Source organism: Sorex araneus, chromosome 4 (assembly GCF_027595985.1).
Source record: "Sorex araneus isolate mSorAra2 chromosome 4, mSorAra2.pri, whole genome shotgun sequence".
Classification (NCBI taxonomy): Eukaryota; Metazoa; Chordata; class Mammalia; order Eulipotyphla; family Soricidae; genus Sorex; species Sorex araneus.
Genome location: NC_073305.1, coordinates 8,554,009 through 9,046,111, shown reverse-complemented (window position 1 = coordinate 9,046,111; position 492,103 = coordinate 8,554,009). Strand labels below are relative to the sequence as shown.

General features: G+C 52.6%; 10 protein-coding genes, 1 non-coding gene and 1 pseudogene across 18 annotated transcripts; 7 read left to right on the top strand and 5 right to left on the bottom strand.

The window, feature by feature from the left end:
* The first annotated feature begins 26,147 nt into the window (after positions 1–26,147).
* On the top strand, positions 26,148–204,335 carry TMCC1 (transmembrane and coiled-coil domain family 1). Of its 3 annotated transcripts, XM_055137115.1 has the most exons (7): positions 26,149–26,301; positions 36,344–36,592; positions 68,241–68,296; positions 74,323–74,597; positions 179,112–180,049; positions 196,197–196,332; positions 200,388–204,335. In XM_055137115.1, exons 4-7 carry the CDS (start codon positions 74,364–74,366, stop codon positions 200,700–200,702), a joined length of 1,623 nt encoding a protein of 540 aa, XP_054993090.1. In that variant the 5' UTR covers positions 26,149–26,301; positions 36,344–36,592; positions 68,241–68,296; positions 74,323–74,363; the 3' UTR covers positions 200,703–204,335. The 3 variants fall into 3 exon arrangements, with proteins under 3 accessions (XP_054993089.1, XP_054993090.1, XP_054993091.1); XM_055137114.1 differs by lacking the exon at positions 68,241–68,296 and having other exon boundaries at positions 26,148–26,301; positions 73,894–74,597; XM_055137116.1 differs by lacking the exons at positions 26,149–26,301; positions 36,344–36,592; positions 68,241–68,296; positions 74,323–74,597 and adding an exon at positions 165,242–165,486.
* On the bottom strand, positions 86,385–86,482 carry LOC129404594 (U6 spliceosomal RNA; annotated as a pseudogene).
* A 24,775-nt stretch (positions 204,336–229,110) lies between the features above and the next one.
* PLXND1 (plexin D1) lies at positions 229,111–262,138 on the top strand. Its single transcript, XM_055136532.1, has 36 exons — positions 229,111–230,427; positions 242,453–242,629; positions 242,908–243,039; positions 243,167–243,267; positions 243,334–243,463; positions 243,681–243,858; positions 243,945–244,053; positions 244,176–244,278; positions 245,556–245,660; positions 247,859–247,948; positions 248,369–248,462; positions 249,155–249,309; positions 249,926–250,077; positions 250,548–250,647; positions 250,730–250,869; positions 251,501–251,668; positions 251,738–251,828; positions 251,920–252,183; positions 252,331–252,480; positions 252,963–253,077; positions 254,738–254,845; positions 254,949–255,061; positions 255,580–255,684; positions 256,343–256,473; positions 256,572–256,770; positions 257,252–257,398; positions 257,503–257,659; positions 257,974–258,077; positions 258,150–258,213; positions 258,677–258,711; positions 258,924–259,028; positions 259,191–259,354; positions 260,099–260,246; positions 260,656–260,796; positions 260,985–261,059; positions 261,190–262,138. The coding sequence occupies exons 1-36, from the start codon at positions 229,111–229,113 to the stop codon at positions 261,304–261,306; spliced, it is 5,784 nt and encodes a 1,927-aa protein (XP_054992507.1). The 3' UTR covers positions 261,307–262,138.
* Positions 262,139–264,520: 2,382 nt separating this feature from the next.
* On the bottom strand, positions 264,521–270,923 carry LOC101554239 (histone H1.8). Of its 2 annotated transcripts, none has more exons than XM_012933750.2 (5): positions 270,654–270,923; positions 266,768–267,027; positions 265,627–266,056; positions 265,157–265,218; positions 264,521–265,002 (listed from the first exon to the last, which is right to left on the bottom strand). In XM_012933750.2, exons 1-5 carry the CDS (start codon positions 270,748–270,750, stop codon positions 264,823–264,825), a joined length of 1,029 nt encoding a protein of 342 aa, XP_012789204.2. In that variant the 5' UTR covers positions 270,751–270,923; the 3' UTR covers positions 264,521–264,822. The 2 variants fall into 2 exon arrangements, with proteins under 2 accessions (XP_012789204.2, XP_054992570.1); XM_055136595.1 differs by having other exon boundaries at positions 264,522–265,002; positions 265,612–266,056.
* Positions 270,924–278,085: 7,162 nt separating this feature from the next.
* On the bottom strand, positions 278,086–284,137 carry RHO (rhodopsin). Its single transcript, XM_004613232.2, has 5 exons — positions 283,777–284,137; positions 282,249–282,417; positions 280,673–280,838; positions 279,573–279,812; positions 278,086–278,193 (listed from the first exon to the last, which is right to left on the bottom strand). Exons 1-5 carry the CDS (start codon positions 284,135–284,137, stop codon positions 278,086–278,088), a joined length of 1,044 nt encoding a protein of 347 aa, XP_004613289.1.
* Positions 284,138–288,436: 4,299 nt separating this feature from the next.
* IFT122 (intraflagellar transport 122) lies at positions 288,437–355,120 on the bottom strand. Of its 3 annotated transcripts, XM_004613182.3 has the most exons (30): positions 354,968–355,120; positions 339,382–339,448; positions 337,963–338,047; positions 334,914–334,992; positions 332,393–332,469; positions 329,149–329,215; positions 328,045–328,191; positions 326,823–326,996; positions 324,545–324,620; positions 322,701–322,892; positions 322,457–322,595; positions 321,188–321,390; positions 318,309–318,446; positions 316,731–316,895; positions 314,438–314,635; positions 310,716–310,856; positions 307,320–307,373; positions 304,631–304,792; positions 300,851–301,017; positions 298,553–298,724; positions 297,014–297,116; positions 295,323–295,463; positions 294,307–294,401; positions 291,977–292,077; positions 291,285–291,450; positions 290,750–290,861; positions 290,518–290,643; positions 289,465–289,544; positions 289,103–289,267; positions 288,437–288,856 (listed from the first exon to the last, which is right to left on the bottom strand). In XM_004613182.3, exons 1-30 carry the CDS (start codon positions 355,006–355,008, stop codon positions 288,767–288,769), a joined length of 3,723 nt encoding a protein of 1,240 aa, XP_004613239.2. In that variant the 5' UTR covers positions 355,009–355,120; the 3' UTR covers positions 288,437–288,766. The 3 variants fall into 3 exon arrangements, with proteins under 3 accessions (XP_004613239.2, XP_054992067.1, XP_054992068.1); XM_055136092.1 differs by lacking the exon at positions 326,823–326,996; XM_055136093.1 differs by lacking the exon at positions 326,823–326,996 and having other exon boundaries at positions 289,103–289,264.
* A 181-nt stretch (positions 355,121–355,301) lies between these two features.
* Positions 355,302–377,328, top strand: MBD4 (methyl-CpG binding domain 4, DNA glycosylase). Of its 2 annotated transcripts, none has more exons than XM_055136922.1 (8): positions 355,302–355,558; positions 357,276–357,482; positions 358,772–359,622; positions 368,250–368,324; positions 368,597–368,731; positions 370,286–370,435; positions 371,672–371,775; positions 377,114–377,328. In XM_055136922.1, the coding sequence occupies exons 1-8, from the start codon at positions 355,467–355,469 to the stop codon at positions 377,246–377,248; spliced, it is 1,749 nt and encodes a 582-aa protein (XP_054992897.1). In that variant the 5' UTR covers positions 355,302–355,466; the 3' UTR covers positions 377,249–377,328. The 2 variants fall into 2 exon arrangements, with proteins under 2 accessions (XP_054992897.1, XP_054992898.1); XM_055136923.1 differs by lacking the exon at positions 377,114–377,328 and adding an exon at positions 373,275–375,379.
* On the top strand, positions 377,255–392,270 carry EFCAB12 (EF-hand calcium binding domain 12). The gene is made up of 9 exons (XM_055136924.1): positions 377,255–377,373; positions 378,586–379,040; positions 379,800–379,985; positions 384,184–384,340; positions 386,350–386,528; positions 387,109–387,286; positions 389,530–389,656; positions 391,178–391,234; positions 391,734–392,270. Exons 1-9 carry the CDS (start codon positions 377,331–377,333, stop codon positions 391,987–391,989), a joined length of 1,638 nt encoding a protein of 545 aa, XP_054992899.1. The 5' UTR covers positions 377,255–377,330; the 3' UTR covers positions 391,990–392,270.
* Positions 392,271–393,650: 1,380 nt separating this feature from the next.
* RPL32 (ribosomal protein L32) lies at positions 393,651–398,203 on the top strand. 2 transcript variants are annotated; one of them, XM_055136005.1, is made up of 4 exons: positions 393,651–393,705; positions 394,329–394,432; positions 395,307–395,488; positions 398,028–398,203. In XM_055136005.1, the coding sequence occupies exons 2-4, from the start codon at positions 394,337–394,339 to the stop codon at positions 398,155–398,157; spliced, it is 408 nt and encodes a 135-aa protein (XP_054991980.1). In that variant the 5' UTR covers positions 393,651–393,705; positions 394,329–394,336; the 3' UTR covers positions 398,158–398,203. The 2 variants fall into 2 exon arrangements, with proteins under 2 accessions (XP_054991980.1, XP_054991981.1); XM_055136006.1 differs by having other exon boundaries at positions 393,659–393,701.
* LOC129404680 (small nucleolar RNA SNORA7) lies at positions 394,104–394,245 on the top strand. Its single transcript, XR_008630049.1, has one exon. It is a non-coding gene; the product is annotated as a small nucleolar RNA SNORA7 (small nucleolar RNA).
* A 709-nt stretch (positions 398,204–398,912) lies between the features above and the next one.
* Positions 398,913–428,916, bottom strand: CAND2 (cullin associated and neddylation dissociated 2 (putative)). Its single transcript, XM_004613229.2, has 15 exons — positions 428,813–428,916; positions 422,344–422,487; positions 420,780–420,934; positions 420,097–420,220; positions 417,540–417,805; positions 415,028–415,133; positions 414,737–414,879; positions 412,599–412,873; positions 411,200–411,341; positions 409,508–411,010; positions 406,822–406,917; positions 404,216–404,385; positions 402,271–402,435; positions 401,400–401,507; positions 398,913–399,696 (listed from the first exon to the last, which is right to left on the bottom strand). The coding sequence occupies exons 1-15, from the start codon at positions 428,878–428,880 to the stop codon at positions 399,472–399,474; spliced, it is 3,690 nt and encodes a 1,229-aa protein (XP_004613286.2). The 5' UTR covers positions 428,881–428,916; the 3' UTR covers positions 398,913–399,471.
* An 8,534-nt stretch (positions 428,917–437,450) lies between these two features.
* On the top strand, positions 437,451–465,459 carry TMEM40 (transmembrane protein 40). Its single transcript, XM_055136648.1, has 12 exons — positions 437,451–437,552; positions 455,221–455,301; positions 456,071–456,214; positions 457,610–457,699; positions 459,665–459,718; positions 460,878–460,913; positions 461,284–461,316; positions 461,751–461,798; positions 462,863–462,934; positions 463,417–463,491; positions 463,991–464,053; positions 465,013–465,459. Exons 2-12 carry the CDS (start codon positions 455,229–455,231, stop codon positions 465,030–465,032), a joined length of 708 nt encoding a protein of 235 aa, XP_054992623.1. The 5' UTR covers positions 437,451–437,552; positions 455,221–455,228; the 3' UTR covers positions 465,033–465,459.
* Positions 465,460–492,103: the final 26,644 nt, after the last annotated feature.

The following is a 492,103-nucleotide window of genomic DNA, read 5'->3' as shown; positions in this document are numbered from 1 at the left end:
GGGGCAGGGCAGCTGCGGAGGGGGCTGCAGGGCACACAGGGACTTTAACCTTTGCCCTGAGGGCAAGGGAGGGGTGGGCGTGGCTCTGAACGGGGGGGGGGGGGGACAGAGGTGACCAGACTTGGTCTTAGTCTTGCTTAAACTTGTCCTTCCCATCTCCCAGTTCCGTCCCCGAAGGCGCAGTCCACCTCTAGCCAGTAGGTGGCACCCTGCGGCCAGAAATGGTCAGCATCCCTCAGCTGGCCAATCTGGACCCAAGATGAAGAACTAACTGATGGCTGTTTTCTGATCACCGTGGAAGAGGACAGTTCTAGAATCTTAGCCTCCAGTGGATTAAAAATAATAATAATAATAATAATAATAATAATAATTTTATTTTATTTATTATTTTATTTTATTTTGCTTTTTGGGTCACACCTGGCGATGCACAGGGGTCACTCCTGGCTCTGCACTCAGGAATCACCCCTGGCGGTGCTCAGGGGACCATATGGGATGCTGGGATTCGAAGCCGGGTCGGCCGCGTGCAAGGCAAACGCCCTACCCGCTGTGCTATCGCTCCAGCCCAATAATAATAATTTTAAAAAGCTGCGCTTCTGAAGGACGACTCTGCCACGAGCTCCTTCCTCATCAGTGCTTTCTGCGGAGCACCTGCAGGTGGGGTTCAGCGGCACCGAGGGATGGTGACCTGTCTCGGGCGTGTGGGCGTCAGAACATCAACTGACCAGAGAGTAAAACAATATCCATTTGGGTTCCCAGGACCGTCTCGGGATTGTGGAGGAGATAATAGAGGCAGGCGGAGTTTGGGTGAAGACTTGAACGTTGAGAGGAGGTCATCACCCCCTGGCCAAGGCCCCCTGCACTTTCCAGAATGTCGGGGGGCCGCCCCCTGCCTCCCCCCACCTTTGCCAGGGTTGGAGATGGGGCCAGCCAGGGCTTTCGGGAGGTTGGATGTGGTCACATTTGTAAAGTTGCCTGAGTATTCCTCAAACCAGAACGGGGGGGGGGTATAGTTTTGTTTATTTGGGGAGTGGGGTTTGCCACTCTCGATAGTGCTCAGGGCTCACTCCTGGCGTTGCTCATGAGGCCATATATGGTGACTGCATCGAACCCAGGTTGACCGCATGCAAGGCCAATGCCCTACCCACTGTACTACCCTTCGGCCTCTGCAGAACAAGGTTTAGAAGCACCCATGGGACTCTCCTGCCTTTCCTGCCTCACTGCCGTTGAGATGAACCCGGGGAGAAGTTGCCAACAGAACAGAGTTGGACCACGGGCCAGGGGAGCCCTGAACTCCGGGAGTCTGTGGGCCGGAGGGAGTCAAGGCCACGGCCAGACTGTGGGGCCCGGGCGGCCAGCACTGCCTCCTGGGAGTGAGTGACGGGGAGCAGTTACTGCAAAATGGTGGGAAGGAATTTTAAGGGACTTTGCGTCTTTGAGGGAAGAGAGTGCTTCTGGCCAGGACGACCAGGCTCGCTGAAGTGACTCCTCCTGACAGCCAGAAACTGGGGAAAGAAAGGAGCACCTGGGGAGGGGGAGGGCAGGTAGGACAGAGAAGGGACCACCGTGACAATGACGGTGGACATGATCACTGGGCAAGAACTGAGTGCTGGAAGGAGGTAAAGGGATACACATAACTTTTTAGTATCTTTAGTGAAAACACACCTAAAAGGGGAGAGAAAGAGAGAAGAGAGTGAGGGAGAGGGAGGGAGGGAGGGAGGGAGGAAGGGAGGGAGGGAGGGGTGATAGAGAAACAAAGTGTTGAGGCAGGTGGGGGGTCGGAAGGGAAATGGGGGGCATTGGGGGTGGGAATTGTGCACTGGTGAAGGGACCATAAAATGTTAGAACATTGTATGTCTGAAACCCAATCATGAACAACTTTTGTAACTGTGTATTTTATGGTGATTCAATTAAAAAGGGGGGGAAATTAAATTAAATTTAAAAAATGAATGACTTCAGTGCTCTGAGAATTAACCAGAGGCTTACAGGAATTCAAGAATTCCCACCTTCCTTCCCTCTTTCTTTCTCTCTCTCTTTCTTTCTTTCTTTCTTTTTCTTTCTTTCTTCCCTCCTTCCCACCTTCCTACCTTTCCTAAAGAAAGAGAGAAAGAGGAAGGAAGATAGAAAGAAAGAAAAAGGAAGGGAGGAGGAAGGAAGGAAGGAAGGAAGGAGGAAGGAAGGAAGGAAGGAAGGAGGAAGGAAGGAAGGAAGGAAGGAAGGAAAGGAGGGGGGAGGAAGGAAGGAAGGAAGGAAGGAAGGAAGGAAGGATGGAAGGAAGGAAGGAAGGAAGGAAGGAAGGAAGGAAGGATGGAAGGGAGAAAGGGAGGGAGGGAGGGAGGGAGGGAGGGAGGGAGGAAGGAAGGAAGGAAGGAAGGAAGGAAGGAAGGAAGGAAGGAAGGAAGGAAGGAAGGAAGGAAGGATGGAAGGAAGGATGGAAGGGAGAAAGGGAGGGAGGGAGGGAGGGAGGGAGGGAGGAAGGGAGGAAGGAAGGAAGGAAGGAAGGAAGGAAGGAAGGAAGGAAGGAAGGAAGGAAGGAAGGAAGGAAGGAAGGGAGGAAGGGAGGAAGGAGTGATCACATGGCCATGAAACACAGCAGCATCTGGAGTCGGGCGGGGAAGTCCTCTGATCAGCCCTTCCCTGGAGACACCATTAATGGAATTATCTGGAAGGGCGTTGGAAAGCCACAGTCTCAGAGCTCTTTTCTGTTTGACCTGACTCAGAACTCAGTTGTGAACAGCCTTTTCCCAGGGGCATCTGTTAAAAAATAAAATAAAAATCAGCAGTACTGTGTTATTGTGGGAGATGTGAGAGGCACACCGGGTGGTGCCCGGGGTCACTCCTGGCAGGGCTCAGGGGCTCTACTCGGTGCGGGGGACGGAACCTGGGGCAGCTGCGTGCAAGACAAGGGCCTCACCTGCTGTCCTCTCTCTCTTTTTAAAATTTTTAAAAATTTTCTGATTTTTATACATTTTATTTTCATAAAGTAGTTCACATTAGTTCATTACAGATACTATTCAAACACCCACCCACCCAGCAAGTATCATCCCATCACAATACGAGGGAAGTGTGTGAAGGTTGTTGTATTTCATTCTGGGGCCATTTAAGCCCGTGTATACAATAATACAAGCAAGTATGTTAAAACCAAACACACGTGTGCTACTTTAGGTACACCAGTGGGCTAGAGTGTAAGAGGTCTCGTGGCCGCAAATATGGCTGTGTGCTCCAGGAAATACTGCATCACTCTCTTCCGGGAGCTTTATTTTATAGTCTCTGAATCTTGGCCATTGATGAGATAACATGGCGCTGGGGGCAGTTTGTGAGTGTGGCTGCCAAGCTACTATAAAACTGGGGATCTGGGTGGAGGAGGCTTGGAGATCTTAGCCACGGGTCCCGCACACCTGGGCTCCTCTGACGGTTCCCTCATGAGTGAGGCTCATCCGAGCGTGTGGAGAGTGGCCTTGAGCATGACTGTGGCTGAGTTCTGGGGGTTTTGGTTGCCGCGGCTCTGCTTGGGGCAGGGAGGGAGACCCAACCCGCCCCCCTCCGGGCTGTCCTCTCCCTCAAGCCCAGCAGTGATGCTGTAACACTGGAGTTGCCCAAGGCGGTGACTATAGATGGGACAAGAAGTCAGACTCAAAATTTTACAAAAGTGAGGCGTGAGATGCTCTTGGAGGGCCCTGAAAGGGTCGCCTGTACTTGGAAAGGTGTAGAAGGTGGCGAGCAGGGCTCACAGGAAGCAGGAGCTCCCGGGAAGGCGCTGATCTCACACCCCAGCGGCCTCGAGGCTCTCAGTAGGCAGAAGCTGGGAGCTAAAGTAGTTTGCCAAGGTGCAGACGGAGCATCAAGGCCAGCCCACGGGCACCGATGCTCATCTAGGAGAGAACAAGTGGGTCAGGCATTTAGGGACCACTATGACAATAATAGCTGGAAATGGTCACTCTGGACAAGAACTAAGTGCGGAAAGGAGTAAAGGGATATACATGATTAACATTTCAGTATCCGCATTGCAAGCCATAATGCCCAAAAGGAAAGAGAGAGAGAGAGACAGAGAGACAGAGGACAGAGAGACAGAGACAGAGAGATAGAGACATAGAAAGACAGAGACAGAGAGACAGAGACAGAGAGAGACAGAGAGACAGAGAGAGACAGAGACAGAGAGACAGAGGACAGAGAGACAGAGAGAGACAGAGAGAGATAGAGAGACATAGAGAGACAGAGACAGAGAGACAGAGACAGAGAGAGACAGAGACAGAGAGACAGAGACAGAGAGATAGACAGAAACACAGAGAGAGAGACAGAGAGATAGAGAGACAGAAACATAGAGAGAGAGAGAGTTCCTGCCACAGGGGTGGGGTGAGGGGGGTTGGGGTGGGAGTGAACCTGGGGACATTGGTGATCAGAAGTGTACACTGGTGAAGGTATGGGTGTTGGAACATTGTATGACTGGTACCCAACCATGAACACACTTATAACTGTGTATCTCACAAGGATTCATTTAAAAATAAATAAAAATTAAAAAAAAAAGAAAGAAACCTTTGTCTGATCATTAGCAGACCAGACTGCCTGCAATACCCACACTGACGAAGAAGACAGGGTCACAGAATCAGGTCAGGAAAGTCACTGAGCGAGCAGCAGCAGCCCCAGGATGGTGTGTGTTGGGGGTGGGGGGGAGTGTGGTTTCCATGGCTGTGACCTTGGTGGTTAAATGTTGCCGTGTTGGGTGGGGCTGTGGTGCAGGAGGCAGGCGTTTGCCTTGCTTGCAGTTGACCCTGGTTCAACCCGGCATCCCGTATGGTCCCCTGAGCACCGCCAGGAGTGATTCCTGAGTGCAGAACCGGGAGTAACCCCTGAGCACCGCCAAGGGTGGCCCCAAACACACAACACAACAAAACAACAACAACAGCAACACCAAACGTTGAACTGTGAGCCGCCACGCCTGCCCTCACCGTCCCCGCAGGCCCACCCCCACATCCCAGACCCTCTGGTGCCTCCAACCCTCCAGCACGGCAGGTGCTCAGCAAACACAGGAGAGAGACAAGCAGGAAGTCGAGCGAGCTGAGGTGAAGATGAGAAGACAGAGGCGCGCCAGCACCCACCGGCCCCGCGAGCTCGCAGAGAATGACGTGAGCGTCACGTCGAGGCTGTTTAAAGAGCGCGAGGAAGTGATGGCACAGGCAGCCAGCAAAGTACCAGAAGGTGTGGGGGCAGAAATGAGAAAACCATGACCAGAAATGACAGCAGGTCGGGTCCTTACCTTGCACAGGGCCGACCTAGGTTCTATCTTCAGTGCTTGATATGGTTCCCTGAGTCCACCAGGAGTGATCCCTGAGCACAGAGTCAGGAGTGAGCACTGCTGGGTGTGGCCCCCAAAATAATTAAAAATATATTTTTTAAATGTTAGAAATGAAGAGGATGGGGGCTGGAGTGATAGCACAGCGGGGAGGGCATTTGCCTTGCATGCGGCCGACCCGGGTTCGATTCCCAGCATCCCATAGGGTCCCCTGAGCACCGCCAGGGGTAACTCCTGTGTGTAGAGCCAGGAGTAACCCCTGTGCATCGCCGGGTGTGACCCAAAAAGAAAAAAAAAGAAAGACATGAAGAAGATGGTAGGTGATAGTAGAAGCTCAGCTGAAGCTCTGAGGAGCAGGATAACAGCACAGGAAAAGACTGACGAGCTCCAAGCTGAGATGCAAGAAGCCTCCAGAAAAAAAAAAAAAAAGCAGAAGAGGGAAACTAGTCTGAAAGGAAATGAACAGCACACCAGAGAACTATGCGATGAGGTCAAGCAGGACAACTTCAGAACTATCGAGTCCCCGAGGAACAGGAAAGTGAACGCAATGAAGAACCGCCGAAGACCTCATAAACAAGAAGTTCCCGAAGTCGAGAAGGGCCTCATGGGGCTCCAAGGGGCCCAAAGGGTCCCAGGGAAAACAGAACCAGAGAGAAAACCACTAAGACACGTCATAATCAGAATAAAGAAGACAAAGTCTAGGGGCTGGAGCGATAGCACAGCAGGTAGGGTGTTTGTCTTGCACTCGGCTGACCCGGGTTCGATTCCCAGCATCCCATATGGTCCCCTGAGCACCGCCAGGAGTAATTCCTGAGTGCAGAGCCAGGAGTAACCCCTGTGCATAATTGCCAGGTGTGACCAAAAAAGCAAAAAAAAAAAATTATAAAAAAAAAAGAAGACGAAGTCTAAAGAGACAGACATCAATTTTTGGTTTTTGTTGTTTTGGGGCCACACCCAGTACTACTCAGGGCTGACCCGACTCTGCACTCAGGGGTAATTCCTGGTCGTGCTTGGGGGGGACCAGGTGGGAAGCTGAGGATCAAATCCAGGTTGGCCTTGTGCAAGGCAAGCACCTGACCCACTCTATGACCTTTCCGGCTTCCTGTGGGGTGCTGGGGATTGAACTGGGTCGGCCAAGTGCAAGGTAAACACCCTACCTGCTGTACTAACTCTCAGGCCCAGAAACAGGACATTGAAAGCAGCAAGATCAAACAGGTACTTACAAACAAAGGAAAGCCCGTAAGATTCACATCGAATCTATCAAATGAGAACCAGAACCAGACAAGAAGGGAGGGATAGAATACAAAAACTCAGTGAAATGAACACCTCACCAAGAATTCTCTATCCAGCTGGATTATCATTCAGATTTGAAAGTAAGACACAGAACTTCATGGGCAAACAACAGCGTAGGAAATTCATAGTCGTGAAAGCAATTTTTGCAAGAAGTGCTAAAGGAGTTTCTTTAAAAGACAAGACAAACTGCTCAACACTTTGTCACTGAGTGCGGCACTTATTATGCCTTATACTAGATTAAGAAAGGTCTGTATAGGGACCGGAGTGACAGTACAGCGGGGATGGTGTTTGCTTTGCACACGGCCAACCTGAGTTCAATCTCCTGCCTGCTATATGGTCCCCGGAGCCTGTGAGGAGAGATCCCTGAGCTCAGAGCCAGGAATAGGCCTTGAGCACTGCCAGGGGTGGCCCCAAAATGAAACAAAACTCTCTCTCTCTCTCTCTCTCTCACACACACACACACACACACACACACACACACACACACACACACATGATCTGTCAGTAGCTTGCTAAGGGATTTTATACTTTTGCAATAAGTAGTTATATTTCATTTATTTTGAACATTCTATAAAGTTTTAATTCTAATCTTTTATTTATTAGTGCAGATACCTGGGATTATTTATAACATAATATTTTTAACATAAAGTTAATATTCCTCTTTTAGAATAAAGTAAACTTTTTTTTGGTTTAGGATATTGATAAAACATTGTTTTTCAATAACTGTATATTTTTCCTTTTTATAAATAATTTAAATGTAATTTTTAAAGTCATAATATGAGTAATTCTATGCTAAATTATTATTATTATTATTATTATTATTATTATTTTTGCTTTTTTTGGGTCACATCAGCTATGCTCAGAGGTTACTTCTGGCTCTGCGATCAGGAATTATTCCTGGCATGGGGCTGGAGCAATAGCACAGAGGGTAGGGCATTTGCCTTGCACGTGGCCGACTGGGGTTCGATTCCCAGCATCCCATATGGTCCCCTGAGCACTGCCAGGGATAATCCTGAGTGCAGAGCCAGGAGTAACCCCTGTGCATTGCTGGGTGTGACCCAAAAAGCAAAAACAAACAAACAAACAAGGAATTACTCCTGGCAGTGTTCAGGGGACCATATGGGATGCCAGATCAAACCTGGGTCAGCCGCATGTAAGGCAAAAGCCCTACCTATTGCTATTGCTATTGCTCCAGCCCTCTATGCTAAATTATTTTAAAATTCACACAAAATAGATAAATTATACAAATATACAGTTAAGTTAGGGTGAGAACAAGAAAAAAATTTAAAGAGAAATCTGAATAAGTCTATAAAAATATAAAAGTGTATTTTAGCTTATAAGTATATAAAAGTCAGAGTGATAGTATAATGAGTAGGGCACATGTCTTTCATGTGGCTGACCTGGGTTCAATTCCTGGTATCCCATATGGTCCCCCGCACACTGCCAGGAGTGATCCCTGAGTGCAGAGCCAGGAGTAACCCCTGAGCATCCCCAGGTGTGACCCAAAAACAGAGAAAGAGAGAGGGGGGAGAGAGAGAGATATGGGGAGGTGGGGGAGAGAGAGAGAAAATAAAAAGATCTCTCTCATTTGTAAACTATAAAGATACATAGTAAGAAAACAACAATGGGGGCCGGAGCGATAGCACAGCGGGTAGGGCGTTTGCCTTGCATGCGGCCGACCAGGGTTCGATCCCCGGTATCCCATATGGTCCCCCAAGCACCGCCAGGAGTAATTCCTGAGTGCAAAGCCAGGAGTAACCCCTGAGCATCGCTGGGTGTGACCCAAAAAGCAAAAAAAAAAAAAAAAAGAAAACAACAATGTCCAAGGGCAGGGCAGGACAGCCGACCCGGGTTTGATCCCCCTACCCCCGACTGTCCTCCCAAGCCCACCAGGAGTAATTCCTGAGAACAGAGCCCTGGGAGTAAGCCCTGGGCATCACTGGGCATGTGGCCCCGAAACAAAAACCAAAAAACAGAAACCAAATGTCTGAAGTCACAGAACTAGAGATTTTCTCTCTTTTTTTTTTTTCTCTTTGGGTCACACCCAGCTTGGGGGACCATATGGGATGCCAGGGATTGAACCCAGGTTGGCCGCGTGCAAGGCAAACGCCCTACCCGCTGTGCTATCACTCCGGCCCCTAGAGATTTTCTCTTTTGAACTGAACATCCTCGGGGGCCCAGAGTGGCCCCTGGGCCACAGCGGGGTGGGTGGGGGGTGTCAGGAAGCTGCCTCTGGTGGAGGGGGTGGTGTTGGAATGATGAGTGCATGGGAAGTATTTTTTTTTTTATAAGAATGTAGGAGTACTGCTATTTATCCAGCCATTGGTCAAGCTGGTTGACTTGGGCATGAACTCCACGGGAAGTATCTTTAACAGCATTGCAAAGTCCCTGTCTCAATAAAAATGGTTAAGATGAATGAATGAATGAATGAATGAATGAATGAATGAATGAATGAGATGGTGCCATGCCCCCAAAATAAGTGGCCAGTAAGAAACCCTAAGTCTGGCCCCGGAGCAGTGGGAGAGCCGGTCCTGCCCTTCACAAAGACCCTGCACGCAGACGGTGAGTCTCCTAAGCTCAGAGGAGGAAACGGAGTGAAGGAAAGTGCGAGAAGGATGCGGCCCCCACTCAGGCGGCCAGCACGCAGACGGGGGGCGGGGGGCCAGGAGAGAGAGCAGCTGCAGGTGCTCGCCTGGGTGGGTCCCCGTACTGTCCCCAGCACTGCAGACGGTTTCCTGAGCGCAGACAGGAGTCAGCCCTGCTGGGTGTGGCCCGGCCCTCTTCCTCCCCGCAAAAGGGGTGGCCCCAACCCCAAATAAAAGATAGAAAGATGAAAACTATAAAACAGGCAAAAAGAAGCGGGAGAGATTCTAAAATTGGACCCTGAAAGGTCTCTGGGTCTCTCTCGAAGGTAGGATGTAAGGAGACACAGCCACACGGGGGGGAACAGCAAGTGCCCACGGCAGCTGGGGGCTGAGAGCTGGTCTGGGTAAGAAGCTGCCTGGGGAGGGGCGGGGGGGGGGGAGAGAGGGCAGGGCAGGGGGGGCACCACAGGAACGGGGTACGTGGTCTACCGGCTCATTCGGCGGGAGGCTGCGGTGCCGGACTGTGTTAAGTGGGAAGCTCCGTCAGAGACAGGACTGTAAACCTCGGGGCCGAAAATAACGCCGTGTCTGCCCAGAGGCAGGCTGGGAGGAAAACTGGGGCGCTGTGAGGGAAGCAGACACGGGTGACGGGTTGGTGTTGGAACACTGTGTGCCTGAAACGCAACCATGAACGACTGTGTAAATCACCCTCTAAAAACACTGAAAAAAAAGAATCTGAACTTGAAAAACACAGCACTTGGGCCAGAGAGTGAGCTCAGGGGTCAGGGTCCCGAGCTCTGCATGCACGGGGACCCGGGTGGGACCCCGCGTGGCAGGAGCCCCCAGCCCAGCACTACTTGGGGGGCCGGGTGGGGGCTGCTGGTTCTCGCTGTGGCCAGGCTGAGCAGCACGGCGTCAGCAGTGGGGCTTGAGCATCGAGTTGTCTCACCTGGTTGGCTGAGTGTCTCTGCAGTGTCCCCAGAGCCCCGAGCACAGAAATTAAACCGGCAGGTCCGTGAGGGCTCAGTGACTTCCTCTATGGCCCCTTTTCTCCGGCACATGTAACTATGAATGTATTGATGTGTGTAACAGGACGTTAATCTAGACTTCCTGCTGAGTCACCAAGATACACCTGATAAGATGTTCCAGATCAAGATGCAAATGTTCAGAGAGAAGGCGCCTCCCCCTCCCCCTGACTAGAACCTAAGGCTCCTTTGCTGAATCCAGAATGTCATGATCTAGTTCTTGGAGATGAAAGAGGGGCCAAAGTGATAGCACAGCAGGTAGGGCACTTGCCTTTGACACGGCCGACCCGGGTTTGATCCCTGACATCTTGCATGGTTCCCTGAGCATCACCAGGAGGGATTTCTGAGTGCAGAGCCAGGAGTAACCCCTGAACGTTGCCAGGCATGACCCAAAAACCAAGTAGGAAAGAAAGAGAGAAAGAATGAAAGAAAGGAAGGAAGGGAGGAAGGATGGAAGGAAGGAAGGGAGGAAGGATGGAAGGAAGGAAGGAAGGATGGAAGGAAGGAAGGAAGGAAGAAGAAAGAAGAAAGAGAAAGAAAGAAAGAGAGAAAGAAAGAGAGAAAGAAAGAAAGAAAGAAAGAAAGAAAGAAAGAAAGAAAGAAAGAAAGAAAGAAAGAAAGAAAGGAAGATGGCAGGAGGCTTCCCCAGAGAAAATGTACAAATGGTCAATAGGCTTATGAAAAAGTGCTCACCGCTGATTATTAGTGAACTGCATCAGAATGACAAGCCAAGAGGTAATTGCCCACGCCGCTGAGAACGGCCTACCTCACAGTGTCTAGAAACAGCCAGTGCCGAGGGTATGGGGGTGCGGGAAGGACCATGGGCATTGCTGTGGGACTGTAGCCTGGTTCAGAAAACAACACAAAGGCTTCTCAAAAATTCAAAATAGACGGGGTCGGAGCGATAGTACGGCAAGCCGGGTGCTTGCCTTGCACACGGCCAGCCCTGGTTCTATGTTCAGCACTGCATATGGTCCCCTGAGCACCTCCAGGACTGAGCTCTGAGCACAGAGCCAGGAGGAAGCCCTGAGCACTGCCAGGGATGGCCCCAAAGCGAACAATTTAAAAGTAAGCTACCATTTGACTCCCTGGTTCCACACCTCGGTATCTGTCCCCAGAACATGAAAACATTAATTTGAAAAGATATATGTGTACCCATGTGTTGGATAACACTGGGTTATATTTCTTTGTTTAAAAAATTTTAAAACACACACAGTTAGAGATATGTTAAGCTTAAAGTTTGACTCTTCCTGGCGACATCTCACTATATATCCCAGACCACAGTCCTCAGGCCAGGTTAGTCTTTCCTAACCCCAGCAGGGTCCTCATTTAGTTACCTCTTTGGGGGTCATGACAGAGTTTGCACATGACTGTGCTCTTTTTTTTAAAATTTTTAATTTTATTGAATCACCATGTGGAAAATTACAATGCTTTCAGGTTTAAGTCTCAGTTATACAATTCTGAAACAGCCATCCCTTCACCGGTGCCCATATTCCACCATGCAAAAAAAAAAAAAAACCACCAAAAACCCAGTATACCTCCCATCCCGCCCCGCCCCACCCCCCAACTGATAAATTTCACTTTACTTTCTCTATACTTTGGTTACATTCAATATTTCAACAAAAACCTCACTATTACTGTTAGGAGTTCCCTGCTAGAGTCAGACCTGTTGTGAAGAGATATGAGGTTTTGGATTTCTGTATTTTAGCAACTATGTCCAGGGAAATTTCTTCCAGATATTGGATCATTGCAAGCTTGTAACTCTCATCTGTGGTCATCATAATATGGTGGTCGCCACGCCCTTCCCCCCCCTGCAAGGAAAAAGGAGAGAGAGAGAGAGAGAGAGAGAGAGAGAGAGAGAGAGAGAGAGAGAGAGAATACCTTCCCCTCCTGGGCAGGCATGGGGCAGCAGCAGCTTAGTTCTCAGTCTGGAGACATTCTGCAAGGAACTGCTCATACTAAAAGTAGTTTAGCTGGCCTCTGGAGTCATGCTTGTGCAGCTGCAGAGAGGCCGCACACGTGCGGCCCCCAGGATCACATCTCGGCAGCCATGACCTTGCTCTTAATTTAGAGTTAAGTATTATGGCACTCGGCCTGGCCATTTCAATGCCAGGGTAGCTCACAGCTTGCCCTGGGTCCATCAGTCCCTTATCGGGACCCTCCTCTTGGAGTGCCAGGAACTAAGGGCAACTGAGGCTTAAGTCAAGTAAATACGGATGCCCAGAAGAAAATATTATTTTGGAGTCAATTAACTCCAACGTCACATAGCATAGCATCAATTGTCTTCCTGTGCCTATACAGAAAAGGACATTGCTCAATAAACCATACAAATGATATAAAGGAAAGAGAAAAGCAATATAGGATTATTAGCCGCGCCTCAAGTTGCACTGTTGTAGGAGTGGCTCCATGAACCCTAACCTCCCTGTGGGAACAGCCAGGACAACCCAGTTACCCAACACCCACGCTCATTACAGTGCTTTCTACAATGGCCACGATCTGGAAACAACCCAAGTGCTCAACAGCAGATAAGTGGGTAAGGAAATCATGACGTATTTCTCCTGGCCAGCGAGATAGCACAGGGGGTAAGCTGTTTGCCTTGTATGTGGTCTACACCAGCACTGCACGGCCAAGCCTGTATATCTCACGAGCACAGAGCTAGGAGTAGGCCCTGAGCACTGCCAGAGACAGACAAAATAAAACCAAAAAAAAAAAAGAACTTGTGGTTTATGTACGCAATAGAATACAGCTAACGGCTATAAGAAAAGATGGAATTTGGGGCTGGAGCGATAGCACAGCGGGGAGGGCGTTTGCCTTGCACGCGGCTGACTCGGGTTCGATTCCCAGCATCCCATATGGTTCCCTGAGCACCGCCAGGAGTGATTCCTGAGTGCAGAGCCAGGAGTAACCCCTGTGCATTGCCAGGTGTGACCCAAAAAGAAAAAAAAAAAGAAAAGATGGAATTATTAAAAAAAAAATTGGGGGCCACACCCAGCAGTGCTCAGGGATCACTCCCGGTGGGGCTTAGGGAATCGGATGGGGTGTTGGGGATCAAATCTGGGTTGGCTGCGTGCAGGGCAAGTGGCCTGCCCACTGTACTGTCTCTTTGTTCCCTTTTTGTTCCTGCTGTTGGGAAAGATGAAAACTTGCAATGTGGGTAGAACTGAGAGGGTCAATCTATGGCTGTTGCTTTGGGGCCACACCTGGCAGAGCTCAGGGCTTCCTTCTGGCTCTGCATTCAGGGATTACTCCTGGCATAGCCTGGGGAACCGTACGTAGTGTCGGGGATGGAACCTGGGCACGTACCCTACCCACTGTGCTTTCTCTGTCCCCTGGAGAGGGTCATGTGAAGCGAAGTGAGTCAGAAGGAGGACAAACACCAGATGATCTCACTCCCTTGTGAACTGGAGAAGGGAATGAAGGGGAAAAGGGAAGAGATAGGCCTATGCAGACAAACACTGAGATTCTGCCGCCGGGCCTGAGTCAGCTAAGGAGTGGGGGGCAGGGAAGGAGAAGGGGCCAAGGGACAGTGGTGGCGGGGTGTGGAGCGGTGACAGAGCATTCCTGAACCATGAGCACGGGTGCTGTGGCAAGTCCTGATGCCTCAGGCAACGGTGAGCGGACGTCTTGGGGAGCTGCAGAAATTTAACCCTGCCCATCCCCCGCCCTGCCCGGGCTGAGGCTAAGAGCGGAAGTGGCCCCACCCGCGGCCAGGCCAGGCCACGGCAGGACCATGAGAAGCCAAGTTCAGGCTCCATCTCCCAGGGTGCGGGCACCAGGGACGGCAGCCTCAGGAGTGCAGAGCAGGGGGGAGACTTGGTCCTCCCCGAAAAGTAAACTGTGGACTATGGACACAACGGAATACTGGTCAGCTGTAAGAAAAGATCAAATTATTAAAAAAAAAATTGGGGGCCACACCAAGGTGCTTAGGGACCCTTCCAGGTGGGGTTTGGGGAGTCATACATGGTGCTGGGGATCAAAATCAGGGTTGGCCGCATGCAAGGCGATGTGTGACCGAAACCCAATCATGAACAGAGTCGTAACCGTGCTTCTCATGGTGATTTAATTTTTTTTTTAAAAAAAAAGGTCACAGTGACATGTTCTAGGGGGTCCCAGAGTGCCTGGCAGCACCCGAGAGGGTTTCCTCTCTTCAGAGGTGCGCAGGAAACCAGCAACAAGTAGGACCCCGATAGTAAGCCCTTCTGGTCCAGACACCCGCCCCTTCCTGCTCCCTACCCCTGATGGCAGCAGGGTGTGTGTGTGGGGGCGAGCTGCAGAGTGGAGAAGGAAGGAGGAGGGAGGATGGTCCATCCCATGGCAGTTGGTACCTTTCCAGAACCTGCGAAGCTTGGCTGGCCTTGAACTTCAGAGCCCCTTTAGGAAGCCCAGACGCAAACAGAGCCGTTGGTTGGTCGGTCCCACCCCGAGGACTTGTCTGACCTCCCCAGAGGAGCAGAACGAATAGGAGAGACTGACGGATGACCGAGTCAGGGACTGGTCCACGCAGGGCTCTGCCCGCAGCTGGTCAAGACCTTGGCGGGTCGTTGTCCCGCATCCAGCATGAGCCGGCAGCTGTCACAGAGCCTGAGGCTCCTACTCTGCTCGCCGGGGCTGATCTTTTGGGTCTGTCCAGGGCCTCAACTGGGGGGTGAGGCCCACCACTGTATAAAGGGCAACTGCTTGAGGGGCTGGAGCGATAGCACAGCAGGTAGGGCGTTTGCCTTGCACGCGGCTGACCCGGGTTCGAATCCCAGCATCCCATATGGTGCCCTGAGCACCGCCAGGGGTGATTCCTGAGTGCATGAGCCAGGAGTGACCCCTGTGCATTGCTGGGTATGACCCAAAAAGCAAAATAAAATAAAATAAAATAAAAAATAAAGGGCAACTGCTTGATTCAAAGTCCAGGAATTTGGGGGGCGGGGAGAGGGGACAGCCCAAGTGGTGCTCAGGGGGCCTGGGTCTCACAGAGATTCTTGGCCAGTGGGGACAGCAGTTCTGTACAAAGGCCTGAGAATGAGGCGCTGCTCGGGCGTGAGGATGCAGGGCTCACCCGAGCCACCCGTGGGGGTCCCCTGGAGACTGTGTGGTGCCAGGGGCTGGGCCCAGGTCAGCTCAGGAGACGTATAACTTAGCTCCTGGACTGTCTCCCTGATTCCCATCCCCTGGTGCGACCCTTGGCCCCCGACTCCCACAGAAACATCCAGAACGGCATGTGGCCCAATCTCTAGGCACCCCGTGGTTCTGCCAACTTGACACATAAAATGAATTTCCAGGGGACACGGGGGTGGTGAGAGAAGCAGAGAGTGCCTGAAGCCCCCCCCATATGCCTCCTTGCTCCCCACCAGCCCCCACCCGGGACCGGGCAAAGCCCCCTCGGATGCCCGGGGAAGCGCTGATGAGGGACAGATGAGCTCTCGTGACCATTTCTGCGTGCGTCTCTGACCCCAGTGCCCTGGGCAGGCGGGAGCCCGTTTCTCGGGTGGCGCCTGGAGTTCCCCTTTGGGCCAAGGTTCCTCCTTCATTTGGGAAGGCTCAGCAGAAGCAGTGAAAGTCCTCTCCTAGAGGGAGGAAGCTTGGCCCGGGGCTGCGTTAATGGCTGTGTTCTGGGACACCAGGCGGGAGCCAGTTTGGAGAGATGAGGAGGCCGTTTCCCGGGGTTTCCTGGGGTTGTCACCATCTGGATCAGGCACAACCCAGGAATTGAGAAGTTTCATTTATTTATTTATTTGCTTTTTGGGTCACACCCGACCATGCTCAGGGGTTACTCCTGGCTCTGCACTCAGGAATTACTCCTGGCAGTGCTCAGGGGACCCTATGGGATGCTGGGAATCGAACCCAGGTCGGCCGCATGCAAGGCAAGCGCCCTCCCCGCTGTGCTATCGCTGCAGCCCAGGAAGTGAGGAGTTTTAGAGTCAGGGAAGCGAATACGGAGTTTGGATCACAGGCCTCAGCCTCAGCCTCAAGGTGAAGGGCTAGAGAAACAGCGAGGCAGGCCCCTGGGCAGCCTTCCTCAGCACCGGGCCGGCCTGGGCAGCGCTGCCGGCCACTTGGGCTTCGGTTTCCTGTTCCTGACCTCACGTGTGCCGCAGAATTGTGTAAGAGCCTCGGCCTGGAACACGCAGTGCTAGAACAGCCTTGTGGGACGGTCACCTTGGAGGCAGCTCAGAGCAAGCAGGTCAGGGGTCAGGGGCGCGTGAGGGGGGACAAAGACAGGCCTGGGTGTGGTCCTTGCAAAGTTTTTGCCGTGGTGCTTGTCAGGGGCCACACATCAGGGTGAAGTGTTTGCACACTTGCAGCTTTGCACACTTGCAGCTTTTGTTGTAGTAACTGAATTCCACATGTGCCTGCTAGTGGCTACCTTCCCACACACTGTGACTGGGTTGCTCGTCAGGAGTGGCTGCAGTGCTCACACAGTGCTCACTCGTGGGGGTTGCACTGTCTGGGAAGGACGCTATGTCTCTCTTTCTTTTTTTTTGCTTTTTGGGTCACACCCAGCAATGCACAGGGGTTACTCCTGGCTCATGCACTCAGGAATCACCCCTGGCGGTGCTCAGGGGACCATATGGGATGCTGGGATTTGAACCCGGGCTGGCCGCGTGCAAGGCAAACACCCTACCCGCTGTGCTATCACTCCAGCCCCCGCTCACGTCTCTTTTTAGTGTAGATACTTGCTGGGGGTCTCAACCCCTTTCTGGGTGGTACTTACACACACGTGGCTGGGATGTGGTCAGAAATCATTCTGGGGTCCTGCCAGGCTCAAACAGCTTAGGGGCCTGGATCAGGCTGTGGGGGGAGCTTTGCAGGGAGGAGCCCCCGGGCACTGTCGGGTATGACCCCTAAAGTAACAACAACGACTACGCCGACGACGATTTTATAGCGAGCGGGAAAGTCAAATAGTTTCGTATTTGTGGTAAAGGCAACTATCACTGGCTGAGGCTGACTTGAGGGAGGATAATTTGGTGAGAAGAATGACGTTTGCATGGTTTTGAAGTATCTCTCCACAGCTTGTTTAATGTTAGCACTGTAGCACTGTAGCACTGTCATCCCGTTGTTCATCGATTTGCTCGAGCGGGCACCAGTAACGTCTCCATTGTGAGACTTGTTACTGTTTTTGGCATATCAAACACGCCACGGGGAGCTTGCCAGGCTCTGCCATACGGCCGGGATACTCTCGGTAGCTTGCCGGCTCTCTGAGAGGGACGGAGGATTTGAACCTGGGTTGGATGTGTGCAAGGCAAACGCCCTACCCGCTGTACTATCACTCCAGTCCTGTTTAATGTTAAGGGAGAAATAACAATAACGCCAGGCCACCCACCCGTAAAGGAAGCAGACACACATGGCTTGGAGAGCAGTGTGAAATCATGAGCAAGAACTGGTTAAGTATCACATGACTCCAGATGTGTGGTCTTTGCAAAGGAAACGAGAGCTTCATGCAGCATTCTGGAAGGGGATGGAGTACCTGAACTCGGTTCTGAGGGAACATCATAAACTCTCTAAAACTCTCTAAACAATCTCTCTGGCCTGAGCCAGAGAGATGGAACAGAAGTTAAGGGGCTGGAGCGATAGCACAGCGGGTAGGACGTTTGCTTTGCACGTGGCCAACCTGGGTTTGATTCCCAGCATCCCATATGGTCCCCCAAGCACCGCCAGGAGTAAATCTCCTGAGTGCATGAGCCAGGAGTAACCCCTGTGCATCGCTGGGGTGTGACCCAAAAAGCAAAAATAAATAAATAAATAAATAAATAAATAAATAAATAAAATAAAGAGAACAGAGGTTAAGGGGCAAGTTTTGCATGTGGCCGACCCTAGTTTGATCCCTGCCACCACATGGTTCTTTGAGTACTTCTGGGAGTTACCTCTGAGCACAGAGCTAGGAGTAGCCTGGAGCACTGCTGTGTATGGAAAAAAAAAACCAAGAAAAATGACCAAAGGCAGAGGGAAGGAAGAAGGAAGCTAAAAGACTGGACAGTCAAAGATGATCATTATCCAGACTGGACTCAGTAGGAGAGGGACAAAAGCCACAGGGACGCAGAGAGCTGGCCTCACTGGAATATGGAAGCGATCAGGAAGTATGTGTCGATGTTAAGTTCGCCAAACTTGATAGCTGCACTGTGTTATGTAACAGAAAAATAAAGTCTCATTCTTAGGAAACACTGAACCATGATATATGCAAGGTACTTTCATAGGGCTCAGAAACAAGGAGAGAGAGAGAGAAAGAAAGAGAGAGAGTAAAAAAATATTTTAATGTGTTAGAAATTGCTAGATCTGCATTCTAGAGAAGAGCTGAGTGTTAAAAAGTAGGTAAAGGGGATATTTTTGATAACATTTTAGTATCAATATTGCAGACCACAATGCCCAAAGGGGAGGGGAGAGAAAGAAAGAGAGAGACACAGAGAGAGAGACAGAGAGAGAGACTGCCATAGAGGCTATAGAGGTAGGCAGGGGGTGGTGGCAGTGGGTGATGGGGGGAACCTGGGGACACTGGTGCTGGGAAATGTGCACTGGTAGAGGGATGGTGTTGGAACACTGTATGACTGAAACCCAATCATAAACAGCCTTGTAAGGGTCTATCTCACAGTGATTCCATTAAAAAGTAAAAAAACCCAAAAAAAACAAAAAAGAACTGCTAGATCTGAGTTAAAGATACACAGGAGTTCTCTCACTTATTCCTGTGCATATTCTGTAATTTTGCATTTATTTTCCAAAAGGAGTCAAAAAAGAAAAAAAAAACTACCTCCTAGAGCACACAGCTGCCATGGGTGGGGCCGAGATCCACGCGCCGGCTGCTCGGCAGCCAGGAAACAGCTGTGGGCCAACCGCTCCGCTCACTGGGGCCGGGAGGGAAAGGCTCTCTGGGCTCCAGCCCGAGCTGGTGGCACCAAGGAACGTCGCTGGTGAGTTCCCGCTGTGCTCTCGCCCCTGTCCCAGGGACAGCTGAACCCTGAGACCATCCCTCTGCCTCTGTGCTCCTGCCGCCTTATCTCTGAGCAACCCCGAGGACCCCGCTCGCCTTGTCTCGGGATCCCTGGGAAAGGGGATTGAAAACGTTGTTTACTTGAGAGGGTCCAGGCCAGAGAATCCAAATTCTCATGGATTTTTCATGAGTCCCTGTCCGCTCTGTCTTTGTCTGTCCTGCTCAGTCCCCCTTCTTCTTTGAAAAGCAATTTCTTCTGGGTCCTTGTTCCTTTTGACTTCTGAAGCCACTTTGTGGTTCCGGTGGGTCTTCCTGCCACACACAATGGCCCACCCTCCTAGCCACACACATCCGAGATGGTGGGCCGTGGGTGGGCATTGGACCTAATATGAGCCAATCAGGGCCTTTTTCTGGATGGGGGGGGGTTATGGAAGTAGTGGGTGGGCTTTCTAGCAGCAGGTTGTGATGCCTGTGTTTGGGGACAGACGGCACCTCCACCTCCCACCAAAAGGGGAAACCTATCCTTCCTGATCATGCTAGAAGCAGCAATGGGAGGAAGCGTTTCAGCGTTCCAGGGTCTCCTCGCTCCTGCCATGCTCTGCTCTATAAATATATCAGCATCCTCCTAATCAGTAGCTCTGATTTCATTTTGTGGTTGTTGGGTCACACCTAGCGATGCTCAGGGGTTACTCCTGGCTCTTCACTCAGGAGTTCCTCCTGGTGGTGCTCGGGGGACCATAGAGGATGCCAGGGATGGACCTGCAGTCATCTGCATGAAAGGCAAATACCCTACCTGCTGTTCTATCGCTCCGGCTCTGATTTAAATTTTTGTAACTTTAGTTAAGCACCATGATTTACAAAGCTGCTCACGATACAAGTCGTTTCAGGTATTCAATATGCCAGTCTTACCACCGATGTGCCCTTCCCTCCACCAATGTCCCTAGTTTCCCACCCACACCCCAGCCTGCTCCCTCCGCAGGTACTAATTTACTTGACATTGTTTATTACAACATATCACTCATCACGGTGCCGCTGAAGTCACTCAGGACTTCTTGAGCTACTGGGTGCGAGTCGGGCCTTCTGTGTTGCTGCTTTCACTCATGGCGCTTCGTGGGCTTCGACTCAATGTTCCCGTCTAAGGTTCTTGCCTCTCCTTGGCTCTCCACTCTGTGAAATCGGGAGATGCCGTGTGGTCCCATAGGCAGTTGTTCGCTTCCGGGGCTTTGCCGCTGGGCCGATGAGCTGCAGGTGTCCCTCTGGCCTTCTCAGGTCAGTCCTAAAGCCGGGCCGTTTCTCTGGATGTGGGTGCAGCACTGGGCCTCTGGCAGGGCGGGCACTCAATCTGCCCTCCTCCTGTCTAGGGTCCAGAGATCTTGGCCCCGTGGCAGCCCGGCCTTCTGGGGATTATTCAGCTCTTTCCCTCCAGCTCTGATTTTGTGGAGGTCTCTTTGCTTTGGGTTTCTATCAAAATCAAAACAGACCAAGACGGCTGAGATGCCGACCACTAGCCAATCCAGGCCTCAAGGGGCTCCTGGGTCTGACCATGCCTGGCTCTGCTTAGACCGGGGGAGGGAGCAGGGCAGTTGTCACTTGTTCTGTCTGGTTCTCAGACAAGGTCATGGCATTTTCACATATGAAGAATGGTTTGTACTCATATCCCACCTTGCCTGTTGGACCTCGTGGACTCAGGGAAAGTCTGGAAGATTTCTGTGTTCTGTCAGGAGGTATCAAGGAAAGAATAAGGGGAGGGAGATTAAAATCATCAAGTCTCTAAGGGTCTTGGAAGGAGGCAGAGAAGGAGTTGGGAGAAGTCTTCCACACCAAGATAAGAGATTGGTCTCAATCCCCTATTTACCTAGAATTTTTTTTTCTTTTTGGGTCACACCTGGCGATGCACAGGGGTTACTCCTGGCTCTGCACTCAGGAATTACCCCTGGCTCTGCTCAGGGGACCATATGGGATGCTGGAAATTGAACCTGGGTCAGCTGTGTGCAAGGCAAACGCCCTACCCACTGTGCTATTGCTCCAGCCCTCACCTAGAATTTTTTTAGGGTACACCTTCCAGCCACGGCAGAGCCTGGCAAGCTACCTGTGGTGTATTCGATATGCCAAATACAGTAACGATAACGGGTCTCATTCCCCTGACCCTGAAAGAGCCTCCAATACGGCACTGTTTGGAAAGACAAGTAAGGAGAGACTGCTAAAATCTCAGGGCTGGGACGAATGAAAATGTTACTGGTGCCCACTCGAGCAAATCGATGAACAACAAGATGACAGTGATATGGTGATACGCCTTCCAGCAGTGCTCAGGAAACTACGTGTTGCTGTGGAGCTAACCCAGGACTCTTGATTGTAAGCATGTGCTCCAGTCCTTTATCATCCCCCTGGTCCTCACTTTTTCACTGAGGCACACATTTTATATAGTAGCACTGTAGCACTGTATCACTGTCATCCCGTTGTTCAATTTGCTCGAGCGGGCACCAGTAATGTCTCCATTGTGAGACTTGTTGTTACTGTTTTTGGCATATCAAACACGCCACGGGGAGCTTGCCAGGCTCTGCCATACGGCCGGGATACTCTCGGTAGCTTGCCGGCTCTCCGAGAGGGACGGAGGATTTGAACCTGGGTTGGATGTGTGCAAGGCAAATGCCCTACCCGCTGTACTATCACTCCAGTCCTTTATATAGTAATGGCAGGTATTTGTCTTGTTTCATGGACATAAAATTCTTTAAACCCAGGGCTTCTCACCTACAAAGCATGTGCTCTGCCACTGAGACACATCCTCAGCCTGAAAAGAAACCTTGCTTCCTCCCCTCTACTTTGGTCAGCAGCAGGTGCCATATTTTTGGGTCATTTTCGGCCTTAATACATTTTGATTAAATTTTCGTTTGGGTATCTGGCATTCTATATTGGTTTAACTATGTTAGCAAAGTTGAAACCCTACTAGGAGACACGTGATAAACCACAAATGTGATGACTTATTACTGCAGTGGTACTGCAATACTTGACTGATTGATTGAACTATATTAGCAAAGTTGCAGCCTTACTAAGAGACACAAGTGTATTTGGAAATGTGATAAATTGTTACTGCAATACTTGCATGGAAGTTATACTAGATTTTACCAAGCAATTTAAGGTTTTTAGTTTCCCTATATTCATTTCTTAGAATCACGAAATCAAGGTTCATTCGTTCGTTTTGACCTGATACTCTTCTTCACACTTGTTGTAGTTTCTATTCAATGGGGAGTCAATGGAGACACGCATGCCATCAAGAGCCATGGTTTTCAAATTGGAATATGCTTGTGAATCTCCGGGGGGTGGGTCATGTTAAAATGAAGATGTTGAATAAACTGATATGGAGTTGATCTGGAAAGGCTCAGGTTCTGCGTTTCTTTTCTCTTTGGGGTGGATGGGTGGGCCACAGCTAGCAGTGTCGACGTGCTACTTCTGGCTCTGCTCAGGAGTGAGCTCTGGTGGTGCGTAGGGCATGATGTGTGGGATCTGTATCTTGGACTAAGGTTGGCAGCATACGAGGGAAGCACTTTCATCCCTGCACTATCTCTCCAGAATTCGGCATTATTTTTTCCTTGTTTGGTTTTGCGGCTACACCCAGCAATGCTCAGGTTGGCTCTGCACTCAGAAATTATTCCTGGTAGTGCTTGGGAAAACCATATAGATGACAGGGATCGAACTATTTATTGCCATAGTGGTCACCTATTTATCCTAACTGCCCTGCGCCCCTTACATATTTGTAGCAAACTTCCAACCATGGACCAGTCCTCCTGAACCCTGTTTTTGCTGTCCATGGATATTAGTCCCATACTATGTTTTTTTTTTATATCCCACAAATGAGTACAGTCATTCTATGTCTGTCCCTCTCCTCTGACTCATTTCACTCAGCATGATATATATATAAACATGTATATATATATATATATATATATATATATTGCTTTTTGGGTCACACCTGTCGATGCTCAGGGGTTACTCCTGGCTCTGCACTCAGGAATCACTCCTGGCAGTGCTTGGGGACTATATGGGATGCTGGGAATTGAACCTGGGTCGGCCGCGTGCAAGGCAAACACCCTTACCCGCGTGCAAGGAAAACACCCTATCGCTTCAGCCCCTCGGCATGATATTCTTCATATCCATACATTTACAAGCAAAGTTCATGATTCCATTTTTCCTGGTGGCTGCATAGTATTCCATTCTGTAGAGGTACCATAGTTTTTTATTTTTTTGTCCAGTCATCTATTCTTGGGTACTTTGTTGTTTCCAGATTCTGGGTGAATAGTGCTGCAGTGAACATAGAAGTGCAGAGAGCTGCACTGCTGTGTGGCTTTGGGCCCCCAGGGTATATTCCCAGAAGTGGTATTGCTGAGTCAAATAGGAGCTCAATTTCTAGTTTTTGAGGAACACCCATATTGCTTTCTAAAAAGAATGGCCCAGTCGGCATCCCCACCAACAATGAATGAGTCTCCGCATCCATGCCAGCACTGTTTGTTCTTGTTCTTTTTGGTTTGTGCCAACCTCTGTAGTGTTAGATGATATCTCACTGTTGTTTTGATTTGCATCTTCCTGATGATTAATGATGTAGAACATTTTTTTTATGAGCCTTATGGCCATTTGAATTTCTTTGAGAAAGTTTCTGTTCCTCTCCCCATTTTTTGATGGGATTAGATGTTTTTCTTATAAAGTTCTATCAGTGCCTTATATAGCTTTGATATTAACCCTTTATTAGATGGGTATTGGGTAAAAAATCTTTCCCATTCTGTGGACTGTCTTTGTATCTTAGTCACCATTGAGGGCTCTGTCTGTAGCACTGTCATCCCATTGCTCATTGATTTGCTCGGGTGGACACCAGTAACGTCTCCATTGTGAGATTTGTTACTGATTTTGGCACATTGAATACGCCACGGGGAGCTTGCCAGGCTCTGCCATCAGGTGGGATACTCTCGGTAGCTTGCTGGGCTCTCTGAGAGGGACAGAGGAATTGAAGCCGGGTTGGCTGCGTGCAAGGCAAACGCCCTACCCGCTGTGCTATCGCTTCAGTACTAATTCGAAAAAAAAAAAAAAGAAAAGAAAAATCACTATCACTATTACTATCATCCCATTAATCCTTGATTTGCTTGAGTGGGCCCAGTAACATCTTCGTTTGTCCTAGCCCTGAGATTTTAGCAGCCTCTCTTTACTCGTCCTTCCCAATGGTGCCACATTAGAGGCTCTTTCAGAGAACCTGGCAAGCTACCGGGAGCTTTCCTGTCTGCACGGGAGAGCCTGGCAAACTCCCCTCCGCATATTCATATGCCAATACAGTAACAATGATGGCAAACACACACACAAACACACACACACACACAACCCGGAGGTCACAGAGAATATTTTTTCCTCTCCGTTTTTGGGAGGAGCCTCCCCAGAGGTGTCCTGGGAAGTAGCTACTCCCTGAGCTACTGTCCAGCAGTTTGGGCTTGATGGTTCAATGGCCGGTCCGGCAATGTGGTGCTGCCCAGCCCCAGGGATGCCCCTCTCTCCCCCCCGCCCCCGCCCGGGCTAAAAGGGGTGCTCACGGGTCCGGCCAATCAGAGATTCTTGCAGAACTACAGCCCACCCCCGGCTCCCCCACCCTTTCACTTTGAACTTTTTCACTTCTCATCCATTTTATTTCCCTGAGGGGCTTCCTTCAGGGGGCCTGTGACCGCATCCCTGACCAACCTCGCATCTTTTCGTTGCTTCGTTCTGGGGGACCACACTCCCGGCCAGTCCGCGGTGCCGGGGATCGAGCCGGGCTCTCCAGCACGGGTGGGGGGGGGGTACGCGCTCCCGCCCCCAGCCCTCTGCCAGCCCCAGCCCCCAAACCGAGACCCCGCCGGCCCCCTCCCCCGCCTTGGCGCTGTCCAGGCTACCATCCGATCCCGTCCTCTGACTTCCTGAAAAGTGCTCTCGGCACGACCAGCAGTCTAACGTGCCCCAGAGACTGCAGCCTGCCCACCGGTCACTCCCCGGGGCCTCGACTCAAAATGCTCGAGCGCTCGCTTAAAAGCAACGCGGGATGCTCAGAAATCCTCCGCGGTGTCCCCCACCCCCCAGTCTGGGCTTCGTCGCCCCCATCCACAGTCCACTCCTCGGGGGTCTCTCGGAGGTGCGTCCCCAGCGGATCGGGACCCGTCCCCGCCCCTGCTCAGAGCTGGCTGCGCCCCGGGCCGCAAAACGCTGGTTCCCACCCCCCCTCCCTACTGCCCGCTGGGGGCACCGCGCACCGCCACCCCCCTCCTGCCCGCTCTCCCCAGCACCGCGCACCGCTCCGAGGAGCTTCCACTCCCGGGCAAACCCCACTGGCGCGCCCGACCCCCCTGCACGTGCAGCCCCCTTCCTCCGGGAGGCCCAGGCGCCGGGGGACTCGGGCTCCAGCCCCGCCGCGCGCGCGCCCCCCGCCGGGCCTAGCGCGGGCAAGGAGCCCCCGCGCCCCGGCGTCGAGGGGCTGAGGGAGCGGGGAGAGCCGGCGAGCCCGGGGCCGCCCGCCCGCCCGCAGCCCGTCCGGCGGGGACGGGGGCGCGACGCGCCCGCGCCCTTTCCCCGGGACGTCGCCGAGCGCCCGCCAGGTCGGGGCAGGCGGGCGGGCGGGAGGGCAGGTGCGAGGGCGGCCGCGGCGGCCAGACGTCCGCTCCGACCTGCAGCGCGGTGGGGCCCCCGCTCCCCGGAAACGAGCCCGCAGGAGCTCGGAGCCCCCCCCCCACCCCCCCCCCGGGATCGCGGCCGCAGCCCGGGGGCGCCCCCTGCAGGCGCCGGGCCGCGGGCCCTCCCCCTCCCACTCCCCCACCACCCCTCCCCGCCTCCTCCGGGCGGCAGCCGCGTGGGCGGGGCCTCGCCTTCCGGGGCTCGGCCCCGCCCCCTGCGGCGTGCGCGCGCCCGGGGCCGCCCCGCGCGTGCGCCGCCGGCCGGGGGCGGAGGCTGTGGGCGGCGGCGGCGGGCGCGCGCGCTCTCGCCCTCTCGCGCCGGTTCGCGCTCCCGTGCCGGCGCTGAGGCGGCGGCGGCGGCCGAGGCGGCGGCGGCGGCGGCGGCTGAGGCGGCGCGGGGGGAGGGCCGGGAGGGGGGTGGTTGGGGGGGATGGACCGGGCGCGGCGGCCGCAGCGGCAGGAGCCGGCGCCCGAGCTCGAGCGGCGGCGCTGGCCGAGACGCCGGCGGCTCCTCCCCTCCGCGCCGGTGAGTGAGCGCCCCCGCCCCCGCCCCGGCCCCGGCGCCCCCCGCGCCCCCCGCGGCCCCGGCTCGGCCCGGCCTCCCGCTCCCGGCCCGGGCGCGCCCGCGACCCCCCGCGCCCCGCCGGGCCTCCCGGGCCTGCCGGCCGCGGCCGCTGTCACGCTGACCCCGGCTTCGCCCCGCGCCTCCCCCGGGCGTGCGGGGGTCGGGCCGCGGCCCCGGGGGCTGTCGGGAGCCCCCGCGCGCCCCTGACGGCCCCGAAGTTGGCCGCCGCGGCGCAGCGCCGGGCCCCGGGCACCAGTTTCGCATCTCCGGTGGGGGCCCGGCACTCGTCGCCCGCGCCCCCCGCCGCCGCGCGGCAGCTGGGGCCCGGGGTGGGGGCGGGGGTGGCGCCGGGGGCGGCCAGGCGACAAGTGGGCTGGCCGCGCCGGCCACAGGGCCTTTGTTAGCGCCGCCGGGCAGCGGACCACCGGGAGGCGGGCAGCGGCGCCCTCCGGGGACCGCCGCTCCGGGCGCGGGTCGCAAAACGGGCGCCCCCCGGCCCAGGCGAAGGTGTGTGCGGGCTGCCCGGGCGCCCCCCGCGGGATGGCAGCGAGGGGGGTGGGGGTCCCCGTGGCGGGGTGGGGGCGGCCGCCCCGCCCGTGGACACAGTGCACGCTGCCCCCACCCCCAGGCGGGCTGCGTCCGGGCTCCCTGGCGCACCCACCCCGCCCCCCTCCGCCCCCAGACTCGCGTCTCCGCGGGAGGTGGGGGTCCCCGGCCCGCGAGACCGACCTGCGCTCGGGGAGCTGCTCTCAGCTAAGGCCAGACCCTCGAATTCGGCAGAGTGAGGGTCGACCCCCTTTCCTGCCGCTGAAGCATCCGTCCGTGCATAGAGGACACCCCGGAGGAAGAGCCCCTGACCGAAGGCTCCGGTGTCAGTGCTCACTTGGCTGGGAGAGTGGGACTCCGGAGTGGGTGGCCGTCTCACTATTGTCGTGTAACAAACGATGCTCCTAGGTGGAGTTTTCACTCAACAATACCTTGTCCTTTACCCACCGAGCTGGCTCGCGTGTTTTTGAAATCACACACCCACTCTCCGGCTAGTATAGAAAGATTAAAAAGCTGCTTCTGGTCTGTGGGCGGTAACCTTTTAATTTCTGAAGAGTTTTCAAGCTGCTTACAGAGTGGATGCCGATCGGGGCGGCAAGAGGAGAAAAAAATTGGATGTTAACAGTTCACCAGCATGTGATCTTCTAGATCTGTTGAATAATGAGCATTTCTTGCGACTGGACGTGGCGTGGATGCTGTGTGCCGGAGATAGGAGCGGAGATTTCTCAGTGTGTCCGCATGTAAGGTACTCGGGAGCACCGTCAGCTGACAAGAGCGTTGTGCCCCTTGTAGTAGTTGAGAGAGTCTTTTAGGAGCGCAGTAGCATCCTGCACAATTTGATGAAAATGTCCAATGACCTAGACCGATGGTGCCTACCATTAATTTAAGCTGCTTAAGCTTAAATTAAATTAAGCTATTAATTTACGCTATTTGCTCTTTCTAAAGGGAATAGTTTTCCTTTCCTGCAAGAGTTTTTGTGCTTGTCATCTATATACATATATACATGTAAGTATATATATATATACATATATACATACATATAAATACATGTATACACAAAGCCTTTAGTGACGGTGCGTAGTCAGTGGTGTTTATGCATCATGCATCAGTGTATCAGACATTCATTACGCCCTTTTGAATTTTTTGGCAAGTTCTTTTCTAAAGTTCTGTATTGGCTCATAATGGAGAAACAAAACAGACCGTGTCCGTATATATCCTCATGGAGTTTCAATAGTTTCAATCCGTGTAAGAATGAGGATAGCAAGGATAAATAGACAAGAAAACGTCAGGAAATAATATAAATCAGTGATTGGTAAACTAAACTTTGTGGGCCATTTAATCTCTGTTGCAGTTACCTGTTGTAGCGAAAAAGCAGCCAAAGGCAGACACTGCATAAAGAAGTGAATGAATGCTTTAAGATTTGAATACTGAAATTAGAACTTACTTTTTTGTTTTATTTTTGGCCACATGTGGCAGTGCTTAGGATTTACTTCTGGCTGTGCGCTCTGGGGTCACTCCAGGTGAAGTCAGATGATCGTGTGGTGTGCTGGGGATTGAACCAGGGTTGGCTGTGTGCAAGGCAAATGCCCTACCCACTGTACTATCACTCACGTTCTGAAATTAGAATTTTATATAATTTTTCTTTCATCTCCCAAATCCCCCATCTCCAATTTGAAATTGTAAAACTGATTCTCAGCTCATAGGCCGTATGAAAACACGTGACAGAGAGCTGGATTTGGCCTGCGTCTTTATAGCAGTGTTCTTCAACCTTTTCATACCTGCAAGCTGGCACCTGTCCTGCGTGTTAGTCCATGGACTGGCACATTTTTTGTATTTGTTTTCGGCCCCCACCTGGCAGTGCTCGGGACTTACTCCTGTCAGTGGGCTCAGGGATCACTCCTTTGGGTTCAGGACACAGTAAGTGGTACCGGGGATCGAATTCATGTTGGGCAAGTGCCCCTCCCACTGTACTGGCACTTCTGACCAAGGAAGTAGACCAGTGTTTTTCAGCCTTCCGAATCTGCAGGCCAGGAATTGAAGAATGCTGCTACTTAGGAAATGTTTGGTGACTTCTGATAGAAACTATAATAAAAAAAAAGCTGATAAGAGATGAGTGACAGGTAGGGAAGGAGTGAGGCATGAAGAGGTAGCACAAAGGGATCATGAGTTTTGACCTCAGAGATATAACAGTTTTCCTGATCTTATGGCAATTCAATAAATTAAAAGAAAAAAGTTTTCCTGCAGGTGGAACAGCAAAAGATGCAAATGGATTTCTGTTATATCTCCATACATATATGTACGTATACTGTCTTCTTACATGCTAGGGTGTTATTGCCTTTGTTTTTTTCATTTTGCTGCTTTTTCAGAAACATAGTACCTATTATGAAATCAAAGACCACAAGGAGCTTAAGTATTTGTTTTTTATTCCTGGTGCTCGAGACAGCATATGGGATGCTGGGGATCAAACCCGGTTGACCACATGCAAGGGAAAGACCTTACTACTGTCCTAGCTCTCCAGCCCCAAGAGACCTTACCTTCCTAACCCATTTGTGCTCTCCAAAAATGTTTTCAGTGACTTTTTTCATTCTCTATTTAGTAACTTGACAACAGAAAATTCATTCCTTTAAAGTAACTAATGCCATGTTTAGGTAGCTGTAGTTGTTGGAATGTTTGTCAGCAAGTCTGATCTCCAAGGGCTGGCGATCAAACCGGGATTACAAGACAAACACCTCAACCTCTTAGCCTATCTTTTAGACCCTGCTGTGCATGTTCTTGTATATATCATTATATGTAATTCTTGTGTACCTTATAGACTGAGAGCCGCTTGGCCTGACTACAGGAGGGAGCAAAGAGGATCTGAGTTATTGTGTGCATATGTAGACTTTCAAACAGTCTTGCTGTTTCAGAGTTATCTGATCACTATCAGAGAGTGGATGGTGGTGAGCATTTTCATTTATTGTGGTGGAATTGGGCCAGATCAGGTGGCGCACCGGGGCTATTATTGGCTCTGTGCGAAAGAGTCACTCGGCCGTGCTGGGGGAAGCAAGTGGTGCTGGGGATTGAATCATGGTAGGTGAGGCAAGCACTCGACTTCCCTGTATTATCTCTTCAACCTCTTGAATTTAAGATTCTTGTTTCCTCACAAGTATATTATACTTTTTTTTAAATTAAACTTCCATTAATTACCATCATGTTTACTTGTGTGAATATTAATACTGAAATACCTGGCCCATGATCAATACATTTCTCAAGTTGTTTTATTTTTCCTTCTCCTGGGGGGCGGGTATGCGCCACATACAGTTGTGCTCAAGACTTACTCTCACTCTGTGCTCAGGGATCACTGGTGGCAGAGATTTGGGAACCACCAAATGGGATGCCGGGGATTGAACCGGGTGTGTGCAAGGCAAGTGCCTTATCTGCTGTACTACCTCTCTGACCCCCTTTGCAGGTTTTTTTGCTTCACTGGGCTCATGCACACAGTCCTTTGAGAAGCTGTAGAGAAGAACTTGGCCACATGCTTCCTGTCCTTCCAAATTGGCATTTCCTGTTGTGACTCTACTGAACAGCTGTCACTCTATATCTCTGAGTGCTGTTCATATTTTACCAGAGGTCAGCTCGAGCGGGCACCAGTTAAGTGGCATAATCTTAGTTATGCCACACAATCTTTTTTTTCTTGGACAGGGATATTGTCTTCTATTAAAGTATTCACTTTTCAGGGTTAAGTATTTTCATTTTTTAAAGCCTTTTATTCATTGCTTTAGTTATTTTTATAAGCTGTATCATTATCATTGTTCTTTTATTTTTAATTATTAAAAAATTATCCCCTCTTTTCTCCCATTTCCTTCATTGTCCTTCTTAAATATTCGGTGGGGCATGTTGCATATATTTCTGGCTCTGGTCCTTGTACATTTTTAACTCTGGTGCCTGCAGAAAACCATAAATGAGATTGTGTATCAGGTGCACACTTGGTGCTTACTGAGTTTTGTACATGCTTAGTTGCAGTTCTTGGATAGATGTTCTCTGGGAATAGCACTCAGCTGACACGCCTAAGTTAGGGTTGTGGTGCTTGCTTGGGAGTTATTTGGGCAGCTCACAACTGGAGGTCCCACTTCCTGACCATGGCACCCACCTGTATTTTTAGTTTTGTTGCTCTTTTGGGGTTGCATTACTATTTGTGGTGCTCACACACATGTTGTGTAAGTGGAAATTGCTTGTGATGCGGGGGATTGCTGATAGGTTGGCTACAAGACCTACAAGACAGCAGGGCTGCCAGGATTGTACCCAGTATGTGGTGTGGGTCCAGGATTTGAACTGGCAAGGAAGATGCTCTGAATCAGTGGCTATTCCTCTGAGCTCAATCATTGTTCTTCTCACTTTGGAACCCAGATGCATATTTCAGGGTACAGACTCACTCTAGTTTTATCTCCTGGTGAAGTCTTCATTCACAATTGTAGCTTTTCCCTGTATTCCTGGTAATACTCTTACCTATGCATCTCAGTTACCCTTTATTTTTTCTAAGAAAAGTATTTTATACTTCTGTCATGAGCATTTTTCTTCTGATTTGAGAAAGTTTCTTGAGAGCTAAGACATCGAAGGGCATCTTTTAGGTATATTTTGTGTCCCAAATGCTGAAGAATACTTCAGTCTTGGAATATATCGTAAGTCACTGTATCACTGTCATCCTGTTGCTTATTGATTTGCTTGAGCGGGCACCAGTAACGTCTCCATGGTGAGACTCGTTGTTACTCTTTTGGCATATCCAATACGCCACGGGTAGCTTGCCAGGCTCTGCTGTGTGGGCATATATCATAAATAAGGTTTAATTTGTTAAAAACAAAATTCTAGAATAAATGTTATTTTAGATTTATAGAATTGTAGCTATTACAGAATTTCTATCTCACAGTTATTAACATACTAATGTGGTATATTTGTCATAATTTGTGAACCAATATTAATACATTGGTTTATTTAGTAATAAGTATAGCTGAGGTATAGAAATATTTATTTATTTACTTTTGGCTACACCCACTGTTGCGTTGCGCAGGGCTTACAGCTTGCTCTGCTCAGAGATCATTCTTGGTGGTGCTCAGGGAACCTAATGGAGTGCTAGGGACTAACCCTACCTGCTGTGCTACCTCTCTGGCCGAGTAATAATAATTTGCATTTCCACTAAGTCTATGCCTTATTCATAGTTCCATAGTGTTTTCCTGAGTGTTCTTTTTTTGTGTTCCATGATCCAATTCATGATGCCATGCAACATTTAATAGACCCAGTTCCTTAGTTCTTGGTAGTGGCAGGTTCTTAGACTTCCTTTGTTCCATGGTCTTGACAGTTTTGGTCTGACAGATTCTATATGTCTTATTGAATGTCCTTCAATTGGGATTTTTCTGATTGTTAAAAAATTGATGTCATGATTTTGTAACATCATCCTCATCACATATCAAGAGTACACATGACTCAGTGTTGATGCTTATCGTTGGTTTAAGGTAGTACTTCTTTCCTTCCCTTTCCCCTGCCCTTTCCCTTCCTTTCCTTTCTCTACACCCAGTGGTGCTCAGGACTTATTCCTGGCTCTGTCTGTACTCAAGGATCACTCGTGGTGGGCTCGGGAGATGATATGGGATGCCAGAGATGCCAGGTCAGCAGCATGCAAGGCAAAACACTCTACCCGCTGTACTATTGCGCCAACCCTGGTAATGCTTTTTCTGTATTGAAAAGTGACCCTTTTGTTACTGCCTTCCTCTAATTATACCTGCAGAGAAAATAACTATACATAACCTATACTTAACGGGAGTTGGGTTATGCCCTTCCTCCTTAAAAATGAAGTACCTACATAAATTTCATTGCTCCAACGTGCCAGGTTTGGCCATTGGGAATTCTTTTGGTATCCTTTCTCTTTGACTAGTCCCGTGATAATGTGTATGTGAGCACTTCCTTTCTGAGAACATAAGATGCTTTAGGCTTATTTTTTATATACCATAATCAATCATTGTTATAGTTTTCTTCTCCCTTTTTTCCTAGTTCTTTCTATTGGAAAGAAATATTAGAAACCAAGATCTTGAGTACTTGATGTGTTGGTTGTTGCTGGAGTATTGCTGCTTCTGAGACCTTTAAGTAGCAGAATAAGGAGAGTTAAGTGCATAAATTAAGCTATGTATATGCACATATCTATAAACATAATAATTTATCTCTATTAAACTAAACATGAATTAGTACTGATGTTTCCAACTCTGTTCCTTATCACATCTACCTAATTCTGACTTTTAGTTCACCAAAGAGAAACCTGACTCTTACCCTCTTCCATCCATTAATTTAATTCTTAATTCCAGTATTCATGTGCAGTGATCTCTTAATTTTGTGTCTGGAGTATGATAAATGTATTACTCTTTATTAACAAGAGTTCAGTGCATATGGATATTTCCTTTTGTGTCTTAGAGACTCATTTTCATTATTACTGAAGTCAACACCTTTTCCTTCACTCTGTTTTTGTGGTTGCTTAGTATTTATAACATATTTAAGTTGTTTTGTCACATTTAGCATTCTGTGCCGAGAACGGATCTTTCAATAAGAATATTCCATGCTCTTAAATTGTCACTTGAAAACTTGTATATGTAGAGTTTATTCTTTTGTGTTTCAAGGTTTGATGGATTTTTGACAACTTTTGGAACTTTTTAATCACTGTCACAGTTTCATATCCAGTAGTTTAATTGCTCTAAAATTTGTGCACCATCTGTCCTTCAGAAGCCACTGCCTCAGTTTTTTCCTGTTTCCCTTTTGCAGAACGTTGGTATGTTAAAATTTTAAATGTAGTTTTGATTGATTTTTATAAAGACAGTATTTTGTTCAGCGATAAAAGATTTAGCTCAAGTGGGCACCAGTAGCATCTCCATTGTGAGACTTGTTACTTTTTTTTTTTTTTTGCATATTGAATACACCACGAGTAGCTTGCCAGGCTCAGCTGTGCAGGCAAGATACTCTTGGTAGCTTGCTGGGCTCTCCGAGAGGGACGGGGGAATTGAACTCGGGTCGGCCGCATGCAAGGCAAACGCAAATGCCCTACCTGCTGTGCTATCACTCCAGTCCAATGATAGAAGACACAGGTATTAAATAGTCAACACTATTAATTGGAAACTTTTTTTCTTTTAAGGTAAAGTCCACCTAATATAAACTCCACCATCTCAGGGCGTAGCAGCAGTCCATTGGGTTTTACCTCGCTCGTGGGCTACCAGTGTTCAAGCCCTAGCACCACATATGGTCAGTCCCCCTGGTCCCTGCCAGGAATGATCCCTGAGCACTGCCAGGTATAGTTCCCGAATGAAGGAAAAAAGTTATAAAATTCATCATCTCATTGAAAATGTCTTTCAGGGGCAGAGAGAGAGAGTGGGCAAGTCACTTGCCTTGCACATGGCCATCCCAGGTTTGATCCCTGAGTGCAGAGTAAGCAGTAAGCCTTGAGCACAGTTGAATGTGCTCCTTACCCTCCCACCCCCCCAGAAAAAGGGAAAAAAAACACACACCTAGTATTAAGTAGTACTTTACCCAGTTCTCTGAAAATTTGCCTATTTAAATGAAATTACACCTATCTTTTTTCTTTTAGCTTTCTTTAACAGTATTTTAAAGATTCATCCATGATGTAGCATGTTTCACATATAATTGCTTTTCTTAAAGCTGTATAGTAATCCATTATATGGATAGATCACATTTTGTTTATTCACTAGTTGATAGATTGTTTCCCTTTTTTGGCTATTACGAATAAAGCTGCTATGAACATACATATGAAAGTTTTTGTTTGAACACAGATTTTAAATTCTCTTGTGTCTGTATAATTTTTTTTGTTTGTTTGAAAGGAAGGCTACTCAGTGACTTAGTGACATGATCAGAGAATGTTAGTTTTTATTATTATTTGTTGTATTGTGGCTTGTACCTGTCCATCATACTGGGGATTAAATCCAGGCTCTCATACATACAAAGCATTTGCCACTAACTATATCACCGGATGGGGCTGGAGCTATAGCACAGCGGATAGGGCGTTTGCCTTGCACGCGGCTGACCTAGGTTCGATTCCCAGCATCCCATATGGTCTCCTGAGCACCGCCAGGAATGATTCCTGAGTGCAGAGCCAGGAGTAACCCCTGAGCATCGCCAGGTGTGACCCAGAAAGCAAAAAAAAAAAAAAAAAACCAAAAAAAACCCAAAAAAAACACTATATCACCGGCCACAGTATGCTTCTTTTCTTTCATAATATCCACCATTGAGTGATGAAATGTCACTTTTCTGTTGTCTTTACAGAGTGAAGAATTTTAATTCAGATAGGATAATAGTAGGTAGTCTCCTCTAGAAATCTGTTAGGAGGAAAATCCTGAATTGTGTACCATTCAGTTATCTTTCTGAGAGAATGAAGCAAGTAGTCTCTTCGGTGAATTTGGATTATAAAATATATTCATGGTCTAATGATACTGTGGAGTATATAAATTATGTTTAACATTATGTATCCAGAAGGATAGTAGGCAGGATTCCCATTCTGAAGCCTTCTTGGCACCAGTGATAATACAGAGGTTTTGTTCTTCCTAACCACACTCCCCCTGAGGTTTGGACTGTAGTAGAGTGGCATTAAGTGGTAGTGTTTTCTCTTTCCTCTTTCCTGTTTCAGCATCCAACTCTGAAGGCATATTTTTTTTAAGATACACTTTTGCTTTTATAAATTCATTTCCTCAGGAAGATTTAACAAATATTTTCTTTGCCAGGTGGGATAACTGACTTATTCACGGAAACCTAATGTTTTTCATATTTCTTGAAATAACGAACATTTACTGTCTTGTTTATTTTCAGTTGACGTTGGGTTCCCAGGAGACAAATGAAAAATAAATAACCTCTTGCTACTTTATTCCAAGGAACTTGTCCCTAGGCAGCCGTTTAGGAAGGTTTGTGTAGGGTCAGGGAGATAGCCCGGAGGAATGGGGCCCAGGCCGTGCCTGTGAGAGGCCTGAGTTTGATTCCCAGTAATGGATGCTGTCACTCTCCGAGTAGCCCATCGGTGGCTCTGAGGGGCGGGGCCGCAACCTGGCAGGGCCTGAGTAGCACTTCCTAACAGGGAGTCACACCTGGTCCCTCCCTGTGCAATAGAACACTGAGCTCGAATCAAAAAGATTAAATTTTTTCTTCCACAAAAAATTTCTAATACTGGGCCACTCCGCAGTGCTCAGTCTGAAGGTGCTGTGCTTAGGCTTGGTGGTATGGTGATTGGGGGTCACCAGGGTCACACCACGTGGTGCTGGTGTTCTGTGGGCTTCTGGGGGTTGAACTCTAGACCTTTTCCATACGAGGCATGTTTTGTACCATTTGAGTGATCGTTTAATATTTATACTTATGTGAACTAACAACTGATAACTGGTAGTTGTTTGCCACCAAGCCACTTGCACTAAGTCGTGTTTCTCTTCTTGCTCCTCTGACCCACCAGGTAGCGCTCTCTCGAGAAGACATGCTCACAGTCGGCACTGTCTTCGGATGCTGACATTTGGTGAACAGCTGCTCTTGATTACAAGATGTAGAAGACACAGTTCCATTCTCCCAGATTGGATCTATTTTATATGGATCTTCTATTTCTATGTCTTTTTTAAAAAAGAACTTTTGGGAAACATTTTGGATTACAACTGTTGATCTCCATCTATGCAAAGAAAGGAAAACCGTTCTCCTGGATTTTGAGGAGGTAGGTTTCTTTCCTTCTCTTGCAAAGTTTGCATCACAAGGCACTTAGAAATGTGTAAAATAAGGATACAGTAATTACTTTTCTGGGAGAATTGAGTTTTCAGTTACTTGTTTCATCTTCCTTCTTCCATTGACTCTCTTCTTTCTTAACTGCCCCCCATCCCTTCCCTTCATTGTTGTGTTGATTGGAGGTCACACAGTTACCTGGCTGTGGTGCTTCTGTGTTTCGTTGTGGTGCCTGCCAGGGATATACATCTTGTTGCAATGGTTCCATGCCTGCATTTTAGTTCTGGTGTTTGAGCACATTGTGGTTTGAGTGGGGTGTACAAACCCCAGTATACATATTAACTGCAGATGACCGTTGTGCTTGCTGGAGAGTTACATCCCTTTAAGTAATAAATGCTTTCACACTCTTGGCTGTGTGTGCCTGCTGTTGCAGCATCAGTTTTCACAGAATAGCTCTCGAGATTCTGTTCAATACACGTAGGAGGAAAAACACTGCTTCACACTTGCAGGGCAATCACTTATTGCCACTGCGTCATCCCTTGGGTCCCATTGTCTCTTTCCTAGCAATTGTCATGGTTAAGTAAGAATTTCCTTATTTGCAGCTTACTCCTTATATTCTTGGAATGATTGAACTCTGGATTAGACTAGTAATAAGAAGAGATTTGAATTCTTATTAATGTTGAGTTTTCATTCTGCATAGACCCTGAATATTTTGGGGAAACAGTATTTTAGCATAATAAGTGACTATATGGTTTTATAGTCTCATCAGTATAGTTTTCTGGAGGAGGTATGATAAGTTGTTTTGAACTAAAAATAAAAAGACTAGTTCTCAGGGTTTTTTTTTTTTTTTGACTTGTTTATTTTGTTTTTGTTTTTTGTGGTTTTTTTGGCCACACCCAGTGGTGCTCAGGGGCTATTTTTGGCTCTGGACTCAAGAGTAACTAACCGTTGGTGGAGCTCAGAGGATCGTATGTGGCGATGGGATTTCAACCAGGCTTGTGACAGTAGCAGTTACGTGCAAGTGCCTTACCTCCTATACTATCTATCTCTCTGTCAGTTACCAGTTTTGGTGTTATTTTTCCCCCCTACCTCTAAAACATTTTGATACTTTATAATTGATATTGAGGATCAAATGACAAAAATTTTGTAGATTATTTTATTGATGTAAAGGATTATTAATGCACTTGTGCTCTAGGCGTATCCTTTGTTTTTGTTCCACACCTGGTGCTCAAGGGCTCTTTCTGGCTCTGTGCTCAGGAAACGTGGTGCTGGGCTTGGACTGGTCTTCTGCATGCACTCAGCTCGTGGAGCTGTCTCTGGCTCTCTCTTGTACGTGTATCTCTTTTTCATTGAGAAGACCCAGTTTTTACTTCGTACTTTTTCTTTTTTGGCTTTTTTGGTCACACCTGGTGATGCTCGAGGCTTACTCCTGGCTCAGTATATTTTAAAAAGGGGGTTTGTTAAAGGTGATTCTGAGAAAATACCAGTTTTATAACAAGGAAACATTTTATAAACTTCATATTTTGAAGATTTACCTTTTAAAAATTATTTATTTGAAAGCTTATTTTATACATTTAAAATATTTATTCATTTTTTTGCTTTTTTGGGTCATACCTGGCGATGCACAGGGGTTACTCCTGGCTCATGCACTCAGGAATTACTCCTGGTGTTGCATGGGGGACCATATGGGATGCTGGGAATCAAACCTGGGTCAGCTGCGTGCAAGGCAAAAGCCCTCCCCGCTGTGCTGTTGCTCCAGCCCCTACATTTAAAGTATTTAGTGCTTGGAACTGGAGCCATAATACAGTATGTAGGGTGCTTGCCTTGCACGTGCTAACCTGGTTTCAATCTCTGGCACCATTTGTGGTTCCTTGAGCCCCTCCAGGAATAATCCCTAAGAAGTATTCAGTTTATGTAGTATTCTGAGCCAGATTAGCTCATGCAAATCGTCAAGGTAGATAGGTTTTGGTTGGATAAAACTTACTCAGTATTGGCATTTATGTAAGTTCTCTTGTTTTTCATTTGTTTTATTGGTGTTAGTAATTTCGTCCAGTGTTTCACATATTGAGGCATATGCTCTTTCCATCGAGCAGCATACCTGGTCCCTGCTTGTTTCTTCTTTAAAAAAAATATTTGTTGAGGGGCTGGAGCGATAGCACAGCGGGTAGGGTGTTTGCCTTGCACGTGGCCGACCCAGGTTCGATTCCCAGCATCCCATATGGTCCCCTGAGCACCGCCAGGGGTGATTCCTGAGTGCAGAGCCAGGAGTAACCCCTGAGCATCGCTGGGTGTGAACCAGAAAAAAAAAAAAAAGCAAAAAAAAAATTTGTTGATATGCTGAAGAGGCGAGGTACTGACCATGGTTCAATCCTTGGCACCACATATGGCTCCCTGAGCACTGCCAGGGCCACTCCTGAGCACAGAGCCAGGAATAACCCCTGAGCACCTCTGAGTGTGACTCAGCAGCTCCTGCTTCCCAGTTTTTTTAAAATTGAGTCTGTTGGAAGTACTAAGATCGCAGTGGAAAAACTATTGCCTGAATGGATTTATGTTCTAGTAGATTTAAATAGTAGACGGGAGCCAACATTTGTTGGTCTCAGACTAATACTGGTTATCTTAATACTCTGTGGGCATGTGAAAGATTCAGGGAGGGTTACTGTAAGCTGAACTTCCCACTAACAGTTACAGCAGTGCTTAAATACTGAGGAGAATAGAGAAAATAGTTATTCAAAACCTTGTTTGTGCAGAGATTCAAATATGTACAGTTTATTTTATTTTTAGATTTCTTAAATGATAGCATATGGATTGAGCCCATAGTAATTCAAGACACACACATTTGAGCATTGGTTATAGGCATACACCACGGTTTCGGTAGCGCTACTCTATTTGCTATCGCCTTATATTTTATTGAGGATCATATCGCTGTCCTGGACCCCAATTGTCTTTAAGAAAAGTAGTTATCTGATCAAGAGAATATAATTGTTCTAGTTTTCTTTGCCAGTCATGAATCATTTCTTTATTTTTTGTTTCTTTGGTTTTTTTTTTTGCTTTTTGGGTCACACTTGGCTATGCTCAGGGGTTACTCCTGGCTCTGCACTCAGGAATTACTTCTGGCAGTGCTCGGGGGACCATATGGGATACTGCGAATCAAACCCGGGTTGGCTGCGTGCAAGGCAAACGCCCTACCCGCTGTGCTATCGCTCCAGCCCCCTGAAGATCTTTTCTTATCCACATAAAACCCATTAAAAAAAATGTTTGAACCGGAGCAATAGAACAGTGGCTAGGGCACTTCCCTTGCCCATGACTGACATGGGTTCAATCACACTCAGATGGTTCCCTAAACCCTACTGTGAATGATCGCTGAGTGAAGAGCTAGGAGTAAGTCCTGAGCATCACCGGGTATAGCTCCCAAACAAAATATCCTTCTTTCCCTGCTCCTTTGTTGCTAGTATTATAGTTATGATGCTAGAGGCTACATACATGCCTGACTGGTGCTCACACATATTGTTAGCTGAGCTTCCCACATCCCAAGATTGTGGTACTCACGTGGCTGGCCACAGTGTTCATTGAGGTTTTTCACTCCTTTACTTGCAGTGTTGGCATGTGTGCCCTCTTGGAGTGGAACACTTTAGTTGAGGCAGGTAATGCTTAAAGTACTTGTTGTGGGAGGGGTGTCTCTGGTGCTCACACACATGCTCATCAGGGGTTGGACTTGCTGTCGTACTTGCATGTCTTTTAGTTGTGTTGCTTGCTGGGGGTCTTACCCCTTTTTGTGTTTGCACACACATGACTGATGTGGCCAAAGTCACTTGCAGTGCTGTGGATCATAGGGAGTGTAGTTGCCAGGTTCAAATGGTAGAGCAGCCAGAATCACGCGTGGCACATGTGACAACACAGGGATTCTAACTTGTGAATAATACACTGCCAGGCAGATGTTCTGAGTCATTGTACTCTTCCTCCAGATTCTTTTTTTTTAAATATGAGCTATTTATGTAGAATTTGAATCTTTTTTATTGATCAGTTGATTTTTTTATGCATTTATGCATTCATTTATGTAATGAAACCTTCATATGCTATGTGTTTTGCAGATATCTTCTCTCAGCTTGTTAATCTTGGAATTTGATTTGCTATTTAGTTTGCTTTAATGGGTCACATGCTTATCAAAAAGTTTATAAACGATGTAAGCCCAGAGGGTTATCTAATATGTTTCATCAGTGGAAATCAAGGCCTTTGGAGCAGGATGAAGTTTGAAAGTGGTATGACAGGTGTGCTAAAAGGAGAAGATCCTATTCATTAACAGAAATGATAGGGCTGCTAATACTTCTTCATTTGAAAGCTACTATAATAGAAACTAGTGTATGATGTGGCTGTGAAAAGAGGCAAATATCAATGAATATTTATAGGCATGGACCACTTGAGCTATCTCTTCAGCTCTCCCCGAGCATTTCTAAATGTACCATGCTAGATTAAGAGAACATAGGCACACGTTATTTTTTGTCAGTACTGTTTTTCTTACAAATTGGAGGTTGGTGGAAACCCACTGTAGTGCTGTCAAGTGTGTGGTGCCATTTTTCCCCACGCTGTGTGCTCCTCTTTTCATGTCTGTCACGTTTAATTAGGCTCATATAGTTTTCAGATTCAGTGTTATTTATTGCACACTTAATAGATTACAGCATATTGTAAACAGAATTGTTCTTTGTTTACCTTTGCCTCTCTTTCTTGGGAAAGGGGGTGGAGGCTGAAAGATCTAATCTCCTTGAAGTGGTTGCTTCTCCTGGCATACCAGTTTCTCCATTCTGAAACTATCTAGGGGCCCTCCGGAAATTTCCTCTTTAGCAGAACCTCAGACATACTATGAATAACAAAAATATTTCTTTAATACTAAGAAAATCCAAGGGTTTTAAGAGCTCTGTGCCTAGAACTGGTGACAGGGAAAAAAATACATATACCACATCATGATTACATAACCATAGATTTTGTTTTTAGAGCAGAAGGCTGAGTTTCAGAACAGCAGTACTGAATTCTCTCTTAGTCTTCGATATATATTTTTTTAATTGAGCTATTATGCTGCTGTTTTGAATCTTGGTAATGTAAATAACATTTGTTTTTGAGCCCTCAGATAAAAGGTGCTTTTGAAACAGCTTAAATGTTATATTCCTGAGGGATCTTTATCAAATTCCAGTATTGTTTCTTTTCTGTCTAGACTTCTATCCTTAAATAACTGTATTCTAATTCTGTTACAGAGCTAATTTTTCAGTGTACTGTGACAAACACAGATAATATTTTCTTGCAGGATCAGTTCCCAGCATTGTTTGGTCCCCAAGATCACCACTGGCACCTCCTGAGACTGTAAAGTGGCCTTAGTGACTTCCAGCACCACAGGCTGAGTTGTCCCACATAGGTGAACCTGAGCACTGAACCCGCAGGCTCACGTTACAGACCACTTGTTGTAGGACGGATTGACTCTTAAACTCCTGAGCACTGCTGAAAGAAACACTCCTTTCTTACCAAGAAAAAAGTAGAGTAGGGGTTGGGCAGCAGGTCAGTTATAGTGAACTCACCTAGTATGTGCAGAGCCCTGAATTCATTTCCTGGGCATCACCCCTGAGACTCCCAGCTTTGTCCTGTTGACACCCAGGCTAGCACCTCAACTAATGTGTGAGCACCAGAAGCAAGCATATATGTGACCCCTGATTCTTGCAACAACAGCAGCAAAGGGAATGGGGAAAACATTGTATATTTCAGTGATTTACATTTTAGTAAAGTCACAAAATTGAGCATCTATCACAAAAGTCTAGTTTCAGAGTATTTTCATCATCCTAAAGAACCTATACCTGTTTAACAGTTATTGCTTAGTCCCCCTGGCCCCGACTGCTCCAGCTCTAGGTGATCATTAATGTATGTTGTGTTCATCATATTGTGTATTCTGGGAATTTGTATGCCTGTGGTCTTTTGTGACTGGCATTTTAATTTTTATGGTTTGTCTTTGGGTCATACCCGGTGGTGCTCCTAATATGCTCATTTATTTTTGTTTAATGTTTAAATTATTTGCATGTTTGCTTCATAATGATTTGTTTAAATACATTTAAGCAATAAAAATGTTTGCATGTATTTTGTTGTTGGCCTCTCCTAGCAGTGCTCTTGGTGCTGGGGAGAGGAGAGGGGGGGGCATGTAGAGGGGGCCATGTAGGGTAAGGGATCCAACCCAGGTCAGTCAGTGCATGTGCTCTACCATTTGAGCCACATTCCAGGTACTCAATATACATATTTTAAAAATATTTCTTTTTTTTTTTAGTGATACGATATGTAACTTTGAGACCGCCATTTTTCTTTCTTTCTTTTTTTTTTTTTTGCTTTTTGGGTCACACCCAGTGATGCTCAGGGGTTACTCCTGGCTTTGCACTCAGGAATTGCTCCTGGCAGTGCTTGGGGGACCATATGGGATGCCGGGGATCGAACCTGGGTTGGCCGCATGCAAGGCAAACGCCCTACCCACTGTGCTATTGCTCCGGCCCTGAGACCGCCATTTTTCTTCCAGAATATTTAAAGTAAGTTTGTTTATTTTAGTAAAGAAAGTCTTGAGTCAGAGAGATAGGACAGCAGGTAGAGACTTGCCTTGCATGCAGTTTACCTGGAGTTCAATCTCTGGCACCCCACATGGTCCCTTGAGTCCACCAGGAGTAATCACTGAATGTAGAGCAAGGAGTAAATCTGAGTAAAACTGGGTGGGGCCCCAAAACCAAAAGTGTTTTTTCCCAAGTGTGCCCTGAAGTAGTGTTCTCCTTGGTGTCCAAACCTGGAGCAGATGGCTCTGTGGAACCTGGCTCCACCAGAAGGTATGAAATCAGTCGCTGTTTCCCAAATCTCACTGCCACTAATGCCACCATAAGACAATCCCCCTCCCTCTAGAGACAATTCTCCTCCCTCCCGAGAGCTCTCCCAGAGACCTCCCTGACAGTCCTACTGACAATGTCGTGGAAAAGATGCACCTTCAGACTGCAGAAGGAACCATGGTGAAGCAGCACACATTCCCACCATGGGTGGTGGGTGAAGATTGTAATCCCAAAGACCCAGTAAACCACCTGTGTAATCTCTAAAAAGGGCTTCAGAATGGAAATGCTTACGATATTTAACGAACTCAAAGAAACAATGGAATGGATAGCCAGAAAACACAAGATGATATGAGAGTAGAAATGAGAAAACTACCAACAGAAATAACAAAATTGAAAGACTTGGTCAGCAAAATGAGAAACTGACTGGAAGTCTCACCAGCAGAGTAACAGTAGCTGAGGACAGAATCGGTGAGCTTCAAGATGAAATACAGAAAAACTCCAAACAACAGCTTCAGATGGAAAAAAAAAGCCTCAAAGTAAAAGAACAGCAGAAAGAAAACCCTGGGATGAATTAAAGAGGAATAGCATAAGAGTCATCAGTCCCAGAAGGATAGGAAGACAACCCTGATGAAGAATCATCTGTCACAGATATTATTGCTGAGAAGTTTCCAGAGCTGAAGAATCCAAGCAGCCATATCTAGGAGTCCTGAAGGGTACCAGTTACAAGAGGTCCAAATAAAAATATTTCAAGACATATCCCAGCCAGAATGACAAAAGCCATAGGTAAAGGTAGAAAACTAAAAGCAGCCAGAGGGCTGGTGTGATAGCAAGGGCATTTGCCTTGCATATGCCTGGCCTGAGTTCGATATCTGGCATTCATATGGTCTCATATTCCTGAGTGCAAAATCTGGAGTAACCCCTGAGCATTGCCAGGTGTGCCCTCAAAACAAAAAAAAAATCAAAGAAGCAAGAACAAAAAAGGAAAATTCCAAAGGAGTGTCAATAAGATTTACAGCACATATATCATGAGATCCTCCAGACATAAAGAAAATAGTGGATATAGCTAAGAAACTCAATGAAATGAATGCCTCACCAAAAATACCATACCCAGCCAGACTCTTATTCATATTTGAAATAATGATATACCAACTGCATGGATAAAAAATAGCTCAGTTTTGGGGCTGGAGCAATAGTACAGCGGGTAGGGCTTTTGCTTTGAATGCAGTCAACCCGGGTTTGATTCCCAGCATCCCATATGGTCCCTTGAGCACCACCAGGAGTAATTCCTGAGTGCATAGCCAGGAATAACCTCTGTGCATTGCCGGTATGACCCAAAAAGCAAAAATAAATAAATAAATAGCTTAGTTTATACACTCAAAATAATCTTTACAAGAAGAACTAAGGGGGGGGTGCTGGAGCAATAGCACAGTGGGTAGGGCATTTGCCTTGCACGCGGCCGACCTGGGTTCGATTCCCAGCATCCCATATGGTCCCCTGAGCACCGCCAGGAGTAATTCCTGAGTGCACGAGCCAGGAGTAACCCCTGTGCATTGCTGGGTGTGACCCAAAAAAGCAAAAAAAAAGAAGAACTAAAGGTGCTCCTTTTTTTTTCTCTCTCTTTTTGGCTTTTTGGGTTATACCTGGTGATGCTCAGAGGTTACTCTGGCTCTGCACTGAGGGATTACTCCTGGCGGTGCTCAGGGAACCATATGGGATGACGGGATCAAACCCGGGTTGACCACATGCAAGGCAAATACCTATTCACTGTATTATTGCTCCAGCCACAAAAGGGGCTACTTTGAAACAAGATGAATCCCACAAACATGCCAACTTCTACAGAAGTAAAGCACAGAAATCCATGATAATTTTTATCAAATTGGCCTAAATGCACCATTTAAGAGACACAGAGTGGCAGGATGGATTAGAACGTTGAATCCAATGATTCAACCTCAAAGATTAAAAATGGGAAGACAATTCTTCAAGCAAACTCCCTCAGGAAAGCTGGGGTGACCATCCTAGTATCAGACCACATTGACTTCTGGCTCAAAAAGGTTATAAAAGATGATGAGGGTTACTTCTTAATGATCAAAAGATATGTACTATATCACAGTATCACTGTCATCCTGTTGTTCTTTGATTTGCTTGAGCGGGTGCCAGTAATGTCTCCATTCATCCTAGCCCTGAGATTTTAGCAGCCTCTCTTTTCTCGTCCTTCCCAACGGTGCCGAGTTGGAGGCTCTTTCAGGGTCAGGGGAATGAGACCCATCATTGTTACTGTTTTTGGCATATCGAATACTCCACGGGGAGCTTGCCGGGCTCTGCTGTGCGGGCAGGGTACTTGGTAGCTTGCCGGGTTCTCCGAGAGGGAGAACTAGACAATACATAAAGGGATATGTACATCAGGAAGAATTCACACTCCTAAACATGGATGTACTTAATGAGGGACCAGCAAAATACTTAAGACAACTGCTTAAGACTTGAAGAAAGACTGACAGTAGCGCATCAGTAGTTGAAGACTTCAGCACCGCTGTCACCTCTTGATAGATTAAAACTAGACTAAAAGATCAATAAGGAAAAAAACATGTTTTGGAGGAAGAAATGGAAAAATGTATGTGTGTGTGTGTGCATTTATAGATGGCTTTCTATACCCCAAAAGCAGAATACCCATTCTTCTCCAGTGTACCTGGGACATTCTTCAAGATAGATTACAGGCTGGGACACAAAACATACCTCCACAAAGTCAAGAGAATAGAAATCATACTATCATCTGAGACCACAATGCACTGAAAATAGAGGTTAATCACAAAAATAAATGAAGAAACAACTCAAACATCTGTAAATTAAACAGTTCACTACTGAACAAGTGGGTCAGAGAGGAAGTCAAAGGCTCCTGGATACAAGAACGATAGCACTACCTACCAGAACTGGTAAGATACAGCAAAAGCGGTGTTAAGAGGAAAGTTCTTAGCTATACTTGCATTCATTGGGAAGAAGAAAGGACTCACATAAGTAACCTAACTGCACAAAAATAACTTAAGCGCACAATTTAAGAAACTGGAAAATGACAAAAAAAAAATGGAGCCCAAAGCAGGCAGGAGGAAAGAAATTATAAAACTTAAGGGAAACATCAATGAACTGGGATAAAGGAAAAATAATCTGAAAGATTAACAAAACCAAGAGCTGGTTATTTGATAAAATAAATAAGATTGATAAACTACTACAAAGCTAAAAAAAGAGAGAGAACCCTATTTAATCAGAAGTGAAAGGGATGACATCAGAGATAACATAGAAATCCAAAGGATCATCAGAGATAACTTTGAGAAACTTGACACCATGAAGCCTGAGAACCTAAACTCAATGGAAAATTTCTTGTATTCTTATAACTCTATAAATCTGAACCAAGATGATATGGAATACCTGTACAGATCTATCACGTTAGAAGAAATCAAAATGGTAAATCTTTCCCTAAACAAAAGCCCAGGCCCAGGTACACTGGCCAGTAAGTTCTTCTAAACTTTTCAAGAAGACCTACTGCTGTAAAAAATACAGACACGTGTGCGCAGAAAGGTGTGTGTTTGCGGGCTCTCGGGGCAGCTCTCTCTCTTGCTCTCTCGAGCCCCTCGGCTTGCTCGCTTTCTCTCGCCGGATCCAGATGGCTCCTCCTCTGTGCTCTGCTTCTGTGTGTGCCGCTGTGCTCTCTTCTGTCTGTCTCTATCTCTAACTTTCTCTGTCGTCTCTCCTCTGGTCTCTCCTGATCTGTCTTATCGATCTCTTCTGATCTCTCTTCCCATCTCTCCTTCTTCTCTCTCTGGAGCCCTTCTTGCTCTCACTTCTGACTCTGACCCCTACTTCTGACTCTGACCCCTATTCTGACTCTGACCCTTACTTCACCCCCTCTGCTCTTACAGTCTTAGTTTATATAGCAATCACATAGGGTGGTGATACAAAGGTGGGTTGAACATTAACAAATCAACAAAGAGGGGTAAGACCACTCCTCCAGGAGATTAACTCAAGGATAAAATCTCATCTAAGGAGATTACTCCAGATTACTAGGAGATTCGATTAAGGGTGGGATCTCATCCAGGGTGTGTGGCTTTCTTCTTTCCTTAGGTAGTAATCCACTTAATTAGTTGTAGTAAATCTGCTAGTATCCTAGCAGTGTCATTCTGTATGAGCACAGTAAGAGATATATCAGACTTAAAGTTTGGTTCTTCCTGAGGACATTCATTATATATTCCAGACCACAGTCCTCTGGTCAGGTTAGTCTTCCTAACCCCAGCAGGGTCCTATTCTCGTCATTACTTTTGGATCATGACAGCATTTGTCTATGACCATGCTCTCAACTTATAGTTGAATATTGTGGCACTTTGGCCTGGCCCATTTCGATGCCAGGGTAGCTCACAGCTTGCCCTAGGTCCATTCAGTACCTCGTTGGGACCCTGCTTTTGGGGTGTTAGGAACTAAGGGCAACTGAGTCGAGAAAGCAGATGCCCAGGAGTAAATATTACTGGAGTCAATCAACTCCCATGTTATAAAGCATAATATTAACTGTCTTCCTGTGTCCATACAGAAAGGACATTGCTTTAAGGTAAACTAAGTTCCCTTCGGCCAGGCTGAAAGGACAAACCCAGTGTTATCCTACATACTGCCAATCCTTTTCAGATTCTTTCAGGCATTGAGGAATCAGAAACACTTCCTAACAGTTTCTGTGAAAGCAGACATTACCTTAAAGCTAAAAGCAGACACTGCGAAAAAGGAGAATTACAGACCATTAACTCTGTTGAATACGGAACAAAGATTTTCAACAAAATATTAGGAAATCCAACCCAGCAAGTCATAAAAAAGATCATATGCCATGATTAAGTGAGATTCATTTCATCCCAGGTATGCAAGGGTGGTTTCACTTATGCAAGTCAGTGTAAAACACCATATCAATACAAGAATAAAAATTTTATCATTGCATCAGTAAACATAGAGAAAGCATTCTGCGTGATCTAACATCCATTCTCAATAAAATGGGAACTGAATCATTGTATGACTGAAACTCAAACGTCAAAGTTTTATAACTATAGCTCTCGGTGATTCAATTTAAAAAGTAATAATTAAGATGGGAACTGAACTTTCCTCAACATAGTCAAAACCATTACCACAATGGCCATTAAACACACAGCAGACATCATAGTCAATGGGGAAAACCTAGAATCCTTTTTAATATCAGGCAAAAGAGAAGGTTGCCCATTCTCACCACTCGTATTTAATATAGTATTAGAAGTATTTGTATAGCAATTAGGCAAGAAAAAGATACTGAGTGCATCCATATTGGAAAGGAAGAAGTTAAACTCTCAATGCTTGTAGATATCATGATACTGTATCTAGAAAATTTGAAAAAACCAAAACCAACCAACCAACTCCTAGAAACAATTGATTTTTATAGTAAAGTGGCAGGCTACAAAACTCCATGGCTTTCCTATATGCAAACAATGAAATAGAAGAGCGAGATATTTAAAAAACAACCTCTGGGAACGGAGCAGTAGTGCAGCAGACAGGACATTTGCCTTGCAAGTGGCTGACCTGGGTTCAATCCCTTCATCCCATATGGGCCCTCAGTTGCCGCTAGTAGTAATTCCTGAGTGCAGAGCCAGGAGTAACCCTTGAGCATTGCCAGGTATGGCCCAGCACCAGACAGGTACAACAACAACAATTCAAACAATCATTTTTGCTTCAGTAAATTTCCTTGGAATGAGCTTAACTAAAATTCTAAATTCTAAAATTTTAAATGTGGTGGTAAATGCTGGGATTGTTTTAATTTTTTTTTTTAACTGGATTTTGACTTTGCCTCTGGAGGCATCTCTGGCATGTTGCTGTCATGTTGCTCTCTTCCGAGAGATTTATTTGTGAGTCTCTAAATCATGTTGGTTATGTCATCGCTCAGACTTACATATACCTTTTGTTTCAGTTGTTACTGTATTGTTCTTTTTTTTTTTTTTTTGCTTTTTGGGTCACACCCAGCGATGCTCAGGGGTTACTCCTGGCTTTGCACTCAGGAATTACTCTTGGCAATGCTTGGGGGACCATATGGGATGCCGGGGTTTGAACCCAGGTCGACCGCGTGCAAGGCAAACGCCCTACCCGCTGTGCTATCGCTCCGGCCCCATTCTTAAGATAGAAAAAAATACTTGACCGGGAAATGTTTTTGCATAGTGGTCTATTAACAGTTCTTTGCCCCAACTTTTAGATTTTTATGTACGTAGGGGTATAATGCAGTGTTACCCAAAGAGTAGATATGGGCTAATATTAGCCAAGTGAACTGTAGCACTGTCGTCCCATTGTTCATCGATTTGCTTGAGCGGGCACTAGTAACGTCTCCATTGTGAGACTTGTTACTGTTTTTGGCATATCGATTATGCCAAGTGAACAGGTAATTTTAAACTTTTATTATGGTTCCTTCTTCCACTGTTGTTTATAATGACTGGGAATTAGATACATACCTGGTTAGGTTCTTCATATTTAATTTTAGTACTTGTTGGGGGTCATGCTTCCTAGATATGGGGATTTGCATATTTTTTTCAAGAGGAGGGGGGGCAGAGTAGTAGTAGAAAAGGTAGGACGCTTGTCTTGCAGGCCTGCTGGAGTCTAATCCTTGGAAACCCTGAGCCTGCCACAAGTGCTCCCTGAGTGCAGAGCCAGGAATAAGCCCTGAGCATTGCTGGGTGTGGCTCCAAAACCAATAAGAAAATCAATTAAATGGTGCTCACCTTTCATTGTGGTGCTCACACACACCTGTCTGCTGTATGACTAGACATTGCTTGTGGCACTGGGATCACAGGTAACAGAGACACCAGGCCTGTGCTCAGGATCACATGCAGTGACAGTGGAGACGGTATTCTGAACCTCTGTTTGGTGCTTTCTGAGTCTCAGCTATTCCCTGGACACTGAATTGGTAATTTCATTTCAATATTTTATTTTATTTTTTTCTTTTTGGGTCACACCTGGCGATGCACAGGGTTTACTCCTGGCTCATGCACTCAGGAATTACTCCTGGAGGTACTCGGGGGACCATATGGGATGCTGGGAATTGAACCCGGGTCAGCCGTGTGCAAGGCAAACACCCTACCCGCTGTGCTATCCTACCCACTATGCTATCGCTCCAACCCCCTCAATATATATACATTTTTTATTTTGAGGTCACACCTTGTCATACTTAGGAGTTACTCTTGCTTGATGTTTAGGAGACCATTTGAGGCCAGGGATTGTACATGAGACTTTTGCATGCAAAGCATGCATCTTAGCCCTTTGAGCTATCTCCCTAGCCCTGGAAGTAGTAATTTTATTTTTTATTTGCTATTATTATCTTTTGGTTTGTTTTTGGACCACACCAAGCCATGCTCAGGGATCACTCCTGGCAGTGCTTAGGGGGTGTGGTACCACACATACAAAGCAAGTGGCCTACCGATACTATATCTCTGGCCCCTTGAATGAGTAATTTTTATGCTTTCCAGAAATGCTGTTTTTCTGCTCATGTTTTTTGGTATGTTAATAAATGATGAAGGCCACATTATATACTACTTATAATTAATAGTGTAATCCTACACAGAAGTCGGCAAGGGTTGTTTGATCTTTGACACTGCATGCTTCCCAAGGCAATGCCAAGAGTAGCTCTGAGGTACCTGAGTATGACTAGGTACACCACACTGGTGGCCCTGAGTCCCTGACGCCGTGGGACCATGCAGCACTGCATCCTGGGGTCCTAGCACTGGGCTGTGTGGTCTGGTTCACTGTTTGGGGGAGTGTTCTTTGGGCCCCCCAAATACACACACAAACACATACATACATACACACACACCATTCCTCCTCATATGCTGGTAAGTTGTCTGTGTTGATTGGTTTTTAATTTGATGAAAATAGTGTCTGAATATGTTAATTTTTTCAATAAAAAATGACTGAGTTTTAGTTGTAGTTTTATAATATCTTACTGAACAGATGTTTGAAGGGATTTATACCATAGTATTTTTATATTTTTCTGTTGGAAGTTTGATATACACAACTTTTATTTGACTTTTCCTCAAAAGCCTACAGGAGGAAAGGGACATATGCCGAGCCAAGGTCTGGTGCTCGTAGGCCTGGGGGTACATACTCAGAAACTTAGCAGTTGGTTGGCCCGGATCTGTCAGGACGCATTTGGTCTACTTATATGCTTCTGAGAAGCAGTCCTGGGAGTGAATGTATTATTAGTATAACTTGGAGAATTGTTGTATAGATTGTTGTGGGAGGCAGAACAAAACAAAACAAAACAAAACAAAACAAAACAAAACAAAACACACCTCTGAGAAACCCCACTACTGCATAGGTCTTATGCACATCGGTTTAATTTTGTGTAAATGCCCTCCAGTGATTGAACCTTTCTCTCACATCAGTAGTTAAGTGCTAATCTTTTGCCTGTGGGTTATTTCAGGGAAGAAATTATTTGTGACAGGAAGACAAAGTGTGAAATTAAATATTAATATTTTAGGTCTGACCTAAGGAGATAATTGTTAGCATTGACGTATTTGATATAAAATGTGATTTCTCTTCTGATTTTAGGAAAGTGTAGGGGAAGAAACTTGCTTATCTAATTGCTATTGATGAGACCAGCAAATATAATAGTAGTATGTATTTTTAAGATGCTCAAACATACATTGAGTTGAATCGTGAGAAAGGCTAGACAAGTGAGTAGCAGAAGTAGAATATGAATTGATGACGTGTGGTGGGATTTTGGGTCTCATCTGGTGGTGCTCAGAGATCACTCAGGGTGGTACTCGGGGAACTGTGTGAGGTGCTGGGATGCAGGACAAGCACCTTAACCTCTGTGCTATCTGTTCAGTCCGTCCTCGTATACATTTAAAAAGAATAAGGTATTTGGTTTTATTGCAGAAATTATATTTTAAAGAAATGCAGATTATTTCAATAAAGTATTGCATTTCCACTTAGTTAGATTTTACTAGAACAGAAATTATAATTTTGAATCAAGTGTGATCCAAACATGTATTTGTGTACACATTGTGCATAAAAGATGATCCTTCTTAAATCTGCCTCAAATTGTCTTTTATGATAAGGAAGATACTTAATAGGAATAAAACAAAGCATCTAGCACTTACTGAGCTTTTGAATCCTTTAGGCTCTATATAAAGTGCTTTACATGTATATACTGTCTCATTTGTTCCTTACAACAGTGGGCTTCAGCCACTGTTCACTAACGGGTGCCAGTCTGCTGGTGTAGAAAGGTTGAGAATCACTGATGTTCCACCGTAGTGCGAACAGCTAGTCAGTTAGCAGGACAGGTACTTGTCTGCAGGTATAAAAAGGTTGAAAAATGTCACTTTATAATATGGAATAGGATCTTGTTTGTCGTTGGACATATCCGGTGAGAGTGCCGGGACAGTTGGGGGCTACTCTGCTTAATTGCCTCGGGACTGTATGGTGCCAGGGATTTAACCAGCACTTCAAGGATTTGACCACCCTTGAAGCTCTCTCTCCTGTCATTTAGAGTTGGAAATATTTTCACCCATATTTTAGAGATTAAGTCATTTATTCAAGGGGCAGGAGAGATGGTAGAGCTGGTCGGGTGCTTGCCTTGCACGCAACCAACCTGGGTTCGATCCCCTGCATCCCATACTACTAGGAGTAGTTCCTGAGTGCAGAGCCAGAAGTGACCATTGAGCATCACTGGTTGTGGCCCAGAAACACAAAAAGAAGAAATGAAGTAATTTGTCGGAAGGATATGCAGTCAGTAGGACAGTGAGCTGTAATATACTGTGCTGAATGTTTAAATTTTTATTTCATTGCAGAATGCTGGAAAAATGATAGGAAAATCTAATGTCAGCACACCATTTGTTTTCATTTTTAGCTTTGAAGCAGTTTATATCTTGAGAGTTCATGTGGTTCTGGGGGGCTAACCTCAGGGTCTCATATAGCTAAAGTGGTCAAGCAAGACATGTGCTTGACCACTTTAGCTATATCTCTGGTCCCAAGTTTTAGTTATTTAGTTATGTGGAGGCTCACACTCTGTAGTTTCTTCCCTGAGTGTTATAAATACCATACTAATCACATATTATATCGTAGATGATTGATTTATGATTGGAATTAGGGCCGGGGAGATAGTACAGCAGGTAAGGCACCTGCACATAGTTAACCCGGGTTCAGTTCCCAGCACCACATATGGTCCCCCAAGCCTTACCAGACGTGATCCCTGAGATTTGAGCACTGAGTCAGGAGTCCTGAGCATAGCTGAGTGTGCCCCCCAAACCAAAAGAAATAAATTATAAACAGATTTTGCAGTAACCAGTAATGGTTGTAGTTTTTGTAGTTGTGTATTTTTTCCTCTTATGAGATATACTCCCCATGTGGCTGAAGTTATTGTGCGGTTTCTTTTCATTCTGTCCTGAAGGACTGCTTTGCGTTCAGGTTGTTACAACCCCCACAGGCTTTGTTATATGGGACTATTGTAATCTATCTCTCACTCTTGACATTTGTGCTGAATACTGAGCTCTTGACTTTTTTTTTTTTTTTTTTTTTTAAATTTCAGCACTATTAAGGCTTTAGGTTTTTAGCCTCCAAAGTTTCTGGTGAGAAATCTAAATATCTGACTGAGGGTTCCTTGTATGCAATTATGTACCTCCCTCACTGCTTTCAAAATAGTTTACCTTTTGAACGTTGGACTGCAATATTTTCCCATGTGGTGCTCTAAATTCCTTAATATAGAGCTAAGTTTTTACAAGGGCTATAGCCTTCAGTACTCAGGGGCCGAGGTCCAATTTTTTTTTTTTTTTTTTGTATTGAATCACTGTGAGATACACAGATACAAAGATGTCCATGGTTGGACTTCAGTCATACAGTGTCCCGGCACCCCCTCCCTTCACCAGTGGACACTTTCCGACACCAGTGTTCCCAGTTTCTCTTCCTCCCTTCCTCCTCCAGCCTGCCTCTGCCTCTTTGGTTGATCTCCTCTCCTCCCCTCCCCTCCCCTTCCTTCCCCTTCTCTCCTCCTCCTCCTCCTCCTCTCTCCCTCTCTGTCTCTCTATCTCTCTTTCTCTCTGTCCCTCCTTCCTCTCCGCTCCCTATTTCCCTTCCGCCCTCCCTCCTCTTTTCTTTGAGGAGCTGTAGTTTACAGTACTGTGAAAGGTTATCATGTATGTCACTTTATCTCCTTTCAGCACAAGAACTCAGGACAAGTTCTTGTCCAGAGTGATCACTTCCCACGACCGTTGTCATAGGGGTCCCTTCTCCATCCTAACTGCACCCCCCCTCCAAACTTGTGGCCAGCTTCCTACCATGGAACAGTGTGGCCAGCTTCCTACCATGGAACAGTTATCTTGGCTTGGGGCCACTCTTGGCAGTACTTGGTGGGTGGGCGGGGCATGCAGTTCTGGGGATTGGAGCAGGGTCTGGCCTACCACGAGCCATTTCCTTGGTCCCTAGTTTTTACTTAATTAACTTACTTTGGGCCTCCAAATAGTTGTTCAGAGAGCCTGTGGATATCTCCTGGAGGTTCTTGGCCTTTGAGCCAGCACTTCTGTATGAGGCCCTCTGGCTGTAGTGCTGCTCAGGCCCTGCAGTACCCATATTAACCAGGCCACAGCAGGGCAACACTGGATGACTTTTGGGCGATCATGTGCCAGGCTGCATGCAAACCATGTCCCTTAACATCTTATCTCTCCGGCCCCCTCATTTTCCAAAGTCAGGTTTTAAATTGTAGACTTGGAGAACAATCCCTGAATAACTATGCAGCATAATAAGAGCTCTGTGTCTGTCTTACTTCTGTCATTCCTCTTTGACTTTGTATCCATTATTTGGTTAGTAGTATTTTATAAAACACGGAGGAAAAGAGGAAGACTTGTTTGAGTGAGAATAACTGGGTTGGAAAAAGATGTAAATCGCAAATTCCATGAAGAGGTGGCTGAAAAAAGTTACTCCTCGTAAAGAGAAGCAGGAGAAGAAATAATGACTTCAAGAATAGAGCTGTTGAATAAATTTTCAGTGTGACAAAGCATAAAGTATGTGTTGCCATTGAAACCATGCAAATGACCTTCAGTGAAGGAGAAGGAACATACAACGGAGACTAGGATTTTTTGGGAGTTTTTGACGGTAATTTTTTTTTTTTTATTTATATTTTGGGGGAAGGAAGCATGTCTGAGGGCTTACTCCTGCCTCTGCGCTTCTAGATGTATCACTTCTAGCAGGCTCGGGACACCATATGGGGTGCTGGGAGTCCTGGTTGGTCATATACACGGCAGGTGCCGTACCCTCTGTACTATGTCTCTGGCCCCGTTTTGGGGGGGCTGGACTGAGGACCCTTCACCTGATGGTGCTCAGCGAACTAGGTGATTGTGCTGGGGATTGAACCTGGGCCTCCTGCATGAAAACAAGAGCTCAACACACTCAGCTATTACTCCAGCTCCAGGTTTTATTTCTGAGATTCATGTAAATCTCTTTAGAGTGATTTAGGATTTCCTCTGAGGCTGTCGAACAAAGTTTGACATACTGAAGAAACTGAGGTAGAAGTGTATGTTGAATATTCATTTTGAGTATTTTTCCTATTTCTTTGAAGGACAAATGTTGAATGCTTGATAATGTAAAAAGAAATTTACAATTTTTAATGATAAAATCCTTTACTATGTTTACTATATGAATTTTTTGTTTTGTTTTGTTTTTGGCCCTACCCAGTTGTGCTCAAAGGCTTGCTTCTGGCTCTTTCCTTGGGATTATGCCCCTAGTGGGTCTCTGGGGACCATGTGGGGTGCCAGGGATTGAACCCAGGTTGGCCATGTGCAAGGCAAGTACTCTACTTGCTGTACTATCTCTTCATAAATAATATAAATACACATTTATACTAGCCCCTGTATAAATCTATATTTTACTAAAAGGTATCCTACTTTGTTTTACAAGAGGTTCCTTTCTCTTTGTTTTTGTTTTGGTTTTGGGTCACACCTGGCGATGTTCAGGGATTACTCCTGGCTCTGCCCCCAGGAATCCTTCCTGGCAGTGCTTGGGGAACCATATGGGATTGAATCTATGTCAGCCATGCATGCAAAGCCAATGCCTTACCCGCTGTACTATAGCTCTGGCCCCCTAGGGATTCCTTTCTGAACTGAGAAATGGCTCTCACATCTCCTGACATCTTAAATAGAGAAATGAGAATAACTGAGGCAAGTGAACAAAATTCCCATTAAGTATCACTGAGGCATTTTTTTTAAATGACTGAAAATTAATTAAAAAAAACTAAAATAGTTTCATGGCATACATTTGCAAGAGTAAAGATTACCACTGGAAAAATTGTATAGGATTTTGATCGAAATAAAAGTGCGCAAGAGATACTACCTGCACCCCCGTTGGTTGTCCTTGAGCAAAAATATGATACAGGGACTTTTTCTCCCTCTTTTCAAATGTCACGTGCTATTTTTCTTTCGAGGGTTAAAGTAGGTAGAATTTGAAGGTATTTTCCCTGATATTTTAGTGTTTCTCTGTTCTTCGGGGACATTCCTCTGAACTTTTGAAGTTAACACCTTGTTGACCACGGCCAGAGTGGATGGCTTTGGGGCAAAAGCAGGAACTTTGTAAACTAAGGTTGCAAGTCCAATTCCTGGTGTCTCCTGTGCAGCATCAAGCTTGGTCCCTTGGTGGTCTCCTCTGCCAGCACCGTAATTGCAAGTGTAGCACCTTCTGTGAGAGCACTATAGCTGAGAGCACTAAGCTGAGGACTGAGGGTGCCAACACTGCAACCAGTCTTGCAGCCACAAACACTTCCACCAAATGTGTAAGCATCACAACCAAACGTGTTGACCCCTGGTTACTGACTGCCACACAGCAAAAAGGAAAGGGAAAGGCAGAAGAAACTTCCTGTCAAAAATGTGTCAGTCTGGGCCTGGAGTGATAGTACAGCGGGTAGTTTCCTTACCTCGTACATGGCCGACCTGCGTTCAGTCCCCGGCACCACATTTGGTCCTCTGAGCCGTGCCAGGAGTGATCCCTGAGTGCAGTCTGGAGTAATCCCTGTGTACTGCCTGGCTGTGGCCCCCAAACAAACGTAGGGGAAAAGCATCAGTCTGTATAATTTAGGGCTTATTGAACGATGAATGCTTCTTCTCTAGGTTCTCATAGGAGGGTTCACCCTCTTCTCTCACTGGTTCTTACCTATTTCTTTGGAATAGTAGATATATGATTTATACTTTATACTACTAACTTAGGCCTCTTTATTTCAGAAAGGGGGGTTAAAGGTGAGAGAAACTGAGGAATGGTCTTTAGTAGGAAACATACGACTGTGGGGAATGAGGGAACGGGAGAAGCCTGGGTGGGGAGAAGCAGACACTGTGGGGGAGGGGGTGTGTCTCGGTGTTGGAATATTTTATGCATGAAACTGCATTAGGAATATTGTAAATCACAGTGCCGTTAATAAAAACTCTTTGAAAACTACAAATCCAGTGTTTTTCTAGGCATTGAGTATGTATATCTGTCTTTAAAAACAAATATGGGAATGTATTATAAAAAGGTATTTTGGAATTACAGATTTCGGAGGAAACTCAGAAGTAATGACAATCGTGGGAGCTGATGGAAATGTCTGTTGATAGGGAGACATTAATAAATTATGTGTGCTTTTTTTTCTCAGGATTGTCTCCATGTTTTTCTCTCTGTTAAATTGACTTCTGTATATTTAATGCTCGCAATTTTTTTTCACTCTGTGTTAAATCTTTTTTTTTTTATAATTTATTTATTTTTAATTAGAGTACAGTTACAGATTTATACACTTTTGTGCTTATACTTCCCTCATACAAAGTTCGGGAACCCATCCCTTCACCAGTGCCCATTCTCCACCACCCGTAAACCCAGCGTCCCTCCCACCCTCCCCACTCTGTGTTAAATCTTTAGTGAGATACTTGAGCTTCATTACGTGTATTCCTAATGTGCTCCTGAACTTTAATTCTTAAATTCTAAATTCATGGCAGTGTTTTTTCTGCTATATTATTTTTTGGATTAATGAAGAATGTTCATAGATAATGTGTATTAGGCTAAGGGATTTCCCTTTTATCTCTAATTTGTTGAAATAGTTGTACTTAATGGAATGCTTTTCCTACATCTGTTGTTGTGGTTATATTTTGTGATTTAGATTTAATTTGGTTTTGTATTTCCTAAACTAGAAGCTTAGATGGTTGATTTTATGTCATCTTTTCTGATAATGCATTTAAAACTAGATTCTTCAGCAGCACTGTTTTTGCTGAATTTGACAAATTTTGATAATGATGTATTTTCATTTTTTTTGCCTACTATATTTTGTTTGTGAAATAAACATGTATTTAGGAGTCCCTGGTTCATCCTGACTCCTGAACACCTCCTGGTATGCTCCCCTCCCCCACCCCAAGAAGAAACAAATAGGCTTTCTTCAGATGATAGTGTGCTATCTCAAATGTAGTATATATATTTATATATACATATGTGTATATAAATATGTATACATTATTATACATACATAAAGGTATATATGATATATATCTTACTGTATATTCTTAATTTTTCTTGAGTCACTTTTATACATCTAAGTATTTATACATTGTTACTTTGCTTTTAAGACTCAGAATAGTTATATAAAGGACATTCTGTATTGTTAATATGTATAGTCTTGCTAGATCTAAACATCTTACCTTTTAATATTTTTTCCGTGTGAAGATGTTCTCTTTGGCCACACCTGGAGATACTCAGGCCTTACGCCCAGCTCTGCACTCAGGGATCACACCTGGTAGCCTCTGGGGACTGTGTTGGGTGCCAGGGACTGAACCCAGCCTGGCCATGTGCAAGGCAAGCTCCCTACCCACTGTGCTGTCTCTCTAGCCCGGAACGTTCTTTAATAGTTCTTACAGGATTAGTTTGCTTCAGTAAGTTCTCTGATTTGTTTGGGAAAGTTTTTATTCTTATGAAGGATATTTTCTCTGGTTGTAGTATATTGGTTAGGCAGTTTTTTTCATTCAGCTTTTCTAGGCTGTTCCACTGCTCTTGCGAGTTTCTGACAGGAAATTCACTGTGCTCCATATCCTTGTTTCCTTGTTCATCTGTATGGAATAAATAGGCTTCTTCTTTCTCACCTCCTTTTTCAAGTTTCTCTTTGCTGGTGAGCAAACTGAATATATGTTTAGATGTGTTGTTCTTGGATATGTATGCTCATGGCATTACATTTATTTTTAAGTAGATTTGGGGAGGGTGGCCTCTTATGTGATGGTACTTAGAAGCATGAGGGCCACTCCTGGAGATACTTGGCCCAGCACCGCAGGTCTGAAAGGCAGTGCTGGGACCTCTAGGGCCACATCCAGCAGTGCTTGGGGGGTATCAGGGCTGCACCTGGAGGTGCTTCAGGGCCGATGTTGTGCTGGGGTTAAGCGATCAGCCTCCAACATTCCCGGCATGTGTGCTACCCTGTTGTGCTATCTTTCTGGCCCCTCTTTGCCGTTCTGGGACTTCTTAAATCTGTAGGTTGGTATCTTGTCAGTAATTGTGTAAGGTCTTTGGTTTAAATATTTCCTCTGCCCTGTTTTTTCCTTTTTCTTTGTTTTGTTTTTGAGCCACTTCAGAAATGCTCGGGGCTACTCCTGGCTTTGCACTCAGGAATCCTTCCTGGTGGTGCTAAGGGACCATATAGGATCTGGGGACTGAACCTTGGTCTGGTTCGTGTATGTCACTCCTGCCCCTGCTCTGTTCTTTTTCACTTCTGGCATTCTAAGTATGTTCCACTGTTTGATATTTTCCTACAGTCCTTGGATGTTCTCACCTGCTTCATTTTTCTACTGTTTTTCCTATTTACTTCTTTTTGGGGGCTGGAGCAATAGCACAGCGGGTAGCGCATTTGCCTTGCATGCTCTCTGGCCCGGGTTCAATTCCTCTGTGCCTCTCAGAGAGCCCGGCAAGCTACCTAGAGTATTTCACCCGCATGGCAGAGCCTGGCAAGCTCCCTGTGGCGTATTCAATATGCCAAAAACAGTACCAAGTCTCACAATGGAGACGTTACTGGTGCCCGCTCAAGCAAATCGATGAGCAATGGGATGACAGTGACTTCTTTTTTGGGGGGGAGCGGGGTGGGCGGGGGCCCATACCTGGTGGTACATAGAACTTACTCCTGACTCTATTCCCAAGGATCACTCCTGGTGGGCTCGGGAGACCATGTAGGATACCATGGATCAAACCTGGGTCAGCCAGGTACAAGGCAAGGGCCCTATCTGCTGTACTCTAGCTCCAGCCCTCTATTTTCTTTTCTTTTTTTTTTTTTTTGCTTTTTGGGTCACACCTGGCGATGCACAGGGGTTACTCCTGGCTCTGCACTCAGGAATTACTCCTGGCGGTGCTCAGGGGACCCTATGGGATGCTGGGAATCGAACCCGGGTCGGCCGTGTGCAAGGCAAACGCCCTACCCGCTGTGCTGTTGCTCCAGCCCCCTATTTTCTTCTTTTAGGTTTGGATAATTTTTATTGCCTTATCTTCATTTTCACTCATTATATTTTCAGCAGTTTCAAATTTGCTAATAAACTCTTCAAAAGTGTATGCTTGTTGTTATTTTTATTTTTATTTTTATTTCTAGCATTAGCATTTTCACTTGATTCTCCTATGATTCCCATCTCTTAGAAATTGCTTACCTAATCTTTCACGTTGTCTACATTTTCCGTTAGAACCTCTGCCATATTATTGGTAACTTAAATTCCCTGCCTGATAGTTTCAAAGTGGTGATATCTGGCCTGGGGATATAGTGTATTGCTGGAGATTGTCCTGCATATGTGAGGTCCTGGATTCAATCCTCAGCACTGCAGAGGGGAAAAAAATTGAATTGTCATATTTATGTCTGGTTCTGATGATTGTTTTATTTATCAAGTTGTGTTTTTATACTGCCTTTGACATACATCATAAATTTTGATGGAGTAGAGATTTGTCAGGAATGAATCCCAGGGCTTTATATATATAAGGCATATGCTCTTATCACTGAAATACACCCCCAGTGTCTTTTACTATGTTGTTGAAGTTTTAACATGTTGTATAAGACAGGAAATACTAAGATAAATATTTGATATCTCCGAAAGAGTAAAAGTTTATTTTTACTAGTCCTTGAGGGTAGAATTTATTAACTTGTTAGGTGTTGGACTGTTTGAAGTTTATTATTGCTGTGGTTACTGGAGTTGATGTTTGTCGTTGTCATGGTAATACAATTTCAAATTTTCCTAGCGTCCCTTGTCTTCTTATCTCCTTGTTTGGCTTCGGGTTTTCCCTTTGTGCTCTTGTTTTGAGTTTATCAGCATTTGCAGCCCTGGCAGCTATATCCCACTGTAATTTTCACTCAGAGCTTAGTATGGTCAGTGGAGGGTAGGAGGAGTTTTTGATGATTTGTGAAACATTAAATATAGATTATATTTTTGGGGTTTTAAGGGAGAGCTTTTTATTGAGAGGAATTAGTCTAGTAAGAGATTGGAGAAATTTTTTATTATCTTGTCAACTCCTAGTGGTCCTTGTGGGCCAGGGGAAACATTTGAAGTTACTGTTGTCAACCCTGGCCCTCGGATTAGAATTTATTTATTTATTTATTGTGGATCTGGGTATTGCAAGGCAAGTACTGCTGAGCTAGATGTCCAACCCAGGTTAGGTTTTTTTTTTTTTTAAGCCCCCACTGTAGATAAGGTTTTAAAGCTTATTATTTTTTAAGTAGATAAGGTTTTTTACTTTCTTTTTTTTTGTGGTAACCCCAGCGATGCTCAGGGGTTACTCCTGGCTTTGCACTCAGGAATTACTCCTGGCAGTGCTTGGGGGACCATATGGGATGCCGGGGATCGAACCTAGGTCGGCCGCGTGCAAGGCAAACGCCCTACCCGCTGTGCTATCGCTCCGGCCCCATTAAGCAGATAAGGTTTTTAAAGAACTCCTCTCCCCCACCAACGTTAAGATTATTTTTATTTTAGAGAGTGAAGACTGGGTTTTCTTTCCCTCCCTATGGTATGATTTTACCAGTGCTCTCAAGGTACAGACCTTAATAAATTTCTTCTAAAAGTTTAACATTTTTGTTCCATAGAAAAATAGGGGAAATTGGTCTTAACTGATTCTCACTGGATCCTGTTCTACTCTCCGAGCTTCACAAGGTACATGAGGACAGGGATGAGGAGCTTTCTCTTCATTCTCTTTAATCCTCTCTTCATGGGAGAACATGCTACAGTTCCTGGTCTCATCACATGTAATGGAGTGGGAGGTCCCCCATGATTGCAGCCACAGGAACTCTCATATTAGCCCACGTTTGACCTTTATCAGTCTGTCCGGGTTTTAAACTTCTTAATTGTAATGGGATTCTTCAGTGCTCTTGACCTTTTCCGTAGTCAGAGCCTTTCTTCTCTTCAGGGTTTTTTAGGGCCCCACCTAACTCATTTTGCTCCGTCTCTTGATTACCATGGAGCTCCATCCTGCCGTATCTATCACCCAGAGGTTGAGTCTACAGTAAATAGTGGAGTTGATTCTCTCCACTTTCTTTTAACCTTTAGAAATTCACATTGTGGTCAGAGAATAATTCATGAGGCTTGACTCTTGGGCATCTTCATAAGTAATCTAAACTTGATAGGCTTTCCTTTGGTTTTTGACAGCTGTGTTATAAAAACATACAAGTCCAGTTTGTTGAGTGTACATTCAAATCTGTGTTTGGACTCCTTCCCCCTTCCATTTTTAATTTCTGTGTTGGGCAACACTTTGTGGTGCTGGGGACTGTGCTTGTCAAGGTGCTCAGGGATTGCTCTAGATGGTGCTCAGGGAACATGTGTGGGGAATTGAGCCTGGGATCCCTCGTTCTCCAGCCATTTGAGCTTTCTCCCATAGGGTCCCCTCTCCACCTTTTTGGTCACTAATTAGCTACTGAAGGAGATCCTAAAAATTTCCACTTTATAGTCATGGGTTGTTAAAGTTTCTCCTTGTAATTCTGCTAAGGTTTGCTTTATATATTTGTAGGCTTTGATTAACAAGCATATAAATTAAAAATTATTTTATCTTCTTGATGTATTATGCATTTTATTCTGTGAATTAAACTTTAATTAGTGCTTTTTTCCATGTTGTCTTTTTTGAGTACTGTTGATAAGCCAGAGCAACTTTTTTTCAGTTTTTTTTTCACATATATCACCTTTTCTATTATCTTAATTTAAAGAAATTTGTTGTTGTTGTCACTGCAACACTGATGTTATAATCAGCATTCCCAGGGTTGCACACAGACGTGGGTTAGTGATGGGAATTAAACACAGGCCTCACAGACATGCAAGGCCCCCCACCTCTGGATCAAACCTGGGTTCCTTCATAGCTTTATTTTTAATAGCTCCAGATCTTCATATTTTAGGTATAATTCTTATAAACATCATGGTAATTTAAATTTCTATTTACCTATTTATTTTTGGTGTTTGGGCCATATCTGGCAGTGTTCCTGGCTTACTCCTATCTGCTCTCAAGAATCACTTGGTGGGGGCTGGAGCGATAGCACAGCAGATAGGGCGTTTGCCTTGTATGCGGCTGACCCAGGTTCGATTCCCAGCATCCCGTATGGTCCCCTGAGCACTGCCAGGAGTAATTCCTGAGTGCAGAGCCAGGAGTAACCCCTGTGCATCACCAGGTGTGACCCAAAAAGCAAAAAAAAAAAAAAAAGAATCACTTGGTGGACCATATGTAATACTATGGATTGAATCTGAATAAACTGCACATAATTTTTATTTATTATACTAATTTTGACGGTAAGAAAGGCAGTACAGGGGTTTAGGTACTTGCCTTGTACTCCGCCAACTTCGATTCAATAGTGGTTTTACATATGGTGCCCTGAGGCCCGCCAGGAATGACTCCTGAGTGCAGAGCCAAGAGTCAGCCCCAAGTAGAACCAGGTATGGTCCCCAGACAAAACGAACAAAAATTTTTTGTCTTTTGGTATGATTATATTTAATGTGATTACTGGAGTATTTGGGTTTACATTTTATATTCTAATTTTTTAATATTTATATATATAATACAGTGGTCATAATTTTGCTTTCCTTCTTTTTCCTATTTACTTGGGCAGTCATTTGATACTGCTTCTGTTTTTCTTTTCTATTAGTAGACACATTTACTATTTTGTTTTGTTTTTGCTTGTCTTGGGGCCATACCCAGCTGTGCTTAGGGATCACTCCTGATGGTGCTCAGGTGACTATATGTGGTGCCAGGGATCAAACAAGGGGTAGCTGTGTGCAAGTTAAGTTCTTTACCTGCTGCATTATCTTTCCTCTCCTTACTATTTTCAAGTGTTACCCTTAGATATGAAAACATGTATTTACTTTTTAAATTAGGTTTTTAAGAAAGTATTTAATACATCTGATACAGAATTCAGATAGAAAAAGATTATGTGTTGGAAAGACCTCTTATCTGTCTGCCTGCCACCCAGTTGACTCAGAAATGTGCTTTCACCATATAGCCATCTGCCTACTGGTCCCTAACATATTATGCTTTTAAGCTGGAATTCTTTTATTTAAAAGGGGGCCTGCATCTGACAGTGCTCAGAGTTTACTCCTGGCTCTGTACTCGTGGGGACGCTAGCAGTGCTCATAGGTTCATATGTGAGTCCCAGAATTCAAACTGAGGTTGGCCACATGCAAGGTAAACACTTTAACCCCTGTATTATCTCTGTGCCCCCAAGCTGGTATTCTTTGACCCGTATCTTCCTACTTGTACAGCTGTCTTCATATCCCTCAAAATTCAGGTAAAGCCTCTTCAAGAAGTCTTTCCAAACCTATTTTTATATGTGTTTGTGATGCCGACTGTTGAGTCCAGGGCTTCACACATACAAGGCTCATGCTCTGTTGATGACTGGTGAGCTGCATCCCTGACCCTGAATCTCTCTTTTATTTTTTCTTGTGGAGGGGTTGGGGCGAGAGGATGGGGTTCCCCAAGCAGTGCTCAGGAGGCTTGAGGCTCTTCTGGTGATTCTCAGCCAGGCTGGCCGGTGGTTTAATTCAGGGGCCTAAGGATATGGTGTTGCTTAGGCCCGGAGGTACTGGGATAGTACCTGGATCACCCCAGCCCAGCCTCTAGGGCTATACCTGGTGTTGCTCTGGGGACCGCGAAAATGTCTTAACCACTGTTCTGCTCCTCCTGCCTAATAAGTGTATTCGTAACTAACCCCTCTCACTTCTTCCTAATAGCCCTCATTATCCATAGGGGGACAGCCCCGAGAATCCCAATAGATTACTGAGATTGTGGAGTGCCCAACTTTATTTTCTGGTTTACCCTGTACACATGCACCTCTGGTAAAGTTTAAAATACAGTAGTAACTGTAATACAATGAAAGTTACGTGAGGGCCGAGGGGACAACTCACTGTGACAAGACACTAAGTTTGATGCTCAGCCCTGTATGCCCTCCAGCCCCAGCACTGCCAGCTCTAGCGCTGGTGGCTCTAGCACTGCTGGGGTGGCCCCAGTGGCCTTTAGTAACACCAGCCTGAATGGTACTAAATTGTGGGTAACCTTCAGGCTTGGTACCACTAGACCAAGTATTGACCAGAACGGTTGCCCAGCCCCTGATTACAGCTAGAGAGGCTCCCTTCCTCTGAAAATAAAGTTAGGTGAGTGTGATGTTTCTCAAAATACTTTATTGCATGTGTTATTTTGAAACTTTTTACAAACAGAAACTTGTTTCTGATAACAGGAGAGGTTAATGTAATTGCAGATTTTTGTAGACATTTTAACATTTTGTCTTGTTCCTTTATCCTTTTAAACATAAAAGTTTTGTTTTCTAGTCTAGATTGTGTTTACAGTGATGATAGGATTACAGGCTTTATTTTATTCATGTGACATTGAGCACATTATGCAGTTGTATTGAAACACATATACTCCTGCAGTTGTCTTATTAAATTGCTTCTCTAGTAATAGGTGTTATATCTAGTTTAAAGGAAAATTTCAGTTTTGGCCATCTTGATTTTAATTTTACATGGGAGATAGAGTTTTTATTTTAAAATTTTTATTCAATATCCATGAGATAGATCATTAGAAAGCTGCTCATGATTGGGTTTCAGTCAGACAATGATCCAACACTCTTCCTGCCACCAGTGTAGATTTCCCCCCACCATTGTTCTGTTTCCCTCCCACCAACCCTCGACACCTCCACCCTCACCCAGCCTGCCTTTATGGCAGGTACTTTTTTACTTTTTCTCCTTTTGTGAATTATGATTTGCTATACAGATATTAAGAGGTCATCATGTTTGTTCAGGGCATTTAGTATTTTTACTGGGAAGGAAAGGCTGGAGTAACTGTTTTAACTTGGGTGGCAGCTTTGGGGCGTGGACATGACTGCCAAGGCTTCTGGAAGTACAAGGAGGTGTGGGGAAAGTAGCCCATTCCCAATTCCAGGGAAGCCTGGAAATTTCAGTCACAGAATCTGCATTTCTGAAGTTTCATCAGGGTTACTATCTCGGTGAGGTCCGTCCTGAGGTGGTGGAATCTGGTGCGGGCAAGGTGATGATTTTGGATTGTAGGAGCAAGCGGCTACCAGAGGCTCTGCTTGGGTGGGCACCAGGCTATCCCACCTCCTCCGATTTACCCTGCTCTGTTCAGCCTTGCGCAGGTCTGAGATTGAGATTAACTGCAGGTTTTGATCTTTTTTTGAGTTTTATTTATGGGTCTCTGAAGCAAGGCCATAAATGAACTCAAATCGCTGACCTGGAGATGGCTTGTGGTTGTGTCTCCCACATACCTAGCTTTTTGCTGTTTCATTTCTTGGAAAACTTGGTCCCGAGTTTTTGGTGTCCAGCTAGAGGCACCGCAGCAATTTTGGTGTATCAGGAATCCTGAAGGCACCATCAGGCTGCTGATGCAGTAGCTCCACGGGTATGGTTTGACTTGCTGGCAGCACTGTACCCCTGGGGAGATAGAATTTTTAGAGTAATTTTGAATACAATATTATAGATGTAGAACTAGGAGTTATTTCAAAAAAATACTTATGTACTTTAAAATGTATTAGTTTTGCGTTTCGTGTTAGAATTAATGGACTCACCATTCCTAATTTAGCATCAGTATTAAAGTATTAAAAGTATCATTTAAAAAACAAATCATTGCTGGGAGGCGGTATTTGGGGGCTCCTCCTGGCTCTCTGTTTGGAGTTCACTCCTGGTGGTGGGTTGCTAGAAATCAAATCCGGTCTTGTGCACCATTCCTCTTAGCCACCCGTCTCCCTGTTTATTCTTCCTTTAAATTTTTTTTTTAAATTTTTAGTGTTGGAAATTTAGCACTATGCCTCACACATTCAAGGCAAGTGTTTTCTGTCACGTCAAATCCTTGGTCCAATATTGACTATTTTTGAAGGGGAGGTAGAAATACAGTTCTGGGCCAAATCTGGCCGTGCTCTGGGATTACTCCTGGCTCTCTGGAATCATTCCTAGTGGTGCTCAGAGGACCATGTATATTGCTGGGGATCGAAACCAGGTCATCTGCATCAAGGCAAGTGCCTTACCTGCTGTACTATCTTACTGCTCCAATATTGTCTTTATCGTTATTTTCGTTGGTTAAAATAGAAAATATTTTAACCAGTAAATATTTACTGGTGTGGTGTTGAAATCATGTGCATGAGAAACCATTATTGATAGCATTGTAAAACCATAGTATCTCAATTTAATAATTTTTACTAAAGTAGAAAATATCGAAAAGTAGAAAAATTTACCTTACTCCTCCCAATGATGAATGACAATATTTTGTTACATGTGTGCTTATATTTTTTTCTGTGTATGTTTCCCCTGTAAGTTTTAACTTTCTTTATAATTCTTAATGTTTGCTTTTCAGCTTTTCCGAAAAGAATTCCTGGACACTGTAGAAATACTTGAGGAAGAGAGATAAAGGCAAGTACCCAACTCTTGAAAGTCAGTAAAATTAATTTGATTCATAGCCAAACCCAAAAGCTTTTGTCTCCAATCTATTGTTAAAAAAACTACACTGGTGGGGCCAGAGAGATCGTGTAGTTGGGAAGTTGTTTGCTGTATGCAGTCTATCTGGGTTCAATTCCCAGCACTCCATAGGCCCCTGAACACCGCCAGGAGTGATCTCTGCATGCAGAGACAGGAGTGAACCCTGAATACAGTTGGATGTGGTTAAAACAATGTATGGGGATGCCTAGATCACTCTTGGTCCAGAGTACAGGTAAGAAAAGGATAAAGAAGAAATTGAGGGGGAGCAGGGGTCGAGAGGATTTGAGTACTACACTGGGGGTGTAAAGGAGTGGTACAGCCGAACAGCCAAACCACAGCCAGAAACACTGGAAGGGAGAGATCCAAACTTCAACCAAATTTAAAACTGTGCCTGTCATAGTGGCCGACTGGGGATGGGAGAATGGGGGGTCGGGGTGGGGTGGGAATCTGGGAACTCTGGTGGAGGGAAGAAGATACTGGTGTTGGGATTGGTGTTGGCACGTAGCATGTCTAAAACCCAACTATGAATAATTTGGTAAATCATGGTGCTTTAGCTAAGAAGAAGAATAAACATGCCTGTGAAAACCAAAACCAAACCCAAGAAGCCCCCAAACAATCCAAAATAGTAAGAAAAACTTAAAAACATTTGTGTGTGATTTGGAATGATTTTTGTAGACTATCCTTTTATTAAACAATGGACCGACTTTCAAAACAGTTTTTTAAAACTTCTAGTTTTAATTCATAATTACAATAATATCTTGTGATTATGAACTAGTAACAGATTGCCTTTGACAAAATTGTGGTAGAAAGGACTTCAAAATTCCAAGATTTTAACATCCTTATCTAAAATATCTATAGGTGGTCACCTTTCCCTGTTTTCACACTTTCCACTCTTTCCCCCTTTACTCCCATGTCTTTTTATTTATTTATTTATTTATTTTTGCTTTTTGGGTCACACCCGCAATGCACAGGAGTTACTCCTGGTTCATGCACTCAGGAATTACTCCTGGCGGTGCTCAGGGGACCATAAGGGATGCTGGAAATCGAACCCGGGTCAGCCACATGCAAGGCAAACGCCCTACCCGCTGTGCTATCGCTCCAGCCTCTCCCATGTCTTTTTTATTCCTATTTTTCCTTCCCTGCTTCCTCGTTTACTTAAAAGAACTTTTCAGAGAAGATGAGTCAATAAAAGAGAAGCTAGGGACTGGAGCAATAGCACAGCGGGTAGGGTGTTTGCCTTGCACGCAGCCTACCCGGGTCCGATTCCCAGCATCCCATATGGTCTCCTGAGCACTGCCAGGAATGATTCCTGAGTGCAAAGCCAGGAGTAACCCCTGAGCATCGCCGGGTGTGACCCAAAAAGCAAAAAAAAAAAAAAAGAAAGAAAGAAAGAGAAGCTAACATATCATTTTTTTCTTTTTATTTTTTTAAATGAAAGTACGTTTAGTTTTGCAGTTGAACATGTTTTATCATTGTATCTGGAATCTCAATATAAATTATTTAAGGCATTTTATAAACTGAGGAACAGTATTCTTTAAATTTTGCTCTCTTAAAGAAGAAAATAGAGGAGTCTTAAAAACTTGAACCTTAAATTCCCTTAGTCCTTGGATTTACAGTAAGTTTTATGTACTATATTAAAAAATTTTTTTTGGACTTTTGGGGGCCTCAAGCAATACTAAGGGGGCCACTTTCAGTGTTAGTTGGCTAATGGCTGGTGGTTCAGTGTTGGGCTCTGGTGATGCTGTGGCAGTACTTGGGACCGCCAGGGCAGCCATCGCAGTGCTTGGAAATCATGTGATGCTGGAATTGAAATCATATCCATGCACATAGAAGGCATGTGCCCTGACCACTGAGCCATCTCCCCAGCCTTTATTTACTTATTTAGTTTTGAGGCAATAACTAATGTTACTCAGGACTTAATCCTGACTCTGCGCCCAGGGATTAATCCTGGCAGGGTTTGGGGAACCACATGGGGTGCCAGGGATTGAACTCGGGTCAGCCATGTGCAAGGCAAGTGCCCTACCCACAGAACTATTGCTCTGGCCTACCCCTTATTTAATTTTTAATTGCTGTGGGGGCCCTAACCAGCCATGTGTGTATGTATGTATGTGTGTGGGGGGGGTGGAGGGTGAAGGAGGTGCATTTAGGCACTAGGGATTTAACTTAGGGTCTTGCATGAGCAAGTTATGTGCTCTACCACTCAAGATATCTCTCCGGTTTCAAGGCTGTCAGCAGTTTTATAGAGTGATTATTACAGCATTATCTTCAAAGGTATTTTTTACTTTTGGGCCACACTTGGTGGTGGTCAGGTGGCCATTTTCAGTGCCTGGCATTGAACCATGGTCATCCATATTCAGTGCCAAGTGCCTTAACCGCCTATATTATCTCTCTGGTCATTTTGGCATTTTTTACTTACTTTAATATTTGACATATACTTAAAGGTGGTCTTAAATTTTTTCTGTGGGTCTATAGAGTATTTTAACAAGCTTCAAAATTTTAGTCATATTTTTATTTTGGTTGGTAACCAACAATAAGGGGCAGGTTATATTCTATCATCAATAAAATGGATTGTTTTTCAAAATGTTTCTTGAACCCAGGGTCTCTCACATGCAAGTTATACCCTTAGCCCTCAAAAAGTCTGCCTTAAGTCGATTTAGGGATCTTTCAGATTTCTGTATGAGGTGATTTATGCTAGTTAGTATGACTAAGGGAAATCCTGCAGTTGTGGTAATATCCTGTGTAGATTTTAGCTTGAAGTTGGCACCCTATTTCTTAAGTATCCCTAGGAATGCTAACATTTCCTTGTTATCAATCATCATTTCAAATTACTTGGGCAACAAAAAGATGTATAAAGGCTAGGTAAGTCTCAAACAGTTTACTGACATTTAAGATGTACCATATTTTCCACTTTTAAAAATAAATAGATTGCCACTGATGAGTTTTTAATCACTGCCCAAGAAAATGGTAATAAATTGCTTAGTAATTTATAATGCTGTTATATTCGAAATAATCAGGTCATTAAGTTTTTTGAGTCTACTTTGATGCCATTCTTTTATAATAACTACAATAAGATTTACATTTTTTATTTCCATAAACAAACTCAAACATCCATATTAATACAAATAAGGAAAAAATGTTACTTCCTCATTATCACCCCGCAGCTTTTACATTCTTCCATAATCCTACTTCTAAGTAGCACAGGCACTGTGGATATAGCTCAAGTGGTAGAACATAGGCCTAGCACTTTTGATCTTGATTTGATCTTGAGTTCGATCTGTGGCACCATACACCCCCTGCCCCAGCTCTGTTCAGTGGGATCCTGGCAACCCCTAGCACCATCTGCCTGAGCACTAAGGCGCAAGGCCCATGCCACATCACTAGGAGTGCTCTCAGTATCCCCCACCCTAGCACCATTGGGGGTGGCCCCTGTGAAATACATGCACACGGCCATCAGTATGTACACACCTGCACTCAGCCCTGGGTCGGAAGAGATTAGTTGAGCTACACTCATACTGGATTGTTTTGGTTAAATGGCCTTTTTCCTCTCAGTGCAATAATTTGCATAGTAGAAATAATTCAGTATCTACTAGTTACAAACTCATGAGAAAAAGTGATCATTGGATAGATGTATTACTCCGTGCGCAACAGCTTTGCCTACAGGGAGCCTGAGAAAACTCCATAAGAGGCCAAGATGAGCCACGTACTAATGCCAATGATTAGAGGTTTGGTTGTTTTTTTTTTTTTTTTTTTTGGCTTTTTGGGTCACACCTGGCAGTGCTCAGGGGATATTCCTGACTCTGCACTCAGGAATCCCTCCTGGCAGTACTCAGGGGACCATATGGGATGCTGAGAATTGAACTGGGTCGGCCGAGTGCGAGGCAAACCTCCTACCCGCTGTGCTATTGCTCCAACCCAGATTAGAGTTTCTTCCTTGACTTTCCCAAAAGGAAAAGGAAAAACAAGAGCAGTGCACAACCAGGAAAAAGCTAGAAGGCTCCAGTGATGTGGCAAGACTTGGTGTGGCCACACAGAATTTGAGTAAAAATTCTCTGGGAATTGGTTTCTACTCTTTTTTTTTTTTTCCTAGTATTTAGAGAGTAGGAAGGTATTAGTAAGGGACAAATGAAAGTTTGTTACCCTGTTCGTGCTTCTGAGTCCTGCAGAGGTCAGGGAGTAGGCATGGAAGACTATGGACAGCAGACCTTCAGCAGCATCCAGGTACTTGCTGAGGAGGTCTACTGGGAGTAGTAGAGCAGGAAGATGCCCATGGGTATGCATCCCTCACCCTCTGAACTTGGGTACCCTGAGACAAGTAAACTCTCATATTCAGGTGACGTACATCCTGAGACAGTAAACTCTCATAGTCAGGTGACGTACATCCCCTCAGTTGCTGCTTGGCCTGAGGAGTCTGCATTGCCTCAGCAACTGGGATCATTGGTAATGCCTTCAACTTTTCAAAATACTGTAGTTGTGGGCATTGTAGGGATTTTTTTAAAAAGTCCTTTAATCCAAGTTGAGGGAAAATGTTGAAATAATTTTGCACACAATATTTTGTTCTCTTATAGCAGCTTTTGATTTTGCAGAAAATTAATACAAAATACTTTGTATTATGAAAAGATAGTTTCTTTTTGCATGTGGTTTTCTTAACTCTGTGCTAACCTTATAGCTCTCAGTTTCAGCTTCTTTTTCATTTCCTGCGTTTAATGCTATTCATGGTTGCTGTTTGAGCTTTGATTTTCTCTGTTATTCCACTATTCCAGTTCTTGTGTGGATCTAGAGGGGGCCGCTGTCAGGGATGAACCTGTTCAGAAAAGGGACACTTTGAGTCTCTTCCTGATAAACCAGTATTGAGCAGTGAGTGGTCTAATCTCTCTGAAGACAAATTCTTTCTGGATCATTCACTCATTTTGTGACAGGGTCATTTGTGCTTCAACCAAATTCTATTTATAAATTAAAATGCTCCAGCTGATTTTAATTTATGCCTTTCTGAAAGAGCAAACCTGTCACCTCTAGTTAACGATGAAATAAATGGCAACAAGAAATTTTTCTTTTTCATTAAAATTCTCACATTATTAGATCAGGATATATAGAAATATAACTTATTATTATTCTTCTTTGAATTTACTCTACTGTGTTTCATCATATGGATAATTAATTGTGATTATGAGAAGAATTAAATTGTCTCAGCTAGACTGCTAACGACGTTCAAAGTAATGATTCTTCATCAGCTTCTATCATAAGTGTGTTTCAAAATGACCTTCAGTATTTAATTCTTCATATGTTGAAACTTTCAGGACTTTTTTTTTTTTAAATCAATTCTCTTTTTATTTCTTAGGTAATTGTTCTGAGCCTATTCTAAAAAATAACCATTACGCGCTATCTAGAAAACTGTCCTTTAATCTGCTGATTAAAGATTGCTTAATATTGCCTATTTGTTTGGCTAGTGGTATATTTCTTTGTCTTAACACTGTAGTTTCTGCATGGATTATAATGCTTTTCTTTTTTTTTATTTTATTTTTTTTTAACATTAGATAGGCATGAAGCCCTCGTCTCACAGCTGCATGTGTAGTTGCTGGTGAAGCAAATGCCTACTTAATTTGACAGTCTGGGGTGTGTTTAAGTTTTTTTGCTTTTGCAAATAAGCCTATTAACGCAACTGATGGAGCCTTCGGGCAGTGAACAGTTATATGAGGACCCTGATCCTGGAGGCAGATCCCAAGATGCAGAGGCCAGAAAGCAAACAGAATCAGAACAAAAGTTGTCTAAAATGACCCACAATGCTTTGGAGAACATTAATGTGATTGGCCAAGGCTTGAAGCATCTCTTCCAGCACCAGCGCAGGAGGTCGTCAGTGTCTCCACATGATGTGCAACAGATTCAGGCAGAACCAGAACCTGAAGTGGATCTGGAAAGCCAGAACGCGTGTGCCGAGATTGATGGTGTCTCCACCCACCCCACAGCTCTGAATCGTGTTCTGCAGCAGATACGAGTGCCACCCAAGATGAAGAGAGGCACCAGCTTGCATAGTAGGCGGGGCAAGCCGGACGCCCCCAAGGGAAGTCCTCAGATCAACAGAAAATCTGGCCAGGAGATGGCAGCTGTTATGCAGTCCGGACGCCCCAGGTCTTCATCCACCACCGATGCACCTACCAGCTCTGCCATGATGGAAATAGCGTGTGCTGCCGCCGCTGCCGCCGCCGCCTGTCTGCCAGGGGAGGAGGGGACTGCGGAACGGGTAAGTCTGTTAGAGTTTCCTTTTCTGTTCACTTACTGTTGATTGTATCTAGAACGCTCCAGATTTTTCTATGTAACTGAAAAGAGAAGTTCTAGCAAGGATCTTAAGATTCAGATCATTAAAATTAAAAGTTTAAATTAGAAAAGTATCATACTTATGTGTATGATAATATTTTAAATAAAAGGCACATTTGGTTATTGATTACCCATTCTAGTCAGCAAAAAATGATAGCCTCTAAATGATCTATCTTAATCTGTACCACAGAACATTAAGAAGTTTATTATCCAGGGCTGGAGCGATAGCACAGCAGGGAGGGCATTTGCCTTGCACCCAGCCGACCCGGATTCGATTCCCAGCATCCCATATGGTCCCCTGAGCACCGCCAGGAGTAATTCCGAGTTAGGAGTAACCCTGTGCATCGCCGGGTGTGACCCAAAAAAGCCAAAAAAAAAAAAATTTATTACCCAGCTGGGGTTGTGACTCTGTAGTAAAGCATATGGCTTATGTGAGAAATTTAGTTTGATCTCCAGCACTCCCAAGAGAAAAGAAATTTACTTTTAATGGTTTTGAGGTTACAGGTTTTTAAGTGAAAGAGGAAAAATGTAAGTAAAACATACTATAATCAGATTATTTTTCAAAAGTTTATAGTGTGAAAAACAAAAACTTTTTTTTTTTAATTAGAAACTATTTTGTTTTGGGCCACATTTAAAAGTGCTCAGGGCTTACTCCTGGCTCTTCACTCAGAGGTCACTCCTGTCTGTGCTTGAATCAAACTTGGGATGCCTACATGTAAGACAAGCACCCTACCCGCTGTACGATTGTTCTAGTCCTCTAGAGAGAGCTTTTAAAAATAAAATTCCGTAATTATTTGAGTCAACTTTATTGACATGTGTTTAACAATAAAATGCATATGTAATTAGATAATAACAAGCACCAGTTTTTAATATGATCTTAATATGTATAGTCATGTAACAACATTTATGATAAAGAACATTTCCATTCCCTGAAATGATTTTTAAAAGGAATTTTTCTGTGCAGTGCTCTGCTAACCACAGATTCCCTTCTGTCACTTTAGTTTTTTCTAGAATTTTGTATAAATGGGATCATACAGTATGTTGTCTTTCATGTTTGACTTTTTTCATTTAGCACATTGTCTTGGAGTTTCAGCTCTATTGTTTCATGTTTATTCCATGTTTAAGTATTATTGTTGTATAATTCCATTGTTTTTTTGTTTTTGCTTTGTTTTACCCATGGTGCTGGGGGTTGGGGATATACAACTTTAAGTGGTGCTCCTGTCTTACTCCTGGCAGTACTCAGGAGACCCTATATATTGCCAGAAATCAAACCTATATCACCCATGTGCAAGGCAAGGACCTTACCCATGATTATTTCTTCGACACAAAAGTGAGGGAATATATAGTCTACTTTGAAATAAGACAGTATAAAGTAGTATGTGTATGATAGATGATATGAACAAGTTAATAAAAGAAAGATCACTCTGGGTTGTGTGAATAAAAAGCTAAGAAGAGGAGGAGGTGCATTCTTTGGGCTTATAAGAAAAACAGAATGTACATTGGGATAGGAGAAGGGGTTATTTCAGAAATTTAAATGGGCTGGAGCGATGGCACAGCAGGTAGGGCATTTGCCTTGCATTCGGCCAACCTGGGTTTGATTCCCAGCATCCCATATGGTCTCCTGAGCACTGCCAGGAGTAATTCCTGAGTACAGAGCCAGGAGGAATCCCTGTGCATCGCCAGGTGTGACCCAAAAAGCAAAAAAAAATAAATAAATAAACAATATGATCAAGGGAAAATTTATTGGCTGGACAGTGCATTAGAGTAATCATAATGTGTGCTCTTGTGTTTTACAGATTTGTTGCTTTCAGACTGTGTAGAACAAAATGTATTAATGTTTTTTGCATAGATTTGAGAGATCTTATTGTGAAAATTGATAGACTATTAAATGCCGTTACAACTTTAAACAAAAAAAAGACACACATGTTGCCTGTCTCAGGTTCTTTTTAGAATTAGGTGGTATTTTAATTTTGCTCTCATTTTCCTTTTATACCATCTTTCAGCTTAATCAAACTGCTGAGTGCCCATTATATGCAAGATACTTTGAAAAATACTGTAGTGACATACAGATACATGATGCTTGATCTTAATAATTATTTAGGATGGCAACGAAAGTTTTTCTGTTTTGTTTTGAGCGGGGAGGCACACCTGACAATGCTCAGGACTTGCTCCTGGCTCTTCACTCAGGACTTCCTCCTGGCAGGAATTGGGGGACCGTATGGAACACTGGGGACCGAATCCAGGTCTACCGCATGCAAGGCAAGCGCCCTGCCTACTCTCAAACTACTACTTTTTTTGATGTTGTTGGTTTTTGGGTCACACCTGGTAATGCTTAGGAATGGAATTTTTGTCATTGTTTTGCAGACTAGGTAACAAAGTGATTTGTTCATAGTAACACTTATAAGGAGTGAAGATTTTTATTTCTGTAGATTAATTTTCTTTATGCAGGGTATGGTACTTTCACAGTATAGAAGTAGAATATGGTAAGTGTTATAACAGTATAAAAGTTATTGATCTGTAAATTAATTTTGTCCAGAAGGTTCTGGGCGAATTTTAAGGAGCTTCAAGGTATTGATATGGGTAACAGGGAGCAAGAATATTCCCTAAGTTTCGTAGTAAATAAACTTTTTCAAAATATTTTATGGATTTTAGATGTTAAACCTGTGAAATTTTGGCTGGTGTGTTGAAGGAAAGGCCTAGAATGGTCTACAGGGCTTGCAGACAGATACCATGTACTAGCTTTCTATCCTCTTAGCAACTAGCAGACACCCCGCCCCTCTTTCCTAAATTTCAGGTATTGAGCTTAGAGCCTCACTCATGCAAAGGAAGATCTGTCACTGAGCTAAATCCCAGCTTAACAAATCACTATTTTGTACACATTTTATCTCATGTAAAAATAGCATTCTAGGGCCTAGAGAGATGACATAGTCCCTCCACCCAGACCCCCCTTCTAAAAACAATATTTAGCTTTTTTATATATATACATGAAAATTCATTTAAAATTTTATTGTTAGAAGATAGTTTATAGCCCAGAATATAGCTCAGTACATTCTTGGGGGAGCATATGCTTGGCATGTGTGTGGTTTAATCCCTAGTATCCGTCTATGTCATTCTCTCACTCTGTCACAGCACACGCGCACACACACACACACACACACACACACACACACACACACACACACACACACACACACACACACACACACACACACACAGGGCTTTGTAGAATTGTAGCCTGTCATCCCTCAAAATCCATTTCTATAAAATTTGGGTGAAGTAGTTGTCCATGATTACAATAGTCACTGTCATCCCGTTGCTCATCGATTTGCTTGAGCGGGCACCAGTAATGTCTCCATCGTGAGACTTGTTGTTACTGTTTTTGACATATTGAATATATCACGGGTAGCTTGCCAGGCTCTGCCATGCGGGCGAGATACTCTCGGTAGCTGCCGGGCTCTCTGAGAGAGGCGGAGGAAACGAACCTGAGTCGGCATGCAAGGCAAGCACCCTATCGCTGTGCTATCGCTCCAGCCCAATTACACAACATAAATGTAATAGTACCAATCAGTTAATATTTAAAATAGGGATTTTAAATATCCACATTTTATGAAAAGTAACTGAGGTTTATTTTCCTATAAATTCTGAGAGTTTGCTTAGCTTGAAGGGAAATAAGAAAGTAGATGCAAAATTTGGAAGCTTGTGAAGAGAGAATTTGTGGTTAATAATTTGGTCTTTTATGAAGATTAATATCATCGGGCCTGAGCCATAGTACAGAGGGTAGGATATCTGCCTACACAGCTGACCTAGATTCGATCCCTGCCAACCCGTATGGTCCCCTGAGCACCACCAGGAGTAATTCCTGAGTGCAGAGCCAGGAGTAACCTCTGAGCATTGCCAGGTGTGATCCAAAAAGTTGAAAACACAAAAGGGCTTTGTGTGTGTGTGTGTGTGTGTGTGTGTGTGTGTGTAATCTCAGTTCACTGTATCATATTATCCTGTTTGTAGATGAATTTATAAAGAGCAATATTCCTTTTATGTTTTGGACCACACTTCAGCTGTGCTCAAGGCTTACTTCTAACTCTCTGTTCAGGTATCACTTCTGTCAGGGCGTGGGCTAACATATGGGGTGCCAGGGATTGAACCTAGATCCACCACATGCAAGACAGGTGGACTTAGGGGACCATATGTAGTGCTGAGTATTGAACCTTGGTCAGCCACATGCAAGGCAGGTGCCTTATTCACTGTACTATCACCCCAGCCACAAGAGCAGTATATCTTTATTAGACTAAAGTTAGGAAAAGTTCTGTGGAATGCTTGCGGTAGAGAGAGAAAGGGATGTTGTGTATGTGTAATAAATGTCTTTCCAAATCTAAAAGTAAGAAAAGAGGAAAAGGTTAGGATGGGGAAAAAGAGTTTGAATTTCTCTTCTTGGTAGTTCCCACTCCTTGGTGGCAAAAAAGGCCAGTGTTGTGTAACTTCATATTGAATGGGGCCAACAACCATTGATTAAAAACTGGAGCTTTGAGATCTACATATAAATTTTCCATGTAACAGGATTGGGTAGCTATGGGCAGAAGACAAAAAGAGCTGGCTATCATCTTTATCCTGTGTTGGAGGCCTGCTGCAATTCTGCCCAGTTGCTTCTCTGCCTTTAGACCTTAGGCGTAGAAGCAGCAGCGGGAGGGCACCTCAGATTGCTGTACCCTTTGCCTGCAATCTCCACAGAGTGGACTTAGGTTGGGGCTTTCCAGCTACTCAACTGAGACCAGCACTGGAAAGGGCGCACCGAGCCCAGTGCCTACTGCTCTGGCAGTAGAATTAACTCCATTAATTAGTTCATCTTTGAATTAACTCCCCAAACCCTTTCTTCCTTCTTCTTAATCAGTAACAAATAATTAGTAGACTTAGAATTTGTGGATTACTCAGGGTTTATAAAAATATTTCCTACTTTGTGGTGTGGCATTATGCTCTGTTCAAATTAAAGGGAGATTTCTAAGATTAGATCGGTTGAGTAAAACCAGAGTACCCTGGAGTACTACTGGTTTCCCAAGGGAAGGAAGTGGGAAGGACAATTCCTGTTGGTGACCACCAGATGGTGCCACTAGGCCAAGGAACTAGGATGGAAGCACGGGAACACTAATTACCGTACTGACAGGATGTTAATAAATAGGGAATCATAATTTGAAAGGTGACTAATTTTTAATACAGGAGTTGAAGATGTATTTTAGCTTCTTAGTTGTCTTAGAAGTACTTAACCCTAGCTCGGTAACTGCATTGTATATATTAGTATAGTTTTTTATGTAGTTGTTCCCCCATATATTTTGATTATTTATAACTATCTTATGTTGATGTTTAATATGGTGCTTCTGATAGATTAAATGCATAGATGTAGGGTGTCTTGACTGTGGAGTTTGTGATGCAAAATTTATGGTAAATGTTTCGAGTTCTTTGTTTTGTTGTGGACCTTACTTAGCAATGCTCAAAGGTTACTCCTGGATCTTGCTTGGCGGTAACACCTGGTGGTACGCAGGGGATCCTGGGAAGCCAGGGATGGAACCGTGGCTACTTTATGCAAAGTTTGGGCCCAACCCTTCATCTTTTTGATCTTTTTTTTTTCTCTTTGGGTCACACACAGCGATGCTCAGGGGTTACTCCTGGCTCTGCACTCAGGAATTACTTCTGGCATTGCTAAGGGGACCCAGTGGGATGCTGGGGATCGAACCCTGCTCGGCCACGTTCAAGGCAAACACCCCACCCGCTGTACTATTGCTCTGGCCCCCCTGGCCCTTTTTAAAAAGAAGTTCTTTTATTTATTTTTTATTTTTTTATTTTTTAAAGAAGTTCTTTTAAAGGAAAGTACCCTCCCTGATGTACTATACTCTAGCCCCAGGCTTAGGGTTTTTTTTTTTCTTTAAGAAATTGACTTTTTTTTGGTTTTCATTTTGGCCACACCCTGCAGGGCTCAGAATTTACTCCTGGCTCTGTGCTCAGGAACCACTCCTGGTGGAGCCTCGGGGACTATTTGGGGTGTCAGGGATGAACCAAGGTTGACCATGTGCAAGGCAAATGCTTTACCCTCTGTACTATCTGTCCAGTCCCCCAAATTTACTTAATTTTGATAACTTATCATGACTTTTGATCTTGTTTGTCATTGTGAGTAGACTAGGTTTTACATTTTGTTTTTAGTTTTGGGCCATACCTGGAGGTACTCGGGGCTTACTCTGGTTCATTGCTCAGGGGTCACTCCTGGTGGGACTTGGGGGACCATCAGGGATTGAACCCAGGTTGATTGCCTGATGAACTCTCTCTCCAGTACCTAGATTTTTAAAATTTATTTTCATAAAGTTGTTCACAATAGTGGATTACTTTCAGTATTTCGACATCAGTCCCACCACCATTATTTTGAATTTTCCCACCACCACTCAAACCTGCTGAAAAGGCAGATGCTAGATAATTTATTTTGTATTGCTTGTTATGAATGGTATAAGATGTCACACAGGCACTCTTGCAGCCGATAGCTCCTGGAATACTAAAATTTTAGGTAATTAGGATCTGGAGAAATTTCTGCAGTGAGCTGTTCTGTTCCAAGTTTTTTTGTGTGTGTCTCTGGATCACGGCCAGTAAGGAACTTAAATAGCAGCCGGAGGCAGTTTGTGGATGTATCCTCCAGCATCCCATAGGGATAGGGAGATGAGAATTCCCTATGTATTGAGACCTGGAGTTTGCTGTCACTGCCGAGTACCTGGGCTTCTCATTGATTGGGTTCTGGAAGTTGGCAGCACCTAGGGCGCAGGTGGAGGGATGACGCCTGGTCCCATCTGAGGCACCTCGGTCCAGCACCTAGATTTTACTTTGAACTCTCATACTAGTTTCTATGTTTGATTTTGTGTCACAGATGTTGAAAATGTCACTGTCACTGTCATCCCATTGCTCATCGATTCTGAGCAGGCACCAGTAACGTCTCCGTTGTGAGAGACTTGTTACTGTTTTTGGCATATCGAATATGCCATGGGTAGCTTACCAGGTTCTGCCGTGTGGGCAGATACTCTCGGTAGCTTGCTGGGCTCTCTGAGAGGGACGGAGGAATTGAACCCAGGTCAGCCTCATGCAAGGCAAACGCCCTACCCGCTGTGCTATCAAATGTATTTTTCCCACATAGAGCAACTTTAAATACATTGTAGGTTTTTTAAAAATTTTATTCTTCAATCATACCTGGTGATTCCCAGGGGTTACTTCTGGCTCTGCACTCAGGAATTACTCCTGGTGGTACTCTGAGGACTGTATGGGATGCCGGGGATCTAACCTGGCTTGGTCACACAAAGCAAGCACCATACCCATTGTACTATCTCTACTAACCTCAAGATGTTTGAGTTTAAAAATACATGAGGACAATTCTTTGTAAGGATAATTAGCAAAGATTCATTGGTTTATATAAAAATATTCAGCCAAAGATCAAGTCTGATATTTAAGAACTGACAAGTACATTTTATCTTACTAACATTTTACATGAACAAGGATTCTTAACTCAAATTATAGAATTACAATAATGAGGAAGCTAAGCATTCAGAAACCTTATGTTGCAAAGTGAATTCTTTGCAACAGAAATGACTTTCAGCCAGTAGTTCCTAAGTGATTACCAAAGACTCAAAACCCATTAAAACTCAGAGATAACCCTAATTAAAATTCTCAATATATTTTTTTTTTTTTTTGCTTTTCGGATCACACCCAGCGATGCATAAGATTTACTCCTGGCGGTGCTGGGGGACCATATGGGATGCTGGGAATCGAACCCGGGTCGGCTGCGTGCAAGGCAAACGCCCTACCTGCTGTGCTATCACTCCAGCCCCAAGTTCAGAATTCTTGACTCTTGAATCCTTTGACCATTCAGAGAACCAGAGACTACCAAATCTGTTGAGTAGACAGCAAAAAAAAAAGGGAAAAGAAGAAAATATTCCTTTTTTTTCTCTCATATTTCAGTACCTAGATTAGCTTGCTGCAATGAAGGCAGAAATCTATGCTGCCACAAAGCCTAATTTCTTTACTGCCCGTGTTTGGTTTTATGTTATCTTTAAATAATACTTGTCATCTTTTTCAGACAAATAGCAATGATAGTAAGTTATGTTAATGATTCTCTGGAAAAAACGCGAGTGCCCGAGAACAGATGACTGGTTAAAGAAACTTTGGGGAAAAAAAAGGAAAAAAAAGAAAAAGAAAAAAAGAAACTTTGGTACATCTATGCAATGGAATACTATGCAGCTGTTAGAAAAGATGAAGTCATGAACTTTGCATATAAGTGGATCAACATGGAAAGTATCATGCTAAGTGAAATGAGTCAGAAAGAGAGAGACAAATATAGAAAGATTGCACTCATCTGTGGAATATAAAATAACAGAATAGGAGATTAACACCCAAGAATAGTAGAAATAAGTAACAGGAGGTTTGCTCCATGTCTTGGATGCTGGCCTCACATGCTGGGGGAAAAGGCAGCTCAGATAGAGAAGGGAACACCAAGTAAAATGTGGTTGGAGGACCTGCTCGGGAAGGGAGATGCGTGCTGAAAGTAGACAATAGATTGAACATGATGGCCACTCAGTACCCCTATTGCAAACCACAACACCCAAAAGGAGAGAGTGAACAAAGGGGAATGCCCTGCCACAGAGATGGGGTGAGGGGGGATGAGACTGGGGGGTGAGAGGGATACTGGGTTCATTAGTGGTGGAGAATGGGCACTGGTGGAGGGATGGGTGCGCAAACATTGTATGACGGAAACACAAGCACAAAAATGTGTAAATCTGTAACTGTGCCCTCACTATGATTCACTAATAAATAATTAAAAATTAATTTTGTTAATGATTCCATAGAGTTATTTTAATATCACTTACCTTTAAAATGAGCCATGGCATCCTAGATTCTAAAATACCTTAAAAAAAAAAAAAAGGTAAGAGAAACAAGTAGAAGCCAGAGAGATAGTACAGCGGTCAGAGTGCTTGCCTTGCACACAGCCATTCTGGGTACCAGCTCCAGAATTCCATATAATCCCCCAAGCAATACCATGAGTGATCCTTGAGTGTAGAGCCAGGAATAACTCATGAGCATCATGCCCAGGTGTGACCCAAAAAGAAAATATAAAAAAAGGAAGTTATAGTAGTGATAAAAGAAGACTTTTATTTAATGTGTTAGCCTGTTAAATACGTTGTCTCTCTGCAGCATGTTTGCATGTGAGATTAAAGGTGGGATGGAAAAGAGACTCACAATTCAAGTCTCACATTAATCACATGACATTGCAGGAATTTAGGTAAAAAAAAGCCCACTGTTAATTAAAGGAAGGTGAGATATTACTGGTTTAAGACATGACTAAACTGGCCCTGAGAAGTTTATTTTATTATTATTTGGGGGATGGAGTTGGGGCCACACCTAGTGATGCTCAGGGCTCTGTGCTCAGGAGTAACCTGTGGCAGCACTCAGTTCTTGGGGACCATATGTGGTGGCAGAGATTGAACCAGGTATGTATGCAAGGCAAGAAACTTACCAAGAATGAATATTACTTTATTTGGGTTTTGGTTTTTGAGCTATTCCCAGTGGTGTTCAGGACTTACTCCTAGTCTTATGCTCAGGGATCATGCCTCACTGTGCTCAGGGACCAAATATAGTACCAGGGATTAATCTGGGTTCAGCTGCGTGCAAGGTAAGTGCCTTACCCCTATACTATCTCTCTGGTTCCTCAGGAATGAATTCCAGGGGCTGGAGAGATAGCACTGTGGGTAGGGCGTTTGCTTTGCACGTGACCAACCCGGGTTCAATTCCCAGCATCTGATATGGTCTCCTGAGCACTGCTAGGAGTAATTCTTGAGTGCAGAGCCAGGAGTACCCCTGTGCATTGCCGGGTATGACCCAAAAAGAAAAAAAATAATTCTAAACCTCAGTGATAATTGAGAAATTTTTCCATGTCACTGAGAGTTGTCTTCACAGAAATATTTTGTGGAAGTAAATCTTTTAAAATTTTATAGGAACTTATATTCAACTTTTTGAGCATCTATTTCACTTCTTTCATATTTGTTACATAATTTAAGTTGCATGTCAGCTTTTTGAGGTCTAACCTCTGCTTTTTTAGAAAAGGTAATTAAGTCTTAGGGAAAAAATTAAGGGGCTGGAGTGATAAGTAGAGCAGGGCAGGCACTTGCCTGGCATGTAGCTGCCCCAGGCTTGATCCCTGGCACCAGCACTGCATACAGTCCTGAGAGTCCAGCCAGGAGTGCCCCTTGGCACAGTGGACCCCAAAAAAATTACCTTGCTCAAGATCAGGCAGCTAGTACATAACTGAGTCCTAAGGTCTTTGCTTGTTTTGTTATAACACAAGATGCTTGGTATTAATTTTTTGTTTCTTTTTTTGGGCCACACCTGGCTGTGCTCAGTCCTTATTTCTGGTTCTGTACTCCCGGATCACTTCTGGTGGGAATCTGGGAACCATGTATGTGACCAGGGATTGAACCTGTCTGACTACGTGCAAGGCACATGCCTTATTTGCTGTACTACCAATCCAGCCACTGAGTACTAGTTTTAATCATGTACTCAATGTGATGAGTATAATATGAAGGACAGATAATGTAGAAGATCTTAGAAGAAGTTATAACGCCCCAAAGAGTTGGTAACCTGTCAGTTAGGTGGAATACACACATTCACACATGCACACACGCACTCATTTTCCTAAAGCACCTAAGAAAATATTTTAATTCTATTTAAATTGGTAGAAATGAATAAAGTAGTTTTGGGGTAGGGTAAGGTGGGGGGGAAAGCAGGGTTTGAGGAGAGAGGACTCAGAGATGCTCAGGAATGCATTTTTTCAGAGCGTCACAGCATGCAGGGATGAATAGCATCTTACGTTGGGAGGGATTTCTGTAATCATCCTTTTATTTTCACTTACTGCTGCTGGAATTTGAGCCCAGACCGGACACATGCAGGGCATGCACTCGACCACTGAACCACATCTCTGGCCTTTGCAGTCATCTTACTCAGCTCTGGAGCATTTGTTCTGGTTAGCTGACTTCTCAGAATCGCCGTTCCACTTGTAGTGAATTCCTTTTTTAGACAAACTAACATTTTCAATGGAAATTTCGTTCCTTATAGTTCTCTTATTAAGGCTGATGAGATTATATATCACCTCTACTTTAATTCTCTTCACAATGTGTGCGTTTCTCAAGAATTCCTGCTCTAGGCCAGTTACCTACTCTTCGCTACTACCATACATCTTGCTTGCCAAGAATTTCCTCTTGCCATCAGTGAGACCTTGAGCGGATAGCTCAAGGAGAAGGTTGACTTAAATGATGGCTAAAATACCTTTGAGGTTCCTTGGGATGATAAATGGATTTGCAGTCTTTTTGGACTCATCTGGGATACTTCATAGCTAGATTCTTGGTGTTTATACATTTAAATTTATTTAGCGGTGTGTGTGTGTGTGTGTGTGACATTTAAATTTACTTAGTAGGGTGTTTGTGTCGGGGGGGGGGCACACTCAGTGGTGCTCAGGGCTTGCTTCTGTCTCTGTACTCATAGATCATTCTTGGTGGTGTTCTGGGGATTATATGTGGTGCCAAGAGTTGAACTGAGGTCAGCACACATACAAGGCAAAAGCCTTAATCTATGTACTGTCTCTCTAGCCCTCTCTAGCCCTTAATTTGTGGTTTCAGCATTTAGTTCAAGGACTCCAGAGGTCCGGGAATAATGTGGATGCTTCATAGATTTGAATATCCCAGTGCAGGAGCCATGCTAATCTTCTCAGTGTTGTTCCAGTTAGTGTGTTTGCTGCTAAAGCAAGCACTGAGGCAGTCTCTCACATGCTAGTTTAAATACTTAGTCATGTTGTTTCAGCAACTATGATTGTTCCCGTTCTTCAGTGTTCTTGTTCTCACACCCCCCCGACTGGTCTGCACAGGGTTGCACATTCGATCACAGTGCTTGCACATTTGGTTGAGTTAGCCTCTGAGGTTTCGCTTCTTTGGTTATGGTTCTTGGATGCATGCTTACTGGGGGTGAACTCAGCTGTGCTCATTCTGATTCCAGTGTTCACTGGTAGTCTCTCCAGGGATTAAACACTTATTTGACAAGGGACACACTTCTAGACCATTATGATTACAACTTTTTTAGTTGCAGTGCTCACGGGAGGTCAGACCCTTGTTTGTGGTACTTGTATAGACCTACTGTGATTTGTAGCTGGAAGTCACAGTGTTGGGGATCACAGAGAGCCGAGCTGCAAAGCTAAAGTAGCAGAGCTCCTGGGATCATGCTTGGAATAAGTGGTGGCATTGGGAACCAAACTGGAACCCTTCTGCTAAGTCACTGAGCTAGTTCTTTTGCCCTTCGTATTCGTCTTAGTCTCCAGATAATTCTAATGGTGACTAAGCTTCCCCTAATTGCAAGACAGTATATGGTTCCTTTTTAATATACACAACTACGTTATTTTTGTGTTCTGATTTATTTTTATTGTCATTAATTTTTATTTGGTGAAAATTGTAGAATTAAATTTGGAGTAGTAGAGTGCTTTGTAAAGATTTCAAATCTCCAAAGAGTCATTCTTCAATCCCTTGCCTTGTTTTAGAATACTAATGACAAACATGAACATTTGAAAATGTGGCATTTCTTTTTCTTTTTCTCTCTCTTTTTTTTTTTGTTTTGTTTTGTTTTTTGGTTTTGGGCCACACCAAGCTTTTGCTCAGGGATTACTCCTGGGTCTGTGCTTAGGGATCACTCCTGGCAGACTTGGGGGACCATATAGGATATAGGGAATCAAACTGAGTCAGTCACATGTAAGGCAGGCACCCTATCCGCTATGCTATTGCTCCGGCTCCAAATGTAAGGTATTTTCTGTATCTGACTATCTTAAAACATTTTGGTAGTATGCTGCAAGCAGGAATATACTTGGAAAACTAACCTCAAGGGCAAGATTATATAATTTTAACAATTAATTGAAATTGACTTCATAATCTTGTTGGCATCACTTCTATTGTTACTGTTGTAAGGAATCCAGCTTAGGTATTTAAATTCAGTCAGATTAGGTTTAATATTTAGGTTTGAACTAGAAGGAATAATGAAAGCTGTCTTCATAGGTCTTTATTTTCCTTGAGCGTATATGTACATGTGTGTACACCAATTGCTGATTATAAAAAGCTGTATGCATGGTAGTAGCTTGGTGGAGAACCAGGTACTCCATTTCTCTGCCTCTGACTGCGCATTGGAGAATTACGTGTCATGCATGTTGTGAGAAACACTTATATTTCCAATGAGAGTTGGACTAAGCCTTTGATACTCTAACATTCTGTGACTTTTGATAGGGGTTCACAGTATGTTACTGCAGCAATCTTGGGCTGTGAATGAAGATCTGTTTTAGGAGCACACTGCAAAATTTTCAGCTTCATCCAAACCTTCTGCTCAGAATTCCTCCTGTTGTCTTTGAAAGATTTGATGGTTCCTGTTTTTCATGCTGCTTCACTTAAGGCCTCTTGTAGGACAATAGGCTGACTATGGGAGAGTCAGCATGTAAGTCAGTGTTATCACTTACTCTGCTTGAAAATATAAAGGGAAAAAAATGTGGAAGAGAAAACATGATTGCACACTTAGAATGGATGACTAATTATTTTCAGGTGTTCAGTATCACAGATGACTTAGTATTTAGTTTGTTAATTTTTTTCTACCATATAATAAGTACCACATCATTAGAAATAATCTACTCTCAGGCCTGGAGGAATAAACACAGTGTCTTAGGGTACCTGCCTTGAAAGCATATGGTTACAAGTTCAGATCCCTTGTGTCCCACATGTACCGATGTGATCTATTTGGGCGTAGCAGCCCTGCTGTGCTGTCTTTGATCCCTGCACAGTAAGTAGTTTCTGTCCTCATTGCAGCCAGGTTTCTGTAATCATCACAAAAGAGGAGGGTGCAGCCCCCAGCCAGCTTATCCATTAAAGAGATGTGTAAGCACCATGGCTCGAAAGTGTAACCCCTAGTGAACGCATGTATGAGCACCACAGCCATAAGTTGTGTGTCTCAACCAGGAGAATGATCCCCAGTGAGGCCAGCACATGTGCACGCCTCAGTGAGTGATGTGGAAGAGTATGTAAGCACAGCGACCTGATGTGTGATCCGTGATGAACAAATCAGGCATACGTGCAACCCCTGGTTATCACAACAGTGAAGGCAAGGGGAGGTGGCAGAGAAAGGGAGTGAAAAAAATAAGGACCAGTAATTTATTTTGGTAGAAAGAAGAGGAAAATCTACTCTGCAATAGAAATGGAATCGTTTTTCATCTTTTAAGCTCTGAACTGTACCACCTAAACAAAAGCCTCATCACTGCTCACCTGCTCTTCCCTTTTCTTTATTCTCTTAGGTAAAGGGATGGTTGTCTTGTGGAACTAAGCTAGCCAAAATAAGCTGGCAAGAAATGTGTACTTCTTCATTATTCTTCCCCTGATTTGAGTATTGTGAATGTGAACTCAGCGCTGCAGAGGGCCTGCTTAGGTTTCTCTATTGTGGTGCCAGCTTTCCTCTTTCCTGGTTTATGTAATAGCCTGCTCTTTCTCATTGTTACCAGAGAGGCCCAAGCCCTCCTGCACCAATCTGACTATAAAATACTAGGAAATCACAAACACTTGAGATGTTTTTAAATGTCTAATCTGTCATTTTTAAGATTTCCATTTTAACAGTGTTTTTCTTTTAAAAGTATAAACACAAAATGAATGTCCATAAAAGTGAAAAAGTAAATCTCCGTTTTGATCAGTAGTTTCCGATCACTTGTTTATAAGAAGTTTAGTAGTGGAGTAACGCATCAGAAGAACCGAGGAGGAACACATCAGTATAGTCTTCTCTATGTGGATGCTCTGTGGAAAGTGTTTTTTAGAACTTAGTGAAAATAGTCATTTACCAGAACATACACAGAATTAAGAAGCGCACTTTTAGTTTCTTAACAAGTCTCAAGTAGTTGTGGAAACACATTTGTGTGGAGGGTTGGAATCACACCTGGTGCTGATCAGTCTGTTCCTGCCTCTGTGCTCAAGGAGTGAGTGACCCTGGCATTGCTTGGGGAACCACATGTGGTACCAGGGATTTGGACCATTGGTAGGCAGGATGCAAGGCCAGTACCTTAACTCTTGTACTGTGTGGTGAGTGCAGATGCATTTCTAAGGAACCCTACCTTAGCCATGGTAAAGAACTAAAGTTTCTTCAGCATTGTTTTCCGGCTTAAACTCATCAAAGGCTTCCCAACATTTAATTTGTTCCTACTCTATAGATGTTGAGGACTCGGCTTTACCTTCTAGGTAAAAAAGGCAACATTCAGGTTTTATACCCCTTGAAACTGTTGCCTACTGTTAGATGCAAAACAGCTGAAGAAAACTGCCGATTTTGAAGTAGGTTGTAATTGCTTATGAATTAATGCTTTTTTTTTATAAGCCCTTTTCCAGATTTTTATATTCTTTGGTGTCTTTATCTTCACAGCATTTGTGATGTTATTTTAAACATGAATCAAATTAAGTTTAAGCAGATAAGTCCTTGTGAGATTAATATAGTCTTCACTAGGAATGTTTACCCAGAGGACCTCTGAGTATAAGATGAACATGCTAAAGTTTCTGTTCATAAAGATGAAATTTAAGCTATTTCTATTGTAAGAAGTTTAGCTGTGTGAAAATAGAATAAAGGTCTTATGATCCGATTAGAACTTAAGATAATTTAGGCCGTAGTATAAGTTACCTGTCTTTGATCTAGAGACTAGATTAAGGTATATATCTTTTTTTTTTTTTTTGCTAATATATAGAAATCAGTAACTTTTGCTATGTTAGGGTACAGAACTCAAATGAGCCTGACTTTTACATCTTGTTTTCAGTTTTATGAGTATTTGTAGCTATAGAGTTTCACTGAATAAAATTAGTTGAATAAAATAAAATTTCCTCTTTGGATACTCATCTATGTCACATCTGTATTAATTTTACCATGTAGTTATTTTTTGCTGTTTTAGTAGGACTTACCTAAAATTGGGATCTAAAAAAGAACTAGCTGCTATTAAAATTGGCAAAATGAATCTTACAAAAGGCACTAATGTTTATGTAAGAAAGAAGAAACTCCTGTATGCCCCTTCTTTATGACCCACACTTCACTTCTGTTAATGAAGTGTGTTTTTCACCCCTTACTCCAAGCAGTTTCCTGTGAATTCAACTAAATATCCTACAGTTTGAGATAGTGTCAGATCCCACAGGTTAAGGGCTTAGTCCCACAAGACACCTGTGTCCCTTTACCTCCCCTCCTTCAACCTCAGATGCCACGTCCATCAGCCCCATGTCCAGGTTGCTGCTTCTGCTTCTGAACAATTGCCTACAGATTGAGGGTGTCCACCACCCACTGTTGAGTTTGATTAATTTGCTAGAGTGGCTCATAAACTCAGGAAAATCTCATAAACTCAGGAAAACACTGTATTTCCCAAATTATAAATATATTATGAAAGGAACAGCCAAGTGGAAGATGTACATAGGGCAAGGCATGTAGCCTGAGAGCTTCCTGGTCCTCTCAGAGACCTCCACTCTCCCAAGACCTCCACTCATTCACCTACCTGGAAGCAATCTGAACTCCATAGTTTGGGGAATTTTCTGGGAGCTTTATTGCATAGACAGGATTGATTAAAAAAACGTAAGCCTATTGTGACTGAATGTAATCGCCAATGCCTCTTTTATGCAGAGGGTAAGGTAGGACTGGGTAGGGTAGGTCTTACAGTGGTTTTATTTTCAGGTGGCCAGACTTCCATCCTTAAGTTACCTAGAGTTTTTTCCCAGAAGTTAACTCATTAATTTAAATTCAGATGTGCTTGAAAGTGTCATGTTATGAATAGTAGGAGACCTGTTTATTTCACCTTTATGCTCTGACGCTGTTTATGAAACTAAGGACAGAAGACCAAATGTTACAGCAAAAGATACTTCTATTGCCCTTATAACTTAGAACATTTTGAGATGTTTCTTTTTGGGGGAGGGGGGTTGGCTGGGGGCCACATCCAGCAGTGCTCCGGAACTACTCTCACGTCTGTGCTCAGGGGGCCATGCAGTGCAGGAGATCAAAGTAGTTCCTCTGCTTGCAAAGCACATGCTCAGCTTACTGAGCTGTCTCTTTGACCTGAAATGTTGAGAGCTGTGAATCAAGAACTGTGGGCAGTAGATCAGAATATAAGTGTGTTCAGTGTGAAAAATATCCAGACATTCTTTTTTTATACTTTAAATATTTAAATTATCTTTCTTCTTTATACTGTCTTTGAGTCTCTTTAAAACTTGTGGCTTTAAGTGAATAGCAGCAGAACTGGAAATGGGTCTAAATACTAAGCTTACGTGGTGGAGGGGACAGAAGGGACAGGAATTGGTGGGTTGGTGGGGTACTTTGGCGGATGATACGGAATTGGGCCATTGTATGTATGAAACTGTATCATTAACTGTATTATAAATCATGGTGCCTGAAGTTTAAAAGTTTTTTTTTTTAATTGTGGCCTTGTGTTTTATTTCCCCAATGTTACTCACTCTTTGAATGTCACAGTTCTGAATTGTCCTAGTATCATGTTTAGAACTTAGCGAGACATTTGAAAAGCATTCTGTCACAGAAAAGTGAGTTGTGACCATGGATCAACAATAAGCTATAGGAGCACATGAAGTTACGAAAATACTATTTCAGGACCAGGGAGCTAGTGCAGGAGCTGTGTGCTCACGAAGCATGGGGAAAGCCCGGTGCAGTCGCCACTAACCACATGGAGCACTGCCAGGAGCAATCCTCGAGCACCACTGGGTGTGACTCAGAAATAAACACTGTAGCACTGTCTTCCTGTTGTTCATCGATTTGCTCGAGCGGGCACCAGTAACTTCTCCCGGCAAGCTACCAAGAGTATCCCGGAGAGTATCCCGCCCGCACGGCAGAGCCTGGCAACCTCCCCGTAGCGTATTTGATATGCCAAAAACAGTAACAACAAGTCTCACAATGGAGAAGTTACTCTAGGTAGTTAGGGAGTTTTCTTTTGAGCTTGTAGGGCCTCAGTTGAGTTCAGCTAGAAATAACCTGGCTGAAGGTCTCGGGAAGGCCTATTCAGGACAGTTGGGGAAGTTTGTTCCAAGTGTCTTCACAATACCTATCCTGAACTTCTTGGGCAGAAATGTCTTTGATACGGCCTTTACTTTTTTGTTTTGGGGCCACACCCAACCATGCTCAGAGCTTCATGTCCACTTTGTGCTCAGGAATCACTCTGGTAGTGCTCCAGAGTCCGTATCCACTGCTGGGGAACCAGCCTGGGTTGACTTAGACAGACCAAATGCCTAACCTCCTGTGCTATGGTTCAGGTCCTGCATCTGCCTTTTTCACAATTTTGGTTGACAGCAGAGATAACTTCTTTTAAATTGTTCTTTGGAACCAGTTTTTGCTCATCTCCAGATTCTGAAGGAACTATAATTTCTCAATGAGGAAAAAAAGTATTCTTATTTCATCTTTTTTTCTTTGTGATACAAGTACTGGAACCGTCACTTCATCTCTGGTTTGATTTGATTGTTCTCTAAGACTTTTTGTTTTTGGATTCCATCTCAGTAGGTAGTGATTTCTTCTTTCTTTTAAAAAAATTTTTTAACTTTATTTAAATACATGGTTTACAAAGTTGTTCATAATACAGTTGTTTTAGTCACTCAGTGTTAGAACCCTAATCCGGTATGACCTTCTCTCCACCCTTGTCCCCAATTTCCCACTCACCCGCCCCCCCACCCAAGTCTGCCCCTTGGCAGGCACAAAATAATTAATTTTACATTGCTTGTCATAATGAAATTGTCGGTGAAATTATCAAAAAATAGTTCAGTGAAAGAAAATTTGTGAAAAGTGTTCTATCTCGCAGGAGGGTTATTAAAATCATTGTGTGAGACTTTTCTGAGCTGTTTGTTGCTAGTGGAGCCTTCTATTCCTCTGTTTGCTTATTGAGCTTTTAGTTGGCTTCTATGCTACTTTCTCGTCTAATCTGCTGTGTTCTTCCCAAGCTGTCAGTATTGTGGAATTTGAGAGTGTCACACGGGCCTGTATGTGGCTGTATGCTCTAGGAGCTCCGGGATTTTTGTACTGGGAGTTGCATCAGCTTGGTGTTCAGGATTAGTTATAAAGCAGTGAAGTTGAGATGTTGGTTTGAGAGCGGATGAAGGGTGTGGGTGCAGCTGCCTCAGCTTTGGGCAGGGCAGAGGCTCGGCCTGCCCATACCTGAGGCACCTCGGACTGAAGACTGGTATACCTGTGAGTTTCGTCCACTTGGGTTGCATCTCTTCTAGGATTAGTCATGAAGTTGTGAAGTCAGGCCATTTACAGAGCAATGGCTGTCTGGCTGTCTGTTGTTTTAATCTTGTCTTTATTGGTTTATTACTTTTCATGAAGCACGTTCTCTCAGAAACGTAAAAAGCAGGTATGAAGTATAATTTTCAGGAGCTTTACCATTACAGTTTAATATTTCGTTTTCTCTAATACATCTTTGAGTGTCTGCTTTTTTTTTTTGCTTTTTGGGTCACACCCAGAGATGCACAGGCGTTATTCCTGGCTCTGCACTCAGGAATTACTCCGGGTGCTCAGGGGACGTATGGGATGCTGGGAATCAAACCTGGGTTGGCCACATGCAAGGCAAACGCTCTACCCGCTGTGCTATTGCTCCAGCCCCGAGTGTGTGCTTTTTAGGTTGGAAATAGTTTCCCAGTAGAATTTTGTAGAGTATTATGTTATCTTTTAGCTGCTAATACTGCTATTGAAAAATCTAGTGCCATATTGATTATTGAGTTTCTTATGATTCTTTGTTTAGATTTAATTCTCTATTTATTGGGTTTAATGCTTTTGTTGTCTTTCAGTCTGGAAAACTCAGACTGGACCTGGAAACAGTTTGTTGTTCTTTGTTGTTTTCTTTTTGGGTGACACCCTGTGGTTCTGGGGCTTTCTCCTTGGCTTTGTATTCAGGAACCATTCCTGGAGGGACACAGGGCTGGGCATCGAATCTGGGTAAACTGTGTGGGGGGCACAATGTACTAATATATTCTGCTGTCTGGAAACATTTTTCGAAAGCCTTCTTAAATATTTGTATCTGTGCTATATATCAGTCTTGGAAATATTTTTTTTTAAATAAAAGGACAAACCATGTAATACCACATAAATGATATAATTTCTTCTTTGTGGGGGGCCATGCCCAGTGGTGCTCAGAACTTACTCCTGGTTCTGCACTCAGGGATCACTCCTGGTGGGCTCAGGGACCAGGTGTGCCAGGGATCGACCTGGGTTGGCAGCATGCAAAGCAAATGCCCTCCCCCATTTTACTATTGCTCTGGCTTTGATGTCATTTATGATGAAGGCCCCACATAAGTTAAAAGTAACCAACAGTTGATTTAGTGTCATATAATTATATAATTGCAGTTAACTTTGGGAGGGAGGAGTGGGGGGAAATAGTCTCCCCAGCTGTGCCCAGTGGGGCGTCCAGGGCTACGCCGAGTGGGGCACTGGAGCTGCTGTGGTTAGAACTGTTCTAGCACATGCCGACATGTACCTGTCACCATGTCCATGCCCCTCATTAGCCAATTTTGAAAAGTAAAATGGGGTGACAGAGAGATAAAGCACATGCCTTGTGTGTGGCCAACCCTGGTTTGAATCCCCAGTATCACATAACGTCTCCCAGGCGCCACTAGGGATCCTGGGAATAAGCCCCTGAACCACTGGCTGTGGCTCCCAAGCCCATCCCCACCCCCCAAACAAACAAACAAAAAACTGTCCTTCTGGGCCAGAGACATAACTTGAAGGACTGAGCTTCTGCTTCTTCAGCCCCGCCACACAAAAAACAGAACAGGTGAGACTGAAACATGGGGCCAGAGAGACTGGACCAAGAGAGCAGCTGGGGGAGGTGCCATACTAAAGGGAGCACTCAGCTGAGGTGAGAGTTTCAGGTCTCTTCTCCCAGTCTTCCAGAACACTGCTCCCAAGTTTATTCCTGCCTCCAGCATTACTCTCTAGTAGAACTTCCACTACAAGGGCCAAGGTTGCACATGGCAACCTCAGTTCTTTCCTCCCCCCCCCCAAAATTTTTTTTTAATTTAAATAAAATTTGGGAATGCTTTTTTTTTTTTTTTTTTGCTTTTTGGGTCACACCTGGCGATGCACAGGGGTTCCTCCTGGCTCTGCACTCAGGAATTACCCCTGGCCGTGTTCAGGGGACCATATGGGATGCTGGGATTTGAACCCGGGTCGGCCGTGTGCAAGGCAAACGCCCTACCTGCTGTGCTATCTCTCCAGCCCCTGGAATGCTTTTCTTAATTCTTTTTTTTTCAACTCTTCATCTGGACCCTGGCAGCCTCCACAACTGACCCTCACCTCTGAACTGTCACCTGACTTTGTTAGGAGAATGACCTGCTTGTTAGAAATATTTTAACCAATCCTGTTTCTAGGCCCACCCGTACGTCCCTGCTTTTAGAGTAGTCAAACGCTTCTAAGTCCTGACCTTTATATAGTTTTGGCATAAACTGGCTTTTGATTTCCCCATAGCCCTTACTATTCTGCCAAGTACCTAACTGCTGGAAAAAAACTGAAGCTAAGTTATTTTTATTAAACCAACCATTTTTCACCTTCCAGAGTTTTTATTAACATCACTTATCTATTGATATTCCCAGTTCCACTTTTGTGAGTGTGCTCCTTTCATTATTTAATTAAAAAGCCAAGATAAATGTATTCAATGCTTCATTTAAAATCCACAGTTCCCCTTCTAAATTAGCTTTTATTGAAATAGAAATTTAACAGAGTTTGATATAGATTTGCCCTCTAAAGCATCCTTTGTCCTCAGAGTAAAAATCACTGAAAATTTTGTTTCTACTGATTGTGATGCAGATTAATCTTTTTTTTTCAAAATGTATAGAGCTTTTTAAAATATAAGGAGTTAGTATCATGAAGCAGAAAAGACAGACTCTCTTCCATTTCTTTCTTCCTGTAACCTTTCAGTTTCTTCCAACACTTGATGGGGGTGAAGGAAATCTGTTTTTTGTTCAACTAAACTCTGATTTTTTTGTCTTGTGTTTAAATATTACTTTTAACTAAATGAAGTTGTCAATATTAAACAGAGGCCTACAAAAATGGTAACTTTATATGATTCAACATGTAACAGTTTAGTTAACTTGCCCTTCTTCCAATATAGGAAAATTTGGTTCTATAGCATTCTTCGAAACATTCCAGTAGCAGAAAAAAGGATGAAATACTTTATCAGCTTACGGCCATAGATATAGCTCCTGCTTTGCCTCTCGCAGACTCAGATTTGATCCCTGCCACTGTCTGATCCCCGCTCTGCCAGGAGCAACCCCTAAGCATGCTAAGCAAGGGGAGTGTTGAGTTCCCCATTTCAGTATAACTAGTAAGCTGTATCATCAGGGTTCTTGTTGTGCTCTAAAGCAGGTCCCCACTACCAAAACTGGAAGCTATAAATCCTTTGATTTTTCTTTCCACTTTGTTTTCTTTCGTACCACACCCGGCAGTGCTCCCGGCTCTGAGCTACCAGGGACTAGTATGGGGTGCTGGGGATCAAACCTGGGTGGCTTTAGTGCAAGACAAGTACTCTGCCCGCTGTACAATCTCTCTGTTCCCTGGGGGCTATAAATTCTTTGCAGTACCAGTTAGATACACAAGTGTCTGTGAATTTAGACACCACCCCGAGCTTTCTGAGCACCAGAGTATAGGTAATACAACTATACAAATGTTATTTTAGCTGGTATAGCATTAAATTTTATTTTATACACAGTTGTGTGTATTTTCTTAGATTAGTTAGTAATTGAGGTTTAAAATGATAACATGATGGGACCAGAGAGATAGCTGAATAGAACAGCAACATATTTTGCATGCTGGAGTCCAGGGTTTAATCCTGAGTACCACCAAGAGTGGCCCAAACACTAAACAAAACTCAAAAACCTGTTGTGAGACTGTCTACAGTGTTTAAAGAAAGGTAGAGATAAAATATGTAATAATTACAAACAGAATAGGTGGTTGTTATTGTAGTTAAACTATTGTTAGGTCTTAGATTGTAGTTAAGACCCTATTTGTATTTTGCAAAGTAACCATTAAAGGAATAACACAGAAAAGTATAATGGCGAGAATATAGACTATTAAAATTACTTGATTAGTAGGGAAAGAAGTAAATTAATAGCATTGCAAAAATGAAAATAAGACATAACAAAACGAAAGTAATAAGATAGGTAATGATAATACCATACAAACACTAAGCAAAGGAAAGATGAAAAAATGATATTAACTTATTGTTTAAATAGATTTAAGATAAATTAGGGCTGCGGATCTCTATAATTATACCCACATACCACCCAGCGCTCCCCAAACAATTATCCCTGATTCTGGTATTTACTCACCAATGCCAAAATGTCATTTTAAGAATGTAACATGAATAGAATCATATGGCACCTAATATTTAGAACAAAGAGTTTTCGTGCCGCATAATTCTCTATAGTCACCCAAGCTCTTGCATGTTTTGGTAATTCTTTATGTTGCTGACTGGTAGAATTCATCTGTTGAAGGATATCTGAGTTATTTTTGTTTTTTATTTTTACAAATAAAGTCTCTGTGAACATTTACAAAAGAAGACTCAAAGGGCTGAAGCACATCATGTGGAAGCTCTGGTAGGTCCCCAGCAATTTATCCCCTATATGTCCCGGGGGGGGGGGGGACCTCTGGGCATCTAGAAAAGAGTAGTCTGTGAACACCAAAGGTGTAGTTCTAAAGCAGAAGAAATATCAGATAAGTTGGTTGTTAAGGCAATAAATTAGCAAAGATTTTAGAATGCAAAAAAGGATTCTCTCGGGGCTGGAGAGATAGTACAGCCAGTAAGGTTCTTGCCTTAACGTGGCTGCCTGGGTTTAATCCCTGAGACTGTCAGGGTGCCCCAAAAAGAAAACCAGAAAAGCTGCTCTCAAATACTTGACAGTCCTAAACAACTTTCCCTTATTGTTTGGTCTGCTAGCCATTCACATGGGTGGTCTTTGGTGTTTTTCTTTAGGCTGGTATTCTCTCTCTCTCTCTCTCTCTCTCTCTCTCTCTTTATTGGTAGAGATAGTTCTGTAGTCTGTGTGGGAGAGTTGTTTCTTTGTCTCACTGACTATAATAATATTCATGTTTTACATGCTCTGGCATTGTAAACAATTGCATAGGGTACCACTGAGAGAACAAGACCTCAGACATATAATCATTTCATTTAGTGCTGTGGTTATTTTAAATGTGACTGTTGCCCTTTGAAAAGATCCTAAGATGAGAAAGAATTTAGATGAGGACTGAAGAAGTTAATAATTTTTTTAAAGATTTTTTTTTAGCATTGTGTGATTGTGAGTAATAAGGTATTATAAAGAACAAATCAAAATGGAGTGACTTGTTTGTCCATTTATAAGGATTCTTGGCAAGAAGCCATTTCTGGGATACTGGTTCTTTAAAACTCTGGTGTGATGTGCCATTGTCAGAACTCTTCTATCTAGGGAGAATGCCCTATTATTTAGAGAAAATTTTATTTTTTACTGGAAAAAGACATCTGTTTGTTGATCTCCATGACTCAGTGTAAGAAAGGGGAAAACGCCTTAAGGAAAAAAAGTAATGAAGGGGGATATAGTTGGAAACTGAAATGTAATTTATATTACTTTGCAAACCTGGGATAAAATGTTTACCATTTCTCAGTATTTAAGCATACAACTTTCTCAGTGTATTTATGACTTAACTTGTGATTAAAAAAAAAAAATTTAAGTACCTTGTTTAGGTTGGAGCAGGTAGGGCACTTGTCTTGCACACAGCTGACCTGGGTAGGTTTCCCAGCACCCCAGGCCTGCAAGGAGTGATCCCTCAGTGCAGAGCCAGAAGTCAGCCCTGAACACAGCCTGGTATGACCCCCAAACAAAACAAAACAAGAAGTATTGTGCTCAATTTCTACATACTTTTAGATTTTCTGTTTTTCCTTGCTATTCATTTTATTCTATTGTAATCAGAAAAGTTAACTGTGATTTCATTTTTTTAAACAAAAAGTATTATATCTAGTACATTAATATACCCATTTTCATAAGATTTTATGATGTTTACTATCCTTTTATTTCCACTTGAAAGACCTCAACTTTTATCTCAAAAGTATTAATTTATCATTCAATTTTAACAGCATTCTTGGTTGACGGTTTCCCCTCTCTTCTGTTTTATTTTTGAGGGGAGGATGGGAGGGCCACACCTCGTGATGCCCAGGGTTACTCCTGGCTGTGCACTCAGGAATTACAGCGCTCAGGGATGCTGGGGATTGAACCCAGGTCAGTCACATGCAAGACAAGTGCCCTACCTGTTGTACTGTCTCTCCAGCCCCTTCCTCTCTTCTTCCAGCACTTAAACATTTCATCTCATTACTTTCTGGTCTATAATGTTTCTCCTGAATTCTCTGGACTTTGTTGATGATCAAATACAAATTCCCTTGTATTTGATGTATTGATTTTCTCTTGCTGCTTTCACTATTCTGTCTTTGACTTTAATTAAAATGTGACTGAACAGAAGGAGAGGGACAGATACAGAATGACTGCATTCATCTGTGGTATGTAATATACACATAATTGTGTGTGTGTGTGTATAATAGAATACCAATATCGTGGACAGGGAAAATAGGGGTTAGGAGGACTGGTCAGTGGTTGGAACTAACCACAAGTGTGTGTGGGATTGAGGGTAGGTAAGATGAGGAGGAGACAGAATGACAATAATAGCTGGGAATGATCATGCTGGACAAGATCTTCGGGTTAAAAGTAGGTAAGGGATTTTCTTGATAACCTTTCTGAGAGAGGGGGGGAGAGAGAAGGAGGGAGGGAGGGAGATAGGGAAAGAGGGAGGGAAGAGAGAGGGGCCAGGGGTTAGGGGTGAAGGGAGAGAATCTGGGGACACGGGCTGGGAAATGTACACTAATGGAGGGATGGGTATTGGAATACTGTGTGACTCAGACCAATCACAAACAGCTTTTTAAGGGTCTGTCTCACGGTGATTCAATGAAAAAGTTAAAGTAAACAGAAATTTTAAAAATACTTCAGTAAGGACTGCACTCATTTATGGAGTATAGAATAACATCACATGAGGCTGACAGCCAAGGACAGTAGACACAAGGGCCAGGGGGATTGCCCCATAGCTGGAAGCCTGCTTCATGAGTGGAGGGGAGAAGGCAGATGGAATAGAGAAGGGATCACTGAGAAAATGATGGCTGGAGGAACCAGTTGGGATGGGAGATGCCGAAAGTAGATAATGGACCAAACATGATGACCTCTCAGTGTCTGTGTTGCAAGCCATAATGCCCAAAAGTGGAGAGAGAGCATGGGGAACATTGTCTGCCATGGAAGCAGGGGGAGGGTGGGAAAGGGGGGGTTTAGGGGGGTATACCCAGGATATTGGTGGTTGGGAATGTGCTCTGGTGGAGGGATGGGTGTTTGATCATTGTAAGATTGTAACTCAAACATGAAAGCTTGTAACTATCTCACAGTGATTCAATAAAATTAAAAAAAAAAAAACTTCAGTAAAAAAAATTCTTTTAAACAAATAAAATGTGACTTAATTTGGTTCTCCTTGGAGTTGTCCTAGTTGAAGCTTTTTGAATCTGTGTATTCTCCCACACCCATTTTGAAAAATTGTTGCTCAATTTTTTTTTCTACAAATAACCTCTCCTACTAAGATTCTTTCGATATTGTATTTCTGTGATTTCCATAATGCATATTTTGGGGCTGATTCATAGTTTTCCATAAGTAACTTAGTCTCTACATGTTTTCCTTTATTCTTCTTGATCCTCTGATTCTAGATTTCAAATTACCCATCTTCAAGTGCTCTGGGGTTGCTCCTGGTGTGCTTGTGGGATATGTGTGTGTCAGACTCAGAGACCACGCCCGGGCCTCCTGTGAAGCATGCATTCCAGTCCTTAGAGCTCTCTCCCCAGCGTCCACTGATCTGGACAGGAGATTAGCCTTTTAATGCATTTTCCAGCTCCACAATTTTCATATTGTTTGCCTAATAGTTTCTTTGTTATTTTCATTTTGTTTATACATCATTTTTCCTGGTTTCATTTAGTGTTTGTGTTCTCTTTCAGTCCCTTGAGCATTATTTACCCCTTCCCTCTCCTTTGTTGGTGTGATGACCAGCGACATGCACTTGGTTGTGGTGTTTGGATGTTTCGTACAGAATTGTGATATTCACAGGGGTGGGAGGGCACTGGCTGGGGTGGGGGTCATGCACTTAATTGTAATATCCAAAGTTGCATATTTTAAGTTGTATTCATCCATATGTGGTTGCAGTTCATTGCAGATCACACACTTCCTATGACACTGGGGATCATAATAGCAGTGCCAAGTGTGTACTTAGCATGTAACGTGGAGTGGTGCTGGGGTTCTGCCTCTGTGACACATCCTGAGGCCTACTAATTAAGCCTTTTGGGGGGGTTGTTTGTTTGTTTGTTTTTGGACTACACCCAGTGGTACTCAGGGCTTACTCCCAGCACTGTGCTTAGGGATCACTCCTGTGGGGCTCGGGGGTGCCCATATGGGCTGTCATGGATTGAACCCAGGTTAGCTGCATGCAAGGCAAGCACTCTTCATGCTACACTATCGTTCTTACCCCATAATTAGCATTTTTATATGGCAGTCCAATTCCTTGTTGGCAGTTCATAGGTGTGTGTTTGGAATTTTATTTTGAACCTTTAATTGGGTTATATTTCTCTATCCTTTTTATGTTTTGTCATTTTTTGCTAAAGTTTGGGCATTTGAAAAAAAAAAAAGAAAACGCCTATCCCAATTTTTGCATTCTGGGTGCATGCCTGGTAATACTTCGCCATCTGCCTGTCTGGAAGTTGTAGGGCATGGCAAGCCTTTTTGATCTTATTCCTCTTAGCATTTGCTTCATAACTGCTGCTGTTGTTGTTTGCTGCTTGTTTCTTGTTTGCATCATCTTTCAACGGTGATTTCTATCCTGTCTGTGTTCTGATTCCTGAAAATCAGAAGCCGGTTCCTCATAGAACCCCAGACAACCCAGAATGTTGACTGTACCCTGTGTCTTCTTTGTCTTCTGAGGAAAGAGTCCTCTCATTGGGTTGGTCCTTTAGCTTGGCCCACACATTGCTATGCAGGGCTAAGTGGCATGAACGGGTGTGCCAAATGCCACAAATTTTCCTACCCTTTTCATTGGAATTCTGTTTTGATTTTCTGACGATGTCTGGGTGCCTGAGCTGCTTAACTTATCTCTGGAGTTTTCACAGTGTTTTTCTAGTTTAATGTCTTGCTGTTTTTATCCTCCTTGGTATCACTTGTTAAAATATGAATTCTGCCAGATAATGGTTTTTCAAATAGAATGTGTAAATAAAAGGGGGAATCATAGAAATCATAGTTTGGACTTGAATAGTACATAGGGTTTTGTTCTTTATGAAGGTTCTACAGAAAGGGGATGTTAATAATATCTTTTGTTACTGTTTTTGGCATATCGAATACGCCACGGGTAGCTTGCCAGGCTCTGTTGTGCGGGTAGGATACTCTCTGTAGCTTGCCGGGCTCTCAGAGAGGGGCGGAGGAATCGAACCTGGGTCGGCCGTGTACAAGGCAAACACCCTGCCGAGACGTTACTGGTGCCCGATCGAGCAAATCTATGAGCAATGGGATGACAGTGACAGAGATGACAGTGACAATAATATCTTAATCTTAGAATTTATGTAATATTTTTATCAGAATACAGAACTAAAATAATAAAAGAGTTATCAGTCTTATTACCAAATACCGTTTAAAAAGGTTTTCAGTGTATTCCACGAATATTTATTGTTAATAATGTGTAAGGTACTCTGCAGTTGAGACACTGAAAGTATAAGCTCTAGGGGCCAGGAAGATAGCTCAGATAAAGGCATGCGCAGGCCCCAAGTTTGGGCATCAACACTGCTATCCCTTCAATCCCAATGGAAAGTATATTTACTTTTTATTAGCTTGATGAAACACAACTTCATTTTTCTTTTTTTGATTTTTGGCCATTTTAAATTTGTTTTTAATTTAACAACTTAGAAAATCATTCACTGTGGTGAGAACAGTCTGTTTAGCCATTTTGTGATGACCATTTAGATTTCTTTTAACATAAGACATATGGACTGTATGTTAATACAGTCCCACATCTGCTTTGGGACATGTGATTTTTTTTCCTCCCAAGATAGAGGCGGGGCTGTAGCCATAGCACAGCAGGTAGGGCGTTTGCCTTGCATGCAGCCAACCCGGATTCAATTCCCAGCATCCCATACGGTCCTCTGAGCACTGCCAGGAGTGATTCCTGAGTGCATGAGCCAGGAGTAACCCCTGTGCATTGCCAGGTGTGACCCAAAAAGCAAAACAAAACAAACAAACAAAAAAAAAAGATAGAGGCAAAACTCACAGTAATAGTAGTTTTTATTCTTTCGTATTTATAGTGTAGGTCCCATATTGTTACTAGTTTTGTTGCTGCTGTTGTTTTGGAATTTTTCTTGTTTGTACCAGGCATTAAAAACATGATTTATATATGCAAAGCATGCACTGTACAACTAAGTTAAATCCCAGCACTTAGTTAAGTGTTTATGTTGTGTTTCATCAGGAACTGGAGAGATGCATCAGGTAAGCCACTAGCCTTGCGTGCAGCCAGACTGGGTTCTATCTCTAGCACTCCTGATGGTATAGCACTCTAGCACTCGAGCCCTATCAGGAGTGATCCCGGAACAGAGTCAGCAGTAAGCATGAGCACTGTCCGGTGTGCCCCCCAAACTAAAACGAAAAACAGAAAGATTGTAGCAAAGGAAGTTTTAAGTAATTTATATGGTATGATATTGTGATTTTTAAAAAAATAATCACACACAGCTAACATATAATAGGTGCACCTTTACAGGTAAATAATCACTGTCACTGTCATCCCGTTTATCAGTTCGCTCGAGTAGGCACCAGCAATGTCTCTATTGTGAGAGTTGTTATTACTGTTTTTGGCATATCAAATACGCCACGGGTAGCTTGCCAGGCTCTGCCGTGCGGGCGGCATACTCTCAGTAGCTTTGTGTGTGTGTGTGTGTGTGTGTGTGTGTGTGTGTGTGTGTGTGTGTGTGTGTGTGTGTGTGTGTGTATACACATATATAAAAAGCCCGGGACCTTCGGAGAGTCCCGGGCTCTCCGAGAAAGATGGAGGAATCGAACCCAGGTCAGCTGCGTGTAAGGCAAATGCCCTACCCACTATGCTATCACTCCAGTTCACAGGTAAATAATTATTAAAAGAACTGATAATGGTGGCTATAACAATAAGCACTTATAAATTATATCACAATAAGTAAGGAGAAAGCCTATATTAAAATTTATCAAACTCAGGGCTTAAGGAGGGTAGGGCTCTTACATTGCATGCTGCTGACCTTGGTTCAATTAGAAGCACCCAATGTGGTCCTCCAACCCTGCTAGAAGTGATGCCTCAGCACAGAGCCAGCAGTCATCCCTGAGCTCCTCTGGATGTGACCAAAAAACAAAACAAAGGGGCTGGAGCGATAGCACAGCGGGTAGGGCATTTGCCTTGCACACGGCCAACCCAGGTTCGATTCCCAGGATCCCATATGGTCCCCCAAGCACCTCCAGGGGTGATTCCTGAGTGCAGAGCCAGGAGTAACCCCTGAGCATTGCCGGGTGTGACCCAAAAAAGCAACAACAACAAAAAACTCTAGTAGCAATTAATTTTACATGGTGATATTTTGGACAAGTTTTCTCATTGTTCATGGTTTGCTGTATTTTTTAAATGTTACAGGAAGGTAATTTTATTGTAAATGTTAATTATAGTAGAAATGGGTGGATTTAAGACTTGAGATAAAACTCGAGTTCATGTGGCTGTAAGCAAGCCACAGAATCTCACTGATTTTGTTTCATGATCTGTTAAAGGAATAATGCCTACCTTCTAATAGAAGGAACCGGCAAAGGAACCCAGGTGTGCGGGACCTGGGGCCAAGATCTCCAAGCCTGCTCAGATCAGGACTGGGCCTCTTCCGCCCAGATCCCCCATTTTCCAGTAACTAGGCAATCACACCCACAAACTGTCCCCGGTGCCGTGTAATCCCATCAGTGGCCAACATCCAGAGACTATAAAACCAGGCAGTGCGACATCTTATAGCCTAGTTCTCCCTTTTGGAGAACCTGGCAAACTACCGAGAGTTTCCTGCCCACATGGGAGAGCCTGGCAAGCTCCCCATGGCGTATTCATATACCAAATACAGTAACAATGATGGGTCTCATTCTCCTGATCCTGAAAGAGCCTCTAATGCAGCACCGTTGGGAAGGACAAGTAAAGAGAGGCTGCTAAAATCTCAAGGCTAGGATGAATGGAGACATTACTAGTCCCGCTCGAGCAAATTGACGATCAACGGGATGATAGTGATAATGACAGTGATAAATGGAGATAAATTATAATGACAAAAAATTATAATGACAACTAGTTCATGCAGTTAATTTGTACAAAATGGAATAGAAGAACCAGTAGAATTTAATTAGGTGGAAAGACTAAGGAGTTTTGAAGTATGGGAGATGGTTAAGAAAGCATTATACGGGGCTAGGGTGATAGCACACTGGGTAGGTTTTTTGCCTTGCATTCGGCACACCCAGGTTTGACCCCCAGTATCACGTGGTCCCCAAGCAGTGCCAAGAGTAATTCCAGAGTGTAGAACCAGGAATAACCCCTGAGCATCGCTGGGTATGGCCCCAAAACAAAATAGAAATAAGCCAAAAAAAAAAAAAAGCGCTGTAACGAAGTATGTAAACCCCAGATATCCCAGTGAATAAAAAAAAAAAAAAAGGAAAGGGGGTGGGGTGAGGAAGTATTTCTTAATTATAGTTTTATTGGGTATCCTTTGACACATAATACATTTCATCTTTTGTGCGTTTTTATACATGGGAAGTTTTTCTGTAAAAATAAAGACAAACTAATATGTCACTTAAATTTAGTATATTTGAAAGAGGTCATGTTCAATCTAGCAAATAAAAATGTCACTTGACATGAATGGCTGCTCTTTCAGTCAGCCATCATGATGACTTATTTTAAGGCTTTGAATTTGATGAGGTCTTTAATTTTTTTTATTGTCAGCATTGTTTAACTTAATACTACTTCATAAACTGTACAGCTTTCAGGGTCACGTAACATTTTTTAGGGTTTTATTGGCAGCCCAACCAGGTGGTGCTTAGGCAGTTCCCAGCCTAAATTCTGGACCAGATGGTTAAAAGCACTACCTGAGGAAACTGTAGTGCTGCTTGTCGTATGAGGCACTGGGAACCACTTGAGCACCTTCAGAGCCACACACTCAGTGGTGCTTGGCAGTGTCGGGGTCCTAAATGCTCAGGGAACTGGTGCTGGGCACTCATCTGGGATCAGGTCCATGCCAGATGTGCACCTTAACCCCTGTACTAGCTTATCTCCCCAGTTCCTATGTTCAGGGTTATTTATACTAACAGTGGCCTGGACTTTTGTAAATAACAAAGTTATGCAACTAACTTTTGTAAATAGCAAAGCTACAAGAACTGAGTCTGTTCATTGTAGGTGACGTGAAGTGGGGAGAGGAGAGGTGGCAGCCTCGTGACAGGTGTCTGCCGTTTCCCTCTCTACTCTCCCCTGTCACTTGGGGAGGTGCCTTGGCAAGTTTAGGACTCATGGAGTCTGCTCTGTCTGAGCACCCATGTGGTGCAGTCCCTATCTCCCCAGCTCCACATGGCAGTCACACCCTTGAGCCCGAGACACAGAACTTGTGCCATTGAGTATATATCTCAGGCAGAAGTGTGGGCCACTTTCCCACAGTGGGGAAATATGTGCTGTTGCTCTGCCAAATTATTTTATATGCAGTTTCCTAAAATGCCCCCCAGTTCTGTTGCTAGGTTGATTGCCAGTAGGGAGAACTTGGAACTGTTGACGACCTTTGATATTCTTGGCGTAGCCTTTATTCCACTGGTGCGGCTTCTCCTCCCAGGGGATTCAGCAGTATTCTGGGCCTGGAATTTGCAGCTTAGAGGTTCTCCTGGTCCTCAGATGGGTCTTGTGTCTCAAAGGCCTTCATGCCTTTAGGCTGATTTAGGTTCTAGACTGTTTTTCTCCCAATACACAGTACCAGGCCACCCCTGCCTCATTTTTTTTCCCTGCAGCGTGTTCTTTTGGTAAATAAAATGTAGTGTCCATATTGTTACCTATCTATTGTAGGATTGGTGAAGGAAATGCATCTTTTGCAAGACAGAAATATTAGGGTCCTGAATTTCTTCCTTCCTCTTCCCACCTCCCTCCTTCCATTCTTCCTACTCCAAATAAAGAGTGGAGGAGACCTCATTAGACAAGAGAAGCTATTCACCTGTAGCTGGAATGCTGGTGACTCCAGAATGTGCTCTTCCCTTCTTGTTGTAAAGATAATTAATCACTGAAAGAATCATAACTTCTGTGACAAAAGCCCATCATATTATTTGTTAATATCGGACCACTTCCTTTTGTGTAGTTTATAGAAAAATAACCAGCAAACATACAATTTAGGAAGAGTAATAACTAGATTGTTAATGGTCTGTGTTTCTCTCCCATAAACAAAAAATAACTTGAGTACTCCAGGCTTACAATATGTTGCTTTGTTAGCATGGCAAAACAAAAAGTTATTTACCATTTGATTTACACACAAAATTTTAGCACAGTTTTTTTTTTTTCTTTTTGGGTCACACCCAGCGATGCTCAGGGGTTACTCCTGGCTCTGCACTCAGGAATTACTCCTGGCGGTGCTTGGGGGACCATATGGGATGCCGGGGATCGAACCTGGGTCGGCCGCGTGCAAGGCAAACGCCCTACCCACTGTGCTATCGCTCCAGCCCCTACACACAAAATTTTAGTGTATGTTTTTTCCCCAACTGCATGGAATGCCTTTCCTCTAGCCCTTGAAATTCTGAGTAGTAGAATTTCTATCCAATCTTAAGATTCCAGCTTTATTTACCCCAACAAATATTTGTGCCTCCACTGCCCCTGCTAATCATTGCTATTGTTATAACATTGGCAAATGTTTAATTTTTCTATTTCCTTCTATGACCTCCTTTAAAGAGAATATTGCATTGCATACTGAATGCCTGATGTCATAAATGTTTGCTTAGTGTAGAAGTGAACGAAGGCTTTCTGAAATTATGTGGTATTGTGTAATGAAAAACTGTTATTAGTTTTATTGATTGACCAGTTGCTGGCACAGCACAATTGCTTCTACTGGGTTATCTAAGAAAACTGGTTGAAACCCACAGTGATGTTTGAACAGTAGAGTTTATTTAATAAAGCTCTGTTAAACTAGATACCGAAGAGGTGAAGGAACTTGTGTGCATATTACTTGAGGTACACCAGGCTGTAGGAAAACTTGTAACTTAAAGTGGAAAGACTCAGGTGGTTCTGTTTTGGATCTCCCAAGCAGTGGTCAGGGGTTCTGGGGTCACTCCTGATTCTCAGCCAGCCGATCTGGCAGTTCCCTGTGGGCCCTAGGGCCTGTGGTACTCCGCTTAGCCACGTCCAGGAACCTTCAGAGACACTCGTAGTGCGGCTGTGGCAGAATGCGCCTGAGCTCTTGTACCTTTTCCCTGGCACATGGTTCAAGTTTTAAAACGGAAAAATCATTTGGTCTACAAAATAGTTTACAGTGTGTTTCAAGTAGTGTCTTTTTTATACTGTGTTTCAGATTATTAAAAGTAGCAGGAAGTGACCAGGAGTATAGCTCAGTGGTAGAACATATTCCTCGTATGTCTGGAGGCTCTGGGTCAATCCCTGGCATACACGGCCCCTTCCAGGAAGCATGATGTAATGGAAAAAACAATGCAGTAAAATTAGGCATTGGGGGTGCCAGTCTGAATATTTATTTGGGGCAAGTTTTAAAACCTCTCTGAATATTCATTTCCTTCACTGTAGAAGTATATTTTGAATTACATAGTGTCCAGTAGTACAAAACTTGTAATATCAATTTATTTTTAAAATACATTTACACAATTGTCTCCCAAGCCTTGCTAGGAGCGATCCCTGAGCACAGAGCCAGGAGTAAGCCCTGACCACCACCAGGTATAGCCCCAAAACAAAACAAAGAAAAAGGAAGAAGGAAAAAAATACACATTCACACAAAAGTTTAAGGGAACTGGAGCTGTAGCCCCGTAGTAGAGTGCATGCTTCACATGTGACTCTGCACCATCTCCCTAAAAGAAAAAGTAGCTGGTAGCAAGTGAAAGGAATGGTGTTTTGAAGATAAAAGTGAGCTAAACTGGAGTGATTTATTTGTATATATTCATCTAGGGTATTTGTGATGCATTTCATTGCAAACCAAAATAGAAAACTGTGTTTCAAACTCACAAACATGCATCTTTTTATATGTGTACAAACCATAAGTTTTTTTCCCTCCACCCATACAGTAAGATTTAATGTTATAATCTGGCGTGGAGTTATAAATAATGGGCAAAACAAGAACAAAAGAATATTTTCTTGCATTGAACTAAATTGACAACATTCATGAAGTACTAGGGTGACTAGATTCTTGTTTGACAAACAGGTAAGGAAAATGCACTGGGAGCTGAAGCCAGTATGTTAAAGATAACATCTTTTTCTTGTACAATGGGGAGTAGGAACCAAGTTTAGTAACTGAATTTCAGTTCTCCTAGGCAAGAGGGTACAGGAATTCTTAGTATGGTATCTGTCCTTTAAGGGGAATCCATGCATCATTTGGAATCGCATCAAAACACTGTGATATCCATTCATGCATTTCATGTGTGTTGCTTCAGTGTCAGAGTCCTTAACTTTAAACAGATTTGCAAAGTATGTGCAATCCAGAAAGGATTAAGAGTTCCATGAATAGGTTTTGTGTGCTTTGACAAAGTATACAAAAATAGGAATACTCAGTCTCAGGCTACTGAAAATGGCATTATTTGGATGCCTAGAATAATAAGAGAATGATTGCAGAAGTGTCGGTTAATTTCCAGATTATATAGTTTTTATCTTCCCTGATGATAACTTTGAAGCCTTTGATCTTTTATTATTTTGACACAAAGACAATTCACAATAGATCGAACAAATTCAGGGATTCTCATCATCCCTAACAGGTGTTCTAAGGCTCTTTACAGATTTTTGTCCTCTTATCATGAACCAGAGTACAGTCATGCACGCAAAAATTTCGTTTTTTGTTTTGGGGCTACACTTGGCTGTACTCAGGACCTATTTCTGGTTCTGTGCTCAGAGATCATTCCTGGCTGTTCTCAGGAGACCATATGGGTGCTAGGAATTGAAGCAGGGTCAACAATGTGCAGGCAAGCACTTGACCTCATTTACTACCTAGCTCAGTCAAGTGATTTTTAACAGTTTCTGTTCCATTAAACAATCAGAATTATATCTTTTGTTGTAAGGGGCAAAAAGTATCTCTCCTAGAATAAAGGTATCAGCCCTGTGGTCTGTAAGTTCTCTGATGTGTTCCTGAGACTTCGACTATGTATATATCCTGTTCAGTTTATCAATGATATGTAATGTATTCCTGGGTCTATAGATTTTTTCCCCTCCCATAGTTATTGATATACCATGATTTACAGCTCCTACTGATAGCTTTATGCATACATCATTCCAACACCACACCCACCACCAGAGTGCTGGCTTCCCTCCACTGATGTCCCAGGGCCTCTTCCCGCTCCCACCCTCACACCCCCAAGTAAACTTAGTTCCATAGTGGGTCTGTAGACTTTGGCCTTCTTTTCCTAATAATTTTTCTCTTCCTCTTTTTTCAGAAGGGCAAAGTTTAGAAAGAATCTTGAAGCTATGTGCTTCTCCTTTCTTTCATTATCTCGTGTTTCTGTTTAAGGCAGTATTCTTTGTTTAAGAAATATTAGTATTTCAATACCAGTTTTTCATTAACTCTTCCTGCATTCTGAAGGGAAGTTTTCAGAGTACTTGGTTTCATTTTGTGTCAGGAAACAGTAGTGGAGAGATACTTCCTGGTGCCCATACCAATTTAAAACAAACCGACCCAGAGGACTCCATTTGTGTCAGTCTACTTTTCAGTTGAATTAAATTTCATTAAGTTAGTATAAATGTTAGGTTGCATTGCATACTCTTGAGTCATGGATATGAATGAGGATTCACTTCCAACTGTAGTCATTGATCAATATTTTATCAGTAGTCCTCAATAAAAGGTTTTTAACTTTTCAATTTCACAAAAAGTTAAATATCTGCAATCTTTTTTCATTTGTTTGATAGTAATTTTGGTCGGAGAAATAGCACAGTGGGTAGGGCAATTGCCTTGCATGCAGCCTATCTGGGTTTGATTCCTCCTTCCCTCTCAGAGAGCCCGGCAAGCTACTGAGAGTATCCCGCCCACACGACAGTCTGGCAAGCTACCCGTGGCGTATTCAATATGCCAAAAACAATAACAAGTCTCACAATGGAGACATTACTGGTGCCCGCTTGAGCAAATAGATGAATAGTGGGATGACAGTGCTACAGTGTTTATAGTAATTTCATGTACATTTTGATTAGAGTAATTTTTTCTACTATGGCATCCTGTAACTTATTTGAATTTGCAAATTTCTCTCTTCTCATACCAACTATTATGAAATGTGTTGATATTTTAGGTGAACTTTTAAAAATTGTATGTTATATTCAGTAATCATTGGAAGCCAGTAGTGTGTGATATGGTCATTATATTATATCACTGTATCACTGTCATCCCGTTGCTCATCGATTTGCTCGAGTGGGCACCAGCATCGTCTCCATTGTGAGACTCATTGTTGCTGTTTTTGGCATATCAAAAACGCCATGGGTAGCTTGCCAGGCTCTGCCGTGCAGGCGAGATACTCTCAGTAGCTTGCCAGGCTCTCTGGAAGCCAGTAGTGTGTGATATGGTCATTGATGGAAAATATTTTGTAAAGATGCCTTTTCAAATTATTTTATCTTTTCTCATGCAAAGGCAAAAATAGCTAATACTTTATAGCTTGGCTATAACAATATTATAACTTTCGAGAGATTACGAATGCTTTGCTTATCTAAAGAGTTGAGATATATTATGAACTAGTATATATTTCTTACGGATGCCTGAGAAATCTATGAGCTAAAGGTATGAAATGCCCAACAGTGGCTGCACACAGCAGGCTTCTCCAGCGGAGGCTAGAAGTGTAGCATCAGATGTAGTCACTCCTCCACAGGGATGGACAGTCGTTCCCTGGAGCAGGGTAAGGATACATATGGCCACCATGTCTATCCTGGTCACTTATTTAATTCATCCAGAAGGAACGACCGTTTGGAGGGGAAGCATGGTTAAAATCGGGAAGCCTCACTCGGATAGCCCTGCGGTGGGCCGTCTGCAAGCAGGAGCAGGCCCGCAGAACCAGAACCAGGCCGGCCGGGGACAGCACGCGCCTCTCCCAGGACACTGTTCCCACAGCGGCCGAGCTTCACCTCGTCCCGCGTGCGAGCCGTTCCCTGCATCGGTCTCGTGCGTGGATTCCTTAGGACCACACCGTCTAGCGATGGGGCAGAGCAGGCCACTCCGGAGGCCAAGTTGAGGTCCCCCTTGGAGCGCGTCCCCGGTCCCCGACGTCCCGCTCCGGGCCACCCGACCCCGCCCACCCCCTGCGCCCCGCCGGGAATCCCGGGGCAGTGCCGCCGGGGCTTTCCGCCCGGTGTTGCCAGCAGGTGAGAAGGGGCGTCGCTCTTGGCAGGCGACCCCCTCCCCTGGGGGCCAGTTGCCAGGCGGGTGGTGGGGGGTCTCCCAGCAAGCAGATGCTTTCCTGCCCCGCGTGCCGTGCGCTCCTCCGCCCGCGCCCCCCACCCCCACCCCCGCAGTCTCAGGTGGCACCACGGCGGCATCCTCGGCTAATGATTTGGTGGCGGGGGAAGGGGTGGTCCTTGCGTCTAGACCCCTCACGGCTGACTCACAGGAAGTGCAGGCAGAGCTTGGCACCGGGCTCCAGCCTCAGGATTCTGCCCCTCCCGGCCCCGCCCGCCCGCCCGCCCGGCCCGCCCTCTCCCGCGGAGCCTTTGCGGGAGAACAATGAAGTGGGTCCAAGTTCGCCGGGGCGGCCCGGGATCCTCCGGGCCCCGGTGACAGCCTTCAGGATGTCTGGCCCCCGGCTTCCCCGAGACGCTGCTCCTTAGCAGCCCCTTCCCCGCGTGGGCCGCTTTGTCTGGAGATTACCGGGGTGACCATGGTCCAGCGCTTTAGCCTCAGGAGGCAGCTATCCAAGGTGGGTAGCCGCAGGCTTCCGTGCGTGTTTTGGGGAAACTTGCACCGGCCCCGCGCGGTGTCCTTGGCTCGGGCCCTGCTGTCAAGCCCGCTCCTCCCGGGCTGGGGCTGCGCAGGGGCCGGGAGGCAGGGACGCTGCCTTTTGTTCTTTCCCTGACAGACACAAAGGTTTGAGGCTCCCAGCGCCGGCAGGCAGCCCCCGATTCTCTTCCCCTAAAACTAGAGCTGTCAGGTGAATTTGGAGAAGCTTGATTTTGCTTCTCAGGTAAAATTTCCACGGGGGGTGGGGCGGGGGGAGGTGTGTGTGTGTGTGTAAGAGAATAGTGAGTAAAAATTACATATTTGATTAGTAATGAATCTAGCAGCTTGTAAACCGGGATGAGAAAGCCTTCTGTAGGTCTACGCGACCTAGGGTGTTAGTAAATTTAGTATTACAAACTGGGGAAGACTACCATGAAATAGTTCAATAAGTAAGAGCCACGTAAAAATGTTAAAGTGAGCGGTTGTATTAAGAAAGCTGCATACTTAATGAAGGAGCGTGTGAAAATCAGTTACTAGAAGGGGCTATCAGGGTTTATAGTGTTCAGCTTTAAAAGCAGGTTTTGTACGTGTAGCTTTGGAATAATTTTTTTTTTTATCTAAGAAAACCAAGATTAAAAATATTTAAAGGCAAAACCTACTTTTGAAGAAGTGTTGCTGGTTTTCTGAATCAGTCCTGGCTGATGCTAGCCTCTTCTTAAAACAGTTACTTCTGAGCTCTTTTTAGCTAGTGCAAAAACTAGTTTAGAAAGAGGTGTGCTGAAGAGTTGAGATTTATTTCAAAAGATTTATTTCCCTTCTTTAAAAGATCTGTTTTTAGAATGTAGCATTTTCTGGCTGAATTTTGTCAAAATCCATGCCCTGTGGACAGAATTAAAAAAAAAAAAAAAACCTGTAGCGTTCTTTATTTCCTTTTGTGCCAGAATTGTTAAATCCTGAAACCTGTTTACCATGTTAAGGAGAGCCTTAGATTCCCTCATAGGTGCACAGTATAGGATACACATTCAAGAAAAAATGAGCAAAGCTGATGCCTTCATCCCCATGTCGGATTTCATCTCTTTTCTTGGATCACCAAAGCTATCCAGAGACCTTTCAGGAATTTTAAAATACATTCTGTTGACTTTCCTTCCTTCCTCCCTTTCAAGGTCTTTGTATGTGAATGGGGTCTCCAGGAACCCCTCTTATTTCTCCTAAACAAAAAAGATTCTTGTTCTCCAGAAGCTTCTCATGTGTGTATCTAAAATATGTAGACATTTTAAAGGCATAATTGTCCATGTTTCTCAGAGCAGGGGAATTTCTGTATAAAGGTATATAAGTTAGGGACCAGAGCGATTGTACAGCAGGAAGAGTTCTTCCCTTGCACACAGCCAACCCGAGTTTGATCCCTGGCACCTCACATGGTCCCCCAGACTCCCAGGAGTGATCCCTGAGCACAGAGGCAGGAGTAAGCTATGAGCACCACGTGTGCCTCCCCCCCCAAAAAAAAGATATCTAAAAATGACATCTCACAGAAATAAAAAGAAATTATATTCACAATCACCCATAGCATTTTATTAAACTCTCCGTTGCAGGGCCGGTGCAATATTACAGCAGGTAGGGCGTTTATCTTGCACGTGTCCAACCCAGGTTTGATCCCGGGCATCCCATGTGGTCTCCTCAGCACTGCCAGGAAATAACCCCTGAGCATTACTTGGTGTGACCCAAAAGGAAAAATAAAATCTATTTTAATTACTTTTTCTTTCTTTTGTTTTTGTTTTTGATTTTTGGGGTCGCACCTAGCTGGTCTTGGGGATAATTTCTGCTGGTGCTTGGGGGACTGTATGTGATACCAGGTCTGCTACAGGTCAAACCCAGTTCTACTCTAAGGTAGGCGGGTACCTTACCCATTGTACTATCTCTCCAGCTCTAATTTATTTTTTTGGTTTTGGGCCACATCTGGCAGTGTTCAGGTCTTCCTCCTGACTCTGTACTCAGGGATCACTCTTGGGCGGCACAGGACCACACGTGGTTCCAGAGATTGAACCTGGGTCAGCCACCTGCAAGACTAGTGCCTCATGGGTAGCCCCTCATAGGTAGGAAACTTTCATTACATTTTATTCTGTTCCATCAAATTTCCCCCAATTCCAGGGATTGAACCCAGGTCTCATGTATGCAGGGCATATGCTTGAACAATAATAGCCCTGCACTGTAGCACTGTCGTCCCGTTGTTCATTGATTTGCTCAAGGAGGCACCAGTAACATCTCCATTGTGAGACTTATTGTTACTTGTTTTTGGCGTATTGAATATGCCACCCGGTAGCTTGCCAGGCTCTGCCATGCGGGCGGGATACTCTCGGTAGCTTGCCAGGCTCTCCGAGAGGGACGGAGCAACCGAGCTCAGGTCGGCCGTGCCCTACCCACTGTGCTATCGTCCAGTCCTGGAATAATAGTCCTGGAATAATCAGACTGGAATAATAGCCCTAACCTCCATCAAATACTTTTAGGAAATTAATTGTTAACTTTGTCTGAGTTTATTGAAAATTTTGTATTTAAGGAAAATCCATCTTAAAGCCAGTGGCATCTAAAACCCAAAAATAGCGCATACACAGCTTCCTTGTCATTTACGATATCATAGTATTAAATAATTGATTTAATATAACAATTTACATATTCATAGCTTCCTTGTCATTTACGATATCATAGTATTATATCATTGATTTAATATAACAATTAAAATATATTCCAAAGATATTTGTTACTGATATTACATAAACTTTACTGGCTCTGTGACTTAAGAAAAGTAATTTGACCTCTATGAAGCTTTCTCCTAATCTGAAAAGCTTTATAAAGTATCTCTTAGGAATGTAAAATTATTGGGGCCCGGACATAGTACAGTGGTTAGGCTATCCTGTAGCCTACCTGGTTTTGATCCGTGGTACCTCATGACCTCTAAAGCATTGTACGAGTGTGTGTCTGGGAGCCCCAGAGCACCACTAAGGTGGCGCTGGTAGCCCTGGACACTGAAGGCCACAGCAGCACTGCATCCTCAGACCCTAGCATTGCACTGCCCGCCTAGTTGGTCTGAATGTCACCAGGAGTGACCTCTGAGCACTTTGAGCATCACCTGGGAGGCCTTGCCTCCCCCATCCACCAATATAAAATTATAGAATGAAACTTTGTGTGTGAACCAGGTTTAATTATTGGGGGAGGGGAGGTTCTTGGGCCACACCTGGAGGTGCACAGGGCTTACTCGGGTCACTCCTCCAGCCATCGGGAGGCTGTCTGTGATACCAGAGATGGAGCTGATTGTGATACTGGAGTGGTCTGCCGTGTGCAAGGCAATGTGCTTACCTGCTATATTATCCCCAGCCCAAGCCAGGTTTAATTTGAAGAAAAATGGTTTTGATAGCAAACACTAGAGAAAGCAGCCTAAATTATATACCAAGAGACATCTATGTTTATATAGTTATTAGAAATAACCATAAGGTTTATGTATTGTTTTTATAAAATATTTTTATTTATAGTGTTCTATACTTTACATTATAAAGTGAACATTAGTAAATAAATTTATGGCTTTAGTGGACTGGCTTGGACACTTCTTGCCAGCTAATTAAATTAGAATTTGAAATTGTCAAGTGAACATTTCATCTACTTCTGCCTTTCTAGGAGAAATTTCAAATTTACTTATGAAAACAGACATTTTTTTGTAATTCCAGGAAATTCTTTATAATCTTATTAGGAAATTTATCTTCTATACAACTTAACTTTCTTCATGTTATAGTATATTGGAACTTAAACCATTTTTCTTGAATAAAACATACCATTCTTGGAGCCTGAGAGATATTGTACAGGGATTTAGATGCATGTCTTGCATGTGGCTGACACTAGTTTGATATGTTTCACCAAATATCCTTCCCTGAGCACTGCCAAGAGTGACCCCTGAACACACAACCTACTGGGGGCGGCACCCAAAAACTTCAAGGCAAGCGAACAAACCAAAGAAACATACTATTCTTTTTTTTTTTTTTTTTTTTGCTTTTTGGGTCACACCCAGCTATGCACAAGGGTTACTCCTGGCTCTGTGCTCAGGAATTACCCCTGGCGGTGCTCAGGGGACCATATGGGATGCTGGGAATAAAACCTGGATCAGCTGCGTGCAAGGCAAACGCCTTACCCTCTGTGCTATTGATCCAGCCCTGAAACATACTATTCTTACCCTAAAGAAAATGTTCATTGTAACAGGCAACAAGCTAAAATAGCCCCTGTTGTGTGACATTAATAAGTAATATAGTGGAGAAGGGAAGTCTTCCTTTGAACCTGAGGTGGTGGGCTTAAAAAGTCCTGTAGAGGAAGAGAGGCTTTAGGGATTTTCTTCTTTTTTTTAACCACACTCAGCTGTGCTTAGGACTTACTCCTTACTCCGGACTCTGCACTCAGAGATCACTTCTGGTGGTGCTCAGGAGATCATAAGGGATGCTGGGGGTCGAAACCAGGTCAGCTGCGTGCAGGGCAAACGCCTTACTTGCAGTGCATAGCTCTGGCCCCAACTGGGGCTTTAATTGGACCTTACAGATTTGGTTCTGTGCTTCTTGACTTTGCTTTCCCCTGTCATCCTACATAGTTCAACCACACAGTTCAAGAATGTGACTTGGCATAAAGTAAGTAGTAAAATGGGGCATAGCTAAAAAATTCCTTACAGTATGAAGCATAGTTTTGAGGGAACCCTTTTACAAATCAATGAAAAAAGAAAGGAAAAATGCTCCAGGAAGGGGGCAAGATCCCCAAATAAAATTTCAGCGTGAGGGAGGTGCATGTCTAATATCTTGGGGTTTTTGCCACTATAAAGATACTTTGAGAAAACCTAACTTAAGGGCTAGAGTGGTGGCTCAGGAGACTGTAGCGAACACATACTTCCCGCATAGGAGGCCCCGGTTCTATCCCCAGTGTTGGGGATGACCCTAGAACAAAACAAAATCTAATTCAGGATGTTCTGTGGAGCTAGTCTAGGGAAATAGGTTTGTCAATCTAAATGTCTTAAGTCCTGTAATTAGAGGGGTAAATCTAGGAACTTGTTAGATAATACACATAGGTTTTTTTAATATTACTGCTTAGAAAATTTTATTTCTTTACATTTTGGGGGGGCTGGGCTTGAGGGCCACATCTAGTGGCAGTACTCAGGATTTTCTCCTGGCTCGGTGCTCAGGGATCATTCCTGAAGGTGTCAGGAAACCCTCTGTGATGCCAGGGATTGACTTGATGGCCACAGGCGAAGCAAGCACCGTACCTGCTGTGCTCTTTCTCCAGCCCCAGCTGCAGATTCTTCATACACTTATCTAACTCCTTGGTCTCCTAATCATTTGAAGACATGTATTGGCAAGAGATGGTAAAACTTGAGCATGGGCGCTGGCAACGCAGTTTGTGTCCATTCACATTCCAAGTGTGAGCCACTGGTGGTACATGCTAGTTGATTTCATTCCAATGGTCAGAATCCTCCGGCATCATCCCTTCCAGCGCACTCCATGGCCTTTCGCATGGCCCTCGGGGCCCTACAGTCTGCCTTCCCAGGAACACTGGCTTCATGGTTTATTGTCCCCTGTGCCTGGTGTGCTCTAACCACACTGCCCCGCCCCCTGTCTGTTCCTGTCACATACCGAGCATACTCCTCTGAGTCTCTGCAGTGTTCTTAACCCTTTGCTTCCTGATAGCAACACCGCCCATTTGCTCATTTCTTTCAAGTCTTAACTGTCATCTCAGATCTTAGTGAGATCTTCCCTGGATACTTGTAAAATATTAAATTATGACACTCTCTTTATTTTTTATCCCAACAGTTGCTACCTTCCAATATACCATATAACTATACAATGTATTCTGACTCACTTAAAATCCTTTGAAAATAATCTGATTTGTTTATTACTTGTTTATATCCCTAGCACTTAGAATAATAGTAGGTGCTTAGTTTATATTTTTCCTTTAATATTTCAGATGGCTAACTTATTGGGGGGAAAGAAAGCACCATCCTGAATGAAGAATATAAAATTCCACAGAGCATTGCCCTTTATTATTGAATAGGATCTTGATGTTTGGGGAAGTGGGGAGCTATCCAAAAGCAGTGCTGAGGGGCCCCCAGGGTCCCTCCTCTCAATTCAAGACTGAAGTTCAGTGCTCTGACCCAAGGATGCTGTGCTTGCCACCATGTGCTGTGTCCATCCCTTTGGTGTTTAACTTTTGGACGTGATTTTATCATTTTCCCCTGTGTGTAATGACAGCAGCAACAAACAAGCTGTCTTTGCCTGAGCTCCATAGTTTGCCTGTCTTGTAAATAATGCATTCCTCAAGATTTCCTATTTCCAACAAGAAAAATCAAAATTGTATTTCATTTAGTTTAATTTTATTAAAGAGCTAGGGCATTTGTTGATGGTGATGTGGAGCACCAGTTTGTGAGAGCATTCACTGAGAGCATGTATCTCTAAGAAGCCTGCTAGGGTAATAGGACACTTGCAAAGAGGAGGCAAGTGGATCTTGACTCCGTACTAAAGGCCAAGCCTTGTGTCTTGTCTGGATTGATAAACCTTCCTTGACTGGTAAGGCGCCGTCTATTTTCTGTCAGGTTGTTGGGTTGGGAGAGTGTTGTCTATTGTTCAGATGCTACCTGCATCCTATTGATAAGTACTTTGTTGAGTTGCTGTAAGCATCTGGGCCTTGTCTCAATTGCTTAGAAACCTGCTGTGACACCCTGGAGGGGCACCCCCAGGACCTTATCTCCCCATTGTGATTGACTGAGATATCTATGGCTTGTATCTCCTAGCTTCCTGGATCCTGACTTATGCTTGGGAACCAGAATTCTGACATTTTTTTTTAAATGAAAGTACACATCTCAAGGGGGGAGATGCGGGCGACACATGTGCTCGGGCACCACATGTGCTCAGCCACGTGGGCACAAGTAGCACATGGGCTCAGGCAGGCACAAGCAGCACATGGGCTCAGGCAGTATATGCACCTGACATTTTTAATTGTTACCTCTTAGCCTCAAAATGGAGGATATTTTTGATATTCAGTACTCATTTATTATTGCGTAAGGTTTTTTTTTTGTTTTTTTTTTAATTTTATTTTATTAAATCACCGTGTGGAAGATTACAGTGCTTTCGGGCTTAGGTCTCAGTTATACAATGCTGAAACAACCATCCCTTCACCAGTGCCCATATACCACCACCAAAAAAAAAAAAACACCCACACAGTACACCTCCCATCCCGCCCCCCCACCCCCTACCTTGTAACTGATAAGTTTCATTTTACATTCTGTTTACTTTGGTTACATTCAATATTTCAACACAAACCTCACTATTGTTGTTAGGAGTACCCCACTAGATTCAGATCTACTGTGAAGACAAATAAGGTCGCACGGCCGCAGTAGCGGCCGCGCGGTTTTGAATTTCTGTACTTTAAAAAGAAGTCCAGAGAGATTTCTTCCAGATATTAGATAATTGCAGGCTTGAAAACCCAATCTGTGGTCGTCTTAATATGGCGGCCACCGCGCCCTTCATCCCCGGAGAGAAAGAGGCGAGAGAGAAATACCTTTCCCCTCCTGGGCGGGCACGGGGCCGAGGCTTAGTTCTCAGGGCTGGAGACATTCTGCGAGGAGTTGCCCAGGCCGAAAGAGGTTTTTCTGGGTCTGGATTCACGCTTGTGCAGCTGCGGAGAGGCCGCACATGCGTGCGGCCCCCGGGATCACATCTCGGCGGTGGGAGCTTATTGCATAAGGTTTTGTTTCTTTTTTTTTTTTTTTTTTTTTTTTCTTTTTGGGTCACACCCGGCAATGCACAGGGGTCACTCCTGGCTCTGCACTCAGGAATTACTCCTGGCGGTGCTCAGGGGACCATATGGGATGCTGGGATTCGAACCCGGGTCGGCCGCGTGCAAGGCAAACGCCCTACCCGCTGTGCTATCGTTCCAGCCCCAAGGTTTTGTTTCTTTTAAGTTCTTTTTGTTTGCTTTGGGGCCACACCTGGTGGTGCCCACAGCTTACTCCTGGCCCTGTACTCAGGAATCCTTTAGGGGGACTGTGTATGTGGTGCCAGAGATAAAACCTGAGTTTATTGCATGCAGGTCAAGTACCTTAACCACTGTCCTATCTCTCCAGCCCTCTATTGACTTTTTGTTCGGGTATCTTACCCCATAGTGCTTAGAGTTTTCTCCTAACTCTGTGCTTCGGGATCACTCCTGCCAGTGCTCAGGGCTTATCTGGGGTGTTGGGGATCAAAGCTGGGTCAGCCATGTGCAAGCAAGCGCCCTATCTCCTGTACTGTCACTCCAGCCCCTCTTTTGACTTTCTGATTTTAGTTAAATTCAATAGATATTAATAGAAATATCTGTATTGGTAGTTAATACTACATTCCTTAGGTTACTTAAAATTTGGTAAGACAACATATAAACACAAAACTAAGTTATATTAAATTGTGGCAAAAATGCAGGCTATATACTAGCTTGACCTGAGAGGTCAGAACCTTAAGTAAGAAGAACTTGAAAGACTTTGAACTGTTGATGGACAGAGAGCCAGTGAGAGAAGAAACAAAGACTCCAAAAATTATTGTTTGTTATATTATGTAACTCTGCAACACCCGATGATGTTGGATGATGTAAAACTGGAGGTGGCTTGCATCATTTATTTAGTGAAAGTGATAGTGAGTGTCCTACATGGTCCATGACATGTTCTGCTAATAGACTATGCATTGGCAAAGAAAATATATGAAGATGTTTGATTAAATCACGTCTCAAGGATTTATAGATGCCAGGAGAAAGATTTCAGACTAGTTTGGGTAGCAGCCAGAGCAATAGTACAGTGGGTAGGGCACTTGACTTGCATGCAGCCGACCTGGGTTCAATCCCTACTACCTCATTTGATCCTCCCATCCCCTCCAGGGTTGTTAGATCCCAGAGTGCAGAGTCAGGAGTGAGCCCTGAGCACAGCAGGGTGTGCCTTGCCCTCAAAGAAAAGGAGAAAAAAATGGAAGAAAGATGGGTTTGAACAGCAGCCCATCCTATGTTCTTTTTGTTTGTGTTTTGTTTGGGGGCCACATCTGGTGATACTTGAGGCTATTCCTGCCACTGTGCTAGGGGTTACTCCTGATGGTACTCAGAAGACCAGGTGGTGCGAGGGATCGAAACCTGGTCTCCTTCAGTCCGACCATGTGCTCAGCCTGTGAGCTCTCTCTCTGAAAGCCCATTTTCTTAATGGACGAAAGCCTTTGTCATAAATAATGCATTAAGAAGTTTTGTCTAAGATTACAACTTCTAATAAAACTTTTTGCAGGGATCAGAAATATATTTGTGCCTGAGCTGCCCAGTGTATTAGCCATTAGCCACATGTGACTATTGAGCACATGAACTGTAATTATTATGACTGAAGAGCTGAATTTTAAACTTATTTAAATTCATCTAAGTAGCCACATGTACTTAGTGGCTACTGTATTGACTGTTTCAAGAAAATATTGGATGAGCTGGAGAAAGAGGACAGTGGGTAGGGTATTTGCCTTATATGCAGCCAGCCTGAGTTCATTCCCTGGCACTGCATGTGGTTTTCTGAGCACTGCCAGGAGTGATCCCTGAGCACAATCAGGTGTGGTCCCCAAAAAATATATACATACACACACACACACACACACACATACACACATAATATATAGAGGAATCCAGCCACAAGCGATGAAGTTAAAAGAGCACTAGTACATACAGAGGACAGAGGTTAGGGCACATACCTGCAGTAGACCCCAGTTCAATCCTGAACACCATTTGATTCTGCCTCTTCTCCCCCAGCATCATTGGGCACAACCCTGAGAACCCTGAGCACAGCTTGATATGGCCCCAGAGGCTCCCAAGCACTGCCAGGGTGTCCTGAGTGATCTTGGACGCCATGGGCCCAAAGCAGCACCACATCTTCAGGTCCTCACATTGAATTGCTGGCCTGGTTAGCTGAGAATGTCCAGCTAATCCCCTTCCTGACCTCCTCAACATCACTTGGGAGACCAGAAAACAAAACAAAACCAAAAAAAAAAAAAGATGTTAGAAAGATAACTTTTAGTGTCAGCCTAGAAAAAAAGAAATATTGTTGAACATTGTTCACGACCCAGAAAGTTGTCTTATACTATGGTTCTTACTAGGGAAAACTTGTCTTTTAAATTTTAAAAACTATTCTCTCCCTCCCCTTTTCTTGAGTAGTGTTTTTGCAATGACTAGCAGTCACACATACTCCTGGTCTTGTGATGCTCACACATATTTTTAATTGAATCACTGTGAGATACAGCATTACATACAAAGCTGTTCATGATTGGGTTTCAGCCATACAGTGTTCAAACACCCATCCCTTCACCAGTGTAATTTCCCAAGTTCACACATTTTTAGCTGTGGCTGTACATCGGTTGTGGGGCTTTCACATGAGACGATAGTGCTCACTGAGGTTTGCACACCTTTAGTTCCATGCATGTACATGTGCTTGCCAAGACTTATGCTTAGTTGAGGCATACAAGTTGTGGTTGTTTTCATTAGGGGGTTGCTGAGGTGTTCACACATGTGCTTGCCAGGGGTCACACTTCTCAACTGTAGCTCTTGTCATTTTTTTTTTTTGGTCTTTGTTTCGTTTTTGGGTCACACCCAGCGATGCTCAGGGGTTACTCCTGGCTCTGAATGCAGGAATTACTCCTGGCAGTGCTCAGGGGACCATAGGGGATCCTGGGAATCGAACCCCGGTCTGCCTTGTGCAAGGCAAACGTCCTCCCCGCTGTACTATCGCTCCAACCCTGTAGATCTTGTCTTATCTCGTTAATCGTGGCACTTGCCAAGATTCACGCCTCCTTTTGTGGTTTTCACACACTCCAGGCTCTGCTACTCTTGGAAATCACTAGTGCTGCTGGGACCACAGACAGCTCAGCTGCTGGAATCAAACAGGGGAGCTGGACGGATTGTGTGATGCATGTGGGACACAAGGGATTTGATCTTGTGACTCCCCTTACATCAAAGCAGGAGGAGCTCTGAGTCACTGTGCCAGTTTTCTGGAACCAGGAGGAAAAGAATCTTGAGACTTCCTCAGCTTTTGTACCTATGTGGAAATTGAGGGGGTGGGAACTGGAGCGATAGCACAGCGGGTAAGGCGTTTGCCTTGCACTCGGCCAACCCAGTTTCAATTCCTTCCCTCTCGGAGAGCCCGGCAAGCTACTGAGAGTATCCCGCCTGCACGGCAGAGCCTGGCAAGCTCCCCGTGGCGTATTCGATACGCCCAAAACAGTAACAAGTCTCACAATGGAGACGTTACTGGTGCCCGCTCGAGCAAATCAATGAACAATGGGGAATCCAACCCAAGTAGTCTGTGTGCAAGAAAAGCACCTTATCCCCAGTCCTATCTCTCCAGCCCTCAGGGGACATAGTAATTTTATTTTAAAAGATATACTTCTAACAATTATGTACAGTAGGTTAGTTGTGTAGTGAGAAAATTATGATTAAGATTTCTTCTTTACCTCTTAATTGCATTCTATTTTGGCCTTAATGTTAAAGGAAACTTTGTTTAAATTTTGAATTGGGGGATCAGGGATGTTGCTACATAGAACACTTGCTTCATGTTTGAGAATCTGATTTCATTTTCTACCATGACAAGATATAAAATGTTATTTTCTGTTTCAGACTGCGTCTATTAATATACTACTAACCAGACTCTCTCTCTGAGAGTATTCAGAAACTTAAATGCATCAGATTGCTTTTAGAACATTTCAGCTTAGAGGAATGTGTCTTGTTTACTTTTTTGCTTGCTAAGCATGTATGATTAGCAGAAGGCTTTTAGCCCTGCTGCCCACATGGTCTGGACAAAAGAACTAGGAGTTGTTAAGAGAAGAACAAAAGAGAGGCAAGGAAAATACTTTGCCTTTGGCCGAAAGATCATTGCAGCCTGGATCGCTAGAGTTCAGGGAACAATTAGAGGGAAATCAGTGGAATGTAGTGTGTGCTGGTAGGAAGGTGGCATTTTGCTTGGTGGCTGGATTGCATGGCATGCAAAATAAAGAGTTCCTAAAGTAAAACGTTCCTGTTGCTCAATGGCTTTTTAATCCCATGCTCCCATTGGAATTTAGGATACATTCTGACTTTTTTTTCTAGGTCAGTATATCTAAGGATTCTCTGTTCTTTCCATTCAGATTACTTTGGCCTTTTAAAAATATATGTTGGGTGGTGCTGGAGTGATAGCACAGCGGGTAGGGCGTTTGCCTTGCACGCGGCCGACCTGGGTTCGATTCCCAGCATCCCATATGGTCCCCTGAGCACCGCCAGGGGTAATTCCTGAGTGCATGAGCCAGGAGTGACCCCATGCATCGCCAGGTATGACCCAAAAAGCAAAAAATATATATATATATATGTTGGGGCTGGAGTGATAGCACAGCGCGTAGGGCGTTTGCCTTGCACGTGGCCGACCCGGGTTCGATTCCCAGCATCCCATATGGTCTCCTGAGCACCACCAAGGGTGATTCCTGAGTGTAAAGCCAGGAGTAACCCCTGTGCATCGCCAAGTGTGACCCAAAAAAGCAAAAAAAAATAAATAAATAAAAATATATGTTTTTGCTTTCTTCTTTATTTTGAAACAGTTAAAGTTATTGACTCTCATAAGGATAATCAAAGCATGTAATTAATAAAAGCATGAAAAAGATATATTTGGATTGTGAGTCCTGAACTTTCTAACCATTCTAGTATTGTGGACCACAATAGCCATCCTGAAGCTGTCCACACCATTCTAGTACTTGTAAAAGTCAGGAAGTTTTTTGAAAGCTTTTGTGCCTGTACTGAAACCAAGTAGGATATTTTGGGCGGAATAAGATTTAAGGTGGTGCTCCTCAGTATCAAGAATTTCATGTCTTTGGGGCTGGAGCATAGGACGGTGGGTAGGGCACTTTGCCTTACGTGCAGCTGACCTGGGATCAATTGATCGGCAATGCTTATGGTCCCCCCGCCGTCCACCAGGAGTCATTCTTGAGTGCAGAATCAGAAGTAAGCTCTGAGCACTGCCAGGTGTGACCCAGATCCACCCCCACCCCATCACCCCCCAAGTAATAGTTTCATGTGTCTCTCTTGAATTCTCAGAATAGTTTCAGATTGTTTTGTTTATTTATTGGTTTGGGGACCACACCCAGCTGTGCTCAGGGCTTACTTTTGGCCTTGTTGCTTAGGGATTACTGCTGGCAAGACTCCAGGGAACATATGCATTCCCAGGGGTTGGAACCAAAACCGGGCCAGCTGCATGTAAGGCAAAAGCATTACCAGCTGTACTTTCTCTCCAGCCCCAGATATGGATTTTTTAATTGGACCATTTTCCGTAGGAAGATTAGCAAAATAATTACTAATCATTCGTAAAATCATTTCATATGCTGGCATTCCATGTATTTTTTTTCATCAATGAAGAAAAAATCATGACAGACTTGTTGGGTACCTTTTGTGTTGTGGATATTGTATTCATCACTCTACAAATTAGATCCCATGTAATCCTCTTAGCAGTTTTGGTAATTAAGATTCATATTGAGACTGGTCTATGGCACAGAGGAAGTTGTACTGTAGCACTGTCGTCCAGTTGTTCATCAGTTTGCTCGAGCGGGCACCAGTAACATCTCCATTTTGAGACTTGTTACTGTTTTTGACATATCGAATACGCCACGGGTAGCTTGCCAGGCTCTGCCATGCGGGCAGGATCCTCTTGACAGCTTGTCAGGCTCTCTGAGAGGGATGGAGGAATCAAACCCGAGTCTGCCGCGTGCAAAGCAAATGGCAAATACCCGCTGTGCTATCACTCCAGTCCTGAGATTGTACATTATGAATATTTTTTTTTCATTTTCTTTTTTAATGAAACACTGTGAGATTTAATTATAAAGATTTCATGATTGAGTTTCAGTCATACAGTGATCGAACACCCATCCCTCCACCAGTGTACATTTTCCACCACCAACGTCCCCAGTAACCCTCCTGCCACCCTACCCCGCCCCACCCCCTGCCTCTATGGCAAACAATTTCCCTCTTACTCTCTCTACTTTTGGGCATTATGGTTTGCAATATATACACTGAGAGGCCATCATGTTTGGTCCTTTATCGACTTTCAGCACAAATCTCCCATCCCGAGGGATTCCTCCAACCATCATTGACTTGGTGATTCCCTTCTCTGTCCCAGCTGCCTTCTCCCCCAGCTCGTGAGGCAGGCTTCCAACCATGGAGCAGTCTTTCTGGACCTTTTCTCTAGTGTCCTTGAGTATTAGTCTCATATTCACTGTCACTATCATCCCATTGCTCATCAATTTGCTCGAGCAGGCACCAGTATCATCTCCAATGTGAGACTTGTTGTTACTGTTTTTGGCGTATCGAATATGCCACGGGTAGCTTGCCAGACTCTGCCATGTGGGCAAGATACTCTCGGTAGCTTGCCGGGCTCTCCGAGAGGGGCAGAGGAACCGAACCCGGGTTGACCACGTACAAGGCAAACGTCCTGCCGCTGTGCTATCGCTCCAGTCCAGTCTCATATTATGTTATTTTATATATGATAAATAATTTTTAACTGGCGTTTTATCTGTCTTTTAAAAAATCAAAAAAAAATTTTTTAATTGTTTTTAATTTGACTTTTTGGGTCATACCTGGTGACACTCATGTTACTCCTGGCTCTGCACTTAGGCATTACTCCTGGCGGTGCTTGGGGGACTGTATGGGATGCCCCCTATCCAACCCGGGTTGGCCGCATGCAAGGCAAACACCCTACCCGCTGTACTATTGCTTTGGCCCTTATCTGTCTTCTTGTTTAATTTTATATCTCAGCTTCTAGCACAGTCTTGGCAAATGTTAGGCAGATAATGTATTTGGTTGTAGAGTATGTTGATTCCTTTAGATATAAACCTTTCTGTAATGCCAGACTTCCTTTTGGTTCAATGTTATTTGTTTATTTTGGTTTGGAGACCACACAAGCTGTGCTCAGGGCTTCCTCCTGGCTCTGTGCTCTGGGATCACTTCTCGCCATGCTGGAGGGACAAACCATATGCAGCACTAGAAATCAAACTTGAGTTGGCTGCATGCAGGTACCTTAACCCTGTTGTATCTCTGGCTTGAAAGCTTCTTCTATAATAAGAGTGTTCTGCTTCATCCAGCCCTTTGGAAGGTGTTTTTTTTTCTTCTTCCTTTTCCTCTGACCCTTTCTTTTTGCTTGATTTTGGGTGCCCCTCTCCTGTTTCTTCTTTTAAGTATTGGGGCTTCACAGGACTTTGTTTTAAGTCCTCTTTTCTCAGTGATTTTTCAGCTGCTGGTCCACAGACCCATGCCATATTTGTTTACTATTTTTTACTCAGATTTTCTTAAAGGCTGGATCATTTTATATCCTTCCTTTCTGAATCCACCCCATCCCTCCATCCACACAAATTATGACTGTTAAGCCAAGATCAGATACTTCCTTTGTATAATTCTGTTCTTTTATTTATTTATTTATTTTTTGCTTTTTGGGTCATACCTGGCGATGCACAGGGGTTACTCCTGGCTCTGCACTCAGGAATTACCCCTGGCCGTGCTCAGGGGACCATATGGGATGCTGGGATTTGAACCCGGGTCTGCCGCGTGCAAGGCAAACGCCCTACCCGCTGTGCTATCTCTCCAGCCCCTGTATAATTCTGTTCTTACCGTTCCCCCTATATGGGAGTATAACGTTGATTTTTGAAAGTATTCTTATTGACAACCATTAGAATTGTAGAAATATTAAAGAGCTAGCCACCAAAGATTTTGATTCTTTTTATTCTGCGTACTATTACATGAGTAGAAAATTTAATAGCATACACAATTTTATTTTATTTTTTTTTTGCTTTTCGGGTCACACCTGGCGGTGCACAAGGGTTACTCCTGGCTCTGCACTCAGGAATCACCCGTGGCCGTGCTCAGGGGACCATATGGGATGCTGGGAATCAAACTCAGTTTGGCCGTGTGCAAGGCAAAAATTGCCCTACCCGCTGTACTATCGCTCCAGCCCCAATAGCATACACAATTTTTTAATACATTGAGCTAATCTCCCAAAGACAATAGCACAGCGGGTAGGGCATTTGCCTTGCATGCAGCCAACCTGGTTTGATTCCTCCGTCCCTCTTGGAGAGCCTGACAAGCTACTGAAAGTATCCCGTCTGCACGACAGAGCCTTGCAAGGTACCCATGGCGTATCCAATATGCCAAAAACAGTAATAAGTCTCACAATGGAGACGTTAATGGTGCCCACTCGAGCAAATCCATGAGCAACAGGACGACAGTGCTGCAGTCTCTCAAGGACAGTAATGTTTCTGTTGTTTTTCTCTCATAATTTTTATTGTTGGTAATTATGATGGTTTACAGGTCAAAACATTTTATAGAACTTTGACCTAGTTCTGTGCTCAGTTTTACTATGTGGTGTCTCAAATCCACATTCAGAATTTAACTTATGCATGTGAGAAAAAGTTCACACTCTTTAGATTCTCTAATTGAACTAAAATCTGCAATTAGATATTGTTTTGATAGTTTTTTAAATATATTTTAAATCGTGTTCTTAATGCCATGGTAAATGCATCTGTAAGTTTTAGCTTTTCTATATATAGTGAACCTAAGGTAATTACCAAAAAAAATTTTTAAAGAAAAAAAATAATTACAGAATCTAGGTTCCCCTGAATAGTGAATAACTTCTGATTAACATATTTTGCTTGCTGAGAACAGAATGTCTTCCCCGACCTTTTTAGTGTGTTTGGTTGGTTTCGGGGCCACACCTGACTTTGCTCAGGCCTTACCCCTGGCTCTGCACTCAGGGATCACTCCTAGTGGTGCTCAGGTGACCATATGGGGTGTCAGGGATCGAACCCAGGTCAGCCATTGTACTATCACTCTGGCCCTAAAATGTTCCCCTTTAATAATATAAAGGAAATATAGCTCTATTTTATATCAAATTCAATTAGAATTTATGACAAACATATTAAATTTTGTTTCAATTTTTATTTTATAAGGTAGTTCACAATATTTGATTACATTTAATATTCAAACACCAATCCCACCACCATTACACCTTCCCACCACCATATTTGGGATGTTTCCATCCCAAGCCCTGTCCCAAAGCACAACCAAAATATATTTTGTATTGTTTGTTATGAAAAAGTGCTGAAAATGCTACAAAAAGTATTCTTAGAGGAAACAGTGTGAAGATTATTCTATTTTGGCAGGGACCATTAAGACCTTCTTTAGGATATCACTAACATGTTGTTAAAGGTTGAGTGATGTGAACTTCCGTGTGTATATATATGTGTGTATATATATCTCCTATGATTGATTGCCTACTATTTGAACCCCATCAAATAAAACATAATAAAATTAAAAAGTACTTTTGCTAAAATAATCCTTGCTTGGGTCATTGTCACCTTTTAGAAATATTTTTAAATACTAAAGACAAAGGTAGATATTCTTCATTGCTTTGATCTAGGAAGAATTTATGATTAATAATGAACAGCATTTGGGAGGGGGGCTCTCAGGGGACCTAGGGGCTGCTGCTAGTGATACTCAGCCAGCCAGACCAATAGTTCAGTGCTTGACGCAAGGAAGCATCACTGTTTCAGTTCTGCGTGCCAGGGACCCCCAGGACCACTTCAGAGATGCCCAGAAGCCTCCAGAGCCACACCTGGTAACGCTCAGGGGCCTCCAAAGCCATAGTGCTCCAGAAGCCACGTGGTGCCGGGAATCAAACTTGGGTCAGGTACATGTATGCCCTCTTGTACTGTTGTACTATCTCGTGGCCCTGAGCAGTTTTTCTTGTTGGGAGTCGCAGGGAGAAGAGGGCGATAGTGCTTCCCAAGAGGTTCTAAGAGGTCTGGGTGCAGTTCAATGCCAAGGGTGCGGCATGATACCTCTCCCAATGCTGCCTGACCCCAAGGGTATGGCACGATACCTCTCCCAGTGCTGCCTGACCCATAAGGAGCACTTGAAAAATCAGTTTTGTTTTACATTTTATTTTGAGGAACACCCTGCAGTACTCAGGGACTGTTTCTAGCTCTGTGTTCATGAGTAACCTCGGGCAGTGCTGGAGGGACACATGTGGCACTAGAAATTTGAACTGGGTTTAGTAGGATACAAAGCAAGCACCTTAGCACCTGTACTATCTCTCTGACTCCAGTTTTGTATGGTTTTACCCTCCCCCAAATAAAAATAGTCTATGTTCCTTAAGAAGAAGGTATAACTTGATTATTCTTGCTTCATTCTTACCACTGGTTGAGTAAAATAAAACTTTGTGATATCCATGTTAGTTTAAGAAAATAAACCTGTGAGATCTAACCTATATGGGTCATGGAAAGATCAGATTTGGCAGAGATGTGAAAATTTTGGAAGAAAGAACAGAACTGCCCTTTTACTCCCTTACCCTCTCCTAGGTCTGTAGCTAAAACTTCCCCATTCATTATTGATCACTTGTCTTCCTTCCTTTTTAGACTGAACTTTGTGAGAACAGAGCCAAGTTTCATGTCTTGGCATATATCCCCGGTGAATGAAGGGATGAATTGGGATCTAAACCTGCTGACAAGCTTCTGTTTAGCCTCAGGCAGGTCACACTTCAGCTCTGGCTGACTGTTTTCAGGAGAATTAAAGAGAAAATATAGTTTCTCAGAGATGGAAGAAACCGTAAAGATAATCAGTCCCTTATTTTACAGAGGAAGAAACCCTGCCTGCCTGGCTTTCCTAAATGTGTGAATGAAATTGCTTTCAGCTGAGGCCAGGAGCACAGTCTCGGTCAGCAGTAGGACACTTGCCCTGCGTGTATCAGCAGGAAAAAGAAAATAGTTTGAACTAAATAAATAGTAGTGTTATATTTTATCCTAATTTTTCTTGTGGGATAGATTAATTTTATTAAAAACTATAATATATAGTCTTAAACCATATGCATTATTTTATTGGAAACTTCGCCTTCAAATCTTGTTCATTTAAAAAGGAATGAGTGAAAGTAAAATAAATACTGGACTAAACTCATGATTAATACAGTTTATTTATGCATCCCAGAACTGTGGAATTCCATTGACATCGTGGCTTCCAGCTAAGATTATTCTAACTTTGTGACCATCTATTTTCCTCCAACATCTGGGTCAACTGAAGGGTGCCTCTCTCTGTGCTGCTAATTACTGAATTATAAGAATTGTAGTTTTAGTGCCTTGGAGAGATAGCACAGTGACTAAGGCCCTTGCCTTGCACACAGTTGACCCTGGTTTGGTCCCCAGCACCCCGTAGAGTCCCCTGACCAAAAGTGATTCCTAAAGCACTGCCAGGTGTGGCCCAAAAACAAAAAGAAAACTTTTTAAAAAATCTTTAAAAGAATTGTATGGCTGAATAAATAGCAGTAGCACTGTAGCGCTGTCGTCCCATTGTTCATCAGTTTGCTCGAGCGGGCACCAGTAACATCTCCATTGTGAGACTTGTTACTGTTTTTGGCATATTGGATACACCATGGGTAGCTTGCCAGGCTCTGCCTTGCGGGCGGGATACTCTCAGTAGCTTGCTGGGCTCTCTGAGAGGGACGGAGGAATAGAACCAGGTTGGCCATGTGCAAGGCAAATGCCTTACCCGCTGTGCTATTGCTCCAGTCCGAATAGCAGTACTTCTACATTTAAAAAAAATTTTTAATTAAAAATAAAAATAAGAATTATAATTTTAAATATGCAGCCCACCCTTTCTATCCTGTTCTTTCCCTGTAAAAATCCCATCTAGTGACAGTGCAGACAAGACAGCTGCTTTAAGGACATGAGTTCACTGTCTGTCAACATGCTGACTGACTGGTTGCCAATAGAGCTTTTTATTGACGCATCAAAAAAAAAAAAACCCCAGAGTTCCATTTATCATCATAGTTTCTCAAAAATTGTCAATCTTCTAGACATCATTTATAAATAGGATTGGAATCTGATAAACTTTTCTTGCGTTAACTTCCTTCTCTGACTCAAGTCTTCTTTCTGTGTTTTCCTCCTCTATACTCTGGCTAGCACTGGCATCTGTCTCTGACTGTATATTACCGTGGCCTGTCTTCTTGTCTGTCTCTACCATTAAATCTCTTTGAGGCTGATGATTATGCTTTGTTCCTAATGTGCCTATCACTATAGATGCTCATAAACTTTTTCATTAAGTGGATGTTTCATGATGTTATAATATATCAAAGAAGCAAGTTTTCTAAAGCTGCAGATGACAGTGATAATGTTGGTGACAAACAGGGCAACTAAATTTGAATGAGCCCATGTGATTGTATCTCCAAACTATATAATGCAAAATTTCAAGAGGGTCATTATAAAATCAGGGGTCAGTGGTCTATGGCAAGTTAACTGTTTGGTTTTGTAAATGAAGTTTTATTGAACACAGCCACACTTTTTCCTTTTGTCTGTGAAGTTGCCTTCATACTCATCCTGTACATATTCATGATGATCACTTTCCTATGGCATTAGATAGGAAGAATTGAATAGTGACACAGAAACTCTACAGCTTAGAAAAACAAAGGTGAGGAGCTGGAGAGAGTGCAGCAGGTATCCCATATATTCCCCGAGCCTGCCAGAAGCGATTCCTGAGTCTAGAACCAGGGGTAAACCCTGAGTATCACCAGGTGTGGCTCCCAAACAAAACCAAAACACACAAAAATGAGCATTTGCTGTCTCATCCTATAGAGAAAGCCTTTTTGTTTGTTTGTTTGTTTGTTTGTTAAAATTAAATTCCAGGAATATCTGTGAAGAATAAGTGTGTGACTGTGTTAAATATTTGCCTCATATTAAATTCTGAGTATAAATGATTAAATATTGTTAGTAAAGCATAATAACATTTTTATAAACACCCTCTCAGTGTTTGCACATTTTGAAATCATTCAGACAGAATACAGGTACATGGTTTCACGTTTTCTACTATTTATACATATTTAGGGATTCCAGATAATTTTTTAAAATTTAGACACCATGAGGGGCTGGAGCTATAGCACAGCGGGTAGGGCGTTTGCCTTGCACGCGGCCAACCCAGGTTCAATTCCCAGCATCCCATGTGGTCCCCTGAGCACCTCCAGGAGTAGTTCCTGAGTACAGAGCCAGGAGTAACCCCTGTGCATCGCCAGGTGTGACCCAAAAAGAAAAAAAAAATTTAGACACCATGATTTGCAAAGTTGTTCATAATACAGTTGCTTCTGGTATGTTTCAACACCAATTCCACCACCAGGGACCTTCCCTCCACCAATGTTCCCAGTTTTCCCACCACCACCACCATCACCCCCTCCACCGGGTCTACCCACTTAGGCAAAAAATAATTTACTTTATATTGCTTGTTGCAGCATATATTTCACAATGGTGTTACTAAAGTCATTGTCTGAGGATTTACTGAGCTGTTTGTCAGCTAATTGAACCTTCTGTCTTACTGTTTTTGCTCACTGGGCTTGGTGGCTTCTGTGCAACTTTCCCATCTAATTTTCTGTGCTCCAGAAGAGAATGTGGAAAGGGAGGGAGTAACAACTCCAAAAAGAGCTAACTCGGCAGGTACAGAGTTCACGTGAGAAAGCTGTATAGTTAGACCACTGAATGCATCAATTGATGAGATGGGGCAATAGCATAAAAGTACTTGTTTTCATCTAGAAATACTGGCTTTGTTATTGGGGAGATAATTGATAAAATTATCTTCTATATTTTTTGGATAAAACACAAAATGGCTTAGTTCAGATTAATTGAAATATTCAGATTCCTACAATGAAAAATATCTCATTGGCTATCACCAGGTCTCAGGTTGACTAACATTCCTGTGAATCATTACACAAACGATTACAAAATCGGAAAACAAATTCACTATTTTTCTTCTCTTAGACAACTCCTCTAGTCTCACACAGCCCACCACAGAAATGAAAAATAAATCAGTCATTATCTTGAAGGTGTAAATGTACTGTCTTTGATAAGCTTTCTCAGAAGAATGTAAATGACACAGGAGCAAAACAAATAAACAAAGTAGAGACTATGGATGAAGATTAAGAAAGGAAGATCTAGAATTAGTCTCAGCTAAAATTTCGGTACTTTTCACTTAGTGCCATGTAATTTGGAGAAATTCTTTAGTATCTTTATGTTTCTCCCTTTCCTTTCCTTCCCTTTCCTTCCCCTTCCCCTAATGTAGAGCCAAGTGTTTAGGTCACTCTCTCTTAAATTCACCTTTTCTTATTTAGATATTTGGAAATTCCTATTTCATGGTTAATTTAATAAATAAATGTTCTGAAAATCTAAACATTTAACAGAAATCAAGTGATGTAAAAATTAGGATATATGGGGCTGGAGCGATAGCACAGCGGGTAGGGCGTTTGCCTTGCACGTGACTGCCCGGGTTCGATTCCCAGCATCCCATATGGTCCCCCAAGCACTGCCAAGAGTAATTCCTGAGTGCAGAGCCAGGAAACCCCTGCGCATTACTGGGTGTGACCCAAAAAGAAAAAAAAATGGAATTGAATTGAATTTCAGGCACCGTGGTTTACAATACTCTTAATGGAAGGATTTCTTGCATAAATCATTCCAGCACCACACCCTCCACCAGAATGTCCACTTCCCTCCACCATTGTCCCAGTGTCCGACACCCATCTCCCGCCCCCAGCAAATGACTAATTTTTTAAGTCCTCTACAGGGATACATGTATTGAATCACAAATAGTCCTCTGCCACTGATTAGACACCATGGATGATATTGAATAGTATCTGAATTTCAACAGCTCAGGTTCAAGTGAGAGAGAAAGGTCAGATCACACAGTACACTCAGAGAATGCTAGGAGACTTTCAGGCTGGTATACTTTCTCTTTTTCTGTGCCTGTCAGAAGAGACACACTCCTAACAGCAGGGTCAGAGAGAATTGATACTTTGGGAACTAGGAGTCAGGTGGTCCCAGTTGGTTCTTTTATACTGTGAGCTACATTTCTAAATTTATGTAAACATTTGAATTATGCTCAATTAAGTGGTGCCCTCGCAATTCCTCCCTTATATGCAAAGGCAGTTAGGTTCCTGAAACAAGGGGTTTCATAAGAGATTCCCCCCTCCCCCCAGGAAACTGAAACATTTTAAGTTATTCAGGGTTACAAAGTTTATTAGAGGCTAAGAAAGGAAGATGCAGATGTTGTTTCTGCTGCTTCAGTCATTATCTCTGCTGAGTGCCTGCTCTGAATTGTACATTGCACAGAGTGCTGGTGACATAATGGTGAGAATAACAGACGTGTGCTACTGCCATTCTTCTCTCTCTCTCTCTCTCTCTCTCTCTCTCTCTCTCTCTCTCTCTCTCTCTCTCTCTCAAAAAAATGAAGAACAGATGCATAGAATAATAAAGTGGGCCTTTCTCTAATTTTCAACCTGTTGAAAATATTATGATGTCATGTATTCTATATATTGGTTCATATTCTTTTCTTAAATACTAGTTATTTTTTCTAAATTTCTTTGATCCCCTAGGACAGGGAGGTGGCTGAGAGGGCAGAAGCCCCCCCCCCGCCCCCTACCCCCCACCTTACCCCAAGCATTGAGCTGGGAGTAGTGGCACCCCCAGGTGTGATCCAAAAACCACAATTTTTTTTTCATTGACCTCCCAGTGTCCTTGGGAAAACACCTATAATACAAATGCCTCAGTGAGGCAGACTGTAAATATGATTGTTTCATTATCAGTATCTAATTTGTTGTAGCACTTGATACTATTTACATAGTAGTAATCGGTCTGCACATTGCCGCCCCCCAAAAGGGTTTTAGAAGCTACATGTATACTTATTAAGTTCCTCTAAGAAATCTTAATTTTCTTTCCTCCCTCTCAAGGATTTTAAAAGTAAACCAAACATTTCTTTTTAAAAGTTCAGCTCTATTGCTCTTTAGGTAGTAAGAACATGCTTTGCGCTGCCAAAATGGAAAAAGAGAGAGAGGCTAAAGCCCTTAGGATCCAGAATGTCTGGCAACCGACCCTAGAGGCCACCCACAGCTGTAGACAGTCCCCACTAGGGGAGGATTCTTGTGGGAATAGCAAGGCTCAGAGAAGGCGCAGCTGCAGACGGGAGCAACCTGCTTCAGCGGGAGCTGAGAAGCGGGCGGTGACATGACGCTGAACGATGAGCCTCGGGAGAAGGCACTGGTGCGGGTGGTGCACAGGACATGACAACAAAATGTTTTGTAATCTCATCCTACAAGCCCAAGAGGAGAGTAAGTTTTAAAGACAATGTGTATGCACATTTAAAACTGTTGGGAAGTTTTCTTTTTCTTTGTGTGTTTGTATTTCTCAGGAAAAGAATGTTCCTGGTAGGTTGCACTGCCTCCGGCACTGATAGCTGGTACCTTGAAATCTAGTGGATGTAACACTTGACAACGAAGCATATGTTTACTAAGGAATTCTCTTCATTATTGCGTGATAATGGGGAAATTTCCTAAGCCTTTCAAAATACGGATTAATAATGAAGATTCTTGCAGTGCTCTAAAAAGTCAGTAATAACTTTTGATAAAATAAAAGCAGTTAAAAGCACAGATAAGGCTTTACAAGCTGAAAAAACCTAGGTTCAAATGACTGATAACACGTCATTTCTGTTACCTTTGCAAGTGAGTTTAACTGCAAAGGCCTATAAGAACTATAACGAAAATACCCAAAACTATAAATTGAGAGTATACTAAAGATTGCACCAATAAATGGAGATCTTGGTAATATAAAAAAGTAATGCACTGTATGTTAGTATATGTAGTTCTTTAGAAAGTGAAGATAGATTTTCTCAGCTTAAAAATACTCGATTTTCATGATAGATTGAAGCAATTGTACATTGGGTAGGGCACTTGCCTTCTGTGCGGCTGGATTTGTTCCCTGGCATCACCTGTCGTTGGTTCCCTGAGCCCTGCGAGGAGTAAGCCCTGTGCACTTCCAGAAGTGCCCCCCCCAAATAAATATAAATTAAAATAAATAATTTTTAAAAAAATAATTTATTTGGGGGCCAAAATAGTGCCGCAGGTTAGGCATTTGCCTTGCATGTGACTGATTGTGGGTTCAGTTCACAGCACCACATATGATGAGATCCCTGGGTGAAAAGGAGTGAGCCCTGAACACCACTGAGTGTAACAAAAAACAAAACCTTGATTTTCATTTATTTATTTTAGGGTTTACCACACCCAGCGGTACTCAGGCTAGTCCCAGCTCTGTATTCAAGTGTCATTCTCAGTGCTGCTTAGCGGGAAACACATGGTGCCATGATTCAGACTCAGACTTCTCTCATGGAAAGCATTTTCTCAAGCCTTTGAGCTGTCTCCAGTACCCATAACAAACCAAGTTGTTTGGCCACAGTCCTGAAATTGATACACCTTGAAATTGCCTCTGATCTCTTGATTGAATGTTAAAATGTATAAGGTGAAATGGGAAGTTTAAATATCTTTTCAGCATTGTAAGAATATGACTTCGAGGCACAATGTCTTGACATTTTCTTGACATTTACTTATCTGAAAACTTTAATTTGTTTATTTTGGAAAGGAAATCAAGGAGACTTATTTGTTTATTTAGATTTTAAGGCCATACCCAGTGATACCAGGGATCACTCCTGGCTATGCACTAAGAAATGACTCCTGACAGTGTTTGGAGGACCATATGAACCTGCTATACTATCATTCTAGCCCCATTTCAAGGAAACTTACAGTTATACTCCAGTGTCACGGATATATTTTAATTTCTCTTGAATATTTACCTAGAAAGGGAATTGCTGAATCATACGATAACTGTGCTTAGTAATTTGAGCTAATGCCAGACTGTCTCCCAAAGGTCCTGCATAATTTTACATTCTCACCAGCAGTCCACAGAAACTCTAATTTCTTTACATTCTCATCCACTCCCATTAATATCTTTTTAATTATACCTATTGAAGTGGATGTGAAGTAGCATCTCATTTAATTTTTTTAAATGATGCTGGGAATCAAACCCACAGCCTCATGTGTGCAGAAGTATGCACTGTAGCACTGAGCTAAACCCTCAACCTCTCATTTTTATTTGCAGTTGCCCAGAAGCTGTATCAGGCATCTTCTCGTGTCAGTTAGAATATGGAAAATAAAGAGTGAAATCATAGTGATAGAACTCTATCAAGAAATGACCTGGGGCTGGAGTGATAGCACAGCGGTTAGGGTGTTTGCCTTGCAGATGGCCGACTTGGGTTCGATTCCCAGCATTCCCTATGGTCCCCCGAGCACCGCCAGGAGTGATTCCTGGGTGCATGATCCAGGAGTAATCCTTGTGCATCACTGGGTGTGACCCAAAAAGCCAAAAAAAAAAAAGAAGAAGAAGAAAAGAAATGACCTGATAATCTCTACTCTTCTTTGGAAACAAGTCACATAATCTTCAGGTATTATGTGAAGCTATGGAGCTTTTAGAGAAGTTTAAACATGGGGAGCTGTTATAAACTTTCAAGATTAAAGACAATATTAAAAAATCAAAGTGATTAAGGCAGAAATTAAACATGAGAATTACAATTTATAGTTTGATTTTCTTCAAATATGAAAGCAGAGCAGTAGAATTGGGTATCTGAATAACTGAATGGCAAAATAGAGCAGATTCCTTGGTTCTAATCTTATTCTACACTAGGTATGTGAATCACTTGCATAAATCACTTAACCTTTGATTGTTGACATTTAGTCAGACTTTACTGTACTCAGAGCCTTACGTAAGCCTAAGGTCCCATTTTACAAAATGTAAATGATGCTAATTATTTTCACTTAAACATATGGAAGGTAGTATGCTTGAAATTTAGAAATTATTCAGTGTCATAGTATTAGCAGCTGATAGGTGGTATCTTTCTATACCCCAAATAGTTCTTCATGTTGTGCCTTATCCTAGGCTTAACAGTGAAGAAGTTGATATTTAGTTCTTGTAAAAGATCTATGCTCAGTAATTAGTGATCCTAGTCCAGTTCTGCAGTATTTCTTTATGCCATCTTGACTTTGACTTGAAAGATAGTGCATCTTGTGGGTGGAGGAGGAAGGTAGAATTGGACAGTACCGGCAAGATTTAAGTGATTACACATATAACAATTTGAGATATAATTCCAAAGGAGCCCTGGGATTGGTGATCTCAGAGACTAGGTGGAATAGTGCCACCTGTTAATAAGGTCAAAGGGCTAGCCTGCTTGATGAACTTTTAAGTCCCAGAAGAGCTGGATGTTACAAAGCAGAGGCATATAATCGTTTATCCATGTGTCTGCTGGAATCTGTAAGAGTTTTGTTCCACGGACAGGAGACAGAAGACCTGTAAGGTAATGAAGATGCAGTGGAAAGGAAAGGTAAGAGCAAAAGATCTAAATAGTCAATAAATTGGGTAGAATCTTTTCTTTTAAGCATGAGGAAGTCATTTCTTAGAGTTAGTTGTCAAATTTATATCCTTTTTAAGAGTTCTCAGCTATCATAAAGTGCCTGTGATTAATTTCCAAATATCACAGAATTAAAACGTTGTTTGGGTGCTTCATAGCTCTCAAACTCGCAGTTCTTTGTGCTCTTCTCAAGATTGAGTGGAGAACACATTACAGTAACAGGGGGCTGGTGCAATAGCACAGCAGGTAGGGCGTTTGCCTTGCACGCGGCCGACCCGGGTTCTAATCCCAGCATCCCATATGGTCCCCTGAGCACCGCCAGGGGTAATTCCTGAGTGAAGAACCAGGAGTAACCCCTGTGCATCGCCGGGTGTGACCCAAAAACCAAAAAAAAAAACAAAACATTACAGTAACAATAAGTCTCACAGTGAGAGACGTTACTGGTGACCGCTCGAACAAATTTGGAAACTTATGACTAATAAATCAGAAATATGGTGCAAGAAAAAATCAGAAATAGAGTACAGGAAAAGGAACAGAATGTTTTTTAATTTATTCAGTGCCATTATCTTTATGGCAAGTGCAGAGTTCATGCTTTGTTGTTCTCCTGCCACTGCACTGAACTACCAGGCAGTAGCATGCTTCCTTTTCATGGAGTTTGGCTGTTGGAGACGTCTTCATCTAGCACAGTGTAAGCAAAGAACTTTGAACTCTTAATTCTGATTTGCAAACTTTAAGTTTTCGCATGAAAATCTTAAATGATTGTTGTCTAGAAAAACAGATCATAGAAGTATAAATAGTAAAGGTATCACTGTATCACTGTCACTGTATCACTGTCATCCCGTTGCTCATCTATTTGCTCAAGTGGGCACCAGTAATGTCTCCATTGTGAGACTTGTTGTTACTGTTCTTGGCATATCGAATACGCTTGCCAGGCTCCACTGTGCGGGCGAGATCCTCTTGGTAGCTTGCCGGGCTCTCCGAGAGGGAGAGGCAGACGCCCGACCCACTGTGCCATCACTGCAGCCCAAATAGTAAAGGTAGCTAGTATATATTGTAAAACATTTCTGACAAAACTAAAGGCTTGTGTTATTATTGTGTACCTATGAAATAATACATTTTTTAGTACATTTGTTTCAAAACTGTGGTGAGGAGTGGAGAGGCTGGAGAGATAGTACAGCAGGGAAGGTGTTTACCTTGCACATGGCCCTCCCAGATTTGATCCCTGGCACCTCATATGGTCCCCAGGAGTGAGCCCAGAGCCAAAAGCAAGGCCTGATCAAATCTGGGTGTGGCCCAAAATAAATTTAAAATGATATGGTGAGTATATATATGATACGCTCCTAAATGAGTATTATACAATATGTACTCATTTATGAGTATATATATAAAGGTACATACAAAATGACATAATGAGTAGAACAAGAGGGAAACAAATTTATGATTCTCCAATCTAGTTTCTGTCTCGCCTCTGTCGAGTTTTAGGGCAGGAAATCTGCCTTGTTTTCTACCTTTCATTTCTTTATACAACATGATGCCTGTCAAGCCTCTCACTCCTTTATTTATATATATATATATATATATTTTTTTTTATTGAATCATCGTGAGATACAGTTACAAAGCTTTCATGTTTGAGTTTCAGTCATACACCGATCGAATACCCATCCCTCCACCAGTGTGCATTTCCCACCACCAATGTCCCCAGTATCCCTCCCCCTACCCTGCCCCGCCCCTCCCTCTCCCTCTCTGGCAGACAGTTTCCCTCTACTTTCTGCTTTTGGGCATTATGGTTTGCAATACAGATACTTAGAGGCTATTATGTTTGGTTCTTTCAGTACACACCTCCCATCTCGAACGATCTCTCCCATCATCATTGACTTAGTGATCCCTTCTCTATCCCAGCTGCCTTCTCCCCCAGCTCATGAGACAGGCTTCTAATCATGGAGCAATCTTCCTGGCCCTTGTCTCTATTGTCCTCGAGTGTCAATCTCATACTATGTTATTTTATATTCCACAAATGAGTGCAGTTATTTTACATCTTTCCCTCTTTTTCTGACTCATTTCATTTAGCATGATACTTTCCATGTCCATCCACTTATACACAAATTTCATGACTTCATCTTTCCTAACAGTTGCATAGTATTTCATTGTGAGATGTCCCAAAGTTTCTTTGCTTTTTGGGTCACACCCAGCAATGAACAAGGTTTACTCTTGGCTCTGCACTCAGGAATTACTCCTGGTGGTGCTCAGGAGACCACATGGGATGCTGAGGTTCGAACCCAGGTCGGCCATCTGCAAGGCAAACGCCCTACCCGCTGTGCTATTGCTCCAACCCCGCAAAGTTTCTTTAACCAGTCATCTGTTCTTGGGTACTCAGGTTGTTTCCAGACTCTGGCTACTATGTACAGTCCTGCAATGAACATACAGGTGCAGATGTCATTTCTACTGTGCTTTTTTGCACATGTAGAAATGACATCTGCATTTTTTTTTTTTGCTTTTTTGATATATTCCAAGGAATGGGTATTGCTGCATCATATGGAAGCTCAGTTTCTAGTTTTTTAAGGAATGCTCATACTGTTTTCCAAAAGGGCTGGAACAGTCGGCATTCCTACCCACAATCAAAGACAGTCCCTTTCTCCCCACATCTGCGCCAGCACTGGTTGTTCTTATTCTTTTCTACGTGTGCCAGTCTCTGTGGTGTGTGATGTTTTGATTTGCATCTCCCTGATGATCAGTGATGTAGAGCATTTTTTCATGTGCCTTGTGGCCATTTGTATTTCTTTTTCAAGAAAGTTTCTCCTAATTTCATCTCCCCAATTTTTGCTAGGGTTGGAGGTTCTTTTTTCTTCTTGCACAGTTCTGCTAATGTCTTATATATCCTGGATGTTAACCCCTTACCTGACGGGTATTGGGTAAATAATTTTTCTCATTTTTTTCTCATTCAGTGGGCTCCCTCTGTATTTTGGTCACTATTTCTTTTAAGGTGCAGAAGCTTCTTAGTTTAATGTAATCCCATTTGTTTGTGTATGTTTCCACTTGCTGGGTCAGTGGTATTTCATCTTTAAGGATGCTTTTAGCTTCAGTGTCATGGGGGGCTCTGCCTACATTTTCCTCCATGTACCTTATGGATTCAGGTCTGATACTGAGGTCTTTAATCCACTTTGGTCTGACTTTTGCTCTCACCCCTTTTAAACACTGGACATTGAACCTGGATGATGTGGAGGGTAACTGTAATCTGGAATACAATTCTTAGGTGATTACATGGAGGTTATAATCTGATGGTAAACCCACGCGTTAGTGAGCTCAGCCTTGTGTTATATGCTGACTGACAGATTTTGAATGTGATGCTGACTCAGTCCCTGCCCTGCATGTTGGGAATACCTGGACCACCCCAATACTGGGGCCTTCAGATCTGCACCTGGTCATGCTCAGGGACCATGTGGTGCTAAGAATTGATCCCAGGCTAAGCCTGTGTGTGCTGAGTGTGTACCCTGACCCCTGTACTATCTCCCAGCACCCTGTGTATTATTTTTAAATATTTGTCATAATTATTTTAAACACATTGAAAATATCTTTTCTATAAGCATCAGTGATTACTGACCCACACATCTTTGTAAAGATTTAAGCTCACTCTGTACTCCTGGTGAGTTTTCCCCATAAATCTTTCTGCCAATCATCGTTTCATTATTGGAATGGAGTTCTAAATAGCTCACCTAGGAGGGTTGCTGAGCGTGGATCTTAACGGAGGACACACACGTTCTGTGTGGTGATGAATAATAACTTACTGTCATTTATTTTATAACATACACATCTATCAGATCATTATGTTGTGTGCCAAGAATGAATGTATTAATATTGTTACATCAAATGAAAAACCACATAGTATCTCAAGAAGTAATCTGTCCCAAAAATGTCCCCAAAATATAAATCCACAAAGGATTTATGTAGTGAAAGCTATAAGGCAGTAATTCCAAACTACAAAATTAGTCCCTTGCAGAAACTGAAGGTGTTTGGGGTTGTTCTCATTTCCATTATTCAGTTTTAGTTTTTAAGCAGTGGTAAACATAGATACCATAATGTTGCAGCATGAGTGAATGAACATTGGTGGCATAAAGTAGGAAAAGATAGAAAGGGTACTTGAATGGTACAGGAGAAACAACACAAATGGAGAGTCAGGAAGTAGGGCTTCTGGCATGGGACACATCACAACAGCGTTCTTCACTTCCCCTTTCAAAACCTTGTTTACAATACAGAAGCAGTGGTTCCTGCCATCCCTAGGAGACTATAGATCCCAGAATCTCTGACGGAGGTGAGGTGGGGGTTGAGGGGGCAGAGTTAATATCATTTGTATTTTCAAAGTAATAAGTACAGAAAGCGAAGCTTAATCAAAGATACCAGGCTGATAAGAATATATCGAATATGGAATGAGAAAGTTTTGAAAATAGTGTCTGTTGTTGTTTTTAATGTTGATAACTAGTCTGGAAACTATAGAAGATCTCTAAAGTTACCAGAAAAATAAGACCTATTTATATTCTCCATTTTAAAAAAAAAAACATCCAAATGCCAAAAGCAGTGTGTGGCACATGTCAATAATATAACAACATTGAGTAAATTAGTAGAGGCCCCGCCACTTAAACAGTTAGTTGTTGGGGGCTGGAGTGATAGCATAGCGGGTAGGGCGTTTGCCTTGCACGCGGCCGATCCGGGTTCAAATCCCAGCATCCCATAGGGTCCCCTGAGCACCACCAGGAGTAATTCCTGAGTGCAGAGCCAGGAGTAACCCCTGCGCATTGCCAGGTGTGACCCAAAAACAAAAACAAAAAAAAAGTTGTTGGTTTGGGGCCACGCCTAACAGTGCTCAGGGCTTACTCCTGGCTCTGCATAAATAGATCATTCCGACAGGGATCAGGGGACCTTTTGGGGTGCTAAGGATGGAACTCGTGTCAGCTACATAAAAGACAAGCTCACTACCTGCCATTCTAACTCTGCCACCCCCACTTAAACATTTTTATCTCTAATACTGGAGACAGTAGTTTAGAGGTGTAGACTTACGGGAAACTTCTAAGAATACTTTTAGTTGTCTGGGTATTTGTATAGATCCCTTTTGTTGGTCATATTTTTCTGCTATTGATGAGGTATGGCTGACTAAATTATATTGCCCCGGCTAATGACTGCATTTGTTTGACCTAAAGTTTGTAGCTGTGTAATACTGTGTCTTCCTGTACAGATTTATTTACAATTTATTCCTTTGTCCCTTTCTATGCTGGTTCATGGATGGAAATAAAAACAATGTCTCTTAACATGGGCAGTAAACTAAAACCCATTATCTTTTGGCCTTGTGTAAAGATTGTAGGAAAGGTCAGAATTCATCAAATATTACGCATATTTTTTCTCATTGTAAATAATCTCTATAGAGCCAGTGAGCTAATATGGTAGTTAAAGCATTTGCCTTGCACGCAGCCAACCCTGGTTCCAATCCCCAGCACTGCATAGGGACCACTCCTGGACCTAGAGCCAAAAATAGCCACTGGGCACAGCCAGGTGTGGCCCAGAACACCTCCCTCTCTCCCTTTCCCCCATTCCTCCCCCCCCTCTCTCACACACACACATACACACACACACACACACACACACACGAATTAGAAAAAAATAAGAAAAAATAAAAGAACTAGAACTATGGGCACTGTGTTCTGAGTATCCTAAAGCAGCAGTAAAAATTTCTTTCAATAGTCTAGGTTATCAATATAAAGTTCATGTTCAGAGTAGGTTATTTTGGACTGGAGAGATAATATAACAGGTAGGGAGTTTGCCTTGCACATAGCTGACCTCGGTTCAATTCCCAGCTTCCCATATGGTCCCCTGAGCACTGTTGGGAGTAATTCCTGAGTACAGAGCAGGAGTAACCCCTGAGCATCACTGGGTGTGGCCCAAAAATAGCATACACACACAGAGGTTATTTTTTCTGAGGACCAAATTAGTAAGCAAAACTTACTAATATGAGAAATTGCTGGGCTGGGAATGCATCTTTATGGTATAGCATTTGCCTTGCATGTATTACACTCTGGATTCAATTTCTGGCAACTTATGGTTTCCCTGGCACAGCCAGAATGCCCCTGAGCACCAAGCCAGGAGTAGCCTCTGGGTATTTCCAGGTGTGTTTCCCTCCCAGAAAAAAAAAAAATCCAAAAACTAATATGAGAAATTATATAGTCAGTATCTCAGAACTGTATTGTGAAGCTATATAGTCTCAATTTAGTACTTTTATTTTCTAAAATAAGGAAATAAGTTACTGGGTTTTTTAGTAAGCTTCTTATGGGAAATTTTTAAGAATACTTTTTAGTTGTCTAAGCATTAGTATAGATCCCTTCAAACCTTAGAAATTCGGAATTTAGGGGCTGGAGTGGTAGCACAGCGGGTAGGGCGTTTGCCTTGCACATGACTGCCCGGGTTCGATTCCCAGCATCCTATATGGTCCCCCGAGCACCGCCAGGAGGAATTCCTGAATGCAAAAGCCAGGAGTAACCCCTGAGCATAGCCAGGTGTGACCCAAAAAAGAAAAAAAAAAAATTAAAAAAAAAAAGAAATTTGGAATTTAGTAAGTGTCAGATTATGGGTAGTTCCGTCTTACTAAATTTTGAGCCTCCACAGCAGTGCTCAGGCCTGACAGTGTGGCAGTGTGGTGCTGCTCGCGCCCCACCCCGTAGTGCTGTCGGGACTGTGCCCAGGGTTCATACATAGGCTCTCATACATGCAAGCCGTGTGTTTCTGTCCTTTTTCTCTCTCCAGCCCCTATATATTTTTTTTTCTTTCTAACATTAATGTTAGTAAACTAATGTTTGTATAATTAAAACTAGTGTGTCTTATAAGTGAAAACCCTTTTGGTACATACTTGTCCCTCTCTTCCTTATCCCTCCCCACCCTTCTTTCATTATGTATTAACAGATCTGGTTTTTGCTTCCTTGGTATATCTTAGATAACGTGTACTAAGCACTTGCCTTCGACTGTTTTTGCATGGACTTTGTAATATCCTCCTAACTGTTCTTTGTACATCAGTGCTGTCCCTCTTTCACCCCGAGATCTTCTCAGTTCTTAGTGATCTCTTAAAACATAAATCGGGGCCAGAGAGATAGTACAGTGGGTCAGATATTTTCTTTTGCATGCTGCCAACCCTAGTTCGATTCCCCAGCACAGCATAAGCTTCCTGTGCACCACTGGAAGTATTTCCTGAGCTCAGAACAAGGAATAGTAATATGTGAGCACCTCTGGGTGTAGACCAAAAGCAAACAAAAGAACAACTTAGGTCCCATTTTTGTTCTGTTCAGCTTCCAGCGACTTCACGGTAGCCTGCAATGGCCTCCAGTCTGTCCCTGTAAAACGGCAATAATGTCTAGCTCAGTGACTGCACCAGGAGAAACGGAGTGTGAAAAAAGTCCTATCATAATGCAGTATAAAATTTCAACTTATTTAAAAATTTTATTTTGCCTGGCAAGCTCCCAGGCAAATTTGATATGCCAAACACAGTAACAAGTCTCACAGTGGAGACGTTACTGGTGCCCGCTCGAGCAAATCAATGAGCAACGGGATGACAGTGATATAGTGATCTATATGATACAATGATTCTGTTGACAAGATTTTAAAATTTTATTTACTGATGGATTATCATGGTTGATCTTACTTTATGTCTGTTTTATATTTACCATTATTTCCTAGCTAAGTTTTATTAGAAAGGTAATTGGGTCTTTTTTTCACTTAGGGTGGAACTTTCCTGGTGGAAGGGAGCCTCAAGATAGAAAGGGTTATCTACATTGTCCTGGTTTTTTCTCTTTATTTTTGGTTTGGTTTGGGGGCAGTACCCGGAGGTGCTCAGAGCTTACTCCTCTGTGCTCAGTGGTACTTCCTGGTGGTGCTTGTGAGACTAAATGCGGTGCCAGGGATGGAACCTGGGTATCTTTCCTGCTGGGCAGGCACCACACAGGCTCTGCTACCTCTTTGGCCCTGTCCTGTATTCTCTTAACAGAAATTTCATATTCTGTCTCCTTTTCCTATTTAAGATCATTTAAATATTCCCCTAATTTAGAGAATGTACCTAAGTATTCTTTGTTTATATGTATAGACTATATCCATTTCTATAAAATGGTGATGTGCTTTAGGTTCGTGGCAACTTTTGACTTTCAGAAAAAAAAATTAATTTACTTATAGTTCTGGCATACCAAAAAAATGACACTTTCAGAATATTTTCTTGAAATATTTCCAGTGTTGTCACACAGGACGTTTGGGACCTCTCAGCCTGGTCCGAGGTGTGCTGAAGATTGTGCCTCATTTCTTTTTTTTTTTTTTTTTTTTTTTTTTGTTTTTGGGTCACACCTGGCAATGCACAGGGGTTACTCCTGGCTCTGCACTCAGGAATTATCCCTGGCCGTGCTCAGGGGACCATATGGGATGCTGGGATTTGAACCCGGGTCGGCCGCGTGCAAGGCAAACGCCCTACCCGCTGTGCTATCTCTCCAGCCCCTGTGCCTCATTTCTATTCCAAATCCATTTGATTAGTGATACAAATCAAACCAGTAGTTCATCAAATGTCCCACTTCTGTTCATTTCCTCCATGCACAGAACTGAGAGAGACAGAGAAAAGATCCTTCCCACTGTTAGTATTTTGAGTTGTGTTTGGGATTCAAAATATTTTTGGTGCTCGTTACTTTATTGAGCTGAAGATTATCTCATGTGAGCATAGATCTCTTGTTTTGGAATTGCCTCTACTTTCTAGAACAGCCACTCCGTACAGCTGCCAACATGCCCTGAATCCTCTTGCTTCATATTACAGTGATACTGCTTTGTCAGGGTAGAATTCAGCCTCGCAGGCTGGAGTCCGTCTCTGCTGACCTCATACCACAGTACAGCATGTTCAAATCTGGGAGAAACCAGAGGGTTATTCGGCATATTCCTACTCCTTCACCCTCACAAGCATGGAACCCTCACTCTCGGAAACCGTATGTTGTATATGTGTGTGTATCTGTCTTGTTCTTAAATCTCTTCCTTAGTTCTCCGATTCTGCAGCTTTAAGTGGGGGCTGGTTGAATCTAGACACGGGGAAGTGTTTGTAGCTGCTGAAACTTCGCTTTTTTTCAGCGGTAGATCCCAGCCACACACAACTGCTGCTGGGAGTGAGGGTGCAGTAATTGAGAAGCATGGTATGTGTTTCCTGGTTGTGCGTTTCCCCCATAGTTTTTTTGGACAGAATGCAGAGTACCGTTCGACTCTGGGCATGCTCAGATCATATTGGAGTGTCCCTTGCTCTTCCGTGCAGTAAGCTGCTTCGGCATAGGGTAAATGTCAGCCTCACCCTCTGAGGTGAAACAGTGATCAGAAAATTAGTGTTTCCTTCAACGAACAAAAGAGTTACATTTGCCTTTGACAGCTTGGGAGAGGCTTAAGTTAAATTTGAAGATGCCAGGCATGCATAATAAATAGGAATTTGGTAAGAGCCATTTACAATACTCCTTACATAAAGAAAAGAAACACTGCTTATTTTCAGAGTGTGTATCTCCCAAAGACTTGGCAGTTTACTGAGTAAAAAGCAATATGCATGTATCTCAGTGCTAAGTTTGTATCTCGTGATCAGCAAACAAAGTTCCTGAGATACAATTGAATAGGCAGATGATCCAGTTTAACGCAGCAGAACCATTTTCACACTTCATCTGTAGTCTTGGCCGGCAGCTTGATTCTACCAAGATTTTTTTATTGTGCACTGACTAATAGATATTTTCTGATGCCAGAAAATGCCATAAAAAAAGATTCTTTAAAATTTTGCCTCGTTCTGAAGTTAAGATACAGTAATGTTTGCTGTTGATGAGTTGGGTGTCACTATAATAACAAGTTTTTATTCCAAAGTTTGATATTCACTATTAAGCCATCATGACTGATAATGTACACGCAAACTTTGTTAACAGGTTTGTGTCTTTGCTTTGTACTTTCTTTTTGTATTGTTCATTCTGTCCTGGATTTTAAAACTCTGCTACATCCGTTTGTTCCAAGTTATAAAAGGTCCGTTTACTTATCTATGTTTTATTAAGAATGCTAGATTGAACTGGGGTGATTAGAAGGAAGGAATTCCCAGGAGAGCCATAAAAGGGTAAGGGGTGGATGCTGGTAATAAAACAGAAGGTAACTCCTTTTTCTCTGCTGTTGACACTCCAAAGGAAACAAGAAAAATGAAAAATAGAATTTTGGGTTTTAGTTGGCTTTATTTTCTCCATTGATTGCTTCTACTCATGACTAGAGAAAGTTAAAATATATACTTAAAAGCTGAGTTAATGATTGTAGATGAACCTGTGTCCTTGACTCCCTACCCATGTCTCTCTCTCGTATTCAAGTATTCTCTGACTCTCATTCAGTAAAATACCCTTGCTGAAGCCAAGATTAGGGGCAGGAAGATGGCGCAGAGAGCTACAGCACATGCTTTGCTTATAGGAACCCCACTTCAGTCCCCAGCATGACATGACCCCTCAAGCACCACCACTGGGTGTGGCCTAAAAATAATACACAAAACTATTATCAAGATACTCAGAATGAAGTACTTGCACCAGTGTCTGGAAGTGTTAGTAAGAATATCATGTTACATCAGCTGCTCTAGCTGAACTCCTGGCATGACTTTATAGCATGTTTTGTAAAGTTTATTCTAAACTACAAAAAATAAACACTATGAAGAAAAAACTGAGGGAAAAATGTCCGATTCTAGGAGTTAAGTCGAGAATTTGAGGAAAATTAGATACTCTAGAACCCATTCTATATGTATTGAGCATTTTAATTTTATGTGTAAGATCATATCTAGAGAAAGCTAAAAATGAACAATTATCTATTTCCTTTCATAATCTTGCAATACTGCACCTGTGTATTTATAATACACACGTATGTAGTCCAATTATTCATTCTAGACCACGTTTATGTTAACGTCATACATGTAATGCAGACATTCTGGGTAATTCCTAGATAGTGTTGGCATTGCCTGAGTTTTCTATTTTTCAGTGGCGATTTTGGATCATAAAAGCGTTCTCTTGGGGCTGGAACAATAGTACAGTGGGTAGTGCATTCGCCTTGCACGTGGCCGACCCGGGTTCGATTCCCAGCATCCCATATGGTCTTCTGAGCACCGCCAGGGGTGATTCCTGAGTGCAGAGCCAGGAGTAACCCCTGTGCATTGCAGGGTGTGACCCAAAAAGCAAAACAAAAAACTAAAATAAATAAATAAAAGCGTGCTCTTAAGCAGGACTGACTGACTTTAAAGGACTGAGGGGACGGCACCCTGGCACCATGGCACACATTCTTGGTGTGCAGGAGGCCCAGGCTTGATCTCTGGCACTGCATAGTTCCTGAGCATTGCCAGGAGTCACCCCAAGCACGAAGGACTCACTCACCACTGCCTCTGGTTGTGGCACAAAAATTATTTATTTTGGGCTGTTGCTCTGAAATTTAAGAAATTCTTAAACTCTTAAACTTAAATTCTTAAACTCTGAAGTTTAAGAAATCATAAACTTCTTTTGGGGAGAAGTGCTGGGCCACACCTGGCAGTGCTCAGCACTTACTCCTGGCTTTGTGCTCAGGGATCTCTCCTGTCAGGGCTGGGGATCCAACCAACATAGGCTGCGTGCAAGGCCAGTGCCTTCCGGGCTCTATTCTCTCCATTCCTAAATCATACACTTTTTAAAAGATGAACTAAATCTCCTCATTTCAAGGGTCTCAGCTATCACAAAGGTCAAATCTCAGAGGAACAATCCAAAATTCTTCCCACATTATCTTGTTTGTTTTCTGTTTGTTTGGGTCACGTGCAGTGGTGCTCAGTGCTTGCCACTGACTGTGCTCTGGAGTCACCCCGGTGGGGTTCTGGAGACCATGTACGTTGCTGAGGATCTAACCTGGTCAGCCACGTGCAAGGGCAAGCGTCCTACTTGTAATATAGCTCAGACCCCCCAAATTTCTATTTTTTTGTTCACATTGTCTCTTAATTTCTAGAATTGCAGAATTTCTTTTTAACTGAATTTCATTCCAAAGAAGTAACTAGTGATTAGACAGTGGACAAGAAATATACTACACTGCTGGAGAAGGACTCTCAACTAGCCGGTTTCTCTTTCCCAACCGTGTTCAAAATGCCTTCTTTCCCTTTAAAACTCGTGAGCTCAGAAGTCTGAATTATGTCCCTTAAGGTTGTTAGAGGGGACAAATAGCTAGTCCAGCACCTGAGGTGCCTGCCTTGCACACAGCCTACCCAGATTTGAGCCCCAGAACCATATATGGTAGCCTGAGCACCATCAAAAGTAATCCCTGAGCACTGAGCTTGGATTAAGCCCTGAGCAGTTCCCGATATGCTCTTTCCTTCCTCCCCGCCCCCCAAAATAAAAAGAACAAAACTTCCCACCAGTTACAAAATTTGAGAGCAGCAAAGGAAGGCAATTTATTATATACTTCGGATCTAAAGCTGCTTTTACGTTTGTGTAACAATCCAATTTCTGTCTATTTATGGTTCTTCCAGGACAAGCTATGGTAATTTGCTTGCATCAGTTGACTCACTTATTCTCTGCTGAATTAATTATAAGCCAGTTTTACCTCTTGAGTTTTGGAGTTAAAGAGTATAGCCAAATGCAGGGACATTGGGGAGCAGCCTCAGTGAGGAAGAACTACATACACTCAGTTACTTCTTTGGGGGAATGAAAGCAAGATTTGTAAAGCAAAAATCTGATTAGTTCTCATGACCAAGTGGTTGTTGTGAATCTGCCTGATCTAGTGAACGTTTTCGTCCTGGAAGCAAGACTCTGTATAGATTATTGCATTGCTCTAAATCCTTAGTTGTCTCTGTAAAGAGTAACATTAGCCATTGACTCAGGTTCACGAGACCTGTTTTATAGTCCTACCACAGAGATAGAAGCTTCGGGAACTCAGTAAACACACCAGAGCTTTTTATTTCTTATCTGTAAGATAAGGCTACTTCACAAAGTGATCTCTTCAATATCTGTAGATTTTAGAAAGGTTAGATGAATATTCCGTAAAGAAATGTGCGTGTACAGACATGTATAGTTTGGTTCTGAAATAATGTATTCTACAGTTCTGGAAGAGCTCAGGTATCAAACTTTGCATATATTGTTTCTAGTCAGTTATTTGATTTTAAAAATCTTTTTTTTTTTTTTTACTTTTTTGGGGTCACACTCGGCAGTGCACAGGGATTGCTCCTGGCTTTGCACTCAGGAATTACTCCTGGGACCCTATGGGATGCTGGGAATTGAACCCAGGTCGGCCGCGTGCAAAGCAAATGCCCTACCTGCTGTGCTGTTGCTCCAGTCCCCCCAAAAATCAATTTTTAAAGCAGATATTTATTTGATCATTCCTAAATCACAGCTATTTACAGAAGATAAATGATGAATATTTTCTTAAGCTAAAACTAGTGTGTTGGAAAAGTGTGGATTTAGATAAAGCCATAGAATTGGGTGAATTATTATTTGCTCTGAAAACCATTTATTTAGAATGTAGTACTGTAGCACTGTTTTCTCATTGTTCATCGATTTGTTCGAGTGGGTGCCAGTAACATCTCCATTGTGAGACTTGTTGTTATTGTTTTTGGCATATCGAATATGCCACGGGGAGCTTGCCAGGCTCTGCTGTGCAGGCGGGACACTCTCAGTAGCTTGCCAGGCTCTCCAAGAGGGACAGAGGAATCGAACCCGGGTCAGCCACATGCAAGGCAAACCTGCTGTGCTATCGCTCCTATAATTAGTTATTTTCAAACACAGTGCAATTAAATGTAATAAATATTTTACATGTAAATCTCTGCAGAAACTAAATCTGCCTTAAGTGAGAGTAACCTCTCAATTTATCTCTGTGGCCTACCAGTTAATAAATTGGAATTTGAAATTAGGTTTTTTTTTTAGTAAAATGAAGTAGGTATTACTTTTGACATTAACTTGGTAATATAAAATTTCTGAAATATCAAGAGTGCTAAGATAATACTGCTTAAGTAAAACTTTTTATTGATAAAAGTTATGTAAAAATGTTAGGTCCTATTCTTTGAAATATCACTGTATCACTGTCATCCCGTTGTTTGTCGATTTACTTAACCAGGCATCAGTAACGTCTCTATTACACTCAGCCCTATTATACGCAGCCTCTTTTTTACTCCTCTTTCCCAATGATTGGAGGCTCTTTCAGGGTCAGGGAAATGAGACCTATCATTACTGTATTTGGGATATGAATACGCCACGGGGAGCTTGCCAGGCTCTCCCGTGCAGGCAGTAGACTCTTGTCAGGTTCTCCAAGAGGGAGAACTAGGCTATTAGATATTGAGAGGCCGCATCTGGGAGCTTGGTTTTATAGTCTCTGGATGTTGGCCATTGATGGGATTACACTGCACCAGGGCAGTGGGTTTGACTGCCTAGCTACTGGAAAATGGGGGATCTGGGTGGAAAAGGCCCAGTCCTGATCTGAGCAGCTTTGGAGATCTCGGCCCCGGGTTCTTCTGCCAGTTCCTTCATGTGTTAGGCTCGTCTGAACATGTGGAGAGTGGCTTTGAGCGTGGCTGTTTCTGGGTTCCAGAGATCATCAGCTGTTGAGGCTCTGCTCAGGGCAGGGAGGGAAATGCCTCCCCGTATAATTTAATTTCAAATAATTAGTATAATTTCAAATTCTTTGAAATATACACAGATTTATTTTTTTTGCATCTTTGTTTCTAAATTATCATTAAAGGTTAGTGATTAGCAAAACATAAATCCTTTATGAAAAGAACCACTATTACTAAACTATTAAGCAGATTTCTAACTTTTAAGTTATCTCAGACTACATTTCTTTTTTAATAGGATTATTAACTAGTAGACAGAAGGCACTCTAAAGACAAAAAGTATTCAAATTTTAGCAGTACATTTAGCAGTTTTTCATAATATCTTTAGAGGAAAAGTTGGCTGGGTATTCATGACTGAGTTAGTGAGGAAAAAAGTCCCTAACTTGGATAAATTTCAACTTGGAGAAAGGTCACTGATGATATGCGACAGGAAACTTGTCCTAATCCCTGGCTTCCTTAATCCCCTGGCTAAATTAATTGCCAAACTTAAATCAGAGTCCAAGATGCCAAGCAGCCGAAAAGAGGAATTCAAATTTGGGGCCATAGAGCTGAAATCTAGTAGTAGTCTTTTTTTTTTTTTTAATTGAATCACCGTGAGATAGAATTACAAAGTTGTTCATGATTGGGTTTCAGTCATACAATGTTCCACCACCTGTCCCTTCACCAGTGCACATTTTTCACCACCAATGTCCCCAGTTTCCCTCCTGTCACACCCCGACCCTTAGCCTGCCTCTATGGCAGGCGCTCTCTCTCTCTCTCTGTCTCTCTGTCTCTTCTCTCCTTCGTCTCTCCCTCTCCTTCCCCCCTCCCTCTTCATTCTTCTCCCTCTCCCTCTTCCTCTCCCCCCTCTTCCCCTCCTCCCCCTCTCTCACCCTCCTTTCAGGCATTATGGTTTGCAGTCCCATATTGGTTATCATGTTTCAGCACTCAGTTCTTGTCCAGAGTGATCATTTCCAACTACCATTGTCATAGTGATCCCTTCTAGTGGTGTTCTTGAGTGAAAGGAAGGAAAAGACCAACATTTGTATGATTCAGTTATATACCACATATGCAATTTATGGAATGGTCAACTATTGTTTTGGAGTCACACGTGGCAGTGCTCAGAGTCTGCTCCCAGCTTTATGCTTGAGAGTTGCTCATAGAGGTACTAGCGGGGCCATGTGGTGCCAGGGATTGAACCCGGGAAACCAGACTCATGCCCAGTTTATTGAACCATCTCTGGTCCTTCACCACATTTCTGTTCTTTTTTTTTTTTTTTTTTTTTTTTTTTGCTTTTTGGGTCACACCTGGCGATGCACAGGGGTTACTCCTGGCTTTGCACTCAGGAATTACCCCTGGCCGTGCTCAGGGGACCATATGGGATGCTGGGATTTGAACCCGGGTCGGCTGCATGCAAGGCAAACGCCCTACCCGCTGTGCTATCTCTCCAGCCCCGTCTGTTCTTAAAAAAAATGCAGTACAGGAACTATATTATAAATTATAAATGCTCAGATAGATTCTCTGGCAGATTTCTCTTTCTGTTCTGTTTAGTTTCACGTGGGGGGGCCACACCAAGAGGTGCTCAGGGATCACTACCGGTGGTACTTGGGGGAGCACCTGTAGTATCTGGGATAGAATCAGGCTGCATGAAGACAAGCACCTTAACCTCAGTTCTAGCTCTCCAGCACGTAGTGTGTGTTGGGGGGAAGGGCAGGGGGGAGGGGATGGAGAGGCTTGACTCACACCCGGAAGTTATCAGAGCTTACATCGGACTCTGCTCATGGATCACACCTGACAGTGTTCAGGGGACCATGCACAGTGCTGTGGATTGAACTGAAGTTGGCCATGTGCAAGGCAAGCACCTACCTTTTACACTGTCTCTCTGGCCCCCACACAGATTTCTAATTCTTACAGTGATTGAGTTACTGCACCAAAAAAGTCTTTACCTAAGTGGAATCTTAACCTAAATTAATCAAAGCTCATGTTACATCGCTATACATACGAAGAATTAGAATACAGGGCTAGAGAAATAGTGGGTCAGGCTCTTGCCTTGCATGTGGCCCCCCGGTTAAATCCCGGGCATCCCATATGGTCTCTGGAGCATCACCAGGTCTGACCCAAAGACAAAACAATGACAACAACAAAAGAATTAGAGTGTTTTAAGCATTCTTTAAAGAGAGATCGTATAGCAGGTAGGGTTCTTCCCATGGATGCAGCTGACCGGTTTGATCCCCAGCATCATAGGGTCCCCTAAGCATTGCCAGGACTGATCCCTGAGCATCACCAGGTGTGACCCAAAAACAAACCAAATTCTAGGAAGCATTGATTATGTTACCTTAATATTAGGATATTCCGTAAAAAATGTTGTTGGACCCAGATGTAAAAACTATTGCTGGAGAGATAGTACAGCAGGCGGGGTGTGTCCTCGCATCAGCTAAGCCTGGTTTGATCCCCAGCACCCTTAGTGGTCCCTCGACCCTCACAAGGAGTCAGCCCTGAGCACTGCTGGGTGTGGCCCCAAAACAGAAGAATTAACAATTATTAACATTGTTCATGTAAGTACAATATAAAAAAGCCTCTGAGGAAACAAACTTACATATGAAATGGGTAAGTTTCCTCTCCAATTTTGTTTATAATGAAACACCAAAAGAACATTTGCTATCAATTAATCATAGATAAATTTGTCTTTCTAACGTCTTTCCCTTAATGTTCCAGAGAAAATGCTGTTATTTGGAATTTTAATTAAGATTTTAATTTTTTTTATAATGCCTGAGGTTAGTGGTCCTCAAGTTATGTGACACTTTTTAAAATCTTAGTAGTTATATCAGTTTTTTAATGTTTTGCAAATTAATTTTTATTGAACCATAAAAAGACAAATAATTTTGATAGAATACAGTCATGGGAAGATGGAAAATATTTCCTTAGTGACTGCTGAAGTCAGGAGCAAACTAAAGACAGTTTTATATTGATTTTATGAATAATGGATTGAAAATAAAGATCTTTCATACTTACTGCTTCTTAGTCTTTCTGTTGTTTGTTTGGGGGCCTCACCTAGCAGTGCTCAGGGGCTACTCCTGGCGGTGCTCATGTATGCTGTCCGGAGTTGGCCACATGCAAGGCAAGCACCTTAACCTCTATTCTGCTCTATTCTATCTCTCCTGCCCTGTCTTCTTAGTCTTAATAAGAAATTTGTCTTCTAATTTAATTGTGTATATTCTTCCCACCAACAACTTTTCTAATAAATTGTTGTTGTTTTGGGACCATACGCAGCTGTGCTCAAGTCTTACTCCTGGCTCTGTGCTCAGGAATGCAGATGGTGCCCCCAAGAACCGTAGGTAATGCTGGGAATAAATGGGCCTAGGCGTGCAAGGCAAGCTTCTTAATTCCTGTATTATATATCTACTAGTAAATTTTACTCTTTTTTTTTTTCTTTGGTGGGGGTGGGTATGAAATAAAGCATGTTGCTCATGAGTTGCTCCCTCGGGTCTGAACTATGTAATGGCAGGGTCTGATCCTGGGCCCTCCTCACGCCAAGGTTGTGTACAAGCCCTTTGAGCTGTCTCCCAAACCTGGTAGACTCGTTTCTCTTGCAGTTCTACTTTGGGACTCTGTGACTTGTTTGTTTTTTAGGTAACACTACTTTTTAGTGGCTGAAGAATCTCAGCGAGTAACTCAGTCCTTAGAATTAAGAAGAAGCCGGGAAGATAGCACAGGGATCACAATAAAGCAAAGACTGAATTCTGTTTCCTCTGTTGACAAGCAGCTTTCCTGACCATCTCGCTGATGTAAGGCCTGTCATCTCTTTAATGATAAAGAGAAGACTCGGGGGATAAAAATGACTTAATTTAAAAAAAAAAGAAGAGCTGAACTTGAAGTTTAGTAAACTTTCATAAACCATGAAAAAGAAACAAAACAAAGAATACTATAAAGTCACTATAAAAAAAGTCACTATAACAAAAGTATCACTGTAGTGATACTACAGCAGGTAGGATGCTTGCTTGCATGTGCACCCATATGATCACTAGCATCCCTCATATCCCATATGGTCTCCCGAGCCCTATCAGGAGTAATACCCAAGTGCAGAGCCAGGAGGAACCTATGAGCACTGAAAAAAAAAAGTGGTACCTGTTAAATCATGGTTAAGAAGAGCTTAAGAAGAAAGTGAAAAGGTTTCCTCATACATCCACGAGAAAAGACAAAATATTAATAGATAACATCACTAATATTCTAAACAAGTAATCACAGTTAAATTGTCCTTATCTAATTAGTCATATACACATCCTCTATAGTTGTTTCCCACTCAAATGAAACTTTGGTAAACAATCTGCTTTCACGAAGCATCTGCTTCTGGGATAATATACCAAAAATCCAGATCCAGTATGGTGGTACAGTCTGGAAGTTCTAAGTGTTAGCAGTTTAGAATATGTACCTGAGTCTGTTCGCTATTTTTTTTTCTTTTCGGGTCACACCCAGTGATGCTCAGGGGTTACTCATGGCTCTGCACTCAGGAATCACTCCTGGCAGTGCTTGGGGGACTATATGGGATTCGGGGGATCGAACCCAGGGGTCAGCTGTTTGGGGTCAGCCTTGTGCAAGGCAAATGCCCTACTCCCTATACTATCGATCCAGCCCCCTGAGTCTGTTCTTTAGAGTAACAGTTTATAAAGTACCTTTCCATAAGATTTTCAATCTGTAAAAGTGGTTTATTTGTTTTGGTTTGGGGGCCAACACCCTGGGGTGCTTGGCCTTGCTCCTTTATCTTCACTCAGGGATCACTCCTGGTGGTGCTCAGGGAACCATATGTGGTGCTGGGGATCAAACCCACATCAGCAGCATGCAAGACAATCACCCTACTCCCGACAATGCTCAGGGATATTGGGATTGAACCTAGGTTGGCCGCATGTAAGGCAGACACTGCCCACTGCATTGTCACTTTGGCCACTATATATAAAAGTTTAGTGTAAGGGCCGGAGAGATAGCACAACAGATAGGGCGTTTGCTTTGCACGTGGCTGACCCAGGTTTGATTCCCAGCATCCCATATGGTCCCCTGAGCACCACCAGGAGTAATTCCTGAGTGCAGAGCCAGGAGTGACCCCTGTGCATCGCCAGGTGTGACCCAAAAAGCAAAAATAATAATAATAATTAAAAAAAATAGTAAAACCTCCCTAACTAAATTTTTTTTTAAAATAACTTCCAAAAAAAATAAATAAAACAAAAATAACTTCCTCTTTGGATTTGCTTTAAATTTTAATTGCTAAGAACATAATAAGTCCAACATAGAGCCAAAATCATTTGCTATCTAAGCAAATTACACAGGAAATAATATTTCATATTGTGGGGAGATATTTTAATCAATAAGACAAGGAAGTAAGCTCATCCAAACAGCTTGATTCACCCCCCCTTCCCCGCCCTTCACCCTTGGTGTGTGGCAGGGCCACACCCATCTGTGCTCAGGGATCACGCCCAGGGGTTCTCAGAGAACCTTGTACGGTGCCGAGGGTCAAACCCAGGTCGGCCACATGCAAGGCAAGCACCTTACCTGCTGTTCTATCTCTCCAGCCCCTCAATTTTGACAAAATTTCAAAATACCTAATGGCTTCTTTTCAGGTCTCAGGAGTATAAAGCAAGGCAAAGCAGAGTCACCTTTTTTGGTTTTGTTTTGTTCTTGGGCCACACCTGGCAGTGCTCAGGGCTTATGCCTAGTTCTGCACTCGGGCTTCATGCCTGACAGGCTCGAGGGGGACCATATAGGATTCTGGGGATTGAACCCAGATGGGCCCCGTGCAAGTCAAGCACCCTACCCACTGTACTCTCCCTCCAGCCCTAGAGTTGTTTCCTAAGATTTTTTTTAAAAAAACCATTCTGGAACAAGCTGCCAGTTTATTTTGGACAGTCAAGTAACTCTTTTGCCTTGAAGAAAACAGAAGAACTGTACACCTTGTATTTCTCTTGTTTCTTTTACTCTTAATATTGTTGTTCCCATTGGGTGGACAGAGGGTTGTTACCTAACATGTGTTTCAGCACTCGGGTTAAAGTTTGTGGACATAGATAACAGACTTTATCTAATGCCCCTCTGGAATACCTTTCTGTTCCATTGCCTCCTCTCAAAATGAGGATAAACATGATGCCATACCCAGTTGTTGCAAGAATATCATGAAATATTGCTGCAAACACAATTGGCAGGGCAGGGAGGTAGCTCAAATGGTAGAGCACATGCCTACTTTGTTCAGGGCCCTGAGTTCAGTCTCCAGTACTGCATGGCTTCAACCACCGAGGGCTGGACACCACCCCGAATGGCCTTCATCTCTAAGGAAAAAAAAAAAATGGAGGCTGAAGAGAGAGGGAAAAAAGACTTAAGCACATGTTTTTGCATGCAGGAAGTCCTGGTTTGATCCTGGGCACCATATGGCCCCCTGAGCACCACTAGTTGTGATCCTGACACCAAGAACTACCAGGTGTGAACCCAAAAAACAAACATTTGGTAAGCTCAGGTGCTATTATGCAAACTATAATTTACGGTGACAGACACTCCCAGTAGTGCTGTAGGTATGTCAGTACTGGGGTCCACCACAGCTGATGTGGTAACGCTGAGAATTAATCCTGGAGACTCACTCCTGCATAGCACAATTGAAGGTGTTCTGTCACTTTTTTTTTCTTTCTGGGCCACACCCGGTAATGCACAGGGGTTACTCCTGACTTTGCACTCAGGAATTACTCCTGACAGTGCTCGAGGGACCATATGGGATGCTGGGAATCAAACCTAGGTCAACCACGTGCAAGGCAAACACCCTCCCCGCTGTACTATCACTCCTGCCTGTGTTCTGTCACTTGAGCCACATACATACATACACACACACACACACGCATGTGCACACGTGTGTGGATTTCTATAAGTAGGTTTTTAACGCCTAATTTTTGCCTCAGTAAATGACCTATTCTCGAAAAGAAAGTCAGAATTAAACCCTTTTTAAAATTAACATTTCCCATAATAAGATCAGTGTCAGGCTCGGGCGACTCCCGTGGGCTGCAGTCTTTCGAGTTGGCTGCGTCCAGTCAAGTCAGTTCGGATCTTACGCCCTCATGCCCCAGCACATGCCTCAGTATCTCGGTGGTAGTGAGATGAAAAAGGGGTGAACGAGCTTCTGACCAGTTAAATGTGTGACTCAGAGTGACACATGTATTCTTCCACAACCCAGTGGCTAGAACTACAATTGCATGGCCCTGTCTAATTAATGGCACTGAGAAATGTCTGTCTTATGTACAAAGAAGCTAAAAAGTAGAAACATCTGTGAGTATCAATACGTGTACTTAGCATTATAACAAATACTAGTCATAGGAATAATTGAGTACTGTACCTACCCAAGGAAAACAAAATCTCCAAAATTCAGCTGTGAAGAAAATAGTAACTGGCTAGATTTTTATATTAAGCAAAACAGAATCTAGTAATTCTTTCTGTTAAGTGTTTAAAAGCCAGATCAACTTTATTAAGCATAGGAATATATTCAGTGATATTTGAGAGGTATGGAGAAAAATATGGATTTCGTTACAGCACAGAACTATTGATTTTTAAATACAGAAAATACTTGTACCTATTTCAGAAAAACAAGGAATAGGAAACTCTATTCCTAGCAGTGATTAGTTTTCTCTGGTAAAATTATAGCTGGGTTTTGCTTTTGTGTTTTTCTTCCTGAATTCTCTCTTCAAAGATTCTGCAGTGGGCTTAAGCACATGTTTTAGGTGCAGGAGACCCAGGTTTGATCCCTGGCACCGCATGGTTGGTTCCCAGGCTCCACTTCAGGGAGTAGGCCCTGAGCTCTACTGGGCGTGGCCAAAGCCAAGAAACAAGAAATGAAGACCCACAATGTTTTCTGTAGTGAAATATTCAGATTATCATGAAAGAAAATATATTCAAAACCCTAGGGGAGGGGCCGGAGAGATAGCACAGCGGGTAGGGCGTTTGCCTTGCACTCGGCCAACCCGGGTTCGATCCCCGGCATCCCATATGGTCCCCCAAGCACCGCCAGGAATAATTCCTGAGTGCAAAGCCAGGAGTAACCCCTGAGCATCGCTGGGTGTGACCCAAAAAAAGCAAAACAAAACAAAACAAAAAAAAACCCTAGGGGAATAAAGAGAGTAGAGAGGGTGAGGCATTGCCTGGCTCAATCCACATGTGGTCCTCCGAGCCCTGCCAGAAGTGATCCCTGAGCACAGAATCAAGAGGAAGTTCTGAGTACATCTGGGCGTGGCCAAAAAAAATTAATAAACAGAATTTAAAGGAACTTCAGCCAGCCAGTGTCAGTGTTAGTACTGTAAGGTTGTGTGTGTGTTAGAAAGTCTGTATAATCCTCACAATCTAATTTTTAAGCAGAAACAAATTTAAATCATAAGGTTATTTTAAAAAGTCATGGTCAGAACTCTGTGCCTCTAGATAGAGTTTATTTCTGGAACCATAATTTTAATCCAAATTCATATTAATGTTCATTCATGGAGTTTTAGATGGAAGGGCTTCATTGGGTTGAAGTGAATACCACAGGCTGCTGTGAATGCTGACGGGAAACTTTTAACCTCTTGAGTACTTCACTGACCTGAGCTTCCGGCCAATACTTCAGTACAAGTACAGAAATTAGCCACAGTTTTAGGTTCAAGAGAAGACTATATTATACTGAATGTTGTCTTCAACATATTAACCTTTCTATACGTCTCAGAGAGGTGTTACTTAATACTGTGTTTTGTATTTATTATACTCTCATAATAATTGAAATTCCTCCTGTGTGCATGCTCAAAACTGCTTTTATGATGAAAAAGCAAAACTCAGATCTGATAAATTGTGTAAACCCCAAAGTGACCTTGTCAAGGCAGGGGCTGTCTCTTTAAGACATTTTTTCGTGCAATGCTGTGAGGTGCAGTTAGCAGTGAGTGACCGTGCAGAGGCTGAGCCTGGACTTGCCGTGCTTAAATCTGTTGCTGAGACTTCAGGCAGTTCTAGAGCTTTTTGTTTGGGTATATATTTTCCTTTGGAGAATAAAACTTTCAGGGTCTCTGGCTTAAATTTTATTTTCTCGCTTAGTTTTCATTTAAGTTTTGTGATCCTAAAATGAAAAATAAGAGAAAAAAACATTGACAGCATGGAAACCTGTTCTGTCTTTAGACCTTCGGAGGAACATGGGCAGATTATTTTTCCCTTGTTTTATTGATACAAGCAATCTAAACAGTGTTTTGTTGGACTATTTTTATTCCTTAAGCGCTTCTCTAAACCCTCTGTAGTTTTAAATGACAGGATAAAATGTGTGTTGGAATTAATGCCTGTAGCTTTAAATTCGACCAGTTTGATGCTTTTGTCTTGTATTAAAGATGCTCCCGGTTCAGGAAGGGAGGCAGATACTGTCTGTGATCATTCTCCGAGTCCAACTAGCATTTGCATTAGCAGCCCTAGGAAGCCGTGCGCGCGCACATACGCGCATGCACACACATATACACGATGCTTTCTGTTTATTCAGCTCTAGTCCTCCCAGGCACCCAGATGTAGAAAAGCTCTAAGAGTACGTGCAGGAGACACAGCGGAACTGAGCACAAGCCGCGGTGGGCACTGCGGAGGACTGACCATGCAGGGATGTTGATGTGGTGCGGCTGTACCTGCCTGTTCTATGAGAGGCAGTTCTCTGAGGCTGTGAAGGTGAGAAGCCCAGGGATCCACTAGAAGCTTCCTTTCGGCTGGCTCTTTGTTGAGGGAATGTGTTCCCAGTGGTAGCTGTCCTCCTTTGCAGCATTATTCTCGGCAACCAAGTGCATGCAGCAGTGACAGACTAAGCCCAGCTCCTCTGCAGCTTGGAAGCAGGAACAAATGGGAAGCGCTTATAGCCAAGAGATTGTGATTTGTTTTCACGATCCAAGCTTGCTCTGGCAATGCACAAATGAAGGATGAGCTTTGTGGCAAGCAAAATCAGCAGACTTCCTGAGAGAGGGTTTTGGTAAGATAAATGTGTTGCTTGTATTTTTGGTTTTTGTTTTATCTTCTTTATTTTTAAGGGGTTGTTTTTAGGGGGGTTGTTTCTGGGTTTGTTTGGTTTTTGTAATTTTTTTTTTGGTGGGGGGGTTCTTTTTTTACCTTTTTGTGTCCGCTACATTAAATTGAGTCTTTACCAGTAGCTAAGATATTTTGCTGAATCATATTTGATGAAAGGAAGGGAGCCAGAAAGAAAAATATTTCTGTCATTCAGTATTGACCTTCAGAAATAATCATCAAGTTTTTTCAGATATTCATGAACAGACAGAAGCCAAGAATTTCCAGGGTGTGGGTAGCGGAATGCTGGATGACAATTAGATGTCTTTTCCCTTTCTTAAGAAATCATAATTTGTTCCCCTTTACAGCCCAGCTTTTTGTCCTGAAGTATAGCAGGAAAGTGAAGGTTTTCTGCTCGTACTGAGTTCCAGGGCGTCTGCAGCAGTACTGAGCCGAGGACATGAGCATGGAGGTGGAGGAAGGCAGATGAGGAGCCTGCTATTTCCATAGCTGTGCGTCGGAGGGTGTTGGCCTTGGGTTCATTATCATTGCTGTTCATTATCAAGTGGTTATTAGGCCTGTGTCTCTGCCTGTATTATGATTCATTCGCTCTGCTGTGTTCTTTTGTGTATTTTTTTTATTGCCAGATCCAATTCCGTCATTATAAAGCTTTTTTTTTCTATTACTGCTAGTTTACAATAGCTTTTACTAGAGGAAATAGTAGAGGAAAGTAACCCTGAAATGTTCATAGATTCCAAAAAGATTTTTTTTCAGTTTTCTCCTTAAAATCTTCAATAGGTGTTTTATTATAAATTGAATAAATTGTTTTAAATCTGGAGCACTTACCAGAATATTCTTACTATAATCTGCTCAATGTTGGATCCTGTTTCTTAGGCTTTTCTAAGCATGAATATACAAAATTTTCCCTTAGCCTAACTTAACCCAACATTGCTAAAGGTGCGATGACTGTTTCGTTAGCCTCCTTTTGATCTTGTTCTCGGGCTCTGCTTACCAATACAGAGAATCCAAGGCTCTTTGCCACTAAGATGGGCAGAGAAGAGATTCATTGACACCTGACTTCGTGCTGACTCATTGGTTATGTAAGCCTTGTAAATAAGCTGTCCGAGTGCTCCATCAGGCAGGTGGCCTCCTCCCTCTTTGCTGATATTTTCCTCTCCAAATCCTTATACTCCTTCTTTAAGCCTTTTTGGTAACACAGTCGCGTGCTTTCACCAAGTGAATTCTAAGAGGCAGTGAATAGACAAGTTCTTTTTCTTTTTTTGAATTGCCTCGTTCATTAACTGTGTATTTTCATCTTGATTGTGATTAAAAAAAAATTCCAGCTTCTGTGTTCTCAGCACATAAAGCATACAATTATAACACTTTTCCCCCTTTATAGCCAAGATTAAGTTAAAAATTAGTTTCCTCTCTTAGAGGGCTCGTATGAGAAATTCTTACTCAAAGAATTCCCCTATGCCTTGCCACTCTAGTGTAGAGTTCCCTCCCTTAAATCATTCCTGTTTCCACACTAGCTATTCTTTTTCTCTGTATATTGTTTGGTTACTGGACTGGAGCAATATCACAGCAGGTAGGGCGTTTGCCTTGCACAAGGTCGACCCAGGTTCGATTCCTCCATCCCTCTCGGAGAGCCCGGCAAGCTACCGAGAATAGCCCACCCGTGGCATATTTGATATGCCAAAAGCAGTTACAAGTCTCACAATGGAGACATTACTGGTGCCCACTCGAGCAAATTGATGAACAACGGGACAACAGTGATACAGTGCAGTGCTATTGTTTGGTTACCAGTTTTCTTTTCTTTTTTTTTTTTTAATTATTTTATTAAGTCACCATGTGGAAAGTTACAAAGCGTTCAGGTTAAAGTCTCAGTTATACAATGCTCAAACACCCATCCCTTCACCAGTGCACATATTCCACCACCAAGAATCACGATATACCTCCCCCCTTCCCCCCACCTCCCCAGCCCCCACCCCGCATGTTGGTTACCAGTTTTCAATCTCCCATCTTTCTGACTCAGCTGTAAGCTTCATGAAAACAGACAGGTTTTGTATGATCGTCAGCTAAGTGCCTAGTAAATGCTCAGGTGAGAGTTGAAAGGACAAGTAGACAGTATTACATGTCCAGACCTTATGAAGTAACAGAAGAAACAGAATGAGCAGCAGGAACGGGGGGCTTGGTGGGGTGTAGACAGTAACCATGATGTCCTTCCTCATCTGTCTGCTCCCAGTTTTCTCTAGGCTCTCCTGCATTTTTTTGCGAGGAGGGGTGGTTTTGGTCACACTCGGCGATGCACAGGGGTTACTCCTGGCCCGTGCACTCAGGAATTACTCCTGGCAGTGCTGGGGTCACCATATGGGATGCTGGGAATCCAATCCGGGTTGGCCGGGTGCAAGGCAAATGCCCTACCCGCTGTGCTGTTGCTCCAGCCCCCCTCTCCTGCAATTTTACCCTGCAGATACCTAGATACAGCAAATAAATGTTCATTCTCCTTATGCAAAATACCTGGTCATTTTCATCATAAACTTTTCTACTTTAATTTTATTTTTATTTGCCAGAAAAGCTGAAATCTTGCCCTTGCTCATCAGATGTGCAATAATTGGCCAGAGGAAGCAAAAAACAGTACCTGTGGTGTTGTTTTCTTTTTTCCCCCATTCTCTGGAATAATTCCAGAATACATGCAATTTTTTTTTTGTGGAATCACTGCTGACACTTAAGATTGGGTAATTTTCAAAAATTTATTGATTTACCACTGGTTTAAAGCACAGTATTTAGGAATTACATTGCATGTGTCACCAAAGTTTTAGTACTGTTCACCACTGTCACATTGACCCCTCTATCCTCCCACCTCTTTTTTTTTCTTTTCTTTCAAGTAACCACCACTTTGTTCTCAGAATCTAAGAGCAATTTCTGTTACTTCATTTGTTTATAGTCTACATGTAAGGGAAACTATCCTATACTTGCCTTTCTCTTTCTAATTTATTCATCCTCGTGTAATTACTCAAATTCCACCCAGGATTTTTCAGTTGGCAAAAATGTATCCTTTTTATAGCTAACGACTGTTTCATTGAGAATATATACCATCCTGGGCAGTCAGATTCTTTGTAGATTAGATTGACCCCTCATCTTGCTTCTCTTGGTTACTGTGACTAAGTGCTTCAGAAACACAGGTATGTGGGTCACTGAGAATTCTGATGCTGGGCAGCTTAGATTCCTGTCTGATTTTTATGACTGATTTCTGGTTGTACTTTAAAGGGTTGGGGCCAGGGATGTGGCTCAGTGGTAGAGTGTATGCTTTGCATGCGTGAGATCTGGGTTCAATCCCTGGTACTGCGGAAAATCACTATCACTGTCTCACTCCGCAGAAAATAAGTAAATAAAATAATCATGAGGAACTAAAAGGAAGGCTTGACAATAACTCTTTATAAATATTCCAGCATATTCATGTCTGTAGGCCAAGGTTGGATTGATGGTAAACCCAGATAAAACTCTGCTTGCAAAAGGAAAGCCCCAGGCACTTTTTAGTGATCTGGATGGGATATTACTAACTGCCTTAACCAAGCCTCCTCCAGAGCCCTCCTCCTAGCAGCTTAGAGAAATACAGAAACAAGGGGTCTATATTGAGTCCCTACACTGCAGATGTCTCTGAGCACCAGCGGTGATTGCTGAGCAATGCTGGGTGTGGCTCAAAAGCAGAAATAAAAAGTAAAATCCCAAGAAGCAATTTAAACTATCTTCTGAAAACAGTGCCCCATATATTTACACTAAGTCTTCATGTTTCTGTTTGATTTAATTCTTTTTTCAGTCACAAGTTTTTCCATTATTATTTCAAGTATAAATGAAATTGTATTCTTTTTCTTAAAAGTTGGTTTATATAAGAGAATATGACTCAAACATGAAAGCTTTGTTGACTATATCTCACAGTGATTCAATTAAGAGAGAGAGAGAATATGTATTAGGAAATGAGAAACATTTAAGCAAATACAGACATTATATTACCAAAGGATATCTGTAGTTCTAACATTATCTTCCTGCAACCGGAGAATTACTATTATTTATTTATTTGTTGTTGTTGTTGTTGTTGTTGTTGTTGTTGTTTGGCGGCCATACCCTGCAGTGCTTAAGGCTTACTCCTGGCTCTGCACTCAGGGATCACTCCTGGTAGGTCTCGGGGGACCATCTGTGGTGCTGGAGATCAAATCCAAGGGGGACACATATAAGGCAATGCCTTTACTATCTCTCTGCCCCCTTGAATGAAAGTTATTTTTAAGAGAAATTTGTTAAATAGAAGGGACAGATTATTCTTGCACTTCGTTTGGGGGCCATACCCTGTAGTGTTTGGGGCTTGCTCCTGGCTCTCCTTAGAGATTCTTCTTGGTGGTGCTCAGGAGTCCGTATGGGGTCCCGGGGATCTGACTGGGGTAGACAGCATGCACGGCTAAACCTCTGTACTGCCTCTCGGGCCCCATAGGCTGCCGTTGTATAGTATTCTACCATAGCAGTGTGCCATTATCACCATCATGCTCACTTCATGCTTCAAATAGGAGGGGAGACAAATTTTAGAAAGGAGGATATAATTCTAAATGAGGGATTCCCATAAAGAAGCTAAATTAATTGGGTTTAAATTAATTCCCAGAGTTAACCCCGAAGACTCATAAAATTTAGGAGGGAAGGTAGTTACCACTGGTACAATTAGGGGATACTTTTCTTTCATTTAAAGAAGGTAGATTTCCAGAGGGTACTGAATGATGATATAAATCACTGTATCACTGTCATCCCTTTGCTCATCGATTTGCTTGAGCGGGCACCAGTAACATCTCCATTGTGAGACTTCTTGTTACTGTTTCTAGCATATCTAATACACCATGGGTAGCTTGCCAGGCTCTGCTGCGCTTGTCGGGCTCTCCGAGAGGGTTGGAGAATGATACAGATATATAATTTTTTTAAAAGGGAGCAGTGAGTCAAATAACTTTGGAAAACTGGTTTATATCCTGCCTCTGCTGTTTACTGGTTGTATCTGATTGTATCACTTTAGGCTTGGGCTTTAAGTTCTCCTGATTGAACTTCATTTTCTATAAAAGGGAATTACAATAATTCTAAAGTTGTTTTGAAGATTATGTAGGTAGAAGCAGATTACTGAGAATTGTACCAGGTACAAAGTAAACAGTTACTTTCATTACCATTTTTTCTATCATCATTTTTGCCTAAGAAGCAGACTGAACCTTGAGCTTTCAATCTCAGAAGATGTGTATCTGAGGATTAAGTCCAGTGAGACAGTTGTAGAAATATTGAAGTAGCTGACATAAGAAAATGATATTAGGCATTTAACCTATGTCCTTTGTATGCATGTGTGCATTGCTTGAAATTGAAACTAGAAAGGTTATTAATGTATATCGGTGCCATTTGTACAGAAGGATAGCCCAGCTCTAAACTCTTTAAATATCTTTAAATACCCAGGAATCGCCAGACAGAAAATACAGGAGTTAAGCATAGTACTGATCCTGGTTCAAACCACAGCACCATGTATGGTCCCCTGAGTACCACCAGGAGTCACTCTTGAGCACAGCCAGGAATAATGGGGGGTTGGGGAGGGGGGGGTTGGGGGCTTACATAAAGATTCTTTTGAAGTTGAGTTAAAGCATGGTGAGCTAGATACTATGTTAATAATTTAAACAGAATCTTTAGTCACTTTTTTTTAGCAGCTTTGGATGAATGAGCACTACCTATTCGGAAGGGTTTTTTCTTGCAGAAGTTTTGGGCCAGAGACTTAGTTGAGGGGTCACAGTGCATATCATATCTGGCATGTGACTGACCCCAGTTCGGGTTCCCTGAACGTGGCTGGGGGTTAACGTGGAGACTCGCAGGCCCCCCTAGGTATGGCCTGGAGGCTCCCAAGCACCACCTGCAGACAGGCTGGGGGCTGCAGGGGTAGAGGCCGAAGGGTGGGCCTGCAGACTGGTAGATGGCGCTTGCTTTTCAAGCCCCCGGCTTCCTTGAACACAGATCTTCTTATCTAGTCTCTGCTTATTTACTTGCTTTTTTTTATGCTTGAGAAGCAAGTGTTCGTATCATTACTTTTCTCTCATTCTGTTAAAGCACAGAATTAATTATTTAATTAATAACTAGTGTGTGCACCCCACCAAAGTAACATTTCACCGGTAAATCTTCTCTCTTCTTTTTTTTTTTCTTTTTGGGTCACACCTGGCGATGCACAAGGGTTACTTTTGGCTTTGCACTCAGGAATTACTCCTGGCAGTGCTCGGGGGACCATATGGGATGCTGGGAATCGAACTCGGGTCGGCTGCATGCAAGGCAAACGCCCTCCCCGCTGTGGTAAATCTATATCACCCACATTGGTTCTTTATTAGAAACTGGTGTTTCTGCTTGTTGGGGGAGGACCACCCCTGATTACCCTCAGGGTCATAGTGCTGTGCTAGAGCTCAGTCCAGGTTGGTCATATGTAAGGCAACCCCAATACTACTTCTCTGTCCCCTGGAAAATGGATCTTAAAAAGGCTGGTAATAGAAAAGAGAGGGCTATAAGAGGGTTTTTTGGTTTCGTTTCGTTTGGTTTGGTTTGGGTGGTGGGGTCACAGTGCTCAGAGATTATTCCTGACTGCACTCAGAAATTACTCCTGGCAAGCTCAGGGGGCCCTATGGGGTGCCAGGGATCAAACCCGGGTCAACCACATGCAAGGCAAGTGACCTACCTGCTATACTATCACTCTGGCTCTGAAAAAGGTTTTTATAAAAAGTTTAAGACAAACTATAGCTCCAAATTCAGAAGGAAGCAGGATTATTTGTATAGCAATGACTTTTTTTTTTTAATCGTGTAAAAATTAAGTGGTAAAGTCCTTGTTTTGGCCTCAGCAAAACTTTCCCAGAGTACACATGTAAAGTAAGTGAAGGCATAGCTTGTCGGGGTTCCAAGAGCCCTAACTTCTTAGTTCTCCTGTCCACCCTGTGGTCGTCCCAACACATCTCAGCGAAACCAGGCGCCCTCTTCTCTATGCAGGGTGTGCTCTGTCTTAAACTGTAGCAAGTGGTTACTAGAGTTTACAGAAAAACACATCCATCTATACAAGAAGTTCTCATCAAGAAAATGCTGTGGTGTTTGAAAAGACCTAAATAAATAAATAAATAGCCTTCTGCTCCAAAGTGAAAACTGGAATGGAATGCTTGAGTGAAAGGGTTGCCTGTGGTTTACTGTGGTTTACTCAGTCCGTTTTTCTTCTCTACCACCTCAGGATCTCTCCATTCCACAGTGTAGTGAACTGGACATGAGAAAATGGCTTCAGTGACCCGTGTTTACTGTGAAGGGGAAGGACAGGCAGTTTCTGAGGAGACAGTGGAGATGGGTTTTGAAGAATAGTGTCATGATTAAAGGACACGTCCTGGCCAAGGCAGGAATAGGCTTTGGGGAGTCATGACACTTTGTCAGGGACAAGGTGTGGTGGTTGACGAGGGCAAGCCTCAGAGGAATGATGACACAGAATTCAGATCCGAAGTGCTTGGATTGCCAAGGTGTGACTCTTTCCTCCTCTGTCTCACTTCCTCAGCATAATCTGTCTGGCAGGAAGAAGTAACAAAAACTCAGGCCAACCAGAGCTTCTCCTGTTTATTATTGATTAAAATATAGATTCCTGTGCAGTTCTTAGAGCCAAGAATATAAATCTCTAGGAATTATAGTTGTTTTGGATTGGGGTATGATCCTTCCCCAAAATACCCCCTTGCTCCTACCAGCTTAGGAGGTATCCCCCAAAAAATTTTTGCTTTCCAAATTTGGAATTTTAGTTGTCTGGCTAGAGTGAACGAGGACCTAAGTTTGTGTTGCCATGTGTGGATAGCCCAGTATGCCAGCAGATGCTGCAGGCGAAGGGGAGCCCTTCTCACCGGGCCGTCCATAAGGCACTGCCGAGTCACACCCTCCCAGTGCCAAACGCCTGTGCCTCGAAGAACTTTGTTCTTGTGATATGCGCAACAATAATAATTGCTCATAATCATATCTAAGCCATAATCATTTGTAACTACTCATATTGAAAGTTACTGTTTTTCAGTTTTAGATTTTGTAATCAAATCTTATTAGACTCAGATCTCTATGATATTTCATGTTTGCTTTCCACTTACGCTGTGATAGATTTTGAGCTGGTCAGCATAAGCAAGCAGTCAGTGTCATGGTACATACTGTAGTGATGGGTCTGAAAGGCCATTCAGAAAGAACATTCCAGAATATCAAGAGAAAATATCAAGAGAGCATTCGCAGCCCTGACCCTGTTTTCTTCTGTTCAGGATGTCTCTGTTTTGTTCTCCCCTCTCCCCTTTCCGCTCTTCCTCTCCAAACCCTCATCTCCCACTCTCCTTGCTCTGCTTCCTGTTGAAGGATGGTGCCTACCCAGATTGGGCGGAGTCACTGAGTTAGCCGGTGAGTCATGGTTTCAGGTGTTTAAACTGCACTCCAGCTGGAGCCGGGCGAGAGTTTTCTTTGGAGGCTGAGAACAGTGGGTTCCGTCATCTCCTTCACAGGCATGTTGGGGATTTTAAATGGAAACCATGCACAGAGTGGACATAGTGTCTCTCCGGACAGCCCAGGTAGGCTAGCAGGCAGATCAAAGATGTCCTGGTGTATTTCTTTGGTCATTATACAGGGAAATGAAGTCATATCTAAACTGCAATCATTTGTAACTTATCCTATTGAAAGCTGTTGTTTTTCAAGTTTAGACTTTGTAATCAAATCTTAGGCTCAGGTCTCTGTGCTATTTCATGTTTACTGTCCACTTATACTGTGATAGGTTTTGAGCTGTTCAGCATAAGTAAGCAGTCAGTGTCATGATACATACTGTAGTGTGTCTGAAAGTCCATTCAGAAGAAAATCACAGTGAGAACCCAGTTCCGCTCGAAAGAGAGTAAGTAGGTTTTTAGGAGCGCCTGTTGTAACTCTTGGCCACGTAGTTCTGGACTCTTGGTTCTCTTCCCTTCTGCTGCCTTCCCTTCCTCCCGCTGCTCATTACCATTCGCCCAGAGTCGAACCAGCAGGTGAAGGAAATGACACAGAAAGTTATGGTGCTAGGCTCTTAATGATTCTAGTCTGTGTGTTTTTATTAGAAAATCATAGTGTTGTTTTGCTCTTCATTTCAGTTTTAAATTATCTTTTGATATCATGTAAATAAGATCTTTTACTTGTTCATCTCAAGTAAAGTAATACTGTTTTTATTCACACCTGTAGTAATAGAGTGAGCCCAGTAATGAGCCAAATGTGTTTTAGAGATCAGCGTAATTCCCAGACAGCAAACTTGAGATACAATTGAAATTGGGAAAGAAAAAAATACATTTATAAATCCACAAAGTTAACATCAGCATTTCATGAACGTTTCAGATTTGATGTATTATTGTCATCACAAAAAATGTAATTCAGTTTTTTTAATATGAGGGTAGTCTACATATAGTTCTTTTGTGCAAATTGGTGATGGTGACATGGTGACAGATTAGGAATATGAATGCCAGCCTCCAGAAAAAAGGAAAATGATCTAGAACCAGAAAGCTCAATGGCCTAGAGCACATTCTTTGCATGTATGATGTCCAGGTTCGATTCCCAACACTACATGTTTGCCAGGAACCAAACAGGGAATAATTACCTGGAGTACCAATGGGTGTGGACCAAAGGCCAAAAAAATTTTTAATTAAAAAAGAAACTTGAACCCAGGTGAAGAAGGTTGAACTTGCTCACCAGATGCAAACTAGTATCAGGAATTCTTACTACTCTGAGGTAGTCACTTTTATTATTTATTTCTGTTACTTATCATTAGAGGGCCCTTTCTCCTACCTTTTGACCTGACTCTATTCTCCTTCATCAACACAGTTCACCCTAGAGACACCTTTATTTGGGGGTGGCTCACCCAGCTGTGCTCAGAACTTTTTCCTAGCTCTGTGCTCAGGGCTTATCCCTTGCACGGCCTGGGGGACCAGATGTGGTGTGAGGGATCAAACGTGGATTGGCCACGTGCAAATCAAGAGCCTTTCCCGTTGGATTACCTCTGTGACCCCTAGGGACCACCTTACATGAACTTTTCCTCAGGGAAGCCTGACATCTCCTCAGCTTTAGCAAAACACTTTGAAGTGTGGTAGTTCAAGCTTTCAGATCTGTGTGAATTGACTTTGTCTTCAGTCAATCTCTGTCAACATTCCATTGAATGTTGCTGATCCATATGGAAGTTTAGTCACTGTATTTATGCTTTTAAGTTTTTCTTTGTAATTAGAATCCTTTTACTGGACAAAATTAATAAAATTTGAAGTCTGAAAGGCTTGGATTTAACATCCCTAACCCCATGTTCATGTTACCTGAGTGTTTATATCACATTTATTATAGTTTCTTGTGATTCTGACTCTCAGGAAGTATACAGTACTCACCCTTGCCTCTTTCAGCTGCACCGTCCCATTCTTTCCTCCACCTTCTCCCTTTAACGCAATTTGGAAAAATTGGCGGTAGTCAGGTTGGATTTTTATACCTAGCCAGTCAGGTATCTGTTCTCACAACATTTTTTCTCCCTTCCCTTCCCTCCCTCTCTTGTTTTATTGGGGATTGTGGGGACATCTGGCAGTGTTCAGGAGCCACTCCTAGAACAGTGCTCAGGGGACCATATACAATGCCAGTAATAGACTCAGGGCCAGCCACCTGCAGTGCAAGCATCGTATTGTCTCTTCACTTCTTCTGTTTGCTGTGTGATGGTGCTGGGCTTCACCCTCAGATAGTGGGCCCTCTACGGTGCCCTCCCCTTTTTATTTCACTTTATTTTTTTATTTTGTATTTATTGTTTGCTTTTTGGGTCACACCTGGCGATGCTCAGGGGTTACGGCTCTGCACTCAGGAGTTACTCCTGGTGTTGCTTGGGGGACCATATGGGATGCCAGGGATCAGAACCCGGGCCGTCCACATGCAAGGCAGATGCCCTCCCCACTGTTCTACTGTCTGGGCCCCAGGCCTTCCCCTTTTTAATGTTCTCTTCCTGCTGTGATAGCACTGTTCCTGTGACAATGGCCAGGGGTCTGACACACTCCTGTACTCACCCGGGATTATGCTCATGTTGTTGCTTTGGGCCACACCCAGCAGTGCCCAGGGTTGGGAGGTTGTTCCTGAGGGCCTCCTCCTGTAGGCAACACAAGTCATCGTTAGGTTGAGGTCCTTGCACGTTCCGCCACAGTGCTCACCTGGGGTTGCACGCTTCTAGTCGTGGAGCTTGCACACAGGGCAGCTGGGGTTCAGACACCTGGCTGTACTGCTCACACACTTCTAGCTGCTCCCCAACTTTCTGAATGATCGTCATTTGAGAACATGGGTTACAATAGCGATATCTTAATACTGAAACTAGTAAATAATTACCTGGTTTAATATACATACCTCTGTGTTTGTTTCTGTTTTACATGTGCATTTGTTTTATATACATATGCTCAAAAGGGTTGGAGAGGGGCCAGAGAGATAGTACAGTGGGTAGGGCACTTGCCTTGCATGTAGTCACCCCAGGTTCGATTGTTGCATCCCATCTGGTCCCCTGAGCAACACCAGTAGTGACTCCTGGTGCAGAGCCAGGAGTAACCTGTGAGCATTGCCAGGTGTGACCCACAAACAAACCAACAAAAAGGGGGTTTAGGGAGGGTATAGTGGGCTGAGTGCCTGGGAGAGGATTTACATTTATTATACCTCTACATTGCTTTATTTTTTTATGTTGATCTGTATGTCGAAGTAATACCTGAAGTATATTGCATTGGAGAATACACATCCTCAATATGTATACAATTGAACTAACATTTTGCCAGAGATACCGTGTTACCATGCCACACACACCCTACACCAGTATCCCTCCACCATTGTACATAGGATCCTTCCGGTCCAGCGGCCATACTCCCTCTTGATCACCTCCATTCCCCTGTGAGAGAGAGGCTTGTATTCGGTGGACATAACTATTATTCCCTTGCTTTGTTTCTTTTGGACGGGGAGGGGACACACTTGATTGTGCTCAGGGATCACTCCTGATGGGACTCTGGACAGTATGTGGTGCCAGGGATCAAACCCAGGTCAGCAGCATGCAAGACAAGCACCTTACGCATTGTCCTATCTGTCCGGCCCTGCTTCTTCTTTGTATGTCACACGTGGCTGAGATGGCCAGTATTTGTCTTTCTCTTGACTGAAGTACTTCGTTTGGTGCCCTCCAGCTCCAGCAGTACTGTAGCAGATGGCACGGTTTCATCTTTTCTTACAGCTGGGTATTGTTGCGTTGTGGGTATGTACACCACAGCTGCTTTATTGACTCAGTTGTTGTTGGCACCTGAGTGATTTCCAGGTCTTAGCTATTGAAAAAAAATGCTGTGATGGACCTGGGTATGCTATATATTTTCAAATGATTGTTTTTGTATTCTTGGGATATCAAGGAGCTGACCTGCTGGATTATATAGTAGTTCTGTTTTCAAGTCTCCATACCGTTTTCCAAACAGGAGACTGAATCAATTTACATCTGAGTTCACATCTCCACCAACTATGAATGAGGGTTGCTTTTCACCAGAATAGTTATTTCTACCCTTTGTGATGTAGGCCATTCTCACTGGAGGTGATAACTCATTTTTGTCTTGATTGGCATTTCATATGTTTGTTGACCGTATGCAGATTCTTCTTTGGGGAAATGTCTATTCACTTTTTCTCCCCAGGAAAAAGTGTTGTTGAGTTTTATGAACACTTAATACATCTTAGATCCCAGCCTTTTGTTAGATACGCATTTGTTTACAGATATGTGCTCTAAACTGTATGTAGAGGGTTGGAGAGAGAGTACAGCGAGCTGCACGTGGGAGGCCAGGGCTGATTCCCCAGCACCTGTGGGAGTGACCGCATCATGCTTTGCGCCCCTAGAGAAGCTTTGTTGTTTAATGGTACGTTATTTTGATTTGTGTGTGTTTGTAGATGGTGCCCCAAATTGAACCCAGGGCCTCACACGTGTAAGGCAAGTGTGTTACTGCTGAGTCATGTGCCTGGCCCCAAGGAGCTTGCTCCTTAAAGAGCTACTGTAGTAAATCCTCTGTCAAAATAAGAAAACCCCTTTTTATGTCTTGTGAACATTTTTTTTCATATATCTCTTTAATGGTGTCCAAGTAGGAGAAGCAGCTTGTACAACACAGGAGGAATTAAGTCAGTCGTCTGTGCTGAGATGGGAGAGAGATAACTTTTTAGCACATTTTGACCTGTTGATTCTGGAGAGTGTCCCTTGGACTCCTTCTAATATCTGCCTCTTCCTTTCCTGCTAGATCGAGCGCTTGGAAGTAAGTAACCTCGCCCAGACCTCCACTGCAGTGGCCTCCAGCACCGATGGCAGCATCCACACCGATTCCGTGGATGGCACCCCAGACCCTCAGCGCACGAAGGCTGCTATTGCCCACCTGCAGCAGAAGATCTTAAAGCTCACAGAACAGATCAAGATTGCACAGACAGCCCGGGACGACAACGTCGCTGAGTACCTGAAGCTCGCCAACAGCGCAGACAAGCAGCAGGCGGCCCGGATCAAGCAGGTCTTCGAGAAGAAGAATCAGAAGTCTGCCCAGACCATCCAACAGCTCCAGAAGAAGCTTGAGCACTACCATCGGAAGCTTCGGGAGGTGGAACAGAATGGGATCCCCCGGCAGCCAAAGGATGTCTTCAGGGACATGCAGCAGGGTCTGAAGGATGTGGGGGCAAAGGTCACTGGCTTCAGTGAAGGGGTGGTGGACAGTGTTAAAGGTGGCCTCTCCAGCTTCTCCCAGGCAACCCATTCCGCAGCGGGGGCTGTGGTCTCAAAGCCCAGAGAGATCGCCTCACTTATTCGGAATAAATTCGGCAGTGCAGACAACATCCCTAATCTTAAGGACTCTTTAGAGGAAGGGCAAGTGGATGACGCAGGGAAGACTTTAGGAGTGATTTCAAACTTTCAGTCGAGCCCAAAGTATGGTAGTGAGGAAGATTGTTCTAGTGCCACTTCGGGCTCAGTGGGAGCCAATAGCACCACGGGAGGAATTGCTGTAGGAGGGGCCTCCAGCTCCAAGACAAACACCCTGGACATGCAGAGCTCAGGATTTGACGCACTGCTCCACGAGATCCAGGAGATCCGGGAGACCCAAGCCGGACTCGAGGAGTCCTTCGAGACCCTCAAGGAGCATTATCAGAGGGACTACTCGTTAATAATGCAGGCCTTACAGGAGGAGCGGTATAGGTGAGTGATGTGGAATTTAGAACATAAATTATTTATGCTTGGGGTTTTCTCTCTTTACATATGGGGAGCAGATCAAAAGGTGTTGGGGCCAGCACTGTGGCTCATTGGAAACATATATGAAGCTGTGGGTTTAATCCTCACACCCCCCCCAGCCCCCCCAAAAAAATTTTTTTCAGTAGGTTAAAAATTTTTTCAGTACAATTTTTGGAGTGTCTAGAGTATTTTTCATGTCATATGTCATCTCTAAGAGTTTCTTTATAGGGAGCAAGAGAGAGACATGGGAAAGTTAACTGACTCGTAAGATCACACACCAGCGAGCTCCAGTCTTCTGCTCCAGTCTGAGATTTTCCTAGGAGGCTTGCTCGCGTTTTCTCTGGCATCCAAGGATTTACTTATGATCACAGAACCACAAATTTCTCATCCTGTAACTATAGTATATTGAGAAAATACCTTAACTCTCTGAAGTCTGTCATCAAACACAGGCATAATTTATTGAGCCCTGTAGATATTTGTTGGGTTTGTGTTTTTTCAGGGGATTTGTTTGGCGCCACACTGGGTAGTGCTCAGAGGCTACTCCCAGTTCAGGGCTTATTCTCGGCAGTGCTAAAGGGACCCTGTGGTGCCAGGGATCGAACCCAGGCCTCTTGCATGCAAAACACGTGCTCCATCCCAAGACGCTACCCCCCAGCCTGAACTTTGTAGACACTTGGCTATAGCATAGTTATGTGGGAAATTGGCAGAGAAAGATTAGACTGAAAATAAATCCAGATAAACACGTCTGTTACCTTTAGTAGGGATTGGCAACTATTTGAATGAGAGTGAACTTAAACACGAATATTTTCATAGTTTGAGAATTCTCCAAGGGCTAATGCTTGGAGTCATAATCTGTGCTAAAGGTAGAAGCTGATCTTTTTTGTGTGTTTCAAATTACATGGCCTTTTCCTAGTAGGCCACAGTTGTTCTCCAAATGTTCTCCTTTCCCCCCGTTTCTGTAACCTGTAGAGGAGAGAAATTGTATCTCCCATGGAATACTCGTTCAAATTTAAACTTATCAGCCAGGGGACTGGAGAGAAAGTAAAACAGTTAAGGAAACCCAGGTTCATCCCGTGGCATCACATAGGGTGTCCTGAACCACCCCCTCCAGGAGTGACCCTTGAAGGCTGAGCACAGCTGGGTGTGGCCCCCACAAAATAATGTTTTTGTTAGCCAAAGACAGGCCCCCTTTCTGGTGAAGATTATGGGCCAGTCACAGGTCAGGGAAGGCCTTGAAAGGTCTGAGTGTACTAACTTGAGGAACTCCCCATGCTTCTGTAAAGTCAAGGATTGAATAATCTCTTAAAATTCATTTTTTGCTCTTTTTAAAAAATTATTATTCAAATAGCTTCATTATGACTATATAAATTTCAGGTGTGCATCACTGAAAATCAAGCTGTGTATATTCATTAAGTTTTCCACCAAAAGTCCACTTGACTTGATACACTTCATCATACGCTTGTTCCTTTTGTCTCCATTTACCCACCCTTCCCTTCTGATATCTACTAATTGATCTGACAGATAAAGATAAGGCATATACATGGGACAGAACCTGTTTAATTGATCTAAATTTGTTTAGTTTATCAGTTTGTTTTTTAATGTCACAGATGAGTGAAATCATGTGGCATTTGTCTCTGTCCGTCTGGTTTCACTGAGCATGACGCCCATGTTGTTGGAGATGTGGGCTTCATCTTGTGGTAACTGAATGAGTTCCGTTCTGTGCCTTATCTTTATCCACGTGTCAGTCAGCGGGCTCAGCCATTTCTAATTCTTGGCTATTGCCAATAGTGCAGTAATAAACATGGGAACGCGTGTATCTTTTCAAATTATTGGTTTTTGTATCGTCTGAGTAAAACTCCAAAGTGGGATAAATGAAACATGAAATTTCATTTCAGTTTTTATAGTCATTTCCATCCTCTTTCCATAATGCGACTGCCACACCAATTTACATTTCCACGAACTCTGTGTGTTTGTGTGTGTGTGTGTGTGTATGCAAACACTTTTATTTTTATTTGGGGGGGAGGGGAATTATACCACACCCAGCTGTGCCCAAACTTAATACTGGCTGAGTGCCCGGGGATCACTCCTGGAAGTACTCAGGGGCCATATGTAGTACCAGGATCAAACTGGGGTCTGCTGGTATGAGTTATCACCTAAAAAGTTGGAACAGTAAGCTTTGTTTCAGGGATTGGAAAAGTTAATAATTCAATCCTGTCTCTTCACTCTCTGTTCTTCAATTCTAATTTAGAACTTCAAAGAGAATTCAAACTGCATATGAGAGAGAGAAGTGAAGTTTCTTTTTTATTTTTTTCCTTCTGGTCACACCCAACAATGCTTAGGAGTTAATCCTGGCTCTGCCCTCAGGAGTTACTCCTGGCAGTGCGTGGAGGACCATATGGGATGCTGAGGATCAAACCCAGGTCGGTCGCTTGCAAGGCAAACGCCCTCCCCCCTGTACTATCACTCCAGCCCCGAGAAGTGAAGTTTCAAAAGCAAATACATTGCTATTGTTTTGTATTCTTTCATATACTGAGAAGACAATATCTACAGCAGAAAATGATATAGTATTCAAATGGTCTCAAAAAAACTAAAACATGGTCCGTTTGTAGCCTGTTAAACCTAACTCTCAAGTTCAAATTCTCTCTCTGCCACTTACTGACCTTGAAAATTAGGCAAGTTTCTTGACTTTCTGTCTTGATCTCTTTTCTTTTTCCTCTAATATTTGGGCCACATGACCACAGGAGACTCCCGGCTTGGGGGAGGTATGTCAGCCCTGCTGGTGTTCACATGATGAGGGGTTCACATGTTCTCAGCTGCAGCATTCACCAAGGTCTGCATACCGTTAGTTGTCGTACTTGAAAACATGATTACAGGGGCTGGAGCGATAGCACAGCAGGGAGGGCGTTTGCCTTGCACGCGGCCGACCCGGGTTCAAATCCCAGCATCCCATATGGTCCCCTGAGCACCGCCAGGGGTAATTCCTGAGTGCAGAGCCAGGAGTAACTCCTGTGCATCACCAGGTGTGACCCAAAAAAAAGAAGAAAAAAAAAAAAGAAAACATGATTACAAGTACCTGTTAGCTGGAGCACAAAAATGTGGTTGTGGTGCTCACCAGAGGGTGTACTTCCTGTCCATCACACTCACACTTCTTTTGGAACTGCTTTCAGCTCTCACCTGCAAAGCATACATCTGTCCATTGGGCTCTCTCTGGCCGTCTCTTTTTGGAGTGCTCACACACACCTGGTTTTCAGTATGTGTGGGATTTCAAACATCAGACCTGCCTGCACCACACAAAGCACATGGAACACTAAGTCTGGACATGTGACCATATGCCTGACAGGCAGCCCTCTAAACCACCGTGCTGTTACCCTGGGCCCCGGTCTCCCCGTCTCTAACATGGAGATGATGATCCTTTATAAGTCACTGTGATGTTTCAATGAAGTCGTGTATGTGAAGCATATAGCTCGGTGCCCGGCCTGCAGTGGCTCGCAGTTGCTGTCGAGGCAGTCAGCACCCCTCTGGGCGTGCCACAGTCAGGTCCTTTGGAATAGGCGTAGGGAATAAGTCATTCCAGTTTTTTAATCCTCTCAGAGCCTAAAATTCATCTAGAGCTTGTTATGTCCAATGTAAGTCAAAGTGATAAAAATCAGGCCCGGACAGAGTAGACGGAGTAATTTAGGCTGTACTTCTCGTTGCCGTGTTTAAGTACAGGACAGTACTTCTCCTCGTCATGTCACTAGAAGAATCAAAACCAAGCCGCTGATGAGGTAAATGAAAAGTGCTTTTTGCTTGTTTGTTTTGTTTTGTTTTGGGGCCACACCTGGCGGTGCTCAGGCTGACCCGGGGCTCTGTGCTAAGGGTTCACTCCTGGCAGGACTCAGGGGACTAAATGGGGTGCCAGGGATCAAGTCCAGCTCAGTCATGTACAAGGCAAGCACCTGACTACTCCCCAAAAAGTGCATTTTTTTCATTTTGGTTGATTACTTTGTGTTTTATCTTCCTAATACCTGAATCAGTGCTGCAGCGTAGTTAAATGAGGAGAGGAGGACACTGCCACTGACAGCGTTTGTTGAACTCATGGTGTTTGTAATGCACGGGTTGTGTGGATTTACTGACCCTCACAATAGCCTGAGAGTGAATTACATTATCCACATTTTACCAGTGAGGAGATTGAGGCCACTTGGGTTTCTGAGTTTGCCAAAGGTCATTCAGTAGGAGGTAAAACCAGGAGTCAAACACAGTTTTATCAGATTCCAAAGCCCAGGACGGTATTTTTTTTTTCAAACCCCCTTTTAAATCTGTATGATTGAAAGATTAGTCTCTAGCTCTAAGAAACATAGGCAGTGTGTTGGAAGTGGGTATTGAACCATTTCCGAATCAAAGTTTCCATTTCATTAAAAGTTGAGTCATGGGGGCTGGAGCGGTAACACAGCGCTGTTACCCTGCACGCAGCCAACCTGGGTTCGATTCCCAGCATCCCGTATGGTCCCCTGAGCACCACCAAGAGTAATTCCTGAGGACAGAGCCAGAAATAACCCCTGAGCATCGCCAGGTGTGACACATAAAATAAAAAGAAATTTTTTAAAGTTGAGTCATGGGGTCAGAGAGATACTGCAACAGTTTAGGCACTTGCTTTGCATGCGGCTGACCTGGATTCATTCCTCAGGACCCCTTAGGGGTCCCCCAAGCAACATCAGGAGTAACCCCTGAGCACAGAGCCAGGAGTAAGCCCTGAGAGAACTGCAAGTGGGTATAGCCTGAAACAAAGCCCAAAAATAAATCGAATCACTATTTTAAACATAATATTATGTGAATGTGAGCTCTGGAAAATTTTCTCAAGCTAGTACGGTAATGTGGGAGATAGAGAAATGTATTTAAGGAAACCTCCAACTTCCATTCCCATCTTTATTTCTTCCCTACTCTGAGTCCCTTCAAAATAATGTCACTTTCTTAATCTGCCTCCCATTACTCTCAGTGGCAGTGAGTAACACCAGGTAAGGCTTTTTCTCAAGTCTCATCTCCTTTTTCTGGACTAATTGAGAAGCGTGTGGGGTACACATGCTCTCCCCACCTGCACTCTCGGCACCTCATTGGTGTGCCAAGAGTACGTAGAATCTCTTCAGCACCCACATGGCCTTGGCCTCAGCCTTTGACGAGAAACAAGGCCTCTGGTCTTTGCGCTTTGCATGGGGCTTTTAGTGATGAGTGAGAGCGTGTTTAGGGGCTGTGGGGGGCGAGGCTTGAACTTTTTTGTTATGGGATCTGTAACAACTTCCATCTATAATAATAATTAATATTCATTTCATCTATTAATCCCATTCAAATTTTATTACAGGTTTGTTAGTGGCAGCTGTGTTCCCTTAGCTCTCCTGGCATAGAGGAGGCCCTGTATGTTTAATCCCTTTTTATAGATGAGTATACTGAGGCACAGAAAGATAAAGTGACCCTTGTCAGGTCACACAGCAAAATAGTTTCTTGGATGCTTTCTGCTGCCCCAAACAGGAAGACTGGTCCTGTTCCCACAGTGCGTGTCATATGTTAATGAGCTGCCACGGGAACAGGGCTCAGCTGTGACAGAATGCTCTGGAAACAGGAGGAAACTAGGGAAACCTTCGCAGAGCTAGCTGCCTTTTGCAGTTTTCCCCGAGGGATCTGGCCCCGAATCCTGCCCCATGTCTTAAAGCAATGTCAGGCAGGACAGAAAAACCCTCCTGGTGCTGAGAAGTAACGCCATTTCGAAAGCTTCTATTTTGAGGAGATTACTGTCCTTTGGAAATCAGCTTCTGAGACTGTATTAATCCCAGAGATATTTTAAATTGTACTGAGTCATGAGAGCAAAAATACAGGAGCCAGTCACCACCCTCAGCAGCCGTCACACGCAGTGGAACATTCAGTAACGAGGCTAATCCAGTTAAGCACAGGCCACTGGAGCTCTAAATGAAACAAATGGTTGTTTCTGTATTATTGAACTTCAGTTTATACTCTCACCGATAATAGGCAGCGATAAAGCCAGACACAGGCAGTCCCTGGCTTAGGATGATCGTTACCTTAGGGTTTTTTTACTCTGCAGTGGTAGGAAATGACGCGTTCAGTAGAAAGCATCCTTCAGATTTCCCATTTCGGGTTTTCTGGGAGTCTCCAGAGGACATGTAGACTGAGTTTGGACACACACTAAGAATACTGGACCAAATAAGCTCTTTGTTTGTTAGAGTTGGGACTGGAGAGGTAGCATAGGGGGTAGGATTGCCTTACATGCAGCTGACCTCACTCTGATACCTGGCACCTCGTACGGTCCCCAGAACCAACAAGAATGATTCCTGAGCAGTCAGGAGTGAACCATGATCACAGCCAGGGGTGGCCCCAACTTCCTCCCCCCAAAAAGAGAGCACCCAACTAGGGCATGTTCTTATGAAGGTTAAGGTTAAGACCTTCAATAAAAGGTAACGGAGCTAACTACTTCATTAGTTAGTCTTTGAGCAAGTTTAAATTTTTCAGTTGTGACACTGTTTGATGAGACCTAAAGTAACCCATCTGGTCCTCAGTTTCCTCCTCTTTGAGACAAAGTTAATATTGCACAGGGTTGTTGATTATTAATGAGACTATGACGATCATTAAGATGTTATTGAGGTAATTAAATGATGTGGAAGCCCTTAATATGGAGTAGGTTTGGCAGATTGCTGAGCCAATACATTGCTGAGCTGGAGAGATAGTACAGCAGGTAGGGCACTTGCCTTGCATGTTGTGACCAGGGCTTGACCCCCACCAGGTATGGCCCAGAAACAAACAAGTCCTTTTGTGTGGGTTTTTGGGCCATAACCAGCTGTGCTCAGGACTTACTCCTGGCTCTGCACTCAGGAATCACTCCTCATGGGGTGCGGAACTGGGCCCGGGTCAGCCACATGCAAGGCAAGTACCCTACGACTGCTGTATTATGTCTCCAGTCCCAGTAAGTACTTTTTATTGTATGTTTGTTTGGTTTTGGGGCCACACCAGCAGTGCTGAGGGCTTACTTCTTGCTCTGCATCCAGATATCACTCCTAGCAGACCCAGGGGTGCTGGGGATCAAACCTGGGTCAGCCATGTGCAAGGCAAGCACTCTACCCAGTGGACGATTGCTTTGGCCCAAATATTTTTTTAAAAAAAATAGATAATACATTGCCTATCCTGAAAGGTTTGGGGGTGTGACTGACCTCTGCTTTTTCCTTTGTAACTGAAAGTTAGCTCAGTGTTTACTAGTGTCCCCCTAGACCTCAACACAAAGGAGGTCACAGAAGGTAAACAGGGAAAACCCACTTTTTCCAGCCCTTGCTACGTGTCGTAAGCCCCTTTCTACCTCTGTCTCTTCATTCTGGTCAGACACTGGCATGCACTGAGAAACAGCACGGTCGCCCGCGCCATCCCTGCCTGTCTTTGTCAGCCCTGGAACCTAGTTCTTCCTGTTTCTTTCCATAACTCGCTCGGCAGGATTCTTCATCCCTCCTGCCCTGGTGACATACTGTCCACCTGGGGAACATCGCTGCTCTCAGAGCTAGCTCCACGCTTCCGAGCCGCGCCCAGAGAGTGATACATGATGTGAAGCATTCCCAGCTGGACACTCACCCAGTTTTTCATTCATGAGGAATTTGACCCAGCAGACCCCTGGCTTATCTTTTTGGTCTAGGAGGCTCTCTGCTGTGTTGACTAACCGAGTAGCTCAAACATTTTCCCAAGGTCCGAATTCATTTCTAGATTGTTAACCTGCAAGATGTAGACAGGTTTTATTATTTGTTTGTTTCAGGGGACGGGAGCTGTTCCCAGGTCTGTGCTCTCGGGATCTTTCCCAGTGGTGCCGGGGGAACCATGCAGTGCCAGGATTGAAATGGGCCTCCTGCATAACAGAACCTGCTCTCAGTCCATTGAGCCGCCTTCTCAGCCCCTCTGTGCTTGTTTTATTGTAGGTAGAGTAGAAAATCTGCTTCTAGGAAGAGGGAGTTCTACCTGCCGAAATAGGAACGTTAAGCCTCTACTAATAGTTCACGTCACGAATGAAAGCAGATGCTCGTCAAAGTCATACATTAGGAGAGTCAGGAAGCCAGGCACTCTGCATGTCTGGAGAGCCTTAATGGCACGTGAAAGACTGTACATAATTTATCTTCCCTTTTCCCAGGCCCCACTTTGTTAATATTTAGGGAGTGGAGGTGTTCTTTCTGTGTATTCCCTTGGTATCTAAATGTCCCTGGTTTAGAGTTCAGACAGGAAATGAACACTAGCATGTAGACTAGGCAAAAGTGGTTATAATTTTAAGAATGAGAATAGTAGGAAGTCATGGGAACTGGAGTACAGATGTTTTCTTCCTTTGGTGGTGGTTCAGATTTTGTGTTTAATAGTACAGAAAAAGTGTTTTGTTTTCTTTGCTGCAGAGGATCAAACCCAGGGCCTCATCTGTGCAAGGCTTGTGCAGGAAGAAAGGGTTTTTTGAAGATAGCAGTAAAACACAAATCTAAAAAGACATTAACCAAATAAACCAGATCCAAAGTGCACTTCACTAACTTCACTCTGCGCCCCTGTAGCTCCTATTTCTTAAGTAGATATGGATGCACCTCCCAAGGCGGGGCTGATGAAGGAGGATTGATGTGGAAATGTCTTCAGGAGTCCGAGTTCCTCAGTCAGAAGCTATATATTAATAGGCTTGAGGGAGGTAGTCATTTTTCTTATTATTGGTGCCAGTGTTTTGATGCTTACAGTGATTAAGTAGATAAACGCTGCGTTAATTTCCCCCTTACATCCACTTCTCCACCCCAAATAACACCTTAGCATTCTCGTGTCTCTTGCTAGCCTGATTTCAGATCAGTTCAGGAATCTGAGTTCCTCAGTCACATGTGGGTTGTGTAAGCCCCACAGAGGCTGATGGCAGTGAAAAACTGTGTTTGGAAATTGCTAAACATGACGGCAGTTTGTGTCTTCATACTGTGGGTTGTGAGAAGAGCCAAGGAACAAACGTCCATGACCTGGGTGAACAAATCAAGAGAAAGTGTTTTAATATAAAGGACAGACGGGTAAAGTTCTCACACGACGCCAAGGCAACCCAGAAGAGCTGCATTCCAGGACACCCAGGGCATCCTGCCAGCCTCTTTTGTTCATCACATTTTGCAAACGCCTTAAAGTTTATGGCTTTCTTAGTTTCCTCCCGGTGTTTCCTGCAGATTGGAGATACTTACAATGGTAACCCAAACACAGCTATTTGTGTGACTGTAATAAGATGTCATCTGTACAATAGCAGCAGCTACAACTTTTCTGTTCTTTCTGAAAAGCATCATTCTCCAGGTAATGCTTAGGACTTGAAGAGGAAAACTCATTCTGGTTAGTTATTAGGTGATGAATTAATGGAGCAGTTTTGACTTGACTGGACCCATTACTGCTCTTGCTTCATCCCTGGGTTATGCAGCTTTGTTTAACCTTGGCAAGTTTCCTGATGTGTTTGTCCATTTCATCTGTCAGGAAAAGGATCTAGTTCTACTTACCCAGATACTACTTTACTGTTTAACTGTCCACTAATAAAATACTAGCTCTGTAAATGGTAATTATATTCTCCCATTTAGAAGTCTCAGTTTGAGATTTTGCTGTTAATTTCCCATGTAACCGTGAGTAAATTGTTCTGTCACTGAAACTCTATTTTCATGAGAGCATGGTGAGGATTAGCAGTTTGTACTCTTTCTGTAGACTTGCAAAGATTAGATAAAATTTACATGAAACACCTTCTTCAAATATATAAAAACATGCCATAAAAGGAAAAGGTAGGAAGGAGAGTTTAATCAATTTAAAGTGAAGCTTGGAAGAGGCCAGTGAATGGAACTTTGTTGGATTATGTTGAATTCTTTTGCAAACTGGAGCCAGGGAAATGGCAGAAACCCATTTATTTGCTTAAGGTATGCTCACTAAACTTACAATAAGCACCATGATGACACCAGAACAGGGAAAGTTCCGTACTTTATACAAATAATCAGGAGTGCAGAGCTCCACGAGGAAATAAGGATGCGGAGGTGGAAGCTTGAGCAGTAGAACCACAGCACCCTTGATACAGCAGAGGTGGTCACCGTTGGCTTTCCCCCTGTTGTTCTGGTGCTTGCTCGCATGCTTACATTCTTTTGGTCAGGCTCCCTGGAGGTCGCATGGTTGGTACACCACCCTGGCTCGCCAAGGGCCCCACTTCTGAATGCCATGCTGGACTATCTTTAGCTATAGTCCTCACCAAGGGTCGCAAACTTGAGTTGTGTGTGTACACACCCCGTCGTGGCCCCACACACAGCAGAGCTGCAGGGATCCGACTCATAGCTTCTCACACTCACATGGGAACCTCCATTGGACTGTCCCTAGAGCCGAAGTTCTTTGAGCCTCCTTACTTGAAGTTGTTTGTTTGTTTTTAAGAGAACATGGATGATCATAAAAAGGAAAAAAGTGGACACTTGCAATAGAACTCACCATTGTGCCAGGCATTTGATCTGCAACTCCTGTCTGATCTTCACAGTTGCCCTTTGGACTAGATGGATTGCTTCATTACAGACGAGCAGAGTTACCAAACCTAAGTTTCAGAGCCAGAATTTGAATCCAAAACCTGACAAAGCAGATACTGCATCTGGTACAAATGGCATAAAAATGTTTATAAGTACAAAGTGAAGATCCTTTAGATAAAAGATGGGGTAAACAAAATCCAGTCTGAAAACAGCTTCCAGAACTTGACAGGTTGGTGACTATTAGATGATACATATTGCGAGTATTGAGAGCAGGTGTGAAGGACTTTCGCTAGTACTCGGATTCAAATATAGTCTCACTGAGCCGTCATGTATGGTGTCACGTCCTGACATTTCCCCATGACCAGTGATGAAAACATGAGGGGCAGCCTGAAGTGTCATCAGTAATCTATGTCAGCTGTTTACGAGCGAAAAGTATCCCAAACATTCATCACAACCAAGGCCATGAAACATCCCCCAAAGGAATATGAAAGAGATGCATGCCGGAGGGAATTTCATACTCTCAAGTAAAAATAACAAATGACACAAATCCAGCAGGTGAGACAGGGAGGTAATATATGGGTAGGCTGCTTGCCTTGGCAGACCTGGCTTCAATCCCTGGTACCACATGTGGTCTCCTGAGCCCCACCACCACCGCCGCCAGGAGTGATCCTTGAGCACAAAGCCAGGAGTAAGCCCTGAGTACTGCCAGGTGTGACCAAAAAGAAAAAAAAAATTATTAGATGAAAGAAATGCAGTGTGAGGGGGCTGGAGTGTGATAGCACAGCGGGTAGAGCGTTTGCCTTGCACTCGGCTGACCCGGGTTCTATTCCCAGTATCCCATATGGTCCCCTGAGCACTGCCAGGGGTAATTCCTGAGTGCAGAGCCAGGAGTAACCCCTGTGCATTGCCGGGTGTGACCCAAAAAGCAAAAAAAAAAAAAAAGAAAGAAAGAAAGAAAGAAATGCAGTGTGAAATGAAACAGATGAGGTTGCATTGCCAGTAGACACACATAATGAGCAGTAACACCTCCCCGAGGCCAGAGAAAGGACTGGAGAGAACACAGTGCCAGGGGTGCTCTCACTGCATCAGCCGACCTTGTTTGGTCCCTGGCACCACATATGGTGTGTGTCTCCCTCCCCAGCACTGCCAGGAGAGACCACTGAGAACAGAGCCAGGAGCAGCAAGCCCCGAGCACCGCTGGTTGGCCCCCAAACAACAACAAGTGGATAGCAACTTTAGAATGCTATGTCCGCATACTAAGTAAGCCGAGAGCACAACTGGGCGCGGCTCAAAAACGAAAGAAATTCTAAAATTGGTATAAAGGTATGAAATACGCTGTTAAACTTGGAGTCATGTGAAACAGAACGTGAGATATTTGGATTTCCTTGTAGTTAGTACAGTATTTAAACTAGTGATAAGCCTAAGATGAGACTAAGGAACTGAGGATTTAAATCAGTCACTACAGAAAATATTTATTTGACTAAAATAAATTGAGGTCTTAAGTGATAATACAGAAGGTAAGGCACCTTGCCTTGCATGTGACCACAACTCCGCAGTCCTGGTTAGAATCCCAGCCTGCACCTCTAGGTGAGGCCCAAAAAAAAACAGAAAAGAAAAGAAAAGGAGAGGTTGTTTGCAAGTTGCCCATGAATCTTTTTCAGGTAGCTATTCTTTATTAAGAACTTGAAACTTGCGGGGCTGGAGCGATAGCACATCGGGTAGGGCGTTTGCCTTGCACGCGGCCGACCCGGGTTCGATTCCCAGCATCCCATCTGGTCCCCCGAGCACCGCCAGGGGTGATTTCTGAGTGCAGAGCCAGGAGTAACCCCTGAGCATCGTCGGGTATGACCCAAAAAGAAAAAAAAAAAAAAGAACTTAAAACTAGGGGACTGGAATGATAGTACAGTGGGTAGAGTGTTTGCCTTGCACACAGCCACCTGGATTGGAATCCCAGCATTCCATATGTTCCCCCGAGTACCACCAGGAGTAACTCCTGAGTGCAGAGCCAGGAGTATATCCTGTGCATTGCCAGGTGTGACCCAAAAAGCGCCCCCCCAAAAAAAAACCTTGAAACTTTCAGGCAAGCCAGTAGGTTTCTTGGATGGAAAGGAGGAAAATGGTCAGTTTTTCATTCCGTGTGTTCATATGTGTTACCCACATTATAAGGACGGGGAGACTTGATGGGAAAAGTGAGCTACCCAAGACCATTAGCTAATGAGAAGGAGAACTAGTGCTCCTATCTGAGTTCCTCACAACAGTCCCTATAATCATTGTTTTTTTGATGTTAATTACAAAACTTTAAACATACTACAAAGTTGAAAAAAATTATAAGCTTATGCATTCATCTCTGAGCTTCTCGATTTTCCTGTATTGTTTCTCAGATACTTTTCCACCCAACTTCCCTCACCTCTTATATTTGATATTAAATTTAATTGCAAACCCTCATAATTGGGGAGGCCCGAGCCATACCTGGTGATGCTCAGAGCTGCTCCAGGTTCTGTGCTCGGGCATCGTTCAGGGTGGTGCTTGGGGGAGCGTGGTGCCAGGCATCAAGCTGATTGGCCGCGTGCAGGCAAGCACTTGACCCCTGTACTGCCTCTCCCAGCCAATTGGTAACCGATTTGAGAGATCTGTTTCTTATAGGCACCTCTCCTCCATGTAAAGTATACAAACCAGGGGCCAGAGAAATAGTACAGTAGGCCAGACACTTGCCTTGTATGTGGCCAACCCTGGTGAGATCCCTGGCACCACATATGGTCCCCTGAGCACTCCTCTAAGGGATCACTGAGTTCAGAGCAAGTATAGCTGGGAGTGGCCTATCGAATCCTGATATGCAGGGAGCAACACACACACACACACACACACGTACATGCGCGTGCAAGAACAAGAGGGAATTTCTAATTCTTCTACATACAGTGTCGTTCTCAGGCTTTAACCAGTTTACTGGCTCAGAGGACCTGCTCTTTCCTTTAATAGTCCACCAGGCATCTTTCATGCAGTCCACTATTTCCTGGTGGCGGTGGTGATGGCAGTGATAGTTTTGGGGGGTATTTGGTTGGTTGGGAAGCCAGACCCAGCTGTGCTCAGGGTTCCTCCTGGCTCTGAGCTCAGGCATCACTCCTAGCAGTGCTGGGGCACCATCTGAGGTGCCAGGGATCAAACCTGGTTCGGCCGCATGCAAGGAAAACCCCTTTCCCTCATACTGCCTCTGATCCCTAACCCACTGTTACCAGCATTCATCCGTGTGCTAAGGTACCATTCATTTCTTTTTATCTCAAATAGTACTCCACTGGGGCTGGAGCGATAGTACAGCAGGGAGGGCGTTTGCCTTCACAAGGCTGACCCACGTTCGATCCCCGGCATCCCATATGGTCCCCCAGCACCACTAAGAGTGATTCCTGAGTGCAGAGCCAGGAGTAACCTCCTGAGCATCGCTGGGTGTGACCCAAAAAGAAAAAAAAAAGGTACTCCACTGTATGGATGCCCATCACATTGCTTTACCCATTTATTGTTGATAAACATTGAGTTGTTTCCACTTGCTCAGGACTTGCTCCTGGCTCTGCACTCAGGGGTCACTCCTGGTGATGCTCAGGGGACCACATGGGTATCAGGGATTGGCCCTGGGTGGGTCACATGCAAGGCAAGCACCTCGCCTGCTGTGCAGTCTCTCCGTTTTTGAAAAGCACTGCTGAGTGGCGTCCAGTACCGAGGCTTCCCGTGGGGAGGAGCCCCTGACCCAGAGGTTTCCCCAGACTGGAGCTTCCTTAGGCCTCCCTCTGCTCTCTTAGCACGTGGTCTTCAACCTCGCACCTGCCTTCTGAGTTCTTTCTGTGGTGTCCTGTACTCCACACACAGCCTGCCCCTCGGTGCCCTTACCCCCACCAGAGAGTTCATGCTAACATCCTCGTCATCGTGCCACTGTCCCGTGCCTGCCTCCCTCTTTCTCGCCAACACAGATCTCTGTTCCATCCTTCTGGACGTTTCCATTGACTTGCCTTTCCCGCCTGGGTCTGCTGTCACGCTGTAGGCCTGCTCTGGACTCTGACTAGATTAGCCTGTGGAGCCCTGAGTGCTGGGGATACAGGATGAATCAGATGACCCTCTCCCGTCATTCTTCCTGCTGCTCACTAGCTGTCACCACTCTGACCTACTTTCTGTCTCCCAAACCTGCCCGACTGGTTCCCATCTAAAGGACTTTGTAATTGCTGTTCCTTCTGTTTAGGGCACTCTGTGCCGTTCTGTCTTCACAAGGCATCATTCATATCATCATTCAAATTTCAGCGCACTGTTGGAGAGCATGGAGCAGAGAAAAGGCCCTACCCTCATGGGTTCTGTTGAAGCTACTGCCAGGCACTCTTCCCTGTGCCCATATTGATCTTTTACTTGCCGTGCCTGTAGTCATCTTGTTTGTTCTGCCCCTCACCTGCCCCCTTTTTTTTTTTTTTTTTTTTTTTTTTTTGCTTTTTGGGTCACACCTGGCGATGCACAGGGGTTACTCCTGGCTCTGCACTCAGGAATTACCCCTGGCAGTGCTCAGGGGACCATATGGGATGCTGGGATTCGAACCCGGGTTGACCACGTGCAAGGCAAACGCCCTACCCGCTGTGCTATCACTCCAGCCCCGACCTGCCCCCTTTTAAACTGTAAACTCCCAGCCAGGAGTAAGCCCTGAGCACTGCTGGGTATAGCCCAAAACACAAAATAGAAAAGAAAAAAGAGAAAAAAAAAAAAGGCTGGAGTGATAGCACAGCGGGTAGGGCGTTTGCCTTGCACGCGGCCGACCCGGGTTCAAATCCCAGCATCCCATATGGTCCCCTGAGCACAGGGGTGATTCCTGAGTGCATGAGCCAGGAGTGACCCCTGTGCATTGCTGGGTGTGACCCAAAAAGCAAAAAAGAAAAGAAAAAAAAAAGTAGCCTTCCTTAGGGCCTGAGAGCGCAGAGGTGAAGGTTCTTATGTTGCATGTGCTGACCCGAGTTCATCACCAACACTGCTTATGGTCCTCCAAGTACCTCCAGGAGCGATCCCTGAGTTCAGAGCCGAGGGTAATCCCGGTGTGCTGTGGGTGTACCCCCCAAATTGACTACAGTGTGAAATCCCAACAGTAGACATTGTGTCTCGCTTAGCTCTTCAGCAAACGCTCAGTAACGTGTGAGATGTCCCAGACACTGCTTGGCCCCGGGGATGGTGGTGGGGATGATCCCGAACTTCCAGGTAAGTGACCTGTCCCGCGTCAGAACAAGCTACGGTGGAAACGGTTCATTTCCACCTGTGTGCTGTTATCTCCTGGTGAGATTGGCTGCATTGTCATCGAGCGTTCGTCTTTCTTTCATGCTACTGAGAGCAGGAAAAGAACTGCCTCGGTCATGTGAATGTGCTTAGAGCTAACTTGGTTTGCTGGCACCACTGCAAGTGCCATGTGTCGAGAAGATTGTGGCAAAGCCGTGTTGCCACCACCGCTGCGTAGCCATGCGCTAGCTTTCCACTGGTATGCCCTGCCCCTGGCACTCACCTTTAGTGGCGCTTTAGTTTTCTTCCTTTGCAGAATGGGTTTGGGGATTGTATTGGAAACATACCGGAAGCATTTGGAATTCTTAAAATGTCAACCGTTTCCCTCTTCTTAGATGTGAACGATTGGAAGAACAACTCAATGACTTAACCGAGCTTCACCAGAATGAAATCTTGAACTTGAAGCAGGAATTGGCCAGCATGGAAGAAAAAATTGCATATCAATCCTATGAACGAGCTCGGGACATCCAGGTCAGCATGAGGGGTCAGGTGTCAGAGAAGAAGGTGTGACAGAGCGCAAAGTTGGTTTCCAGCTAAAGAAAGGGAGAACGGGGATGGGGTGGGGGGGGTTCACTGGGTATAGAATTTCTGTTTGTGAGCTGAGAAGGTTCCTGAAGATGGATGTGGATGGCGGTGATGCTTCCACAACGTGATCACGGGCCTTAACGCTGCTGATCTCTGGACGCGAGAATGGCCGAGGCCAGGGAGGGGCCTCCGTGGTACAGCGCGTATGTGCTCTGCGTGTGTGAGGTGCTGGGCCCAGTCCCTGGCAGCAGCTTGAAACAGACCAGGAAATGGCTGAAGTGGTAAGATTGGTGTTCTGTGCATTCCTTTAATTTGTTTATGGTTTGGGGCTGGGTATTTTGGAGAGGTTTACACCTGGCTCTGCTCGGGGCTTACTCCCGGCTCTGCACTCAGTGACCGCTCCCGATGGGATCCACAGGGGGTGCCAGGAGTAGAAACCCAGTCAGCCGCATGTGAAGCAAATGCCCAGCTTTCTGTGCTATCTTCCCAGTGCCTGTTCTGAGTATTTTTTGTCTCGGTAGGAAGAAAAAGAGAAACGGGAGAGATAGTACAGCAGGTAGTACACTTCCTAGCACGTGGCTGGCCCAGGTTCAATCCCTGGCATCCCCGGGGGTCCCCCAAGCACCACCAGGAGTAACTCTGAGCTTCACCAGGTGTGGTCCATAAAACAAAAGGAAAGAGAGAAATGAAGCACTGACCCATCCTGCAGCGTGCACACATCTGGGAACATAATGAGAAGCCAGTCGCCAAATTCTACATGTTGTGTGATTCCTTTTTTATTGTTGGTTTGGTTTGGCTTTGGGGGCAGTGCTTAGGCTCACTCCTGACTGTGCGGTCAGGGATCACTGCTGGCAGGGCTCAGGGGACCGTGTGGTGTCAAGGATTGAACGTGGGTCACCGCATGCCAGGCGAGCACCCTACCCACTGTGTCTCCAGGCCCTGATTACATTTTTTTTTTTGCTTTTTTTGGGGGGTCACACCTAGCAATGCACAGGGGTCACTCCTGGCTCTGCACTCAGGAATCACCCCAAGCAGTGCTCAGGAGACCATATGGGATGCTGGGATTTGAACCCGGGTCAGCCGCGTGCAAGGCAATCGCCCTACCCGTTGTGCTATCACTCCAGCCCCCCTGATTACATTTTTATCAAGTATCCAGACAGATGTGTGATGGCGGAAAGTAGATTAGTGGATGCTCAGAGCTCTGGGAAGCAGTTGGCGACTGGCTTTTAGGGCCTAGGTGGTAGCAAAAGGCCTCTTTGGGGGGTGGTGAAAATGTTCTAAAATCTAGTAGTAGTTGAGAGTTACAATTGCTCAGCATCGTGAATTTACTACCACTAAATTTGCATTTTTAAAATGGTTAAAATGAGGGCTGGAATGATAGCATAGCGGGTAGGGCATTTGCCTTGCATGCGGCCGACCCGGGTTCAAATCCCAGCATCCCATATGGTCCCCTGAGCACCGCCAGGAGTAATTCCTGAGTGCAGAGCCAGGAGTAACCCCTGTGCATCGCCGGGTGTGACCCAAAAAGAATAAATAAATAAATAAATAAATAATGGTTAAAATGAGAAGTTTCATATTTTACCTTTACCACAATTCATTAAAGTTTAGGAGAAAGAAGAATAGGGAGAGCCAGGGAACGCCCAAAGAGCTGGAGTGTTTGCCTGGCCCTGGCCCTGAGCATGCCGGAGGCAGCCCAGCCCGGTACAAACAAGAGTCTCTGGGCTCAGCAGTGAAGCAGCTTGCCTACGTGAGACCTGGCTCCCATCCCCAGCAGCACCACATGAAAGTCACAATACAGTGTGCTCGCCACAGGTGGAGGGAGCCGAGTCTGGGGAGAAGCCGGGGCCGGCTTCAGAGGGCTGTGCCGCGTGGAGTGCTCAGGTGCTTGGGAAGCGTCTCCGAGGATCCCAGCACCTCGGGGTCCGGAAAGCCACGTGCATCACACCTGTGGGTGACTGCGTCAAGGGTCCTCTCTCACGCCTCAGGCCCAGTTTTAGGACTAAAAGAGCTTTGTTCTGACTGCCAGACTCAAACGCTTCACTGTGTTTTTTGTTTGGGAGTTACAGTGCCACACCCAACCGTGCTCAGGGCTTCCCCCTGACTCTGAGCTCCGGGATTACTCCTGGTGGACTCGGGGCGATATGGGGTATTGGGAATTGACCCTGGCACTCGGGTGACCCGTGTACAAGGCAACCTTACCAATCGTACCGTCTCTCAAGCCCCCTTTTGGTTGTTGTTTTGAAACTCAAACCTTTGAAATATACGTTGTCAGATAGTTTTTGAAATACCACCTGAGGCGGTGATGTTTAAGGCTGTTTCTCAGATTATGCTGTGAGAAAACAGAACATTAACCCGAGGAAGGGGGGTGGGGGAGGGGTTGTTTGGGCCACAGCCAGCAACGCTCAGGAATTACTCCTGGCAGTCCTGGGGGAGCATACTAGGTACCGGGCTCAGACCCCGATCTGCTACTCATGAGGCGAGCGCCCCACCCACTGTTCTGTCACTCCAGTCTTAGAATATTAAACTTCTTGTCATCGCAATCGAGATGAATCTTTTTTCTCCTTCTCTTAGAGTGTACTTAGATAGGAACATTTGGTTTCATACAAAAGCATCTTGAAATTAAAGTGGTCTTAGAGAAGACAAGTGGTTCCAGAAACTTGTATTATGACAGTGGGAAAGAATCAAAGGAATGCCCAGTTGCCGTGCTCTCCAGCCCTAGAGTCTGGCTTATGTTCTAACTTTCCTTAGATCATTCTGGGTTGGGAAGTTTCTCTCTGATTCATTCCCTCACTTGCCTTAGTCTGCAGTTACCTGACTTTCACCTCAAATCCCAGTAAATTGGAACCTTCTGTTTTTGTTTTGGGGCCACATCCAGCAATGCTCAGGACTTATTCATGGCTCTGTGCTCTGGGGTCCCTTCTGGTGGGACTTAGGGGACCATACGGGGTGCTGGGGATTGAACCTAGGTCAGCTTGCTTGCAAGGCAAGCGCCCTCCCCTCTGTACTATTTCTCCAGCCCCCAAATTATGACCGGTTTGAAACCCAACCGCTGCTCTGCTGCTGGACTTCGGAGGATGTCTCTCGAGAGCTGAGGAGCCAGGTTCTGCTAAGCCTGGGCAGGAACAGACCCTTGGGGTGTCAGACCTGGCGTCCGACAGAATAGCCTCTTCCTAGACATCAGTCGGAATAGGGCAGAGCGTCCTTCCCACTGACAGCAGGGATTTTCTTGACTTAGAAAACACAGCTATGTTAGAAGGATGTTCACCTCATCATTGTTAGAGGTTTAGTTATAAATAGCTAAATCCGTCCACTAGAAAACTGGCTGAATAAACGGATGCTTTTTTTACTCTAAAATGCTCCTGTAATAGTTGAAAGACGTAAGTTCCCACTTAGCGACATGGAGAGATCACCAAGACTCAACCATCGTTGAGTGAAAAAAGCCTTGTGGATCAGTTCTTAAAGTACGAGGTTCTGTTACATTGTGATAGGGAAAAAACTAACCCCTGTAGTTTGGGGGCAGGGAAAGCCACACCTGCAGGCACGTAAGTGCCTTATCTCCTGTATGCTCCGGCCCTTGTGACGTCTCTCAGGCCCGGGGGTGCTGCTAGAACTTCGTCCTGTCTGAAAACGTTTGTGTGGAAACACAGATCTGTGCCCCCTGTGACTTAACAAGCTGAGTGTGGGGGCTAGAGGGAGCCGGGGTTGAGCCAGGGCCGCAAACACGCAGCCCTGAGCTCTGCCGTTGCTGGTAACCTTGAGGAAGAGGGACGAGAGGCGTCTGCCCGACACTTGCCACGGAAGTGCTCCACCTCTCTGAGGGTGCCCACGGCTTCCCACGGTCTCCCGGGCAGCTCGAGTGGGTCAGTGGCCTCCACTCCTGGCCTCTCGGAGTCAGGGCTCCGGCATAGTTTAGATCCCCGACCGCGTTCGAGACGCTTCTGGCGTCCCAAAGGGTGCGTTGTGAGCGCCGCGGGCTGACCTCTCCCCGTTCTCGCCCGCAGGAGGCCCTGGAGGCCTGCCAGACCCGCATCTCGAAGATGGAGCTGCAGCAGCAGCAGCAGCAGGTGGTCCAGCTGGAGGGGCTGGAGAACGCCACCGCCCGGAACCTGCTGGGCAAGCTCATCAACATCCTGCTGGCGGTCATGGCAGTGCTCCTGGTCTTTGTCTCCACGGTCGCCAACTGCGTGGTTCCCCTCATGAAAACCCGCAACAGGACGTTCAGCACTTTATTCCTCGTGGTCTTCCTTGCCTTTCTCTGGAAGCACTGGGACGCGCTCTTCAGCTACGTGGAGCGCTTCTTCTCGTCCCCCAGATGATGGCGGGACGACCCCCGGGAGGCAGTGCTCCCCCGCCCGCCGGCGAGTGCATGCAGCGACCACCTAGACAGCAACTGACCTACGCTGACGTTTTCTACGACAACAGGAGTTGAGTGAATCTGTTTACATTTAGAATAATGTTTTTTTCTTCAAGAAACGCAATTGCAATAGTATTTTTTAGATTTTATCCAAGATGTTTTTTGGGCAAAAATCTTGGGTCATTTTTATGTAGCATGATTTTCCTTGGGATGCAAATCTGAAACAGTCCTCAAACAGGACCCGCCACCCTGGAGCACGCTGAAGGGCATTCTAAATTGTGGCTTGAAGGACTGCACTAAACCCCACTGAAAACACGCGACAACCCGATTAGGGAAACCAGTTAACCCTAACACCCTGCTGTGTCCGGGCGCCCACGCGCCCGTCCCAGACTAACTTTACTGTGAAATCCTGCCACATTCCAGGTCTGAATTTTGGATTCAGGGTGGATTTTCCTTGTCCGTGGAAGAACACGTGGATCTCCCCGGCCCTCTCACCCAAGTTGGCCATCCATGCTAACCGTGGAGGTGTGACCACTTTTGCACCTGGTCCCTTACCCTCGGCTCGGAGGCAGAAGTGAGGGCACCATGCCCCAAAGGGTCACTGCTCAGCCCCTCCTACAGTATTCTGAAAGCCCTCGAAATACCTAATTTTAAGCAAAATCCCTTGGCCGCACTTTCAAGGTTTTTTAAAATATGTGTTTAGTCACCAATTTAAAAAACAAAAAATCCGAACAGCATACTTGAAGAATGTAATACTCAAACTCTCAGTGCTTCCTTATGGTTTCTAATAGGATTTTTTATTGTTGTTATTATTATTACCGGGTTTTTTTGGAAAGGGTTGGGAGGGTCTTTTATTTTTCCTTCGAAATAAAGAAGTGATGTTTTTAACTGAAGACATGTGTGGATATTTAAGTGTGCTGCTCCCTCTTGTCTTGAGTCAGTGTGAGCGAAGGAAGGAAGCCGTGCTGTAAGCGCGCCCGCTGGCGCCTTCGTCTGGAGACGCCGCTTCCTCTCCCTCCCCGACTGCCGCCACCGCTGCTGCTCGTGCGCTGCCCGCCCCGTCCCCCACTGTCTGGGCTTGGCTTGGTTGGCGAGGACAGGGGTGTGCAGAACGTGGGCAGGCTGTTTCCAGAGACCAGCATGGCAGGGTAGTGATTGTTGTTTTTTCGCCCCTAGGAGATGTTCACCCAGTGACTGTTCACCGGGTTTGACTTTAGGATAAAATGAGACTATATTATAAGAGTCATAAATAATTCCTTATGTTTCCTTAATTTATTTCTTAACACCCCCTAATAACTGAAACCAAAGTAATGTGGAATCTCCTGTCTGCATTTTGGCCCCAGCATCCTTAATTTCAAAGCTTTATTCTGTCCGCCCGAGAGAAGCCGCTGCAAGTGGTTCTCCCGAACGCACAGAAAAGGAAAAGTCAGGTTGGAAGGACCCGGGCCTGGGGTGGGAAATGTTTTCAGCTTCCTGTTCCTTGGTACTGACTTAGTAACATACCTGTGCTCCGTGGACCGTAGCGGGGTTAGGAAAACAGACTGAGCCACGTTCTCCATCCTGAAATCCGCTCCACCGTCCAGGGCCTTGCAGAGCTTATCTCGGAAGCCTCGTGGGTCTGTCCGCATGCATGGCGCTGAGTCACGAGTGCTGTTCCCTCGGCCTCAGTTCCACGCCACCAAGTGACGAGCAGGAACAGCAGAGCGTGCTTTGCCTCTGACCCCAGACCAGGAAACCCTCCCGGAGCCCGATCCGCATCGCCTTGTCTGTCGGAGGACGGTTCACACGACAGCGCCGGCCGTCTCGGTCGGCGTGGCGCTTCCATGATCACGTTGATCCTCTAACTCAGGGAGTCCGATCTCCACTCCACCCCAGACGATTGCAGTGCACCTGTCCGCTCGGTCGCCTCTCACAGCCAGCGCCCGGAGCAGGGACCCCGGGGGGGGTCGGTTCTTTTCCAAAATAATTGGAGCCGATTCGTGTTCAGGCCCAAACCAAATTGTTTCCCACGCCTGTGTGTCTAAAAAGGTGAGCTTTGCCTCAGAATATCGCAGTGGCTGTAGGCAGGAGTGCCAGATGGACACCGTGACCTCATCAGATTACTCTCCCCCCACTCTCGTCTTCAGCCTGGTCACCTGGTCACTCAGAGCAGGGAGGAAAGCCCACACGTGACCAAGAAGGCACTAAGATAGAACCCCTGGCACCCCCTCAACCGTGTGGGCGCGCTGGAATTCACTGTGATACGGATCGAAATTGTTCCCGTTTTCCTTGGAACGGTTTCTGTCAGAGGGAGATTTTCACTTGTGCAAAGCGCCCCCCCCCCCTGAGCTCCCAGCCAAACAGGCCCACACTAATAACTCTCCATCCTCCTCTCTCCGACTGTGTGATGAAGGACCCTCCGTCTAGCTCAGGCACACAAACGCCTTTCTAGCCCTGCTGTCCCCTGATCACTCACCCGCCCCGACAGCCATCTGCATTCAGTGCTCTTGGTAGCCATGCACCTGTCTCATGCCTTCTGCCACGTTCTGCTGCCCATCCTTGTTGCCTTTGAATTACTTTGCATTGTGGCTGTTCTTGAATTCCCTTGTCTGGTCCACGCTTTTCCATAACCTTGCTCTAATGATCTAACAAATACTCTGCGGGTGGACACTCCCCTTGGATGCTTCTTCCCGTAGGAGACTTGGATGCATTCCCCTTGAAATGAAGCATTCCTGGATTACTTGTTAGCTCTGGTGCGCGAGGCTGGCTGTGGTCGACTGGGCAGCTCTGTTCAAGTAGGAGAATGACTCAGACTTTCCCCTTTGGATGATACCGTTGAGAGCACTTCTTGTCTGCTCCAGTTTCGAGTCCTGGGTCTGTATCCGGGGCATCCTAACAAGGAAGGCTTTTTGTCCCACTGGCTCCCTGAAGACGCAGAAGTAGTCTCCATTTTATACTTCACTTGACTGGGGGGGGGGGCTTTTCTCTACCCCCGTGGCCCTTCCCCCCCCCAATTAAAACAAAACATCTGACAACAAGGAAAACCGTGGGGTCAAGCCTTCCTTGCTAGCCATGGCCTACAAGTGAGCATATTTTGGTGCGGTCTTGACTGTATTTGGTTTTGTTTCTGATTTTTCTATTCCTGGGAGGTACCGTCTAATTACTGGATTCCGAGTGTCTCGGCGAGGCGCTGCCTTTCACCTCTGGAAATATGCATCCCAGACAAGGCCAAATACAAGGCCCCCATCTGAACCACGCAAAGTGACGGTTCCCACCCCCACCTGAAACTGGGGATTTTTTTTGAATGTGGCTCTAAGAGTTAACATTTCTGTCTGTGTGTTGTGTATGCTAGGTGATACCCTTGGTAGGATTGACTACTAGACTGTAAGTGTGTTATCAAAGTGTGTAAGAGTACAGACTCACTTGCACGAATTGAAAAGTTCCGAAATGACACTTGTGGACGTGCGAACGTTAACACTGTAGTTGATAGATCTTAAGCTGCTAATTGTTGAGAGAGAATTACGTTTATGTTTTGTCTGGTTGCTGCAGATTCTCAGCAGCACTTTTACTGTATATACAAATTGAAATAAAGACCTCAGCTATTAACGTGGTTGGACTCGAGTTTGTTTCGCTCTTTATTTCTGCTCATTCGGGTCTCCAGTGGGCAAACGTGTTCATCGGAAAACCTCCCGGCATCTGGAAAGTGTGTGCGCGTGCGTAATTGATGACCGGGCAGCTTACGCATAAACATGGCTTAGACTCCCACATTACACTTGGCCACACTTCCTTCGCCTGACTTGCTAGGTAGGTCATCCACTAGGTTTTCTGGAGGGGCACAGAGGCAGCACCCCCAGATGGCATCTGATAACCCAGAAACGGTTGAGTAAGCCCTGCCCATTCTTACAAGGCTTTGGTCACACGTGTCAGGATTGACTAAACACACTTTTGTTAAAGACACAGTATGTGAAGGAAGGTCTGTACATACATCAAGCGTTGCCTCGTCTGATCCCGTCTGTGCTACTGTTACAGAGGGCAGAGAGTAGTTTCTGTCAGGACTTTTCTGGAGTAGCTCTGGAGGCGTGTGGGAATCCAGAAATGTCCATCTGACTGACAGGGTGAGGTGAGCCCTACACACTTGCTCTCACAGCCTTGGCCGGAGTGCGAGGCTGTCAGGACACATTATTTGCCCTTCCCCGTGAAGGGAAGTATCGTACCCATCTTTTTTTTTGGACGGGGGGAGGTTTGGTGGCGGTGCCCACATCCGGTCATGCTCAGGGGTTCACTCCTGGCTCTGCACTCAGGAATTACTCCTGGCGGTGCTTGGGGGGTTATATGGGATGCCGGGGATCCAACACAGGTCAGCCTCGTGCAAGGAAAGGCCCTTGACTGGACTTTCGCTCCAGCCCCACATTGATCTCTTGATCTTACCAGTAGCTATTGGGAAAACGAGAGATGACTCTTCCGCAGCTTTTAAATTGCTGAGAATGCCCTTGAGCTTCTTTTTTTTTTTTTTTTTCGGTTTTTGGGTCACACCCGGCGATGCACAGGGGTTACTCCTGGCTCGGCGATGCACAGGGGTTACTCCTGGCTCATGCACTCAGGAATTACTCCTGGCGGTGCTCAGGGAACCATATGGGATGCTGGGAATCGAACCCGGGTCAGCCGAGTGCAAGGCAAACACCCTACCCGCTGTGCTATTGCTCCAGCCCGACCTTGAGCTTCTTGTCACGTGGAGCAGAGTGCCGTGGACAGATGAACAGGCTGTGCACTGCCCCGCCGCAGGGAGCCTCGTGAGTAGGACCCCCTTATACATAACTCAGGCCGGTGTGTGCATTGCGTCATGGACATCGGTCACGTATTATTTTAAAACCTTTATTCTTGTCCGTTGATAGCAGGAGAGAGCAGGGAGATGGCGCGAGGGCTGGGATGTGCACTTGGCATGCGGGAACCCTGGGCTTCAACCCCAGCAGCGGACAGCCCCTAGCGTCATGCGTGACCCCTGGCGCCGTGCCGGGAATGGCCCTGTGCCTCTGCAGTGTGGCACACAAAGGATGACTTACCAAAGATGACGGGTGTCCTGAACCAAGAATGGTGACCCCCACCTAGCAACATACGACGCCGTAAGTCCTCAGACAGCGGCTCTGGTAACACTATTGGGAGATCATAGTAATTTAATGCACTCGGGAATCACTCCTGCCAGTGCTCGGGGACCCTGTGGGATGCCGGGGATCAGACCGGATCTGCCACGTGCCAGGCAGGTGCTTTCCCACTGTAATACTGCTCCGGGCCCGAGATACAAACATTCTGACTGACTTCTGCTGAACAATTTTTTGATATTTCACTCACCATTGTGTTGTAACAAGCAAACTGTAACCAGTTGTTTTGTGCCTGCCGGGGGGGACAGTGGGAAATGGGGCAGAGTGAGGGGAAGGTCACACTGGCCATGGGACTGTGCCAGAACATTGGATGCCCGAAACAATTGTATTACAATGTTGTAAATCACAGTGTTGAAATAAAGTGATTTTTAAAAATAATAATAATGGTAATCCACATCATGGAATACCCTTTTGCAACTAAAATACTAATTTTTTTTTTTTGCTTTTGGGTCGCACCCATGATGTGCAGGGGTTACTCCTGGTTTTGCACTCAGGAATTACTCCTGGCGGTGCTCAGGGGACCATATGGGATGCTGGGAATGGAACCCAGGTCAGCTGCGTGCAAGGCAAACGCCCTCCCGGCTGTGCTATCACTCCAGCCCCACTACTCAGTTTTTTAACTGGGCCCAAGAGATAACCCAAAGCTTGAGCACATGTTTGCATGCTGGAGGTTCGGGGCCCAGCATCACAGAGTCTACACACACACACACACACACACACGCACACGCACACGCACACACAGAGCCAGGAGCAGCCCCCGAGCACCCCGGGATGTACCCCAGAGACCCAAAGGCATGGAAAACTCCCACTGGGGGGATGCGAGCAGAGGTGGGCTGCGTGCCTACTGCCAGGTCCTCCCGAGCCATCTTCCCTTCAGGGTGGCCTTCAGGGGCCTGCTGGGTTCCTCCCAACCCCGGGCGGCCGCGAGGATGTCCTGCCAGGGGGGACATGCGGAGGGGCACCCGCAGCAGCTGCTGCAGCCTGGCCGGTGAGCCAGCCCGAGCAGGGAGACCCTGAAGGGACAGACGGGACGCAGCGGAACAGAGCGTGTGGCGGCAAGGGACCCTGGCCAGGCTGGAGGCCCCAGGGAGGAGGGGACAGGGTCTCCCAGGCAGGGCCCAAGGGTGCGGGGCCAGAGCTATCCATGCCACCCGCAGTGCTTGGCGGGCCACATGGGGCCACAGTCAAACCCGTGTCCGGCACGGGCTGGGCCTGCACCTTATTTCCCACCTGGGGGGGTGGGGGGGTTGTGTTTTCTTTGCTCAGCTTCTCTTTGGTTTGAATAAGAAAAAACACTTTGAGAATAATGGGAATATCATAAGCTACTTAGATGGGGGGTGGGGTGGGAGGGGGGTGTATTGGGGTTCTTGGTGGTGGAACGGGTGCACTGGTGAAGGGATGGTGGTTTAATCAGTATTTGACTGTGACTTAAACCTGAAAGCTTTGTATTTTTTTTGTTTTCACGGTGGTTCAATAAAATATTTCTTTAAAAAAAAAAATAAAAATAAAGTCAAAGAAAAAAAAAAAAAAAAAAGAAAAAACACTTGATCGAATAGGAGCCGTGTCCATCTGTGGTGCTCCTGGCTCTGTGCTCCGGGGTTGCTCCCGCTAGGGCTCACGAACCACATGTGGTACCAGAACTCAGACTCGGTTTGGCCGTGTGCAAAGCAAACGCCCAGCCCGCCGTGCCAGCTCCGCAGCCGCCTGGGGCTTTTCCGGGAGCAGAGGAGAGTGACGAAGTCATTCCAAGTTGAAGAAACCATATGAGCAAAGCCACCAAGACCCCCCCCCCACACACACACACACACACACAAATGGTCCAGGGGAAGTGGTCCAGACTGGAGAACTGGTGGGCTTCCTGGGAGAGGAGGGAGGATGAAGTTTAGGGGCCAGAGAGGTAGGAGAGGGGCTGAGTTGCTGGCCTTGTACTCAGCTGACCCAGGTTTGATTCCTTAGCACCACCAGGAGTGATCCTTGAGCACAGATCCAGGAGTAAGGCCTGAGTACCTTGAAGGGGGGGCTGTCTCCTGCAAAAAATAACAATAACGGCAGTGGGCAGGGCATGGTTTGGGGCCGCCTTGCTCCCTGTGGGCTCAGCAGGCTTAAGGAGCGTCTGTTCCTTCCCAAGGGATCTGCAGCCTCTTCCTTGTCTTCCCGGTCACCGGGCAGTTGGGAAATGCTGTCCTAAGTACTTTTATTTTGCCTTGATAGGGGAAACCACGATTTTATTTGGCACTTAGAATTTAGAGCTCAGGGTTCCTTTTTTTTTTTTTTTTTTTTTTTTTTTTTTTGCTTTTTGGGTCACGCCTGGCGATGCACAGGGGTTACTCCTGGCTCTGCACTCAGGAATTACCCCTGGCGGTGCTCAGGGGACCATATGGGATGCTGGGAATCGAACCCGGGTCGGCCGCGTGCAAGGCAAATGCCCTACCCGCTGAGCTATTGCTCCAGCCCCTCCTTTTTTTTTTTAATAAAATAAAAAAAATTGAACCACACTCGGCAGTGCTCAAGGGTAACTCCTGGCTCTGCACCCGGGGGTCACTCCCAGTGGAATATAGGGGCCAGGGGGACCAAGGACCAAACCCAGGTTGGCCGCACGCAAGGGCAGCATCCCCACACAGCAGGCTGCACTGTGCTATTGCTCTGCTCCTTTTTTATTTTTAATTTATTTATGGTTTTGGTTTTGGGTACACCCCGGAGTGCCCAGAGCTTCCTCCTGGCTCCGCATTCGGACGGCGTCAGGGAACCGACCATCTCTGGAGCCAGGAACAGAACTGGGACGGCCACACGCAAGGCAAGCGCGCTAGCCCCGTTCCAGCTCTCTGCCGTCCACTCTCCCTTATTTGATTTTATTTTGGAGTTTTGGATCGTCCTTCGTAGTACTTGGTGGTTAGTACTAAGTACACATTTGCTCAGTGCTCGGGAGAACCAGGCAGTACGGCATTTCCTCCAATGCCTGGACGTCGCTGGGTGTGGCCCAGAAACCAGAAAAAGAGACTAAAAAATGACAAGGGACAACCAGCCCCATCCAAAAATGAGAAGAGACTAGTAGAAGTTTCCTCAAAGAAGACACACAGGTGACCAGAGGGTGCATGAACTAAACCACGGCTCTGCAGCTAACTGCAGGGAAGTGCAAATCGGAACCGAGATAAACCACACTAGTGAGACTAGCGCACATCACACGGGAAGACAGAATTGGCGGCGTGGTCCCCGCGCCCACCAGGAGCGACCCCTGACACACAGCCAGGGGTCAGCACTGCTGGGTGTGGCCCCCAAACAAACCCACAGATGCTAAAGGCAACAGGCACTAAGAAAGGGTCTTTGGCAGGAAGCTTGGGTGGGGGGCCACACAGGGAGGGCTGGGGTGGGCGGCCCTGGGTCAGAGGGGAGGGAGGGAGCACTGCGGGAGGGTTGATGCGGGACTGTTTTATGCATGAAACCTGCCATTAGCAGCATTGAAAATCATGGTGCCTAAAACTAAATTTTTTGGGGGGGTTAGGGGGCACACCGGCAGTGCTCAGGACTTACTCCTGACTCTGCACTCAGGGATCACTCCTGGCAGTGCTCAGGAGATCACATGGGGTGCTGGGGATTGAATCCAGGTCGACCATATGCAAGGAAAAACACCAAACCCCTTGTAATGTCCTTTCGGCCCCTTTTTGAAAAGTCATTTTTTAAAAAGAAAAGAAAAAGCAGGGGCTGGAGTGATAGCACAGCAGGGAGGGCGTTTGCCTTGCACGCGGCCGACCCGGGTTCGAATCCCAGCATCCCATATGGTCCCCTGAGCACCGCCAGGAGTAATTTCTGAGTGTAGAACCAGGAGTAACCCCTGTGCATCGCCGGGTGTGACCCAAAAAGAAAAAAAAAAAAAGAAAAGAAAAAGCAAAATAAATAAATAAAAAGAAAAGAAAAAGCATCTGAATGGCCAAGTCTTGATGACACAAATCCATTTCATCCTCGCCCACAGTTCCCGACTTACAGCCCCCCAAACACCGGGAGTCTCTGAAGATGAGGGTGACAAAGGGTCACCATGAGAAGGTGACTGTCTCACGGGGTGGGGGGGAGCAAGGTGACCCCCCCTGACCCCCAGTGGGGGGGAGGGGGGAGCGAGTTGACCTCTGACCCACAGTGGGGGGGAGGGGCGAGCTAGGTGGCCTTCTGACCCGTGGGGTTGAACGAGGTGACCACTTGACCCACAGAGGGGTGAGCGAAGTGACCATCTGGTCCTTGGGGGCTGAGGGTGAGTGTGGTGACCGTTGACCCCGGGGGGGTGGGGGGACGCTGAGTGAGGTGACCGCCTGACCCCGGGGTCTCGTGGCGGCCGCTGAGAGTAAAGCCTTTCCAAGCTCCATGAGCCACGCCAGCCCGTGAATGGAGCGTGAGCGGAGACTGGGGAGTCTCGGGGGGGCCCCCTCCCTCCGCCCCCCAACACACACCAGGCTCCGGCTGGCCTGGAGGTGGCCAGAGGCTGTGCAGGAGTCCCCTGGCTGGAGCTGCCTTCAGTAGAGGAGGGGGCCCCAGAGCAGACAAGGGCTCTCACTGTCCGCCCCCCGCAGAATCAGCCACATCGCTTAGAGTACTCCTTCTCACAGTGCTCAGCATATCTGTCTCATAGAAGGGGAGGGCACTGGGGAAATGTCCCTCAACTATTTACGTCCTCAGGGCTTGGGGGGACGACAGGGTCCCTTCGAGTTGTGCTCGCCCCAGAGGCCCCTCCTTCAGGGGCTATGTTCCCGCCACACCCCCTTAACCGTGCAACCATCAGTGCCCGGGGCGCCAAGGGTGGAACTGGGGCCCCCACCCTGGCACCGGCTTCACCCGCCCCTCTCTGAGTTGGATCCACAAACCTGGATCATTCTCTGGCAGCTAGTGGGCAGGTCAGGGCTTCGCCCCGGCTGGTCTTTAATCCCAGTGACCAAGGGGCGGGGGTGGGGGGGGCTCACCTGCAATTCTGTCATGAACTAAATTGACAGAAAAATATTTTCTACTTCAGCCTGTGGGCTCGCAGTACCCTGATGTCTGCCCAGACCCAGGCGGGACCAGCAGCCTTTCCTTCCTTCCTCCCTCCTTCCTCCCTCCTATCCCTCCTTCCTCTCTTCTTTCCCTCTTCCTCCCTCCTTCTCTCCTTCCTTCCTCCCTCCCTCCTTCCTCCCTCCCTCCCTCCTATCCCTCCTTCCTTTCTTCTTTCCCTCTTCCTCCCTTCTTCCCACCTTCCTCCCTCCCTCCCTCCCTCCTGTCCCTCCCTCCCTCTCTTCCTCCTTCCTTTCCTTCCTTCCTCCCTTCCCTCTCATATTTTTGGCTCTGTGCATACCCAGCATGTCCCAGGGCTACTCCCAACCCTGTGCTCAGCTGTTGCTCCCAGGGGACCCAGAGTGCCAGGGATCCGACCCCCATCTCCGGCCGGAGAGATGACACAGAGGTTACTGCATTTGCCTTGTACGCATCAGCTCGGGTTTGATCCCTGGCACTGCATCTGGTCCTTGAGTCCTAGAGGGGGTGGCTCAACCCATGCCCCCTCAAAAACAAAACCCGGGGCCTCCGGCTTGCCAAGCCTGTGCCCCGCCCCCTGCAGCCTAGGACGCTGGCCGGGGGAAGGCCTGGCGAGGAAGGAGCAGAGAGCCTCGACTCAGCGTGCCCAGCTGGCCTGTGTGGCGGGGCAGGGGGCAGGGGGGTCTGGAATTCTGCCCGGCTTCCCGGGTGCTGCAGCAGCACGCGCAGTCAGCAGGAAAGGGCCCATCCCGGGACGGCTCCCGGGGTTGAGCACCTGCTCTGCAGCACCAGGCCCCTCAGTGGATCCCTGATACCACATCGTTCCCTGAGCACTGAGCCAGGAGTAACCCCCAGCCACCTCTTCCTGAAGTGAGTGAGGATCTGGACACGGCCTGTGGAGCCCGAGGGGACCACTCCCCCCAGACCGGATGTGACGAGTGTGGAAATTTGCATTTGACAAGATATTTTCATCTTCCACTGGCCCAGACGTGAAACCCGAGGAGACGCACAGCGGCCATCAGTGCTGGGGCTGAACATGCAGCAGAGATACTTGTTTATTTTTGTGGAATCAACTTTTTAATTTTTTTTAATTTTTTTTTTCTTTTTGGGTCACACCTGGCGACGCACAGGGGTTACTCCTGGCTCTGCACTCAGGAATTACCCCTGGCCATGCTCAGGGGACCATATGGGATGCTGGGATTTGAACCCGGGTCAGCCGCGTGCAAGGCAAACGCCCTCCCTGCTGTGCTATTGCTCCAGCCCCTAATTTTATTTTTAATGCAACTAGTTTTACTGTATCTAATTCGAGGCCTGTGTCTTTCACAGCCATGGAGAGACGGATCTCAGGCACACAGTGCTCCAACACCCATCGCAGCCCCAGGTCGACTTCCCCCACGGGTGTCCCCGAGCTCCCTCCCCGCGGACACCCCCTCCCCCACACCCCCCCACTCCTGCCACCCTGCGGGCCCTTTCCAAGCCCCCCGCTTGCATGTAGCTGTCCTGTTTTCAGGCTGCTGAGTCTGCGCGGAGTACCCAGCCGGCCACTCGCCACATCGCCGCAGGCCCGAGCCCCCGGCCCCCCATTACTGCCTTCCTCACCTCCGTCCTCCATTTCTGCTGTCCTTCTCCTTGCGGTGGGTACACTTACACAGACACCTGCATGTGTGCTGTGTGTGTGTGCGTGTGTGTGCAGATGTGCGTGTGTATGCATGTGTGTGAATACACTTATATAAACACATATGTGTGTGCATGTGTGTGCACATGTATGTGAATATGTGTGTGCATGTGTGTGCACATGTGTGTGAATATGTGTATGTGTTTGCATGTGTTAGCATTGTGCATGTGTATGCACATGTATGTGAATATGTGTATGTGTGTATGCATGTGTTAGCATGTGTGCATGTGTGTGCACATGTGTGTGGATATGTGTATGTGTGTTCATGTGTGTGTGGTGTTGTGTGCGTACGTGTGTGCATATGTTTGTGTGCACAGTGGGATACTCCCCAGGCATTTGTAGCAACACACCTAGAACTTGATGGTAATATGCTCAGTGAATTAGTCAGACGGTGTCATAGAAGTGGAATGTAGAAAAATGCAAATCCTCAGGGCCAGAAAAGTCCATTGGGTAGGGCATTCCCCTGGCACGAGGCCGACCTGGGTTCGATCACTGGCATCCCATATGGTTCCCCGAGCACCTCCAGGAGTGACACCCTAGTGCAGAGCCAGGAGTAACCCCTGAGCATCGCTGGGTATGGCCCAAAAGAAAGGGGAAAAATGCAAAGCAAACTGAGACAAGCTTTTTCCTCTCACTTTTCCTTTTTCTTTTTTATTTATTTATTTATTTATTTATTTATTTTGCTTTTTGGGCCACACCCAGTGATGCTCAGGGGTTCCTTCTGGCTCTGCACTCAGGAATTACTCCTGGTGGTGCTCGGGGGACCATATAGGACGCTGGGATTCAAACCCGGGTTGGTCATGTGCAAGGCAAATGCCACACCCACTGTGCTATTGCTCCAGCCCCAAGACAAGCTTTTTCAGTGTTTCACTTACTTTCTCTTTATGTTACTGTGTTTGGGGCCGTGCCCCGGCTGCTCTGTGCTCCGGAGTCACTGGCGCTTCCGGGACTCGGGCTGGAGTCTGCACCCTTGCAAGGCAAGCACTTGACCCCGGGGCCGTCGCTGGCTCCGTGACTTAGTTTCCCTCGGGGTCACTCCTGACAGCTCTTGGGGGTCTCAGGGCCTCAGCTGGCAGTTCTGGGGGTGCCTGCAGGGCCGGGAATAGGACTCAGGTGCCCGGCACAGGCCCGTCTTGTTGACCCCCAGTCCTGGAAGAAACTATAAACACAGAGCTGATGGGTGAGGGGCTGCGTGGGGCGGGCGGGCAGGGGAAGGCTTGAGAGTGAGTGGAACTGGAGCCCGTGGTTGGTGCTAGTGGACTCTTCCATGGAGTGTGCACAGGCGTCAAACGACGATGCGGTACACCTGGACGAGATAATGTTGACTACTAATGTTACTGCAATTAAAAATCGATTTAAGTGTAATTTAAAAAGACAACTTGAGGGGCTGGAGCGATAGCACAGTGGGGAGGGCGTTTGCCTTGCACACGGCTGACCCGGGTTCGAGTCCCAGCATCCCGTACGGTCCCCTGAGCACCGCCAGAGGTAATTCCTGAGTGTATAAGCCAGGAGTAACCCCTGTGCATCACCGGGTGTGACCCAAAAAGCAAAGTAATAATAATAATAATAATAATAATAATAAAAGAAGACAACTTGAGGCCGAGTATCAGCAGATGTGGGCCCCTGGGAGGTCTAAAATAAAAATAAAAAATTAAACAAGGCCGTTGGCGAAGCTGGCGAGATGGAGCCAGGGCGAGCAGCGCGCGGAACTGCTTTCTGGCCAGATCCCGGCCGAGCCTGGCTGTGGCTGCAGAAGAGAATGTCCTTGATCCCGGCAAAGCGAGTTTCGGGTCCAAGGGGCATCACGCGGGCAGCCTGCCCTCCGCGGCTGGGCGCGGGTTGAGTAACAGAGTCGGGTCCGCGGGCTCTGTGGGCGGGAGGGGAAGGTAACGGGACTTGGCTGCACAAATCTCACTTTCCTGCAACAGCGGCGGCGGGCGCCAGGCGAGCGCGGTCTCTGTCGCCGCCTGGTGGCCGCCGCGGGGAGCGCGTCTCACTCGCCGTCCGCGCGGTCCTGATGCAGGTGAGGTCAGCTGTGCCTTGTGAGTCCATTTCAGAGCTTCCAGCGGGGGCTTCCCACAAGGAGGGGAAACTGAGGCCCAGCAGGGCTAGAAACAAAGCTTCCCTGATTGCGCTCAGTCCTGCAATCCTTCGCTGGACGCGACCCTCCAGTCCCGTCCCCCCAGCACTGAGGTCTGGGCACCCCCCCCACCGCCTGCCTGGGGAAGGACGTGTGGACAGTGCACATGTCCACCCCGCGCCCGGCCTTTCTCCACATGCGGGGGCGGCAGGGATGGGGGGTCCCACCCTTCCTTTAACTTCTGTCGGTGGAGGTGTGACTTCCACTGGGGCATGGGACATTCCAGCCCTCCCGCCAGTGGCCCCCGGCCTGGGCAGATGTGGGTTCCATCCTGGACCGGGCGGTGGGCGGGTCACTCGCCCCTTCCTCTCTGGGCGCAGCTGTCCGAGCTGGGGCGCCGCCGTGGCCGCCCAGGGCAGCTGTCAAGGACCGTGGGAAGGTTGTGAGTGAGCGTGTCCAGGCTTCAGTGCCCGCTGGAGCCTTCAGCGTCCGCGCATGCTTCCCGGGGGTGAGGGTCTCTCTGTGCTCAAAGCGGCTCTGGTCCGGGGCTGGAGCGATAGCACAGCGGGTAGGGCGTTTGCCTTGCATGTGGCCGACCCAGGTTCGAGTCCCAGCATCCCATAGGGTCCCCTGAGCACTGCCAGGGGTGATTCCTGAGTGCATGAGCCAGGAGTGACCCCTGTGCATCGCCGGGTGTGACTCAAAAAGAAAAAAAAAAGCTCTCTGGTCCTGCACGCTCGACTTACTCCTGGGGCGGTGCCCCGGCCACCATGAAGATGGAACCAGGATCTGCCCCGCGCAAGGCAAGCCCCTGCCCCCGGCCCCTCTCCCCCATGGACCTTGGCCTTTTCCAGAAACTTCTCGGGGGTCACTGGCAGGAGCACCCCACACAGCACCCTCAGTGCTGTGTTTGGCGATTGCAGGGTTGGCTACAGACTGTTTATTCACGAAACAAAAAGATTCTATAAAAAAAAAAAGCCCCCCCAAAAACAAACCAACTACCCCAGAGAGACAAGACACCAGGTGGGGCACTAGCCTTGCCCGGCACCAATGCTGGCTCAATCCCCGACACCCCACCTGGTCCCCTGAGCCCCATCAAGAGGGATCCCTGAGCACTGAGCCAAGAGTAAGCCCTGAGCACTGTCACGGGTGGCCCCCAAACAAAAACACGCCAACAAATGGGACCCCCAAGTCCCAGCGGCTCCCCAGGCTTCCCCCGTCCTGCGTCTGCCCCGTTAGGGGGAGCAGGAGGCCTGGGCCAGGGCAGCCCCCGCAGACTCGGGCGGGCTAAGGCCCTGGGGGGTGAGGGGCTGCCACTGCCCCCACGTCAGAAGGGACAAGTCTCGGCCCGGGTCCCTGAGCCTGTCTCCCCACTGAACCCCAACCTGCAAAGGTGCGGGGGCCCTTAGGGGCGGGGCAGCGTCCGGCCCCCAGGCCCTGCCTTCTGTGGTCGGAGCGAGCACTGTCTGAGGGTTCAGGTCAGCCCCGATCCCGCCGAACCACCAGCATCGGGCACGTCTCCGGCAGAGCCGCGGGGGTGAGCTCGGGGCCCACCGAGTGCGGGTGGGGGATGCCGGGGGCGCAGGCCCACCGTCCCCCTCCGCTGTGCCCTCCGGCGCCTGGAGGGGGCCTTTGAACAGGGCCCCGGGCGGTCAGCAGAGTGGACAGAGCCGAGAAGGCGAGCATGTGCCCAGGAACACGGGGGACAGGGGAGGGGGGCAGAGGGAGCCCCGAGACCCTCCAGTCCTGACCATGGCCCGTCCCGGGGGTCCCGGGGCTGCGGTACGGCCACTCGGCCACTCGTACTTCCCACGGGCCTGTGGGCGGTGCTGGGGACGGAACCCACGGCCGACCCCCCCCCCCCACCCGGCCCCGGCCCTCCTGAAGACCCAGCCCAGCTGCAAAGCCCCCTCCCCGTGTGACCTCAGGGAAGTGGGTCACCTGGAAAGGCGGCCCCTCACCCCCGTCCGAACCCTGGAGGGAGCACCAGCGTGGGAGACTGGGGAGCACGGTTCAGCCCTCAGCCGAGAGCATCTGTCTAGGGAGGGCCGAGACTGCTGCGGCCTGTCCGCTGTCCCCTGTGCCGCCCCCAGCCCAGTGGGGGGACACGCGCTCCGGGACAGGACAAGGACGGGGCCGGGCCTGAGGCCTGGGTGGGGAGGAGCCAACAGCACCTCCAGGAGTGTTTCTTTCCCGCCAGCCTACTGCGCGCCGCCTCCTGCCCGTCCGAGCACCTACTGTGTGCCCAGCCCGCCGCCCCGCCCCCGCCCATGGCAGGGCCGTGCTGACTCAGCCTGCGGCTCCCGCCCCCCTTCCCCTTCCCCTCCCCCCCTTCCCCCTTCCTCCTGGGGGTCCCGGCCCTGCTTGCACAAACATCTTGCCGTGTTTCCGCTCAGCCTGAACAAACACGCAGGCCTGCGCTTCCGCCCGCCGGGGCCACAGACGGCAGCTGGGGGGGCCCGCCCGCCGCCCTGGGGGCCTGACGACGGCCCCAGGACACAAGCTGGGGACCCCCCTTCCCAGGGCGCCCCCAGCGGCTCCTCACTCGAGACCCCAGGGGGCCGCCCTCCAGCAGTGATGGGTGCTGAGGGGGGCTGTGGGGGGCTGTGGGGGGTTGAGGGGGGCTGAGGGGGCTGTGGGGGGCTGTGAGGGGGGCTGAGGAGGGCTGTGAGGGGCTGTGAGGGGGGATGTGGGGGGTTGTGGGGGCTGTGAGGGGCTGGGGGGGCTGTGAGGGGCTGTGAGGGGCTGTGAGGGGCTGGGGTGGCTGTGGGGGGGCTGTGGGGGGCTGAGGGGGGCTGTGGGGGGCTGTGAGGGGCTGTGGGGGGGCTGTGAGGGGCTGGGGTGGCTGTGGGGGGACTGGGGGGCTGTGGGGGGTTGTGGGGGGCTGTGGGGGGGCTGTGGGGGCTATGAGGGCTGTGGGGGGCTGGGGTGGCTGTGGGGGGACTGGGGAACTGTGGGGGGTTGTGGGGGGCTGTGGGGGGGCTGTGGGGGCTGTGGGGGGCTGGGGGCTCTCCTCACCCCTTGGCTCCCAGTGCTTGTCATAGTTGAGTGGGGGTTGCCTCTGGGGCATGACCCAGGGGCTCTGGGGGGATTTTCACCACTTGGGGGCAGCCCCCAACACACCCAACCCCCCAACACACCCCAGATTCCGCCTCTGAGCTGGGGTCTGTGTTTTCACATTTGGGCGTGGAAGCAATGGAATGAATGGGGGGGGTCCTGCCCCGCAGTTTCTCAGCAGCCCCTGGGGGGGGGCGGTGGGTTCCCACCCCGCCTTCCGCCCCAAAACGGAGGTGCCCAGAGGAGGGGGTGGGCGGGAGGTCAGGAGCGAGGGGGTCGCAGGGCAGGGCGGGGCGGGGCAGGGCGGGCTCCTTCCTGCCTCTCCCCCAGGCCAGCTCCCTGGTCTGAGCCCCACCCCTGGGACCCTGGGACCAGGCTGTCCTGGGGGCACCCCCCCAGAACCACGCCCAGCTGTGGAGAGGAGCCGGCTCCTGGGGTGACGGACGCCCCTGCGCAGTGGCCCCGAAGTCTGCAGGGCCTTGGCGGGTGGGGGCAAGGGAGAGGCCTGTGCCGTGAGGGCCGGGTGCCGGCACCCTGGGCTCTCCGGGCAGTTCTCGCCCAGCCTGTTTCCTGCTGTGAAAATGGGTCACGCCCCCCCGCACCCCCCCACCGTGAAGCGCCTCGGAGAGCAGCACCAGGCAGGCGGGAACAGGATTCAGGAGGGGGGCCCTGGGAGCTCAAGACCCCAAACCACATCTGGCCCAGCTGTGCCCGCACCCTCCTGCCTCCCGCCCACCCTCGGGAGTGAGTTGGGGTGGGCCCCCTGAATCACCATGAGGACACCAACAGGGCCTTTCCCTGAGGAGATGTCCCCCAACCCTCAGCTAAAGGGCCTAAGGCCCCGGGGGAGGGGGGAGGGAGAGGAGACCCAGGAAGTGGCAGCAGCGCCCTCAACCCAGCATCCTCGGCCCCTCAGAAAGGGGGGCTCAGCCAAGGGCACGATGTCCCGGCCAGACTCGCCCTCCTACCCTCACGTACACACACAGCCAGAGAAACTGAGGCACGGGGCAGCGACGCCTTTCGCCAGGGAATTGCAAACCGGGGATTCCACCAAAACTGCCCTTCAGACCCATAGCACAGCGGGGAGGGCGTCCGCCCGGCAGGGGGCCAACCCGGGTTCGGGCCCCCAGCATCCCACAGGGTCCCCCGAGTAATTCCTGAGTGCAGAGCCAGGAGGAACCCCTGAGCATCCCCGGGTGCGATCCAAAAAGCAAAAAGAAAAGGGTGGCCCTCGGAGGAGTCCCAGTGAGTCCAGTCCAGCAGGCGCTTAGTGGGAGACCCCCCTGTGCCCCTCGAGGAACAGGGTGCGACTCCCCCTTCTCTGGAACCCCCTCACCGCTGGCCTCCGAGCCCAGGACTGGGGCGACCTCGTGCCTGACCCTGACACCCCACAGTGACTCTGTCCGTTTCTCCCTCCCGCAGACAGTGTCCGAGAAAAACGGAGGGCGTGAGGACGGAGGGAGCCAACTCCATCCCGGCCCGGCGCCCACCCGGGGCTCCTGGGCTGCGTGGGTCAGAGCCGAGGGGGTCGTGGGTGCCTCTGGGCGGCCTTGGCACCAGGGGGCAGGCGCCGGGCGCAGGGGCGGGGCCAGATGAGACTCCGTGGGGGTCTCTGGAACCCCAGCTGGGAGGGAGGGAGCAAAGGGCTCCACTCAGGGACTTTCCCCACCTCAGGGTCCCGACTGGGCCCCCGCTGGCCAGCCAGAGGCCCGGCGTGAGGGCGCGGGCTCACTTGCTCACTTTATTATTATTATTATTATTATTATTATTTGCTTTTTGGGTCACACCCGGCAATGCACAGGGGTTACTCCTGGCTCTGCACTCAGGAATCACCCCTGGCGGTGCTCAGGGGACCCTATGGGATGCTGGGAATCGAACCCGGGTCGGCCCGCGTGCAAGGCAAACACCCTACCCGCTGTGCTATCGCTCCAGCCCCATTATTATTATTATTATTTTTAATGAATCCCATGAGATACAGTTTCAGACTTAGGATTACCTTTCATGATTACCTTTCAGTCACACAGTGACCCATCCCTCCACCAGTGCCCATTCTCCACCCCCATGTTCCCAGAATCCCTCCCGCCACCCCTAGCCCACCCCACCCCACCCCTGTGGCAGACACAGTCCCTCCTGTTCTCTCACGATGGCCTCTTAATACCTGTCATAACACCCACCAGGAAAGACTGGCTCAGGTCTGGGGAAGAGCCTGCCCCAAACTTTGGTGTGTTTTTTTTGGGGGGTCACACCCTCCAGCGATGCTCAGGGCTGACTCCTGCCTCTGCACTCAGGAATCCCTCCCGCCACCCCTAGCCCACCCCACCCCACCCCTGTGGCAGACACAGTCCCTCCTGTTCTCTCACGATGGCCTCTTAATACCTGTCATAACACCCACCAGGAAAGACTGGCTCAGGTCTGGGGAAGAGCCTGCCCCAAACTTTGGCGTGTTTTTTTTGGGGGGTCACACCCTCCAGCGATGCTCAGGGCTGACTCCTGCCTCTGCACTCAGGAATCCCTCCCGGCCCCAGGGGGTGCTGGGATCCAACCCGGGCCAGGCAAGCGTCCTGCCCACCGTGCCATCGCTCTGGCCCCAAACTTCCTCGGCAGCTGCCCCCTGGCCAACCTGGAACCGCCCAACCCCCTGCGCCCCGAGTGCCCAGGCCCCCCAAAGCTGGTTTGGGTCCACACACCCTAGGTGGGGCCCGTGCGGGGGCTACAGCTGCCGTGGCCCCCTCTGCACTGACCTCACCCGCTTCCGCTGCCCCCGCGGGTCGGCCACCTGCCGGGCTGGGCCAGGGCCCTCTTCCCCTGCCTCCTTCCTGCTTCCCGCAGCCAGCCCCAGCTGCCCGTCCGTCCCTCCGTCCTCCCGGGGGGCCCTCGGCCCTGACTCACTTCCCGTTTCTTGAGCTGCAGCTCGCCCAGGCAGGACGCTGGAGCCAGGCTGGTGACCATCGGCAACCACTGACAGTGGACACCAGCGTGCCCACCACAGGCACCCCGGGGTGCGCCCTGGCACGGGACCCCGGGGTGGGGGGAACGGCAGCAGGGAGGGGGGTCAGGGCAGGCTGAACCCCCCAGACCTCCGACTGGGTCCTGAGTTGGAGATCAACCTGGGCTGACAGAGGTGGAGGCGTCCCAGGACCCCCTCAGCTGCGGCGCGGGGGTGGGGGGGGAGGGGGGCGGGCGGCCAGGAGGGGGAGCCCTGGCTGGGGTCCCAACCTCGCCCTGCCCCCTGGGTGCTGGCTGGGAGCTCGGAACCTGAGAGGCCCATGACATAGCCAGCCCCTCCCGGCTTCCGATGACCCCGCAGCCATCTGTCTCCCCCGCCTCCTCGCCCCAGAGGCGGGAAACGTCCTCACCCCTCACGGCTGCCAGGGTGGGGGCGGGGGGCGGCCCCCCGGGACACCGGGGGAGCCCGGGAGACCTCTGGGGGCTGCCAGGTGCAGGTCAGGCCGGGCGCTGGGCGTCCCCAGCTGCGGGGGGCAGAGACGCCCCTGAGCAGGTGGGCGGGCGGCACCGTGCCCCCACTCGGGGCTGGGTCCGAGGGCACGGGCAGGATCTGCAGGGCAGTGACGGGGCCCCTGAGGGCGGCAGGGGAGTCAGGGGGACCCCGGGGAACCCCCAGCCGCAGCCCCTGAGCCCCGAGCCTGCCCACTCGCCCTCCAGGGACCCAGCGTGTGCCCGAGATGGGCCTTCATGAGGCTGCAGAAGCTCGTCCCCAGGCGGGACCGCGCCCCTACCGCACCCCCCCCCGCAGAGCCCTCAGCGGGCCACGGAGACACCCAGATCCTCTGCGTCCCTCCAACCCGCATGCGCCCGGTCACCCCCCAGCCTCCACTCCAGAAAGAGGCACCAGGTGGTGACGTCCGTGACCTGGGGCCAGCCCACCCAGACGCCCCAGGAGGGGTCTCAGTCCCTCCCCCCCCCCTCTGTCTCCCGTGCCCCTGGAGGGCACTAGCCCCTTCTCTGCCCTGCCCTGGGCATCCGCGCAGGCCCCCGGTTCTGCCCTGGAGCCCTGGCCAGGGACCTTCCCCCTTAGCCCTGCAGACTCAGCTCTGGGTCACCGCCTCCAGGAAGCGCTCGCTGACGCCAGGATGGACCTGAGCGGCCAGTTTGTCTCATTTCATCAGAAGCTCCCCAGGGAGCCGGGCGAGGACAGGGACAGGCCTGAGAGGGGCCCGAGACAACCCTGCTGCGGGCCTGGGGTCAGTGACACCACACGGTCCCCCAACATGGCTGAGGGCAGCCTGGAGCCCCCCGCCCCACCACCGAGGTGAGCCGGGAATTTCCTGGCACCTCAGGGCCGGGAGATGCGGCATCCCAGGTCCTTGCACTGAAGCAGTGGCCTGACGGGCCGGGAGTCGCCAGGCTGGGCCCCCGGCATTCTGAGCACTGTTTGGGAGCCCCCTCCCCAAGATTCCAACTCCTGCAGTATAAGAGGTGCTTCCTCGGCAGTTGTTGAACAAATGAATGAGTGAATGAATGAATGAATGAATGAATGAATGAGACGCGGACACTGTCCTGATGCTTTCATGCCGTGGGGGACTGAGTGCGGGTGACCAGGGCCGGCTGTGAGGCGTCCCTGGGCCTCGCGGCTCTCGCAGGCCCTGGTGACAGGGCAGGCGGGGCAGGCTGGGGTTCGGGTGGTCAGTGTGGGCGCTGCCCAGGGCGACACTGTCAGCAGCAAACATGCCCCGTGGGCGTGGCAGGGGCCCCGGGCCCCCGGCTCGCCACCCACCGAGGGAGACGATGGCCTGGCCCCCAGCTGGGTGAGAAGCACGTGACAGGGGCAGCTCCAAACGCAGCCTCAGGCCAGGTCCTCCCCTGAGAAGGGCCGGTTAGACTGGGTCCTGAGGGGTGCGTAGGAGTTCACGGGAAAGCAGGTGCATTTGGGGTGGGCTTTGGGGCGTGCACACAAGTCCCCCCACTAGCCAAGAGAGGAAACGCGGATCTCCTGGGACAGTGGACGCTCTCTCGGGCCTTGGGTGGGCCCTACAGCCCGTACGCCCTGGTCCCCGCCCCGGGGCCCCCCCCACACCCCACATGGAGGGGGTCTCAGCTGCCCCCCCCCTTGGAGCAATGCAGGTGGACCCCGCCCCGGAGCCCTGTGCCGGGCCCTGTCCAGGGTGGGCTCCCCGAGGGCCTCTGCTTCCCTCCGGACACGGCTGTTTGCAGACCCCAGGGCCCTGCAGGTCCAAGCCTGAGGTTTGGGGGGCGCTTGTCTGGGCTCCCGCCCATCATTCTGTCTGGCTCGTCTCTGGGGCACCCAGTCCCGCAGCAGTAGTCGCAGGAGCCCCCTGGGCGAGGCGGGGTCTCAGGCAGCGGCGGAGACGGGAGGGGGGGGAGGGGGGAGGAGGGCAGGCACGTGCCTAGCGCGCAGCCCGGGGGCGGCCCCTGGTCTGAAACCCCGGCACGGTGCACTGCTCCCCGAGCACCACTAGGGGTCGCTCCTGAGCACGGAGCCGGCAGGAGCGCGGCCACCCGCCCCGCGCAGGTGAAACCTGGGCTGGGGACAGCGGGTGGGAGGACCCTTCCCCGCCTCGCACGTCAGTCGGGGGCCGGTCACGGCAGCCCGTGCGGTTTCCTGAGCCCCCCCCCCCAAGACGACCCCTGAGTCCCGACGCAGGAATGACCCCTGGGTGTCGCCCCCCCAAACGGCCCCACAGTGATGAATGAATAAAAGCAGGGGGACTTGGGCCCCCGGGTCAGCTGGTGACCCCACACTCCATCCCGGACCCCAGACCCCAGGCCCCGGAACGGCGGGCAGCAGGGGAGCTTCTCCCCTGACCTGGGGCTGGCTCTGGGTGGGGGCAGCCCCCCAGGGAGGGGGCGGTGAGGACTCTGGAAGGTGCCATCTAAGCAGCAGCTCGTCCCCCCTCCCCCCTCCACCCTCTCCTGCAGACCCCAATGTGGCCCACCTGCTCTGCGCCCCATTTCACAGAAGAGGAGACTGAGGCTGGAGGGGAGGGCTGGAGGGGACCTGGAGCGGTGGTGAGTGTGACAGGGAGAAGGTTCGTCCTTGGGGGCAGCAGACTGAAGCCTAAGCAGCTCGCGCTGTGCCCAGCCCTGGAGCACGGCCGACTGGGAGCGCCCGGAAATTACAGGGGTGAAGACCCACAGCGGACGAGGCCACAGCTGCTCCTTCCACAGGCCTGGCTGGCCCTGGCCCTGGGGGGGTGGGGGGGTTCTCATTCGAGCCTCCCGGCCTTGAGAGGCAGGGAACTCTCGTGCCCATTTCACAGGCAGAGAAACTGAGGCCCAGAGGCTGAGGGACTCCCCGCAGGCCACAGAGAGGCTGCTGGCTGCCCCTCTCTGGGGGGAGGAGGCCCAGGCGAAATAAAACACAACAAAACCCAGCTCAAGCAGGCATGGCCGGATGACCCTGAGTGAGTCTCTTTCCTTCGCTGAGCCTCAGTTTCCCCCCTGGAGACCCGATGCTCACAATCACAGACTGGGCAGGTGCCCCTTCCCCCGGGAAGCCTGCCCTGCTTGCTCCCGCTGGCCCGAGCCCTGGAAGCCTTGTCTGTGTCCCGGGGCCAGGCAGGTGCTCCCTGGGCAGAGTCCGTCTAGATCCCTGGCCTGGGCCTGTGGAGCCTCAGTTTGCCGGTGCAGCTAATGGGCCCGCAGCCGGCCCCCACCCGGGGTCCCCTGCAGGCAGGCTGTCCCGGCGGCCCGTGGCGCCCGTGGCGGGGAGCAGGCGGCAGTGGGGGTGGGGGAGACCCCGAGCCCCGGGCGGGCGGCGGGGCCGGGACAGAGGCCGCAGTGTGCCGGCGTGACGGAGCGTCTGAGAATGCCGCCCATTATCCGGGCACAGAGCACAAAGGGGCCGCGGGGCGCAGGGCCGGGGGCGTCCCCCAGACTCCCGAGGGCGTCTCACGCAGGAATGAGAACCATTTCCTCCGCCCTTCCCACCCCGGGACACGGCCGCGCGGCGGGGGGCTGGTCCCGCAGGCCAGGCCGGTCTGAAGGCAGCAGGGGAGGGGGGGCGGGGCTGGCTCCAGATCACAGCAGCTCCACGGGGACCCCCTCCCCACCCCCTGGACGGGGCGGCCCTGACCCGAGACCCCTGCGGGGCTCTCAGTGCTGTGTGACTCCGGGCAGCCTCTCGGCCTCTCTGAGTTTCCGTGTCTGTGGGAAGGCCGGGGCCGCCCTGTAGGGGCTTAATTTAATGGGGTGTCGGCTCTGAGCTACAGTGCTCCCCCAGGCGGCTGCTGTGGGGATGAAGGCCCGCCCCTGGGGTGCGGCCCATGTGCCCGGGGAGGGTGGGTGACACCAGTGTCCCTGCTCGCCGTGGGGGCCACACTTGCCCGGGGTGGGTTTTCCTCCTGTTGCCAGGTTTGGAAACTGAGGCTCGGAGAGGTGGCGCCCGTGGGGTGCTGGCTGGGGAAAGGAGGAGAAACCCCCGGCTGAGACACCCCTGCCAGAGGCCTGTCCTGGGGGCAGCCGGGGAGTGGCCAGAGCACCAGGGACGTCCGGTGGGGCCGGCTGGACAGTCCAGGGGCCTCCGCCCGGCCCTGGCCCCACTGTTAGTTTTTCTGAGCGAAGAAGAAAAACATTTCCTCCCCCTCCTGTCCTCCTCCCCCTCCTCCTCCCCCCTCCCCCTCCTCCCTCCTCCTCATCCTTGTCCCCCTCCCCCTCCTCCCTCCTCCCCTTCTCCCTCCTCCCTCCTCCCCCTCCCCCTTCTCCTCCCAGCTCAGTCCAGGCACCCAGAGAGCAGGGGACTGGGATGAGGCGGCAGGTCCTGCCTCTCAGCCGGCCCCTGAGTGATGCCCCCGCAGACCCCTGGCCTTGCTCGTCCGGGCCACCATGTCCTCACGGGCAGAAGCACTGGACGGGACCCACACAGTCCCCCAAATTTGTTCTGGGGCCTCCCCTGGCGGTGCTCAGGGCTCACTCCTGGGGGTGTCGGGGATCGAACCCTGGTCCGTGCCCGCTGGACTGTCCCCGCCCCACACTCCCCAGGCTGCAGGCATCCCGCACGCCCCAATCACTCCTCACCGTCGTCCTCCAGTTCACGCCTTACGAAATCAGTGTCTCGCGTCATCACAGCCTCGGTGACGACGTTTCTTTCCCTGTGTGTGTCGGTTTTGCTCTGGGGGCCCCGCCCAGCAGTGCTCAGGGCCTCCCCCTGGCTCTGCGCTAGACCCACTCCGGGCGGGCTCAGCAGACCCCACGGGGTGCCCGGGATGGAGCCACCCAGGGGCCCCTCCCGCTGCACCATTGCTCCAACCCCTGGACCTGCGTTTCTCGAGCAGACGCCACGCCGGCCTGGTGCGTGCAAAGGCCCCGCCGCCAGCCAGGCCAGAAACAGGCGAGCACTGTGAGGAGAGAGCGCGCGGCGTCACGGGGCCCTGGCCGGCCGAGTCCACGCCCCGCACGAGGCCTTCTGCCATGAACAGCGACAGTGACAAATCGCTCCTGGCGGAGAAGACGCTGTCACAGACCAGACCAGCGCTCTGATAAGGTCGGAAACGCCGGGCCAGGCCCGAGGCCCGAGATCCCGGGTTCCGCGTGGGCTGGCTGGTCCCCTGGCCCCTTCCTGGGGGGGGTGGCCACGCCCAGCGGCGCATCGGGGCTACTCGCTGGCCCCTGCCAGGTGCTCAGATCGCCGTGGCGGCGCTGGGGCCCCCAGGAACATGGACCCCCGTGTGGCCCTGACGCCCGCCCCGCGCGGACCCCCGTGTCTGAGCAGGGCACTGGCTGCCCCTCCCCACTCCCCTCTTCCCTCCTTTAGCACATCCACTGCCCCCCAGGGCGGCCCCCACCACGCCCCCTGCTGACCCCCAGCGCCCCTGCCAGCGGTCTCAGGCGCAGAGAGCTGGGCTCAAAGCCTCAGTCTGTCCATCTGTGAGATGGGCCGGGGGCTGAGAAGGGCACAGGGGGTGGGGGCACAGCACTTGGCTCTCGATGGACAGCCACTTCGCTGGCCACCACGGGTGACCACCGTGACCGGGAGGGGGGCCCCCGGGGCAGCAGGGCTCTCTGCAAAGGAAGAGACAAGTGTCGGCTAGGTTCCCGCGGCCTGGCCGGAGCCTCCACGCCCACATCTGGAGCTTCGCAGGTCTCAAGGCCCTCCAGGGGCTGCCGCTTCTCATTGGCTGAGGGGAGCAAATCGGCTCAGAGAAGTCAAGTGCCCCGCTCAAGGTCACACAGCACTGTGCCCGCCCGCCCGGGCCCCTCTGAGGTGCCCCAGCGAGTCGCTGGGCTCGGGCTGAGCAGGCGGGAGCATTATCAGCCGGGCTCGGTGGGGGGAGCTGCAGGATGCGGCTGGAGCAGCTCAGAGACAGGAAGGAAGCCAGGAGGGGCCGAGGACACGGCGGGAGATGGAGGGAGGCCGAGATAGAGGCCAGGCAGAGACGCACACGCACACGCACACGCCCGCACACACGCACACACCAAAGAGGGCTTGGGGAGGCACAAAGAAGGCGAAGACGAAACCAGGGCCGGTGGGACCGAGGGAGAGGCCGGGAGCCAGCGCTGGACACCCCCCACCCCCAACACCACCGGCCAAGGCCCCTTCCCTGGGGGCGGGGGTGGCCGCAGCCCAGACCCCCGTCCTGGAGGCCAGCTGGGGCTGACCCCGAGTGGCCTCGAGCCGGCCTTGGGAGGAGGTGGGGCCGCGGGGCGCTTCCTGCGGGAAGTCTCTGCTGGCGGGGCCGGCGGGGGGCTCCGGGCAGGCGGGCGGGGCGGAAGGCCAGGGTGCCGGCCGGGAAGCGCGGGGGCCAGCCTTCCCGCCTGCAGAGGGGCCCTGTCCTTCCTTCCGGCCAGGTGGAAACCCCCTCAGGGCCAGAGGCGGGGGTGCTGTGGGCCCCCGAGGGTCTGGTGCGCCCCTCCACCCACCCCCTGTTCTCAGGAGCCAGGGCCGGCCGGGCCACGGGAGCCTGTCGGGTTTAGAGTCAGCGACGACACGGGCCCTGGGCCTCTCTGGCCAGTCCCGCCCTGGGGCCACGGGTGCCACAAGGCCTCCGAGGGGGCAGCGGGAGAGGATTCCTGGAGAGAGCTCGGCTGGGTGCCCGGTGGGGCAGGCCCGGCTGAACCCCCTCACCGCTCTCTGCCTCCCGCCTGGAGCCCACCTGCTCTGCACCCGGCACCCCTCGCCAGAGCCTTATCTCCCACCCACCAACCCCGGAGGCCCCCGGGTCCTTCCCCAGGCCCCAGGGGCGGTGCCCGGGGAGGTGGGGGTGGGGAGGGAGCGGCCTGGCCTGGGGCTGGGGGCGGGGGGATGGGGGGGGGAGCGGCCTGGCTCCCAGCGCAGGGCCAGTGCTCGGCCGGGCGCGCTGCCGTGCCAGCACATGCCTCACATACTTCCTCTCGCCTTTTCCTGGTTCTCGTATCTGACCCCGAGCGCTGCCCCTCTGTCCCGGAAAAACCTCTTTGATGTGGCTGGGCCTGGGGGACAGGCCGCGGTGGAGGAGGGGAGGGGAGAGGGAGGGCTGCCTCGCGGCCCTGGGAGTGCCCAGGCCTGGGGTGGGGTGGGGGGGCTCCGATCAGGACAGTGGCCTGCTTTAGGGGGTGGACGGGGAGAGATCAAGGGGGCTGAGTGAGCGGGAAGGAACAGCACAGAGCCGGGAGTGTGCGTGTGTGTGTGCGTGTGCGTGTGCGTGTGCGTGTGTGTGTGTGTGTGTGCAGGGGGGTGTCCTAGGGGAGCCCCCGCAGACGGGGAACAGACGGGAGGGAAGGAGCCGGGACGCGGGCGTGGGGCGGGGTAACGGAGCGGGAGCCGGAGAGCGCAGACGACGCCGGGAAGGCGCCCTAGAACCAGAGACGCGCGCCCGGGCGCCCGGCGTTGGGGGGCGCCGGAGGGTGGGAGTCGCACCGAAGCCCGGGGGCAGGCAAGGGGCAAGGGGCGCCAAGCCCTCGTCCCGCAGGCCGAGCGGGCGGGGCGGGGGGCGGCGCACTCGGCAGTCGCGGGGCAGGGGACCCCGGGGCGCGGGGGTCCCGGCGCGCGGGGCGAGGGGCGCGGGGCACAGGGGTCCCGGAGTGCGGGGCGCAGGGATCAGGGGTCCCGGAGTGCGGGGTCCCGGGGTGCGGGGGATCGGGGGGCGCGGGGATACCGGAGTGCGAGGCTCCGAGCACGGGGGTCCCGGAGTGCAAGGTCCCCGGCGCGGGGGTCCCGGGGCGCGGGGAGCGGGGTCCCGGGGCGCGGGGGTCCCGGAGCGCGGGGTCCCGGGGCGCGGGGTCCCGGGGCGCGGGCGCGGGGGGCGGCGCGGCCGGGCGGGGCGGGAGGGCGTGTCGGCCGCGGGGCCGCCCCCGGCCCGCCCCCGAGCGGCGCGGCGCGGCTGAGCGGGGCCGGGGCGCCGGGCCGGGGGCGGCTGGCGCGGGCAGGAAGCGCCGCGCGGCCCGGGCCCGCCCCCCGCCAGCCGCCGCCTCCGGGCTCCGGCTCCCGGCCGCGCCCGCCCCATGCACTCGCCGCGCCGCGCTGCCCGCGCTCGCCCGGATGGCTCGTCGCGCCGCGGGCGGCGCAGCCCGTAGCGCCCGGGCGGCCCCGGCCGGGCCGCGGGTCCCGCCGCCGCCGCCGCCGCCGCCGCGGGCGCTGGCGCTGCTGCTGGCGCTGCTGCTGGGCGCGGCGCGCGCCGGGGCGCTGGAGATCCAGCGGCGCTTCCCGTCGCCCACGCCCACCAACAACTTCGCCCTGGACGGCGCGGCCGGCACCGTGTACCTGGCGGCCGTCAACCGCCTGTACCAGCTGTCGGGCGCCAACCTGAGCCTGGAGGCCGAGGCGGCCGTGGGCCCGGTGGCCGACAGCCCGCTGTGCCACGCCCCGCAGCTGCCCCAGGCCTCGTGCGAGCACCCGCGGCGCCTCACCGACAACTACAACAAGATCCTGCAGCTGGACCCGGGCCAGGGCCTGGTGGTCGTGTGCGGCTCCATCTACCAGGGCTTCTGCCAGCTGCGGCGCCGCGGCAACATCTCGGCCGTGGCCGTGCGCTTCCCGCCCGCCGCGCCGCCCGCCGAGCCGGTCACCGTGTTCCCCAGCATGCTGAACGTGGCCGCCAACCACCCCAACGCGTCCACCGTGGGGCTGGTGCTGCCGCCGGCCGCGGGCGCGGGGGGCAGCCGCCTGCTGGTGGGCGCCACGTACACGGGCTACGGCAGCGCCTTCTTCCCTCGCAACCGCACCCTGGAGGACCACCGCTTCGAGAACACGCCCGAGATCGCCATCCGCTCCCTGGACGCGCGCGGCGACCTGGCCAAGCTCTTCACCTTCGACCTCAACCCGTCCGACGACAACATCCTCAAGATCAAGCAGGGCGCCAAGGGGCAGCACAAGCTGGGCTTCGTGCGCGCCTTCCTGCACCCGCCCGCGCCGCCGCCCGCCGCGCCGGCCTACGCGTACCTGGCGCTCACCAGCGAGGCGCGCGCCGGCGACAAGGAGAGCCAGGCGCGGAGCCTGCTGGCGCGCATCTGCCTGCCGCGCGGCGCGGGCGGCGACGCCAAGAAGCTCACCGAGTCCTACATCCAGCTGGGCCTGCAGTGCGCGGGCGGCGCGGGCCGCGGCGACCTCTACAGCCGCCTGGTGTCCGTCTTCCCCACGCGCGAGCGCCTCTTCGCCGTCTTCGAGCGGCCCCAGGGCGCGCCCGCCGCCCGCGCCGCGCCCGCCGCGCTCTGCGCCTTCCGCTTCGCCGACGTGCAGGCGGCCATCCGCGCCGCGCGCACCGCCTGCTTCGTGGAGCCCGCGCCCGACGTGGTGGCCGTGCTGGACAGCGTGGTGCAGGGCACCGGGCCGGCGTGCGAGCGCAAGCGCAACATCCAGGTGAGGCGCGCGGCGGGCGGCGGGCGGCGGCAGGTGCGCGCGCTCGGGCGCCGTCGGGGAGGGACCCGCGCGGCTGCGCGTCCCGGCAGCCCTGGAGGGCGGCCTGCGGGAGGGGGGCGTGGGGAAGCGGCACTCGGGGACAGGGTGTGCCCGGGGCACCTTGCGTGCCCCTCTGCCGCCCCCGGGCTGAGCCCTGGGCCTCCCAGGCACGGGCCCGCTGTGGGTGGCCCAGGGGCTTTGCGGAGCTCGGGGTAGGGCCTGGGGGGAGGCACAGAGAGCCTCAGCCGGGTGCTCAGCATCACACAGCTCGGCACTGAAGGAGGTGGGACCTGAACCCTGGCCAGCCTCAGCTCTGAGCTTTTTGCAGCTTAATAGACATGGAGCTGGGAGTGTGTGTGTGTGTGTGTGTGTGTGTGTGTGTGTGTGTGTGTGTGTGACTGAGTGTGTGAGTATATGTGTGTGTGACTGAGTGAATGTGACTGTGAGTGTGTGTGGGTGTGTATGTGACTGAGTCTGAGTGTGTGACTGAGTGCATGTGAGTGTATGTATGAGTGTGTGTGAGTGTGTGATCGGTGAGTCTGTGACTCTGTGACTTTGTGACTGTGTATGAGGATGTATGTGACTGTGGCTGTATGTGAGTGTGTGTGTGAGTGTGAGTATGTGTGTGAGTATGAGTGTGTATGGGACTGAGTGTGTGTGTATGAATGTATGTGGCTGTGTGTGACTGAGTGTGTGTGTGAGTGTGAGGTATGTGTGTTGGGGTTCGCCGTGGTGTGTGTTGGGGTTCGTGTGTGGTGTCGGGTACGTGTAGTGTGGGGGTGCAGGGTGGGCAGGAGGGGGAGCCCCGGGTGTGAGGCGCTGTGGTGGGTCTGGGCTGGTTGGGGGGGTGTCAGGGTTTCTCTGGGGTCCCCGGGAGGAGGGTCACCCCCTCTCCACGCCCGTCACCCAGATAGAATCTGGCGGGTCCGTTTGGTTTTGCCTTTTGTTGTTGTTTTGGGTCACACTGGACAGTGCTCGGGGTCACTCCTGGCGGAGCTCAAGGGACCACGCGGGGTGCTGGGGGTCAAGCCCCGGCCCATGGTGTGCAAGGCAAGCGCCCTCCCCGCGGTCTGTCTCAGGGCCCCGGGGCATGTTTGACAGTTGCCCCTCACTGTTGCCCTGACACCCCCCAGTTGTAGGGGACCTCAGGAAGGAGCGAGACCCACAGCTGTCCCATAGTGGGGTGGGGGGGACAGAGGGGACAGTCCCCCTGCAGTGGACATGGGGACACGGGGGACAGTCCCCCTGCAGAGGACACGGGGACACGGGGGACAGTCCCCCTGCAGTGGACATTGGAACACGGGAGACAGTCACCCTGCAGTGGACACAGGGACACGGGGTACAGTCCCCCTGCAGGGGACATGGGGACACGGGGACAGTCGCCCTGCAGGGGACAGGGAGGGGGGACAGTCCTGCTTCCACGGTGGACGTGGGGACGGTGTGTCTCCTGCAGTGCCCCCGCCGCACCCCCGTCGGGCTGAGCCCGGCTCCCACCAGCTGCCCCTCTGCTTTGGTTCTGGTTTTGGGCCCACCCGGCAGTGCTCGGGTGGGCCAGGGATGGAACCCGGGTCAGGCCTGCCAGGTGAGGGGCCCGACGTTCCTGCTGTGCGACTCTGCCCCCCACCCGCCCCTCCCCGCTCAGGGCCACGCTGCCCAGTGGGCTGTGTTGGGGGTCTCCGAGGGGTGGAGAGGTGACCCTGGGGCCAGGGCTGCACCACCACCCTCCATGCCCGCCCCGCTGGGCCGCTCCCCTCCCCCCTCGCAGGCCTGTCCTGGTTCCCACGGTCCCGCCCGGCCTGGCCTGACTCACTCGGAGCACTGGGCCTCTCCTTGGGGGCAGGGCCCCTCCGGGACTCGGGGACGCGGGATCCAGGGAGCCTCTGGCCCTTCCCCCTCCCGTGCCCGAGGCCGCACATCTGGCACAGCTGCGGGGCTGGCGGGTGGGGCGGTCACTTTCTCCCTCAAGGCCGGGGCCGCCTGCCCAGTTACGGCCCAGCCCTGGGCCTTGGGTCCCGGGTCGCCCTGCTCTGTCTCTTCCCAGCTGTGTGGCTTCAGCCAGCGACCTAGCTGAGCCTCAGTCTCCCCGTCCGCGAAGTGGGGGCTCTGAGGGTGTTCGGGAAGACGGTGAGGGGCAGTAGGGGTCTGTGACCCCGTTCTAGCTGTCTCACCCCAGGGCACCCCGGCGGGGCTCGTCCCGATGGCCAGCAGGGGAGCCAGGCAGGAGGTGCCCCCCGAGGCCAGGCGGAAGGGGGTAGGGGGCAGCCTGGCCGAGCGACCTGCGGGTGCGCCTGGGGACGGGGTGATCGAGGAAGGCGCTGAGCTGCTGGTGGTGCCTGGCGGGACTTTCCGAGGAGTCTCTCGTTTCTCAGTGTGGGGGGCCGCGCTGGCCCCGGCGGGCGGGAACGGAAGGCGAAGGCCTTGGAGCCACCCCGGGGTGCAGGAAGGGTTCTGGGGCTGAGACAGCAGGAGGCTGAGCCGCTCCTCCCGGGCCAGTCGCTCTCCAGGGTCCCTGAGCCAGGTGGGGGTCGGGCACGGGGGCAGCTGTGGGGGTGTCTCGTGTGGGGAGCCGCTGGGAGGGCCCCGGGCAGCCGGGTCCAGCCTGGGACAGAAGGGGGTGGGGTGGCCAGGCGGGGTGGCCCCTCCAGCCTTCCCACCAACCCTGGGCCTCTAGACACCCAGTTCTTTTTTTCTTTTTCTTTTTGGGTCACACCCGGCGATGCTCAGGGGTCACTCCTGGCTCTGCACTCAAGAATTACCCCTGGCGGTGCTCAGGAGACCCTATGGGATGCTGGGAATCGAACCCGGGTTGGTCGCGTACAAGGCAAACGCCCTCCCCACTGTGCTATTGCTCCAGCCCCAGGACTCCCTGTTCTTGCTGACTGCGGGGGGGCCCCGGGTCCCCCCTGCCCGTCTCCCCTCTGCCCTCTGAGTCAGCCTAGGACAACCCTCTGCTTCTCCCTGAGACCCTGGCCTGATGGGGCGGGGGGGGGGGGCTGCAGCCAGGGGAGGCCCGAGGCTGGACACCCCAACTGCCACCCCCGGGGGCTTCCCAGAGCCCCGCCTGCCTCTGTCCCCGCAACCCCGGGAGGAGAGGTGAGCGTCCATGTAGGACCGGGGCCCTGTGCTCGGGCTGGGGGTGAAGCAGGCCGGGAAGTGGCCCCGGCCGCTGGGCGGGAGACTGAGGCGCAGTGGGGCCTGAGTCTCACAAACTTCGCTGGCTCTGTCCCCTCCGCCTCCGGGGACCGAGTCTGTTCTCAGTGGCAGCGCCAGCGGGCAGGCAGATGGCACGGGTGCCCGTCGAGGGGCCTTTTTACAGTCGAGGTAGACAAAACCCACATGTGCTTCCCAGCCCGGTGGAGGTGGGTGCTGGGAGGGGGCTGAGCTCGGAGGGTGGGTGCTGGGAGGGGGCTGAGCTCAGGAGGGTGGGTGCTGGGAGGGGGCTGAGCTCAGGAGGGTGGGCGCTGGGAGGGGGCTGAGCTCGGAGGGCGTCTCCGCACCCTCCTGGGGGCTGCAGTGCCCAGCGGGGCGGGGAGGGGCTTCCACGATGGCTGTCTGCAGCTGGCGGGGTGAGTGAGAGACAACACTGGCAGGTGGCAGGAGGGAGCGCCAGCCTGGGGTCACCCAGGGCCAGGGCGCGGGCGCTGTCTGGAGTCCCGGGCAGGAAGTGGCCGCGCAGTCCCATTGTCCGGCCCCTCAGCTGTGTGACTCAGGGTGAGTCTCGCGCCCTCTCTGGGCCTCGTGCTTTCTCACTGACACGCGGCCAGGATGGCTCTGAGGGGGCGGCGAGGTTCTGGTCGCACATGCAGGAAACAAGCAGTGGAGGTACCAGCCCGGGTCAGGAAGACGCCCCCAGAGAGAGCGGGTCAGCATGTGGGGCAGGCTGGGGCCGGGCCCGGAGGGGATGGATCGGACCAGGCTCAGGGGCTGCAGGGTCGGGAGCTGGCGGCAGGCCCGGGGGTGCGGGGGGTCCCCTGGCAGGCTCAGGGACAGGAAGGGGCACAACCTGGGTGTACACGTGCGTATGCACACATGGATGTGTGCACGTGTGCACATACGAGCCTGCATGTGTATCTCGTTGTGCATATCTCTGTATGTGAGTATATGTGTATCTGTATGTGTGTTTGCATGTGCGTATGTATATATGCTTGTTGTAGGGTATACATGTAAGCTTGCATATGTCTATGTGTGTGTATTTCTGCACATGTCTGCATGTCTGTATATGCATGTATGTCTGCAGTGTGTTTGTGTCTTCCTGTCTTCGTATATGCATGTGTGTATGTGTGTGCATCTGTATAGGTAGATGCATGAGTGTATACATGTGTCTTCGTGTCTGCATGTCTTTATGTGCATGTACACGTGTGTGTGTGTGTGTGTGTGTGTGTGTGTGTGTGTGTACTGGTTTCCACTCCTGACATTGGTAATGATCACCTGCCTCCCAGTTGTGAGTTCCGCTGCTGTCCCAGTTCTCAGATGGGAAAACTGAGGTCAGGGTTTGCTGGCTGGTGGGGTGCCCAGGTCAGGAGGCTGGTGTGGACTGGGAGCCCCAGCGCCTGCCCCATGGCGACCAGGCGGCTCCTCTGCGCCCTGGGACAGGCCCAGTAGAAGCTGGGCTGGTTCTGCCCCGGCTCAGGTAAGGGGGGCCAGGCTGTCGGGCGTCCCCCGGGGCACAGCCCGCCCTCGGGGGTAGCGGGGAGGGGAGGCCCTGCGTGCTGGGGGCTCACGGCCACAGCTGGGCGCCACCCCCAGGACGCACGAGCTCAGTGACCTGCCTGGAGCCCACGGCCTCCATCTCCCTGTCAACCCGGGGAGACAGTGAGAGCACTGTCCCGGGAGCAGCATGAGATGAGGCCCCGCCCTGCCTGGGCCTATGTTTCCCCATCTGAGTCAGGCTGCAGGTAACAGGTGTCCTCGGCACCGTCATTCTGTGGTCCCTCGGGAACGTCCGGCCCCGGGTCCTCTGGTGCGACACACACAGGACCCCCTGCGAGAGGCCCCCCCCATCCCCAAAGAGCCCCCTTAACTCCAGGCCCCAGAGAGCCCCTCACGCCCCCCAGTAACCAGGTCCCGCATCCGCCAGTGCAAGGGGGCGAATGTTTCACTTTTAAAGTAAAATCCTTTCATTTTGAGAAATATGAGAAATAGCCCTAGAGTCCCCAGGAAAAGATTTTGAGTTAAATAGTTTTATTTAGAGTAATATGGAGGGGAGGGGGGAGAAATACAGAGGGAGGGAGGGGGAGGGGGAGGGAGGAGGAGGGAGGGGGAGGGAGATGGGGAAAGGAGGGAGGGAGAGAAGGAGGGAGAGAAGGAGAGGAGGGAGGGGGAGAGAAGGAGGGAGGGGGAGAGAGGGGAGGGGGAGAGAAGGAGGGAGGGAGGGGGAGGGAGAAGGGAGGGAGGGGGAGGAGGGCAGGCAGGTGAGCACTGCCCTGCCGGGTTGCTGTCCCCAGCACCCGCTCTCCTGGCAGCGTCTCTCCCTGCCTCTGCTCTGTCACACGGCAGCACCCAAGAGGGTGGGGTCCTTCATCTTCCCCAGGAGCCCCCAAAGGTCAAGGGGGACACGGTGGCAGAGCAGCTGTACAGCACCTCCTGGTGCCCAGCCTCGTCAGAAGGGGTCAGGAAGGCTTCCTGGAGGAGGGGACGTGCAGGATTGTGCGGGAGGGGCTGGGGGAGGGTGCGGGCAGAGTAGGTTCCTGCAGGACCCGCGGCCTGGAGATGCGGTGGAGCCCGGCGAGGGTCCAGGCAGAGACAGGCCCGGAGGGTGTGGGCCCGGGGCTCTGGCCGGGGCCTGGACACTGTCACGAGGAAGCCAGCCTTGGGGAGACCAGCGTCGTGGGAGTGGCGGGGGGAGCAGGAGCCCCTCTGGGGTGCAGGGGTCTCCCGGGGGCTGCTGGGCTCCTACAGTGCGGGTTGCCATGGAAACCCGCGGGCCACAGGGACAGCCTCTGGGCTCTGCCCCCCAGATTTGGGTCCAGGCGCCCGGGCCAGCCCCTGCCCCCTCTGCGGCCCGCACGGCCTCGCAGCCGTCCTGTCCCTTCGCCTGAAACCCGATAAATCACGCGCGGGAGGAGGAGGAGGAGGAAGCTCACGGCTCCATTAGGGCCGAGAGGCCCCAGCGGGCGTTAATCACGAGCTCTCTGCTCTGATCGGTAAATAATGGGGGGGCAGCGGGCAGAGGCCTTGAAGGGGGGGCAGAGGCGGGGAGGAGCTCCTCGGGCCTGGCGTCACTCCCGCGGCCCTGAGCCTCTCCAGGCTCGTCCGCGGGCCGGGCCGGAGCCTTCTCGAAGTGGCCGCCGCCTGCACGGCCTCAGTTTCCCCGGCTTGCATAGACAGAGCAGGGCCAAGGCTCCGTGCGGGCACCTGGCTGTGTGACCCTGCACGGGTCACTCGCCTCTCTGTGCCGCGGGGCCGAGAGGACCGGATTTGTATCAAGCCGCCCCTGCCCGACCCGGGGTGGCCCCGAGAGGGACCCCTGAGCCCCCAGCCTCGGGCCCCTCCCAGAGATGCTCGCGGGGGCCGCAGCGGCCCTGTCCTGTCTGCTGTGCCCAGCTGTGGGCTGCCCGGGCCCCAGGCCAGCGCCCTGGGGCGGGGGGGGGAGGGCGTGAGCGCCCGTTCCAGCCCCCCTACCCCCCCAGCCCCGGGAGGGGGAGGCCCAGCGCGGCCGGCAGAGGCTGGGAGGGCTGGAGGGGGAGGGACGCGCTGGCCGGCCGGCCCACGCGGCTCCTCGGGGACGGGGGAGGGCTGGAAACGGGGCCAGGCCGGGCTGGAATGAGAAACAGCCTCGCGAGGGGGGGGGCCTGGGGGGCCGCGTCCAGCTAACAAAGCAACCGCAGCTTGAGTCAGCACCGGGGGCCGGTTCCCAGGCAGCCCCCGAGCCCCCCCCCCGCCTCCCACAGCCGGGCCGCTCTGCCCCCGGGCTCGGTCTGGGGGCTCCCGGGGCTCGAGGGCCCCCGACTTGTCCCAGGACGCGGTGACCGGGACACCTGCACGCTGCGTGTTGGGGACCGGGAGGCCACCGGGCCTCAACTCCGGGGGCCACGGCGTGGGGAGGCTCAGCACGCCCCCCCCGCCCCCCTCCCCGCCCCCACGGGCCCGCGTGGCAGCCGGGGCTGCAGTGCCGGTGGGGGGCGCCTGGCCAGCCCGTTCACACGCTTCTTCCAGATGGTGCCCAGCTGGCCTGGGTGACCCCCAAGAGGGGGCGGGGAAACCGAGGCAGGCTCAGCCCAGCTGCCGCGTCCACGGCCAGTTGGCAACTTCTCCCTGTTGATTCCAGCTGACGGGGGTGGCCCGAGGGGAGGGACTGGGCTGTGTGTCCCCAGGAAGCCTCTGGGCCTCTCTGGGCCACGGCTTCCCCACAGCACTGCTCCCCACCAGCTCAGGGCCTGTTGTCTCCATCCGCTCCCACCCGGCCCTGGAAATGGGGTCTGTGCACACGAGGTGGACACTGTGTCGCACGTGGCTGAGCCGGAATCCGTACCAGCACCTCAGAGAAGTCTCTGAGCCCCGCCGGGAGTCAGCCCTGAGCACAGAGCCGGGAGTCAGCCCTGAGCACAGAGCCGGGAGTCAGACCTGAGCATAGAGCCGGCAGTGAGCCCTCAGCACAGAGCCTAGAGTGAGCCCTGAACACAGAGCAGGGAATCAGCCCTGAGCACAGAGTTGGGAGTCATCCCTGAGCACTGCCAGGTGTGGCTTAGAAACAAAAACCAAAAACACATTATTAAATGGAGCATCTCGATTGCCCGTTGTGGGAGCGTCTATGTGACCAGAGCCACCCCCCCAACCAAGTCTGTCCTGCTCCCTCAAGTCCAGCACACACACTGGGGCTGTGGGGTCTTCCGTGCCTCAGTTTACCCTCTCAGGGGTAGGTCTGTGGAGCCCTAAGCCAGGAGACCGGTGGTTGGAGGCCGAAGGTGCAGAGACGTGTCAGGGGGTCCCCGAGTGGCTTCACACCCCACCATGACCTCTGACCTCGTGCATCTGAGCGACCCCCCGTGCACGTTCCGCTTGCACCTCGGGGTCTGCCAGGACAGTGGGGCAGGCTGGCCCAGGCGGCAGCTCTGCTCCCGGGCTCCCCCCGGCCCTCACGGGGGTCCCCCAGCCGGGGGTTGAGGCACCGGTGTGTGTGTCCACGGCGGCAGGGCCTGACTGCCCGGAGGATTCTGTCCCTCCGAGGGCCCCTCCCAAGGGGTGCCCGGGGCCGAGGGTGCCGCTGCTCGGTCCCACAGTGCTCGGGACCACACCTGGGGCGTCTGCTTGAACCCGCATCCCGCCCCGCCCCCGCCCTGCCACTCTCGGTAAACTTTTGCCGTTGGAATAACGTTGGAATAATTTTAGGAGACAGGGAAGTTCCCAAGATAGCTCGGAGAGTCCCCGTCTGCCCAGCCCGGCGCCCGTTGCTAGGGCCTCACGCTATTGCCATGGAGCCCTGGGCACGGCGAGCACGACTGGCACCCCACGCGTGCCCCCTCCCCCTCCCACGGCGGCATTTCGGGGGCTTTGCATCTCTATTTTGTTTATTTGGGGGGCCGCACCCGGCGATGCTCAGGGCTCTGTGCTCAGGGGTCACTCGGGGAACATACGGGGGGCCGGGGTAAGGCTCCTTACCCCCCACCCCCCCCACCCCATGCCATCTCCCCGCCCCGCGGTGCAGCTTCAGAAGCCCCCTCCGGCTGTGGGGGGGAGGCGGGTGCGGGCCCGGGGCCTTGAGCTGGGGGAGCCGCACTCCTGCCTCTCGGACGCTTTCAGGGAAGCCTCACTTTCCGCTCGCAGGTCGATACCGATTACAGACACGCAGGAAGGTGGGCGCTGCCCCCGCGGCCCAGAGCCCCCGGCGGGGTGGTCTGCACCCCCCTCGCCCGCCCGGGGCAGCTGCTCTGAGTCTCGAAACCTGCCACCGAGCCCCCCCCCGCCCCCCTACACCACTACCGCCTCCGCCTCCGCGCTGAGGCTGGGCCGGGCCCTGGGCAGGATGCAGCGGCCTGAGAACCGGGCTCGGAGGCGCTGGCCCCAGAGGGGCTCCTGGGGAGAAACCGTCAACAGTGAAATCGATCCGGCAGGCAGGGGCGGGCAGAGCCGGCCCTGGCCCCGGAGAGGGCCGGTGGGGGGGGAGGGAAATAGGCTGAGCACAGCAGCTGATGCTGCTCCCACTTTCGAGAGGAGGAAACTGAGGCTCCGCGTCCTTCTGGGTAGTCGTCCCCGCGCCTGCTCGGCGTCTGGGTGGGAAGGAAGCAGCTGAGCGGAGTCACCCGCGCCCGTCGCTGTCAAGCTCTGCTCCGGCTCTTTCTTTGGTTCTGGGCCCTCCCGGCAGTGCTCAAGGATCACTCCCGGCAGTGCTGGGGGCTGAGGGCGGGACAGGGGACGGGACCTCCTCCCGCCGCGCTCCCCCTCGCCCCCTCCCGGGCCCTCCAGCCTTCTTGCTTTCCTATCGGGTTTTGGGGTGCGCCCGGCAGTGCTCAGGGGCTCGTTCCAGCTCCGAGTTCGGGGGGCTTCACTCCTGGCGGCATCCAGGGGACCGGGAGGGGCCTTCCACTCTGCACTTAACCCCCCGAGCTCGCAGCGCCCCCCGCCCTCCTTCCCGAAACGGGGGCGCGTCGGGCCCGACAAGGTGAGGCCGTGCTGGGTGCTCGGGGGGGGGGGGGGCCCTTCTGGAGCCGCAGGCCGGCGGCGGGAGCAGCTGCTCAGGACACGGGGCCGGAGGACGGGGAGGGGACAGGGGAGGGACACTGGCTCCTGAGGGGACCGTCACGGGGACTCCGAGGCCCGGCGGGAGGTGTCTGTCTGTCTGTCTGTCTGCCCATCAGGGTTTGTGTGACCAGCTGAGGCCAGAGCGGCTTGGCAGGGCCCTGGGCCTCGATCTGGGGGCGCCAGAGGCGGGTTCTGGCCGGGAAGGGGCAGCGGTTCTGGGCTTGGACGGAGGCGCCCGGCTGAGGGTGCCGCCCCCTCCCAGGGGACCCTGGAGCCCCAGGGAGGCAGAGCTGACCCCGGAGTCGGGTCAGGATGGTGACGCCACACCCCCCCCCCCGGAGCCCAGGACCTCATCAGCGGCTGCACAGCCCCCCCCCCGCTGTCCCCCCCCAGGCACGTGAGGAGACGCGTGTCCACGTGGGGGGCGCCCGTCCCTCAGCTCCATCACTCGGAGCAGCTGGGGTGACTTCTCCTTTAAACTTTTTTTTTTTTTAATTTTATTTTTAGGATAAGAAAAAAAAAAAAGTTGGAGGAAAGGCTTTTTAGAAAATTCCTCCGAGCAGAATTAATGGCTTGTGAACGTCAGGGCGGGCGGGCGGGAGCGGGTTCCCAGCACGCTCCCCTCAGCCTCACCCCGGTGGGCCCCCGCGGCGGGCGTTTCCCAGGACCCCCACGCCGGCTGGCTGGAGCCCCCATCACGGGCAGACGCGGCAGAGGGTCCCGACGGCGGCGTCCTGGCAGCCTCCCTGCCCCCCCGGGAACACCAGGCAACAGGGTTTTCAATCTTAATTTTAAAACAATTCAGTGGCTCGAGTCATCCCAGAGTGGAGAAGTTACATGACCCTCACAGTGGTCGTGGGTGGGGGGCCCGGCCCGGGGGACCCCGCCTGGAGAGGCTCTGGGGGTGTGTCCCAGCTTTCCAGGACTGTCCTGCAGTGCACTAGCACAGGATGAGGTCGCGCCTGCAGCCCAGGCCCGGCCCCGCCCCGCCGGGCCCTGTCCCCCCTGCAGTGGGGCACTGGCCCCCCGGCTGGCTGCAGAGGGGGAGCGGGGCGGGACCCCGGGCCGGGCTGGCCTTGGCGGTGCGGCTGCTGGCGTGGCAGCCTGGGTGTGCAAACAGTGCAGATAAGACCTTCCTTCGTGGGGCTGGAGCAATAGCACAGCGGGGAGGGCGTTTGCCTTGCACGCGACCGGCTGGGGTTCGATTCCCAGCATCCCATAGGGTCCCCTGAGCACCGCCAGGAGTAATTCCTGAGTGCATGAGCCAGGAGTAACCCCTGAGCATCGCCGGGTGTGACCCAAAAAGCAAAAAAAAGACCTTCCTTCGTGTCGTGGAAACCGGGCTGTCTGCCCCTGTGTCCTGCTCAGGGCCATCTCCGTCTGTGGCCGCCAGCTCAGTCCCAAAGCAGGCGGCGGTGCCTCTGAGCCTCAGTTTCCCCATCTGTGCCATGGGACCTCATTGGCTGTCTGGATCCCTGCTTCTGTGAGGCCTGCGGTCTCTGAGGCGAGGGCAGGCTGGGGGCACCATCTCTGCCAAGCCACCTTCCCGCGGCCTGCGTGTCCTCTGCAGATTGCAGCAAGACCCCCGAAACACCCATGAACCCCAGAATCACTCTCAGGACCCCAAATCACCCACAGGGTCCCCGAATCATCCTCAAGGCCCCCGAATCACCCACCCACGGGACCCCTGAATCACCCTCAGGGCCCCCGAAACACCCACAGGACCAGACCCCTGAAACACTAGTAAGATCCCCCCGATACCCTCAGGAACCTTGAAATACCAGTAGGACCCCTGAATCACCTATGAGACCCCTGAAACATCCTCAGGACCCCTGAAGCAGCCACAAGACCCCTGAAACACCTGCAGGACCCGGGGATGCAGGAGCAGAGATGGGAGTGGCAGGGAGGGGGTCCCCAGGATGGTGCGCTCAGACGGACGCCCCTGGCCCCCGGGGGCCCGTGTGTCAGGCGGGTGATGGGGGGAAGGCCTGTGTGCAGGTGAGGGTGGGGAGCTTGGTGTCGCCCCCTCCCCGCAGGCTGGGTGGGCTCTGGGGAAGCCCCGAGGCTGTGTGCGGACGCCCCTGAGGCTGGGGCGAGGTGGGGAAGTCGAGGCCGAGGAAGGCCCTGGGTGGCCTGGTGTGAGCGTGAGGGGCCAGTGCGCGCGCAGCCAGGCCTCTGTCCTGACCCCCGGGGCCCCCCGACCCGCATCCCTGAGGCCCAGGGCAGGCCTGTCCGTGGCACAGCGGGAAGGAGACGCAGAGCCGAGCCCGGGGACGCCCAGGAGCCCGACGGGCTGTTTCTCTTGCAGCTGCAGCCGGAGCAGCTGGACTGCGGGGCCGCCCACCTCCAGCACCCGCTCTCCGTCCTGCAGCCCCTCCGGGCCACACCCGTCTTCCGCGCGCCCGGACTCTCCTCCGTGGCCGTGGCCAGCGTGAGCAACTACACGGTGGTCTTCCTGGGCACCGTTAGTGGACGGCTGCTGAAGGTGGGCGGGGCTGCAGGCGGGGGCGGGGCTGCTGCAGGGGGCGGGGCTGCAGGCGGCGAGGGGGTGTGCAGGTGGGCGGGGCTGCAGGCGGGGAAGTGTGTGCAGGCGGGAGCCCCCCACCCTCGTGTGTCGGGAAGGCGCCTGCCCCAGGCTCTCGGACTTGCCTGGTCCGAGAAGTCGCTTCCCTCCGCTGCCCGGGAGGCCGCCCACGGGTGGGCGCGGGTGGGCCCAGGGAGGTGCCACAGGAAGCAGCGTGCTCAGCCCGTGCCCGCCCCCAGATCAACCTGAACGAGAGCATGCAGGTGGCCAGCAGGCGGGCGCTGACCGTGGCCTACGGGGAGCCCGTCCACCACGTGATGCAGTTCGACCCCGCGGACCCCAGTTACCTCTACCTGATGACGTCCCACCAGGTAAGGCCCCCCCCCCCCCCGCCAGCTCCCTGGCGGCCCCTGCTTGAGGCCCCGCCTCCGTTTTCCCAGCCCCGCCCCCCCCGCGGGCGAGCCGGGCGGGCAGTGAGCTGCGCCCTCCTGCCCGCAGATGGCCCGGGTGAGCGTGGCCGCCTGCGCCCTGCACGCCACCTGCGCGGACTGCGTGGGAGCGGCCGACGCCTACTGCGGCTGGTGCACCCTGGAGACGCGGTGAGCCGGGCTCCGGGGGCGGGGTCCGGGGGGGTGCCCACCCGCGCTGACCAGCCTTGCCTGCAGATGCACGCTGCAGCGCGACTGCGCCAACGCCAGCCTGCCGCACTTCTGGACCAGCGCCAGCGAGGGCCCGGGCCGCTGCCCCACCATGGCCGTGCTGCCCGCCGAGATTGACGTGCGCCAGGAGTACCCGGTGAGGGGCAGAGGACCCGTGGGGGGGACAGAGGACCCGTGAGGGCAGAGACCCTGGCTGCTCCCCACAGACTCACACTAACCGCCACCATCTGTGAGACTCGTGCAGCTCCGGAACGCCCCCTTCACAGATGGGGAGACTGAGGCCCTCGGGTCACCGTAGATGGGGCCGCCGGCCCTTCCCCGCGGGCTGACCCGCCCGGCCCGGTCCCCTCCAGGGCATGATCCTGCAGCTGTCGGGGAGCCTGCCCGACCTGAGCGGCGCGGAGATGGCGTGTGACTACGGGGGCAGCATCCGCACGGTGGCCCGCGTCCCCGGCCCCGCCTTCGGCCACCAGCTGGCCTACTGCGACCTCCTGCCCCGGAACCAGTTCCCGCCCTTCCCGCCCCACCAGGGTGAGCGGCTGGGTCTCCGCGGGGGCCCGGCCGGGGAGGGGCCCCTCGGGCAGGCCCGGAGGGTGAGCGTGTCTGGCCCGATGCAGACCACGTGACGGTGGAGGTGTCCGTGCGGGTCGGCGGGCACCGCGTCGTGAGCGCCAACTTCAGCATCTATGACTGCGGCCGCACCGGGCAGGTGTACCCGCACACGGCGTGAGTGGTGGCCCGACGGGGCGGGCGGGGGGGGGGGGGGGGAGGCGCCCCACTTGTCTGTCTCCTCCTGGCCACAGGGGGGGAGGGGCGGGGCCCGCTGAGGCGTCTGTGTCGGTCCCCAGCTGCAGCAGCTGCCTGTCGGCGCCCTGGCCCTGCTTCTGGTGCGCCCAGCAGCACGCGTGCGTCTCCAACCAGTCGCGGTGCGAGAGCTCCCCAAACCCCACGGTAAGCCGGGCCCGTGTGCCCTCCGTCCCCGCGGGCTCACCGCCTTCGTCCTGGGGCGGGGGGGGGGGGGGGGTCATACCAAGACCGGGTCATACCAGGACCATACGAGGCCTGGCATGGGGCAGCCCTGGGAGGTGCCGTGCGGACCCACCGGACCCGCCGCCCCGCCCCCCTCTGCGACTGCAGTGTCCTGCCTGGGAGGTGGCCCGCAGCAGAGCCCCAGAGAAGCGTCCAGGCACTCAGGAGCCTTGTCTGCCCGTGGCACGGGGCAGAGCGGGTCTTCAGAGGAGCTGTGCCCGGGCTGCAGCCTTGCTTGGCTCGAGACGGGTGCAGTGCTGGGAGGAGGCCGAGTGGCCGTCGGGGGGACCCCGAGCCCCTCCGGGTGCCGGAGTTGCCCAGCTGGGACCCCCCAGGACCTCTGTGCTTGTGTTTGTCCCCCAGCTCAGGAGGGACTCGGGGCAGGCTTGCGTGAAGCCGCGTGTGCTCTGACCTAAGAGGGGTCAGCACATGCCTGCAGCATTTATTGAGCACCCACAGTTTGCCCAAGTCTGTCTGAGGCGCTGGGAAGAAGCCCAGGAGACTTAGTTCAGTTCCCGAGCCCTGACCTTGAGGCTGTGTGATCCTGGGAAAGCTTCGAAACCTCTCTGAGCTGTCTCCCCACCTATCAAATGCTCCCACTTCCAGCCACAGGGGAGCGTCTGAAGGAGAAATCCCTCCACATAGTGGCCGTGGGCAGCTGGGTCGGCTGCCCCTGTGTCCTGGGGCTCTGACGGATGCATAGGAGTGCGCCAGCCTGGAGCTGCTTGTGTGGCAGCACCCTGGCCGTGGCCCTGTGGGCCGGAGGGTCAGTCTGCAAGGCTGGTGCTAAAGAGGGGGGCTGGGGCCTCCTCTGGCGTTTGGTCAGTAGGTGCCCAGATGACCCCTGGTCTGGTGGGGTCTGTGTCCTGGGCGATCTCGTCAGGGAAGGGGCTCCGGAGAGGCGGGACTCCACTTCCCTGCCCAGAGGACGCACTGCTGGGACCTTCCGTGCCTTGTGTGCCCTCGCTCGCTGGGGTCTGGGAGACCCCACAGTTCCACCCGGGGGCGGGCAAGGTCTCGACCTCAGGACCTAGTTCCTCTGGGCGGGTGATTTCACCTCCCCGTGCCTCAGTTTTCTCCTCTGTAAAATGGGACCCACGGCTCGGCTGGCCCCAGGGGGGCTGCCGGCTTCCTGCTTGGTGCCCGCCCCGCCCCGCACGGCCCCTCTGAAGTGTCCCCCCCTTTGTGCCTTGCTGCAGAGCCCTCAGGACTGTCCCCAGAGCCTGCCCACCCCCCTGGCCCCCGTGCCCACGGGCGGCTCCCGGAGCATCGAGGTGCCCGTGGCCAACGCCGCCTTCTTCCAGGTGAGTGCGGGCGGCTCGGGGAACTGCCCTGCTCTGGTTCCTTCTCCCGCGTTCCAGGCTCTCTGAGGGGAGGCCGGGGCGCAGCGAGGGGTCCTGGGGCCAGGCCCAGGCTGGCAGCGGGGCCCCGAGAGCTCCCGGGGGAAGGCTGGCGGGCCCGTGTCCGCGGGCGGGACGGGCGTTGGGGACACTCGGCCGCGCTCCCCGGGAGAGCCCCGGTGACCTGGTCTGTGCGTGCCGGGGCCACCCCAGGCCCAACCACCTGGTTCCCTGCTGAGAACAGCAGGGACCCCCCCCAGCCCCCTCCATCCAGATGGATGGGGATGGAGAGACTCGGGCTGTGCGGGCTGGACTCGCACCCGAGCCCTGGACTCCCCAACAGGTGCTCGTCCCCCACCGGGCTCCCTTCCCCCGAGCCCATCTGGGTGGGGGGCAGGGATGCAGCCCCTTGGTGGGCCCCTTCTGGGTGAGAAGCTTTGACGAGTGCTGGCCGCGTGCCAGCCACCCCCTCCCCAGCTCCTGGGGACTCGCCATCTGTCGCCTGCTCGGGGAGCTGAGGCCCGTGATGGCTGTCACACGTGGGGGCCACGTGCCGGCATCTGGGATGTGACTGGAGGCTTGTGGGGACGGCAGTGCCGCTCCCTGGGGTCCGGGTGGGGACGCCAGGCCTGGCTGCTGCTGCCAGTGGCCAGAGGCCCCAGGAGTGCTTCTAGAACCTTCTAGGAAGAGTGGGAGGCAGACTGCCCCGCACAGCATCCTGTCCCCAGGACGGGCCTGAACTCAGGGACACAGAGGCCAGGCCACCTCCAGCCCACGGGACGGGTGCCTTCCTGTGTCCCCTCAGGCAGGGCCAGGGAGGGCTGTCCTGCTTCCCCTCGAGTGTGCCGCCTGCCAGCCACAGGGACACAAACAGGAAGTGGTGCCACACGGCGGCCGGGGACGCGTCACGCACGAGCCTGTGCACTCAGCAAATATTCACCAAAGCTGCTTGGCAGAGGCTGGGGCGACCTCTCCGAGGAGGCTGGGCGGCCTCTCGAGGAGGTTGGGTGGCCTCTCCGAGTGGCAGGCGTCTCCTGGTGCCTCGAGGTGCCCGGGCTGTGCTGCCAGCACATGCCCGGTATGCGAGAGACCCGACTTCAGTCCCTGGCACGGTGTGGCCCCCGCACCAACCAGGCGTGGTCCCTGAGCACTGCGGGGCCAGAGCCCTGCCCTCCGGGGCACCCTGGTAATTAGGGGCTAAGAGAGAAGCAGGGGAGACCCGCGGCATTTCCCCTGGCTCTCCGCCCCAGGCCAGGACGCCCATCGTCCGTGCAGCATTTGTAAAACCCTGCGATGAGAGGGCGAGCCACTTGCCCGGCGGTGCACAGCCGGGAGGCAGCAGAGGCGGGAGTTAAGCCCGGCTTGCATGAGGTCGACCCGAGCTCTCCCAGTCTCGTCTGCTGCCCTGTGGGAGGTGTCTGGGGGCCAGAACTGGCTGTCCCCTCAGCGAAATATGGGGGAGGGGATCCCAGACAGAGAGGCGGGGGCAGGCTTCACGAAGCCCCCAGCCCACCCCCCAAACCGCATCAAAGGGGGCACCCTCTGACGTGGGGCTCGGATGAGGGCACCCGCTGACGCGGGGCTCGGATGGGGGCACCCTCTGACGTGGGGCTTGGATGAGGGCACCCGCTGACGCGGGGCTCGGATGGGGGCACCCTCTGACGTGGGGCTCGGATGGGGGCACCCTCTGACGTGGGGCTCGGATGAGGGGCACCCGCTGACATGGGGCTCGGATGGGGGCACCCTCTGACGCGGGGCTTGGATGAGGGGCACCCGCTGATGTGGGGCTCGGATGAGGGGCACCCTCTGATGTGGGGCTCGGATGAGGGGCACCCGCTGACGTGGGGGCTCTGAGAGGCCTTTGGGAGGAGGCTGGAGCAGGAGACTGTTGGGTTCGGCCAGGGGCGGGAGGGGCAGTGCCTGGGACCACGCCCGTGTGTGCACGGGGGTTTCGGGGGCTGTGGGGCAGAGAGGGGGGCTGAGAGCCCAGGGCCGAGGAGTCTCTCTGGGTGCCCCCCGCCGCACAGGCCCTGGGGTGCTGGAGAGGCGTGCCCCGCCCTGGGCCCACCCAGAAAGGAGAGGCCGCGCTCCTCGCCGCTCCTGGGCAGCCGTCAAGCAGTGGGGTGGCCGCCCCTCACGGCCTCCCCTCTGCTTTCCCGCAGGGCACACCCCTCGACTGCAGCTTCGGGCCTCAGGAGGTCTTCGAGGCCGTTTGGGTGAACCAGACGGCCGTGCGCTGCGACCAGGTGGTGGTGAGCTGGTGACCCCCGCGGCGGGCGCGGACCCAGCGCTCGGGCCTTTCTGCCCCTCCACTGCAGAAGCACACCCGTGTGCTGCGTGCAGCCCCTCCCCTTCACGGGCGACCCAGCCCACCCCGACACCCCCACCGTACCCTGCTGAGGACAGGCCCCGCCCACCCGGAGCCCATCCCCCTGCAGAAGGCCCGCCCACCCACACGCTCCTCCCCCTGTAGAAGCCCCGCCCACCCGCACGCTCCTCCCCCTGTGGAGAGTAGGCCCCGCCCACCCGCATGCTCCTCCCTCTGTGGAGAGTAGGCCCCGCCCACCCGCACGCTCCTCCCTCCGCGGAGAGTAGGCCCCGCCCACCCACACGCCCTTCCCCCTGCAGAGAGCAGAGCCGCACAGCCCCCAAGCTCTGCCCTCCTCTTGCAGCTACACACCAACCAGAAGAGCCAGGTGTTTCCGCTCCGTCTGCAGCTGAAGGGGCAGCCGGCCCGCTTCCTGGACAGCCCTGACCCCATGACAGGTGGGCCACCAGGGACTCAGCCGCGGCTGGGGAAGGGGCTCAGTCTCGGGCAAGTGGTCCTTCCCTGGGCATCTCGCGGGACTGGGCCTTCTGCCCCTCCGGCTCTATGTGGGGGAGGACAGAGGCCCTCGGCAGAGTCAGGGCCATTTGCTGAGACTCGGTGGTGCGAGGGTCGCAGTACCCTCGAGTGGAAGTCGGCCTCCTCCCTGCTGGACGTCTCGAGTCCACTCGACCCTCCGAGGGCTTGTCTCAGCATCTCAGACACCCCTTTGTTCTACAGGACCCCCGCACCCCCCCATGACCAGTCCACACCCAGGAGCCCTCCCCGCGCCCCTTCCTGGGCCACGTGGGGGCCTGGGGCCCAGCACCCACTCCCCGGGCCCCCCCCTCGATTCAGTAGACTCGCTCAGGCCCCCCTCGCCTCTCTGACCTGTCTGCTTGGTTGAGTGGCTCGGGGCAGCGCCCGCCGAGAGACGCGTGCTGCGGGTGATCTTATTAACGATCGAGCCCTCTGGGCGTGCCACCAAGATTCTGCCGATACTGCTGAGCACTGCTGAGGAGGCTGTGGCCGCGGGTCCTCTGGGGTGTGACGCAGGAGCAGACTCTCCCGAGGCCCTGCCCTCAGGACCCGGCTTGCCCCTGGGGTGGGCGCGGGGGCGCGGGCGCGGGCTGAGCGGCTCCCTGTCCCGCAGTGGAGGTGTACAACTGCGCCATGGGCAGCCCCGACTGCTCCCAGTGCCTGGGCCGGGAGGACCTGGGCCACCTGTGCGTGTGGAGCGACGGCTGCCGCCTGCGGGGGGCCCAGCAGCCCCTGCCCGACAGCTGCCCGGCCCCCGAGATCCGCACGGTGAGCGCCCCTGGGCCCGTGTGCACCCCCTGCCGCGTGTACACCGCAGGCAGACCCCGGGCTCACCAGCCGCGGGGCTGGGGCCCCAGAGCCGTGATTCAGGGGGGGTGGGGCAGGGGGTCCCAAGTGGTGGCAGAGCGAGAGGAAGGGCTCGTGGGCACAGGCCCGGGGGTGGGGGGAGCATGTGGCTTTGGGGCCAGTCGGGGAGTTGCCGTCCAGACACCACCGAGAGCCGTAGGCCTGAGTCTCGGCCGAGGACGTGGCTTCCCGGCCGGCAGGTGGCCAGTGCTGGGCACGTGCTCGCCCCCTCGACGTGCAGGACAGCCGATCCCCAGCACTGCGTGTCCCCCCGCCCCGCACCGTCAGAGCAGCCCCCAGACACCCAGCCGGGTGTCGCCCTGCACTGCAGGTTTAGCAGAATAACAACAACAACAACAGTAGCACAGGGAAGAGGCTGAAGGAAATCCCGGGAGGAGGCTGAGGGCAGGGCTAGCCCTGGGCTCTGGGGTCGGCCGTGCCCCCCCCCCGCCGAGAGAGGCGGAGGAGCCCCAGGTGGCAGAGCCTCCCCCGCAGGCAGCCCCCACCTCAGAACCCCCCTTGCGCCGTGTCCTGGCAGATCGAGCCCCTGAGCGGCCCCCTCGACGGGGGCACGCTGCTGACCATCCGTGGCAAGAACCTGGGCCGGCGGCTGAGTGACGTGGCCCGCGGCGTGTGGATCGGCAGCGTGGCCTGTGAGCCGCTGGCCGACAGATACACCGTGTCGGAGGGGTGAGTGCTCCCTGCACAGTGCTCCCAGCCCCTGCCAGCCCTGGCCTGCAGTGCTCTCCCACGAGTGCTCACCCGGTGCCTCCTCCTCTGGGAAGCCCCCCGCGGCCCCCCTGACGTGCCCCAGCGCCCAGAAGGCTTATAGTTAAGAAAGCTGGGGGACGGCTGGCTTGAGCACCGCCAACCTGGGTTCCATCCCCAGCACCCCCTGGGCTCCCCGGAGCCCCGCCAGGAGTAAGCCCTGAGCCTGCTGGGTGTGCCCCCGCCCCTGGGTTTGTGGTGGGGGGCGGTGTCTGCAGCCCTCCGGGCCTTTGCTCGGACCCATCTGCCAGCCCCCAGGGGCCCCCGAGACCATCGTGGGCCCCCCCAGCTTACAGTTGCTGAGTCACGGGGATGTCGAGGGTGGAGAGCCCGGAGTGAGGGGGCGCGCAGGGCAGGTGGGCAGACCCCCTGAGCGGAGCGCCCGTCCCCAGGATCGTGTGTGCCACGGGGCCCGCCCCAGCACCCTTCTCCGACGTCGTGGTGGTGAACGTGACCAAGGAGGGCCGGTCTCGGCAGCGGTTCTCCTACGTGGTAAGGAGGAGGGGAGGCCGGGGCCCCGGGCCTCGGCTGCCCGCCGCGGCCCCCAGCGCCTGACCCCGCCCCCTCCCCGCAGCTGCCCCTGGTCCACTCCCTGGAGCCTGCCCTGGGCCCCAAGGCGGGGGGCACCCGGATCACCATCCGCGGGAGTCACCTGCACGTGGGCTCGGAGCTCCAGGTCCTGCTGAACGACACGGAGCCCTGCACGGAGCTCACGTAAGCTGCCCCCCCGACCCCCCGTCCCGGGCCGGCCGGCCTCGACTCCCGCCGAGCCCTCGCCGTCCGGAGCGTGGCCAGGCGCGGGGGTCGGTCCGGAGCCCGCTGGGGAAGGGCTGCCCTTGGGGACACGCTGACTGTGTCCCAGCCCCTGCCCTCCGAGGGGGTGTGGGGACCCCCGCCTGGCCCCAGCTCCTCCAGAAATGGGAAGGTCCGGGTTCAGGTCCAGGCTGGGGGAGGTCGGTGTCCTGAGAGCTGTTGTTGGGGGGGGGAGGATGCACCCCCCCCAGGCGGATTCAAGAAAGGAGCTCGGGGCTGGAGAGAGAGCACAGCGGGGAGGGCACTTGTGTACGGCTGCTCTGGGTTTGGTTCCCCAGCACCCCCATGTGGCCCCCACACCCTGCCAGGAGTGGTCCCTGAGCATCACAGGGTGTGGCCCTGGAGGGGAGGGGAGGGCACTCTCGGGAGGCTTCCTGGAGGAGGTGGCAGGCCCTGGGGAGGTGCTCTGGAGGCCCCCGGAAACAAGTGCTTATGGTGATGTAGACACAGGTTTCCGCACCCGGGGGAGGGAGGGCCGGGGCCGTGGGGGAGGCCTTGAGCTCAGGCCCCTCACAGACCGCCCCGCCCCCAGGCGCTCGGACAGCAGCATCACCTGCACGGTGCCGGGGGGCGCCCTGCCCGCCCCCGTGCCCGTGTGCGTGCGCTTCGAGCAGCGCGGCTGTGTGCCCGGCAACCTGACCTTCTGGTACATGCGGAACCCGGTCATCACGGCCATCAGCCCCCATCGCAGCCCCGTCAGGTAAGCCCCCCCCCGCCCCGCTAGCCCCCCCCCCCCGGGCGCGGGCGGTGACGGCCCCTGTCCCCACAGCGGCGGCAGGACCATCACGGTGGCGGGGGAGCGCTTCCACATGGTGCAGAACGTGTCCATGGCCGTGCACCACATCGGCCGGGAGCCCACGGTGAGCGGCCGGGGCGGGGGGCCGGGGTCGGCTGGGCCGCGCCCCCCCTGCCATCGCGGGCCCCTCACCCGCCCTCTCCGCGCCCCCCCAGCTCTGTAAGGTCCTCAACTCCACCGTCCTCACCTGCCCGTCCCCCGGGGCCCTGAGCAACGACTCGGCGCCCGTGGACTTCTTCATCAACGGGCGCGCCTACGCCGACGAGGTGGCCGCGGCCGAGGAGCTGCTGGACCCCGAGGAGACGCCGCGGAGCAGCCCCTTCCGCCTGGACTACCTCCCCGACCCCCAGTTCTCCACGGCCAAGCGGGAGCGCTGGATCCGCCACCACCCCGGGGAGCCCCTCACCCTGGTCATCCACGTGAGCGCTGGGCTGGGCCTGGGGGGGTGCGGGCGGCGTGCCCAGGGCAGGGGGCGGGGCCTGGGGGCGGGGCGGGCGGCGTGCCCGGGGCCGGGGGCCGGGGGGTCGGGGGGCCTGCCGCATCCCCGACCGACAGTCTCCCCGCAGAAGGAGCAGGACAGCCTGGGGCTCGAGAGCCACGAGTACCGCGTGCGGATCGGGCAGGTGGCCTGCGACATCCAGATCGTCTCCGACAGGGTCCTCCACTGCTCCGTCAACGAGTCCCTGGGTGCCGCTGAGGGCCAGCTGCCCATCACGGTGAGCGGGGCCCAGCCCCCCGCCCCGTGTGCCCCACCTGCCCCCGCTCTGCCTGTCACCTGTCACTTTGGGGCCAGGATTTGCCTGTCGCAAAGGGGGCAGCTGTGCGTTGCCCCCCTGACAGGGGAGGAAACTGAGGCCCCGGCTGTAATAACCTGCTTGGCGTGAAGCGAGGCCGGGAGAAGCTGTCCCGCTTCCCCGTGGGGCCCCTCGGACCCGGGCGGCCATGCGGGCAGGGCACGGGAGGAGCAGCCGGGGGCTCCCTGCCACAGGGCAGGCATGTGGAGCAGCTCTCGCTGCCCCCAGACTCCTCGCCCCCTCGCCCCGCAACCGTCCCTGGGGCACCCCTCCCCCACAGAGGGTTGGGGCTAAGGTCAGACCCCGGTGGCCCTTCGTGAGCCTAGCTGGCGCATGTGGGACAGCAGGTGGCCTTGGAGGCTGCCCCGCGGCACGGCCCAGCTGACAGCCTCCTGCCCACGCAGGTCCAGGTGGGCAACTTCAACCAGACCATCGCCACGCTGCAGCTGGGGGGCAGCGAGACGGCCATCATCGTGTCCATCGTCATCTGCAGCGTCCTGCTGCTGCTGTCCGTGGTCGGTACGGAGCACCCCACCCCTGCACATGGGCCGGGGCCTGGAGGGCGGAGGGGGGGTCTGGTCTCCGGAGATGTTGGGGGGCATGCGCTGCACACAGATTCTTTGTCCTGAGGCCAGGGTGCGAGGACGCGGGGGGGCTTGTTCTCGGGGATGCTGAGATGACTGAGCCCTGGGCCTCACCCGGTGGGGGCAGGACAGTCCCGAGGCGGGTGACGCTCAGAGCCCGAGGTGGGGGCTGTTGGTCAGCGAGCGCGGCAGTGGCCGCGCTGGACCCAGCATGGACCCCATGTGGGGCGGCCAAGCCCTGCCAGCAGGGCCCTCCCCACCCCCGAGTGACGCACGCGGGCTCGGCCCGTTGGCTGTTACAGTCACGGGCCCAGAAACACACTCGGAGCCACAGAGCCGCTGGCACCGCCAGACGCTGCTGGAGGGACGGAAGTGGCGCAAGCACCGCCGGGGGGTGGCTCGGAGGAGCCCTGGGCGTGACCCCGGGGGCCCCCCAGCACCCCTGGGTCGGGCTTCCTCCCCGCCCGCTCTGGCCCAAGTGCCTCAGGATGGGAAACGGGGTTGGCATGTGACCCCGGGATCCCCCCGGGAAATGTGCCCCGGAGAAATGAAACCCCGTGTCTGCGCAAAGAAGAAAAAAAAAAAATGCGCCCGCGCCTGTGGGCCGCAGCATTAGTCATGCTCCCCAGAAGGCAGAAGTGACCCACATGTCCACCATGGGGGCTGGAGCCGCGGGACGTGGGCCTGTGCAGACAATGGGCTATTGTTCGGCCTCGAGCAGGAATGGGGTGGACGGGGCGTGGGGACCTTGAGAACGGCAGGCAGCGAAGTGAGGGGAGGCCACCGGCAGGAAGGACCACACCAGGGCGGGATGCAGGGGGCGTGTCCAGAGTCCTCCGAGGGACCCGGGGCGGGCGGGGGGCGGGCGGGCGTGGGCTGTGGGGAGGGGCCGGCCTGGCTGGGCTCTGTAACGGGATCCGGGAGGCCTTGCACAACCCGGGGAATTTACCCAAAGCCACTGGCTGCCCGCTGGAGCCTCTGGGTTACAGGCTGTGCGTTCCCCGCTCCCTAAAGCTGTTTCCGAAGAGTAAATAGTGTTGTAGAGAACCGGGGGAGGGGGGGTGTTAAAGGGAAAACGCCCATCATTAGCACCTGGTACACTTCCTCCTCTGTAAACTGCTCCGTGGACTATTTACTACAGTGTATGTTCTGGGTAAACCCAGGAAGGGGTTATATAATCATCCCAGAAAGGGATTATAATGACTATAAAGTCATACTGCTTTATAATCTGCTTTTAAATCTTTCTCGGGCCAGGGGAGTTAGCTTAGCAGTAGAGCATTGGCCTTGCAAGGTCTGAGGCTGGAGGTTTAATCTCCGGTATAACATATATATATACGTGTATATGTGTGTGTGTGTGTGTGTGTGTGTGTGTGTATTATTCGTAAGGGAACCCTGACCGTCGCAGGGAGAATTGTAAAAGGCTCCCAAGCAGAACAGAAAACAGCCCATCCCTTAAGCCCTTGTGGGCTCTGATGTTTAAGTGATGGGGTGAGGGGCCGCCTCCTGCCCCCTCCGCTGTCCCGCCAGGCCCAGGGCCCGCCCTGCTTCTCCGGGAGCGTCCGGGCCTGAGCCCCCTCTCCCTGCCCCCCTCCCAGCTCTGTTCGTGTTTTGCACCAAGAGCCGCCGTGCCGAGCGCTACTGGCAGAAGACGCTACTGCAGATGGAGGAGATGGAGTCGCAGATCCGCGAGGAAATCCGGAAAGGTGGGGGTGGGGGTGGGGGTGGGGGTAGGAAAGGGGCCTTGCGTCCACGGCGGGCTGCACTGTGGGGCCCGGACCCCCACACGCGTGCCCGCCTCTCCGCCAGGTTTTGCCGAGCTGCAGACGGACATGACGGACCTGACCAAGGAGCTGAACCGCAGCCAGGGCATCCCCTTCCTGGAGTACAAGCACTTTGTGACGCGCACCTTCTTCCCCAAGGTCAGCCCGCGCCCGCCCCGGGGCCTTGTTGTGCAGTGGGCGATTCAGCTCTCTTGGGGCAGGGCCCGTGGAGCAGTGCGCAACCTGCACGCCCGGCCCGTGCAGCCCCGGCCCCTCCCTACCTGGGGCGAGCACTCTCCCCGCTGGGCGTGCCGTGGACACCACCGGCCTCCGGCCCCTCTGCCCCGGCCTCTCTCCCACAGAGGGGGCCCTGTTTCCTCCCTGTGCCCCCGGGTGCCCAGGCTTCCCCGGGGCCCCCCAGCCCGACTCCTGCCTGGAAGCCACAGCCCCATGGTGTCGTCAGGCTCCGTCCTTCCTCCTGGCAGCTGCCCACGCTGGTCCTGCCGGCCTCCGCCCTCCCCTGCCCACACCAGCTGCTGTGTGCCGTGTGCTGGCACCACAGCCCCCGGCCCCCCGTTTCTCCCCCCAGACCCCTGGGCTCCACCCCCGCCCCGTCCTTCTGTAAAGCAAGGCTCAGTCCTGCAGCCCTGCTGAGCGGCTGCAGCCTCTGTTCACAGTGCTCCTCCCTCAACGAAGAGCGCTACGTCCTGCCCTCCCAGACCCTCAACTCCCAGGGCAGTGCCCCCGTGCAGGAGACCCACCCGCTGCTGGGAGAGTGGAGGGTGAGTACCTGGATGGCCTGGGCGCATGCGCACATGCACACACGCACAGGCATGCAGACGCATGCACATGTGTGCAAACATGCACACACGCATGCATGCAGACACTGGTACATGCTGCACATGCACACACATGCAGGCATGTGCACGTGTGTACATACATGCAGACACTGGTACATGCTGCACACATGCACATACATGCAGACATGTGCACATGTATGCACATACACACTTGCAGACATGTGCAAAACGTGTGCATGCATGCAGACATGTGCACAATGCAGACATGTGCACAATCATGTACACACATGCAGACATGTGCACATGTGTAAACACACGCATACATGCATGCGCACTGTGGGGCCTCAGAATCAGCCACTTCCCAGCGCACTCCATGAGTTGGCGGGGAGGGTGGACAGTGCAGGAGTGCGGCGTCTGGCGGGGAGTGAGCGCTCCATCCCAGGGGCACTCAAGCAGCCACTCTGGGTGCTGACCCCCGGGCTGATCGAGGAGGACGGGCACCCCTGAGCGGCCCCGGGCCTCGCTGCCGGGTTCCGGCTCGTCCTCCGAGCTCCCCTGGGGGTGGCTCTCCTGGGGAGTCAGAGGTGCCCGTCAGCGTGGGCAGCTCCCGGCTCAGGGCACGGGCCCGGGTGCCCCCCAGGTCCCCGAGAGCTGCCGGCCGCACATGGAGGAGGGCATCGGCCTGTTCTCGTCTCTGCTGAACAACAAGCACTTCCTCATCGTCTTCGTGCACGCGCTGGAGCAGCAGAAGGACTTCGCCGTGCGCGACAGGTGTGGCCGGCGCCCCGTGTCCTGCGCCCCCGGGACGGGCCGGGCTGGGCCCACCAGGCTGGGCCGGGCCCGCGGGGCTGACGGCCGTGCCCGCGCAGGTGCAGCCTGGCGTCGCTGCTGACCATCGCGCTGCACAGCAAGCTGGAGTACTACACGGGCATCATGAAGGAGCTGCTGGTCGACCTCATCGACGCCTCGGCCGCCAAGAACCCGAAGCTCATGCTGCGGCGCACGGAGTCGGTGGTGGAGAAGATGCTGACCAACTGGATGTCCATCTGCATGTACAGCTGCCTGCGGGTGAGGGCGCCGCGGGCGGGCAGCGGGAGGTTACGGGTGACTCAGAGGACCGGGCAGTCTGGCATGTGGAGCCCGGCGTGACCCCGCATCCTGCGGGCCCGAGCCCTGCCACATGTCGCCACTGCTCTGTCTCCCCCTGGGCCCCGGGGCAGGAAGCGTCAGGCCGAGGGGGACCCGGGACCCAGGTCCCTCCCTGCCGGGGCCTCCCCCAGCCCCGGCCTGTCCCCCACCCTAGGGACCCCGTTCCGGCTGGGGGATGGTACTCTGGGGGTGGGGCCCAGCTCTGCCCGCGCTGACCCCGTGTCCCTGGGTGCGTCGACCCTCAGGGCCCTGGCAGTGGCCAGTCGCGGGGACCAGAGGGGTCCCTGGGGTGTCAGGCATGTCCGCGCGTAGCCAGTGCAGGTTCATTGAGAGCCCGGGCGGGGGGCGGGGTGGGGGACACCGTGCCCCGCTGCCTGCACTGACCACCGCGCGTCCCCAGGAGACGGTCGGGGAGCCCTTCTTCCTGCTGCTCTGCGCCATCAAGCAGCAGGTCAACAAGGGCTCCATCGACGCCATCACCGGCAAGGCCCGCTACACCCTCAACGAGGAGTGGCTGCTGCGGGAGAACATCGAGGCCAAGCCCCGGGTGAGCACTGCGGGAAGAGCGCGGAGGGGGAGGGGGAGGGGGAGAAGCCAGGCCCCCGCTGGCCCCCGCATACTGCTCACCCTCTGGCCCTCTCTCTCCTGCAGAACCTGAACGTGTCCTTCCAGGGCTGTGGCATGGACTCGCTGAGCGTGCGGGCCATGGACACTGACACGCTGACACAGGTGAAGGAGAAGATTCTAGAAGCCTTCTGCAAGAACGTCCCCTACTCGCAGTGGCCGCGCGCCGAGGACGTCGACCTGGGTGGGCAGGGGTGGGGATCTGTGCATGAGTCACCTGCTTCTCTCCCTTCTGAGAGGCTCGGGCCCACTGTGCCGGGAGGGCGTCCGTCCCTACATGGGGCATGCGGGAGTGGGTTTTGAAGGGTGCGTAGGAGTCTGGGAAGGGCAAGATGTTCAAGACTCCCTGGGTAACTGTGAGGACGAAGGGGCAGAAGCACAGAACTTGGTGACTCCCTGGGATGGCGGCGGGGGGGGCGGGGGCAGGAAACTGGTAGACGGTTTGTCCCCTGAGCACAGAGGCGGGGGGCCTGACCCTCTGCCCGCTCTGTGCCCCAGAGTGGTTTGCCTCCAGCACCCAGAGCTACATCCTGCGGGACCTGGACGACACCTCAGTGGTCGAGGATGGTCGCAAGAAACTCAACACACTGGCCCACTACAAGGTGGGTGCCGGGCCCTCCTGCGCCCCGCCATCGCCCGCCTGACCTCTGACCTCCGCCCCTCCTTCCCTTCAGATCCCTGAAGGCGCCTCCCTGGCCATGAGCCTCTCCGACAAGAAGGACAACACCCGGGGCAGAGGTAGCGCTGGCCGCCTGGGGGCCCAGGGGAAACTGAGGCCCCAGCGTGGGGCCGGCTGGGGCTGCCACATCTCCGGCTGCCTGCTGGGGCCCTGCCAGGCCGAGGGGAGGCCGCTGGGTCTGTGCCTCAGGGCTGTCCTTCCTCTGTCCACCCCCGCAGGGCCCCCCGGCCAGGCGGCTGGGCGAGTCTGGGCACCCCCGGGCCTCGGGCCTCCTGGAAGCTGCCGCGACCCTTGGGACGGCAGGAGCCTGGGGCGGACCGGGAAGGCAGCTCTGGGACCCCAGGCCTCTCCCCTCCCTCGCTCGCACCCTCTCCCGGGCCTGTGCTCGCTTCTGTCCGTCTGTCCTTCTGCCCGTCTGTCCCTCCCCCCGCGCTCTCCTTGGACCGCCTTCCCGCGCCCCCTTTCCGTTCCTCGCCCCTCTCCTTCCTCTTGTTTATTTATTGTGTGTTTTTCCACCCGCAGTGAAGGACTTGGACACGGAGAAGTATTTCCATCTGGTGAGTGCCCGCCTCTCGCCCCGGGCGCACCCTCCCTGGGTGTGGCCTGGCCTGCCGCCCCCCTCCCCCCACACCGGGCTCCCAGGCTCTGGGAAAGAGGGGGGTGCCCCGGAGGGGGCCGCGCCAGGCCCCAGAGTCAGCGGGAGTCTTGCTCGCGTGCAGGGGGGGCAGGGGCGGGTGCTCAGGGCCAGCACCCACCGACCCCCGTCCAGGTGCTGCCCACGGATGAGCTGGCGGAGCCCAAGAAGTCGCACCGGCAGAGCCACCGCAAGAAGGTCCTCCCCGAAATCTACCTGACGCGCCTGCTGTCCACCAAGGTGCGGGGGCCCTCGCCCCGGGGCCCCCAGCCTCTGCTCCGCGCCCCCTTTCCCACCCGGGGCACTTCTCTCCCCTCCCCGGGACTGTGGGGGCACCACTCACTCGCCACGGGCGGTCCTGGACTGACAGCGGCTCCCCCGTCCCCCCGCCCCGCCCCGCAGGGCACGCTGCAGAAGTTTCTGGACGACCTGTTCAAGGCCATCCTGAGTATCCGTGAAGATAAGCCCCCGCTGGCCGTCAAGTATTTCTTCGACTTCCTGGAGGAACAGGCCGAGAAGAGAGGCATCTCGGACCCTGACACGCTGCACATCTGGAAGACCAACAGGTAGGCCGGGGGTGGATGCGATGGTGCCCAGACAGGGGCCCAGAGCAGGGCCACGCTGCTGTGTGACCTCCAGCCAGGAAATGGGCCTCTCTGTGCTCAGGTCGGGCAGCTGTCCGGCCGGGCCTAGCTCCTTGTGGGCGGGCTCACTGCGTCCTTCCCGTCACAGCACCCTGTGACCTCAGACCCTTGTCTGAGGCACATCTTAGCTTTTGGGGGTGACAGACGCCCCACAGAGGCGCTCAGAACGCCCCTGGGGGGAGGGGTGGTGGAGCGAGAGGAGAGCGGGGAGGGCATTAGCCTTACACACAGCTGACCTGGGGGTCGATGCCCGGGAGCACCACCAGGAGTGCGTTCTGAGCACAGAGCCAGGAGTCAGCCGTGAGCGTTGCCGGGGGTGGCCCAAAAAACACTCACAAACAAACAACAACAACAAAAAAGAAATGTTTCCGTCCCGGAGTTTCAGATCTCTGTGGGAGGCCGTAGCCAGCCCCCTCCGGCGCCCCCAGGCCTGGCCGGCCCCCTCCTGGCCAGGTCCCCAGCTAGTGGCCGGCCCGCTGCTGTGCGGGGAGGGAGACCGAGAGGGAGGAGCCGGCCGCAGAGGGAGATTCCTGATGTGAAGCAGGACCCTGCGGGAGACAACCCCGTGGGCATGGGGGCGGACGCAGACCCCCAGCCCCCGCCCGCCCTGCAGCTCCACCCCCCGGGCCGCAGCCCGCCCAGGCTTACTCCCCGCCCCCCACCCAGCCTCCCGCTCCGGTTCTGGGTGAACATCCTAAAGAACCCCCAGTTCGTCTTCGACATCGACAAGACGGACCACATGGACGCCTGCCTGTCGGTCATCGCGCAGGCCTTCATCGACGCCTGCTCCATCTCCGACCTCCAGCTGGGCAAGGTGGGGCGCGCGGGGGTGGGGTTGGGGCCTCGTGGGCACGGGTCTGGGGCGTGGGGGCCCGACCTCCAGCTGGGCAAGGTGGGGTGCGCGGGGGTGGGGGTGGGGCCTCGCGGGCACGGGTCTGGGGCGTGGGGGCCGGGAGGCAGCCGGAAGCGCCAGGTCGGCACAGTGGACTGGGGGGGGGGTGCCCAGAGCCCAGGTCAGAGGCGGGGGCGATCGTGGGCAACTGCCTGGCCAGGCCCCGGGAGCGAGACCCAGCTGTGCCCCGTGGGGGAACTGAGCAGCCGGGGCACCCGAGGAGGCGTCCGTGGGGGCCGCAGGGACCGCGCGGGCGGGCGGGCGGCCAGGGATGGGAGACGCAGCGGCCCTGTGCTCACCGGCGCCTGCCCCCCCTCTCCGTGCGTGCCAGGACTCGCCCACCAACAAGCTTCTGTACGCCAAGGAGATCCCCGAGTACCGCAAGATCGTGCAGCGCTACTACAAGCAGATCCACGACATGACGCCGCTCAGCGAGCAGGAGATGAACGCGCACCTGGCCGAGGAGTCCCGGGTGGGCGGCGGGCGCGGGGCGGGGCCAGGCCAGACGGGGCGGGGCCAGGAGGGTGGGGCGGGGCCAGGAGGGGCGGGGCCAGGAGGGGTGGGGGCGGGGCCAGGCCAGGAGGGGTGGGGCGGGGCCAGGAGGGGCGGGGCCGGGCAGGACAGCAGGCTGCAGGCACTCACGCACCCCCTTCCCCGCAGAAATACCAGAACGAGTTCAACACCAGCGTGGCCATGGCCGAGATTTACAAATACGCCAAGAGGTACCGCCCGCAGGTGAGCGCCGCCGCCCGCTCCTCGGCTCGGCTCGGCTGGTGGGCTGCGGGGGGCTGGGGCGGAGGGGCAGGCCGGGGGCGTCTCCCGCCAGCTGAGCGCTCCCCCCCCCGTCCCCTCCCCGGCCCCCCAGATCATGGCCGCCCTGGAGGCCAACCCCACGGCCCGGAGGACGCAGCTGCAGCATAAGTTCGAGCAGGTGGTGGCCCTGATGGAGGACAACATCTACGAGTGCTACAGCGAGGCCTGAGCGTGCTGGGGGCGCCTCTGTGCCGCCAGGGGCCCCCCGCCCTGGCCTCAGGCTCCCCGCCTCTCACCTGACCCTGGACCCCCACCTCTGGGCACTGGAATGCCACATTCCGTCCCGGGGAGGTCCCCGGGCCGCTGCTGCTTGCTGCTGGCCCAGCCCCGCCTGACGGTCAGCGGCCCAGGGCAGCGCGCAGGCTGGCAGCGCCGGGCGCCCGGGCCCGCGGGAAACACTACCTCATGCAGGCAGGGGGGCTTCCGGCCGTGTCCAGCCCCACCGCCCACGGCCCGGCCGCCACGCTGGGCAGGGTCACATTTGGTGGGACCCTGGGCTGGGCAGTGCCCAGGGCCCTCGTGCGGCGCCCACCAGCCCGCAGGACCCGGGCGCTGGGCAGACCCGGCCAGGGGCCAGGGCGGCTGCAGCCGGTGACTTGACCTTGCTGGAGTGTTTCTAAAGACAACGCCACTGTTTGTTGTTTGTGTTTGGTGGGGTTTTTTTCCTCCTTTATTTTTTAGAGAAAAAAAAAAAGCTTTTATATATTAAGAACCTTATCACGCGCCAACTGTGAATCCGCCGCTGTGCAGAGCGCCCCGCCGGTCCCAGGGCCCCCCGACGCAACACTGGAAATGAGGGTTCCAGAGGAGAGGCAGGCCCGCAGAGCCCGCCCCGGCGCCCCAGAGATCCCCCCGTCTCTTCCCGCCACCAGCCGGGCTCCCCCGAACAAGACCCAGCCTGCCCTGCGCCTGGCCAGGAGCCCACGGGTGCTGGGCGGGAAGCCGGTGGCCGCCAAGACTCTCTGGAACTTTCTTTATAATAAAAGCCTGATGGGAAAGCCCGCCGTGAGTGAGCAGCCTTTATTCGGAGGGAGCCGGGCAGGAGGAGAGGGGCTGGCCTGGCACACACACCCCCACCCCCTCCCCGGCACCAGGCTCCTTCCTGGAGTTCGGGCAGAGGGAGTTGGGGAGCCTGGGACGGGGAGGGGTGTCACCTCCCTGGACCTCAGCAGCAGGGACATGCACTACCAAGGGCCTTCTTCCTCCCGCCCAGGCTTCCCCCAGGCCTGTCTCCACAGTGGCCCCCAAATGTGCGGGGACCCAAAAGGTGGCCACCCGAGGGACACTGACACTCAGGCCCTAAGTTTCTCACCTGTTTCTGGAAAAATGTCTCATTGCTCCGTTTCCCCCAGTAACCTGGGCCCCTGCCGGCAGGCAGGCGAGGGACCTGGGCTGCTGAACTTGGGGACAAGAGGTGCCATGAAGATCCCCCGCCCCTCCCCCCCAGCCTTACCAGTGGACTCTGGACTTGAACCCGGGAGGAGGTTTATCCCCCAGCCTCAGCAAAGGTCACAAGACAGAGACCCCCAGCTCAGACGCCCCGGCAGGCCCATCTCTGCCCTTCACAAGAGGAAAGTGCTCGCACGCTTATCAGGAGGGAAACTAGGACAGGAAAATTCCTGCGATCCCAGCAAAATCCCACCAACACCAGTTCTAGAATTAATGAGAACAGAAAAAGTGAGAAAAGTAAAAAAAAAAACCAAAAAACCCTATTTTTAGCTCCCCAAATAGCCTTTTCCTCCGAGTGGCTGCTGGGTGGGGAGAGACTCTTCCACGGTTTCAAATCTTCTGTTCGGAGCACAGATTCCTTTTTATTAAGCAGCAGATTTCCCGTTATTGACACATCTGATCGGGATTGTGTGTGCCTGCGTGCGTGCGTGCGATTCGAGGGAGGAAACCGGCTCCTGGAGAAATGTCAGCCGGCACGGTGAGCGGAGGGAGTTGGCGCTCCGGCTCCCAGAACCCCCTTTCTGAGCCGCCTGCGACGGGCGGGGGGGGGGGGGGCGGGGGGCTGGGCACGGGTGGGAACGGGGGGCGCGCAGCACTTTGTAACCTGCTGCCGCCTCCCCCCGCGAGCGACAATATGTCGACGGCATCTTTCCGTGTCATTAAATATTCCGCAGCCTGTTCTCGCGCTGATTAGCATGCGGGCCCCTCTCGCGGCGACGCAGGAATACATTTGCACGTGGAGGCGCTCTCGGATTGCCGGGGTCACTTCTCGGCACAGACGGTGGCCAGCTCCTGGGAGCCACCCCGCCTTGCCGGCACCCCTGAGGGGCCGCCTTGTAGCTCCTAGCACGAGGGGCTCCCGTCCCCCTGCGGGAGCCGGGGACTTGCCCACGTCTCTCGGGGGCTGGACACTGCCTGGCCTCCAGAGAGGAGATGGCCGGCGAGCGCCCCCAGCACCCCCCACCCAGCCCACAGGCCCCAGCCCCCCGCCCAGCCCGGTCCCCGCCGTCTGCTCGTGCCGCCACCCCCGGGACCTGCCGGCAGCCACATGACAGACACCCCAGGGAAGCTTCCAGCACAGACACCGCCTCAGCCTCTCGTGGGATTCAGGGCAGAGAAGGTGGGGGCCCTCGGGAGCAGGAAGGCAGCCTCGGTTTCCCTCGATTCTCGATCATCTCCCTGCCCGAGTCCCCGAGACCCCACCTCAGCTCACACGGCTCCACTGACCATCTCAGCAACTCCTGCCCACAAACCCAGAGCCAAGCACCACAGCCGCGCGCACCCGAGTGGGGGCCCTGCCACGGGGTGGGGCCCCTGAAGTCCCCGTGCTGCCAGCTGACCCCCAGTGGCCCCTTAGCACCATGACGACGGGCCCAAAGTCCTGCCTGGCAGTCACGTGACCCATCGTCCCTTCACACAGTGGCCCCTTGTCCCTGTCCGTCACCTGGGCAGCTCGACTGGGGACCCCAGGTGATGACTCCTGGGCTGCTCATTGAAAGTGACCCCCGGGGGCCCCAGAGCGGGCAGCTGAGCTCTCAGAGCATCACCAAACCACACGGGGAGCAGACGCCCGGCCCAGAGACTGGGGGTCACTGCCTGGTGGTGGGAGACGGTCACCGTCAAGACAGCCAGACCCTCCGAGGGGCCCCCTCAGCCGCCTGGCACAGGGGTCTGTGGGCCGAGGCCTGGAAGGGCGTCCCTGTGGGTCCTAGCAGGGCCGGGGGCGTCCCGAGTGGCTTCCCAATGCCCCTCCCCTGCCCCCTCGACCCCCACAGCTGCACCCTAATGCTACTGTGATGTCCCTCACCTGTCACCCTTGCCAGACCAAAGGTCACTAGGCCGGACCTTTCACTCAAAGGGCCGAAGAACATGCACGAGCCCTGGTTTGCTCCCTGGTACTGCATGGTCTGGGTTTGGCCTCCAAGCACCACTGGGTGTGAAACCCTCCCCCCAAAAAAAAGCCACCTCTTCCAGGATGCCCTCAAAGACCTCAGGCTGCATGGAACCTTCCGGTACCCTCACGTGCCTTAGGGCCCTGCGCCAGCTCCTTGAAGGGCACAGTCTTCCCAACGGTTTGAGCCCTGTGGCCAAACTCTTCAGCCTCAGCTGCCGCTGCCTTCCTCGCCGGCTTGTGTGAGAAGCAAAAGCACCTTTATTGATAAGCGGGGTACAGCGAGCCGGTGACGGCACGTGGGGATAAAACTCCTGCGGAATCTCCGTCTCTCCCTCCCGGCCTCTAGGTCTTGGCCCCTGACCCCCGGCTGTCTGCCACGGCTGTTGAGGCCTTGGGGCTCAAGTCCATCTTCTTCCTGGCCGGAGCACTGCCCTTGGGAGGCCGCCGGGCCTTGGCTCCCGGCTGCAGCCCCCCCTGGGCCTTCGCCTCCTTCCCCGAGGGGGACACGGCGCCATTCTCGCTCTGGAAGAAACAGCCCCAAGTGGGCAGGGCTGGGGCCCGGCTAGGGCCGCCCCGGGGCGGGGGGGGGGGTGTCCCGGCAGGGGGTACACACCGGGGACAGCGCACTCCCTCCCCGCACCCGGTGCCGCCCTAGGAGGGGGCACGAGGCACCTACCTTGCTGACCGTGGCCTTGGAGCTGCTGCTCTTCACTTTGGTTTTCCTGAGGGCGTCGGCACCTGTGAGGCGGTGGAGGCAGCGGGAAGGACTCCCATAAGGCAGAGCTGGGGGGGGGGCGGGGGGCCAGGGCCTCGGTTCGGCCTCCCAGCAGCCCTCAGCCAGAACCAGCCGCAGCTGCTGCACACGCCCCTTCCTTCTGCCCCAAGCCTCTGCACAGGTTGCTCTCCTGCCTGAGACACCTCCTCCGGGAAGCCGCCTCTGACGCCTCAGGCTCCTCCATGGAGGCCCCCCACAACCTGTGCCCAGCTATACCCGACCTTGGCAGGTCGTGTCAGATACTTTCACGGGAGCAGGAAACATCCTCCCCAGAGCAGGCGCCTCATCCCGCCACACAGCCCAGAGTTGCTGGACCCCCCCACCCTGACCCCCGCCCCCACCCCACAGACACCTACCTGGCTGGCTCCTACCTCCTGCGGCCTTTGGCTTCCCACTGGGAGGGGCCTTGCTGGCCTTGCCGGGGGGCCGGGGGGCCTGGCTGGCCTTGGTCTGGCTGCCGTTCTGGGGGGCCTTCTCAGCCGTGCTTGGTTTCGCACGCGCCCCCTTCCCCTCACTTGCCTTCTGGGGTCCCTTTGGCCCCTGGCCCGGCTCGGAAAGGCCCTTTTTGGTCTCGCCGGCCTTTCGGGGGGGCTTATCCTTGGCTGCTCCGGGTTTGGGGGGAGCCGCCTTGCCCTCTCCCGGCTTCCTGGGGTCCTTCTTGGCCTGGGCTGGGCTGGGAAGACCCTTCTCGGCCTTGCTGGCTCTCCTGGGGCCCTGCTCCTTGGCCTCGCCGGGGTCTCTGGGGGCTGCTTTGGGGCACGTCTTCTTGGTCTGGGTTTTCTTCGTGGGCTTAGGAACTAGCTGGAGAGGAAGAGAAGGGGGGGCCTTGCTGAGAACAGGGGCTCTGGGCCCCCCCGCCCCCGCCCTGGAGCCCACGGGAGACTCGGCAGAAGGCTGGTGCAGGCGGAGGGGGGCAAAGAAGGCGCCAGAGAGACTCAGGGTCCAGGGGAGAAGGCAGGACCGGCTCCTGGGCCCCCGTGTGGGTGGGCACTGGCTCCCCCCTGCGTCTGCCCCCGTGGGTGGGTGCCGGCACCCCGCACCCGTCTCCCCACACACTCACAGCTGCTGGGGCCAGAGCCCCGAAGCCGACCCAGGGAGCAGCCCACCCCACCCTCAGCGGTTCTGATCTTTGTCTCCTTGGAGTCCCCCTTCCGCATCCCCCCCACACGGGAACTCTGAACTCTGCTGCCCTGTCACGCTCCAGAGTCGAGCCGCAGGAACCGGCCCTCTGCCCGCTGCCCTCCCGGCTGGAGATGTGTCCGCCGGCCTCAGTCTTCCCATCCGTGCAGTGGGGCCCCGAGGCACTGAGGGCCCCCACCTTTTATAGCCCTGCTCTGCTGACCTTGTCCCCTGACCTCAAACCAGAAACAGCCCCACTGCGACACCCCTGGCCGGCCCTCAGCCTTTCTGGACTGTGAGAGGAGGAGGAGGACTTGGGGAGGAGCTGTGAGCCCCCAAGCTCCCCGCGCTGGGGCCCTGCCGGGAGGGCAGCCGGCCCCGAGCCGAACTCACTTTGAAGCTGCCGGTGGCCCCCTTGGCCTTGGAGTTGGCCGGCCGGGTGAGGAGGCCGCGGCTGACGCCTGTGGCCAGCGCCTGCCTCAGCAGGTACTTGAGCCGGAGCACGTCCACTGTGGGGTACTTGTGCAGGATGTAGACCTTGATGGCGGCCACCGAGGTGCCCCCGGGGCGCTGCGTGTTCCGCAGGGCCTCCAGGACCATGTGCAGCACGGGGGGGTGCCGGCGCAGCCGGAGGGCTCGGGCCTGGTCCCAGCCTGCGGGGACGGACAGTGGACGGGTCACCCGGGGCCTGCATGGACCCCACTGGGGCCCCTGGGACGTGGCCTCCTTGCGCCTGGCGGGGCCGCACTGCGGGGCCCACGTGGAGGGGTGGGGATTTAGACCCAAAGCCCCCTAACGCGGGTCGTTGTGGGACCAGGGGTGTTCTGGGGCCCAGGGCCCAGATTCTTTTACAAAGGCCCACACATGGCGGTGCTCAGGGCCTCCTCCCGTCTCTGCACTCAGGGGTCACGCCTGGCGGGGCTCGGGGACCTTGGCGGTGCCAGTGGCTTGGGGGTCCGGCCCAGGCTGGCCGAGTGCAGGCAAACGCCCATCGCTCCAGCCGGCCTCCTGGATTCTCTTACGAACGGAGAGGAGAGAAAGAAGGTGCCAGATGCAGGCCTGTGCCCGGTGCCCCGCAGGGCCCTCGCTGAGAACTGCGCATGGGGGGGGGGTGCTGCAGGCAAGAAGGCGGGGGCTCTGGGAGGGGACGCTGGGGACACTGGGGGTGGCGTGTGGCGAGGGAAGATGCAGAGCAGCAGGGCAGCCACAGAGGAGAGAAGCTGCGGTGCCAGCCGGGAGCCCTGAACCTCAGGGACGGGGCCACGGGCCTGGGGGCCGGCTCCACGCCAGCTGCCCGGAGCAGGAGTTAGGAAAAGCTGAGGCCAGAGCGACGGTACAGCGGGGAGGGGCACCATCATCGGGGAGTGGGATGTGACTTGCATGCAGCCAACCCGGGTTCGATCCCCGGCATCCCATGTGGTTCCCCGAGCACCACCATGAGGGATTCCTGAGTGCAGAGCCAGGAGTAAGCCCTGAGCGTCTCCGGGTGTGGCTCAAGCGCACACGCGTGCGTGTATATGCACACACACGTATACACGTACACACACACAGAAGTTGGGAAAAGTACCCCGGAGGCTGGAGAGAGGGACCCGGGCACCTGCCTTTCGCCCAGCGGGCCCCATTCAGTCCCTGCATCAGGCCACCCTGGTCACTGCAGGGCAGGCTTGGAGCCCCCCCAAGATGGGCCTGCGGGAACCCCTGGCACGGCAGGGCCCAGGCACGCGCATTGAGAGGGGCACCCAGTTCGTCTGCCTGGAAGCCGAGTCGTAAGAAAGTGGGTCGCCTGGCGGCTTCCGAGTGCGCGAAGTAATCTGAGGGAGGAGGCCGGGCGCCAGATGAACTCGGCCGTGCTGCAGAGCGGCGTGAACACCACAACAGACGCCATCAGACAGGGCCCCCTCGGGGGAGCAGAGGGAGAGGCGTGGGGTGGGGTGCAGAGGTGACACGGGACGCTGATGGAGGTGTGGGAGCTCCCTACGTCAGATGGGGCCGGGGGTCCCCGCTCACGTGGCATCAGGAGTGAGCCCCCCTCCCCCCCCCCGCAGCACGCCGGCCTTTCGCTTCCATGAAGGTCAAGAAATGATCCGAAAGGGGCACGACGGTAGAGGCAAGGGGTTTCCTGGGGCGGGTGGGGGGTGGGCGGGACCGGAGCAGGAGCGCTGGTCCTGGTTTTCCAGAATATTCTAAAAGCGACTGTGGGTCTGGGTACAGAGCCGGGAGTCTAAGGAAGCCATTGGCCACTTTAAATGGGTGAATCGTAAGATATGTAAATTGTCTCTCAAAATAAGCTGCTCTAGGGAAAAAAAAGTTGCACAAGAGGACGCAGGACCGGGGGTGGGAGCCACGCCTGCCTCCAGAAGGTGCGCAGACGCCGAGCGACTCGGATACCTGGTTTAAATGTGGCGAGGAAATGGGATTGCGGATCCATTTGCCAAAATTAGAGGCAAAAAAAAAAAAAAAGCACCTACTGGACTGAAACATATTTATAGAGAAACAAAACCCCCCTGCTCCCCGCCCCCATTCTCGACACCCAACAGACCCGGACCTGGTGCTCTGAGCCCGCTCCCTCCGGTATGGGAGGGCCTGGGCTCCGGGGGTGGGGTGAACCTGTGCCTGGGTGGGCCCCGGGTCAGCCAGTGTCCACTCTGCTTTCTGGGCCTCTGTCTTCCCGCCTGCGACATGGGAAGGAGCGTCTTAGAGGGTCTACAGGGCAGTGGCTGGCGCTGGGGCTGAAGCCACAGAACATGGGGGAGGGCGTTTGCCTTGCAAGCAGCCGAACCAGTTGGATCCCGGCATCCCATACATAGGGTCCTGCAAGCCCACCAGGAGTCATCCCGGAGTGCAGAGCCAGGAGTCAGCCCTGAGCATCGCCGGGTGTGGGCCCCCCCCAAAAAAAGCAACATAACCAAGATCAAGTGTCTGACATTGCCCCGGGCGGGTGCTGGAGTGAGCGGGGTTGGGTGGGCTTTACTCTGGGTTCACCAGAGCAGGCCGATCCCTCGGGGGCACCGGGCAGCGCTGGGGGCTGCTCCCGGCTGCGCTTTAGGAGACTGTGTCCTGGAACCAGCAGTGGAGAGGCCGACACCTTCACCCAGTGCTCGCTCTCTGGTGCTCTCTCTTCGGCCCAAAGAAGGCGGCTTCAGGGAGACACGGGGTTTCTGCTTGTGGCTTTCCCAGGAAAGGGGGCATTTATTCAGGATCAGCTCATCTCTAGAGGGGTGCTTGGGTCCGGGTGACGCCCGACCTCTGCCCTCCCCACACCGGGCGGTCCCAGGAGCCGCCCTCGAGGCTCCCCGATGTCCTGAGGGCCTGGGCCTGGTCACAGCCCAAGACCCCAGACCCCCCGACCGCCCTGCGCCTGCTCTCCCCCGGGAACGGCGTCCCCACCCGCCAGCCAGATACCCAGGAGGAGCCCCCAGTCCTGACCCTGCCCTGCCCTGCTCGCTCCTCCCCCTCCTCCCCCTCCTAGGGCCCCCAGCAGTGACTTGGTCACACACGAGTGCACATGTTAGTGCACACACACACAGACACAGACACACAGACACAGACACACAGACACAGACACACACACAGACACAACACAGACACACACACAGACACACACACAGACACACACACAGACACACACACAGACACACACACAGACACACACACAGACACACAGACACACACCCCACCTGCAAACTCCCCAAGCCAGGCTACGTGTGTCCGAGAGGCACCTGGAGCTCGAAGCCCTTCCTGCCCCATCTCTTTCTCTGGGGGAGGCTTATTTAGGTTCCAGGTACCTCCTCCAGGAAGCTTTCCCAGACCTCACAAGGGCAATTCTGGGTCTGACGGTGAAGACAGGCCCCGTGATGAAGCGGGTCTGCGAGCTCGGCAGGCTTGTTCCGGTCCCGGGGACGCCCCAAGAGAAAGGATGGGAGGGGGCCTCCGCCTAACTGGAAGCCCACCCGGAGCAATGCCAAGTGCTATTGATTGAAACTTGGGGTGTACCCCCAAATCCTTCTGCCTCTGACATCTGTGCTCTGGGCCTGCCCTCCAGCTGCCCTGCCCCCTTCCTGCCCCCCCCGCCGCCCCGGGGCCCACACCTCACCTGGCCCTGCTCCTGGGCCTTCATCTCTGCCAAACGCGCAGGTGAACTCAACAGCCTGGGGGGGTGGGCGCTGGGGGCTCCGGGGGAGCAGGAGGGCCAGGAAGGGGGGAGATTCCGGGAAAGGGAATCTTTCCACTGCACATGGGAACGGCTGGGCAGGGTGCGAGGGCCCGGCCCGGTGCTTACCCGGCTTTTTAGGCTCCACGGGCGAGTCCACAGAGGCGGCGAAGGTGGTGGTGGAGGAAGAGGAGTAGAGGGTGAAGGTCCTTCTCTTCTGCGCCATGGCACAGGCGGGCAGGTAAGGGCAGCGTGAGGCTGTGGCTGGCCACCTCCCACCCCCACTTATACACCGGGCGCTGATGGGGCAGGCCGGCTGGGACTCGACCCCCACAGCCCCTCCCTCCACGTGACCTCGGCTGAACTTGACCTCCGTGCCTGGGGTCGCTGCTGGCAGAATTGGCCACACCTGGGCGGCAGAAGGCCCACCCCGCCCCCCCATCCTCCCCCCCATCTTCCCCCCCCTTCCCGCGGCTGCCCATCCCTCTCCACTGGCCGTCCCGCCCCAGCACTGGGGGGTGTCTGCCGCAGACAGTGGCCCCTCCGTCGTCGGTTGGTTTTGTTTTTGAAGAAGGGAATCTTTAAGGGCGGGGGAACGGTTTTCCAACCTAATTGCTTAGCGGGGCCTCATCAATAAGGGCCCTGTCCAATGGGAAAAGTGGACAAAGACGCGGAACAGGCAATTCTCCAAAAAGACTGATAAACACGGGCAAATATCCTCAGCCTCCCCGGCACTCAGGGAAATTAAAATTAAAACAATGATAAGAGGCTCTCTTTCCTCCGCCGCGTGATGAATAGCTGTGGCGCTGGCAGGAGCGCAGGGGTGCACCCTGGGGCGCAGCCCGCCTCGGAAAGGCTCTCCCCTGGGCCCAGCCTCCCGGCTCCATCCCCAAAGTGCGTTCGATGGAAAAGAAATAATTAGCGCATTGTTTGCAAAAGCAAAAAATAGAACCGATGGAATGAATCACTGGGCTGAAGGGCCCCGTCTCCGCAGCCGGCCGCGAGGAGGCGGGGCGGGGAGGCGGCACGTGGGCGCTCCCGGGCTACTGCGCCTGTGCGGCACGTGGGCACCCCCAGTGCCACTGCAAGGTCCCCCCCACCCGTGCGCGGGTAGTGGCCCAAGCACCAAACGGTCAGGTCCCAGGTGGGCCGAGGATTGCCGTCCCACCCTCAGGGACCCCCAGAGAAATAAAATGATGAGACGGTTCCCAGGAGGATGAGGTGGGCTTGGTACCCAGCAGAGGGCCCGCAGTGTGTGCTCTGGGTGAAGGAGCCCATGGCCTCGGGCGGCAGAAGCAGTTGAGCAGCATCTGCCCCAGCGCCAGCCCAGCTCTTCACTGTGGGCGCCATGCCAGGGAAACGTTCTCACCCACATGCAGGGATGTTCCTCCTTGTCTAAGTCAACAATTGAAAACAGCCTGACGACACCTTAGGGAAGAGTGGTTCGGGTACATGGCGGAATAGTATGCAGCTGTGAAAATGAACGGGCCAGAATGTATCTGCTCCTTGTTTGTGAGAAAGACAAGTGTCAGGTGTGTGTGTGTGTGTGTGTGTGTGTGCGCGCGCGCATGTGTATGTGTGTGTGAGTGCAGAAGGTCTGAAAGAGCCATACCAGGTCAGCCTCATGTCCTTGAGGGAAATTTGCTCCCACATCCTGCCTGGCCAACACCCTTTGTGGCTCCCCACTTCCCTGGGGTGAAGGTCAGGTCACTTCAGCCCCACTGAAGGAGGTGCTGGGCCCGGGGCCCCACAGTTCGACTTCGCCTGAATCCTTGAGACAGGCGGGGGGCGGGGCTGGGCCCTCCGCTGGCGTTCTCTGATGCCCAGATGACTCATGTCCCCCTGCCCGGCCCCAACCCCTCAGCTGGCTTGTGACTTGGTGTGACCAGGGTGGTGGTGAGGAGCCAGAGACCAGCCGCTTGGTCCCCCGTGGACACCCAGTCACCTGCTGGCCACTAGCCACCCATCTAGATCACCCCAGAGCTGGAACCACCAGCAGCGCTGCCTCCAGGCCTCGCCCAAGCCAGGGCGCACAGAGAGGGTGACCCCGCCTCCCTCCTCGAGAACTTTCTCTGCTGTCCCGGCCTTGGTGTAGATGCAGTCACTGTGGAAAAGTGTTTCCAGACCCCCCCAAAGGAGAAGGCTCCTCTCTGTGGCTGCAGGCACCCCCGGCTTTCTCTCCGGGAACCTCCAGGACCCCGAGTTACAGCTCCTTCTCCCCTCACTCCCTTACAAGCCCCCAATCTCAGGAGGGTGAAGGTAGCCAGGACGTTTCTGGTACTCAGCACAGCACCCGCGCACAGCTGCCACTCGAGCGTGGCTTGAGCCCCGTGCGCCTGCGCGGGCCGGAGAGGAAGGAGCTCCGAGGCAGTGGAGCTGGCACCGGGCGGGCAGCAATTTGCTCCCACGTGTAGGGCATCGCCAAGAATTGAGAAAAAGTGACTCGGTGATACAAACATTCCCACGAGCTTCCTCCAAGAGGGCTCAGGGCGGTGCCAGCAGAGCTGCGTGCCTGGGGCAGCCCTCCCCAAAAGCACTGTGGCATCTAAAATTTCCTCCCGAGGGCTGCCGTTTTCCAGGGAAGAGCTCAGGGGCTGGCTGATGGCTGGGACAGGACCGGCTTTTTTTTGGGTTCGGGGGACCTCACCCAGCAGTGCTCAGGAGCTACTCCTGACTAACTCTGAGCCTGGGGTCACTCTCAATGGCTTTAGGGGCAGAACAGGGACTTTTTTTTTCTTTTTTCCTAAGCTGAATTTTCAAGTTCTACCCAGATTAGTTTGTTTCCCGCCCCTTGGAAAACAAACAGCTTGGAACGCTGAGTGGAATCTTCCAACGTGGGACTTTTCTTACAGTTCTGATGATGAAGACGGAATGTTTTGGAGTTTGTTTTGGGATATTCTGACCCCAGAGGGCATGGCAGGACATCAAGCGAGCTGTCAGGGCAATCCATCATAGCCGCATCGGCTCCGTGGAAGTCACTTATAGCCACCGCTTTATTCATATGCGAAGAAGCAGGCTTTTGGGGGTCCCCTAGATCTTCCCAAGGCCCCCTACAAGCCGTGGGACTGTGGAGAAACGAGCCTTGTCTCCACACTCATGGTGACTTAAACAATGGTTAGGAAACCTCTCGTGAAATTCTTCAAGCAGAAATTGTGCGGAGCTGAGAAGGCAGCTCGGGAGATCTCGCCTGATTTCAGCCTCATGATCCGAGATGGCTGCTGCAGCTCTGGTCATCACGGCTGTGTTCCCGTCCACAGAGGAACGAAGAGTGGAAGTGGAGGACACCTCCATTCTCTGGAGTGCAGCACCCAGAGCACACACACCACTTCTGATCACACTCCCTTGGCCAGACCTTAGTATCATTACCCCGCAGGTACGGGGGAAGCTGGCAGAGCCAGCCGTGGGATGGGGGGCTCCTTGCCCAGCTAGAACTTGGGGTGATATTATTAAGAGACAGTGAAGATTTGGGGCAGCTCATGTTTTCTACTGCTCTCCATCATACCCTTCTTGTTCTACGTACACCTCCCAACAGACCAAACGAGGGTGTCCACAGTACTTGGCTTAGTATCCACAGTCCCGGGAAGGGCACACACGTTGGCTGAGCGCCCACCGTGCTCTGCCCCGTCTCACTGGGCTCTGCCACACGAGACAATTCTCCCTTTTTAATCTGAGGGGACAGAGAGATTCAGGGACTTGGCCGGAGTCACGCAGCTGTCTGAGCCTGGGGCCCAGGCAGGGCTTCCCATCCTGTGTGACTTGGTAAGGGAGTAGTGGGCCAGGGAGGGGGCAGCGAGCTGGCTGCTCCACAAGCCCAGAATCCCTCATGGTCCCAGGGGCAAGGTCAGAGAGGGCCCCTCACCCCGACAAGGATTTGCTCCCTTCCTTTGGGGCAGGGGCTGGGGTTCGGGATGGAAACATCCGAAATACGGTGGTGGGAAGGTGGAATGGCGGTGGGATTGGTGTTCGAATATTCACAAATCACACGAATCACGAAATCCCGTTGATTGTCGATTTCTCGAGCGGGCTCAGTAATGTCTCCATTCGTCCTGTCCCTGAGATTTTAGAGGTCTCTCTCCACTCGGCCTTCCCAAGGATGCCGCATTGGAGGCTCTTTCAGGGTCAGGGGAATGAGACCCAGCTTGTTGCTGGCTTTGGCATATGGATACACCATGGGAAGCTTTCGAGGCTGTCCCATGTGGGCAGGAAATTCTCAGTAGCTTGCGAGTTTCTCCCAGGGGGAGAGTAGGTTATAAGATATCTTCTGGGAGCTCGCTTTGAAGTCTCTGGATGTTGGCTGTTGATGGGATTACACACACCTGGGTTCCTCTGCCGGTACCTTCATGTGTGAACCTTGTCCAAACATGTGGGGAGGGGCCTTGAGCATGGCTGTGGCTAGGTTCCGGTGTTCGAATAATATAATCAAATGGTGTGAACTACTTTATAAAATTAAAATAATAATAATAATAATAATAAAAGATTGCCCCCTTTAAACCGTCACTGCATCCGAGCTCACGTGGGCGTCCTTAGACTGGGTGGAGAAATCATGGCATACGGCAGGTATTCAGGGTGTCTGGGCTGCCTGCAGGGCGGTGACAGTCACCGCCCGTCCTTTCACCTGTACCCCCGAAGCGTTTTCAAGCCAACCGGAAATCAAGGAGGTAAAGAGACTTTCTCTCTCCCGGAAAAATCCGGAGACGGAGCGGAAGGGCAGACAAACCCCATGTTTCCTTAGAGTAAGTGGGCTGGGTGGGGGTCGCCCCAGTTCCTCCCCAGGCAACCCCTGAAACCACAGGCTGAGCCCTGGGGTCCAGCCCTGGGATCCTCTTGCACCCCTGGAACGGGTCTAGCTTGACATCAGCGGCTCAGAGCCCACCGCCTCCAGGCTGCGGGTGGTTCTGCCCACCCCGTGCTGTGCTCATTTGGTTTCGGATGCTGACCCCACCGGGGGGCGGTGCTAGAGGAGAGCATGTGACCTGAGCATGACCAATCGGAGACGGAGTCCCCGTCCTAGCCTGTGATAGGCTTGCGTGCCGTCAGGTGACCCAGGGCCAGCCAATGGGAGCCCGACCTGGGACCTATACCGGAACTGCTGGGAAAGTGGAAGCTGCTCCCGACAGCGCTTGTGCATCACGTGGGCACAGAGCCGTGAGAAGCACGTGGAGGAGATGCAGAATCCTGGCAGCTGTCCCAGCACCCCGCCCGGAGCCCTGGGCTGTTCGTTTACGGGAACCAGTAATTTCTCCCCTATGCTTTACGCCAGTTGAGTTGAATCAGTTGTAGCCAAAGGAATCCTGATTGGCACCAGCTGGGGAGACAATAGAGGTGCCACACCAGCGAGCACAACTGCTACCGGTGCCAGCCCCAGCATGGCACCCGGGAGCTCCCAGCTAGGCTGCAGCTACCGTTTCCCACCCTGGATGCTAGGGGCCACGGCTAGGAATGAAATCTCCTCCGTTCTGTTTGTCTTGCATCAGGGTTGTGCTGAGACCCTGGTAACCTTACGTTCCTTCTGTCTGCTTTCCTGGGTGGCATCTGCTGTGTGCGCCTGTGATGCACCTCAAGGAGAGCTGACCTCCCCTGCCTCTGGGGCTCCCACACCCGCGACCACACACGGAGTATTCCTGGCTCTGTGCTCATGGATCACTCCTGGCAGACTCAGCGACCATCTGGGGGGTCAGGGATCAAACCTGAGTCGGCTGCATGCAAGGCAAGAGCCCGTACATTACTGCTCAAGCCCTCGGGTTCCTTTTGCAGGTAAGGAGTCACAGAGAGGTGAGAGGACTCGTGTACAACTTCCCAGCTCACTGGGAGCCTATTTTCCAGGTGGACACTTGCCTTGCTCCCTCCACCCCAGAGCCATGGGGAGGTCCAGTGGCCGCTGAAACCAGGCATGTGGGGAGCAATCCATCCCGAAACTAAAAAGCTTGAGAATGAATACACATACCACGTTAACACCAGGTCGAGAAGCTGAGCTTTTAATGCCCCGATTTTCCTTGTTCTCCAGGCAGACTGGGGCAAAGCTGGAGCTTCTGGCTTTGGTTATGTGGAGAAGGAGGGGCCGGCTGCTGAGGCGGTTCAGTTCCCGTGCCCCAGGTCCAGCCAGCTTTCCGGCAAGGACCCTTGGGAAGGTGCTGGTGGCATTGAAGACAGGCTTATCTGCAAGTGAGCTGAAGTCCTGGACTCGGGGGTGAGTGAGCTGGGCTCTGGGGACTGTGAACATCCCCAGGCAGGCCAGAGGGATTCTCGCTCTTTGTTTCTAAGCTCTTCTGGACCAGGGTGATATCAGGAACTTGGTGCTCCCTTCAAGGTGAGCAGGAAGCAGGTGGTTTCCAAAGGCTGAGAGAAGGCCCGTCTCTTGACAGGTCCCGTTGGACGGGGGGAAATAGCCTGGACTCCCCCCTCTGAGGTGAGACCCAGAGCCTTGACCCCAGCTCTAGGGCCTGCTGTTGTTTCTCCAGTCCTGTTGGTCGAATTCCCTGACTCACCCTCCCTGAGCCTGGCCTGAAGCCCGTGTCTCGGCTTGACCCCGGCTAACATGAAAAACAGCTGAGGATTCTGCCTTGGGGCCTTGTCCAATTGCAAATGAACTATTTGGGGAGGTGATGAAGAAAACAGAGTAGACAGATCACGGTGATTATTTCTCAGTATATACAAATGTCCAACCCTACAACATACACCTATAGTTATATAACATTGTCTGTCAGTATTCCTCAGTTAGAAAAAAAACTGTGGGGGCCAGAGTGATAGTGCAGTGGCAATCACAGCCACTTGCTGTGGCTGGCCTGGGTTCAATCTCTGGCACCCCAAGCTCACCAGGAGTGATTCCGGAGCACAGAGCCAGGAGTTTCCAGGTGTGGCCCCCAACCCAAAAAGAAATAAAAATATTTTAAAAATCATTCAGAGGTGATCAGTGATGAATTATATTGATACTATTTGTAATGTTAACTGAAATCTGTACAACTATTTACCATTTACAATGTGCTTAACCAAATGCACACACACAGACACACACACACACACACATTTATTCTCTCACTTGAACATCACAGCAGCTGGGGGCAGCGGCGGTGGGGTTTGGGGGTGCCCTTGTGCAGGGGAAGGAAGTGGGGGGGTCTGGCTCGTGGTTACAGTCCAAGGACGTGTTGCTGCTGGAAGGTGGTCTGGAGAGAGGGGGCACGCTCTCCCGTCCCCTCCGCCCTGTCATCCGCTCCTCCACTCACCCTTCTTTCATCCAGCTAGCAGTTATTAAGCACCTACTGTGTGCCCCGCTCTGGGCTAGACATCCTCCCTCAGCGCTTAGGGATGCTCTTCCAGGAAGTTGTGCTCCTGAGAGGGGAGTTGGTGGGGGGTGGGGCGCAGACCCCACCAGCCCCGGGAACTCGGCGCACAGGATCAGACCAGCCCCAGCAGGTGTGGAGCCTCATGTTTCTTCTCCCTTTTTCTCCAGACTTGGGGAGCCTGTGCCACCTGTGTTGACAGGCACGGCTGCCAGGGGCGGCTGGGGCTGGGGTGGGGACCGGGGCTGGGCATCTCCTATAGCCGGGCAGGGTCCTGGTGGGGCTCAGGCCGGTGCCACCTGGCTGGTCTCTGTCTTGGAGACGGTAGAGGTCTCCTCTTCGCCGAACGGGCTCTTGCCACAGCAGAGGGTGGTGAGCATGCAGTTCCGGAACTGGAATGAGAGCAGAGGCAGGGGCCGGGATGATGTTGCAGCGGGGGGCGGGGGGGCATTTGCCTCGCACACCTCCGGCCTGTGTTTGATCCCCGCATCCCACCTGAGCACCGCCAGGAGTAATTCCTGAGTGCAGAGCCAGGATTAAACCCAGCGCTGCAGGGTGGGACCCCCCAAGCCAAAAACAAGGGTGGGGGGGGCAGAGTCAGGGTGCCCAGCAGAGCCAAGGGTGAGGCTCGCCTTTCACACCCCTCCCACCCATCTCCCAGGAGGGAACCTTGAGCCAGTGACCCCCGCCCCCACGCGTAGACCGTCAGAGGAGACGGTCCATGATACCGTTCGAGGGCCAGGGGCTCTGCCCATGCTCTCATTGCACGTGAGAGCCGGGGGTTCCCTTTCCCCGGGGGGAGACACATGCTCAGAGAGCAGGCATTGCCCAGGGCCCCACCGCAAGGGCCGGAGCCAGGATTTAAAGTCTGATGCAGGGGCTGGAGTGATAGCACAGCGGGGAGGGTGTTTGTCTTGCACGTGGCCAACCCGAGTTCGATTCCCAGCATCCCATGTGGTCCCCTGAGCACGGCCAGGGGTAATTCCTGAGTGCAGAGCCAGGAGTGACTTCTGAGCATCGCTGGGTGTGACCCCAAAAGCAAGAAAAAAAAGTCTGATGCAGACTCAGAGGCCAGATCCCCACCCGAGCGCTGGTTCTGCAGAGAAGGAGCCGCCGTGGGAAAGGAAGGTTCTAGCCCTTCGTCCCTCAGGCCAGACTCTCGCTCCCTGTTCGGCGTTGCAGAAACTTGGGGTGTTGACTCTCTACTTTTAAATTCAGGGGTGGTGGTTTGAGCCACACCTGGTGGTGCTCAGTGCCTGGGGGTCTCTCCTACTGGTGCTTGGGGGACTGTGCAGTGTCAGGGATCAAACCCCGGCCTTCCGGGGCCGGAGACAGAGTACAGCGGGGGGAGGCACTTGCCTTAGAAGTGGCCGACCCGGGTTCAATCCCCAACACCACATCTGGTCACCTGAGCCAGCAGTGATCGTTGAGCACAGAGCCAGGAGAGAACCCTGCGCACCGCCCAGGCCTCCTGCAGGAATTCTCTCTCGCCCCCAGCCTCTGACTCCAGAGCCCCGGGGACCAGTGCCTGGCACCCCGCTCCCCCACGCGCAATCTCCCGAAGCCCCTGCAGGCGTGATCCCTGAGCACAGAGTCAGGAGCAAGCCCTGAGCACAGCTGGAGCTGGCCCCCGAGAAAACAAAACCACAAAGAGGAAGTGCACATTCCCGGGCCATCCGCGCTCCGGATCCCCAGTGGGGCCGGATGCCTCGGAGGTCCCGGGGGCCCTGACTCCCCCCCACCCCCGCCTCCCTGGAGGGTGGGCAGGCACCTGCTTGTTCATCATGATGTAGATGACGGGGTTGTAGATGGAGGAGGACTTGGCGAAGAACGCCGGCAGCGTCATGAACGTGGGCCCGAAGTCGGAGCCCTGGTGGGTGAAGATGTACATGGCCACGCTGGCGTAGGGCAGCCAGCAGATGAGGAAGGCGACGACCATGAGGATGACCATGCGCGTGACCTCCTTCTCGGCCTTCTGGGTGGTGGCCGACTCCTGCTGCTGGGCCGCCGCCTGCGGGGACACGGGGCCACTGTGCTGACCAGGCACCCCCAAACCCCCAGGTACGGGGCCTGCTGTGCCAACCAGGGACCCCAAACTCCCAGGTACGGGGCCTGGTGTACTGAACAGGGACCCCCAAACTCCCAGGTACAGGCTTGCTGTGCTGAACAGGGACCCCAAAACTCCCAGGTACGGGGACTGCTGTGCTGACCAGGCCCCCCAAACCCCCAGGTACAGGCCTGCTGTGCTGACCAGGCACCCCCAAACTCCCAGGTATGGGGCCTGGTGTACTGACCAGGCACCCCCAAACTCCCAGGTATGGGCCTGCTGTGCTGACCAGGCACCCCCAAACTCCCAGGTATGGGGCCTGGTGTACTGACTAGGGACCCCAAACCCCCAGGTATGGGCCTGCTGTGCTGAACAGGTACCCCCAAACCCCCAGGTACCCCCAAACCCCCAGGTACCCCCAAACCCCCAGATACCCCCAAACCCCCAGGTACGGGGCTGATGTTCTGACCAGGCACCCCAAACTCCCAGGTATGGGGCCTGGTGTACTGACCAGGGACCCCAAACTCCCAGGTATGGGCCTGCTGTGCTGACCAGGGACCCCAACCCCCCAGGTACCCCCAACCCCCCAGGTACCCCCAAACCCCCAGGTACCCCCAAACCCCCAGGTATGGGCCTGCTGTGCTGACCAGGCACCCCCAAACCCCCAGGTATGGGCTGCTGTGCTGACCAGGGACCCCCAAACCCCCAGGTATGGACCTGCTATGCTGACCAGGCACCCCCAAGCCCCCAGGTACGGGCCTGCTGTGCTGACCAGGGACCCCCCCCACCCAGTGAGAGGCCCCAGCACCCAGCACGCTCAGTACCTCCTTGACGGTGAAGACCAGCTGCCCGTAGCAGAAGAAGATGATGAACATGGGGATGGAGAAGTGGACCACGAACATGTAGATGACGAAGGACTCGTTGTTGATCTCGGGCTTCGGCGTGTAGTAGTCGATCCCACACGAGCACTGCAGGCCTTCAGGGATGTACCTGCGGCACCGCCCGAAGACAGGAGGGGACCTAAGTCCACATGCGAGGCACCTGGGGACAGGCCAGGCCCTGCCCGCCTCGGGAAATGGGGACGCAAGGCAGGCCTGTGGCTCTGTGACACGGCAGGTCCCTCGGGCTGCCTGCGTCCCGCCTCGGTCTCACCCCGTGGGCCGCCAGGGCCCTGCTCCCGTCCTCCCTGCACCCCGCCCCCAGCCCCATCTCCCAGCTGCTGGGGGGAGGGACACGCCTTCACCCACCGAGCGGCCAAGGACAAAGGCCTTTACCCAGGGCGGGGAAAGAGTTCACGGCTGGTGCTCACGACCTACACGCTCTGGGTGCCAAGTGTGACCCCAGGACCACATGTGCCCCCCAGACACCCCCCCAACACCACACTGGCCCGGTGTGAAGCATCAAGCCCAGCATCAGGCCTGCACCTCTGGGCCCATCCCCGTCCGGGTGGCTCCTGGGCCCCAAGGCGGGGAGCCTGGGCGGGGAGAGGAAAAGGAGAAGAATTTCCCAGGCCTAAGAGGGGCAGCGGGAGTCTCTAGCAGTTTCTAGAACCAAGAGGTCCCTGAGGCATGTGGTTGGGTTTTTCCGTGACTAAGGGGGACCGTGACGTGGGGCCTGGAAGACCAGGGAAGGGGCGGGGGCTGGGGGGGTGATGAATCAGGGAGCACCGGGGCCAGAGAGGAGGACGGGGGAGGCAGGGCGGGCACCCGGCCTGGCAGCAGGGGCCGGGCCTCAGGTGCCCTGCCCAGAGTCACTTCCAAACTCGGGTCCCCTCGTGCTCCTCCCAGACCCCGGCCTGGGTGCTGCTGGGGACCCGGCTCCCCAAGGTCACGGGAGCCGCCCTGGCCCTGAACCAAAGCGGATTGTGGCCTGGCCCTGGCTTAGGTGGGATTAGGGCCCCTGCCAAGGTGAGGGGTGTGGGGGCCAGGCGGGGGGGGGTGTGGGGGCCAGGTGGGGGATGTGGAGGAACCTGGCCAACAGTGGAACAAGAGGAAGGGCTCAGAGCTGGCCCTTGAATGGACTGGAGGTCCCTGGACTCAATGGTGGAAGGAGCTGACTGTGTCATCATCTGATGGACCATGTCCAGTAGGCACCTCAGCATGTGCCAAGGCCCTGGGGCAGGTGCTGTGGCTGAGACTGCCCACCTGAATTTCTCCAGCTGTTTGCTCAGAGACGGGGCCAGGCTCGGGGTGTGGGGGCCAGACGGGGGTGTGGGGAGTCCTGGACTCTCCTCAGCAGGGGCTTGCAGGGAACCCCCACAGCGGCGCCCCTCTCCTCCCCCTCTGCTGGGACCTCAGGATGGGAGCTGGGCCCCTAGAACCAGGCGGTACTAGGCGGAGTCTTAGCCGGGAGGCCCCCCAAGGCTCCCCGAGACCCTTCCCTTCTACTGGGCGCCGTTACCTGGACCAGCCGACGAGGGGGGGCGCGGCGCAGGCCAGGGCCATGACCCAGGTGACGGCGACGCCTATGATGGCGTGGTTCTCCCCGAAGCGGAAGTTGCTCATGGGCTTACACACCACCACGTAGCGCTCGATGGCCAGCACCACCAGGGACCACAGGGCCACTTCTCCTGCAAGGCGGGAGCAGCTGGTCACTGGGCGCCCCCAGGACCCCGTGTGCTGTGGGCGGGGCAGCCAGGACAGGCTCCGCCCTGGTGGGGGCAGAGTAGCCGCTGGAAGCGGGGTGAAGGCGGACCCCGGTTCCTGGGGACAGGAGGGGCGGGGCTCGTGTCCTCCCGGGGGCAGGAGACGCTCAGGCACAGGGCACAGGCTTTGCACAAGGCACTCCCGGGCTCCATGGGGCACCTCCAGAAACACGGCCCTGAGCACGGAGTCACGAGCACAGTGGGGGGTGGCTCGAAACCGAACAAACAAAGGTGCAAAGTGGCCAGAGGTGGCGGCCGGGCTGCCTAGGGCAGCGCTTCTCCTCCCTGGGGGCCACCCCACAGGGTCCCCCCGTGCGGGAGCAGGCGCCCTTCAGGGCACTCGGGGTCACCACCCGCCGTGTGACCGGCTTCTCCCCGCACTGACCCCGGAGCACTGAAGCCTGGGGGTGACCGGGTTCCCAAGAACAGGGCTCTGGGGGGGAGGAGGTGGTGGGGCCCTGTGCCCCCAGTCAGACCCCCCTAGTCATGTGCCCCCGGACCTGGATGGCCGCACCCCTGCCCTGTGGCCCTTTCCTCACCAGGCCTCGGTCTCACCCCCCGGGCCTGTTTCCCACCACACGTGACGGCGCTTTCCGAGCTCCGCGCTCACCGGGGCTGGGACACGGCCAGTTGTGGCCGTCTCAGGCTGCGGGCCCCCATCCCAGGGGCCTGTTTTGTCACTTCTGTCCCTGGCCCCGGGCTGGAGCGATAGCACAGCGGGTAGGGCGTTTGCCTTTCATGTGGCTGACCCGGGTTCGATTCCTCCGTCCCTCTCGGAGAGCCCGGCAAGCTGCCGAGAGTATCCTGCCCGCACGGCAGAGCCTGGCAAGCTCCCCGTGGCGAACTCAATATGCGAAAACCCAGGAACAATAAGTCTCACAATGAGAGATGTTACTGGTGCCCGCTCAAACAAATCGATGAGCAACAGGATGACAGTGACAGTGGCAGTCCCTGGCCCCGGTGCTGGTCTAGTCTGGCCCAGCTGTCCCGCTGGATGTGGGCTCGAGGCTCCTCTCTGCCCCTGTGCCACTGTAGCCCCCACAAGGCCTGCTGTGACCCGCCCCCCTCGTGGCAGAGCAGGACCTGGGCAGCCCCCAGGGGCCCGGACCGTGTCCAGGGCCGCCCCTTCCTCACCCCACCTCCTCTCCCTCCACCTCTGCCCAGCTTGGCGTCGCCGAGGGTGGCACAAGTGAGGCCTTTGGACCGTGCCCGTGACCGCCACCCCGGGCCTGGGGCTCTGCCCTCCCCCGGGGAGGGCCCCACGGCGGTGCCCCCGGCTCCTACCCCCCAGCGTGGCGAAGAAGCCCTCCATGTTGCAGCCCGTGGGCCCGAAGACGAAGTAGCCGTGCAGGGAGGTGTAGAGGGTGGTGGTGAAGCCGCCGAAGACCATGAAGAGGTCGGCCAGCGCCAGGTTGAGCAGGATGTAGTTGAGCGGCGTGCGCAGCTTCTTGTGCTGCACCGTGACGTAGAGCGTGAGGAAGTTGATGGGGAAGCCCAGCACGATGAGCAGGAACATGTAGGCGGCCAGCATGGAGAACTGCCAGGGCTCGGCCAGGTAGTACTGCGGGTACTCGAAGGGGCTGCGCACCACGCCCGTGCGGTTGGAGAAGGGCACGTAGAAGTTCTCGCCCTCCGTCCCGTTCATGGCTGCGGCCGGCCGCCGGCCTCGCCAGCTGCTCCCACCCGAGCTCGGCCGCGGGGGCTCTGGCTGTCGCCCCCCCCCACCCGGCCCTTATGAAGGGCCCAGCCCGCCCCCCTCCCCGAGCGCCCCGCTGAGTCAGCGGGCCGGAGATTGGGGTTATTGATCATACTAAGCCCCACGGCGTTCGTTCGAGGGAGCTAATTGGCTTCCGAGGGGGCCAAGGTGACTCCCGGTGGAGGGGATAGGGCTGGGGACCCCAGGGAAGGGAGCAGGGAGTGCTCGGGGCTTCTCTCCCCCCCCAAGCCCGCCCCTCTCCCCCTGGGCCCTGACTGCCCCAGGGGCTGGCTCTCCCTTGCCCTCTCTCCCCAAGACTTTCCTCACAGACGCCCCTGCGGGCCTTCCCGGCTCCACAAACTGAGCATGGGTGGGCGGGGGTGGTTCTGTGGGTCCCAGACGCCCCACCCCACCCCAGAAAGGAGCCCCCGGCACCGCCCCACAGGCACTCATTGCTTCAGGCAATTCTGTGCGGGTCTGGGAGAAATACGGCTATGAGGCTGAAGGTGGGCTTTGGGGGCGGGCAAGGGGAACAAGCCCCACCTGTAGGAAGTGTCTGGGGAGGAAGAGAGGAACCTGGCCAACAGTGAAACAAGAGGAAGGGCTCAGAGCTGGCCCTTGAATGGGCTGGAGGCCCCTGAACTCAGTGATGGAAGGAGCTGACTGTGTCATCGTCTGATGGGCCATGTCCAGTAGGCACCTCAGCATGTGCCAAGGCCCTGGGGCAGGTGCCGTGGCTGAGACTGCCCACCTGAATTTCTCCAGCTGTTTGCTCAGAGAGGGGGCTCCTTCCTCAGCCCACCTGAGCCTGCCTCCTGACCACTGTCTGCAGGTAAAAAGCATGAGCACAGGGGATGGTGGAGGCCAGCAAGTGAAGGTTATCAGCACGGTCAAGGTGCTGGGCTCAGTGGTCAGGCTGGGCTGTTGCTAATAAGGTTCAGTGGAAGGTTGGTTCCACATGGATCCTGGCCGCCGGGAGAGAAGATTGGACCCCCAGACCTGGTGCCCAGCTTCTTAAATGAGGAGTCGTGGGGTGGGTTGCAAAAAAAAAAGGGAGGGGGAATAGTAAAATGTTTCCAAAAGTTCAATGACCAAAACTGAATTCAGATTTTTTAATTTTAATTCATCCTGAGTTTTAGATGTTTCTGGTAGCCAGGGCCCACCCTGCGCTGCCGGTAAAAGGGGGTTATGAGCAGACGCTTAAGCAAGCACTGACCCAAGCCCTTGACCCCCGACCTCAGCACCCTCCTGTCGCATCCCTGTGCTGACGGGGGCCGGGCCTTCTTCGTCCCCGCTGCGTCCCTGCGTTCTGTCCTTCTCCCAGGTTGCAGCACGAGAGAGATCTCTGTCTGTCCTGCTCCCTGCAATCGGCCCAGGGCCTGCCCCTGGTGTGTCACTGCCTGTCCCCGAGAGGGCGGGCCCTGGTCCTACTTCTGCCAGACTGGGGTCACCCTGGCCTCCCGGGGCATGAGGCTGGGGTGACTGAACTCTACTCCCGAAGGTAGGACCAAGGATTTATTTTGTGGGGGGGGCGGGGCGTGGAGTGACAGTATAGGAGGTGGGGCACTTGCCTTGCTCAGGGCTGACTCAGTTTGATCCCTGGCCTCCATATGGCCCCCTGAGCACTGACAGGAGTGATCCCTGAGCACAGAGCCGGGAGTCAGCCCTGAGCACTTCCAGGAACAGCCCAAATACAAAACAGCAAAAAAAAAGGAAAATAATGTGTGGTGATGGGGGAGAAGATGCCCAGTGGCACTCATGGATCACCCCTGGCTCTGTCCCCAGGGGTCACTCCTGACTGTGCTTGGGGCTCGTTCCTGGGTCTCTGCTCAGGGCTCACTCCTGGCTCTGTACTTGGGGGCCACTCCTGGCTTGCTCGTACTTAGGGGCCACTCCTGGCTCTGTGCTCGGGGGCCACTCCTAGCGGTGCCGGGGGGACCATCTGTGGAGTTGGGCTTGGGACCAGGGTTACCCAAGCTAGAACTTTCTAGGCTCCTGGCGGCAACTGTGGGAGACATGGCAGCCGGGACGGGCGGCCAGGCGGCCCGGGAGCGTGGGGTGGCTTCCTGAGCTTGGGCCCCTGGGTCGGGCGGGCGCTGGATGTGAGGAGTGGCGGGGAGCGGGGCTCCGTCGCTGTGCTCACGGGGGTCCGGGCTGGCGCGGGGCTCGGGCTCCGCTGGCCAAGGAGGATTAGTGCTTAGCGGGGCGCACCCGGCTCGCTGCAGCTAAGCCCGGACCCATGCTGCTGGGTCAGCAGTCTCCCTCACCGCGGGCTGTCAGGTCAAGGGGGATGGAGAGGAGGCGGTGGCCACCTCCCCTCCCCTTTCTTCGTCCTCCTGCCCTCGGGCCCCTCCGAGGCCTCCCTCGAGCCCCCACTCCCCCGAGTCCAGAGAACAGCAGAGAGCAAGGCTGGGGTGGGGGCCGTGTCCCCGCCCACTTCGGGCGCTCTTGGAATTCTCTGAGAGAGGGGCTCACGGTGGGTGGGGGCCGGGGGTGCCGCAGGACAGGCCAGGGGGTCAGTAGCAGCTGCGGGAGCTACCAGCAGTGTGTGAAGGGTGCTGGGCCTCCCCCCCACCCTGCCAAGGATGTCCTGGAGCGAAGGGGACGGAGGGGACGGAGGACCCGCCAAGGCCAGATTGGAGAAGGCCAAGGCCACCCCTATCCAGAGGCGCCTCCTGGAGGTCTTGAGAGGAAGCCCCCTGGGCCGCCCCCTGCCACTGGGGAGGGGCACGAGAGCAGGTGTCTGCCTGCTGGGAGAGGCGCGAGGTGTAGATGGGAGGGCACGGGACATGCAGCGTCCGAGACCGGGCTGCAGCTAGGACACAGAAGCTCTGGCCAGGGGCTCTCCTGGGCCACCTTGGTCCCCTCTTCCTTCCTTCCTCCTCTCGAGAACCTGGGAAGACGTGGAGGCTGGAGGGTCAGAGTTCAGCATCAGGTCGCAGCCTGAGGTCCCTCCTGGCCAGCCCTGGGGGGGGTCAACCCCTAAACCTCGTGTCAGAGGGGATGGAGCTGGGGCTGGGGAGGGGCGTGCCCCAGCCAGGGGTGTCCTGGGTGATGCAAGCAGGACTCGGAGCCGCATTGTGAACGCTGCACCTGTCGTGGCTCCAGATACCTGTCGGGTGAAAGAGGAGGCTGTGTCGGGGCACCCGCGGGCTGAGCCATGAACGAGGGAAGCTGCTCTCGGCCTCGGCCTGGCACCTGCACCCGCGTCACGCTGGATCTCAGGCGGGCGCCTCGCCCTGCCTAGCCGGGACCATCTGATCTGTCACCGTGATTGACGCCTGTTGGTGGCAGAGGCTGTTTCCTCTCTCCCCGCTTTCCCAGCCATATGCAAATGATTTCAGTTCAAGTAACACGCTAATGGAACCCTAACACATTAATAAATGTTTAGCGCGAGAGAGAGCATGGCTGATCGTAAGTAATTAGACCCACGGCGGAGTTCTGTTGGCACAACTGTCTGGCTCCCTTTCTCCATTTTCCTCCATCGTCTCCAAAGAGATGCAGGAGGCGGGGAGCAGGCGGGCGCAGGGGGGCCGGGCCAGCCTGGGCACTCCCCGCTGGGCCCCGGCACCTCCTCTCCATGGGGAGCACCTGGTCAGCCCTGCCCACTTCCAGGTAAGCTGCAAAGCCTCAGCATCTGATCCCAGGTTCCGAGAGGCCCCAGCTGCTGGCAGGCCTTGGCCTGCAGCGGTACAGACGGATCCCGGCCTTCCTGCTGGGCTGCTGGGTTCGCGACCCCGCGGGCGTCGAGTAGCTGCTTGACCAGGGCTGGAAACCGCCTCCGGGCTGGCGTGGGCACGGAGACCACACATACAGCGTGGCTGCCACCGAGAAGGCCCTGGTGCGTGTCCGCTGTCTCTCCCACCCCCCTTCCCATCTGCTCCCCCACCTGTGCCTTCAAACCCCCGAGCCCCAGGACCTTACCTGGGTCCCCCTGGTGCAGGGGCAAAGCCTCAGGGCGGCCAGAGGCCTCGGTGGACACGGGCCGGGGGTAGGCTGCAGAGCCGGAGGCGGACATCTGTGCCCTGTTCCCCACAGCCAGGTATTGGCCACAGCGCCTCCCTGTTTGCCCAAACAAATACACACCCACTCCCCGGCCCATTCTCCATATTGCTGTTGCGATTAGATTAAATTTTAAGAGCACGCAAATGTAATGTTCCTCTCCGATGAAATTAGAAACAGGTGCACTTTTGCATAAGGAAATCAAGTCGCAGACAATATGAGGATTTGCTAAAATGCAGACACTGATGAAAATAAGTAGCCCTTTTATTTGTAATTATTGAGGCAATCTGTTCGAGGAGTGTACATGTTAATAGTCTGACAGATCCACCGAGCCTCTCAGAAAGTAACAGATATTTTTTTTTTTCTTAGAAAATATATGTACATTCCCTTCTCCATCCCTTGGTGCTATTTACAAGGCACGAAATGCCAGAAATAGGAATTCTGTGGCAACACCCGCGCCTCCCTAAAATACAGACTTCATCTGGGCAGAAAGACACGGAGCCGGAGTGTGGCAGCACGGGGGTGCGGGTGCTCACGGCCCAGGGTGTGGCACGGGCGCGGTCCGGGGCGCGGGGCTCACTGGCCCGGGTCGTCCTTGCGGTGCCGGCAGTACGGGCAGCACGTGTGCTGCAGCACCAGCAGCTCGTAGTCCTCCGAGTGGAACATCTGCGGGGCAGGGGCGGGCTGAGCTCTGGCCGCGGAGGGCCTGGCCAGTGGGAACAGACCCGGACGAGGACGGGCAGGAGCCCGGCGCCTCCTTTCCCTGGTGGCCCCTCTCAGTGGCCCGTCTGGGCATTATGGGCGGAAGGGCAGCCGAGGCCCCGCCCCCTCCTGCGGCACTGAGGATCCCTGGGGCTCCCCCTCCCCCCCACAAGGGAACCGTGACAGGAAAGGGGGGGTGCCCCCGGGTACCTGGAAGCAGGAGGGGCACACGGTGACGGCGGCGCCAGGCAGGAGCGAGCGGAAGTATTGCCAACGCAGGGGCCGCGGCCAGCGCTTGATGAGGACGTCCCGGCGGCTCATGGAGCGCAGCACGGCGCGGTTCACCACCACGGGCACGAACTCCGAGCCCCCCTGCTGCAGGGCGGGCAGACAGGCAGCAGGGGCCCGCGCCCCCTCCCCACGGGGCCCCCAGTCTCTGGGCTGACCAGAGACGTCCCCGGCCAGGAGCTAGGACAGAACTCAGCTGTGTTCCGCCCCCACCCGGGACGGAAGCTCGCACCCGATCCCAGCTGCCCCCACTCCTCGGCTTCCAGTGCTCGGGGGGCCCTCACCTCAAAACTCAGCTTTGCCGTGAAGGGGTCGCTGTCGCCCATGGTGTCCATGCTCTCGTCCAGCCTCAGAGTCTGGGAGTCTGGGAAATCTGGTCAAGGAAGGGGCTGAGGCTGAGGGGAACCGGCGCCCCCACCCGGGGTTTGATGCCCGGAACCATCTGCCCCCGTCACCCCCAGGCCCCACCGGGAGTGAGCCCTGAGCTCAGAGCCAGGAGGGATCCCTGAGCACTGCCGGGGGTGCCCTGACCAGCATCCTCGGGTGCCGGGAGACACAGCCAGTGGCGGCTCCTGACACACGCGGTCAGATTCCACAGGCAAGGGGCCGAGTTCCTGCAACTCCCAGCTCGGCCAGGGAGAGCTCCCGGGGTCCCGCCCCACCCAGGCGGGCGACCGTGGGTGCCGGTCCAGCGTGGCGCACGCAGTGTGGCCACTCGACAGCCCCGTCTTCCCACCACGTCCGTTTCTCCCAGAATGTGGCCCAGGGAGGAGTGGTCTGGGCCCGACCTGGTGGCATCCAGCCGCGGGGACTTGCGGGCACCGTGCTGACAGCCCAGATGACAAGTGAGGGCCCGGGCGTGGGAACAGAGTGCAGCACTGGGCCCCAGCCGAGGTGTGCCCGCTGGGCTCTGCCGAGGCTGACAGGGGGAGGCAGGGTTGGCCCCGCCCTGGGCAAGGTGGCCTGGGCAAGCGGCTGCAGGAAGCACCCACAGAGGAAGGAGCGGGAAGCAACCACGTGTGGCCTGGAGGAAGGGACCATCTGTGGCGGGGGGACGGGGTGAGGGACCATCTGTAGTGGCGGGGTGGGGGGGAGGGAACACAGAGACTGTGGCCGGAGGGAAGGGAGTCTGTGGTGGGGACCGTCTGGCCGGGTGTGTGGAGTTTCGTCCAAGGCTCAGTTGTGTGGCCTGCGGGGGGGGTCTCTGTCACCTCCGCATACATTGTCACTTGACCACGCCCCACAGGCATCGCCACCCACATGAGTGCCAAGGGGCTGCCCCCACCCCGGGCACTGCCGCCCGCCCTGCCCTGGTCCCATCCCACGGCCCAGGATACGGCTGCTCGTCACTTCCTGCCACTTGCTCTCGTGCTTCTGCGTCGGTGCCTCCAGGTCGATGAGGGCCACGGCCTCCTCGTCGGTGATGCCGTCCTCCAGGTAGAACTCCACCAGGTGCAGCACCTCTGCGGCACACGCACACAGCACAGCTCACCCGTGTAACGTGTGCGCCGACATGGGTGAGGACGGGGTCTCGGCTGCGAGGTCCCGCGGCGGGCGGCCGTTACTCACCGTAGGAGGAGGCGGAGAAGACGAAGGGCTGGCGGCAGTTGATGCAGACGTTGCCCAGGTTGTTGAGCAGGGGGTTGTTGGTGGAGCAGCGGTAGCACAAGGGCACCAGCTCCTGTGGACACAAGTGCCGCGCCGGCCCGTGAGCCCAGGAGGGAAGGGCAGCTGGGGCGCAGGGGCCGGCCCCCGACACCCGCAGGAAGGGCGAGAACCGAGGCCACTTCCCGGCTCCGGGTGGGCTCACTTGGCCCCACCGCCACATGTGGGGGGGCTCCTCCACACGTGGCCTCTGGGCCGAGGCGGTCAGAGGTCCGAGCTTGGGACAGGTGGGGCTGGGGGGCTGTCTCTGGTCCGTCTGTCTGGAGGGCTGGAGAACTCGGACTGGGCCGGGGCAGGACCTGGCCCAGCAGGAGGGTCCCAGGAGGGTCCCAGCCGGGGCTCGGCCGAAGCGAGCACTGCAGGCTGAGAGGAGATGAAGAAAGCTGGAAGGGGCTGGCAGGGTGGGAGGCGGCCGGGGGGAGGCGCCAGGAGGACCCACCTCACTGTCGTGGAAGGGCTTGGAGCGGATGGTCAGGCTGCCCAGCTCAATGCACTTCTGGAACTTGTCGGGGACCTTCAGGCCCTGCAGCTTGTCGTAGGTGTGCCGGGCCAGCTTGTAGGCGCCCAGGGCCTTGCTCTGCTTGGCCAGCGTGTACAGCGTCTTCCTGCCGGCCAGGGTTAAGGAAGGCGGGGCGAGCAGTGGAGCCGGGGGCGGGGGCGGGATCCAAGCTGATGTCCCCGGAGGTGAGGACCACAGAGGCTCCGTCACGTTTCTCCATTCTACCCACTGCGCCATGCCTGCCACTAGTCAGCTGCCATCAGCCGGCAGCTCTGTCCCTTATGGCCTGGTTGAGTCCCTGGACTCCAACCACATGCTCCCGGCCCCCACAGAAGTGTCCTGGGTTCCCAGGCCTGGACCTGGTCCTCGCCTCTCTCCAGCCCGCCCCTCCCCCCGTCCCCACGGCGGATTCGGGGGAGGTGGGGCCACGTCGTGGGCCAGAGCCCACTGCTGGGCGCAGCCCGAGAGCCCAGGCACTCAGCTCCTCTTGGCACTGGCCCCCGGGCAGGGCCTCTCCCCCAGCACAGGGCAAATCCTTGCCCTCCCTGAGGGAGGTTCTGCCAGGAAGCCTCTGGAAAGAGCCGCTCGGGCCATTAGACCAGAGTGGGACGGGGCGGGGCGAGGGAGGATACACTTTAGAGATGCCCAGGGGGGTGTCCTTGGTCAGGCTGTGCAGCAGGAACCTGGAGATGTTGAAGAGCGTCTCGGGGAGGTGGAAGCTGAACGGCTCCTCCTGCGTGAGACGAGCACTCAGCGTTCCGGCGGGGACGCGCGGGTCCCTGCCCCCGCCACGCCACACTCGGTGACCGTGGGGTCAGCGCCCAGCGAAACCCAGAGACTCCCGGAGAGCAGTTGGGGGAGGGAGGGAGGTCGGGGGCCTCTGGCTCTCCACGGTGGCCTGAGCCACGCCCAGAGCGACCACGGGGCAGAGCCTCTCGGCTCACCCTGTGCCCAGCGCCGGGCACAGCCCCGCGGTCACCGGCGCTCGGTCCTCAGCCGAGCGAACAGACCCTCAGCCCCCAGAGGGAAGGTTCCGGGCGCAGGGCGGGCTGCGGTGCCCTGCTCCGAAGGGGCCGCTGCAGAGGCCGGATGGGGCAGCCCGCCACCTGCCCGTCGCTGCCCTCCCAGGCCCTGGCCCTGCTGGTGGCTGTGGAGTCCACCCTCCCCTCGGGCCTCACTCACGGGCCCTGTGCTCCCGGGCAGCTCTGAGACTGACGCCCCTGCTGGTGGGCAGCGCCCGAGCCGGAGACCCCCCACCCCACCTCTGGCTCCATGGCGTGGGGATGGAGAAGGCGGGTCCCCACTGCTCTGGGAGGGAGCCCCGTGTCTCAGGAGGGGCTGATGCTCCCCGCTCTGGTGCTCCCTGAGAGCTGCTCAGATCAGCCTGGGCCTGTGTGCCTGCTGCGACCCCTCAGGACTGCCTGCCCACCCGCCTCACCCACTCAGCTCAGCACCCTCTTCTCTTCCTCCGGGAAACCCTCCTAGCACACTGTTTCCCTTGAGGGTGCTGCACCACCCAAGAGCTGACCACACAGTGCCCGCGGGCAGCAACAAGGTTTGGGTGGGTGCTCTGAGACCTCAGCACGGGCCCGTCACACAGCAGATGTCTGCTGGGTGGAGGATGGGCCCAGCTCCTTCTGGCGGGACCAAGAGCCATCGAGAGGAGAGGAGCACTGGTCCCAGGGGCCGGTGTGGACATGGCCTGGCCTCGGTGCCTCGGCCGAGTAGGCTGCTGCTGGGACAAGCGCCTGGAGGCCTGGGCCGGGGTGCGGGGTGCAGCCTGCGGGCTCTGACCCGACTTCCGGGGCAGCAGGAAGGTGTCACCCGAGTGAGAAGGGCGGAGGCCTGGGCCGTGGGCGGGGACTGTCCTAGTCAGGGCCCTCGTTTCCACGGGGGACCCTGCACTCAGCCTCTGCCTGAGGAGGAGGCCGGCGTGGTGTCGGGCCTGGCAGCGGAGCCGTCCCAGTTGCGCCCCTGCAGCCGCCGGGAGGGAGGACCAGCTCGCAGTGTGGCCGCCGCTGCACGACTGCTCGTCAGCCCGGGACAAGCGCCCTGCCTCAGGGAACGCTCAACGTCTGTGCAGGAACTGAGGACACCGGGAGGCAGCTGGCAGCAGCCTGGCACCTGTTCTCCGCTGCGAACGGGCAGATGGAAAGCAGCTGGCCAGCAGCAGCCAGGGATGGCCGGGAAGGCACGCTGGGCTTGGGAGGAGAGGCCGGTCCCGGGACTCGCAGGAGACTGAGCGGGCAGGTCAGCTACGGGGCACGCACAGGGCAGGAAGCGACCTCGCCTCGGGTTACCGACGGGTGACCCACTCGCACTCCAAGCACAGCCCCTACAGGGCGTCTGTCCGGGCCAGCCCGCAACCCTTTGTCTGACCAAGCCAGAGCCCGAGGCATCCAACCTGAGAGAGCGGCTCTGCAGGGGCCAGAGCGACAGGACAGCGGGGAGGGAGCTTGCAGACCCGGGTTCAATCTCCGTCATCCCCTATGATCCCACGAGCACTGCCAGGAGTGATTCCTGAGTGCAGAGGCAGGAGTAGCCCCTGAGCATCACCGAATGTGACCCAAAACAAAATCAAGGGGTGAGCCAAAACTAGCCACGACTCAGCAAGTAGCTGGGAGCCAAGGACACGGCGGAGTCAGCAGGAGTGAGCTTGGCCAGGACTTGTGAGGTTGTGTGTACACACAGACACACAAACACACACAACACACACTCATGCACGCACATGTACACACTCACACCCGCCCCCCCCAAAAAAAAGCAGGCTTTGGGGCAGGAAGAGCCCCACGGGCTGAGCACACCTTTACACACTGCAGCCCTGTGTGTGATCTTCGGCATCACATGACCCCCAACCACCGAGGGGAGTGACCCTGGAGCACCGAGCCAGGCCTGGTGCCAGCACCGAGGCCCAAGTGAGTCGGCCCCCGAGGAACAGGGAAGGGCCGGCCCGGCGCCTTACCAAGTAGCGGTGGATGGCGTGGTAGCCGTGGTAGAGCTCGGCCAGGTGCTGGAAGTGGTGGAACTTGCTGAGCATGGCGGCCTCCTGGGCAGGGTCTGCGGCACGGGGAGGGGGAGCCGAGTCAGACCGTGTCTCGGAGGAAGGGCCATGCAGGGGCAGTGTGGCCAGCTTCTGGGTGTCCCCAGTACTGACCCGAGCTCTCAGAGGGCAAGAGGTGCCACGAGGGAGAGGCGCACAGCGGACAGGCCGGCGGAGCCCACGGCCTGGCACTGCCTCAGGGCACGGGGTTGGGCTGCCCCAGGCCAGGCGCCCCCCAAGGCCTTCCCTGCAGGAGCAGTGCTGAGGCAGAAAGGAGGCCACTGGCCCTCAGATGTCCCAGAGCCCCTGGGGGAGGGTGTGCAGGGGTCAGCTGGGCCCGCCCTCCTCCTGCCTCCTCCCCTTGGGCCTCGCCCCAGCAGAGACAGAGATGTCCACTGCCCACTGGCCTTCCTGAGGCCATAGCACCCCCGCCTCCACCACAGGGACAAGCTCCGACTTGTTTGGTGGCCTCCAGTGCCAGTGTTTCCCCAGGAGGGCAGGCTGGCGCTGGGCCCTCGGCCCCCAGAACACCCGCAGTGCCTCACGGCAAGTGCCGAGGAGAGCAACATGAAGCCTCCTTCCCGCCTGGGCCGGGTGGGAATCTGGAGTGTCACTGCGAAGGGACCCCTTCCACATCTCTCATCTGATTATAAAGGGTCCCGAGCAGGGCCCCCAGGTACCAGGGAGACATGCACGGCCTTAGCGGCCGGGGCGGGGTCTCCCAACTGCGCCCGGAGAGGCCTCCCTCGCCTCCGCCAGCCTATGGCCCAGCTGGAAAGCGATGACACGGCAGATCAGGCCGCGGCGAGGCAGGGTTCCGGACAATACACCCCATCCACGAGCCCGGGGCTTTGATTAAAGCGTCCAGCCTTTCCGATGTTTATCTTGGTGCCAGAGCGGGGCCGGGGGGAGCAGCGGCCTGGCGGCTGTTTGCTTACCTTGAGCTATATTGAGGCACTGCATGGACAGCTTCCAGTAATAATAGGCGGCGTCACTGAATCTGCTCTCCACCACGGCATTGTGCGTGAGCTGCTCCAGCACCCGGACGGCCTCCTGCTGCCGCCCGGCCTTGTGGAAGGCTGCAGGGCACAAAGCAGGGGCCAGGCTGAGGGCAGGGCTCGGCGAGGGAAGCAGCATGCGCAGCCCTGGAGGCCGAAGGCTCTGAACACCAAGGCTGCACCCCGGGGAGGCACACGCGTGTCTACCGCTCTTCTGTCCGAGAGAAGGCAACCAACTTGGGGGGAGGGGAACCCAAGGGCCAATGTGCAGGGTGGGGGGCTGAGGGATTCTCGCCTCTGTAGGTAAGGCCCCGCCACGCCCCCTCCAGGGCACAGTGCCGTGGGTCCCAAGGTGGCACCGACAGGACCGGACTCTGCCATCAGGCCTGGCACTTCACAAAGGACCTTGGTTGTGATGGTCTCAGGGACCATCACGACAGGCTCAGCACACAGGCAGTCAAGTGGCCATTCCAGGTCCCCAACCTGAGCCCAGTCTAGGCCCCTCTGCTCGCCTTCAGTGATCACTTTTAGGTGAAAACCTTGGAAAAATCTGGCTTGGTTCTAGCAGCCAACATCTGCAAAAACCCCGAACCAACATCTTACAGACACTGCATCTCCATCCGCTGGACAGAAATGCCTGAGCGCCTCCTGCGTGGCAGGCCCTCGGAGGGCGGGGTGGGGCGGGGCCTCGGGGAGTCACTTCTAGCTGTAACCTGTGCCCGCATATGGGCACTCAGATGACCCAAATCCTCCACTTCTGAGAAGAAAGCTCCGGCCTTTGTCAGTTCCCATCGCTCATCTCCTGTCTGAGCCCCAAGTTACTATGGCGATGGATTCTTGGAAGGGCAGACGCAGACAGATGGGCAGGTTGATGTGTTTTGCCCAAACATGCACATACTTCAGCCACTGGGTACTCTGGAGCTGCCGAGGGGGGGGGATGTGCCACCCTCTGTGGGGGCTTTCAGCTAAGGAGCTCCAGCGGGGGGACTGAACACAGCGCGCACAAGCGGGGCCGGTCCCCACGCACCGGTGAGGCAGCCAGGCCTCGCGAGCAGGAGCAGGAGCCTCTGCAGGGCGCTGGCGAGGCGCAAGCAAGACAGGCTCAAGGTGAAGCGCCCAGCCAGCACCTGGCACGGGGCGGGAAGGCACTGCCAGGGAGCGCGCTCCACGCCTGCACGCTGGCTCCAGGCACGGCCCCGCGCCTCGGTACCCCCTTCCGTCAACCAGACACAGAGGAGCCCGCACAGAGGAAGGGGGTGTCGAGAGCGTGAGGGCAACGCATGAGGGAGTCCTCCCTCTGGCCGCCTCCTTGAGGGACTGCCGGCCAGTCCCTCTCTCCTCTTAGCTGCTTCTTCCCCTCGAACCCGGGGCCTGCCTGGGAGCAGCCAAACCGCAGGGCTGAACACGGATCCACGGGCTGGGGCATCCGAGGGCTTGGCACGGGGTCTGCCGAGATCCCCTGCAGAGGTCCCAGGCCCCGGGCCAATGTGTGTGGCATCTGGGGGTGCCCCCATCATATACATCCCAGGCCCAGATGCAGTGGTCTGCAGGGGTGCCGGGGCAGGGGCTGGGCAGCCTTGTGGGCAGACTCCTCCTGCCCCTTCTCCACGCAGCCAGGCATGAGGGCCTACCTTTCTGGGCCTCTTCGAAACGATCGTTCTCGGCGAGCCACTGAGCGTAGGGCACGTAGATGTCGTCCTTATACTCGGGATGCTTCTCGCCCAGGGCGAAGGCCTGCAGGAAGGAGCAGAGGGTTCTGCCCACGGCCTCCCCGGGGAAGCACAGGCTGGGCTGAGTCCATTAGGGGTGTCAGATTTTGCCAGCCTGAGAGCGCAGAGGGGGAGCATGCCTCCCCCCACCCAACCCCCCCAGAAACGCAAAAACAAATCAGCTCTTTGAAAACAAAAGGCAATTAGCAGCAATATGCAAGCTCCTGGATTCAATAACAACACAGTCTGTTTCTGGACCACAGAAGCGGCACAGAATCGGAAACATTTTATTTTGAGGGTTTGCGTGGGCTCCTGGAGCGCTGCAAACAGATTTCTTTTAATTGCAGGCAACACCTAAGGAAGCAGAATTGACATGATCATCGTCACTGCTTATTAGCTCTCAGGGATGACGGTGCCCTCACTCGCTGCTGCAGGGGACCCGAGGCTTCTTCATCTGAGCCCAGAACCGGAAATGAGTCACCAGGGACAGGACATGGCAACAGCGAGCAAGTTGGCCTGACACCCAGCCAAGACCGAGTGGTTCGAAGATGCCCTGATTGCGGCTGCTGGAGAAGGCCTCCTGCCATCCCAGGTGGAGAAGCCAGCATCCCTCAGCAGCAACCTGGCACCTCACCAGCTGGAGCCACTCGGAGGGCAGGAGGGCCGGGCAGCGCCTGCCCAGAAGAGGCCTGCGAAGGCGCGATCAAGCAGCCTAACTGGCAGCCAGTGAAGTGAGAACCACAGGCACAGAGAAGGCTCAGTGGGGGGAAAGGCGTCGGTGGCCGGACGGAATTGAGCCAGAAAGGGCTGCTTCCGGCCCGACACCCCTCCTGTGGCCTGGTGGCGGGTTCTCACCTGCTCTGGGCCCCCACCTCTCCCGGGGGCCTGGATGGCAGGTTCTCACCTCCTCCGGGCCCCACCTTTCCTGGGGGCCTGGATGGTGGTTTCGCACCTCCTTCCAGCCCCACCTCTCCTGGGGGCCTGGATGGCGGGGTTCTCACCTCCTTCCGGCCCCACCTCCCCCGGGGGCCTGGATGGCGGGTTCTTACCTCTTTCTGACCCCCACCTCTCCTGGGGGCCTGGCTGTTGGTTCTCACCTGCTTCTGTCCCCCTCCCCCACCACCTCTCCTGTGGCTGGGTGGTTCACTCCCTTTGCCCCAGGAGGGGCCCAATGGGGAGAAGGCAGCGTGCCCGGGGAAGGACAGAGGGCAGTCCCTGCCCCAGTGCCACCGTGCCATCACACAGGCATGTCTCATGCCAGAGGTGTCACTGTGGTGCCGCTCAGAGGCAGCTCAGACCCAGGCAGGCCTGGAGCTGGGCGTCGGCAGACGGATGGATGAACGGATGGATGAACGGATGGATGAACGGATGGGCGAATGGAGAGCCGGGCGCTCAGGCATTCCAGACTCACGGGGCAGCGGCTCCCAGGCTGGCCCACGGGGGTCTGCGCGGTGCCCTCACCTCATCCCAGCGCTGCGTGTCCACGTGCAGCTGGATGAGGGACTTCAGGTCGCCGATCTTCAGGTAGGTCTCGGCCGCGTAGCCGGGGTTGTCCAGTTTCCGGAAGTACTGCGCGCACAGCAGCAGCGGCTCCCGCTCGGCCTTGTCCAGCTTCCGGGCGATGTCGATCAACCTGGAGCGGCAGGAACAGAGAGGACACGGCTGTGAGGAGAGGAGCGAGAGGGAGGACGCCCCCGGGAAAGGAGCTGAGGGCAGGCCGGTGCGGGGGGCCCCTCGATGTCCATGTCCCGAAGCCTCTCCTGGAACGGCTCCTGGGGCAAGCGGCATGAGAGACCCAGGGACGATGCTGGGGTTGTCACTGGAGCCCCGTCTCCCATCTGACACCTCCTTGGCAGTTACTGATCCGCCCGGCAGCTCATGGAAAGAGAAACGCGTGTCTGCCCGTAACCTCCTGTCCCCAGCTCATGTTCTCACCGCACCTCCTCGCCCTAAGGGATGGGACTGTTGCCACTTGACAAACTCTTGGGGCCAGCCTGCTGGGAACTGTCCGAGGTGAGGCGTGTCCCGGGCCTGCAGCTCGCGTGGGCCTGCTCTGGGCTCTGGAGAAGGGCCTTCGAGGAGCACTGCCCTCCCCTGCGCGGGGCTGGGGTGGGGAGCAGCCCAGGTCTCCCCGGGAAGGCTGCTACCCGCCTTGCTCCGAGTGAGAAAGAACAGGGAGGCAGCTGCCGTCTCTCCGGCAAGCTCAGGGACCTGTCAATCTGCACTCTGAATAATAATGGCCTCTAAAAATAACACCGCTCCCTCGGCAGAGAAAAGGACATGTTTTTTTCGGGAAAGGTGGTGCAGGCAGCCCTTGGTGCGCCCCCTGCCCCAAGGCGGCATAAGGCAGGCGTTTCTGGAGGAGAGGCACTGGCTCCAGCTGGCTCTGCAGGGGACTGAACCTACTTCCTGTGCCCAGTAGCTATTGTCAGCAAATCAAAGCAGCAGGAAAAGGCCACCGAGGACTGGAGCCTCCGTGTACCTGGGTCTGCCCTGAATCACTCTGTCCACAAAAAGGATCATTTTGGAGGCAAAGTCTCTGCCTCAGGTTCCCCCAAAAAGCCACCATTTCTGAACAAGAGAAACTAGAGCTAAGTCCCAGCACACGCCAACACGCCAACCACTAGTGGGGTGCCTCTCTGCTGGGCCACCAGGACCCAGACTCAGGAGTCCCTCCCTTACCTAGCTGTGACAACAGGTACATACATATGTATAGGCATGCAGGCACAAGTCCACACACATACATGTGTACACATGTAGTGCATACACTCACAGGCACAAAGCACACGTGTACACAAGTGTACTCCTGTATAGAGCACCCCCACACATGCACACATAAAAAACATGTGCTTGCATCACCCTCACACGCATGCACAGAAGAGGCACACACACACAAAGCATACATGAAGATACATATGTGTGCACACGCATGGAAGCAGACAGGCACAGAAGTGTGCATGTGCACACACACGCATGTGCAAAGCCCGTCTGCTCGGAGTCCATCCCCTGCTGGCTGCCCGGCCTTCAGCCCTCCTCGTCTGGCTCCCCAGGGCCCGCGTCAGCCTCCGCAACCCGCGTCAGTCTCCCCTCTGAGCCCGACCAGACCCACTCATCCCTCTGGCCTGCATCCTTCCTCTTCCCTTTCAACTGTTCTGTTCGGGGGCCACACACAGCTGTGCGCAGGGCTGATTTCCACCTCTGCACCCTGGATCACTCCTGCTGAGGCTCTGGGGACTCTGGGATGCCGGGGATCGAACCCCGGCCCGCCTCATGCAAAGCAAGTGCCCTCCCGCTGTCCTGCGGCTCTGCCCTGCCCCTCCCCCACACAATGCCTCCTAGAAGACCTGGTTTCTCTGGGGCTTCCTGTCTCCTTCCCTGAGATGCCCATCATGTCCCTGGCATCACTTCCTCCATGCCGGGTACTATGGGTGCTGGGCTCCCGCCATCTGTCGGAGCTCAGCTCCTGGACTGCCAGTTGTTGGGCCTCGTGGGGTCCCTTGGTTGGTGCCCTCCTTCGGAGAACAGGTATGGGGAGGAAAACCCAATGCCCACAGAGGGCTGTGGTGCCAGGCTCACAGTGCGAGCTCTGACAACGCTGCTCTGATGCCTGGTGGCACCCCTTTCACCCCCACCCCGAGACTCGGCAGATGACTTGTTCAACTCGGGGGTCCCCAAGCCCAGTCACTCTCCTGGCGGATGAGACAGGCTGGCATGGAGACATGCTGCCCAACCCTTCTTGGGGCAGGGCTGGGCACCTACATGTCCACCCAGCCGTGGTCGCCACTGATCTCGATGGCCTTGGTGTGCTCCCCCGCGGACATGTACATCTCCACAGCAGCTTTGGGCTCGTTGATGTTCCGAGCCCAGTCCGCCTGCTTGGTGATTAGCATCTTTGTTTCTTTGGGGTCTCCAGATCCAAGGAAATCCTGAGGAAGCACAACAAACAAAAGCCCTCGGGTGAGAACTTCCTGCCGCAGCATGACGTCAGGCGGCGCGGGGAAGGGCGTGTGGGCCGCATGGAGCAGGATGCAGGCTGGGCTCGGGGCTGTGGCGGGCAGGAGGGCGCGCAGGCTGCCCCGGGCCAGTGTCAAGGACTTCGCCTGGGCTTTTCCGGCCCGGCCCACGAGTGCGCATTTTTTTAGTGCAATACTTTCCGGACTCTGAAAACTGCGCAAACTATGGGGAGGGGGGAGGGCTGGGGGGCTTGTTCTCTCTCTCTCTCTCTCTCTCTCTCTCTCTCTGTGTATCTCTTCCTCTATGGCAGCTCAAATATTCAGACCTACTCCTTTTTCAGTGGGGCTGAGCACATGGTTCCCAAAAAGTAAACAGAAAATCTGCTTTAGAAAGTTCTAGAAGAGCCCTCTGCGCCCCCCCCCCCTCCAGCAGCAGCACGTGGGAAGTGTGTTCGCATCCATCTTCCCCGTCTAGTCAGGACAGGTGCTGCCGCGCTCTGGACACTGGGGTGTGCCTGGAGAGAAAGAGCCGCCAGGGATTTGGCCCATCATTTCTCTGAGCGGCGTCTGCGGGTGGGGACGGCAGGAAGAGGGGCCTGTGGTCAGGGCCAGGCCTGCGTTCGTTCCACCGCCACAGAGACCCCTGGGGGGCTGTGTCAGCTTCCTGGGGGAGGCAGGAGAGACGGCCCCAGAACATCACCTCACTTCGGGATACGTTCCCCAAGATACACACGTGGGAGTGTGCCTCAGCCGAGGCCGCGCTGGTGCTGACATTCTCCAAGGCGGGGCTTTTCCGAAGGGGAAGCGGAGCGCGCCGAGAGCCCGGCTCCGCCATGAGGTGCGTGGCAGGAATAATGAGAGCAAAGTGTGGCGTGCCGGCCCGGCCCGGAGAGAAGGAGCACTCCCTCCCCGGAGCAGCTCTCATTTGTCAGGAATGCAGAGGCGACGTATGCTAAAAACCCACTGAACAATTAGTGCTCTCTTTCTTCCCCCTTTGATTCCAGGATAATTGGGTGGCCCCTAAAATAATATCTTAGATGGCCCGAGACAACCAGCACTTTAAGGGGAGGAAAGGGCCTCTGGCCGCCCGAGGCGGCGGATCCAGCCCCGGCCAGGCCCCTCGCAGGCCTGCGGTCTCCCCAAGTTCATGGGGGAGGGGGGCGGGCCGGCGGCCCTGGGCTCGGGAGATGCCCGGCGTGGGCCAGCCTAGACGCCTCCGCGTCTCTGGCAGCTCTCTTCCACGGCCCCCTCGTCAGGGTCCTGTCCGTCTGGCTGGGCAGGCAAGGTGGGCTTCTGGAGAAAAGGCACCTGAGAGAACAAAGGCGTTCTTTCTTTCTTTCTTTCTTTCTTTTTTTTTTTTTTTTTTTTTTGCTTTTTGGGTCACACCCAGCAATGCACAGGGGTTACTCCTGGCTCTGCACTCAGGAATCACCCCTGGCGGTGCTCGGGGGACCTTATGGGATGCTGGGAATTGAATCCGGGACGGCCGAGTGCAAGGCAAACGCCCTACCCGCTGTGCTATTGCTCCAGCCCCAAGGCGTCCTTTCAAGGGTGCCCTCCAAGGACTCGGGTGGCTCCAGGGAGGGGGCCGAGGACAGAGGGAGCCGCTGGCTCTCCCCACAGGCACGCGGGCCTGAAGGGGCCTCGGTGCCACCAGCCCAGCTCCAGGAGCCCTGACTTAACTGAAGCTGGGGCGCTAAACGGTTTCTCCAAGGCTTCCCAGGGCGGGTCCCAAAGGCTGTCTGGTTCTGCGGGGGTTATCTGACTGACAGGTTATCTGGGGGCCATGGCAAAAACCCCACCCCAGGCTGGACGGAAAGAGGCCGAACAGGGTGATGAATGAGATGAGGCGGCGTTCTCATGCGTGGTGATTCTGATAAGGGCATGCTACATAGGAGTTAAGAGCATTATAATTCCCTTTATCACCATATAAACATGTCACTTATCCGGAAAACGTACAATTTATTTGTACGTGGGAATGTAATTTAAAAATTTTCCGAAAACCAGATTGAATCTTGGGAAGCAATTTCCAAGTAAACAAAAACATGCCATGTTAATAAGCACTGTGGACCCTCCCCCACGTAATGTGTATGTACACATTTCCTCAAGTTCAGACTATTGGGGGGGGGTTGAAATGAAACCAACCTACTTGGAATTGTGACTGAAAACTAAAACCAAAAACAACCCCCAGAATATTTACCTTCAGAGAGAGAAAGACCAGATGGAGTGTTTCTGGGTGGGAGAGCGGGCCCGCGCGCGGGGGCTGGGCGCGGGGAGTCACCTCAGCTGTGAGGGGAGGCCTGGGGGCAGGGGTGGAGTGCGGCCACCGGGAGAGGCGGGAACGGCAGCCACTCAGGGACTCCCCTGTGGCCTCACTGCCGCCTCCCTCCCACAGGACCTGTGCCGCGCTCAGAACCAAGCACCGCGGGGCTGCCCCTCTCTGAGAGGAAAACGGCAGCCGGACAAAGCAGTGTCTTCCCCCGGCTCCTCTCCCACTCCCACCCCTGCCCGGGCAAGGCCTCGGCTGAGCGGGTGGCTGGGAGGTTTCCGGGGCTCCTGGAGGGGCTTTGGGAATGGAAAAGCCAAGGCGGAAAGCTGACTCCAGCCTGGATTCTGTCTCCACGGGGTTCAGACTTGAGCTGAACGTTTTGTCTTTAGCTGAACTGTTATCCCCAGAGACGCACTGATTTTATACAGCCCCAATATGACGGAGTACAGAATCGTGTGTGTGTGTGTGCGTGTGCGTGTGTGCGATGCGTGGCACCCGGATCTGAGGAATGGGGGAATGGAGTGAAGGAAGAGGCTAGGCAAACAAATCGGTGAGGCCCCAGGTGCTGTCTGGGTACTGACGGCAGAAACACCCAGCCACATCCCAGCTGCCCTGACATAACCTTCAGCCGCCAGCATCCGACCAAACGGTGGCAGGTAGCAGAGTGCCGTCATCTACGGGAACAGAGACGCAGAACAAACTGGGGAAGGTTTTCCATCTTGAACTTGTGAGCTAGATAATTACCAATAATAGCCACTAATTGGTTGTGGTGATGACTCACTTAATAGCATTCTGAAGCCTCTTCTGACGCTACCAGGAATGGTGGTTTAACCACGGCGCCCTGAGGAGGAAGGCCGGCTGCCCCGCGCACCACGGAGCCTTCCCTGGCATGAGTGGGCACCGTGCACGTCCCCACCATCCCGGCGGACTCGCTCGCACACGGCCACTGGGAGCCCTCTCTGGAGGCTCCCGCAAGCCTCTGTGAGGAACAGACCTTCAGGGGCTCCTCTGCAGGGGCAGGACCACTTGGAGGGCGGGTGATTCGGGGCACTTTAGTCACAGTGACTCCACGGTCCTATCTGAGAAGGGCAGAGGACACTGACCAAACTGGTGGGGGCAGCCTGGACCCGCCAGGAAGGGAGAATCTGCTTTACACTCAGTCCCCTGGACTCTGTTGCCGACAAAGGTCTAAACCGTCCTGCTCTGGAAAAGTGACTTTTAGGTCAGCCTCGCCGTGGCCACTGAGGGTCCCTTTGTGACCTGTTTGTTGGCCACTGCCGTGTGGGCAGCCCGAGGGCCCAGCGCGAGGCGGGTTACCTTGGCGTACTCAAACATGCGCAGGTCGGAGTACATGTCCAGCGCGAGGCTCTCGTGCCCGCTCTTCTTGTACAGTTTGGCGGCCTCGTGGAACTTCCCCTGGTAGGAAAACACATCTGCCAGAAACAGGTCATTGTTGGTCTCTCCCCGCTTCTTCCTCTCCTGGAAAAATTAGAAGCACAGGAAATGGCCTCTGCAGCCTCGGCAGGAAGCAGCCCTCACAAAGGCTGGGCGCTGCTATTTCAAGGGAAGCCCCCGGGCCTGCCTTCTGGAGCCACACTTGGCTCCTGGGCTGTTGTGTCTCTCACCTAGGTTTCTGATGGGAACCCTGGATCATAAAGGCAGATAGTTTTTCCAGACAAGTGCAGATCAAAAGAGAATGGCGCTTCTGTTTACTTAGTGGAAATTCCTCGGGGCTGCTTTCTTCCAAGGCAGCCACCACGCGGGGAGGCTGCGGTGGCCCTGGGGGCCCCACTGCCTGTCGGGCGGAAGCGTAACTGCACCATGATGGTGGCAGACCAGGAGAAAAGGCCAGGGCCTCTGCCCAAGAAGGACACCACGCAACAGGACGGTAAATCCGGGCGAGTGGTGCCACAGGCTGACCTCTCGTTGGGGCTGGGCCTGTAGGCAGTGGCCCGGCAGGAAAACCAACACGGGTCACCCTAGGGATGCCAGGATTCCCTGGGGACAAGTGGCAATCCGACAGAGGGGCATCTGGACTCCGTCTGCCTGACTCCTGGTGCCCGTGGCCCCCTGGCACATGCCCAGTCCCCACCTGTGGGCACAGACACACACCCGCACGCACGTGGCGCACAGCTGAGGACGGAGAGACGCGCCGGCCCACTCCTTGCCGTGTTGGGGAACATTCCGAGCCGCAGCGTGAGTATTTGTAAACACGCAGCAGCACCCCGTCCCTCCCCAGCACTTCCCTTTGGCTTGTGTTCCAGAGTGTATCACAGTGGAGGGAGCCGAGACACTGAATCAAACTCCTAGACAAGCTGGTGAAAGTTTCAACAGCTGGAGGCAACATGCTTCTTCACTGACAGAAATAATTTTAAAACCTCCAAAAAAAAAAAAAGGCACATAGTTTAGGGTAATCCGTCAACTCCTAATAGTATGAAATGAATTAAAATCTGGCAGTGATATGAAAAAAGAAAAAAGAAATAAAGGAGGCCGGGGACAGCTAGTATGGCGGGGAAGGCGACTTACTTGCCTTACACACACCCCACCAAGGTTTGATCCCTGACACCATGTGTGGTCTCCCGAGCCCCAGCAGGAGTGAACCTGGAGCACCACTGGGTGTGGCCCAAACACATAGAAAAGAAAGCAAAAAAACAGGGGGCTGGAGCGATAGCACAGCAGGCAGGGTGTTTGCCTTGCACGAGGCCGACCTGGGTTCGATTCCCAGCATCCCATATGGTCCCCTGAGCACCGCCAGGGGTGATTCCTGAGTGCAGAGCCAGAAGTAACCCCTGTGCATCACCGGGTGTGACCCCCCAAAAAAAAAATAAACAAAAAAAACCCGAACAAACAAAATGGATTTCACTGGGGTCTGATCTGTTCTTGGCCTCGCATCTCACCTGGGCAACGAACACCCATGCACAGACGCCTCCCGGCCACGCCGCCCCTGGCTCTGCTGTGAGCACGCATCTACGCCTCCTAAGAGCAGCCCGGGAAGGACCCTGGCTCCAGGAAGAAGGCAACTAACTGGCCCTGGGGAGGCGCTGGGCTCTTCCAATCTCTCGGCCCCATCACCCAGCATGCTGGGAGAGGCCAACGCCAGGAACACAGTGAGATGTGCAGGGAACGACGCGGTTCCTTTCCACTTCTGGTTCAGACCCACAGACACGGGGCAGTGGGTTCCCAAAGGACGTCCCGTGGATAGGTGGAGCGGGCATGATGGGTCAGATGGAGCCCACCAAATCCTTTCCCAGGCAGCTAAGTAAGCCCGGGAGACACAGACTGTGGGTGCTGTGGCGGGGGGGGGGGGGGCGCGGGGAGTACAGAGGCAACGCCTTGGGGAGCAGCAAACTGCTCTGAGTCCCGACCTGGGGCTTGTCTGCGGAGCGCAGGCCGCCAGCCTGTCTGCTTCACCCATCGCAGCGGTGAGAACAGGCCCCGCCTCGTTAGGTGGTGAGGCCAGGCGGGCGCACACCCATCTCTCGGAACGGCAGCCCGCGTGCCCCCGCAGGCTCGCACCGGCTGGCCCACTGGGCTCGCATGGGACTTGGCCCGCGCCGTTTGCTGATTTCTCACCGCTTCCATATGGGGACTCAAATGTATCTCACATTCCCAAGGCCTCACAATAAATCTGTTCTGAAGAACAAACATGTTCGCCTTTTGAGACAGGCACCGAGGAGCCGAGAAGAGTGCGTCCCCTTTCCCACCGCATCTGGGCACAGGGGCCGGACCGCCTTGAGCCCCCGAGCCCCCACCCCGACGCCACACCTCCCTCCAGCGCTGTGGTCTGGGGAACCACTGGCCGGGCGTGGGGGGAAAGGCCTCCCTCCTGCCTTGGCACACGGAGGGCCTCAGTTCTGGGGGCGAGGGTGGCCAGTCCTCCCAGCCACCCTGCAAGCCAGTCTCCCCCCACCCACAGCAGGGGCCAAGAGCCCCAGAGGGCGCGGCCGCTGCCCCCACCCCGGCACTGCCGGCGAGCGGCTCCCGAAGGCAGAAGCTTCCTCTGTACCTCAATGCTGCTGATGAGCTCTAAGTACCGCAGGTCTTGTACTCTGGTGAAGGCCTGGGAGGAAGGAAGAAAAGAGTCAAATCACCTGCCTTTGGGGCTTCAAAAGCGGGTGATTGGCTGGGGTGGGGAGCCAAGCTTTAGAACGTGAGCGGGGAGCAAGGGAAGAAGCAGGCACTGATTAACTGCCGCGTGTTCGGGAGGATTCTACCACCCAGCGAGGCCCGGCTTTATCCCTGGGATTAGTCCCTACAAAGACCTGCAAAACGGTCCCGGCTGCATCCATCACTCTGGGATTAGGTGAAACCAAACCGTTGCCACTGCAGGCTGCCGGTGCGGCCGGGAGAAGGGCCGGGCCAGCACCCCGCAGCTGCCCCCGGGGGACGGGACGGGAAGAGGTGCTGAGAGCCTGCGCTTCACCTCGCGTGGAGAGCGCGGAGTGCACTCTGCTTACCGACAGTGCATAAACACAGGCCCACCGCGGGAGAGGAGGAGGGGGAGCAGAGAAGGAATAGAGATGGTTTCTGGAAGGAAGGGGGTAGGGAATGAATCACTCCCAGTCCCTGGAAGGCAAACTCTTACTTAAATCCTTAAAGTGCATCGCTTGTCTTGGGTTCATAATAAAGCCAAGACTTTAACCCATTTGCTGCTAGAAGTTTCTTGGCGGGCCTCTGCCGGCCAATGATGGCATGAAGCCTATGGCTCCTTGGGGTTGTGCAGAGGGTTCAGCCGTGGCCATGCCACCTTGCCGGGTGGGTCCTCCCGCAGCTCTGCTGTTGGCCCCCGCCCCTGGACAGCAGGGCCTCTTCACACTGTCCTGCTGGACACAGGCACCAGCAGGTCCAGGGGTGCCTTAGGAGGGGAGACACAGAACCACTTCGGCCTTCCTCCTCCCTAAAAGGACGTGGGGGAAACACCGCTGGCCTCCAGCCTCGCAGACCATCTCAGAGCCCACGCCCGTGTGATTCCGTCTTCATTCTGGGGAGCCGGGCTTCGGATCATGTCTTGGCCCTGCACCCCCTTCTAAAAGAGTGGGGGAGGGGGGAGATTAGCTAGGCCCCTGAATCTCACAGAGCTAAAAGCACACAAGCCTGAGTCCGGCTCGGCTCCCCATCATGGAGCAGAAGCCTGACCAATGGGTGACTGAGAGGGCGTCCCTGTGGGACAGACAGGCGTTCACGGGCAAGGGAAGGGGACTCGAGGGCCCATGCTCCAGCGGTACCACGCACGCCACCCGCAGGCCAGAGGCAGAGGACCAGGGTGCCTTCCCGATCTGGGGTGGAGCTCTGAGACATCCCTGCTGGGTCTCTGAACGTCCTTCCTTGCCTCCAGGCTCCCCCAGTTTCCCCCTACAGAAGCGGGGTACCGTCGCCAGCCCTTCCTGGAGCTGCTCTGCCAGGAGTCAGGATGGGAGGCCTCTGCTCCCCACTTCCTCCAGCGGGGTGCACTCTGCAGCCAGGCTGGTGCGGTCGGAGTCACAAGGCCCTGAGTAACCCCGCAAGAGGAAGTGTGCGCGGGCGAGGAGCTCAGCGGCTCTCCTATGCCACCTAGTGGGTGCGGGGGTCTATGGTGGGGACCCGCCCTCACCTCCATGCCTGCCGGGGTGACTTGGCAAAGCAGAACATGAGAGGACAGGAGGGACGTGGCACCTCGATCAAACAAACAAGTTCTAACCTCGGGGCAAAATAGTCTGTCTTGAATACAACCGCTTCTACTCCCAAGGCGTGTTTAGAGGGCCTGGGATGGGCAACGGGGGTGCTCAGCAAAGGGAGGGTCTTTAGTTTCTACCAGTCAACCAACTGCTGAGCTCTGAGTGCTTCCACGGCACTGAGCAAGGACCACGTGGTCTACAAGGGAAATTTCCCTCTCGTTCCAGCTAAAAGCTAAGAGCAAACAACATCTATTCTAGAAAACCTTTGTTATTCTCCCTCCCGGGAATTTCTGGGTAGGACAGGAGAGGGGAGCTTTCTTCTCAGAATTCTTTTTGTTGTTGTTTTATTTTTGTCCTTTGGGCCACGCCTGGTACTTTCCAGGGCTTACCCCTGGCCCTGCACTCAGAGATCACTCCTGGCCGGGCTCAGGAGACCATATGGGGGTGCCAGGGATCAAACCTGGCTCAGCCCCATGCAAGGCAAGAGCCCCCCTTGCTGTACTATCGCTCTGACCCCCCTTTTCAGAATTTTTATTTGTTTGAGTTTTTTATTTGCTTGCTTGTTTGGGGCCCATACCCGGTGGTGCTCAGGGATTATCCCTGGCTCGCTGGCTTTGTACTCAGGAAGCTTGGGGAACCATATGCGATGCTGGGGACTGTGATGGGGTTGGCCACATACAAGGGACATACAAGGTCACATACAAGGCCACATACAAGGCCTTACCCACTTATCGTTCTAGCCCTTCTTTTCAGAATTCTTTTTTTTTTCTTTTGCTTTTTGGTCACACCCAGCATTGCTCAGGCGTTACTCCTGGCTCTGCACTCAGGAATTACTGCTGGCGGTGCTCAGGGGACCATATGGGATGCCGGAGATTGAACCCAGGTCAGCCGAGTGCAACGCAAACGCCCTACCCGCTGTGCTATCACTCCGGCCCCTCTTTTCAGAATTCTCAAAGCTCCTCCAGGACCACTTCTCTGACGTGCAACAGACCCATAAATAGAATAGAAATCATCCTGACATGCCAGTGACTGGATGTTTGGCCAGTGTCCGTCCAGTCATGGCTTTTCTGACAACCTGGACGCCTTCACACAGGCACTGCGTGAAGCAGTGTCATTGTGTGATAGCGCTGTCCAGTGTTGGGAGCAGCTGTGCACAGTCCCGTGTGGGAGGTGAGAGGTCAGTTAAGTTTGGGCGCTCTGGTCTAGAGGGAGCCCAACACAGAGACATAGCTGGGATTTTCTAGTGTGAATGTATGCAGCGACTTCTGAGGTTTTGATAGGCCAAGCTACTAAACCCCTCCAGAAATTCTGCCAGGAGGGCCTGTGGGCCAGAGTCCTGCTGCTGGATGGAGCTGGGCACCTCATGCCCACACTCTGCAGCGCGCAGAGCAGCAGTGTGGGATGAGAATTCCATCCACTAAGTACCAGCCCGGTGCCAGGCTCTAAGCAAGGTGCCCGACGTAAGAAAGTGAGGAGGAGGGTGAGCCAGACCCTTCCAAGTGCTGTTTCTTCCTCAGACTCCCAGGCCTGGGGCTGCCACTGCGTGAGGACGCCTCTCGGCCTGACGATCGAGCAAACCGGGAAAGGCTGAGACGGGCCAGCTCTGGCTCCATTAGAGGGGCTGCGCCGAGATCTAACTCAGGGGAGCCCAATTCTAGAGTCCCTCCCACACTGTGGACATGTCACCTGGACTCCCGTCTGCCCCCCCTCCCAGGGGACCTCTGGGCTCAGGCAGACGCGCGGCTCACCTTCTTGGCTGTTTCAAACTCCAACCCTTCCAAAGCTTCCATGGCCAACTCGCGCCAGTCGGTGTCCGTCACCCCTAGGCAGGCAATCTGGTAGGCTTCTTTGAACATCTTCCTGTCCAGGTACTGGTACATTGGCGCCGACTGCAGGGGGGAAGACAGCAAAGGTGGGGCTCAGAGGGAGGCTAAGAGACGCACACCGCTGACTTCACCTGGAAGGCCCGCAGGCCAGGCCCTCTCCTCTCAGCCCGGCCCACACGACCTGCCAGCCCTTCGGCCTGCCCCACCCTGCCTCACCGGGCAGCAGCAAACTTCCGGCCCGCGCTGTCCTCTGCCAGACACAAAGCCAGTGTTGTAGTGACACAGGTGGCGTCACTCCCCGACTTACAGCCTAAGAGAGGCTTGTGTGAGGACGCAGTGATGCCAGGCGCCACACTCCTCGCTGCTGTGTGTATGCACAGGGGTCTGAGCTGGGCCTGGCCCCTGGGGAGAGAAGGGGCTGCCCTCGCCCTGGCCAGGGCCCCCTGGAACCTTGGGGAGCCACATCGGTTCTCGCGGGGGCAGGGGAGCGCAGAGTCACCAGCAGTTCCTCTGGCTAATGGCTCCCAAATGTGGAGCAGGAAGTGCTGTTTTCCCCATTTGGGGGCCTTCTCTTTGAAATCTCCGGTCCCGGTTTTCAGTGGTAGGGCTGAAGGCCATTTCTCCCTTTATAAGCCGTCTGTCCTCTAACAGCACGATGCGGAGACTTATTATTATTATTGCTTACGTTTTTGGGTCACACCCAAGGATGTTCAGAGGTCACTCCTGGCTCTGCACTCAGGGATCACTCCTGGTGGGACTCGGGGGGCCATATGGGATGTCAGGAATCAAACCCGGGTTCAGCCACGCACAAGGCAAGTACCATACTATCACTCGAGCCCAAGATGTGGACACTTCTAAGAACTGGAGGTGGGTGCATCACCCACCCGCCCTTTCCTCCCCTCTGGGCGAGCGGGAGCCCAGGCCCAGCTCCAGCCCGGCCTAGCTGTGGGCCCTGCAGGACCGCAGCCCGTGGGCAGAGAAACTCTCTGCAGATGACTGGGTGAGGGGCAAGAGCGGGCCTGCGCCTGCCTCCTCCCGGGCCTGCTCTCCAGACCGCGGGAAGGCACAGCCTCGGCCTCCGGCCCACCCGCCTTCCCAGGCTCCCCCGGCCTCCCTCCGGCCCCAGCTCAGTAACGAGCTTTCCTGCTGCTCTCCTTCCCGACAGAGCTGGGTTCCGCAGCGTTGGCTGTTTCGAGACTGTCGAGGATCAGGGTGGGGTAAGAGCAACAAGAATGATGACAATGACAGGAACTGGGCCAGACGAGCCGTGAAGGTGAGTGGAACCAGGCTCAACTCACAGGGAGAGGAGCCGCTTGAGGTCACGGCCGGCTTGAGCAGCGGAGTCAAGCCAGTGCGCTTTCTCCGAGGCGCTCAGTGACGCCTGCAACACACTGACAGTTCCACGGGGGCCGCCTGGGGGGTGGCTCGGGAGGCACAATCTGGAGAGGGGCTTGGAAATCGCCCTCTGAGCTTATCTGCCTCACTGCTGCACCCCGAGCACGAAGTCACCCCCGCCCAGAAGGCCGAGCGGGGCCCGCTGCCCTACTTGGCAGCCCGAACCACGGGCTCTTGCACAAGATGATGTAAATCTCGAAAGGAAACCAGAAATCCCCCAGCGGGCCTGCTGCTTTCTCCCGCCTCCCCAGGCCCAAACCACAGGATGGCTGGAGACAGAGGCCACAGAGAAACAGCCTTTGTCTCGAGGCCGCCTTTCCGACCCGGGCAGGGGAGCTGCTGCATCAGCAGGAAGGCCTGCAGCCTGGGCAGTGGGGGGCTCCAGCTCTTGGCTCCCGAGGGCAGAGGAAGCTCCGGCCACCCCCTCAGGCTCCTCCCGGCCAGCCAAGTCGGGGAGCGGCAGATTGCAGTTTGCTTTGAGGTCAGAACAGCAATCTTGGGAGAAAGACGCGCAATCAGGAGAGGCTGTTTGGCACAGCCGTGGGAGACGGGGTTTCTGGGGGACACGATGTGTGTGTCTGGGATGGGGAACAGATGAGGGTGGCAAGAAAGCATTCCGGGTAGGGGGTGGTCTTGCCCCCACCCCCGCCCACCCTCCCCACTTCACTCCTTTCTTCCTCTGCTGAGTCCTACCAGCACTCTTGGGGTACCTGCTCCGAGCCATGAGTGACTAGGGGGTTAGCAGCTTAGAGGAAAAAGTGGACCCAACCTGGTTCTGGACAAGAAGCCATACAGGTAGCGTGAGGGAACACAGATCGCGGGGCCCCCGCCGATGGGCCGGGACCAGGTGTAGGGTCCTTTCTGGTAGAGCCTTGGAGGCAGCCAGTGGACTCCGAGGAGGCACGAGGCTGATGGGGGGAGCAAGGGCTTGGCTGGGAAGAGGCCGCCAGCCCCACCAACAGGCAGGCCGCCAAGGCCTCGCGGTCCAGCCACGGCGACTGGCTGCGGACTAGTGGATCAATCGAGCCACTTTCGAGTCACGGGACAGGACGCAGTCACGGGGAGCCTGGGGGCCTGGGATGGTTCCCGAGCGAAGCCCACGCCTGGCCTGGGTGAGGCTCCAGATTCTGTCACTGATACCAGCACCACAACTAACAACGGGGGCCGAAGAGACAGCACGGGGGGGGGGGGAGGCCTGGCATGCAACTGACCCCAGTTTGACCCCTAGCACTGCACAATCCACTGAGCGGCACCAGGAATGACCCCAGAGCACAGAGCTGGGGGTGGCTGCCTAGAACCAGCCAGGGCAGCCCGATCCCTCCCCCAATAACAGTAGTGCGGGAATCTGGGTAGGTAAGAGGTAGAGCACATGCCCTCGTGTGTGTGTGGCCCCGAGTTTGGTCCCTGGTACTCTGGGGTGTGATCCCAGGAAAAAAAAGATGGTCAACACTCACTCTGGCTCCTGGCTCTGCGCTCAGGGATCACTCCTGGTAGGGCTCCGGGGGACACATGGGGTACCCAGGCCAGCCCTGCAAGGCAAGCTCTCTGCGCACTGGACTCTCTCGCGTGCTCATTCACTCTCTCTCTCTCCCTCCTAAAAACTTTCAAGACTCCAAGGTAAAAATAACATTTTTAAGGGGCAATGGGGAGGTGATGTGGTGACCCACTGCCCCGATGGTGACAGCCACAACAATCACTCAGGAGCTTTTCCTCCTCTGGTTTGCCCACTACCAGCATGAGGGAAGCTGGGCAAGTGGTCGCAGGGGCCTCTGGCCACGCCCTGTCCCTGTCTGTGTGTGAGGGCTGACATCCCCCCGCCCAGAGGAGCAGCGGCCCCAGCTCGAGGCACCCGTGCCTACGCTGCCATGCCCCTGCCCTGGCCCCTACACTCCGGCGCCCCAACTCTGTCCTAGTCGCCTCGTTTCGGGTGCTGTCAGCTCCCTCTTTGGCTCGGGCCTCAGCCCCAGGCCCCAGGCCACCCCTGTCCTTTGACTGTCTCACACCCCCTTCAGTGTCCAGCCTGCCAGGCTTCCCACTTTGCACCCCCACGCATGGCACTCCGTGAAGCCCAACAGGCACCGCCATACAGCCCTCCCCGTCCTTGCGAGGAGCAGGGGAGCAGGAGGCCACCGGAGTCCAGTGACGCTGCACTGCAGGCCCGCGGCAGGCAAGGGGCCTGAGGTTCCCCCCAAAGTTCCGGTGAGGAGCTGAGCTCTTGGGGTGTGCCAGCCCCCCCCCCCCCGGGTTACCTGCGGCACCTCCACGGCGGACATGGAGAAGACGTGGAGACAGAAGATCTTGGAGCCGTTGTAGCCCACCACGAAGCCCTGCAGCTTCTGCTGGTGCACGGGGAAGGTGCTGGCCTTGATGTTGAGGTGGCCCCCACCCGAGAAGCAGAGCATGTCCTCGCACTGCGTGTTCCAGGCCACACTGTTGGCGTTGGGCTCCTGGGGGGCAGGGATGGCGAGGGGGCTGTGACGAACCGCCTGGGGACCAGCTCTCCCCCGCCCCAACCCCCACTCGCGTCCTTCTTCCAAAGCCTGAATCGCTCACTGGTGAGCAGCGGGATGGAGAGCCTGGGAGGAAGGGGCTGGGCGGGGGGGGGGGGGGGTCCGGGAGGCTGGAGGGGCAGAGGCAAGCTCCTCTCGGCTCTGAACGGGTCGGCACTTCCGACTGAGCCAGAGCGACAGGAGCGCCAAGTAGTCACAACTAGATGGCGAGTGGGAGAATCGGCGACATGGCCCCAGACACTAAAGCGTGTCGTGGCCGAGGGGCGGAGGCTGAAGGGCAGCATTTCACAGACTAACAGTGATGGTCTCTGGGAGGCCTGAACCGTGTCTGTTCTGTATTTTCTAGGTTTTCTTTTTTTTGGTAGGAGGGCGGAGGGCTCTGACTATCTATTGTTTTTTTATAATAAGAAAAAGAACAGTGAGTTGTTTTTAAAATTAGAAAATAATACATTGTCTCTGCATTCTCAATTCACACGTTGTGGAAACACAGTCCCCCGGGGGGCAGCCCCTCTCTCCCCACCTCCTCTCAAAGGTTTTGGCGGGTTCTCAGCGCAGGCCGGAGCACGCACCCCTGTGCTCTGGACCGTCCACGAGGTCCCCTCTCTTACCCTGGGCATGGAAAATGGAGGATGATGCAGCTGTTTGCATCTGCAGGGGTGGGGCGAAGAGAAACACCAGTGTCGAGAGATAGCGGGAATGTTTATGGAAATGTTTATGTCTCCGGATAAGGCTGGCATTACTGTCCCCGCCTCTGCAGAGCCACAGTGGGGACCCGGAAGGAAACACAGCACACACACACCCTCACACGAGAGTGCTCACAGCTGGGACTGAGGCAGTGAGAAGTCACGTTTGGGGCCCTAGGTCGTGCCACGCACTGAACACAAGGCACGGTGGCATGTGTCTAGTCTTGTGGCAATCTGGAGGGGCAACAACTAGAATCATTTGAGAGAGAAATGGTGGCCCAGAGAGGTGTGCTATGAGGTGGGGTCACCCAGGAAACAGCACGGAGGGGCCTGTCTGCAGGGCCTGGCCTCCCTCCTGCGTCTGCTTCCCCAGAGTGAGAGGCTCTCGCGCCACTGATGGGGGCGGCCCCTTCTCCTGCTAGCCCCCCAGCCAGGCCCTGGAGGAGCTCTGTCGCCACCTCCGGAGGTGGCCAGCCTAAGGGGGCATCGGTTTCTGGGCGGCCTGCCTGCTTCCCAAGCCCCCCAGAAGTGAGCACAGCGCTGAATTCTGCAGCGGTGCGGGTGTGGGGCACGGGAGCCTCAGGGCTCTCTTCCCTCCCGCCACAGATCAAATGGGGTGTCAATAGGCACCCCCCAAAGTTCACCTCCTGCTGCTCATATACCCATGGAAATAAAGAGCAGAGGTGGGGAGGAGAGACACTGGGTGCATCCTGGGCACCGCACGGTCCCACAGAGTGGCTGGGAAAGACCCTCAACACTGAGCCCTGCGGGTGTGGCCCCAGGATAAACAAAAAGCATAGGGCCCTTCCCCCCTTTCGCTGTCCAGATTGCTGGAATTCACTCACAGGCCTTTCCCACGCCTCCTCCTCCCTCATGTCACCCGGCACAGACGTGCAGGGCGCGCACTGACTGGGGCCCCCTGTCCCCATGAGGCCCTAAGGAGCACGCCACCAGCACAGCCTACTTCCAAGGCACCAACGTTCAGAGGCTCATCCAGTTCCAACAGCTGAGAGGGTGGGAGGGGGGCAGGCTGTGTCCTGGGGCTTCTTGCACTGCCCACACGCCCATCTCCAGGGGCCCTCTCCCCACTCCATCCCTGTATCCCCCTTTCTCCAGGACCTGCACTCTCCTTTCAGAGCGTCTGGCCTGGGAGCAGGGGCGGCTGGAGACCAGCCCCCACGGAAGGGCCCGTCAGCCCCTCGGCCGCACCTGGGGAACTGAAACAGGGGCAGCTGGAGACCAGCCCCCATGGAAGGGCCCGTCAGCCCCTCGGCTGCACCTGGGGAACTGAAACAGGGGCAGCTGGAGACTAGCCCCCACGGAAGGGCCCGTCAGCCCCTCGGCCGCACCTGGAAGAGCAGCTCCTTGGTGTGGATGTCATACACCAGACACGTGTCGTTCTCGTCCACCACGGCCAGCTTGTTGCGGGAGGCGCTCATGTCCAGGCAGCGCACGGCCGTGGCCTGCTTCAGCAGGACGATAGCAAAGAGATTGTCCACGAAGATCTTCAGGATCTGGCGAAATTTCAGAGAGAAAGTGTGAGTTACCATGGCAACAAGAGCCTGGCCCGGTGCCAGGCGTCGGAAGGCAACTGTGTTCCACAGGCACGACTGGCACCAACTTCAGCAGAGCCTCCACTCGGAAGACGCCTGCATCCAAAGAACGGGCGGGGCTAGTCCCAGGAGACCAGACATGGGGCGCATGGGAGGTCACCAAGGTAAGGACAGGGCCCAGGGCAAAAGACCCCTCACTACAATATGAAAAGACTTGATACAAACACAGCCCAAACGTGAGCTAACTAGGGATAACACGTATGGAGTCAGAGTGACAGTACAGTGTGGAGGGCGTTTGCCTTGCACGTGGCCAACCCAAGTTCAACCCCCAGCATCCCAGATGGTTCCTTGAGCACTGCTAGGAGCAATTCCTGAGTGCAGAGCCAGGAGGAACCCTTGAGTAGCACTGGGTGTGGCCCCAAAATTTAAAAAAATAAAAATAAAGGAAAAGAGAAAGACCATTTATAAAATTTTCATCACAAGCACCCAGGAAGAGGGTTCAGAGCAAGAGAGAGTACGCGGGATAGGGTATTTTCCTTGCGTACAACCGGCATTTTCCTCGCACACAGCTGACCCAGGTTCAATCCCTGGCATCCCAAACAGCACCCACCCTCCCCCGGGCACTGCCAGGAGTGATTCCTGAGCGCAGAGTCAGGGGTAAGCCTGAGCATTACCAGGTGTGGCCCCCAAACGAAACAAAAAACACCCAGGAAGAACTACTGTATACACATAGTGTCACCAGGCAGCCACCAGGCCGGGCAGCTGTCAGTTCTAGGGAACCCAGAACCTCGAGGCCGCATGCCCTGCCCCAGGCCCCCGGAGAGGGTGAGAGATTGCCCCGCGCCCAGTCCCCAAGCCCAGGCTCGAGGCCTCGTGCTGGAAGTGACCACAGACGGAGAAAGCAGCAGGCGACTGTCCCCCCCTCTGCTGTGGCGACTCTCCGGCCCCACTAATCTTGTATTCTGTGACTTCCGTCCCCAGGAAGGGATGACAAGCCTCAGCCACAGCCATCTGCCACACAGCTTGGCTCGCAGACTAATGCAGTTAGATTTGTACTTTCAAATTTCCATGTAGCCGGCTCGCTTAGAACTTTTCTTATTTTGAACAAAGAACATAGGGAGGAACCTGATTCATTTGTGTGACCTGGATTTTCCCCAGCTCCTCGACAAGCATTCACTGCTCTAGGAACAGGCCGGGCTAAAAACATGCCTGACACCAGAAGGGCCCGTGCGTCGGGCTGACACCGACAGCCATCACGCAGCGGGATGAGGGAGGGCGGGAGCCATCCTCCCCAAAGCAAACACACAGGGGCCCGTGCCCTCTGGCCTCTACCTGCCCGCAGGCACTGGGTGCGGGACCCGAAGGGCTGCTCACCTGTCCATTCTTCAGCCCCACTAACAGGCCTTCCCTGCCCGGGGGGCCACCGATGACCTTGATGTAGCGAATGAGAGACTCCATCTGCCACTCGCGCTCCTTCACCCCTCGGAAGGACAGGCACTGCAGACGCTTCTCCTGGAGTACAGAGCAGTTCGTCACGGGGGCAGTGGTGGGTGTGCCCAACCCACCCGGCCTTCCTATACCTTGCCAGTCCCGGGACAAGTCTTCTCCAAGGGGTCCGGCTCAGCCTTGGGGCTCCGGGGAGACCCCAGGCCCTGTGCCAAAGCATACCTCTATGGTCACCTCTTTTCTAGGGCCCTACGCTGCTTGAACTTCTACAACTGTCATTTACTTTTTAAAACGCACTTGTAGGAATTGGCTTTTATGGATAGATTTTCTGATAATCCCCTTGTTGTTCCTTTTAAGTTTTGCTATAGCAAGTCACTGTCACTGTCATCCCGTTGCTCATCGATTTGCTTGAGCAGGCACCAGTAACGTCTCTCACTGAGAGACTTATTGTTACTGTTTCTGGCATATCCAATACGCACGGGTAGCTTGCCAGGCTCTGCCTCGAGGGCTCGATACTCTCGGTAGCTTGCCAGGCTCTCCGAGAGGGGCGGAGGAATCAAACTCGGGTCAGCCTTGTGAAAGGCGAACACCCAACCGCTGTGTTATCGCTCCAGCCCCGCTGTAGCAAGTAATATGAAGTAAACTGTTATGTGCCCAGTAAGGGGGCAGGCTGGGGGTGGAGGGAGGGAACCTGGGGACATTGGTTGGGGTAAATCACACTGATGGTGGATTTGGTGTTGGACGTTGCATGCCTGAAACAACTGTACTGCAAACAACTTTAAATATCATGGTGTTTTAATCAAAAATTTATTTTTAAAAGATGCATCTCCGGGACTGGAGCGATAGCACAGCGGGTAGGGCGTTTGCCTTGCACGCGGCCAACCCAGGTTCGAATCCCAGCATCCCATATGGTCCCCTGAGCACCGCCAGGAGTAATTCCTGAGTGTAGAACCAGGAGTAACCCCTGTGCATTGCCGGGTGTGACCCAAAAAGCAAAAAATAAATAAATAAATAAAAGATCCATCTCCCGGGTGAGAGAGATAGTTAGGGGATAAGGTTGGGATTCCTGTACCTCATGGGGGTTTCCCAGGCACTGCCAGGGCCCACTCCTAAACACAGATCTAGGAGAGGCCCCCAAGTATCACCACTGTAGCCCAAAGCCCCTAGGGAGGGGGTACATTTGTCTTGGGGGGCAGGGAGACACCTCAGTGGTCAGGGACCCAGGTTTGATTCCCAGCACATGCCCCCTCCCCCCCGGCCTGCCCTTAACACCTCTGGGCCCAAGCAGCACCATAACGCTAGGCCCAAGCATCAAACTGACTAACTAGTTGGTCGACTAATGCCAAAAGTAGTTCCCAACCCCTGGGCACAGCTTGGTAACCCCCCACCCCAGTAAAATGCATTTTTCTTGAGATTTCTTTCTTTTTCAGGGAGGGCACTCCCTGGGGGTAGGGGGTGCCACTGGTGCTAGCCAAGCTGAGATCTTCTTTTCGTTCCCACCCTCCCTCTGCTGCTGAGACCCTGGGGCTGCATGCTTGTGGCCGTACTGGAGGTCACACGTTTAGTGCAGTGGCTGTAGAGTGTTTGGGCCACACATCTCAGGCAGAGATCAAAGCCAGGGTTTCCCACTGCAAGGCATGTACCCCATCATGGAGACACAGTCTTCGCCCTTCATTTTTTATACTACGGGGATTCCCGCAAGATTTCTTTGCGCCGTGGGGTTGGAGCGATAGCACAGCGGGTAGGGCATTTGCCTTGCACGCGGCCGACCTGGGTTCGATCCCCGGCATCCCATATGGTCCCCCAAGCACTGCCAGGAGCAATTCCTGAGTGCAAAGCCAGGAGTAACCCCTGAGCATCGCTGGGTGTGACCCAAAAAGCAAAAAAAAAAAAAAAAAGATTTCTTTGCGCCTGCCATAGAGGTTGGCAGGGGGTGGGGTGTGGGGGACGGCAGGAGGGACCCTGGGGACACGGGTGCTGGGCAATGTATGCTGGTGGAGGGGTGGGTGTTGGGACAACATATGGCTGAAACCTAACCATGAACAGCTTTGTAGGGGGCTAGCTCACAGTGATTCAATAAAAAAAGTTCAAAAAAAAGAGATTTCTTTTATCTTATCACTTCCAAGAGGCCAAGTTTTGTGAAACAAATAAACCTCTGCTTCTGGGAAACCAGCTGGGCTGGTCTTCACTCAAAATCTTTCCAAACTCCTCTTAGCATCAACCTAAACATTTTTTTTTTGGAGGGTGGGTGGGGTTAGGGGAGATTTGGGCATCCCTAGTGGTGCTCAGGGCTTACTCCTGGCTCTGCACTCAGGGATCACTCCTGGCAGGGCTTGGAGAAATACATGTGGTGCCGGGGACTGACTGCCTGCCACGTGCAAGCCAAGTTCTAGGAAACACTAAATTGTGACTTCTTTTCTGTGAAAAAAATAAAACTTTCCAGGAAATAAAACTTCCTTTACTATTTTTTCTTGTTGGTTAAGTGAAAAGTATAAATTTTTATACATCTATTTGCTGAAAAGAAGAATTAATCTTCATTTCATGGGATATAAATGTATGCTTCAAGTGTTCGAGATCAATCATCTCTGTACAACAGAGTGCTTTGTTATACACAAATCTTTATGGCCCAGGATGTTTTGGTCGAGTCTGACTCACTGAGCTATCAATCAAAGGAAAGCCAGGAATAGCCTCTGAGTGCGCGGGGCAGAGATGCCTCCTAGGCAGAGGGTGGGAAAGCGGGAGCCGGACGCCTCCTCCGTGGGCGCAGGCAGGTCCAGCCGCTTCCCTCCCAAACCGCTGCTGCCCACCTGGCACAGGATGATGTGGTCAGCACACACCACCAGGAGGTTACATTCAAACTTCTTGACAATCTTCTCCTTCACCCGGTAATGCATGTCTGAGGAATCATCGGAATACAACTCATAGATGAGAATCTTCTCCGGCAGTTGGATAGCTAATCGATTTTTGTAGATGGCAATTTTCTTGACAAGCTCTTTGCATTTAATCCGAACTGTCAAAGAAAAAATAAAATCCAGCGCTAGCAAGAGGTTGTTAAGTAAGGTAGATGGCAGAGAAATTAAAAGCTATCATTTACTTAATGCTATTGGCAATTAAAGTGAGACACTTTCATCAAAGTCTCTTTCCAGCGTGTCTGATATGCACAATCAGCTCTGCTAAACACGGGAGCCCGTCAGAGACGGTCTTTGTGGTCCGAAGCACGTCACTGAGCACAGAAAATAAAACCCTCAGTGCTCCCATCACTTGCTGAGTATAAATTTAAACCCCTCTATGTGGCAGTAATGGCCCTGCTTGATCGATCAGGAGCCTGCCTGCCTGTCCACCGCGAGGCTGCCCACACCGCTGGCCACTCCCCACGCACCACTCTTGACAACAGGCATGGCAGGTCATGTCGGGCCCATTCTCGCCCTCTCAGCACACCCACAGGGAGGCTGCACCCACACCATCACAGCCGCTCTACACAGGGCCCTAAGAGCCATGGAACTTGCATTAAGCCTCCTACCTCGGGCCCCAACCTGGAGGGGAGACTCCCGGGAAGGAGGCCCTTGGCCCTTCCAGCCACCACTTGGCTGGAGGCAGCAGTTGGTTCTGGGCTGACTGCACTCAGCTTGGATCAAGAACATTCGGACCAAGCCTGCATGTTCTCGTGTCTCCCCACGGTCAGGGCCCACCAGGAGCCAAGTGCTGCTCAGGTCAGAGAGCAGCACGCAGAAGTGACTCTCCAGAGAGGCCGGAGGGCTGTGGACGCCCGGCAGGCCAGCCATCTTGCCTCCGACCTGCTCTGAAGGACCTTCCCTGAGTCAGGAATCCCTGCTCCCCTGAAATGAAGTACCTACCGTTGTCCTCGGACTCATGGCTGCTTGTGGAGAAAGGCAGAGCCCGCTCATCCATTCGGACCCCGTCAAAGATAACTCATGACTCAAGTCTTGAGAGGTTCACAGGCCCACTCTCACCGTCCCACCCCCACAAAGCAAGAAGCAGGGTCTAATGTGTTTAAGGAGAGACCCTTCCCAGCACTTCCCTGTGTCTCCAGGACAAGGGCCCACACCTGCCTTTACCTTTCTGCTCAGTGATCAGGTGCTGCACGATGACATCCGTCATGCTGTCCCTGTAGGCATAGCGGTCCTTGTAGAGCCCGTGGACGGTGCTGAGAATAAGCTGGTAAAAGGAAATGGTGCCGTCCTGACAGCCGACCACCTGCCGGGAAAGAGCCGGTCATTCCCCGCGCTCTGGGAGGAGCCAGGCACAGCTGCCCGCTGTCGGGGTGCGGGGAGAGCCAGGGCCAAGGAATGGACGTCTTACCACGTAGTTTGAATCGGGTTTTGCTTTACATGTCCACACCCAGGAATTCTGTTCCCCCACGGTCCCAAGCCGCACTCCATCCTTGGTGAAAAGGGATACTTGCTTGTCTGACCCCCCTATCAAAATGTATTCCCCTTTAGTAAAGTAGCTGATGCAGCAGGGGTCAAAGTTCAGCGGGCGGTCCTTCCCAATCTGCAGAGAGAGCACACACACCAGGGGAAAACCACTTCTGAATGCGTGATCCAAGCAGAAGCAAGGGCTTTCCTCACTGGCCCCACGGGGGTGGGAGGGGAGGAGCTGGGAGAGGAGAGAACTGGCCAGCGTGTTTCTCGGGAACCTGCCTCCTCCAGGGTGCGGCTGAGTTCCCCAGCATCCCAGTCCGAGGCCCCTTTCTCCCAACGAGGCCTCATGTGCGAGGGATCTCGCCAGGGAGGTTCCATGGCTCCCCAGACTTTTTTCCATTTTAGTATTTCACAAAGCTAAATTTATTCTATCTTTAAAAAGTTGTCCTATATTCTAAATGACATCCATCTTACTTCTAATAGTAACCGAACTGTTGAGATAGATTCACAGACCTTGTGATTCACTCATTAAATGGGTATAGTTAATTGGCTTTTAATATATTCAGCATCTTACAAACATCATACTGATTTCAAAATATTTCCATCTTCTTAGGGAGAAAATTCATACCTGTGAGCGGACACTACCAACTCCTAATCTACTAATCTATGCTCCACAGCTCTAGAGTGGCCTGTCCAAGACATGGACCTTTCCTGGCCGTGGAATCGTGGGAGGGGCCTTTGTGACTGGTCCATCCATTTTCTCCATTGTGTGGCTGAGTCAGTCCACTTTAAGGAGAGGTTGCAGGGGTAAGTCACACTTCACTTACCCTTTCATCAGCTGATGAATGTTTGTGTTGTTTTCACTTTTGGGCTTCATAGACAATGCTGCATGAATATCTGGATGTGTTTTATGTGGACATGCATTTTCCTCTCTTTTAAATATAGAAATCTGTGTATATGTGTGCATGTATATATACGTGTATATATATATATATGTATACGTGTATATGTGTATATGAACACAAGTAGAACTCCTAAGTCAAATGGCAACTTCATCTTGAAGTGTCTAAGAGATCTTTCAAAGTGCCTGGATCACTTGCTCTTCACATCATCACCTGATGATGGCTCATCAGGTGGGCGAAAGGTGAAACTCACTGTGAGTCTCATTTGTGAAGGTTCCCTTGATGGTTGCTGGTAAGAAAAGTGCTCCCAGGCCTGAAGCTATTATGGAGTGGGCACGGTGTTTGCCTTGCATGTGGCTGACCTGGAACTGATCTCTAGCACACCATAAGGTTCCCCTCTCCCCACTAGGAGTGACCTAAGCATAGAGCCAGGAGTAAGCCCTGAGCACTGCCAGGTGGGCCCAACGCCCCCTCGCCAATACAAAGTACTCCCAGATTTTGTAAGAATTCACCAAGATTGGACTCACAATGCACTGAGCACAGAGAAAGCCCAATAAGCAGGGCTAGCAAGAAGGTGGTATGAAGCCTAGAAGACTGTGGAAACAAAAAACATAAAACACGAACCACTCTCACAGGGAGCCAAGCCAGAGAGCCAAGCCACTGACCTTTCCTCCTGCAAAGGTCAGTGAGGGGGGCCTTTGCCTTGCACGCAGTGGATCCAGGCTCGATTGCCGGCATCCCATATGGTCCTCCGAGTGTTTCCTTAGTTCAGAGCCAGGAGCAAGCCCTGAGCACCACCAGGTGTGGCCCCAAAACAAAAACAAACCAAAACACAACACCTCACAGGCTTCTCCCATGGTGTCCGGACAGCACAACATACCTGCTTCCCGCTCAGCTGGTAGAAGGAAAGTTTCTGCCCCCAGTCGGCCACGGCCAGGATGTCATTACGTTCCTCTCTAATCAACAGAAGACAAAGGAGGTTATGTGGGGGCACAGTCTGCTAGGAGTGAGCCCTAAAGGTTTAGCAAACAACAGGAAAGAGAAAGCCCTGGCCGGGCTGTCAGGTTGCCAAATGTACAGTTGTACTGAGGCCAAGCTGCCAATCAGTGGGTGGCGAGGCGAGGTGAGGTGCGGGCGCCCTCTGGGAGCTGTTCTCCCACTGACCCCACGCCCGAGAGCTTGTGGAACCTAATGAATCCACAAGGAAGAGAAGAAACCCCACATTTCACAGCTCCCCGGTGAGCAGCAGAAGAAAGAACAAGGTTGTCGGTCCGAGAGCGCTTTTCTCCAACAAACTGCAAACAGCGGGAGATGGTGGAGAAGCGTGTCTCGTGCAGACATGTCAGATATTTTTCATGAGATTGCTTACTCCTCCTGCAAAGGGAAACGTAACACCTCAAACTGGGTCTCTCGGGGAGCACACGGTTGCTAATGAGACTCATCTGAAAGAACAGGGGCCCTCTGGAGACGGCCACTGAGGCAGAGCCTTTCCAGATCGTGTCTGGAGGACGGGCGCAGGGGCCAGCAAAGGGAAGAAGCTCCTCCACTGAGGATCACTGAGCATCAGTGAGGATCACTGAGGGTCAGGCCGCACAGTGACCAAGCTTGAGCCGCCCCAGCTCTCATGACCTGCCTGGAACCCACCAAGAGTCGCCTCCTCTTACTGACTCGCGGTCATCGCGCCCAGGGCGGCACCATCACACAGGCAGTCGGGCCTGCTGCAGCCGAGAGCAGCAAAGCCGCTGACGCCATAGTCACAGACACACAAAGAAGGGGAACGACAGAAGAGGATGTGAGCAGGGTGAGGCCTGCCCGTGAGCTCCGCACCCGGGCAGGGGAGCCCACCCTCTTGGAAGGCCCTTGATTCAGTCCCCAGGAGCCGGAGAGGGGTTTCTCAACTGCCCTTTCCCCATGGTGGTAAGACTTTGCCAAAACAAAGTCTCAGGTCAGGCTACACAGGGCCTGCCTGCTCTGGGCCCGGGGAGCTAATACCAGGGGGTAGGCCCTCGACTTGCCCGCGGCTAACCAGGGTTGGATCCCCAGCACTGCCATGAGTGATACCTGAGCACAGAGGCAGGAGTAAGCCCTCAGGAGTACAATGAAGATAAAGCCTGGAGACTCAAGCCTGTCCCTGCCTCGTTTCCTCATTGCCCACCTCCTCCCCACCCACCTCCTTCTCCCAAGGAACCCTGGAAACCACCTGAGACAGGCTGGAAAGAATCCTGGTTTGGGCTGGAGAGAGCGCAGCAGACAAGGTGCTTGCCTTGCACACAGCTGACCCACAGACGGTCCTCCGAGGCCTGCCAGGAGTGACCCCTGAGCGCAGAGTCAGGAGTAAGCCCTGAGCTCAGCCGGGTGTGGCTCCGAAACAGAACCGAAACACAAAGCCAAGCAACAACAATGGAAAGGACTCTTCAGGCTTGCCACCAGAAAGAAAGAACGCGTGAACGGGATTTCTCTGGTGGTGAGGATGGGGGTGAGGTGGGGGCTTCTCTCAGACTGCCTGGGCAGATGCGGGGGTACGAACTGAGAGAGAGCCGAAGCATGGGCATCTCTGCCAGGACATGCTACACAGTCACTAACATCATGTTTCTCTAAGAACTTCTAATGTTACGAGAAAGTTGGCACTCTAGGAAGTTAAGTGGGAAAAAGAGCAGGATATAATTTCATTAACTGAGTAAAGACACTAAAGGACGAGAGAGAAATAGACGAAAATTTTAAGAGTGGGGGTTGGAGAGATAGAACAGCAGGGAGGGCACTTGCCTTGAACACGGCCAAGCCTGGTTACAGCCCCGCCATCCCATACGGTTCCCTGAGCCCCACCAGGAGGAATTCCTGAGTGCAGAGCCGGGAGTGACCCCTGAGCATCGCTGGGTATGACCCCAAACCAAAACAAACGAACAAACAAAATCCTAAGAGTAATTTCCTCAAGAAATGAGAATTTGAAGAAAAGCTGAACTTTCTCCTTTGACTTTGCAGTATTTTCTAGACTCTCAAAGGGACGTCTTATGACCCAAACGCAAGTTGAGTGCTCACCAACAGCTCCCGGAGCCCCTTGGCAAGGGGACTTCAGAGTGGCATCAGCCCCGGGAGGTCGGGCGGGGGCCTGGGCCCTCCCACGCGCCCTTGAGCCCTCGCTCCTCGCTCAGGTCACTCACAAGTAGTCGTCCCTGGGACAGGCGTCCTCTTCCTCTGGCTCCTCCTCTGCCTCACTACCCTGACTAGCGTACACTGTTGACGGCAGAATGGAAGGAATTTCCTGAAAATATCTGTTGACAATGTCTTCCTCGGTATCCTCGTTCTCTCTGTTCATCCAGAAATTCTCCCAACGGCTGTAGGCAGTAAGTGGTGGTTCACAATTACAATACCTAGCACTGCACTAAGGCTATCACGTCTGAGCCTGCCAAGGAGCCCCTGAACCCTGCCCGGAAGAGGACAGCAACCAGGTGCACTGGGCATCCTGCTCCTCATGAATTAAAAATGGTACCTTGAAGCCACAGACTCTTCTGCGGCCACAAAATCAAACAGCAGGAACTCGGGGGTAGACTAATGGCCTCCGAAGGCATTAGGCATGCATGGTCCTGCTCTGGGCTAGACAAAATTATTCAGGAAGAAGTATAATAATCTGGTGTAGAAATGGCAATGGAATTAAACCACCCTCTAAATCAAGAAGGCTCCACCTGCAAAATGACATTGGGCTGGAAAACAATTAAGTCCTTCAATTTACTTTCAGAGGACTCAGTGGGGGTTGGTGATGACTTAATAACATTAGAGGATCGTCAGAGCACTGACAACATGGATAACAGTAGAGCAGGGGAACCTACAGTCAGCCCTCAGAGTCACGTGGGCACGGAGAGTGTATGTAAGTTTGAGAAGGGCGTTGCCAATTGCTTGTGGATCTCCAGGCTCTGGGGACACCAGTAGACGATTTTGACTTTGCAACGACAGCAAAAGGAGGCTCCCAGGAAACCTATTCGTTATTGGGTGGTAACAGGCTCTGCCCAGACATGGAGGGAAAAACTGGGAAAGGGAAAGAGCCAAATAAAGCCCCGGCAAAGAGGTGAGCTATAATTAATAAGGAATGGCCCACAAACACACACACACACACACGCGCGCGCGTGCTCACTCTCCTCTCGCTTGCTTGCTCACTCACTTTCGGAGCTGGCCTACATAGCTCATCTGTGTAGCTAAATCTCCGGGACTCGTCCCAAAGCACAAGCTGGGCTCTCTGAAAATCCCACTCTAATGGAACAGGCTCCCAGCCAAGCCGGTCAAGTGGCGTGAAAAGCCTCTGGATGCACGGAGAGCTCAGGGGAGAGCCCGGCCTGTGGAGCAGCCCTGCCCCCGACAGGGTTTGCCCGAGAGGGAGGGGAGAGGCACCTGGAAGGGTTCCAGCTCATGGACCATATCGAGGAGTGTGAGCCCCCCGGCCGCTCGATCTTGACCTTCTCCTCCCCGTTTTTGTTCCGTATGCTGATGACTCCATTGAACATGCCCAGCGCCAGGTACTGACCATCATTTGTCCAGCTGTTTGGAGGAAAAGGAACACACATAAGGTGACCCCGGGAGAATGTCTCGGTTGAAACACAGCCTGATAAGGCAGACGCAGCTGAACCCATCTTGGGCCTGACATAAAAATCACAAGACCAAGTTTAAAGTCCCACTGGGGAGTTGGAGTGACAGCACAGGGGGGCAGGGATCTTGCCTTGCAAGTGGTCAACCCAGGTTTGATCCCTGGCACCCCATATGGTCCCCTGAGCACCTCCAGGAGACATTCCTGAGGGCAGAGGCAGGAGTAAGCCCTGAGCACTGCTGGGCATGGCCCCGAAAGCAAATGGATACAACCCCACCGGCTTCTACAATCCACAGTGAGACATTCATGGTGGAGGCATCCTTTCCGTACGTGCACACCTCCAGCCAGCCCCGGGCTGTGCCAGCATCCCTGGGCCAGCCTCCAGCCCCTCTCCGTTCCGCCTCTCCCACTGCAAGAGCACCTGAAAATAGATTCTGCCACGGTGCACCCCTGCCTTGAGAACAGATGCACGCTGAGCGCTGAGGGAAAGAAAGGCTGGACTCAGACTCCGAGCCGTAGACCAGCTTCCTTTTTTGGCACCCAGCAGGCGCCAGACACTGCTCGTGTCTACTGTCATGCATGCGTGTGCATTTTATAACAGCTCAACGCGTCTGTATTTTGACCCCCATTTGTCAAACAGGGAACCAGGGCACCCAACTCTGAGATGAATGCCCCAAGATCACAGTTATCAGCAACGGAATCTGGATTCGGACGTGGGCTTAATTCGGAAGCTGCGCTTTCTCCAGTGCACACGGCCTCACACTAGCTAACAGCAGTGACATGACATGATGGCCAAGGGCACAGGCCCTCGTCAGGGACACCGGGGGCAAAGGACAGGCAGGGCCCCCTCCTCCGGGGAGCTGGGCAGAGGAGAGCACACGCGGCCTGACTCCCACATGGCTCGGACTCACCTGCAGCAGGTGATCTTGCTGCTGGCTTTGTGCTTGGAGACGGACTTCTGCTCGGGAGACCACAGGCCTTCAATGCAGAGGAAGAGGAAAGGTTGACGGGTTGAAAGATTACGCAGCAAGAAAAAGACACACATTCAATACAGCGAGGTAGTTCTCTCGCTGAGTGAAAAAGCCAACCTCAAAAGGCCGTATGGTGTATGATCCCATCTTATAACATTCTTAAAATGATGACATGGAGGAGATGGAGCACAGAATGATGGCTACCAGGTGCCAGGGGTGAGGAGTGATGGAAAGAGGGGGTGACAACAGAGTCGCCTGTGTGAGAGTGGTGTTTTACACCGTCCGCTGGTGTCCAGGATTTTCTATGACGATGGCAGAGTCAGAGAGCCCGCACAGGGCTCAAGTGCTCACTGTGCATGGGGTGCATGCCAATTTAATCCCCAGCACCACGAGGCTCCCCAGGCACCACTGGGACCAGCCTCTGAGCACAGAGCGAGGAGTAGTCCCTGAGCACCGCTGGGTGTGGCGCAAACCCCAGCTCCTTCTCCACCCCCCAAAAGAATTATGTAAGTTGTACGCATGAGGGGAAATGAATGAAGGTACGGAGACCTCTTAATTAGCGTGGCACCTTACTGGGACTTTGCACTTACTTCAAAAGAAAGACAAACTGGAGAATTTCTAGCTAACTTTTCAGGAGTTTCACTCCTGAAACGGCAACTTCAGAAGCCAGGGAGATGGGACCCTGAGGTCAATGCCCTCTCCACGCGTCCCCAACCACTTCACTGCCACTGGGAGTGGCCCCCGGAAATACAGAAGAAACAGTAGCTTCCCTCTTCAGGACTACACTGCATCCCGACTGCAACTCAACACTCCAGGAATGAGACTGAGTGTCCAGCTCCCACCCCCAGGCCTTTCCCACAGCAGGACCCTTGCCTGGCTGTGCCCAGTCCAGGGCACACCGGTCGGTTTGCTTCCCTCTGCCCTCCTGTGTCTGGCTCAGTGCCCCAACCAGATGTCCATCGAGGCAGGTACCTTGCTTGAGCCGTAAAGCATGATCAAGATAAATCTAGTGCCGAAACTTACCAACCTTGCCAGGTACAGCATCAAATAATTGGCTTCCCCTTTTCTTTTTTTGTTTTTGGGCCATGCCTGGCTGTGCTGTGCTTAGACTGGAGCGATAGCACAGTGGGTAGGGTGTTTGCCTTGCATGTGGCCGACCTGGGTTTGATTCCTCCGTCCCTCTCCGAGAGCCCGGCAAGCTACCGAGAGTATCCCGCCCGCACGGCAAAAAGCCTAGCAAGCTTCCCGAGGCGTATTCGATATGCCAAAAACAGTAACAACAAGTCTCACAATGTAGACATTACTGGTGCTCGCTTGAGCAAATTGATGAACAATGGGATGGGACGACAGTGCAACAGTGCCTGGCTGTGCTCAGGGCTTATTCTTAGCTCTGTGCTCAGGGATCACTCCTGGCAAGCTCTGGGGACCATAAGGGATGCCAGGGACTGAACCTGGGTTGACCTCATGTAAGGCAAGTGCCCTGCTGTTATACTTAACTCCAACCCTGGTTTCCCCTGCTCTCTGGTTGAAAAACTCTTCCCCCAAACTTTCAACCAGTGCACACATTCTCTGAGCTCCACTGCACCCCCTGGAGGCAAGCTGTGTCCTGGACACCAGAAATCAAGCAACGTGATCCCCAATGGGTCCCAGCGCTCGCCCGGCCCACCCTGTACAGGTTGAACCTCCACTCTTTAATCAGTGAAGGGCCCTGGACCTCGAGCCTGACCAAAGGCAGTCACAGAGCTCCTGCATTTTTGGTTCGAGTAAATGCCTTGCACATACAAGCATTCAACATAAACCATCACTATTTGTTTTACAAATTCAACCTCTGCACCTTCCGCCAACTGCACACTCTCAAGGGCAGAGATCCTGTTTATCTCTGTAATCCTATGCACACAGACCAGGGCCTCACGTGGAGAAAGTGCTGCTTTCCACGGAATGACAGGCCTCCCCCTTTTATTTATAGAAGGTGCTTTCAAGTACATTCTCTCCTTTAAACCTCAGGCGGCTATCAGTGAGACAGCTAGGAGGCAACGTGTCATCTTTGATAGGGAAAGTGAACCCGAGCAGAGGAGGGCCCCGGCTCCGGCACTGAGGCCAGGCCCCTCAGCGGGAAGCCAGGCTCGACCTTGAACACCCAGTCATCCCCCCACACCTCGCCCTGCCCCCACTGACTCTTCCCGACTCCTCCCCTGTGCCAGCGCCACACGGTGCTCTGTGTGGGGCTGGAGAAGTCAAGGCAGCCTGGGGGCTGGGGAGGAGGCTCAACGGGCTGGGCACAGGCTTTCCATGCAGGAGGCCCAGGTTCGATCCCCAGCACTGCAGGGTCCTGACCCCCAAGCACTGGGCTGGGAGCATCCCCTCAGCACCACCCCTTCCTAGAAAAAAAAAAATCACAGGACAGCTTCAGCCCCAAACAATGTCGATACAGCACAGGAAGCACAGTCCCCACCACAGGTGGATGTTCCAGGACATCGGGGGGCGGGGGGGGGGGCGCGCGGGGGAGGGAAGAGGAGCACCAAACCATCACTGCCAAGGCAAGACAGGGCAGGCTTCCCAGGGGCAACCCTGGCCTAGGCCTGTCCTGCCCCTCCTTGTTCCCACTGTCCCTGCCCTGGACTCTCCTGGCTCTCGACTATCTTACCAAGCTCTGTCATCACTCACTCTCTCGGTTTCTACAGGTTTTTTGGATTTTGGTTCCTATCTAGCAGTGCTCAGGGCTCGCTCCCTGTTCTTCACTCGACTCACTCATGGTGGTGCTTGGGGGGCCATACGGGGTGCCAGGGATTAAACCTGGATCAGCCACGTGCAAGGTAAGTGCCCTACCTGCTGTACTATCTTTCTGCCCACCCTCCCCCCCAGAATCAGGCTTTTTTCCACCCCCACACCTGGTGATGCTCAGGGTCTATTCCAGGCTCTGCACACAGGAATTACTCCTGGCAGTGCTCGGGGACCATATGGGATGCTGGGGATTGAATCTAGGTCAGCCATGCACAAGTGCGCCACCCACTGTACTGTCACTCCAGCTCTACCCCGTGTGAAAAGCTGCCAGCCTCCCAACAGCCACCCAAGGGAGGAAAGTGGCATGGGCTGTCTTGGGACACGGCCACCGGTTCTGGGCACACATCAGGACTGCGAGCCCAGACCTGCAGCTCTTCTGGGAAAGACAAAGACTCAAACCTACCAAAGTCACTGGAGGAACAAGATGCCAGCTGGTGGGTAACGGGGTTGTAGGAGACACACTGGATAGAATCATTGTGCCTGCAAAATAAACAACCGTAAATTATGCAGCAAACCACAAAGTGTTCGGTGGCCACAACTATAGAGGCTGATGAAGAGCCCAGAGCCTCTCGGACTGTGCCCACAAGCTCTTCTGCAGGAGACCAAAGAAGTACAGAGACAAGCTCACACACCCCCCACGCCCCCACACCTACACATCCACCCGAGGGTCCCCACCCCATCCCTTTCATCTCTTTAACCTCACCATCCCACCCCACCCTCATCAGACGGGCCTCAAGACCACCACCTCCTCCAGGGCCAGAACTAAGGCACCAGGCGCAGGAAGTGTCTCGTGAGCGGCCATCACTCCAGCTCGGCAGCGTCTGGAGGTGCAATGAAAATGCGGCCGCCCAGCCCTGAGACCCAGGAAACCCTGAGATAACGGGACCGCTTGGCAGCTCCCACACAGGAACTCAGTCTCCACTGGGCTCCTCGCTGCTTCGTAGCACTTTATTTACCGTCGCATTCACTCCCTCAGGAGCAACTCATTACTGTGCACACCCACGCTCACATCAGCCCCGAGCTGCTGTCACCAATACCGTCTCAAGGCACAAGCGAGTGCCGTTCCCCTCACCGACAGAGGAGGCAGCAGCAGGGTACTCGCCCTACACTTGTATTGCCCTGGGTTTGGCCCCTAGCAGCACAGGGGACAAAAAAAATGAAGGGAATTCTGACACAGGCTACAATATGAGTGACCTTTGAGGCTTTCAGGCTCTGTCACAATGGATAAATGTGTGATTCTACTCCTAAGAGGTGGAGAAGTCAAAGAGAGAACAAACTGGGTGTTTGCTGGGAGGGGCATAAAGTCTGGAAACAGCAAGAAGGGTCCTGCAGAAGGGGAAGGGGAAGAGGGATGGGAGGGCACAGGCAGAGGCTGGTAGAGCCGGGGCAGGGGTGGGGATCTGGGGAGCTGTTGTTTAGTGGATGTAAAGATTCAGGCTGCAGGATGAAAACATCCTGGATGTGGGGAGAAAGGGACCCTTCTACACTGCTGGTGGGAATGCCGGCTAGTTCAGCCCTTTTGGAAAACAGTATGGACGATTCTCAAAAAACTTGAGGTTGAGCTCCCATTTGACCTAGCAGTACCACTGCTGGGAATATATCCCAGAAAAGCCAAAAAGTATAGTCGAAGTGACATATGCACTTATATGTTCACCGCAGCACTGTTTACAATAGGCAGAATCTGGAAAAAACCCGAGTGCCCTAGAACAGATGACTGGTTGAAGAAACTCTGGTACATCTATACAATGGAATACTATGCAGCTGTTAGAAAAAATGAGGTCATGACGTTTGCATATAAGTGGATATACATGGAAAGTATCATGCTAAGTGAAATGAGTCAGAAAGAGAGAGACAGACATAGAAAGATTGCACTCATCTGTGGAATATAGAATAATAGACTATAAGACGAACACCCAAGAATAGTAGAAATAAGTACCAGGAGGTTGTCACCATGGCTTGGAGGCTGTTCTCTCATTCTGGGCAACTCAGAGAAGGGAACAGCAAGTAAAAAGTGGTTGTTGGTCATGTGGGGGAAAGATGATGCGGGCCAAATATAGACTAGAGACTGAACGCAATGGCCACTCAACACCTTTATTGCAAACCACAACACCTAATCAGAGAGAGAGAACAAAAGGGAATACCCTGCCATAGTGGCAGTGTGGGGTGGGGGGAGACGGGACTGGGAAGGGGGGGTGGGATGTTGGGTTTACTGGTGGTGGAGAATGGGCACTGGTGAAGGGATGGGTTATCAAACTTTGTAAGGGAGAAACATGAGCACAAAAATGTATAAATCTGTAACTGTACCCTCACGTTGACTCACTAATTAAAAATAAACTATAAAAAAAAATAAAATAAAACAGAATTTTCACACTCTCAAAAAAAAAAAAAAAAACATCCTGGAGAGTAGTTAAATATCAAGCCACCACTGTGAACGATGCTATCCATGAGGCTGACCAAAGGCTTTGCGGAAGCACCAGCATCTCCCCCCCTGAGCTCTGCATGGGGAACTGAGGGGGTATGAGGAAGAGGACGGGCCAGAACATGAGCAGAGCCCCTGGTGTGAGAATGTAGTGGGGGGCACAGCACCCCCATGTTTCTGGCTGTGGCTACTGATCATCTATGAAGTCACTCCTACTCAGGGACACGGGAGGACGACAGGTGGGCTGGGGTGGAATCTACAGCACCAGTTTGACAAAGAGGCCACCCAGCCTGGTGTTACCCAGACACTAGTACTCAAGTAATGCTCACTCGCAAGTCATAACACAGCCTGTCCCAACCCCCACAGCCCCAACTTCACGGTCAATGGCAGAAAAAGAAGAAGAGTACTTCCTGTTATCTTTCCTAAAGACCTTTCGCTACTGTACTTCAATGAGCCTAACTAAAGATATCATGCATCAAAGTGGTCCCTTGCTACGGTTACTTACGTGTACTTCAGAATGCCTTCCAATTTTGACGTCCAGATAATAACACTCTTGTCAGCTGATCCAGAAGCAAAGCGCTTGCCTAAAGGTGTTTTTGAAAAAGAAAAATGCTCGTGTTCATTTTAAGCAGACTCTCATGACGAGCATAAACTGATTAACGGTGCCTCACACACATCGGCTGCTTCTCTGCATCCTCTCAGTGCTAGAGGGTGACACTGTGGAGTCTGGAAGCTGGGGTTCAAATGCTGCTGTCTGGCACTGGGGTACCACAGGGGTACTAAAAGCCCACCAGATGCTAACATGTTCTGTGTCAAGGATCGAGGATGATTGAAACACATCATCCCGACCTTTATCGTTTCACTGGAGGGTGAGACCTACAGAATGAGCGAAGCTTGGCCAGGTACAAAGAGAGAGGACTTGTCCACATGGCTGGGATGGACATAGGCCCAGAGACAGGATATGTCTGGAATAACCGAGGGGCTGGGCATGAACAGCCAAAGGAAGGTGGGGCGGGGAGGGGAGGTGAGGGGAGGGGAGGCAGGATCTCTAGGGGCTCCTGGGCCACAGCTGAAGCCTTGCCCTTTATTTTTCCTTTTCTTTTTGGGCCATACTCAGTGGTACTCGGGGACTGCTCTCAGCTCAATGCTCAGGGAAGCATATGGTGCTCAGGATCAAACTCAGGGCTCTTGCATGCTCAATCAAGCACTCCAGCCCTCTGAATTCTCTCCACAGCCCCAGGGTTATGCAGTTTCTCCCAAAGCAAGGAAAAGCGAAAGAAAGGCTTTACGCAAGATCAGGGCTGGGGAGAGGCGCAAAGGGCTGAAGAGCGGGTTTCGAATGCTGGCGCCCGGCTGGATCCCCCCAATTCTCTGAAGGACCGAAGGGAGAGCGGCACAATGCTCCCGGTCCTCATGGACTAATTCCACTGTCTAGGTCTGCCAGGCTTGGAAGAGGCGCAGTCTCCCTGCAGCCAAGGGCAGGGCCTCCCCCGACCCCGCCCGGACAGAGCACTAGGCACTTCCTAGGCCTCACGTATGTTTAACTCTATGGAACTGCAACTCTTCAGGCAAGTGGACTTACTTGGGCACATGGTGGTCCTCTGAGCCTCAGCATCTTAGTCTAGAATACCTTCCTCAGAGGCTCTTTGTAGGGCCAACTTCTCTCTCTCCGCCCCCCCTCCTCTCTCTCTCAGCTTTTGGGTCACACCCAGCAGTGCTAGGGGCTTACTCCTGGCTCTGCACTCGTAACTTACTCCTGGAGGTGCTCAAAGAACCGTAAGGGATGCCGAGGATTGAACCTGGTTCTGCCTTGTGCAAGGCAAGCACCCGACCCACTGTACTGTCTCTCCTGCCCCTATGGGCCTCACTTTAAACACCTTCACTTTGGCCAAAAAGCAGCCATTATTAGGAAGAGTGGGATGATAGTGCTGCAAGGACAAATATATGGAAGCTGCCTTATTATTTCAGTCTCTGGCACGCAGCAGGTGGCAAGTGTGTGGGCTCCGGGCGCAGAGTCTGGGCTGGAAGCCCCAGTGACGTCACTACCCGCTAGTGACTAGGAACCAGCGGCTGAACGTCTCTGGGCTGTCATTTCCTCTCTTGAAAAAATGGGTGCGACAATAGCATGCACCTTCTAGTTGCTGTAGAGATAAAATTAGATGGAAGTGCTCAGGATGGTGTCTAGAACAGAATCAATGTTGAAACTAACTTAGCTATTATTTTTTAAACTATTTATCATATTGACTCATATTATTTTTTCTGGAACAAAACCCCCAGTTTTTCTATACCTTTGTCTCATGGATGCTATGAAATACAATATTATTTTACTTCATTATTAAGCGGTTGGGAAACGAAGACCCTCCATGTGCAGGCTGAGCAGAGAGGCCCGGTGGGGGAACTCGAGACCGCCGAATCCTGGAGGGCATCTGAGCTCCGCTCACCATCCCCTCCACTCCCCAGAGAGCGGATTCTTGTCCTGTGGCCTGGATGACCTGTTTCCTCTCATTTCCCTGCCCAACCTTTGCTCCTTACAAGTCCTTTCCAATAGAGCAGCCAGAGGGATCCTTTTAAATATAAATCCAGGAACTAGAGCCAAAGTATAGCAAGAGTAGGGGGTCTGCCTTGCATGTGGCCAAGTTCAACCCCAGCACCCCAAATGGTCCCCTGAGCCCTGCCTGATTCCTGATTCCTGATTCCTGATCATAGCTGGGAGTAAGTCTTGAGCACCGCTGGGTGTGGCTGAAAAACTGAAAAACAAAATATAAACGCAGGCCAGAAAGCTCAAAGGGCTGGCAGCATACCTGGCATGTGGAGGCCCTGAGTTCAGTTCACTCTATCCTGTCCCCTGAGAACTACAGGAAAAGGGGCTGGTGGTATTGCCAAGGGGTGGCCCCCAGAACCCAAGTCCTACTCATGATTAAATAGACAGACCCCTTCTCTGCTCAGAGCACTGCAGAAGCTCTCTATTTCTGAGACTCAAACCCAGTCTCTCTGATTCCCTGCTCCCCAGGTTCTCTCTGCACCCCAGAGAGAATCCACTTCTCTCTGAGATTGTAGAATCCCTACAATCCACTTCTCCGTCAGAGAAGCGCTCACTGCCTGGAAGTCTCCACTCACCTTTCCCTGTCCCAGTAGCCCACCCTTACTATCCTCGCCAAAACTCCACCCTCCTGCCCCCTGCCCCCACCCCACTGCCCCCATGCTCTCAACCCCCTCAGTCTGCCCTACTTCCTTTTTCCTTTATACTTACCACTCCCAGCACACTGTTTAATCACTACGCTTGTATCTTTGCACACACTCTTTCCTTCCTCCCCACCCTCGAACACTGACATAAGCCTCTTAAGGGAGGGCTCTTTGTTGGTTCTCTGCCACAGTGCCTGGCACAAAGCTAACCCTCAGTGCACACTTGCTGAATTCACGGCAAGACTAAGAGACTTCGCTATCTCCAGAAGCGGCCAGTTTTACTTTGGCTTACGAAGAGTAAAGAGTATCTGGGGAGAAAAGTGAGCAGCAATGAGCCCTTTACAGACTGTAAACCCACAGCAGCCTCTTACCGTCCTTGGCATAGGCCACACAATACACTGTATCTTTGTGTCCTTTTAAGGGCTGAAGTAAGGTACCATCAGAAGTGTCATAAACCTGCAAAAAAAAAAAAAAGAGTCAAAGTTCAGATTAGCAACCTGTGGGCCAGAGTCCCTATACCATGAGTCTTTGCAACAGAACCATTTGTCAATTTCCTAAAATTAAACCAAATCAATAAAGCACTTAAAAATCAAAAGACTAAAAACAAAAATCAAAAGACTGACTTAAAGTTTGGAAATGAAAGCAGTAAATATTCCTGTTATATGCATTATATGTCCAGGAAACCTTCTCCCAAGCACCGAGCCAAGAGTGATCCCTAAGCAGAGAGGCTGGAGTAAGCCCTGAGCATTACCTGGTGTGGGCCCAATAGAGGATCTCTACTCGGGCTAGGTCCTCCCAAGGAAAGGAGCACGTAGAAGAGCCAGCAGGCAGTGAAACGTTTGTGCTGCCTAATCCGTCCCTACCAGCAACAACATGGAGAGGAAGGAGTCATACAGCTACCAGCAGTTTGGAAGCCACAGGCCTCGACTGGGTGTGCAAACAGGAGGGTCACAAAACATAGCTGTAATGTGAGTTTGTAAAACCTCCATCACTGTGTGGAGACTCGAAGTATGTCCCATCTGAAAAGTCAAGGCAAAAACCTCTAAAAGAGCAAGTTAGAGAAGATAACCTATGCAGAAACAAAGCAATGAAAAAATGTAAAGAATTTGGAAAGTTGATTTCTCTTCGGGAGAAGTCTGTAGAATAATTTACCTATGGTTTTAGGAGTACTAGTAAGGAAGCGGAGAATGGAGCTAGGTCGTGTGCACATCTAGAGAAACCGAGAAAGATGAAGTAGACATACAGAGAGATTAAACAAAGGTTTTTAGGTCGAACATAAAAAAGTCTATAAAAATTACTTTTCTACACCAAGATAGATTCCAGAGCGAACTCATCTCCTTTGATAATATGACAAACAGGACAGTATTCATATGGAATTATTTAGTAGGTCAGAGCCTAAACGTTGGGGTCAGGCCATCTGGCTTCTCCCAGGGAGCGCCTTCAGTTCTTAGGCTTGAATTTTTCAGGGGGACAGAATGTGAGCTGACATCACCTCAATTTCAAAGACATTTTGAAGAATTGTTTTCAACTCTTTCATGAGTGTCTCAAAAGGAAAGAGGAAAGAGGAATGACTCCAAAGGAGGGATTGTTCACAAGTGCCTATCTGATAGACAGTTTACTTACCTGTTTTAAATAGCCCATTTCCTTCCCTATTAAAAAGTAATGACTGTTTTTTTTCCGCCCTGGCCTTTTTTTATCTAAAAAAATAGGAGGTCAAATTTCAGAGTACTTAGAGGAGGGAAAAGGAAAAAAAAAAAACACTTAAAAAGGAAACTCAGACAAAATCCTACCAGTAATCTGTTTCCTGCAGCCAAAATCAGTTGGGTTCCATCGGGCTTAAACGCAAGGTCGTAGATACTAAACAGGAGACAAGACAAAAACACAATTAGAAATCAAAATGTGAGGGCCAGGAAAGAAACTTCATTTTCATTATGAAACACTGCTTGTGTATGCGGGAGAGAAAAATGACTCTGAACTGCATTTGGGTGCACATTCCATTCAACTACCATGTGGCCACTTGGCAGGCCACTCAGTCCAGTCCACTTGCAGTTAGCTGTGTCCAGAATTGCATGTGTTCAGAAACTCGAAGCCAGAAATGATTTAGAGGGCCCACAGTTGAGGGTACTAACTCTCCTAATAGTTTCATAAAAGCTAGACAACCTGAGGGAATATGGAAGGGCTAATAAATCCAGTCTTTGGAAAAAACAGCCATTCAGTGTTATTGCTATTTCCAACACTCAGTTTTACTGAGGACCTCGTTGGTGCCACACTGAGAGACAAGGGGAGAATAAGTCTCCATCCCTTCCTGCCCAGGAGGAGGTCTGACTCATATATCTACAAGAACCACCCAGCGTCCTGCATCTAAAACAATGTTTGTCACATTTTCACATCGCTGAGGTTGAGGGGAACCTTATAATTGAAGCCATTTGTTTAACTGGTGGCAGTTTTGTTTTATGCTTTCTTGGTAGTGTGTAAAATGATGGTATCTTATAACCAGTGACCTCTTAGATTATATGAAAAACAGAACACCAAGCTTTGGGAGATACATTTCATACATACAAAACACTCCCCAGGGATTCAAGGAGGGAGCTACAATATTCACATCCAGGGAAGATCAGAGAGAGCTCTCTGGCTCTAGGGGGAGGCTCAGTGACTGAGGGGCCTTGTGGTGTTGGCACAAAGCTGCAAATTCACCAGCCAGAGTGCCACAGAGAGCACAGCCCTGGCAGCTCTGGTGTCTGTGAATCCCAGGGTCGCTGGCAACTGTGGCTGTAATACAGCAGGTGTGTGTGGGCACAGAGAAAGGGGTGCAGCTCCTGCAAGCAGCACTGAAATCTACACAGATACCAAGACCAGGCATGCATGACCCCTGGTCATCACAGAACAACGGCAGAGGGAGGGAAAGCGTTTCATGAAGAAAACTCTGGACGAGTGCTGGAGAGATAATACAGTGGGCACAGCGCCTGCCTACCACGTGAATGACTCGCGTTCAATCCCCAGCATTCCATATGGTCCCCAGAGCCCCCCAGGGGTAATTCCTGGACACGGAGCCAGGAGTAACCCCAAAGTATTGTTGGGTGTGGCCCCAAAACCAAAAGCATATCAATTAAAAAAAAAAAACACCAAAATCCCCAAACTCAGGATAAAAAAGGCAGGGCCCAGGGCTGGAGTGATAGTACAGAAGGTAGGGTACCTGCCTTGCACGTGTCAAACGCGGGCTCTATCCCTGGCACCTCATACGGTCCCCCAACACCACCAGGAGTGATCCCCAGATGTAAGTCCTGAGCACAGCTGGGTGTGGCACAAGAACAAACAAAAGAAACAAGAAAAAGAGAGAGAAAGGAAGGAAGAGAAGAGAAAGGAAAGGAAAGGAAAGGAAAGGAAAGGAAAGGAAAGGAAAGGAAAGGAAAGGAAAGGAAAGGAAAGGAAAGGAAGGAGAAAAAATGAAAGGAAAGGAAAGGAAAGGAAAGGAAAGGAAAGGAAAGGAAAGGAAAGGAAAGGAAAGGAAAGGAAAGGAAAGGAAGGAGAGAAAATGAAAGGAAAGGAAAGGAAAGGAAAGGAAAGGAAAGGAAAGGAAAGGAAAGGAAAGGAAAGGAAAGGAAAGGAAAGGAAAGGAGAGGAAAGGAAAGGAAGGAGAGGAAAGGAAAGGAAGGAGAAAAAAGGAAAGGAAAGGAAAGGAAAGGAAAGGAAAGGAAAGGAAAGGAAAGGAAAGGAAAGGAAAGGAGAGGAAAGGAAAGGAAAGGAAAGGAAAGGAAAGGAAAGGAAAGGAAAGGAAAGGAAAGGAAGGAGAGGAAAGGAAAGGAAGGAGAGAAAAGGAAAGGAAAGGAAAGGAAAGGAAAGGAAAGGAAAGGAAAGGAAAGGAAAGGAAAGGAAAGGAAAGGAAAGAAGAGGAGAAAGAAGAGAGGAGGAGAAGATAAGGCAAAAGGAGAATAGAGGAAAAAGGCAGGGCCTTTGAGACATGGCCGGGGTGGGGGTGGGGGATGGTCAGGAGTAGTTACTGTACTTCAGGCAGAGAGAAGAGTGCAAGCCAGGACAGTGGGGAATAGAAATAATCAAATTTAAGCCAAACATTTGATTGTGTGCAAGGCAGCTCAGGGAGACAGATAAGACTGGGAAAGCAGGCCAGAGCCAGCCCGATGACAAAGGTTCTTGAATGCCCCAGGCAGAGCTGCTCATTAGTTCGGGAATCTAATAAGAACGAACGTGTCAGACTGCACTGCCCAGACAGCTCACAGCAGACTTGAACATGGCATCGATGCACCCAGCCCCTGCCAGCGATCCAGACAACCTGGAGCATCACACACAGAGCACTTCAAGGCACCCTTCGGCCTCCCCCTCGCCACAGCACTGGAGGGCGGACTGTGGTGAAGTAATCCAGGACACCATGGTCAAGGACGATGGCAGGTTACTCTGCCTTTCCCCGTTATCCCTTTAATCACAGTCACCAACACTGCTGCACTTATCCACTGTGGGTGTGGAGCCCAGTAACTGCTTATATATATTAACTCACTTACTCCTCACAACTGCCCTGGGTCCACTTTACAGAAAACTATAGCACTGTAGCACTGTCATCCCGTTGTTCATCGATTTGCTCGAGCGGGCACCAGTAACGTCTCCATTGTGAGACTTGTTACTGTTGGCATACCAAAAATGCCACGGGGAGCTTGCCAGGCTCTGCCCTGCAGGCAGGATACTCTCAGTAGCTTGCCGGGCTCTCCGAGAGGGACGGAGGAATCAAACCCGCGTTGGCCGAGTGCAAGGCAAATGCCCTACCCGCTGTGCTATCGCTCCAGTCCAACAGAAAACTATAGCACAGAGAAAGCATACAACACTCCCCCAACAAACTGCCATTGAGAAGTACCAGAATTCAAACCCAGACAGTCTGGCTCTGAAACCCACTTTTTTTTTTTCCTAATTTTTTAATTGAATCAAGTGTGGTTCAGTTACAAAGTTGTTCATGATTGAGCTTCAGTCATATAATGTCCCCACATGTCCCTTCACCAGTGTACATTTCACAAACACCAATGTCCTCAGTTTCCCTCCCTACCCCATCCCCACTGGCATCTATGGAGGTACTTTTCCTCTCTCTGTCTCTGTCTCTCGCTCTTGCTCTCTCTCTCCTTTTGGTCTGAAGCTCACTCTTAGAACTAGCTTGGGGCCTTCTTTATCATTATCATTACTTTTACCTGTCATGGTGAACAAACTAACTAAGGATCAGTCTTTTCTATGCCTTAGCGACAACAACAACAAATGATATTCTCACTCACGGCATTTGTTACGGGAGAATTCAAAGTATTTTTACATAAGTTCTGCTGACTTCAAAATCTTCCTCTACTAAAATTCCCCACTGATAGCCTACACTTGACTTGAAGAGCACAAAACCTAAATGATCTCATTTGATCTTTTTGACTCTGTTTTTTAAAATAGAAAGGGTTATTGGAAAGTAGAAGGGAAAGGAAAAGAAACTCACCAGCCAGAGAGGAACTTACTATAGGACTAGTTCCTTTTAAAGCTTTTCAGTTCTCAGGTTTTTAAAAAATTTTATATTATTTTTATAAAGTTGTTCACAATAGTTCGTTACAGTTAATATCCAAACACCAATCCCTCTCAGTTCTCAGTTTGGCCCTCCTTCTTGGTGTTTGTGTGAGGACCACAGGACACATCATGTGAACATTTGTGTTCATACAACTGGCTGCACGCCTTGCACACGCTCAGTTGTGGTACCAAAGGGCAGTGCTGGAACACCACTCAGCACCCTCAGGGTGGTGCCAGAGGGACAAGCCCCCTCTGTCCAGCCTCACTTCTCACCCTGCCACTAACAGGGAGGAAACTCGGGCCCAGAAGGCAGTGAACGCAAGGCTGAGTTTCCAGCTTCCTAAAGGCTGGGGTGAGGGCCTGGCCTTTGTGCAACTCGGGTTTTCTTCCTCTGAACTGGGACACACACTCGTGCATCGCATGCTGAGCAGCGGGGCAGCACGGGAAGAAGCGGAGGGCCGCTGGGGCCAGAAAAGCTGACCTTCTGTCTGAGCTCTCACCCTCACCAGCAGGACGAGGACAGAGCCACACTGTCCCCTCCCAACGTGCACAGCCAGTGGCGGGGCCGTACCTCTCGAGAGGTCCTTGCTACGTAGCACTGGCGTCTCGGAGCTCATCAGAGCAGTTCCCGTGGGGCCTCTCATCCATAAGGATCATTTGGGGTTGAATAATCAAAAGGTCATTTCTTTTTTTGTTTGTTTAGGCCTTTGAGCCACACCCAGAGATGTTCAGGGACTACTCATGGCACTGTGCTCAACAGGGCTCACTCTGAGCAATGTTTGGGGACTCTTATGAAGTGCCAGGGATTGTGTCTGTCTTAACCTCCAAGACCCCGAAAATCATTTATAAGTCATTTGAGCCAAGTCTTATGCAATCTTCCTCTCAGATGTGACCACATTTCCTCTCAATTTCTTAAAATGTGCTTCCCGAAAGCATTAACACACAAGTCTGATTTGACCTGGTCTAAACTCTTAAAGTACACAGAACCTGTACACTCTTGCCTTGAACAATATTATCATCCATAGTTTACATCATTTTAAATACACTTTATTTTTACATTTTAGGTACTGTGTCTTAAAAACTGTTATTGGTATGGTTTTGCACATAAAAAACTCCAGCACCGCACTCTCCACCAGTGTCCATCCCCCTCCGCCACCATCGGGGTCCCCTGTGCAGCCTCATTCTCCCCTTTGGTGGCTTCCTACTGGAAACCAGTTCTGTTTGTTTACTCTATGCATCTGCTATTCTGCATGCAGCCCCTACCATGTTTCTTTATATGCCACGAGATCATTTTGTGTCTGTTCCTCTCCTTCTAACTTCGTTCAGCGTGACACTCTCCTGACTCCACCTAAGTAACTACAAATTGCATGATTTAATCTTTTCTTATAGTCAATTAATAGTCCATTGTGTATTCTTGGCTATTTGGGCTGTTTCCAGAATTTTGGCTATCGTGAATGTTTTTTCAGAGTAGAATTTTTTTTCTTTTTGGGTCACACCCAGCGATGCTCAGGGGTTACTCCTGGCTCTGTACTCAGGAATCACCCCCAGCCGCACTCAGGGGACCACATGGGATGCTGGGAATCAAACCCGGGTCGGCCACGTGCAAGGCAAACACCCTATCCGCTGTGCTATCACTCCAGCCCCCAGAGTAGAATTTTTGGGCCCTTGGAGTAGATGCCAAGAAGTGGAATTGCTGGGTCATATGCAAGTTCAATTTTTAATTTTATTTATTTATTTACTTACTTATTTATTGCTTTTTGGGTCACACCCAGAAATGCTCAGAGGCTACTCTTGGCTGTACTCAGGGAACCACATGGAACACTGAGGATTGAACCTAGGTCAGCCGCATGCAAGGCAAACGCCCTACCCACTGTACTATAGCTCTGGCCCCCAATTTCTAATTCTTGAGAAGTGTCCATATTGCTTTTCCAAAAGGCGGGACTAGTCGACATTCCCTGGGCTCGAGCGATAGCACAGTGGTAACGCCTTACATGTGGCCGACCCGGGTTCAATTCCTCCGTCCCTCTTGGAGCCCAGCAAGCTACCGAGAGTATCTCACCCACAGGGCAGAGCCTGGCAAGCTACCCGTAGCATATTCAATATGCCAAAAATAGTAATAACAAGTCTCAAAATGGAGACGTTATTGTGCCTGCTCGAGCAAATCAATGAGCAGTGACAGTGACAGTGAACATTCCCCAAAATTCAGTGAATAAGGGTGAAATTTTTTCTCACATCATACAAACACTGGTTGTTTTGTTCTTTGTAATGTGTGCCAGTCTCACCAGTGTGAGGTGATTTCTTATTATTGTTTTGATTTCATTTCCCAGATAAGTGATGTAGAGCATTCTCTCATGTACCTTTTGGCCATCTGTCTGTCTTCTTTGATGAAGTTTCTGTTCATTTCTCCCCCTACCCACCCTTTTTTTTTTTTATGGGGCTGATTGTTTTTTTTCTTGTAAAGTTTGACCAATGCTTTATACATCTTGGATATTCTGATGAGTGGTAGGCAAATATCACACCCCCACCCCAGTCTGTGGGGTGTCCTTTTCTTCTGGTTAGTTTTTCAGTTCAGTGGCATCTTCAGTGCAGAAGTTTTTCAAGCAAATGTTTGATCCCTTTGTCTATCTTTGCTCCTCTTTGCTTTGCCAGAATTGGATCACTGAGGATATGACTAGATTAAACATGTGATGTGTTCTACCTATGTGTTATATCACTTATGGGTTCAGGTCTGATATCAAGAATTTTTATTTTGGGTTTTTTTGTTTGTTTGTTTGTTGTTTGGGGGGGTTGGTTTTGTATTGTTTTAGTTTTTGGGTTTTGCTCTTGGGGCCACATCTGATGGGGCTCAGGACTTATTCCTGGCTCTGCACTTGGGGATCACCTCTGGAAGGGCTCAGGGGACCATACAGGATTGCAGGAATTGAACCCGAGCTCACCGTGTACAAAGCAAGCACCCTACCTGCTGTCTATTCACTTTGGCCCTTATGTCAAGGTCTCTAATCACATTCTGATTTGACTTTTGTGCATAGTGTTAGAGGTCTGAATTCATTTTATAGCATCTGAACAAACAGTTTTCCTAGCACAATTTGCTGAAGACACCCTTTTTATTCCACTTCCTATTTTTCCCTCCTTTGTCAAAGACTAACTGTCCAAATGCCTGAGGATCTGTTTCTGGCCTCTTTATTCTATTCCCTTAGTCTGAGAACCTGTCCCTATTCCAGTATCATACTATATAACTATGGTTTTATAATATAGTTTGAAATTGGGGAGAGAAAGTCCTCCCATCTTTTTTCCAAGTGTTTTGGTTATTCAATATGGGGGGGGGGGAGGAAATGTTATTACTCCATATAAATCTCAACAGTGTTTGGTCTATAACTTAAAAACTGTCATGGGTAATCCCAGGAAAGCCCAGTCACCACAGGGCCAAGATCTCTAGACCCTAGATGAGATGAGGGCTAACTGAGTCTCACCCTGCCAAAAACCCAGTCCTCCACCCACTGACATCTGGGTCCTGCCACTGCCAGAGACTCGGCCAAGCTTCAGGATGACCTGCAACAGGCAAGAGACAACTGCAGCTGAAGCTCCTGAAGAGAACAGCCACATAATCTACCGCGCAATACCTCCAAACTTCACAGAGCTGAGAGCCCAGAAGAAGCAAGAAAAGTAGATGGGAAAATTGTGTAGAAGCTCACGAAGCCCCATGAATGAAAAACAGTAACACAGAGGGCCCAACTCACAGCGAACAGCTCAGTAAATCTTCAGTTCATGACTTTAGCAACACCATTACAAGATGTATGTTGTAGGAAGTAATGTAAAGGAAATTAATTATGCCTGCTAAAGGAGCAGGCCAGCTAGGGGGTGGGTGAGGAACTAAAGACACTGGAAGAGGTAAAGGCACATTGGTGGTGGGATGAATATTGAATGTTTGAATATTGAATACTTGAAACAACTTGTGTTGTGATTGTATTTGTAATCACGATGTTTAAATAAAGTCAATTTTTTTTCAACGTCATGGGCATTTTTTATAGGGACTGCAGTGAATTTGTATAATGCCTGGCAAGATGATAATTTTGTCAATTTTAATCCTTCCAATCCATGAACAGGGAATGGGCATTTCTATTTCCTCATGTTCTCTTTTTTTTCCTTTTAGCTGTCACTGTCACTGTCATTCTGCTGCTCATGGATTTGCTCCTGTGGGCACCAGTAACAATGTCTCCATTGTGAGACTTGTTACTATTTTTGGCATATCAAATATGCCACCTGTAGCTTGTCAGGGTCTCCCGAGAAAGTGAGGTGTAAGTGAGATACTCTCGGTAGCTTGTCAAGTTCTCCAAGAGGGGCAGAGGAATCGAACCCTGTCGGCAGCATGCAAGGCAAACACCCTACCCGCTGTGCTATTGCTCCAGCAGTGTTTCATAATTTTCTTTGTAAGTCTTCCACCTCTTTTGTTAAATTGATTCCCAGGTCTGTTCAGGTGCTGTTTCCTCTTGATTCAGCTTTTATTTTATAGGAGTTATAGGAGTCTAAAAATCTATCAATTTCTTCTAGGTTCTCCAATTTTGTGGCATAAAGATTTTCAAACTAACCCTGACTGGTTAATTTAGGCCACTGATTTTGCATGAGATTACTGGATAAAGGAACTTGTTGCTATCATCATGAGGAGTTCTGTGTATATGTGAAGTTTGACCTGTGTTAAAGTAGCCACTTCTTACATATGCAACTCTTACATGGCTGGTTTTGAGGCTATGAAATTCCTGACCTGTTGTTTACCAATGAAGCTTTATATAGGTCTTTAAGTCTTAATGATAGTCTAGCTGAGTGTTCTTAGCGAGGTGCTCATATCATTGAACTTTTAAATTATATCTCATTTTTTTCTAGCCTGTAATATCTCACTTGACCTGCTGTGAATCTCAAGGAAACTCCTTTGTATGTAATTTTCTTCCTTTATCTTGCTGCTTTCAATATCCAATCTCTATCAGTAGTTATAGTCATTTTGATTATGATGTGTCTCAGAGTATTTTTAATCTAGGTCTTTTGTGGCTGGGGTCCATAGGGCCTCCTGAATCTAGATGCATGTACTTATCAGCTCTGGGAACTTCTCATTTTTTGACTAATAGTTCTTCATGGAATTCCCCTTCCTGTACCTCAGGGACTCCAGTGACTCTTATATTGTTCCTCTTAAGCTCATTCCATAGTTCTCTATTGTGTAGTTCATTCATTTTCAGACTTTTTCCATCTTCAGTTGTTTACTAGAGATTTCCTGCATCTTGACTCATAGACCACTAGTTTTATCCTCAGCTACTCTTACCCTACTGCTAAGGCCTTCCAAAGAATTTACTTAACCTACCAAACCCTTTAGTTCTGTAACTTCTGCTTGTCATTCTCTCATTTCTGAACTGTTTCCTTGTTCCTGTACCATCATTTCTTTGAGCTCACTAAACATTCTCAGCATGGCATCCTCAAAGTCCTTGTTCTGATTTGTTATGTGTTTTTTCTGGACACAACCCGAAGTGCTTGGAGTGTGTCCTGGATCTGTGATCAGGGATCACTCCTGGGTGGGGTTCAGGGGACTAGACTACATGGGGTGCTGGGGATCCAGCCCACGTCTGCTGCATACAAGGCAAGCATCTTACTCCCAGTTCTACCTTATCTCACTAGCCCCTAAAGTCCTTTTCTGAGGAGTTATAGAGTTGGTCAGTACTAGTCATGACTTCAGGCTATTCTTTTCAGTTACTAAGCTCGGTGTGTTAACGATGCTATTCCTATTGTGTCATATGCGACATTGGGGTAAACCTCTATAACCCACCACCCCTTCCTGAGAGAGTTCTCTGAGTGATTCAGTTGAGTATTACTCTCTTCCCTCTCAGCCACAACTATGCAAATCACATATTGTTGATGGCTTGTAGTTTGGAGTTCCATGTTAGGGTTATAGGGCAACTTTCAATGTCATTGTCTTTTCCTTTTTGGCCTGCAGGGGGACTAGTCTCGTCAGTGTCCAGAGGCGGGAAGGAAAGATGGAAGATTGGGAGCCATGGGGCTGAGTGGGGATTCTGGATGGGGGCTGTACCTCTCACCTGCAGAGGACACTTCCCCTCAGGTGTCCAGATGCGGGGAGGGGAGCAACAGATGATTGGGCTGGTGGCCAGAGGGAATGAACAAGCAGGACGAGTGGGGCTTCTAGAAGGGGCAGCACCCTTCATCTACAAGGAGACAGTCCCCTTAGGTGTCCAGAGGCAGGGAGAAAGAGATGTGGGGACTGCCAGCCAAGAGGTATGAAAAAAGTTCAGCTTAAATACTCTTTCGTCCCTCAATTACAGGGTAAACAACAACAACAACAAAAGTCTACATTTTGCTCTGCTGGAATATTATCTCTGGGCCCTGACAGGCCTCCCCAAAGGCTGACGTAAGCCAGACAATGGCTTCGACTTACTGTTAAGAACCCTGTGGCAAAAATAAAGGAAACTTCTGAAAAGCCTACCTTTGTCCTGATTACAAGTTGTGGAAAAAGTATGAGATAATGGCTTGACTGGGCACTAACATCCATGGAGGTCATTTCAGGATAAGAGATTCAAACAACCTAAAGTCCATTCCTCTTCCCAAATACAGACGGCTCTGAGTAAAGTGACTATGTGAGATGAGGCACTTACTGAAAATTATGAAGAATACTTCTTGTTTATCTTTAAGAATGTGGGGCTGGAGTGATAGTATAGTGGGTACGGTGTTTGACTTGCATGCAGCCAACCCTGATTCTAACTTCAAACCTCATAGACTCACTTTGGAATCTTGGGCAGGTCTTGCTTTCTTCATTTGTAAATGAGGCCACAAATTCAACCTCACAGGTTGGCAATGATTAAATAGGGTAATACACATAAACATTCTCTAGCCTACCGCAGTTACTCAGTAATATTCATGTAAATGGAAGGTTAGGGAACTTGCTGGCCCAACTGGAATACGGTAGATCCAAAATAAGCACCAAAGAAGGAATCGTGGTTGAAATGAACCTGGAGTGGTTCTTTTAAGGGAGAAAATGAGGAAGGGTTCAGAGAATAAAAGACAAATTGGGAAGCACCTTTGGGTAGGAAAATGGAACTTCTAGCTAAACAGAAATGACTGAACAGAGCATAAACTTAAATATTAGTATGTCTTGGGACTCAGGGGAAGGTTCTGAGTTGGACCACCAAACTAAAGGCACAATTTGATATGGGTGGGAATTAGGAGACACCGAGGTTTGTAAGAAGCAGACTAGCAGATGATCACAACAGCAGGACTCAAGAGCTTTCTACTGCTAGGTGAGGATTAGAGTGGATGCAAGGGCAACTGGGTACAGGCAGGTTCAAGTGGTGAAAGACTATTTTTCGGACATCATGCCTTATCAGTTCTGTTTTTTGGCAACTATATTGATTCCCAGCACCCTAGGAGCCCTACTAGGAATTATCCCTGAGCACAAAGCCAGGAATAAGCCCTGAGAAAAGGAAGGAAGAAAGGAAGGGAGGGAGAGAGGGAGGGAGGGAGGGAGGGAGGGAGGGAGGGAGGAAGGAAGGAAGGAAGGAAGGAAGGAAGGAAGGAAGGAAGGAAGGAAGGAAGGAAGGAAGGAAGGAAGGAAGGAAGGAAGACAACTTCAGCTTACCATCAGGATTGATGGTCTAGACTAGCTGCCTAGCTTGTTAAGCTATGGGTGGCAACTCCATAACAGATTATAGAACTGAATGTGGAGGGGCGTGGGAAGGGAGACACACACACCAAAAAAAAAAAAAAAATCTTAAAATTTTGTTTTAGGGGCAGGAGATAGTACAGTAGTTCGATACCTAGCACATGACCTCATAAGCACACCAAATTTAGTCCAGGAGGCCCCCAAAGCATCACCAGGTGTGGCCCTGGAGGCCACCAAGGACCTCCAGGGTGGCCTTGGTGGGTCCTAGAAACACAAAACCCAAGCAGCACTATATCCTTGGGTCCCAGCATCAAACTGCCAGCTCAGTTAGCGTAGTATTGACAGGCGTGGTCCCTTGGCCCTCTAAGTAGAATCACTTGGGAAAGCACCCTGAAAAAATGTGACAATAAGGACAGGGGAAATAGTACAGCAACTAGGACATTTGCCTTGCAAGTGGCCACACTAAGTTCAATCCCCAGCACATATATGGTCCCCTGAGCCCCACCAGGAGTAATTCCTGAGTACTCCTGCTTGTGGTCCCAAAACAAAGCACTGTCTGAGCACTGTAGTCCCGTTGTTCATCGATTTGCTCGAGCGGGCACCAGTAACGTCTCCATTATGAGACTTGTTGTTACTGTTTTTGGCACACTGAATACGCCACGGGTAGCTTGCCAGGCTCTGCCGTGCAGGCGGGGATACTCTCAGTAGCTTGCCGGGCTCTCCGACAGGGACGGACAAATTGAACCCGGGTCAGCCGCATGCAAGGTGAATGCCCTACTCGAATTAACCTATGTAAAGCAAAACAAAACAAAACAAAATTCTCAGGTGAAAATGAATTACAAGTGAAAAAAGTTTAAGCAGCTCACGTTTAGAGAACTCCTATGGTTCTTATTGCATTTATATACTTTTATAATTTGTTTTTTGGACCTCACCAATAATGCCCAAGGCTTACTTCTAGCTCAGGATTCAGGATTCTGGCAGCTCCTGGGGAATAATATGCAGTGCCTGGAATTGAAGCTGGTTTGGCCACGTGCAAGACAAATTCCTTAACTCTAGTCCTATCTCTCCAGTCCAGGGCCTATTCTAACAGGCTATTTCAAACCTACACAATATACCCATAACCAAAAAATAAAAAATCTTTATTCATCATTCATTCACTTATTCATTAATTCATGAATAACATATAGGTCATGACAACCACTGACTTTATTAAGCTCTGGAATAATAGGAAGTAAGTAATAAATAAGAATTTTAAGGGGTTGAAAGTCTGTAGGATAAACAGATTCACAAATAACTCAGACACTAGACAGATTCTAAGCAGCATAAGAGAGGAATGAGCAAAATTCTATGCCATGGGTTAGAAACTGGTTACTAATCAGGCTGTATTTGGCCAGCAAATGTTTGGTTTGGCCCACATGGTGTTTGATTTTGTTGTTTTAGATTAGGTGCCAACATTCTGAAATTAGGACACTTCGCATAAAAATCCAGATTCCTAGCTTCTGGTGAAAGTAGGAAGATCTCAGCACGCTAGGCCAAATTTCGACACGGGCGTAATTGGCAGGAAGTGAGCAGCAGCTGCCCCTCAGAGGAAGCACATGAGCGCTGCAACTGGCCGGGCTCATCACTCTGGGACTCTGACACTGACAACCAACAAGCAGTTGGCAGTTCTGTCAGGACCTTGTGCTGTGGGGATTTAAAAGACTTTGAGTTAGAGTTTGAAAAAAAAAAACAACAACAACTGTTCTGCCTAAATTTCTCTTAAAAGTAGAAGAAAGGAGGCCAGAAGATAACTCCTAGACTTAAAGCACTTGCTCAGAAAGCTTAGGGCCATGAGCACAAACTTCGGTGTCACATAATAAGCCAAGGTAACAGACAGTTCTCTGGGGATTCACAGAGGGAGCACGAGGGAAAGTATAAGTAAAAGACACCCTGGTAGCAATGTGTTTGATAAAACGGTTGTGTAGAATGGAAAATTGCAGGCTGGAGCAATAGCACAGCGGGGAGGGCATTTGCCTTGCACGTGGCCGACCCAGGTTCTATCCCCAGCATCCCATATGGTCCCTCGAGCACCACCAGGAGTAATTCCTGAGTGCAGAGCCAGGAGTAACCCCTGTGCATTGCTGGGTGTGACCTAAAAAGCAAAAAAAAAAAAAAAAAAAAGAAAGAAAGGAAAATTGCTTGTGCTTAAAATGCAAATAGAGGGGCTAGAGCGATAGCACAGCGGGTAGGGCGTTTGCCTTGCGTGAGGCCGACCCGGGTTCGAATCCCAGCATCCCATATGGTCCCCTGAGCACCGCCAGGAGTAATTCCTGAGTGTAGAACCAGGAGTAACCCCTGTGCATCGCTGGGTGTGACCCAAAAAGCAAAAGAAAAAAAAAAGTTTAAAATGCAAATAGAGCTGAAGAGACAGTACAGTGGGTAGGGCACTTATCTTGTACCCAACTGACCTGGGCTCAAGTCCCAGCATCCTATATGGTCCCCTGACACTGCCAGGAGCAATCCCTGAGCACAAAGTCAGAAGTAAGTCCGGAACACTGCTTGGTGTAGCCCAAAACCCAAAAACTATGTAAATAAAAAATAAAATGCAAATAAACATTTCCTGTATCCCCATTACGTGGCATTTGAGTATGCAGTCTCTGTAACATGGAGAAAACGTAGAGGTTGAGAGTTCTGGCTCCACCACTTATACACTGTGTAACCAGGGCAAATTATTTACCCTCTCTGTGATTCAATTTCCTTGCATATAAAAGAGGTCATTATGGGGAGGCTGGAGCAATAGCACAGCGGGTAGGGCGTTTGCCTTGCACGCAGCCGATCGGGGTTCGATTCCCAGCATCCCATATGGTCCTCCGAGCACCGCCAGGAGTAATTCCTGAGTTCATGAGCCAGGAATAACCCCTGTGCATCGCCAGGTGTGACCCAAAAAGAAAAAAAAAAAAAAGGTCATTAGGAATGTTGTGGGGTTACAATGAGAGAAAAGGTCAAGTTCTCAGCCAGTGCCAGCACATACTGTTAGTTATTACTCCTGCAGACTACAAAAGAGACAGCAAGCATCTTTGATGGCCACCGTAATGGACATTTGGGATGTGAGATTTGAGGGGTAAGAATAAGTGTGAAAATTGATTACGGAAAAAGAGCTAGAACAAGTGTCCTGGCCCAGCAACACAAACACAACTGGAGAGACCATCTAAGCCAGGCAGAGAAGTCTGCACTCAATCAGCATTTCCCAAAGTGCATCGCTGTGTGACAGGTTTCTTGGGGTGCGGCATTCAGGAGGGAAAGCAATGCCGGACTGATGCGGGGAGTGACGCAACAAGCTCCGATTCCAACTTTTCGTTCCAAACTTCCCTCCGTCCTACAGCGTCCCCCCACTGAGGACCTGTCAGAGAGAGCAAACTAAGGACCACGGGGGAAGTACGAGGGCTAAAGCGATGCTTGCCTTGCATGAGGCCAACCCCTGTTCGATCCTGGGGCCAACTCATGACCCTCCAACCACCACAGGAAGTGCCCTCTGAGCACTGAGCTGGGAGTATCAGCCCTGAACACCTCTGGGTGTGGGTCAACCCAGCAGAAAACAGATCTGCGGCTCTTCCTGCCGCGCTCCCTAGGACGCCCCGGCTGCAACTTAGTAACTTCATCTGCTTCCTCCCCGCCGTACTTCCAGCGTCTCCGGCACCTTCACCCTGGCGCGAGAGCAAGCCGATTCTCCTCAGAGAAGGCCGCGTCCAGGATGGCACAGTGGGCGGGGCGTTCGCCTCGCACCTGGCCGGGTGACCCGGGTTCGATCCCCCCCCCCCCCCCGGGGCCCGCGCACCGCCGGGCGGGATCCCTGAGGGCAGAGCCAGCAGCATCGCCGGGGGTGGCCCCCGAAACCGAAGAAAGGAAACGAGAGAGGGAAAATAGAAGAAGATGCCGACAAGGTCCCCGGGAAAGGGGGTGTGGAGGCGCCCGGGGTGAGCTCACGGCCGGCGATCACCTCAGCGCACTACCTCAGGCCCCTCAGCGCCCCCTCTGCCCGCCTCCCCGGGCCTCAGTTTCCTCAGGCGAACGGTCTCGCCTCATTCGAGTGGCCGGGCCGCGAGCGGTCAGCGCTGCTCCAGCCCAGGCCGCAGGCCCGTTGCCCCTGGCAACCCGCGGCCATCCCGCCCGGCGACGGCCCCCCGCTCGTCCCCGACGGCGCCGCTCCTCACCACTGCTCGGCTTTATCTCTCCACGTCAACACGGCCCTCATGGCGCGTCCCCTCACGCCTCCGGCCCCTCCTCCCGGCCGGGCACCGGCCCCCTCGCCGCGCCGCTTGGGCTACCTGCGCTACCCGGGGCAACGCACATGCGCGGTGAGGGGCGCGCGCCCGGCCGTTCCCACTGCGCGTGTGCGAAAGCCGAGGCGCCAAGCGCCGAGAGGCTGCGCACGGAGAGGCGCGCGCGATTGGTCGAAAACGCGATAGCGGGGCGGGGCGTCTTCCCAGAGCGGACATTTGATTGGCTGAACTGTCGAGTAGGCGGGCTGAGCCCCGAGGTGGGTGGACGTCAGGACTGCTGGAGAACAGGACGGTCCCTTCTTGCAACTTGGGTTTCAGCCTAACGTTGTGGGCTCGAGGGACGTTTTCTTTTCTCTCCTCTTGCTCCTCTCCAGGGTCTGGGCGCCACGGTCTCTGCTGCCGCCGGAGCCCGCTTCCCGGCGCGGTCGGGATGGAGAGCCCCAGCGTGGGGCACCGCGATGCTGCCCCCTCTGCCTCCTCCTCCGGTGATCGCCGAGCCCCGGAGCAGCCGAGTGACCTCCGGCAAGTTATATTCCCCTTCGGGCCTCAGTTTTACTGCCTCGTACAGTGGGAGCGAGCCTTTCTGACTTACGCTGTCGACAAAGACCCGGAGGCCCTCAGAGTTAGTTAATAGGGGAGGTTTCTTCCTAGGGGCTCAGCCCTGGGGTGCTCCCACTTCCTTCCCTGGCATGCCAGGCAGCTGGGAGGGTCAGCGAGGTTCTGGAGTGCGAGGAGAAGTCTGCTTGCGTCGGAAGGTCCTAGGATCATCTGAGAAGAGATGCCATAACTAGGCAGCCAGGGGCGCCCCAGAAATGTCATTTGTTGAATGCTTGTGTTACCTAGGCGAGATGGGACTAAGATAATTTACTTTCCCCAAAAAACTGTAATCCAGAGAACTACCTTAAAAGAGGTATACCCCCCTCTTTTTTCTTTTCCCAGCAGATGGCAAGATGAGGCTTTGAGAGTTTAGTTTTCTCTTGACAACACGGCTCAGCAGAGCCAGCTAGTCTGTGAACTTCACCGTTTGTGCTATTTATTTTTTGTCTGTTTTAACCAGGTTTCCTTTTCCTTAATTCCAGAACTGTCAGCTACATGATTTCTTAAGACCCACCCAGATCCTTGAAATTAAAAGACCTTGATTCTAAATCTAGTGACTAGCCACTGCTTAGCGTTCGTAAAGAAGCAAAACCCCAAAGAAATGGATCAGGCGTCTCTATAGACCCAGCGAACTTCTGAAATGTTTGACGAGTAGTTAAACTATGCTCATGAGGTTTTTCAGTGTTAGATCAGTGGGGAGAAATCTGACTGCAAATACCTTAATCTTCCTTTCACTCAATTTTATCAGTTAAATGACGATACACCTTTCTCACCTGCTACCTTGCATGGTTATCCTGAAGATCAGGGCACTTCCATAGAAAGTTTTTACCCTTTATTTGAGGAGGAAGAGGTTGTTTCACTGATTCCTTTAAGTTCTGTTGATCCCAGGCTTTAGACTAAACTGTTGGCTAGTTCCTGATCTTGAACAGATGCACAGTATTAACAAAAATCTTTAACATATTCCCGTGCAGTGATTAACAGACAATGAATGTTGCAGATATCTTGAGCTTTTCATTGTGCCAAGATCCCAGCCCTTTTTGGGGAAAGGAAATTTTTAGAAAGCCAGAAGCAAAATCTCAAAAAAACATGATTTTTTGAATAAATGCTATTACTATATAAGTAGGGCCCACAAGATGAGTCCACACTGATCTTTTTTTTTTTTCTTTTTTGGGTCACACCCGGCAATGCACCAGGGTTACTCCTGGCTCATGCCCTCAGGAATTACTCCTGGCAGTGCTCAGAGGACCATATGGGATACTGGGAATCGAACCCAGGTTGGCCGTGTGCAAGGCAGATGCCCTGCCTGCTGTGCTGTTGCTCCAGCCCCGAGTCACACTGATCTTCTCCCCTTTGGAATAGACTAAGCCTTTCCTGCTCTGTCTAGACGGAAATGGAATAAACAAAGAAAAATGTTCAATTTTATTTATTTTGGTTTTCTTTTCATCTCTCTCTTTACTATTTTTAATGACAGTCCCATGATGCACAACACTGTCCGTGACACTTCATGTATATATATTGGTCCCATACCACCAAGGGTTCCTGCTTCCCTCCACCCAGGTCCCAGGGACCCCCTCCCCCCAAGTAAGCTCATTTACAGAAAGAAACTTGAAATGAACGAATCTCTTGTCATTTGTGCTTGCAGTGAGGAAGATGCCGCTGTGGGATCAGAAGGCAGAGAAGCAGGCGAGTGTGGCCCCCTGCAGCAGGCCCCTGTCGCTCCCGCTGCTGGCCCGCTGGGCGGAACTGCCGGAACAGAGCACCCTAAGCCTGCCCCGTGTGGGTGGGAAAGGGTGGTGAAGCAGAGGTTATCTGGGAAGACAGCAGGACAATACGAAGTATATTTCATCAGGTGAGCGGGCAGGACAGTAAAGGGGATAGAGCCAAATGGTTTCTGTCTAAAACGTAGGAGGACTTCTCCCAGAGCCTGTCGGCGCTTGCTTCTCCCTGAACTCACCTCTCGATGCTCGTCTGCGTCTCCTTGCTTGCTTGCTTTTCTCTCTCCCTCTCCCTCTCCCTCTCTCTATCCCTCTCCCTCTCCCTCTCTCTCCTCCTCTCTCTCCCTCTCCCTCTCCCTCTCTCTCTCCCTCTCTCTCTCCCTCTCTCCCTCTCCCCCCTCCTTCTCCCTCTCCCTCTCTCTCTTTCTCTCTCCTTCTCTCCCCCTCTTTCTCTCTCTTCCTCTGTCTCTGTCTCTCCCTCTCCCTCTTTTTTTTTCTCTCTCTCTCCCTCCCTCCCTTCCTCCCTCCCTTCCTCCTTTCTCCTTTCCTTCCCTCCCTCCCCTTCTCTCTATCTGTCTGTCTCTCTCTTTCTCTCTCTTCCCCCCCTCTCTCTGTCAGCAGTTTTGGGCCATACCCAGTGGCACTCAAGGCTTACTCCTGGTTCTGCACTCAGGGATCCCTCCTGATAGGCTCAGGGGACCCTGTGGGATGCCAGGGATCAAACCTGGCCGGCCGTGTGCAAGGCAAGAGCCCTACCCACTGTGCTACTTTTCCGGCCCAGCCGTGTTCTCTCTTGAACATGAATTCCCTCTCTTCCTCGCTCCACACATCTCTCTAGGCAAGTTTTGTTAAATAAAAACCATCTTGTTTCACAAGAAAAAGGGGGTAGGATAGTAGGATAGCTGGAAAGTAGAAGCATTTTGATCTTTTTTTCTGTTTTTACCATAAAATCATAATGGAGTCATTGATTTTATGTCACTTCATTGTCACTCATTAGTTATAGTAAGTGACTTGAGGGTGAGTGGGTGAGTGCGTCCTTGCCTGTGACTGAGAATGGTCAATACCGGGGTTGCACTTAGGTTATATTTGAACAAGTATTCTATAGTGTCAGAGCGGACTCTATTTTTAAATGACTATTTTATCATGAATTTTATTTTAAATGGCAATGACCATGGCAGCATGTAGCAGGTGTTAGCTCACCATCCGAAATGTGGTGATTCTTTTTAAAAAGTCACTCTCGGGGCTGGAACGATAGCACAGCGGGTAGGGCGTTTGCCTTGCATGCAGCCGACCCGGGTTCAGTTCCCAGCATTCCATATGGTCCCCAGAGCACCTCCAGGGGTAGTTCTTGAGCGACCCAAAAAGCAAAAAAGAAAGAAAGTCACTCTCCTAGCAATAAGTTCTCTTTAACATCCTTTTCTAGCCCACAGGGACTGAAGTTCAGATCCAAACGATCCCTTACTAATTATCTTCTCAAAACGGAGGAGACCTCTCTTAAACCAGAAGATTTTGATTTTACCGTCCTTGCCAAAAGGAGCCGCCAGCCCAGAGGTGAAGATTGCCAGGAAGTTCTCACGCCCCAGCTGGCAGACCAAAGGGTCAATTCAACCTGGAGCCTCAGAACACGAAGCCGCAGGAAAAAAGATGAGTCTGCTCAGCCAAGTGGTGGTTTGGAATTGCAGGAGAGCAAAGAACTGCCCCCCTGTACTGCCACTCCTTTGCTCTCAAGAGAAAAGGAGGATGGACCTGGGGCGGTCTCCAGGAAGGTTCAGAAGGCGAAAAGAAAGAAGACTGTTTGCAACGCAGTTGAAATCAAGAAAACGAAAATGCGGTGCAGGAAGAGTCTTCCAGATTCTGTTCAGAGTAACGGAGAAAGAGCATCTGGAGAGAGTGAAGCCGAGGCTCAGAGCGGTCCTGTTGGCCGCGACAGTCAACCGGATAAAACTTCCTGCGTTTCTGATGCCCCAGCCCACAAGCCGGCGCTCTCAGTGACCAGCGCAGGACAGAGACTTAAGAAAGCAACCTTGCAGGGTGCAGGAGCAAATTGTCAAGCCGGGCAAATAACATCTGGCGTTATAAACAATTTAGGTGCAGCCAAAGAAGCAGAAGGCACTGAGAAGTGTGAGGAGACCGTTTTAGACTCGAAAGGAAGAGCAGAAGTAGAAGCTGAGGGAAGGAAGGAGCATTTGCATGTGGACGGTTTCAACCGTGACTTTGAAATGGACAACGGCTGCTCACCAACCGAGACAGAGTCGCCCATGAAAACACTCCCAGGTACTCCATGTGTGAAAGTAAACAGGTGGTGTGGAGTTCAGACTGGCGGAGAAGAATTATGTGCCTGTACCCCATCACGATGTGAGGATAGAAAGAATAGGGCCGGGGCGGGAGCAATAGTACAGCGGGCAAGGTGTTAGCCTTGCATATGGGCTCAATACCCAACACCCCATAGGGTCCCCTAAGCCCACCAGGAGTGATCCATGAGTGCAGAGCCAGGAGTAAGCCCTGAGTACTGCAGGGGGTGGCCCAAAACCAAACAACAAGAACAAAAAAGGCACCGTAGTAGCACTGTCATCCCATTGTTCATCGATTTGCTCATCGAGTGGGCACCAGTAACATCTCCATTGCGAAACTTGTTACTGTTTTTGGCATATTGAATACACCACAGGTAGCTTGCCAGGCTCCGCCGTGCGGGCAGGATACTCTCGGTAGCTTGCCGGGCTCTCCGAGAGGGACAGAGGAATCAAACCCGGGTCGGCTGCATGCAAGGCAAATGCCCTACCCACTGTGCTATCACTCCAGCCCCTTTATTTAACAAAAAAGGAATAGGGATTCAGCTGATGATCCTCCGTGACCTCCAGCCCCTTTCCTGTGGCAGAGAGGGACCCACTTGTCACCGCCTTAATTCCCACATTGAGCCATGCCATTTACAGCCGCCACCATTCCCCTGGTGCAGCGGCGGGGCTGTCCCCAACAGTGCGTTCCTCCTCGCCGGCTTCTTTCCACCAGTTAAGACATTGGGACATGGAAAGGCGTGATGTGTGAGAAGGTGTGGGGAAGGCTCCTAATTTAACCCGGTACATGGATCAAAGTTGGTGTCTCCTGGGGCTGAAGCCGACCCGGGTGTGATCCCTGGGACCCCAGAGGGTCCCCAAGCCACCTGGAGTGGTCCCTGAGCACTGTCGGGTGTGGCTCCCCCCTCCCCCCCTCTTCAAATAATGGTGTCTTTCACACTCAGCCTGTGACTTCTGGTGTATTTTTGTATCCATCAGAGTCATTCGCTATCATAATGCAATATGCTCTACAGTGCTTCAGGGCACTAAATAATGCAGAACTGTAATCACATAGTTCATCTATTATTTGCAATTTTGCTCTTAATACAGAGTTCATAGCTTAGCAGTTTTGCTTTTATAATACCTTGGTGAATAAGAGATAAAAAGGAGGCCTTTTGAGCAGCTCTGTATTAGTTATTCATTATGCCATTATAGTATAATGAATAACTCCTTTAAAGAAGAAAAGTCGTTTTACTTAAGTTCTGTGGGGAGACAGCCCGGACCAATCAGTGGAGAGTATGGGTTAGACTTGATTCTTTTCCTTTTTTAATGGGGAGGGCCCACACCTGGCAATGCTCAGGGGTTATTACTGGCTCTGCACTCAGGAATCAGTCCTGGCAGTGCTCAGGGACCATATGGGATGCCGGGGGTCAAACCCAGGTTCGCTGTGTGCAAGGCAAATGCCCTACCCATTGTACTGTCTCTCCGGCCCCCAGACTCGATTCTTTTTTTTTTTTTTTTTTTGCTTTTTGGGTCACACCCGGAGACACACAGGGGTCACTCCTGGCTCTGCACTCAGGAATTACCCCTGGCGGTGCTCAGGGGACCATATATGGGATGCTGGGAATCGAACCTGGGTTGGCCGCATGCAAGGCAAACGCCCTATGCCCTGTGCTATCGCTCCAGCCCCAGCCCAGACTCGATTCTTACTCTCAGTTGCACGCATGATTTGATGTCTTTGCTGTGCCTGGAATTTCTTTCCCTTTAGCAGAAGATGGCCACAGGTGCCTGGGAGCAGCTAAGAGTTTTTCAGGGACCTGAGCGATAGTACAGCAGATAGAGTGCTTGCATTACTTGCTGCTGACGCGGGTTCAATATCCGGGATCCCATGTGGTCCCCAAGCACTGCCAGGATTAATTCCTGAGTGCACAGCCAGGAGAAAGCCCTGAGCGTTGCCAGATATGCACCCCTGCACCCCAGCCTGAAAAAAAAAAATTTTTTTTTCAAGTGTGCCCTTTTAAGACTTTGAGCTACTTAAAATTTGGAGCTTATGTAGATTTGTGGCTAGGATAATAGGCAAATTAAATATTAAAGACATCCTTTTGCAACTGCAATGGAAGGATCCCATTCTTATACATAAAATAGTCTAGTTCTCAGATGAAGTCTGTCAGGTTGATAGATGTCCCGTGGAATAGAGGAGACGTCCACTGCACAATTAGAATTGCCAAGTAAACCGAGCCTTGTCTACTAATAATAATTGTGTGGAGGAACCTACAGGAAAATGATCAAGTAGCTCATGAAAACAGTTTGCTTTGTTCTCGCCACTTTTCATTTTTTTAATTTTGGTTAGGGGAGGCCATCCCGGGTAGTGCTCAGGGCTTACTCCCGGCTCTGCCCTCCAGGATCAGGGATTCATTTCTGGTGGGGCTTGGGGGACCCTGTGTGGTGCCACGGATTGAACCCAGATCAACCTTGTGCAAAACAAGCTTCCTGCCCGGTGTACTGTCTCCCCGGCCCCAGTCCTGCTGTCCTTTTGGGAGGGTTGCTTAGTGCTAAGCCGTAGTTTCTCCCTCTGTAGAATGGAAATGGTGACCTTCGCTAGTCCTGCCTTCCCGAGAAGAACACTGAAGGGCCGGAGAGGCGCTCAAAGGCTGGACCGTGTGCTCTGCAGGGTCCCCTGGGCATCAGCAGGAGTGGCCCAGCGCCAGGTGTGGTTCAAATGAAAAGAGGAAAGTAAATTTTATAAAGCAAGGAGGGGTGTTGCAGCCCAGTGGGCCCACGTGCTCTGCAAGCCTGGGACCCTGGGTCCCCTAAGCAAATGAGAAGGGAGGGAGATACTTCCGGCTGTGTGAATACAATGTATCACTAACTGCCATTCCCGTTTAGAGGCCTTGGCAAAGGAGGTCTGTGCGGGTAGGGTGTTTGCCTTGCATGCAGCGGACAGGTTCGATCCTCGGCATCCCATATGGTCCCCCCCAAGCACCGCCAGGAGTAATTCCTGAGTGCAGAGCCAGGAGTAACCCCTGAGCATCACTGGGTTGACCCAAAAAGTAAAAAAAAAAAGAAAAAAAGGGGCTGGAGAGATAGCACAGCAGGTAGGGCGTTTGCCTTGCACGCGGCAGACCCGGGTTCGATTCCCAGCATCCCATATGGTCCCCTGAGCACCGCCAGGAGTGATTCCTGAGTGCAAAGCCAGGAGTAGCCCCTGAGCATCGCCAGGTGTGACCCAAAAAGCAAAAAAAAAAAAAAAAAGGAGGTCTGTGTTTGTAGAACTTCCAGAAGCTTGAGCATCTGATCAAAGGGTCTTTTGATAAATCAACAACTTCCCAGTAGGAGGCTGTTTCAGGGGTCCCAAGTTCCAATTCTTAGGTTTTGCTTCAGGTTCTGTTTTGTTTTTACCAAACCCCCCAATCTCCACCACCACCCTCTTCTTTTAAAATTATGTATTTATTGATAATTTTATAAGTGATCACTGCAGAGGGGCTGGAGCGGTAGCACAGCGAGGAGGGCGTTTGCCTTGCACTCGGCCAACTTGGGTTCGAATCCCAGCATCCCATATGGTCCCCTGAGCACCACCAGTGGTAATTCCTGAGTGCAGAGCCAGGAGTAACCCCTGTGCATCGCCAGGTGTGACCCAAAAAGAAAAAAAAAAGTGATCACTGCAGAGAATTTGGAAAATATAGGAACTTTCAAACCCTACAAAAGAAAAGGAATTTTGGATATAAATATTATTGTGGGAATTGTGTTTATTAATAGATGAGTTTTTCAATACATAATTTATAAACAACTTACTGTGTGCCAGGATAGAACTGAGAGTTCAGACATAGATCTTAATTACTTTTCTCATCTAACTATAGTATTTGCCAAAAAAGAAGTATTCTGTGATGTTCTGGAATGTAGGTGTCTGCGTTTAGAAAAATGATGCTGAATTTTTTGTTTGTTGTTAGGCCACACTTTAAAGTGTGGACTTAACTCCTGGCTCAGTGCTCGGGGATCAATCCTGGCAGTCCTCAGGGGATCTGGGACAGCTGCATGCAAGGCAAGCACCTTACCCCTGCACTATCTCCCCAGTCCCTTTGATACTGAAATTCAGAATTTTAAATTTCTTTTTATTTATTTATTTATTTATTTTTTTGCTTTTTGGGTCACACCTGGCGATGCACAGGGGTTACTCCTGGCTTTGCACTCAGGAATTACCCCTGGCCATGCTCAGGGGACCATATGGGATGCTGGGATTTGAACCCGGGTCGGCCGCGTGCAAGGCAAACGCCCTCCCCGCTGTGCTATCTCTCCAGCCCCTCAGAATTTTAAATTTCTTAACTACCTTTGGGACCAAATTCTGCAGAGCCTTAGGGGTTGCTTTCGGCAGTGCTGAAGGTGGGTCGTGCAGTGACTGGGACTGTGGCTGGGCCTTCTTCATGCACAGCCTGTGCTCCAGCCTGGGGTGCTCACACTCTGCCCTAGGATTCAGATTAAGAAAGAGATGCATGGGGCTGGAGCGATAGCACAGCGGGGAGGGCGTTTGCCTTGCACACGGCCAACCCAGGTTCAATTCCCAGCATCCCATATGGTCCCCTGAGCACTGCCAGGAGTAATTCCTTGAGTACAGAGCCAGGAGTAACCCCTGTGCATCACTGGGTGTGACCCAAAAAGGAAAAAAAAAAAAATGATGCATGGGGCTGGAGCAATAGCACAGCAGGGAGGGTGTTTGCCTTGCACACGGCCAACCCAGCTTCGATTCCCAGCATCCCATATGGTCCCCTGAGCACCGCCAGGAGTAATTCCTGAGTGCAGAGCGAGGAGTAACCCCAGTGCATCCACAGGTGTGACCCAAAAAGCAAAGAGAGAGAGAGAGAGAGAGAGAGAGAGAGAGAGAAAGGCATGACTTAAACGTAAGCACAAAAGCTTGTAAGTATGTAACTACCTCACGGTGATTCATTTAAAAAGAAAAAGAAAAAAGATGCATTAGACCTGAGTTTGGGCTGTACTGAACAAACTTATTACGGAAGAGCCATTCTTCTGCAGTTATTTCATCAGTGCTTGTACGGAGGAAGCGGAGCTTGAGTCTGGCGCCTTAGATCACTCGGCCCCTCGAGCAAACTGATGAACAACGGGACGACAGTGACAGTGACAGTGCTGCTTGTACGGGGCTCTGGCTGTGTGCAGGTTCTATGTGAGGTCTACTCTCCTGGACAGTGCTAAGGAGAAAAGAGATTTATGAGATGAGAGCTTTGATCTTGAACTGCACTTATTTGGAGATTTAGTTTGGGTCTGACTCTATAACTATGAAGTGCGTATTTATTTATTTATTTATTTATCATTTTATTTTATTTTATTTTATTTTGCTTTTTGGGTCACACCTGGCGATGCACAAGGGTTACTCCTGGCTCTGCCCTCAGGAATTACTCCTGGCGGTGCTCAGGGGACCATATGGGATGCTGAGATTCGAACCTAGGTTGGCCGTGTGCAAGGCAAACGCCCTCCCCGCTGTGCTATCACTCCAGCCCCAAAGTGTGTATTTATTAAGTGCAAAATGGCAACTGGAGCAAGAGCACAGCAGATAGGACGTTTGTCTTGCATGCGGCTGACCTGGGTTCGACCTGGGTTCAATTCCTCCGTCCCTCTCAGAGAGCCCAGCAAGCTCCTGAGAGTATCCCGCCCACACGGCAGAGCCTGGCAAGCTACCTGTAGCGTATTCTATATGCCAAAAACAATAACAAGTCTCACAATGGAGATGTTACTGGTGCCCCCTTGAGCAAATCCATGAACAACCGGACGACAGTGCTACAGTGCAGGTACTTTAAGAAAATTGACCACTCAACAACCTTTAGATCGTTGATTTCAATATAGTCGTTGTATTGTTTTCTACTCTGAACTTGGGATCAGATGTGAACTTTTTTCCTTTCCCCACCCCATAATCCTCTGCTTGAAAGTCAGTATCAATGTAACCCTTAGAACATTCTTATATAATGTGTGTTACATTTTATTTTTCAGATGTGAACTTTTTTTTTTTTTTTTTTTTGCCTTTTGGGTCACACCCAGCAATGCTCCGGGGTCACTCCTGGCTCTGCACTCAGGAATTAACCCTGGCCTTGCTCGGGGGACCATATGGGGTGCTGGGAATCGAACTGGGGTCCGCTGCGTGCAAGGCAAACGCCCTACCCGCTGTGCTATTACTCCAGCCCCCAGATGTGAACTTTTGCTCTTTCCAGTTCAAAGTCAGTGACACTGGTGAGGATGTCACTTAGTGGTAGAGCACTTGCCTTATATGTGTGAGGCCCTGGGTTTGATCTCTGGCATGGAATTAAAAAGACCAAAAAAAAAGTTAGTGACATGGGAATATCTTCATGATATAGTCTTCAGTACATTTCCTTTTAATTTTTTTTTGTTTCAATTGAAGCACCGTGAGTTATAGTTACAAAACATTCCTGGTAGCTGCCAGGAAACCGGCGGTGCGGCTTTCACCCAGCAGGGCTAAGAGGCGCACTTCCTGCGCCCTCCCTGCATCAGGCCGGAGTTTGGGAGCCTTCCCTCCTCCGGGGGAGCTGCGAGTTGGGAAAAGTCCGCCAAGCAATTCATCCTGACATCGGGAAAGGGTGTGGGTCCGGGAAGGGCTGGATTTTGCAAGGCTAGGATCGATATTCTTCCCCTCCCCCGTTCCCGAGTCATGGACTCCGCCAATGTAAGCCCGAAAAGAAAAAAAGAAAAAAAAAACACAAAGAGAGGAAGAAAGGAACGTGAAATCCCGTTGCTACCCGAGAGCAAAGACCCTTCGGCTTTGTTTCTGGGAGGGGGGATTGCAACGGGCAGGGGGCGCGAGTTGGGAAGGCGCGGGACGCGCCTGCCGCGGGGCTGCTAGGGTGGTGAAACCGAGCTGGAAAACCGCTCGCCCTTAAAAAAAATCAAAACAAACAAACAAACAAACAAAACATTCCTTATTGGGTTTTAGTTATACAATGTTCCAAAACCCAATCCTTCACCAGTGTATATGTCCCACCACCAACATCCCCCTTATCCCTCCTGCCACCCCACCTCCACCCCCTCCTCCCCCCATTGCTCCAGTACATTTTAATGGCTTGTGAGGTAATCCCTGTTGCCACACGGTTTTCCCTGGCACAGCTTAATTCCCTTCCACCCCTGCCCCGGGCACTGCCATGTAAGGCCCCCAAACAAATACCCCCCCCCCAAATACTCCATGATTGTATTGTACAGATACATCTTCATTTGAAATAGTATCTAGTGGGGTTAGAGCAATAGTACAGCAGGTAGGACACTTGCCTTTCATGTGGCCAAACTAGGTTCAATCCCCTATACCACATACGGTCCCCTGAGCCCCGCCAGAAGTGAGCCCTGAGCACAGAGCCAGGAGTCAACCCAGAGCAGAGCTGGGTGAGGCCCAGAACAGTCCCCAAAATAAATAGTTTACTGTTCATAGTCTTTCCAGTTTCTCAGTTCTGTGGCACTAACTGCATCCTTCAGAACGAGTGTAGGGGCTGGAGCGATAGCACAGCGGGTAGGGCGTTTGCCTTGCACTCAGCCGACCTGGGTTCGATCCCCGGCATCCCATATGGTCCCCCAAGCACCACCAGGAGTAATTGCTGAGTGCAAAGCCAGGAGTAACCCCTGAGCATCGCTGGGTGTGACCCAAAAAGCAAAAAAAAAAAAAAAAAAAAAAAGAACGAGTGTAGTGGTGAGGGATGTGGTGGTGGAATTATGTGTATGAGAAGCCATTATTAATGGCATTGTAAAGTATGGAATCTCAATGAAAAATTTTAAACTAAGGGAAAAATAAAACACGAGTGTAGTGGTAAAAGGCAGGTCTCAGGTAACCTGCATTTGAATTTCAACTCAGACACTTACTGTGTGATACTGGGCAAGTTGCTGATGTCTCTGTACCTTTACCCATAGAGTGGAGGCAACAAAGTATCTTCAGAGGTTGTTCATGGGATTAAATTGGTTGATGTGACTCAATGGTAAAGCGCATGTCTTGCCTACATTAGGCTTGGATTTGATCCCTGACACTGAAAAAAATATGAGTATAGAAATATATATATATAATAGGGGCCGGAGCCATAGCACAGCGGGTATGGCGTTTGCCTTGCACGCGGCCGACCTGGGTTCGATCCCCGGCATCCCATAGGGTCCCCCAAGCACCGCCAGGAGTAATTCCTGAGAGCAAAGCCAGGAGTAACCCCTGAGCATCGCTGGGTGTGACCCAAAAAGCAAAAAAATATATATATATATAATATATATTAATTGTTGCAACATGGCATATATGAATGCTTTATATAGTAATATTTACATATTATAATTTTGGCATATATGAATGCTTTATGTCTATATATTATATACTACTCATAATAGTAATGTATTGTGGTTATTACATGCACCCCTAAATATTTCTTTCAGCTACACCAGTGTTTCCCAAAGTGAGTGAAATTCCCCCACCCCAGGGCTACTGGGATGATTGCAGGGAGGCCCCTAGCCTCAGGAGCCATTAGTGCTTAAAGAAGGTCGGACTTCTCGAGGAGAACTGATTTTGTCTCTGAACAGGAGCAATAGTCATAGAAGTTTGGGAACCTCTGGACAGAACCTCGACTCTCTAAGCGGTATTCACTCTTTCATTTCCAGAGACCATCGCGCCCCGGACACAAATAGAAAGAAGGAAAACAAGCCTGTATTTCTCCAGCAAATATATAAAAGAAGGTATTCCTTTCCCAACCAGAAAGTCTGGTTTGAGGGGTTGGGGCGATAGTCAGCGGGGAGGGCGCTTGCCTGGCACGCTGCTCACCTGGATTCGCTCCCTAGCATCCCATATGGTCCCCCGAGCCTCGCCAGGAGTAATGAGTAATTCCTGAGCACAGAGCCGGGAGTAACCCCTGAGCTTCGCCAGGTGTGGCCCAAAAAACAAAACAAAAAGCTCAATTTGAAATCTGTTCCTGGTGTTGGGTTGAGCGCTGACGCGTGTGTTTGTTTAGCCCCTAGCCCCCCTCGACGCAAAGCTTTTAAGAAGTGGACGCCTCCTCGGTCACCTTTCAACCTTGTCCAAGAAACGCTTTTTCACGACCCGTGGAAGCTCCTCATCGCAACTATATTTCTGAATCGGACCGCAGGTGTGTGGACAATCTCCTTCTTCGTCTTGGGGTTTTTTTTTTTTGGGGGGTCACACCCGGCAATGCACAGGGGTTACTCCTGGCTCATGCACTCAGGAGTCACTCCTGGCGGTGCTCGGGGGACCATATGGGATGCTGGAGTTCGAACCCGGGTTGGCCGCGTGCAAGGCAAACGCCCTACCCACTGTGCTATCGCTCCAGCCCCCTTCTTCGTCTTGGGAGAGACGGCGCGATGAGAAGGAAGCACGGGGCTGAGGAGGAGGCCCGGAGTACCTCTCGGGCCGCGGCAGGCCTCTCCTCAGCCCTCAGACGCTTCACCAAGGGGAGAAAGCCAGCTGAGATGACAGCCACAGGCTCTCTAGCGCTCCGAGCCGACTTGCCCTTACTCCCTACCTCCAGGCTAGGGAATCAGTTCCCTGGACATTTCTCCCACACTCTGTACTGAAGCGTTTTTCTCCATGCACTGCTTTCTCGAAAGGGGTTGACATCTGTGTTCTGTGGGCTGGTTATGGGACTGTTTAAAGCTGAGGATCCTGCAGGGCCAGATGTCCACATGTCTTGGAACTGTTACCCAAGTAGATGGACTGGAGCCATAGCACAGCAGGTAGGGCATTTGCCTTGCATGCTGCCGACCCAGATTTGATTCCTGGGTCTGACTCTATAACTATGAAGTGCGTATTTGTTAAGTGCAAAATGACAACTAGAGCAAGGGCACAGCAGGTAGGGCGTTTGCCTTGCATGAGACTGACCTGGGTTCGACCCGGGTTCTATTCCTCCGTCCCTCTTGGAGAGCCCGGCAAGCTACTGAGAGTATCCCGCCCGCATGGCAGAGCCTGGCAAGCTCCCCATGGCATGTTCGATATGCCAAAAACAGTAACAAGTCTCACAATGGAGACGTTACTGGTGCCCGTTCGAGCAAATCGATGAACAACGGGATGACAGTGCTACAGTGCTAGCCAAGTAGATAAATGGTGTTGGGATTTTGGTTTGGGTCTAGGGGGCCACACCCAACTGGGCTCAGGGCTTACTCCCAGCTCTGCATTTAGGGTTCATTCCTGGTGGGGCTCAGGGACCGTATGCAGTGTGGGGATCAAGCCCTGGCTGGCCGTGTGCAAAGCAAGCACCTTACCCACTGTGGTACCTCTCTGGCCATAATGTTGCTTGGTTTGTTTGTTTTTTCCATTCTAAAAGGTCATTTAGTCAGGGAATGGCTTTCTCAACCACGGTTTAAAAACAACAATGGGGGGGCCGGAGCGATAGCACAGCGGGGAGGGCGTTTGCCTTGCACGCGGCTGACCCAGGTTCGATTCCCAGCATCCCATATGTTCCCCCAAGCACTGCCAGGAGTAATTCCTGAGTGCAGAGCCAGGAGTAACCCCTGAGCATTGCTGGGCATGACCCAAAAAAAAGAAAGCAAAAATAAATAAATAAATAAAAATAAAAACGACAATGGATCCGAAAGCTCGCTGTGAGATTCCTAGCTACGGAAATAGCGTGAATCTGAAATCAGTGTGTCTGGGAGTTTGTCATCACAGAGCTGCCTTTCCTTCCCAGGGAAAATGGCCATCCCTGTGCTGTGGGAGTTTCTGGAAAAGTATCCTTCGGCTGAGGTAGCGAGAGCCGCAGACTGGAGGGAGGTGTCAGAACTCCTAAGGCCTCTTGGTCTCTACGATCTCCGAGCAAAGACCATCATCAAGTTCTCAGGTACTTTCCCTGTACACAGTGGACCTGCTGCCATTTAAGAAGGCCGGACGGTCGGTGTTCCTGCCTCAGATGCCACATTAATGGCGGTCACTGGCTCCCGCACCACACAGCCACGTATAAAAACAGTCTCTGGGGCTGGAGCGATAGCACAGCGGGTAGGGCGTTTGCCTTGCACTCGGCCGACCCGGGTTCGATTCCCAGCATCCCATAGGGTCCCCTGAGCACTGCCAGGGGTAATTCCTGAGTGCAGAGCCAGGAGTAATCCCTGTACATCACCATATGTGACCCCAAAAGCCAAAAAAAAAAAACCAACCAGTCTCTGTGTGCAAACCCTGGTCTCCCACTGACTCAGGCAAGAAATCTTTTTCATTTGTTTGGGGGGTTTGTGTTTTGATTTGGGGGCCATACCTGTTGGTGCTCAGAGCTTACTCCTGGCTCTGCACTCAGGAATTAACTCCCAGCAGTGCTCAGGGGGACCATGTGGGATCAATACACAAGGCAAATGTGCTAGCTGCTGTCTATCAGGCAATAAATATTTGCCCACCATCGGGTCCAGCAGGGTGGGCTGAGTCAGAAGAAGCCCGTGAACCTGGGGCCGGCGCGATAGTACAGAGGGTAGGGCATTTGCCTTGCATTCGGCAGACCCGGGTTCTATCCCGGGCATCTGATAGGGTCCCTCCAGCACTGCCAGGAGCAATTCCTGAGTGCAGAGCCAGGAGTAAGCCCTGAGCGTCGCTGGATGTGGACCCAAAAAGCAAAAAATAAAAATAAAAAATGAAAAGTTGGGACTGGAGCAATAGCATAGTGGGTAGGGCGTTTGCCTTGCACTCAGCCGACCCAGGTTCAATTCCCAGCATCCCATATGGTCCCCTGAGCACGGTCAGGGGTAATTCCTGAGTGCAGAGCCAGGAATAACCCCTGTGCATTGCCGGGTGTGACCCCCCAAAAAAAAAAATAATAAAGAAGTTTGTGACGCTGAAAGTCTGGTTGACCTGGAGGACATGACTTCCATCCGGTGAGGTCGGCAGAGACTAAGGTGGTCAGGAAGACACCTGAGAGCTTCCTACTCCAGGGCTGCCGGGATTGCGGAGATAGAACGGTCCGGTTGGGTGCTGCTAGCCAGGACGCCTTCCCGGCCTTTCTGCTGTTCTGCTGTGCAGCCCCAGCGCCACACACAGGGAGGGGAAGAGAGTCCCCCAGGCCGGCCTGACGGCGCGCGCACTGTCCTCCTCACAGATGAGTATCTGACAAAGCAGTGGCGGTACCCAATCGAGCTTCACGGGATTGGCAAATACGGCAACGACTCCTACCGAATTTTCTGCGTCAACGAGTGGAAGCAGGTAAGAGCTGCTCCCAGCCGGATCCCTGGATTCCGAGGCAGACGAGCTCCCCCGATGGCGGCTAACACGCTTGTTTTGCTAGTCACAACCAGTTCCGTTCCAAGTTTGAGGAGAGCAGTTGGCATGAGGTTGTCAGGCATAGGCAAGGGTGGGAGATGCGGAATTCCAAGTCTGCGACGACTCCTTGGTGCGGCCTCAGATTGGCCAGGCTCCCTGCACCCGCTTCCCCCCTGTCGCAGGGTGCGGCTGGAGGCGGGGTTTGCTGCTTTCTCCTCGCGTCGCAGACAGTGTTTGTGGTCAATGAGTTCTGCGTCAGCTGTGCCCAGCCTCACACACCTGGGTGGCAGCCTAGAGCTGGCGGGCTTTGCCAGGGTGGCCTGGTAGACCACCCTCGGAGCCTGCCTCAGCCTAAGGCACAGCCAGCAAGTGCTCCTGCGCCACCTTTTGCTGTGACAGCGACCCATGCACCCTCGGGGTCACTAATCTCATTTGGGAAAGAGAGTATTCACTCTGTGTTTGTGTTTGTGTTTGGGTCACAAGAGCAATGCTCAGTGGTTACTCCTGGCCGTGCACGGGAGATTTTATGGGATGGGATGCCGGGATGGAAGGTGGGTTGGCCCTGTGCATGGCAGGCGCCCTCCCTGCTGTATTATTACTCCGGCCCCCGGAGTATTCATTCTAGACACATTAGTGCCATTCACACCTGGGCTCTGGGGAAGATGGCTTCTAAATTGGAACGTGCTTTGTAAAGACAAAGGATTACTTTAGTGAGAGTTATACTTTTTTTTTTTTCTTTTTGGGTCACACCCGGCGATGCACAGGGGTTACTCCTGGCTCATGCACTCAGGAATTACTCCTGACGGTGCTCAGGGGACCATATAGGATGCTGGGAATCAAACCCGAGTCAGCCGCGTGCAGGGCAAACGCCCTACCCGCTGTGCTATTTCTCCAGCCCTGAGAGTTATACTTTTAATCATTTGTGAATCTCATTCATTTGGGAGTTATAGTTTCCGTTATGTTATATTGTACTGTTCTCCCATCATACCTTTGCCATGTTGATTCAGGGGCTAGAGAGATAATATAGGATGTAATATGTTGGTCTGTGACCAACTCTGATTCAATATCTGGTACGACATATGGTTCCCAGGCACCGCCAGGGGTCACTCCTTACTACAGAGCTAGGATTAGCCCCTGAGCAGCATTGGGTCACTGTCACTGTCACTGTCATCCCGTTGCTCATCGATTTGTTCGAGCGGGCACCAGTAACGTCTCTCATTGTGAGACTTATTTGTTACTGCTTTTGGCATATCCAATACGCCACGGGTAGCTTGCCAGGCTCTGCCATGTGGGCGCAATACTCTCGGTAGCTTGCCGGCCTCTCCGAGAGGGGCGGCACCATTGGGTATGGCCAAAATATTTTCAAGTGAAAGGTTGAATTTTAAAAATGTATTTCTGACTAATTCGTATAACTGACTCCTCATATATTGTATTTCTTCCAGGTACACCCCGAAGACCACAAGTTAAATAAATATCATGACTGGCTTTGGGAAAATCATGAAAAATTAAGTCTATCTTGAAACTTTGAAGTTTTATATCATTTTTTAATCAATTGCTTTGCACTTTGATTCTTACAGCTTCATAAAGAAGGAACCCCCCCCCCTTTCCAAGCAGACAGATTTTATTCAAACCAGTCCAACCAAAAACCTAATTATGTTTTCATCTTTTTAATTTTTTTTTTGTTTTGGGCTACACCTGGCAGTGCTTGGGGGTTACTCCTGGATTTGCACTTAGGAATTACTCCTGCTGGTACTCAAGAGACTATGTAGAATGCCAGGGATCGAACCTAGGTTGGTCACATACCAGACAAACACCCTACCCATTGTACTATCTCTCTGGCCCCCAATTATGTTTTCTTAACTGAGTGCCACAGACATGTCCTTACTACTGATTATGCTAGAACATGGTTTGCGTTTTGCCTCAAATAAATTATTTGAAAACAATCCTTAAAATTTTAACTTTGTCAATAAAAAATGTATAATTTTGTCAATAATAAAATGTGATTTGAAAGTGAAGAAAACTTTTTTTTCTTTTTGGGTTACACCCAGCGATGCTCAGGGGTCACTCCTGGCTCTGCACTTAGGAATTACCCCTGGCCGTGCTCAGGGGACCATATGGGATGCTGGGAATAGAACCCAGGTTGGCCGCGTGTAAGGCAAATGCCCTACCCGCTGTGTTATCACTCCAGCCCCGAAAAAAACTTTTAAACTATCAATAGTATCAAATTTCTGTCAACCTTGAGGGGGAAATGCAAAATTTCAATTTCTGTTTGTTTGGGGTTTTTTTCCGGTGTAATCCCACCAACAGCCAACATCCAGAGACTTGAAACCAAGCTCCCAGAAGAGAGCGACACAGAGAGTCTCTTGCCCATGCACGTGGCTGTCTTCCCTGGGGTCCCTCGGAGGGGGTGGGCTCCAACTTCCCTCCCCATCCCGAGCAAGGCTCCTGAGACCGAAGACCTCTGGAGCCTAGCCACAGCCATGCTCAAGTCCCCTATCCACACGTTTGGACGAGCCTCACGCATGAAGGTACCAGCAGAGGAACCCAGGTGTGTGGGACCCGGGGCTGAGACCTCCAAGACTGTTCGGATCGGGACTGGGCCTCTTTCGCCCAGATTTTCCCATTTTCCAGTATTTAGGCACACCAGGAACTGCCCCCGGCACCGTGTAATCCCACCAATGGCCAACATCCAGGGACTTAAAACCAAGCTCCCGACATCTTATAGCCTACTTCTCCCTCTGGGAAAACCTGGCAAGCTACCGAGAGTTTCCTGCCCACATGGGAGAGCCTCGAAAACTCCCCATGGTGTATTCATATGCCAAAACCAGTAACAATGCTGGGTCTCATTCCCCTGACCCTGAAAGAGCCTCCAATGTTGCATTGTTGGGAAGGATGAGTAAAGAGAGGCTTCTAGGGGCCAGAGCGATAGCACAGCGGGTAGGGTGTTTGCCTTGCACACAGACGACCCGGGTTCGATCCCCGGCATCCCATATGGTCCCCTAAGCACTGCCAGGAGTAATTCCTGAGTGCAAAGCCAGGAGTAATCCCTGAGCATCACTGGGTGTGACCACAAAAAAAAAAAAGAGAGAGAGGCTTCTAAAATCTCAGGGCTACAACAAATGGAGACATTACTGAGACCACTCAAGAAATTTGACGATCAACGGGATGATGATGATGATGATGATGATTGGATTTTTTTATTTTGTTTTTTGGGCCACATCCAGTGATGCTCAGAGAGTACTCCTAGCTCTGCATTCAAGAATCACTCCTGGTTGTGTTCAGGGAACCATATGGGATACCTGGGATCAAACCCAGGTCAGCCGCATGCAAGAAAGCACTTACCCACTGTCTCTGTCTCTGGCCCCAAGACTTACAGTTTTATCTAAGAAAATTATATTAAGCCACTGTCCTATGGAGCCAAAGAGAGAGTACAGTAAGTAGGGCTCTTGTCTTGTATGTAGCCAACCCACTTTCAGTCCGTCACACCACATATGGTACGCCAAGCTCTGCCAAGAGAGAACCCTGAGCACCCAAAAAACAAAACAGAGAATAAAAAGTAATAGATATTTGAAACCTGTGCAAAGCAGCCTTGAAAATGTCCTTTCCAACAGTAGACACAAGGGCCAGGAGGATTGCCCCATAGCTGGAAGCCTGCTTCACGAGCGGAGGGGAGAAGGCAGATGGAATAGAGAAGGGATCACTAAGAAAATGATGGCTGGGGGAACCAGTCAGGATGGGAGATGCATGCCGAAAGTAGATAATGGACCAAACAGGATGACCTCACAGTGTCTGTGTTGCAAGCCAACATGCCCAAAAGTATAGAGAGAGTATGGGAAATATTGTCTGCCATGGAGGCAGAGGGAGGGTGGGGAAGGGGGGGTATACCGGGGATATTGGTGGTGGGGAACATGCACTGGTGGAGGGATGGGTGTTTGATTATTGTGAGATTGTAACCCAAACATGAAAGCTTGTAACTATCTCACGGTGATTCAATAAAAAATTTTTAAATGAAAAAAATAATTGTCCTTTCCGCTAAGGATTAGTGAATCTGGCATCAGAAATTTTGGTTAGTCAATGATACTAGCACTGTTTGAGCAGTTTTACTTTGTCAAAATTACTAGACAAAGTAAAGACTGTCAAGCAGGAGGGGGTCTGGCCACAGTTGGGTTTGAAGGGCAGAGAGAAATCAAGCTTAGGGCGCTGGGTGTGGCTAGGTGACCAGGCAGGCCTCTGTGCCTGTTTCCTGACCTCTTTGTCACAGAATCTCTGTGCCAACTCATTGGCAGCATTCGTGTGGCCCACGGGGAAGGGTTGAGAGACTTGGAGTGGTCGGGAGAGTAAGAACTCGTGTCTGGATTTTTAAACTTAAGGCAAAAGTCACTGAACATAATTGGCATCATTTCACCAGAACATGTTATTCTGTGGGCTTAGTACCTTTACAACGCTGTGTGGCTTCCACCGCTAAACCCAGAAGACTTGTATCACCCCAAAAAGAACCCCCAGTCTGTGAGCAGTCTAACCCAGTGCCCTTCTCTCCCATCTCTAGCAACCACGAAATGGTTCTTAAGAGAGCCTGTAGATTTGCTTATTCTGAAGAAATAGAATCCTGTACTGTGGAACCTTTAGTAGCTGGCTTTTTCTAAACAGCATAATATTTAAGATTCATCTATTTTGCTGCCTGTGATTATTCTTTTTTTTTGGGGGGGTGCACACCCAGACATGCTCAGAGGTTACTCCCAGCTCTGTACTCAGGAATTACTCCTGGTGGGGTTCGGATGATGCTTGGGATCGAACCCGGGTTGGATGCATGCAAGGCAAGCACTCTCCCCGTTGTACTATCACTCCAGCCCCATTCACTCCTTTTTTATGATGAAACAATATTTCATTGAATTGATAATGACCACATTTTGCTTATACATCCTTTAAACTGTAGCACTTTTCGGTGGAGCCTGGTGATCCAACCAGCTGGCACCTTAGACTCATGCATGCAATAAAACACGAGTTTTACCACTGGCCCACATCTCTGACCCCTAAACTGCTGGGCATTTTAAGTGTCTATCAATAATGGCACTAGGGCTAGGGAAGGGGGGACTCTTTCCAAACCTTGACGGCCTCCGCGGGGTTAAAACAGGGATGGAGAGACGTGCATTATTGCATGGGTCCCTACAGTTTATGCAGAAACCAAAGATTGATAGTTCCAGATTCAGGGGCCATGGGGACCCCCTTAAGCCATCCTGTCTCGGCCTGGAACTTCCCAGCCACACAATTTCTGCTCCCGCAGCTCCCAGTTGACAGACGACAGACGCGCGGCAGCGTGCAGCCAATCAGCGCGAGGCGTCCGGCGCTCAGCCAATCAGCGCGGGGCGTCCGTAGTCCTGGCAACACGCTGAGTTGCGTGTCTGGGATAAAAAGTTGACATCCCTGTCCTTCCGAGATCTCTGTATTCCGGTGCAAGCAAGCGCATCAGGCCCGCGACCGTGGAAAAACACGCCCATAGAATGACCCAAAGTCGGTTCGAGTCGCTGCTGGACGTGGACAGAGGTGTGTGTGGGGCTGCGGGCCAGGACGGGAGGTGGGCGTGGAGGCGAGAATCTCATTGTGCCGTCCCTGCTGGAGGGGGGTTGCCAGGGCACCAATCGGAGCCCCGCGCATTTCTCGGGTTTCCCTGACCCAGCTGTCGAGCTGTCGGAGCACCAGGAGTTGGTGTGCTTTGGAAATAGGAGCGCAACCCTGGCTCCTGGGAAGGGGGTTCCGGTCCTTAGCTCGCCCCATTTCTCTGAGGGACATTCACGTAGTCAGCGCTGGAGGAGAAGCATGGAAAATGACTGTTTCAAATGTTGCGTGCGATGGGCCAAGTCTTTGGCACAAAGCCGGATTTTCAGACGTGAAGCCCAAACAGATCAGTGGAAAAGCTCCAGGATGGGTCCGGCAAGAACAACCCAAGTAAGAAACTAGCTGAGTGGAGCATCTGGGGAGTAAACCCTGAGCGCTGCCCCGTGTGGTGCGACCTTCACTCCCCTCAAATAAGTCACTGGTCCAGAGAGCGGATTCCAAGTGCATGCAGAAGGCCTAGGCTCAATCCCTGGCACTGCCTGGCCCCCCTGAGCACCTCCAGGTCTGTTTGCTGTTAAACTGTGGGTCCACGAGTCAGAGGAAGGAGGGAAGGCATAGTGTAGCCTCTAAACAAAGAAAAAAAACTCATCCAGCCCTTAGCATGGAGCCTGGCTCTGAGAGTTGTCTGCTGCAACTGTCTTCATCCTTCTCTTCATCATCCGTGTCCAGGTGTCCTGAGGCCCAATCTGGGGCGAAAGCATTTTTCGTTGGTGGTTCTAGTTTTTTGGGGTTGGGGCCACACTTGACAGTGTTAAGGGCTTGCTTCTGGGGCCGGAGCAATAGCACAGCGGGGAGGGCATTTGCCTTGCACGCGGCCGACCCGGGTTCAATCCCCCGCATCCCATAGGGTCCCCCAAGCACCGCCAGGAGTAATTCCTGAGTGCAAAGCCAGGAGTAACCCCTGAGCATCTCTGGGTGTGACCCCCCCAAAAAAAAAGAAAAAAAAAAGGGCTTGCTTCTGACTCTGGGCTCAGAGATCTCCCCCAGATGGGCCTCTCGAGGACCCTGTGCAGTTTGGGAATCAAACCCAGGTGGGCGTCGTGGCAGGCAAGCACTGGCTGAAGCAGTTTTCCTTACCTGCAGACCCCTCGAGTCCTCTTCCTGAAAGGAACTCGACTTTTCGCTCGCTTTCCCCCCCAGATCAGTCCAAGAACCCGAGTGACGCCAGTCCAGTCAGTGACTCCTCTGATGCCAGCGTGGAGCCCGCCTTCCGCCCCGAGCTGGTCCTGGCCCACTGCTTCCAGCAGCTCAAGCGGAAGGACTCGCACCTGCCCCGGAGTCGCCGGCGCATCTTCATCTTACCACAAAAGGAGGATGCCCTGGGCGCTCCTGCCAGACCCCCGCCCCCTCCGCCCCCAGAGAGAATCTCCTGCTACGAGGAAGTCTCAAAGGCCACCCAGGAGCAGCCAGAGGATGTGAGCACCTGGGTGCGCCGGAGGATGCGGCTCCGGCAGGACCTGGAGACCTTCGGTGACCTTGGCAAGTGGCTGCAGAACAAGAATGACATCACGGCCCTGGAGGCCAAGGTCTTACACGGGATGTACAGGGAGCAAGAGACGGGCCTGAAGCGACGCCAGACGGTCACAGTGCAAAGGGTGAGTGGCCCCGCTGCCCAGCAGAGGACACGGAGGGGCTTGGGGCAGTTCAGGATGGGGGAGATCAATGCCCCCCCACTGTGACGGGAGGGCCATCTGCACGGGGACAAGAAGGAAAGGAACAAGAAGGCCGCCTCCTTCTGGGCAGGGGGCCTGGCAGAGCAAAGTGGGGAGAGTGGGGATCCCCATGGGCTTTCAGTGGGGGGGCTTTGTCCCTGCCCCCGAGAGCCTCGGGGGTTATAGTGACCCCCCCACCCCAAAGTGAGGGGTGGAAAGCTCTCGGGCCAGAAGCTAGTAGGGGCTGCCTCACCCTCAGCTGACTCCGCTGGCACCATAGGTTGGTCCTCTGAGCATTGCCGTTGGAGGCCCCTGAGCACTGCCAGAGTGGCCCAGGTCACTTCTAGCACCGTGAGGACTGGACAGCGCCACATCCTCGGGCCCAAGCACTGAGTCATGAGCCTGGTCATCCAAGAATCGCTGGGAAGGGCCCTCGGCCCCCTCAACACCACGTAGGAGGCCTGAAATAAAAAAGGAAATGAAACGGTAGTTTTTATGCTGAGCACCCCTCTTCTTGCCAAGGGGGAAACTGAGGCCCAGGCATGCTGAGCACAGTCCAGGAGCTCCGGCCACCCTCTGTCCCCCTGCTGGTGTCTGTTGAGAGTCGCTGGCCTCTTCCATGTCACTTCTCTCCAACCCCAGGATTCCTTGCCGCGGGCCTGGGCCCTGACCCTCCCCGCGTCCCTCTCTGACCTCTTTCAGAAGAGATCTTCGAGGCCCATACCCCGAGTCGTGCCCCAGCTCCTGCTGCCCGTGCCCCCCGTGCTGCCCGGCCTCCTCTCCTTCCTGCACTTCCACAAGCTCAGGCTCCCGGACATCTTCCATGGGAAGGACCTTCGCAGCAGCTGGAAGGTCTCCAGGGAGGAATTCCTTCAGGCGCTCAGGGAGGTACGTGTCCCTCCCTCCAGCTGGCCTCCGAGGAAGGACATCCCGATCTCTGTTTTTTTTTTTTTTTCATTTGGGTCACACCTGGCAATGCAAAGGGGTTACTCCTGGCTCTGCACTTAGGAATTACTCCTGGTGGTGCGCAGGGGACCCTATGGGATGTTGGGAATCGAACCCGGGTCGGCTGCATGCAAGGCAAATGCCCTCCCCGCTGTGCTATCGCTCCAGCCCCCCATCCCAGTCCCCTCCCCGGGACAGAGGACAGAATCGGCGCCAGTGCTCAGACAGCCATGTGACTTTATAGTGGGGTGTAGGGGGGGGTGGGGGGTGGGCCACGCCTGGCTGTGCTCCCGGCCTTGTCCTGGTTCTGTGCTCAGGAGCAAACCCACATGTGGGGCTAGGGGTGGACCTGGGGTCTAGCGCGTGTGAGGCGAGCGCCTTAGCCCCCCTACTGTCTGGACCATAGATTGGTATTGCCAGCTCCGTGCCAGCCCCCCAAACCCAGACACACACAGCCCCGAGAGCCTGGAAGAGTGTCCGTGGGAACAGTCTGCAGAGAGACCACCTGGCCGATCCTATCCACCAATCCCAAAGCTCTGAGCCCAGAGAGGGACCTCCCCTCCCCCATCTCTGGAACCTTCTGGAGCTCCTCCCCCTGTCATCAACCTACACATCACATCAGGGTCTTATTAAAATGCACTTTCTGGGGCCAGCGTGATAGTACACTGGGGAGGACGCTTGCCTGGCACGCAGCCAACCTGGATTCCATCCCCGGCATCCCATAGGGTCCCCTGAGCACTGCCAGGAGTAATTCCTGAGTGCAGAGCCAGGAGGAACCCCTGAGCATCGCCAGGTGTGCCTCCCCCCAAATAAACAAGTAAATGAAATGAATTAATTAAGTGGCTCTTGAGTGAGACGCTCTGATATGGCCCCCGCCACTGTGTTGTGGCGACCTCCCCGTGATGCCCAGGGTCTGTGCCACAGACCACACTGGGGCATTTGAGAATTGTAAACTGTAACAGGCACGCGGGCAGCCCCTGGTCCTCCCAATAACGGCAGCCAGGAAGGCGGGGCTGTGGAAATAGGAGAAGAGAAAGAGGGCGGCAGGGCGGGCACTTGTCTTGCATGCAATCAACCCGGGCTCAGTCCCTGGCACCACAGAAGGTGCAGTGAACCCTGCTAGGAATGACCTGAGCACAGAGCCAGGAGCAATCTCCAAGCACCCCTGGGTAGGGCCCAAATCTCCCACCTCCCCCCCCCAAAAAAAAAAGGGAAGAAAATACATTAAAAATTCACATTACAATCAGATCCAGAGTGATAGCACAATGGACTGAGCCCCTGCTTCGGTGCTGGAGCCCCGGGTTTGACCCCCAGCACCCCTCGTAGGAATGACACCCCGGAGTCAGGAGTAGGCCCTGAGCACTGCAGGTGTGGCTCCCCGAGTGCCGGAAAACGGCATTCAAGTTCATCAAAAACAAATAAAATGGGAAAAATCTAGTTTTTTGCCACATCAGCTGTGTCCTGAGGACAAAGTGGTCGCTCCAGGGGACAACCCCAGGGAGTTACGTTTCCATGGGGATCAGCGCCAGCCCAGGGGCCATCTCCAGCTGCCTCTTGTCTGGTCAATAAAGTTTTATTGGAACAGTTCATCTCTCTCTCTCTCTCTCTCTCTCTCTCTCTCTCTCTATCTCTATCTCTCAGGTGTGTTCTTGCTCCTAGGATAGAGCTGAGCACTTTTGACAGAGAAAATGAGGACCCCAGGGGCTGGAGCGGTAGTTCAGCAGGGAGGATGTTTGCCTTGCATTCAGCCGACCCGGGTTCAATCCCCAGCATCCCATGAGCACCGCCAGGAGTAATTCCTGAGTGCAGAGCCAGGAGTAACGCCTGAGCACTGCCGGGTGTCATCCAAAAAGAAAAAGAAAAAAGAAAAAAAAATAAAACACGAATCACAGAGCCTTGAATTTTTATTTGTTTTAGAGCCATATCCTATAGTCTCGGGGCTTCCTCCTCACTCTGTGTTCAGGAATATAATCCCCTCGTGGGCCTTGGGGATTACGTGGGGTGATGGGTATTGAACCGTATTGAACCTGGGTTGGCTGCAGGCCAGGTTTTAGTCACTGTACTATCTCTCTGGCCCCTACAAGTTACCTTTTTTTTTTTTTTTTTTTTTTGCTTTTTGAGTCACACCTGGCAATGCACAGGGGTTACTCCTGGCTCTGCACTCAGGAATCACCCCTGGCGGTGCTCAGAGGACCATATGGGATGCTGGGAATCGCCGCGTGCAAGGCAAACGCCCTACCCGCTGTACTATTGCTGCAGCCCCTACAAGTTACCATTTTTAAATATATATATATGTATATGTATATATACATATATATATTTATTTCTAGGGGTATTTGGGGGGCACACCTGGAAGTGCTTAGGGCTTGCTTCTAGCTCCTGGCGGTGCTGGGGGGAGCATGTACAGTGCCGGGGACTGGAGTCAGGCCAGCTCACGCAGCACACGTGTCCCATCCTCTGTATCATCATCCTGCTCCCGACAAGTTACTTAAAAAAAAAAAAACTCTAGGGGGTCAGAGGGAGAATATAGGGGTTAAGACATTTGCTTACATGTGACCGACCCCAGTTTAATCCCCAGGACAAGGTCCCTGAGCACTGGAATGACCCTAACCACAGAGCTCAGAGTAACCCCTGACCATGGCTGGATGTGGCCTAGGAAACAAAACAAAACAAAAAGTTTTAAAACCTTTTGAAGGATTTTAAAAAGTTTTGCACAAAACTGACTCAGGTTTGATCCCTGGCATCCCATATGGTCCCCGGATACCCTCAGGAGTGACCCCTGAGTGCAGGGCCTGTAGTTAAGTCCTGGGGGAAGGGAGGGGAGGGGAGGGAAGGGAAGGGAAAGGGAGGGGAGAGGAAGGGAAGAGAAGGGAGAAGGGAAGGGGAGGGGAGGTGGAGAGAGGGGAGGGGAGGGAAAATGGGGAGGAAGGAATGGGAGGGGGAGGGGGAAAGGGGAGGAAGGAAGGAAGGAAGGAAGGAAGGAAGGAAGGAAGGAAGGAAGGAAGGAAGGAAGGAAGGAAGGAAGGAAGGAAGGAAGGAAGGAAGGAAGGGAGGGAGGGAGGGAGGGAGGGAGGGAGGGAGGGAGGGAAGGAGAGAGGGTGGGAGGGAGGAAGGGAAGAAAGAAGGAAGGAAGGAAGGAAGGAAGGAAGGAAGGAAGGAAGGAAGGAAGGAAGGAAGGAAGGAAGGAAGGAAGGAAGGAAGGAAGGACCTTTTGAAAGTGGATCCTGATACCTTTTTTTTTTTGCTTTTTGAGTCACACCCGGCGATGCTCAGGGGTTACTCCTGGCTCTGCACCAGGAATTATTCTTGGTGGGCTCGGGGACCCTCTGGGATCTCAGGGATCAAACCTGGGTCAGCTGCATGCAAGGCAATGCTCTACCTGCTGGCCTATTATTTCAGCCCTACTATCTTTTTCTTTTATTGAGGCTCCTCCCCAGCAGTGCTCAGGGGACCCGAGGGACGGCTGCTGGAAGTCCTGGGCCTGTGCCCCTCAGCCTGCTCTGTGCAGTGCTGCCGTTTGTTCCAGTGCTCCAGGCATCAGACCGGGGGCCTCGCCGCGCTGATGAGCTTCTCGGCCGTGCAGCCATCTCCCCCGCCCGCCTCCCCTCCCTTCTGTTTCCTTGCTTGCATCTCCCCTGGAGTCATACCCAGCAGTGCTCAGGGGCTCTCCCAGTGATGCTGAAGGACCACGTGGTTCCAGGAACCAAATCTCGGGCTCCCACATGCAAATCTAGGCACTAGCCCTTTGAGCTTGCCCCCACCCCCGTATCCTACTTCCAACTCTCTCTTCTCTCAGGGCGCTTAGGTGTCCCCCGGCAGCGAGGCCAGAGTGAAATTCTCTGGGAAAGTTACCACTGAGGTTGGCCGAAGGCAGGGCAGGAGTCTAGAGGGAGCAGCAACTGTGTCCTGGCAAGATGAGGACATAGCCGGTGGGGCTTTGCAGATGAGATAGGAGTTTTTCAGGCACAGCAGGGGACACACTTGGAAGGACACAGAGGATGAGAAAGTGCAGAGCGTGTTTGGGGGCCAGCAAGGGCTTCTTCGGGTGCGAGTGGGCATGGCTGAGCAGGGCAGAAGAGCCAGCCAGGCCAACTGTGCTGGGGGCTGCGGGTGGCTGGCAGGAGCCGTCTCGCCCCTTCAGGTGGGGGTCCCGCTGAGCCAGCAGGAGATGGAGGACGTGGTGATCTACCTCAGCTCCCTGAGCAAGGACAACACCATCACCATGAACAACCTGGAGACCTGCCACAAGCACTGGGTCGCGTCCCAGCGGAAAAGCGTCCTGCTCAACTGGAGAGAGTGTGCGTGCCCCGCCCCAGCCTGGCAGGCAGAGACTCTCTCACTCTCCCCCCTCCCTCACTCGCTCTTTCCCGTCCTTCCTCCCTCCCCCTCCCTCTCTCCCTCCCTCCCTATCCCTCCCTCTCCCTCCCTCCCTCCCTCCATCTCTCTTTCCCTCACTCTCTCCCTATCTCTCCCTCTCTCTCTCCCTCCCTCTTTCCCTCCCTATCTCTCCCTCTCTTTCTCATTCTCTCACTCTCTCTCCTTCCCTTCTTCCCTCCCTCCCTCTCCCCCTCTCTCCCATTCTCTCTTTCCCTCCCTCTCCCTCCCTCTCATTCCCTCCCTCCCTCCCTTCCCCCTCTCTCTCCCTCCCTTTCGTTCTCTCCCTCTTTCCCTCCCTCCCTATCTCTCCCTCTTTCTCATTCTCTCACTCTCTCTCCTTCCCTTCTTCCCTCCCTCCCTCTCCCCCTCTTTCCCATTCTCTCTTTCCCTCCCCCTCCCTCCCTCTCATTCCCTCCCTCCCTCCCTTCCCCCTCTCTCTCCCTCCCTTTCGTTCTCTCACTCTTTCCCTCCCTCCCTCTCTCTCCCTCTCCCCCTCTCTCTATCCCTCCCTCTCTTTCACTCCCTCCCTCCCTCCCTCCCTCTCCCTCTCCCTCCCTACCTCTCTCTCCCTCCCTCCTTCTTTCTCTCCCTCTCTTTCCCATTTTCTCTCGCTCTCTCTCCCTCTTCTCTCTCTCGATCTCTCTCTCTCTCACTCTCTCAGGTTACTCCCAAGGGTGTTCTGCAGGGGTTATGATTGTGCTTAAGAGTGCATGCGGTGGGGCTGGAGCAATAGCACAGCGGGTAGGGCATTTGCCTTGCATGCGGCTGACCTGGGTTCGATCCCCAGCATCCCATATGGTCCCCCAAGCACCGCCAGGAGTAATTCCCGAGTGCATGAGCCAGGAGTAACCCCTGAGCAACGCTGGGTGTGACCCAAAAAGCAAAAAAAAAAAAAAAAAAAGAGTGCATGCGGTATCAGGGGTGGAACCCCAGGCCCCCACATGTGAAGCATGTACTCCAGCCCTTTGAGCCACTTCTGGCCCAGGAGGAGATTTCCCTGCGGGTGCCCAGCCATCACTGGGCGCCCTCGGAGCTGGAGGCAGCCCGGCCCATCCTGGCGGCGTGGCCGGGTTGAGCGTGTGCCTCACAGCGTGCGCGGAGGACCTGGGTTCGGCCTCTGATACCACAGAAGCAGAAGAGAAAGGCGGATTCTCCAAAGGGGGCTCAGTCCAGCCAAGATCCCGCGCTGGCCGGGCTGGGGAATGACCAGAATCCAAGGTCCCTGCACACCTCACCCTGCAGTTACTGGAAAGTTCTGCTTCCCCAGCCAGAATGAGCACCTGTTTGGCGTCTCTGAAAAGTCCACCTGGGTATTTCACGTGGTGCTGAAGGGCCAGACAAGCCGAGAGGACTTGGGGGAGGGGGTCGGAGGGGGGTGAGAGGGTGAGGAGGAGGCTGGGGGGCGGCATGCAGACCCCGAGCGTTGTGGGTTTCCCCTCAGTGCTGCGATGCCGGGGGAAGGAGTCTGGGGGAGGGGGAACACCCTGGCAGCGTCGGGAACCGTGATGTGCCGAGACGGCTGTGACTCTTCCACCGCAAACCCTTCGGTCCGGCTCCCCGGCCTGACGCTTCTTCTTTTTTTTTTTTTTAAGTGTGACTTTATTTATTTATATTTTTTTTGCTCAGGGGTCACTCCTGGCTCTGCACTCAGGAATTACCCCTGGCACTGCTCAGGGGACCTTATGGGTTGCTGGGAATCGAACCCAGGTCAGCCGCATGCAAGGCAAATGCCCTCCCCACTGTGCTATCCCTCCAGCCACCCTGACGCTTCTTCTTCTTCTCTTTTTTTTTTTTTTTGTAGCGGTCCTGCTTGCTCGTGGGAGGGGGGACTGGGACATCAGGGCCCAGGTGCCGGGAAAGTGAGGACTAGGGACGCCCCTCAGTGTCCACGGCCCCGAGCCCCTCAGCCGTCCCCTTGGTCTCCCCCCAGACTACAGGTCCTCCAAGCAGAGAACGCAGAAGGCGAAAGTCCCCAAGGGGCCGGCGCCCGTGGTGATGGACTGGCTGACTGTGCCTGCGGTGGACACCAAGCCAGAGTCGCTGCCCATGAGCCAGGAGGAGAGGGAGGAAGTGAGCAGGCAGTACCTCGAGAGGAGGCAGACGGCGAAGGTACCCCCCGACGCCCACCCGGGGTGCAGGGGAGCGCCTGGGCTCGGCCACTCAGGCACCCACCCTAACGCCCTTCCTTCTCGCGGGCGGCTCCTGAGCCCGCGGCCTGCCCCAGGGCTGTTGTGTGCGGGGGAATGAGACCCTGTGTTGGGAAACCCGGGGTTCCCCGTCCCCCTCTCCCCGTTCCTGTCAGCGCTGTGCGCCGTGTCTTCATCCCGGCCCCAGAGGACACGGTCTAGAAACCCGCGGCCTGCACAGGAAGGCAGGCTTCACCAGCAGGTGCTCGCCAGCCAGTGCTCAGTCACCTGAACCAGGAGCCACTGGTTTCCCTACCCAGCAGCCCCCAGGCTTTCTAGGACACTCCCCGTCCTTAGGGGGGTATGGGGGGCAGAGAGGAGACACCCCCACGACCTCTGGTCCAGAGGAACCCACCCTGACGCGGAGAAGGACACACAGCCTGTGGTGCTCACAGAATCCGCAGTGCCTTGCCAGGGATTGAACCTGGGTCCTCGCGGGATGACTTCCCCCACTGCCCGGCTCCCGGGCCAGCAGGCGCCTCCTCTGCCTCCTGTCCCCCCAGAATAAAAAGCACCTGCAGCGCCATGACACCAAGGACGCCACCCTGCCGTCCACCATGGGTGGGGAGATGAAGGACCTCCTCAACCACTTCCGCCAGGAGAACTTCCTGGTCTACCTGCAGTGCTGCAGGGCGTGCGAGTACTACGGCATCCGGCTCTCCAAGGACGTCTTGGTGAAGGGTAAGGGGAGGGGAGCAGCCCCGACTGCGTGGCTCTAGGAAGGAGTGTCGAGCGCGCAGACCTGGGGCTCCAGCCCCCCCCACATCCCCAGCTCAGCAAGCTGCGTCCTGGGAGCACTGAAGTTAGTTTGATTTGTTCTGGGGGCCACATCTGGCAATGCTCAGGGGTTACTCTTGGCTCTGTGCTCAGGAACTACTCCTGGTGGAGCGTAGGGGATGCCGGGGACTGAACCTGGGTCGGCCGCATGCAAGGCAAGTGCCCTCCCCGCTGTCCTGTCGCTCTGGCCCCAAGGGAAGTTGGGTGCTGAGGAGCAGCCCCAAGGCCACCGTACCCGGCCCCCTTCACGGCCAGGCCTGGGTCGGGGTCACGGGCAATGCGGATGCTGCCCCCTGCTCAGACGGCGGGACAGGGGAGCCTTGTGTGTCCAGGCACCCCTACCTGGGGGGGGGGGTCCCTCCTTGTGCTGCGCCGGGGTGAGTTGTGTGCTTTGGGGAGACTCCGCAACCACACAGCCATGCCACTGTCCCCCCAGTGATAAAGCCCACGGCCACACCCCTCTCCCCCCACCCTTCAAGCCTGAAACTGTCCCTGTGAGCAGTGTGGCCTTCTGGGGAAGGGACTCTGAGGAAGGGCACAGAGAAGGGGGAGCTGCCTGGCCTGGGGAGGAACAGCCCCCACCCTGCCCCTTCCTGTTCCCCACAAGAGAAGGGAAATGCGCTCAGGCCCCAGGTCTCTCGGCGTCTGCTCAGTGGCTGGATCCACATCCGTCAGGCCGGGCTCAGGAGCCCTGCCAGGGCTGCTCGCCCCGTGCACACACCTGAGACGGTTCAGAGCTCAGGCCCAGGCCCGGGTTCCAGCCCCAGTGCCGTAGGGTCTCCTGAGCACTGCACAGAGGGCACTCCCAAGCACCAAGTCTGCTCTCAAGCTGCCCCTGAAGACCACCAAAAGGGCCAAAGATCGCCCCCCAAAATACTCAGAACCAGTGATGTGTCCACCCGGTAGCTCCACCCGGTAGCCGTGCAGTGCTGGGGCGGAGCCTGGGGGCCTCACAATTGAGCCACCGCCCCCCGCACCAGCACCGGGGCCCATGACTTTCACACTCTGCCCTTCAAAGCCCCAAAGATAGCGGAGATGTGCGCAGGCTCAGGCACACGCGACCGTCACCAGGGCGCAGAGCACTACTGAGGTAGTGGGACCTCCCACGCCTCTGCCGTGGGGTGTGGAGTGACAGGCCCGTGCCCCACCCCCCCATCCATGCAGCTCTGGGTCCCGTCACCAGGTCGGGGGTACGAGGGCAGCCACACACGCTCAGGCACCTGCCCTGACACTGCAGTCCCTCCGCAGTGGAAAGCGTTGTTTTTTTAAAGGCACTTAGGGAAAATTCCCTCCCAACATGAAGGAGAATTTATTTTTTAAGAACCGTAAGTAGGGAGGAGCTATAGCAGAGTGGGTAGGGCACCTGCCTTGCATGCAGCCGACCTGGGTTTGATCCCCAGCATTCCTATGGTACCCCGAATGCCACTAGGAGTGATTCCTGAGCACAGAGCCAGGAGCAAACCCTGAGCGCGCCACGCATGACCCCAGTACCAAACTAAAGAAAGCACAGCGAGGGCTGGGCCAGGGGGCAGGGGGGCAGGAAAGGCGTTCGCCGTGCACCCGGCAAGTCTGGTTCAATCGCAGGCACCCCATATCTTCCCTGGAGTCCTACAGGGAGTGATCCCTGAGCACAGAGCCAGGAGTAAGCCACAGGGAGTGGTGCATCCCCGCAAAAGACAAATAACAGCCAGGGGCCGGAGGGGCTGGACAGGGGTTAAAATACTTGCCTTGGGGCCGGAGCGATAGCACAGCGGGTAGGGCGTTTGCCTTGCACGCGGCCGACCCGGGTTCGATCCCCGGCATCCCATATGGTCCCCCAAGCACTGCCAGGAGTAATTCCTGAGTGCAAAACCAGGAGTAACCCCTGAGCATCGCTGGGTGTGACCCAAAAAGCAAAAAAAAAAAAAAAAATACTTGCCTTACAAACAGGGCCCCAGGTTCGATCCCCAGCATCGCATATGATCCCATGAGCACCGCCAGGGGTGACCCCGAGCACAGCCAGGCGTAAGACCTGAGCACTGCTGGGTGTGGCCCAGACCCCCTCCACCCCGCCCCCGCCAGCCCCCAGTAAACGAGTAACCGGGAACCAATACAGAGGGTGGGGCCAGGAGGACCCTGGCGTCGGCCTGTCTCTGTCCCCCTTGCAGCCCTGCTGTACCCGGGAGACAATGTCATCTTCCAGAAGGACCACAAGCACCGCATCCGGCAGCCGGGGGGCTACTACGACGACAAATTCTTTGGCCAGAAATATACGAGCCCCAAGACAAGGGACCAGCTAAGTACCGCGTGCCTCTGCCGCCTCCGCCCCGCCCCTCCTCCCCTCCGCCCCGCCCCTCTCCGTTCGCTCCTCCCCCTCTGCTCGCCCCGCCCCGCCTCCTCTCCGCCCCACCTTCTCTCTGCTCGCTCCGCCCCTCTGCTCGCCCCGCCCCTCTTAGTTCACCCCGCCCCTCTGTGCGCCCCGCCCCCTCTCCGTTCGCTCCGCCCCCTCTGCTCGCCCCGCCCCACCTTCTCTCCATCCCGCCCCATCTCCATCCCGCCCTGCCTCCCCTCCCTCCTGCCTTCTCTTCTCCCTGCCCTGCCCTCCCCTCCCCACCCTGTCCCCTCTCTGCCCTGTCCCCTCTCTATCCCCTCTGCCCCCTCCACGCCCCATCTCCTCTCCACTCCGCCCTGCCCCACCTCCTCTCCGCCTTGGTCGTGGAGGGTGGAGGAGAGGGGTGTGGCGGTTGCTGGGACTCTGATCTTCTGGGGTGTCACATATGCCCAGAGCTGGGCCTTCGGGCTTCCCGCCGCTGCTGCCTCCTCCAGTCTCTGGGTCTCTAGCTGCTGAAAGGAAAGGGGAGCCTAGAGAGGGGGCGTCTTAGGGAAGTGCCCCCCACCCAGGGACCCAGCCTTAGGGTCCTCACGCTCGCCCGTGAGCTTGAGAAGAGAGGAGTGTTCGGGTATCTCGAAGCAAAACCCAGCAGGCACTTGGCACCCAAGCAAGCATTGCAGTTTAGGGTGACTCCCGCGGTGCGAGAGGGCAGGGCCTCGGCTCAGGGGACAGACTCTCGCAGGGCTGGGCCGTGTCACCTCACCGGCGCCCCACGCTTCTGTGATCGCTTCCTGATTCTGCCCAGAACACTCGCCTGTCCCGTCCTCGCCGTCCACCAGGAGTGGGCCCAGCCCGCAGGCAGGCCTGTCCACCAGCCCGCGGGAGAAAGAATTGGGCAGTAGTGCCCGGGGCGCCGCTGCTGGCCACCCCGCTGCCACCCAGCCCTGGGCAGCTGGGGCCAAGGGCGAGGGCAGCAGCAAGGACGTGTGTATGTGTGTGTGTGTGTGTGTGTGTGTGTGTGTGTGTGTGTGTGTGCGTGCGCGCGCGCAGGCATCAGCCACAGCAGCAGGACACAGTCCCCCAGCAGCCGTGGACACTGGTTCCATCTTGCTACTTGGACTGCAGGGCCAAAGATCCTGTGGCCACATGGGGCTGGAGCTGAGCTCTCAGATGAGCACGCAGGAGCGACCCCACTAGGGCTCTTGAAGTCAGGGGTCCCAGAAGGACTGAGATGGGCCGGCCCGGGGTCTCCACGCCAAGGCCCACAGTCACCTGCTGGCCGGGGCACGAGCCCCAAGCCTCGCGCGTGTTTCTCCAGCCCGTGGAAGCAGGGCACGGCAAGGCCCCAACTCTCTCTTGGGTCCAGGAAGTTCTCCTGTCTCTGCTCTGCGGTGCCCCAGGAGATGCGGCCACCCCACGGCCCGAGCCCATTTCTCATGGCTCGCCCGCCTGAATTTCCTCCCTGCCCCTCTCTCCTCCACCAGGAAAACGGCCCAGAAAGCCAAGCAAATGCCCTTCCAGGAGTTCGAGGACTTCCTCAGGTCTGTGATTTTTTTGCCTCCAGAAGCAAAGTGGCTGGGAAAGGGCTGGAGTCTCGCTGTAGGGCAGCGCCTGGGCCCCTGCAGCTGGCCCGGCGCTCTGGACACCCTGCACTTTTGAGAGAGAAGGCAACACGCCTAGGATGCAGGCACGCGTGGCTCTGGGGCTCCTGGAAATCTGATGAAGGGACTCTGCATCCCCATTTGACAGACGAGCAAACTGAGGCGCCGAAAGGTGCTGAAATATCTTGCTCAAAGCCAGAGGTCTTGTACGCATGGCTTAAGGATTCAAATCCAGCTGTGCCGACACTGGAGTCCGTATCCTGCACACCCGTTGAAAATGCCTAGAGACAAAATGGAATGGGCCGGGGGTGGGGACGCAGCAGGGCTTTCAAGCTGGCCCTGGTCACCTGGTCATGGCCCCGGGTGCCCTTGTGGTGAGTTTGCTCCGTGGGGAGGAGCCCTGGCAGCGCGTCGTGATCTCGCGTGTCCTCGTTTTCAGTGAGTCATGGAAGACATCTGAGTTCATGCAGCGGACCGACCCCAACGCTTTCTGGCCGGGCCAACTCCTGGACAAGCTGCAGCTCTATCTGCCCTCCCTGAGCAGGGACCGGAGCCTGGCCCTCTTCAGCTGTGTCCGGCCACAGCCCCCCGCCTACCCAACCATCTACCACCCCGACCGCTGGTGGCCCATGAAGAACATGAGCTACGTGACCTATGCCAACTACGATGCCAACAAGGTGTACTTCATTGGCTAGAGGGCTGGGGCCTGCCAGGCCGGTCAGCCGAGGCTGGCCCCGGGCACCAGCATGACCCGGAGCCCCAGACCACAGCTCGGAGGCAGAGCCGGATCAGCAAACCCATTTCAGTGTGATAACCTGGGCCAGTTTCTCCCGCGCCAGTGTCCTGTGTCCTAGAAGTACACGTGACCAGGGATGGAGGGAGAATCTTGAGGTGTCCCCCTCTCCTGACCTCTGTCCTCTTGAAATAAACTGAGTTGGAGCGTGTCTCCTTCCTGTCATTTGCAGATGAGTCGATGTGGTCTCTTGCCAGGAGCAGTGGCCAGAAGCTTCGGGTCCTGAGCCTGGGGGAACACAGTTGTCAGAGCCCCTGGACAGAGCACAGGGTCCCCAGGGAAATAGCATGCAGTCGGGGCGGGGGGTGTCCCTTTTCTGAGAAATACGGCTGATCTCCCCTCCTCCTCAAAGATCTGGCTCCCTGGGGGCTGGCGTGATAGCACAGCCGGTAGGGCATTTGCCTTGCACGCGGCCGACCCAGGTTCGATTCCCAGCATCCCATATGGTCCCCTGAGCACCGCCAGGGGTAATTCCTGAGTGCAGAGCCAGGAGTAACCCCTGTGCATCTCGGGGTGTGACAAAAAAAAAATCTGGCTCACTGGGTTATTGCTTTTGAGTCACTGGGGACTTTTGCAGACCTTGTCCTTCCTGGCCTGCTTTGGGTCTGGCCGCCGTGAGCTTCCAACCTCTCTGTCCAGCTGGATGTCAGCGGCCCCCCCCCCCGCCCCGTCCTGCTGCTGGGTATAGGGACTTCCCAGGGACATCATTCCCTGCCTGCCTTCTCTGGGCCCCTTGCTCCCCTTCCCTCCGCTCAAACTCTCCTGACAGAGTTGTCAACGCTCCCTCCCTCCCTTCTCACTTCTTCAGTTGACAACACCCCCAGTTTCGCTTCTCTCTCCATCTGGGCCCTGGAAAGACGCCTATCAGCTCGCTGGTGACATCTGTGTTGTCTCAGAGCTGTGGAATCGGGGGGCTGTTTCTGTTCCCCCCCACCACCCCACCCCCGGTATTTAATTAAGTGTAAAACAAAAGCTGAGCAGAACAAATGAAGAAATGCCCACAAAAGGCAGGTCGTTTGGGCAAGAAGTGTAGATCTTGATGAAAAGTGTAGATTTGGGAGTCCGTTCTCTAAACTCCACTGTCTCCCGTACGTCAGCAAGGGGAATAAAGAATTTACAAAATTGTGAGGCTGCCCCACCCAGTGACAGTGGACTGAGAGAGATGCTCCAGCTCTGAATTCACAGGGCGGGATTACAAAGTGTCTGTGTCGTTCCCTCCGGGTCGCTAGGGGGCGCACTAGGACGTGGCGGAAGTAGCGCGGGCGGAACTGGCCTAAAAGCTGGCTTGCCCTCAGGCGAAGCGGCTTCAATTTCTGGCGGAAGTAGTACCTGCCCCCCTGCTGGGTCTCAGAAGCGCGAAAAGAATTCCAAACTTTCTACGTATTCCCAAAGGCCGCTTTGTCTAGTCCTATAGCTAATGTCTACAGGTGTTCAGCAGCCTTAATTTTATTTTCCGTATTCTTTCTCACGCGTGTCTTTACTGTCTTTGGAGGCTCACGAGCCGGAAGTACCCGCCTTTCCCTGGCAGGACCTGCAGGTTAACTCCCATCAGCCCTTGCGCCCCCCTGTCCCTTCTCTTCCTCGGCCCTTCCGACGGGTGGCCGCTGTCTCCCGGTAGGTGAGTCGTAATCGCCAGCCATCCCCGCCTGGGGGACCTTCCCCTGGCAGCATCGCCCTCGGGCGAGGGGGACCGGCCTCCCGCGCCACCGGCTCGGTGGGAATTGTGCTCGTGGGGGCCTCGGGGCGCGGACAGGGACGGGGACAGGGCGCGCGCTGGGATGGAGGTTCGCGCCCCACGGGGTGGCGGCCGGGCCCCGAGTCGGGCGTCTGCCGGCCGGGCCTGGCGCGGAGGCCCGCGGGCCCCGCCGTGCGCCCACGTGCGCCGGGGGCTGGGCGGGAGCGTCGCTTGCTGACCGCAGCCGGGGTCGCCGGGAGGTCGCGAGCGGGTCCCGGGGGTCCCTCGCAGCCCCGGAGGAAGCCCTGGGCGGGGGCTGGGCTGGGCGGGGAGGGGGCCCCGACCTCCCGGGATCGCGTCTGGAGAGTGGCTCGTATTCTGCCAGCTTCGGAGACGGGAGGGAGAGCAAGCCCGGCAGAGGAATACCCATTCCAGCCCCAGCTTGCTCCATAGCTGGCGGTTGGAAGACTCTCTGCAACAGTGCTCCGCGAGGTCGGACAGTCCGGTCCGGCCCGGCCGCCCCGGGGGAACTCGCGGGCCTTACAGATCCGTCTCGCTCTTTGCAGAAGGCACCATGGCCGCCCTCAGACCCCTCGTGAAGCCTAAGATCGTCAAGAAGAGGACCAAGAAGTTCATCAGGCACCAGTCCGACCGCTATGTCAAGATTAAGGTACCAGTCGCGCGGGTCGGGGCTTGGTAAACGGGCCCTGCGTTTCCTGGACTCGCGGGGCGCAGCGCGAGGGCCCGGCTTCTGTGTTGGGGAGAATGAGCACTAGCGTGGTCGTTTTCTCTCTTGGGGCGGGGGCACACCCGGTGGTGCTCGGGATCCTGCCTCTGCACTCAAGGACCACTCCCAGAGGTCTTGGGGGGGGGCACGTGGGGTGCCCAGGATTATTTGGGTTTTTTTGTTTGTTTGGGGTTTGGGGGGGAGTCACACCCGGCGATGCTCAGGGGTTACTCCTGGCTTTGCACTCAGGAATTAATCCTGACGGTGCTCAGGGGACCCTATGGGATGCTGGGAATCGAACCCGGATAGGCCACATGCAAGGCAAACGCCCTCCCTGCTGTGCTATCACTCCAGCCCAATGCCCAGGATTAAACCTGGATGTTCTGCATACCTAGCAAGCACCTTGCTCTATCTGTCGCTGGGAGCACTCAGTCCTGAGAACCGTGTGGAGATTGTGCTCTTGGTCTCACCAGTCACTCCCGCCCCACCTGTATGTGTTCTGCTGTCTCCTGCTTTTCCTTTGCCTGGAAAGCATGTGAATGGAGGTTTGCATTCCTAGGGATCAAAGGCAGGATGCGCCCCCCACCCCTTTTGTGGGGTGCTGTGAGGGGGTTGAGCCCCTCACACCTGTGTCAAGTTCTCGACCCACTGAGTTATGTCCCAGGCCTCAGGATCCTGTTCTTACACTCAAAAAGCAAAGTGGGAGTCGTGCCGCCTGTAGCCCGGAGACTGTTGTTTGGGCCGTTGGCCTGTGGTGTCCTTGCCCTCCCCACCCGGGAGCTGCCGGGCTGAGCCCCGTCTCCTGTCTCTCCCGCAGCGGAACTGGCGGAAGCCCAGAGGCATCGACAACAGGGTGCGCCGCAGGTTCAAGGGCCAGATCCTGATGCCCAACATCGGTTACGGGAGCAACAAGAAGACGAAGCACATGCTGCCCAGCGGCTTCCGGAAGTTCCTGGTCCACAACGTCAAGGAGCTCGAGGTGCTGCTGATGTGCAACAAGTGAGTGTGGGGCCCGCCTCCGGGCCCGGCGCGGGGTCTGTGCGGGTGCTGGTTTGCAGGCTTGCAGGCTTCTGCTCCTCCTGGCCGCCTGCAGGTACCCAAGCCTCAGAGAGGCTGAGAGTCCTTCTGTGGCACTTTCTGAACCTGGCTCTGTTGCGTAGGGGGAGATGAGAGGTAGCTTTGGTTGGGCTCAAGGACACATGACATTTTGGCCATGGTTCTCGCTGACGGGTGGTGCCTGGTGTCAAGCCCCGGGATCTGAGGGGTCCCTGCAGGCAGAGTACAGCGTAGCAGGGGTGTAGGGTGGGATTCCCTGCCAGCAGGGCAGCGGGGTGAGAACAGATTCCGCAAGGGGAGTGATTGAGGCGCTTGTGTCTCCGTGAAAGGTGTGATGATTCTGGTTGAGGCGCGCTTGAGTTCCTTCTTTCCCTGTCGAGGCAGAAACCCTGTGTTTCTAGGAAAGAAAGTCAAGAGTGACTTGGGTGCTTGTGTGCTTAGAAGAATCTTGGGTGACTGTAGGTACCAGTCAGGAATGGAACCAGACCGTTCTGACTTGGTTGCGTTATTAAGTTGGAAATTCACACCGGTGTTGAAATGCTTTAGCCACAGAAAGGATCCCAGAGGCGTTCCTGGTGAGTGCCGAGATGGCGGTTGGCAGACTGAGAGGGTGGAAAGCGTTTGGTGCTGGTGTTTAGTCCTGGCGTGCTGTGGGCTGAAAGCTGTCTTAACACCTTGATGGTTTGTGTTGTCCTAAAAATGCTCAGGCCTCGGGACCTTTGATCTGCAAGTTCCATTTTGGGGCACTTGCCCTTTTCCATACTGGGAAGTGGGGAGGAGAAAAGGGGGTGTTGCTGTGGAAGGGGAGATGGAGAATGTGTGGCCGTGGGGCTGGGGTGCTAGAACAGCAGGCGGGCGCCTGCATTGGCGCACTGTGCCGACCCCGGCTCCATCCCCAGTGCCACACAGGGTCCCCGAGTACCCTCGGGTACAGACCAAGAGAGAGGGAGGAGTGTTCGGGGAACAGTCTGCCCGGTGTCTGCTCGGACGGTCGTGGTGTGTGGCCGCGGGCACTGCCCTTCTGCTGGCTCCTGCGACCCTTTCTGGTCTGAGCTCCAGAAACACTGTACGTTCAAGAGTGTGATGGGCTCGCTTTCACCAGCAGTCACTGTTGCCAGTGTCGCTCATTATTTTCATGGGGCAGGGGGCATGTCTGGTGGCAGTCAGGGCTTAATTCCTGGCCCTGTGCACAGGGGGTCCCTGTTGCAATGCTGGGGCTCGAACCCGGGTCAGACCCACGGATCAGTCTTCCCTGCTATACTGTTCTCCCGCCCACTGTCTGTTTTATTATTTTTAAGGTTTGGGGTAACACCCAGCGGTGCTCAGTGCTTTTGGCTCTGCACGACCCCACTGTACGAGGGGCTCCGGCCCCCAGTGTATTACGTGACTCTCGCTGTGCCGAGTTTATGAATTGACCCTGTGCAGACATCACATACATACACGGGGGGGAAAACAGCTTGTGGCTTGCCACTGTCCGTGCTTTTGGGCATCCCAGGAGGGTTGGAAGATGGTCCCCAGTCCTGCAGGGGCCACTGAGCAGCATTCTAATCATTGGACACATGGGAACAAGTCGTTAGATGTCTTAAGTAACACCCCGGAGGGTCGGGGGAGTACAGCTTTGGGCGCAGGCCTCCCACATCCAGCACCTCGGGGTCTCCAGCACTGCTGGGGTATCTTGGCATCGGCAGTCAGCTGTCTGCCTGTTGACCCCTGCCCCCCCAAAGATGAAGGAAACCTGCTTCAGGGAGTCTTGGACCTTGAGGGGGGTGTGGGGAGCACTCTCGGAGCACTGGGCTTCTTTCCTCGGGTTCTTAAAGAACCCCCACTGCCTGCACCTGGCGGGGTTGGTTTGTTTCTTTGTCAGCTGAAGTTGTTGGTGGCTTCAGAAATCACCTCCTTAAGGAAATGGACCCTTGGGGCCAGTTTGTCCAGTGGGCCTGGTGCTGGGTCTGGTGGGGCCGGCGGCTGCAGGCAGTGTTTGCGACTTGAGTCCTGCCAGCACACAGCAGTGTCTGTCACCTGGCCTGGGGTCCTGGCGCTGGGCCAGACTGTCACTCGCTTTCGTGTTACTTTGCAAAGTAATTGGAAACTTCCCGTGGGCGAGACCGGCCAGAGGCCTGAGGGGGCTGGCACCTGCCGTCTGGACCGAGTCACGCTCACCTGCCCGTTAGTTGCCGCTGACGTGGGGGTCACATCTGCCTGGGTGGGCTTGACTTCCTTGCCTGTGAGGTCGGGGGCGATCATGCAAGGCTGTTGTCAGGATTATTTGAAGGGGCTGTTTTCTCGCTACTAGAAAACGTCTCAGGAGCTTTGCTGCTGCTGGTGTGGAATGAAGAGTGGGGGTTGGTTTGGGGTCTCAGCCAGTGCCTTTTGCCGTGACCCTGTGTGCTGTGGCTGTGGAGTGGCCTGGTGGGGTTGTCCCCGGGACACCCCGAGTGCCGTGGTGGCTGCCTCGGCTTAATTGCTCGCGCTTCTCTTCCAGATCGTACTGTGCCGAGATCGCCCACAACGTGTCCTCCAAGAACCGCAAAGCCATCGTGGAGAGGGCGGCCCAGCTGGCCATCAGGGTCACCAACCCCAACGCCAGGCTGCGCAGCGAAGAGAACGAGTAGGCGGGCGTGGGGCGCCTCGCGTTGTTAATAAAGTGTGTAAAAGTGCCATCTGGGGTCGGCTCCTCAGCCTGTACTTGGACAGCTGTCGCGGTGCTCTTTCACTGCGGGCACACCGAAACTTGGGAGGGGGTTGTTGGTACACATCCTTCACCTGAAGGAAGGTGCCCGGTGGGGCCTGGTCTGCTCTGGCTGAAGTGGGGGGGCCTGATCCTTGGGGGGGCCTTCAGCTCCCTGCAGGGAGGCACTAGTCTCCGTCAGGTGTCTGAGTTACGGGACTGAGAACGTGTGGGGCAGGGTTCAGATTAGTTTCGTCCCTAAACTCTCGGTACCTACACAGGATTCCGTAATTCACGTTATTATTATCCCTCTTCTGACCGGCCTTGGGTTTTCGTCACTGTTCTAGGCATTATTTCTGTTTCTCAAAGTGCAGGCTCAGGTGCCATTGGTTAAATCTGGCCGATTAAATGGGGGGGGGGTTAACGTTTTTATTGGTCCCCTTTCAGCAGAGGGTGCTGACGCCTGTCCCACAGTCTGGGGCTTTCTGGCTGCAATTGAATCTCAGACCCGGTCGGAAAGGGCTTTGTAAACCGTCACCTGTTCTCAATATTGTCAAGTTCGTTTTTTTTTTTTTTTTTTTTTTTTCTTTTTGGGTCACACTTGGCTTTGCACTCATGAGTGACTCCTGGCGGTGCTGCAGGCCCTATGGGATGCCAGGGATCGAACCCAGGTCAGACATATGCAGGGCCAATGCCCGCCCTGCTGTCCTCTTGCTCTGGCCCCAGGTTCACAATTCCTTTCCATTGCTTTAACTCTGGTTGTGGTCTGCAGAGGGAGGGGTGACTTGTGCCAAGAGACCTTGGAGGGTGTCACCTGGCCTGGCACTGCGCACTAGAAATGGTGGGTCGCTGCTCCCCCCCCCATTGCTGCCTAAAGGTTCTGGAAGTCAAGGTCATCGGGTCCAATTCCCTGCCCTCTAGCCCCTCCCCCCCAGCTGCGCACTTGACTCCTCAGAACAGCGTCCTGGGTTCTGAAACGTGAGTTTCCGGCGTTGGAGTGTCCAGATGCCCAGTCGAAGTGCCGGCTGTTGCCTTTGCAGGCAGAGACTGACCAGTCGTGTGAAGCAGCATCCGGCTTCGGGAACGGTCTAGAAAACCACCTTTTACTTTAATTGGCCTGAGTGACAGGACCCAGCTGCCGGCAGCCTCCAAGAGGCTCGTGGCTGGGCTCCGGGAGAGATGGCACCTGTGAGGGCAGGTGGGCCCCAGGCCTGGGGTCCCCTGGCCGGTGTCAGGGCTCAGCCGGGCGAGGGGAGAGCTAGCTGAGCTCCATGGCGTCCGCGCCGGGTGCTGACGCAGAGTCCTGGATGCTCTCGAAGAGCGCGGCCAGTTCGGGGTTGGAGCGGATTTGGGAGGAGAAGTCGACCATGACGGGGCTCTTCCCCACTTCGGGGATGGTGAGCAGCGCGGCCGCGGCCCGCAGCGCCGAGCGCTTCAGCTCGTCCTGCTTCTCGAACTCCTGCCGCACGGAGCCCGCCTTGACCTGAGGGGGGAACAGCAGCCGCCTGGGTGGAGCCCGGAACTGGCCCCGCTGAAACCCCCTGAACGCCCTGCCTGCAGACTGAGCCCCCTCCCCAGAGCGGCCTCTGAGTCCTCACAGCCCCTTTGACAGTGCTCCGGTGTTGGCCCGGTGGGAGGCCTCCGGGGCCAGTGGTAAGGAGGATTTAGCTGAGGGGCGTCACCGGCGGTTTCCCGTCCCTGCAGGCAGCCTCAGCCAAGAACTTGACCTAGACCTCAGCCTGTCCTGATGAGTCAGGTTTAACTGCCCTGCCCAGGGCTGGGGGCCCCTTCTCTGAAGCCCCGGGGACTTGGGGAACTGAGGACTGGCCATAAGAAAGGTGACAGCTGCAAGTAACAGTACTCAGTAAATAGGACTGGTTTTATGGTTGTGGGCGGGGAATCAACCCACCCTCCTCCCCCCAAGACCCTAAATGAAATTTTCACAAAATTTTCTGGTGACAGCTTTGCTACTTTAAAAGATCTGGGGCTAGGGGCTGGAGCGATAGCACAGCGGGGAGGGCGTTTGCCTTGCACCCAGCCGACCCGGGTTCGATTCCCAGCATCCCATAGGGTCCCCTGAGCACCGCCAGGAGTAATTCCTGAGTGCAGAGCCAGGAGTAACCCCTGAGCATCGCTGGGTGTGACCCAAAAGACCAAAAAAAAAAAAAAAAAGATGTGGGGCGAGGAAGATGCTCTGGGCTGGAGCTTCTCATGCAGGGCCCCGGGCTCCATCCCAGCACTGCGTCTGGCCACAAAACAAGACCGTTGTTCTGACCCAGAGAAATAGTTTAGTGGGGAGGGCGCTTGCAGAGCCAGGAATAAGGCCCAGGCAGCGTGGTCCCTGAGCACAGAGCTGGGAGCAGTACCCAGCACTTCCATGTGCGAACCCCTCCCCACCAAAACGTGTGTGTGTTTTTTTTTTCTTTTTCTTTTTGGGTCACACCCAGCGATGCTCAGGGGTTACTCCTGGCTTTGCACTCAGGAATTACTCCTGGCGGTGCTTGGGGGACCATATGGGATGCCGGGGATCGAACCCGGGTCGGCCGCGTGCAAGGCAAACGCCCTACCCGCTGTGCTATCACTCCGGCCCCCCAAAACGTTTTTCTAATATCTGTGGCTGGAGACAGTACAGTCGTACAGCAGGTAGGGTGTTCGCCGAGCACTCGGCTGGGCCAGGTTTGCTCTCCAGCTCTCCATAGGGTCCCTCAGGCACCTCAGGAGTGACCCCTGAGCACTGCTGGGTATGGCCCCAAACCCCAAAATAACTTTGTTTTCTCTCGAGGCCACGCCTACTGGTGCTGGAACGAGGTCAGCTGAGTGGCCATTTACCACATCGAGGCAAGAGCCTTTGCCCTCCCTGTTCTCGTTAAATTCAGTTGAGAAAATTCTGCCTCCTTTTGGCTAATTCTTCACCTTCCAAAAGCCCAACTAGTCTTACTCAAGTGGGTCCCTCAGGTGTCCCGGGATTGGTGGCAGATACTCCAGGAGGCCGCGGGCCCTGAGTCCTGTCAGCTGCACGGGCTGTGTCCACCAGGCAGAGCTGATCCCAGCTGCCTCACGGGGCTCTCGGGGGTGATGGTTAAGGGCAGGCAGCCAGGCTAGCTCCCGGCGCTGCAGCCTTCGGACCCCTGATGAGGGAGGGCATCGGTCTTCCGTGCCCCTGTGAGGACTGGGCACGAGCCTTACCTTGGCAGTGCAGGTGGCCCTGAGTGGTTCGATGAGCCGGTCCACCCGCTGCAGGACGGGCACGGGACACAGGGTTGCCAGTCGTGCGAGCATGATGAAGGTCAGCATCTGCCGGGGAGGGGACCAAGAGGAGGTGGCCCGGGGGAGGGGCAGAGCCCCCAGCCCAGGCCTGGCGCCCAGCCCCGCCAACTCCTGCCCCCGTCTTTCCTGTATGCAGCCCAGTGTCTTCCTGGCCATCAAATCCAGTTCCCTGCTCCTGGGGGGCCCGGGGGCGGGCGAGGCAGCAGGGACGGGCCAGATGGGCCCACACGCCCCACGGCAGCTGCTCGCCTCCAGCCCACTGGCAAGGTGGGCGGGCTGTTTGCAAAAGAAACCCCGATTTTTATGAAAATCTCCCTATTTTTAAACATTGGCACCTGGTTAAAATCAACAAAAAATTAAAATGAAAAGAAAAACCAGATTCAGTTAAATCTGCAGGCCGGGCTCCATTTGCAGGAGCGGGACACCTCATGGACCTGGTCAGGTTCCCCCGTGCTGCTGGGAGGGATCTTGTGGCTTGCCCTCCCCCCCACCCCTGCTCTGCCCCCCACAACCCAGCAAAGGGGAGGCCCCAGCAGCACTTGGCACGAGAGCAGCCCCCCCACCTGCGCTCTGCTGCACCCCGGAACCAGCCCGCTTGCCACAGACCTCCCCAGAAGTTGGGGTGAATGCTGTGGAGAAGCCTCTGGAAGCTCAAACTCGAGCGTGTGCAGGGCCCGTGGTATGAGGGCGCGTCTGCGTTCCAGGCCCCTCCCGGGCGCTGCCAACTCGCCTCCCCAGAGGCTGCCGGACACCCCCCGCGCACGGTCAGGCCACGCGCGGCTCGTCGTACCCGGATGTCGTAGTGGTCCTTCAGGCCGTCCTCCACGTGGTTCAGGAACTCGCACATGTCCAGCTGGCCCAGGCAGCCGTCCAGCAGCGAGTACATGCACTCGAAGGCCGCCTTCCGCACGTCCAGCCCGTCGTCCACCGTGTGCTTGAAGGGGCCCATCTCCACCTGGGGGGAGACCCGAGCATCGGGGCGGGGGGGGCACCCCTCCCTCCTGCTCCTGCACCCCCGTCTCTGACCCGGGAACTGAGTCTTGTCCCCCGAGCGTGTCTCTACATCCAAGTCTTGGCACTTCGCTCAGCCCGCAGCGGCCTCGCTGCCACTTGGCACCGCTGACTGGCATGCAGTGACGGTGACATCCTGCAGCCCTAGGGAGACGCCTGACTACGGACCCCACTGGACAGCTGAGGGGAGGAAGGTCCAGAGGGCCAGTCGCCTGCCCAAGGACACACAGCTTCTAAGGGGCTAAGCCAGAACTGAAAACCCAGATCTGGGGCTGGGGCAATAGCACGGCGGGGAGGCGACCGGGGTTCAACCCCCAGTATCCCATGTGGTCCCCCAAGCACCGCCAGGAGTAATTCCTGAGTGCAGAGCATCACCGGGTGTGACCCAAAAAAGTAAAAAATAAAAAGCCAGACCTCGGGGCCGGAGCGATAGCACAGCGGGTAGGGCATTTGCCTTGCACGCGGCCGACCCAGGTTCGATTCCCAGTATCCCATGTGGTCCCCCAAGCACCGCCAGGAGTAATTCCTGAGTGCAGAGCCAGGAGTAACCCCTGAGCATAGCTGGGTGTGACCCAAAAAAAGCAAAAAAAAAAAAAAGAAAGCCAGACCTCAGGGCCAGAGCGACTGTACAGGAAGGAGGGTGCTTGCTTCGCACACAGCCCACCCGGTTCCACTCCCAGCACCCAGTACGGTCCTCTGAGCACCTCCTGCTGATCCCTGACATCATTCAGTCCCCCAGTTCTTTTTTTGTTGTTGTTCTTTTTGGGTCACACCCGTCATTGCTCAGGGCTTACTCCTGGCCCTGCACTCAGGAATTACTCCTGGAGGTGCTTGGGGGACTGTGGGATACTGGGAATCGAACCTGGGTCGGCCGTGTGCAAGGCAAACGCCCTCCCCGCTGTGCTATCGCTCCGGGCCCAGGTTCCCCAGTTCTGATCCAGGAAAACTGCTGGGTGTGGCTCCAAAGCAAACCAAAAAAAAAAAAAAACTGAATCCCCACAAAAGTAAGCTTCCGCTCACCTCTCAATGCCCAGCTCAAAGGCCCCCTCTCTTCTTTGGAGGGCCAGACCTGGTGATACTTAGCCCAGCGGTGCTGAGCCTGATGGGTAGATGCTGGGGCCCAGCAGTGATGGAGGGTTGAGGGGGGTTACTCGGAGCACCAGGCAGTGCTCAGGAGTTTCCTAACCCGGCTAGTTCCGGTCTGCTTATTGCACTGTACAAAGACTTGGCTGATGTCAAGCCCTGATGTCCACCAGCAGCCTGGAAAGAAGTTCCAAACTCAGGCACGACAGGACAGCGGGGAGGGTATCCGCCTTGCCTTGCTTGTGGCTGATCCGGGTTCAATCCCCGGCATTCCCCGGGGTCCCCTGAGGACCGGCCAGGAGTGACACCTGAGCGCACAACCAAGGAGTAAGCCCTGAGCATCGCCGGGGGTGGCCCGAAAACAAAAACAGAAGTTCCAACGTTCCAAACTCCGCGAAGTGCGTGTCTCTGGGCCGGGGCGGGGGGCGGCGGCGGGAGACCCCACCCGAGACCCGCGCCCGCCTCCCCGCACTGCCCAGAGCATCTGAGCACGCGCGGGGCCGCTCGCCGGGCCGAGCGCGCGCGTGGATGCGGAGCGCGTGGATGCGGAGCTCTCCCGCGCTCTGCGCTGAGGCTCAGAGCGGCTCAGGCTGCCCCCGGCTGCCCCCCCCCCACCGCCCCGGCTGTGCCCGCCCCCGCACCTCGCGGATGAGGTCCCTGCGGATCCTGGTTTCCTGGTAGAGGCGCGGCAGGACGCGGCCCAGCAGGTCGCGGACGAGCGCGGGCTTGTTGTGCACGGCCGAGTTGAGGAGCGCCAGGGCCGCCCGGCGCACGTTCAGGTCGGGGTCCTGCAGGCTCTCCAGGAACTCGCCTGCAGCGGAGGGTGGGGGGGTCTGAGGAACCGCAGAGGGCCCGCACCAGCCTTGGGGTCGCACGGCTGGCCAGATGCCTGAGCCTGTGCCGGATGCACCAGGCCTTGCAGGTCCAAGGGGCCTGCCTGGCTTCCAGCCCCAGCGTGCCGCTCCCTGACTGTGGGGCTTTGGGCAGCCTCAGTGTCTGCATCTGTGAAATGGGGGTGACACCAGCGCCCAAACAATCACCTGCCCACTGGAGGGCTGTTCCCGGGGCTAGCAGGTCATGAACGGATGCTGTCATCAGGCGCTCGCCACGCACAAGGGCACAGAAAGTGACAGGGAGCAGCTGCCTGCGTTTTGGAGGTGTTAGACTTTGGGTCACTGTTAGTATAGAGAGTGAGGAAGACGGGGCCCCAGCAAAGGTACCGCGGGAAGGGCGATCGCCTTGCACGCGGCTGACCATCCTGCTATCCCATATGGTTCCCCCGGGAGTGACCCCTGCACGCAGAGCCAGGAATAACTCCTGAGCATTTCTGGGTGTGACCCAAAAGGTCAAAAATAAATGAATAATAAAATAAGGGCACAATAAATAAATGAAAATTTTTGTTATGATCCCCCATCCTAGGGGGCTCAGGACCACGTGGGGTTCTGGGGATCGAACCCAGGTCAGCCTCATGCAAGGCCAGCGCCCTACCCACTGTACTATTGCTCCAGTCCCAAATAAATAAAATCTTAAGTTGGGTGCCCCCGCCCCACACACCAAGAAAACCCTAAACTGGTCAAGGTTGTAGTTTGGCGTTATGTAAAGCAATTGCTTTGCACAGGTGAGGGCCCGGGTTCGATCCCTGGCACTGCCAGTCAGCAAAACAAATCAAAAGGAAAACAAACAACCTTATACTGTATTTCAAAGGAGCACTGTAATCACCCATTTGAAGAACGACTGGCCTGGGTGACTTCTAGAGAAAGCTCTCTCAGCGCTGAGCAGGTCGGTCGGAGGGCTGGAGGCCTGGGCTCAACACCCAGCCCGGCCTGGACCCCGAGCCTCAGCCTGCAGCAGCCCCTGAGCAGGATCGAACAAGGCCCCAAGGACCCCCAGCACGGGTGGGGCCCCCAGGGGACCCCCAGCACCACAGGGCCACTACAGCACATCCTCAGGCCCTCACTGACCATGGGTCGGGCTGGCCAAGAATGACTAACGGGCCTCCTAAGCACGGAGAGATTATTGTCACTGTCATTGTCACTGTCATCCTGTTGCTCATCAATTTGCTCGAGTGGGCACCAGTAATGTCTCCATTGTGAGACTTGTTACTGTTTTTGGCATAACGAATACGCCATTGGTAGCTTGCCAGGCTCTGCCGTGCGGGCGGGATACTCTCGGTAGCTTGCCAGGCTCTCCGAGAGGGACGAAGGAATTGAACCCGGGTCAGCCGTGTGCAAGGCAAATGCCCTACCCGCTGTGCTACCGCTCCAGCCCCACGAGGAGATCATAAAAAATTAAATTAAAATAATCCAAATTGGGACTGGAGCCTTAGTATGTATAGAGCACTTGCCTGGCACATGGCCATCCCAGGCTCGGTGGGGAGTGAATCCTGAGCACAGAGCCAGGAGTAAGCCCTGAGTATCTCTGGGTGTGGCCCCAAACCAAACCAACAAAACAACCCAAAGTAATTATCGTTAGAAACCACTGAATCAAACAGGTGTCCCTGAGTTACATAATGAGAGGAACAAACGCATGACTACGCGGGGAAGGAGGGAGCGTTTTCCCCTTTGCCCTGCCGGGATGAACACCTGTGGCACGTGCTTCCCACTGAGCCACCTCCGTGGCCCCTCACAGCACTCGGAGGAAAGAATCCTCTGGAAGGGGCCAGGACTCAGCAGCCACCCCTGGCAGAGACGCTGCTGAGGCCCGAGGCAGGGGGATGAGAGGGGCCACCTACAGGGACCCCAACACTAAGTCAAAAAAGAGTCTTTCGGGCAAAGGGGCCGGTCATGGTCCCTGAGTGAACCGGAACCAGAGTTCCCACCCCAGGGCAGGGACCACTCCAGGGGCTGCCTGACCAGTGCCCTGGGGGGACAGTCTGGGCCCAGAATTTTTTTTTTTTCTTTTTGGGTCACACCTGGCAATGCACAGGGGTTCCTCCTGGCTCTGCACTCAGGAATGACTCCTGGCGGTGCTCGGGGGGACCCTATGGGATGCTGGGAATCGAACCCGGGTCGGCCTCGTGCAAGGCAAACGCCCTACCACGGTGCTATCACTCCAGCCCCTGAGTGCAGAATTTGGACCCCGTGCCAGTGCTGTCTTCCTGTTACACGGGGAACACGAGATGCGGGGAGGGGTTGCTAGGGAACCCCCTCCCCACCTGCAGATGAAGTGCAGAAGGGAGGGTCAGGCTGGCATGCCCAGCCCTGGGGGGCTTCTGGGGGGTTGGGCCGGGGCGGTTGGGGGGGCTCACCAATGAGACTCTTGAGGAGGGGGTCGATGGGCTGGGGCTGGTCTGAGATGAGGAATTTGACCGCCGTGATGACCGTGCTCCGGGTGTGTGGGTGGCCTGCAGGACAGGAGGGCATCAGGGGAGCCTGGGGCCAGGCAGGGACACCCCCAAGGCCTCCTCTGGCTCTGTGGGAGACAGAACTGCACCCGCCCCAGTTCAGATCCCCGGCTACTAATCAATAATGAAAAGCAACGATTATTATACACGGAATTAATCGAAATGACGGCTGGGAGAGAGGCCCAGAAAGATGGCGTGCACGTCCCAGTGCTTCCCAGCAGATCCAACGTCCTGTGGCCGATCCTGCGCCCTCCCCAGTCCAGCTCGCAGGCCACTCTGTGCAAGAAGGCCGGCCCGTGAAATGCAGAGCATTCCCCGAACTTAGCAGCAGAGGGCGCCCTTCATGGTGCTCAGGCTTGCTTCCGGGGGAAAGAAGCTGAAGAAAGAGGGAAACACATCCCCCATTCTGGGGAAACCAAGTTCTCAGATCTCTCCAAACTAGTCACACTCCCAGAAGCAGGAGGTCCAGCCCTAAAATCTGTGTGGGACCACAGAAGACCCTCAGGAGTCAGCAATCCTTAGGAAATAAGAGCAAAGCTAGAGGCGACACAGCTTGGTTTCAAGCTAGATTTCCAAGGGCCAGGAAGATAGCACAGTGGGCGGGGCTGACTCAGGTTTGATCCCTGGCACACTTAGACGGAGTGACCCTGGGGGTCCACCAACAGTGCTCCCTGAACACTGACTCAAAACTGGACCCTGAGTACAGTTGGGTGTGCCCCCCACCCCCCAAAAGACCCTATATTAAAAACCTCTAACACGTGGATCAATGGAGCAGAATCAAGAGGCCAGAAATTCGCGTATAGGGTCAAATCATAGGTGACAAACGAGCAAGGAGGGGCAGGCAGACGTGGCCCGAGAGATAGGGGCAGGTGTCTTGCGTGTTTGAGGGCTGGGTCTCCGGCACCCGGTGGGCCCAAGGCACTTCATATGTGGTTCCCCCGAAGGATAACAACAAAGGATCCAAGAACACTCAGTGGAGAAGAAAATCTAGTCAATCAAGGGTGCTGGGAAACCACAGCTCGATGGCAGCAGAATGGAACTGGACGCTGCCGTACGCCACTCATACGAGTGTGCCAAGGTGGAATAAGGACCGCAGCTAAGTCCTTGAGCCATTCCACTCCTAGCACTAAGAAAATGCTTCTTAAAACGGGTCTCGGCAATATTTTGGGTATCACTGCATTGAGCACTGGTGGCTGTGGCCCAAACCTCCTCGCCCCCACCACGAGAAGCGTGATCCAGCAATGGCCAGGTGTGGTGCCCAGACAACTTTACTCTCAGTCGATCTAGAAGTTCCCCGAAAACACGGTAACCTCGAGAGGTGATGGGTGTCCGTCAGACTGGGTGTGGGAATGGCAGTAGGACGTGTACCAGATCCTTATGCCTGGTTCTAACGAATGCACTGTTACATGTTAATTCTATTGCAATAAAACTGGAAGGAAAACTAAAAGGCTCCTCTCTCACGCCACCCCCAGCACCAAGCAGGAAGTTGAGATCATTCCCATCTCCCAGACTATGACTTCGTGGTGCAGAAAGTTTACAGTTTGGTGTAAGGAGAGACTGAAAAGGAGTTTCTGCCTTTGGAGTCACGGTTTTCCCTTTCTTTTTCCATCTTAACTAGCTCCGAAGGAAATGGTGGGTGAGGCTTGTTTAGGGCCACACCCCGAGAGGCCCTGGAGTGTTCTCTGTCTCTCTGTCTGTCTCTGTCTCTGTCTCTCTGTATTTTTTTTTTTTTTTTTTGGTTTTTGGGTCACACCTGGTGATGCACAGGGGTCACTCCTGGCTCTGCACTAAGGAATCACCCCTGGCGGTGCTCAGGGAACCATATGGGATGCTGGGATTTGAACCCGGGTCGGCCGCGTGCAAGGCAAACGCCCTCCCCGCTGTGCTATCGCTCCAGCCCCCCCTCTCTGTTTCTCCCTTCTTTCTCCTTCTCTCTTCCTCTCTACCCCCTCTTTCCCTCCCTCCCTCTCTCATTCCCTCTCCCTCTCCCTCTCTCTCTCCCTCTCCCTCTCTCTCTCCCTCTCCCTCTCTCTCTCCCTCTTTCTCTCCCTCTCTCCTTCTCTCTCTCTCTCTCTCCCTCTCTCTCCCTCTCTCTCTCCCCCTCTCTCTCCTTCTCTCTCCCTCTCTCTCCCTCTTCCTGTCTCTCTCTCTCTCTTTCCCTCCTTCCCTCTCTCTCTTCTTCCCTCTCTCTCTCTCCCCCCTCTCATTTCTTGGCCACACCCTGCAGTGCTCAGGGTTTACTCCTGGTTCTCCACTCAGGGGTCACCCCCGGTGGTGCTGGGGATTGACACGGGGTTGGCAGCGTTCAAGGTCAGCACGTTAACCCCTGTCGTATCTCTCCAGCCGGGAAGCGCTTCCCTTAACCTCTGTCGGGAACACCCGGTGGTGCCCGGCCATCCCGGCACTCTGGAGGCGGCGTGGGGGCGAAGCTGGCTCGTTGCAGGCACACAGCAAGACTCGAACCCCCGCGTCGGCTCAGATGGCCCCACGGGAGGCGGAGGAAACCGTTTCTGCCTTAACTTCCCTGACCCCGTGACTCAGCCCTCCCTGCGCCTGCAGGGGCTGCCTCTGCCCACCCGGGGGCCCCTACCTGCCGCCAGCTGCTTCTGGAGTCGGGGCAGCAGGAGGGGAGGGTCCCCGAGGACCAGCTTCCCCAGGCACTCGGCCACCGCGCCCCGCGCGCCCTCCTCGGCGGCCTCGCAGCGCTGCAGGAGCAGGGCCCAGACGTCCTCGGCGAAGGGCTGCAGGCGGGCGGGCGGGGCGGCCCCCAGCGCCTCCCGCAGCGCCTGCAGCAGCAGGTACAGCCGCCGGGGCTCCGCCTCGATCTGCCCCAGCAGGAAGGGCAGGAAGTCGGGCAGGTTCCCGGCGCCCACGCGGCCCAGCGCGTAGGAGGCGGCCGCCCTCACGTCCTCGCTGGGGGACCCCAAGGCTTCCAGAAGCACCTCCTTGAGCTCCCGCTGGGCACCGGGCCCGGCCACCTGGCCCACTTCGGCCAGCGACAGGAACGCCAGCACTTTGACGGCCGTGCTGGAGCCCGGGGACCTGGCGTCACTGACCAGGCGGCTGGCGGTGCCCGCGGCCTCCTGCGGACAGGCGGCGGTGACTGCTGCCACACAGCGGGCCAGCGAGTGGAAGACCTGCTTGTGCGGGCCGGGCCCTCCCTCCGCAGCCTGCGCGTGGACGGGCGCCGTGAGCAGGCGCATGAGCTCCGCGTAGGCCACGCACGCGGGCCGGCTGCCCACCAGAGCTTGCAGGAAGCCCTCGGCAGCCGCCAGCGCTCCGGCCGGCAGCAGGGGCGATTGCAGGAGCCGCAGCAGCTCCGGGAGCACCAGGTGGCTGACTTTGGCCACAGAGGCCGGCTGGGCCCGGGTCACCGTGGTGAGGAAGTCGACCGCCAGCTGGGCTACATGCATGTCACTTTCATGGACCAGGGCGGGCACCTCCGCCAGCACTGCCTGGACAGCGGGCGGCGGGAGGCCGAGTCCCTGGCTCTGCACCAGCGCGTCCAGGGCGGCCAGCGTGGCCAGCCGCAGCGCCCGCTGGTTCTTGCGAAGGAACGAGGCCAGAATGGGCAGTGCCTCGGCCAGGATGGGCTGCAGGTCGACCCGCAGCGGGGACGCGGCCACCAGCGTGAGCGCCTTCACGGCAGGCAGCCGCGTGATCTCGTTCCGCAGCCGCTCCAGCAGGAGTGACAGCGACGGCGGCAGGTCAGCGCCCAGCCGGTCGCCCAGGTGGGCGACGAGGTGGCCCATGCAGGAGATGGCCCGCTCCTTCACCTCTTGGTCCAGGTCGGTGGCGCGGAGCCGTGCCAGGGTGGCCGCGGACATCTCCTTGACGTACGGCTCCGGGTCCAGCTTCCGAGGGGCGGCCAGCGGCCACAGGCGGCGCACCAGCTCCTGCAGCACCAGCAGGGCCTCGGCCGCGATCTTGTAGAAGGCGTCCGCCACGCAGGCCAGCAGCGGGGGCAGCAGGCGGGGCAGGTGCGGGTGGAAGGCCTCGGCCGGCTCTGTGGCCAGCAGCCCCTGCAGGAAGGCCAGGGCGTCGATGCGGATGGTGGAGGAGCTGGAGCGGTCCCCGAGCGAGAAGATGATGCCTGCGGGTGGGGGACGGCGGTTACCGGGCCCCGGGCCCCGGGCGTACAGGGCGAACCCAGCTCAGCCCACCTGGGGCCAGGAAGTCGGGGGTGTGCCTGGAGTGATGGGGGTGAGGGGCACGTACTGGTGAACAGGGGCTTGCCCAGGGCTGGGGTGCAGGTTCCAGAGGCTGGTTCAGGGCCTCCTACCTGCTACCAGCGCGGGCATGTGCTCGGCCAGGCTGCCGGGGAGGACGCTGGCCAGCTCGGACAGGAGGCTGAAGCAGCCCTGGCGGGCGCGGACGCTGCGGTCTTTGAGCTGCCGCCGCAGGGCCTTCATCACCAGGGGCACCTGGGCACAGGTGGGGGGTGGGGGCTCAGTGCAGATCCACACCCAGGAGGGAGCTCCAGGGTGGGGTGCGACTTCATCCACACAAGAGGGGGAGGGGGGACGTGGCTGCGCCCTCAGCACGGAGGCTCGGAGCCAGGACGCCGACAGCGCTGCATTCTCCTGGCATGCTGGCTCTCACTTCTAGAACTCTCTTCTTGGCTTGCCCCCCTTCCCGAGCGAACGACTGTGTCTCAGCTCTCCACCTCCTGCGTCACACTGTGGCCCCCTGCCCGCTGGTCCATTACTGCCCATGACCCGTCAGAAAAAAAAAAAAAAGCTAGGGGCTGGAGCAATAGCACAGCGGGTAGGGCGTTTGCCTTGCACGCGGCCGACCCGGGTTCGATTCCCAGCATCCCATATGGTCTCCTGAGCACCGCCAGGGGTAATTCCTGAGTGCAGAGCCAGGAGCAACCCCTGTGCATCGCCGGGTGTAACCCAAAAAGCAAAAAAATAAAAAAATTAAAAAAAAAAAATGCTAGCCCGCCCCCTCTCGGCCATCCTGAGAACTGCAGGTCCTACTTCAGCCCGCCCCCCTCTCCACCCCCCCCCCCCAAAAACCCTGCGTGACCCAGCCCTGGTTCTCATCCCACGTTCCCTTATCAGTTAAGACCCCAAAGCTACCTCTGCAGTCTGACTAGTCCTCTCCCGCACCCTGGACCACGCCGTCCTGTGGGTCCCTAAGCTCTAGCCTCAGATCCGTGGCAACCGGGCCCCGCCTTAGAATAAACCTGAACCCTCACCCCCTTAGAATAAACCCGGACCCCCACTCCCTTAGAATAAACCCTCACCCCCACAACCTTAGAATAAACCCGGACCCCCACCCCCTTAGAATAAACCCGAACCCCCACTCCCTTAGAATAAACCCGGACCCCCACTCCCTTAGAATAAACCCGGACCCTCACCCCCTTAGAATAAACCCGGAGCCCCACCCCCTTAGAATAAACCCTCACCCTCACCCCCTTAGAATAAACCCGAACCCTCACCGCCTTAGAATAAACCCGGACCCCCCCCTTAGAATAAACCCGGGCCCCCACCCCCTTAGAATAAACCCGGACCCCCACCCCCTTAGAATAAACCCGAACCCCCACTCCCTTAGAATAAACCCGGACCCCCCCCTTAGAATAAACCCGGACCCCCCCTGCGGCGTGGACCCCGCTGTGGGCGGGGCGGGGCGGGGTTCGGGGCCCCGGGCTGGCGCGCGGCCGGGAAGGGGCTCACCTGTCCTCGCAGCAGGTGCGCGTGGCCTCCGGCCTGCGCGGGCTCGTCCGCGCGGGGCCGCGACTGGCGCAGCAGCGCGACGTAGGCGCCGAGCACGTCGGCCTTGACGTTGTCCTCGCGCTCCGAGAAGCGGCGGATGAGCGCGGGCGCCAGCGAGCGGTGGAAGTCGGCCAGCAGGTCGGGCCGCGCGGCCACCAGCGCCGCCAGGCACTTGGCCGCCGCCCGCCGCACCTTCCAGCTCATGTCCTCGTCGTCGCTGTACTCGTCGTCGCTCTCTGCGGCCGAACAGGCGTCCTGGGGGCTCGGCCCTGCCCGTGCGGGGACCCCCCCCCCCACACACACCAGTCCTGCGCCACTCAAGGGACGCCTGGTGCGCGCGTGGACAGTGCCACCTCGTGCACCCTGCCTTGCCGTGACCTGCACCCAAGGGTCGCTTCCACTCTGCAGAGTGTGGGGCTCAGACTGGAAACTGGCCCAGTCCAGCCTCTGTGTCTGGACCGCTGTCCCCAAAGCTTCTGGGAGAGCTCCGGGAACCCATTTGGCCACCAAAGCCTCCCTCTGGCCTCAGGACTTTTCACTCACTGGGTTGGAGCTATAGCACAGCGGGTAGGGCGTTCGCCTTGCATGCAGCCGACCTGGGTTCGATTCCTCCACCCCTCTCGGAGAGCCCGGCAAGCTACCGAGAGTTTCTCGCCCACCCGGCAGAGCCTGGCAAGCTCCCCATGGTGTACTGTGGCAAACACAGTAACAAGTCTCACAACGGAGACGTTACTGGTGCCTGCTCGAGCAAATCGATGAGCAACGGGATGATGACAGTGACAGTGACAGTGGGGTTCCAGGAGGGAGCACAGATGCACCCCCTCCTCCCTCCCCCCTATTCCGGCTCCCAGGCAGGACTCGTGGTAAGGACTTCCGCTCCCTAAGCACCCCCACAGCTCAGGGGAACAGTGTCCTAAGCCCCGTTTAAACAGCCAATAAGGCTCAGGGAGGGAGATTGACTCCGCTAAGGACATGCAGTTCCGAAACAGCGCAGCTGAGATTCAGGCCTGCAAGACCCCCACAAATCACCTCGGGGCAAGGCAGACCTGAGGTTCAGGGGGGGTCCGTGGAAACCAGGGTCACCCCAGGCTCAGGTTCTGAGGCCAGCCCTCTCGTCCTGGTCTATAAGATTCCTCAGGCTCTCACTCAGAGCACTGACATCTGGAGTTCGTGCCACTGAGGCCATGTGGAGGCCCCGCGAGCCAGGCGGGCTGGGTACTTCCATTCTCTACCAGCTTGGAGCGACAGCCAGGGTGCCTGCCGCTGACACGGAAACACTCAGTCTACTCATGTTCCCGAGACCCTCGCTGCCCAGTGCTCTGCCTCCAGCGCCCCCAGAGTGACAGTCAGGGCTCCAGGCACACAGGAAGGAGCCCCGAGTTCCCCTGTCCTTGTGTCTGCTGTTACGCCACAGGCCCAGAGGGGGGCAGCAGAGAGGCACCAGGGGAACCAGCCAGGCTTCAGGGCAGGTCCCTCCACCCCACTTTCTGCTCGTGTTCTCCAAGGACAAAAAGCTCCAAGTCTCAATTTTCTTTTTCCTTGTTTGATTTGGGGGCCACGCCCAGCCGTAGTTAGGGTTTACTCCTGGCTCTACGCTCAGGGGTCGCTCCTGGCAGTGCGCAGGGGATGAAATGAAATATTGGGGGTCAAACCCTGGTCGGCCGTGTATAAGGCAAGCACGCTACCCTCTGTGCTATTGCTCCGGCCCAGTTCCCTGCCGGGAATATTATTTTATTATTCATAAAAACTGACTGTAGGTCGCTGACAGGAACACACGGTCTTAGGAGCCAATACAGGACGGGATTACTACGGCAGTTGCTGCCATCTGGCCCCACAGCATCAAAATGGGGGGCCCAGAGAAGGCCCACACTTCTTATTTTTGGGGGGTCACACCCAGCGATGCTCAGGGGTTCCTCCTGGCTCATGCGCTCAGGCATTACTCCTGGCGGTGCTCGGGGGACCCTATGGGATGCTGGGAATCGAACCCAGGTTGGCCGGTTGCAAGGCAAACGCCCTCCCCGCTGTGCTGTCGCTCCCGCCCAGGCCCCACCCTTTAGCCCACCCGTGTCCTCCGGCCCCGAGGGCCGCTGGCCACACACCTTGCTCGCTGAGTTCACTCTCCTCCGTCTCCATTGGCTCCTCGTCTCCGTCGCTGTCGTAGCTGTAGTTGGGGTCATGCTTCAGGTACTGGAGGCAGAGGCTGGTCACGCTGGGAACGTGAGCGCCCATCTCTTTGGGGCACCTGTGCGCAAGCGGGGGGCAGGGGTGAGTCCTGCCATCTTCCTGCTTTGAAGCAAGCATCCCCATCCCTACCTCCGTTGCCAGAGGAACCCTGGGCCCCCCAACTTCTGGTACCGCCCCCACACACACCCACACACACCAGCACCTACTTCCTCAAGAAGGCCTCAAGGGCCTGGAGGCAGGATTCCCGGAGCTCGTCGTCATCCAGGTGGCAGAACTCCAACACCAGTGGCACCAGGCGGTCCAGGTGGGTCCCTACGGGGCCAGTGTGTCACCGTCTGCCCCACACCTCTGCCCCTGCCCCATTAGTAAGCTCCTGCCTCTGTCCCTATGAGCTGGGGCCGCCGTGGACACGTCTGCTGGTTTCTGACCTTGGTCTGCTCATCCGCACCACAGGGGCAGCCTTGCTGCTCAGGTGACAATTTGGTGACAACCAAATTGTGACAATCAGGATGCAGATAGAGTGCTGACCAGGCTCTGGCCTGGATGCACATGGTGAGTAGCCTGCGGGGCTGAGACCGTTTCTCTCCCCTCCCGTGTCTCATTTCCTGCCCTGGCTGGGGAAGGGTGCGGGCAGGATGAGGTAGGAGCTGCCGTGTGGAAAGGCCCCCTCACGGCCAGAGGACCCTGCTCTAGCCCCTCCCCAGCCAACACCTTCTCCACTTTCTTTTTTTCTTTTGGGCCACACCTGGCAATGCATAGGGGTCACTCCTGGCTTTGCAACTCAGGAATTACTCCTGGAAGTGCTCAGGGGACCATATGGGATGATGGGAATCGAACCCGGGTCGGCCGCATGCAAGGCAAACACCCTCCTCGCTGTGCTATCGCTCCAGCCCCTCCACTTTCTTTTTCTTGTCCTTTTTCATTTGGTTTTTCGGCCACACCTGGCGTGCTCAGGGTTTACTCCTGGCTCTGTGTTCGGGACCACTCCTGATGGGGCTCAGTAGACCCTATGGGGTGCTGGGGATCAAACCCAGGTTGGCCACATGCGAAGCAAGTTCCCTCCACCCTGCTGTATTGTCGCTCCAGCCCACTTCCCCCACTTTCTGCCCAATCCTTCCTCAGTCCCGTCTGCTCTGGGCCTCTTTCCCGGCCCCACAATCCTGAGAAGATCAGGGCTGACTGCTGTCTGGGGGCAGACAAGGGCCGAGTGTAAGCAGGGGTGGGATTCCCGGGTGTGTTTGTAAGGCCCCCTGCAGTGAGGCAGGGCAGAATGGCCGACACCGTCCACACTGTGTGCTCTAGCACAGAACCCAGAGTGTTTGAAAATACGCTCAAGCCGGATTGCAAGGTTCCGTGTCTATACCACTCACCGTGCTGGTAGAGTGTAGATCAGGGAGTGTTTGGGTAAAACATAGGGAGGGATGGACTCCAAGGTATGAGCAAACGTCTGGGGTGATGGAAATGTTCTGTATTGGGGTGGTAGTGAGAACTACCTACTATGGGAATATACAAAATTACTGAATCACATCTTTTATTTTGCGAGGGGGAGGTTGGGGCCACACCTGTCAGAGCTCAGAATCTAGCTCTGGCTGTTGGGGTGCTGAGGTGGGCCTTGCAGTCCTGGGGATCAAACCCAGTGCTCCTGAATGCAAAGCATGTACCCAGCCCACTGAGCATTTCTCTGCCCCCGAATTATATCTGTCAAACAATGTACTTGGGGCCAAGGGGAGAGAACTGCTGGGAATCGCCTCAGAGCACTGCAGAACATAGCCCCAAAACCCTAACTTAAAAAAAAAATAGTGGGGGGTGGGTGGGGCTGGAGCGATAGCACAGTGGGTAGGGCGTTTGCCTTGCACGCGGCCGACCCGGGTTCGATTCTCAGCATCCCACATGGTCCCTTGAGCACCGTCAGGAGTAATTCCTGAGTGCAGAGCCAGGAGTAAGCCTGTGCATCGCCGGGTGTGACCCAAAAAGCAATTTAAAAAAATGGTGAGTTCCTTCAGCTGGAACACACGTTTTGCATGCAGTAAGGCTTGAGTTCAATTTCTGGCACCCCATGCTTCCCCACCCAGCAGCCCGTAGGTACTGCCAAAACAAGGCTGGCACATGCACTATCTCCCAATAAAAATTGTGCTTTTATTAAAACCTGGCTGTTAGTATGTAGGTGTATTCGTTAAAGAAGGGGAATAGCACAAATCTTTTTTTTTTCTTTTTGGGTCACACCCGGCGATGCACAGGGGTTACTCCTGGCTTTGCACTCAGGAATTACTCCTGGCGGTGCTCAGGGGACCATATGGGATGCTGGGAATCGAACCCGGGTTGGCTGCGTGCAAGGCAAACGCCCTACCCGCTATGCTATCGCTCCAGCCCCTAGCACAAATCTTATTTAAGTTTTGGGGTTTATAATTACTCTCAAGGCTGAGGTAGGTCGGTAGGTAAGGCACAGAGGATCCTGTAGAAGATGGTCTGCGCCAGCCTCTCAAGCCCCGCCCACCCTCACATCCGACCCGGGACACGCCCACTAAGGCCCCGCCCACAAGGCCACTCCCACCCAGACCACGCCCCGGCAACGCACACCCTTCGGCCACGCCCCCATAAACCCCGCCCATCACGGTCCCGCCCACAAAGACCACGCCCCGGTCAACGCACCCCTCTGGACCACGCCCCCAGCCCCAGACCACGCCCAAAGACACGCCCGCTCCGGACCACGCCCCTTACCGAGGCGGTGACCCGCCTGGCGACCGACTCCGCCCAGGCACTGGATCAGGGTGCGGATGGTTGCGGGGCTGGCGGGCGTTTGCGGGCCGGGCAGCCTGTCCAGCAGGTGGTCGGCGAGCTCCACGAAGAGGTCAGTGCTGCAGGCGGCCGACAGGTGGCCGAGCGCCCCCACGGCGCGCTTGCGCACGGCCAGGCGCGGGCTGCTCAGCTGCGGCAGCAGGCAGTGCAGGAGGCTGGCGTGGAAGGCGCCCAACGGGGCGCCCAGCCTGGGGACCCAGGGTGGGTGTCGGCGCGTGCCAGCCTGGACAGGCGCTCCCCGCTCCCGTCCCCGTCCTGGCCTCCTCCGGGAAACTGTCGGCTCCCTCCCTGCCGGGGCACGGACTGATTGCTTCTCAGGGTGGCAGGAATGCAAGCGCCCGGGAGGGAGTTGTTTTGCTGTTTCTTCCCATGCTGGGATGGAACCCAGGCGGCCACATCTAGCCCCCCACCTCCCTCCCTCTTATTTTCCTTCTGAGCACTGTGGCTTGCAGTCCTGTTGCTGGAAGGCACGACGCATAGCACTTTACCTCCTTTCCACCGGGTTCTTGTCCAGAGGGATCGTTTCCCACCATCATTGTCATAGTGGCCCCGTCTCTGTTCTTACTGTGCTCCCCGCCCCCTTGGTAGCGAGCTTCCTACCATGCCACCCCTTATTTATTTTTGAACAGTGTTGGGGATCGCGACACTGTTTGCAATACCCAAGACCGGCACTCAGAGGCATGAGCTCTACCCACAAAGCACCTTCCGGCCTCCTGAAGCCTTTTCTTGCCTCACTGCACATGGACGCAGCGTCCTCACACTCCCCGCCGCCCTGTCCAGCCCAGACCCCTCCGGGACTTCGGCATTTGTCCACTGGCTCCCGGGCTGGGCGAGTGCTGGAAACCCCTGCCTAACCAACACCCCCAGACTGAACCCCGGGTCTCCCTCCTGCACCCCACTCATGCTCCCCAAGTTGCCTCTGCCAAAGGGCCGTATCAGGGACCCCCGGGTGCCATTCTACTCTTGTTTCTCTTTTTTTTTTTTTTGGCTTTTTGGGTCACACCCAGCGATGCTCAGGGATTACTCCTGGCTTTGTACTCAGGAATTACTCCTGGCAGTGCTTGGGGGACCATATGGGATGCCGGGGATCGAACCCAGGTCGGCCGCGTGCAAGGCAAACGCCCTCCCCGCTGTGCTATCGCTCCGGCCCCATTGTTTCTCTTTTTTTTTTTTTTAATTTTTTGGGGGGGCTTTTCGAGTCACACCCGACAATGCACAGGGGTTACTCCTGGCTCTGCACTCAGGAATTACTCCTGGCAGTGCTTAGGGGACCATATGGGATGCTGGGAATTGAACCTGAGTCAGCCGCAAGCAAGGCAGATGCCCTACCCGCTATACTATAGCTCCAGCCCCTACTCTTGTTTCTCTTGAGCTCTGCCTAAACGCCCTGGGCTGCAGCAGCCTCCTGACCACGCCCCCTGACCGCCACCCTGCCCAGCTCTCCCTGATGCTGCAGAGTGATGGGACACAAACATGATGGGCACTCCTTGCCCCCGGCAAATCTCTTGTTGTGGGGGTCCACACCGCCCCCCTCGTGCCCACCCTCTGCCTTCTCCCTGGGCCTCACCTCCCTCCACATTCCACCACTGCCCCAGACCCCTCATCTCCATCCTCTGTTGGGTCCCTGTCCAGTTGCCCCTGTAGGTCTGCTCAGGCCTGGCCCCGTCCTGTCCATCCGTATGTGCCGGGGATCGTGCCCAGGGCCCTACACATGTGAGGCCTGTGCTGTACTAATGAGCCACATCCCCAGGCCATTGGTGGAGGCTCAGCTCCAGCACGACCCTCTCTAGAAGGTTCTCTACCCATTCGCTGGACCAGGGCTCCTCCTCTGAGCTCCTTCGGCCCCTGCGGTTCTTACTTCATGAGGCTTGATGTGTCTGTGGGCGCCTCCTCGGAGCCCATAGACACAGCCAACTCCATCTCTCCTGGCACTAGCCTGGCCCCTAACGGGCCCCCGGCCACAGAGCAGGCGCCCGAACCACAGGAGACTCAATGGCTTTAAACAGCAGCAATTTAAAAGCTTGGCTGTATTAGCCCAGGAGGAAGGAAGGAGGTCTGGAGAGATAGCACAGCGGGGAGGGTGCTTGCCTTGCATGCGACCGACCTGGGTTCAATTCCCGGCATCCTGTATGGTCCCCTGAGCACCGCCAGGAGAATTTCTGAGTGTAGAGCCAGGAGTAGCCCCTGAGCATTGCCAGGGTTACTTAAAAAAATAAAATAAAGGAATGGAAGGAGGAAAGGAAGGGTTTGAGGGAGAGGAGCGGGTGAATGCAGGTGGCTTCTGGCTCGGAGAGACATGCGTGCAAGCTCCAGCTCAGGCCTGTGCCTCGTGGCCTTGAGCACAGCCGCTCTCAGAGCTGGGGTCTCTGGGACACACAAGTCCTTCAGGGGGCTTCTGGGGTCGTGCAGGAGCCCTGAGCTCAGCGTGCCCCTATCCCGTACCCTGCCCCCCTTGGCGCCCAGAGGAGCCCCCCAGCACCTGCTCAGCATGTCAGAGAGGATGTCCAGGGCCTCCAGCTGCGCGGCCACGTCCTCCTGCTGGGCGATGGCACTGGTGAGCTGACCCGTGATCTTCCGGCACACAGTGGCGGCCAGGCCCGAGCCTGTGCAGGGCACAAGGGGCACCATGAGGCCACGCCCGGTCCCCACGCTCATGGGTCTTGGCTCTGCCTGTGGTCCTGAGCCCCCAGACCCCCCCAGTCCTGCTGCACCACGGAAGCCAGGGCTCTGGGGGCCAAAGGCCCGAGCCAGCGCCCAGGGAGGCAGGCCGAGGGGCCGAGGACGCGACGGCCAGTCTCGGGGTGAGCCTGTCACTTCCACGGGGGGAGAATCAAGCATCTGCATCCGTCAATGTTCTCTGGGGGCCGCAGGAGGCACCCGGATGAGACCCAGGCAGAGACCCCACCCCGGCCCTAACTGTGCCGCTAAATAAAAGGCTGCACACACGGACGGGGACCCCCGGGGGTTACAGAGAAGAACCGCTGCCCTGAGGGCTGGCTCCTCGCAGGTAGAAACTCCCCGGACCCACGCCCGGCGCTAATTAAGCTCGGGGTCCACGTTCTCTGCCGCTGGGCAGCCGGCCTGAGACAGGGCCTGGAGGCTCTCGGACACCTCTGTGTGGGAAACCCAGGGGAGCCCTGAGGTGCTTCGTCTCTGGGGTACCTGTGGCAGCTGGCGGGAGCTCCGAGAGGACCGTCTTGAGGCCGATGCCAGCGATGTCCCGGAGCTGCTCCTTGTCTGACCGCATGTTGGCGCAGAGGGCGTCCACGATGGTCTCCACCTGGTGCTCCTTCACTTTGCCCACCAGCGGGCCCAGGCTGTGGGTCGGACAGGGAGGGAACGGGAGGCTCCTGGGGACTCAGGCTAAGGCCCCCCTCCCCGCCCCGTCAATAGCAGGACTCTGCGACCCGTCCGTCGAGACTGGCCACCTCCTCCCTCCCAACCCTGCTGCTCCCCTGGGCTTGGCATCTCAGCCAGACCACCCGAGCCAGCAGCCTCCGCCGGAAGCTGGGCACCGGGCAGGAGCACCCAGCCCTCGGCATGTGTCGAAGGGCCCCAAGGACTTGTGAGGGGCCCTGGCCTGATGTCCAGACTCAGGCCGAGGTGAGGGCCCAAGGACGCGTCTTTCCAGCCAGTGCCTGGGAGATGCTGACTCTGGGGGTTCAGGCACCCCCCATGGAGACTCTTCAGGGGCCTTGCTTCTCAGAGTTCAAGGTCAGCAGCGCCGGCATCGCCCGGAACTTGTCAAACATGTAGACCCCCAGGTCCTCCCCTGGGTCTGGAGCCAGAACCTGCCTTGAAGCCAAGCGCCCCCATGGCTTGACTGTATCACTGTAGCACTGTCATTTTGTTGCTCATCGATTTGCTTGAGCGGGCACCAGTCACGTCTCCATTGTGAGACTTGTTGTTACTGTTTTTGGCATATCGAATACGCCACGAGTAGCTTGCCAGGCTCTGCCATGCGGGCGAGATACTCTCAGTAGCTTGCCGGGCTCTCTGAGAGGGATGGAGGAATCGAACCCGGGTTGGCTGTGTGCAAGGCAAACGCCCTCCCCGCTATGCTATCGCTCCAGCCCACTCTTAGTTGGTGGAGCGATTTGTCTGGTTAATTCCGATAACAATTTGACTGTATGTTGGAGTTTAAAAACGACTGCCGGAAGACTGCAGAGACAGCGGGGAAGGTGCCTGCCTTGCCCGTGGCCGACCTCGGTTCGACCCCCAGTACCCTATATCCAGTCCACCAGGAGTGATCCCTGAATGCAGAGCCAGGAGTCATCTCTGAGCACTGCCAGGTGTGGCCCCAGCCTGGAATCCTGTTCTCAGGGTCTCCCGCTGGGGGAAGCCAGACCAAGGCACCGTCTTTGTCCCCTGGGGTCCTCCCAGCCGCTCACAATCCTCCCCTCCAAGACAAAGCCCGTGAAGGGGTTGGAGCGACAGCACAGCAGGGAGGGTGTTTGCCTCACACACGGGAGACTCAGGTTCGAGCCCTGGCACCCCATATCGTCCCCTGAGCACCGCCAGGAGTCAGCCCTGAGCATTGCTGTGACCCAAGAAGGCACCAGCATTTAAGGCGGAGCCCGCCAGGGTGGCCCCGCCCCGCCCCGCGCCCCGCCCCGCCCCGCGCCCCTCGCCCCGCCCCTCGCCCCGCCCCGCCCCGCGCCCCTCGCCCCGCCCCGCGCCCCGCCCCGCCCCTCGCCCCGCCCCGCCCCGCCCCGCGCCAGCGCACCACTTGACGGCCAGGTTCTGCACCTCCCCGCTCTTGTCCTCCAGGAGCCGCAGCAGCATGGCCACCACCTTGCGCTCGCTGTCCTCGTCCAGCTGGATGGAGTCCTTCTGCAGCTCCGACATCAGGTCGCTGGTGGCCATGAACCTGGGTGAGGGCACAGAGTAGCCCCTCGGACAGAGGTTGCCACAGAGATCCCCCTCTCTGCTCCGGACCAGCAGGGGCCACCAGCGCACAGAGCTGCAGAGGACGGGGTTCCAGGCGCTGCCAGCTAGGCCACGGCGACCCCGGCCATGCCACTGCCCGTCTCCGCTCTGGAAAATCTGGGACCAGAGTCTCGGCCTCGGGCCGGAGCGATAGCACAGTGGGGAGGGCGTTTGCCTTGCACGTGGCCGACCCGGGTTCGATTCCCAGCATCCCATAGGGTCCCCTGAGCACCGCCAGGAGTAATTCCTGAGTGCAGAGCCAGGAGTAACACCTGAGCGTTGCCAGGTGTGACCCCAAAAAGCAACAACAACAACAAAAGTCTCATGGGACTGCACAGGAGGTGAAATGAAATGATGTTGCAGACATGTCTGGCGGACACAAACCCTTGAGGCACCATGATTTTGATGGAATGTTCCAGCACTTCCGTCTCAAGGGCTGGAACGAGGAGGAGCCAGCATGAAGCGTAGGGAGCACACACAGGGGAGGGGCTGAGGCCCGCCCACACCACGCCCCTTAGACAAGCGGTTCTCAGACTGTAGCTGGCACCAGAATCACCCACGGAGCTCGTGGAATCGCGAGAGTTATTCCACGGGCTAAGCCCCGGCTTCACAGGCAAGCGGCCGAGGTCCCATCATGGTCCCCTGAGTTTGGCCAAGTGTGCCCCTCCCAAAGCCATACCAAACCTGCTGGGTTCCCGTCCCAGGTTTTGTGAATCAGCAATTCTGTCTTTGTTGTTCTAGTTCTTTGGCCATACCTGGAGATAATCAGGGCTTACTCCTGGCAGGCTTGGGGTATCATACGGGGTGCTAGAGATTGAACCAGGGCAGTGCCCTGCCCGCTGTACCATCTCTCCTGCCCTATGAAATCGCATTTTTTAAAAATTTTGGGTTTTGGGTCACACCCGGTGGTGCTCAGGGGTTACTCCTGGCTTTGTGCTCAGAAATCACTCCTAGCAGGCTCGGGAACCGTACAGGATGCCAGGACTGAACCCAGTTGCACCATGTGCAAGGCAAGCACCCCCCCCCCCCATATGGTTATATGAATCTGCATTCCTAACAAGTTCCTGGCTGGGGTTGTGCCTGACAGTGTCCGTGCTGAGGAGCTCTGTCCTCGGCCAGGGTGGACTCTGCTGTCCAGACCTGGCAAGTCCCTGATCATGGCTCCCTGACCCAAGGGGGGCAGCAGAGTTTAGCCCCCTCCCCGTCCCCCCAGGCCCTGTGCCAGCAGGAGGGTCGGAAGCCGGTTTGCAGTGGGCGGGCCTGGGAGCAGGGTCTCTGGTTCCCGGGACGGAGCTGCACTGGGAACAGCAGCCTTCGTCTGGGCCCTCTTGCAAGCAGCTCTCAAAACCTGAATGGACTTTTGTTTGTTTGGGGAACACCTTGATGGTGCTTGGGAGTCGCTCCTGGCGGTGCTCAGGGGACCAACGGTGCTCAGGGGACCAACGGAGTGCCAGGGATCGAACCGGAACCAGCAGCACGCAGGCAAGCACTGAACCCCTGCTTTGTGCTATGTCTCAGCCTGCTAATGACTTATTAACGTTTGAAAAATTGGGATTCAGGAGGAAGAAGTGAATCCTGGGTTAATAATTTTCTTTCTTTCTTCTTCTTCGTTTTTTTTTTTTGTTTGTTTTTTGCTTTTAGGGTCACACCTGGCAGTGCACTCAGGAATTACTCCTGGTGGTGGTTGGGGGACTGCTGGGAATCGAACCCGGGTCAGCCACATGCAAGGCAAACGTCTACTCACTGTATTATTGCTCCCGCCTTTCTCTCTTTCTCTTTCTCTCTTTCTTTCTTTCCTTCTCTCTCTCTTTCTCTCTCTCTCTTTCTTTCTTTCTTTCTTTCTTTCTTTCTTTCTTTCTTTCTTTCTTTCTTTCTTTCTTTCTTTCTTTCTTTCTTTCTTTCTTTCTCTTTCTTTCTTTCTTTCTTTCTTTCTTTCTTTCTTTCTTTCTTTCTTTCTTTCTTTCTTTCTTTCTTTCTTTCTTTCCTTCTCTCTCTCTCTCTTTCTTTTTGGCTTTTTAGGTCACACCTAGCGATGCTCAGGGGTTACTCCTGGCTCTGCATTCAGGAATCACCCTGGTGGTGCTCAGGGGACCATATGGGATGCTGGGAATCGAACCCAGGTCGGCCGCGTGCAAGGCAAACACCCTACTCGTTATCGCTCTAGCCCCTAGTTTCTTTCTTTCTTTCTTTCTTTCTTTCTTTCTTTCTTTCTTTCTTTCTTTCTTTCTTTCTTTCTTTCTTTCTTTCTTTCTTTCTTTCTCTCTCTCTTTCTTCCTTCCTTTCTTTCTTCCTTTCTTTCTTTCTTCCTTTCCTTTTTTTCTCTTTCTCTCTTTCGTTCTTTTTTTTTTTCTTTTTGGCTTTTTGGGTCACACCCGATGATGCTCAGAAGTTACTTCTGCTGTACATTCAGGAATTACTCCTGGCAGTGCTCGGGGGACCATATAGGATGCTGGGGATCAAACCCAGGTCAGCTGTGTGCAAGCCTTACCTTCTGTACTATCGCTTCAGCCCCCATCTCAGTTGATTTTGATTTTATTTTTATTTTTTTGCCACACCCAGCAGTGCTCAGGGGTTGCTCCTGGTTCTGCACTCAGGAATCAGTCCTGGTGGTGCTCAGGGAGCCAAAGGTATGCTGGGGATCGAAACTGGGTCCACCTCACGCAAGGCAAACGCCCTACCTGCTGCTATCACTTTGGCCCCTGGGTTGATTTTCAGAAGCAGATATTCATATGAATTATTATTTGAACGAACCCATGGAGACAACTCACTCCTCTGCCTGGCGTGAGCACATCAGCCTACAGCTTGTCCCCAGGCCTCCCCTGGCAAAGCTGGGCACAGCTCGGATGCCAGCCCCTGCATGCTCTGACCTGCCACACCCTGTCATGGCACCCCTTGGCACCCTGGTACCGGGCGGGCACTCGCAGAAGTCAGAGCTGTTTATTTTTAACAGCAGGGATTAGCCGAGGGTGGCTGCGGAGGGAGGTGGCAGCGGGCTGGCACAGCTCGCCGGGGGCCTGCAGCCCAGGTACGGTGTGGGCTGGGGTGGCTCAGGGGGCTGGGGCGCATGCTCGGCCTGGGCCCGCCCCTGTGCCACCCGCGCCCGGTGCTTCCGGGCATCGTCCCTGGGCACCGCCAGCTGTGGCCCCCAAAGCAAAACCAAAAACACCAGGTCAGGTTTGGATCTGAGTCGGGCCAAGAGTCGGGCCCGGGTGAGCACACGCATCCCTGGGTGGTCCAGGGAAGGGGGCTCACAAGCAGGCAGGGGGGCCTCCAGGGCGTGTTCCTACTGGCATTTCTGGAGACGCAGCTCCGGCTGGTGTCCCAGGGCCGGTGTTGTTTTGCCCCAGAGGGACCTCCCGTCTTCCTCTTTGACCTGTTCAACTCCTGTTCATCCACCGAGAGTCCAGCTGACTCCGCCTTCTCCTCACCCACGTGGTTCTCTCAGCACACTTGGTTCCCTGGGGTAGGGGGGTGCCCTCCGTGCACCGCGCACCCACTGGTACTGCCCTCTCACCTCGAACCCCAGGCTTGACTGCTTGATTGGTCTCAGAGGGGCCTGGCAGGCACTTGAGGGCAGGGGGAGCATCACACAGGCAGGGAGGGAGGGAGGGAGGGAGGGAGAGAGCGGGAGCCAAACCCCAGCAGGGCTAAGGACCACAGGCCCCATACAGAAGCAAACCCTTCTGAGGCAGTCTCAGTAGCTCCGAGCCCCCCCACCCCGCGTTCCCGCACACACTCAGCTCAGAGAGAGGAGGTGTGTCACACCAGCTTTGGGTGGCAGCGACAGGTTGTGATTTGGTAGATAAGAGTTTGAGCATTGAGGGGCTGGAGCGATAGCACAGCGGGGAGGGCATTTGCCTTGCACGTGGCTGACCCAGGTTCGATTCCCATCATCCCATAGGGTCCCCGAGCACCGCCAGGAGTAACTTCTGAGTGCATGAGGCAGGAGTAACCCCTGAGCATCGCCGGGTGTGACCCAAAAAGAAAAAAAAAAAAGAGTTTGAGCATTGAGGGCGGTGGAGGGACAGTACAGCAGGAAGGTAGGGCGTTTGCCTTGTACACAGCTGACCCAGGTTCAATCCCCAGCACCCCATATGGTCCCTTGAGCCCAGCCAGGAGTGATCCCTGAGCACAGAACCAGGAGTAAGCCCAGAGCACTACTGTGACCTGAAAAACAAAAAAAATAATAACGATGTTGATAATGATAATAAAAATGAAGTCTCTCTCCTGCTTGCTTCGGGAGCGCCTGCTCCCAGGAGCCAGGAGACACCAGAGAAACCCTAGAGGGACCTCAGCTGAGGCCCTGGGCATGGGGCGCCTGGACAGCTGGGCAGCCGGACTCAGCTCTCCCGGTTTTGGGACTTTAAAAATAGCCACTGCCCTGTCTGAGGTGGGGGCTGGTTTCCGGGCTCTCAGGGCCAGTGGCGGGGCTGGCTCCGCTCGCACCTTCCGGGGGACCGCCACCAGGGGTGGAGAGGGGGGGTTACTCGTCTGTGTGACCTTGAACAAGTCACTCACCTCTCCATGCCCGGGAAGGCGAGCGTGACCTCTCCCAGGAGGGGGCCAGCCCAGAGGGCACCGGCCACCCAGCCGGGAGCTGGGTCTGGGCCTGAGAACACACCCGTGTGGGTACTGGCTGGGTTCTGGGTGGGCAAAGGAGGCTCACAGACCCGGGCCCTTCTGGGGGTCCCCCAAGACTAAGATGACACAGCAGCAATCACTTCCGCTGGGGAGGGAGGGGGCGCCCAGGTGACATCTGAATAACAGCAAGCCAGAGGGAGGAGGCAGTGGAGCCGGAGGGTGGGCAACTGACTAGTAAACTCGGGGTGCGGGGTGCACTGTGACAGGCGAAACTGGGCGACAGGACAGCGGGAAGGGCGTCTGCCCTGCACACAGCCCACCCGGCTTTGATCCCCAAAAGCCCGTGTTGTCCCCCGGCCACCGCCAGGTGTGACTCCCGAGCACAGAGCCGGGAGTGAGCCCTGAGCGATAGTGGCCCCCAAACCCAACCCAACCAACACCCCAGCCTGCAGGACGCTGTCCCACGTGGCAGCCGCTGGCCTCCCGCCCGCCCTCGGAGCCTGCTGTCACCCACTTTAGAGGCTCAGAAGCTGAAGCGTCCCCCTCCCAAGGCCAGGAAGTGGCTGGGGGCAGGGCTGTGGCCCAGAGGGTCTTTTCCAAGGGGGAACTCTGAGGGGGGCTGCCAACATTAGGGTCTTAAATGGAGAAGTGCCACCCCCTCCTCAGAAGCAAAATCACTGTGTGCCCTGGAAATGGGGTTTGTTTAAACAAACAGAAAACGCGTCCCCGTTGCCTCCGAGGTTGTGACTGCACCCCAGGGTTCCAGCCCTCCCCCCCCCGCAGCTGACTCCCATTCGGGGACCCCTGGGTGCTGAGGCCTGAACGTTCAGGAGAGTGGGGTGCGGCAGGAGAAAGGCAGCCGGGGTGGCCCACCCTGGCTGGACGCCCTAGGACTGGTTCCAGACTCACTTAGCCCTTGAACCCCATTCTGAACCCCATTCTCCCACTCTCGAAGGTGCGGGGAGCTCAGAGAATGAGGCGAGGTGAGTGTATGCTGGTCTCTCGCCTCCCCTGTCCGCTCAGAGGGGCCTGAACTGGGGGTCAATCCTTTCCCTCCCTGGGCCTCAGTTTCCCCATGAGTACAAGGGTGTTGGAGCAAAATTCCCTTCCTTCTCTTCGGACCATTTGCCTCGCAGCCTACTGGGGTTCTATCCCTGGCACCCCATCTGGTTCCCTGAGGACCCCCAGGAGTGATCCCTGGAGTGCAGACAGCCCAGCCCAGGGCACCGCCTGGTGTGGGGTCACCCTAGTTGGACCCCCAAGGACGGGTTCCAGGCTCACCCAGCCCTGGGAGTAAGTCCTGAGCATTGCTGAGTGTGACCCTCCCCCCCCAAATAAACCCCCAAAACGGAACAGGTCTATTCCGTAGGTGGGGGCAGAGAGCTCACCTCTTACTCAGATTTTAGACCCGGGTTCAGTGCCCGGCACCCCCTACCGCCCCCCAGCAAGGAGCCAGCGTCAGCCCGGGCGGGAGTGTCCAGGCGAAGGGAGGACCCCACTAATCTAGGCACGCACCTGGGCAGGGACCAGGGGCCGCTGCCCCCCACGCCCTCCCCGCAGCGGCCCCCACCGTGCGGCCCCGTGGGCGGGGGGGGGGGCGGGTCGCGCCTGGAAGGGGCGTGGCTCCGGCGCGGGGACAGGGGGCGGGGGGCGGGAGGGGGCTCCGGGGCGGGGCGGGGCGGCACCTGAAGTCCTTGTCGCTGGAGCCCATCTTCTCCAGGAGCCCGGAGACGTGGAAGGCGGCGGTGCTCATGGTGCTGCCCGCGGGGAGTGGCGCGGCCCGTGCGCGCTCGGCCCGAAATAGCCGCCCGGTCCCGCCCCGCGGGGGCTGGGCAGCGCCTGCGGGCTCGGCTTGCACCCCCGGGGGGACGCGGCGCTCACCCCCGCGCCGAGGGACCCCCCTCCTGCCCCGACCCCACTGCCGGGACCTGCGGGGGACCACCCGGACCCAGCCCCGGGGAGCCGCGGCCGGCGACGCAGGCCTGCGCTGACCGCTGCGCGGGGCCGCCCCCCTGGCGCCGGCTGCCCGGCCCCCTCGCCAAGTCACTCTGCGCTCGGCCTGCCTGCCCAGCAGCAGGGGCCCAGAGAGGCTAAGCACTGGGTGCAGGTCACACAGCTAGAGCCACGCACAGCTGCGACTCAGCCGCTTCTTCCTGGCCTCCAGGAAGATGTTTGGGGCTTGGAGTCAGCCAGAATGACCTCGCGCCGCCGCGTCTTGGGAGTCAAGGGGCAAGGCAGGCTGCTGCGAGGATGCGGGGCGACCCCCAGCACCCGCAGGGGAGAGTGGGAACCCCAGGGGTGAGGGGCTCAGCCCGCCCCTGCCTCCCAGGCAGTCCCAGGCTGCACCTCCACGCCAGGAGCACCCCAGGTGGCTCTGCTATTGGGAACCCTGGTGACACCGTGGAGCGGAGCAGAGGGTGCCGCTCCCTGGCCAGTTCCCAGAAGGGAAGAATTGTGAACAATAGAGTAAGAAAGGTGGGGCTGGAGCGATAGCACAGCGGGTAGGGCGTTTGCCTTGCACGCGGCCGACCTAGGTTCGAATCCCAGCATCCCATATGGTCCCCTGAGCACCGCCAGGAGTGATTCCTGAGTGCAGAGCCAGGAGTAACCCCTGTGCATTGCCGGGTGTGACCCAAAAAGCAAAAAAAAAAAAAAAAAAAAAAAGAAAAAGAAAGGTAAGGGGCCACAGCGGTAGTACAGCAAGGAGGGTGTGTTTGCCTGGCACACGGCTAACCCGGGTTCGATCCCAGGCATTCATATGGTCCCCTGAGCATCACCAGGAGTGATCCCTGAGCACAGAGAATCAGGAGTGATCCCTGAGCATCGCTAGGTGTGGCCCTCAAAAAATAAAATAAGGGACTGGAGCCATAGCACAGCGGGTAGGGTGTTTGCCTTGCACGAGGCCAACCAGGGTTCAATTCCCAGCATCCCATATGGTCCCCCAAGCACCACCAGGAGTGATTCCTGAGTGCAGAACCAGGAGTGACCCCTGTGCATCACTGGGTGTGACCCAAAAAGAAAAAATAAAGAAAGATTAATTATTCCCTGGAGTATTTTATGTGTGTGCGTGGGGGGGGGGTGAAGGCTCCAGAGTGGAGCTCAGGGGCCACTCCTGGGCCAGGGGCTCAGCGTTGGGACCCGGAGTGTGGTGCTGCCTGTGCTCTGCAGTGTGGGGACCACAGGGGCCACCCAGCAGTGCCCACGGTCCCTCGAGTGTATCCGGAAGAAGCATTTACTAGTTTCAGGTGGCAGAGAGACAAGCTGTCTTTTGGGGGAGGGGAGGGGGCAGGGTTGGGTCACACCCAGCGGCACTCAGGGGCCGCTCCCGGCTCTGTGCTTAGGGGCGACACCTGGCGGTGGTCGGCAACCTCGAGGTGCCAGGATGGAACCGGAGTCACGCCCGAGCTGCCGGTTGAGGGCTGGGGAGATGGTTTGCATGTGGGAGCCTTGGGTCTGATACCCAGAACCACATGCTGGCTCAGTCACCCCCGGAGAGGCCCCCCCAAACAAAAATAACACACACAAAGAAGAAGACTGACTTGGAGGCCCTCCTGGCGGTGATCCCGGGCGCGTGGCTCCCGTCTCCCCGTGCCTCGGTTGGGGGGTCTGTCAGCAGGGGCAGAGGCGCCGTGTGGGCCGTGGGTATCAGCAGCACCCTGAGCCTGCACCTGTCCACGCAGCCGGGTCCGACCCTCTGCATGTCCTCACCAGGTGCCCTGGGCCTGCTCTCGTGCACACGGGACAGGGGTCTCATGAGTCGTTTGGGCTTGAGTGAGTGCCCACCCATCACACCACAGCCCCTCTTGAGCCCCAGATGGGCCAGGGTCCCCCCGAGACTGGCCGCCACGGGTCTGAAGGATCACGGAGAGATACAGTCACAAAGTTGTTCCTGATTGGGTTTCTGTGAGTTCAAACGTGGGGGCCGAGAACCGCCTCCCCTGGCCTCTCCAGCAGAGACACAGAGAGCCGGGGCGTCAGAGCCTGATGGGGAAAAGGGCCCCTTTAGTGCAGAGCTGCTAGCATACTTACGGCACACCCAGGGGGTTCCAGGATAGGTGGGATTGGTCATAAAGCGTTTCCGCGGAGGCTGATTCTTGGAGGATGAACTCAAGGAGATATTCTGTCTCCCAGGGACATCTATATTGCTTTTCTCTTTCCCGTCAGTTGCACATATTAAATAATCATGTTTATATCTTATTAATACTTGTAATTATTTGGATAAATACAGTCAGAGATACAGATCCCAAAATTTAGTTCTCAGGCTCCGAGGGCAAGGCTGCTGTGCTTCTACCGTAAATCCCAGACTAGTTCCTCAGGCAGGTCCAGCTTGTCCTTCCCTGTGGGGGTCCTGTTTCTTTAGTCATAACGGCTTGCATGCTTTTGTGCTTCCTAGCTGTCCCATTTTGATGCTGGGGTAGTTTTGCCACTCGCCCCAGGTCCATCCAAGGCCCACAGTGGGACCCCCCCGCTTTGGGGGATGTTAGGAATTACAGCAACCAAAGCCCTAGTCAAGTAATTGTGACGGTTACCCAGGAGTAGATATAATTGAGCCAGTCAGCTCCCAAATATCAGGAGCACAGCATTAACAGTCTTTTTATGTTTGAGCAAAGAACACTGCTCCGTAGTAAAATATGGAAAGGCTAGAGGGGAAATAGAAAAGTAAGTAATTCACTACAAAGTCCAGAATCACCAGAAGTTTTGACTTATAAGTAGCTAAGACTGATTTGGGAAGTTGTGACAATGAGAGGTTAAGCACACATACACACACAAAGGGTTAAAGATAAACTCAGGGGATTAGGGGTACTCACAGGAGCACTGGAAGCTTCTCTGGGAGGAGGCAAAGGGGCAATTCACCGATGAAGCCTAAAGCACTTAGGGTTATTATCCAACAGGCTTTAGTCATACAATGTTCCTGCACCTGTCCCTTCACCACTGTGCATTTATTTCCAGGTGGCGGCGGTGGCGGTGTGTCTGTGGGGTGCAGCTAGGATCGAGAAGGGGCCACTGAGGACACTGGTGAAGGTACTTTACAGAGTTCCCACTAGCGCTTTTCTCCCAGGTGACTGGAGATCCCCGGCACCTTAGACGGTCTCCCCAAGCCCACCAGGAAGGACCCCTGACAGCAGAACCAGGGGGAATCTCTGAGCACCCCGGGGTGGGGCCCCAAATCCAAAAATCCAAACCAAACACGCAAACAAAAAAAACCCACAAAACATCTGTCTCCCGGGTTTGAGAAAGGTAAAGTTCAGGGTCAAAACTTTTGCCTTCTACGTGGTCAGCCCGGGTTTGACCCCGGCATGGCCCGGGGTTCCCTGGGCACCCCCGGGAGGGATCCCTGAGTGCAGCTGGGTGTGACTCAGGGCTGGAGCACTTGCCTTGCATGGGCGAGGCTCTGGGTTCGACCCTCAGCTCCTCCACGCCAGGAGCAGCCCCAGGGCCTCACCAGGTGTGACCCCAAACAGACAGACACCCCGACACAACCAGATAAACAGCCCCGGACACTCACCGTGTCACTGGTCGTGCTGCTTCGTCAGCGCATGACGGTGTTGGATTTACAGGACACTCGTGCCACCAACCTCCCACCTAACGAAGTGGATTAGATTAGAGTCGAAGAACGCGTCAAAACAGGTGATCAAACAGGCAGTTTCCTTCCAGAAGGCAAAGGGCCTGTTTCCTGGGCTTTTCTCTGCCTTCTTCTCTGCCTCTGTTTCCTCCGGGGCCGTCTTTGTGGCTGTGGTTTGGCAGCTGTCCAGCCAGTTTCCCGGTGGCCTGGGCTTTTCAGTGAGGTCCCCAGGGGATGCCAGGGAGGACGGACTGAGTAGCCGTGCCCACCATCAGCCTACAAAGAAAACCCACTCTGGTCAGCTGGACCACCTCGAATCTTGCCGAAAGGCTCTTGCTGCTTCTAAAATAAGGAAAGTCAGGGGGCTGGAGCCATAGCACAGCGGGTAGGGCGTTTGCCTTGCACGCGGCCGACCCGGGTTCGAATCCCAGCATCCCATATGGTCCCCTGAGCATGGCCAGGGGCAATTCCTGAGTGCAGAGCCAGGAGTAACCCCTGAGCATTGCCGGGTGTGACCCCCCCCCCAAAAAAAAAGCAAAAAAAAAAATAAGGAAAGTCAGAAAATCTCTTTGATTGGGCCTGGGTTCTCGGCGAGCACCTGTCAGGATAGGTTCTGGCCAACTTCCCTTCTGCCTCCTTTCTGCTGCTTTTGACTTGACATCAGTCCCTGCCCCCGACAGCAGCCCCGGGGACACTGGCATCTGCCAGTCAGAGGGTCACCAGGTCCAGTTTCGGCCGGGCAGACTTTCATGCTGCCCATTTTACAGGGAAAACAACTGAGACCCGGAGGGAATGTTTAATGTTGAGAGAAGTCCATCTCCAGTTCTGACGCTACCAGCTACAGTCCGGGTTTCTCAAGGACCATGGGGGCACCAAGCATCTAATTTTACACCCGTGATTAACTCCAAATGTGGATTTTTAAATTTTTTTTTTTTCTGCCCGGGGCCGGCAAGGCAAGTGCTCTACCACCGTTGTGCTCCATGTCCACCCTCAAACAAGGGTTTTAATGGCCTGCTGTGTGACTTCTAAATCATAAGGCCAAGTGGGAGCTTTTTCCAGGGAGGGGTAGAAGTTCTGACCTCAAAGTCTGGGAAGATTTTTTTGTTTGTTTGTTTGCTTGATTTGTTTTCTTTTTGGGTCACACCTGGCAATGCACAGGGATTATTCCTGGCTCATGCACTCAGGAATTACTCCTGGCGGTGCTCAGGGAACCATATGGGGTGCTGGGAATGGAACCCGGGTTGGCTACGTGCAAGGCGAACGCCCTACCTGCTGTGCTATCGCTCCAGCCCCAAGTCTGGGAAGATTTGGGGCTGAAGCGATAGTACAGCGGGAAGGGCATTTGCCTTGCACGCGCCAGGCCCGGGTTTGAGCCCCGGAGTCCCATACGGCCCCCTGCGTACCGCCAGGAGTAATTCCTAGGTGTAGAGCCAGAAATAACCCCTGCGCATTCCTGGCTGTGGCCCAGAAACAAAGCACAACACGAACGTCGGGGAAGACCGAGTTCAAGCCCTGAATCAGGTATATGACCTGGAGCAAATGATCTTACCCCCCCCAGAGATGAGCCTCAGTTTACCCCTGAAATAATAGCAGTTCTCCCTGGGGTGAAGGGTCCCATTAACAAGTGTCTCAAGGTGGTTACGACAGGCCTGTGTGGATGATGACATCTCTTTGGTGACTCAGTAAAAATACTGAGCAGAGAGCGAGACCCTCCCCCCCAGCCCTTGAGGACGGACTTCTCAGCCCCAGAAGTCCCGGGGGGCCTTCGCGTCGCTCATCCCCGGCAGCTCTCACAGCCCAAGGGCATCCGAGTGAGGGGCCGTGGGACCGTCCAGCCCCGCACACAGCAGCCAAGGCCTCTGGGTCACGGGGCCCCAGCGGGCGGCTCTGGAACGCGGGGTGGCCAGCTGACGCGGTGTCCTGCGGCTGAGCTGGCTCCCCGGGGCCGGAGCGAGGCGCTTGTCTCTTGAGTCAGACACACCGCCAAACAGACTCAGGACCATGAGGTCACCCCAGACGGCGCAGAGCCACCCGCTGGCCCGGGAGGCGTGTCCACGCAGAGATAAGAGGTGCCTGAGAGTGGGCGTTGCTCAGGGCCAGCTGCTGGGGGCAGAGAAGCTCCCGCACCTGCCGCCGCCCCCACGCCGGAGCTTCCGTGCAGCAGGACGGGCAAGAGACCTGAGAATTTGCATTTCTAGAAGGTTCCAGCTGCTGCTGCTGCTGCTGCTGTTCCAGAAACGATGCTCTGTGTGTGTGTGTGTGTGTGTGTGTGTGTGTGCGCGCGTGTGCGTTGCCAGGGACCCAACCATATGCCTGTGAGGTGAATTCCCTGCCACCAAGTCTCTCCCTCGGCCCCCATGGGCCAAATGTGCAGAATAACTACTTAGTTCAATTTCCTTTCTGTGAGGTAAAGATAGCACAGCGGGTAGGGCGTTTGCCTTGCACACGGCCGACCTGGGTTCGATTCCTCCGTCCCTCTCGGAGAGCCCGGCAAGCTGCTGAGAGTATCCCGCCCGCACGGCAGAGCCTGGCAAGCTCCCCGTGGTGTATTCAATATGCCAAAAACAGTAACAACAAGTCTCACAATGGAGACGTGACTGGTGCCCGCTCGAGCAAATCGATGAGCAACAGGATGACAGTGATGCAGTGAGTCAGTGAGATTAGGATAGTGCCAAAGTCCTTACGTAACTCCAGGGCCAGAATGCTCACTGCCTGCTCTGTCAAAATATCTTTTTTTTTGTTTGTTTGTTTTTGGGTCACACCTGGCGATGCACAGGGGTTACTCCTGGCTCTTCACTCAGGAATTACCCCTGGCGGTGCTCAGGGGACCATATGGGATGCTGGGATTAGAACCCGGGTCGGCCGCGTGCAAGGCAAACGCCCTACCCGCTGTGCTATCGCTCCAGCCCCTTTGTCAAAATATCTTACTTCTTTTTTCGATCTTGCTTTTGGGCCATACCAGGTGGTGCTCGGGGGTTACTCCTGGATCTACATTCAGGATTTCCTCCTGGCGGGCTCAGGGGACCCTATGGGATGCCAGGGATAGAGCCCAGGCCAGCCGTGTGCAAGGCGCGTACCCTACCCACTGTACTATCTCTCCGGCCCCAGCCAGTCTCAGTTCTGATGAGCCGCATCTCAAGGGCGCCACAACCTCCCAGGACTGCCCACTGGTGTCTGGGACTGCAGTGACCCTGTCCCTGTCCATTCTCCTGGATGCGCAGGGGTGGGGTGCAGGGAGCTCCCAGCTTCCCTGCCCCCCTACCCTGTCAGGCCCTGGCCTGAAGCAGTGGTTTCCTTTTTCTCTCACCCGGTTTCCCACCTTGGCCCCCCACTCTGTGTAATTTCCCCTGTGGCCCCCTTGGACTATCCTGGGGCCCCACAGGCCCGTGCAGCCCTGGGGGAGGACACTGGTCTAAAGCCTGGACCGAGAGGCCGGAGAGGTCGTGCGGGGGTCGAGGCTCTTGTCTGGCGGGCAGCACGAAGCCGAGCCCCGTCCACCCCCGCCCACAGGGTCCCCCGAACACCCGGGGAAACGACCCGGAGGGAGGCACAAAGCAGGGAGTAAGCCCAGAGCACTGCTGGGCGTGGCCCACCAACCCCCCTGAAGCCATTAGCTTCTGCACCTCCGGTAGGCGCCCCTTCGCTATAGCTCCGGGCTCGGTGCTCCGGGCCGAGCCCCCGCCTGCCTCCCCTCCTCCCGCCCCTCCCTAATGCCTCACAGGTCTCCAGACTTAGCAGAGCCCTGAAACGCAACTGAGACCTCGAGGTCCACGTTGGATAGTCCCTGACGCAGGGACACACCCCACCTCCTCCCTAACTGGAGGTCGGCTCAGCTGCCAAACCTGCCTCACCGTTTGCAGGCAGCAAGCAAATACACCCCACGAATACTGGCCTGAGCTGAACCCCAGCAGTGTATGAGGGGAAGGGAGCCCTGGTACTGGCTCATCCAGGGCAGCCAAGGAGGGCCTCCTGGAGGAGGTGGCGTGAAGAAGTGGGAGAGGAACTGCTGGGAAAAGCATTCCAGGCCCAGGGAACAGCCTGCACACTCCAGAAAAGGAAGCTACTCGGGTTGCTGGGCCCGTGTGACCAGGGCAGCCCGAAGGAGGAAGCAGGAAGGAGAAGGGCAGAGAGTGGGCACTGGGCAGACCCTGAGGAGAAGAAATGGGAGGTGACTCGGGTTCGAGCGGGATCCTCGTGTGCCCAGAAAGAGGGTCCAGAGCAGAAAGCGGGCGCTCAGGGTCTCACTGTGGGGTCCAGGGTAGGGGCCCTGCCCGACATAGCTAAGGAGCTGGACTTAGGGTCAGAGGCGGCAGAGGATGAGAGAGCCCCAGAGCTTGGCCTGAGCCTGGGCTCCATGTGACTCCTTCTCCAGGAAGCCTTCCTGGGAGAGCCTGTCGTGGCCTGTCTCTCTCGGGCCTGGCCACTCCCGTACATGACTTGTTTCGTGTCCTGCTTCCAGAGCGTCTGATGAGAGAGCAGACAGCCGTCAGCTGACTCAGCGTTCTCCACGGGGGAGGGTGAGAGGACCCTAGACACACTCCGCCTCCTCCCGGCCCAGTGCTCACTCAGCTGCCCCAAACCCGCATCACTGTTCTCTGGCAGGACCCGGAGGCGGGGCCTGCCCCCCCCATCTGCCTTCCTGGGGAGCCCCGGGGGCGTCCAGTCAGACAGGAAGGCCTGGGGCCTGATAGCACCCCAGGAAGGAATGCCACAGGCTGAGTCTCGGGCCCGCCCCTTCCCTGTCACGGGGGGGGGTGCGGCCTGCCCTCCCTTCCCCTCTTCCCGGCCCAGCCGGGCACCCGGGCACAGTCGGCCCGAGCCGGGAGCAGCTCACCCCAGGACCACACAGGTTGCAGACTCAGGTAAGGGGCGTGAGGCTGGGCTCGGGCTGGGGGCAGGGGTGCGGGGTGCAGGGAGATGGTGCTTAAGGGGATGTGCAGAGCTCTCGCCAGCCAGGCATCTGGGTGGGGGGTTTCCTGGGTGGCCCCAGGCCCGAGCTTCGGCCTCTCTGCCCTTGCTGGCTGGTGGCCAGGCAGCCGCACCTTGCTGGAGCCTGACTCCCCGCCGGGCTGCTGGTGTGCTGTGAGACTTCCTGAAAACTCCTCAACCTCTCTGAGCCTCAGCTGCCCTGTCTCGGGGATGAAGCTCCCACGGGAGGCCTCTCCCATTCTGCTCTCTGGGACAGAGCACCCTGGAGGGAGCACCCAGGAAAGGCAGCCGAAGTCCTGCCCCCCCCACACCAGACAACACCCAACCCTGGACCCCCTAGCCCCCAGCCCCAGCCTCCAGCCACCCTGGGTCTGAACCCTGGCAACGGAGACGGTGTGAGGGGACACCCCTGACCCAGCACCTTAGGGGGGGTTGGGGGCATCTCCAGAGAGCGCAAGCCCCCACTCGTACAGGAGCAGGGACTGGGGGTCCCAGTGACCTGCTGTGGTTCCCAGGGCTTCACTGTTCTCAGGCGACACAGATGCTCAGGCTGAGAAGACGGAGCATGCACTGGGGGGCGGCAGACAGGAGCTTAGCCCTGGACGGGGTCAGGGCCGCCTCGTTGTGGGGGTCTTTACGGGGAAACTGGCTTTGTGGTACTCCTCAGGTGACAGAATGTTCCAGAGAGTGCGAGGACTCTACATAGGGGCCCAGCTAGTTCAGGGCCTTGGGGGGTCTCTGTTTGACCACTTGCCTGGGCACTGCCCATTACCTCAGTTTCCCGTGAGCCTAAAATCTGGGGCAGAATCGAGGCTCTTGGGAAATTGTCAACTTCCCGTTGTCAGAGGAGCCCAGGAGTTTATAGGAGTGTTTACATGTGGGATGGGGGGCTGGAGCGATAGCACATCGGGGAGAGCGTTTGCCTTGCAGGCGGCCAACCCGGGTTCGATTCCCAGCATCCCATAGGGTCCCCTGAACACTATCAGGGGTAATTCCTGAGTGCAGAGCCAGGAGTAACACTTGTGCACTGCCAGGTGTGACCCCCAAAAAAGCAAAAAATAAAACAAAATAAAATAAATACTTTTCCCAATGGGGCCAGAGCGATAGTACAGTGGGTAGAGCATTTGCCTTGCACGTAGCCAACCGGAGTTCAATCCCCGGCATCCCATATGGTCCCCCACGCAGCCAGGAGTAATTCCTGAGTTCAGAGCCAGGAGTAGCACCTGAGCATCACTGGGTGTGACCTAAACAGCAAAAAATAAAATTAAGAAATAAATAGACTTTCCCCAGACTCGAGAACGCTAACAGTCAGGCGCGTGCTGGGGGAGCGTCTGCTTCTGTTGGGGGGCAGGAAAGGGCTCTCCAGAAGCACTGGGGACCACCAGGGCTACCGCAGCGGTGCTTCGAAGGCTGTGCGGTCCCGAGGCTCAAACCTAGGGCCTGTGCACGCTCAGCATTGCTGCGGCTCTTCCTCATCTCCCTGGCAGGGAGCCCAGTGGGGGCTACACACCTCCCCAGGTCTGTAGGTCGCGAGGCCCCACCGGGCTCCGACTCTCCTGGAGCCGGGGTAGCCTCTGAGACGTCATCTTTCTTGGAGAACGTCTCTCAGGCCTGCGCATTGCCCTTCCTGCTCCCTCTTTTAATTTTCCCAAAGTCCCTCCCCTTTTTCCTGCCTGCGGAGCCACGGGTTGAGCCCGGGTCTCAAGGCATGAGCTTGGCCACTGAGTCACACCCCTGGCCCCACTAGTCTGCTCCCCCAGCCAGTCATAATTTAGTGTGACAGCGTTCGCATGCAAAAAATTTTTTACGGGGCTGGAGCCATAGCATAGTGGGGAAGGCGTTTGCCTTGCATGTGGCCGACCTGGGTTCGATCCCCGGCATCCCATATGGTCCCCTGAGCACTGCCAGGAGTGACTCCTGAGTGCAGAGCCAGGAGAAACCCCTGAGCATCACTGGGTGTGACCCAAAAAAGAAAAAAAAATTTCTTTTTACATTTTCTCTTTTATTTGAGGATCGGGGGGTGGGTGGGCTACTCTCAGTCCAGTGCCCAGGGGTCCCTCTTGACAGTGCTCAGGGAACCGGGGGTCAAACCTGAGCTTCTGCACGCAAAGCCCCACCCTCAAATTCAGCCGCTAGATTCAGGGGCCTGTGATAGTCCTGGTGTGTGACCCTCACCGCTCTCTCATCCAGAACAGTTTGTCCCCGCCCCCCCACCCCCCTGCAACTAAGCCTGCGGGTCTCAGCTGCCTCCCTGCATCCCTGCTGCCTGCTGCCACCCCCGAGTCAGCTTCACGCCGAGTTGGGGACTCTGGACATTTCCCATCTACGGTCTCGGCTGGGTCAGGGCCGCCAGCTCCTCCCGCCAGCGCCAGCGCTGAGCTTGGGAGGTGCGTCTGAGTTTCAGCTGCGTCAGCCCCACATTCCTCCCTCCCGTGAACAATGCGGGCATGCGGGGCTCGGTCACATGCTGCTGCTCCACTCAGCAGGCCCCTGGGTCGTTTCCGCGGGGGAGGGTGTGTGGGGGGTGGGGGGCTGTGAGGATGACGCTGCCGAGAACGTTAGACATGTTTTTTTTTTCGGAGACATGGGTGTCTTTCCTTTTTTGAGTTTGGGCGACATCCGGTGGTGCCGGGGACCATATGTGGTACCACAGAGCAAACTCAGGCCTGTCATGTGCTTGGCGAGCAGCTTACCCGCAGTACATACCTGAGGAACGCATTTTTGCTTAGTTTTTTTGGGGGGCCCACACCCAGCTGTGCTCAGGGCTTATTCCTGACCTGACTCTGCACTCAGTGATCACTTCTGGCAGGCTTGCAGGACCGCATGGGGTGCCGGGGATCGAACCTGGGTCGGCTGCATGCAAGGCACACCTCCTTCCTGCTGTACTATCACTCAGGCCCCTCTTGAATTTTATTTATTTATTTATTTGCTTTTTGGGTCACACCCGGTGATGCTCAGGGGTCATTACTCCTGGCTCTGCACTCAGGAATCACTCCTGGCGTGCTCGGGGGACCATATGGGATGCTGGGAATCGAACCCGGGTCGGCCGCGTGCAAGGCAAATTGCCCTACCTGCTGTGCTATCGCTCCAGCCCCCTCTCTCTCTTGCCTTTTGAAGGGGACACTCCTAGGGGTGGGTGTCTGGCCTTGCTTGGGGGCAGCCAGCATCACTCTCCGTCAGCCATGCCAGGCTGGGGGTCGATCCAGGACCTCGCACACAAGGCGCGTGTTCTACCACCTGAGTTGGGGCCTGGCCCCTGGACATAGATGTTCAAGTCTCATGGGTGGGGAGGTAGGGGTGGAATTACTGGGTCTTGAGGACTCTCATTAATTTTGGGGAGACACCCAGAAGTATTCCAAGGTTGCCTATTCCACATCCCCACTGGTGGGTGGGGTGAGGGTGGTGCAGGACCCCCTTTCCTCGCACCCCACTCTTTTTTTTTTTTTTTTGCTTTTTGGGTCACACCCGGTGATGCACAGGGGTTACTCCTGGCTCTTCACTCAGGAATCACCCCTGGTGGTGCTCAGGGGACCATACGGGATGCTGGGATTCGAACCCGGGTCAGCCACGTGCAAGGCAAATGCCCTACCCGCTGTGCTATCACTCCAGCCCCCCCGCACCCCACTCTTGGCTGTGCTGGTTATTGCCCGTGTGTGTTTTATACCTGCTGGGGGGCACGCAGGGAGTTCTCGGCTTGGATCTCCATGCCCTCGTGGACTAATCGTGCCCTGATCTTTGCATGTGTCCCTGACTCCTGGCATCCGTTCCCCATCAACAGAATGAGTCAGATTCTTTGGCATTTGAGAGCCATCGAGTCGTTGGGGCCCAGATGTTATCTCGTGGCACAGAGCTGAAAGGAGCCCGTGGGCACTGCCGGATGTGGCCCCTCGAATAAAAAAAAAAAGCAGATGCAGAGTTGATTTTTTTTTTTTTTTTAGAAGGATCATGTTTCCCAGCTGGGAAAGTGCCCGTTTCTGGAGTTTCCAGTTTATTTATTTATTTATTTATTTATTTATTTATTTTTGGGTCACACCCGGCAATGCACAGGGGTTACTCCTGGCTCTGCACTCAGGAATTACCCCTGGCCGTGCTCAGGGGACCCTATGGGATGCTGGGATTTGAACCCGGGTCAGCCGCGTGCAAGGCAAACGCCCTACCCGCTGTGCTATCGCTCCAGCCCCGCAGAGTTGTTTTTTAACTTGAGAAGTCCGATCTCTGCGGCTGTCGTGGCAGCTGTTGGCCCTGGGCTGGTGAGATGTGGCTGTGGAGGTGTGACCTCGCCTTCTGAAAACAGACGCCCCGCACCGAGCACCGTCTCTCAGTGGACAGCAGTGCCGGGCCTACATCAAAGGCGGATTCTTTGGTCTCGTTTTGTTGTTTTTTTGTTCCCTGGCACTAAGTCTACCTCTGCTTTCTTAGCAACTTTGTTTGTTTGTTTGGTCACACCCAAGCGGTGCTCAGGGCTGACTCCTGGCTCTGTGCTCAGGGCTGACTCCTGGCTCTGTGCTCAGGGCTCACTCCTGGCTCTGTGCTCAGTGCTCACTCCTGGCTCTGTGCTCAGGGATCATGTCTAGTGGGCCTCAGGGAACCATATGGGGTGCTGGGGATTAAAGCAAGGTCAGTCTCGTATAAAGCAAGCACCTTGCCCACTGTGCTACCCCACCAGTCCAGCCTGGAAATTCTAATATAATGAACACGCTGCCCATTGAGTTTATTTATTTTTTGCCTTTTTGGGCCACATCTGGCCATACACAGAGGTTACTCCTGGCTCACGCACTCAGGAATTACTCCGGGCGGTGCTCGGGGGACCATATGGGATGCTGGGAATCGAACCCGGGTCGGCCATGAGCAAGGCAAACGCCCTCCCCGCTGTGCTATTGCTCCAGCCCCTGGCCATTGAGCTTTACAGCGACTTAGACATGCACATTCAAAATATTTCGTGTACTGGGCTGGAGCGAGAGTGCAGTAGGTAGGGCGTTTGCCTTGCATGCAGTCAACCTGGGTTCAGTCTCGACACCCCTGAGCCTTCCAGGAATGATCCTCCCTGAGCACTGAGCCAGGAATATCCCCTGAGCACTGCTGGGTGTGGCCTTTCCGCCAATTTTTTTTTTCTTATATTAAATTCTACAGTTTAGGGCTGGAGGACAGTACAGTGAGGAGGGCGCTTGTCCAGGTTCAACGCGCCAGGTTCAGTCCCCGATACCCCATACGGCCACTCCAGGGATAACCCCTGAGTGCAGAACTGGGGGCTACGTCCTGAACACCACCAGGTGTGGCCCCGACATTTAAAAAAAAATGGAAATAAATCCTGCAATGATCTCTGATGTATAAAGTTTTCTGTTTACCATGGTTTCTGTTCTGCCTGACTCAAGTGTGTCTGGCACGAGGCAGGCCGGGTGTGGTGACTCTGGTGGATGGTGTGGTGTTGTACAAATGAAACCCTATCCTGAACGGTCTTGTAAATCACTCTCTCTCTCTCTCTCTCTCTCTCTCTCTCTCTCTCTCTCTCTCTCTCTCTCTCTCTCTTCCTCTCTCTCTCTCTCTCTCTCTGGCTTTTTGGGTCACACCCAGCGATGCTCAGGGATTACTCTGGACTCTGCACTCAGGAATCACTCCTGGTGGTGCTTGGGGGACCATATGGGATACTGAGCATCGAACCCAGGTTGGCCGCGTGCAAGGCAAACGCCCTCCCGGCTGTACTATCGCTTCTGCCCCATTTCTAAATTTATTTTAAAAATTCAAGTGTACTTGTAGGGTTGGAGAGATAGATTAGTGGGAGAAACCAAGAGCAATTAAAAGTATGTCGAGCTAATATCACGATTGCACACACAGAAGCTGACAGTCAATGAATCTATGCCCTCAAAAAAGAAAACGTTCAAAAGACAGCTACGAGAGCGGGAAGCAGTGATACGTGTGTCTGCCGGGTCCTTCCAAACCAGGAGCCCCAAGATGCGTGGACGCGGCCTTTCTAAATATTCTGCATATTTCTTTCTTCTTCTTCCTTGTTTCTTCTTCTTTCTTTTTTTTTCCCGGGCTACTTCCTTTTCTCGGTGGGAGCGAAGCTTTCCTGTCAGGCAGGCATTTCTCATAAAGCGGTTTCTGTCAACTTCTGAGTGCAGCCTTTTGCTTCTGACTCAGAAAGAAATACTCAGTCTCACAAAGCTTAAACCCCCCATCCTGGTGCAATTGTAAATGACTGTTCATGATTGGGAGGGGGGCAGGGAGAGAGAAAGAGAGAGAGAGAGAGAGAGAGAGAGAGAGAGAGAGAGAGAGAGAGAGAGAGAGAGAGAGAGAGACAGAGAGACAGAGAGAAAGAGAGAGAGACACAGAGAGAGAGACAGAGAGAAAGAGAGAGAGAGACAGAGAGAGAGACAGAGAGAAAGAGAGAGAGACAGAGAGAAAGAGAGAGAGAGAGACACAGAGACAGAGAGAGAAGGGGTGGGGCAGTATGTATTCAGGGGTAGAACATGTGCTTTGTATGTATGAAGCTTCATCCTGGAACCAAAACCAAAACCTTGCACTGTCAGCCTCCTTTTCTTTTTTTCTCTATTTACTTCTGGGCTTTTTTGGGTCACACCTGGTGATACTCAAGGGTGACTCCTGGTTCTGCACTCAGGAATTACTCCTGGTGGTGCTTGGGGGACCATATGGGATGCCGGGAATTGAACCTGTGTCGGCTGTGTGCCAGGCAAATGTCCTACCCACTGTACTATAGCTCTGGCCCCTGTGGTCAAATTTTGATTTTGTGTTTTCTTTTGTTTTGTTTTGTTTTGGGCCACACCTGGCGATGCTCAGTGTGTGAGCATGTATAAAGGTTTCTGTTTACCATGGGTTCTGTTCTGCCTGACTGGTTCTGCACTCAGGGATCACTCCTGGTGGTGCTCGGGGGACCATATGGGATGCCAGAGATCGAACCGGGGTCAGCGACGTGCAAGACAAATGTCCTCCCTGCTGTGATGTAGCTCTGGCCCCTGACTGTGTATTTTTTGAGTAGAATGCCCGGGGTGGGGGTGCCAAACATGGTGCTAAGAATGGAACTGGCTCCCAAACAACTGGCACTGTGGCACTGTCTTCCCGTTGTTCATCGATTTGCTCGAGCGGGCACCAGTAACGTCTCCCTCGTGAGACTTGTTGTTACTGGTTTTGGCATATCGAATCCGCCACGGGGAGCTTGCCAGGCTCTGCCGTGTTTATTGGGGGGGGGGGGTTGAGAAACACCTGTTTGTGCTCAGGGGTCACCCCTGGCTCTGTGCTCAGGGAACCATGGGCAATGCCAGGGATCGAACCCGAGTCAGCCTAGTACAAGGCCAGCACCCTCCCTGCTGCGTCGCCTCAGTGGCTCTCGTACCCCTGCTCCAAGCACGGCTGCGCGTCTGCCCTGTGCCCAGGGCCAGCCTGGGAGTCGCAGCCCCGCACAGCCTCGCCGTGTCCTGGTCAGCCAAAGGGCTTCGCTGCTGCGAGTGGCAGAAACCACCTCGGGCTGCCCACCCCGGCGTCCCTCAGGCCTCGCCGGGGGAGCCCAGACGGCCTCGAAGTGACTGAGCTTGGAGCAAGGCGAGGCCTGCCCTGCTGCTCGTCAGCTCCTGTCCCCTCAGGGGGTCTCAGAAGGGAGAGGCTGGGGGTCTTGGCTGGACGGGGCCAGTGGCCCTGCAGAATGATCTCGTCGAAGGAGGGAGGCTTGTCCTGGCCGCGAGTGTCTGCACAGGCGATGCGTGGGCGGCTTTGGGAGCTGCTGGGGATAGTTGATTAATTTAGGCGATAGTTGATCAACTGAGGCAATAGTTGATTAATTGAGGCGATAGTTGATCAACTGAGGCAATAGTTGATTAACTGAGGTGATAGTTGATTAACTGAGGCGACAATTGATCAACTTACCCTTGGCGGGTCTGCTCCACGTTGCTCCTCCATTGGGCCTGGGTTTCCTCAAAGCCAAACCTGGGATGGGGCCTCAGCGGCAGCCACTGCACTTTGTAATGTGCCCGCCAAGTTGACAGGAGGGGACAGGCCAGGGGGTTGTCGGAGGGGGGGAGGAGGGGCTACGGGAGCACTGGTGGGGGGAAGTTGACACGGATGGTGGGTTGGTGTTGAGACATTGTGTGTCGGGGCCACAGGGATAGCACAGCGGGGAGGGCGTTTGCTTGCACGCAGCCGACCCAGGTTTGATCCCCAGCATCCCATAGAGTCCCCCAGCACCGCCAGGAGGGATTCCTGAGTGCAGAGCCAGGAGGAACCCCTGAGAATTATGGGGTATGACCCAAAAACCAAAAAATAAACAAGTAAATAAATAAATAGTATAAGCCTAAAACCCAACTATCAACAACTTTGAAAATCACGGTTCTTTAATTAAGTAAAAAAAAAAAAAATTTTTTTTTCTGAAAAAAACCCAGGGGCTGGAGCGATAGCACAGCAGGGAGGGCGTTTGCCTTGCATGCGACCAACCTGGTTTTGAATCCCAGCATCCCATAGGGTCCCCTGAGCACGGCCAGGGGTGATTCCTGAGTGCAGAGCCAGGAGGAACCCCTGAGCATCGCCGGGTGTGACCCAAAAAAGAAAAGAAAAGAAAATACCCAAACGTAGTTTGGTTGCCGGAGGGAGTTAGTGACCAGGCGGGCAAACACATCAGCGGTCACCCCTCTGCTGGCCCTGCGCCCCCTGCAGCAGCTGTTTGTTTCTAACGGTCCCCCACCGCCGTTTTCTGCCCAGACTCACCCAGCTGAACAGGCCGGCCCTCTGCCCCACGCCCCCCTCCATCTTTCTTGCAAAGCGGTAAGACTCTGTCTTTTGTTCCAGAGATAAGGAGTCTCTGGAACAAAAGACAGAGTCGCCTGGCCGGTGAGTGGCCATGTGCTCCCATGCAGATCCTCCTCAGGCCTCAGTTTTCCCATCTGCAACATGGGACAATAACCCCAGCCTCCCTCCTGGTGAGTCTGAGACGCCAGCAAGGCGGGCAGGCAGGGGAGCACCTCAGGCAGGTGGCAGCTCCCGGCTCTTGTCACAGGCGCCGGGGAAATGGGCCAAACCGAGGGGAAAGCCAGTTCAGCGAGACTTGTGGGCGCGGAGGCCTCGTGCTGCCTCCATGAGTCAGCAGGGCCGGGCTTTTCGGAGGAAAGTGCTGGAAAGGCGCCTTCCCTTTTCTCAGGGCCATGCCTTGGCCGGTGCCTCTGTGCTTCCCCGGGACCCCCGTCCCTCCGTCAGGGGCACTGACTGGAACTCGGAGCCCCAGGCGTCTTCTCAGGAGAAGGACCAGGGCCACAGCCCCTGTCTCGGCTCCAGGCCACGGGCCACGGGGCGTTTGGACACGCCGCAGAGTGACCCCCACGACGAGTCCGATTAGCGCTTGATGACTCTTGAATTTGAATTTGAATTTTTTTTTTTTTTTTTTTTTTGCTTTTTGGGTCACACCCGGCGATGCACAGGCGTTACTCCTGGCTCTGCACTCAGGAATTACCCCTGGCGGTGCTCAGGGGACCCTATGGGATGCTGGGAATCGAACCTGGGTCGGCCGCGTGCAAGGCAAAGCCCTACCCGCTGTGCTATCGCTCCAGCCCCTTGAATTTGAATTCTGAGGGTGCTGGGTGGGTCGCCCTTGGCAGCGTTCGAGGGACTGGCCACACGTGATGCCAGGGATCAAACGAGGTCAGCCGCATGCCAGGCAGAGATCGAAACTCCTGTGCTCACTCTCTGGCCCATTGAATTGAGTTGTTTTCTGTTTGGGGAGTGGCCACGCCTGGCTCAAGGCTCAGGGCTTATTCCTGGCTCTGACCCAGGCAGCAGCCCTGGCGGAGCTCAGGAAGCGCATGCACGGGAAGGGATCGCGCGCAGGTGGCTGTAGGCACCTCACCCACCCACTGTACTGTCTCTCAGCCTCTGGGCTGGAGCGGTAGCACAGCGGGTAGGGCGTTGCCTTGCACGCGGCCGATCAGGGTTCGATTCCTCCGTCCCTCTCGGAGAGCCCATCAAGCTACTTGAGAGTATCACGCCCGCACGGCAGAGCCTGGCAAGCTCCCCGTGGTGTATTCGATATGCCAAAAACAGTAACAACAAGTCTCACAATCGAGACGTGACTGGTGCCCGCTCGAGCAAATCGATGAGCAACGGGATGGCAGTGCTAACAGTGCTGGCTTTTAAACTTTCAAAAATGTTGCTTATCCTTTTTGTTTTGATTTTTTTTAAGGGGGCTACGCCCAGCGGTGCTCAGGGCTTATTCCTGACTCTGCACTCAGGAATCACTCCTGGCAGTGCTCAGGGAACCCTATGGGATGTCAGGGATCGAACTTGGGTCAGCTTCATGCAAGGCAAACACCATACTGTGTGCCAAGGCGTCCTGTTGTGGGTATTAAGGGTCAGGGATGAAGGATGAGGACTCCAAGACTAGTGCTCAGAAGCGCCTGTGTGGGGACAGCATGGGACAGTCCTCTGGGCCCTTTCAAGTCTCTTCTGTAGTTTTGTTTTGCTTTTAGGGACACACCCAACAGGGCTACTTCCAGCTCAGTCTTGGGGTGACCCATGGGGCTGGGAATTGAACTTCAGTTTCCTACATGCAAAGCATCCCCCAGGCTGTCTCTCCAGTTCTTTCTTTGAGGCCACTCCCTGTGGTGCTCAGGGGACCATACAGTGCCAGGGATTAAAACTGGGGCAGGAAGGCACGTACAAAGCCTATGCTCCCCTGTTTGAATGGTCTCCCTGGCCTTTACCTTACCCCCCTTTCGGTTCTCTGGAGTCGCTTCCTGCCAACACTTCCCCATGCAGGTAAAGGGCCGTTGGCTCTGCTTTTGAGCGTGGACCTCTCTTACCTTCCAAGGTCACTCCAGGTGTCTCCTCCTTCGAGAGCCTTCCCTGGCGGACCCTGATTTGACCCATCAACTCCCACAGCCCCCTGATACCTCCCAGTGTTGTGATCTGTTTAGCACAATATTCTCCATTGCTAGCACATAATACCTGCTCAATTAGCAAGTGGAGGGAGTGAGGAGAGTGTATGGATGGTCTGAATCGTGTTTGGCTACAAGTGCCCCCAAGCCCTGACTCTAGAGGTTCTCACAAAATGGGGTTTTCTTTTCTCAGATGGCAGAAAAGGGTTGCAGGTGAATTCTGGGAGTGGGGAGAGGAGAGGTGGTAGCTCGGGGAGAGGGTCTGCGTGCCCCCCTGCTCACCTCAGTCACTGGGGAGTGGGAGGACTGATGAGTGTCTGCTCTGAACCCCTGCACGGGAGAGACCCCCGTCTCACCAGCCCCCGAGCCCCTGCAGGGACAGACCTCCCACTTCACCAGCCCCCGAGCCCCTGCACGGTACAGACCCCCGTCTCACCAGCCCCCGTGCCCCTGCACGGGAGAGACCTCCCATCTTATCAGCCCCTGAGGCAGCCGTCGAGCCCCACCTGAGCCCTACGTGTTCCCACGCGTGGGAGACTATCCCGCTGCCCGATTTCTCGGGAGCCGTGGGCTCAGGTTTGGTGGGAAAGGAGAGTCAGTCCTAGTCACCTTTCCTCATGGGAAAGAACATCAGGAGGAGACACAGCGTGAAGGAAAGCCATTTTTTTTTTTTTTTGCTTTTTGGATCATACCCGGCATTGCACAGGGGTTACCTCCTAGCTTTGCACTCAGGAATTACTCCTGGCGGTGCTCGGGGGACCATATGGGATGCTGGGAATCGAACCCAGGTTGGCCGCGTGCAAGGCAAACGCCCTACCCGCTGTGCTATCGCTCCAGCCCCAAGGAAAGCCATTTTATCTAGAGACTGTGAGGAGACGAGAGAGAATAACGCTTTCAGGAGAGAACATGGACTTTTCCAGAGAGGGAGGGAGCCGAGACGCCACCTCTCAGGGCACGCACTTGTCTGTGTGAAGCTTTACCAGTGTCCCCCAAGCTGCCCTCCCGTGGGGCTTTCTACCAAGACAAGAGCCCGTGGCTACGGCGCAGTCCAGGACATGAACGGAAACTTCTGGGATCCGCCTCCACGTCCCGCTCACAGCCCTTTATTCCTGCTCTCTCCAGAGGGCGTCCAGCCTCTCTGGGCTTGTGCCGGCACCTGGCAGAGCCTTAGCGGGTCTCAGTGTCTGTTTCCACAAAGTGGATCCAGGCACAATGTTGTTGTTTTTTAGCAGTTTTAGGGCTAGTGGTGGAGCAAACTCTTCAAATATCATGTTGGTTTTATTACTTCCCAACAACTTTATTGCCAGACCCCTCACCCCCACATCTACCTGCTGGCTTCTAAAGAAAGCAGCTGGGGGCTGGAGCGATAGCACAATGAAGAGGGCGTTGGCCTTGCATGCGGCCCATCAGGGTTCGATTCCCAGCATCCCATATGGTCCCCTGAGCACCACCAGGAGTAATTCCTAAGTGAGCCAGGAGTAACCCCTGTGAATTGCTGGGTGTGACCCAAAAAGCAAAAAATAAATACATAAACAAAGGAAAAGGAGATCTCTTTAAAAAAAGAAAAAAAGAAAGGAAAGAAAGAAAGAAAGAAAGAAAGAAAGAAAGAAAGAAAGAAAGAAAGAAGAAAGGAAGGAAGGAAGGAAGAAAGAAAGAAAGAAAGAAAGAAAGAAAGAAAGAAAGAAAGAAAGAAAGAAAGAAAGAAAGAAAGAAGAAAGGAAGGAAGGAAGAAAGAAAGGAAAGAAAGAAAGAAAGAAAGAAAGAAAGAAAGAAAGAAAGAAAGAAAGAAAGAAAGAAAGAAAGAAAGAAAGAAAGAAAGAAAGAAAGAAAGAAAGAAAGAAAGAAAGAAAGCAGTTGTCGGTCACAGCCCAGCAGCTAAACCAGCTCTCTGCGTTTGCTTGGCTTTGCCTCATGGTCCCAAGATGGCCACTGCAGCTCCTGCAATCACGGTCAGGCTGGAGGAAAGAAGGAAAGACCAGACACACCACAGCACACAAGAGACACCAAATCCTTCCCAGGACCCCAGCCAATTCTGCTTGACTTCTCATTGCTCAAAACCGGGCCCTATGCTGGGGCTGGAGAGATAGCACAGCCAGCAGTGTGATGGCTTGCACACGGCCAGCCCAGGTCGAATCCCCGACACTCCATACGGTCCCCAAGCCCACCCGCAGGGATACCAGAGCACAGAGCCAGGAGTAAGCCCTGAGCACAGCTGGGTGTGGCCCCCCAATCCAAAACTCGACCCTTCCCCCAAAACTGGGTTATGTGTCCCCTGCTCCGTGACAAAATGAGCCTCCAAGTGGAAAATAAGCTCTAAAACTGGAGCTGAAAGCACAAACAGTGTTCAGTCAGGGAGAAAGAAGGCTGCTGAGTATGGGAGAGCACTGGGGGAGGGCTCGCAGCAAGGGGGAGGGGGAAGTTGATGCAATTAGCACAGGGCTTCCTGGAGGAGGTGACATTTTAGTTGTGCCTTAAGGTCAGTGGACGATAGGGAAGGATGGCTGAGCCTGAGTGTACTCTGTGTCCTGGGGTGACCAAACACTGGAGCAATGGGGCCGGAAACAGAGGTGTCAGCTGGTTAAACTCCCGGCGTCTCCGGCATCGGCCACCACCTCCCTCTCCCCAAAAATTCACCTTAGGCAGATCCCCCCTCCCCCAGCCTACGCCCGGGGTCACCCATGCCTGAGCATCCACAGGCTTTGCTGGCTGGTGGCGTCCTGATGTGTGGCTAAATTCTGCCCTGAGACACATGGGCATTTTTTTTTTCTTTTTGGGTCACACCCGGCGATGCTCAGGGGTTACTCCTGGCTCTGCACTCAGGAATCACCCCTGGTGGTGCTCAGGGGACCATATGGGATGCTGGGAATCGAACCCGGGTCAGCCGCATGCAAAGCAAACGCCCTCCCCGCTGTGCTGTTGCTCCAGCCCCACATGGGCATTTTTGTTCTAGAAAGGGGTGATGGTGACCAGGACCCGGAGATGGGGCGTGGGGCTAGAATGTGCAGGGCTGGTCGGGGGTCTGCGGGGCAGGGGGGAGCCTGGGGTAGGTCCTGGCTATCCCGCCTCTCAGCACTGCCATGAGGTGGCGAGCACTGAGACAGGAGGCACCCTGCTCAAGGTCATTCTGGGCAGAGATGGCTGCAGGGGGCTGGACCTTGCTTGCTGATGCTCACTCTGCCCGCCCCCTACCTGGCTGTGACACTGGTCAGCTGTTGTTGTGTGTCCGCCTGTCCCACGTGACCCCTTGGCCTCGTGCTGATCTTGTTTGCACTCACAATCCAGGAAGCAAGTACTATTATGGTCCCAGTTCAGAGGGGGGAAACTGAGGCACAGCCAGAGGCAAATCCACGTGCCTCCGCTCCTACAGGGGCCTCAAGACCCGAGGAAAGTGCGCTTCTAGCCAAGTCACGGGGGTTGTTTACAACAGCCGTTTTCAGGGGGGTGGGGTAGATTTATTTTTTTTTCCTTTTTGCCCCAGAGAACGCTTGGCAATGCCCAAGAGGGTTTGGATGGTCACAGCAAGAGGCAGATGCTACCCTTGGCAAAGTGAAGCCTCAGCCGGGCCCCAGTGTCAGGGGGCGTCTTCTCTGCCAATCTCAGGGCCGGGGGGCCCAGAGGAGGCGGCCCCAGGATGGAGCCCGCACCCCGCAGCTGACAGCAGGCCAGAGACCCATGCAGGGGCTCGCTGCCGAGAGGGGACTGTTCGCTGCTGGGAGCGGACCCGAGGCAGGTCCAGGCAGGCCGGCGGCCTTCCAGGCCTCGGCCACTTTTGTCTTGTGTTGTGGCCAGTCCCGGGCTGCAGCACGGACGCCGGGTCCCCATCCCACGCCTGTTTCCTGGTTTACAAAGAGCAGAAAGGAGGAAGCAGAAGGCAGAGAAAACTGAGTCATACCCTTTGTGAGAGCTGGTTGTTGGTACGTCATGAGGAATTTAGGGATCTGCTCTTCAAACACAACCATTAGGAAGCTGCATTATATTTAGTAAATGCGCAACTAAAAATTTTATTAAAGTAAAGTTAGTCAGATAACTTAATAGCAGAGAGAGAGAGAGAAAGAGAGAGAGAGAGAGAGAGAGAGAGAGACAGAGACAGAGACAGAGACAGAGACAGAGACAGAGACAGAGACAGAGAGAGACAGAGAGAATCTAAATCATCCAGAAATGGATGGGGGAAGAGGAAATGACTCAAAAGGAATCAGCGCCGTTGCACATGATTTGCATGCAGGAGTCCTGGGTTTAATCCCTATTTTTTTTGGGGGGGGAATGTGGCCCCAAACCACACCAGGTGTGGCCCGCCCCCACCCCAAAACTATAAACGAAAGGTCTGAATAGACAATTTTCTTTCTTTTCTTTTCTTTTCTTTTCTTTTCTTAAAATTTTGGGCCACACCCAACGATGCTCAGGGGTCACTCCTGGCTCTGCACTCAGGACTCATTCCTGGCGGTGCTCGGGGGACCATGTGGGTGCCGGAGACTGAATCATGGTTCACCATGTTCTAGGCAAGTGCCTTACCCACTGCACTCTCTGGCCCCCAGAATAGACAATTTTCTAAAAGATATCTAGGGGCTGGAGAAATAGTACCGAGGGTAAGGCCCTCGCCCTGCACACGGCTGACCCAGGCTCAATCCCCTGAGCCCCACCAAGAGTGAGCCCTGAGCACAGAGCTAGGAGTAAGCCCTGAGCACCATCAAGTGTGGCCCCAAACAAGCAAACAAATGATACACAACAGGCTGATTGGTAGCACTGTAGCACAGTCGTCCCATTGTTCATCATTTTGCTCAAGTGGACACCAGTAACGTCTCCATTGTGAGACTTGTTCCGGTTTTTGGCATATCGAATACGCCACGGTTAGCTTGCCAGGCTCTGCCGTGCGGGCGGGATACTCTCGGCAGCTTGCCGGGCTCCCCGAGAGGGACAGAGGAATCGAACCTGGGTTGGCTGCGTTCGAGGCAAACGCCCTACCCGCTGTGCTAAAATTACTCAACACAACTAATCTCTGTGACAATGTAAATTAAAGCCACATGTGTGAAGCCACAATGTGTAAAGCCACAATGAGCGAGTGAAGAGCCTTCTCGTTAAAACATTCCCTCTTCCACCTCCTTCCATCCACCACGGCTGCAGAGCGGCCAGGGTCGTATCAGGCGCATGTGAGACATCCGGGATTTGAACTCGTGGCCATCTGTTTGCAAGGCAGGTGCTCTAGACCCCTGGGCTATTATCCTGGGTCTCTGGGGAACCTCCCGCTGCATTGGGCAGTCACCAGCATTTGTGTGTTGTCTGATCCTGTGACGCCGCCATGACTGGGCTTAGATGGGCTGAGAGTAGGTGAAACAAGTCACTCCAAGTCACTTCAAAGTGACTTGAAGCTTCAGGTGCTTGAAATCCACAAGTACACTCGGTCTCATGATAGATGTGACAACATGCAATGCCCGTAGAGCACATATATCCGTCTGCTCTAGATCTTTCCCATCAGTAAAAAATATAAAGACATGGCCATAGTGATACCACAGTGCGTAGAGCATTTGCCTTGCCCACGGCCAACCCGGGTTCGAGCCCCACATCCCATATGGTCCACTGTGCATCGCCAGGAGTAATTCCTGAGTGCAGAGCAGGAGTAAGTAACCCCTGAGCATCACCAGGTGTGACCCAAAAAGTAAAAATAAATAAAAATAAAGCCATGTGGGTGCCAAAGAGAGTTCAATAGACTAAGCATGAGCTTTGCATGCAGGAAGCCCAGGTTTGGTCCCCAGCACCACCTGGACGCCAAACATCATGGGGAGGAGCCCCGAGCACTGAGTCAGGAGTAGCCACCCAGAACTGCTGGTGTGACCCCCCAACTAAAGCAAACAAACAAAACCTTAAGTGTGCTCACTGGCCACAATATTTTTTTAACTTTATTTTGGGCACCACTCTCATCAGTACTCAGGGCTGACTCCTGGCTCTGTGCTCAGGGATCACTCCTGGCAGTGATCAGGGAACCATGGGAACCACACGCGGTGCTGGGAATGAAACTGGAGTCTGCTGTATGCCAGGCAAACACCTCAACCCTGGTACTTTCTCTCTGGGCCCTTACAGTCTATTTTAAAGGAATAAGTTAGTTAAAATTTTCTTTTCTTTCGGGGCTGGAGTGATAGCACAGCGGGTAGGGCGTTTGCCTTGCACGCGGCCAACCCGGGTTCGAATCCCAGCATCCCATATGGTCCCCTGAGCACCGCCAGGGGTGATACCTGAGTGCATGAGCCAGGAGTGACCCCTGTGCATCGCCGGGTGTGACCCAAAAAGCAAAAAAAAAAAAAATTTCTTTTCTTTCCCTGATCACCCCTGACCAATAAATTAAAACTAAAAAAAAATACCCAAAAAAGTCATTATTTAAATCTCTTTCTATATTTCTCTCCTTTTTTTTTTATCAATTCTTTTTCTTAGACCTTTGAATACTCAGTGTTTGGCTTTTTCTCCTTTTTTCTTTTTCTTTTTCTTTTTTTTTTGTTTTTGGGCCACACCTGGTGGTGCTCAGGGTTTATTCCTGACTATATTCAGGGATCACTCCTGGTGGGCTCAGGAGACTATCTGGGGTGCTGGGGATTGCACTTGGGCCAGCTGCATGCAAGACAGTGCCCTATCTGCTGTACTATCTCTGCGACCCCATCTATCTTTTTCTTATTTGTTTGCCAAACTCTTTCTATATGAAGGTGCTCAACTAAAGGACTATTTGCTGTTTTTTTCATTTTTCCTCCAGGGAAGATCATGTCCACTTCAGGACCCTCCACACAGGCAGAGGAGCACAGCCGAGTGCAGGGAGACACAGAAGAGCATAACTGTGGGTCTGCGCCCCCTGGCTGAGCCCATGGGAGGGGGAGTCCACAGTGGGGAAAAGAGAAGGTCTGCTCAGCGCAAGTGATGTGGTGTGTCCCCACACAGCTGCTGGAGAAGCCTGGTTCTTCCACAAGCAAGCATGCATGCAAACACACACACATGCATGCACACACACATGCACACATGCCCACGCACACACACATGCACACGTGTATACACATACACACATGCACAGGTGTGTGCACATACATGCACACACGTATTCACAATTACACACATGCACACACATGCACACATGTGCACACACATGAACACATGCATGCAAACACACACATGCACATACATGCACATAAACATGCCTCCATGCAGGCTGCTGTCTGGGTCCCAGCACCCTCTCTGTAGCCTCAGAGGCTCTGGGGACAGCATCAGAGGAGTCTTGGGGTGGGAGGGGTCATGCCTGGGGAACAGTGACATTCTGGGGGGGCTCGGCCCTCCCCGGGCCTGGAGTTTGAGCGACACCCTAAGTTGGCACCCACACAACCTAGGGGCAAGTCGGGGGCTTTGAAGCTGCCTCTGGGCTCCAGACTGAGAGAATGTCTGTCCCGGGGCCTGTGGGACCCCAAGGCTCCTGCTCTCAGCCCTGGGGTGTGGGTGAGCACGGCAGGGACTCTAGTGACTCCTGACTCCCCCGGTCCAGGGGGCTGCCGGGGGGGGGCGCTGGGGTCTGCGGGGTGGGGGGGGCTGCGCTCATCTTGCCTGTGTGTGCCACTCAGACGGAGAGACAGATGCCCACCCGCGAGCCGGGGACGCCGGCCTCGGCTCACCCGGACACCATGAGAGACACAAGCCCTCCTCCTCCTCCTCCTCTTCATCTTCCTCTTCCTCCTCTTCCTCCTCCTCCTCATCCTCATCGTCAGGTATAGCAAAGGGTTTTTTGTTGTGGTTGTTGTATGTGTGTGTGTGTGTGTGTGTTTCTAAAGAAACAAGCTTATATAAGACTGGGATGTGACTCAGGGTTCAGGTACTTGTCCTGCATGAAGAGACCCTGGGTCCCTGGATTCTATCCTGGCACCACACACACACACACACACACACACACACACACACACACCACTCCACACACACACACACATACACACACTCCGCACACATGCATGCACACACACCCTATACCACACACAAACACACACACACACACCCCACTCCACACACAAACACATGCACACACTCCGCACACATGCATACACACACCACTCTACACACACACACGCACACACTCCACACACACACGCATGCACACACACCCCACTCCACACACAAACACATGCGCACACACACACCCACACCCCTAGCATTTACAAAGAAAAACACACCTCCATAACCTCCCACATGGCATTTCAAGATTCTCTTTCCTGCTGCCAGCTCTGCCCGCCCATCTGTCTGCAGAACTTGCCTGTCCTCCTGGCCACCTAGACAACGTGTCCTTAAGTGTTAGGGTCAGGCTGCAGGGATTGCTCCAAGGGCCCGGGCACAGGCTTGCATGAGGGAGGCCCTGGTTCAATCCCTGGCACCACATGGTCTCTTGAACACCCCTGGGAGCGATCCTGAGCACAGAGACCAGAGCAATCCCTAAGCACTGCCAGATGTGACCCCAAAATTAAATCAAGAAGGGGCAGAGATACTGTCCAGTGTTTAAAGCACTTGCCTTGCTTGTGTTCAACCCCCGTTTAATCCCTGGCACCACATACAGCCCCCCCCAAAACACCGCCAAGAATGATCCCTGAGCACAGAGCCAGGAGTAAGCCCTGGCCACCACTGGTGTGGCCCTAAAACCTAACTAATTGATTAGTGCGTGGGGACGTTCAGGGGCTATTCCTGGCTCTGAGCTCAGTGGTGACCCCTGGCGTGCTCAGGGGACCACATGGGACCCGTCATCTTGACCACAGCTGAGCCCGAAGGGAGAGAGACTCAGGATCCTGCGTGCAGCCCCCCCACCCCCCAGGGTCTGTGGCTCAAGGCTGGTGCTCACCCAGGGCCTCACACTCAGGGCCCACCGCCTGCCTGGGACAGAGGGAGGCACGTCCAGGCTGTGTCCTCCTCCCTGTGCCTTGCCCGGGTCCTCACCCAAGTTCTGTGAAGGCAACCAGTGCGGTGTCAAGCCCTTGGTCCTACCTGACCGGAAGTTCCCAGCCAAGTCCAGCCCCTGCCCTGCTGAGCTGAGCCCCTTCCCCGGGCCTCACCCAGCAGCCGCGCGACCACCCTGCGGAGTGAACCCCAGGTCCTCCAGACCCCCCCTGTGCTTGTCCCCACAGACAGCAGTGATGAGGACAAACGCCCCGGAGGCTCCAGGAAACACGGACCAGGTGGGGGTGCCGGACCTGCCCTCAGACGCGGCTCAACAGGTAGGCAAGACCCCCCCCCACACACTCAGCCCCTCGCCAAAGGCAGGCCCAGAATGCCCCCAGGCAGAGCCCAGCCAGCCGGTGAGGGGAGGAGACAGATGTCACATCCTTCCCTTCGTCTGATCTCCTCGAGGCTTCGGGGAAAATTCACACCTCGTAGCGTTACTATGAGAAAGACACGAAGGAAAAATATGAAAATGCTCCTAGGACAAATCCGAACACGTTCCTGGTGTTGTGTCTCCAGATGGCTCATTCTGGGTGATTTTAATCTTCTCTTTCTCTAACGATCAGATTCCATACGTAGTTCACAATAGGAAGGTCTTATTATTTATTTATTTATTTATTTGCTTTTTGGGTCACACCCAGCAATGCACAGGGGTCACTCCTGGCTCATGCACTCAGGAATCACCCCTGGTGGTGCTCAGGGGACCATATGGGATACTGGGATTTGAACCTGGGTCAGCCACGTGCAAGGCAAATGCCTTCCCCGCTGTGCTATTGCTCCAGCCCCAGGAAGGTCTTATTTTTAATAAATACAAAAAAATAGTTTGCTGAGGCCAGAGCCATAGTGCAGTGGATAGGGCCTTCCTATGGCTGACCTGGGTCCCATCCCCAGCGTCCCATATGGTCCCCTGAGCACTGCCAGGAGTAACATCTGAGTGCAGAGCCAGGAGGAACCCCTGGTCAATGCTGGGTGTGGCCCCCCTCAAAAAAAAAACACCCCAAGCCCCACCTCCCAAGTAATAATTAGTTGTTGTTTTGGGGTCGCAACTGGGGGTGCTCAGGGGCTACTCCTGGCCTGAAGCTTGAGGGCGGCCCCCGGGGAGGGGGCTTGGGGACCATGTGGCATCAGAAATCAAACCCAGGGCTCCTGCATGCAAGATCTGTGGTCAGTCCATTTTGCTCTCGTTCTCTCCTCTCTCTCTCTTTCTCTGGTTCAAGAAAACAGCTTATTTTTAATTTATGATGATGATGATGATGATGATTTTTGCTTTTCACACTCAGCGATGCTCAGGGCTTACTCCTGGCTCTGTGCCCAGGGATCACTCCTCGCAGCGCTCGTGGGACCATGTGGGATGGTTGGAATCAGATCTAGGCTGGCCGTGTAAAGGAAAGTGCCCTATTCCCTACACAATCACTCTGGCCCAATTTTTAAATTATTATTTATTATTATTATTATTATTATTATTATTATTATTTGGTTTTTGGCCCACACCTAGCTGTGCTCAGGGTTCACTCCCAGCTCTGCCCTTAGGGATAGCTCCTGGAGGGGCTCGAGGGACCATATAGGGTGCTGGGGATCGAACCCAGGTCAGCAGCGAGCTTACCTGCTATACTATATCTCCTGCCCTAAATTTTTTTTTTAAAGAATGATACATTTCAGGGGGGGCTGGAGCGATAGCAGAGAGGTTGGGCTTTCACCTTTCACTCGGCCAACCCGTGTTCGATTCCTCCACCCCTCTCGGAGAGCCCGGCAAGCTACCGAGAGTATGGAGCCCACACGGCAGAGCCTGGCAAGCTACCCGTACGTATTGGATATGCCAACAACAGTAACGATAAGTCTCTCAATGAGAGACGTTACTGGTGCCCGCTCGAACAAATCGATGAGCAACGGGATGACAGTGACAGTGACAGTGACATTTCAGGGGCTGGAGTGATAGCACAGTGTGTAGGGCATTTGCCTTGCACTCGGCCGACCCGGGTTTGATCCCCAGCATCCCATATGGTCCCCTGAGCACTGCCAGGAGTCATTCCTGAGTGCAGAGCCAGGAGTAACCCCTGTGCATCGCCGGGTGTGACCCCAAAACCAAAAAAAGAGAAAAAAAGAATGATACATTTCAGCCCAAGTAGATTCTGAAGGACGCCAGATCTCCCCTGCACAGGGACGGGGTCACTTCCCAAGGCTGCAGCCCGCGGGGTCAGGGGACTGGGCCCGGGGGACCAGCTAAAGGTGCTCTCCCGCAGGTGCTGGGCACGGGGACTCTGACATCTCCAACGATGAGCTTCAACCCTACGGAGGTAACCGGGGCGCCAGCGGCTTCGCCCAGGCCAGGCTTGTCTGAGGGTGCTGAAGGGTAGAACTAAGGCGGCGAGAAGCTCCCCGGGACCCTGCCGATGGGCTGGAAGCAAGAACCTAGGGAGACTGACCAGGACCCTCTCCCAGCCGGGAGCTTGACTGCCTGGCGGGGTCCCAATTGCCCACTCCCAGGGGGCGCCTCTCACGGAGTTTCAGCTGCTAGCACAGGAGGGGACAGAGGGGGGCGCTGCAGAGCCAAGGCGGGAGCTGCTGGGTTCTGTGGGCGTGGTGGCAGGGCTGCAGGCAGCGGGCTGGGGTGGGGGGGGAGACCCCTACTGACATGGCAAACCACCGTGCCAAAGGGCCAGGCCAGAGCACACTGCCAGAGACGAGAACTTGCTGACGTGCCTTTAATTCCACATCTCCACAATCGGCTGCATCGAAAATTGCCTCCTAATAATCCATGAAAGCCGTAGGAGGGACTTATGTACATTCAAGAATGAATGTAAATGAATGTGTGTCAATATTCTATGGCAAGATGCTCTGGTGTGCTGTCTTGGAACGGCAGGTAGCATTACGGTCATTAATCTGCTGAAGTTTTTGGTTGTGGGTTTGTTGTTTTTTGGGGGGTTTTTGGTTTTTTTTTGTTTTATTTATTTATTCTTTTTAGTGTTTTTGGTCACACCCAGAGATGTTCAGTGATTACTCCTGGCTCTGCACTCTGAATTCCTCCTGGCAGGTTCAGGGGACCATATGGGATGCTGGGGATTGACCCTGGGTTGGCTGCCTGCCAGGCAAAGGCCCTACCCGCTGTACTATTGCTCTGGACCGTTTTTCTATGGCTCTTTTTTTGGGTCACACCCGGCTATGCTCAAATCTCTGCACTCAGGAATTTCTCCTGGCGATGCACGGCAGGACCAGATGGGATGCCGGAGGTTGAACTTGGGCTGGCTGTGTGCAAGGCAAATGCCCTACCCGCTGGACTATCACCCCAGCGCCAAGGATCTGCCTTTTGGAGCCAGCCTGCAGCCGGGGCTGGGTGGACACTGTCCCTTTAGCGGGAGGGGTCCCAGCCCACCCCTGCCCAAATGAGGAGTGCCTGAGTGAGACCCGCCTTGCTCAGCGTGATGGGGTGCGATCACTGCTTTTCCTTCTGTGCAGGGACCCCTGGAGAGCTGGTGCCCGCTGGGGAGACAGGTGAGTTTGGGGGTGGGGTAGCAGTGCTGGGGTGGAGTGGGGTCTGCACACTGTCCTCCCACCCCGCCCCAAGAACCAGCGACCGTCAGGGTGCAGGGGGCATAAGTCCACTCGGGGGCTGGGTCCCTGTCTGGGGCCCGGCCAGCTGGGGTGGGGCTGGCGGCAGCTGGGGGCAGCGGGCAGCGGAGACGGGAAAGGAGGCTCAGGCCAGCGGCAAGGGGTGTATGCCAGTCGCCAGGCACAGAGCTCCCTTGGGGCTGGAGGATGCCACCCAGGTGCCTTCTGAAGTCGCCTACGGGCCCCCCCCCAGGTAGAAGCCCTGAAGGATCCTGGATGCCCTGAGCACTAACGCCGAGTTTCTCATGTGCAGGGCTGCGAAGGAGAGACTCAGACGCGGTCAGCGGTAATGCTCCAGAGGAGAATGGCAGGGGTGGGGGGTGCGGGGGGCTGGGGGGCACTCGGGAATACACGCGCTCCAGGGGAGAGTGGCAAAGGAGGGGGTCCCTGGGGGGCTGCAGGGCCCGAGAGGGTAGTTCAGCCCCCCCCCACACACACACCAAGTGTCCTGATAATTCAGGGAACGGACCTCCAGGTCCGGGGTAAATGGGACCAAACAGACTCAGGCCTATGGAGGCAGGGAGGGTCCTGAGTGGGGGGCCCGGGGGGACCAGGGGCAGCTTCCCCGCCTTTCACAGCTCTGCCTGGCTGGACCTGCAGTGACTGCCCTCTGACCCAGGAAGGAGAACCCAGGATGCCATTCTCAGGGAGCAGGGGAGAGGACCCCCGCCCCGGCCTCCCCCCACCAAGGTTAAACTCTCTCTCTCTCTGGTTCCCCAGGGGAAGTGGAGGCAGCTCAGTTAAGGAAACTGAACATAAAGAAAGACGGTAAGAAGGGATGCTCCCTGCGGGGGTAGAGCGGGAGTCAGTGGGGGAGCACTCACCCGGGTTCCATCTCTGATTCCACAAGCAGAACAGAAAAGGGCTGCAGGGGCCGGAGCGATAGCACAGCGGGTAGGGCCTTTGCCTTGCATGCGGCCGACCCGGGTTCGATCCCTGGCATCCCATATGGTCCCCCAAGCATCACCAGGAGTAATTCCTGAGTGCAAAGCCAGGAGTAACCCCTGAGCATCGCTGGGTGTGACCCAAAAAGAAAAAAAAAAAAGGGCTGCAGAATTAGAACCCGGTCAAGGCTCTTGCCTCGCAGGCGGCTGACCCCAGTTTGATCGTTGGCACCACACGGTCCCCTCAGCACTGCCAGGAGTGACCTGGGATAGCCTCAGACCCCACCCCTCCCCAAAAGACCCCCCATGGAGTGAGGAAAGAGGACGGAGCCACGTGGAATCTGACAGCTGTGGCCTTTCCGGTCGCATGTCATGTCTGGGGCGGCTCCCCCTGTCAGGAGCCGCCTTTGCAGATCTGCAGAAGGTCCACCTGCCATCCTCAGAGGGGGGCTGGGAAGGCCCAAAGGGCTAGCACAGACTCTAGTTTGTTTCATTGGGGCCACACCTGGCAGTGCTCAGGGCTGACTCCTGGTTCTGTGCTCAGGGATCACTCCCGGAGGGCTCAGGGACCATACTGGGTGCGGGGGGGTTGAACTGGCGTTGGCGGTGCAAGCAAACGCCCTTCCCTCTGTACTGGCACTCCGGCCCCCTGGACATGCACATACTTAGCATGCGGGACGCCCAGCCCGGCAACCCCGGGCACTTCCCAGTGTGGCTTGAAAAAAAAAAAAAAGAAGAAACACAACGGAAACATTATAAGCTTGATAAATGTCAGATGAATAATAAGGCGATCAGAGTTGGAAAGGGGTGGGGCTTGGGTGCTCTGGGAGTGGGGCTGCTCTGGGGTCTGTCTCGGGGTGACCTGACGTTTCAGTGCAGACGGGAAGACTCTGGTAATTAAAGAGAAAGAAGCAAATAGTAAGTCAGGCCCCCGCTCTGCCTCTGCAGATGAGTTCTTCCATTTCGTCCTTCTCTGCTTCGCCATCGGGGCCTTACTGGTGTGTTACCACTACTATGCCGGTGAGTGGGGGAGGAGGTGTCCGGGGCGTGTCCTGGGCGGGGCGTTTCGGGTAGGCGTGTCCTGGGCGGGGCGTGCCCTAGATGGGTGGCCCATTAGAGGCGTGTCCTGAGTGTGATGGGCGTGTCCTGGGCGGGGCGTACCAGAGGTGGGCGTGTCCTGGGCGAGGCATGTCTCTGAGTGGGTGTGTCTGGAGAGGGGCGTGTCCTGCGAGGGGCGTGTCCCGGGATGGACCGGTCTCGTGAGGGGCGTGTCCCGGCAGGGTGTGTCCCTAGGGGCGTGTCCTGGTGTCTTGGGAAGGGCATATTCTGGGTGGGGTGTGTCCCAAGTCCAGGCAGGCAGTGCTGGGTCAGAGCTTGGCAGGGGCCTAAGGCGGGGAGGGGCCTGGTGAGGGGCAAGGTCTGGGTGGAGCCTAGGAGGGGCGGAGCTTCCAGGATGGGGGGGCCCAAACCCACGTGCTGACTTCTGCCTCCCTGACCTGCAGACTGGTTCATGTCCCTTGGCGTTGGCCTCCTCACCTTCGCCTCCCTGGAGACCCTCGGCATCTACTTCGGGCTGGGTGAGACCCCCGTCCATGCAGTCCCCGGGGGGGTGGGGTGCGGTGGCCACACCAGCCCCGGATGCCCGCCAAGGGCCAAAAAGCCACCACCCAGACATTCATTCTGTAAAGATTTCTCTCTGCCAGTGTTTTCTCTGATCGCTGTTAAGGTCATTGTGAGGTCGTTGGCAAAACGAAGTGGAAAAAAATGGGCCGTTCCATGAAAATGCAACAAAAACATTTTTAAAAGACCCACAAAACAAAACAAAACTCTCGAAAACATGATGAGGCCAGATAAGAAAACAAGTTAGTTCATGGAACCAGGTGCTGGATTCGCCAAGTTTCCCGGCGCTGTTATCAGTGCTGGTGGTAGTTGTTTTTAATAGTGATAACTTGGTGCTATTTTCTAAGTAAACCAGCTGCCTGAAATTCCACCGGAGCTTTGCATGTGCGGTTGGGGGCGGGGGTGGGGCGGTGCCCGGCCCTCCCTGGGCACAGAGCTCAGCGCTTCTCTCCGCAGTGTACCGGATCCACAGCGTCCTGCAGGGCTTCATCCCCCTGTTCCAGAGGCTGCGGCTCATAGGTAACTCCCGCCCTTCCCTGGGGACACCGGCTCCCCCATCAGGCCCTTCTGCTGGGCAGGGGGCTTAGTGGAGAGGAAGGGATGGGGGTCTGGTATTCGGGGCCGGGCTGAGTCCTGCTTCTCCCGAGTCCCCAGCTCTGGGGTCCCACATCCTCCTTCAGCCTGTATTTTCTCAACTGGAAAATGGGTCCAATGGTGCCTCTTGGCAGGGGGCGTGGCAGCCAGGCGAGAATGAACACACGAGTCATTGGGCATGAAACGCTGTGAAAGAGGGCAGGAGAGGGGGGCTGGAGCAAGAGCGCAGCCGGGAGGGTGTTTGCCTTGCATGCGGCCGACCTGCGTTCGACTCCCAGCATCCCATAGGGTCCCTCAAGCACCGCCAGGAGTAATTCCTGAGTGCATGAGCCAGGAGTAAGCCCTGTGCATCGCTGGGTGTGACCCAAAAACCTAAAAAGAGGGTGGGAGAGGGAGAGCACAGTGGGCTGAGTGCACTCCTGGCATTTAGGAAGCCCAGGTGCAGCCCTCAGCACCACGTCACCCCTGAGCACTGCTGGAGTGACTCTGGAGCACGGAGCAATGAGCAGACCTGGAGTACCACTAGGTGTGGCCCCCAAAGCAAACCCAAAAGTGCCGGGACTCAAAATTGCTCCGTCTCCCACGGAGGTTTCACCTGGTGGGGCGAAGAGTTCAGAGAGGCAGAGAGACTTTCCCAGGGTCACACAGCAAATGAGGCGGGGGGTGGGGTAAGGGAGTCTCCTGGCCCTCGTGAGGCGTGGGGGCTGCACCTGTGCTGGCGGGGTCTGTCTGCCCGAAGCTGTTCTGTCCCCGACGGGGACCTCAGTTCTGACGGCTGTGGGGACAGGGGCCTGAGGTTGCCGGGTGACAGGCTGTTCCGGCTGTGATAGGTCTTGGGGCCTCTGGGGGGCACCCCCTGCCATCCCTCCTCCTTTGCCCTTCAGGCGTCAGGAAGACCGACTGAGGCTGGCCGAGCGTGAGCCCCGGGGCATCCCCAGGGCACGCGGGGACAGAGCCGCAGTCCAGAGAGTGCCACCCCTCTCGCCGTCCGAACGCTGGCACCAGCCCGGGCCACACGTCCCTGGGGCAGCGTTCGTGCATCCCAGCCTCCAGGGCCGGAGACAGAAGCGGGGGCGGGCCTGCATCTTTCCCTGCATCAGCACCAGGACCGACATTGCGGGAGACAGGGACCTGGAACTCTGCACACAGTGCTCTCTCTGGGCTCCTCTCAAACTCCCAGACTGCCTCCAGGAGCCCTGAGGAGGCCGCGGCCCAGATGTGGGGGACCATCAAGCCTGGTGCCCCCGACGAAGGTTAACCTTGGCCAAGTGGGTGCTCAGACAGTCAAGCCGCCACCTCCAGCATCTTCCCTCCGCCCCCTGCCTCATGCCAGCCCCCCTGCCCTGGACTCCCCCCAAATCCAAATCAATAAACATTCCGCTCCCTGGACTGAGATGTCAGCTGAGTACTTCTCTGAGGTTCTTTTGTACATTCGGGGTCTCCATCGAGTTGGGGAGGACAAAAGTGTCATGGAAGGTCCCTCCTTGCCTCTTCGAGGCAAGACTTCTCTGGCCTGTGTTCAAGATGAGATGCAAGGTTTGGAAACATTCTGTACAAAAGATCTGGGACAGTTATCTGCAAGCTTAGCAAGTATCGAAGGGGTGAGATAAGAGCGCAAAGTCCATCGTAAACTTGGGTTGCATTAATAGAGGTTAAGTGTGGAGATTGAAGGAGGTGATAGTTGGCCCTCCTTAACACAAGGTCACACCAATGGCATGTATTCCGCTCTCAGTGAATATCTCAGGAAGTTACAAGCTAGAGCGTTTCTCAACCTTTTCCCAACCATGGCCCGCTTCATCCTTGTTTCCCTCCTGTGGTTCCCCTCTCCTACCGGTTGATGCCCCCTCGCCCCAGACTCATGCCCTGATTCCTGTTCAGTCTCCACTTGGGGCTGACAGGGGTCACGTGGCCCCTGGTTGGAAACACTGCACTAGGAAATGTCCTGAAGAGTCGGGATGGAAAGGACATGGAGGGGAGAACACTGTGGCCTCCAGAGGAGAAAGAGGGACCTTCACCGACCCGGGCTCTGGAGGTGACGTCCTTTAGGGTTCCGCTGTGCCCACACCTGTGATCTGGTTTCATCTCTCAGTTGCCTGCACAAGGGGAATCTGGTTTGGATTTTTTTTTTTTTTTTTTTGGTTTTGGAGTTGCACCTCACTGTGCTCAGGGCTACTCGTGGCCCTGTGCTCAGGGATCGCGGCTGGCAGTGCCTAGAGGACCTTACGCGGTGCTGGGAAGCCCAGGGGAGCTGCTGCGGGGCAGGCGCCCTCCCTGCAGTCCCATCTTCCCAGCCTCCACGCCTGCTCACCTTTTTGTTTTTGCTTTGGGGCCACACTTGGCAGTGCTCAAGGCTTGCTCTCGGCTCTGTGCTCAGGGGTCACTCCTAATGGGACTTGGGGGACCACATGTGGTGCTGGGGATGGAACCCCGCGGGGCCACATGCAGGGCACATGCCCTGACCTCTGTATCCCACTTCAGCCCCCAGACCCTCTCGTCTCGAGCCTCCGCCTGCTTTACACTGGAGCCTGAAGTTCATAGCACAGCTTTTAGTTGCTATAGGAAAGATTCTTCCTTCGTTTGGCCTGGACACTTCCAGGAAGAGCACTAAAAGGGACTCCCCAGTCCCCAAGGTGGCCTTTCTGAATGCATTATGGGTAATTGTGTGCACTTCAGTCATCTAGTTCTGTAATCCACACCTGTCAATCATCCACCATAGTCCCACCCTAATCTCACACCATTGCGGCGGCTGCACCTAACCCAGCCCAGAGTTACAGTGTAGGAACCCAACTGCTTCGGCCGCGCTCTTCGTGGTCGCCGGAGTGTCCTGGGCATGAATAAACTTGTGCAGAGTGTGTGTGTGTGTGTGTGTTTGTGTGTGGTGTGTGTGTGTATGGTATGTGTGTGCGTGGTATGTGTGTATGGTATGTATGTGTGTGTGGTATGTATGTGTGTGGTATGTGAGTGTGGTGTATATGTGTGTGGTGTGTATGTGTGTGGTATGTGTGTGTGGTGTGTGTGTGGTGTGTATGTGTTGTGTGTGGGGGTGTGTGTGTATGTGGTATGTATGTGTGTGGTATGTGTGTGTGATGTGTATGTGTGAGGTATGTGAGTGTGGTGTGTATGTGTGTGGTGTGTATGTGTGTGGTATGTGTGTGTGGTGTGTGCGTGGTGTGTGTGTGGTGTGTACATGTTGTGTGTGGGGTGTGTGTATGTGGTGTGTATGGTGTGTGTGGTGTGTGTGTGATGTGGGTGGTGGTAGGAGCGGTGTGTGTGTGTGTGTGTGTGTGTGTGTGTGTGTGTGTGTGTGATCTTCAATGCTGACGGTGCATGAGAACCGAGTCCATCTCATCACCCACCTAGACCCCCTGGTGACTTCCCAGTGCTTTCCCTGCGACACAGTGAGCCGCGTAGAAGACGGGGGACAGGGCGGCAGGAGGGCCTGTCTCTGACCGCGGGGCAGTGACGCCCGCTGAGCGGTTCCAGCCGGGCTCCCGCCTGGGGCTGCGCACAGCAGGCCCCTGAGCTGCCCAGCGGCCCCCAGCCTTGGCTGGGAGACAGGAAAGAGGATGGAGCCGGCAGCCAGAGACGCCGGGAGGGCCCCGGAGCAGGTGCCGCCTGAGCACCCCCGTATCTGTGAGCGATGCTGACGAGGCCGCTCCTCGGACCCCAGAACTCGCGGTGTCAGCGGCTTCCCTCCCCGTCCGAGCCCGAATCCCCGAGCCTTTCAAAGCTGACAACGAGTTGAGTTTCCAGCTCTAGGGGTTGTGGAAATTCTCCCCGGGGAAGGGGCTTGGCTTGCACATGGCCCACCCTGGTTTGATCTCTAGCACTGCATGAGACCCCAGACCGTCAGGCATGATCCCAGAGCACTGCTGGGGGCGGCCCAAACCCTCCCACCCCTCCCAACCCCCAAAATACAAAACTGAAAAATATAGGCCAAGTCTGAGACAGCGGTGGAGGTACACGGGCCTCCTGGCGCGGGGACCGCAGTGCTGGGACATTATATGCCAGAAACACTATCGTTAGCAATATTGCCAATCGTGATGCTGCAAATTGAGAAAAAACTGCTCTCCAGAAAAATGATGGATGCTTAATGTACAGAATTGCAATGAGCTGCCTTTGCACTGGGGGAATAATAAGTAAAATGGATTGATATGTTATTCAGTAATATCCTAATTAAAAAAAAAAAGTCCAGGGGATTGGTGTGATAGCACAGTGGGCAGGACACTTGCCTTGCATTCGACCAACTTGGGTTCAAGCACTGAGTGCTGTCAGGTGTGACTATCCTCCCCCGCCCCGGCCCGGCTCCGCCAAGTTCAAAGGAGCAGGAAGCTGGCCAAGTGCACTGAGCATGTGCAAAGCATGCGGGAGGCCTAAGTGTGATTCCTGGCACTGCCAGGACTGATCCCTGAGCACTGAGTTGGGAGTAAACCCCAAGCACCTCCAGGTATGGCAAAAAAAAAAAAAGAAGGAGGAGGAGGAAGAAGAGGAGGAGGAGGAGGAGGAGGAGAAGAAATAGGGCTGGAGTGTGCACCTTATACAGAACCCCAGGCTTGGTCCCTCCCCAGTCCCACTGGGTATGACCCCAAGACAAAACAAAAGAAGAAGTGGCCAGAGAGCTAGTACAGGGGTCAGCATTTGCTTTGCATCCAGCAGGCTTGGGTCCATCCCAGAATCCTATGGACCCCTAACTCTTTCCAGGTGTGATCCCTGAGCACTGAATCAGGAGTAGATCCTAAGCACCACCAGGTGTGGTCCCAGAGGGGAAAAAATGATGTGTGTGGGGGAAGTATGATAAGGGTCGCACTGTCATCCCGTTGTTCATTGATTTACTCGAGCGGGCACCAGTAACGTCTCCATTGTGAGACTTGTTACTGTTTTTGGCATATCGAATATGCCACAGGTAGCTTGCCAGTTTCTCCAAGAGGGACGGAGGAATCGAACCCGGGTCAGCCACATGCAAGACAAACGCCCTACCTGCTGTGCTATCACTCCAGTCTATGATAAGTGTAATGGAGGGAAAGAAAAGAAAATGGAAATGGACAAAAGAATTGACTATACATTTTCAACAACAGGCAATCCAACTGCCCACTAAACCTGAAAATGTGCTTGGTCCTGTTATTTATCAAATTAGACAAATTGCAATTACAATGTAACACCACGCTGGCAAATATTAGTCTAATCTGATTATCAAGTCAGAGATATACATGATGTGGAGCCCAACTATTACTTTGCTCATAGACATGTAACCTGGAGAAATGCAAGCATTTGTGTAGCAAAACACCTGCACAAAAATACTGATCGCAGCATTGTTTAAAATCCTGCCAAGGAGCATGTCCTAGTGGTAGAGCCCAAGCCTTGCTTATGGAGAACTGGATTTTATCTCAGTACCACAAAACAAGACAAAAGTTCTTGGTCAGGGCCGGAGCGATAGCACAGCGGGTAGGGCGTTTGCCTTGCACGCGGCCGACCCGGGTTCGATCCCCGGCATCCCATATGGTCCCCCAAGCACCGCCAGGAGTAATTCCTGCATGCAAAGCCAGGAGTAAGCCCTGAGCATCGCTGGGTGTGACCCAAAAAGCAAAAAAAAAAAAGTTCTTGGTCAGTCCTGGAGTTTGGGGTTGGATAGATAGCTCAAGGCATCTGTGTTGACTTCCCCCGCCCCCCCCCCGCCCCCCCAGCCCCCCCAACCCCCCGCTATCTGATCACCTCTGGAGTTTCTCTGGACATCAGCTTATCAGGCTGGGAATAGCTCTGGAACAAGGCTTGGTGTACCCCTCTCCCCCCAAAACAACAGCAGCAAATAAATGAATGAGTGTGAAACCAGGAACAGCCCCCAAATGTCCATCAGGAGGGAAGGAATTAATGATGGTTGGGTCAAACTTGGAGCAGAGTGAGTGCCAGATAAGACAGAACAAAATCAGATGGTGTCATTTACATAAAAATTCTGAACAGTCAAAAGCAAGGCCATATTGTTTAAGCAGGATGCATATGCAGGGAACAAGACTCGGGAGGAAGGGAAGGAAGGAGGAGAGAGTTTGGGGCTTGGCAAGCGAGGTGCGAAGGGGCCCGGCACGGGAGCTTAGCTCTATACCTATCTTCAAGCCGGATACTTATATTGGATACTTTTTTTTTTTTTTTTGCTTTTTGGGTCACACCCGGCGATGCACAGGGGTTACTCCTGGCTCTGCACTCAGGAATTACCCCTGGCGGTGCTCCGGGGACCATATGGGATGCTGGGAACCGAACCCGGGTTGGCCGAGTGCAAGGCAAACGCCCTACCCGCTGTGCTATTGCTCCAGCCCCTATACTGGATACTTTTATGTGTATTATATTTTCCATTTAAAATTGACATCAAGGGGCTGGAGCGATAGCACAGCAGGTAGGGTGTTTGCCTTGTACTCGGCCAAGCCGGGTTCGGTTCCCAGCATCCCATATGGTCCCCGGAGCACCACCAGGGGTAATTCCTGAGTGAAGAGCCAGGAGTAACCCCTGTGCATCGCCGGGTGTGGCCCAAAAAAAGCAAAATAAAATAAAATAAAATAAAATTGACATCAAATCGTAAGAACTGAAGTCTCTGCTCTTGGCTCAACGGGCGGTGCTATTGCAGGGCACGGACGCCAGGGGGAGCGCTGACCAACCCTCGGCACCAAACACCGTTTCCTAGCAACGGGGAACAACAAGGATCAGGGAACTTCCCGCGGACGCCTGTAGGCCCAGAGTCCTCTCCTGGCTCTTGGAACGTGTCTGCTGAACCTAGGAGCGTCCCCGACCACTCCCGACGAGGGGCGCTCCGCGGTGCTTCTCTCCCTTCCTCAAAATGAAGGATATTTAGGAGGAAAGTTGCCCACAGCCAAGAAGACACCCATTGACATTAAAATCAGAAGGTTTGGGGCCAGCGAAAGAGCACAGGGGTTGGACACATGCTTTGCACACCACTGACCCCGAGTGGGATGGGAGGGGGATCTCCAGTACCTCTTATGATCCTCCAATTTACTGGCAGAAGTGAGCCCTGAGCACAGAGCTGGGAGTGAGCCCTGAGCACAGAGCCAGGAGTGAGCCCTGAGCACAGAGCCAGGAGTCAACCCTGAACACAGAGCCAGGAGTCAGTCCTGAGCACAGAGCCAGGAGTCGACCCTGAGCACAGAGCCAGGAGTGATCCCTGAGCCAGAAGTGAGCTCTGAACACCACTGGGTTTGTCCCTCAAAGCCAAAAACAAATCAACGAGCAAAACCAAGGTTTTTAGAAGAACTAAGTAACTAGTAGGCCTCCGTAGGGAAATGGCTTTGAACGCTGTAGAACACACTTTGAAGCCGCTTTCCCGGGCTCACCCCCTTTGGTTCCCCAACTGCTCTCCTGGGGTTCTTGCAGATGGAGAAGCTGAGACTCCCTCAGCTGACCTGGTAACAAGCTCCAAACTTCACTGCCCAACCCAGTGTACCCAAGAATGAAAATGAACACAGGTTAGTGTCTCACAATCAAGTGAACATGAAAACAACTGGGAGGTAACTTATTTCCTCCATTAAGTTAGAAAAAATATATATATATTTTCAGGGGTCGAAGCAATAGTACAGCAAGTAGAGCGTTTGCCTTGCACACGGCCGACCTGGGTTCGATCCCTGGCATCCCATAGGGTTCCCCAAGCACCGCCAGGAGTGATCCCTGAGTGCAGAGCCAGGAGCCAGCCCTGACACTGCTGGGTGTGGCCCCAAAATAAAACAGACCAAAAGAAATTTTTTTCAATCAGCTTCCAATCAGGAAGCTGTTTGGAAACTGGCCATCTTGAACACAGCTGAGCGCTGAGTGTGGATGAGGGAACTGTCATCTGCAGATACCGAGTATATCACTGTATCACTGTCATCCCGTTGGTCATCAATTTGCTCGAGCGGGCACCACTCACATCTCCATGGTGAGACTTGTTGTTACTGTTTTTGGCATATCGGATACGCCACGGGGAGTTTGCCAGGCTCTGCCGTGTGGGCGGGATACTCTTGGTAGCTTGCCGGGCTCTCCGAGAGGGGCGCAGGAATCGAACCTGGGTCGGACGCGTGCAAGGCGTGCAAGGCCCTACCTGCTGTGCTATCGCTCCAGCCCACAGACACTGAGTAGAGGCAGTCAAAGTGTTTCTATCCTTGGGTCCAGCAACCACAGCCACTGAGAATCTAGATGGAGGACAGAACCTGAACTTGGCGAAAGGCAGGGTTGCCAGTTGCTGTCACAGCATTATCTTCAGCTATGGTGAAAGCAACCAACTGCGAACAATGCGGATCGACCTGGGGAAGCACCATGTTAAGTCACACCAAGTCTCTGCTGAGGTATTTTGATTATTTTGATTCCGGGGCCAAAGAGATGCTACAAGAGGAAATGTACTCACCCTGCATGTGGCCAGCTCCGATTCAAACATCCCCTGGTGGACCAGACAAGACTCAGAGTGGCCACACACGAACGGCCCCTCTGCTCCTAAAAGCCCATGATCCCGGAGCCCTACTAGCTGCTTTCGGCTCCCAGCGGCTTCTTACAGAAATGCCTCTAGACTGTGAACTGAGCTGCGACCCCATGCCGCCCCGGGAGGGGAAGGGTTTTTCTCTCCTGGCTTTTCCTTTCCGCAGTGGGAGTAGTGGCAGTGGCAGTGGCCGCGTGGTGACTGCCATCTTATAGCGCCCACTAACCGGGGGTACGAGCTTGCAGTGACACAACTTCTGGCAGAAATTTCTCTGGACTTAGTTACTAAAATACCAGAAATCCAAGACCTCATATACTCTTCATTCTCAGCAATGGAAAACAAGTTATCAAATGATGCCTTTCCAGCAGGTTTGATTGTTGCGGGGAAATTATAGCGAGTTTTCTGTTGAAATATTGAATGTAATCAAAGTATAGAGAGAATAAAGTGAAGATCATTAACCACGCAGGTGAGGGGGGTGGGGTGGGAGGTATACTGGGGTTCTTGGTGGTGGAACATGTGCACTGGTGAAGGGATGGGGGTTTGATCTGAAACGACTGAAACTTACTCCTGAAAGCTTTGTAACTTTTTTCATGGTGATTCAATAAAAAATAAAATTTAAAAAAATCCTCTGGCACCCCATAGGTTCCCCCAAGCACCTCTGGGGTGCATTCCTGAGCCCAGAGCCAGGAATAGTCCCCAAAGCACAAGAATTACTGGTGGTAGCTCCAGACCCCCAGAAATAATAAATAGGAAAAACGATAATAATAAAATATTTTGAAAGGGCTCAGAGGGACTGAGAGGTCATTCCTAGCAATAGTTAACTGGCCAGGCCGGGCCAATGGGTGGGCAGTACTTGGGGTCTCACACGTGCAAGACTCATGCGCCAGCCCTGAGTCACCTCCCCAGCCCGTGGCGTCCTTGGACATGCTGCTGTGGATGGGGAATGAAGGGCGGGGATGAAGCCGCTACCAAATCCTGGCTGCTTGTCGTGCCTGGAAGAAAGTGATTTTCTCATGGGTATGGGGGTTTGTGGAAAGTGTGGGGGACGTCACAGGGGAGGGGGCACTTTCTTCCTTTTGGCTTTGATTTGGCTTCGGGGCAATGCCTGCTGTGGTCTGGGATCATTCTCAGCAGGTGTGTGTGTGTGTGTGTGTGTGTGTGTGTATGTGTGTGTGTGTGTGTCCATATGTGTGCATGCACGTTTTGGGATCACACCCAGCAGTGCTCAGGGCTATTCCTGGCTTTGTTCACAAGAGTGACCCCCTGGTTGTGTGTTTGGGGGCCATCTGCAGTGCCAGGGATTCAAACGGGGGTCGGCTGCTTGCAAGGCAAGTGCCTTGGCCCTGGGATTATCTCCCTAACCCTGTCTGTGCTTCTTAAAATAGCTTTCCCCTCCTTTCCACTGCTCCTTTTGCATCTCATGTGTTTTTTTCTTTTATTGGGCTGGAGCGATAGCACAGCAGGTAGGGCGTTTGCCTTGCACACATCTGATCCGGGTTCGATTCCTCCGTCCCTCTCGGAGAGCCCGGCAAGCTATCGAGACTATCCTGCCCGCACGTCAGAGCCTGGCAAGCTACCCGTGGTATATTCGATATGCCAAAAACAGTAACAACAAGTCTCGCAATGGAGACGTGACTGGTGCCCGCTCGAGCAATCGATGAGCACCAGGATGACAGCGACACAGCGATTGGGATTTTACTTATTTCAGCTGGCAGTGGAATGCTTACTCGGGGAAAATCAGAGACGTGTGAGAACATTACACCATAGCCACTTGGCTTGAGGAAACAAATCAAGTGGTGGAGCACACGTCCCACGTGTGTGGTTGCGGTGGCGGGGGACGCACATGCTTAGCTGTGGGCTCCCTCAGTTATGCTGTTGGGAACTCATCTGGCAGGTGTGGCCAGTACCGGCCAGTACTCTTGGGCTCAAGTCTACAAGGCCAGCGCTCTGAGCCATCTCAATGACCACAACCCCCCACCACACACACACATACCAGGAATACTCTTTTTTTTTTTTTTTTTGCTTTTTGGGTCACACCCGGGGCAATGCACAGGGGTTACTCCTGGCTCTGCACTCAGGATTCACTCCAGGAGGTGCTCAGGGGACCATATGGGATGCTGGGATTCGAACCCGGGTCGGACGCGTGCAAGGCAAACGCCCTCCCCGCTGTACTATCGTTCCAGCCCCACCAGGAATACTCTTATCGTTAAATCATTCTTTTTTGGGTTTTGGTGGGGTCATTTTGGGGGAGGCACACGCATGCAGCAGCGCTCAGGGCTTACTCCTGGCTCTGTGCTCAGGGATCACTCCAGGTGGGCTGGGGGATGATATGGGGTGTCAGGGATCAAATCTGGGTCAGCCACATGCAAAGCAAGCACCCTGCCCACTATACCATCACTCTGGCCCCCATGGATGCACTTTTACTTATTAATTATCTCAGGATTAGCCCTGAGCACTGCTGGGTGTGATCCCAAAACGTGCATGCACACATATGGACACACACACATAATTTAAATTATGAATTAAAAAATTCATAATTTATTAATTATGAATCATTATGATTATTTTAATAATTCACTGTCTTCATTAATCATGAGGATTAATGATGTTGCAGTTTCCAAGTCCAGAAATGGAACTGTCGGGTCAGAGGGCTTATGTGTGTTTTTTCAATATGTGTTGTCTAATTGCCAACCTAGAATCTAACGTTTGCCGTGTCCTCCGTGAAGGCAATATTTCATCTTCAAAATTCATCTATTCGGCATAAATTCACTGCATGCTCCTGCAGCCCACAGCTTTGAGGGTTCTTTCAGAGATAATGAAGGCAGGTAAGCCCCGGCAATCAATTCTACTGTCATTCCCATTGTAGAGAAGGGGAAACTGAGGCCCACAGAAGACTCGCCTAGGGTGACACAGAGGATGTTTGTACCCAGAGCTGCTTCCACCAGGCCGGGAAAGTCTCCGCCAGCCAGGAGGTGCTTAGCTCTGCCTGCAAGGGGGCAGTTTTATTGGGGTGGCAACTTCCTCTGACGACACCCTTTTATTTTTCCATCATGATTATGGAAAAGGCAAGTGAGGAAGCTTCCTGGCGAAGAGCCAGGAAATCCAGCACATCCACAAGCTGCCGGGAAGAAGAGCTAACAAAAGTTCTCCATGGAGTTTCCCCCTGGAGAAATTAAACGGGCCAAAGAGATAGCACGGTGGGTAGGGTACTTGCCTTGCGTGCAGCTGACATGGCTCTGATCCCCAGCATCCCATCTGGTTCCCCGGGCCCTGCCAGGAGTAATCCAGGAGTGCAAAGCCAGGAGTCAGCCCTGACACCTCATAAAGTTCCCTGAGCCCCATCAGGGGTAATCCCTGAGCATAGAACCAGGAACAGCGCTGAGTACAGCCAGGTATGACCTCAAAACCACGAAGAACAAAAAGAGAAGAAATTGGGACACGACATTGAAACCCGGGAGACAGCAGCTCGCCAGAGATCTCTCCGGACCCCGTGCTGAGCCAATCCCACCGGGGCACCTCAGATGGAGCGGGAGTGCCCTGTCCACCTGCTCCAGATGAAACCCTGATGGCCACGAGCTTCCAGAAGCAGAACCCAGGTACTCGGGTTCAGGGGCTAAGACTCCAGGTCACATGATGGTGGAGATGAGCCGTCTCTTCCCGTCTCCCCACCCCCTTGGGGGTCCTGGCTGTCACGCCCACCGTCTGCCTCTGGGCTCCCTCTCAGCGCATCAACGGCCTTGATCCAGAAACTCCCAAAGGAATCTCAGAATGGACTAGCTCCCTACAGAGCCGTCTCTGGGCCCCAACCATCTACAGTTTTAGAATTCCAGAAGCGTGTGGCCACTTTTGCAGCTGCGCTACCTCTCATGATATTCATAATAAGCAATAAAAAACAAATTATCTTGGGGCTGGAGTGATAGCACAGCTGGTAGGGCATTTGCCTTGCACGTGGCCGACCCGGGTTCAATTCCCAGCATCCCATAGGGTTCCCCAGCACTGCCAGGAGTAATTCTTGAGTGTAGAGCCAGGAGTAAGCCCTGTGCATTGCTGGGTGTGACCCGAAAAGCAAAAAAAAATAAAATAATAATAATAATCTAGCATTTGCCCCTGGCCGGCAGGCTTGAATGGTGGTGGGAAAATTTGAAATAATGGTGGTGGGATTGGTGTTGAAATATTGAATGTAATCAATGTGAACAACCTTATGAAAATAAAATTTTTAAAAAAGAGAAGAAATTCGACAGATGGAGTCCCTCTGATCCCAAAGTTAGAATTGGTAGGAAAGCTTCGAACCACAAGCACAACAGATGAACAGATGTGTGCAGACATGTAGCCAGATCTTGTTGTTCACTTTCTGAAATTAACTCTAATTACAGCTGTTGGCTGGGGGGGTGTGGGGTTACATCAAAGAAGGCAAAGAGTTTCACCCGACAGAGATAAACTATCACTAGAACTCTCTAGCCTCAGTTTCTTCATCTGTAAAACAGGATGAAGGAAACTTTCTTCATATCTATGTGAAGGATTCAGCGGTCACCTTCTAGTCCCCCAACTTTTGACCCCTGCACAAGCAAGATGGACCCTGCAGCAAACAGCGGTCCTAGAAAACTCCACCCAAGGTTAGCCACAGAGGGTCATGGGACACGATGGCTGCCATACTGATGGACAGACCTCAGGCTCACGACATCCAGATACCGGGCCGACCTGAAGATCGAAGAGGTCAGAAACCGTTTATTGTCTGGGCAGAAGAGGCAGGCCAGTGACCCGAGTGCACGTGTTGCATGCAGGAGGCCTGGGTTTGATCCCCAGCCACGCATGGTGAGCACAAAAGTGGGAGTAGCCCCTGAGCACTGTGGCCCCCAAACAAAATGAGAGGTAGTTTCTTTTATTTTTTGATTTTTTTTTTAATTCTTTTATTGAATCACCCTGTGGAAAGTTACAAAGCTTTCAGGCTTAAGTCTCAGTTACACAATGCTCAAACACCCATCCCTTCACCAGTGCACATATTCCACCACCAAGAATCACAGTATACCTCCCCAAAGGGAGTTTCTTTTGTGGGAAGCCAATAACACACACTCCCACTCTCTCCTGCTCAGCTGGCTCTCTCGCCTCTACGACCTCTGTGATGGGACCGTCTGCACTGTCACTCCACAGGACACTGCACTGTTGTCATCCTACGTTGTGTCACGTGGGCCCATTCTGTCGCCGTACACAGCGTTACACGGGCCCATTCTCCTGGGGACCACCTGGAAACAGGTCTGGGGGATGCAGACGTGCCATAGAGAGGCCTCCTACAGGCTGGAGCGATAGCACAGCGGGGAGGGCGTTTGCCTTGCACGCGGCCGACCCCGGGTTCAAATCCCAGCATCCCATAGGGTCCCCTGAGCACCGCCAGGAGTAATTTCTGAGTGCAGAGCCAGGAGTAACCCCTGTGCATTGCCAGGTGTGACCCAAAAAGCAAAAAAAAGAGAGGCCTCCTACGAGAAGTCAAGAGCCGCCTTGTACGAGGGGGCCCTGAGCGCCATGCCTGGTACCACAGGACCTCACGGTCCTCTGAGCACTGCTGGGCATGCTGCCCTCCCCACAGCAACGTTTCAAGGACTCCTGGGGATGGCCCCTGAGCCCTGCTGAGTTTCAGGGCCTCGCCGCCTCTGTGTAGCTCAGTGGGATTCAGTCAGGGCCTGTGGCAGCTCCGGCAGGCCTGACAGATTCTATCGTGGGGGGCAGAGACCCGGACTAGCTCCTGGCCGCCTCGTGACGCGGGCAGGCCGGGGGGGGGGGGAAGGGCTCTCCACAGACGCAGGTTGGGCGATGCAGCACTGCCCCTGCGGCCAGGCGCATCTGAGAAAAGGTGCCACGTGCCAAGGGCACCTGGTGACCTAGCCAGAATCCCCAAACTTCTTCTGACTGGCACCACCTTTTCAGAAACGAGATTGCCCTGGAAATCTGCCCTCTTTGACAAGATTAGGGGCTGGAGAGATAGGGCAGCGGGTGGGGCCTGGCACGCTGCTGACCCAGGTTTGATCTCATGCACCCCTTAAGGCCCCCTGAGCATCACTAGGAGCGATCCCTGAGCACAGAACCAGGAGTAAGCCCTGAGCATCACTGAGTGTGCCCCCCCCCCATAAAATGATTAGGAAGCACTGATCCCCCTCAATTGCACCTGAGGCTACTGCTGCTCCCCCCCCAGACCTGCCCGGCACCCCAGGGCCTGGTGTCACCCACCAAGCGGACCCCGATAGGCCTGCAGGCTTTTCAGTCTGTACAGAGCGTGATCCCCCAAGAGACTTGGCCTGAAAGGATGGAGCCCTTGACTGGGTTACCCCAAGCTGGCATCTACCCGCCCCGCGAGATCCGGTGGGCCCGACAGCCATTCACGGGGGGGATGGCTTGGTCAGGGACAAGCTGAGGGGAGACACAGGCATGCAGGAGCCACCCTGGACCCCATGAGCTCCCCCACATTGTGCCCACAGAGATGATCCAGGGGGCGCGCAGAGGAAGCTGCTGGGTGGAGCTTGTGCTCGGCCGATGAACATCTCGGGTGACCCCCGAGCTAGGAGCAGCCCCTGAGCACTGCTAGGTGGGGTCCCCAAACCTTGGCATCCGGTCTGGGAGGTGGTCTGAGGTCAGAATAAACACAGAATTGTGGTTAGTAGCCAGTAGGATCGGGGACGCGGGGGATGAGGAGGCCTGGGTTAGAGGGATGGATGCCCCGGGGGTGGTCTTTGAGTCTAAGGGGACGTTGCTGGGGACAGCTGGGTTCCCAGCAAGCTGGCAGGCAACAGCCTGGCCAGGACAGCCTGTGCCCCTGGCCAGCCCTGGGGGTACCCGGGCCTCCAGGAGAGAGAAGCCAGATGGCTGGACACAGGTCCCGCCTTCACTGTGCCTGCAGCCTTCCAGCCGTCCATGGCGTGGCCCCCAGCGGCACAGACCCTCCGGGCGCCGGCCAGGTGCACCCCCTCCCAGGAGCCCGCCGGCGCTTGGTGCAATTCCACGGGAGCACCTTCTCGTGGCAAGGGGAGCACTTCCTCTTGCCTGGGGCAGATGCTCCTTCGGGGTGCGGCTGGGCCTTGGGGATCTGCCGACCACCCCTAACCTGACAATGCGCCCAGCGTCTTCGGGACCCGCCTCTGATCTTAGATCACATCCCATTAGAGTGGGACTCGCTGCGTGGGCTGCACGTCCCCTTCTAGGTTTGTCCAGCTCAGCCCCAAGGGGAGAACGGCCCTCGGAGAACGTCTGGCTTCTACCCACTCGCCTGTAAGAAGCCCAGGCTGGGGCCGGAGCGATAGCATAGAGGGGAGGGTATTTGCCTTGCACACGACTGACCCGGGTTCAATTCCCAGCATCCCACATGGTCCCCCGAGCACCACCAGGAGTGATTCCTGAGTGCAGAGCCAGGAGGAACCCCTGTGCATCGCCGGGTGTGACCCAAAAAGAAGCCCAGGCTTTCCTTCTTCTTTGAAGAGGGGAAGCCACACCCAGCAGTGCTCAGGGGCAACCCCTGGCTCTGCCCTCAGGAGTCACCCCGGTGGTGCTCAGGGGACCGGATGGGATGCGGGGTGGGGGGGGGGCTGTGTGCGAGGCCAGCGCCCCTTCGCCGTCCCATTGCTCCTCCCCAGCCCCTTTTTCCCTTCGAACTCCGGCGGAGTCCGGTGTCTCAGCGCCCGATCCTCGCCAGGGGTCGCCTGGCAGTGTGGCACTGAAGGTTTGCTCGGGGCCACCAGCAGGGGCCACCCGACAGGGCCTAACCAGTGCGGAGGGGTGGGCTACGGCGCCAGAGGTCACACTGGGGGCCGCCAGCTCTAGCTGAGCGCCCACATGCAGGGCTCGAGTCCTGTTCTTTGAGTTCTCATTCTTTTGTTGTGACTTTTAGTCTGGGGGCCACACCTGGGGGTGCTCAGGGCCTACTCCTAGCTCTGTGCTCGGGGGTCACTCCTGGCAGGGCTCGGGGACCAGAGGGGGCCCGGGGATGAATCCAGGTGGATGGCATGCGAGGCGAGCGCCCCCTCGGCCGTGTTCTGGCTCCAGCCTCCCCTTCCCTCGTTCTGACTGTGTCTGTTCTCTCTTCCGCCCGCCCGCAGGCGCTGTACCCTGGAGGGTCACGGACCCAGAGCTGCTGGCTCTGTCTCTCTCTTGTCTCTCTGTCTCTGTCTCTCTCTGTCTCTGTCTCTCTGTCTCTGTCTCTCTGTCTCTCTCTGTCTCTCTGTCTCTCTGTCTCTCTCTGTCTCTCTGTCTCTCTCTGTCTCTCTCTGTCTCTCTCTGTCTCTGTCTCTCTCTGTCTCTGTCTCTGTCTCCCTGTCTCTCTGTCTCTGTCTCTCTGTCTCTCTGTCTCTCTCTGTCTCTCTGTCTCTCTGTCTCTCTCTGTCTCTCTGTCTCTCTCTGTCTCTATCTCTGTCTCTCTCTGTCTCTCTCTGTCTCTGTCTCTCTCTGTCTCTGTCTCTCTCTGTCTCCCTGTCTCTCTGTCTCTGTCTCTCTGTCTCTCTGTCTCTCTCTGTCTCTATCTCTATCTCTCTGCCTACAGCCTTCCCTGTGGGGGGCCACACCCAGCAGTGCTTTAAGCTTCTCCCAACTCTGCTCAGGAGTTGTTCTGGGGGTATGAGGGACCCTGAGGTACTAGTCAGTGAACCCTAGTCTGTGCTCAGTCCTTTGAGCGTGCACTCTCTGTCTGCCTCTCTCTGTCTCTCTTTCTATCTCTCTCTGTCTTTGTCTCTCTCTGTCTCTGTCTCTCTCTGCCTCTGTCTCTCTGTCTGTCTCTCTGTCTCTGTCTCTCTGTCTATCTCTGTCTCTCTGTGCCTCTGTCTTTCTATATGTCTCTCTGTTGCTATCTCTCTGTCTCTCTGTCTCTGTCTCTGTCTGTCCTGCCCCCTGCAGCTCTGAGCTCTAGCTGCTCCCTTAGCACCCCAGGCTCCGTGTGCCAAGGCCAGAGGCCGTAGAGGAATTGTGCCAGGCTTGTGCCCGTGTGGCACTATGGCCGCGCTCTGAGGCTGTGCCCTGCGCTCTTTGTTTAAACGTTCTTTGTTTGGGGCCTCCCTGGGGCGCTCAGAGGGTGCCCCTCGCTCAGGGACGGTGCCTGCCATCCAGGACAGAGCGCCCAGGGGTTCCCGCCGGCCCTCAGCTCGCTCCCGGCCTCTGGAGAGATTACAGGGTAAGGCGCTTCCTGGTTCAACCCCGGCACCGCGCAGGAAACCCCTGAGCAACGCGGGTGTGGCCCGACTCCCTCTGAAAAGGATAGAAACGCACATAAAATCAAAGAGGAACGTTCATTAAAGGGCGTAAAGAAGATGGAAACGTGGTTCGAATGATCGAGTGTGTCCTTGCATGTGTGAACCCGGGTTCGGTCCTGGCACTGTCTACCCTCCCTCGCCAGCCCGCACCGAGGGCACTGCCTGGTGTCACCGTCACAGCAACAGCAAAGATAAAAAAAAAAAAAAAAACAAAAAAACAGGGGTCGGAGCAGCGGGAGGGCATTTGCCTTGCACCCAGCTGACTTGGGTTTGATTCCCAGCATCCCATAGGGTCCCCTGAGCACCGCCAGGAGTAATTCCTGAGTGCAGAGCCAGGAGGAACCCCTGTGCATTGCTGGGTGTGACCCAAAAAGAAAATAACAACAACAACAGCAAAAAAAAAAAAAACAACCAAAAGCAAACAAAAGTGAGGACCCAGAGAGACTCCTGGGGATGAAGGTGCCCTGTGTGTGCGCGGCCACTTAATCCCCAGCACCACATGGGCCTCCAACAGCAACTATCCCATTATCAAATGGCATAAAATACCCAACAACCCAACATCCTAAAGTAACACTCCTGGTGTCCTGTGACCCACTTCTTGGGGGAGGTGGGGGTGACATAGGAGCTGGGGATTGCACTCTGCAAATCCTCTGGTGTGTGCGTGTGTGTGTGTGTGTTGTGTGTGTGCGCGCGTGCACGCATGTGTGTGGGTTTGTGTGTGTGTGTAGGTGGGGGGCTCAGGGTCTATTCCTGGGGTGGTGCTGAGGGGACCCTCTGTGATTGAACTGAGCTGGGGGATGGGGCAAGGGCCTCCCCCCTCCTCCCTGCCCCCACCCATGTCTCCTTCAAAAACTCTCAAGTTTCCCCAGAAAGAGACAGTGAGACTCGGGGCAGGAGCTGTCCGGGCGGGGTGACTGAGTTCAGCGGGGCCCGGCGCCCTGCAGGGGCGGAGTGTGAGTGTGCCCGTGCCCCAGAACGCACCCCCACACTGCGTCCAGCCGCAGGCACCCTGCGTGTCCTTGTCCCCACAGCGGGCCCTGGGGCCCTGCCTTCTCTCAGGGCAGCTCTGAGGAGCCGCCCGAGCTGAGCCCCGGCTGGAGTCCGCGGGTTCCAGCACATTCCCCAGGCAGTCTCCCGCTGCGGGGCGGCCGTGGCTCAGGCTGCCCCGCCCTGGGCCGTGCTGGTTAATGGCAAACCTTTCCCAGGCCGCCTCCCGCCCACAGTGCCCGCCCAGCGCTGCCACCCCGCGCTATTGTTAGGCTTTTTATTTTTAGCGGGTCTGGCGGGTGCGAACTGGAATCTCCCTGTGGTTTGAATTTACATTTCCCCGATGACTCAGGAGCCTGGGTACCTTTTCACGCTCAGCCTCAGAAAATGGTTTACAGGCCGCTTGGACTCACTTCTGGGGAGCGGCTGGGTCCTCTGCCAGCTGTGACGTCACCGGGCCCCTCGTTGACGCGGCTGACAGGGAGGGGAGGCAGCAGGGAGCCAAATGTCTTCCTGGAGCCCCCCCCCCCAATTTCCATGAACCCCTTCTCCGCCTCCACCTGAGTGGGGGCGGGCTGGGGGCGCCGGGGAGGACCCCTCCTTCCACACATCCCCTCTGTGCATCTCTTCCTGGACATCGCTCAAGCCTCCTGTCCCCTCCTCTCTGGCTGTCCCTTCTCCCCCCTGCAGAGACGGCGCGACCCAGACCAGCGGGCCATCCCCCGTGTCCTGCCCTGGACCCATGGGGTGCCGTCACCCCCGAGACCCCCAGAAGACTTCCGCATGTCCCTCCTTGGACACCGCGACAGGAAGGGCAGGCTCTTGGTCTCCGAACGTCCAGAACGGAAGCCATGGGAAGCCATGGCCTTTTCCTCCTCTCTGCCCAGCTCTTCCTGCTGCGTCAAGGGCGGCCGCCCGCCCCCTCTGACACCAGCGTCCCCTCCCTCTCTCTCTTGCCGGTTCCAAGCTCTCTGGTTCGGTGTCTGTGAGAACCCTCCGTGTCCTCCCTCCCACCCCGACCTGGGCTCCCTTCTCCTCTCTGCCTCTGCGTCCCGGCCTCTGTGTCCTGCTCCTGGCTTCCTCCCCCGCCGACAGTTTCTCAGTTACGGCCACCCAGCCACTCCCCAGAGAGCTGAGTGGCTTAAAATGCCACCATCGGGGTGGGGGGAGGCTGGAGTACAGGGGTAAGGTACTTGCCTCACATACTGCCAGCCCGAGTTCCATTCCCGGTACTACAGATGGTCCCCTGAGTATGGGCAGGGGTCACTTCTGGGCAAAAGCCAGGAAGAGCCCCTGAGTGCCTATAGGGGTCCCCTTCCCCACACCCCCCATTAAAAACCCCAAATGAAAACCCTACCATTTGGGGTCAGAAAGACAGCTCAATAGTCTGAAATGTAGGAGACACAAGTTCGGTCCATGGTTCCTGAAGCACTACTGGGAGTAATCCCCGAGCACTGGTCTAAGAGTAACCCTTGAGCACCGCAGAGAATGTGCCCTCCACAAAACCATGCCTGCAATTTATTATGGTTCCAGGGATGGTCAGCTGGTCAGCGTGCGGGTGGATGGGCAGGACTCTGGGCTCCCTTCTCCCTCTTTCCAAACAGTTCCACAGCTTTTGCCGAAGATCTCCGCCTGGGATGTTTCCAGGATGGGGCGGTCTGACTCCTTCGGTCCCAGGATTCGGAGAAGCTGAAACCGTCGGGCCGTCATCCGGCCAGGTCACAGAGCAGCCCTGAGCCAAGGCAGGAGTGCTGGGGGCTGGTCCACTGGGACCGTCTGAGAGAACTCAGCGCTGCCGTCCACTGTCCAGTGCCTCCCCCCGCCCGCCCCGAAAGCCACTACCCCCAAAACCACTTCAGGCTCAGGCCGGAAGCCCCATTTTCTCACCAAATCTTATCCAGCGGCAGATGACGCACTTGGTCCCAAGGCGGCCCCCTCCAGAGAGGTAGAGAGGTGGGCAGCCCGCACGCGGCCCGCACCCCTGCGGCTCCATCCGGACCCTCTGACATGGTCTCTGCTGCCCAGGAAACAGCGTCGGTGAAGGCCCGGCGCCCCCCGACCCTTCCCGAGGATGGATTCTCTTTGCCAGCTGGCGCTGACCTCAGAGCCTTCCTCTGTCCCATAAGAAATGGACGGAGACACGGCTGGAGAGAGAGTACAGAGCGGAGAGCACCCGCCTTGCACGTCGCTGGCCCGGGTTCGATCCCCAGCATGCTGTATTGTCCCCCGAGCTCAGCCAGGAGCAGGCCCTGAGCATCGCCAGGAGTGGCCCCCGAACGAAATCGAACCAAAGAGGAAGTGGACAGGGAGAGAGCACGGGGGCATGTCCGTGGGATGCTGCGGACCCTGTGGAGCCACCAGCATCACATCTAACCCCCCTAGTGCTGCCGGGACTTGTTCCTGAGCACCTCTAGGTGTGGCCCTAAACCTGTCCCCCACCTCACGCCCCAGAGAGAAGTAGCCCAGGTTGACGGGATTCCCATCTGAGGGAGTTTGGGGCTGGATATACCCCTCATGATCCCAACCTGCTCGGTCTCCTGAGTGAGCACAGGGCCAGGAGCAAGCCCTATGCTCCTTCAGGTGTGTGTGTTGGGGGAAATAAGGAATTGGAGGCTCCAAAGGTTGTTTTTTTATTGAATAATATCCAAGGGAGTAAAACGGAAATTCTGTGTGTTCCCTAGAGAGCAAACGATTCCCTGTCAGACGAAAGCCCTGCTTCTTCCTGAGACAGGCCGGCCCTTTCCTGGGCTGGACTGAGTGAGGTGGGGGTGGGGCTGGAGCGATAGCACAGCGGGGAGGGCGTTTGCCTTGCACGCGGCCGACCTGGGTTCGATTCCCAGCATCCCATATGGTCTCCCGAGCATCGTCAGGAGTAATTCCTGAGTGTAGAGCCAGGAGTAAGCCCTGTGCATCGCCAGGTGTGACCCCAAACACACACAAAAAAAAGAATGACAAATGGTCTGCACGCGGGCAGGTGAGTGATGCTCTGAGAAGCCCTGGAAGCCCCTGGTCCCGTGCAGAGCGCCCACCTGGCAGGGCTCCTGCTCGCCCGAGACCTGGCCAGGCTCACGGCCTGGGTTTGACTTTGCCCCGGCTTCCAGCTGCTCGCCTTCCTCCCCGCGTTAGGTTTCCCGGCCGGGCTGGAGGGTTGGGAAGGTTGGTTTTGTTTTCCGGCACAGCCTGAGCAGAGGAACTTTCCCCTCAGATCCCTCCCGGCCGCTGGATGCGCTTCACTGCACCTCTCGCTGTGTGCCCCTCGGCCAGGAGGAGCCGGTGCACTGAGCACCCAGCCTGGAAATCGCTTCAGAGCAACAAGCCCGAGAATCTGCGTTCTGTTTGCAGCTTGTCTCGGGGAACGGTTTGGCTCATGGTCTGGGGACGCTCGAGCAGGGCCTTCTGGCCGCAGCTTCAGATGACAGTTTCTTCTGGCCCTTCCAGGGCCCTCCTGGCCTCGGCCGTCTGTCTGCCTGCACCTAAGCCAGTGTACCACGTTTCCTCGTGGCCTACGAGTCCTACCTCCAGACAGAAATTCCTTTTGGGGGGCGGCACACCTGGTGATGCTCGGAGCTTACTCCTGACTCTGCACTCAGAGATTGCTGGCTTTTTTTCTTCTTTTTGGGTCATACCTAGTGATGCTCAGGGGTTCCTCCTGGCTCTGCACTCAGGAATTACTCCTGGTGGTGCTTGGAGGAGCATATCAGGTGCCAGGGATTGAACATGGGTCTGCTGTGTGCAAGGCAAACGCCCTCCCCACTGTGCTATTGCTTTGACCCCGCAGGGATCACTCTCCTTCTCCTTCTCCTTCTCCTCCTTCTCCTTCTCCTCCTCCTCCTCCTCCTCCTCCTCCTCCTCCTCCTCCTCCTCCTCCTCCTCCTTCTTCTTCTTCTTCATTATTATTATTGCTTTTTAGGTCATACCTGGCGATGCACAGGGGTCACTCCTGACTCTGCACTCAGGAATTACCGCTGGCAGTGCTCAGGGGACCATATGGGATGCTGGGAACCGAACCCGGGTCGGCTGTGTGCAAGGCAAACGCCCTCCCTGCTGTGCTATCGCTCCAGCCCCAGGGCTCAGTTTTGTGTCACAGGGCGGCAGTCACGTAGGAGCTCGGCCAGGCTGAAACATGCAAGACGCAGGGCTCGAGGGCCGCGGAGGTGCTCAAAGGGCAAAGGACACACAAGCTTTGCAATGAGGAGGCCCAGGATCGGTCCAGCGCACGGCCAGGAACAGCTCCTGAGCCCTGCTGGGTGTGGCCCCGCCCAACCCAACAGAAATCAAAAGATGCGGCTGGAGAGATCTCCCGGCAGGCTGGAGTACGTGGTCAGCGAACAAGAGGCTGGGCTCCCTGACCGCCCCATCTCCGGCACCACTAGGACCGACCACCACACAGCCAGGAACGGTCTCTGCACGCTCAGCTGTGGCCGGGAAGCCCGAGAGGCATAAGGGCAGGGCTGGGGGCAGGGCGCCGGCCTCTCGGGGGAGGCTCTGAGCTGCAGCCCTGCTTGCGGCTGCCAGAAAAAATTAAGAAGAAAAACCAACCAACCCCAACCCAATCAGACAAATAGAAAACAATGCAGTGCTGGAGAGACAGGGCGGCAGGGAGGGCGCGTGCCTTGCACACGGGTTCGACCCGCGGCACTCCACGGGGTCCCCTGAGCCCCACCGGAAGTGACCCCTGGACACAGAGCGAGGAGGAGGCCCTGAGCACTGCTGGGTGTGGTACCCGCCCCAAACAAGCAAAAACCAGCGTATGGCGGGGAGGGGCAGAGAGACAGAGACAGAGACAGAGACAGAGAGACAGAGACAGAGACAGAGAGACAGAGACAGAGAGACAGAGACAGAGCAAGAGCCCAATGGGCCGAGCGGAAGCTTTGCATGCAGAGGGCCTGGGTTCAGGTTTAACCCCCAGCACTGCAAGGTCCACTGAGCACTGCTGGGAGCAATATCCACACCCCGAGCAAGGAGTAGCTCCTGAGCACTTGGAGACCTTGCTTGGGGAACGGGATGGCATCTGCCGGCGGGACGCTGGCCCTGCAGGCACCCGGCTGAGCTGCCATCCCAGCACCTGTGGGGTGACCCCACAGCAAGACTGTCGTATGTGACCCCGGGCGTCGGACTCAATCATGTGTGAACACAGTCACGTGTGCAGCCCCTGAATATCACGGGGAGATGACAACAGTAACTCCAAGCGGGGGAAGGGAAGGGAGAAATAAATGAACAGTGGCACAGTGTGGACGGCGCTTGCTCTGCACACAGCTGGCCGGGGTTCGATCCCTGCATCCCTGCCAAGAGTCATCCCTGAGCACAGAGCCAGGAGTAAGCCCTGGGCACTGCCAGGTCTGGCCCCGAACAAAACCAAAGTATTGGTAGGGGTGTGGCCGAGGGGAAGAACTTGTGCCTTGCTGTGGGAGATGCCCTGGGTGTCACATAGTCACCCAAGCGTCACTGGGCAGCTACCCCCATAACTGGGGAGCCTCTGAGTGCCCCCCATGTGGCCTCCAAACAAGCAAGAAGAACCCTTAAATATCTGACATAAAAGGGGTAACAGGTTGGGCTGGAGCGATAGCACAGCGGGGAGGGCGTTTGCCTTGCATGCGGCCGACCCGGGTTCGATTCTCAGCATCCCATATGGTCCCCTGAGCACTGCCAGGGGTGATTCCTGAGTGCAGAGCCAGGAGTGACCCCTGTGCATCGCCGGGTGTGACCCCGAAAAGCAAAAAAAAAAAAAAAGAAAGAAAAAAAAAAACGGGTAACAGGGGCTGGGCGTGGGGCTCGGTGGCACTTTGGCAGGTAGCAAGGCCTGGGCGTGAGCCGGCTCACCCTCTGTCTTGCTGTGTGACACCAGGTGGGCCATTCAGGCTGCTGTTTGCCCGTCTGTAAAATGGAGCGAGGGAGAGTCCAGCCTCCTTGCAGAGCCTGACAATTCAGGGAGAGAAAACGGAAGAAACTCTTGGCGGGCTCCTGGCGTCCCTCAGACGCTCCGTAGGAATTTAGCTCCGATGGTTACTGCAGCCTGAGGAGGACCCGGGGAGCCTGCCCGGCAGGGACCAGCCCCCACGGGCCCCAGCCGGCCGCAGGGGGAACACAGGCTGCGGGAAGGCCAGGGCTGAGGTCAGACTCCTGAGGGCCAGCGGCCGCCGTCTACAGCGAGGAGGAGCGTGGGAGCTGGCAGGGATGCATTCGTTCCTGGGGTGGGGCTTGGGGGCGTCGGTGGCAAACACAACTGGCTCTTGCAGGGGGCGGACCCTCCTTCCCCGGCTCCGGAGTAATTACTGGGCGCGGAAACTCGCCCTGCCGTCCCCTCCCTCCCGGTAAATAGGTGTTGCTATTCTCAGCCAGGCGGGTGATAAAAATACTCGCTCTGCTTCGGAGGGATTTTTTCCAAGCCATGAAAATAACAGGGCAGTAGGCTGTCTATTTTCGGTCGGGCCCTGGCGTGCGTTCAGAGTCACGGCCCCAGCGAGATGCTTTTAGAAGCAGGTCACAGCGTACCCGGGGCACGTGCCGCCCTCCCGGCAGGACAGCGCTGAGGCCTGACCCCCTGGCTCCAGAGTGGAGGGGCTGGCGGGGCCATTGCTCAGGGTGGGAGGTACACAGGAGAGCTGGCCCGCCCCCCTCCTCACACCCCCCCCCCACCCCTGTCTCAGGTGTCGTGGGCCAGTCAGTGTGGCACTGGGGGGCCGGGCACGCGCCCCACCTTCTCCTTCACTCAGCAGGTCACAGGGGCACAGTGATAGGACAGCGGGGAGGGCGCTCTGCCCTGCAGGTGGCCAATCCGGATTCGATCCCGGGACCCCACAGAGTCTCCTGAGCCCCCCACCAGAAGGGATCCCTGAGCCCAGAGCCCAGAGTAAGCCTTGAGCGCCGCTGGGTGTGGCCCACAAACAAAAATAAACAAGAACATTAAAATCAATCGGTTGGTTATGGGGCAGCCTTGTTGCCAAGCAGGATCTCGGGTGGGCCAGTCACCTGGAACTGGACTGAATTTTTCCACTTGGCCCTGACCCTCACTGGCTGTGTGACCTGGGGAGAGAACTCTACCTCTCTGATTCTTTGTTTTACTAGTGAGATGGGGACAGATGGCGAAGCAGGCTTGTAGGACTATTGAGGGGGACTAAAGAGTGTGTGTGTGTGTGTGTGTGTGTGTGTGTGTTTGTGCATATGTGTGCTTGTGTGTGTGTGCGTGCGTGTGTGTTTGTGTGTGGTGGGGGTTGATGGGGAGATGTTTAAAGTATGTGCTTGCAACTCTTTCATAAATAAGTACTGGGTATCTCTTATACAATATGGGGATTAGAGGCAATAAAACAGAACAATGCATATTAAACTCACTAAGAGGCTAGAACTCGATTCCTCTCAACACCAGAAGAAACAGTAATTATGTGACCACAGACGTGTTAACTAACTCCACAGCGGTAACCGTATTTCAGTATATTTATGTCGAGTTGGTGTGGACACCTCAAGCTCACATTCCAGTTAAAAATAATAAGATAAAGGCAGAGAGATCACTCAATGGGTCTCACATGAGGCTCCACACACGCCCCTGTGGGCCCCCAGGAGTGACCCCCTAAAAAAAAATCACTGTTATCCCATTGCTCATCGATTTGTTCGAGCAGGCAATAGTAACATCTCTCATTGTGAGACTTACTGTTACTGTTTTTTTTGGCATATCCAGTACGCCACGGGGAGCTTGCCAGGCTCTGCCATGCGGGTGCGATACTCTCGGTAGCTTGCCGGGCTCTCCGAGAGAGGCGGAGGAATAGAACACGGGTTGGCCGCGTGAAAGGCGAACGCCCTACTGCTGTGCTATCGCTTCAGCCCCCCTAAAAAATAATAAAAATAAAATGAAAAAAGGTAATGTACTAAAACACATCTAGTCCTTAGAGAGAACTGCCAAGTCTGGATATAAGAGGAATTTTCAGAATATATAGTTCATTTCTACCACAAAAATAAATTATCTGTATTACAGACTTTTAGATCACCTTGTGGTAATTAATATTTGCTATACTTTGTGGTACTTATCATGTGTTCAGCATTGCTCTAGTGCTTTGCGTATAGCCACTCATTTCTTCTTCCTGACAACCCTGTGAAATAAGTCGTGTACCATTCCCATTTTAGAGATGAGGAAACTGAAAATTCCAGTGAAGTCACTTACCCAAAGTCACAAAACTGACAAGTGGCAGAACCAAATCTAGGTTATATATATATATATACATATATATATATATATATATATATATATATATATTTGGCATTTTGGGTCACACCTGGTGATGCACAAGGGTTACTCCTGGCTCATGCCCTCAGGAATTAACTCCTGGTGGTGCTCAGGGGACCATATGGGATGCTGGGAATCAAACCCGGGCCGGCCTCATGCAAGGCAAATGCCCTACCCACTGTGCTATCGCTCCAGTCCCAATTTCATTTTTAAAAACACTTATTTATTCTCTGGTTTTTGTTCATCACCGTGTACAATAGTGGACCTTTGGTTTTGTCTAAGAAACCTATCACCCTGCAGAAAGTTGCTCTGCGTGCAGTTGGATTTTCTGGTGCCATTTGTATCACATTTAGAAGGCCCATGTCTGCAGTCCCCTTTTGTACATTGAAATCTTGCATTTGGCATAATTGGAAAGGTCAAGCTCAAATTTCTCCCCCACTGGAATACTTTGGCAGCTCATCAGCACATTCTCCTATGTGCCTGGCACCTCCATATTAAGTGTCTGCTCATTCATTTTATTATTTAAAAAGTTTTATATATTCAGGGGCCAGAAGGATGGTACAGCAGGTAGGGTGTTTGCCTTGCACATGGCCGACCCAGGTTCAGTTGCTGACTTCCTATATGGTCCCATGAGCACCACCAGGAGTCATTTTTGAGTGCAGAGCCAGGAATAAGACCTGAACATTGCCTGGTGTGGCCCCCAAACAAAAACAAAACAAAAATGTATGTATTTATTTTGTTTTTTGGTACACACTCAGTGGTACACACTCAGTGGTGCTCAGGACTCCTGGCTCTATATTCAGGAATCACTCCTGGTGGACTTGGAGGACCATACGGGATGCCAGGGATCAAATCTGGGTCAGCCGCATGAAAGGCAAATGCCCTCCCCAGTGTGCTATCACCCTGGCCCCTTGCTCATTTCTCCCTCCCATCCCCTCCCTCCTCCCCTCCCCTCCCTTCCCCTCCCCTGCCCTCCCCTCCCCTCCTTTCTCCTTCCCTTCCCCTCCCCTCCCTTCCTCTCCCTTCCCCTCCCCTCTCCTCTCCCTCTGCCACACCTTGCAGTGCTCAGTCAGGGCTTACTCCTGGTTCTGAGTTCAAGGGTCACTCCT

Bases quoted from the DNA above. Each gene is read 5' to 3' on its own strand.
- TMCC1 (XM_055137114.1), top strand. From the start codon at position 74,022: ATGGAGCCTTCGGGCAGTGAACAGTTATATGAGGACCCTGATCCTGGA. The intron at 180,050-196,196 runs GTGAGTGATGTG...CCCTCTTCTTAG, and splicing joins TTACAGGAGGAGCGGTATAG to ATGTGAACGATTGGAAGAAC. The intron at 196,333-200,387 runs GTCAGCATGAGG...TCTCGCCCGCAG, and splicing joins AACGAGCTCGGGACATCCAG to GAGGCCCTGGAGGCCTGCCA.
- PLXND1 (XM_055136532.1), top strand. From the start codon at position 229,111: ATGGCTCGTCGCGCCGCGGGCGGCGCAGCCCGTAGCGCCCGGGCGGCC. The intron at 248,463-249,154 runs GTGGGCCACCAG...CCTGTCCCGCAG, and splicing joins CAGCCCTGACCCCATGACAG to TGGAGGTGTACAACTGCGCC. The intron at 250,648-250,729 runs GTAAGGAGGAGG...CCCTCCCCGCAG, and splicing joins GGCAGCGGTTCTCCTACGTG to CTGCCCCTGGTCCACTCCCT.
- LOC101554239 (XM_055136595.1), bottom strand. From the start codon at position 270,750: ATGGCGCAGAAGAGAAGGACCTTCACCCTCTACTCCTCTTCCTCCACC. The intron at 267,028-270,653 runs GTAAGCACCGGG...CCGTCCCCGCAG, and splicing joins CGTGGAGCCTAAAAAGCCGG to GCTGGGACCAGGCCCGAGCC. The intron at 265,003-265,156 runs GTAGGTGCCTCG...TGTTTCTTCCAG, and splicing joins CCAAGGCCACGGTCAGCAAG to AGCGAGAATGGCGCCGTGTC.
- RHO (XM_004613232.2), bottom strand. From the start codon at position 284,137: ATGAACGGGACGGAGGGCGAGAACTTCTACGTGCCCTTCTCCAACCGC. The intron at 279,813-280,672 runs GTACTGAGCGTG...GTGTCCCCGCAG, and splicing joins TGGTCTTCACCGTCAAGGAG to GCGGCGGCCCAGCAGCAGGA. The intron at 278,194-279,572 runs GTGCCTGCCCAC...CTCTCATTCCAG, and splicing joins ACATCATGATGAACAAGCAG to TTCCGGAACTGCATGCTCAC.
- IFT122 (XM_004613182.3), bottom strand. From the start codon at position 355,008: ATGAGGGCCGTGTTGACGTGGAGAGATAAAGCCGAGCAGTG. The intron at 321,391-322,456 runs GTAAAGGCAGGT...TTTCTTTGACAG, and splicing joins CCTGATCACTGAGCAGAAAG to TTCGGATTAAATGCAAAGAG. The intron at 304,793-307,319 runs GTACAGAGGAAG...TAATTTTTCCAG, and splicing joins AGCTCATCAGCAGCATTGAG to GAGAGGAAGAAGCGGGGAGA.
- MBD4 (XM_055136922.1), top strand. From the start codon at position 355,467: ATGGAGAGCCCCAGCGTGGGGCACCGCGATGCTGCCCCCTCTGCCTCC. The intron at 368,325-368,596 runs GTATTCCTTTCC...GTGTTTGTTTAG, and splicing joins CAGCAAATATATAAAAGAAG to CCCCTAGCCCCCCTCGACGC. The intron at 371,776-377,113 runs GTAAGAGCTGCT...CTGCTCCCGCAG, and splicing joins GCGTCAACGAGTGGAAGCAG to CTCCCAGTTGACAGACGACA.
- EFCAB12 (XM_055136924.1), top strand. From the start codon at position 377,331: ATGACCCAAAGTCGGTTCGAGTCGCTGCTGGACGTGGACAGAG. The intron at 387,287-389,529 runs GTAAGGGGAGGG...TCCCCCTTGCAG, and splicing joins CAAGGACGTCTTGGTGAAGG to CCCTGCTGTACCCGGGAGAC. The intron at 389,657-391,177 runs GCTAAGTACCGC...CTCCTCCACCAG, and splicing joins AGCCCCAAGACAAGGGACCA to GAAAACGGCCCAGAAAGCCA.
- RPL32 (XM_055136005.1), top strand. From the start codon at position 394,337: ATGGCCGCCCTCAGACCCCTCGTGAAGCCTAAGATCGTCAAGAAGAGG. The intron at 394,433-395,306 runs GTACCAGTCGCG...TCTCTCCCGCAG, and splicing joins ACCGCTATGTCAAGATTAAG to CGGAACTGGCGGAAGCCCAG. The intron at 395,489-398,027 runs GTGAGTGTGGGG...CTTCTCTTCCAG, and splicing joins GTGCTGCTGATGTGCAACAA to ATCGTACTGTGCCGAGATCG.
- CAND2 (XM_004613229.2), bottom strand. From the start codon at position 428,880: ATGAGCACCGCCGCCTTCCACGTCTCCGGGCTCCTGGAGAAGATGGGC. The intron at 415,134-417,539 runs GTAAGGGGCGTG...CTGGCCCCGTAG, and splicing joins CCAGGCGGGTCACCGCCTCG to GGACCCACCTGGACCGCCTG. The intron at 411,011-411,199 runs GTAGGAGGCCCT...CCCCACCCGCAG, and splicing joins CATGCCCGCGCTGGTAGCAG to GCATCATCTTCTCGCTCGGG.
- TMEM40 (XM_055136648.1), top strand. From the start codon at position 455,229: ATGTCCACTTCAGGACCCTCCACACAGGCAGAGGAGCACAGCCGAGTG. The intron at 461,799-462,862 runs GTAAGAAGGGAT...CTGCCTCTGCAG, and splicing joins ACTGAACATAAAGAAAGACG to ATGAGTTCTTCCATTTCGTC. The intron at 464,054-465,012 runs GTAACTCCCGCC...TTTGCCCTTCAG, and splicing joins CCAGAGGCTGCGGCTCATAG to GCGTCAGGAAGACCGACTGA.